The sequence below is a fragment of the Thamnophis sirtalis genome, unplaced genomic scaffold, assembly GCF_051295495.1.
Source record: "Thamnophis sirtalis isolate CommonGarterSnake01/CBP01778 unplaced genomic scaffold, rThaSir2_p1.2 scaffold_6, whole genome shotgun sequence".
Lineage (NCBI taxonomy): Eukaryota > Metazoa > Chordata > Lepidosauria > Squamata > Natricidae > Thamnophis > Thamnophis sirtalis.
Window position 1 is genome coordinate 133,853,553 of NW_028261386.1, and position 576,716 is coordinate 134,430,268.

At 41.0% G+C, this 576,716-nt stretch overlaps 2 protein-coding genes across 2 annotated transcripts; one reads left to right on the forward strand and one right to left on the reverse strand.

Moving 5' to 3' along the window:
- Positions 1 to 39,366: 39,366 nt before the first annotated feature.
- Positions 39,367 to 353,172, reverse strand: DLGAP2 (DLG associated protein 2). Its single transcript, XM_087718987.1, has 14 exons — positions 353,092 to 353,172; positions 272,663 to 272,695; positions 182,654 to 182,686; positions 147,228 to 147,293; positions 117,323 to 118,395; positions 108,327 to 108,538; positions 90,577 to 90,724; positions 85,739 to 85,958; positions 64,374 to 64,723; positions 60,566 to 60,651; positions 58,292 to 58,707; positions 49,555 to 49,646; positions 44,022 to 44,174; positions 39,367 to 40,916 (listed from the first exon to the last, which is right to left on the reverse strand). The coding sequence occupies exons 5-14, from the start codon at positions 118,322 to 118,324 to the stop codon at positions 40,698 to 40,700; spliced, it is 2,898 nt and encodes a 965-aa protein (XP_087575113.1). The 5' UTR covers positions 118,325 to 118,395; positions 147,228 to 147,293; positions 182,654 to 182,686; positions 272,663 to 272,695; positions 353,092 to 353,172; the 3' UTR covers positions 39,367 to 40,697.
- Positions 353,173 to 471,847: 118,675 nt separating this feature from the next.
- On the forward strand, positions 471,848 to 545,320 carry ERICH1 (glutamate rich 1). Its single transcript, XM_087718988.1, has 6 exons — positions 471,848 to 472,001; positions 489,106 to 489,264; positions 508,871 to 509,011; positions 530,954 to 531,316; positions 535,311 to 535,505; positions 545,114 to 545,320. Exons 1-6 carry the CDS (start codon positions 471,977 to 471,979, stop codon positions 545,188 to 545,190), a joined length of 960 nt encoding a protein of 319 aa, XP_087575114.1. The 5' UTR covers positions 471,848 to 471,976; the 3' UTR covers positions 545,191 to 545,320.
- Positions 545,321 to 576,716: the final 31,396 nt, after the last annotated feature.

Consider the following 576,716-nt stretch of genomic DNA (forward strand, 5'->3'; position numbering starts at 1 on the left):
AGAGGTGGCGTCGTCGTCCCTAATTTGGGCCTCATTAATGTTTATTATCCGTTTATTATCCATTTAGCTTGTCACTCGTGCGCAAGATAACAGGGATGAGAATAAGCAGGGAATAAAGAACACGGGGAACGGGTACAAATAGATGGGGAGGGTTAGGCCCAGCTGGTGCGCCTCATAAACCAGTGTTTCTCAACCGTGTCGACTTGAAGATGTCCGGACTTCAACTCCCAGAATTCCCCAGCCAGCGAATGCTGGCTGGGGAATTCTGGGAGTTGAAGTCCACACATCTTCAAGTCGACACGGTTGAGAAAACACTGTCATAAACGTTTTAGTAATAATCCTACAATTTGCCCTGTTGGTCTGTAGCTGCCCCTTTTCCTCAGCCTTGGCCAGCGAAAGTTACCTAATAACACGGTGCATTTGCTGCAGGCCGTCTTAAAAGAGAATTTGACAACCTAACTCAACCTTGGCCACTTGAAGATGTGTGGACTTCAACTCCCAGAATTCCCCAGCCAGCAAAGCTAAGCCAGCAAAGCAAAGCTGCCTGGGGAATTCTGGGAGTTGAAGTCCGCACATCTTCAAGTTGCCAAGGTTGAGAAACACCGAACTAGACATATCATTTGGGTATTAAAAGTTTCTGTACCATGTGGAATGGGGAAAAAAGGAATAATTACCCTTAAGATTAGTTGCTCTGTTTGCTTCACCTAACTAAAACAAATGAAACAGGATATTGGTACCAATACCCCCTTTGTGGGGAGGTAAATAAGTAATGAATGTCCGGTCTCTGTTTTGGGAGATTGTGTACGAGGCCTACATGACATAGGAAGGCCAGGTATTTGGGGATGATCGATAAGCTGGCTAAGAGTATAAAAGACTGTAAACAACTGCCCTTCAGGGGTTCAGGTTTTGCTCCTGAACCTTTGCGCAAATAAACCTTTCCCTCTGACAAAGAGCTGGTCTTGTCTCATTTTCTGCAACAATCTCTGCTCCTAACCTTTAGCTGATTTCTGCAAGTTGCCAAACTCTCCGTTGCTCTTAGCAATAGCAGTTAGACTTATATACCGCTTCATAGGGCTTTTACAGCCCTCTCTAAGCGGTTTACAGAGTCAGCAACTTGCCCCAACAAACTGGGTCCTCATTTCACCCACCTCGGAAGGATGGAAGGCTGAGTCAACCCTGAGCCGGTGAGATTAGAACCGCTGAACTGCAGATAGCAATAGCAGTTAGACTTATATACCGCTTCATAGGGCTTTACAGCCCTCTCTAAGCGGTTTACAGAGTCAGCATATCGCCCCCAACAACAATCCGGGTCCCCATTTTACCCACCTCGGAAGGACGGAAGGCTGAGTCAACCCTGAGCCGGTGAGGTTTGAACAGCCGAACTGCAGAACTGCAGTCAGCTGAAGTAGCCTGCAGTGGTGCATTTAACCACTGCGCCACCTCGGCTCTTACCAGCTTTCTGACTACCCAGAATGGTTGCAAGCTTCAACACCTGTGTGTTTTTTGTGAATAAGCCATCTTCGTTTTTGCCAGACAGACTCCACAATAACAGGCCTACTGATTTACTTTCAAGTAGGTGTCATGACTATCCTTTATTTTAGCAGACAGCCCATCACACGCACACACACACACCCCGTTTGAATCTGAAAACGATTTAATTTTCCAAGTTTTATCCAACATCAATATCCGTGTACTGAGAGACCCAGTTTGCTTACACTTGGAAAGGCAAAGCAGAAGGCATTGCAATGCACAACAGGTGATTAGGAGAACAAGGACTATGCCTGCCGGGGTCATTATTAGGTTATTAACCCGTTGAAATCAGACAACCTTCCTCTCAGCCACCAGCCTTTCTATTCGCCCATGGGGGTGAGGGGTGTTTGCAGCTATGTTTGCAATGTGTGCAGTTCGGCCGTGGAATTCCTCCGATTTGTTCAGAATCTGCACACACAGCAATGTTGTCCAAGTAGTGCACACATACCTCCTTAGGATGCCAATACCATATCTAGAGCCATCCTATTGTGAACTGTCATTTTCCAAATGGCTTCTTGGTTCTTTTTTGCTGCAGCAATAAATTAAAAAAAACAAACTCCCCAGTCTCAGTAGCTAGGATTTCCTCCACTGCTTATATACAATGCATGACATTATTGAGGAACCAGAGCCCACCGAACAATGTAAGGGGTTGGTAGTTCTTCAGGTACTTCCTGGATTGTTCAAGGTCCCTATGGTTTCTCATCTTTCTTTCGGATAAAGTGGGTATAATATAGGTGGATGGGAGGAGCACAGTTACATAGCAAATCATATACATAGCAATATGATAATTGTTAAGTCTATTTGTCTTAATATCTTAATATTAATTATTAATATTAATATTACATTGTAATATTGTATGCCATGGACCCCCTTTAAATACCTTTTGGGGCTATGGACCATGGCCACAGATCCCCAATATTTAAATCATAACATTTCTTCAAGCTTTCACGGTCCCCCTGTAACAACATTGTGGGTGGGAGGTGGCAAGGATCTGTGGACCACAGGTTAAGAACCACTAACGTCAGAGAAGACGGAAGGGGTGTATCTTCTTCACCCTCTTTCCTTCCTTGCTCTGCCCTTGCACCCAACTAGTTGGCAGCAAGGCTCAAAGGGCAAATCGTGATTGGCTGCTTTGGAAGTGAGGTCAATATTTGAAATTTCTTAACTCAGGAAATGATGAAGTTGGAAGTCACTTTTACTCCCACTTCTCCTTTGCCTGCCTGTGGTCATTCTGGGTGTTTTTCTTCCCTTCTTAGGTTAAGGAAATATATCTGAAAGGATGACCCAGTAGGTCAGCTATGGCTCACCTGTGGCATGCATGGCACAGGTGGCAAGCAGAGCCTTCTCTTCAGGCACGCCAGCCATCGCTACAGCATCCATGTGCACCTCCCACTATGGTCTTCGAGTCTCTGCTGCACATGTGTGGGGTCAGAGCGCATGTGGGGGACATGTACGGGGGGCGCATGCACGGGGTGGGCACTTGCATTGCATTTTGGGGCCTTGCGCAGTGCCCCCACACCACGTTTTGGCTTCCAGGAAGCCTTCCAGGGCCCAAAATGGGGCACAAGGGCACCACATCAGACCCCTCCCCCCATGCCCCATTTCGGGCCAGGAAAGTCTCTTGCACCAACCTGGAAGCCAAAAATGGGTATAGGGGGCACATGTATAGGGGGGGCACATGCACACGAGCAGGTGGTTGCACACACATGTGCAGGGGGCGCGGGTGCAGGGGGGCACTCACACATTCCATTATGGGTGTGGGGGCACTGACACACTTGCATACACACGCACATACACTTATTAGGCACACAACAACATCGCCATCACTGCAATAGGTCATGGATCGTCTGGTAAGAGATATTTGTGGGGATGACAGAGATGTGAATTGGTTGTGGATGTGAATATCCATGTTCTTTCCCATGGGCGATGTGGGCTGAGAACTTGAGTGACATCCAGAATGATGAAATAAAGTGTATGGAAAAGTGATATATCGAAGAATAGAGCTAACTACTGCCAGTCACCTAGACAAGGAAAGGGGGGGAAAATTGGAACAAGTAGAGCAGTGTTTCTCAACCTTGGCAACTTGAAGATGTCTGGACTTCAACTCCCAGAATTCCCCAGCCAGCGAATGCTGGCTGGGGAATTCTGGGAGTTGAAGTCCAGACATCTTCAAGTTGCCAAGGTTGAGAAACACTGAAGTAGAGGACACGATGCTTGCCCAATTTAGGTATATTAGTAGAAACAGCAATTGGATGTAATAGGAATGGGATATTTAAGATACATATATGGTAGACAACCAATTTGGTCTACTGGTTAAGGCACCAGGCTAGAAACTGGCAGAGCATGAGTTCAAATCCCATCTTACCCATGCGAGCCAGGTGAGTGACCTTGAACCAGTCACTCTCTTCTAGCCCAACCTACCTCTCCAGGAGTGGGATTCCATTTTTTAGCAATAGCAATAGCAGTTAGACTTCTATACCGCTTCATAGGGCTTTCAGCCCTCTCTAAGCGGTTTACAGAGTCATCATATCACCCCCACAGTCTGGATCCTCATTTCACCCACTTCGGAAGGATGGAAGGCTGAGTCAACCTTGAGCCGGTGAGGTTTGAACCGCTGAACTGCAGATAACAGTCAGCTGAAGGGGCCTGCAGTACTGCACCCTAACCACTGCGCCACCTCGGCTTTTTACTACCGGTTCTGTTGGCGTGGCTTGGTTGGTGGGGCAGGAGAAGAAGGATACTGTAAAATCTCCATTCCCTCCCGATCGGCTGGGACTCGGGAGGCAGAGAATAGATGGGGGCGTGGCCAGCCAGAGGAGGCATTTGCCGGTTCTCCAAAACTGGTCGGAACCTGCTGAATACAAACCTCTGTCCCTCACTGGCTGGTTGTTGTAGGAAGTTAGGAGGAGGAAGGAATTCGGTGTGTTCACCACCTTGAGTTATTTATTTAAATTATAAAGGTGGGATACAAGTAAATAAAAGCAAAGAGAAATAAATAGGTGTTGAATTTTAGGCATTTATATTTACTAAGTGTATATGCTACCCCTATTGCTATCTAAAGCAACTATAGAACGAATACAAAATTGAGTATTCCACAACTTTGAGGAATTGTATTTAGCAATCTTTCCTATACTTAATCTCAGGCCTGTCTTTAATTTCTTTGGTTTGCTACTTCATATTCCTTTTCTATGTTTTGCACAATGTTGATAACGCGAAACGGAACAGCTTGATGCATCTGCATGTATTCCCTAAATATAATTATCTCTATATAAGCCTTGGTGAAATTGGTGGCTGACTTCTAAGTGGTTATGACTGTAGTTGGAGTATCTGTGATTCTGTTGTAGCAGATACTAATATCTACTGTTGGTTCAAATATCACATGAAGATCATGCTCTTTTAATGTTGCAAAACAGGTTGTAAGAGCTGAATTCTACCCAAAAAGTTTTAAAAATCCACCCATAATAAAAAAAAATGACGTTGTTTATTGCATTCTCTCTTGATGAACACTACATACTGATTGAAAGAATGCATTACTTAAAAGGCCTTCTGAGATTATTTCAAAATACTTAAGATCTAAGTGAGATAAGAAGGGTATCAACTTAATAATAATCCAGTAAAAAAGTAGTTGCAACGGTTTACATCTGATGTCAACAGCAGTTTTATCCTAATCTCTTTACTCACAAATTCTCTAGGCAGAATTCTATAATGCCTCTGTGTAGAAACATGTAAATAATAGGAAACATTTGTGGTTCCCCCCCCCCCAACATTGGAAAACCTTGCTCTTGTTCTATGAAACAGGACAGCTGTAAGTCATAAATTCTACAGTACATAGTGAAAATGCTAAAGAGCTGATTCACACATAGAGTTAAAGTATCTAGGACAGTGATGGTAAGCCTTTTGGGCTTGGTCCAGAGGTGGTATTCAGCAGGTTCTGACCAATTCTGGAGAACTGATAGCAGAAATTTTGAGTAGTTTGGAGAACCAGTAAATACCACCTCTGACTGGCTTCACCCACAGCTATCCTGAGTCCTAGCTGATGGGGAAGGAATTGGGATTTTGCAGTAACCTTCCCCTACAGTGGGGAGGGAATGGAGATTCCCTCGCCCACCAAGCCACGTCTACCAAGCAATGCCACATCCACCAAACCATGCCCACAGAACTGGTAGTAAATTTTCTTGAATCCCACCACTGGCTTGGTGTATGAAAAATTCAGAAAATCCTAAATGGATTCAGCTGGAGTGTCACCCCCACTCCAAAGAGGAGCAATTCTTTGCATATTTATTTTAAAAAATACAGTCCAGTCATGTGTGGTGCTATGTATTGTATAAAGAAATGTCAAATAATTACAAACATGAAATACGAGAAAACCAAAGAGGGCTCGGAGGCTGTACAAGAGCATACCCCATTCTCTTGCAGCCTCTGAAAATTGACAGAACGTCCATTTTCGAGAATAGTTGTCAGTGTTGGAGAATGGTGGCGTGTCACGTTTGAAACAGGTTTCATGATCTAGGTCTATTCATTAGAGTATCTATTCATGTACACCGTGTCTCATAATTGCCAAATAATACGTTAAAGCTCATGTGCCAAGATAGGATCATTCTCAGCCTGCCACAACAAGAAAACAGCAGGAGCTTCAGGTTACCGCATGATAAGGTTTGTCCTCCAGCCTTCAGATTCTTCAGAATCTGAAGATCTAAATCTTTCAGATTTAATTCAGAAATTGCATAATATGATAGGAACATCTCGGTGAAATACCTCGGTCAGATTTATATGTACTTTTCACATTTTTGTCCTTCACTTTCTCATTAACAAATCATTCATTGTGGTAACTCGAGAGATGCTTTAAGGTGATAAACCTCTCCCCAAACCAAATCACTGTTTGCAGAATGTTTTACTTTGAGCAATAATCTGTATGAATTAAATCAGGTTCTCCAATTGCAGGTCCTCTTGGAAGAGAAAGGACTTGGGGTAGAGTGAATCTCACATTTTTAATATATTCCATTGATTCGGAATTTTAATGTGCTAGAAGTTGGTCATAGCTGCAATTTCTATCAAGCACATTTACACCTATTGATCCTGTAGCAAATTAGGAGCAGCTACTGATGATGAGTTGATGCTACTAGCTATAGATAGTTGGGTTGCATGATGTATCTCAGAAATATTTCTGAGCTTCTGGTATCTTTGCCAACATGGTACATGCTACAGTCAGTGTATCCATATTCTTCGGAGGGTCTAGAAATCTACAGTACAGGCAGTCCTCAACTTAAAACCAGTTGTGGCCTGTCAGCCGCTGGCCCCTCCATTATTTGTTTAATAACTGCAGTGATTTGCTTAATGACTCTTGCAGAAGAGGTGGAAAATTGGGTCGGTCACGCGACTGACCCATTTTTATAATCATTAATGACATTTGAATGCAATGGGCAGGCGCTATTATTACGGCCATATGTTGAAATGTACGTGTAAATGAGTGAAGTTTATAAAGTTGTATCAGGGAATGCCAGTGCTGGCCTAGAAACCAGGAGGCCCTGAGTTTTAGTCCTGCCTTGGGCACAAAAGGTTGAGTGACTTTGGGCCAGTCCCTCTCTCAACCCAACCTGCCTCATAGCGTTGTTGTTGTGGGGAAAACTAAGAGGAGGAAGGAATGTTAGGTGTCTTCTCCTCCTTGAGTTACTTATAAAAATAATAGCTGGAATGTAAATAAATAAATGTGATAGACTGCCCTCTCATTGCTTTACTGAATATATCAAATAATATTTATCAAAATGATCAATATTAATGTGAAACTGGTATAATCTTAATCCCAATGAAATTATTAGCTTTATTTATGGGATGGATTATTACTTAGTGTTGTGTTTCTCAACCTTGGCCACTTGAAGATGTCCAGACTTCAACTCCCAGAATTCCCCAGCCAGCGAATGCTGGCTGGGGAATTCTGGGAGTTGAAGTCCGGACATCTTCAAGTAGCCAAGGTTGAGAAACACTGACTTAGTGTATGTTGAAAACATGACAAAGAGAAGTAAACATATACACATAATCCACATAATTATATACCAAACTTCTACTAGAAGTCCAGTTCAGCTATCCAGGCCGTGACCTCTGGTATTGCTTCATGCAGGTCTTCTAAGGACCCAGAGAACACACCTCAGCAGTCTTGCACAATATCCTTAATAGTTTGCGTATCAGCACCGCTGTCACAACAAGAGGAACCTTCCCAGCCCCATCGATACAAGGCGGATGCGCTTCTTCAAGTATCCCATCTAATACGGCTCAGTTTTGTCCAGACAGAATGAGGCAGATTAAAACCAAGTGGTTTGGAAGAGGGATCACTTAATGGTACCTTCCTTGGACCATTCCTCTCTCCAGGCATTCTCGGGGAGAGACGAACACTAAGGGAACTGCTGTTTTTCATGCTGGGCCACGGGATTTCAATCGTGTGATGGACTGTACATTATTCTGGGGGCTATGGAAGGTCTTGTTGTCCGGCATCCTTGACCATAGCTGAGCGAGAGCTTGCTATCTTCTAATGTGGGGCAGTATGATGATACCAGTATGAGTATTAGTATCGCAGGAATGTGATGTAATGTGCCAGAGATGACACGCATTCTCTGACGGAGTAGGACATGGGCCATTTGGATGTGGGCGTTGTTAAGCCATACACTGGCAGGATATTCAGCTGCGAATACATGAATCAGCAAATCATTTAACAGTCAACCACAGCCTAATCAAGGAACCACCAAGACCATTCCCACCAACAAGGATGGGGTGAGCCACTTGTATATAAACAGAGAGCACATCCCACTCCCTGCTAGCACTGATGCTGTTACCTAGTTTGGCAAGGAAATGTTGGCTAGGAAACAACCAAGCTCAGAGAGCACCAGGAACCCCACAATACACACGTTGTCCTCTGTGGTGGTCTTTTGTTCAGATTTAGTGATGCCTTCCCTCACTTGATGGAAATCTTTTTCTTATTTAAACAACACCTATTAATCAGACCTGCTAAGGCATTCACAAAAAGCAATGCAGTAATTTAACCTATCAGATATCTATGTGCCTTGAACAGTGTTTCTCAACCTTGGCAACTTGAAGATGTCCGGACTTCAACTCCCAGAATTCCCCAGACAGCGAATGCAGAGTCAGTGTCTTGCCCCCTCAATTTACGGACCTCGGAAGGATGGAAGGCCAAGTCAACCCTGAGCTGGTCAAGATTGAACTCCTGGCAGTCGGTAGAGTCAGCTTGCAATGCTACATTCTAAGCCAGTGTTTCTCAACCTTGGCAACTTGAAGATGTCCCGACTTCAACTCCCAGAATTCCCCAGCCAGCAAATGCTGGCTGGGAAATTCTGGGAATTGAAGTCCGGACATCTTCAAGTTGCCAAGGTTGAGAAACACTGGCCTAGAGAATGCATTCAAGTTGTAGAAAGTTTATTTTGGAGGCAAGATTTAGTCCAAAGAGTTTGTGATTTAGTCTATGGGGATTTTCCATACTAGTGGACATCCTGCTGTCTCTATGGAAATAGTAACATTTATTTGTGTGGTTGATTCATTGCCACAGTGATTCCACAGATTCCGGAAATTGCTAGGCTGAAAATATTCTCTTAATAAGCAGTTTCTATTTCTAGGGAAGCCTCCAAACGAACCATTTATTGCGCAAGAAGTCTGCCACAGTCCCGATTATTTACAAAAAAAATTTCTCATTGTCTTTTAAAAATCTTTTTTCCCCCTTATTATTTCTTCACTATGCTTATTTAAAAAACAACAACAATTTGCTAATAAAGGAGGATGGAAGAACAGCAAAATGTACCGAAAAGGTCAAGATGGGAAGGTCTCCGAGGAGCATATAATCGGAAGAACTCCAGATGTTGTTGACTTGGGGACTCCTGAGCCCTGCCCAGAAAATCAATAGCCAGGAATCAGAATTTCCAACATCTCTAAAGCCAGAATCACAAGGTTTCTAACTATTTATTAATTTTGCTTTCCCCAAGGGTTGGGTGGTACCGAGTTTATTCTTCAGCAGAAAGATTTTGTCAAGGCAAAGCAAGTGATTCATTGACTCCACTCAGCCAATTTGATTTATTCCTTGTCCACAGTTGTTCATAAACACAATCCAGAGCTGCGTGGTTTAAGCAAGTTCCTTCAAACGTTTGCCCCCCCACCTGACCCCGAAATCATCTCATGGTTTTTCTTTTCTGATAAACATTTTTAGTAATCTCCTATTTTCACCTTAGTTCTCATGCGAGCAAGGGGAAAGCAGCGGCGTCTGAAATGTTTGAAAAACTAAAATGCTGGCCACTACGAAGGTTTTCTTAAAAGAGTTTTACGCATCATTGACCACAGCAACAGGTTACAAAGCAAGCTTCCTGACGGGACAGGTGGTCCTCAACTTACGACCTCAATTGAGCCCAAAGCTTTCAAGCAAAACAGTTTGTTAAATGAGTGCTGCCCCATTTCATTACCTTTCTTGCCACAGTTGTTAAGTGAATCACTGCAGCCTAGTTAGTTGCTCAGTGAATCTAGCTTCCCCATTGACTTTGCTTATCAGAAGATCGCGAAAGGTGATCACAAAAGATCCTAAGCTCCCAAATCTCGTTACAGGGTTCAGGAATTCAGGGCCTCTGTGGTAAACCCAGTGTTTTATAACCTGCCTCATAGAAGTCAGCAGATAATCTTTTTTTAATTTCTCTGAGGAGCAGATGACTTGCTTCCTGAGGAAGGGGGTCTATTGTAATTAATTCTTTGTATGGTCCGATATTAGAGCCAGTGCAGGGATGGGTTTCTCGCCCTGTTCCAATCGGTTCGCTTGGAACGGGGCCGGCGGCGTCCTCGTGCACACGCGCAGTGCACGCATGCGTACTAGCGTCTGTGCGATGCTCCAGCTGCTCCTGGAGGATTGCACAGGTGCTGTATGCGTCCTGCGCATGCGTGGAAGCGCAGAACTCGTCAAAACCGGGTAAGAAACGCGGGCGGGCGGGTGGACCCTTTGGGGTTCCCGGAAGTTACTTACTTCTGGGTTCGCCGACCAACCGGTTCGCGGGGACCGCCGCGAACTGCCTGAAACCCACCCCTGAGCCAGTGTGAAGCAGAGGTTAAGAAGCTGGCCTGGAGACCAGGAGAAGGAATCTGTTTTCGGCATGAAAGCCGGCTGGATGACTTTGGGCCAGTCGCTCTCAACCCCCAACCTACTTCAAAGGGTTCTTCTGGGGGAAACAGGAAGAAGCAGGAATTTACAGTATTTTATATTTATTACTCCGAGTGGAATGTGGGGAACGAAAGAGGAATAAAATAAGAATAAAAATATTCCGTTCATAACTGAACCTGAACCTGAAGACCAATAGAGCTGAGGTGGCGCAGTGGTTAGGGTGCAGTACTGCAGGCTACTTCAGCTGACTGCAGTTCTGCAGTTCGGCTGTTCGAATCTCACCGGCTCAGGTTCGACTCAGCCTTCCATCCTTCCGAGGTGGGTAAAATGAGGACCCGGATTGTTGTTGGGGGCGATATGCTGACTCTGTTAACCGCTTAGAGAGGGCTGAAAGCCCTATGAAGCGGTATATAAGTCTAGATAGAATGACCTCTATCCCTGGCTCGCCAGAGATCATCGATCAGCGCGACCAACAACCTTCTCAACAACCTTCCCTACGAAAGGGAGGTTGGAGACTGGACGATAGTTGTTCAAAATGGCTGGGTCCAGGGATATCCAAACTGCAGGCTCAGTCTACCAGGGAAGATCTCTGTGTGTTCCACCAGGACAGGGTAGTGGTAAGGTTGGACCCCTCCTTCATACCCAAGGTGGGTTCTTGCTTGCATCTCTCGCAGGAGCTGATATTGCCCAATTTCTGCCCGGATCCTTCTCACCCATTAGAGAAGAAGTGGCACATCTTGGATGTGAGGAGGGCTCTGAGGATTTACCTCAGGAGAACCCGGAGCCTGGTGACCAAGGCGTGGCTAAAAGAGCTTATCTGACTCAGTCCAATCAAGGGAGGACAAGTGTCTTTAGGGAGAGAGTAAATTTGTGCGAGAGAGAATTTAATTAATGATTCTCTGATGCAATGGGTAACACCACCTTGAAGGAGGCAGTGCTGTGCCTGCTCCTAAATGATTACCTTTTTATCTAACCTCCTTAGACAGGTTTTACCACTTTCCAAGTTCTACCAAGTTCTTGGGAGGAAAGATTTTGGAAAGCTAACAGAGAAAAAAGAATTGCAGAGAACCTGAAGTGAATCAGGTGACCTGGATTATTTTCAGTTGGGTTCAGATGGAAAAAAAAACCTACATTGGTCACTCTGAGCTTCATTGGAACCTGAAATGCAGCCCCCCCCCCCAGTTCTTCAATGCTCTCAGCAACGTTGACCACGATCACTTGCACTGTCCTCCTGGACCACGCAGGGCTTGGGGATGAGGGCCACTGTCTTAAGAGGGTTCCACTGCTATCTGAGCAGGGAGTTCCCATCATCTGAAGGCAGCACCAGAAGCCACGGATCAAGGAAACTGATCAAGGGAAAGATCCAACCTAGAACGAAGGAGAAATTTCCTGACGGAACAATTAATCAGTGGAACAACTTGCCTCTAGGAGTTGTGGATACTCCGACACTGGTGGTTTTTAAGAAGAGATTGGATGACTATGTGCCTGAAGTGGTACAGGGCAGTGGTGGGCTTCAAAACTTTTTAGAACCTCCTCTGTAGGTATGGCCTGCTTTGTGAGAGTGGATTGCCGGCCATGTGACCAGGTGGGTGTGGAAAATGTGGTGAAATTTAGATTTAGATTTAGATAAGTTTATTTATAGGCCGCCCTTTTCCCTGAGGGGACTCAGGGCGGCTTACAACTTATGGGGTAGGGAATACACACAATGACATATAAAACAATACATAATTAAAAATAGAAGCAACGTTCATCATTCGGGTGGGGACGGATTATAATCTTTAACCCCAGGCCTGACGGGATAGCCAGATCTTGAGGGCTGTGCGGAAGGTCTGGACGGTGGTGAGGGTACGAATCTCCATGGGGAGATCGTTCCAAAGGGTCGGAGCTACTACTGAACAGGCTCTCCTCCGCGTAGTTGCCTGTCGACACTGACTGGCGGATGGAACTTGGAGGAGGCCTAATCTGTGCGATCTGATAGGTCGCAAGGAGGTAATTGGCAGGAGGCGGTCTCTCAAGTCAAAATTCACTTAACAATGCTCTTGCTTAGCAACCAAAATTTTGGGCTCAATTGTGATCATAAATTCCCTTCCTTCCTTCCTTCCTTCCTTCCTTCCTTCCTTCCTTCCTTCCTCCCTCCCTCCCTCCCTCCCTCCTTCCTTCCTTCCTTCCTTCCTTCTTTCCTTCTTGTGTCTCTCTCTCCCCCACTTATTTTCTTTCTCTTCCTTCCTTCCTTCTTTCTTATCTCTCTCTCTCTCCAACTTTCTTTCTCTTTCTCTTTCTCTCTCTCTCTCACACACACACACACATTCACTCACACACACCATTTCCCTCATGTCTGCCACTGACAGCTCTCAAAGAGAAGAAAGCACTCCTGCCTTGGGAAGGGGTTGGACTAGATTACCTCCATGTTCCCTTATATGCTCCTGGGTCTACTCTACACATATATGTTCTTCTCTGTGCCAGCTGAAACCGTTTTGCGTTTGTGTGTGAGGGGATGTTCTTTTCCAATTTTAAATTTGTTTATAATTTAATTACTTAAACCACACTCGAAAATATTTAGATAGCAAATGTAAGAACACTTTAGCCATACAGTAAACAAAGGACTAAAAATTGAAATATGAATTTGCAGAGCAATTTCTCTCTCTTCTTTACAAAATTCTTGTAAACATGCAATGGTTGATATTCACTTGTAACAATATAATAGATAGCATAATGGACAAAAAACTGTGGGAACTAATTTTTTATAGCAATCAAGGCTGTCATGACCCATTTATCCAAATAGATATAATATTAATAAAACAATGTGCTTTAATTTATGGATAGTGGGAGGGAAACAGTAATCTTACTCTTCATGGCAATGTACATTATGTCTATTATCAATCTAAATATAGCAATAGCAATAGCAGTGGACTTATATACCGCTTCATAGGCCTTTCAGCCCTCTCTAAGCGGTTTACAGAGTCAGCATATTGCCCCCAACAACAATCCGGGTCCTCATTTTACCCACCTCGGAAGGATGGAAGGCTGAGTCAACCCTGAGCCGGTGAGATTTGAACCGCTGACCTGCTGATCTAGCAGTAGCCTGCAGTGCTGCATTTAACCACTGTGCCACCTTGGCTCATATATATTTGGTTATACCAAGTAGACAAATAAAAATAATCTCCTGCTACTCCTGGTGACATTGAGCCAACGGAATGATTTACAGTTTCTTTTGAAAAGAGTTTCCTCAGAACTGGGCGTCCTGTTTTCCATCTTTTGAAAATATTCCACTTATAGTGGGGGAAAAAGTGCACCGAAGAGGTCAAACAGAAGGGAAGGCCTTCACTCACCTTGTGAAACTAAAAAAACACACACAGAGAGAGACACACAAACATTTTCCATACTTTATTGAAAGTGAATATGAAATTGAATTGAATTGAAATAGTTTTAGAACTGTTTTCTTCTTACTTAAACATTAAAAAGGTAGAGTTAACTCTAATTTAATTTTCATTTGATTGTTAGAAACCACCGTATTCTGACGAGGTAGGGCAGAGTATAAATAAAAATGAATAAATAATCCTGGCTCCTACCAGCCAAGAACGTATTTTGGTATTGTTTAAGTCAGTGTTTCTCAACCTTGGCAACTTGAAGATGTCCGGACTTCAACTCCCAGAATTCCCCAGCCAGCGAATGCTGGCTGGGGAATTCTGGGAGTTGAAGTCCGGACATCTTCAAGTTGCCAAGGTTGAGAAACACTGGTTTAAGTGATGAAAAAGATGAATAGTTTTAAATAAATGAATAAATTACCTTTTTAAAAGGCAGGTTTCAGTGAAACTCACACACATAATATTTAGGCTCACCGCTGAAATTGAGAATGAGTGTCTGTGGCTCCATGTCCCTCGATCTTCTTCCCCGCCTCGGTTCTGCGACCGAGAGGTGTTGCTGCTGCTGCGCGGCTGCGACGGGGGAGCCTCGGCTAGGCTATCTCGTTTCGTGAGGTAGACGGAGAATGCAGCGTTGGCAGCGGCGCATTATTGGGCAGCTGGCAGGGAGGAGGAGGGCACAGTGCTGCCGCCCTTGCCCTTGGGGCTCTTCTTGTGGGACATGCTGGCTGGTGCTGCTTCAGGCCTCCCGGCCGCGGGCTCCTCCATGCGCAGCCTGGCTCCCAGCACCGCTGGCATCCTGTCCAGTGCCCATCCTCGGCAGCAGCATGGTTGGTCTTTTTTTGGGGTGGGGGAAATAGCCAGTGTGCCCAGCACCCTGAAGAGGTCTGTGTGGGGCTGCAGTGGCTGCAAAGCACGGCATGAGGGGCAGAAGTCCCTGAGCCCAATGGGGCAATGCAGCTCCAGCAGCCCTCGCTAGGGGTTCCCCTTCCTCTGCCCAGCCCTCCTTTGCTTAGGCTTGTATTGTATTTAATAGATTTATAGGCCGCCCAATCCTGGAGGACTTCGTCAAGAAGCGGCTTTGGGGGCTAATGGGGCTTGGGTTTCCAGCCCGAAAGCCCTCGCCGCTTCTTGACCTCTATTGCAGTCCCGAGGAGCCGAGGAGAGCGCGAATGTTCTCGGTGCTCTGGGAAGCCGCGAAAGCGGCTGGGAGAAGCACCCGACTTGGTTTAGCCTCCCTGGACGTCGCACCAGCCCCAAGCGCACCAATCTCAGCATTTTTCACATCAGGCCATGCTGCAAGAGGGAGGGAGTGAAGACCTTTTCCAGCCGGCGCAAAGGACTTCCCCGGACTTGCTTTGCTGAGCACGGGCAACGGGCCTACACCTCCACCACCAGCAATCCGGAAAAGGTCTTCACTCCCTCCCTCTTCCAGCATGCCCCAATGCGAAAATGCTGAGATCGGTGCACTTGGGGCTGCTGCTGTGACGTCCAGGGAGGCTAAACCAAGCCGCGCGCCTCTCCCAGCCGCTTTTGCGGCCTCCCAGAGCGCCGAGAACCTTCGTGCTCTTCTCCGCGATCTCCTCAGCTCCTCGCGACTGCAATAGATGTCCAGATGCAGCGGGGGCTGTCGGGCTGGAAACCCAAGCCCCATTTGCCCCAAAAGCCGCTGCGCCAGCAAAGACCTTACTTACCTCCTTGGCAGGCAGCAGAGCTCTTAGAGGCATGGTGCGGATGGGCGGGGGGAGCGAGCGGATGAGCGGTGACCAGATGGGCAGGGCCCGGGGGTGAGCAAGCGAGGGGACGTTCCACTGCTGGAACTGGTTCTAAACGGCATGCTAGATTTGTGAAACCTATTCTAGCGAACCAGTTAGGACTGGCAGGAACCCACCCCTGGTACAGGGTCTCCTTCTTGAGCAGGGGGTTGGACTAGAAAACCTCCAAGATCCCTTTTAAGAGCTGAGGTGGCGCAGTGGTTAGAGTGCAGTACTGCAGGCTACTTCAGCTGACTGCAGTTCTGCAGTTCGGCTGTTCAAATCTCACCGGCTCAAGGTTGACTCAGCCTTCCCTCCTTCCGAGGTGGGTGAAATGAGGACCCGGATTGTTGTTGGGGGAGATATGCTGACTCTGTAAACCGCTTAGAGAGGGCTGAAAGCCCTATGAAGCGGTATAGAAGTCTAACTGCTATTGCTATTGCTATTCCAATTGTTATTCTGTCCTGTTTTATTTACCGTAACTGTGGAATTCCTGACTGCTCATTGTGGAGTACAACATTGAGTCCGTTGAGAAAACTATGGTTCAGTTGACTTGAGGAAGCATATTGCATAAATGCAAATGGAACCGAAGTGTTAATCCAATGCTATACACCCCCTCCCCCAACTGCCCCTCTTTAGCAGCCCAGGGAGGGTAGTGGGGAAGACATCTTGCCAGTTGTCCTGGTCTGTAGGAACTTATAGAAAACGTCTTCAGCTGACTTGCCACACTAAAGTGTGCAATGTCCTGTTCCACACCCTGATCAAATCACCCCTGTTACAATTATAATACCCAGTCAGAAATCTTGGTACACAATGCATTGTCGCTGGTGCAACTGGCTCAAATCCATGCACCACAATTAGAAGCTTTCCAGCTATGATGTTTCACGATCCACGCTTCTGGGTATTATGATCTAATCTACTCATCTTAACTCATGAAATGAAAACCTGACAAACATGTTTAGGGATCTGGTTTTGCACATATACTTTGAGGATGTTTTCATTTTCATTTAAATCCTCCACGAACACTTGATATGTGTAAGTACGTTGTACTTTTGCATGTAATGATAGTCTACTTACTATCTTTGCATAATGTTCAACCGTAGAGTATCTGCCAGGGGTTTATGAAAGCAAAAGAGGTAGTCTTAAGTATTGACCTAATTCTTAGTCAGTCCAGTCATTAATTGCAATATGTTTAGGTCATATCAAACCTAATGTATATCTAGTTCACTTAGTACAAAAATGTACCAATGTTTTTAAAGTTATTTTACTAAATTCTCCTGAAAGTCTCCCAAAACATTGGGAGGATAATCTGGATTTTCAGCTTAATGAAATTTGTTGAAATAATGTGTGGCATAAACAATCTTTAAACTTTTAGCAAGCTGTTGGGTAATTGTAGCCCAGTCTCCAACCTACCTTTTCCAAGGAAAGTGGTTGAGAAGGTAGAGAGTGTACAGCAGCAGCAAATGGAAGGATCCAGAAAATCTGGAAGGATCAGATAATCTGGATCCTTCAGAGAGGCTTCACTTCCAGGCATGAGATGGAAATTGCTCTGCTCTTTCTTGCTGACCTAGAAGATAGGGCTGAGATAGGAAAAGTGTTGCCCTTCTGGTTATTTTGATAGCGTGATAAGTTTTATATACAAATATATTGCATTTTTTTATACAGGTAGTCCTTGATTTACAACAATTCATTTAGTGACTGTTCAAAATTACAGCGGAACTTAAAAAGATGATGTATGGCCATTTTTCACACTTACCACCTTCGTAGCGGCCCCATGTTCATGTGATGGAAATTCATATGCTTGGGGGGGGAGGTTGGGGTGGAACCTGGGCCAGTCCTGGAGTCTGGGGAAAGCTCTGATGAGGGCTCTGTGTCGGAGGCAGAGAGGGGGCCAAAACTGTATGCCAGTTATCAGCTGCCTTCAGACATCAGTGAGGCAGACGAACAGCTGGAGCCTGTTCCCAGTGTGCGCATGCGCAGAGTTGCCAGACGAAGGGAAGAGCTAAGGAACAAGGGTCGACTTGGGAGTAAGGCCACAGGGGGACGATGAATGGCCCCTCCCAGAGGAAATAAAAGAGGAGCGAAAGGGGAGTGGAGTTTGCAGGAGATAATTAGTTTGATTAATTGGCCTGCGACTCTCCGAGACTCCTTGCCAAGTTCTGCAGATATCAGCCTGGCAGCTCTCCAAGCCAGAGAAGGTCTGTGACTGTAAATACTCCCTTGAAAGACTTTGCTGGATGTGAAGGAGCAGAATTCATAGTAAATTAATAAAAGGGGTTTTTGTCTGGACCAGGAGTTTGCTTCAGGCTCTTGGGATGCCTAGGTCAGAACAGGGACATATATGGTGGCATTCTGCAAAAATATTGTGGATTGGGCTTGGGTTGAAATGTATTTAAATCTGGGTTCTGTCGTGTTCATTGGGCCTGCGCAAAGGGCTTTGATGTGTCTCCCTGAAGCCCTTTATGCCATGCAAGACATTGTGTAGGGGAAAAGGTGACACAGTTTCCTTTAGTGGTCTTGCAGTTTCCTCCAGCATCCGGGAGAGCCAGGAGAGGAGGCACCGAAGCTTCTTCCAAATTTTGCAAATGCTAGAAAAGGCAACGGGCCACTTGCCTTCACTCTTAGAAGCAAGGGAGCTTGTGAAGCAGCTTTTCTTAGCTCAGGATTCCCAACCTTGGAAACTTCAAAACCCCTGGGCAGCAACCGCTGGAATTTTCTAGCCAGCATGGGAAATTCTAGGAGTTGAAATCCAGGGGTTGCCGAGATTGGGAAATCCTTACTCTTTGTCCACGAACCGGTTGGGAGATCTCCCCAGCTTGATCTCCCAACCGGTTGGGAGATCTCCCCAGCTTGACCAATAAGATCACATAGATTAGGCCTCCTCCGTATTCCATCGGCCAGCCAGTGTCGGCTGGCAACTACAAGGAGGAGGGCCTTCTCAGTAGTAGCCCCGACCCTTTGGAACGAGCTCCCCGTGGAGATTCGTACCCTCTCCACCGTCCAAGCCTTCCGCACAGCCTTGAAGAACTGGCTAGCCCGTCAGGCCTGGGGACAAGGATAGTTGCCCCTCCCGAATGATGAATGTATGTTGTTTGCTATTTTATTATATGTCTCTATGTTTAACGTCTGTATTCCCCCTCCCCGATTTTATGTGAGCCACCCTGAGTCCCCTCAGGGAAAAGGGCGGCCTACAAATATTAATAAAATCTATAAAAAAAAATAATAATCTATAAATCTATAAAATCTTGAGTGATTGGGGTTCTGCATAATCTATAATCTGTGGAATATGTAGAACAGTGTTTCTCAACCTTGGCGACTTTAAGTCCTGTGGACTTCAACTCCCAGAATCCCCCAGCCAGGAGTTGGGAGTTGAAGTCCACAGGACTTAAAGTCGCCAAGGTTGAGAAACACTGATGTAGAACCTCAGCGGATCTACCCGAAGGTCACTTATGTGGCCGGCCACAATTCAATCAGCCGTGGCTTAACACGGTGTGTACTTGGTCCGCTGGTGATATTGAAATCAACGTGTTCTTGGGTAGGTAGGGAAGAATTTAAACCTTTAGAGAATATGAATAGATGTTTTAGCAGAGAGCAGCAAATATTTAGTGAGCGCTAGAAGCAAGTTGGCAGCTCAGAATATTTTCAATATTGTATTTGTGGTTAGGCTTCAAGAGGAAGTTGGCAACAAAAGGCAGCTGAAACTGTGGTTTCACATGAAGTGACTACAAGCTAGCGAGTCACTTCTATTTTACATTTTTGTCCTTTTATAATGGATTTGTAACCAATCACATGTATAACCGTGTGTACATAAGCTAGTCTTTCCTTGCCGTTTGATTATAAATATAGCTTTTTTCCCTGGGTATTAAGCTCTGACCTGTGAAATCGTATAGAGCAGGTCCATGTGTGTTTATGTGTGTCCTGACTTTGCAAACCCATAACAAAGTGTTTGGACAGGAAGTACCCATTTGTATAGTTTGAATAGTGTGTGCAATGGGACTCATCTTGACAAGGGAAATAAGAATCGTAGGTTGCAAATGGGGTAGAACTGGAGTCCCCTCTTATCAGTGGTGGGTTTCAAAAATTGTTCGAACCTACTCTGTGGGTGTGGCCTCTTTTGTGGGAGTGGCTTGCCGCCCATGTGACCGGATGGGAGTGGCTTGCCACCCATGTGACCGGATATGAAGATGCCGACGACACTTGTCAGAACCGCCTTAAATCACCTCACACACAGCACTGGCATGCATAAGAATAGGATGTAAACTTGTTTTTCAAAAGGCATCTTTGGTTTGCGTTAAAACAACTTCAACACACGCAATGTTCTGATTGCACCACAAACGCAGTAGTCATCCTGACCTTTCACAGAGGCACCGAGTTTTATAAATAGGAGCATGATAGTGTAGAATAATCATATCCAAGGACCAGTGGTGGGTTTCAAAAATTTTTGGGAACCTCTTCTGTAGGTGTGGCCTGCTTTCCGGGTCCATTGGTGGAACCTCTTCTAACCGGTTCGGTAGATTTGACGAACCGGTTCTACCGAATAGGTGCGAACTGGTAGGAACCCACCTCTGCCTCTTATGGATGTTTGTCCAACAATTGTGGCTTCGGATGATTGTGGCTTTCTTAGCTACAGTGATGATAGGAGGTGTATGGCCAAAGGAAAACCCCAGCTTCCTCATGAGTAAGCTACAACTTATTCTTTCGCCTGCAGGGACTTACGCTCAGGAGTTGAAGCTCGTCTGCTGAAGAGAATAGCAGGCGTGGAAGTGGGAGAAGATGGCAGATACCAGAGTAGAAAGAACAACGAAGACTCAGAGCTTAAGAAACTTCTTGGGAAGGAAGGAGAGAAGGAGAGAAGAAAGGAAGGAAAGGGAGGAGGAAGTGAAGGAGGGAAGGAAGGAGGGAGGGAAGCAAGGAGGGTAGGAAGGAGGGAAGGAAGGAGAGAAGGAGAGAAGAAAGGAGGGAAGGAAGGAGGGAAGGAAGGAGGGAATGAAGGAGAGAAGAAAGGGGGGAAGGAAGGAGGAAAGGAAGGAGAGAAGGAGAGAAGAAAGGAGGGAAGGAAGGAGGGAAGGAAGGAAGGCGGGAAGGAGAGAAGGAGAGAAGAAAGGTGGGAGGGAAGGGGGAAGGAGGGAGGGAAGGAAGGAGAGAAGGAGAGAAGAAAGGAGGGAAGGAAGGAGGGAATGTAGGAGAGAAGGAAGGGGGGAAGGAAGGAGGGAAGGAAGGAGGGAAGGAGAGAAGGAGAGAAGAAAGGTGGGAGGGAAGGGGGAAGGAGGGAGGGAAGGAAGGAGAGAAGGAAGGAGAGAAGGAGAGAAGAAGGGAGGGAAGGAAGGAGGGAAGGAAGGAAGAAGAAGTAGGATTGTTGTAAAATAAGATGGGTTTATGGGATGGTAAGAAAGCAACTTCAATTATATTGTCAACTGTAGGGGAGAAAAATTGTTACAAGTACATATTATTAATAACAGTTATGAGATCATGTAATTGTGAATATATATATGAGAAATAAAAATTAATTTTTTAAAAAATATATATAAGAAACTTCTTGGATGAGAAGCAAAATGTCTTCAAGGAAAGTCCAGTTGCCTTTTCAAAAACCACCAAGGGACCCCCTTAGTGGGAAGGTAACAGCATTCCATGCACTTGCGCCGTTTAGTCATGCCGGCCACGTGACCACGGAGACGTCTTTGGACAGCACTGGCTCTTCGGCTTTGAAATGGAGATGAGCATCGCCCCCTAGAGTCGGGAACGACTAGGATTCCCGGGCGGGGGAATCTTTACCTTTACCTTAAATGGAGTGGAATTCCAGACACTTTCCGGATGAGAGAGAAGTTCCCTGAAGATGGGCTCCAACACGAGTTTGGAAGTTCGGAAGACGAAATCTCTGATCCCGGGGACCGACCCCGATTGGTTCCTGCAAGACTATCCTGGGACGGGTATATGTGCTGTCATTTGCGGAACTGCAGAGTCTAGAAAGGGCCGGAGTCTTCTCAAAGCAAAGAAGGCATGGCCAGTTTGCCCGTTTAGCTGAGGCTGGGAGCCTCTTGGGGCTGCTGGCGTGTCGAAGCTATCGAGCCTCAGATTCCCGTTGCGTGTCCCATTTTCCTCCCTAAATTTGAATATTTTCTGTTGGAGAATTTTTCTTTTGCACTCTTTGTTTTGGATGCTTATTCTCCAAGGAGGCTGCTTGGGTTTCAACCCTGGAGCTTAAGCGTCTGGGAAGAACAAACTGCAGCTGGTTTTCTACAACTTTGGAGTTCAGTAATTGTTTGCTGTTGCTCATTAGTCAGCTTCTCTGTCTACAAGGGACTTTTCTACACTGGTGCCAGCAGTGGGATACAGAAGAAGCCTAATTAGTGGCCCATCCACTAAAAGAGCCGAGGTGGCGCAGTGGTTAGGGTGCAGTACCGCAGGCCACTTCAGCTGACTGCTATCTGCAGTTCAGCGGTTCTAATCTCACCGGCTCAGGGTTGACTCAGCCTTCCGTCCTTCCGTGGTGGGTGAAATGAGGACCCAGACTGTGGGGGCGATATGCTGACTCTGTAAACCGCTTAGAGAGGGCTGAAAGCCCTATGAAGCGGTATATAAGTCTAACTGCTATTGCTATTGCTATCCACAAAGTGTGCAATGCAAGTGATCCATGGAAAGCAGACCAGCGATAATTCCTCAGGGTGGTAAAGTAAAATTTTGTGTTTTAGATAAAAGTAAAGGTTCCCCTCGAACATATGTGCTCATCGTTCCTGACTCTAGGGGGCAGCACTCATCTGCATTTCAAAGCCAAAGAGCCAGCGGTGTCCGAAGACGTCTCCGTGGTCATGTGGCCGGCACGACTAAACGCCGAAGGCGCACGGAACACTGTTACCTTCCCACCAAAGGTGGTGCCTATTTTTCTACTTGCATTTTCACATGCTTTCAAACTGCTAGGTTGGCAGAAGCTGGGACGAGTCACGGGAGCTCACTCCGTTACACGGCATTAGGGATTCGAACTGCCAAACTGCTGACCTTCTGATTGACAAGTTCAGTGTCTTAGCTACTGAGCCACTATGTCTCTGTGTTATAGATACAGTAGAACTATGTCCTAAAACTCCAACTTTCTCTAAGTTGGTTCCGCAGCAGCCACTTGCTATCAAGCCTCGAAGTGCATTCAGGCCACTTTGATTTTTCCACTGCTTCGCAGCTTGCCAACAGAGCGGGGAAAGGGAGGGAGAGATCGGGATGTGTATTCCAGATGACAAAAAAGAAACGGTCTCATGGGTACCAAGGACATTTTAATCAGTGTTCACCAAACCTTTCCACAACAACAAGTGACCCACCTAATTGGGCAATGTGACCTATACTGATGGGGGGGGGGGGAGGATCCTATACTTTAATTATACCGAATTGCCTGGGAATTCCCCTGGTTTTGCTTTCATTCTGTGCTGAAATGATACACTCGATGAAGTTTTGCACTAAGAGATTGGATCATCTCAATGCTTCTTGGTTGCTTGGCTTCGTCATTTGGCATCTGAGAAAGACAGAAAAGATACAGAATGACAGAGCTGGAAGGGACCTTGGAGCAGGGGTGAAATTCACCGGTTGTGACAGGTTCCGAGAACCAGTGGCAGAAATTATGAGTAGTTCAGGGAACCAGCAAATTCCACCTCTTGCTGGTCCCAGAGTGGGGTAAGAATGGGGATTTTGCAGTACCCTTACCCTGGACTGGGGTGGGAATGGGGATTTTGCAATATCTTTCCCCTGGAGTGGGGAGAGAATGGGTATTTTGCAGTATCCTTCCCCTGCCACGCCCACCAAGCCACACCCACAGAACCGGTAGTAAAAAAAAAATGAATTTCACCACTGCCTTGGTGGTCTTGTAATCCTATTCTCCCCTAGTCTTTCTTTTCTCTCTACTGTTACTCACAACATATGTTTGCTGTTCTATTTTCTGTTACTCGCAACAAGAGGCTTACAGGGTCAAAACTCGGATCTCCTCAGAGGTCCAGCGAAGGCTTTTAGCCAACGTAGAGTTTCATAAGATGGTAGAAGGGTTCAACCAGGCATTCGCCTTCGAAGCCAAAGTGAGGTAGAAGAGTTGCAACCGAGGAAGACTACAAGAAAACGTGGTGTTCAAGCATTAAGAACTTCCTTTGACTGGGCTGGGGGTGACTCAAAGTCATTGAAGGAGAAAGCATTGAATGATTATTCAGTGGGGAACGAACACTAGGAACCAAAATGAAACATATTTAATTAAAAAAAAGAACACATTACTTCATCTTTCCAAATAACAAACATTTCCATGTGTTAATTGTTCCCTAAACACATTTTATTTGTCTTCCTCTTGGATGCAGTGATGGTATCAAACCCACTCAATTTAAACCACTCTGGTTAATAAGGAAACAAAGAGTTTATTATGGTAACAGCCATGAAGGATTTTCTAGCTAAACCAGCTTGTCCGTAGACAGGGGTTCGTGAATCATTTGTCTACAGACAGCAGGATGGGATCCAGAATAGAATTTTATGCTTAGAACAACTTCTGGATTCTCCTCTTGAAAAAAGGCTGAACTAAAAAATTTGAGGTGTGTAATGGTGTATTACTATACAATATTATGATGGGAATGGCTGGAAATTGTAACCAGGTCTACATTTCGGCCAAAAATAAGTTGGTTTTTAAAATAAATAAATAAATAAATTGCTATATATGTATACTTCTCCGTTTTTTTTTAAAAAAGGAGGATATATGTTAAAGTTAAAGATGTTTATTGAAATGAAATTAGCAATACCATCAACATAAAATGGAGCCCGTTCAGAGGCTGAAATCCACCAAGTAAATGAGATGAAGAGAGTGGAAGAGAGGAGAGAGACAAGAAGAGAGGGTTAGAAGAGAGGGTGGGGGGGTGGGGGGAAGAGAGGGAAAGAAGGAGTGGAAAGGGGAGGGAGGAGGAGGAGAGAGGAAGGGGAAGTAGAGAAGAGAAGGATGACAGAGGGGAAGAAAGGAGATAGGGAGGAGGAGGAGAGAGGGAGAAGAAAGTGATGGATAGGTATAGGGTACATGGAGAGCAGAAGAGCCAATGCTAATTCTTGGGGTGTTTGATGGTAAGACGAATTGGCATAATATTTAATAATACAAAATAGTGTTGGTTATGTAATGGTATACATGTGGTTATTTGTATGAAAATGAAAAAAATAAATAACTTTATTACAAAAAAAAGGCTGATTTGGGGGTCTCTGATGCTGACTGTTGGCCTGGTAGGGCAGAGGGGTGAAAATAATTTCCACACTTATGCAAAAAATGAGAGTGGGATTTGATTCTGGGTGGAATTTTGCGTTTGTTTATCTTTTTCTTATTAGAATAATTCTACAGCTGAAGTGATGCTGCAAAAATCCAGATGTTCACTAGGTGGCAACAGGAAGTTAGATGTTTCTATACAGGTAGTCCTCAACTTACAACCACAGTTGAGCCCAAAATTTCTGTTGCTAAGTGAGATATTCGTTAAGCGAATTTTGCCCCATTTTACGACTTCTCTTGCCACAGTGAAATGAATCACTGCAGTAACGTGGGTGTTAAAAGAACCTGGCTTCCCCATTGACTTTGCTTGCCAGAAGGTCAGAAAAGGAAATCACATGGACGTTATAAATATGAGGCAGTTGCCAAGCGTCTGAAGTTTGATTACAGGGCCATGGAGATGCTGCAATGGTTGTAAGTGTGAAAAATGGTCTTAAGTTATTATATTTTTCAGAGTATAAGACTCACCGGAGTATAAGATGCACCAAGATTTTGAAGTGGCAAATTTTAAAAAAAAGTTTTTGCACTCTGCAGATCTCCCTAAAATGGCCCGTTTTTCACAAAAATGGGCCCGTTTTTTGTCAAAAAAGGGCATGCATAGCCTTTAGGAGGTTTATAGAATGCTCCTGGGGGCTCATGGGCACAAAACTGAGCAAAAAACAGCCCATTTTTTTGCTCATTTCTGTCCTCCCCAGCCCCCAGGAGCACTCTGGAAGCCTCCTAAAGGCTATGCACGGCCATTTTTGCAAAGGGACGGGGTTTGGGAGGCCAAAAATGCTGTATTCGGTGTATAAGATACACCCAGATTTTCAGCCTCTTTTTGGAGGGAAAAAGGTGCGTCTTATATTCTGAAAAATACGGTACTTTTTTCAGTGCACTTCAAACAATCGCTAAATGAACTGTTGTAAGTCGAGAACCACCTGCAACCTGTTGTAGTAACCCTATCTATAGGCCTGTACCTTACTTCCTTTTTTTAATGAAATGACTAATCGTGTTGTTTCACTACAATAGCAATTATCTCTACTTAATAAGGATTAATTTCATCCGCTTTTGCTACCCTTCCCCTCAACATTGGCTTAATGAGCTTGCTGATTGTTGCCTCACCCTGTATGTACACAATGGAATGTTTGTTCTGATCATTTCTCACATTTGTGGAGTAATTGAGCCCAGAGTGTCATACCTTCTCTGCTAGGCTTGTGACTATAAATTACATGAATAATTTAAAAAAATCTGACAAATGTCTCTGCAAAAAATCTTAAAACAGCTCTTGAAGTTTCTCCAAGAACAAATAAGTGATCTGTAGTATTTGTAATTGTCTCCAAGACACAATGAATTCTTGTATACTTGATGCGTAACAAGAACTTTAAGTAGCCTTGGCTGGCATTCTTTTGACATGACTGATGGCATAGAAAGATCCTAATGCCATCTGTTGTTCCTGGTGTCCATCGGGGCCTGATTATTTCTCTCCACACAATGAGAATTCAAAGAAATCAAGTGCTAAAAATATAGTAAATCAAGTTGGGGGAAAGGTGGGATTAGAGCCCAAGAACGATTTAAATTATTTAAAATTAGATGTGGCCTTAATAGGCTCATTCCTTTCCCCCATATCTCCGGAAATATACCGTAATAATTTAGATTTTTAAAAAATAAATCCAGAATATGCCATGACTAAGACTTGGGAAAGTTTTCAAATGAGTGGGATTGTAAAGATTCATATTCTCTTATAAATAAACCAGATGTAACTTCCGTTTAGGGAAAAAGCAGGTGAGCTCCCTGGTGAAGCTCTGCATAACACATGCCCAGCCATCCTATGGTTTCCTTACCAGTAAATGGTGCATCATACTGAAACAGGATAAGATATTATAAGAAAATAAATAAAATATAGCCACATCTCTCTTACCTTCGTACGCTTACAAACTGCTCTTGTTTTTGGCCATGATCAGGTTCATTGTGCCTTTTGTTGTTGATGTTCTCTCTCTCTCCCTCCCTTTCCCTCCCTCCCTCTCTCCCTCCCTCCCTCCCTCTTTTTCATCCAAAGCCTCCTGGCCACATTCCTTGGTTTTCCCTTTCCTCTTGATTTACTTACATTTCTTCCCTATATTCTACTTGCTTTGCCATTTGATTTTGATTCTCTTTATATGACCCTCTCCACAGCCATGTTTGTCTTCAGTCCGTATTTATTCCTCATCTACTTATTCTCTACTCTCGTGTTACTCTACGTACTTCTGAAGCGAGTCGTCCCCAATGCATTCGATTTAGTTTTATAGCAATAGCAATAGCAATAGCAATAGCAGTAGACTTATATACTGCTTCATAGGCCTTTCAGGCCTCTCTAAGCGGTTTACAGAGAGTCAGCATATTGCCCCCAACAATCTGGGTCCTCATTTTACCCACCTCGGAAGGATGGAAGGCTGAGTCAACCCTGAGCCGGTGAGATTTGAACCGCTGACCTGCTGATCTAGCAGTAGCCTGCAGTGCTGCATTTAACCACTGCACCACCTTGGCTCATGCTTTTTTTTTTATGCTTTCTTGTGATGCTGAACTCTCTGGCATTAACTGAGAGGCCCTGAGCCCCCAAGCCCATCCAAGGCAGAAAGCCTGTCACTCTCTCTCAGCCCTAGGAAGCGGGCAATGGCAAATCACCCCCAAAATCTTGCCACGAAAATTGCAGGGACTCGCCCAGACAGTCGTCAGGAGTCCACAATGGCTCAAAGGCATATCAGAAAATAAATAATGCTGTTATTCCAAGCTAATTCTTGTTTTTTTTCATGGTGTTCAGCATTCATTCACCATTGCAGACCTTTTGCTGATATCTTTCTACTAGTAGTTGTACATTTTAAAATTTCTCCATCCATTTTTCCCTCTTCAGTAAACATTCTAAAGAGATACGCGAGTATTATTGGTTGCAAAGTTTTATTGACTTGTAACATTTGTAAGCCACCCAGAAGTGAAATAGATGGCAAATAAGTGTAAAACAGGTAGGAAGGTAGTTAGGTAGGTGTTGTGGCCCAGCAGGAGCCGTTGGAACTATAAACAGACTCCCTATGTGTCGGCTCTGGATGATGTGGAGGACCCTGGATAGGGTTCAGACTCTGAGCAGGGGCCAGAGAGGCTGGTTGGCCACCAGGAGGTGCCTAAGGCATGGAGCAGCGGTGAAAGCCAAAGGGAGTTTGTCCCTGACGTCAGGCACTGGAGCACCCTTTAGGACAGTCAACCTTTTTATCTCTGTTAGTAGTAAAATGTTCTGACCGCCCACACGTTCCACAGAAATGGTGATTTATAAAGTAGGGAAGTAACTTTACTTTATACTATTTATAAAGCTTTTGTATCTCTGCTAGTAGTAAAATTTTCTAAGCGCCCACCGGTTCCACAGAAACGGTGATTTATAAAGTAGGGAAGTAACTTTACTTTATACTATTTATAAAGCAGAGTTACAGCAAACCCCTCCCGCCCACCGTGAAAGCTGGAACGCCCACTAGAGGGCGGTAGGGACCAGGTTGACTCCCACTGACTTAGGAACTAAAAGCGGGGAAATTAAAACCCATCTGTATTTCAGGAGCTCCCTCTGGTGGCCGCTGCTTTGCACTTCAGGTTGGAGCCTGCAGCATACCTGCTTTTTTTAAAAAAAAGATTGGTTTCCAAGCAAAAAGCTGATTTATGCACATTTTCTCTCTGCAGATGGCTACAAATGGGAAAACACGCAGGCACTATAAGCACGGCTTACTTTCTAATGGTAGCGATATCATTTTAACTATTATACCCTCCACAATTGTATGGATATCATTTTGGATCCTAGCAAGCCTTCTTGTTTGATGGCGTTTTCTTGTGACTCAGCTGTTTTGCTATCTGAAATGCTCTCAGAGCTAAAATAAGCATTGCCGAAGAAAATGCAGTAGGGAAACCTATATATTTTCCATACGGATTGCCTGAATGGTCTTACTATATGCAGAAAAAAAGGAGGAGAGGATTTGCTGAGCTAGATATCTGGATTCATAATATTCCCTATTATATAATAAATGGAGGAGGAGGAGGAGGATGTTCTAACCGAGGCTTCTCAAGAGCATGAAGCAAATTCCTTGTTCTGACAAAAAACCCTTTTATTAATTGACTGTGAATTCTGCTCATTCACAGCCAGCAAAGTCTTCCAAGAGAAGATTTACAGTCACTGACCTTATCTGGCTTGGAGAGCTGCCAGGCCGATATCTGCAGAACTTGGCGGGAGTCAGAAAAGCAACAGGGCAGGAGCCAGCCATTTGTTGATGCTGGGTGGGTGGGTATTTTTTTCCATTAAGAAGGAGCCACCACTGACCAGTCCCCTTTTTGTGGTCCCATCAGGTAACAATCCTTAATATTTTTGCAATCTATAACGTGCCCTGTCTTCCGATTCTGATGGGCTGTAGGAATGTAATAAGGGAGGAGGGGTCCAGCCATGAAATCCTCTTACCTTCGCTACTGGGAGTGCTCATGCGCGGAACTTCTGCACATGCGCAGAGGGTTTGTGATGATGTCTGGGCAGGTGGGCGGAGCCTCCTGCCACTGCCACTACTGGTTCACCCGAACCGAGGCGAACCGGCAGAATGCCACCTCTGGAGGGGTCCTTTAAACAGCTTGGCCCCCAAGCTATGATGCCCTCAGAAGTATATTTTCGCTCTGTTTTAAACGATTGCTTGTATTTTTCCCCCCCAAACTTGGTGAGAATGGACCTAATTTTCCTTCCAATGCTACCAGGGACATTGTTATGAATAAAAAGCGTTTCATGTCTCATTTTAATGCCTGCGGGTAATCTGTCTTTGAAATGAAATAGGGTGTTAGGCTGTGGTCCTAAAACAAAACTAATACTTAGCTACGTAGGCTATTTTAGTTTAAAGGCTCTGGGGAATTACTATGATGATGTGACAATTTGAACCCAATCATTACATGTCGTAAAAGATTTTGCGGTGTATTCATTGCCCCCTTTTTAAAACAATTGTCTAAACTATACTTTGCCGTTTAGAGCAGGGCACCAGGGCAGTTGCAGGAGAAATTGATTGAAATACGTGTGTTCTGATCAGCCGTTAGCCTTCAGCCTTGTACATAAACCACAGATTGCGCTCATCAAAGGTAGAGGGAGGGCAAGCACTGAGACCAGACGGTATTAGACCCCCCCCCCCCCCGAACTGTCCAGGACAACTGCTGCTTTTCAAGCCACCCAGAGCTCTCCATGGTGCTGAATTAGAGTGAGGGAAGACTCTGGGTCTATTCAGAAATAACTCCATGCCTGGAAAATTTGTAGCTGAATGACAGGTTTTGTTGGGCTGAAGGGTAAAGGCTATTCAAACAAGGAACTTTATTTTACAAAACAACAACCCCAAACCTTAAAGTTTTCAACAGTAAAAGTACATCTAAAACCAACATAATTTTCTTCCCCTTCCTACTTTCCTTACTGTGGTGGAATGTAGTCTGGATCCCCAGGAGGGTGGGGCAGTGTTCCAGAGGAGCAAGATACAGCAAAGTGTAAAAGAGGCTCAAAACAGCCCCTAGAATCGTGATGGCCGACTTATGGCATGTGTGCCGGAAGTGGCACACAGAGCCATCTCTCCAGGACGCCAGCTGTCGACCGTTGCTTTTCTGGGTTCTGTCATGCACATGCATGCCAGCCAGCTGATCTTCACGCATGCGAGAGTGCTGGAAACTGGAAGAGCAGCTCCCTGGTGCGCATGTGCACATCAGGAAGCTGAGCTTCTGGTTTCTGGCACGCACATGCGCTCTGGCCAGCTGGTTTTCATGTGCACATGCATGCTAGAAACTGGAAAACTAGGTGACCAGTGTGCATGCGCATGCTGGAAACAGGAAGCTCATCTGGGGAACTGCTCTTCCAGTTTCTGGCACTCCTGTGTGCATGCGCAAGGGAGCTACTCTTCTGGTTTCTGGCGCTGCCCCGCTGATGCCCCCATGTTTTGGCACTTGGTGCCAAAAAGGTTCGCCAACACTTCCCTAGAAGTTCTCGGGATATTTCTTTATTGATGCTAGTAGTTTGTTTCACTTCAGCAAGATTTCTGTCTGTAGGTCAGGAACACAAAAGAAGAACACTGCTTTGGAGTAACTCAGTGTGTTTCCAGGAAATGTGCTTGGGTGAGGCACTTGTTTCACTCAAAAGCACACTGTGCTCCTCAAATAATAATCATCACCTTCTTCTTCTCCTTCTCGTTCTTCTTCTTCTTCTATGTATGTGTATGTGTGTGCGTGCGTGCAGATGACTTACCCTCCAGAGAAAAATACTGTGGCGGTAAGACCCCCCTAACATCCCTCACGGTGTGTGTTCTGTTAAGATACAACCTGTTGTGCCATATGCCATACTGGCTTCTACTGTTCAGCACAGAGGAGTTGCCACGGTAATGGCTTCACAGTACTCCACAGGGTAAGGGTGAAAATCCAACATTAGAAATTACGTTTGGTCCAGACATTTCCCCCATAATACCCAGGCAGCGTTGGGTTATCGGCTAGTAAGACAATAATAATGAACGTGGTTATTGACCAAAGAAAAATCTCCATAATTAATGGGCTACAGATATCCTGTCTCCCTCACTCATATTTGACACATAAGTTGCATAAATCACATACCTCCCTTTGTGTATGCACAAGAAGAGTGTTCCAGTCCACCAGAGGGGTTGTGGATGTGCAGGAGCATTTGCGAAGCACCTCTTTTCAAACTGTTGAAGCTGCTACTGTACATTCCCCCCCCCCCTTTACATAAATTTGGCTACTATGGAAACCGTTCCCACGTCTGCCTGTGTGGGCTTGCAGAGTTAATTTTCTCTATATTTCCCCAAATACAACTGATGAAATGTTCATAGTTTTATGGGGTGGCGACTAATTCTGCTTTATTTTCTGTTTGTGTTCAAATGCATGCTAAGTGGCCTGACTGTGCTCTTTGCTAAAGGCGCACACGACATAGTGGTTTGTGCTCCAGTGAGGTATCGTCGTTCCACTGAATGAAATCGCTAAATTGATTATAGGTATTGTATTTAGGTATTGCCAATTTCTTTGATGGGTCCTTTTGATGGGTCCCTACTTCTTGACTTGTATTTGTTTAGTGACGTTTCAAAGTGACAAGGGCACTGAAAAAGGTGGCTTGCACCCTCACTTACGACCGTTGCTGCATCCCCATGGTCACGTGACCAAAATCCGTCTTTGCAAACGTAATAAAGGTATTAAATTGTTTCAAAAGCTTGCATCAGCCATCTGACGGAAAAGCAGCGGGTCTTCTCAGAAATTCCTCCTGCAAGCTGCTTTTTAGCCTGCTACCAAAGAAATAAAAATCCTGTATCTCCCATGTAATTATACTATAAAAATAATCTACATTCATATTAAACCATAGGCTCCAGCATCTTTTTGCTTACAAGAATACAACTATTTTGTTGTGTCCTTGTCTGCCCAAAGGAAAATGATAGATAGGGATACTAAGGGTATCCTGTGAGACAAGGGATGGAGGAAATAAAGTTTCGGCACATAAAATCACTTCTTAGTTAACCGCTTGTGTGGCTATTTTGTTCAATGTCCAGCTCTCTTGACAGATGTTTTTTTGAGCGTTCCTACAGTACTTTAATTGCCCCAAAAGTTTAGGAAGCCTAAATTTAAGTTCCAAAAAGATTAGGAAGTTTTACTTTACGGGAAATTTTCCAGTGTAAAAGCAGTGTCTCTTAACCTAGAAGGAACCCACAAGCAAATTAAACAAAAGTTTACGCATATATCTATCTATTTATCTATCTATCTATCTATCTATCTATCTATCTATCTATCTATCTATCTATCTATCTATCTATCTATCTATCTCTATATCTATCTATCTATCTATCTATCTATCTATCTATCTATCTATCTATCTATCTATCTATCTATCTATCTATCTATCTGCACAGGTAGTCCTCGACGTACGACCATAATTGAGCCCAAAATTTATGTTGCTAAGTGAGACATTTGTTAAGCGAGCTTTGCCCCATTTTGAGACTTTCCAGCTTAATATTTGTTAAGTGAGCCACTGCAGGTGTTAACGTCAGTAACGTGATCATTAAGCTGACTTTGCTTGTCAGAAAGATCGCAAAAGGTGATCACATGACCTCAGAACACGGCAGCCATCATACATGCGGATCAGTTGTCAAGCGTCCGAATGACGACCGGAGAGGCGCCGCAGAAGTGGTGCAATGGTCATAAGTCAGTTTTTCCAGTGCTGTTGTAACTTTGAACGGTCTAGTTTTGATGAAAACTAGCAAGCATTCGCTGGCTGGGGAATTCTGGGAGTTGAAGTCCAGACATCTTAAAGTTGCCAAGGTTGAGAAACACTGAACTAGAAGAAGGAGATTTAATAACATTTCTTCCAAGCTACGGCTCCTGTAGCCTCTCCATGATCCCATGATTGCCACTTGGCAACCAGGTCTGCTTTTATGACAGTTGCGGTGTCCCGCGGCCAAGTGATCACGCATTGGCCCTCGTAGCCAGCTTCCAACAAGCAATCCATGGGGAAGCCTCCGGGAAATCGCAACTATGTGATGCTGCCCTTAATGAACAGTGGCGTTTCATACACGAAGTGGAACTCATAAATCTACGACTTCTAGTCTCACTTTAGGCACGAAAGCCGGCTGGGTGACTTTGGGGCACACACTCTCTCCCACCCCACCCCACCTCACAGGGTTGTTTTGTGGGGGAAATGGGGGGAAGGAATACTAGATTATGTTCAACACCTTGAGGTTGTTTACAAGAGTAATTAAAGTGAGATTAAAAATAAATAAAGCAATAAATCAGGCCTGGATGTTTCCTTTAACTCCATTGTTTAGCAAGTGTGGTTGGTGAGAACTACCTGTGTTCTGCCATCTAATGGTGATCTGGTATATTGCAGCCTCGGTCTGATTACTCCTTATGATGTTCCAATTCTGATGTATTCTCAATGTTAATGATGGAAAAAGCCAGTTATGTCAAAAAATTTAATTGCAGAATTATTTACAGAATATGGTCATAAACAATACAGGAACCAATTAAAAGAGGCAGCTTCATAAAAGAGCCATGGGAGGATGGGGAAGTACATCTGTTGTTGTTGTTTTTTCTTCTTCTTCTTACAATTAGCCGAGAAAAGATAATGAGAAAAATAAACCCCAGGAATAAAACAATTGGCAAAGAAGTTTCAAATAAACAACATTTTTTTTTGTTAAATGAGATATTACCGAGAAGCAAGAAATTATTGTAATGAAACATTGCACTGTATATTCTGTATAGATATCCTGCATGCCTACCAAACAGAACGGCTCAAAAGAACCAGAAAAGCATGAGAAAAAGAGAATTACATAAAATAGTTTCTCTAGTAGTGTAGATTTATACAGATGACAAATATTTGGCACTCAGTTTGTCCTCATTGTTAGCATAATGCCGTGTGTGTGTGTGTGTGTGTGTGTATAAATCTTTAACCATAAATTAAATAACTATTTTCCTGTTTCTAACATTCCTTGAAATTCTATAAGAGGAATATGATTTGATTTGATTTAATTGCCAGGCCGCCTTGGATATTTTGGTGCATCATTCACTAAGTGAACCTCTGTTTATTCCTGCACAGAAGAAGCTGTACTATAATAACAGTGACTTTTTGCTTTATAGGAAAGGACAGTTCCAGTCTAGTAGTATTTGCCTGGATTTTAGAGAGTTCTTTTGAAAGCAATCCACTGTGATCCTTAAAAAAAAAAAAAGTAATAAATGCATATAACGGAGGAGATAATGCAGATATCTTGAGCCCTTAGAAAGTGAAAGGGTGACAAATAACCAAAGTTCAGGGGTAAATTAATTTGCAGGTGCGAATGTACATCTCACAGATAATTGTACATTGGGAAAGGGCAGAAAGATGGAGAGGACAGAGAATGCAAAATTTCAATAAGGGCTTCATCCACATTTGTCATTAAGCATTGAGTACATTTTGCAGAGCAGGGAAAACGCTCGGTTAAAAAAAGAGCAGTTTTTATAGATTCAAATTTATATTCAGACCAACCCTGCTGTGATTATAGTTCGGTTGGAAGAAAAAAATATGGCTGTGATCGACTCCTAGCTAATCTTGGCTGATTTCTTTCTTTCCTTCTTTTTATTTCATACTCAGTATGAAGCCATTTGATTATGAAAAGCTTTTTTTATATTACTCACACATCTATTGTATCAGCCGTCTTAAAAAACATGATTAGGAAAAGGATGCAGAAAATACAGCAAAAAGGAGCTAAGTTTATCTTTGGGGCTTTTGTCAGTGCAATGCTTCCTCCCTTAATTAGTTTTCCCCCCCCCCCTAAGCTTCCATTCTATAGTTTAGAACTTAATTTTATATAAATATTCATGCACTGTACAGGGCCAGGAAGATGCAAGCAAAATGTGATCAACATTTCAGAACTCCGTATCTTATTCAGAAAGAATAAGAATGCATGGAACGGATACCCTAATTTCTTTTTCTGATTACATCATCTAGCTGATAAATCTTCCGTAGAAGCCCTTGGGAGTAAATGGGGCACAGACTTCTAGGGCTGCCCCATAATTAAAATGTACAAAAGGAATGAATGTGAGAAATGGAATTAATATATAAATGATGCAAATATTAGCAGCGTAGATGAGGCGCTGCTAATTAGAGAAGCCTGCATGATGATATAATTCCCAGGTGCTAAGAGGCTCCAGTTGCAGTTGTGCAAATGCAAAACTAGTGCAAAACATTTTTTTTTTAGAGGAATGGAATTCCCAGCAGTCCTATTCCTCCAGCATCTTAACTGGATCAGGAGGGAGGGCTGTTGTTGGGTTATGGAAATACCAACAATATTTTGTCTTCTACAGGGTTAAACCTCACATGATCGGTTATGTCGTATGTCATCTTTATCCCACCAATTGGCCCATTTTGCCTAACTAATCTCCTGGTGAAAAAGAGCCAGGAGGATGTAACAGTGGAGAGGAGAAGACTCACTGATCAGCCCTACCAGTACAGGAATCAACGGTCGAAGGCAGCACCTGAGTTTTATCTCCTCCTGCTTGCTTGGCCAGTGGAGAAGGAAGGCTGCCTGTATCAGGAGATCCACCGGAGGGTAGCAAAGTAAGAATTTAGTGGTGAATCTGTACTTTTACAGCCCAGATTAAACAGTTTGTTGAAAGTAAGAAATTAAGGAAAGATTAAGGAAAGATACCATTGTTATTTTCTTAAAGGGGGGAAATCTACTCTAAGCCAATCTCATCTCAACTTGTTTTGAATATCCACTGTCAATATCCATTTGTGCAGGGATTAACAATTCTGCAGGAAGGAGAGCTCGGGCAGGGGAAAGAAACGAACCAGAATAACATAAGCATCGGTTGGCTTCTAAGAAACAGACATCTCAGGATTTTTAGCGGATGACAACATACAGCTGACCATGTTTGGGCCTGGAAGCCCAGCCGGGGCCACCCTAGTTAGCAGTTAGGGGGGGACTCCTCCAGAGAAGCAGAGCGCTAGGTTAAACTGGAAAGACTCGCATCGTTTTTGCATCGTTCTTAAGAAAACTGCAGCATGTGGTATCATGCTCACTTTGAAGCCTCCTTTACATTTCTCGAAGAGGGGAATCTTTGAATAGATGTATGGCTTCTGGAATACACTTGATACCAATCTTAAGTGCTTGTGTGTGACAGTGTGTATAATAACAAAGCAAATTCCTGTCTTTCAAAATGCTTTCGATGAATGTTTTATATAAAAACCATGTCTTTTTTCTGAATTCAACATATATGTGCTGTAAGTAAAGTAGGTAAGAGGAAAAATTAGTTTGTTGATAAGAAGCTAAAAGCTACCAAATACCATTTAATGATATTTTCATCTTTGCATATTATTCCAAGAAAGTCCTTTCGGATAAATTATGTAGTAAAATCTCAATGTACATACAAAATATTTTATTGTAATTGACTATTATTTTGTCTATTGTTATTAGAATTAGAGCATTTTATTTCCCAAACTCGTTAACTCTGCTGTGTCTTGAAACAGGAATATAGTCATATTTGAAATGGAAGTAATTAGTTTTCAATGGTCCTGCAATATACAGTTGTATTTTATACTGTTGAAAGAGTCTTTAAATCAAAAGCACTGCAAGTCATTCTCCAATATATTACTTTTCACATTCATTCTAGACAGGGCCGAATGACTTGTGACACACGTAATAGAAACACTAATTTTTATCTCCCTCTCCCAAATTAAAAATATAATACATAAGAAGCATGGCTTATTATTTGCCATTATTGTTTTAATCTTTCCTATATAAAAGAGATTAAATATATTGCACTTAAAAACTCAACTTGTGAACAGGTAACATTTCATTGGAATGGGCAGAAGGCATCTGGTTTACATTTTAAAGATTTTTCTTTGGAACAGAAGTGGAACCAACGGGGGACATTCAGTGGCAAAGCCATTCCTTCAACATATTCCCATCACTGCCTGAGCAACATACAATTTAGCCTAGAACTTTCAAAAGAGCCAAATTTACCCTTCGTACATTTTGCCTTCCTTTTCAATGAGAGTATGCTTTCAAAAATGATTTTATGGGGGGGGGAAAAACCCCCAAAAGAACTTTAGACTATTTTGAATAACATTTTGTTTGTCCCGGAAGTGAATTTTTCCTTTGGGAACCTCTCTTAATTTTTTAGGGAAAGGATAAAACTATATATTATATTAATTGTATGTAAATTGGATATACACCTTTTTTTAAAAAAAATATGTATATTTGCTGGAGCTGTGGGTGTTTATATGTGCTTTTTCAATCTAGCATATACACTTTTTGTTGTCCTCATTGCTGGTACACTAACATACATTGCAAATAGGAGAAACCGAATATTGAATACAGAAGCACCTAACTGTGCAATCACTAATTACAGCTCCAGCAAAAACAGTTTAAAATTTAATGAAATTTTTGTGCAAACAATATTGGAGGGCATTGATGTGCAAATACGGTGAGCTGTTCTAAGCTTTCAATTTCATAGCTAGGAACCTTTTTTTTATCTCTGGGTATGAGCTATGGTTGTGAATCAAATGCAGATCATTTTATCACCATCAGTCCCTTATCTACATAAGGGAAGGAAGGAAGAAAAGCACATGTGATTTGGCAATATTTATAAAATAAAATAAAATGAAATAAAAACATAGCAGCATAATAGGGATGTAGCAGAAGGAGAGAAAGATATATTTCAAATCTGCTGTCTCAAAGAAATGCACATTTTATTCATTTATTTCCATGTAGTTATTTCTAATTAACAGCTCCATTTGAAATAAAGTTATTTTTAAAGATGCCTTATCCCTGCAGATATTCTTGCATTTAAAACAAAACTATAAAGCAGCATTGATATTGTACCCTACCCCAAAATCAATTTATTTCCAAGTGCAGAAATTATTTTAATACTCTGTGGATGGGAATATCTTAATCATCACAGACTAATAGTTCAGGAATATTAATATTTCATTATTATTGTTATCATCGTTGTCTTTCTTTCTTTCTTTCTTTCTTTCTTTCTTTCTTTCTTTCTTTCTTTCTTTCTTTCTTTCTTTCTTTCTTTCTTTCTTTCTTTCTTCTGTACATTCCTCATGGGTTTTTATTTATTTATTTATTTTTTTGCTTCCAAATGCAATTTAAGGCTATTTGGTAAATTCTACATAAGAGATCAGGCTCAATTTACACTGTTCCCTCCTTCTCAAACATTCAACTCTAAAGATTCGTATCTTGAAGCTAAACATGCTTATATCAGCTTTGCCCTAAAACAGAATGCATGCTTAACAAAATATATCGGAAGAAGGGGGGGATGAGGGATGGGAACCCTTCTGTCTTCTCTGCTTCCTCCAACAGCAATCTCCAACATCTGCGCTTGAGATACACTAGGACTAAACTTCCCCATCGTTTTGTGCAATTCTTATATAACACTGCTATTGTTCATGCAAACTAGCATGATGGGAGATGTAGTTCAACATCTGCGGAGAGCACCTGGTTGGAGATTGCTGTTAAAATGTCTTGCATTTTCCAGTCATGTGACAAGCTGAAGGGCTCGCAAAGTACATATTTAAAGTGCTCATCAAGGTGAAGAATCAAAGTGCTGTAGGCTAGTTTAAATAGCGGTTCTGTCTATGGCTAAATACATTTTGCTTAACAGACTGATAGCAGAAACTTGACTCTGTTCTAATATTTTGTACGACTCAGAATTCTGACTTCAGTAGCGGCGGGATATGGTGGTTTTTTTTTTGTATCTTCACCTGAAAAGATTCAAAAACTTGGATCGCAGCCTTTGAGAAGGCAAAAAGAATGACGCATCGTTCTCAGAATTTGTTAAACTTCTGTGTAATTTTGCTGTGATGTTGATCAAGAGCTCAGAAACACGCTACCTTTCTTACATTCTACTGTTAGAAGCCACATGTCTTTTAAAACATGTTCTTTATGTCCGAAACAATCAAGAAACTTTTTCTTATCTTTAATTCATACTGCATAGGAAAAAAAAAATCCTGGAAAAAAAAATACAAATGTAAACCACAGTTCACCTTTTTTTTTTTAAAACCTTAAGATTACCATTGAAACTGAGATATACTTACCACTCACATTCATATTTCTTAAACTGGTTACAACATCACAACTGGTATTTTAAACAAGCAAACTTTTTTTGAGTTTTGTTTTTTTTGTTCGAAAGGATACCCTGGAAACTCAATTGATCTAGCATTTTGAAACCTCAAATATTACGCGTAGCATCGCTTTTCAAATTTAAGTTAAAAAAAAAAAGAAAGAGTGTTCACAAATGAAAGAAGTACAACATAAAAAGAACTGCTTAAAATGTAATGAATGTTCTCCAAGAGTAAATAGAGCTTTCACATCTTGCTACAGATGATCGAAATTCTTAAGGCTTTCCTTTGTTCCTCTTTCTTCAAGTTCCTTTGCGGTTTTCCTTCGGATTTCTTTCAGGGAGAGATTTTTCCCCATGGGAAATGATTCCTACGCTTCTCTGTTCGGGATGGACGTTGGAGTTTTCATGGCTGGATATTTCTGTTCATCTCCAAAAACTCAAGTGTGAGAGGGGAGCAGAGACCCGGTGCGAGTCCGGAGTAACCAAGAGAAGCAGAATTGCCGAGCACGAGGGGCAGGAAATTCTAATCGGGTTCAAGGCAAAGAAACTGAAGCGGGAAGGGAAGGGGAAGGAGGAGAGAAATGGATCCCTTCTTGTCTTGCACTTTCCATTTGTAGCACCTTCTACTTGAATTAGCTAATGCCTCTGGTGAATGGAGAGATGCACCCAATTCAAAGTTTGTGTTTTTGTTTTCTTATTCCTAGTTATCGCATCATTTATAAAAATATAAATAACCAAAAAAGTAAGCTGGGTTCCATCTCAAGAGGTGTTTCCTGTTGTCCTCTGAGAATGTAATTTTTATAAGTAAGGTCTCAACAAGCCCTATGCGTTGGAGCTGACTGGTGTAGTCCGATCCTAACAATACAAAAAAGAAAAGAGCAGGGAGGATTCTTGCAACGGGCTCAGCAAATTCTGAGGACATAAACCGCATCCTGTTGTGTGTCTGGCACAAAGGAGACAACCACAACAGGGCAGGGAGGGGGAAAAGAGACCAGCTGTACAAGGACTTGCCTGGTTCCGTCCTTTGTTTAAAAAAGAGGAAGAGACGGTGCAGCATCTGGGTCTTTCTAAAGCCTCGTCTGGGCTTCTGGAATATAGATCTCAATGCTGTCTGCACGCTCCGTAGCGGAGTTTTGCCGGAAAGAGGCTGCCCGCTTAGCAGCCATGAGGCGCCTTCGAGCTTCTTGGCGCTGTCGGTCGGGCAGATCCAGAGACTTCTCGCGGGTGATGGGGAATTTTCCTTTAGGGGGCTTCTTTGGTACAGGCGGAGGAACCTTTCTCTCTTCCTAAGAGGCAGGGGAGGAAAAAAGACATGAGGCACGAAAGGGAGGGAGCCTGAAGAAGGGACAGTTTGGGCCTCCTTCATTGACGTTCCCTGTGGCCACTGACCAACGTTAGCTGAGTTCATGAGGACGAGGGACAAAAATGAGCATTGCCACACAGGTTCTGCCCCCCATGGATTTATGTGCGACGCTGAGACCTGTCATGGTCTCTGTTTCATCTTGTTGATATTATCGTGGTCTTTTGGTCTGCATTGCCCTGCAGGTTGGAGCATTCTCTCTTTCGTTTGCAACCATCACATATGTTTTCTTATTTCTGTTCCAAATATGCATTAGGTCTGCATACCTAATGCATATTTGCATGCGTCCCACAGGTGGCACAGGGAGCCCTATTGGGTGCACACCAGCTGTCAGCTCCGGCGCACATGCGCGCATCGTCCAGCTGGTTTTCCACATTTCTGGAGGGCCAGGGTAGGCCGTTTTTACCTTCCCGAGTCTCCAGAGGCCTTCCTGACGCTTGGGAAGATCGAAAAAGGGCCCTAATGGGAGAACTGGAAGTTCAGTTGCTGCGCGGGCAGAGCGGAGTGTTGCTGTAAGGGCGGCATGCCAGCAGCAGCAGGCTGGGGAGCTCGCTCATCCGCAGTTCTGCTGGCTGGCATGGCTGGCTGGCTGGACACTGCCCGGAGTGCGAGGCTGCCCGGAGGAGCTGCCGCTGCCTCTGCAAAGGGAGGGCATTCGTGTAAAGGTAAAGGTTGGCCCAAAATGGGGGGGGGGCATGTATGGTAGGCGTGCACATGCGTTTGGGGGGGAGGTTCATGGGGGGTGCACACATGCGCAGGGGTGCTGGCATGCAGGAGTTTTGGTGTGTGCGTGTGCGCTTACTTTTGGCACACAAGAAGGAAAAGGTTAGCATTAGGTATTAATGGACCATTAATTAATTAATGGTAGTAATGGAAGTTCAGAAAAGAATTTTATTAATCTCCCCCCCACCCCCGCATCTGTCTGTCTGTCTGTGTCAGTCATTCAGTCAGTCATATCTATCATCTGTATGTTTTTCCCTCCCTCCCTCCATCCTTCCCCCCTTCCCTCCCTTCATGTAGGGGAAAGACTATTCCATAGATCAGATGCTCCGACAGAATAGGCCCACTTCCTATGTCCCATTAGGTGCCATTGTTTCTGGGAATGAATTTGCATCATGCTGTTTCTACTAGATCCGGGACCAGCAGAGATAAAGAAACATGTGGCCTCCTTGTGCTCCCTACCAGTCAACAGAATGGAGCCCTTTTTATTTAGCCCCACCGAAATAACTAAATCCATCTGACCAGAGTGGATGCAGCTAGAAATACAAATATGAAGTATTTAACTTTCATGGAAGAGAAAACTAAATTTTAAACTCTCACACTGAAGTCAACGTGGCTAATATTTAACTGGCTTTATTAAGAATTCTCAGCCTTAGAGGGGAGGTGAAAACCGTACAAAGACAAGTTTTACATACTAATGTGTTTCTTCACTATAAATGAGGTAGCAGCTGTGTGAACATTTCCCTGCTCCTCCTTTACTGAAATCCTGGCCAGGCTGTTGACTGAGCAAGTATTCTGAGAGGAGCTAATAAGACTGTGTTCTTTTTAATATTGAGGATTCATTTTGCTTCGCATAGGGAGATTGTTTTAACTTAAACTAACAACAAGCTGACAATTCCCCAAATTAAATTACAGTCATAGTCAAAATGTTGCAAAATCATCAAGCATTAGCCAAGATCTTATGAGATGGTTCTGAAAAATATGCATCTTAACATGAAGTCAAGATGACAATATAAGAACTCGTGAAAATTCTGCAGTTTAGCGGGATTTCAGGGCATAATTGGACCAGGTAATTTTACCAAAGATATGGTTAATCCAGGGGTGGGTTTCTTGCCCTGTTCCAACCGGTTCGGTTGGAACGGGGCCGGCGGCATCCTTGTGCACGTGCGCGGTGCACGCATGCGTACTAGCGTCTTTGTGACGCTCCAGCTGCTCCTGGAGGATCGCGCAGGCGCTGTTTCAAACCGGTTGAAACCCACCCCTGGGTTAATCCTTAGTACTTACTTTTCACATTATATTTCTAATCTTGGTCTCAGAAACTCCAAATATTCTATCCAATAGCAATTATATACCAATTCACAGTGTTTCACCGCCCTCTCTAAGTGGTTTACAGAGTCAGCATATTGTCCCCAATAATCTGAGTCCTTATTTTTCTGATCTTGGAAGGATGGAAGGCTGAGTCAACTGTGAGCTGATGAGAATCGAACTGCCAAACTGCTGGCAGTCAGCAAAATGATCACTGATCCCTCCTGTGGGCAACCCGTGGCAACCGCAAGTCAGTGGGGGCTACAGCTGATCTGATCTTGCTGGAACTTTTGATGTTGCCAATGATATTATTTTACAGAACCATTTCTGGGGATTTGGCGTTATTGTGCAGTCACTTGCCTGCTTTTTGAAAGAGGAGTCCCAGTCAATAGTAGGGCCCTCGTCCTCTCTATTACAGGGTGGCCCAAGGTTGAAAATTATTTCATATCTATGGTAAGCTTTTGTGTAAGGCCACCGTCTGTCAAAAGGCCAAGGATCGTCAGGATACTCAGGTGATAGTTGTATATGTTGTTCCTGGGCTAAAGAGGAGATGAGGTGAAGTCTTATCTCAGTGCCAGAAAATTGGGATTAATTTGCCCATGAGAAGAACCTGCCTGTGGGTTCGATTGTTAAAGCTGTTCCTTGAAATACTGAGTTGAAAGGGTATGTGTGTCTCTATTGTTTTTTAATAGTTGCATTTTAATATGGTTTTTAAAATTATTTTCTAAGCTGCTTTGGTCTGAGTAGCACATACATTCTAGAGGAAGGAAGGAAGGAAGGAAGGAAGGAAGGAAGGAAGGAAGGAAGGAAGGAAGGAAAGAAAGAAGGAAGGAAGGAAGGAAGGACTTCACTGTGGTATTATGTGTGCCAGCATGCCAAGGAATACCTGCCATGGTCCTTGCTGTGTTCCCTGAACTTTTGGAGAGCCTTGTCCGACAATGATTTCACAGGAAAAATAATTTCAGGCTTAGAAATCTAAGAAATGCACCACAAGGAACCAGCTTACCTTTTTTTCGGGCGATTCTATTATTTTCCATTCATTCAGTTTCATCTGATGCAGTTCATCAAACTTCATACTGACGTCTTCAATTGAGAGTTGTAACAAGTCCCAGAATCCTGCCAGGTCCTGTGAAGTTGGTCGGGGCATAGCACTGGGATCCTGCCACGTTCAACAAACAAAGAGAAAAAAACAACCAAGCGTCATTTGTTTGAAAACTCGGGTGTAGAACATATTTGGCATTATATAAATGGTCAAATGTTGGATGGAAGACTCAAGACATCAGAGTTCGGCTCCTTGCTGAATGCAGAAGTTGGGATTAAAAGATACCAAATACTTTACTTTTTGCTTGAAAACATCCAGGAAAGGGAGACTTCTCTCAACCTCACTTGGTAATTAGTTTGGCTGTGGAATTAGCCTTAACATTACAAAGTTTTGTTCTACAAACGTAACTTAAATCCGTTATTCTGTGGCCTTGGGTTGTTAGAATCCCTTCGGTCCTTGGCAAGAGCTCTCATAACCTTTATCAAGATAAGGAAAGCGATTGGTGAATTTCTCCTGAACTTCACCTCCCATTGATGACTGCCTGCCTTAAATAAGTTTAAGCTCCTATTGGTTAGAAGGTACTGTTTACGACCTCTGAGTTTGGCTATTTCGGAACAAAGGTCTGGCATTTTGTTGAAACAAATCTGTAGCACAACGACCTAATTTTTCAGCCTAGTTGTTTCCTTGAGTGAAGCGTGCTTTATCTGCTTATGTCCACAAGAGGGCAGTCTCGTGCTGCTGAACTGAATGTATCGCTAAGAACATGTCTGGCTCCAGACTAATACAATTTTCTCAAAAAGGCAAACTTAGTAAGAGAGACGCTTCATCTTGAGGCATCCTTAAATGTAATCTTACTCAGGAAGTTATGTATCTTAAAATAATAATAATAATTACAGCAGACCGAAATAAACGGATTATGTCTAGAGGAAGACAGCTAACAGAAAGGGCCTGGATCATATTAGCACAGTGTTTCTCAACCTTGGCGACTTTAAGTCCTGCGGATTTCAACTCCCAGAATCCCCCAGCCAGCTACGCTGGCTGGGGGATTCTGGGAGTTGAAGTCCGCAGGACTTAAAGTCGCCAAGGTTGAGAAACACTGTGTTAGCACATCTGTATTGACTTACACAGTGCTTTGAGCCCGGATCTCATTACAATGGCAGCATTAATCTCTAGTAGCGTGTAGAAAAATCTTGCTTCGTCAAAATGTGATATGAAAGGTACTTAGTCCTTCTTTCCCTACCCAGCAACCTCAAGGCATGATGGGTTTCAAAGACATCACTTGTCACTCTAACTGGAATAATGGGATTTGCACATGCCTAGAGGTCATCAGGTAAGGAGACACGCTTCAGAGGTGTGTCAGATATGCATCTGCGTGTGAACATACAGTATATCTGTGCTAGCATTACAAATTTGTGAATGAAAGGAGGTTCGGCAATTTATCATTAACTTAGCATTGACATTAGTGGATGGTAATAAATGGAAGCGTTAGGTTAGGCCAGTTTTTGATTTCTTAAAGAGCAAAGCTGGGCCATTGGTCTGCATTTGGGGGTTTTGGGGGGCTTTTTTCCCCCCTTAATTTGCTCTGGATTCTTTTAGAACCTCCCCCAGATTCAGAACAGGCATTTAATATACTGACTTCCGGGGCGGGACCTTGCTGTTGGCGGCGGCTTAATTGAGCTGCCCCCAGGTTTCTAGTCGCGTTATCTGCCTAAACATCTGGTAGATACCTCACCCTTCAGGCATAGAAGAGTGAGAGAGAGATCCAGCTGGTAAGAGCTTTCTTTGAAGTTTGCAGCCTTTTTTTTTTCTTTGCTGCGAGCAGAAGCGGGGGGGGGGGGGCAACCAAAGCTGAATCACTTCTCCGTGCCACCACTTCTCCGTGCTCGGCTGTTTCATCACAGCACAAAGTAAGGAACCCCCTCTTTGGACAATTTTTGAGATATTTATCTGAAATTAATACAAGCAGAGTCCGTACCTGAGAACTTTATCTGCTTTTCCTTAAAAGATAATATGTTCTATAATTCTATTAAATGGGCTAAAGATACCATGTTTGGAATTGCCTAGAGATTTATAGAACACCCTTCATATGAATCCACAGGCAAATCGTATTAAGCCTCTACAACTTGGACTGTGTCCCACACTCTCCTCCTTTGGACAAGTTCAAAAAAGTTGGGTTCTGTGTTTCTTTTTCCAAAGGTTTCAAGGGAATTATGGTTAAATGAAACATCTGAGCCTCAGCTTATTCAAGAATGATTCATCATCTACTTAAAAGGAGTTGAAATGTTTATGTTGACTGTCTATAACAATCTGGACGAATAACTTCTATCATTTACGTTTTCCTTAACTCCTTGAACTTCTGAATAGTATTTGACTCAGTTGTGTGGGAGCCCTGGGCCTTTTCTGTGTTTTAAAGGTAAATGCATGTATGTGTGATCATGATGTATCTTCACATCCGCCATCTGAGACTCCTCTTGGCTATTACCAGCCTTAGATAGCAGTAGCATTTAGCAACAACAGTAGCATTTAGACTTATACACAGCATCCTTTGGGCGGGTTGCGGCGTCAGCATATCGCTCCCAACAATCTAGGTCCTCATTTTACTGACCTCGGAAGGATGTAAGGCCAAGTCAACCTCGAGCCCGTCGAGATCGAACCTCAGGCTGTCGGCATAGTTCGCCTGCAATACTGAACTTTAACCACTGTGCCACTGGGGGAGGTAGCACAACTCACAACCACATCTCATTACCCCAAATGATCCCCTTGTGCATTTCCACCCTTTCTGTTGTTGCTTTTAAATGCTAATCCTATTCCTTTTATTTAGGAGCTCAAGGCAGCCTTCACACGGCTTCCGCCACTGTTTTTGTTCGGAAGACCAAGAGTCTTGTGAGGTCTGTTGAACTGAAAAGGAGTAATTGGCTCAGAGTCAACTCAGTGAGTTGGGTTACTACTACTACTACTACTACTACTACTACTACTAGGTCTGTTGAACTGAAAAAGAGTAATTGGCTCAGAGTCAACTCAGTGAGTTGGGTTGTTACTACTACTACTACTACTACTACTAGGTCTGTTGAACTGAAAAAGAGTAATTGGCTCAGAGTCAACTCAGTGAGTTGGGTTGTTACTACTACTACTACTACTACTACTACTACTACTACTACTACTACTACTACTATGTGACTTAACAACACTGGACAAGCTTGCAGACATTTCATCACCCAACCAGATAACTTTATCAGTGCTACTGAGTGTGGGATTCACTCCCTTTTTGTATGCAGTACCTATGCCCTGCCAGTGTTGGTAGGCCTGTGGTTCAAAGCACTTTACAATTCTAATGTGTGTGGAAAACTTACAGTTTCCACTGGCCATTTTAGGTCAGTAGTGAAGAACGTGCACAGAAAAAATGTGGAGAAGCAAAAAGAAAGGGTTAAATCCAGTGGAAGCTTTGCTTTCATAAAAAGTGCCTCTAATTGTATGGATATTTTGATACTCTCAGTGGATGTGGAGGAACTCCCTGGGATACCCGAAGGCTTAGCAGCTACAAGGAGCTGTAATGAGGAAAAAGTGAAACCAGGTATGATTTCAACCTGCCCTAAAGCCACCCAACTGTCCTTGTATCCTGACTTTGGAGCCAGGGCTTATGTCCTGCCATTATGACGCACCTATCATCACTCGTGGACCCAGGTGGTTGGGGGCAATGGGCTGACTCTGTAAACTGCTTAGAGAGGGCTGGAAAGCAATGTGGAGACGCATAGAAGTGCTACTGCCATTGCTTCTCCCCACCCCTGACAGGTGTGGGAGAAAAGAAGGATGGGGAGAAGGAGACACAAGGACAACCTGTCACAGGAGCCCATCATGTTAATTCTAGGAATCAAAATCCAGCAATTGTAACTAAAGATGATGCCCAGTTGCATTTCACATATCTATGTTTCCTTGAAACCTTGGTTTGGTTTAATCTTTCTGGATAACAAATTTCAAATAGACATAGACAGAAAAAAAAAGCTTTCTCATGCTGGTAAAGGTTAAATTGCAAATATTACTGAATGATTGATTTTAAATAAGACAGACTTGTAGGTCACATCCTCTAATGCCCCCTCAAAATTTTATTTAGTTCTAGGGGGAAAAAAAAACCAATGAGAAAGTAACGTCGTTCTTTGCTGGCAATATTGACCAGCAGAAGCTTTCCTCATATCTAATTTAGCAGTGAAACAAAGCTAATTGTAAAACGTATTGTGGGCATTTAGTTTGGACGGTAGAACCTTTGATTAATTCTTGTAGTTTGTCAGCTTTTTAGATTAGCAGTATTGGCTCCTGATTATCACAGTCCATGGGAATTTGGTATTTATGCCGGGGGAATAAAGTTAGCGATTGAAGCCAAGAGAATGAACAACTAGTTCTCATTTCCAAAATGATTTTGGTTATTAAAATAATTAGTGATATCATCAACAACATAATGCAATATAAAATTACAATACAATAAACATACAATAAAAATTATTGTAGATGTGCATTTACCCACCTGCCAATATCCCTCGGGATCTCATTCTTTGCTTACAGTTTTTAACTACAAAGTTATTGCCTCTGACTAAAGTTTAAAACAATAGCAATGGATTTCCAGAGTTTCAAAGGTAGGCAAAAGCAGACTTTATATACAAGGACCCTTTTTGGTCAAGGAATGGGAATTCTTGTTCCTCTCCTTTGAACAATAAATTTCAAAATCCCCTTGGTCCAGTATATTCCCCAGTATAGTCTTTGCGCTGGAAAGAATGGGGAATCTATTGCAGGATGGATAGATGAATAAGATAAATTACTATTTTTAATATTTTATAGACCAAAACAATCTGTTTTGGGTTGACTGTACTGCAAGACAAAAATTGATAAGAGCTTTATAAAATAATCTTTGATGCCCCCTGAGTCCTTAAATGGTTTTGGAGAAATTATGATTTATTCAATGTACTGAAGATTCACGCTCCACCATTCACGGTGAAATTCCTGATTCCTTTTATTTTGATAGAACACATTTTCAAACACAGTATTTATAAAATAATGGAGTGCTCTTTTAAGATCAGTTTCTAAGTCGTGCCCTCACAAGGTGGATTTCTAATATAAAAATGTATATTATCAAATACAAAAATATACCAAACATTATTTCAATGCAATCTTATTGCAATCCTTCTCACTTTATGCCCAGACCAAGACATTAATGCAGACCATGCTGAGTTGCCATGAATTCCCAGATGATTTTGAAATGCTCATTGGAAAAATTGGAGCCTTCCTCTTTAAAGCTCTGGCAATAGTTACTGCACAGCAGGATAAACAAATGATGAAGCTTCTATGCACAAGTTATGTGTGCAATTGTCTGCTTAGCAGACGTGGAATTAAATGTCCTCTGATGGAAATTAATCTCCAGATGAATAATAAAATAGTAGCATTTAAAGTTTGAAGAAAAATAATAACTAGCTTCAGTTATACTATGCAATGTTTAAAAATGTGAACTTACCAAATTCTGTTGACAAAGCCAATAGAATTGCTGGAATTTTTGTGACATTAGCAACTGTGCACTTCCTACAGCACTTCGAATCTTACCTAGAACTGAAGATGAAGGGTAAATATTAATTTAGATCTGAAGCTAGGAAAAAACGAATATATTTGTATAGCCAAGGCATAATCTATGGAAAAAAAAACATTATTCTTGCTCTGGTTATGAATTCAATTAAGTGTGCAGGCTTTTCAAACTGAATTCAAGAAAGAAAACCAGAGATCAGCTCATCTTAAACAATATTGGAAAAAGCCACACGAGAAGCTTGAGAAAAGAAATTATTTTCTCAAGTTGCAAAGGAATCAAGGCGAAAGCATATGATCAAATCTTACTGTGTATACTGTTTCATCCCCTCAGAAAATAATGTAAAAATCCTGGCTGCATTGAGTAAAATCCCTATTCTCTGCAGATCTATTTTTTATGGAACATCCAGGTGTTTCTGTCACTAACCTGTCAAGTTCAGTGTTTACCAGATATTCATGTTTTGTGCTGACTTAAAAAAACACAAACTACATACAAAATATAACTGTCCCAGTGTAGAGAGAAGGATGGGCAAAACTCTACCAAAGTCAATAACAGCTTTCCTCCTAACTCTGATCCACTGGATCCTTAATAGGTTCCTAGATTTGTTTTAGCCCAGTGGATTCTACTTGTTGTGTCACACACAGGATATCTAGCTTAAAGTAGTTTAAACATTTGCAGGGATAGTCTGGACCACATTTTTATATTCCAGAAACTAGTCTTTAAAAGCTAAGAAAACCTGCTGAATTTTTCTAGATAATTGTTATTTATACATCAATTTAATACACAGATATTAAGAAAACAGTGGAATAAAGAATTAGAGGTTTGGATATTGTCTAGAAAAGGGGGAATGTCTTAATTTGTATAGCAAGCGTGCCAATGGACCTCAAATTATAATTTATACAACAACAAAAAATATTTAGAATTAGAATTCATTGGTCCCCATTATGTTTTTATTAAAAAAAAGGACTGTCAGAAACAGCATTTTGTTGGAGAGGCAATAGGAATAACCCTTTTTAAAAAAACATGTTTCTACAATGTCTCATACTTATCACATTTTGGGAGAAAACAGTGGAATATGTAAATATAAATGTGAGGCAAAAGGTAAAACTTTCAGAGGATAATATTCCTTTGAATTATATACCTGGCACATTAAATTACACAATTGGACATAGTAAATGGATTCTCCCTGCCTTTATTATGGGCAAACGACGGATATTGCACCATTGGAAAGATAGACGCATGGCCCCACTTATTAAAAGACCTGATAGAACTTGCCTCTTCCGAGCGGATTAACGATATGCCCAGACTTTGTATACATAGATATAATGAATACAGAATACAGTAGGTTAAAAACAAATATATTTATGTTATGTATTAGAAATATATACATACTTGAATAATATTTTTGTTAGACAAGTATATATAGAATTGTAACTATTATTAGAATGACACATATTTTCTTTGTTCTTAGTCATCTTTCATTTTTTTTGTTAAAACACTTTTATGTGTTCAGTATATTGCCATCCCCATTATATTTGGGTTTTGCTCTTTTTTTCCTTATTAATTAAAAAGCAAAACAGATAATTAAATATGCCAGAAATTAGTAAAGTGACAGGGGAGAGGAGAAGGTGATTAAAGGTTTAAAACTTACACTTAACATTTAACAGGACTGTTTATGGCTTTGCATTTCAGTGATTTCTTATCTGTTCATCACTGGAAATGATACTTGGAGGTCAAATGATTACTGAGACAACCGGCAAAATGGATGCGCTGGGATGACCGTTGCACAGTTGCACAGGAGAACATTGAGAATCCATTTTTCCTATTCTTTGAGATCTTGTTATATAGTCAATTTATCGCTTATTTTCAAAAGAATTATTCTCAGAAGTGTTTTTTAAAAAGATATGTTTGCCCAAATCTAATTAAATTAATTAATTGTATGTTAAAATTAACATATAATTAATTTTGAAATATGGCTTATGCAATACATGATGTTTGAGTTGTGGGTGTGCAGACAGATACACATGTATATAGAATACGCCGTTCTTTATCACTGAGCACCTAGCTTCAATATTAATTATGGACAAAAAAATAATCTAAAAACTTATAATAGTTTTGCAAACTGTACAACAATCACCAAAGCAAGGGAAGTCCATTGTTCTTCAACCAATAGCAACCCTTCCTCTCCCATTCCTTTTCACTTTTGCCACAGGTTGGTAAAAAGAAACATATCCAGCAAAGGTCTAAACAATTTCTATTTGGAACCTAAATTTTCCCCATGTTGTTGGGAACCCCACACTGTAAAATCATGTTTCCTGTCCCATATAGCTGAATAACAGCTAATGCTACTGTACTATGAAGATGTGGGTGGTTGTTATTGTTGTTTGCAAACTTTCAAAGCCCCTCTCCTTGTGCAATAATCAGCCTCACATTTCTACGTAACCGGTCCAGAGAATGAATTACAAAAATATACTACTGGTGAGACAAACGTTTCATATATGTCTTCTCCATTCACACATCATTAAGAGAAAAGCGATCCTATAACTTTGACAAAAATTAGATGTTATCCATGAATGGCTATTCCTTACAGATAATCGCTCACAAGGAACATTATAGGGGGGGGGGGGCAATCACTATCATGTCTGTGGAAATCTAACACCTCCTTTCATGGTGTAAAAAGGCTACTTTACCAGCGCCATCAACACCATCACTAAGATTGTTGGTCCGAAGGTATGAATTGCTGATACTTTGAGACTGGTATTTTCACTATCCCAGGTATACATTACAAGCACGCATCTTTTAATCAAAGGGCTACAGGTTGGCCATATTCTGTAAAAGCAACCTGAGACATCCATTGAATCTGCAGTGGGGAATAATGAAGCAGTATTGTCGTGGGCTATATATAAGCAGCAGCTTCAAAAGTATTCTCTTGAAACAGCACACATGAAAAAGTTAATTAACTGCACATTGCAGATGTATAATTAATAGGGGTACATGGACACAAGTCCTGGAATCCCACTGGCATGGATCTTAATGAAATTTGCACTCACAAAAAACTGCTGACTTTCAAGAAGCATCTCTGCTTTGACGACTGCAAACGTTTATTGGGAGGAAAAAAATCACAGAGAACAAGAAGCAGAACTGAACTACAGTATTTGATAAATTGCTACCTCAGAATTACAGGATTCTAGCTGACACTCTCATCAAAAATAAGTTAAGAGTGTGACATGGTTCTATATACCATGACTTAATTTTTCAACAACTTATTTCGTAAAATTTCTAAATAGATTCATCACAAATAGCAAAATTACAAGCTTCTATCTGCACTATGGCATGAAAACCCAGAACTACGGGGTTCTATTTGCAGCAGCCAATCGCCATGCTTGGCTGCACCCATGTGACAGAGCAAGGATGGAGCCTGCAGCGCTTAGCGTTGCCTCTGTTTCTGGACATGTCAATTCCAAAATAATGTCTCTCTTCCACGATATGGAAGCAAATTCAGATTTATTTGAACCAAGTGGGTCGAGTATGTTCCAGAAACCAAGATGGCCAATTGGACATGGAACTTTTAATTGAAAACGAGTGAGTAGTCTGTGCTTTAGGTCTATACACCATTCACTAACGCTATTGCAATGCAGGCCCGGAACAACTGTGTTATATATACACATATATACATACATACATACATACATACATACATACATACATACATACATACATACATATTATGATAAAGGAGGAGAACTTTGTGGCTTAGTGGTTAACACATCTGCCTAATATGTAATACAGCCCAGGTTCGAATCCCAGTAAGGGTATGGCTAGCTGATGAGAGCTAAATAGCTTGAAATAGATCTATACTAGTCTCCCTTTATTTATTTATCAGCACAAATATAACAAATGTAACAAAAAGGCAACAGTAAAAAATATTGGGTTTCTTTCTGTCTGGATGGTATCTTGTGACGAGCCGAAGGACAGAGAATGGAAGTAGTGATCTTCCTCCCATATTTGGGCGTACCGGGGGTTGTAAAATCTAAATAGATACCTTTCACCCTGGCTGGCTGATAAGGATTCGAGCTCTGTGGCTCAATGGTTAACACATCTGCCTTAGAGGCAATAGAGCACAGACTCAATTCCCAGTAAGGGTACAGCTAGCTGATGAGAGCTAAATAGCTTGAAATAGATCTATACCAGTCTCCCTTTATTTATTTATCAGCACAGGCCTTAAAGGGGCACTGAGTGAGAAACTCTGCTTTTTGGTAATGCCACTTTAAATGGGTAGCCCCCATATAAGAAATGTAAATAAAGATTCCTAAATTTTGTTTGGTGTTAAATGTCGAAAATGCAAAAGTAAGATGGCGTGTTTAAGTTGACATTAATAAGTAAATATTTTATTTTATTCCAGGCAAGAAATGGAGGATGTTGCCAATCCTCCTACGTCTACTGAGGATCACGTAAACACTGACAGACCAGTAGTAACATCGAAAAAAGTTATGAGGAAGAGACATAGATGACCCAGAACTTGGAAGCCAATATTAGGGGGGAAAAATGTCAGAGGAGGGGAAGAATATGTAGACATGGGAAAACTGTACCTGCTAAAAATAATTAAGTCATGGCAAGGACTGAGAAATATGCAGAGTTGAAAATTTGCTTGCTTTAGAGCAGTGACAACTGAGGAACATGAAGCAATATTTAGAGCCTACAATGCTATGAGCCCGAATGAAAAGTTACATTACATTGGAAAAAGTACATTACATTGGAAAAAGTACACGCAGGGAATCAGTGCATCGTCCCACACCAAAAACAAAACCTTCTAGGAGCAAATTCAGTTTTTTCTACCACATGTACATAGGAAATGCAGCAATTGGTGTTTGCAAGGATTTTTATCTAGGAACCTTGGCAATCAGTCAAAAGCCAGTGTACAACTACCAGTGTTATAGCCCAGCAACAGCCTGTGCTGCGTTCTAAGTGGTCGGGCGAAGCACAGCCTGTGATTGGTGGTTGTAATGACAGTTAAATGACAGTTGGTACCTGAGAGTATAAATACTGTGACAGTTGTAACACATTCTGAATCGCTTGTCACCTACTAATAAACATCTTACTCTCTGATTCCATGGCTCCTGCTTTGTTCCCTCACAACACACAATATACAACAACCACAGCCAGAAAGATTTAGTAAGCCGACAGACAAGAGGGGGAAGCACCCTCGTTAGCAATCCTTTGCTACAGACAAACAGACCGTAATTGAGCATATTAATTCATTTCCGAGGGTGGAGTCACGTTAATGCCTTGCTAAAAGAACTGAAAAAGAGTTCCTCGCATCTTCATTGAATGTAAGAATCATGTACGGGCTGTATAAAGAAAAAATAGCGGAACAGGAACTGAACCAGTCAAACACCATCCAACTGTATTCAACAATGGATTTAACCTGGCGTTCCACGTACCCAAAAAACGATCTCTGTGACCTTTGCGAGGAACATAAAATTGCCTCTTCAATTGGGCAGGTAGAAGAGATGCTACAAAAGAAATGTGATTTGCATGTCCAACAGAAGAATTTAATGAGAGATCACAGACCGGAGAAAGAGGAGACAAAACTAGATATGTTTGGACATGGAGAATGTCATCTCTTTTCCAAAATCTGGTACAAGCAGTTTTTTTTACAAGCATAAACTTAACTTGTACAATATGACTACTCACACATCATATCCAGGACAAGGTCACTGTGCCATTTGGATGGAATTAATCGGGGGACGCGCTGGAAACGATATAGCTAATGCCGTGGTACAAATTTTGGAAAATGTAGCGCAAGATCAACCACGTGCAGCGCATCTAACATTAGGGAGTGGCAGCTGCATTCCACAAAATAGGGACTTTCGCATGTCTTTTGCAATAACAGATTTTCTTTGGAATCGTCCAAACATTGAAAGCATTGAAATGGAGTTGTCTGTACCAGGCCCCTCTTGCATTCAAGAAGTGGATAATATGCAGAGCATAATTGAACGTGCTATGAATTCTTTCCACCAGTTTCTTTCCTAAGATTGCTGAAAGAAGCCAAGTGACGCCAGCCGTTCAAAACCATCCAGATGAAGCCCACCCATTTTAAAAATTACTCCATGTGTCCAAAGCAGTTTTCAGTACACCAGTGTGCCGTATGCTAAAGTATCACAACTAAAATTCACCCAGATCCATTCAACAGTAAGGTTCAAGACGACCTTCGCTGTGGAAGATTGGGACACGGTCCCCATCCGTGCCTTTGAAAAGAAGGAGACAAGGAGTGTTTGTGGGAAACCTGCTTCCCTCTGCCTAAGACAGGCGAAAGATTTATACCATCTGAAGAGAACCCAGAGTAGAAGCCTAAGACAGAGTTACAGGTGCACACAGTAACCACAGCAAAACAAGATGACATAGGCATAAAATAGATGCCTAAAGTCAATAATGACTATTACTGCACCATTTTGAAGAAACTATTATGCAAAACTTTGGTTAAACAGTAATTCTCCATATTAAGACATATGCATTTACATTCTTACATTTGATGCTGAACCTTCAAATAGTAATTTACAAGCATTTTATGGTAGTAAAAACAAATCTGAGTTAATATCAAGTTGAATTCAGTGCTTTTTTCAAAAAAATTTTTATTGAACTTTGTAATTCTCATTTTTATGGTGAAACTTAGTGTGACAAGGTTCTATCTGATTTTCGGGGCCTCCCGTATGACCCCAAGATGAGTCGCCATCGGCCTCATTTTTTTTCTTGCATGCATTATTTGTTGGTAGGCTCACATACCAATTTCTTTCCTTCTACGTACAATGGGGTAACCAGTACAATTTTTCAAATGTTTAAGACTCTTTTCCCAGCAAATGGTCGCGATGCACGTAGAGCCCTGTAATTCTGAGGTAGCGAAATGCCATCCAGTTATATCTCGAAGAACTAAATTAACAGACACACAAGTACGGACATTTCAAATGCACACATTTTCCTACAAAATCTACTAAGCACCCAATTTCACCATATAATGGCATCTGACTTGAGCCGCCTGAAGGTTATAACATCTGCTCCCGAAGGTGCATTCACCTTGTTCATCTGTTGATTGACATGCTTTTCAAATTGTGACAAATTCTAAAGTCTGTCACAGCAAATAAACAGAACAACAATGTTGGCGCTAGCCAACAAAAGATGCCAACAAAAATTGTTATTTCACATAATGTTATTACCCCACCCTACCACAAATACACGCGTTATATGTGATGAAAAAGCATGGAAGAGCATGTTCACTGGAAGATTGAATAAGCTTACATGGGTTGACACACTGCCCCAATGTCTTTCCTTGCTGAAGCGATCGCCATTTCTTTAAGCATATTTTTGTATGTACATTATATTTAGACTACAGTTGGTAATGAGCCCAACTGAACATAATAGTGTTTGGTATTCAGTAACACTTATGCATGGGATAGCATTGCAAAAAAAGAAAAGAATTCGTATCCCTCAAAATGGCCTTTTATACTGGGGACCTGGACCACACCCATTCTGCCAGAATCTAGGGGGTGGGCAGAAATGATTGGGGACACAAATGTATCTTAGATACCCAGGTCATAAGCCAAACAGAGCTTTATAGGTAAAAACCAGCACCTTGAATTCCACTCTGAAGCTGACTGGCAGCCAATGCAGCTGGTGCAGCAGTGGTGACACGTGGGCACACCAAGAGGCATCTGCTACTGCTTGCACATCTGCTTTCTGAACCAGCCACAGCTTCTAGGTGGTCTTTGAGGGCACATTGCCCTAATGCAATCATGAGGTGATCAGCGCATGAGTAACCTATCTGGATGGGAAAATGATGATTGGTGGACAACAATTTCATTCAGAATTACTATTAAGCAGTGTAGGAAAAGCTAGTAAGCCTTTAATAAGAACTTAGAAATAATAGAATCCATAAAATAGGTTAAGCTTTGAAACGATATATATTTCTACTGGGCTTTTGGCGTTAATTTGATCTATTTTCCTTTAAAGCCAGCGATATATAATGAAGGCAAGAGTCAAATACTTCCTAATCTAATTCTTCCTCTCTCCAAAAGCTTCGCGAATTGTCTTTTATGTCTGGAATCCCATCTGAATTCTCTTTCATACCTGGAAGTCCGTACTTACAAGGAAACATATTCATGGGATTTTATATAGAAACGTCGGCGTTTCAGCTTTTACAAGCAAAGGAAGCACACTGGGGAAATCCCTCTGCAGCGCAGTGGCAGAACACATGGTCCTTCAAAATTTCCCCATGGATGGGAGAGAGGGTGGGGGGGGGAGGCGAAAGGGAAGGGGGGGGGAGCGGATCTGGAGAGAGGAGTGGTAGAGGGGGAGGGGAAGTAGGCTAGAGGGGGATGATGGAGGGAAGATAGAAAGTTGGAGGGTGGTGGAAGAAAGAGGTGTATGGGGAATGGAAGAGGTATATTGGGCTTTCATTTTCTGGGGCATTATTGACAAGAGGAATTGATGCAATTATTGTATAATACTATATGGTGTATACATGTGAGTGTATGAAAATGAAAAATAAAAAATATATATAGAAAAAAAAATTCCCCATTTTGTCCAACTCCCAAAATGCAATGTGATAACAGCCACACTACAGAAATGAATAGATTGAAAACTATAAGATAAGAATAAGCAGTGAAAGATATGTTCTTACTTTCTTCGGAAAGATCATTTTCTTCTGCTTCTCTCTCCATCTCTTTGCACCATCCTTCCATCCTTTTTGTCTCGGTGTGTAGCAGCTTCATAAACCACGACCCGTCCCGTCGACACGGAGACATCCGTCCTGTTTCAATGGTGTCCATGGATGGTTCCAACCAAGGCTCAGGTGGTGGGAGATTGGAGGTGTCAACCTGGGTCCTATAATCTTCTCTATAACTAAAGAGGCCTTGTGTCCGCACAGTTCTTACTGCACCGTACTGAGTGGGAGTACTTGGCTCTGAATGCCGCTGGAAAGACCCCCCAAACTGAAGTCCCTTGTCCTCCATCGTTATGTGTCCAGGAAACCCTTCGAGTTCTAAATCAGCTTGAACAGCCGCCGTCACACTGTTTGAGCGCTTAAATCGTCCATGGCTGGAGAAAAATGGAAAAACAACACAATATACGATCCATACATTGACAATATTCTATTTATAAAAAGAAAGCACCATCTATACTCTACTATTTTCAGGGTTTTAAAAAAAGCTTTAGAAATATTAATAACAATGGATGTAAAGATTGAAACGCACCACATGAATGGACTGCGGTCTTTATAGGATAAATGGTTATTAATGGCCCAAAGCAAGATACGAATCAATATTACTCAAACTTCATTTGGAAAGCAAACGTTGATTTATTCTCGCAGTAGATGCTAGAAGTGTTTTGTAAATGCTAAAGTGACGCATTATCACTAAACTAAACAGAAATAAATGAGTTAAAAACCATGAGGTTTAAAAGACAGGGTGCAGAGGATGGGGGTTTGAGAAAAGATTGTCATTGTTGTTTTGGAAACAATAGGTATCCGTGAGCACACGGCTATAACTGTGTGTTTCTCAACTTTGACAAATTGAAGATATGTGGACTTCAATTCTCAGAATTCCCAGCACGAAGTTGAAATCCACAGATCTTCAAGTTGCCAAGGCTGAGAAATTCTGATCTTATGGGATGTAATGTAGTGAGGAGATGAATTCCCAGAGGAGTAAGAAGCAATTCATCCTAGATATTATCTGTGAGAGAAAGAGGATAAAGACAGCCTCTTCTTCCTAGAGCAGTGTTTCTCAACCTTGGCCACTTGAAGATGTCTGGACTTCAACTCCCAGAATTCCACAGCCAGCGAATGCTGGGAGTTGAAGTCCAGACATCTTCAAGTAGCCAAGGTTGAGAAACACTGTCCTAGAGCATATTGTAGATGAGTCCTCAGTCTGGTGTCATAGATCCACTCCCAGACTCCTCTCCAGGTGCAAGTTCAGAGGAGGTGAGTTTGGGTCTGCAGAGGAAAGCGTCGAGCTGGATTGGGGCTCAGGATTGGGGCTCAGAGAGGGCTAGCCTGATGGAGCAGCCTCAGTTGGGTTGATCAGACTAGGACAGGCTGAGGCTGAGAGAGGCGAACCACAGCTGCAGCGAGTTAGCCGGGTGAGGACCGAGAGCAGCTGCCGCCCCTTAGCAATGAAGAGGAGGTGGAGTCCACACTTCCTCCTGATCCAGGATCATGTAGAGCAGAGAGGAGACGGGCATAACGCCAGTCAGCTAGGTCATCTACCCCGCCTCTCATGAATTGGCTGCATCGGCATCGAGGGTGGCGCAGTGGTTAGGGTGCAGTACTGCAGGCCACTTCAGCTGACTGATATCTGCAGTTCGGCTGTTCAAATCTCACCAGTTCAAGGTTGACTCAGCCTTCCATCCTTCCGAGGTGGGTGAAATGAGGACCCGGATTGTTGTTGGGGGTGATATGCTGACTCTGTAAACCGCTTAGAGAGGGCTGAAAGCCCTATGAAGCGGTAGATAAGTCTAACTGCTATTGCTATTGCTACTTAACCCCGTCCTGAAGACTTGAATGCTGCTGAAGCAATATGCCCAGTTCTGTGCCTTGTGTGCTCGTGCTACGTGTCCTAGCATGTTTGATTCCTGGATTGCTTTCCTGGGCTTTGTGCGTGCCCTTTGCACTCAGTTATCCAGCGACTCTTGATGTGCTGACCTTGGAATCCAGACCTGCACATCAGGGCTGCTTTCCAAGGACTTGTTGGGGGGGGTGTTGTTGTTGAATAACACCTATATAACTCTTGCCACATGTGCATGTGGATGTGTGTAGAAAGCAGGGCAGCACATCTGGTAAGATTTTTGTCTACAAGTAAAGAACTCCGCTTGGAAGAATTACCATGCGCCATTCTTGGTTTCGAGTCTGACACCTATACGTTGAGCAGACAAAAACACATACAGAAATGGCCCAACCTACCGTTTATCATCTTCCACTTGCACTCCAACCGAATGATACTCCCGTAAGCTTTTGCTGTCGTTATCTGAATCCGTTGCTGCTTCCACCTAGTTCAAGTCAAAGGAGAAACGTTTTGAAGTGAACATGGCAGTTGGAGATCATTTCTACCCACAGCGATTATGACTGTATGGCTATGCTGATGGGAAAAAACCCAAAACCTATCAGCTAGCCCATCCCTTTGCCTTTCCAGGAAAGGCATGGCAGTGCAGGAGAATTAGCAATGTTCGTGTTTAGTCGTATATCTTTTGAATGGGGAAGAGCAGCAACCAGAGCATTTGTGGCAGGACAGAGATGAGGCCTCTGAGAATGTTTTTGCAGCTTGCACAAAGCAAATTGCTACACAAACACTATAAACAGGATACATTTGGCATTTTATGAAATATTTTGGTCAGAGACCATAATTGCAAACAAACTAAAGCATTTGACTAACATCCATAGCAATGATTTCTGTAATAAACACATTACGGATAAGGTACGATATGCAGCCATTAAGTAATAAATCCCAAGGATTTCAGAATGCATGTATCTTTTCCCCATGTGATCCAAAATGTTTGGCCCTCTTTATATTTTATGTGCCCACTGTGGAAAACACTAACAGAATCTGGCGTCCATGTGCTAAGTATGAAGTGGGTTTTAAACAAAATGTAACATTAAACTAAAATGAATATTTGATGAGGGGAAAATCATCTGAATTATAGCGCTCCAGATATTTCTGGTCAGGGGAAATATTTAAAAGTGAAATGATATTTGATTCCAAATACTGATGATGACAATAGCTCAGCTAAGCCAATCTGTTAAAAGACAGCAGTTGATTTTAAACCTGCTGATGTCAAAAAGGCTAAAATGAAGAATGACACAACTGGCTTATTGGTTTACATTAAGCTGCATTCCTTCATACTACCGCTGGTTTACAAATTATATAAAACTGCTTTATAAATCAAATAACGTCTAAAATAAACAATCCCACTGTGAATGAAAATACGGATGTACTGCAAAATTAGTGCATAGTCATCTAACAAGCGTGCTTGCTGTGTCTTTAATCAAGTCAATATGGAAATAAAATCCTCAGATGTTCTAAATGCAGGTTTGACTAGAGAACCGAAAAAGGTTTATGAAACACATGATTTGTGCATTGTAAACAAGATCCTGCTACTTGTGTTTTTGGCAGCCATAACGGTTCTATCTTTTCTTCCACAGATTGCACGACTGCTGAGGGTTCGCCAGTGGCCACATAAATGATTTACTTGTAAACAAATAAATTTGGCTGATTTTGTGCTTCCAGTTTTATGGGCTATATAGCCTCAGTGGGATTTGCTGAAGAAATGGCTGCAGGAAGCCTTTATCTTACTCAGCTTAATTTTTTTTTTTAAAGGAGACTGTACCTTTGACAAATAATGCTTGTCATTTACTGCACTTGAAAGTAAAGAATAAAGAATGAATGCCAAACGCCTTGTTGCCATAGAGATTTGTTGGGTGTTTGTGAAAATTGCTAGGCAAATATATGATAGGATTCTGTACCTACTCAATTCCAAATCAGTGAATACAAAGATGCTGTTCTCGAAAAAAAGGCATTGCAGGGAACAAGGGAAAGAGATAGTTGAATGATGGAATGAGAATGTTATGATTAATTGTACAGAAAATAGGTGAATCAAAACATTTGATATGATCACAGCTTTGGACCCAGCTCTATACATAATAGATGTGGAAAAGCCCTTCACACTTTCTGAATAGATTCAATAGGAAACCCAAAGTAGCGGACAATCTTCTATGCCTTTCATTATCATTTACTAAAGCTGCACGCGCATCCTTAAGAGAACAAGATCAACCTCACTGCAGTATACTGCAGTGTGAATTGTTTCACCCCTGTGTTTAATTACTGCGTAAGCCTATGGGGAATAGATGACCTGAACATTTTGCACTTATGCTAAACTGCATCCTTTCCATTAGGCTGCAGCAAAGCCATTGGACAAAGGGAAATAGATGGGCTCTTTCTCCAAGCCCCATGGCATTTCATAGGCCTCTGAGCCCAATGGCTCAGAGCTGCAGAAATGATTTTGGAAGAGTTCTTTTAAATGAGACATATCTAATTAAGAAACGCTTCATGGTATCTAATTAATTCAGCATTATTATGAATGGAATAGTTTTTTTTTATTTAAAGGGAACAGTAATTCCACCCTGCTGCCATATTGCCAGGAAGGAAAAGGTGAAAAATGCAACAGAACTGAACCTAATTAGGGACGGTGCCTACACAACATCCAAGATTACCTTTAACTGCTTCTGAGAATCCTCATCCCTTAAATAGAATGTAAATCAAATTTAAATTAATTGTTGGTCTTTCCAAGAGCTTTTCAGCATCAGAGAATGGAAACCTGACAACCATATAAACAAATCCAACCAAAAGAAACCAAACCAATTCAAGCAGACATTCTAGGCTGATGTGGTTAGTTTATTATGATGTATGAACTTACTCATTACAGCCTAGGACTATGATTTTATGCGCAACAAACATTATGGATCAATCCAGCTATTATTGTCAAGCATTAACAGGGGGTGTCAGTGGAGTGAGGTGTCAGAAAAGTTAAGATGGCAGGTGTGATCAAAGCCCCGCCCACTTTGATGCGCAGCACATATCTAGAAAAGTGGCAAGGCTTGAAACTATGAAGACTTGCGCACTATCTTGGCATTTGGGGACTCCCGAATCCATGGAAACCCCGTGGTTTCATGAATTAACGCATCTCCTCAGATGCAATGATTTTCTATTAAAATAAAAATAAACAGTGCTGTTCCAATAAATGGCTTAGTTGAAGCAGTGGGCTTCATAACTAGCTTAAAACTGATTATTCTGACCAATGAGGCATCTCTCCCATGGTGTTTATTGCCAGGAATTCTTCTTTCTATTTCTTATCACCAAATGTAAAGGTGATTTTAGAAATACCCGTGTGTTTCTAAAATAGAAGTATAGGCAGGTTCTGCGGAACCTCAAGATTTGTAAAAGTTGTGTGGCGGGTCAGACCTGTAGGGATGCTTTAGCTGTTATTGATAATTTCTGCTGTAGTATGTGCTTAGAAATACTTCTTATTCCACTAGTGGCATAACGTCAGAGGAAGACCAAAAAACTGTTACTAGTCCTATATTCTTTATAAGCTGGCTTTCTAATAGCGCAGTGTTTCTCAACCTTGGCGACTTTAAGTCCTGTGGACTTCAACTCCCAGAATCCCCCAGCCAGCAGAGCTGGCTGGGGGATTCTGGGAGTTGAAGTCCGCAGGACTTAAAGTCGCCAAGGTTGAGAAACACTGTAATAGCGGCAAACTCGTTCTTATATATTAGTCTCCATTGCTATGTAATTAAAAGACAGCCGTGAAGGAAAAATAGGGTAGCACAAAGCAGAAGGGAGGAAGGAAGAAATATCTGACTACAGTTTGACAGTTGCACAGCCGCAATTTCATGCTCTCTCCAGGGAAAGAGAGAAAGACGAACATGCCGTTCACTTGTGACTGAGCAGGATAATTTTCATCTGCAGCCGTAGTGGCAGTTACCCTGCTCAGAGATATATTCATTCATTTTATTTCCGGGCACTGCACACACTGGCTCAACTCTGCTCTGCGTGCTCATGTAGCCAGGATGTGAATTGCAATTAATGATAATCGCTGCACACAGGGATTGTCGCTCGGGTTCTTAGGGGGCCTCCGGGCTGAATGATTCGTCCGATGTTCTTTATGGCGCTCAGGGGAGCAGCTCATCCCGGAACGGTTGTTAAAGACGGGGGTACCTGGATCCCTATAGAGGAGCGCCGACTCTTCAAGAACTCCTCGGCCTTGGTCACCAGGATGGCCTTGTCGCTCGTCCTGACGGAGCTGATCTGGCCGTCCGACTTGTGGCGCTGCGCCGCTGCCGTTTCCATGGCCAGATTCATAGCCTTGTTGCTGTCCAGGCTGTCGGTGGAGTTGTACATCCTGAGGCCATCCTGAGGCCACGGGGAAATCCCCTGAGTCCGGCTGTCCTGATAGGCGTCCTGGGTGGATTCTGTGCTGCTCTGGGCCGTAACCGAAATGAGGGGCTTTGAGGTGGTTCGCGGGGGTACAGGCGGTGGGGTCTTTTTGTAACTTGTGTAAGTCACAGCTGGGAAAGGAATGCAGAGACGGAGAGAAAACAGGGTTAGTAAAAGCCATTGCGAGAAAACGAAGGCGTCAAACTTGACTCGACTACTTAAAAACTAGAGGCCCTTCTTTAATATATGCATCCACGGGTCCCCTCAGAATTAGCATAAAATTTCCCTCGAATAAAGAACAGGTTGCTATAGCAACACATGCATTGCATTTCAAACCCCAAGTAACAATGGCGGGGAGCATCCTCAGCCAGTAACAAGCTAAAGGAGATTCCCTCCCCCCCCCCGCATAGCCTATGCATGGGGGGCAGGGGGGGGGTTAATCTACTTTAGCTTGTTAATGGCTGAGGCAGCATTTCTTCTTATGCTATGAAATGATCTGCTGTCCTAGTAAAGAAGCCATTTTCAGGACCCTTCCCTGTTTTTAATTATCCCATTCAGGCAGAATAAGGTGGCTGTAGAAGATTGTAGGAGATCATACAATGATTACAGTCAAATCTTGCACAGCTCCAGTAACATTTCTCTTTTTGCAAGGAAGAAGAAAGAAAGTCAAAGTCAACTTTCTCCCTCAGGTCTAATAATTTCTCTTCCCCTCACAAAGTTTACAAGGATTCACTAACAGCCAGCGGATGGGTCTGCTGAAGGCTGGTTATGCAGAGCTGCAAAGCAATGGGGTGTGTGTGTCCCCCACCCCCAGGGAGGAATTTGCACTTTCTAGGAATTCCTGTTAGCTGCAAAGACACGCAGCCGTGTCACATGAATATAGAGGTAGTTGGCAGTTGAGCCCTTTTGGGATTTTTGGACTTCCCAAATAGGGTTAGTCGAGTGCTGCCTTCTTAAAAAGCCTCACAATGCATATCGATTGCTACCGTCCTTATTCAGAAGAGGCCTGTTGCCCTTTCCTTCCAACCGAGTCATAACCGTATATTGCCTAATCAATAACCCAGGACAAGACTTCTGACTGTAGCTTTCTTGAGGGGAAATAATGTCAGGGAATGGCGCAAGAGGTGTCCAAATGAAGCCAGAGAGACGCTGACGCGAATATGTAGTTTTATATAAATAAATATATATCGACATCTACATTAGAGCAAGCAAGAGGGTCGGGCAAACAGGAGCATCCTGAGGTAAATCTCAGCACCCGGGGCAAGAGGAAAACTCTCCCTTTTTCTCCACATCCTCAGCAACCAATCCCAGCACAGATTGCCTCAGGCGGGAGCCAGCACTCTCTAACCAATCAGCCGTAACTATGTCTTCTGGCTCATCATACAACCCGCTACTAAATGTAAATATCTTAACCAATAAACCAGAGTTTATTATAATGCAGATAGTCTTCAAATTATGACCATAATTTGGACCAGAACTTCTATTGCTAAGTGCGGCAGTAGTGAAATGAGTCACAACAGATTTTATGATTTTATGTCAAGCAAATCATTAAGTGAGTCACAGGGTTGTTATGTGAACCCATCTTCCTCCATTGATTTTGCTTGTTGGAAGCTGGCTGGGAAGATCATGCGACCCCTTGAACATCGCCACCATTGAAAAAACATAGTTGGTTGTCAAGCACCCCAATTTTGATCATGTGACTGTGGGGATGCTATGATAGTTGTTAAATACAAGGACTGGACATAAGTCACTTTTTTCAGTGCCAAACTGTCAACAAACAAATATTCATAAATTCATAAACTCCATCTAGAAAACCGAAAGTTACAGGGCAAAATGGGGCTAATATACCTTCCCCTCCCCCCATTAGATGGCAGGGAGAATTGACCCTACAGTAGTCAAATGCATAGTTTTTCAAGCCAATTCTTCTGATATTGAAGGGGGAAAAATAAGCTAGAAATGCCTCTTCAGTAAAAGGTCTTCTATGATAGGACAGACAGAACCTGCATGTTCCTGTTTTACCTGCACAAAATGGAATTGTACCCGAACAAAATTAGGAGCAAAATGGAAGTGAGTGATATCGAGACCGTCTTCTGCCACACACCTCCCTTAGACCAATAAGATCGCACAGGATGGACCTTCTCCGGGTGCCTTCAGCGGGACAATGCCGGCTGGCGACACCTAGGAGTAGGGCCTTCTCTGTTCCCGCTCCGGTCCTATGGAATGAGCTTGCCCCCAGAGATCCGGGCCCTCCCCACTCTCATGGCCTTTCGCAAAGCCATTAAAACCTGGCTTTTCCGTCAGGCCTGGGGCTGTTGACCCCTTGATTGAGGTCCAGCCCCCTTTCGATTGGGTGTTTGTTGTGTTCCTTTTTTAACTTGGTTGTGTCCCATTGTTTTTAAAAATTCTTTTTATTTTATTTTTTTCATTTCTGTAAGCCGCCCGGAGTCCCTCAGGATTAGGCAGCATAGAAATTCAATAAATGAAATGAAATGAAATATAGAATTATTTCAGACATTGTTAATCAGCGGTCCCCAAACTTTTGGCACCAGGGACCAGTTCCGTGGAGAGAGGTTTTTCCATGGACCGGAGGGTGTGTGCTTTTGTGTGTTGCCTGCATCCCACAGATGGGGCTTCACTTGTTTGTGTGAACCAGTTTCCGGCATGCTATGTTGTTAATGGCTATTTAGATGCTAGAGCAGTGTTTCTCAACCTTGGCGACTTTAAGTCCTGTGGACTTCAACGCCCAGAATCCCCCAGCCAGCATAGCTGGCTGGGGAATTCTGGGCGTTGAAGTCCATAGGACTTAAAGTCGCCAAGGTTGAGAAACACTGTGCTAGAGAATGGCTCTGCCTATGAAGTCTTCAGGAGTTGAGCTCTATCTGAATGAGCCTTTAGGTAGTTGATAGTATTACAAGATAATCCGGGATGAAAACACAGCAGACTCCTGGTTTCAATAAAGATTTCTATTATTAAAAATTTCCGTGAAGCTGTTCTTTCTCACCAAAGAAAACTCTTGGGAGAAGGAAGGGGAACCTCAGAAGAAACTACGGTGATGTTCCACCTGAAAAACAATATAATGATAACTCATCTAATTTCCTTTCAACGGTGAGAGAGACATTGCCTTTGATTACTTAAATGATTTACTAAGAATACGTATCTATTGTTATTGCAAGAGCTATAAGTATATTAACAATAGGTGACTGTAGCCATTAAGCAGTCTACTGAATTAAAGAGTAGTTGGAGCATGTTTCTGACCTCGGAGGAGAGCCTTCTCGGTGGCTGCTCCGACCCTCTGGAACGAACTCCCCGTGGAGATCCAGACCCTCACCACCCTCCAGACCTTCCGCGCCGCACTTAAAATTTGGCTATCCCGGCTGGCCTGGGGTTAAAGATTCTAACCCCTACTCGAATTGTATGACTGTTGAGTTCTTAAATGATGTAATGCTTTTATGTTGTAAATTGTTTGTCCTTCCCCCCCCCCCTTTTGAACTGTGAGCCGCCCTGAGTCCCCCCAGGGAAAAGGGCGGCATACAAATAAAGTGAACTGAACTGAACTGACCTCTTCTTAATCTTGTGAATGGTACTCTAAGGGTAGCAGAAATCAGGCTTTTTCAACAAGCAAGGAGCTGAACATGGAGTTAGAAAATCCTGTTTTTCTTGTGATGGTCCAACCAATATACTACAATCACATTACACTTGAATAAAAGATTGAAACAGGCTACTTATTATGTCCAATTTTCAATTTTAACCTTTCAGGCTATCAGAGGGACTGGTGGTGCCATGATCTTACACAGATGTTAACTTCTGTAAAACAAGGTTGTTGGTTTTTTTGAATCCCCACTTGAATAAGCCCACTTCTTTATATTCATCTAAAGGGATTCTTCCTATGTGACACCCAAAACTGTGCAACTGTTTTAGAATTTTGCTTGATTGTTGTTCCCTCCCCTTATCCTCTTCCATTTCAAAAAAAAAGTGTGAAGCTACAACTTTTGGATTCAATAGCAATAGCAATAGCAGTTAGACTTATATACCGCTTCATAGGGCTTTCAGCCCTCTCTAAGCGGTTTACAGAGTCAGCATATCGCCCCCACAATCTGGGTCCTCATTTCAACCACCTCTGAAGGATGGAAGGCTGAGTCGACCTTGAGCCGGTGAGATTTGAACCGCCGAACTGCAGATAGCAGTCAGCTGAAGTGGCCTGCAGTACTGCACCCTAACCACTGCGCCACCTCGGCTCATATTCAGCACTTGGAAATAATATTTTATATGATCATTGTTGCTCTAAGCTTTATATATGTAATTATTATCATATATTATAGTTTCTATCTCTACTTTGATTTATTCAACACAAATCAGAATGTGTGATTTTTTTTCTTCAACATTGATACCAATTATTATTTTTAACAGGCAAATGTTTGGTGGAAAGAAAGATTCTCCCTCTCATTGCATGAGCCCCCAATCTGGTTTAGGATCCTTGAATTTTTACTTGAATAAAGATAATACATATTCTGTATTTTCAAAAATTGTGTGGCTTCCTTTTGCTCCACTTCTGCTTTTGGGAACCATACATGAAAATAGCAGAATCAAAAGAAAGAACATTTCATTCATACCACAATTCCTTGCTAACCTCTTTTTTTTTTAATTTCATCTATGAAAGATATGGAGGATCAATTAGGAATCTGAAACCTTTGCATGTTGCCTGAAGACCTTCAAATAGGTCCAACCTACTTCTTGGTCACACAACTAATAGAATCTATCCACAAAATAAACTGTTTTTCTTTCATTAAAAAACCAGTCTGAATCAATATGCATCTACTTTAAACAACCCCAGAGTTCAGTTTTATTCAGTTTTTAAACAGTGCAATTTTATACATATAAATTTTCTTTGTAGGAACAATGCTATAGCCTTCTCTGTTGCTGTCTTGAATATCCCAGCTCCTTTGTTGAAATTCTAGGAAGGAACAAAAAGCACAGTTATTTACCTAGACACAATTGTTTTAATACAATGTGTATGAAAGAGTGAAGAACATTTAAACAAAAGCTTGCCAATTTTAAGTTAGCTTAAGATACAAAATTTGGTTAAGTAAGCTACCAAATGTTCAGTTTAAAAGAATTATATTACATAATCATGTTGAGTTCAACATGGGTTCACATGAGATGAATTCATGTAATCTATTGTGCTACAGTTGTGTAAGATCAGAAAAAAATAACACTTACAGTGATTCTTGAGAGGTGTCCACTCTGCTGACAACAATCTTCTTCCTGGACTGGAACTGGCTAGTTCAGGAAGGGAAAGGCAACTGAAATGGAAGCTGGATAATTTGATACTAAAGAATATCTGGCAGATCCTAAACAGAGGTAGCTGACTTCTAATATGTTTGATGGGGGAGAACAGCTTCAGAAGTGGCCACCTCCAGTCCAGTGCTCTCTGGCATTGTATTACAGGTCCCATAATAGACAGACCACATAGCCATTGACCCTGCTTGCTGGAGATAATGTAAGTTAGAACACCTAGGTGTCAGTGATGCAATGTCCCTTCATCCAACTTTGCAGGGTTACGTTGAAGGGCTACAGAAGACCAAGAATACCATACTTTCCAAATAATGTTTGTATTACAGTAGTGATAATTCCGAAAGTAAACGTAATATGCACTAAGAATCATTTGCAGGAGTCCTTTTAACTCTGCACACCATGTTATGGGGCCACAAAATCTGATAGACTATTCTTGTACTTGTAGCACACAGCATAAATATCTTCCCTGTGTTTAATTTCTGTTTGGTAAAGCTGGTGTGGAAAGAATTAGAATACTTGTCTCAAGTTTTATGCATATATTATTTAAACTAGGAATTATAGTACATTGAATATATCAAAGAGCATATGAATGAGATGGGAAATCTCTGGGACAGCACTTTTAATTGGAATGTTAGTCATGTGAAGGTCACATTCATGCAAGTGTCAAAGGCACACAGTGCAGGATCCTTCCATAAATCCCATCTCGTTTGAAAATATGAGCTACCTATGAATCAATATAACACTAGCCTAAGTGGAAAATATCTAGGCTGAAGGAGATAAAATTTCACTTGAATTTTACTTATTCTCCATTGCTGGAAAGACATGAAAACATATTGCATTTTCTGTGTAACAAATCTCATTCATCAAAGGTGCACTCGTGCCTTGCCTTCAAAATATTACAGCACTGTGATAGACGAAATAAAGGAAGGATCCTTCATGAGGCTAGATCTGATCTAAAGATCTCTGTATGTCAGCCAGAACATATTTTTCCTGGACTCAAGATTAACCGTCAACAACCAATTTTAAATTAACTCTTCCTTTCCTTAGCAAGTATGAATGAAAAGTGAAAAACCCATGGAAAAGTTCATAGCATCTTGGAATATATATCTTCAAAGATACTATATAAGTTTATTACTCTTCACAAAAATAAAGGAGTAAGAAAATCAAGTCCAAACTCAATGAAAGTCTGAGTTGCTACCCTCATTTAATCAATTATAGAATTCAGCGTATTCTGGAAGAAAAAAATGATGGGAACATTTTTTGTGTTCTGTTTAGAACAGATTTAGGACATTCCATGCTCTAAATTTACCTCTTTTCTTTAAAAATCATCATCAGTTTTGAATTATGACAGTTTAATTTCATATTTCATTTTCTAAGTTAAATAATAGCCCTATTTAAGAATTGGGTTTGGGTTGTCCTATTCTCGTGTTCCATTGAGACATTTCAATTTTTAAACAAAAATGCAGCAGTCATTGACCTTCACAATCTGATGTTTATTAACAGAATGAAAAGGGTAGAAGGACCATCAAATATGTTGTTTTTCCTTCTTCCTAGCAACTGGGCTTCTCATTCCGTGTGGCCTGCAGCATCTCTACCGTTTGAGCTTTCAGCGAATGATGATGGGAGAAGCTCCTTGTTCCTCAACCAGTTCCCCACAGAGCCTGCAGTCCATTGTTCTTTGTTAAAAACTAGTTTTCAATTCACAATATACACTTTTTCAACACAAGAGGCAACGCCTTAGAAAAGAATCTGTACAAATGCTTGAGAGCTGCAACAGGCTTTGTGCAACATGATAACGAATGTAGTTGGAATATGGGCAAGACCAAAAGCAGATATGAAAATTCCTCAAGTCACCTCAAGGCTGGATTACTGCAACACGCTCTACATGGGTCTACCCTGCGTTCAGAGACTGCAACTAGTCCAGAATGCAGCCGCGCGAGCGATATGGGGTGTACCTAGATACACCCATGTTACACCTATCCTCCGCGAGCTGCACTGGCTACCCATTGGTCTCCGGACGCAATTCAAGGTGTTGGTTATTACCTTTAAAGCCCTACATGGCTTAGGGCCAGCATACCTGCGAGACCGCCTACTGCCACACTCCTCCCAATGGCCGGTAACATCCCACAGGGTTGGCCTCCTTCGGATGCCGTCAGCCAGACAATGTCGGCTGGCGGCTCCCCGGAGGAGAGCCTTCTCTGTGGCTGCCCCGACCCTTTGGAACGAACTACCCCCAGAAATCCGGATCTCACCCACTCTCATGGCTTTCAGAAAAGCTGTCAAGACCTGGCTTTTCCAACAGGCCTGGGGCTGTTGACCTCATTGTTGAGGTCCAGCCCCAATTGAAATGAATGTATTTGTGTCGTTTTAATTTGTCTTATTTTATTTTTACTTTCTTTTATTGTCTTTCTCTTCCCTTCTGTAAGCCACCCAGAGTCCTTCGGGATTGGGCCTATAAATAAAATCAATTATTGGCCTATAAATAAAATCAAACTTACAAACAAACTTACAACTCAGACCCACAATTGGCTTCTCCACTCAAACCCATCACCTTGAGGTCACCACCTTAACTTACAAAAGATGACAACTGCAAAACCCTGAAGGGCAGGAAGCCACATCTCCTCTCCAGTGGATCTGAAGTGTTTTCTGGTAATCCCTAGCTAAATTTGCTCACTTTCTAGGGACAAAAGACAGATCTCTTTATAAAAGAAACCAGTTTTTTCTTTTCAATTTGTGGCCACCTTTGATGATTAACTGACTATTTTTCTGTTGAACAAACTTCACCTCTGCTTCAAGAAATTGTCCTGTTCTCTTTGGAAAACCTGCCTTAGATTGAACCAGAATTTTGTCAGGCACAAGCAACCAGTATCACTTGTGAAGAGTCTCAAACAGAAACTTTATTGTTAGTCTCCTATGTTACAAGAATCTTGCCAGACTGGCTATATTCCCTTGAGTTATGGTCAGACGAGGTCTCAAGATTTCTAGAGGAGGTGAGGTTTCTGTCGCTTTCTCCAGGGCAAGGACTCTAAACCTGATCTCTCTACACCTCCCTCCAGTCTAGCCAGAGATTCCACTGTATTTTCTAATGATCTATTTTGGGTGTGGTGGTAAGACAGCATCTGAAAACTTTGCAAAGCATTTTGCCCCATAGGAATCATATTATACCCTCCCCCCACCCCAACTACCCTCAAACAGGCACATTTTCCAGCCTTTTATTCCCTAGTAAGGTGGTGTGTGTGTGTGTGTGTGTGTGTGTGTGTGTGTGTGTTTGTGTGTGTGTGTAAGAACAACGAAAGGGATGTTCCTTGCTGCCCATGGAATGCTCTTTCTGCAAACCTCTCGGAAGGAGAGGCTTGATTAAGCAAGTTGGAAAAAGAGAAGGAAGACCAGGCTACTCAATTTAGCAGCCATTGAGCAGTTTAGCATGCTCAAGCTTCTCTTGGCAGATTTTGGGTATGATTTAAATGACAAACCGGGATTGCAGAGGCACCAACCCAACTAATTTTAGTCAAGAAGACATTGAATTGAGCCAAAAGGAATCTGTACATGACTGATTATTACAGTACTGGGAAATAATTTTGCCTCACATACTAAGCAGAACTTGGGGTGGGATGGAAGAGTATGTGAAATTCAACCAGCTATATGGTAATTGATAATTTAATTTGAAAGATGAGATGCAATTTGTTGAGGGAACAGGGCCTTACGATATCTCTGCAATGCTGTTCTTTGCCAATAAATCACCGACTAATTGAAAAAGTAAATATATAATTAGAGAGGGGAAATGAGGGACTGTTCAGCCACTTAATTGCTGATAACAAGGTCAAATTACCATCAGGATTACCATGGTAATAGACAGTATGAGGCTTTTGATTTCCATTTGTGTTTTTTAATATACATGTCCAAAATATGACTAATTCTAGCCCTCCCGATAAACTTCCCAACTGCACCTTAGGTAGAACTATAGTATCTGCGTCTTTGCTTCATTCTTTTGAATAGAATTCAACAATTATACCGGCATAAATTATCCACACTATGAATAAATGTTTAATTCCTTATAATTTATTTTTCTTTAAATAGATTAAACTGTGTTGAAGAAGAACAGCATTGTTGCGTTGTTTATTCACAATTTTCCTTGAAAGTAGTGTTGTTGACTGAAATAAAACTACAAACTCCACTCATTCCAAAAAGAAAGAAAAATGATGCAGACCAGATAAATTTTTGCTCCTGGTAAATATTTCACTGTTGAGTCACTCACTGGTTTTATAAAACACACCGTGACATTTGAAAAGCTCAGGGATTTGCCGTAACTTGATGGTCTCCTTCAGTGGCCAACTCATCTCATTTGTCTTACTCTGTAACTGCCACAGGAGACAGGGTGACCAATGCAAGAAGACATGACTGGGATACGCAGTGAATTGAAAATACAGCAGAAGGTGTAAGAGATGGGAAAACAAGAAGAGTTAGAAATAGAAATGGGAAAGGAAAATTTGCACTGTTCGCACATCACAGCTTCACCCCACAGTGTTTCCAGCAAACCTGAATCAGCTATCATAGTTCGAGCCTTGGCCTGTAATGTTTGCCCCCTTCATTCTACAAGCGAGTTATGTTGTGGCCTATAAGGAGCAGAACGTTTGTGCTCAATTCCAGCTGTTTTTAGCATTGTTTGGAATTTATAATTGGTAAACTCCGTCCCATTATCAGTAACTACAGTAATAACCTTGCCTTTCATCTTTCTTTACGCAAACTTCAGCCAATTAAAGAAATGCTGAAACGTTTCTGTTTTGCTTTTCATGAAGTAACAGAAACCGTATCGGGAATAATGGTCCATGATACTCAAAACATAACAGGCACCTCCCAAACTGGGTTTCTTAGGTCCTATTATATCAGCAAAAACAACCTCCAGAGGTTCCTCTGTTTTAAAACCATTCAGTCTGTTTGCTGGAGTAACTTTGCTTTTCTCCTGATTGTAAAAATTGCAGTTTAAATATTTTCTGCAAGGTTTAATTTTTACTCCCTCTGCCAACTTAACAGTTTGTTGCAGCAACTTGAAATTAATGTGCCCCATGCGTCTATGAAGTAAATGTATACATTCGTCATGGAGTTTAACATTGTGATAAGCTGTGTTAGCCATCTGGCCATCCGGTATAAAATACAAACCGTTTTTTAAAGTAGCAGTAACCCTGTTATCCTCCTTTTCAATAACACAGATGTCTCCCCTAAAGGTTACCACATAGCCAATGTTAACCAGAGCCCTACCCGATAGTAAGTTGAATTTCAGGTTAGGTACATATAACATTGGTAACTGCTCATTTAGAAATGAACAATATGCGTTACCTTCACCATCCGCCTTCACCTTCCATCCATTTGCCAAACATACATGTTCCTTGCTCGTGGTCATTTTTACAAACCTTTTTCTATCTCTAGCAATGCACTGTGATGCTCCACTATCAACAACCCACGAATCATGGTTCACAGGTGCATTGCTAGACATAGCCAAAGTAGACTTAGCTAAGTTGACATTAGCATTTTATTCTAGCTCTTCCGGCATGCTGTTGTTTTGCATGCTTTGTACAGAATCTAGCTATATGTCCCTTAGACCAACAAGAAAAACATTTTCGAACAGTATAGGCAGTAGAAGGTGACTCCTCATGTTGTGGTGGTTTCTCTCTCAGTTGTCCTCTTTCCATCCTTCTTCTTGACTCTTCCAACAGTCGTGCAGTTATGTCAGTCAATGTTAGTTTCTTTCGGGTTAGGACTTCAAGAGAAGATACAAAAACACCATAACTCTCATCCAGTGAGGAGAGTATGATATAAACTTGATGTTGCTCAGAAAAAAATTAGTTCTTTTTCATGTACCTTCTGAAAAAACCCTTTCGTAAAGTTTAAATGAGCTAACATATCTCCACCTTTCAGAAGATGTGCCCTAAACAGTTTGCGTGTGAGATGTATGTGTGCACCTACAGTGTCACGTACATAAACCCTCTTCAAATTCTCCCAACATCTTGCAGCAAAATTTTCTCCACGAATATGTACTAAGTGTTGGTCATTCAGTTTTAGACCAATTATACACAATTCCCGTTCGTTGCATCGCTGAAAATCCGCTATCTTCTTGGCTTCATCATTGCTATCTGGATTCCAAGCAGTTACATCCAGTGGATTCTGTACAACATCCCATAAACCTTCCCCACGCAGGAGTAGACTGCACTTCATAGACCAGGAAACATAGTTTGTTCCATCCAACCGGGTTATCATCGATAGGCTTGTTGATGGGTCTCGCTCGCCATCTTCTCCAGGATAGTAACAAGCACTGTATCAACACCAACTCTCCTTTAGCTACGTCTGGTATAACCTGGGCCCATAACCAGTGTTAGGTAAGCTCCCCGTTGGGAGAGTGAGTGTGTTCAGAGAAGTGTTGTGTGAGTAGTGTTGGAGAACACACAAACCAGCATACAACCCAACCGTTAGATTATATTCCTAACATACGTGGACCTCTTCTGAGCCACCAGGGCCAAAAGAGGTTTTTTCTTATAGCTGTAACATTTTAAGGCACTCTTAGAATAACAGAATACCAGAGTTAGAAGGCACCTTGAAGGTCTTCTAGTCCAACCCTCTGCTCGAGCAGGAGACACAATAACATTCCAAACAAGTGGTTGTCCAAGCTCTTCTTAAAAACCTCCAGTGTCGGGGCACCCACAACTTCTGGAGGCAAGCTGTTCCGCTGGTTAATTTTTCTAATTGTCAGGAAATTTCTCATTTCTTGCTTGGATTTCTCCTTCATTAGTTTCCATCCATTGGTTCTTGTCCTGCCTTCAGGTGCTTTGGAGAATAGGTTGACTCCCTCTTCTTTGTGGCAACCCCTGAGATATTGGAACACTACTATGGTATATTGTCACTTCTAATCCTTCTTCTCATTAAATCAGACATATCGAATTCCTCTCCATGATCCAAAGGGAAGGGAAGGGGAGAGGAGGCAGGATGGCAGATAAGTGAAGCAGGATGTGTCAGTTTGCTGTTCCAGGCAAATGGAATTAAGACTGAAGGCACTTTTATTTTAACTTTTATGGAATGGATGAGGGCAGAAATCCGGTAGCTCCTCTTTTCTCCATCATTGATAGTGCTGCTCTGAGGCATCCTCTATTTTCTTTCTCCGCCCATCCTAATCTTAATAATGTCCTAAGCCCCCCCCTGAGGAATCTTCCATATCCCAGCGTAATCAGTGTCCTTTTGCAAAAGCCACACGTCATGCAATCCTCCACTTGGACACTTGCATTGCATCTAGAAAGCTTTGAGCTACACAGAGGCCAATGGATGACACACAAAAGGTTCTATTTTAGTTCTGTTAATTAGCAATAAATTATAGTGTATCAAGTAGCTGAAGTCTTGAAGACAGTGAAGTACTGACAGCAGATTGCTTTCCCCCATTTTCTAGACAATCTTTCCTGCTGTCAGATAGGAAGCAGAATTTAGTGTTCAGTGCACTAAAAACTGGAACAATTTAAGCATCCGTAAACATTGTGCCATATATACTTGCTGCATTTCTGCAGGGGCTGAAGTGTCAGAGCCCTGGCAGCCTTCCTGTAATTAAGCAGACTTCAAATGTGAGTCATAACAGCAGAGGTCAAGGCTTGTGTTCATTTTATTAATGTTTGTATCATGGAAGTATTCAATGGGTAATCATCATGATGTGAGCAATTTTAATAGCAGCTATCCAGTTAAGAGTTGTGTGTGTGTGTCTGTGTGTGCGCGCATTTACAACAAAATAAAGCCATGTATTAATTCCACCTATTAAGTAACAAGGCTTTCTAGTGGGAGGCATGTGAATTTTATTTTCAAAAGTGGAGAAGAAATGCACAAGTTCCCATGCATTAAAAACCAGCATTTAAACAGTGGATATTCCTCGTGCATTCTGAATGTTCATTTGCTTGTCAAATATTAAAATATTAGTAACTAGCAACTAATTGCAGTATCAGATATATGGCAGTTAATATTGGGCAGTATTTGATAGTGTGCTACAGATTAGCATTTGAGAACACTGAAAGCTGACACTAATCATACATCATAGTGATTTTCATCCACTTGGCCTTCAAAAACATTTTCCACATTCATTTATGCGCCTGCCATAAAGCTTTTCCTTGTGTGTCATGGAAGCCGGTGGATTGCAAAGGATTATGGATGCATGCTCCATTCATCCTTGTTGCTACACATATGGCAGGGGACGATCAGTGGCACGACAGATTCTTCATTCAGGGACAGCTCTCCATAAATACCACGAAAGGATCCTTGAGAAGCTTCCAGGGCATTGGAAGGTAGGCAGTTTAATCCATCATTCATATTTGAAGTTGCCAGAGAATAATACTTAAGGCTTAACAGTAATTTAAAATTTTACACATAATAGTATTTTTAATCTGACAAATTTGATAATGTGTAATTATAACAGTATTTGGTTTGCAACAGCATGCTTCACTTGGAAAGCCTGCCAAAGGAATGACAAACTGCCAAATGCATCTAAAGTTCTTCAGCATTTGGGATGTCGAAATAATATGTTCTAAAAAAAAGTAAGAGGGCAGCCAGATGTATATATGAATGGCACTCATATCTATATTCCAGGAAAGGAGGATAAAACAATGATAGCAATAAGAATCACACTTAAACTTGTATACCGTTCCACAGTGCTTTACAGCCTCTCTAAGCGGCATAGAGAATCAGCATATTGCCCCCCTCCCCAAATCTGGCTTCTCATTTTACCAACCTCTGAAGGATGGAAGGCTGAGTCAACCTTGAGTCGGTCAAGATCGAACTCATGACAGGGGCACAGTCAGCCTGCAATACTACATTCTAACCACTATTGTGCCATAGACATATGCACAAGTAACAGATGATATAGCAATAGCAATAGCAGTTAGACTTATATACCGCTTCATAGGGCTTTCAGCCCTCTCTAAGCGGTTTACAGAGTCAGCATATCGCCCCCAACAACAATCCGGGTCCTCATTTCACCCACCTCGGAAGGATGGAAGGCTGAGTCAACCCTGAGCCGGTGAGATTAGAACCCCTGAACTGCAGATAACAGTCAGCTGAAGTGGCCTGCAGTGCTGCACCCTAACCACTGCGCCACCTCGGTTCTTTCTATATAAGCATGAATATACATAATTAGCAAGCCTCAATTTATGTCCTTGCCTTCTACTGTAAGCATTCTCAAAAAGAATTATTGCCTTTATAAAAAGGTATCAATTGTGTTGCCAGGGCAGTTTTGATAAATGTACTGAGAAAGGAGGATGTCAAGGTAGCACCAATTAACACATATTCCACCTCCTGTGTTTCTATCTTGTTAACAGGCTTCCACTCCTCCAAAAACCTCTTTACATCACACTTTTAATAATTTCTAATGAGAGGACAACTCCAATAGAAAGAGATGAGCTGACTCAGAGAAATCTCATATGTCTAGCTCAGTGTTTCTCAACCTTGGCAACTTGAAGATGTCTGGACTTCAACTCCCAGAATTCCCCAGCCAGCATTCGCTGGCTGGGGAATTCTGGGAGTTGAAGTCCGGACATCTTCAAGTTGCCAAGGTTGAGAAACACTGGTCTAGCTCTTCTCTTTTTAAAGTATTCTCTATTTGCTGGTTTCTATTTACTGCTTCTTTGGGCTTTGGGTTGCTTATTAAGAGATGGAGTTTGATTAAGCCTATTAGGTTTATTTTACTTTTCATTTTGCCAGGCTAGAAACCAGGCTAGAACCTGACTTCTAGTCCCACCTGAGGTAGCCAACCAATTGGGGCCATTCATTCTCTCAACCCCAAGAAGCAAGCAAAGGCAAGCCACCCTTGAAATCTTGGCAAGAAAACTCCAGGGACCCGTCCAAGCAGACTCCAGGATAAGTTGCCATGGCCAACCACCACAGCCAACTCGTCCTGGGACAATTCAACACCGTATCAATCATTTCAGTCAGTTGCTTTTATTATACATTTTCACTGAAATTATTGTAACTCTTGTATTTCCGGCTTGACCTTCTTTAATTTATTATTATTGGCCATGGTTCTGATAAAATTCATTTAACTTTTGTATTTGCGTGGCAAATTCTCCCATGGCAAGTAGTCTGGGCTGTGTTGGCCATAGCAAGTTGTCCCATTCCAGTCTCCAGGAGTTAAAAACAATCTCAAAACTGCCCCCCCATGTAAGCAGGTGTGTTGGTGGGGGGCGGGGAGAGATTTGGTCTGTAAAAATCATTTGGAGAATTGTGTTGGCATCTATGGTTGTGTACATTTTGCAGCTTAGATAGAATAGCCTCATTTTGTTATGCTGGCTTAAGTAAATTTACTAGATATTAAGATATGCTCCCTTTCTTTGCAAAGTAGTTCTTTTAACCCTTCCTCATAGATCCAATTTCTCTTGCTAGTCAGGTTCAAAACTTGGAGATTTAGCCAGCACCATAATGCTATGGTTTACTCTTACTCCAGTAAAACAAAAATCAGGAAATTGAGTCTTTTAAAATCAGGAAATGTACTTAATGATTACATATAAATGCTAAACAGTGATACAAGATTTAATTAATTTCTTACAGAAACCTGAGCTGAAGTGATATGCAGATGACAAATGACCATTGAAGGATCTATTTGGAAATTATCCCTGTAAATATCTTTAGAGAATCTTTGCAGCAAACAGCAAATCCATTCATGTATCAATAAGAACCTGTAGCAGCTGAAATGGAGGTCAAGGTGTAGGTTGCTCTGATCTTGCTTAATGGGATTGGTTTTCAAACAGCAGACTTACTTTAAAAGTTCCCTGGAAATACAACCCTAAAAACACCAAAGAGCTTTTTCTCCACTGAAGATACCAAGGCTATCTTTTGAAAATAAACGGTCAAAACTGCAGCTGTTAGAAATCGTATTTGGGGACTTAGGCTGCAAATGGTGACCACGCAGAGGCCGAGGTCATATGACTTCAAGTCACTGATATGAACTGGATCGATTGTTGCGTCAACGCTGCTAATTCCAAAGTGTGGGCATTGGGATTCTTCTGTGCCTGCTTTCCTGCTAATCCACAGACCATGGAACAAGAGGAAAGATGCCCTTCTTCCTATAATTAAGCAAGTTTGTGATGCGTTGACTTCTCCCTGCTAAACCAGTCTCGGCAATTTAAATTCCACCCCCCCAACCCCCCCCCCCAATTCAAAAGCAATTATTTTTAAGGTTGCAATCCCTACCACCAATAGCAATAGCAGTTAGACTTATATACCACTTCATAGGGCTTTCAGCCCTCTCTAAGTGGTTTACAGAGTCAGCCTATCGCCCCCACAGTCTGGGTCCTCATTTCACCCACCTCGGAAGGATGGAAGGCTGAGTCAACCTTTGAGCCGGTGAGATTAGAACCGCTGAACTGCAGATAGCAGTCAGCTGAAGTGGCCTGCAGTGCTGCACCCTAACCACTCCGCCACCTCGGCAAGAAGCTGAGTTTCTTAAATTTCTCTGTTTACTTGCCCGTCTATTAGAAGTGCCTCACATGAGTCTGGCAACATAATACTTGATGCACCATTAAAAGTCTGATAAAAGAGCTGCATCTTGATACAGTTTTTAAAACTCCTCCCTCCTTCCTCACCCACCCTGTTTTATTCATGGGGTCTTAGTCCTACCCAACTGGATTAATTTGTTCTCCATAGTAACAGCAGTTAGACAGACAACACTTGTAAAAAATCTATTTGGTTTGCATTTAAAAACTGAAAGTGATGTATACCTCCCCTAAAAGAAGGGAGGGGCTTAAATTGCATTAGAGTTGTATCAGTTATGTACAGGGAGCCTTCAACTTACAACAGGTTGTTTAGTGTCTGTTCAAAGTTACAACAGCACTGAAAAAAAGTGACTTATGCCTGTTTTTCACACCTATGACTGTTGCACAGGGATGGGTTCTGGCTGCTGCCATTGCCAGTTTGCTCAGGGATGTGCCCTGCATGCGTGATGCGCAGTACATGGGCATGCACAGTACTGAAAAAAAGCAAGATGGCAGTGTCTATGGTGCCACCGATAGAACCGGTTCGGGGGCGTGGCAGGCTGAGTTACTACCTGCTCGACCGAACCGGTCCAAACCAGTAGGATCCCACCTCTGCTGTTGCAGCATCTACAAGGTCAGGTGATCAAACTTTGGATGCTTGGCAACTGGTTCATATTTATGACCGTTGCTGTGTACCAAGGTCATGTGATCCCCATTTGCAACTTTCTGACAAGCATTATCAATGGGGAAGCCAGGTTCATTTAACAACTAAGTTTTTGCAATGATTCACTTAACAACTTTGGCAAGAAAAGTTATAAAATGGGGCACTCAACAAAAGTCTCACTTAGCAACATAAATTTTGGGCTCAACTGTAGTTGTAAGTCGAGGACTCCTTGTACTTCATAAATTTCAAGGCGTACAGATGAGCGCTACGTAATTATTCCTATTAGCAAATAGGACAGATTGAAAAACTGTAAGTTGGGAGTGACTGCATTTGAATGTTGACAATATTTAGGGTCTAAGTGCCAGATAATCAGCACATTCCACATCAGCAGACTAATAAATCATAGATGGGAATTTGTCAAGATTCTACACCATCCTGCTCCAATTATTTTTTGTGACCTCATGAAGATGCGCTATTATCGCTGATGCCTTGGCAACGTGCTATAATTTGCTTCTCAAATAATTCTGAAGTTAATAGGAGAAGATTTTTATTATCGGCACGGTAGTATACTTCTTCCTGCTGTGTGATCGTTTTTGAATCAATTGGATTTAAAAATGTGAGCGGAACTTGTAATTTATATTCATAGAAATGTGTTGGGAGCTGCTGTCCGTGAGCGAAGTCTCGCTCAGGCTCTTAAAGCTGTTCTTTGCCATTCCCCTGTAGTAGTTATATCAAGAGAACTTCCCCAGCGATGGAGCCTCCTCACCTCCCTTATGGGATCGGCAAGATGGCTGATTAAGACCAATCTGAGTCAATTCAAGAGAACATGATCTTAAAGAGTGTCCCAAAGTCTGTCACAGACTTGATCACTTGATCAACCTCAAGAACAGAAACGGCTTCCTATCCTTCGGCTACAGCCAGAATTGTCAAGGCTCCTGCCTTAAAAAAACATGGCCTCCAAGCCCTATTCCAGTGAGGGCTAACCTTTTTGTTCTCGCATGCCTAAAGTGCACCCATAATTCAATGCATGACCCCCACGCAATACCTGCGCATCCGTACCCTCCCCGCCCCCCATGCATGCACATTTGACCTCCCCCACCCCATTTTGGGCCTAGTAGACCTCCCTGCATCCTTCTGGGAGCAAAACCCCTCATGCGCTCTGGGAAAGACGGAGCCTCATCATTTTTAGCTTCTCCACTGACTTTCGTCTACTTTCCTTTCACCTTTCTTTGCCCTCAAACCTCTTATTTGCATTAGGATGGAAATAATAATAATACATGTGTTCATACGATTCAAAATCCACATCCGCTGGCTTGAATTAAATAAAGAAGAAAGTTAATTCAGGCCAGCTGATCTGGATATCTTATCGGTATTTTAAGTTAATATTGTTTTAAGTAAAAACACGTTTTACCCACAGGAGCCTGTAGCTTGATCTGGATGTCTGCAGCCTGGCCATGTTTGATTAGCAGAGAGAATGGCGTTTTAAAGGCTTTAGTGATCCTTTAACCAAACTGTTAGGACACAACTTTTGACGCTGGCAGGTTTCGCAGGCTTTGGGTTGAAGGAGTCGGGAGAACCTCCTAGGGGAAGCCTTCGTTAGCCCAGAGCTCCCAAAGCTGCTGAAAAATTAGTGGTATGGCAGCATTTATGATGTCTGCAATTGTCTTGTAATTGTGTGCAGATTATATCCAAGATTACTGCATGGTGCATCAGAGGGATTAAACAATGAAAAATTATGTCCCTGCAGAATCCCCTGGTGAGTAATCAGAGTGGAGATAGAGGGAGGGAGGGAGGGAGGAAGAATGCTGAGATTCACCTGGGCTCTAAGCTTGAGCATAACACAATTCTCTTTAAAAATAATTAATAAGCTATAAACATATGCAAAAGCCTTAATATAAATGTCATGACCACGATTATATATGTACTTCTTCAACAGGGTGCTTTCAAATTTCTTTGTGTTACAATACAATAGGAGAGTTGGAAGGGACCTTGGAGGTCTTCTAGTCCAACCCCCTGCCTAGGCAGGTAACCCTATACCGTTCCAGACAAATGGCTATCCCACATCTTCTTAAAGACTTCCAGTGTTGGGGCATTCACAACTTCTGGAGGCAAGGAGTTCCACTGATTAATTGTTCTAACTGTCAGGAAATTTCTCCTCAGTTCTAAGTTGCTTCTCTCCTTGATTAGTTTCCACCCATTGCTTCTTGTTCTACCCTCAGGTGCCTTGGAGAATAATTTGACTCCCTCTTCTTTGTGGCAGCCCCCGAGATATTGGAAGACTGCTATCATGTCTCCCCTGGTCCTTCTTCTCATTAAACTAGACATCCCCAGTTCCTGCAACCGTTCCTCATTGTTTTAGCCTCCAGTCCCCTCATCATCTTTGTTGCTCTTCTCTGCACTCTTTCCAGAGTCTCCACATCTTTTTTACATCGTGGCGACCAAAACTGAATGCAATTTTCCAAGTGTGGCCTTACCAAGGCATTATAAAGTGGTATTAACACTTCACGTGATCCTGATTCTATCCCTCTGTTTATGCAGCCTAGAACTGTGTTGGCTTTTTTGGCAGCTGCTGGCTCCTATTTAAATGGTTGTCCGCTAGGACTCCAAGATCCCTCTCACAGTTACTACTGTTGAGGAAGGTACCACCTATACTGTACCTGTGCATTTCGTTTTTCTTGCCTAAATGTAGAACCTTAACTCTTTTCACCATTGAATTTCATTTTATTAGATGTTCTTGGCTTAGAGCAGGAACCGCTCTTTCTTTCCGCCCTTCCCTTCCACTCCTTCTGCCACTTTCTCCATCAATATCTAAGCAGTCTTATGAATCACAAGAGAGCAAAGCAGCTGGTATCATCCCAGTCTCCTCCGGACTCCTGGGTTATGACGGTTCCAGGGATAAAAGACATGAGCAGGGTTTGAAACCTACCATGGAGCTGAGAAAGCTCAGGCTTAAAAGATCGCACACAGTCCCAACTATCTAAAATTAAATATAAATTGATTTATAAAATCAGAATGCCAACCTCAACCAACATACAATGTAAAAAGAATACCGTAAAAGTACGCAAAATATAAAATCATATCAAAGCTGAAATAATTTCTTTTTGCTCATCACTGAGTTGAGATGCACATGCAGCTTTCAATTAATTCATCCATCCTCTTTTGTGTTGCCATCATTTTAGATGTCAGACTTTTGATTACAAAGTATAGCAAAAACACTTAGACTCCACAGTGCTTTCCAGCCCTCTCTAAGTGGTTTTCAGAATCAGCCTTTGCCCCCAACAATCTGGGTCCTCATTTTACCAACCTCGGGAGGATGGAAGACCGAGTCAACCTTGAACCAATCAGGATTGAACTGCTGGCAGTTGGAAGAGTTAGCCTGCAATTCTGCATTCTAACAAGAAGGAAGGAAGGAAGGAAGGAAGGAAGGAAGGAAGGAAGGAAGGAAGGAATAGCAATAGCACAGACTTATACACAATGCTTTACAGCCCTCTCTAAGTGGTTTTCAGAATCAGCCTTTGCCCCCAACAATCTGGGTCCTCATTTTACCAACCTCAGGAGGATGGAAAGCTGAATCAACCTTGAGCTGGTCAGAATCGAACTGCCAAAATGCTGGCAGTCGGCAGTCAGCAGAATTAGCCTGCAATACTGCATTCTAACTACTGCGCCACCCTGGCTCTTATATTAAACATACAAAGAAGAATACTCACCCGTTGTTGACCTGATTGTTGAGGTGATGTTAGAAGATGCCATTGAAGGGAGACATTCATCATCTTGAGAGTAACCCGCTTGAATGGCGCGCAGGTAACTGTGGCTTCTGGTTCGGAAGCAGCCTGGCAGGCCGAGGGCATCCATGGCCTGAGCTTCAACTTCACTAAACACTGATTCACAAACAGATTCAAATTGCCCATTGACCTCTGCTTCACTCATCTAGATAAACAACAACATTGCATTTGGTGTGGTTTTTTTCCCCCACTGGCTTTGCAGAAATGCATTACGCTTCAATACGCTATCAGAGCTCAAAAAGACTTTATTTCAATATAATTAATGCAACAACCCCATTTACCCCCTCCACTCCCTCCTCAAGATTGTTTATAATGCAGCAGGAGACATCAACCTAATTGAAATTAGCTTTCCTTTGCTATAATCTGAGAGCTAAATAGACTATCTTTTAATTCCGGGGTTAGCCTGGAAGAACATTTTCAGACATTGGTTTTTAATTGCATTACATTACATTACATTAAACAAGCAGGAAGAATGTCCTAAAGCTGAGGCATTCGAATTGTTGTCTTAATTTTTGTCCACCTATATTCCCTTGGCCACTACCTTGCTTTTCTCAAGGAATCATCCTGAAAATAAATCAGAAATATAACTGAAATACCCCTTTCTCAAATCTTAAACGAGTAAACAGTTTTAGGAAAAATGGCAAAATAATTCCTCAACTCTTCATATTTAGAAGTTACAGCAACACGTTTCCATTCTTGTGACAACATAGCAGTGAGTTCTGGTTCCTGGGCTTCCTTCCTTTAGTTCATTGTGTGAACTAGGAAAGCTGATTAGTCCCCAAACAGGCCACAAATTTGTTCAAACTATAATTATTTAGCTAACTCTGACCTGGAACCAATTTGATCTTCATGTGGTTGGGCTAATCATTTCCTCAAATTTGGATGTAATAGGAAATTATTCTGTATTTTAAACTACACGGTGAGATTTTATTCCCTGGTGCAGAAGAGATAAGGGACAACTGTGACTAAGTGAAGTTTCCCCAGACCATAAATGGAAAATTTTGTCTTCTGTTACATTTGACCAGGAAAGTATGCATTCCAGCTGTCATTTCTTCCAGATAGTTCAACGGTCAATCCAATAAATGCTCTTTATTCTGTACCTTACAAATGGGAGTGAAACTCAAATATATCTAAGGAGCAACGTTAGACATCAGCAAAGCTGAGCACCACCGAGAACCATCTGATGGAGCCAGACTTTTCTAGAAATGAATTTAAAATAAGCCCCTTTTAAGAGTTCTGACTGAATTGCATCCTACTACTTGGAGAGCAGTACATGTTACAACATCAGAGGCAAAGGGCAAAAGGAGGAACTACAAGAAGTACGAATTAGTACAACAGAAATTGCTTCCATGCCACATAGGTTCTCTCTTGGTAGTGCATTTAACGATGTCAGTAAGGTCAGGTAGGGAGAAATAGGAGGAGAACCAAAGCATACTGCTTTTCTTATATTATTATTATTATTTTATATATTTCAAAAAAATGCCTCTTTCAGGGGAATCCTAGGCCAGGGCAGGGCACTTGTGATAACCTAGATATTTTGAGCAACATTTCCATCAAATACGGCTGCTGGATGTAAAATTCAGCAACATCTAAAGAGATTTGGATCTCCCACTTCTTCTCTCGACCGTAGCCGAAAAGGCAGCTCTCCCCATCAGCAGTTTTAGCTGCTTCCACTTTGCTCCTCACCCCAGTAATATTGCTAGAACAATGCCAATATGGAAAACGAGGGAGACGAAACATGCATTGTATTGTTAATTAAATAATTTCAGTGATGTGTGTCTACCCCCACAGAATATGTACATGGTCATGCTCCATAGGTACACCTCCGCCATGAATTTGGTCTGAAAAGAATTATTTTCAGTGCTTGCAATTGTTATTTCAATCCTTCCATAGGGACTCAGGCGGCATAAAAATTTGATAAATAAGTACATTCTAACCGTATTAAAGGCACTCTGGAAAGACAAACATTCTTATTTTGAATTGTTTGATATAAACAAAGAAAGATTTGTTAAGAAAGAAAGATGGACTTGCACAATTGTAAGTAAGATAAAGAGGAATGCCTTATTGCCTTATTTGCAAACCCAATTTTGCTAGCAGAAAGGATCTTTTGTTTTCTGTTGAAGGGGAGATCAAAAGTGGCATATGACCCTTTTCTGCAGTATAGATGCGTGTTTTATTATGGGGGTACAAAGAATGCGTAAGATGGAGAACATCTGAGGAAGAACAGTTTCCATCAAACCTCCATGAGCCTCAGCTGGTATTTTCCTTTGGTCTTCTGCAAAAATGGTAGAAGATAAACCGAGCAAATCCCAAATGCCCAAACGTGGACATAGCCTTTCTCTTGTCATACCAGAGGATGTTGGGAACGGCCTTGAAGCACAGGAGGAAGAGTCGCTACCGAGGCAAGAGTCAGATAAGCAGGGCTTGAGCAGCGGCTAAGAAAATACCTTGAGAAAACCTCTCAGACAAACCCGTGTCTAGTTCTCATGAAGGCACAGTGAGGGAGGGGCAACTACATCCAGACTTGCAAGATTCTATTACCATAGTTGTTGCAATCGAAGTAGTCCTCATCTACAGGGTCTTGGTTTCCTAGTCTGGTCTACATTGTAGATCTGACACTAGCCTTATATTTTTTAAAACAGAACCACGGGCCAAGTGAGGAATGTAGATTGCAGCCAGTGGGAGTGGCTATAATTGAAATATTATAGAAAATGAATTATCAGGCTGTTCTTCCTTTTCCTCTGATATTTAATAATACCAAATTGTTAAGGGCACTTGTGATTCATCAGTTGATTCCTGCTCCAATTCCTTATGACTCTGTCTTACAAAGAACAATCGAAGCATCAAAATAACAGCAAAAGAGAACCTAGAGAAAATAAGTTTTAAAAAAAACAACACAACTGAAACATCCCAGTGTATCTTTCCTACATCCTGGGGGGGAAATGGCCAGGTTTCAAGAGCTTCTTTAAACAGGGCCAGGATGGGGTGAACAAATCTTGAATAAATCTTGGATAAATAAGTGGAGGGCAGAAGGAAGTAGTCCCTCTGTGCAGCATAAGTTTTTAGAACGGTGCTGGCTACATTTTCTGTTTAGCCTTGCAAAAGAAAGGAGGAAGAGGTGATGCTGGATTGCCAGCAGCCAGTCCGCTCTGTTATTTTATGGCTCTGCAAACCAGCTCTGAATATATTTGCAGCAATGAAAACTGTAATCTCTACACCATCAGTCGCTGCGGGGACTCTGGTACAAGAGTGCCATAAGATGCGTAAGAATCCTTCTCTGCCATGCTGCTCAGATTTTCCTAACTGTAGCTATTTCAACCATTAAGCCTGTTACAGTAATGGTGGGCGATCACAACTGGACCTGTTGGAATTCACTGCTGGAATTCAGCTGCAAGAGCTCCCAAGAAAGTGATTGAATGAATTAAAAAATATTTTAAAAAGGTAAAAGATAGAGGTTGCTCCTGTCCAGTTACGTCTGACTGTGGTGGTGGTGGTGGTGGTCATCTCCGTTTCTTAACCAAGGGAGCCAACATTGTCCAAAGACCTTTCTGTGATCAAATGGCCAGCATGACTATAAGCCAAGGCAAACAAACTGCAGTTGCTTTCCCACTGAAGTGGTACCTATTTATCTACTCGCGTTTGCATGCTTTAGAACTGCTAGGGTGGTAGGAGCTGGGGCAAGAATTGGAACTTGCTCAGTTATGTGGTACCTGGATCTTGAACTGGTAACCTTCCGGTCAACAGCCCAGTGTTTTAACCACTAGGCCCTACAAAAAAGGAAAACTCTTGCTCCGATTTACTTTTTGTACCTAAATATGAAAGGGATACCAAAACCACACGCATAAAAATTTTACATTAAGTGGCTTTGGATTGCAGAGACCTGTCTTATAGAACGCAATTCTCTTGAAAGCCAAACAAGGACTGGAGGAATATGGCTGGCCTCCCTGGATGAGAAAGATCTTTCTAATGTCTTATGGATCTAGGAACAAAGTCAATGGATGCGGTTTATACCTGCAAAGGTATCATGAATCCACTTTAGTGTGTGGTTTCCTTTAAAAAGTGACAAATTACACCACTGAACCTATATGGATTATTTCCAAAAATTATCTACCCAATATTGGGGTAGATTTTAGACAACATGGTTGCAAAACTGGGGCTCTGAAAATACATATGGCCCACAGGTCTATCATTCCCTTTAAGTTTCCAATTCAGCTTTTTCTTATAGTTAACAAAAAAAACAACACTTGTTTATTTATTTGTGATTTTGTAGATATAAGTGCAGGTATCAATGAGTGCAATCTAATTATTATTATACTTATAATATATTGCAATAATATATTACTGTTAGTGCAATGCAAGCACTGACTTAAGGATGTATTAACTCAGTGGGCTATTTTGCATCTATGGTATCAAAGAACAAAAGTATTTGCCATACAATATACAATAAGGGAGCAGATAATTGGTATCTACAAATTATTTTTTTTCACTTATGAACTGTTCTTCTTGGGTCTATGCGTAAAACCATTGAAAACTACTATTGACAAACGTCAGGGTGTAAGCAGCCCGAGACTCTTCTGGTTTCCATTACAAAATCTTATTAAATTGCACATAAACAAAGCTTTCAGTTTAGGAAAATAACCAGTATAAATGATTGATGATAAGCCAGGGATGCGTGGTCGAACTCCTGAATTTGTTCTTTAGAAACCCTATAATAATTATTAATATTATTATTGTAAAACGCATAAGAGGAAAAACAATCCAACCTGGCTAACGCAGCTGGCCTGACTGAGTGTGCTGACTGCTCTCATATAGCTCTGATTCCTTGATCGAAACTTGGGGGAATTGTAGTTTGCCGAAGGATCCAGGCTTTGGCCACCAGGCACTTCACTTGTAGCTTGCAGATAGCTCTGACTATTAAAGAAAGATAGAAACAAAGTTGGAAAAAACTATGACAGAAACATTCCTGAAAGAAAGAGCTGAAAAGTCTTCTATATAACGCATCTTCATCAAGAAAATAAAGTGGGTATTTGCAGACCGTGACCCGTCAAAAGCGCGGACGGCAAAAGCGCAATCGACAAAATCGCGCCTTTGACGTCATCACAGCGCGACGAAAAAGATCGAAAAATTCAAATAAAAATTAATAAAAATTAAATTAAAGCAAGCCGATTCACATAAAGGTAAGGGTTAGGTTTAGGGTTAGGGTTAGGGTTAGGTTAAGGGTTAGGGTTAGCTTTAGCGTTAGGGTTAGGTTAAGGGCTAGCGTTAGGTTTTTCGTTACTTTAACGGTTAGGTTTAGGGTTAGGTTTAGGGTTACGTTAAGAGTTAGGTTTAGGGTTAGGTTTAGGGTTAGGTTTGGGGGGCTTAGGGTAAGGTTTTCGCTTTATTTTTACATTTTTCGAACTTTTTCGTCGCGCTGTGATGACGTCACAGCGCGCTTTTGTCGAGCGCGATTTTGTCCTACGCGCTTTTGTGGTGGAACCTTTGCAGACACGGCACTGACAATTGTCCCAATGGAAAAAGAACATTAGGCGGATTTGGCCTCTTCTGTTGCTAGGTAAAGTTTTGGCCCTGTCAGTACTAACCATCTGGTCAAAATAGGACACGTATTAGATCAGCCCTACCTAAATTCTACTATAAACTCTAACAGCATAGCAAGGACTTAAGAATTCTGAAACAGCCAGATCAGTGATGCTCTTTTGAAACCTGCTGACCTCTATTTCAGGGAATACTCAGAATTTAATAGCAGTAGACTTAGCAGTAGACTTATATACCGCTTCATAGGCCTTTCAGGCCTCTCTAAGCGGTTTACAGAGAGTCAGCATATCGCCCCCAACAATCTGGGTCCTCATTTTACCCACCTCGGAAGGATGGAAGGCTGAGTCAACCCTGAGCCGGTGAGATTTGAACCGCTGACCTGCTGATCTAGCAGTAGCCTGCAGTGCTGCATTTAACCACTGCGCCACCTTGGCTCTTAGGCTTAGAACAAATCTTCCCCAAAGCTTAACAGCCCCAAAGGTCATTTCCCCCTCTGTGTTTCTGAAGTACATAACATTCAGTTTATGTTAAACGATTTAACAATTCTGCAATAATAACCTATAACAGCAATAACTGATAATGGTACATATGGCCCCTTGCTGGTAATTCGAATTTATTCTGCAAGCCACATAACACGAACGGCTCCCTCCAAAATACGACCTGCCAGCTAGGTCTTTCTTTCTTTATGCTTAGCCCTTGAGATCTTCGTTTTCTCTCGGCTTCGTTATTATATTCCATTTCAAAAAGCGTTGATCATTTTGTGTGCAGAAGAGCCTCTGCTACACTGAAAACGCTGTTTAATTTGTGCTCGGTCCTCTCATTCATTTGCAGTGGGGCCCCCTGGGACGGCTGTGCTGCCCATTTCATTAAGAAAGATGTCTCAGGCCCAGGGCTGATGCTGACAGCAATCCCAGAGGATGGCTTCCTGTAAACTAATTTAAGCAGCACATACTTTAAATCCAATATAGATTTGCTGTGCTTGAAAAAGTTAAGTTTTAACTTTTGCCACCCTTAAAGAGCTAGCATGTAACTCTGGGTTTAATTAACACATCTCTGGCGTAACAGAAAAAAAACAATACATTGAGAGCATTTGCGTCTGAAGCAGCATGTAAGGGAGAGTAAGCCAATAAGTAAATACATTCCCTACTAAATATTACCTCGATACTAAATAATTCTAGGAAATAATTACCTAAAAGTACCGGTATTTATTAGGAAATTGTCTGGTAATTATTATTCTTAATTTCATAAAAAATGTAGAGGGTCCAGTTCACAGAGAAACTTACCAGTAGAAATAGCAAACTTAGCAAAAGCTAATTGGAGAGCAAAAGAGTAAAAGCCCCCCCCCCCCCCCCGAGGCCTAATAATCTTTTAGAGGGCGTTCTTGTCAATGGAAGAATTAAGGGTCAAAATACTTCTGGCTCTCCTGCTGACATCCATCTGACCTAAAACTGTTAAACCTTGGCAGAACTTCTTATTGCATTTTTTGAATGTCAGCAGTCGGTATAAAAGGCCTTTTCCTTTGAATGGTACATACTAACATGCTCAGTTAAAAATGCTTTTAGACACCTAGAAAATTTTAAAGAACATTGGGAAAAAGAAAAATACTTAAGTAACACATACAACCAAGTGACAACTACAACAAATGGTTTTATAACTTTCTACCCTTTTATTTAACCCTAGCATTTCCATGTTTAATTCATTACTAAAGCATATGATGTGTGCTGCAAATATTTATGGAAAACGTCTCTGACATTCAATATGTTATACTTAAAAACAACTTTCAGGACTGAAATAAATTTGCCTGGGATCTAATGAAGAGTTGAACCCTATTAAAACCATACGTTCTCTTCGGCATGTAATAGGAATAAGAATGAAAGGGAAACTAATGGCACATCGCTGAATTCAATAGTGAATGGAATTTGGTAGAAAAAATTAGCTAAATATGTCAGAGAAACAAATGACCAAATCTGGCATTGAAACATACCACATGCTAGTCATGTAAACTGAGAGCTGCAATACGTTTACCAAGGCAACATGTCTTGATAAAATTATTTATTTTTATAATGTACACTTAACACCTATTGTAGTGCTACCGCTAATACATGCTGAGTTAAACATTAGGGTGAATTATTCAAATAAAATTAAATTGTCTCAGTTTATCCCCAGGCATTGCTTAACATTATTAATGTTAGCTTGGATTATACTCTCATTATATCCATTTATTTGGTAGGTTTGCAAAATCTTGAATAGTAAACAAGTCTTCTTTGGGCTTAAATGCACAACATAAATAAAGTGCAATCTGATCTACTCAAGATAAGATACAGGAGTTAGTGGACTGTTGCAATATGCATAGAACTATATGAAAATGTAAATAGGAAAGATGCTTTACTGGGGACGGAAGCTACCAGGGAGTCACTTAGCATAGTATATAGTGAAGTGGTAAAAACCATAAACATAGAGATTGGGTTTTATAAGAAAAACTCTTGCCAGATTCTTGAATGACTCTTACCTAAAGAAACATCAAGGATTTGGTAAATAATGTCATGTTTCCAGAAGGATAATAGACTGCAAAGAGGACAATCAGACTAGGACAGAGAAATTTGCTTAAAAGTCATCTGTTGCAAAGGGATAAACTGTCCCCCCTTTATGCCTAAAAGAGGGTGACATGATACCAGTGTTCCAATACTGGAAAGGGGGCTCAACCTTGATGGAGCCGAGGTGGTGCAGTGGGTAGAGTGCAGTACTGCAGGCCACTTCAGCTGACTGCTAACTGCAGTTCGGCGGTTCAAATCTCACCGGCTCAGGGTTGACTCAGCCTTCCATCCTTCCGAGGTGGGTGAAATGAGGACCCAGACTGTGGGGGCGGATATGCTGACTCTGTAAACCGCTTAGAGAGGGCTGAAAGCCCTATGAAGCGGTATAGAAGTCCAACTGCTATTGCTATTCTCCAGAGCAATAGAAGGCAGGACAAGAAGCAATGGATGGGAACTGAATAAAGAGAGGAGCAACCTAGAACTAAGGAGAAATTTTCTGACAGTAAGAAAAATGAATCAGTGGAAGGGCTTGCTGTCAGAAGTTGTGGGTGCTTCAAATACTGGAGGCTTTTAAGAAGTGACTGGACAACCATTTGTCTAAAATGGCATAGGATCTCCTGCTTGAGTAGGGACTTGGACTAGAAGGCCTCCAATTTCCCTTCCGTCTCTTTTATTACGTGGGTTGTAATAATATTTGGAGCAAAGGGCTCATTTTTATAAGAGGTGAATCAACATGGCTCCAGGAGTATAAGGATCATCAAAATCTTAGTCATTTATTCATTTATTTGGTCATTTATTTAATCATTTCTTAGTCATCAAAATGCAATGATGCTAAATTGGAACATATGATTACGCACATCCTAACAATGATTTAAGCATGTTGCCATTAACGCCTGGGAACCAAATTAAGCTTTCATAAACGTTTAAATGCTTTCTTTGAAATGCTAATTGTTCTGCACACTAGAAAGAAGAAATGAGGCATCTCAAGAAACTGAAGCAAATGGTAGTATGAGAAGAAGGGATTTTTGTCTATTAATCCCTGGGAGACATTTTGGGACAAGCGAGGCTTAGCAAACATTATTTTTCAGCCTTTATTGCATTTGTATATAGTAGAGAGAGAGAGAGGAGCATCTGAAGATGCTTTCTGACAAAAGTCATGCTTTGTGACAAAAAACGATCTTGGAGTCTGAGTAAGTACACATGCCGGGAACAACAGTCCTATGATGTTCTCTGGATTGAGTTTGATTCTGTAAATCCTGATCACATAGATATGGCCCTCTGAACTGTGACTTTGGCTATCTCTTTGTTCTGTCCATGCTCCTCCTAGGTGGCCAAGGCAGCCCAAGAGATGGCCTGTGATTGGTTTGTGACTGAGCTCCTTGAAAAGAATTCCTCTGGCTTTGAAGGAGAAAGTGGTATGATCCCTTTTCAAGAGGCCATCATCACTAGGCCCTTTCACCCCGATTTCCCTTTGTAGTTGAAGGGAAAGTATTTTAACAGCAGCTGCCAAAGGTTTTGGAGAAGATGGATTATCTGGATCCATTCCAAACAGACCTTGAGCCAGGATACAAGATCAAAATAGCATTGCTAATTACCTTTGATGGAGCTGGGATGGAGATGATGCATCCAACATTGTGTTCATTGATCTCAATATTTTCCATATACCATCAACTATGGTATCCTTGTGGACTTGATGCAGAGCTCAGGAGTTGTGGGTATTGTGCTACAGTGTATGGCCTTCTTCTCCTGATTGGTTCTGATCAGTGTTGCTAAGGATGGAGATGAAGTAAAACCTACAGCTCTCCATTGGAGGGGGATAGTATCTCAGGACTGGACTTTCTCACTCCTCTTGTTTAACAACTACATCCAACTACTAGGTGAGATCTGTCAGTCTGGGGTCCAGTTGATGATATTCAATTGTGTAAAACTTCAGACTGTGCATGTGAACCTGTCAATGCATGAAAGTTACGTCCGAAGGCTCTTTGGGTTAGGATGGAGAAAAACAGAATCAGGCTCAAACCTGAGACTCAAAGGGATTGCACTTCCCCATTTTAGACTAGATTATAATTTAAGGGTCCTCCTGAATCTGTAATTATTTAAATTGCAGCTTGGCTAGGAAAGCCCTCCTCATAGGCAGTTGTGCCTTTTCTGCAGCTTGGAGGTTCTTCAGAAGGTCACTCACACCCTACTCACCTCATGACTGGACTATTGCAATGTGATCCACATGGGGCTATCCTTGAAGATCAGCTGGGAGCTACAACAGGGGCCAAAAGCAGAGGTGCAGATAGTAATGGATGTTTCTTACTACAGGACGATTGGACAGAATAGTACATTCTAGAGGGTTTTTAAAAAAATGAAATATTATCATGCAGAGAAGATATACTTTCTCTGTTGCCGCTGCCACCCTCTGGAATAGCAACCCTCTTAGAGATACATATGGTTCTCATCCTTTATATGTTTTTTTTTTATGTCTGCAAAGATTTGACTCTGTTGCCAGGCCTGGGGTTACAGTACTTGTGAAGACGCTGGTGATTTTTAGTTATTTGTATGGCTAGTTTGGGTGATGATGTTTTTATATTATGTACAATATTCTTTTAAAATTATAAGCTGCTCAGAATGTTTTGGAGTTGGATAGCCTTGAAATCGAATGAATGAATGAATGAATGAATGAATGAATGAATGAATGAATGAATGAATGAACGAACGAACGAATTAATGTATGTATGTATGTATGTATGTATGTATGTATGTATGTATGTATGTATGTATGATAAGCTCTGTTTTAACCTAAAGATCCCAGAATATTAGTATTCAAACACATACATGTGCCACTGCTAAACTGAATTCTGGGGAATACTAAGGAGCATCTTTCAGAAAAAAACATACCAAAAAGATAAAGGTGAAAATTAGGGATGTGCACCACTTTAGATGAAATGCCAGAAATGTGCTTCCAGGGGTTCTGGCATGTATGTTGCATTTATTGACAACACTTTAAAGAAGCCACTTACATATAAATAGAACATTGTGAAGTAGAAAATTACTAACATTTGTTTTCAGGGAGGAAAGTAAATGAGATAAATTTTAAAAAGAAATTAAAAGTTACATAAAATTTGAGTTTAGTTTAGAAGTGCTTTCTATAATCTTTGAGTTTTGTCAAATATACAATAATAAGCGCTCTGTTAGAATATGTGCTACAGTTTGGAAAGATACTACCAGATCTAAGTGGCTACCAGCACAGTTAAGGAGCCTCATCATGGAAGTTATAACTGAAAAGAAAGTTTTCTCAGCAAAGGATGACAATGAAAAGGAAGCCCACCTCCTCCACAAAAGAAATATCAGCATTTAGAACAAGTCTTGCTAAAGAAGAGCTTTTGCAAAGATAAATCCTATTCTCACTAACCTTGAAGAGTTCTTTGCCAGTGTCAACAAGCATGTAGATAGGGTTGATCCAGAAGATATAGCTTACTTGAACTTTCAATAGGCTTTGACAAAACCCCTCACCAAAGATTCCTGAGCAAAGTTAGCAGTCATGTGATAAGAAGAAGCTCTCTTATGGATCGGTAACTGGTTAAAGGACAAAAAGCAGAGAGTAGGAATAAATGGATGTTTCTCTCCATCTGAGATGCAAAGATCAATATTGGGATTAGTGCGGTTGGTGTTTTTCATACATGATCTGGAGTCAGAAGTGAGCACTGAGATGACCAAGTTGGGGGTGCTAAATTATTCAGGGTGGTTGGAATTTAAAAAAAGGAACAATAATGAATTCCAAGCGGACATATTCAAACAGAGAGAACAGATATTAAGAAGATGAGTCAGGATAATGCATATGGGGACACAATATTCTACCTCCACCTACAGGCTGATGGGATGGGGAACGGTAATGGACTGACTAAAATAGAATTCTAGAGTTGTCATGGAAAGCTTAATGAGAATACCAGTCCATCTGTATCATTATGATGAAGCACAATATCTTGATGTGACTTTTAGGAAAGAAACTGAAAATAAAGCTGCCAATCTTGTAATGCACTGTGATTCCGCGATAATTTGTGCCTTTTCATTCAGAAAATACAATTCAGCGGGGTGGGTATGATAAGAGATGTATAAAATTACCCATCATATGGATAAAACAGAATTAGAATTCTTTTTTCCTCCTCCTCTGATAACTAGACTCATCAATGAAACTGGCTGATGGAAGAGATATAAAAAGGGAGCATTTATTTAATTAGCACATAGTTATGTAGATAAAAAACTTTACTGGTCTTATTACCACCAAATATAATGTTATCAAATGGGATTAGGCTACCAATCATTAACAGACTTAATGGCTATATATTAAAACAGTGTTTCTCAACGTTGGCAACTTGAAGATGTCCGGACTTCAACTCCCAGAATTCCCCAGCCAGCATTCGCTGGCTGGGGAATTCTGGGAGTTGAAGTCCGGACATCTTCAAGTTGCCAACGTTGAGAAACACTGTATTAAAAGCATGATGCCTCTCAGTGCCACCTGCATAGGCACATGAGAGTCACTGCAGTAAACTGATTAAGATAGGAATATTACAGTCAACCTTCTGCCATGGAAACTCACTGGAAGATTTTAGGTGAGTCATTCTCAGGTCACCCTTCCTGGCAGGGTGGTTGTTGTGAGTATAAAATGAAGGAATAATCCCAATTAAGATACCTTGAACTGATGGAGAAAAGGTAAGATATAAACTTTATATCTATGTAATCTCATCAACAGCAATATCTTCATCATGAAGTTTTTTGCTAACATTGCAACAAGACATCAAACTTAACTAATCTTTCCTTTCTATACTTCCTTATCTTTGCAATATGATGCACTCGCAGGCCATTTGCATTGCCAGATGTTCCAGGTTCAGCTTTAAGTGAATAAGCTATGTTAATATGATCAGAATCACTAGGTGACTCTCTGGGAAACATTTGTACTATTGGAAGATGAAGGACGGATTATTTAGGCATTTAGAGCCACCTGAGAGAAGGTGGGTTTCTGTTTAGATTCCAGGGTTCATCTCAAAAGACAGATTAATTCTCAATTGACTTATGTTTTTAAAAATATCCTGTTATAGTTTAGAATATTCTTTTTATTCCAAATTAGTTCCATTAATTATTTTAGTATCAAAGTATCAAATAACAGAGGCTGCTGCAGGTAGTCATCAGAAGTCAACACTTACTTGAAAGCACAAAAAAGTGCAGTATGTAAATACAAGAACAAATGGAGAATTTTAAGAAATATAAACACTGATTTGCTTTTCTCTAATTACTAAATGCACTCATACCATCTGTTTTTTTTTAAAAGCAATGCTATGAAAGCCCAAAAATTGGGAGTTCTCTGTTCTGCAAATTCAAATCTCTAAAATAATCATCAACATTTGATAAACTGATGAAACAATAGAGAATAAATGTGGCTGCTATGTTTGGATAATGCAGTTAAGATTGAATATTAGGAATTTTAGAGAGTTGACACTAACTGTGGTTTTAAAGGTCAATGCTAACCTAATCTCATGGCTTTTTCCTCAATCTCTCTAAAAACTTCTCCATCACCAGCAAACTCTTCCAATATATTGTGTCCTATCTAGTTTATTCTGTTTATGCAAAATGTAAGTCAGTAGTAGACATTCCTTACTAAGACGGATTGCTGACTGTAACTACAGCATCTCATTCTAACTTCTCTTTTCACCAAAAGCATCTTAAATTAGGATACATTTACACACCATTTATCTTTTATATATAATATTCTCAAACTCTGGGGCTGTTTATGTGATTTTCAGAATTCGAATCATAGATTCCAACATCATAGCCTACCACAATTTTAAAATGAATCTGAAAACACATTTGGCTCTTTGTCAAGGGGAGGAAGAATAAGCAGAAATATTATCAAGTATTTCTGGGTTTCAGTATACATTCATGCTTATCTGTGCTACAGCTGGCTTTTTGCTTCCCAAAGCCTTAATATATAGACAATATATTCTGAACATCTGTATCACTGAAAGCGAAGAAGGTAAAACGTCTCTCTGCAGAAAGACAAATCCACTTTGGAAACTGCCCTTACCTGGAAAGCCAATCTAAAAGTGATGTTGTCAACCAATCAAGGAAAAGAGACTGACAACAGCTACGAAAGAGTTTGCCAATTGGGACAGAAATAATTGGACAAGAAGCCTTTTGCTTCTTCAAGGAACAGCATGAAATGCAACTTCAAAGAGTCATTGTTGAGCAACCATTGTCAGAAAAAAAAGGATTTATGGATAACCAACCCGGCTGTCAAATACATTTGGGCTTGTGAAATACCATCTCCCTAAAACATCAACATTTCATAATAGAATTCTCCAAATGATGCATCACTGATTTGTGTTTTTAATGTCAACAGTAGATGAAGTATAGCTAGTTCTTTGGCTTCTGTTAATTAATAACATTTTTGCTCACATATTTGTAAGAGGCCAATGTTGGGAACTTAATAAACAATGATGGAAAAGCTTATGGGCAACCCTGAAATATTTTATTCATTTCTTAGAGGTTCCAGTACTTCCAGTAATTCCCTCAACACTGTCAAACTATTCACTAGAGCAGTGTTTTTCAACCTTGGCAACTTGAAGATGTCTGGACTTCAACTCCCAGAATTCCCCAGCCAGCATTCGCTGGCTGGGGAATTCTGGGAGTTGAAGTCCAGACATCTTCAAGCTGCCAAGGTTGAAAAACACTGCACTAGAGCTGCATTACTATTACTATTAGTCTTCTCATCGTTCCTATCACCCATCTCCTCCCACTTATGACTGCACGACTGTAACTTTGTTGCTTGTATCCTTACGATTTATATTGATATTGATTGTTTCCTGATTGTTTATTTGTACCCTATGACTATCATTAAGTGTTGCATCTTATGATTCTTGATATCTTTTATTTTATGTGCACTGAGAGCTTCTGCACCAAAGACAAATTCCTTGTGTGTCCAACCACACTTGGCCAATAAAGAATTCTATTCTATTCTATTCTATTCTATTCTATTCTATTCTATTCTATTCTATTCTATTCTATATTCTATTCTACTGTACTTTACAGTCTATTCTATTCTATTCTATTCTATTCTATTTCTATGAACGTTATTCTAGCAAATTCTTATACCCCAAGTATAGAGATGGGATTTATTAGTTTTACAGCATGTATACTTGGAAAATCAAATAATTTTAAAAGAGGAACATTATTGTGGAAGGAGCCTTCAAATGGTATACTCTTTCCAAAAGTGGATCAAAGATGACCCTGCTGTTCAGAATAAGGTACAAATAAATCTAATCCATTTTCTCATGACTCTAGTTTGATTTATATTTGGAAACAAAGCATCCCAGAGTGAGTTATTTTTTTAAAATTTAATAGACATAGGTGTTAATGTAAGGTTAATATTTATAATATTTGTTTGCTGCTTCTTTTTTTTAGGAATAAGATGGTTAATACTGGAGGTGAATCTTCTTTTTTTTTAGGAATAAGATGGTTAATACTGGAGGTGAATTAACCATATTATTTATGCAGCAGGTGAACAATTTTTTTACTTAATAGGCAGGGACTGTTGAGAGAGAGTAAAAAGAGATATTTAGGTGTTTTAATATGAATACCTAGTTCGTAGCCTTGCCTTGACGTAAGACACACTGTGTGTCTCATCAAGGTATATCAGGTAAGGCCCAGAGGTGGGGTCTGGCCAGCGTTACTGCCGGTGCGCTTGTGTGCACGCTGAATGTGCGCTTTGCACGCATGCGCAGTTCAATAAAAATTGTTCTGCGCAGGTGCAGAACTCAAAAAAAAGATGCCGGTGGTGACCGCAGTGACAGTGGCGACTGGGAATTGGTTTGGAGGCGTGTCCAGCCTGGGTCGCTGCCGGTTCTGCCACCCAGGCTTACAAGCCACTACCGGTTTGGCTGAACCAGGCCGAACCGGTAGGAACCCACCTCTGGTAAGGCTGCCATAAAAGGGCTTTTGAGGCTATAAATGCTAATCAAGCTGGGAGAAACAAGGAGGGAAATTTTTTAAGGATTCACCTTCTCTTCATTAATATAATGGGAGTAAAACTAATATATGTCAAAGGATTTTATAGGCAGGCGGAATTTCAAGCTCTGGAAATAAATTTCTTTAACATCTCTTAGAATTCAAATTTAGACTAAATAAGGTACAGCCTCCTGATTTATATATTTAAAATGCACCAGATTGTGTAAACATTAGCAATTTTGTCAACAAAATCAAATTAAAAAACACTTAAATTTCCCACTGGAATTTAAATGCCTTGAACACATGTAATTTTAGAAGCACGTTAAGAATGGAAAAATCACCTAGCTTGATGGACACACTTATAAGCACTTATTATGTCTGAAATATAGTTTAGCTCCTTTTCTTGTTCTTTTTAATAAGTTCTCGTTGGGAAAGTGACCTTAGAGGTTTAGCATTTTAATTTTAATTAATAATATTTCTTAAGGCCATGAGAGAATTGAGTTCCTATTCTCCTATCAAGCTACAGAATTATAGAATCAGGATATCAACATTCTGTCTTGTACGGTTAATTCTATTTAATAATTCTATTGTTACTGAATAGGTCTGAATAGATCTTCATGCTTGTAAAACACACAGCAGATTTTATTAAATGAACTTTTACAATACTGGCCTCCCTTTTGGTTTTAAACATTCATAAAGCATTTGCTCGTTTAGTCTAGAAAGGAGGCCCACAGTTCCAGGGAGGGAGATTTTACCAGGGGTGGGTTCCAGCCAGCACTACTGCCGGTTTGCTCATGTCCACGCTTGATGCACACTGCACGTTTATGCGCAGTGCAATAAATTGTTCTGCACATGCTGAACCGGTCCAAACTGGAAGGAACCCACCACTAGCTTTTACTTGTATCTTAAAAAATTGATGTGAAAATACACAGGTCACACCTGGGTGTACACTAATTCAGAAAGAACCGTTCTTAAAAAAAGACAGAAGATCATGTTATTTCCCTTGCCATATCTATTTTACAACCATTGTGTGGCAGAGGTGATCTGTTTTCATCCACAAAGCAAGGGAGAGGTGGAAAAGTGTACATCACAAAGAAAAGTTGTTCACATTAAGCATTTTCTAATTCATCTAATTCATGTAAACTGTATTGGAACGATTTAATACTTTCAAATTCATTCAAAACTACTTTGGGTTTGAATGTAAGAAAAATAAGCCATCTCTTTTCTGCCCAGCCATGCTATTCAATCCAAAGCTTAAAATTCTGGCTTTCTCAGAAATACATCTTAAATAATCTTCATTTAACTACCTGGATATTATATGATAAAAGAAGGGAGTCAATTAGTTTGTAGAAATTACAATCCACCCTTGAAGCAAGCAAAAAAAATAATCATTAAATGGCAAAGATTAAAGTTATCTTTGCTTGAGAGAACACCTTCGATTAACGTCATGATTTTGCCCTGTTTTCTTTTCTTATTCTATACTTTCGGGCTCTCCTCTTGGATTGCAGACAGTGAAAATTTCTGTTAGAAAAAAAAATTATTAACAAGGCCAGAAGCTTAGATTTTCAAACTGGCCAAAAGTAAAGGAAATGTAAGGAGCTGAGAGGATCTCTAACTCTTCAGGTGTTCTGTACTTAATGAACTATACATGAGCTATCTATGATTCTTTTTTTAAAAAAAAAACCAACCCCCACCCCAAGCAAAATCCCTTCTTACCCCTATGAATGTTATGCGTCTCCCTCCATCTCGGGTCCTCTGCCAGAGGCTTGGGAGTTTGCAGGATTTGTGCAATATCTTAGCGGTTCCTAGCACTGTACTCTTCTGGACAGAAAGCTCTGATATTGTCCTTGGGAGCTGTTAGGAGCCACTCACCCAAAGTAGGAGTCATAGCCTCGAGTGGCTCCTATTACCGTTGGGTCCCCTTTGCCCTCTACTAACCCTTGTTCAAGTTCTGTTACAGTCTCTGTTCAACCTAAGCCCTGTAAAACCACAAGATATTATCCACAGTGTTCCACTTATGGATCTAGCGTTTGGCCTTGTCTCTGCAACTGAAGAGTGCTCTGATTGTCAGACTGAAGTCATTAACCCTGGACCGGAAACCAAGTTCCATGCAGTCTTTAGCATCACCTGACTCTTCGGCTATCTCTGGGAAACTTTAGCATTGCTCCTTTTTCTCCATGGCGCATGCACGCATACGTACAGATCTTAGGAAGATCAAAGGGAATGTCATATAGAAAGAAAGAATTGTACAATCCAGCAGATGCCATTAATGTTTGGTTCTTTCTTCATTTGCTATCAGGCCTTTTCTAGGGAAACGTAAGAACACAACAAGAAATAGTTTGGAAGGGAAATCTGTAGCTGAAAAGCAGTGGCTGAGAATACTTCTCTGCGTAGCCTTTTCAACAATAGAATCTCAAGAGAACAGACTTGAGCAGTCTCAGAGCAGCATCTGGTCTTTAACATTTCAAAGCCAAATACAGTACTAAGAATTATGAGTTATCATAACTGCTATTATGGGCTGCAACTAGAATGCTGCAAAGCAGATTCAACTCAAGTGTTCCCATCAGAATGAAAGTTACTACATTCTCCATTTTACAAACTATCTTTCGGAGCAGCTGCATGAAGAGTACTGACCCATTAAAATTTAAGGGATGAAGATGTTGGCTCAAGTTGCTATTTTACTAGGCCACCTAGACCTGAATTGTAAATATCCAGGGTAGCAACAACTGGCAGCAAAGAGCTATTGGAAATCCTAGCTATTCAATGCACTCTTGGGACCATCTGAAGTTTTGCAATTTTGGGATAATATAGTCGGTCAGATTTTGAGTCCAATAAAATGAACTATTAGATTAACACAGATGTATCCCCTATTTTCCTTAAAATCAATGAAACTTTTAACAGGGAGGCATACAAGCAACTGACTCGGTTAAAAGATTACATTTAAATTTGCCCTGTGTTCACTTTATTGACATTTCTATTTTTCAAAGAATTACAATCTTTTTCATTGTACCAATGTCTCTTTAGAGACCAAATGATTAATAAAAATTTTCAAGGTAAAACGTACAACTAATAATTTTGAAAAATTAAGCACCTTCACATTTTGTTTTGTAGGGAAGGATGTAATAATTAATGCATTCTGTGCCAATTTTATTCCCCAAGACATTTGGAGAAAATAATAATTTGGAAAAATATGCTAAGCTTTTTCCACAAGTTAGTTCATTCTTCTCCGCCACACTCTTCCCTGAAGGGACCAATGTTGATTCATGCACTTCTTATGAGGATTACTTTTTTGCCACAATTGTTTTGGCCAACACAAGCATTTGAGGCCTTGGAAAGGCTTTGTAAAGGTATTTGTGAAGATGGGGAGCTGAAAAGGAGACTGGCACAGACCATGGAAGACTTCATTAAAGTCCATTCTGGAGGAATGTGGCTGGTGGCCAATGAGCAGATGATCCATTTATGCTGAGGGGTGCATAGAAATGGGCTATTCATGATTTCCCCAGCCAGCTGCCTTAGAGATTATGCAGGCAATAGGTGGGCAGGTGATGCTTGATAATTGGATTCAGATTTCTTCAGCATCAAAAAATGTGACGTTATTTAGAAAGAGTGGCCGATAATTCCTACCTCCTGAAAACACATAGTTGAGGACCTCATTTCCCTTTAACCTGAATTTAATGCTCCTTCACCAATTACCTGGTCAACTCCCTAAAGTTCCTCTTCATTAAAAACGAAAATAAGGGGTTTAAAAGATAAATTTGAGGATTGCAAGTAACAGACACAGCTCCTCAACCACTTGTCTGCCACCAGCTCATGATCAGCAGATTTACAGCTTGTCCTACATTTCTCTGGAGTTCTACACACACATGTAAAAGACAGTCAAACAGCAAAAACTTGATTCGAGAATATAGCTGGAGAAGCAAGGCAGCCTGGCACTTCTCAGACAACGTAATATTTTATTGTAGCAGCAGTAATCTGATTTCTTAGACTATGATAACTTACTTGCTGTGCTAGGTAATGTAATTCTCAAAATGCCACACATGGGATATTACTTCAATTCAGACACTTTTCCTTTTTCCTGTTAATATTTTGACTTTTGTAAAACTTAAAACTGCAAACCTGTAATGCACTTCTTCCCTGCAGTTGACTGAGCTCCTTTGATGCTATTGAATATCGGACTTCTTTGTGGTAAATTGATTCACAATTTTCAAATTGGTAATTATTTTTCCTGTTGACGACCCTGTCTTGGATGTTCAAAGGAACTGCACAATTTATCTTCTCCAAACAGACAGGTTTTTTTCCTCATTAGCAGACTAACAGCATTGCCTAATTTGACTAATATTTGTTTCATTTAAAATGGCAGTCTTCAAAAAAAAAAAAAGAATTGCCTCAGAAGTTGATTTCAGTGGATGTATGAATACCTTCCATTCATCCCAGCTTCTCCTTGAACAATGAATAACTTTATCTCTTCAGTAAAGTCTATGGTTTTTAAATGTCAAGGATGATACAGAAATACAGTGGCTGACAGGGGCTTCCTGGGCTATGAAAGGCAGAGATCCGAAGGCTTTTGACGGTATTCCCCAATGAGCAGCTAAGAAACGGAAGGACCTTTCCAAGGCAAAGCTAAAAGAAGAATCTCTAAGTATTTGGCAAGCTTCTTTGCGGGAGGGCTGGACTTGTAAATACATTTTTGATTTTTCCTTCTTAAAAGACACAAAGTTGTATCAGTCTGCACACTATGAGACAGACCACATTTACCTCCCATTTAAAAGGTGCGATTAACTCTGAGGGAAAGAAATTGTAACTGGAGAGCCATCCCTCCATTTCGCCTCGTAAAAATATATACACCATGTCTATTTTGCCTTTCAACTGAAGTTGAAAAACAATGATGGAAGCTTAAGAAGGGTGTTAAGATTGTATATTTTCTCTTCTCCTAGTCAAGGAAACCCTCATAGCAAAGAGAGGATTCCCTTCACTTGCATTCTCAGCAACCAGTTGACCAACTTAATTGGGTTTGTTGCTTCATCTAGCTTTCAAATGTCTTACAGAATAAATATTCTGACTCTATTCCGAGACAAAGACAAAGGATGTTCAGTCAGGGCCTTGGGAGAGGCTTCAAACTCTCCTTGTCAAAGGACTGCTCTCTATGATGTAAGCAAGAAGCTGATGGAGATATGGGGTTTCAAAGCAACAAAAGATTCATTGTGAACCCCGTATCTATGGTTTGATACATTAGTGCATAGACACCTGAAGTGAAAGATTCCGTCTCTCAGGCATCTCTCTCTTAGCTTCCTTACTAATCACTCTCTAGTACTTCACTCTTGGCCCCTCTTAGGGTCTTATGTCCTGTCAGCCAATCTATTTTTGGACACCTGAAAAATAGTAGATCTGTTTTCAGAAAATTCCCAACTGATGGAACCCAAGCATGGGGGCGTCTCTATGGTTGCAACCTATAATTACGCAACTCAAAGGTGCCTAAACACTAAGCATCCATCCACACTTTATATCCCTTTAAGAAGAATGAACAAGAGAGGGTATCAATCACTCCCTTTCTGTACCTCGTTCTGAATTAAAACCGCATGGACAGCACTGGTGACTGGCCTCATTATTGAGGGAGAATGGCGTTTGGCAGTAAGGCTGCCACACTTTTCCGCCAATTCAAAGAACAGTAGGTAGTATTTTAACATAGTCAGATGGCTATGCCCCCATCTCTTTATATTTTTTAAAGTACTCCAAACTAACTGATCAACATTCAGGTGTTTTATACTTTGAATAGTGACTAGACCAGTGTTTCTCAACCTTGGCCACTTGAAGATGTCCGGACTTCAACTCCCAGAATTCCCCAGCCAGCGAATGCTGGCTGGGGAATTCTGGGAGTTGAAGTCCAGACATCTTCAAGTTGCCAAGGTTGGGAAACACTGCTCTAAAGGGCCCACAATTCTGAAGCCAGCGGGGAGAGATAAGAACTGGTTGCTTTTCAATTCGATCGGCCCCGACATGTTTTGGCATTTCAGAATAACAGAGTTGGAATGGACCTTGGAGGTCCTCCAGTCCAATAGCAAATAGCAATATAGCAATAGCAGTTAGACTTATATACCGCTTCTTAGGGCTTTCAGCCCTCTCTAAGCGGTTTACAGAGTCAGCATAGCCTCTGCTCAAACATGAAACTATCTACCATAGCATTCGCTGGCTGGGGAATTCTGGGAGTTGAAGTCCGGACATCTTCAAGTTGCCAAGGTTGAGAAACACTGGACTAGACACTTAACCTTTGCCTTAGGAACGCAATGGCTAGTTGTTACAGAGTAAGAAATTATTTTTTTCGCCAGCAATAAAAAGCATCAGCTTAATCCGAAGAAGTTTATATCCAACCAACATTATTTTTAGAACATTATCAGCTGAAGTAGAAGATGAAGAAATAGTAGGAATAAAATAGGAAAAAAAGCTTTGAGAAAAAGGCTTACTTCTGGTGATCACCAAGGGCTCTTTGTCCAATAGATTTTAACAAGGATTCCGGGTGGGCTGATATCTTTGGTGACGTTTTGGGGCTACTGTCAGAATCTCCACTTTCCTCGTCTCCCATGGCTTTAATATAACTTCCACTTCTCATCCTTCTGCAGGGAATCTCCTCATCTTTACCATCAGCAGGGTAACCTCCCCATTCATCTTGAGGTACCTGGGACAGGTATTACAACAAGCACAAAACAGAAATAAACCTGACATTGCTGTGGGGCCCTTTAAACAACCTGTTGCAAATAACAACTAAGTACTCGACGTTACCAAAAGGTTAGATTTGACTTCAGCTATTAACTAAGTACAAAATTCCAGGAATATTTGATGGGGTAAAATGCAGACGATTGTTTACCGAATCATGATGTGGTATGGTGTAGTAATCTATACTGCTTGCTTTGCCGTTTGTGGTGTACCACTGTTTGTTTAATATTTATTAATGAAAGCACAATTAGCCACAAGACATATCAACAAATTTGTATGGGCAGGAAAGAAGCCAAGGGTAAAGATGAAAATAATGCAAGATGTACGTGAAAGAGGAGGATTGAAATTACCTAACTTAAAATTATATTATGATGCAGTGGCATTATCTGCAATTAGTGACTGGACCCATTTAACCAATGATAGAATATTGAATATCGAGGGACATGATTTGGTATATGGTTGGCATGCTTATTTGTTATTTAACAAAAAATTGGATAAGAATTTTAAAAATCATATTTTAAGAAATGCTTTATTGCAGGTCTGGAAAAAAATATCAACACAAACTAAACGATAAGTTGCCCATGTGGGCAATTCCTAGACCTGCAATTCAAAATATGAATATAGAACAAAAACACGATAGAACCACTTACAGACAACTTCTTACTTCAGAAAGGGGGGTGTTACAAGACATAAACCTTGATTTATAAAGAGCAATTACTAGGTTCACACAACACAAATCAAAATCAAACATACAGTCAAAGTGAGCGAGGAAAAACTATCACCCTGATTCTTCAAACGCCTTAAAAGAGGACGATTCCTGATCAAATTAAAACTGAGATAGGCAACAACTGTTGTTATCTATCTATCTTAAAATCATTTGATAACTAGAAGTACCTGCTAAAGAATGGGGTATGATGTTAGTTCTACACAACAGGCTGAAAAAAGAAGACCAACTTGTGATAGAAACTTCTGAAATGCCTGACTGATTTAGCAGAAACCCAAATAAGCTTGATGTATTAGCTCCGGAAATCTAAATTTGCAACCTGGTAATCAAATGAAAACATTTATATCATTCAGGTAATAACACCTCCAGATAAATTGAAGTTTTACAACAGAATATCAAACATTGCTAAATATACCATGGACCTATATTGTTATATACAACACTTTGTCCATGCATATAACTAATGCTTAATTGTTCCAAGTTAGCTTTTGACTCTGAATTTTGGCAAGTCCTTAATCCAATACTTAGTTGTAGTCTCTAACTGCTTCTGGCCTCAGTTAAACACTTGTTCTTGCTTGCTGTTTTCTAATATGCATACCCCCCCCCCCCACACACACATACTATATACACACAGTTATATAACAATTACTAAAATCAGTGGTTACAAAACCCAGCTATAGAATTATGAAGGCAGTTACAATATTAGTATGAATAACAATATAATCCTAGATTCAGGAAAACAGTGAAAAGTGACAAAAAAGACAAAATTTAAAAAATCTTTACATGGCTTTATATTATTCAGCCTTCAGTGCTATTCTTTCATAATGATGGCATTTCTTTGTCCTGTCTTACTGTTTAATTCATAACCAGGATGTTTTGGACATGGAACATAGAGGAGAAGGCTCACATTCAGTCTTGGATATATATATATATATATATATATATATACAGCACAGGTTCAATTCCCGGTAAGGGTATCTCCCTTTATTTATTTATCAGCACAAATACAACAAACACACACACACACACACACACACACACACACACACACACATATATATATAACATACGCATGCAAAAAAAACATACACTTAAAACGTTTGTAGCCGCTGTTGAAAATTTTGTATTTTTGATTTTTAATATAGAAGGAAGCTCAGAAACATCTTCACTTTATGCTTTCAGAGGCTGTGTTTGCATTGCCCAAGTGGAATGTTGTGTGTTTGGGTAAATGAGCCTAATTTCCCCTCTCCTCCGCGTATTAAATATTTCCTGTTGTAAATGAGACGTAAGAGGCGACTTGGGGTAATGGTCAAGGCCTTTGGGAGACTTTTCTAGTCCCTCCTTAGGCATGAAGCCAGGCAGGTGACTTTTGGCCAGTCACTCCCTTGGCCCTGGGAAGGAGGCAACGGGAAACTACTGATGGGGGAAAAATAAACTTTGCCAAGAAAACGGCTGGGACTCATCGTAAGAGACACCAGGAGTCAAGAGGGACTCGAAGCAAACACTCCCGTCCAGAAAACAAAAATAGTTATATACAATGATGTCTGTGTGTTTATTGGGGCTTATACGCAGAGCATTCTATATACCCTTCTGGTAATAAAAGGGCTAAAATTCAAAAATAGCATAATTTAAAAAAAAAACCCTACACTGACAAGAAGTAATGAAAAAGTTATTAAGAAGTAACCTAGAGCAAAAATAAACGAAATGCAAGGCATTTAACCTACCGTACATTAGATCCTTTCCCAGAGCTTGCAGAAAAAACCCAAGTTACAACATGGCCAGAACCTACAATATCACTTGACAAGATATTATTGTGATTTAAGCAAAGAAAACAGCTGAGAAGGAAGGAAGGCAGAAGAAGCAGGATTGATGTTGCAGATTAATTGAGACAATTATTTTATAGCATCCTACTTTTCTGCAAAGGCTCCTCCTAAAAACCATACCTTCTTCCCTTGATCTTCCTTAAAAGGGCCTTTCTACAAAGCCTTTGTTTCCTAATTGCTGGAACCGTTTCCCCTCTGAGAGTTTTCTCTTCCTGGGTCAACTGTTCTATCCATGAGAAGATACATAGAGGCAGTCCTTGACCACAACTGAATCCAAGATTTCCATTGCTAATATGGCAGTTGTTAAGTGAGTTTTGCCCCATTTTATGACCACGGTTATTAAGTGAATCACTGCAGCTGTTAAGTTAGTAACGTGATTGTAAAGTGAATCTGGCTTCCCCTTTGACTTCGCTTGTCCGAAATTCTCAAAAGGTGACCATGTGACACTGCAATCATCATAAAAACAGATAGTTGCTCAGTGCCTGGATTTTGATCACATGACCACGGGGATGCTGCAACACTGCAAAGTTTGAAAAAAACAGGCACAAGTCACTTTTTTCAATGCCTTTGCAACTTTGAACAAATGGTTGTAAGTCAAGAACTACCTGTCCATGGAGGAAAAAAGCAAAATAATACAAAAATGTCAGAGAAGCCATTTCACCAATCGTTATTTTATGGAAGCCTCATACGAAACATTCAGAACTGTGTTTTATAAGACTCTTACTGGAAGGAGTGTGTGAAGAGGGGCGGGGGGGGGGGAGGGAGGAGCAGATGATGAGAAAGAAATGGAATAGCTTTAGAAAGTGTGAATTGCTTGACATGTACACCGAGTGTTTGATAAAACAAGAATTCCAGATGTGACCCGTGTTTCACTCAATGGAATGTTTATGGCTTCCACTGATTTTACTGGTTTCTGTTCTTGGTAATTATATACTGCAGCGGCTGTCTGTGGACTCTGGCACAGGATGGAGATGGTTAAAATACAGCTGTGCTGATATATTTAGAAACTCCTTGATTTCTAGCGCGCTCTCTCCTGAACCACAAAGCAAGGTTACCTAAAATAACAGGATTCCGAGTTAAGGTGTACAGGTGAATTCTGAAGTCTGTGAGAACGGAAAAGAAAGTCAAGGAGAAAAGGGGGAGGGAAGTCATGAGGAAATTTGCCAGTTTGCAAAACAAATCACGTCCTCGTGTCACCCTACTTATCTCAGAACAGAGGTGGACAGATGCAGGAAGTCTGCCTCTATTTGTTTTGACAAGATACAAAGTGGGGGGGGGAGATTATCCAATTAAAACAACAACAAAAATTCTCGCAAGCCAAAGTAACATCTTATACTAATAGAGTGAGATGTAGAATAGGCTTCTTACAACCTGATTAAAAGCTGATCAGAGTCTGCTTTGAAGGTTGAACCGAAAGCGGGGAAAATACAGTGGAAATGCCCTCAAGGCCTAATAGGGGGAAGAGGAGCGTCCTTTCTACAGAGCTTTCATTTGGAAAGCATGAAAAAGAATTCTTGAAAGTGAAATTTCAATTTAGCTCTTAAGGATGTATCATTTTAGTTTGTAGCTTTTCCTCTGTAGCTCCATTCTGGTAACTTGTTCCAGAAACGGAAATAAAAATCACAGCTTCTCTCAAATCCTGGTTCTCTGTTTCATATAGCCAGTTGCACAGAGAAGCATTTTCATACAATACAATACAATACAATACAATACAATACAATACAATACAATAGCAGAGTTGGAAGGGACCTTGGAGGTCTTCTAGTCCAACCCCATGCCTAGGCAGGAAACCCTACACCACTTCAGACAAATGGCTGTCTTCTTAAAGACTTCCAGTGTTGGGGCATTCACAACTTCTGGAGGCAACTTCTGTTCCACTGAGTAATTGTTCTCACTGTCAGGAAATTCCTCCTCAGTTCTAAGTTGCTTCTCTCCTTGATTAGTTTCCACCCATTGCTTCTTGTTCTGCCCTCAGGTGCCCTGGAGGATAGCTTGACTCCCTCTTCTTTGTGGCAACCCCTGAGATATTGGAAGACTGCTATCCTGTCTCCCCTAGTCCTTCTTTCTATTAAACTAGACCTACCCAGTTCCTGCAACTGTTCCTCATTGTTTTAGCCTCCAGTCCCCTAATCATCTTTGTTGCTCTTCTCTGCACTCTTTCCAGAGTCTTCACATCTTTTCTACATCGTGGCAACCAAAACTGGATGCAGTATTCCAAGTGTGGCCTTACCAAGTCATTATAAAGTGGTATTACACTTCACGTGATCTTGATTCTCTCCCTCTGTTGATGCAGCCTAGAACTGTGTTGGCTTTTTTGGCAGCTGCTGCCCACGGCTGGCTCCTATTTAAATGGTTGTCTACTAGGACTCCAAGATCCCTCTCACAGTTACTGCTATTGACTAAGGTACCACCTATCCTGTACCTGTGCATTTCGTTTTTGTTGCCTAAATGTAGAACCTTACTCTTTTCACCATTGAATTTCATTTTATTAGATAGTGCTCAATGTTCAAGTTTGTCAAGATTCTTCTGTATCTTAAGCCTGTCTTCTGGAGTGTGGGATATTCCTGCCAGCTTGGTATTATCTATAAATTTGATGAGTTCCCCATTTATTCCCACATCCAAATCATTGATGAAGATGTTGAAGAGTCCTGGGCCTAAAACAGAGCCTTGGGGTACTTCACTGCATACTTCCCTCCATGTAGATGCAGTTACATTGAGGACTACACGTTGAGTGCGGTTGGTCAGCCAGTTTTGAATCCATCTGGTGGTGATGCTGTCCAACCCACATTCTTCCACTTTATCTAGTAGTAGGTTATGGTGTACCTTATCAAATGCCTTACTGAAGTCCAAGTAAACTATATCGATGGCATTCCTCTGGTCCACTAATTTTGTCACTTTGTCAAAGAATGCAATAAGATTAGTCTGGCATGATCTGTTTTTGACAAACCATGTTTGCTTTTGGCTATTACTTTGTTTACTTCTAGGTGTTCGCTAGTTGATTATCTTTTCCAAAATCTTTCCCGGTATTGCAATCAGGCTGATAGGTCTATAGTTTCCTGGATCTATTTTTTCCCCCTTCTTTGAAGATGGGAACCACACCAGCTCTTTTCCAGTCCTCTGGCAGTTCCCTGGTGCTCCAGGATCTCTGAAAGATATAGTCCAGTGGTTCTGAGATCTCGTCTTCCAGTTCCTTCAGAACCCTGGGATGTAATCCATCCAGTCCTGGTGATTTGAACTCATCTAGGGTAGACAGGTGCTCACTTACCATTTTCTTCCCTACTTCAATTTGTGCTCCTAATCTGATTTTTGTGGTGCTGTTTTTGATAGGTTGGACTGTTTTATCCCTTTGTGTAAAGACAGACGCAATTTGGATTTATTCTCTGTGTCATTTCAATTGGTAGTAAAGCCCCCATATGTACACACAGGAAATTGTCAAAATGCTTTTGCTGCTTGTTCAAATAGTTACTGAACCCTGAATTTTCCATCTGTAGAGTTTGTATCTGCTCAGAGTCAGTACTCTAATGCCTTATTATAAATGTTGATGTTTTTTAGAAGCCTTTTCTTGAATTAGATAGTTAATCCTTGTACACACATTGCTTAATGCATCAAGCAATTTTTTATATTTTAAATTTAGAGCCTGGCAGAAGATTTACCTGAATCAGAATGGCTGCCTTCTTTATTTGCAAGTGTGGGGCTAATCACCAGCTGTATTCTATAGGTAATTTATGTCTGCATGCCATCTCTGTGTGCATTAATTCTACATTTTGATGCAATATGCCTTTACCCTGTGTTCAGAATTTTTGGTCCTGTTGAGAAGCAAACGACACTCAGAAGAACTCTAGGAAAATAGTTTTTGTTTCTTCACAAGAATTTCAGTCACCATCTTCCCAACAAGGCATGGAAACGTGTTTAAAGACCACGGGAGACTGCATGTTATCCTATCCCAAATTTTCCCACAACAGGTCTCTGATCTTGCTAATGTGTTTGGTGCACAATCAAGTTTCTCTTCTTTTTCTTTCTCAATTAGACTTGAAAAGCCACCCAACCAGGGGTGGGTTTCTCGCCCCGTTCCAACCGGTTCGGTTGGAACGGGGCCGGCGGCGTCCTCGTGCACGCACGTGGTGCACGCATGCGTACTAGTGTCTGTGCGATGCTCCAGCTGCTCCTGGAGGATTGCGCAGGTGCTGTATGCGTCCTGTGCATGCGTGGAAGCGCAGAACTCGTCAAAACCGGGTAAGGACCACGGGCGGGCGGGTCGGCCCTTCGCCATTCCCGGAAGTTACTTACTTCCAGGTTCGCCGACCAACCGGTTCGCAGGGACTGCCGCGAACCAGTTGAAACCCACCCCTGCACCCAACCAAGCAAAATATCTCTAGGTGGTCTACTCAAAAAATTCTGCTTGTTTCTTGCCATTCCAGAAGGCCTTGCAAACCTGGTTGTTTTCCCTGGTCTCGGGCTAGAGTGGATACACTCCCCTACCCCCCCATTACATGTATTTAGATGGATGGATGGATGGATGGATGTTAGGTAGGTAGCAGTGGTGGGTTGCAGGCGGTACGCCCTGGTATGGGCGTACTGGAGCCTGCCTGGAGCACCAGGTGCTGTTCCGGTACGGTGCTCCGGAGGGCCCGCCCGCCCAAGCTCCTTACCTGTTCTTTAAAGCCTTTGGCATTTCCACGCAGGCACATGGCATGTACAGTGCCTGTATGACACTCCGCTGAGCAGCTGGAGCATCTCGGAGGCTTGCTGAAGCGTTGCTGGCAGCTACGGCGTACATACCGATTGGAACGGGATCCAGAACCCACCACTGGTAGGTAGGTAGGTAGGTAGGTAGGTAGGTAGGTAGGTAGGTAGGTAGGTAGATAGATAGATAGATAGATAGATAGATAGATAGATAGATAGACAGAGATAGATAGATAGATAGATAGATAGATAGATAGATAGATAGATAGATAGATAGATAGATAGATAGATAGAGGATGGATGGATTCCATTGTCTGGGTGGGCATTATTTTGTTTACTTATATAATCTTGTCTAGTTTTTATATTGTCTTGTATTGTGAGCCTTCCAGAATCATTTTGGACTGGGTGGTGCCTAAATGAATTAAAGAAAGGGATCTTGCATGCTGCAAAGCAAAGCATTAACCCCCAGAATCATCCTTCTGCAAGAGCTCTTAGAGTTGAGACATGCCAATTCAGAAGTCTTTCAAGACCTGCAGCAACCACTACCCCATGATGCTCTCCCATCAGATTGAGGCAGGGAGCATTTGGGGAACTTATTTGGGGAAATAAGCTAGCTATCAGCTGAGAAGAACAAGAGTTAGGAATGGGGGCTGTCTGAAGTAGCTGCCAAGGGGGAAACGGAGCCTTTCACTCCAGGTGATCTGCTGCCAGTGTCAGTTAAAGTGTGAGCCACTGGTTCACACTTCCCACCAAGTCAAAAGCAAATTGCAACTTGAGCTCTGATTCCAAAGTCTCCGTTACTCATTCTCTCCTAATCTCTACTGCAACCAGTACATTTATCTTTTATCTTTCTATTTTTATTTATTTGTGTCTAAAAAAAAATAGAAAAACAGGATAAAAGTTGAAAGTCGGTTTTTCCAATCTTTCTCTTTTTTAAAGAAATAGTATTATTTGTTATACGCGCATTGCATGAATGAGGTGAAGCCAATCAGTATCTTTCAAAGTTGGCCCTGCATGGTTGGTGGCCAGAGCGGAAAGAAAATACACACACAGACAACGCCCGAGGATACTCAGGCTCCATTCAGAGTCCTCGGTGAAAAGAACAACGTTTGTGTCCCATTTGGTTAGCGTGTAATTAAAGACCAGGAATAGGACCTGTGCCCCCCCCCCCCACTCACTGCTATCTTATGCAAGTGTTGTTAATGAGAAGAAGGAAAAAAACCCCGAGGAAGCTCAGTGAAGGTATCTGAGCTACTTCTGAGAAGAGGTTAAGGCCATAAAAGATCGATGGGACTATGATGGTTATGTTTCACTTTCACCTAAAGTTTGTTATGGATGACTCAAATAAAACCGCAGTTTGTGAGATCTGCTTCGTATTTTATTTCTAAGTGTAGATGAACCTCGGAGGACCCAAAAAGTATGGGAAAGGACGCCTGTTAGAAAACTGCCCTGCAAATGTTTAAAAAAAGGTATATTGCTCCTCAATTAAGGGTGTTAGCCACACTTCAACACTTACCTGAAGGTAATGGCAGGGTCTCAGGGGGGCCTTTATTTCCTGATGGACTAGAGGCTTGTCTAGGTTGAGAGAGGACTTCCGATAAGCTTCCTTAGCTTGACTCACTGTGAGGGTCGACCAAGAGCTCCGTTTCATGTACTTGCCGTCGGGGGTCATTGCAAGACCTTCGCAAGCCGAACATTTCACATCGTTGTTACTTTTGGAAGTCTTTAACGAGAGATCCCCAAAATGTCCCTGAAGAGCCTCAGGGTAGCAATGAGAGATGTGGTCCACGTGGTGCCTGTTCACCACACTGGGTGTGCGGTAAGTGCTGTCGCTGTCCAAGTTGTCATCAGAGCTCCACCAGCTGCTCATTCCAGTTTTATGCTTACCTTCGGGCTTCCGCTCTTTGCTTTTGCTCCTTTTGCTGTGTTTGGAATGATGCCCGTGATGATGGTCGTCACCTCGGCCGTCTCCCTTGGCCCCGTTGACGTTGCTCTTGGAAGATCCTTCCAAAGAATGCGATTTTGTGAACAGTTTTTGGACCGAATGAACGAGGTGACGTATCCTACCTGGGCTTTCACTGCGTTGTTCCGCTGCTGTTGACGTCCTTTGGTACTGCAGAGTGTGAAAGCCATCCCTCTGGAGAGGAAGCTGTTTCTCAAATTGATCCAGCAAATTTGCCGGGATCCGGTTAACCTTAGGGTTTGCGTGAGACATGGTGCAATCGTCCCGAGTATCGTAATGTGAGGTGTAGTGCATTCTGGGGAAAGTGCTACTGGACATATGATCACCCATAACCATGGGCATCATCATACATTCTGAATGGATGGAGCTTCGTGGTGAGCAGCGATGGTGATCCACTGGGCAACTCTCAGTTGGGCTGAGAAGATACGATTGCCTGGACTCCTGGCCATGATGAAGATGGTCGTGGCTGTGTTCACAATCTTCAGGGGATGCTAAACCACAAGTATGCGCAGAACATAATTGTGATTGATTACGACTGCCAGATAATCCTTTCATGTTCCTTGAAACAGGAGAATATCTTTCCTCACTGAAGGACTGCTGAGTTGGAGACCATGAGTACGGCTGATCTGTTAGGGGGTGGATAGAGATATATCAGTCAGCTAGGACAAGCATAAGGTATATTTCAACTAATAATAGAAACTAAAGTTTAACAATAACTCTAAACACATAATACAAATATTTCACTGATGGTTAAATATTATGATAATGGTTATTTAACCATATGATTATGGTGATTTAATATTAGTGCTAGAATCCTTTAATGTCGTGATAGTTAAATATTAGCTCTTACATTTATTATTTAATATTTTAGATTTGGATGGCTATTTAACTAAAATTACTCTGGGCCGCTTATATAGTTAAAATAGAAAAAATAATAATAAAAAGGGATATGTATGCCCAGACAAAAATCATTTCAATGTGTCAAAGAAGAAAAAGAAAAACCACAGCTGCTGGATAGTGGAAGCAGGATGGTATAACTGTCTTTATGTCCTGCTTTCATCTGATTCAATAGGATCTTTCTCACATTCATTCATTTGGTCTTATTGCCAAATATTCAATATTTTAATCTACAATTACATACACCTATTTTGTATTATCACCACCCTAATTTTTCTTTTCTTTTCACCCCCCCCCCTCCCTTCTCTACTTCCTTCCTTCCTCCTCTCCTTTCCCTTTCCTTCTTCCCTTGCCTCTCCCTTACCCCTCTCTTCCTCTTCCCCCTCCTACCCTCTCTCCTTCTCTTTCTCTCCCTTCCCTCCTTCCTCTCCTTTCCTCTTCCTTCCTTCTCTCCCCTTTCCTCCTCTCTTCCTTTTCCTTTTTTACTGTTGTGGTTATCTCTTTTCAACTCTCACCTGGTGTATTTTCAGGATGGTATTCCCACAAACCCTGGTAGAATTTTATGCTTATCCTTTCCTATTCCCTTTTCTTCACTATCATGTCCTAACTATTATTCTTTTTACTCTATATCTCATTCTTGAACATATACTTATATATTAACACTTCCTTTTCTATTTAGAAACCTTGAAGATCTGGCTGGTTTGGGTTGAGTGAGAAGGGAGTCCAGTAAATGAGTCTGGGGATGTGCCACTTTGTGGGGTGGGGGCTCCAGAAACTTTTGTGATTCTTTGTAACATAGCCCAGCACCATAGTGACACGAGAGAGGCAGTTCTAGAAGTCCAATATATAAACAAACAAATAAATGGTTCAATCCTGAGTACTCTGTGTCTATTGCTATAGAAGTGATCATCAATTTACAACAATTGTTTAGTGAACATTTGAAGTTACAACAGCATTGAAAAAAGTGACTTATGACCATTTCTTACACTTACGACCATTGCAGCAACCTTCGGGTCAAATTTCAGACACATGGCAATTAGCATGTATTTATGATGGTTGCCGTGTCCCAGAGACATGGGTTCACCTTTTGCAATTTCCTGGCAAACAAAGTCAAGGGGGAAGCCAGATCACCTTCATTCAACCATGTTACTAACAACTGCAGTGGTCTACTTAACAACTGTGGAAAGAATGGTGATCAAGTGGGTCACCAGATGGGACAAACCTCACTTAACCATTGTCTTGCTTAGCAACAGAAATGTTAGGCTCAATTGTGGTCACAAGTTGAGGACCACATGTACAATGTCATGGGTGATACTCTTGTTTTCACCTATTGGGAAAAAAGAACATTGGAAGATCTAACTGGTTAGGGACAGATTGTCATGAAGATGATCTGCATAGTTGCTAAGAGTTGACCCCACATTCATGGCAAATAATAAAGAGGAGGAGGAGGAGGAGGAGGAGGAGGAGGAGGAGGAGGAGGAGGAAACGAGATAGAGGAAGAACTAGAACTGCATAAACCACAATCTCAAATCCTTAAAGGATTAGACTCTGATGAATTTCATTCATTTCTCTAATTTAATTAGTGCTATTCATGTCAGTTAATTTTTTAAAAAAAATAAAGATGAATCAATCAACTATTTAAATGTCGATACTTTTTCTGAAAGATTCCTGAGGAGGAGGAGGAAGAGGAGGAGGAGGAGGAGGAGGAGAAATTGGAGTTGGCTCAAGTCCTGAAAGGTATTTCTATCATTACACAGCAAATATCCAGCTTCTTATCAATTACGGTTAGGTAGCAATCTTATTACTGCCAACGGTTATTATTATCCATGTTGAGCCCAATGAAATAGGATCGTTCTAGGATGTTGTATATATATTATATCTATTCTTGCACTCTTGCTTGTTAAGGCAGAAATATACTGCCAGAGCTGCAGATTCTGCTAAATTTGTTCATGGTTTCCATGCTAAATTATGTCTAATAAACAAAGAAGGGGATTCAAATTAAGTGTCTTATAGAACGCCATTGTGTTAATAGCTTGATGAATTCTTTGCTCAATGTTATTGAAGCCCTTGCAGCTGGGGAATTTTTGCAAACAAATCAAAGGAATAGAAGAGAAGAGTTAGATTTAGGCATTCAGAGCCCTCAAATTCAGTTTACCACTTTTTCAAAAGCAGATGAGCATCTGAGCGGTTAAGAGAAGCTCTTTTCAGCATCAGCCGTACATTACCCTAATTATGCTTTATGCTAGTTTCTTTTTAAAAAATTTTTTTTAAACATTTGCTCTGGAAAACACAGTTATTGAAAGTTACCATTCATGCACAATACAAATGAGTACTCGATTTCAAGGGAAATTGAACCCCTGCAATGCTGTCCTTGTCGTTTTATCATGTCAATGGTTTGATGTTGAAATATCTTCTGACCGAATGCATATAATTTGATGTGAAAGATGGTACCTGCTGCTGAGCTACAGTGGAAATGCCAACCAACTTTGGAAGACATTCAAAGGGGACATAAGTTGCTAAACTGCAATTGGATCCTTTTCACAAGTTTGAGTTTGGAAGGAGCTCTAGATCAGTGTTTTTCAACCTTGGCAACTTGAAGATGTCTGGACTTCAACTCCCAGAATTCCCCAGCCAGCGAATGCTGGCTGGGGAATTCTGGGAGTTGAAGTCCAGACATCTTCAAGTGGCCAAGGTTGAAAAACACTGCTCTAGATAGTGCAATGACAGAAAGCAGAACAGGCGTCTTTCAGGTGTCTTTCCTTGAGCAAAGCAAAATTACAACTTGAGCTTTTCATAAATGTAGGGACCTTGGTTGAAATGAAAACCATGACGATGTGAGTTCTTTTTAAAAGAAAGAGAACCTGATTCCTCTGGTTTAGTTGTACCCTTAATTCAGAAAAGAAATGCCATTAAATATAATGCTGGAAAAGGCTGCCCTTACTTCACCCATATTTCTTAAAAGGACCATGGAGGAATTTGAATCTCCCACCCTCCAGAAGAATTCTGTTCCTCCCGCTGCCGTCCTATGGCTTCTCCTTCCAAGGAACAACGACTATTTCAGCTTTCTTTTTTCCAAGCCTGCAACACAAACTTGGTTTCTCATGAGAGTATAGGGAGAAGATCTAGGGGGAGATGAGGAGCAGCAGCAGTGAACTTCTGGACTGGTATGTGGGGGAAAGATCCATTCTTCAGTGTCCTTCCCCAATTTCTATGAAAGTGAACCCTCCTTCCCATTAAAATGTCCTTGCATCCCAATGTTTATGGTTTATAACACTTTTTTCCCCAGGTGATTAAAAGCTAGCAGACTTCATTGCTAAGTCACAATATCTATCTAAAAATGGATTGCATGAAAAGCCCCTTTATCATCAGTCTATGCAAAGTTGAAGTTGCATCGAGTCTTTCCCCCCCAAAATTTAGGGATGTTTCTGTTCGCATATTCTTCACTGCTCCACCCCCCCCCCCAATGCTCAAAAGCCTGGAAATGCCTGTGAAGATCTGGATGCAGAACAGGAATGATTGCCAAAGTCCAATGACATAATTTGGGACTATGAGCCTACAAATCAAAACGACACACTTGGATTAGCCATGCACGAAGCGATCAAATTAGTACTGGACAGCACCAGCTACTAAAGAAAGCAAAATGGAGGAAGAGGCATCACAAAACCCAAACTGGCATAGTTATTAACACCCATGAAATGGTTTTCAAGCTCCTGAACATCAAAGGATTCTAAAGAGTGATAGAGACCATCAGAAGACAGGTCTCCCCCCCCCCCCCCCCGCCTCTGCTCATTGTTCTCAGCATTGGAAAACTGAAAACAGTGTTTTCTTTCTGTCAATGCTGCCCTGGCTTTGTGTATGTTGGGCAATGGAAGGAAGAAGCCAAATAAAGGACGAAGTATAATGGAATGGAGTAGAACAGAACAGAACAGAACAGAATATTTTATTGTCGCTTTGAATGTAACTAATCGTCATACATTAAAATGAACTTATGTTGCATATACCTCTCATAGGGTCTCCATCTCTAATATAAACAAGATAAATATGAGTAAAATGTTATGTCAAGGCTAGCGAAAGAAAAGAATCCAGCATGGATGGACATGTGACAGTATCATCAGACAAAAATGATAATATCAACAGTCAATTTTGAATGGAGACTTGGAAGGTGTGCTCTGGCTATTGAAATATTCACGCAAACAAAGAAGTATAAAGTATAAAGTTGGTAAAGCGATTTGCATTAAAAAGCCTACATTAGGAAAGTTGCATAGAAAATTGTGGCAACTGCTGAAAGCTGCCAACAACAGTAAATATGAATTTTCCACATTTAAAAAAACAAGTGTTACAAAACGGAATCTCTGTGAAAAACAGTGACGTGGACAAAATGAAACACATTTAAGTTCATTTGCACATCCCTTCTTTACACAGAAACACCTCAAGGCAGAAATTCTGTTTTTCTTCGAGTGACCCACTGAGTTTCCCTTGGCTTTGCCTTTATGTGCCGTGGTTAACCAGGATAATTGCCTTCTCTTTGGGATAGGGGTCCACTTGAAGATGGATCAGCACCGATCCTTTGGCATTCAGGAAAAAACTACTAAGAGCTGCTGTTCTGGGAAGCCTTTGGAGATTGATTGTGCGGTGGCTGCCCTCACCCAGGCAGGCTATCCGTTACTTGGATTATTTTCCTTGCTGCATCAGTAGCTAGAAAATAGACTACGAGTGGCTTTAAGGATTTGATTGTTTTGTTTTTTTTTAATCCTGAAAATGGGTTTTAACTCTGAAATGTCTAGGAAGTTTCAGCCCCCAGATTACACTGCATTCATTCTTCTAAGACTGGTGTTCACGGATCTTACATCCTTCCTATCAGTTGATGCCTCTGGCTGAGAAGAAGGGAGTTTTCTGCTGAGCCAACAACTTTTTAAAATTTGGTTTTTATTATTTAAAATATTTGTGACTTGACTTTCTGGACAAAGCACAACCTAGTGTCATGAACTACCATGCAGTCAAACATCAACACATGAACACGTAATAAAAGCATCATCACATTGAAGTAGCCACAAAAGGGAACCAAAATTAGGCATTTAAATTACTTAGAAACAGGTGATAAAACTTATTTTTGGTAAGTAGCAAGTTCCTATGTCAAAGGAATATTTTTTCTTTCAGTCTCATTTCTGGCTTCCCATGTACCTGCAATCTGACTCACGCTCATAGGATTAGATCCAGCCAAAGCTATGCGCCTAATGCTGATTGTCTCCCAAACTCCCTTTCTGTTATTGCCTTTTCAACCACATTGTCTTCACACTGGCAACCTCTGCATTGGAGGCCCCAGCTTGGCTGCTGAATGCTGAACATTTAGCACATTTTCTTCCTGCTCCTAAGCCAGCTAATAAATAATTTGGAAGCATGAAGACTATCCTATATATTATATATAACAAATTATCAAACAGAGAATACAGTATACCTGTTCTGATTACATTAGACATTGTGTTTATTTTGCTTATGTCAGGGAGGCCCAGCCTTGTGCTTTCCAGATATTTTTGGAATATCAGATACATAATTGTATGGCCAATTGTGTTGATGCTCTATTTCAAAACAACTGAACAACTGTCTACCTTGGCGCTGGAGTATTCCTTTCAGAAAGATTTTCCAATTAAGAGCTTTTCTAGCATCGTATACATAGAAGGAAATGTTTAAGCCAAATGGGCAAATCCCTGTATTCCAGTGGCGGGATCTGAACTAAAGCTTCCTTGAAAGACGGCTGCTTGGTCCCTATTTAAACATATCCAGTAAAGGGAACCATTACTGTAGATCAGTGAGGTCTACCTTTTTGCCATTGTGTGCCAAAAACGAGGGGAGCGCAGGGGGCTTGTGCATGGCTTGAACACCCATAATTATATGTGCATGACCCCCCCACATGCATGTGCACATGATCCCCACCCTCCCCCCGCTTTTGACACGCGATGGACCCATTTTTCACCCTCCTCAGGCTCCAGAGGTATTCTAGGGGCCTAGGAAGGGCAAAAACAGCTTCCCCTCCCCCCGGAGGCTCTCCGGAGGCTTCAGGAGGCTCCTCTGAAGCCTCCGGAGGGAGAAAAACAGCACAACGCACAAACTGGAAGTCCATTTACGAATTTCCGGGTTGCAAGTTGGGCTGTTTTTTGTTCTCCGAGGGCTTCAGGGAAGCCTCTGGAGGGCGGAAAATGGCCAAAAATGAATGTTGAACTCAGCTGGCCAGCGCGCGCATGCATGTTGGAGCTGACAGGGCAACGCTTATGCCATAGGTCGCCATCACAGACCTAGATGTTTAATTCAACTACTGTATTCAATTTATGTTCCTGACCACCAACTGGAATCTACCATCCTATTGTATTCCATCCTATTGTACTTACATCTTGAAATTTGTGTATATAGAAAGGTATAAATGTATGAAACAAAGGGGAAACTCTGACTCTTTCATACCTGTGCATTGACATGAAAGGGTCAGAGTTGGCATCGCAATGCTGCTTTTGTTATTTTGAGATGGACATCTCTGCCCATATACATTAGCAGTCCCCAACTTGACCTTCAGAGATTGGTAGCTCCTTCGGGTACAAATATTAAAATTCACACATGGACAATGCCCTCCTTCTATACATAATATAGGTTATATCATATCCAGGGTTAATTGGGAAGGTCCAAGAATGCTCGTTTTAATCTGTTCGTAAAACCAAGATGTTTAGATGGAATTCAAGACATCTACAATGTCACAGGCATACGTACCATGCCTTCCTTAACAAAGATCCCAGAATGTGATCTTTCATTTTTGCATTTATATTTGGATCACATCCTTTGACCTGTTGATGATGTCTTGCAAGTTTTTTAAGTGCTAGTTTTAATGCGTTGTTTATTGATATTCTTTTCTGCAAATTATGTTACGTTGATTCTTGGGACACACATTTGAAAGAGCAAGAAATGTTTCTAGAAAGGCAACACTAACTGCTCCCAGTGCTTCTCATTAAAACGCCAGTATTTTCACTCTAAAATCTTTCTTTTATAGCATAATGTACATTGTGCTATAACAATAGGTAGTAGAAGTGGTGAATGCTGAAAGACAGATTTTAAACCCATTGACTTTCAACTAGCTTTCCTTAGTAATGCATGTAAGATATCTAAAATAACTTGCTAGCCCCATGAAGGGTTCATTGACAAAGTTACTTTTTCACATCAGGAAATCGTCAGCTATCCCGAGGCATCCTGCCTTTCTTAGAACTTTTACTCCATCCTGTCTTCACAACCTCAGACATCCACAGTCACTTATCCTATGAATGTTTGAATCATGACTCAAAAAATCTCTAGCAGTCGGTATTTCACACGGCTTGATTTTCAGTTGCTTTCAGGTCTGTTTCTTAACATGGGTGAAAGAACAGCGAAAAAGAAGCTGTAGTTGAGATGATTCCAATTACTATGGATAGCTATGATTGTGAGCCTTGGTGGCACAGTGGTTAGAGTGTACTATTTCCAGGCTACTTCTGCTGACTGCCGTCTGCAGGCAATTTGGCAGTTCAAATCTCACCAGGGTCAAGGTTGACTCGGCCTTCCATCCTTCCAAGGTGGGTAAAATGAGGACCCAGATTGTTGGGGGCAAGAGGCTGACTCTGGAAACTGCTAAGAGAGGGCTGTAAAGCCCAGTGAAGCAGTATATAAGTCATTGCTATTGTTATTGTAAGTGTGAAAAATGGTCATGTCACTTTTTCAGTGATGTTGTAACTTTGAATGGTTACTAAATGAACTGTTATAAGTCGAGGGCTACCTGCAATTTTTAAAAAAAGGTATCCAGTCAACTCTAGGGGGGTGTGTGTTCATCTCTGTTACTTAGCTGAGGGACCCAATATTGTCCAAACACATTTATGGGGTCATGTAGCCAGCACGGGTTCCACCACGAAACAGCGGACGACAAAATCGCGGTCGACGAAAGCGCGCATTTGACGTCATCACAGCGCGACGAAAACATCGCGCTGTGATCGAAAAATGTAAAAATAAAGTGAAAACCTTACCCTAACCCCCCCAAACCTAACCCTAAACCTAACCCTAAACCTAACCCTTAACCTAAGCCTAAATCTAACCCTAAACCTAACCCTTAACCTAACGCTAAACGTAACGCTAACCTTTAACGTAACGCTAAATGTAACCCTAATGTTCTAACCCTAACCCTAACCCTTAACCTAACCATAACCCTAACCCTAAACCTAACCCTTACCTTTATGTGAATCGGCTTGCTTTAATTTTATTTCAATTTTTAATTTTTTTCGTCGCGCTGTGATGACGTCAAATGCGCGCTTTTGTCGATCGTGCTTTTGTGGACCACGGTTTTGACGGGTCACGGCCAGCACGACATCACACCGCAGCGCAGAGCATGTGGACAAACACGGAATGCTATTACCCTCTAATTGTAATGCAACTTATTTTTATCTACCCACATTTTCATGCTGTCAAACTGTTAGGTGGACAGGAGCTGGGGCAAGAACAGGAGCTTGTCCCATCCTACAACACTCAGGTCTTGAACCTGGGCTGATAAACTCAGCCTCCTAATCACTGAACCACCGTGCCCCCTTCAAAAAGGTAGAAGAATCCCAATTAGAGTGTTAACATTGATAGTGATGTTCCTGGCTAACTGAAATCAGATAAAACCAGCTGGAAATTCTGAGGCCGTTCAAAACAAGTGTGCAATTAGAAACTGAAGGTTAAAATCAATCTATCTCTCAATGGACGGAGAACATTCACAGCACAAACTAATTGCACCCCCAGGGACTGAATGAAGTATTCTTATTTAATATACCCATATGTTAAATATTTTCTTAATAACTGTAATCTTGATTACAAATGTATTGGAGGCCAACGCAACTTGGCAAATCATACGAACCTAGTATTTCAACTGATGAATAACAAAAGAATAGTTCTTTAAATATGATTTCACTGCTGTAAAAAAAAGTAGCAAGGGAATTATTCCAGAAATTCCTCCCTAAGCCTTTACATGGTTTTAATTTGGGGGGCAGTTTTGAAATGGAAACCAATCCAAGACTTGAATGAATGAATGTTTCCCTATTTATACCCACCAATCCTCAGCTTTGACCTATTATCCAGATCTCTGTAGGCCTTTACCAAACTAACTCCTCACCCTCCAACCAAATAATGCAGCCAAGCTCTCAGCCCCAAGGACCCTGTAGAAGGACCTTCCTTATGATCAAATGGCTCAAACTGTTTCCCCCCCCCCATTGACTTTCACATTAAGAAAGCAAGGCAATCCTTTTCTCTTTGCAATATATGCTGTGCAAGCCTTATGTCCATACGAGACAGTTTATTCTGTAATTTAACTCATCTACATCTTTATGCAGGGTGCTCTCAGATGGAGGATGGCACTAAGGCCTAAAAATAGCCATGCCACAGATGAAGATGTTTCCTTCAAACAGAGTCCTTCACTTTAGAGAGAAGGAGCATGTTTTGAATGCCTGTTTAAAAAATCTCTCCTTTTTGTGAGAGGTGGAATTATGATGGAAATTATATATTTCTGCCGATGTAAATACATATCCTCAAATGATAGCAAGGGCAAGCTTTTACTGGTATACCATACATTTTATTTATGGAGAAATGTGTTCTTTAACAAGCAACTCTCATTTGCACCTAAAATATCTTTTTACCAAGTTTCAATGCCAGCAATCTACCACGTAAAAAAAACCTGCCTGGTCATCCTTTCTATTTTTGTTTTCTTCCATTCAATCATTATCACATTTTCAGAGCCTGCTTGGACAAATCCCTGCGGGTTTCTTGGTAAAAATTTTCAGAAGTGGTTTGCCAATGACTCCTTCCTAGGACTGAGATAAGGTAACCAGCCCAAGGTCACCCAGCTGTTTTTTTTTAGCCTACTGCCTTAATCACTACAGCAAAATGGCCTTTCCATACCCAAAAATAAAAATGTGATTTGCATCAGTGGTGGGTTGCCCATTTTTCCCCTACCGCTTCAGGCGACTGCGACACTTCTGCGCATGCACAGAAGCATCTGGACGGGTGAGCAGAGCCTCCCACTACTACTACTACCAGGAGCAACCCTACTACCAATCTGGGTAGACCCTACTACCGATCTGGTGCTCGGTAGTAGTAACAATCCCTACTACCGATTTGGGCTGAACCGGGAGCAACCCACCTCTGATCTGCATATCAGATCAGAAGAAACCGAGGTGGCGCAGTGGTTAGAGTGCAGTACTGCAGCCCACTTCAGCTGACTGCTAAGCTGCAGTTCGGCGGTTCAAATCTCACTGGCTCAGGGTTGACTCAGCCTTCCATCCTTCCGAGGTGGGTGAAATGAGGACCCGGATTGTTGGGGGCGATATGCTGACTCTGTAAACCGCTTAGAGAGGGCTGAAAGCCCTATGAAGTGGTATATAAGTCTAACTGCTATTGCTATTGCTAGAGTGCTGTACTGCAGCCACTTCGGCTGACTGTTATCTGCAGTTCGGCGGTTCAAATCTCACCGGCTCAAGGTTGACTCAGCCTTCCATCCTTCCGAGGTGGGTGAAATGAGGACCCAGACTGCGGGGGGCGATATGCTGACTCTGTAAACCGCTTAGAGAGGGCTGGAAGCCCTATGAAGCGGTATATAAGTCTAACTGCTATTGCTATTGCTATATCAATGTTCCCAAAAGTATTAAACAACTTCTTCGCAAATATCTATGGTAGCCAAGATATCTCAAAAGACAGTGCACCTGGTGCAGTTTATTCAGTCCCTAAGTGTTACATGTTTGGTAGTTTCATATTTATTTGTTAAATTTATTAAATTTATATGCCACCCATCTCACTGAAAATGTGAGAAAGTATCAGTAGAAGACCACAGGCTTTTACAGTTCTCAATTCCCCCGAGTTTAGTAAAGCCGGTATGAAATGTAACAAGACCATACATAATCCTTGCTCTGGCTAGGTGACTTCCCTATTTCAAACTGTAAGTTTGAATACATCAGGGGGGAAAAAAAGAAATTTGAGTAAAGCGTTTTTTAAAAAACTCCTGCACGGACCATCAGATTCAGGAATTAAATGAAGACTGATAGTCTCCATATTTTATGTTCTGTTTTGAAATCCAACAATCGACATGCGATGATTATGAATCTGAAAGATGCAATTTGCACTGCAGTCTACAGGAAGTTGGCATACAAAAAGAAGTACAAAACGCTCCCTTCAAATGAGAAAGTTACTAGGCATTAGTCTACAAAGCCAACTGCACTTCATGCTACGAGACATTTAACTACAGAAGAAATGTTACCTTTTCAAACAGGAGGCCCCCAAACTCCATTTTTACATGAAAAATTGGATTCCATAGAATACAACAAAATCTGTGAAAGTAATAATAATACTTAATGCTTGGCACTTTGGATAGTGACTAGCAATTTTTAACACACTACATCTAAACATTTCATTAATTTATATTTCAACACTAAGAAATGGAGAGTGGATGGTTTTTTCCTCATTGTTGTCTGGTTCAGATATAACATTAAACTATAGTTGAGTATTTAGGCTATACACATTTTCCTTTCCTCTGATGTGTGGAGGTGAAGGAAATTTAAAAAAATATATATTGTAAGTAAACCAGAGGTCACCCAGAATTCATTTTTTAAATTATGGATTTTGTAAATTTGCCAACATCAAACCAAAATTCCAGGTTTACTTAATTCCAAAATTAAATTCTACGTATTTTTTTTTTTTAATAAATAAAAGCCACCTAGTTCACCAGATTCTGGAAACAGCCAATTTTCCCCCAGTACTCATTGATATAAAATTAGATGCAAATGCTTCTAATGTCCCCCACAAGCTAGGGGAGAATGTACAAGCCAAAGCAACAGTTTATAATTATGTCTGAACTAGTACAAAAAATGTTAAGGAAAAACTGAGTTATTGGATGTCAGAAGCAAAATTGTGCAAGACTTTTCATGTTGTCTCTAGCAAATAATTTAATCTTAGTATATCTAACAATTAAATAAAAATAGTTCTGTTCTGTAGTCTTCAGCCTCCAACCTGACCCCTCTGGATGGTCCCAGGGAGCATGGAAATGACAAGCTCTCTTGTCTGGAGAATTTGGAACTTATGATTCCAATAAATCTGGGTATTATCAGATGAGGAAACCCGTGTTTGACTGTTTGTTCTCCTAATAGTGGCATTCCCAAATGTTTTAAAGATGTGTTATTTCCAAATACAAGAAAGAGAAAATGTCTTTCCTTCAGAATTATTTTGCAGAAATCTTTTGAAAACTCATGTGGGGGTTCTGAATATGTTCAAGTTTTAATACGATGTTTGGATATAATTGCCAATTTGCTGGATACAGCTTCATGCTTTGTTTGTTTTCACAAGAACATAGTAACTGAAAATTGTACAGCCTTTGTGTGAAATCCTGGGAATTGTTACTTGAACAACAGCAGTTTTTTGAATGGACAAGCCCCGTTCATAAATGCTGTGATATTTCAATTATTTTGATTTCTGATGTTACATATATCACGGGCAGATTCTTTGGCAGTTCTGTCCTGCTATGAATGCTAATATAGTTACAGCATGTTTTTCCTAGGAAAGCTTCAGATGCCTTATTTGGAAATCCTTCTTATGCTAAGAGTGGGATCAGATCTAGTTAGGCTTATAATATATAAAACATGCTAGCGAGTGAAAGAAATACAACAACAAGCAGAAAATGAAAATAAATACAGAATGTGACAATCCAAATAATGGAACAATTAAAGGTTGGTTTAAATGGCTCTGTGTGGTTAAAACACCAAACCAGGCCATTGCTGGTTTAATCATGGGATACTGAGTTAGCCTTTTTGTGTAAGCTTTAGGGATGCTTTAATTCAGTGTTTCTCAACCTTGGCGACTTTAAGTCCTGTGGACTTCAACTCCCAGAATCCCCCAGCCAGCCATGCTGGCTGGGGGATTCTGGGAGTTGAAGTCCACAGGACTTAAAGTCGCCAAGGTTGAGAAACACTGCTTTAATTCACAGGAGTGAACAAGGTTTATGCATGCTATTGCTTAACTTCTAGAATACCAAAGTTGGAAGGGGCCTTGAAAGTCTCATAAGAGCCGAGGTGGTGCAGTGGTTAGAGTGCAGCACTGCAGGCCACTTCAGCTGACTGTTATCTGCAGTTCGGCGGTTCAAATCTCACCGGCTCAAGGTTGACTCAGCCTTCCATCCTTCCGAGGTGGGTAAAATGAGGACCCAGACTGTGGGGGCGATATATGCTGACTCTGTAAACCGCTTAGAGAGGGCTGAAAGCCCTATGAAGCGGTATATAAGTCTAACTGCTATTGCTATTGCTATTGTAATCCAAGCCCCCGCTCAAGCAGAAAGTATTATATCATGTCAGACAAATGGTTCTCCAAACGCTTCTTAAAAACCTTCAGGATTGGAGCACCCAAAACTTCTGGAGGCAATTCATTCCCCCGATTCATTGTTGTCAGGAAATTTCCTCTTCGTTCTAGGTGAGATCTCTCCTTGGCTAGTTTCCATGTGCTTTTGCCCAGTTCTTAAGACGAGAGGAACTGCACTGCCATATAGCCAACATTTACCACACTTTCAAGAATGAGACTGGGCAGTGCTATAAACCTAACCTGCAAAACTACTTTGCAATTTAATGCAGAGTGATTTTAGGAGAGCCACTGATGAGTTCCACAAGGGGCTTTTCCCTCCCACTCATGCCAGCCTACTGGAAAGATCACACGGGTGGGTAGGAATTCAATCTGTAAATTGTATTATTGATTTAGAGACTCTACATTTTACTGCGTGCTTCCTCTGATAGGACTGTCAGTCTCTTGATTAATCTGAATGACCTCTCGGTGGCAGGATCTATGAAATCATTTCGTAAGACTATTGGTCTCCCGCCTGAAAAAATCGGAAGAGAAAATTTAAAAGGCAAACAGAGAATCCTAAATTATAGCGCTCTTAATGTTGTAATACTTTGGAGCGTTCTCTCTCTCCCCTGTGAAGACAAGCTCCTCTATGAATTACTGTTGATTAGACCAGTGTTTCTCAACCTTGGCAACTTGAAGATATCCGGACTTCAACTCCCAGAATTCCCCAGCCAGCGGATGCTGGCTGGGGAATTCTGGGAGTTGAAGTCCGGATATCTTCAAGTTGCCAAGGTTGAGAAACACTGGATTAGACAAATGGTCTTTTCCCTCTCCCTACCACAACTCCACATGTATGTAAGAGAGAGACAGAGAGGGGGAGAGGAAGGTGAGGGAGAGGGACTTTCCCCATCTCACGACCTGCCCTCAGCACATGTGAACACAGACCCACAAACAGACGCATAAGAAACCCTAGCTGATGTATCTATGCCATTGTGCCACAGCAAGAAGAATATGAAAGTGAGCCCGATGGTAACAGAAAATGAATTCTGGGTGGAGGTGAATTCTGTACCGAACAATACAACCTCACCAATTGTTAAGTAGCAGTCTTTCTGTCCAGAGAAAGAAACGCTACAAATTTATAAAAACGACAGTTTTAAGAAGAAGAAAATCAAATTAAGTCAAGGCATCCACAAACAGGAATATTGAAATTTATCTGTAAAACAGCCTGCTGTTCCACTGTAAAAGCAACCAACAGCCTACTACAGGATAAGTAATAGTTCTTAATAGCATGGGACTCATGAACAAGACGGACACGACAAAACAGTGAAGATAGCATGGATGAAGTTTATCTTAAAAAAAACCCACAACACAACCCAAATCATTCGAGTGAGCTAAAAAGTTCAGTTCGTTCCAAATGATGTAGAATATCGATGTTCACACCAATTTTACTAGTACGAAGGGCAAGATCACTTTGGTGATACTGATCGCTGTTTACTTATGATATAAAACACAGGAAAAAAACTTAACCCTAAACATATTTAACAGGGGGGAAAAATCTTCCCGGAAGTTTATTAAATTGTACTATTTAAAAAAAACAGCCTACTACAATCTCTCCCCCCCCTGTTTTTGTGGATGTGGGTTTCAAAATTGTTTAGAACCTCTTCTGTAGGTGGCCTGCTTTGTGGGAGTGGCTTGCCAGCCATGTGACTGGGTGGGAGTGGTTTGGCAGCCATGTGACCAAGTGGGAGTGGCTTGGCAGTCATGTGACTGGGTGGGCATGGCCAACTTGTAAAATGTGCTGAAACTCACTTAACAACGCTCTTGCTTAGCAACCAAAATGTTGGCTCAGAAATTCTAGCATTTGAAGCACACAAGTCTTAAAGCTGTCAAGTTACAAGACCCTTGCACCCCTAACCCTTTAGGAACCCCCCCCCCCAAGGTGTGTTCAAACTTGACAACTTTAAGAAAGTTTAGATAGGACTCTTAGAGGCAGGCGGGGTGATTGATGAGCCAGCCAATCAGTGAGCGGCGGGCGGGGCAAGCATGGTGTGGACGGGCGGTTGGAGGGAGCTGGAACCGGTTCTAAATGGCACGGTAGATTTGTGGACCCTCTTCTATAGAAGAGGTTAGAACTGGCAGGAACCCACCCCTGGTGTAGGTTTATGTGTGCATGTGTGTTTCTGTGTTTGTGTATGTGTACCTTTCAGCCAGTGTTGATGCCTGGCGATTTCCTTGGCTTGTTCCTACAGTTTTCTTGGCAAAAAAAATCAGTTTTCCATTGCTTCCTTATTTCTAAGGCTAAGAGAGAATGACTGGCTCAAAAAGTCACACAACTGGCTTTGTGCCTAAGATGGGACTAGAACTTACAGTCACCTGGTTTCTAGACTGCTGCCTTAACCACCACACAAAAGCTTTCTTGATAGAGTTCTAAAACATAGCTTTTCTCTTTTCTTCAACTCCCCTTCCTAGAATACTGGCATAATTTTTCACTTTTTAAATTCTGTGGCTTGTTAGAATGCTCAGTCTTTACTAGACATTATTTGATTTGAGGGGGCAGACACCCTGAAGTTTTTTATTGAAGTTGGATTGTTTTGGGATTCATTCCGGTATCCCTCTTTTGTTTCCCAGGAGACCTGTTCAAGTCAGCAGTGGCCACATGAGTTGGCTGTTAGGAGAATGATTTCTATTACAAGCATTTTTTTCACATGCCATTTTTCTATTTATTTTTTATTTAAAGTATAACTAAATAATTAATTAAACTATTATCTAATGTAGAAACACATGAACACTTCACGCCGATAATTTATGCCTCCTGAGTAGAACATGGACTTTGTTGCATGTGAAATTCTTAGATTTACATGAATTGATCAGCTGGAACACTTCCCGCACGGATTACAATGAAAGGAATTTAATTGTCCAATTGTGCTCCACTTCCATTTCCAGAAACCTTGTAGCGGTTATTCCTGGTGGTTTGTGCCCATTAATACTCTCTTCTGAAAGTTATTTAAAGGATTCTGACCAGATATTTGTGAAGTTTCCAAGAGCTGACCTAATTCATTCACGAGCCTCCAGACAAAGTTCAAAGAAAACCCCATTCATTCATTAGGACTAACATCTTGGCACGGACTTCTGTGGAGCCGAAACTAAATCCCACTTAATGGCGTCTGAACGTTACCCCTGTGCCCCCTCCCCTCTGCCTGAGGTCATCAATCACATTCTTCAACAGGATGTTAGGGCAGGGTTCTGGACATACTCGTTCACATCCCAGTTGCAGAAATATGAGACTTTTTACTCTGGCCAAAAGTATGCATGGCATTCCCCCCCCCCCTTCTCAAGTTGATAGTAGTCATGGAAAGGCTTTAGACGTTGAGAGCATTATTCAAGGACAAGTAGATTGGATGACATCCCAGAAGCATAGACCTCAAAAGAGCCCCCCACCAAACCACTGCAGACCCCAATCCTTTATTAAATTTCATCACAAATAGTCATCATTCCAGTTCATATAAACTTGTTATTCTGAGGATGACTAAACAGAAATTGAGAATAATTATATATGTATACTTTTTTTTAAAAAACCCTTCAAATAGCATATAATATATTGTGTGGAACTTAGTATGTTATAGTGCTATGTTTCATGGGCATCATATTTTTTATAAATAATACTGGACTTACAACGTGACCCAAAGATTATATAGCTTGGATCCTTATGCATGTAAGTTTCTTTCTCTTTTATCTGTAGTTATTGGGAAAAAGTTAATTGATTAATCCTTTTGTAGATATGTAAAATTATCTTTCTGTCCTGTGATCTAAGTGCTGAACTACAATATCCAACATAATAATGCACATTTTATTCTTAAAGAAAACTTCCATATCCAAATATCCAGATTACAACATTTAACAAATAATAGCTACAAGTTCTTCCTTTATTAATTCTGACAATCTACTTTTGCAATCTGGATAAAAGAAGTCTGTAATAAGATTAAATTCCACAAGGAAATCAAAATTCTGGTTTTACAACTTGAAAATTTTGAAAATTTTTGGAGACAACAGGGCATACAGGGCTCTCGCTGGCTGGGGAATTCTGGGAGTTGAAGTCCACAGGACTTAAAGTCACCAAGGTTGAGAAACACTGCTTTAACTATTTCATAAATACTGTAAAGCATTTCATGCCTATTTAATTGATAAGCATAAACGGGACACCACAATACTTGCTTAATTTTACTGGGTTTAAGCATGCCAAAATGGTTTTCAATTTTTGATTTCTATAGCTGCCATCTCAAGAAGTGACAGTATTATTACTTATCTCATATGCAATATTATGTATATAATCATTGGCTTCCCCTTTTGGTGAATTTAGTTGTGTTTTTCCAAAAGGACCATTTTAGATGTTCAAACTGGGAATGATGAGCTACTTCTTAGCACATATTTAATTGTTATGTTCCAAGCTTTAACAACAAGTCTTCTTTTTGGATCAGACTTCCATTTAGATGGTACAACAGACAAGTTAAATTATTATTTCAATTTTCCTTAAATGATTCCAGAGACTTTCTCACCTACTCACTGCAGAACTAACCATTATTTGAATCACAGTTATTTATAGACCTTGCATTACTTTAGTAGTATAGGCACATATTTCTATTTTCAAAGGAAACGGATGACTGCTGTTAGTTTCTGATATTCCTCAGTCACACGCAGGGTTTTAACTGTTCAAGAAACAGTAACATGAAAACTTCAACCAGAAAAGGGGTAAAAAGCCTAACTGAAATAATGGCAATTTAAAAAACAAGAGTCAATTCAGCTATATTTTCTATATACACAGACATAAATTTTCTAACTCCAATATCTGTCTCTTTGGCAAGCAATATGCCTCAGTTGAAGGCATTTAGATAAATGTAACATCCGTCAAAAGCCACAAAAGATTTAAGGAAAGTATGTACAATTTGTCTAGATATGCTAAATATGCTCAGTGTGTTACCAGTCTCAAAAAAACATAACACTGTTTTTCTTTAGAAAAGATGTACTAGATGAAGATTCTTAATTTAAATGTATCTTCTAAGTTCCTTTCACAGTTATGCATACATACTTTCAGGGCAAAAGGCAAATTAAATGAAGACTAGGCAGTATGATGTCAACACAGGTTCTATCTTGAAGCCAATAAAATATGGAAAGCTGGCATGTTCCCAAACAGAACCAGAACCATTATGATCGTCTTCATTTACAAAAATATTCTCAGCTGTAAATGCGCCTATCCAGGAATTCCACAACCATAACAGCTGAACATGTGATACCTATGGTGGAATTATCAGCCTTTATTCCCAATGGCACTGATTCCCTGGCACACATATGAGATTCTACGTCTATTTAATTTATAACTGGAAAGTACTCAGTCTGCTGCTTGAAACTATTAAAACTGCGTATGACTAGATCAAAGTCATGTGTGTAAGAGAATTCTGCAACTTTAATGTACGGATTTACCACGTGTCCTTTGTTTTGAGGGATGTAATGTTGGCTTGTTTTCAAGAAGAATTAGGGATCCTAGCTTGCAAAGTATAGTAAGAGGATTTTGAGGGGGTAAACTAGTCTTTGCTTGCACTCATGGCATACTCTTCAAAATGTCCCTTAGATGACTGGAATTGACCTCACCATTAGCAGAGAAATGCTACATGTGTCATTGGTATAACTAAACTGAGAACCTGGTTTCCTTGTTCTCTATCTTACTAACAAACATGTTATTAAAACCTTAATGCAGTGTTTCTCAACCTTGGCAACTTGAAGATGTCCGGACTTCAACTCCCAGAATAACCCAGCCAGCGAATGCTGGCTGGGGAATTCTGGGAGTTGAAGTCCGGACATCTTCAAGTTGCCATGGTTAAGAAACACTGCCTTAATAGAATGTGAGGGATGGTGGAGGTCTAATTGCTAGGGCCAATCCATTTGTTTATTTGATGGATAATGATTTGGAATGTAAGGCAAAGTCAATGATAAACAGTGTGAATTAATTAAACGGAATGAATGGGGAAGGTGGCCATATTTAAATTGTGTGCCTGTAAAACTAAGAGAAAGGAAGTCAGAATAGATCTTAATGGACATGTTGATCTTGTGGGTTAAGAGCTAATGAATCAGAGCCCTGGATGTATACATTTAATTATGAACTAAACTACTAAGTTATATGGCAAAAGATAAGATCTAAAGACTGCTCTGCAGCGTCTGATAGCAGATTCCTATAAGTGTGTGGTAGCTGCGTGTTATGGCTCCAGTAAATTGTGTTAAGAGATAGAGAGAGGTTTCAGGGGAAATTGTGCAACGTTCTGACTTAATGAGCGCTGGGGAATAAACTCCATTCCATGACGTGAATGAAGAGACAAGAATGAGATGCGGGGTTAAGTGGCTGAGCCTTTTGGAGACTGAAGAATAAATAAGAATTATAAACAGTTTAGAAAATACCTGCTTCGAAAAAAGCATTTAAAAAAAAAGTAGTTTATGTACTACTTAGTAGTAGAATATAAACTTGCAATCATGACTGGTTGATAATGGTTGATAATGGAAGATTCAGAGAATTAGCAAAGGATACTAAGTTCAGTTCTTAAAGAGAGACAGACTGCTCTTTGGTAATATCAGGAGATTATCTTGTATAAAACAGTAATAGAAAAAAAAACCCTATGAAATAAAAATAGAATGTCTACAAAAAAGAGAAACTTTAAAACTTGTATGGTAAAAAATATTTTTTTAACATAGCGAATGAGAAATGAATACTGTATAACAAAACAGGCAGCAAACATACAATGTTATTTTAATGGGAGTAATACATTATGGTTTTGTAAGTGGGTGAAGTGACTGAAACAAAGACTCTCCACCAGAATGAATGGAGTTAAAAGTAATGGAGTGATTTGTGATAAAACTGAACTAAGGGAGTCTTGGAAAGAGGATCACAGAGATGTGTATGGGAATGATAATAATATGTCAAAAGGCAGCATTGCAACAAATGGCATAAACTTTAGTATCTATGAAGAAGTTGAAGAGCAGCTTGAAAAGGCTCAAATAGTGTAGCCAGAGGGATATGGAAAACGGGATGTGGTTTGCTGATGGAAAGGCAGTGGGACTCTTTAGCTTCTTGAACACACAGTGAGCTTATACCTGGCTGTTGGAAGAAGGCGCTTATTGTTCCCCCGAGCAAAAGAGAACATGGAGGATTGGTTTGTTAAGAATGCTAGCAAGTGCCTGGCAACATTCTGCATGAAAAGATTGAAGAAATTACAATGAATCATAATGTTTTGCACAATATAGGGCTGAGGCCTGGTTGACGAAGGTGATACGAATGATATTATACCATAAAGCATGCATAAGAATAAACTGAATGCTTTGTAAATGGTTACCATTGAGCAGGAAGTAAGACAAAGGTGTCTAGTTGCTTGAGGTATCTATGGATAACAGAGCCGAGGTGGCGCAGTGGTTAAATGCAGCACTGCAGGCTACTTCAGCTGACTGCAGTTCTGCAGTTCAGCAGTTCAAATCCCACCAGGCTCAAGGTTGACTCAGCCTTCCATCCTTCCGAGGTGGGTGAAATGAGGACCCGGATTGTTGTTGGGGGCGATATGCTGACTCTGTAAACCGCTTAGAGAGGGCTGAAAGCCCTATGAAGCGGCATATAAGTTTAACTGCTATGGCTATTGCTATTGGATAACGTTATAAGGAATACTTCAGGCAACATCCTGAATTATGGATTTGGATAACGCCTGAGTTAAGTGGTAATTGCCTTTTCTTTGGAATGCCTTATTGCTTAACTTTTAAGGAAACAAGCAAATGAATGACTGAACCAATCAATCTAGAGTTCTCGCTGGAGGCACAAATAATATTTTGGACACATTTGTGAAGGCTCAGTTCCCCTGAAAAGTCCATTTGCAGAGAAAGGATTCTCAGCAGCAAAATGAAGAGTTTTAATGACAATGGTGGTGGATGCATCATTTGGGCACCTGAAGGACCAGGCTGGGGAAATTATATCGGTGTGATTGCTAAGAGTCAACACCAGCCTGATGACACATCATGTCTATCGCCTTTCCCCCTCGGCTTCAGTTATTTGCCTTCAAAAGAATCCTACAAACGATCCTTTAAAATTAAGTTGTTGCCTTGCTAATCCATTCAATGCATTTTCATGTTGCCTACTATTAATCCTCAATTGTTTTACAGTTAAAATAAGTCAAAGTTTCTTGTACTTGTTTACACATCCTCATAGATTTTGTCTTCTTCCCTTCCCATTAGTTGTAAGGCAATTTGTTGGAATTTAATTTTGTGAATAGGAAAGACTGCAGGTTCTACGTGAAGCCTCCTTTAAATTATCTGAATGGTAGAAAAATCAAAATGATATACACAATTAATTTGGAAGACCTTATTGCTTAATTGGTTAACTGAAAAATTATCCTCCTCGAGGAACTGGGAATTGGTGACTTTTATTTGACTTAATGTGGGTCTGAAACTAGGAAAACAGAGGAAAAGAAAATATGCTTTCTAACTTGAGGAAGAGCTAATAAAAAGGTTTTGGCTCAATTTAGGCAGCACTTAAATGAAGAGCAAGAAAAGCAAACTGAGTTACCCACAACTTAAAAAGCTCTCTTCCCCCGATGCAATTGGTAATTTGCAGATGAAGTTGAAAATTTGATTTAGAAACCTGAGGATATAAATCAGTAAAGAAGTATTTGTACATATTAAAAAATGGCTGAAAGTATGGTAATTCATTCACACACAAGAACCATTTTTCATCGGGAAAACACTAATAGACAATTTGTTACTGATGTGACATTAAGTTTTAAAGTAAACAAAAATAATCAGGATGAGATGACCCACCTATTTAATTATTCATATAAATATGAATAACACTAAGGAAAGTCAGCCTAAAAATTATATATTAAATTATATTATATGTGAGCTTTTATTCATGCAGCTAGAGGTTGACACGGAAGCTGCTTATTTTATGGGTTTCTGTTTTTATTTAGCTTTGATAAGGATGGCTGACAAAGTCCATTTATTAGAAAGGTAAGATTGAATAGGGCATAAATATTGGACATGTTTGGGTAATGTTGAAAGAGATACCAAAGATTTGGAATTTATCAATATGTGAAAAAACTCTGGATCTTTCACGCATAAACCATCCTTAAAATATTGTTTTATCTTGCTGGAAAGATCTCTGAACTCAGGAGGAATTAGCACGCCAACAGATGCCAACGGACAAAAGTAATTGATTCAAAGATCAAGCAGAACTGGGCAGAGTATACTTCTATATTCTATACAGTATTCTCAGGTCTTTTGGCTGTAAATTAGAAATAGAAATATTATTATGGTTTGTCCACAGTCAGCCTGGTGTTTACTGGGATAGGTTGGTGCTGTCTGCAGGTGTTAAAGGCATCATCACAGGATGTGATCTGTTCTTAGTAAAACTGCTTTTTGCAATTGACTGATGATGATTTTGTCAATGTCGATGGTGTTCAAGTGGTGATCCACTTGTTTTAGGATTGCACCTAGGGTGCCTATTACTATTGGTGCTATCTGTACTTTCTTTTCCCACAGTTGTTCTATTTCTATTTGGGGGTCTTTGTATTTTGTGATTTTCTCCAATTCTTTTTCTTCTGTTCTGAAATCTGCACTCCTCCTCCTCCTCCTCCTCCTTGTATTTCTTGTAAAGGGTGTCAACATACAAGATATCTTAGAATATATTCCCTATTTATTCTTATCTAAACAGAGAAACAGAATTTTCAAGGAATGGCAAAGCATCGTTTTGTGCAGCAATCACATCTGATTTCCTGATGGCTTGTGATGTCAGAACCTTGTGCTGTCCTTCCCTTTTCTTCCTGTATCATGTAAGGGAAATGGCCAGAGCCAAAAATGAGGATAATGTGATCTGGCGACACTGAAGCAGCTAAAACTTTCCCGAATTCCATTTCCTTGGGAATAATGGACTTCAGGACCCTAGTCAGTCCATTTAAGGTACATTTGTTGATGATAACGTTTTCCTTCTGATGCACTGTTTCACTCAGTCAAAGGTTACAGACATGAGAGTTTTAGTAATATATAGACAGATTGAGGGAGACTGCACTGGAAAAAGATGAATGTGGTTTTAAAACTGGATGAAGAAATACCAATAATTTGTGCTATATTGATACAGGTAATAGTACCCTGATAGCTAAAATTGTAAAGGATCAGCAAGCTGTAGTAATGAAATTGAAAAAAATGGACCTAAAATTACATACAGATATAAAAAGACTAAATAAGTGACAATATAACATAAACCAGTCTCAGGATTGATAAGAAAGACACTGAAGTGGTTGATAGATTCTGGTTGTTTTTTTTTGGGGGGGGGGGACGGGGACTATTAAGTATAAAGAAACCAACAAGTCAAGAAATATGCCATAGACCAAAACTTGGTGGACTAGCCACAAAGACCTTGAAAAATGTATTCAGATGCCATGATATGTCTGTGCTTGCAAAGATCAGAATCATGCAGAAAACAGTTTTTCCTATGACACAAAAGTTGGACCTTGAAGGAGAAGAATAGAAAGGGTACCAACATGTTTGGATTTTGGTACTGGAGAAGATTCCTGAGAATACCATGGATAGCAAAGGAAACAAGCAAATGGATCCTAGAATAAATCAACCTAGAGTTCTCACTAGAGGCAGAAATAATATTTTGCATACACTTGTTCTCTTGAAAAGTCCATTTGTTGAGAAAGGTGGAAAGGAAAAAAGAAAAGATCATCAGCAAAATGAATGGGCTCAATTACAATGGTGAAGGGGGCACCATTTGGGGACCTGAAGGAGGCTGGAGAAAGTCTATGTGGTTGCTGAGAGTCGACACCAACTAGATCGCACATAATTAATCACACCTACAGCCTTTTCCTCTTGGCTTTAGTTATTTGTCTTCAAAACAATCGTACAAATAATCATTTAAAATTAAGATGCTGAGTTGCATCTTTTTTACATTGTTTTTACATTGCTTACTCCTCCTCCTATTTTTACAATAGTTATCTTGCTGATAGCAATAGCAGTTAGACTTATATACCGCTTCATAGGGCTTTCAGCCCTCTCTAAGCGGTTTACAGAGTCAGCATATTGCCCCCAACAACAATCCGGGTCCTCATTTCACCCACCTCGGAAGGATGGAAGGCTGAGTCAACCCTGAGCCGGTGAGATTTGAACAGCCGAACTGCAGAACTGCAGTCAGCTGAAGTAGCCTGCAGTGCTACATTTAACCACTCCGCCACCTCGGCTCCACATACATTTTTTCTTCTTTCCTTCCCATTAGTGTAAGGCAATTTGTTAGAATTTAATTTTGTGAACAGAATAAATAGGAAAGTCTGCTAATTAAATTATTCATATTGGCAGGTTCTGTGTAAGAGCTCCTTTAAATTATCTGAATGTTAGAAAAAATCAAAACATTTTGCACAATTAGTTTGGGAAGAAATAAGTACGTGATAGTAGGTACTTTTAATTTGCATTGCAAATCCCTTTGTGAAAAATATTTGTGGTGGAAAGAATATACAAATGCTTTAAATAAATTAACATGTAAATTTAATCATCATATGGTATATTAGAAATTCAATCATTTTGTTTTAAATAATGTTTACCTAGCGGTAATGTGCAGGTTAAACTAACATGTTTGTGAGTATAAAAGTGCTAAATTTATGCAGCGTTCTATAATTATTTCCCAACTTGTTATAAAATGGAAAACACCTGGAACAGTTCACTTTTCTTACAGGCTTCTAACTGTAAAAGAACAAAGAGGAAGGAGAATAAAACAGAATCAGGGTGAAATTATGTGTCCTCATTATTCATTCAAAGCAGAAGACCCAGTGTAAGTGTTCACTTCAGGATATAACTATCCAATTCAACACATTTATCAGTTTCTATGAAACTGAAACATGATTGGCCAGGAAGCTAAGTAGTCAATATTGCCTTGACTGCATATTTTCCATGAACACAAGGCAGAAGGTGAAGAGAGTTTACGCCACATGATTCTCTTTCACCTACTCTCCACCCTCCCCGCCCAAATATCTACACAATGAGTGACAAAGATGACAGAAGGTGTTAACTAGAATCCTTGCTTGAGTAAATTATGGTCAAAAAACAGTATTTTATACATCATACGTTTCTTTGGAATTGGTCTAGCCTAGATTAGGTATTTTTATATTCCACTGATTATAGTTAAAGGTTAAACACAGGGATACCTTTGTCTGAATAGAAACAATTAACCTTTTGGCTATTTCAAATTGATTTTGCTTGAATGACAACATCTGTCACAGACATGAAATTCCTTACCTCTCCCACCCACCCAAACCCCGTGTTTCTATTTCTTTTCAAATTCCTGGCTCTGGTTTTCTGTTCTGCTGAGTTACCTCCCTCCCTTCCTTTCACTTATCAAGTCCACATGTACAATAAGCCTCCTTCTACCTTCCTTTTTTAGGTGGGAGGTCCGGCCTTACAAGGTGGGAAGTGGACAACTTGCTACGGGCAACTGGGAGTGGGACACATTTAACGCTTCTATTTCATGTTTAACCGAAATAAAACTTGTTTTCCCTTTTGCCCTTCATTTCCCTTTCCTTCTGTCCCCCCTTTTCCCCTCATTCTGTTCATTCCACCATTTCTTTGATGTTTTCCCTCTTGTCCCGCCTGCGCGGCAGTGGAGATTTCTTGTGACGTATGCGACTGCGCAGCCGCGCAGCTTAGAGGGAACATTGCTGGGCAATATGAAAAATGTAGGGATCTTTCTGGTGACCAGGTTTCACTGTTGGGTTCCTACCTAAACTTCTGAATCTGATTTCTGGGTCTCTGGGTCCCTTTGCTTTTTGGTGTTAGGAACTCGATCAAGGAGAGTTCTGGAGTTCATGGTTTCGATAGGGCCCATGGTTGGGGTGGGAAAGGTAATGGAGATCCTCTTATGCCCCTTTCAGAGCCTGAATCTGTGGTGGAAGATGAGCTGGAACAGGAGATGATAGAGATAAAGGGGGTGGTTCCGTTGGCTTTGGAGGAAACTGGGGAAGGGCAGAGCTAGTCAGGCCAAGGCATTTCAGGATTAGAACAGCTTGTAGACAGGGAGGAACAGGGGCAAGATGAACAAGAGACAGAGCTCAGGAGATGAGCAAGGACCACCCCCTCCTGATTCTAGAGCACGAAGACAAGAGAGAAGGTGAGAACAACACAGACTGAACTGGCTACGAGGGAGGAGAGTGCCCCGCCCCCTTCATAAGGCACACCTGAGTACTGAGAGGTAAGGAAATGCTGGTGGGAGGGGCATTGGTTGGGAAGAAGCATTGAATTTGTGGAGCCTCATTTGCACTTGCGGATGTCTGGAGATTACTGTGTTTGCCCGGTTTGCCTGCTTCACTGAACGTCTGGCTCTGGTTACTGTTTCGCTCCCCTTGCTTACTGGACCACTCACAGCCAGAGGCTGTTGAAGGTGTGTGTGAGAGCTTTGCTCCAGGACTCGTAGTAAATGTGGAGACATTGGGGGCAAAGTTGGAGCAATAAAGGAGAGTTAGACCTGTTATCTGGCTGTGTTGCTTTCATGCCACACCCCAGGATATAACAGAACCTGTGTTGTTTCATGGTATCAGCAGTATGATGTCATTCAAATCTAAATTGCTACCCAAACTATGCAAGACATGTCGTCAATGTCGTCCCAGTGTCTGAAAATGTTGAGGCCTAAGTAGGATGAAGCAGGCTAAAGCAAGCAAGATGGAGCCGTAGTTTGTGCCCCAAAATGCCTCATCATCTCTAATGTTATCTCTTCACGAGATGGCACAGAAGTAGCTCTGGAACGCAGAGTTCTTCCTGGACAAGCCTCTTTTGTTGGTTGGCCAAATTGAGACTATGGCCAAGGATCCTTTGCGAAGCTCTCTCTGCTGCCTCAGTTGTGGCCATACCTGGTGCAGAAGCACCTTGGAATAATTTATGCCTTCACAAAATCTTGTTTGGATACTGCAATCCGTTTACAAGGCAGTAGAAGATCATTCAGATGCTGCAATTAATGTAAAAGGCAGAGACACACTGACTGGTGCTCATTGCCATGAAGATGCCAGCTATAGGACTCTCCTCCACTTTTCATTGACTTCTGAGTGCCATTAGAGTTTGGCCTTAATCTATTAAATTCTACATGGATTCTAAGTACTTTCAGGAACTGCCTTCTGAAGACAGACGAAAACCATCTAATTTCTTAACAAGACTTATAAAATGAAATGGTTCATCATGATCGGACTTGCTCTTCTCTGGAAATTATTATAAATACAAGGCTTCCAGACCATTTGGAAAGAGATGGGATCCCATCTATGCTTAGTGTTGGATATTGTGCAGTTCCACTATACTTCATCTGTATGACACGGGCCTTTGTTTTGTTTTTGTTTTTTTAATTTTATTTCTTACTGTGGACATTTTAGCTGCATTGCTGTGGGGATATTTAATATTCTTATTAAACGGAATAAATTGCAGTGATGTTAAAATATTAATAAACAATTAACATATGTCTCTGTATATATGTACACACACATACTGTATATACGTACATATATATATATATATATATATATATATATATATATATATATATATATATATATATATATATACAGTATATACATATAATATGTATTATATTTATAAATGTATGCATTTCTCTCTCTCTATATATATATATATGTGTGTGTGTGTGTGTGTGTGTATGTGTGTGTGTATTTTACACATACCTACCACTCATGTATGTATGAGATAAAATAATTTTTCTTATGTCAATGTGTGAATTTTTATCCTTGTATGAAAAGAGCCTCGATCACAAACTCAGTACATTCCAAAAATTTTAAATAAGGAAGTGCAGCCCTTAAAATGGACAGTTAGCCCTCTCTCCTGAGATTTCCCAATGAATGTAATTCATCTAGACCTTTATAGAGATGCCACCTTGTTTTAAAGCTCTGTTTTTGAATGCTTTGAGTGCTTTTTCTGTGCCCAACACACACAGTGAGAAAAGCTGGAAGTGGTCATGGTGTGTAGAATGAATATAGGAAATAGGTGAGAAATACATGTTGGTCATGAATCTGAAATTAAAATCCTATTCCATGTAATTATGAAATAAAACAAAAAGTGGATGTAATCACAGTTGCTTTTAAACAGCTGAAGCATTAGGTGGCATATAATGATTGACCAAGACAAGTTTTGTTCAGCTAAAAAATATTGTTTGTACCTAGCTCTTCTTCTGGCGTGCCAGGAAAACTGATCCCCGTCTTGAGGAGGTCACCACTGTCTTCCTCTGAAAAGACAGAAAAAGGTCAAGAATATAGATATTTTCAAGACACAAGATTAGAGGATAATACACTTTTTAAAAACCTGGTATTTCTTAAATAGTTTGACGGGGCATTCTGGGAGTTGAAGTCCATACATCTTAAAGTTGCTGAGGTTGACAAAACAATGTATTTTTTTTGTTTCAGTCTTCATTTTCCTACTTAAAACTGTGAAGGTTTTCCTAATATCCCTTCCTACAGAGGTGGGTTCCTACTGGTTCGAACCGGTTCAGCCAGTAGGTAGTAATTCGGCCAGCCACACCCCTGAACCAGTTCTATAGGCACTGCCGTAGGAGCCGCCATATTGTTTTTTGCTTCTGCGCATGCGCAGAAGCATTTTTTCACCTACTGCACATCAAGAGCGCAAGCACCTAAAGCACATCCCTCAGCGGGCAGTAGAAGAAGCTGGAACCCACCCCTGTCTCCCTAATATAGGTAGTCCTCAAATTATGACATACTGCTTAGCAATTGTTCGAAGTTACAACAACCCTCAAAAAAGTTATTTGTTATCTGGATAGCTGGTCCCCACCAGGGCAGTCTCACTCGGCAACTAGTCTACATTTAAGACCATTTGCAACACCCTACAGTCATGTGATTTTTTCCCCCTAAAAGAATAAAATGTATTCTTTTATTTACAGAACAATTTTTTTTAAAAAAAAATCATTACATTAAACTAACAATCTGTTTTACCAGGATTTTTCATCATTTATAAGTTTCATAAAATAAAAAGATGCCCTTTTTTTAGCTCTGATAACTTATATTTTTTCAATATATTGTAGACTATGAATATTCTTAATCACGGAGGTCACAGATGTCTCAAAGATGCTTTTTCAAAAGGAAACTGGACTTTCTTTGTTTCTCCTTGAAGATGTTTTGCTTCTCACCCAAGAGAAGCTTCATGAATGGGAAGTGAGATGTTTCCAAGGAGGAAAACAAAGAAGATCCAGTCACCGTGTGAAAAAGTATCTTTGGGATAATTTATTCTAGTATTATGATCTTCATATACTTTATTTCAGTTGTAATTTTAGCTGCAAATATAAAGAACTTTCTATAAGATTTAGATCCAGGGTTTCCATTTTTACAGATTATATATTCAAGATTCAAGTCATGATAATGAAATTTATTCTCAAACTTGTGATCTGTTGGTTTATGAGCCGTATAGTCTCCAAATAACATGACAACCTAGAGACATCAGATTGGGGAAGATTAGCCATCTAAATCTCTTCTTTCTTTCTTTTAGCAGCTAGTTTTTAATAATACGTACAAGAACAAATGCTACTTCGTATAGATTTGATACTGGCTAAAACCTATTCTAAAGGTCTCAGCTAGCACCCTTAAGAAAGCAACAGTAGGAAAGATTGTGCCAAACTTGCGAAGTTCAAAAGTTTTCAGAGAAAAAGATTTAACTTTTCTATATAAAACTATTCAATTCACTGTGCACCATAAATTGTGTAACTACCTAGAAACCAGACTAACATGTTAAATATAGTGAATTTTCTAAGAAGTGACAGGTATGTGTATTTAAATAAAATCTATTTGGAGAGGCTCTGGACAATTACAATTAAATGCAAACACAAACCAGAGAGTTTCCATAGAGATGAGCCCATGTCCTTGTCTACATGTTAAACTGAGAAGAGTCCGAAGTTTATTTCCTCACGTGAATTATAACAATAACAGAAAATGCCATAAAATAAGTGAACTTTTAAAATGGTACTAAACTGAAGTAAAGGAAAAATAAGGTTGCTTTTTTTAAAAAAGAATTGTCGAAATGCAAAGTTATTCCTGCCTAGTGCCATGGACTGACTATTTTAGCCTCTCTTCTCTCTTTTTAAAATGAGGACAAAAAGTAAATAAATTCGTAGGGACCCTCTTCAAAAAACGTAATGAAGATTTCACAGTTCCTTAACAGAAACCATTGGTAAAAGGAAAACATATTTTATATTTATTGCAATAAAAATAGGCCTCGTTTCCCTTGGCCAACAAACGTATCAAATCCCATTCTGTTTAATGGATGATTGTGGTTAGTACTCGGAGGCTCCCAAAATGCAGACAAGCTTTTACTTAAGCCATTAAAATCAATTTTTTAAAAAAGAGAATCGTAACACTGAAAGGAAAAGTACAGCTGTTAGCTTTGTTGTAATGTAAGATTTAAATAAAAGGAATGGGTAATTTTACTGGTTTTTTTCAGTAATTGTGCTTTTCACAGACGATTGCACACCAGAATGTTTTCCTATGATTCCTATTTGGACATTATTGTGATTATTTTTATCATGGGCCCACAATAAACCAGAAGGATGAAGTATATTTTTCTCTCATTAAAAACAAAAACAAAAAAACACCACAACTCCAGTGACCTATTGTCATCTGAACTATTTTTTCCTACATCATCCCTGATAACTGCTGCAGAAGATCAGATTAACTCCAGAGACCACTATAAATAACTGTCTGCTTCTTTACTTCCCAAAAGTAAAATAGAAAGATGGGTTCTTTTTTTTTACTTCCAAAGAGTGAAAATGTCGAGGTTATACCTTAGGGAACTCATCGTTGTAGTCAACTGTTAACCAAAAAAAGAAAAAGAAAAACCAAAACCAGATTGGCTGGCTTTCAATCCATACCTAGAGTTACACATGGAAGTTTCCCACTAAGATTATTACCCTGGGGGGCCTTGGCGTTTTGTCCCAGAAAAAGCACGAAGGCCCTGGCTTTGGATTTGCTGATTACGACAAGACTTCAGTACAAAAAAGAGAAAAAAAAGGCCTGCTTCAGGTCCAATGCAGTCCCTCTACTAATTTTTCAAAGGCTGGGTTTCCTCCCGCGAGCAGCTTAAAGAAACCGTTTCAATAGAGAGTCAAACAAGACGCAAGAAAAAAATAGAGGAAAAATAGAAACACAATATGAGTCTCTGTCTCCATCTTCATGAAAGAATTAGAATTAGAATTAGAATTAGAATAAGTTTATTTATAGGCCGCCCTTTTCCCTGAGGGGACTCAGGGCGGCTAACAACTTATATGGGAGGGGATACATACAATAACATATAACATAACACGTAATTAAAAGAATAAGCAACATTCATTCAGCATTCGGGTGGGGGCGAATTATAATCTTTACCCCCAGGCCTGACGGGATAGCCAGCTCTTGAGGGCTGCGCGGAAGGCCTGAAGGGTGGTGAGGGTACGAATCTCCACGGGGAGATCGTTCCAAAGGGTCGGAGCTGCTACTGAAAAGGCTCTCCTCCACGTAGTGGCCAGCCGGCACTGCCTGGCGGATGGCACTCGGAGGAGGCCTAATCTGTGAGATCTTATAGGTCTCGAGGAGGTAATTGGCAGAGCCTTTGTGGCAAGCAAATGAATTTTCTAGGCTAACTTTTTTCGGATCATGTGCCAAAAGCGAAGAGGGGAATCCATTCCCGAACTTCTGGTTTGCACATTGGGTGGTTTTTTTGCCTCGGAAGGTGAAAAACGGCTGAAAAAGAAGGCCGAAGACAGCTGGCCAGCAGGCGCATATGTGCTGGAGCTGACAGGACAACGCCTTGCGTGCCCTAACAAATGGCTCCGTGTGGCACCTATGGCACACATGCCATAGGTTTGCCCTCACAGTTCTAGAGTCTATCCACACGAATCTTAGTCACAGTAACCCTTAGGCTGAAAAAATTAGCTTTAGATTAAAAAGAAATCAAGTCACATAGCTCCATTCAAATGCCGGTAAATCTATAGCATTCTAGCTCTCTATCGCTACATTCTTCTATTCTTCACCTCTGCGGCAGCTCTCAACGTTTGCAAGGTTCGTTCAGCTTTCATTCATGCCAAAGGCTCCAAATCGGTTCCAAGTTAAAAGATTTGCAAGGAAAGGCTCAAAAGACCTTCTGAGGCCTTTCATCTGCTTTGATTTTCAACCAAAGGGCAGATTTAGGAACTACCATTTTATCAAACAAAGGATCCCCTTTCTGCTCTTATATAGAACACCTGGAAGGCTGATGTGTAGCTCATGCAAAGGTCGGATTCTTGCAGACTAGACTAAGTCAGCTGGCCAAAAATCATGAAAAAAAAGAGGAATGTTAACAGGCTTCTGTGCAAAAGCATCTGATTCGTACAGGTAGTTCTTGACTTACCACCATTCATTTAATGACGGTTCAAAATGAAAACGGCATGGAAAAGTGACTTTTGACCATTTTCACACTTGCACTGCAGCATCCCCATGGTCAGCTGATCAAAAGTCGGACCACGTGTCAATTGGCCCGTATTTATGACGGTCGCGGTGTCCCCAGGGTCTGTGACCACTTTTTGTGAACTTCTGATAAGCAAAGTAAATGGGGAAGCCACTTAACAACCCGTGTTAGTCACTGAACAACTGCAGCGATTCATTTAACGACTGTGGCAAAGTTTGTAAAATGGGGCAAAACTCAATTAACAACTGTCTCACTTAGCAATGGAAATTTTGGACTTAAAAAATTACGCTTTGAGCTCAGTCTGACGGAAAAGAGGAGTGACAGGAAAAAAAGAGTCGCAAACAAGAAACTGGAGGGATAATATGGAATCCTGTCTAAAGCAACTAGGTCAGTGTTTCTCAACCTTGGCGACTTTAAGTCCTGTGGACTTCAACTCCCTGAATCCCCCAGCCAGCTCTCGCTGGCTGGGGGATTCTGGGCGTTGAAGTCCACAGGACTTAAAGTCGCCAAGGTTGAGAAACACTGACCTAGGTAAAACAGGGCCTCTTAGTTGCTAAGGGGTAGCTTGGAATACTTTGCACTTGAGCCCCAAAATAAGCTCCCACTTCCTTTTTTTCCCCCAAACATCAACTGGAGTTTCTTGAATATGTTTCACTTCTCATCCAAGGAGCTTTTTCTGTTCAGTTCAGTTCAGTTCTGGTGGGATTCATATCTTTCCAGTCCCCGCCATTTACTTTGAACTGAAGAAACTGTTCACACTTTTTCATCGCAATTCATGTCTGCTCGTCATTCTTCAACCGTTATGTTATGGCTCCGCGAAAGTGTATTAATTTGCCAGACAGTTTCTGTTTCATCTGTGGTGAATATACAGTGTTGAAGCAACAGCAGAATATTACAGACTTTGTGAAAAAAATATACTTTGCATACTTTGGACTAAAAATTCGAGATCAAGATAAAGTTTGGGCGCCTCATAAAGTGTGCAAATGGTGTGTTGAGGACCTCCGAAACTGGTTCAAGGGTAAGAAAAAATGTTTCCGTTATGGGATTCCTATGATATGGCGAGAGCAAAAGAACCATAGTGATGACTGTTCCTTTTGTTCATGCGATGTGAAAGGGTTTAATTCCAAATGGAAGCATTCCATTTCATAACCCAATCTTCACTCAGCAATTCATCCCATCCCCCATGGCACAGATATACCAGTACCCAAGCCCCCTGCTACCTTGGAATAGATACCTAGCTCCGATGAAGGTGAAGTCATACCTGAACCAGATGACGAATAAAGTTCTGACTTTGAAGATGATACAAGACCAAAACTGTTTTCTCAGGAGGAGATGAATGATTTGGTAAGAGACTTGAATCTTCCCAAAGATGCCACTGAGTTACTCGGATCAAGGCTGAAAAGCAGGAATTTATCGTTGCCAGGAGTGTCCTCTTCATGGTTCAGACATCGTGAAAATGAGTTTATTCCTTACTTTGCCCAGGAAGACAAGTTGGTTTATTGCATCGATGTTGAAGGTCTGATGGGTCAATTTAACAATATGATTCAGAGCAATGGTGTCTTTTTATAGATTCTTCAAAAAGAAGTCTCAAAGTAGTTTTACTCCACAATGGTTTTTACGCTTCCATACCTGTAGGTCATTCCGTACACTTGAAGAAAACCTACGAGAACTTGGAATTGGTTCTTCGTAAACTTAAATATGAAGACCATGGTTGGCAAGTGTGTGGTGACTTGAAGGTCTTGTGCATGCTGCTCGGGCAACAAGCTGGGTATACCAAATACCCTTGTTTTCTGTGTCTATGGGACAGTCGAGACCGACAAAATCACTGGACCAAGAAGAGTTGGCAGCGAAGGTGCTAACAGTCGGTAAAAAAAATGTTCTTTGAGAAACTTTGGTACCTTCCCATAAAGTTCTTCTACCACCTCTCCACATAAAATTGGGATTGATGAAGCAATTCGTAAAATCACTTCCAAGAGATGGAGAATGCTTCAAATACTTGGTCACCAAGTTTCCATGCCTGTCAGAGGCAAAATTGAAGGAAGGTGTGTTTGAGGGACCAGACATTAGAAGGCTTATAGTTGATCAAAAGTTTGTCAATACCATGACGGATCCTCAAAAAGAAAGGTGGATTGCATTTAAAGAAGTCGTACAGAAATGTTTAGGCAACAACAAAGATCCTCGCTACAAAAAGATTGTTGGAAGAATGCTGAAAGCATTTCAAACTTTAGGTTGCCTGATGAGTTTAAAAGTGCATTTCTCCAGTCCCACCTTGACTACTTTCCTGAAAATTTGGGAGCTGTGAGTGAGGAACAAGGTGAATGATTCCATCAAGACATTAACGAGATGGAAAGAAGATACCAGAGAAAATCGAGCATTACAATGATGGCAGACTACTGTTGGATGCTTCAGAGAGACATTCCAGATGCTATTCACAAGCGTAAATGCACCAAGAGGAGCCTCACAAGGAAGAAGAATCGAGTTTAGTCTATGTAGGTGAGCTCATTTCAGTTTAAAAAAGGATTTTCATGAAAATATTGTAATAAAACTTTAATTTTATAAGTCTATTTCCATTTATTTTGAGGTATTGCCTTATTTAACATAGTTACCTAAATTGTCAGGAAACGTGATGTTCTGTGACAAAATGGAGGTCATTTTCGGATTCAGCGCACCAAAAAACATAAAGATTATCTGGAATAACCAAAACAGCTCTCGAAAAAAATAAATAAATTATAATTTAGGAAACAATATACAGCAGGAACACTTACACAGCTGGTAAATATTCCTGTGTACCTGTAGCATGTCAACAATGGCAATTTAATGCTATTACTATAAAAGCATAATTTCTGTCTACCATATATTTTAGTCTGTTTATTTAAGGACAGTTAAATAGGCCACAGTTTGTTGAAAACAGGATTCACAAGCTTTCAAAGCACCACTTTTCGTTTCCTAAATGCCAGTCAAATTGAATTCAATTCATACAAACTTTTATGACACACTGGGAAGCTTTGTATGCTACTACAGTGTAAGGGAAGAGTAATTTGAGTGATCCATTTATTTTATATCTAACAAAATCAGGAAAGTATTACTATTTTGGAAAATAATCTAATGACATGTCATTTGTACTGAACAAAATGATTTCCGTTAGATTTCATCCAATTTCAAAACTAATTTTCTTATTGTTGCTGTTGCAGTAACTAAAATCAGCAATCATGTATGAAACCATGTGTAAGATTTTTATCTTACACCAATGCTCCTATTAAATAACTTGCTTTTTCTCACTATGTTTAAAAGCTTTCTGCTGCGATTCAGGCGATATTCAACTGTTGGTAACAAAAATCAAGCAGCTGAAAAAATAAGAGACGCAAAGAAGAATTGGACTATAGGCTGTTCAGGAGAAGAAGCTTTTAACAGAAAGTCATATAATATTATGTAGGACTGATTGAGTTCCATACAAACGTTCAGTCATATTCGTTCTTTTGATAACCAAACACTGATTTTTGCCTTGTGTTCATTTTCAGAGTATTTTTTCCTGTAGTTCTATTCATACATTATGTAGGAGAATAACTAAAGAGTGGTTATAAATTTTATCTGACTGCTCCCTTTATAATAATGCAGGAAGGAACTCCATGCAATTTCAACTTGTTTTTATTAGTCCACAAACCTCTATTTAAGTTATCACACTCTTTAAAAGGTGTTTAAACCAGAAATGTGGAACGTGTTGAAGGGAGCCTCTTCTGAATCTCTTACAATTCTTGTAGAAGCCTTGGAATGAAACTTCCTACATTTGAGGAAGAGGGAAGATTCCCCCCCCCCATCCCAACAAACAAAACTATAACAAAAAATCCTTGTGCCGCCAGATAGATGCAAATAATGTTCCAAATCATGTCCGAAAATGCATTAATATTTATCAAAAGCATTTCAGCAGCTCTTCTGAGAAAACTACACAATGTGATTTTCTATGAAGGACTTTTTTCTCTAACACCAAAGAAGTTAAGCTTTTTCAGAAATACAGAAGTATACTGTTTGTATGTTTAAATGGATAAACACTTCTTTTAACTTTAATAGCTGCTATGAGTGACTTCTGTGTCATCTTCAGGCATTTTATCAACAATCTTGAGGGGAACATTAGGCTTCTATGTACCTCATCACGCTAGAAGCGTATATAACCACTTTTTACCGACAAAGTGACTGGACTGCATTATTTCTGCTTGCGTGGCAAGCCCATAAAAATGGTGGAATCTGAAGTGGCTAGAAACGTTTTGTAGATTTCCTTACACTTCCACAGCCTTCCATTTCTCAGGTGGTGTTCAGAGGCCTTTCTGTCATCCTGCCTTTCCTCTATGAGGCCTTGCAAAAGCATCTTGGAAGTAGGCTGAGTACCAAATGATGCAACGGTTGCCATGGAGAAACTATGAAGTTTTCTTTATATTGCACTGAATGTCAGAGAACTGCAGAACACGGTAGTTGCATAACTTGCTAGCAAATAAGCAACTGCCAATCAGAGACTGCAATCACGGTAATAAAAGAAGAAGAAGAAGAAGAAGAAGAAGAAGAAGAAGAAGAAGAAGAAGAAGAAGAAGAAGAAGAAGAAGAAGAAGAAGAAGAAGAAGAAGAAGAAGAAGAAGAAGAAATGCTCTTCATTTTTTCAGAGATACTCTTTGCAATTCTTTCCAGAATGAAAGCCTTGGGAGCGGGATTTCTAAAATATGAACTGAAACACGCAATACTCAAGGCCGCACCTATATCAAGTTTCATCAATATTATTTTTGTGCTATCACAAAAGTTGTTCAGTAAATATCTATAGAAGGACAGAGATCCTTTTCGTTGCAGAATTTAAATCTCTAGCTCATGAAGCCTCTCTTTTGCTTTGCTAATATAGTTCCCTTTATTATACTTTATTCATTGAACATGAAACTCAAATCAACCGAACATTCAAAAATGCATCACAAATACCATTGACTGGTGCTAATGGTTGATACGGGTTGCTGCCAGCGTCCTAGGTATCATCCAAGTACCTTCTTAAGATGTATGATCATCTTCTCCTCCACCACCACCTTCTCTTCTCCTTCTCCTCTCCCTCCTCCTCTTTTTCCCCTTCTTCTTCTCCTTCTCCTCCTCCTCCTCCTCTTATTATTATTTCTTTTATTCATTGAACATGAAACTCAGTCAACTGAACATTTAAAGATGTGTCTCAAATACCATTGACTGGTGCTAATGGTTGATACGGGTTGCTGCCAGCGTCCTAGGTATATATTATTAACAATTAAGACTCTTGTTCTTGTTAATAATATTAATGGTCAGTTCTGTTCTCACATGACAAGAATTGTATGACCTACGTTCGGAAGAAAAACTGCCAGCGAGTGTATTCCATCTTTTTAACTAGTCTCTCCTAAGCATCAGGAATTGACTTGTTAGGTTAGAGAAAAGGCAATATCTACATTTATTGGTGTTTGGAACCCCCTTGCCTAAAAAAGAAAAAAAAAACAAGACTTATGGTTTTAATGATTAGATATACTAGATTATAGAAAGAAGAAAGTCATAATGTAACTTTAGGGGGAGGTTAAAGTATATTTGTACTTATAACTGTTGTGAATATATATACATATATGATATACATACACACAGACAATATATGTATATGTATGTATGTATGTATATGTATGTATGTATATGTATGTATGTATATGTATGTATGTATATGTATGTATGTATATGTATGTATATATATATATATACATACACACACACACACAAACACAAAAACACACACACACATATATAGTATACACATACACAAACACACACATATATACAAACACATGCACAATTTCGAGAGATCATAAGAATCAGGGTACTGCTCCCATTTGCTAAATTAGTGTCGTTTGAAGACTACATAGCTGCTAAAATGAAGTTAATGATATAGCAGCTAATATTAACTGTGTCAGCCCTAAAAGAATTTTGAGACATCTACAGGGCTGCCGCAGTGAGGCCAGGTGGAGCTGCGGGAACATAAGGAGGAAGGTAGAGATAACTGGGGGATGTGTAGCCAAAATAACATTCTTTCTCGTGGGACCAAAGGCCAGTATATATTGTTCCTATTATTAAAAGTAGATTATTGCATTGGCTTTTGAGATAACGTTAAAGAAAAGAAAACAGTGATAGAAGTCAAAATGTGCTAAATGTGCAGGTACTCAATGCTCACAGCTTTGCCTGAAAAAGTTACCGTTGGTTTTTGCCCAATAGACATTTAATTAAACTACACTGCAAATTAAAGCCGAAAAGAAGCTGCAAAGGTTTTCATATATTCTGCCTCTTTTTGTAATTTAAAAGCATGCATCGGTAATCATGTTTGTGTTAATCAGATAACTCACACATATGAAATCTTATAACTCCATTATATCAACCGGAAGCTACAAAACACAGACCAGTATTTATTTAGCTGTAATATAATATCAATATCTGTAAGAAAGATATTGTTTAGAAAATGAAACCCAGTTCTCTCGGTCCTGCTTAAATGGTAATGATGAAAAGAACGATGTGTCAGCAGTAGAAATCATATTCTGTGTCAGCTGATATTCTTTGATCTACAACCTGTCGGTTGCAATGCCTTTCTTAAACTGTTAGGCAGAATTAAATTGCTGGGCTTTCAACTAACAAAGCTACCTGGGTGGTTCAGAATTGCCTTTTCCATTATGGGAAATGGCCTCTAGGAATCACCACATTTTACGGTATTATTTATGTACCGCCTTTACATTTACAGTACTAATATAGAAGTACACACATTTGAGAACCACTTTGCTGAAATGGTTAAGGCACCAGGCGAGAACCTGGGAGATTGCGTATTCTAGGCCCATCTTAGGCAGAAAGACAGCTGGTGTCCTTGGGCCAGCCACATCCTCTCAGCTCTAGGAAAGAGGCCGGGGCAAACGGCTACTGAAAACCTTGGCAAGAGAATTGCAGAGATTAATGCAGGCAGCCAGGTCACGGTCGTCCCAAAGGTGGTTTTTCTTTCCTCAAAAGACACCTGGACTTTCTTGGCTTTTTTCTTTCTTGAAAACGTTTTGCTTCTCATCCAAGAAGCTTCTTCAGTTCGCTTGGGTGCATTCAACCGCCATAAGACTATTCTCCCCTAGGCTTCCCCAACAAGCACAAGGCAGAGACCTGGTCCCAACAAAACCCCTTTTATTAAACGAACGTGAATTCCTCTCATTCACATTCAACAAAACCCCCTGGTAAACAGTCTTCCAAAGGTGAATCTATGACTACAGACCTTATCTATCTTGGAAAGCTGCCATGTAAATATTTTCCAAATATTTTCCAGGATTTTCACAGTCCTGAAATGAACGAACGAATTGTTTCCTGCAAAAGCCCCCTCCTCTTTCGCTCCTCTTTTATTTCCTATGGGAGGGGCCATTCACCTTCCACCTGTGACTTTACTCCCAAGTCAACCCTGATTTCTGAGTTGTTCTTTTCTTCGGGCAGCTCTGCGCATGCGCACACTGGGAACAGGCTCCAGCTGTTCCTCTGCCTCACTGCTGTCTACTCCAAAGGCAGCTGAGAACTTCCATATGGCCCTGGCCCCCTCTCTGCCTCCAATGCAGAGGCCCCGTCCGAGCCTTCCCCGGCCTCCAGGACTGGCCCAGGTTCCTCCCCAACCTCCTCACTGTCTGAATCTGCTGACAGCTCTGCTGGTCGCAGAAGCATCTCCCGAGAGCTGAGCTGCTTCTCTCTCATTTTGCTATTATCTAGCAGTGATCTAGATTTAATTCCTGTCCAAGCCAAATAACCCCTTAGATAGGACAGCCAGAGCAGCAATGACTAAATCCACTTTGAAGGGAGTAGCCAGGGAGCCGTTCCAGAGAAAGAAGCTTTTACTACAAGCTGGCAACCCTATTGAACTAAGTCTTTGTTTTCTGTTTCTGTTCCCGAATAACATCTGCACCCTGGAAGATATTATTCTAGAGGGCTCTCCCCTCCCGAGATCACACGTCCACTCCCCCCTTCCTGTCCTTCCGCCAGCTGATGCCCTGCCAGCCTTTCCCCACCCTCAGCACTCAGGCAGGCAAGCTGCTTGTTCAGCCATATAACTGCTTGGCCCAAATTCTCTCTTTAATCATCAACAGCTGGGAGGCAGGCAGGCCGGCTCTCACTTTCGGCTCCTTCTGCCAGAGGCTTGGCGGAGCAATTGGCATGTCTTAAAGAGATATTTCCCATCGCAGGGGAGAGTGTGTGTGTATGTGTGTGTGTAGAACAAACAGTTCAGTCAACTTGGCAATTTTGTGTGCTCATCAGTAATTCTCTCTCTCTCTCACATACACACACCACTTTAAAAAACTGGCACATCAAGAGATTAGGGAGTAAATTTACCAAAGTAGTTCATTAGTCTAATATATGTAAATCAAGTCAAATATTTTTTTATTATGGTCTGTGACAAGCCTTTACAATGTAAGAGTAACATATATCACCATTTTAGCCATTGTCCATCCACTGCAGGATGAAGGCCTCTTTCAGCCTCCTTTTGCCAATTGGTCCCACAATACTTGTCGCCGATTCCTCTTGTTTTAGGTCTGTTCTTTGTGAGAATAGCTCTGTGACCATTCCCCATTTCCATATCAGTTCTTTTACTCTCTTGGTGATATTGCGTACTTTTGTTTGTTCTGTAATCCTTCTGCAGGACTTTCTATCTTTTCTTGTCACGCTGAGCATGAATCTTTCCGTGGCTCTTTGTGCCACTCGTAGCTTTTGTATCGATTGTGAGGTTAGTGTCCATGTTTCATCAGCAAATGTTAGAGCAGGTATCACACACGGATCGAAAACTATTCTCTTCAGGCAAAAGGGGAAATTGTTCCTGAAAATTATGGTTAGCTTGCTGAATGCCTCCAACTGCATTTCACAGGCCGCTCAATTTTCTTTATTGTATCACCTTCCATTGAGATCCGTTGGCCAAGGTATATGTAGCGGTCTACTACGTCGTGTGTGTGTGTGTGTATGTGTGTGTGTGTGTGTTTATTTCTTCTGCTTTCTGCAGCAACTCTTGTGTCTTTGTAGCTCTTCTGGGTCTTGTGAGAAGAAGAATACAACATAGCAATAGCAATAGCAGTTAGACTTAAATACCGCTTCATAGGGCTTTCAGGCCTCTCTAAGCGGTTTACAGAGTCAGCATATCGCCCCCAACAACAATCCGGGTCCTCATTTTACCCACCTCGGAAGGATGGAAGGCTGAGTCAACCTTTGAGCCGGTGAGATTTGAACAGCCGAACTGCAGAACTGCAGTCAGCTGAAGTAGCCTGCAGTGCTGCACTCTAACCACTGCGCCACCTTGGCTCTGAAATTCTTAAGTAATTTAAATAGGCACCATTGATTTTCATTCCATCTTTTGCCCAGTCTAGTTTGCAAAATACTTCTTCAAGGCAAGTTGAGAAAAGGATAGGTGATACTGTATGTATGCATGCATATTGATTTCATTTATTATACATTTATATCATAAATTTATAAATTAATAATTTGTTTAGGGTAGGGAAATATGTAATATGTAATGGGATAATAAAACAGCATGTCTAATTAAAAATTTGTACTCAGATATATGACTTGGTGAAATAAATTGGCCATCAGATGTTTAAGTGTAGGTGGACAGAAACTGGATGATTATGTTTTCCAGAGGCTAGGATGTTGAGAAGCAGGAGTTCCTATCCAGGGTAACAGCCCACTTCCTACCTTCTGAAGGAATACAGCATCCCCTCTTTACGGGATTTTCTCTGGAGCTGTAGATAAAGTGGACAGTAATTGACTCAACTGCAGAAGGCCTCCACTCTGAAGGACACAGGGCTAAACTCATCCCACCCCTTGGATTGATGCAGCCAATACAAATAGAAAGACTCTGATTACTCTTCACCCGAAGAACTCAATAGTTTATACCTATCTGTTCTGTCCCCCCTTCTCCGCTCGTTAAACAGACGACAGGCAAACAACTTAAAAGGAACTCTCTTTATCAGTTCTCGGCTCAAACTGGCTGCGAGCCCAAAAATAACATAAATAAAGTCTCTGACCAGATAACAGAATACCAAACAAAAACTCTTACAACGCAATGCACTTCTCCAAGTGTATCCTTGAATCAGGGTTACAGAAAACAAAGCACTTCTCCAAGTGTATCTTACATAAACCACGACTGATGATCAATCAATGTTGAACAAAGTAAGGAACGTTGACTCCTGCAACTAGGGCGTGGCACCATCCGTCCTTTTATCCCCAGAATATGCCCCTAACGAGCTCCAGCTGCATAATTAATCTTGCATCCCGAAAAGACTCACAGAAGACTGCTGCTGAGTCACAACACCTATCCCACCAGATATGGAAGAATGGATGTCCTCTGAGTCTCTTCAATGGGTCCTGGGAAGCATGCCTTCCCCATCATGGAACTTCTTCCCCCTGGAGATAGGGACTACACCGACACTGCTGGCCTTCCAGAGATCTGTGAAGGTCTGGCCTTTCCCTCAGACTCTGGGGCTAGGATGTTAAGGCTGCGGGCAATATAGGGCTATAGAATTTTCATAAGTTAGCTTTTTCTTTTAATGGATTTTGATGTTTGTTTGCATTCTAGAATGACGCTGATTAGATGGGCATCTGTATAAAGCTGCCTAAGGAAATGAATAACCATTAGATGGCAGTAGAGCATAACAAAACCTGACGCAGAATACTCTCTTTGTTGACATCTAGTGTTTGTCTGGATTTTTACAACCCATATTTAGCAATCCTCTTATTGCTTCGTCATTTCAGCTGGGCAATAAATCTCTAAAGAAAGTTTTCCTGGAAAAAAAAAAGTCTTTTAAAAAGCTTTCCAAACCTTCAATCTATGTTGCATACAAAGGAGTATGGAAAAATAATAGTCAAAGCTCTGGCTCAAATTCTTATTGGGAAGATATTTTTCACCTTTACTATATAAAGAGAGTGATATTAATAAACATTAGTGATCCACCCCCTCTCTAGGAGCTTCATGTATCTCCTCAAGCACTAATGAATTTTTGTTAACTGCTTTTTAAAAAAAATGAAGGATTAGTTATAATGCATGTCAGCAAAACCAAGCAGCAACTTATTAGTCAAAGACTGAATAAATCTAAAGAGATTCCACTCACAAGCTATCAATTTTCTGTCTAACACATCATTTGCTGAAAAACTACTGCAAAAGGCTTAATGAGCTTATTCTACACATTGCTTGCAACTCATAGATTTTGTTGGTCAAAGTAACAAATTTTAATGAGTAAGGTTATTTTGTTAAACTTTTTTTTTTCAAAATAGGGAATTTAATCAGAAGTGAAGATCCAATATATTTCAAAATTAATCCAAATGTGTGTAGCTTGTTTCTGTATAAACCTGCCAAAAATAAAGGTAAATAATGCTAAGCATTCTAATTTCTGCTATGGCATTATTTTTCTTTAGGCTCTTAAATCAAGCGGTTGTCATCTTCTTTTAATGACACCATAATGCCCTGCGGGGTGGAGTCTGGGCAACTGAATGGACCTAGCAGAGGGTTTACTGGCTGGATGCCCTTCCTGTTACCAATGTGGAGTTTTGTTCAGCAGATATATTCTCATTGTGCCCAGAGAGAGAGAGAGAGATATCTGTCTCTATTAGGATCGAACTCAGAGCCTCCTAATTGTGAGGTGAGAGTTCCACCTCTAGGCCACCACTCCCTTCAATCAAATGGTTATCTTCTATCAAACTACATTATTGAAAAATTTGCTTCATATTTAATAATCAGTTTATGGAAAAACAATTTTCTGCAATAAGATATTCATGTGCTTTCTTTGATACAACACCGTTAAAGAAAGAACTGTATGTATTGTGGCTATCTATAGGCCATAATGTTGCTGGAATTTAAGTAAACGAAATTTAGTTGGGAAAGAAACAATATCTTCCTATTAATCTGGAAGCAGCAAACCTCCTCTCCCTTTTTCAGATTACCTTTATGATTCTTCATAACCTCGTGCTCTCCAAATGTGTTATGACATGTGAAGAACTCCAGCCTAGAAAACACAACTCTGTGTGAAATAGCAAAGGTGGGATTATTTTATGCTTCAGGAGACTAATCTTTATGGCTAACAGAGACTGGATTCACATCTTACTCTAAGTCTTTATATTATTATTGTGTTTTGAACTGCAATATTATTTATACAGTTTCAGTTTAGAATGTGGTTTGATTCCAACTCTTCAGGGTTTATGAACCATGGTTTATATAGATATGAATTGCAAAGAGGACCAGTGCAGCTTGTTGAAATAATAGCTCATTTTCTAAGGATCAAACAATCCAGCCAACTTTTCTGTAGTGTTCTGCAGTGCCAACATTTTGAATATTTGTGCTTTATCTAAACCAGGGATTCTTTACCTGGCTTCTGTGAAAAAAAATGCAACTTTATTTTCACTAAAAGCTGAAAATTAGTTTTTAATTCAATATCGGTGGCAGCAGAGTAATCTCTGGCCTCTAGATTCCAGAAGCATTGATTAACTTCAGTGAATCTCACTATATAAAATTATGCATCCTTTAAAAAAGGGATATAGTTATTGATTTCATGAATAACTAAAGAAGACCATATATTGTATTATTCATTTGTTATATTCATAAATGCATTTGTTATTTTAATAAATGCACTTGATCAGTAATGCATTTTATGCATTTTTCTGAGAAGATGTCAATGGTACATACAGTTAAGAATTGTGGTTTTATGCTGGAATTTGCTGCAAGATCCTCTTGTGTTTATTAGCTTGACTCCACTGGATGGAACCAGTTCTTAATCGCTCTGCCCTGACTCCTCTAACTCCCCAATGAACTCAGCCTGCAGAGAGAATCAGACAATGGAACCACATCACAATCACACAAAATTTTAGGGATTATCTCCCAAAGTTCCCATTTTTTAAAATTCCACTAAAACCATGGTGCTTGGCTTTATAGAATAAAAATCAAATATTATCAACTAAACAAAATCCATCTTCAACCTCATGGCTGTCTAAATAACTCTCCTTAATATTTGAGAATTAAATAAGTTGAGAAATTGATGGCATTGTTGAAGATTTCTTTCCTGGTGTCTATAGAATTATAGCAAAAGCTCGAGTTTATAAAAAGGAGAAAAAGCCATTACTTTTTGAATGTTAAATTAAGGTAGCTCAATTATGCCTAAATTGTGTGTGTTCAGCAACTGTTTCTATTGCTTAAGAGAATATTTTCCAACTAATAACCCTCAGTAGTTTTTCCATAAAACTACTTTCTCACTGCTTGCAACAAAAATTGTCAACATTCTGAATGTCAACAGAAGCTTTCAATGTCTTATCTACTGTAACTATTCGCCTGAAGAAGCTTTCTGAAAATGCTGGGAAACTGAGATTTTGTAACAATGTCTTTCTGCATCCTATTTTCTTTTTTATATGATTTCACTCCATGCCTTGCTATTTGTCATCAATCATCCTTTCACAACAAGTTCTCAATCAAGCCCACCTGCGTGTGCTTTAAGAAACTTACCTAGAATTGCTGACCAATTCAAATTCATTCATATGTTCCAAAAACTGACATTGATAGCATTATGTATATAAGTTATTGTAATGTAGTGAACTATTTGAATACATTCTTAGTCAGTTAGGTTTGTGGGAATGTGATTGTAAATATACATGCAGAAATATGCATATTTTTGATTAATTTACTCCTCACTCCCCCCCCCCAATGGTTTGGTTGTTACTGGAAGGGCATTCATGCTATACTAAAGGCTCCACACCATTACAGTGTTAGTGAAACGTCCTGTGAACTCTTAGAATTAACTTCAGGAAAAATCAAGATGTGGTTCTGTACGATATACAGGAAGATAAAGGACTGAAGGGAGTGCCGTTGGACAAGGAAAAACCCAAACATGTAATATTTATGGGAGCTCTTTATCCTAGGAAGCAAAAAAAAAGAATGAAAAAGATGAAAGTAGAAAATTAATAATTATATCCATAATGGATTTTCCCCAACCGCATTCCTGAACTAAGTAAACTTTACACAGGCTGTTCATCACAAATTATTGCACAGCTTTCATGGGAGAAGGGAGGAGGAGGAAGAAGAGGAAGAGGAAGAGGAGGAGGAGGAGGAAGAGGAGGAAGAGGAGGAGGAGGAGGAGGAGGAGGAGGAGGAGGAGGAGGAGAGCCGCACCACAAAACAGAGTGAGGAGGGAAATATGTTTCTTTTAAGAAGTACATTTTCATCATTTCACAACATTATTATAGCTTGCCAGCTGTACATACGGCAACATCATTTAATTGGGATTTCACAGACTTCCCATCCTTAAACACATGTCCACATTCTGAAATACATAAAATCCCAAAAGCTAAAATAACTCAACAGCAGTTTCTATGGTGACTGAAAGAAAAGTGAACAGCCAAAGTGAGGCCTATTTTTTTAAAACCAACCTGATGTCTTCAAGATTATAAGAATGTATCTGAAGGTCTCAGAGCGCTATTATTCTAAAAAAGAATCTTTATGAGCGTTGAACATTGGTATTTTCTATAACAAAATTATTTAGGCAGGTTTTCTGAGCAGTAGATGTGATAACGATGGAATGTGAGGTGACTGCATGTTGGAACTTTTTATTATTTTAATGTTTATAGTTTAAGCACTTTAATATGGTTTTTATGTTGTTTTAATTCCTGATTGGGACCCAACCCAGAGTTTGGTGTAAGATGGGCACTACTGTAAACAATGTTGTATTATAAATAATAAATAATGCCAGTGTCTGGGGGACAACTTTAATTCTCAGGGCTTTTTTCTTCATTGTACCATAATTGAGTAAGATTTGGTCAAAATCAGAATAGGCGATAAAATGTCTAATAGAGTTTCTTGTTCCCCCCTCCCCCAAAAACCCCCAAGAATCTTTTGTCTACAGAAACTTAGGCCGTAACTGGATCCCAGGATTGATCTTGTAATTGTCTCAATAGGAGCAATCCAAGTACGAGCCTTTGCTGAGCCATGCGGTCTCCATTAATGAATGGACCAAGCATGCCCGAGCTAATCTGTGGAGACACGTGGTCATTTCTGGACATAGAGATTGTTAAGGGAAATGCAGTACAGTCACGGGTGGGCTTCAAAAATTTCAGCAACGGGTTTTGCATCAGAGTTCGATCCTGACTGGCTTAAGATTGACTTGGCCTCCCATCCTTCTGAGATGAGTAAGATGAGGACCCAGATTGTTGGTGGCAATAGGCTGACTCTGTAAACTGCTTAGAGAGAGCTGTAAAGCACTGTGAAGCGGTGTATAAGTCTAAGTGCCACTGTTCTTTCAGACAAGTGGTTGTCCAATCTCTTCTTAAAAACCTCCAGTGATGGAGCACCCAGAACTTCTGAAAGCAAAGTTCTTCTGCTGAAACAAAACCATCCAGTGTAGAATAAACAAAAAGTGTACATGTGTGTGTGGGGTGGCGGTGGTGGAGGATATTATAGATACATGTTCTGACCCTCCCCCTTCTTCGCTCGTTCACAGACGACAGGCAGACAGACTTAAAAGGAAATAACTTTATCAGTCCTGGCTCACGCTGGCTGCAAGCCCAAAATAAACCTAAATAAAGTCTCTGGCAAAAAGGTTACGCAGCAGAATGCAAAAACAAAGAGCTCTTACAGCAAAACCCAGTTTACAAAAAGAAAGCAAATCACTTCTCCAAGTGTCTCTTTGAATCAGGGTTACAGAAAGCAAATCACTTATCCAAGTGCCTCTCACAAACAAACCACAACCGATGAACGACGAACCACGAACGAACAGATTGACTTCTGCCACCAGGGCGTGGCACCATCAGTCCTTTTATCTCCTGAAGATGACACTAACGAGCAACAGCTGGAGCAACATTCCTGCATCCCGACTCAACTCATAGCAAACTTCTGCTGAGTCACAACAGATACAGTAGAATAGAGTAGATAGATTAAGGTGGCTATGTTGGAAACCATTTTGGAAAATCACCCTACAAGCCATATCCTCTGTTGTAGGAGTGGAAGATCAACAGTTGTCAAGATCACATTGTGGTCATATCAGATGTTGACCCAGGTATGGCTATAAATATTTACTCTTCTACTAATGTAGAACTAAATTCTACATTCAGCGACTATTGGCAGAAGTTTCACAATTGGCTTAGCCCAAGAGCCTCTCTCTGTCTTCATCAAGACTGGGAACATAAACACAAAAAGATTGACAAACCAGTGGTGTCTTGCACTAGCCTTTGAGAATTCTGATATCTGTTGAAATTTCACCCCAACAAAACTGTTGACCACATGAATGGAATCATTCAAAAGAAAAGCAAGGTACTTGTTCTCCAAACTGAATGATGAGTATTCAATGAACATGACATTTCTGCTTGAATGGAGAAGGCATTTATTGATTAATTATTGTCTTCTGAAAGATTGATTGGTAAAAGCAAGAAGAATGTAGAAGGAAAGCCAGTGTTTTATCTTAGTCTTCCAGTATGTGCAGTGATCTGTGCCACCCAAACTGTACAACTAGTGATTAAGTTTGAGGCTATGAGGCCACCTTAATCAATCCTGAAAGAGGCACAGAACCAATGGAAATCAGCAAAAGGTGGCCTATGAATGCAGAGCAGTTGCAAAGGGATAATCTTGATTTTAAAATGGAGATGGGAAGAATTTTGCTCCCAGTTATCGAGCTGTGCAGCTGGATGGCCTGGAGAAAAAGTCCTTAAAATAAACCCATTGTAAATTTTCTGTCTACAAAAATGAATTCTGATTTTGAAGAGGAAATGAAAAATTTACTGAGCAAAATATGGGGAGAAGGGAATTATATTATATAATTTTAAAGAAGAAAAAACAGTTTTAAATATACTGTAGGTTTATAACTGTCAGGAAGATGATTTGTATTGTTTCGCGTTAAATTTTTAAAACTTTGCAACCATGTTTTTTTTATAAAACACACACAAAGAGTCATAAATATAGAACTAAATGTCAATTTATTATATATATATGAAGCTAAATGAGATTGGATGATCTGAATCAATAAGTCCAGCAATGAGGGAACTGGTGAAATGGAGATGAAAAGGCTGGTATTTATTTATTGCTCCATTTTACCCTAATTGCAGGTGAATAATGGTGGCATTTTAGTAGGGTACTACCATTTATTGGGCAATATTCCTGCCAAAAGAGAACAAAAGGTGTGGAAGCTGAGCACACTCAACAAGAGATAAGAAAGTCCCCAAGAAACGTCAGGCTCATTGCAGGAAGCTTGGAGAAAGAAAAGAGAACTTTGAAGAATTTCAGAATCCACATTTTGAAGACCTTTCTTCTACAATCTTGCTCGTGATGGACATCTATGAGGAGACTTCTAAGTGTACTGTCTGCTGGTTAATTCTTCTAGAATATGCTGCATGACCTTCTCCAAGGCAAAGATTGAGTTTCAGGTGAGTGATCTGCCTTTGCAAATTATTTGTGGGAGAAGACTGGGCAGAGCTAAAAGGCAGAGTTAAAGGAGTCATCAACCTACATCATTATGTTCCCACAAATGGTCTAAGTTCAAGCACCAATTTAGCCCCGAGCTTTAGTTGATTACGTTCTTGCGTATAGCCTTGAGCAATAAATATTCTCAACTGGAATTTAATGCATGGTTATGATTCTTTCTGCTTGACATGCTTGCACTTGTGGAATAGCCTCTAAGAGAAAGAAAGTTGAGAGAGAGGGACAAATAATGCCTTATGCGTAGCTCTTCAGACAATAAAAGCCACCCACAAACCAGTAAAAAGACAAGCACAAAACGTAAAAACAAATAAACAGATGAGGCAAAAGGGAGAATAATGAAATCACAGCACAAACGTGGGATCTTTGCAGCAGGTAATTATGAACTGAAGCTGCACCCTAATAATTTATACCATGCAAACAAGGATTTCTGCCATGAATTCTCTAAGCTCTAAAAGATTTGAAATAGGCATGGACTAGGCACATGCCCCATGTATGAATCACAGAGATGGAAATGAAGGAGAGGGCATGTCCTATAAACAGGCTGGTCTGTTCCTCAAGAGAGAAATCATTGCAACATCTACAATGTTTTTAAATAGTTATGATGGAGGAGTCGTCATTTAATCATTTGCAAATTGAACTTGTGGATTGAACTCGCGTTTACATTTGCATCTATTTCAGAAAATAGCCCAAATCACCAAATTAAAGATTGCCCAATTTGTTTCACGGCTTGAGTAAGAAGTAAGAAACCCAAAGTTTCTGCTTCTATTAACTAACACCTCCAAAAGATTGAAACCGATGTTTAAACACAGAGGGATGAAATTTGGTAGCAACAATAAATAGGGTTTGAAGGAAAGGAAGGAAGGCTGTTCAATTTTAGCAAAACAATTGTGGGATTTTGCAACATGCATTTTTGACGTAAAAAAGGGAAAGGACTTATGAATGGTCCTTATTGGCATTGTTGCCACTCCTTTGGGAACAATTCTTCTTAAATGTTTGGCCATCAGGGATCATGGAATAGCACAAAGGAGTCTTTACAAACCTGGATGTCCTATTATTTGGTCTGTAATGTTTATATTATTTGATAGAAATCTGCCAAACTATTATCATATAAGAAATGGAATAATCACTCCAGCTTCTTTCTTTCTTTCTTTCTTTCTTTCTTTCTTTCTTTCTTTCTTTCTTTCTTTCTCTTTCTTTTTTTTCTTTCTTTTTCTTTTCTTTCTTTCAAGAAATTTGAGCTGAGCATATGCTTCTTAACGATCTCTATGGAGGTTCTCAGTCAAAATGGTTTTCCCAAAGGTGCTTTTTCAAAAGGCAACTGGACTTTTTTTGTTTAAACAAAGTAAGTTCCGTTGCCTTTTGGAAAAGCACCTTTGAGTTTATTAAGGATAATATAACACTCCTGGCTCATTGTTTTTCCCCAGTTGTGCCCCCAAAGAACTGTGATTAGAAGTTTCTTCCGGGCAGCTTCCTTCTTTATTTCTACCGCATTTATAAGCAGAAATAGTGTTTTATGAGCTCAGACACTAAGACCAAAGTCTAAACCACTTTGAGATGCAACTGAATCAGATGCACCTCTCTAGTAAAAGTGTGTATTTTGAGAGGAAACCCTCCCTCCCCCCATATTTAAAAAATATGCTTTCCTTTTGTAATGCGGTAATGGAAACAAACTTTGAATGAACAAATGTGAAAATGGTAGGAATTGGAATAGACTAATGTTACCTGTGTCTCACCAAGCTTAATGCAGCCTAGCAACCAGAAGACAGCCAACCCGAATTAAATAGTCACAGAGGAGAAGATTCTCAACAGCTACTAATCCAAGTGGTTCCACTCTGCCACCAGAACTGGAAGTCAAATACTTCTAAATATTAGATAACTGTCACCAAACAATGAATTATAGTGGTAAGAGTTTTGGGGAGTGGATAATTTTGGACCAATCATTCTGTCTCAGACAAATCTATCTTACAGTGCTGTTTTGTTGAGGAAATTAAAGGATACCCACTATAAATGTCACCTTGAATTCCTAAAGGAAAGGCAGAAGCATCTAGATGGGAACAAAAATGCTGAACAAGATTTGCTCGGTTTGATCCAGAAGGACTTATAGCATGCTTAGACTTGTTCCAAAAAACCCATGATAAAGCACACGATGAAATGTTTTGAGAGATCAAAGTTCCTATTTTGTATTGTTTATTTTTTTCTGCGAATTAAAAAGGGTGGGGGAGGTTATGATACCCTTACCCTTCTGAAGCGCTTAACGTATCTATTAAATACTGCCCTGAATTTGCAGAACCAGTTGCAAGGCTTGATATTACTACTTATATAGTTTACAGTTTATTTTGCTGGAAAAGTAGCTCCTTGTGCTGGTATCAATTACAATTACTAGGTTTAAAAAAAAGGGGGGGGGGAGGTTCAGATTATAAACCACCAACAAATGCTCATTGGCTAGAAAATCTACCCTAGATGGGTAGAGAAAGTAGTTTTCCCATCTAACTTCTAATAGAAATAGTCTCAGAAACATTTTGTTTTCCAATATTTGCCTCCTATTAAGTAGAGAAAAATTGACTGCCAACACTTCAGATTGGATTCATATTTAAAACAATGCCACGTACACCCATTTCATCTGCAGCTTTTGCATAGAACATTTGTGAATGATGGTTCCCATAGAAACAGGAAGCTTATTTCAGCTAAGATTCTAAATGCTTCATTGTCACCCTAATCCAGTGTTTCTCAACCTTGGCAACTTGAAGATGTCCGGACTTCAACTCCCAGAATTCCCCAGCCAGCATTCGCTGGCTGGGGAATTCTGGGAGTTGAAGTCCGGACATCTTCAAGTTGCCAAGGTTGAGAAACACTGCCCTAATCTACATAGACCGAATTGATCTTTCCTCGTTCCAAAAGTTTATATTAGGGCTGATCTGACACTAAAAATGTCACGATTAAAATTTTTCTCTCCCTATCAACTGATTATTTGTTCTACCTTTGCATCTTATTGATCCTGGCAATTTCGGACAAAATTAAGGACACTAAAATGTGCTAGGAGAGGGTTTGCTTCCCAACACTAGTCTTAACAAACAGGAGAAATAAATTGTATATTATCAGATGACTTTCTCAATTTCTAAGTGAATTAACTGTGTAAATTTGCACCCCGTAATGTTATAAACTTGCCCATCACTGCATTAATAGGATCCAAAAAATCCATAAAAGAAACCATGCAAATTGATATTGAGCAACCTATCAGAAATTCAAAATATGTTTGGGAAGCCAGATAGTCCTTGACTTACAAGAGTTTGCTAAGTGATTTCAATGGGGTTCAAGTCAAGGAGAAGCCAGATATATTTAACCACTGCATTATTAACTTAACTGCAGTGATTCACTTAACAACTGTGGCAAGAGAGGTTCCCAAATGGGGCAGATCTCTGAACAATTCACTTTCAGCAACAAAAATTCTGGGCTAGATTCTAGTGAAAAAGTGGGTGAGACCAGAGTACAAAAAATGAATAGGACCAAAGCAATAATTCTGATGTGTTTTAATTACAATGCGTAATCAATTAATGGGATTTCCCCATGTATTTAATAAGTAATTGAATAATTATAACCCAGTAGATGTTTTGGGAGGACCTCTGGGGCTGCACGCAAGGCTCTGGAAAAATCCCTGTAAGCATTTTTTTAAAAATTGAGTTATAGCACGGCATCCAACTCGCAACGGTCACAGCAGCGTCATGTGGCATATTAGGACTTTCCTCCCCTTTGCTAAACCAGGCAGGGGTGGGTCCAGCATGTGAAGCATGTGGGCCTCAAGTTTGACACCCCTGAGTTATAGAGTATTACAAAATACAAAATACAAAAGTAAATAGAAAAGCAGTAAGGAGGGAAGGGGTGAAGGGAGAAGAGAAGTGAGGAAAAATAGTCTGTGTGGGGGGAGAAAACGAAGCATTGACTTCCGACTCTCTCTGTTACAGTAAAATAAGGCATCGACATCAAATCACAACACAATCACTTCGTGTTTCACAGATTAGATTGATAGATCTTTATAAAAATGGCTTGTCTACACTGTTATGGAAAAGCAAAAGGCCTGGAAGAATGAAAGTGTTATACAGCCCTAGGAACTTAGATTATGTACTTTTACATCAGAAGAATCAGACTTCACGTATAATTTATCATTATAATACTTTTGCACATAATGTTTGACCCCATGTTATGCTATTTTATCATGCCAGATTAGCAGGACCATAATTAGCAAAGATAATGGTTTCAAAATATAAAACATTTCTAAAGAAGGTGAGGCAGTACCAGTCTTCTGTCAATATTTTATAAATGTCTCGCCATTAAGCAAGAAACAGCCTCTTCTTTATATGATCTTCTGCAGCCCTGAGATGTCATATGAAATTTCAAATGTTTATTCATTGTATATAGTAATTAAAGATATGTATTTAGTGTCACAACCCCTGGTATGCCCAAATATGGGAGGAGGCTTACTCCTTCCATTCTCTGTCCATCGGCTCGTCACAAGAGACCATCCAGACAGAAAGCCATTATTTTTACTGTTGCCTTTGTTACATTTGTGTTGCATTTGTGCTGATAAATAAATAAAGGGAGACTAGTATAGATCTATTTCAAGCTATTTAGCTCTCATCAGCTAGCCATACCCTTACTGGGATTAAAGAATTAATTAAAGATAATTTGTATATCTATAATGGACTATTTTCCCCCCAAATAATTTCTTTATTTTTGTGCTCAATTATGGACATATGTGGAGGGCTACCTGTATGTTATCTCAAAACCAGAGCTAACATTGACTTTTTTCATGATTCATCATCTTCCATAAACCTCTAATCCATGAATTTATCCTCTCATCTTTTAAATTCTTTTAAGATAGTGACCACTACCAGAATTTATAATGATGAATTTTACAGGTTAATTTTATGCCGTGTGAACAAGTACTTTCTTAGCCTGTTTTAAAACTCTTTCCAATCAGGATCATCAATGACCTTGTCATTGTGGGGGAAATTGGAGGAGGAAGTGCGTTGGATCACTGGAAGCGTTTAAGAAGAGACAACTACTTGTCTGGAATAATATAAGCTCTCCTGTTTGAGCAAGGGGTTGGAGTAGCAGACATCCCAGTTCCCTTCCAACTATCTTATTCTGTTATTCTTTTGTTCTGTTAACTGCTGATAAGAAAGTGCCCAGAATGCAGGTCATGCTGACTGGTATATACGTACCTGCATCTTCCTGGTTCCATTCGTAAAAATTGGGATCTTTATCTCTCTCTTTTATTTCACTCTGTTCGATGTTATATGAAACAGAATGAAACACCGCGTAACTTTGGAATTAGCATTTATAGAACTAGGTGCTACGGATTAAAACATCTGTATTATATTTCAAAAGGTTATTGCTGTTAAAAATATGTAAAATATTTTGTGTGTAATTAAACTCCACAGACATTAATACCGGGAGTCATTATAGGCTCCAAATGTCATCCATGTATCTTCATTTAATTGTGGAATCACTGAAACCATTTTTTTGTTCTTTTTGCAATGCAGCAAATATCATGGATACACATGGAAAAAGCATTATAGCTGTCAGAGACTCATTTCCGTATCTTTGATAACTGCCCAGTTTTGTCCCTCTATTTATTTAATTGTATTTATAGAAGTATTTGAATTTTAGGCCACGTCCCTAGGTGGCATACAGAAACACAAAAAATATAACAATTTGAAGCATATGAAATCCTGTAAAAAGGAACAAATCCTATATTAACATAGAACGAAAGGATCATTTTGGTGAGATAATTATTTTAGACAATGAAGCTATTGTAGGTCAACTGAATGAGATATGACGTGAAAGCTTTCTTAAATAACTTTTTTTTCCCTCCAGTGAATTTCACAAACGCACGGAAATCCAGAGAAAAGTATTGATCCTAAGTCAGAATCAGCTGACACTGGAGGTGACCTCCCTAAATTCACTTAGCAAACATTGACAATCTTTCAGAAAGGAGGCATTCTTTCAGGGGTCCCGGCCCAAACCATTTTGGTTTTTAAAAGGGTCAGATTATAGCACTGATTATAATTAGTACTATCCAAGTGCAATATTGTTCCTTGAAACAATGGCTCTAAGTAAGAATAATTGTAACTGCCTCATTGGTGGCTGATTTAGAGATCAGGCTCCTACTTAGTTACTAAGAACTCATTTAGTAGTGGATCAGTGCTAAAAATCACTTAGCAGTGGAACCGTTGCTTAAGACTCACTTAGTGTTGGAACAATTGCTTAAAACTCACTTAGTAGTAGAATAGTTACTCAAAACTCACCTAGCAGTGGAACCGTTGCTTAAGACTCACTTAGTATTGGAACAATTGCTTAAAACTCACTTAATAGAATAGTTACTTAAAACTCACCTAGCAGTGGAACAGTTGTTTAAAACTCACCTAGTCATGGAAAGTAATGACTGAGACCGAAGTGGCTGCTCACAGCCACTCGATTCTCCTGGCATCACTGCAGCTGAGTGAATCCCCCCACTAAAATAAATGGTACGTGAGCATGATTATCGCCTGCTGCTGCCAGTGGTGCTCTAATGTGCTATGAGATTGCTTAATTCCCAGACCCATAATGGAGCTGCGGCCCCTCATTAAGCCAAATTTCTGTGCAGAAAAAGAAGCCGATGGTTTTCCCTGATGTGGATAGACTTCTCCAGTACCAGCTATTGCATCGTGCTTGGTAAATCCACACACACACAAGGCAGAAGATCAATTGAGCAGTTGCAGCAATGACCTTGTTGCTACAGTCAAGGAAGAAGGAAGATCTAGGAAGGGCAGGGTGATCACGGAGTACCAGGCTCTGCAGATGAGCCCAGCGCCTCTTTTCTAAGGGTTAATAAACAATTAGCTGTATTTTAGGACACAAATCAAAGAAGAAAGGCAAGTAATCAAAAACAATTCACAGATTAGCTGTCACATCTGTAATTTAAATATGCCTTGTTAATATAATAAATATGAAATGATGCCATATGGTTTGGAGCCTTTAGAAAAAGCAGCCTAACCACTATAGCTATGTGAAATCAAGGTCTTTGTAATGTGCTAGCAATATCCTACATCTTACGAGAGATATTTGAGCCCTGGTGGAGGGGACGTTTCCAGGAGCTTTTCAGGAGACCCTGGTTTGCCCCCCTCCCCCCCCCATCTGTAAAAAAAGCATGATTGGATCCGACCTGCCTGGACAACTTTCATCCAGTTTCCAACGTCCCCTTGTCAGGGAAGGTTGTGGGAAAGGTGGTCGCCTGGCAACTTCCTGGATGACATGAATTAACTGGACTCTTTCGAGTCAGGATTTAGAAATGGCGTTGGTCACACTTGCTGATGATCTCTGGCAGGAGACGGATGGGGCTAATGCAACTGTCCTCTCTCTCCTTGACCTCTCAGCAGCTTTCAGTACCATCGGCCATGGCCTTCTTTTGAGGTGGCCTCAAGGGCTGGGGCTGGGGGGGCACAGCCGTGCACCAGTTCAGGTCCTTTCTCCATGGCTGGTCCCAATCAATGATTTTTGGGAGTGAGAGGTCCAGTCCTCGGCCCCTTTTCTGCGGCCGGCCACAGGGCTTGGTCCTCTCTTCACTCTTTTTAAACATCTGTATGAAGCTGCTGGGTGAGATCCTCCATCGTGATGGGCTGAAGTATCTGCATTATGCTGACGATACCCAACTCTATACTTCCACTCCTGGTGATTCAGTTGCTGCCACCCTGTGGTGCCTGGAGGTTGTCGGGGCCTGGATGGGGGACAACGGGCTTTGAATGAACCCCGGCAAGACCAAATGGTTTTGGGTGCAAAGGACACTGAGATCTGGGACTTTGTCATCTTTCAATCTGGAAGGGACTGCACTCCTCCAGAGGGATCCAGTTCACAACTTGGGAGTTCCCCTGAACTCACGGCCTCTGCTCAAAGACCAGGTGGCAGTCACAGCTAGGAGAGCCTTTGCGCAACTTCAGGTTGTGTGACGGTTGAAGAGCCAAGGTGGCGCAGTGGTTAAATGCAGCACTGCAGGCTACTGCTAGATCAGCATTTCAGCGGTTCAAATCTCACCGGCTCAGGGTTGACTCAGCCTTCCATCCTTCCGAGGTGGGTAAAATGAGGACCCAGATTGTTGGGGGCAATATGCTGACTCTCTGTAAACCGCTTAGAGAGGCCTGAAAGGCCTATGAAGCGGTATATAAGTCTACTGCTATAAGTCTATAAGTCTATAAGTCTTTCTTGGATCAGTAGTTGCTGTATTCAGTCATTCAGACCCTAATCATCTCATGATTGGACTATTACAACATGGTCTACATGGGGCTACCCTTGAAGAGCACTTGGAAGCTACAGCTGGTGCGAAGCGTGGCAGTGTGGGCAGTTCCTAGAGTCCCAAGAATGGCCCATGTAGTAGCACTGCTCCGCCAGCTGCATTGGCTGCCAACCTTCTTCTGGGTACAATTCAAGGTACCCGTAGATACCTTTGAAGCCCTTCATGGCATGGATCAGGGCTACTAGGGAGGTTGCCTCATTCCACTGGGATTGGCCCACCCCACACATGCCGGCGGGTTGAGGTGGTTAGTCGATTAAAAATGGATCCTCACACATCCTGCTCCCTCCCTCTCCATCTTTTAATTCACCTTAGTGTTTTGGATTGTCTATTAACATTTATGTTTTTAACTTCTTTAGTTTTATTTTTGTGAGTCTAAGCTGCCCAGCTACCTTGAGATCAGATGGGTGGCCTATAAATTTTATAAATAAACAGATGCAACGGATAGAAGCAAGTATTCAAAATGCTCCGAGGAGAAACAAGTACAGTATATACAATTATATGACTAGGTCAGGAGGAAAAACAAGCTGCGTTCTAATAATATTTCTAAAATTCTCATCTAATGTATTCTCTGAGTTTTAGAGTATTAAATGAGCTCTTTTCCAAAGAAGCAGTTTTGTACTAGGAAAATTCCACTGTTACACTAAATCCTCATCATCACTACACATAATGATAATTGAAAAAAAGATAATTTTTGTACATGCAGCAATAGCTACTGTAGAGACAGGAGAACCAAGGAGAAAGAATTGGAAAAAAATACAAAATATTGAGATCAAATGATCAAGATCAGTTTGGGGAAAAGATTTTGCATAAATAGCAAAATTGGTGCATTAGGCAAAATAACAAAAGAGATGAAACCATTTTTGCGAGGACTAGATCAACTGGATTTACATATCAACTGGATTTACATATCAACTGGATTTACATATCAACTGGATTTACATATCAACTGGATTTACATATCAACTGGATTTACATATCAACTGGATTTACATATCAACTGGATTTAGGGGGAAAAATAAACCTTGCTGGGAACATTATAATGGATCTCAAGTTGTTAGTCAAAGATGTTACCCTGTTATTTCTTTGCCCTGTGTTACTCCTTGGTGAATAAAAATACCACCATCATCCAATACATATTTAAGACTTATTGGCTTTTAACGCTTTTTCTTCCTCTACTTTGCTGTTACAGGAATGTTTGAAAAGAATACTGCAATAAACTAATGTGATAGAATTGTTCACCTCTTCGCTAGGAGAGTCTGCTAGATCTAGAGTTTCCCCCCGATTTAGGTGAAATCTATGATTTACATGAGAAGACTCTGGCCGTGAGAGCTTGCTGTCAATCTCAACTATGATGACAACTGCATTTCTTCTTTGAAAAGAAACAGCTGGCTATTGTTGCATACACCCTATCATTATCTTCCCTCTCTTTCTATAGCCTTTCTATAATATACCATTAGCTTCTATTATTCGTTGGCTATTTATTCTCAGGCTAATTTCAAGATGCTATTAAACTAGTACAGAGAACCTGTTGCCAACTACTGTATATGCTCTGAATTAGCAATCACACTTAGACTTATATACCGCTTCGTAGTGCTTTTACAGCCCTCTCTAAGAGGTTTTCAGAGTCAGCCTCTTGCCCCCAACAATCTGGGTCCCCATTTTACCCACCTTGGAAGGATGGAAGGCTGAGTCAACCTTGAGCCTGGTGAGATTTGAACTGCTGAACTGCAGAACTGCAGTCAGCTGAAGTGGCCTGCAGTACTGCACTCTAACCACTGCACCACTTCGGTTCTTTTTTCTTATTGAGGGTCCAGAAATATAAATCCCTCCTTGACAGCACCTCTTTTAAAAGTCAAATGGTTTTCAATCACCAATGATTTTTTTTTTTTGCAACTATCTGCTTTCTTGACTTATTATTAGCAGGATTGAAATGAACATGGTCATGGTCACGCCATTCTTACCAGCGATTGCCTTTTCTTTTCTTCTTCTGCAAAGCTTGGGAAAAATGTTTTAATTGCTAGCTGTGTTAGGGGCCTTATAGACAGAACAGCCTGACATAAAATCAAAGACAGCATATTAATTAGCAAATCTAATTTGTCTTTGCGGGTTGTTATGCAACAGAACCACAGTTCCAGCCTGTTTCTTAGTTCTTAAAGTTCTTAAAACCAAGAACAAAATTTATGACATGTATTAAAAATTATAATTTGAAAATATACCCGCTCTGTAATAAAGTTAGTAAATATATTTAGAGTAATAAAATAGAGGATTCTAGTTTACATGTGTATTATAAACCCGGCTCTTATTAAATATGGTTCACATTTCTAAATCTCTGGCTTAAGATTCCAAAACAACAAAGCAGCGCCTAAAATGAATTTATATTGAGGATTTAAAAATGGTATTACACCATTATATTACTAGAAGTTACAGTACTGCTGTTAGAGGTATTAACAGCCGTACTCTCTGAAAATTATTCAGCTATTTAATGAATCGATTGTCAAGAATGGCCTAGTTTATACAGCATATGAAATCACCATCTTGATGAATGTGATGAATGAACCGCTGCAGACAATGGACTTTCCCATCCTTTGCTCTTTTCTTTCTATCAGAAGGGTTTGGAACCTATTTTTAATTAAACTTTATTCAGCGTGAATGTTCACATGTTGTAAACTGTGTTTCAGTTAAACAATAGATGCAGAGGTGGTATTCTGCCGTTTCGGACCGGTTCACCCCGAATTGGTAGAGGAAACCCCAAGTGGGCCCGCCCCCCCAGCCCCAGCTCTATGCCATCCCATTTAGGCACTTTTTAAAAGGCAAAGCGCATGTGTGGAAGGCTGAGCTCATGCGCGGATGGGACCCATGCAAGCGAAGGAAGTGAGCAAACACTCACATTTGCAAACTGGTAGGGAAGGTAAGTGAATCCCCCCCCCTGAATAGATGTGTAGCACATGGGTACCCTGTGTCCCTTCAATGGTGTTAATGTGACCTGTTTGGATGCTCAGGAAGAACTATGCTTGGAATATGGAGAAAGGGGTAAGTGAATCTGGAATTCCCTTAAAAAAAAAAAGCCTAAAGAATTTGCAAGCTTTTAACACGATAGAAGATGGTTTCACCATAGAATATGTGCTGCACATGTGAATAATGATGGTTAAGAGGGAGGGGGGGGGGAGTTTTCATTTTATATTATGGATGTTCAATCAGGTATGATGAAAAATTCAGGAAATATATTCCTGAAATTTATTTTAGGAAATATATTCATTCTACCTTACTTATATGAAGTTGGGAGTTGTCTTCAATCCCATGTTATCCAATTAATAATATATTCTGCCCCTAAGCTAAACTAGCTGACCACTTCCCCAAGTTTTAATTTAAATTATCTCCTTTAAGGATTTGCTCTGGGCTATAAAATCCAATTTCATGGAGTTACTGTACAACATTAAAGTAGCACACAAAAGCCAAATGGATTTTTCTTTCACAAGAATTTGAAATATTTTTTCCCCATGAGACTCTGAATTCCTAAATGCATAACTGTTGTGTTGCCAGATATAATTCCTGTACATACTGTGGTTGTTCTCTGGCCCCATCTAGTGGCCGGGGCCAAATACCAATCCGCATTATTTGGAAGCTGACCGGGCCCTTTAAGGGCCATCCATCCCAAAACCCTCACTCCCAAAACAAGTTCATCCCAAAGGAGGCCGGACTCCTTTCCTTTAGCATTTGGAGGAAACAGAAGCATCAGGAAGAATCCAGCCTAATCCGTGGCACGTGTTCATCTGAGGACAAAGGTCAACATCCCATAGACACGGCATCGCTGGTGAGATTTATATTTATCTGTATTTGTTAATTGTTATGCTCACCAGCAACTCAACGCTGCCTATTTTGTATCTGGGTTCTTATTGAATGTATTCTATTTTTCCCAGTTTCACCCATCCTGTTCCTTTAATAAGGTATCCAGATCAACGCACACGGTCTGTTATTGGAAGATAGGTGGGTTTAGCTCAGAAGTGGTATTCAGCCGGTTTGGACCGGTTCTGGCGAACTGGTAGCGGAAATTTTGAGTAGTTCGGAGAACCGGCAAACACCACTTCTGGTTGGCCCCACCTCCCTTTCCCGCCAGTCCCTGTCCTACATTCCCTTGTTTTTTTAGCTCAGCTGATTCATGCGGCAGAGTGGATTGCCGCGCCTCAGCTGAGGTAATCAACAGCTCAGCTCACCAGCGCTGACATCGAGGACGGTCTTTGAGTGCTGCACGCGTGCGTGAAGTGTGCAGGCGCGTGCAAAGTGCTCTCTCATAAAAACCTTAGGAAAAGATTTGGAATCCCACCGCTGGTTTAGCTGCATTTCAATCTGCACACAGAGTAACGTGTAGTGAGGGCAGAACAATAACTCTTCCTTGTTTACCTTTATCCCTGTTTGTTTAGGGCTCCTGAGCTTATTTCTCTTCCTATTTCAGTGTTCAGCTGACTGCTAGTTCAGCAGTTCATCTGTTCAAATCTCGCCGGCTCAAGGTTGACTCAGCCTTCCATCCTTCCGAGGTGGGTAAAATGAGGACCCGGATTGTTGTTGGGGGCGATATGCTGACTCTGTAAACTGCTTAGAGAGGGCTGAAAGCCCTATGAAGCGGTAGATAAGTCTAACTGCTATTGCTATTGCTATTCTTTCATTCCCTGGGACATTCCTTGACAGCAGTGATGGTTTGAGGTATTGATTGACAAGTAGTTCTACTATTTAGGGCTATTTTATTCACAACTAGCTATCCATAACAATTCAAAGCTAGTAGATACAGATTAATGTGAAGATATTGTAGAAAAGTAGATGGAGGTAAAAACAAATGTTTCATTTCCCCCCTTTTATTAACCTGGTTTGAAACCAAACTCAAGATAATCACAAACAGCAATAGGTATAGTAGTCAAATAAATAGAAACTTTTTTTAAAAAAGAAAGTTGATCACTTTTTAAGCAAACACAAACAACAATCAGTGAAATGACCAAACTATTTGGAAAGCTTCTAGGTTTTCAAAAATAATTTGACATGGTACGGCTTCTTGTAGAATGGCCCAGATTTAAAATATATGTGTGATTTTTGTGTTAATGCAAATACTTTAGACACTACGCAAATATTAAATTATATTGTAATAATTATATTGTAAGAATTTGACTTTTGTAGTAAAAAAAAAGTCAATTTCCATTTTGTAAGATTTGGGATAAATTGTCACTAATTATTTGCTCCAAATATTTATTCAGACATGCTTCATAGACAATACAAAACATATGATTGTTAACACAAGAAATCCTGCATTCACACACAAATACATTTAACAAGATGTTATATTATACCACATATATACAACATAATTCCAGGCTAGCTGTAACTTTACCTGCAAATGCATGCCCTGTCAGAGAATCCAAACCTGAAATTAAAGAAGTAAAAAACAAAATAAAATCTTTAGCATTAATTTGAATTGAACCTCCACTGTAACAAAGCATTAACTGTATCACTGGATAATTATCTAGACATCCAGAAAAAAAATGAAGCATTATTTTTCCAAAACAGTGCAATTAGATTTTTGTTAAATAATTTCTAGAATGTAACTTCTGTAGTGGTTTAAAGAAACATGATAATCCTTGATTAATTTTTGTTCTAAACTTATTTGAGATAGTTCACACTATTGCCAAGTTACTGATAAAGAAATCAATCTGATAATTATTTGTACAAGTTTAGATGGTAGCTGAGTTTGACCCCTACTTTTCCCAAGAACAGATTCAATATGACAAGATGCTCCTTTGCAAATTCGTGTTTTTATTGTATATTAGTGTGTAATGTCTAGGTGTAGAATAAAACTATATCTACTTTGGGGATGATGCAATTATGGCTCTCCAAATGTGGATGAACTACAATCAACAAGCTGCAGTCAAATGATCAACCATGGATGTTTTATTTCAGAGGCTGTGAAGATTCTCCCTTTATGTATTGCATTTTAGGGAAACACAAGGATTTAATACCCAGATAGAAAGGTCATGACGGTACTAATTTAATGTGGCCAGAACTTTACCAAATGTTTCTAGTAGAGTGGAACTAGTTCATTACTTTCTCCTGCTTAGTTCTCTCATGGGCTCTGTTATTTTTAATTTTGGATTAATTATTATTTGGTTTATTATACTATTTGCACAGTAATTCTCCTTCTTTAAAATTCCTGTAAATATATTGAATCTCATTCTTGAGGGTACACAAGAACGAAATCGGATTAAAAGATGGAGGAAGGAGACCATCGAGCAAGAAATAGCATTAAAGGAGGATATGGCTGAAGGATCTGACCTCCCTTATTCTACCTGGAGGACCCTGAATAGGTTGAGAGTTGGAGGGCCTGATGTAAAACCAAGCTGCTCAACTGGAGACTCTTAGCGAATAGCAAAATGCTATCTGAAGAACGTGGAGAGACATACCAGTCTGGCCCATCTGCTGGTATGTTGGCTACTACCAGGATCATGTACCGATGGTGATTCACTTTTGGCCAACGACAAAACTAAGAAGGTGGCTTCATTCTGGCAGTTTAAAGTTAGACACGAGGGAAGAGTGAATCTCATGTCCTTCCCATTCAAAAGCCCCCCCCCAAAAAAAGATAAACATTAATGAGCATTCTGAGATTCCCAGGGGTGGGAAGTTTAACCTCTTTGATCAGTCATGACTGGATATTCTAGGCTTCTATTTAATAGGTTTGGGCAGTAAAGAAGGAAGATCAGCTAAACTACTGACTGGAGTTCTCTGAAATCAATTATGAGAGATAAACAAGTGCAGAAGGGTCGACTCCTGCACTACGGACGGACGGGCAAGCTTGCTTAAATATTTGCAAAATGTCGCAGGTATGCGCTTGCAATCTAAACTGAGGTCCAAGGATATCTGATGTCGGCCTTCAAGGCAGCCTAGATCAGAAGCAGAAACCATGAAATTCTATCTTTATTGTAACATTCAGACATACTGATTGGATGTCATGCCACAGCCTGATAATGCACTTTTGAAAGAGATCAAACTGATCTCTGCGTTTTTGACAGAGTGAGTGAGCGAGCATTGCTCCCACTTGTGACCCATCAGGCATCCGGGGATAGGAAAAGCACAGTTAATTTCCATTCGGTGCCAGGAAGGTTCCTGATCTTATTACGGATAGTGCTGTTTACTAGTTGATCCAGCAGCCTCCACTTCCATTGCAGTGATTTTAAGGAAGTCCAATGCGGAGAAAAGATGTTTTCTGCCAAAACATTGTGGGATAATTTTAAAATATGTACAGCTCACCACGGATAATGCCATTTTAGAATAATAAGCTAGATAAAGATAGCTATTTTTGCATAATTCTGTTTCAGACATCTGGGGAAATCACTTAATATATATTTTTTTACTTCTGTATCAAAGAGATATTTTTTCTTCCTTACTTTTCTTTTGGAAATGACAGATGCTTCAAATTGCTAATAACCATCTTTATTTCTTCTTTTGCACATGTGGAAATTTTAATATGTAGATCAGTGTTTCTCAACCTTGGCAACTTGAAGATGTCCGGACTTCAAGTCCCAGAATTCCCCAGCCAGCGAATGCTGGCTGGGGAATTCTGGGACTTGAAGTCCAGACATCTTCAAGTTGCCAAGGTTGAGAAACACTGATGTAGATGTTTAAAAGTACTAATAGACACGTTAGACATAAATGATTAGAATAATTTAAAACAATCAGGCAGTTGGGTAACCCTTTCTGACATAATAACGAAGCATCTGAACTGAACTATCCTACTGCCTATATGTCCCCAATTATACAACTTAATTAGTGAGGTATGAGGAATAGTTCAAAATATTTCTAGTTTCAAAATTCATGGTGGATTATTAATGTAAACATCAGGAATTTTAATCATTTTAATAATAAAACAACTGCCGCTACTGCACCCTGGGGTAATGGAATATTTAATATGATACAAACTTTGAATCTTCTACAAGTTAATTGAAAATATATATATAGCATAAACACCCATCACTGTATATTGAATGAGGATGTTCATGACCAAACCGAATGTATTTAAATTCATACTACAAAAACAGAACATCACTGAGCCTTAACTATGCATCAATAGCGTCCTTAATATTATAAAAGTTGAAACCAAACATTACTTTCTTGAAAAAAAATCTACATTTGCAAGTCACATATAGAAAACTATCAGCCCATGAACATCCTGTATAGAGAATTAACCACTTGATTTCAGACATGACTCTAAGGTGATTGATAATTTTTATCATAAATTGCATGGGAAAATTGTAGGGCAAATACACACACACACACACACACACACTACAAATCATGAAGAGATTTTGTTTTCGATGTTATCTGAATTTAAAAAGAAGATTTGGAAGAGACCAGAAAAGTTGCCTACAGTTGAGGTGCATTCATTGTTGGTTTTGTAAGGAAAACCCACAAACCCTCCACACAAACCTGCATACATATGGACTTAATAATTTATGTTGTTTGGAAAATGTCATTTCATATTGTGTCCCATACATATGTATTAATTAAAGCTAGGAACATTTCAAAGGGCCTTCTGTCTACTTGAGTTGCAGTAGCAATATTTATACTTCTTCACTTGTGGTCATTTAAAAAAATTAGATGTTGGAAAAATTCACTCTTTACTATTTTCTAGATGCTAGTAAATTAACTAAAGAAGGCAGGGGAAGGTGCAATTTTAATTCCAGAAAACTTTAATTAACACCAAAAAAAGAGGGAACACCTTTGTAAAATGCTGTGGGACAGTGGAAATGCTACATACTCCACTTTATTTTTTATTCTACTACATCAATGCTTTCAGAATCAGTAAGAGAAGTGGAGAATCAACAGTGTAGTTTGCAGCACTCAGGATGTCAAAATACTGTCAATTTGGTCAAATGTTAAATTATGCCTTGAGAGACCAATTTGTTGCTTGTTTGTACAATAATCAGATGTGGATAAAATCACTAGCTTCTCAGCACTAACAATCACAAAGGCAGCTGTCAACTTGCACCCTGGGAATTGCACAGAAATATATTCTGTATTACTGTATTTTTATTTTTCATTTGCGAACTGTTCTCAGAAAGGCTCTTTTGAAGGTCAGGGTATAAATGTTCTCAACAACAAGTAAACAGGAATTCTTTAGCGAGAAAAATGGCAAATCCTGGAAAAGGCCGTCATTTACATAAATGGTGTTTTGTGCTACTCATATTGAGAAGTACTGAATAGCCCACCAATTTATTTGCAAACTCAGAAGGAGTAAATCATGCAACAGTGGTCTGACACCCTTCTTACAATTTATTTATTATTTATTAAGTTTATGGGCCAATCATCTCACTGAGGTGACTGTGGGCGCCTATGATAACTTCATATTGAAAAGCACATTTGGTATGTGCAGTTCAGAGCAGGAAGTCTTCCAGACAGTATCTTACAAATGCTATCTGGGGTTAAGCACGACTTTGAGGTTGATGGATGTGGCTGCTACTAAAAAGAGGTTAACAGTACGGCTGTTGTCTCCATTCTTAAGATACGCTATCTTTAAATTTCACCAATCTAAGACGTATAGCCTACAATTTACAGATATGAAAATATGGTGTCTGTATAGAAAGAACGCGTTGTCTTATTCTTGCACCTGGAACTTCTGGCAGGCTAATTGAAAAATAACTATTGCCTGCTTTCCAAGTTGGAAAGCAGGAAAGAGATACGTGTTGTTGTATGGATATTTCAAATAAATGCTGTTGCAGGGGGAAAAAAAACCCCTTTTCCCTGGTAATATCTAAGAGTGAACTCTCTACTCAAACATGTAAAAGGTTAATGAAAACAAACCATGAAAGGACTGGCCGCAGGACTGAAAATTTCTGCTGGGTAGACAAGTTACACATTATTGTATCAGGAACTAATAGCAACTATGGCATTAATATAATGAAAGAATGGTCAGACCGTATGAGTTATTACGCCTGCAAGCTTTTTTAGAGTCTGAAAGAGTAGAAATGTGAATTACTGGACTCTTCCTCTTTCTAAAATAAAATTCTGCGAGTACAAGAAAATTATCTCTCATTTATGGAATGGTCCCTTATTAAATGGGTATGTCAAGTCATGACCAGGCCCTAAAATCTCTTGCTAAAAACCCTACATTGAAAAAGCTAAGAAAGTCCCAATTTTGTAAACAGAGACCTATCAAAACAGATATTGTACATATAATGAAAAACAGATTACTGATTGGTTATGTGGAATAAATGCAACACCAATAGTTTGTTTTTAATAATGTTTAGAAGCTTCCATCGCTGGGCATTTAAACTGGGCTACCATTTTAAGTAAATGTGCAGAACTAGCGTGGCTGGCTTGAACCACATTTTTTTTCTAAACTCCGTTTTTGTTTCCATTTTCAGCCTCGTGGTCTGCCTATACGTTCCTGGGAGGATCATGAAAGATTGTCGTCATCGAAAAATTCGTAACAGGCTGCAGTCAATTCTAAGTCCCCTTTTTCTTGTGGCAGATAGAAAGTTTGGCCTATTCAGCTGCCAATCTTATCAACCAGCAAGGAAAGGACAGGGGGCTGTAATGCTGAACTGGGAGGGGTATGAACTGCTTGTTGCCTACTGCTTGTTAAGGATCATGCGTTTTTGTTCTTTAGAAGTTTATAAAAGTTATGCTAATTTGTGTATTGGGCTCCCAATTTTTGACTTGGGTCGGCAGAACAAGTCTTTGTTTCTGTGCAGAATAAACAGGTTTTGTAATTTCCTTGCCTTGTGTGATTAATTGGCTCCTTTGCATCAAGTAAACAAAACAAAACCAGTTTGAATGGGCCAGCCCACAATTTGGCCAACAAATGGTGCTGCATTAATACTTGTCAGATATGTCAGATACTTGACATATGCGCCCTATTAATAAAGTTAATTTGTTCATTTTACATAAAAGTTCTGTGTTTAAGTCAGGTCTACAGCAGTGGCCTTCAAATGATCAGAGTGAGCTGAATTTTCTTTTTAAAAAATGAAAATCAGACACTTAAGTCAAAAAGAGAATAAACAACGATTCAGTTGAAGCACTTAGGGACTTAATCTAATGGGCATGTCAAGCTGAAGTAGCACCAATTTGTTTTTAAAGCATGCATAGTTAAAATGAACACCTGTATGCATTTGTCTCCTGATCCTACATCTAACTTGTTGGAGTGTGTGTGTGTGTGTGTGTGTGTGTGTAAAATGATGGCCACCATCACTGAAATTCTCCTGAGCTGATTACTCAGGAGAGTCTGTGAAGCAAATTGAACACACAAATCAGGCTATTTCCTCTTTTCCTTTCACACACTCAGAAAGGATGTCATTTGACGCCATGCGGGGAAAGCCCTGGAAATAATGTTCTTTTCCCCCTTAAATAAAGATAAGTACAGCTTGGTGCAGTTCCTAGCTAGACTTCACTACAGGCAATTACCAATGTTAACCACAAAGTGAAATCTCGGCTGGGGGATTATAAAGCAAGTGTTTGCCTTAGGGATTCTAGCCGCCTCCCTTGAGAACCAGAAACAAAGGAGCAATCTATTTATTATTAAACCAATGCTTTGCATTTTATAGCGCTGTTTTTCAACTAAGAAAACATCATCGGGCTCAATACTGTCCAGCCTCCTTACAATTCATTTTATGAAATATGAACGGTGAATGGCATTGTGGTCGGAGCGTCCATGGAGAACAGGGAAAGTAGATCCAAGTTGACCTTAACTATTTGTGACTTTGGCTCAGAACAGGATAGCTGTTTCAAAAATAAAACTGAAGGGCCACGTTGAGCTCATGGAGGAAAGATGGGAGGGGAAGAAGGAGGGGGATAGAGGAAGAGGATGATGAAGGAGGGAGAACGATAGAGGAAGGAGGAGAATGGGAATGGAGGAGGAGAATGGGAGGAAGAGAAAGAAAGAGGAGGAGGATTGCTCCATGATCTTTTTGCAAAGGGGCAGTTTGGCATTCTGCTTCTTAGGGACAGATTTCAGCTTTTTTTCTTCCTTTTTTTGGTTCTTTCTGTTCCCACCGGCAGCCAAAATCCAGCCAAGCAGGCAGATTGCCCTTGCCTTGGCAGCAGCAGGAGGAAGAAAAGGGGACAGGTAGGTTGGGTGATGGTGCACAGGATAGCATGGATCTTGGAGTTCAGGGTGGCCAAAGGGCAGAGACTGGGGTACATAGGCAGTTGAGGGGAGTTGGAGTGATCTACAGCCATAAGTATGGATGGGTTGCTAAATGCCCCAATTTTGTTCACATGACATTGCAAAAGCCATAATGTTAAGCATGGGTTATAAATCCATTTTTTTAGCACTGTCGTGACTTTGAATGCTGAACAAATGATTGTAAGCCAAGGACTACCCTATACGCCTTAAAGTAGGTTTGACAGAGTTATTAAAAGAGAGAATTTCTTTCTCTTGTCCATCTGACTAAGGTCACCTTGAAGTCCATTACTGTCCTCCTTGCGCTGATCTTTGGATTCATCCCAAAACTCATTTCACATAATGTTTCTTTAAAAAGTCAATACAAATAGCTATTTAAGTTTTTCCTCATTAAAAAAATGTCATTTTTATATTACTTTCTGGAACATTAGGAAAAATATATATAAAGAAAATGCAATTTTGAAATAATCTTGAGCCTGAAGACAACTCTCCCCCCCCCTAACTTGTTAATCTCTCTTGTAATGTCTAATTCATAGTTCTCCATATTTCTATAGCAACGTACCTTACATAAGCTGGGTTACTCAATAGAGTGGTGAGTTGAAAAGTATCAATTGTAGCAGCACTGATGCATAAACTTTCCAACTCCAATATGAATTTCTCACATGAATAGAACTGCTGAAATGTATGGGGAGTGACATGCAGTAAAACTCTTCTGAAACCATAAAGAAGGGATTTTCCAGCATTAAGCGAAACAACTCCTTCCAGAATGTGGAAACAAGCTTTGGAAACGTTGCTTACAGCTTGCAGAAATGCTTCTGAATTATTCATTAAAGGAAACTTCCTGGCCAAGGCAGCCACAGCCCTTCTTGCTATCCAGACAATTCCCAAACCAAATTCCAATCAGCAGTAAAACCACCCCCATTCATCACAATCCCACTTCATGCCCCTTAAAGCTATTTGCTACAGATAGGAGATCGCGGGTGTTTCTACATACTAAGCAATCAACTGTGTTATTTTAGTTACCATTCCCGTTAGCATTTTGGAGTTATTTCATTTCCTTTTCAAGTTCAGTAAATAAAAATGAAATAATATGATAAGCCTACACAGAGCAGCTCTGTCGATAGGCATTATCAGTGATAGTTACATGGAATTTGTCATGTTCAGCTGTTTGAAAGATTCTGGAGACAAATATTAAGAAAAGGCTGCCACTTTCATAAAATGGGCAAGGAAAGAAGAAGAGGAGCTATCAGTACTTTTGATTATCATCTCATGCAAACCTAGCTTGTCCTCCCCCCCCCTTAGCTATGCAAATCGGCAGGAACAAACAAACAAGGTTAATATGTGTTTCTGGTCACTGATGTAAACACTATACAGGATTAGAATGGGTGTGGGGTGTTTGCAATCCCAGGGAGGCCAGGGAAAGAGGGTGTAGTGTGTGTGTGTGTGTGTGTGTGTGTGTGTGTGTGTGTGTGTGTGTGCAGGGAGGCTGGTGAAGGAGGTCATGGGATGAGTTTGGACAAAGGGGGAAAGAAGGGCATGGTGTGTGCAATCAGGGGTGAGGAAGACTTTCCCAAATGAACTGAGATTTATCTTACTGGTTTCCCCATTGACTTTGCTTGTGGGAAGTCAGCAAGGAAAGTCACAGATGGAAATCACATGACCGCAGATGCTGTACACAGTTGTAAATGCAAGCTGGTTGCCAAGTACTTGCATTTTGTTCACATAACTGTGCAGGTACTGAAATGGCCAAAAGTCTGAGGACCAGTCGTAAGTCCCTTGGTTAACTTCAAACAGTTGCTGAATGAATGATCATAACTTGAGGGCTTCTTCAGAGATGGGCTGCTGGGGGTTTGTACGGGTTTGGCCGATCCTCTAGCTAGGATTCTGCCCAGTTCGGTGAACCCCCAAATGCCACCCCTGGCTGGCCACACCCATCCTGCCCCTCCCAGGAGTCTCCACGCAGCTCCATGCAGGACCTGCGGAGAGGCTCAGGGAGGGCGAAAAACGGGCTTACCAGAAGTTCCGGAAGTCAGGAAACGGGCCTGTTTCTGCTTCCAGAGGCCTCCGGAGCCCAGGGGAAGCAGTTGTCGCCCTCCTTGAGACTCGAGGAAAGCCCGGAGCCTGGGGAGGGTGAAAAATGTCCTGTTCCCCCACTGTGGTGCAGGAGGCTGACCAGGCCATGCCCACCTAGCAATGAACGGGCAGTGAACCCATTGCTGCAATTTTTCAAGCCCACCCCTGGACTACTTGTATTGAAATGCCTGTGTGTTGTGTGTGTAAATAAATAAGATGGTAGTTGGCTGGATACTAAAGGGAACCAGATGACAATTTAAGGAGAAGAACACTTCAACTTATTTATATAGAATGGTGCATCATATTTTAACCATGGATGCACTAAAGGATATTTGAGAACATTAGATTCAGAAATTAATTTGAAAAATGTCTACCATTACCTACTAATTGTGTTTAGAAAATGATATGGAAAAAGAACAAGCTTTATCAGATGAGATTCTGATTCTGATTTGAAAGTGGATATAAAAATGACTGGTTATGGGAATGATGTGGAAAGAGATGCTACAATAGATATATAAATGAAATCCAATGATTTTTTTTTTACCAAATCAAAAGAGTGGCTTGGATAACTTTCTTATACATATAAAAGAGAGATGTTAATATTGTGAAGAATTTTGTGGAGAAAGAAAAAAGAATAAGAAATCAACTTCCAAGACTTTATTTGATTGGATTAAAGATCAGATTGTTAAAAGTAAAGAGAGGGAATGTAAAGATGGTTTAATTGCTCAAAACTAAAACAGATACGTTGCTATCTCTGGTAACCTGTAATGGACTTTGCTGACCAGGAGTGAATGATGAAGGTTCAAATGTTTTTCTATTGAAGAGATGAGGTATGAGAAGAAGATATAATTTATTTTATTTTAAGAGAAAGTGATAAATTACTAAAATTGTATATAGTTCTTATGAAGGGAGAATAGTCTTTATATATTCATTCCTCTTTCTTTTCTTTCTTTTTTCTCTTTCTTTTTGGCACTTATTGATTCTTCTTTACTTTTACTCTTTGATTTATATTAGTTCTTATCTTTTTAGTTATAAACTTCGATAACATTATTTATATAAAAGGGAATATGAATACTTATTAAAAGGAGAAACAAATAACTTTAGCTTATATAGGGTAAACAGAAAGGCCAGACCCACATTTGAGTTTAAAAACACCATACTGTCATTAAATTTATTAGATATCTTTAAGCCTATGAAATCAGAGGTAAGGTCCCAGTGAGCTAAATAAATAGATTTTCTTTAAGTACTATTCTGGTTTACAATCTGGTAAGTATAATTTTTTGCTTTTATTTAACCTATATTTGATGATCCTAATGTACAGTTAAATAAATTGACAAAATCAACAAAATATAAAATAACAAAAAAATTAAAGAATGTTCCACTGAATAACTTATGATTGCTATCTTTCAGCAGTTAGCTAATGGGCTTTTAATTTAAACACAATTGCATCTATTCTCTTCTCAGTTTAACCTACTGCATTTTTAAAGTTTCTAATGATAGGGATCTCACTGCTTGCCTTGATAATTTGCTTCAATGCATGACTATTCTTGGAAACATCTTCCTTATAAATTACTAAAATCTTGCTTTCTTTTGTTCCAGCCAAGGCGTCCATGTTTTTAAAATTAAATGTTTAGTTACTATTATTAGTGACAATTTATATTTGTGCCTTTGAGTCAGTCTTGAATATTTGACAAGTTTTCTTGGCAATGTTTTTCAAAAGTGGCTTGCCGTTGATTTCTTCCTAAGGCTGAGAGGGGGAGAATGAATGACTGTCCAATGTCATCTAGCTAACTTCGTGCCTAAGCCAGGACTACAATGCTGAAAAATGCTGTTCCTGTTTCCAGCTCATTGCCATCTCTACTACACCAAACTGGCTGTCAGCGCTGGCATCCTTGGTACACTCTGCTGAGCCGCTGCCACCCTGCAGAGGCATTTGGGAAAGAAGTGTAGGAGGAAGGAGGGGGGAGGGATTGGCACTGCCAGAAACCTGACGTGTGAAAACCAGTTTAATCCAGCTGCCCAGGGAGGCCTAGCCTGGGAAAGTGTGCACAGCCATTTCAAGGCGCGCCTAGCATCAAAGCGATTCCCAAAATATCGCACGGGGATGCTATTGGACACCGACAGTCTGGTGAAGCGGAGGGGGAAATCACAAAGGGGAAAAACTTGTAACTGCATGGGAAGCTTTAGTTCTAGCCTGTTTTTGCTGCAACTGGTTATTCTTAGCAAAAGTGTCCATCACTCACCCAAATGGAGTCAAGGGTTTTTCTTTCCTAGGGACCTGGCTAGGGCAGGTCTGACACTGGTTCACACTATAGACAACAGCAATAGTTACGTTGCTTGAACATTGGAAAGGGAAAAGAAGAATACTTACTCTATATATGGTACTTGCTAAATATATAAGCATATTAATAGCAATAGCAATAGCAGTTAGACTTATATACCGCTTCATAGGGCTTTCAGCCCTCTCTAAGCAGTTTACAGAGTCAGCATATTTGCCCTCACAGTCTGGGTCCTCATTTCACCCACCTCGGAAGGATGGAAGGCTGAGTCAACCTTGAGCCGGTGAGATTAGAACCGCTGAACTGCAGATAGCAGTCAGCTGAAGTGGCCTGCAGTACTGCACCCTAACCACTGCGCCACCTTAATAGATTACCAATATGAAATACGGGGCCAAGGTCCACACTGCAATGAGAGAAAGATGAAAAAACAACCAAATGCATTTGGCCTTAGCTAAGAAAGAGGATATCTCACTCTCATTGTGAGCTTGAGGAAAATCATCATCAAAAGCAATTCCACATGTCTGAAGATACTTCCAATCAAGATTCTGACGTTTGCTTTTACAAGATGTGGGTACTCCATCAATGGAGCCTTTCCAGAAGAGACTGGGCAGCCATTTGTTTGAAATGGTACAGGGTCTCCTGCTTGAGCAGGGGGTTGAACTAGAAGATCTCCAAGGTTCTTTCCAACTCTGATGGTGATGAACACGAGGGTCTGATTATGAGTAATCTTAAACAATTTCCAAATTTATCTTGAAATGTAAGATTTTCCGTAAATGTAAGGTTGTTGGTACTATACTGCTACTATGGGAAGAATCAGAGAGCAAGTCAGGTCAACAACAAGGGCACGTAAATCTTCTCTCATTAATAAACAAGAGATGCAGTTAACAAGTGATCTTACTGAAGAAAATATAGCTTACGAAATAGAGCAGTAAAGACTGTAAATTTTCTTCCCATATACAGTATGATTAGTTGAGGGACACAGGACACATATGAAGTTGAGTAGTGTATTCTTGGTGAATAAAGGAAAGTTGTGGTTTAGATCCTCAACAGTGAGCAGGTGCTGAATATCACACCGACATGCTATTGGCCATATGGTATCATTTTTGGTCCTTCTTAATCTTGCTGTAATGATGAATGGTGCCTGGTGGGCATCTAAGCTACTTTGAAAGAAGAAATGCATAACACCTGGGAGGGATATCTTGTCCAGAACTTCCTAAAAAGACAAGAAAGGCCAAAGCATACATCAAAAGAGGCAATGTTGAGCTAGCAACAGAAGGTAGGAAATGAAACAGGAACATACAGTGCTTCAAATCTGATGCTGCAAACATAGCAATAGCAATAGCAGTTAGACTTATATACCGCTTCATGTGGCTTTCAGCTCTCTCTAAGCGGTTTACAGAGTCAGCATATTGCCCCCAACAACAATCTGGGTCCTCATTTCACCCATCTCGGAAGGATGGAAGGCTGAGTCAACCCTGAGCCGGTGAGATTTGAACCGCTGAACTGCTGAACTAGCAGTCAGCCCAAGTACCCTGCAGTATTGCACTCTAACCACTGTGCCACCAAGGCTCTTCAAACATGATTTGAAGCGGACATAATTCTCCATGCCACATTGTCATTGCCTCCTTAAAGAACCTAGGACTGCACAGTAGCTACAACAACACACAATAATATACATTTCAGTTAAGAAGGTGCTGTTAGGATGAGACAAAGTATTTTGGAGAACATGTGGGATACTCCTGATAAAGGGATGGGTTGCTGCGGCATTACTGCCGGTTCGCAACCTGCACACAATGTATGTTTGTGTGCGCCCTGTTCAATGGAAATTGTTCTGTGCGCATGCACAGAACAATATATAGTGAACTGCGCATGTGCAGTCACTAAAATCCAAAACGGCGGTGGCCAGGCAGCAGGCAGGAACCTTTGTCCTGATAAATTAAAATGTTTATTTTCCTGATATTACCTCAGTTACTAAGTGAGCCCAAGAAAATATAAGTGTTATTTAAGGCGGTGCAAACAGATGCGCCAAGCATGCCCACACACTGTTCTTAAGCCCTTTTTAGCTTCAGATTCGAAACCTGGCACCTTCCCTGAAAGGATGGCTCTAGGCTTGTGTTGCCAGATGATCTTTAAGGAAGAGAAATCTCTTCATCAGAGAGTGAAAAATAGCCAACCTTACTCAAGGAGGTTACCAGAGGCTGAGCATCCCCAACAGAATAGCTGTCAATCTCTGCCAGAACTCATCTAGCGATAGGGAGTCTACTGCATTTCAGGGCAATCGGTTGCACTCCTGAATGGCTCTTGCTATTAAGAGATATATTTTTTTCCTATCGTTCAATCAGAATCCATTTTCCTTTAACCCGAATCCATTGTGCATGTTCTTCATTCTGGAACTACACAGAACGTGGCTGAAGAGCTACAGTAGACCTCCCCACACGCTCATATTTAGCTTATGAACAAGTGCAATTTAAGATCCCTTTCATACACATTATTTCTAAGCCAGATATTCCTCATCCTAAACTTCCTCATTTGATTAATTTTGTTCCTAAGTGAAGAACGGACTCACTCACAGACTCTCTCTCTTAAATGTTAACCTGTCACTTTGATTCAGTGCTATAATTGTTGTTTCTATGTTCTAGAGCAGTGGTTCCCAAACTTTTTCAATCCACCGCCCTCTTGGTGCTACAAACTGATTCTCAGTGCCCCCTACCCAGAGGTGGAATTCATTTTTTTTTACTACTGGTTCTGTGGGCGTGGCTTTGTGGGGGAGGCGGGGCGGAGGGAGGGAAGACGTGGTTTTGGAGGAGAATAAAGCTCTGTCGCCATGCAGGAAGGCCTCTGCCCTTGCATCACTAGGTCTCCCTGCAGCCTCCTTTGCATGCTCACCTCCCCTCAAAACCTCCTCTGCCACCTTCCTTGCCTCTTAGCGCCCCCTGCTGCCCTCTTGCTCTTAGCACCCCCTAAGTCATCACACTGCCCCCCCCCCCCAGGGGCAGTACCACCCACTTTGGGAACCACTGTTCTAGAGTATCAGCTTTCCCATTCCATTTTGCATCCTCTGAAAATCTGATTAGCATTCTTCCACCTCTTCACTCAAATATTTATTGAAAAATGTTACATTATCCCCAAGACCAAAACATATGGTTGCCCACTCAATACATTGTCCAATGATGATGATAAGAATAGAATAACAGAGTTCGAAGGGACATTGGAGGTCTTCTAGCCTAACCCCTGCTTAGGCAGGATACCCTACACCAGTGGTCCCCAACCTTTTTATCGCCGCGGACCAGTCAGCCTTTGATAATTTTACCGTGGCCCGCTGAGCGCGCGCAGGGGTGGGGGGCCGTTGTTCGCGACGACATATTGATTGTTTATATATCAGATTGTTTTGATTAAACAACTTTTATTTTATTGTATTTAAACATGCCTTACAAAATAAAATACAATTACATAAATATAAAGTGCTTTAATATGCCCCCCCCACCCGGACAGACTTATGTTTCTCAAAGACCATCCTGAACCCTCAACCTGGACCAACCTTTCTGCCCGCCCTCCCCCTCCCCACCACATTCGGCGGGCAAAGAACAGAGCGCGCGCGCGCGAATGCCGTGGAGAGAATATATATATATATATATATATATATATATATATATGTATGTATGTATGTATGTATGTATGTATGTATGTATGTATGTATGTATGTATGTATGTATGTATGTATGTATGTATATATATATATATACTTAAAGTCACAACCCCTGGTATGCCCAAGTATGGGAGGAAGGTCACACTTCCACTCTCTGTCATTAGGCTCGTCACAAGAGACCATCCAGACAGAAACCCAATATTTTTTACTGTTGCCTTTTTTGTTACATTTGTTATATTTATGCTGATAAATATATATATATATATATATATATATATATATATATATATATATATATATATATATATATATATATATATATATATATATATATATATATATATATATATATATATATATATATATATATATATATATATATATATATATAACTGTTTGGGAGTAAAAGCGGGGAGGCGCACCTGGCGGGGGGGGGGAGGAGGAGGAAGGAGGGTGGGAAGGAAGCTGGCAAGCGAAGAACAGAAAGTAATTAGCAAGGATTAAAACGACCTGCCGGAAAAAGGAGAGGGGAAAAAAAAAACACCAGATCTGACGGCTAGTGCAGCCTTCACCGGAGGGGCTGCAGAAACACACACCGCCAGTCCTGTCCTTCCTTTCCAACCAGTCTCTCTCCGCGCGCGCATACACACACACACACACACCACACAAACACACACCCGCCGGCAGATATGCACGCACACACACTTTTTTTTTTTTTGCAATTGGCAGAACTACGGTTTTCTTTCTTTTAAAAAAAAATAATTAAATGGAGGTGGGGGGGGTGTGGCGAGAAAGGGAGAGAAGCGGACACATAAAACCGAGCCGCACTCGCAAACCACAGCATGCATCTGGGTGACAAAATTGCAGGGAGAAAGCAGGAAAAGCCGAGGAGAGAGCAAAAAAAGAAAAGAGCCAGACCAAGCGCGGCAGGGCGGGAAGGAAGGCGATGATGATTGGGGGAGGTTTGAAAAAGCAGATCCAAGCGCAAAAGTTACTGAGTCATTTCAGCGGCGGCCAGAACAGTTTTCTTGACTCTCTCCCTCTCTCTCTCCTCTCTCACTCTCTCTTTCCCTGGCGATGGATCGGTGCGGGAGGGGGGGGGAGAGAAGGGAGAAGACGGCGAGGGAGGGAGGGAGAGAGAGCCGAGGGTGGGACCAAAGGGGGGGAGAGAAATGCATTTAAGAGGAGCGGATTTAAAAGAGTGATCATGGCCCCCGGCCGCTGCGCGGCCCGGTGCCAGGTACTCCACGGCCCGGCACCGGTCCGCGGACCGGGGGTTGGGGACCACTGCCCTACACTACTTCAGACAATTGGTTATCCAATCTCTTCTTAAAAACTTCCAGTGTTAAGAGCATTTACAACTTCTGGAGACAAGGTGTTCCACTGATTAATTGTTCTAACTGTCAGGAAACTGTCATAAGACATGTGATGTTTATTTTTAGAGAAAGCAAGAAAAGAAAAAAGAGAGAAGAAAGAGAGACAAAGAAGAGAAAGAAAGAGAAAGAAAAGAGATTTAGTATAGTAAATACAGAGATTTCAAGTATTTGATACATTTCACCAGCATCATGTTACTCTCATTAATTATTATAGCATTGTACTTGATCAGGGATGTCAAGCTAAAGGCCACGGGCCGGGTCCAGCCTATGGGGTGCTTAGATCTGGCCCCATGGTGCCACCCTGGAAATAGCGAAAGTCCTGCCGGTGGTGCCTCTGCCAGCAAAAATGGAGCTCGGGGGGACACATCCATTTTCACTGGCAAAGCACTGCGAGAGGCTGTGCCAGCTGAAAACGGAGCCTGGGGGGGGCACCCGCCCACCATAGTGCCCCAGACACAACTGACATCGAGCTGCCCATGCCCACCCTGACCACACCCACCTAGACATGCCTCCCTCCAGGCCCCCCGAGGTCAAACACAACCCTGATGTGGCCCTCAATGAAATTGAGTTTGACACCCCTGTCATTCTATGTAATTATGTTTTACATTATTTTTGTGATATTTGCCTGTGAAGAGTCTTGAAAGTACAAAACTTTTTAAACAAATGAATAAAAAACTTGTTCTATAAGTATGATTCCACATATTTCAGATGGCGATAATGAGACTGAGAGTGTGTTACCAAAGACAGAAATTGATGAATATATTGGGAAGGATACTAATTTTGAGTTCAGTTTCTTAGTTTTCTACTACAGACGTTTATCTCTGCTAAATCCAGTATCTTCTAATAAAATCAGTCCAGCTTGAAGGAAAAGATTATGGATTTTACAGATGCCATCAAATTTTAACTGGGAAAATAGAAAATTAGTGATTTATTTTAAAACAGGCTGCCCATTGCTCATTTTAATTAAGTCTGTGACTGAAATAGAAAGTCAGATGAGATAAAAATGTACATTCCTCTGCTGATCGAATTAAGCTGTATAATGCCAAAATTAGAAGTGGAATTTTGTTGAAGACAGGAAGACAAAAGCTGAAAAATGAAAAAAGTAACCCATATATTTATATATATATATGGATACGGTTTTTATTTTAGAAACCACTTAAATTATTTTCATCACTATATTTACATATTTAATAAATCTCAGTTGTTCTTCATGTGAGAGTGTAAAAGCAGTTTAATATGAAATCTCTCAAAGAGAAGTGTGGGGCCAGGAGTTCTAGGGCCATCTTAGGCCATGGCACGACAAAACCGCGCTCGACTAAAGCGCACCCGATGAAACCGCGTCGCTGACGTCATCAACAGGGCGACAACAGCGAGCGCGGAGAAAGAAGGGCGCTTTAAATAGCGCTTTTAAAGCAAACCGATTCAAGTTAAGGTAAGGGTTAGGTTTAGGGTTAGGTTAAGGGTTAGGTTTAGGGTTAGGATTAGGTTTAGGTTTAGGGTTAGGTTTAGGGTTAGATTTAGGGTTAGGTTAAGGGTTAGGATTAGGTTTAGCATTAGGTTAAGGGTTAGGTTTAGGGTTAGGTTAAGGATTAGGTTTAGGATTAGGTTTAGGGGGGTTAGTTGTAGACCCTGGGAGTTCTAGACACTGGGAGTTCTAGACACTGGGAGTTCTAGACCCACCTTAGCCATGAAAGCCAGCTGGGTGGTTTTGGGCCTGTCACTCTCACAGTTCAACCCATTTTGCAGGGTTATTGATGTGAGGAAAATAGGAACAGGAAGAAGTATTAGGTATGGCCCCCCTTGAGTTTTTTTTAAGACTAGATATACATAAATAAATATACATAAATAAATATACATAAATAAATGCATTAAAAAAAAAACAAGCAGACCTCCTGTTACTATATTAACACTTTCCCCGTGGAGTTTGTTTTCTAATTCAGGCTACCTTGTATGGTTAATACCTTGTTCCTCTGCAGAGATCCATGCCAGTAGAAGCCGCGTGCTGGGCCAATGCTGTGATTTTTCTTTTTTTTAAAAAAAATTTATTTCCTCACTTATTTTTTAACAGCACAGCCTGTTTGTGTTTTTAATTCCAGCTATTGCCACAGCAGCGTGTTAACAAATTGCCTGTGCAGCCTTCAGATAGTATCATTGTAAAAACAAGCCTTAAAATCAAATAAATTCAGCATACAGCAAACAGCCTTCGTGTAACCACTACATCCTGAGGCATAAGCTATTTCAGCCAAGCTACTTTGTTATTGTTTAAACTATATAACCTTTTTGCTTGAAGAGAAATATATATATATATATCAGCTCTCACAGCCAACTATATTTTAAAAAAAACAGCAATTTTGGGAAATGTGTCAATGTGGCTTCTGCTGCAGCTGGTTCTGTTTTGGCTTAACCAAAATAGCTGTTAATGCATGAAGAAATGTAACTAGTGATATTAAAGACTAATTTCCTTATTGATTTTGTCATCTAAGTTACGTGATTATGACTAGGCTGGTTCCTTAGCAACAGCAATGAATTTGAAGAGGAAGCTTTAAGTTTTGCTTTGGATTTTAGAGCAGTGTTTCTCAACCTTGGCGACTTTAAGTCCTGTGGACTTCAACTCCCAGAATCCCCCAGCCAGCGCAGCTGCGCTGGCTGGGGGATTCTGGGAATTGAAGTCCACAGGACTTAAAGTCGCCAAGGTTGAGAAACACTGATTTAGAGAGTTTAAAACCACTTGAGATACTCAAAACCTAGACATTTGGGCAGGAATCCCACAAGAAAGCAGATTAATGGAGGAAAACACAATTCTGCCTCTCACCAATTGTTGATTTGCCTTTTGATACATACTCAGAAATGACAGTTTTACAATTGTGTCAAGGACAGAATTCTTTCTTTGAAAAGAATGGGCACTTAGGTGGGAAAATTAAAGGAAGAAATTCTTTCCTCCTGTACCTTTTGAAGTATAAACGGTAGATATCACTATACGTTATACAAAAATTCTAGACAAATTTTGCTTAGGTTATAAACATTACTTGAAACTATAGAAACATACGTCCTAGTTTTTCCCATTTCCAACTGTATGAAGTACTGACAGATTGTTTTTACTGTTATCTCCACAAAAAATAAAAACATTTCTTGTGCAAGAATATCTTTGTCGGGAAATTCGCTTGTTTTCTTAATTCACCTATACAGCAATTTATCCTTAGAATTTGGGAACTAGCTTTTCCCGACATGTTACAAATCATAGTATTTTCATATTTAAATATTTTAAATTAAGTTCTTATTGGTAAGAATAAGTTACAATTGGAAATAATGACATTCTGAAATCATTTGATGACACCCTCGTTATTACATGAATGACAAGGGCCTCTTCTTATTGCCCAAACATTTACTTGTTTTTCCTTTTACTAATGTAGAAAGTAATGATTACAGTCTAGTTAATTCTCTCTTTACTTGGAAGAAAATTATGTTGAAATCAATTTTAGTAATAGCTCCAACCCAACATCCCTTCCCTTCATCTGCATATAATTTATGCTACATCTATTCTTGGGTGAGGGAGAATCAAGTCAGGGAGATTTTGACAGTAACATGGAACACGAAGCAGTGAAATTTTACATGTCTAAAAATGGAAAGATATGTCAATTCCCCAAATGGAAGAATGGATGGAAAAAGGGATGGAGCCAGAAGGGATGGCAAAATTAACTGTTTTAATCAAAGAAACAAATATATCTAGTTTTGTTTCTATTTGGAAACAACTTCTAGACTTTAGCCTGGAATCAGGAAAAAAAAATGAAAGTATAACTTTGGGGTTGGTTGATTAGATTAGATTGCAGTTATAGAAATGACTGATATTTACTAAATATGTAAAAGTAAAAAGTTGAGGCTGTAATTCTATTTTGTATTTTACTGCACTGAAGAAAAGTTGGATGTCAATCATTTGTTCCCCTTTCCTCTTTATCCCACACCTTTATTCCCACTTTTTCCTTCCCCATTTTCTTATTATCTTTATTTTCATTTATATCTTATTTTATGATAATCTCAATCAAAATTTGTAGAAAAAGGTGATATGGAACCCAAACTAAACATAACTCTGATTGAGTCATACAATATATAGTGTTTCTATACTAGCATCAGAAACTCTGATCTCCACTGGCCAGCAAGTCAGGGCTGACAAGAAAATCACCCAGCCTACTCGTTAGGTAACTAAAGAGCCTAAAATGGGGAAATAAAAAATTAATACATTTTAAAAGGCCACATTTTTATGACATAGACTCATTTCTCAGATATCTATGCTCTTACATGAGATTGTACATTTTTATTTTATTTTAGGTGGCTCTGATGTTAGGAGAAACCATTTAATCAATGGGAAAATCATTGCTGGTTTCCTTCTACAGTGCAATCTTGAACAAGATTGCTTGGTGCAAAATCTCATTTTTCTTCTATAACTAAGTCCCATTGCATTCAACAGTCCTTATATTTAAGCAGAAATTGTGCTGTCGTAAAAAATAAAAATACAATAGCCAAGAAAAGCAAAACAAAACAGAAACAAATATGTAATGAAAATGATACCTTTTCTTTTTATTCCTCATTATTTGTAAGAAATGCAAATATGTCTTTTCTTCATACACTGAATCAGATAATACTAATCCTATACTGGATGCTTACTATTCTTCATATGATGTTACATTTTTTAATGTTTTTAATTCATTATCCTCACCTTATGCCAACCATCATTATCCACAATTTAATTAATAATTATCCATCTGTTTCTTCTCTTTTTTTCCACCCTCAAATTTCTGCTATGGATTCTCTCTTGGACTAGATTTTTCAATTGCAATTTAACAAGTGAAATTACAAATTGGCTTATATTAATGTCCTGTAAATAGTAAACAGGGTTTTGAAATATTTAAATTGTGGTAAACTAAGAAAAATAGTAGCCAAATAACTGCAATCACTGGGGGAAAAATTCTACAATCAAGCTAATTCAAAGAAGTCACACAAAAAATGTTTACCTCACCTAATGTTTGGACCAAAATACATTTTGTTCCAAGTGTATTATTCAGACAGCTTTATTTCCTGTGAAAGTATCCTACATTTAGGATATAGAAAATACAGAAGTATATTTGATGGCTGATGTTTTATTAGCTGCATGCAGGTGTTTGTGTAAAGACTGGTAGGATATGAAGGCACCTATTCAAACCTATACCCAATGTACCTGTAATCCTTGTAGACTGTACAGTTATCCATGTTTAGCCTCATTATTTATCTTGTTTGCAGCAATAAATGCAGAAATATATTTAAAAGCAGTCAGAGATGGGATATGAGGATAGAACATATGTGTGTCTATGTCTTCCCATCCCAGTTTATTTCTATTATTTTGTTAAATAATCGCTAGTGTAGATCTACTAAGCAGCTGCAATAGCATTTAAATTTATAAACTTATCCATAGTACTTTGGGCCGGTTTATAATGTCAGCAAGTTGGCCGCAGCAGTCTGGATCCTCATTTGACTGACCTCAGAAGGGGGGAAGGCTAAGTCAACCTTGGCCCTGTCAGGACTGAACTTCAGGCTATGAGTTATCTTGTAATACTGCACTCTAACCATTGCACCACCAGTAGCTTCTGAGACCTCCATACTTCTGCCAACACAGGAAGAGTTTCCTTCCACAGGAAGATGCAACATCTGCCAATGCAGCCTTAAAACTGGTTTCTCTGAAATACAAGGGCTGCAAAGTTTACACAGCAAAAACTGAGGCTGCCACTATTGCAGCAAAGAGATGAGGATTTCTGACTGTGGTGATTAAACTTCAGATACACAACAAATAAACAGTGCTGCCAAAGTTTTTCAGTAGGATAATCAGGTAGCCTGAAGTAAGGCTCTATTATAGCAAAGAAACATCTGGCAATTGCTGGAATAGAACTTATGAAGCTCAGGGAGAACCAGCGGTTATAGTAAAAAAAAAAAAAAGGCAAATCAAGATGGCGACTGCAATGGTACTATTGCAACTCTGCCTATTCCCGTATGTGGTGCACTCAATGTACATACAAAACAGGTGGACCTTTCATTGTACCATCTCGATCTTTTAATTACACCCTTTGAACACCCTAGATGAGACCTTTCCCTCATGAGGTGAATAATATTTGCTGGCTACCGCTGAGCTCACATTCCTTACAATACATAATTCTGATAACATTGACCTGGACTGTGGCAAAGAGGAGAGATTCTAAATCCCCTTGGCTTGGGGAAGGGGATCCTTCCATCCTTGATTGCACTAAACTTGATGTCTTTGCACAACTCATGATTTCAACAGATCACTGACTGGAATAAAGTATCCAGTAAATAGATCTGAAGTCCTATTTATATTAATGGTCACCCTGTTGTGCCAACTCATACAGCCTGTATAATTCAAGTGGGTTTAAGCTAATAGAACTTACATAGCATTTAGCAATAGCATGTAATCTCATATACCGCTTCATAGTGCTTTACAGCCCTCTCTAAGCACTTCACAGAGTCAGCATATTCCACCCAACAACCTGGGTCCTCATTTTACCCACCTCAGAAGGATGGGAGGCTGAGTCAACCTTGACCCTGGTGAGATTCAAACTGCCAAATTGCAGGCAGCCAGCAGCCAGCAGAAGTAGCCTGCAGTACTGCACTCTAATCGCTGCGCCACTACAGCTCTACACCACGCCACCACATAATTCAATAAAACGCGACGCTTGAGATGCATGTAGCCTCAAAGGTTCACACTGTGTGATGTACAGCAATGTTTGACTTCCCACCAAAAGTTGAATAGGGCCATAATATGAATCTTGCTGCTGGATCAAATCAAAGACCGACCTGCGCTTACTCTCTGTCGAATTGGGACTAACCAAATATATCCAGAAAGCTTATAAGGGAGTCGTACATGGGAGAGGTCTCTTTAATTATTACTGCTAGTAAGTAGAATTGAATATCTACCACTTTTATTTTGGAGAATATACAGGCAGCCCTACAACCACAGGTATGCCCCTCATTTCTATTGCTAAGCAAAACAGTTGTTAAGTGCATTTTGCCCCATTTTACAGCATTTCTTGCCACAGTTGTTAAGCGAATCAGTGCAGTTATTAAGTTAGTAATATGGTTGTTAAGTGAATCTGGCTTCCCCACTGACTTTGCTTGTCAGAAGGTTGCAAATGGCGATCACATGACCGGGGACAGTACAATTGTCATATGAGTGACAAGCATCTGAATTTTGATCACATGACCATGGGGATGCTGCAATGGTCATAAGTACCCTATTTTTTGGACTATAAGATGCACCAGTGTATAAGACGCACTAAGATTTCGAAGAGGTAAGTAAGAAAAAAAGGTTTTGCTGGGATAAGGCAAAAACACCCGCATTTTTCACCAAAGCAGGGGCATTTTTCCCTTCCCCCAGCCCTGCTGAAGCCTGCAGAGAGGTTCTCAGGGGTGGGGGAAGGCAAAAACGCCCCATTTTCACCCGTTTTTCACAAAAATTGGATGCATGGGCGGGGCTTCGGGAGGCCAAAAAAGGCTGTATTTGGTGTATGAGACGCACCAACATTTCCATGCTTTTTTAGGAGGGGGGGGAAGATGCATTTTATACTCCGAAAAATATGGTATGTAAAATGGCCATAAGTCACTTTTTAAAGTGTGGTAACAAATGTTCAAATGGTCACTAAACGAATAGTTATAAATTGAGGACTACATTATATATATATCACCAAGCCATTAACAGTCCTGTAATTCCTGAATGAATTAAATGAACTAAATGCACCTAATTCACTAAGTTGTACCTTGTTTCCTGGAAGAGCAGCAGCTACAAAGGAAATAATCTGGAGTGGAATTTGAGAATGTTTGGGGTTTAGGAAATAGACAAGGATTGCATTTGAGCTCTCAGTAACTTTGTGAGAAAAGTTTGAATAATCTGGAGTCTCAAAGAATTTTGCCAATTTCATCAATGTAATATAATTTCTAAAATCAAAAGCCACCGTTCCAATCACTTTTCCCCTGTAGAACAATCCCCTCTCCCCTTTTTTTCCCTTGGGACTGTCTATGGAGGGGGAAAGGCTTGTTTTGGGCACGTTTCATAAATACTGTCACTGGGAAGAGCAGTCCATAAAAAAATCCGAAAGAGATTGGTATAACCAAAACTCAAATTCCTGTCAAAAGGGGGTCAGGGTGGGCCTCAATTTCTAGATGTATTGACTATATTTTTTAGAGCTGAAATAAAATTCTTATCATAGATATTTTCACTTTGAAGGGAAGCTCCTTTGAATTCTGAATTTCAGCTAACAATTTGTGTTGTTTCAATTTGAAATGTTTTTTTTCAGAACTACTTTGAAAAGCCCGATTATACATTTTAAGGCAATAATAGCACCTTAAAAAAGTACAAATATTAATGCAATAGCTTTCCAAAGATTTGACAGAGTAAAACCAAAGGATTATAGATTTGAACTGGTGCCAATTCAGGTTTGCCTGAGGTATTTCCGGCTCATCTCCCAAATTCATTTCGACACTGTGTGGACATTCCTTGCATCTTAAACATTAATGTTACCCTGAAAGCCATTTGGAGAAAGTTGCTGAAGCACTGAGCCAGCCAGTTCCCGCCAGTTCCAAATGAGTGGAAGATTTAATAGAGACGTTTCAGTTGCTAAGACATCCTTTTCAAACGGATTAAGTGAATCCTTTCTCCGGCTAACCCATTTTTCCCCATGGTCTTAAACATTAAATATAAAATTTGGTTTGAATGGTTTTTTGTGCCCAGAGGAGCTGTCCCTTTAAATACCATTCTAGTTAACGAATGCCCAAGTCCTAGGCACAGTTTCCTGGGAGTAAAATTCCACTGATTTCTTGGGAGGATGGAGGCAAAACCCGTCCATTGGATGTAATCTGAATGAAAAAAGGCATTTATTTGGAGTGTGGCTATCCACAAAAGTGGATAAGTTTGAAATAATTCCCACCTACGTGTAAAGTGGTACATTGTATGTTACCTGTTACAAAGGACTAAAGAGGAAAATGGGAACACATTAGATAATTTTAAAAATTCTATAAAGCAACACATTTCTTATTTTAATTAGTAGATTAAACAACCACATTTTAATTATTAGAGCTTTAATCATACATTTATTGATTAATATATTGATGTAATATTACAAATTAACATTTTCTTCTCTGAATTTAAGGAGTGAAAATGAAAATAAACAATCTTCCCTCTTATGTCAGATATTAAACCCTGGTGGCGCAGTGGTTAGAATGCAGCACTGCAGGCTACTTCAGCTGACTGCAGTTCTGCAGTTCGGCGGTTCAAATCTCACCGGCTCAAGGTTGACTCAGCCTTCCATCCTTCCGAGGTGGGTAAAATGAGGACCCGGATTGTTGTTGGGGAAAATATGCTGACTCTGTAAACCGCTTAGAGAGGGCTGAAAGCCCTAGGAAGCGGGATATAAGTCTAACTGCTATTGCTATTGATTCAGCCTTCCATCCTCCCAAGGTCAGTAAAATTAGGACCCAGTTTTTTTTTTGGGGGGGGGGATCAGTTTGCAAATAATGTTTCTATATTGCAAACCACCTAGAGAGTACTTTGAAGCACTATGGAGAGGAATATAAGTATAAATGCTACTGCTATTGCTACTTAGCACCTTGTCATTAAATATTATCAATGTAAAGTTGAAATGCTATTTTTTTCTGACTTTCATTACTACACATGTGTACCCTTTGTTCAAATGGTTGAGTTCCTTGTGAAACCACTCGGTTGTCATTTGGGATTATTATAGCTCAGATCTTCAAGTCAATGAGAAATACTTCAACAGAAAAAAATTTCCTCTGGGCTATGACAAGGTCAAAAAGGCTGAGCATTTTCAGGTGCAAAGAATCAGGACCACACAGTAAGTTCCAGTTAAGATTAATGGTTTTTCTCATGCTAATACGTAAGAGTCTAGTCAACTAATAGCATTAAATTGGTGCTAGATAAAGAATCAATGGAATTCAATAGCAATAGCAATAGCAATAGCAGTAGACTTATATACCGCTTCATAGGCCTTTTAGGCCTCTCTAAGCGGTTTACAGAGAGTCAGCATATTGCCCCCAACAATCTGGGTCCTCATTTTACCCACCTCGGAAGGATGGAAGGCTGAGTCAACCCTGAGCCGGTGAGATTTGAACCGCTGACCTGCTGATCTAGCAGTAGCCTGCAGTGCTGCATTTAACCACTGCGCCACCTTGGGCTTAGAACATTTATGGTAATCTAACAATTCGATGCCACTCTCAGGCTCTCTTCTTCTATAGCAGTGGTGCCCAAACTTGGCAACTTTAAGACTTGTGGACTTCAACTCCCAGAATTCTCCAGCCAGCAGAGCTGGCTGGAGAATACTGGGAGTTGAAGTCCACAAGTCTTAAAGTTGCCAAGTTTGAGAACCACTGTTCTATAGCTATAACAAAACAGCTGGCAGCCTGGGGAGCTGGAAGCAATGAGGAGGTTGGGGAGGAACATGGGCCAGTCCCGGAGTCTGGGGAAGGCTCTGCATCGGAGGCATAGAGGGGTCCAGGACCATCTGAGAGTTATGTGCTGCCTCCGGAGCCTCCGGAGTCAGACATCAGTGAGGATCCCTGTTCCTCTGCCTTGCTGATGTCGGACTCTGGAGGAACAGCGGGATCGTGTTCCCAGTGCGTGCATGCTCAGAGCTGGCAGAAGGCAAGAACAGGGGATGACTTGGGAATAAGGCTTAGAGGTGATTGGCCCCTCCCATAAGACATAAAGGAGGAGCCAAGGCGCATGAGCCTTTGTAGGAACCAACTTTGTTCATGGTGGTTGGTTTATATCTCCGAAGCTCAGTGTGGCCGTGCCAAGCTAATGGCCAATTAGGTCTTTGGCAGCATGTCAAGGAAGATGAAGATGGGTGCTTATCAGCCTTATTCCGAAAGACTTTGGCAGACTTCTGTCAGACTCTTTACAAACTATTTGTGAGTCATTAAGGGGTTTGAATGAACGTAATTCACAGCCGTTGAAATAAAAAGAGGGTTTTGGGGACTAAGTGTGTGCTTTTTACTGTATCAGGAAGTTGAGGTCAGAACAGCAGCATAGAACCATTGTGATACAATCCCACCTGCCGTTTCTTCATGTGCTGTAATAGTGCAGCTTACAGCAGAGCATGTTTGTTTGTTAAATGGATGTGATGCCCATCTCATGGTCCCAGGCAACTCTTTTTATTTGGACAAAAGCAGGAAGCTTCTAAAGATGCTCATGGCTTCGGCTAATGATTAATGTTTCTTACCTCTTTTACAAACTGAACCTAAATTACTGTACCACACGTCCAGCTGTGTGTGTCAGAATGCTACCTGCTAATTTTGCGTTTTATTTAGTTATGATTTCTGTGTGTAACGGCAGTGTTTGCCCATAAATTCTGACTCGTCCACTAATAACGGACTCAGTCATTTTCCTGCATATTTCAAAAGAGCACCAATATTAATACACCCCCTTTAATCAATTGCTTTGATTAAAAGCCAGACATCAAATAAATAAATATTTTAAAACTGTAGTCAGCATGGCTCTTCTATAAAACTGCTTTTAAAAACCCACCTTAATAATTTTTTAAGGCTAGAATATTGCCGTTTGAGTTTTGGAAGTTGGCAATCTTGGATATTGGGTAATACATCATTCCCTGCTGTAGGCCTGATGAATTACTTGGAAGAAATCTTGCAAGCTAGCACTAAAGAGAAAAAGGTTTAGAAAAAGGCTGGTTTCTGTTTGTTTTTGGCATATGCAATTTTGCTGCAATAGTTTATCTTGCAATTTAAATTACTGCAGGTGGTTGGGTTCATTCAAACATCAGCCACGTAGGTTAAATGAGAAATTCTAATCCATCAGAATAAAGGCCAGGAAATGGAAGAGTGTGTGTGTGTCTGCGTGTCAAATATTTTGTTTTACTGGTTGGTGCTCCATTGCAACCTTCACCAATGCAGCTGCCTAATCATTAAAGTGCAACATTGCTAGGAGGAAAAAAAAATGACCTTCTACATGGGAAAGCAAATTGCTGAAGGCATCAGAAACTAACGGACATATGCTTGAGCATTCATAAAAAAATAAATAGGCTTATTAGCTTATTCAGCTGGAAAATGTTTTGGAGTTAATGGTCACATTCAGTAGATTCTAGTCATGGTTTTTTTTAGGTATAAAGGTACAATACTTCTAGGCTGTAATTTAAACATATTTTAAATCAGAATTTCTTCATTCAGACCGGGAAATCAGTCCGTAATAGCCGCATGCTGGAAATTGAGACAATCCTTTGTTTAATTACGCTGAATATTGCTTTCCTGTATCAAGTGTCTCCGAACTTGGGAAGTCTTTTAAGACCTGTGGACTACAATTCCCAGAATTCCTCAGCCAGCCATTGTTGAAGTCATCAGGTCTTTAAAAAACTTGCCAAATCAGGAAATCCCTGATTTGAATAATTGCGAGTTAATTCTGTGCAGTACTTTCACCCTTCACCCGTCTTCCTCCCCAAAGATGGTCTCCCCCTGAGGATATAGCAATAGCAATATAGCAATAGCAGTAGACTTATATACCGCTTCATAGGCCTTTCAGGCCTCTCTAAGCGGTTTACAGAGAGTCAGCATATTGCCCCCAACAATCTGGGTCCTCATTTTACCCACCTCGGAAGGATGGAAGGCTGAGTCAACCCTGAGCCGGTGAGATTTGAACCGCTGACCTGCTGATCTAGCAGTAGCCTGCAGTGCTGCATTTAACCACTGCGCCACCTTGGCTCGAGGTGGGGATCCTAGTACGGTATAACTGATCTGGTCTGCAAGAGCAATTTCTCAGGTATTGCGGTCTTAAGTTATTTAGAAATGTGATATGTGAAGAGCCAAACCTTAAACTGGCAGCCAGGGCAATTGCTTTTCTAATGATAGCCGATATAGCGACCAACCCTTGGCACAGAGCAGGCAGGTTAAAATCGCATCCCAATTTGGGGAGGAAGGGATGTGCTGCTGACCCTTGTGGTTCTCAGACGCTAGGCCATGCAGGTAGCAGAGAGAGGAGGGTGGAGAGGCATTAACTGTTGTGCAGTTTTGGATCTACAAAGCCCTACGTGGCACTGAAATATCCATAGGCTTCCTTCTCCACACAGAGGAAGAGTTCCCACCACCTTTCAATTGGCTCCCATTTGGGACAAGCAAGCGATATTTCTCAGATGTATCTCCCATCTCCATGTTATAGAACAACCTGGTTCTTGATATTCTATTGGATATTCTCACTGGTGGCCTTCCTGAAGGTGTTAAGAGACAGAGTTGTTCAGGGGCCTTTGGGGAACAAATAGTCTTTATTACGTTCATGGCCTTTTATTTGCTTAGATTTTTATTGGCTTTCATAATTATACTCTGCTTTCTAAGTAGCAAACCACCAGGAGAAATTTTTGTTGAATCTGACAGGTAGAAACACAAAAACAAAAACTAACATCTGCTTGAACAAGAGGCCACCAATACTGTGAAGTAGAAGGCGAGCTGTTGATTGTCACTGCGGTGCTAAACCTCTTCCCCAGGAAAGTATGAGAGAGAAATGGTGATGTCATTTTCTGAAGGAAAGGGGAAAGAAAAATAATCTATTTGACCCAGTAAATGGGAATTTTGAGGTTGCTATGTGCAAACTCAACATTCAGTTAAACCATTAACGTATCTTCTTCTCTTCCAATGTTTCCTAAATTGACTGTTGGGTACAGAGGGCCAAAAGGTCCTGGGTTTGTGACAGTGTTGGGAAGCAGTTCACAAGAAACGAAATATTCATGTGCTGCGAGTTAGGCATGTAGATGCCTAACTGGCAAATTAAAACAAAACCTGCACTCTGTGATTTTCTGCAAAATCTGTTGATGCACTGGTTGCCTGGGCATAGCCAGAGCATAGACAGTAATACATGGGACTCCTTCCAAGAGGTGCCTTCAATATTGAAGAGCATCTTATTAAAAACATTGCAGCTTTTTTCAGCAGAGACGACTTGCCTGGAAGAAGAAATGGCAAGCGGCCAATCATGGATTGCCTGAAGGAAAATTGTTCTCAAGGCAAAATAAGAGAACAATTTCTGAATAATTAGAACAATAAAATGGGCAAATAAGGAGTGATTTGAAGCTGATAGTCCAGTGATGGCTAATTGTGAATGTTGGTTTTGTTTTTAATATGTTGTCTTTGTCTCATTCCCCCCTTTCCCTTGTCTTTTGTGAGCCGCCCGGAGTCCTCCGGGAGTGGGCGGCATACAATCAATCAATCATTCAATCAATCAATGAATCAATAAATAAATAAATAATCTTTTCTGGACCAAGTGCCCAAAATATGTCTGTGTGCATGTCCGCACGAACCCCCAAAATGCAGTGCATGCACGGCCCCTGTTTATGCACCCCACCCTTGCACGTGCTCCCTCCACATGCGTCCCACACATGCACATGTGTGCACACCCACCCACATGCTTCAACCCCACGCATGCGCCACAGAGACCTAAAGTCCAGCTGGCCGGCAGGAGGCATACACACATGCGCGGTGGAGCTGAACTGGGGCGATGGATCTTTGGCCTGCCACACTTTCTATTATTCTACGATGCTGTTTCTATTCTGGGTAAGTGGGAGGGGGGAATGGTACGGAGTAAAATGCTATGTAGCCAAAATAAAATTCCTTTCTAGAAAGCCAAGGTCATCCTTTGTCTTTGCACCTCTGCACCTGACCGGAACTGGATGGGTGGAACTGCCAGCATGGCAGTGGGAGATTGGACCATGTGATGGATTTGTGCGTGTGGGGACAAGAGCATGAACTTTCATCTGGGTGGGGAAAAACCAGAATGCTCAGATTCGGGATTCCCCCAGATGTGCCGGCATGGCTCTCTTAATAAATTGGAACTTTAAGCAACACTTTGCCTTGGATTCTGATTTAATTTTGAATGCTATTTGGAACTCTGACACCCAATGAATTCAAAACTCCGAGCCAAGGTGCTCCTCAAAGTCCAAATTTATTAGGCATGTCATATTGGCATGGTGAAGGTCCTGAGGTTTTCCCCACCCAAATTAAATTCAAAGTCCCTTCCCCCAATCCATGTGTCCACCACATGGTCCAAGCAGGTGACAGTCCCAACTCCAGTTGGATTCAGTCTACGCCTCCACAGCAGCTGGTGGGAATGCCCTTGACTCCCAGGAGAAAGAATTTTATTTTGGCTACAAGTCCCCTCTACTCCCCCACCCCATTCCCACAGCTCCAACCAGCCTTGCTGTGGCAGCCCTGAAGATGCTGCAAAATGGCTTCAGAGTTGGCAATGAGTGTGTGGTGCATGAAAAGCTATAATTTATAGCTCAATTACTAAATAAAATCATGCATGTTCATGGGATGGGATATTATACATCTGACAAAGTGAAAATTGTGCTGTAGGAGATGACTAGGCAGAGCCCAAAGGCCCAAAGGCCCATCCTACGCTTGGAATCCTTCTGCTCCCACCAGACCTAAGAGCAGCCCGCTGTGAATTTCTTTGATTCTTACCTGGTGCCAATTTGCCTTGATTTTTAGTAGGTCAGAATATTGTGTACAGGTAACAATGGAATAAACTTTTAGTAATTTGAATTGAACTCCTGTTCCTGATTTCTTGCACTTAACACATGCATGATTATATTATACAAGTGAAAGTAATACCCAGGGTGTATATTTTGTAAAACAGAGATCTTCTTCACCTCCTGTAAGAGGGAATTTGATTTTTACATAAATGTAATGATACACACATTTACACAATACCATATATAAATGTCTATAAGTCATTATTAGCCTTGTCTTGCCTGCTATCCCTTGACCGAGTCTATTTGCTCTCTTTCCATTCCTTTCCCAACCTCCTCACAATCTCTCGCAGATGCAGAACAGCTGGAGAGCGGCTACTGACAGGGACCCCGGACCTTTCTCTCCCTCCAACTTGTCACATTCCAGCGTTCACGTTGCATCCAAACAGAGATTCAGTTTGTTTGGTGAAAAACTTTTATCTCTACCTAAGAAACTACGTGATAACCAGCACTAAATGACAAGGATACAAAGGTAATCAAATCCAAGTCAGTTCTAACCAAGTTAACACCATCATCCATATATATACCATTACCCCACCCAGCTCCACCCACAACTCCACCCAGATGATACCCACCCACCATGACCCCCACCCTCAGCCGCATCCAAGCAAAAGAGTTACATCAGAGTAGGCAGTTGCGCCCGAGTAGAAGAGCCACATGCAGCTACAGGCTCAATCGACACCAGAGAGGCAACATCAACGTGGCAGCATTAGTGGCGTGTAAGCATGGCCGAGCGGGCATGGTGATGGACAGGTTCCCCCTGGATGGCAGCCTGAGGGCTGATACAACTATTGAAGGATCTATTTAACACCTACCTTCATGGACCAGAACCAGATGCTAATACAGGCCAAACTCTGTGAAGGAAAGGGGTTCATTCCTTCTTTTTGCTCTGCCCCCACCCCAATTCAGAAACCTCCCATTTTACTGTTATATGAAAATTATAAACCATTGACCGACCTTCCTTCCTTCCTTCCTTCCTTCCTTCCTTCCTTCCTTCCTTCCTTCCTCCCTTCCTTGCCTCCCTCCCTCCCTCCTTCCCTCCTTCCTTCCTTCCTATTCAAATTGGGACCACTGGCAAAGAACTTAACATTCCTTTCAAGGAGCCATCAGAGGACTTTCAGTTCTAGCTACAGACGTATTTAACTCCAGATATCTATTTTTGACTGCATCGTTTAAGAACCCCAATAAAAACAACTGATCCAAAGCTTATTGTCAACTCCTCCATTATTGAAATCGGGCAAATTCAATGCAAATAGTCATCTGGGGAGAAACATTGTTCCTTTCAGCTGGAAGAGTTCACATTTTCTCTGCTCAGTTTTGACATTCCTGCTGATGCTCTTTCCTTTTTTCTCTTCTTTTTACTCATAATAATGGCATTGGATCCAATTTGGTCATCAAAAGCATCATTTCTCAACAACACATCATTTCTTCCCTTGTCAGCCTTTAAGACTAATATCCAATATCTAAAACAGAAAGTCCTGAGTTCTACACTATGAATCCCAAAACTCTAGCTCCTGATTAAGGAGGAGGGGGGGGGTTATTAAGGGAGGTTATTAAGCAAGCAGGTGGCTGGTAAGGCAAATAAATGCTCAACTGATTTGGTTCCCCAACACACAGCACCTATGCTCCAAAGGAAAAAAATGAGATATCTTCAAAATGGAAGAAACATGTGAAGTATAATTATTTTCTCCCTTGTTCATCAACCCAAGAACTATACTCTCTAGAGCCTGAAGGAGACCTCTGAGAGTTTTAAAGCACCCTATGGATCCAACTAGTACCCTTATATCAGCCTAGTGGGTAGTAATAGCATCTGGAAAGGGATATAGAATATATCCCTTTCCAGATGAATATAGCCCACTGTGGGCTAAATTTTGAGAAATATCCAGCAGGTGAAATAAAACATAGCTACTGAGGACACAGTGATATGGTGACTCAGTGGCTAAGATGCTGAGCTTGTTGATCACAAAGGTCAGCAGTTCGGTGGTTTGAATCCCTAGGGCTGCGTAATGGAGTGAGCTCCTGTTACTTGTTCCAGTTTCTACCAACCTAGCAGTTCGAAAGCATGGAAAAATGCAAGTAGAAAAAAATAGGACCCATCTTTGGTGGGAAAGTAACAGCGTTCCGTGCGTCTTCAGTGTTTAGTCATGCCAGCCACATGACCATGGAGACGTCTTCGGACAGCGCTGGCTCTTCAGCTTTGAAACAGAGATGAGCACTGCCCCCTAGAGTCGGGAATGACTAGCACGTATGTGCAAAGGGAACCTTTACCTTTACTGAGGACAACTTCAGAACACGCCCCTCCCAAACATTGTGATGCCATCTATCCATTACATGTAACTCCTCCCTCCACCACCCATTCAAACTAATTTACCCAAAACATAAAAATTTCAAAGCCTAATTTAAAAATCTATTTTCTCTTCCATCATGATGCTTTGGCTAGTGCAGTGGTTCCCAACGTGGGGCCCACGCCCCATAGGGGGGGGGGGCAATTTGAACCTTGTTTAAACCAAGTTAATGGCCTTTTAGGCTTCCTCCGTGTGAGTGGAGTTCACTTTTAGAGTAAAGTAAGAATTATATGTCACAGGGGGGCATCAGGATTTTAGAGATGCTTAGATGGGGCATGGCCAAAAAAAGAACCACTGGGCTAGTGACAGCCTTCCTTTATAACTATAATTGTGTACTGATTCCATTCCCAGCCCAACCTCACCTATCCCCCCCACCCAAAAAAAACCCAATCTTCCCAAAGCACTGCTAATAAGGTTTCCCAGAACAGGGATTTGTGCAGAGAAGGTAGAACCACTCAGTCTTGATTGGAATTGCCAAGATATTTAAGCATTTCTAAAAGAATGTCTGCTTTGATTCTCTGTCCTGGAGTATTAAGAGCGTGGCACGACAAAACCGCGTTCGACTAAAGCACGCCCGATTAAACCGCGTCACTGACGTCATCAACAGGACGACAACAGCGAGCGCGGAGAAAGAAGGGCGCTTTAAATAGCGCTTTGAAAGCAAGCCGATTCAAGTTAAGGTAAGGGTTAGGTTTAGGGTTAGGGTTAGGTTTAGGTTAAGGGTTAGGTTTAGGATTAGGTTTAGGGGGGTTAGGGTTAGGTTTAGGGGTTAATTTTAGGTTTAGCGTTTACAGCGTGCTTCTGTCTCTGTGCTGTTGTCGCCCTGTGATGACGTCAGCTATGCGGTTTCGTCGAGCGCGCTTTAGTCGAACGCGGTTTTGTGGTGGAACCTTTTAAGAGAATGTACTACTGAAAGTATGTTAAGCACAGTCTTGTCTTCAACCCAAGAGCAAAACAAAACTTTATGAAGGACCAGGCACTATACATATCACCAAGCTGCACTGACTTTCTGGCTTTACAATGAACAGCTACTGATTACTTTGTAAGACTGATTCAACTATTGTCGTTCAACGCAGGCATTATGCAGCTCTCTTATAAGCCGCTGCATTCATTTTAAAAGTAAACCCTTAAATCAAGAAATGATCATTATATAATCTCTGCCACCTACTGAGATTCAAACTCCATATGGTATTTGGAAAGCCTATATGTTATTTTTTTGGGGGTGGGGAGAAACATTCTTAATAGAGCAAAGTGTTTCATGCTATTAAAGCAGCTTAGCTTCTGTGCAAGTATGAGAAATGTGTCACCAGTTAAAGAACTGCATTAACTTTAATGAGATGACTCTTAAAGCAGACATTCCTTTAAAAAAAAAATTCACAGGGAAGCATGATGAAAAGACATAGGTATTGGAGCTTGTTCAGAATCTAAAGCACTGCTTTCAAATTATTCCAAAAGTGTGAATGGCCCTTACTCCACATTACTTTCCATGCATAACAACTGAAGGGTCTAGAGCAGTGTTTCTCAACCTTGGCCACGTGAAGATGTCCGGACTTCAACTCCCAGAATTCCCCAGCCAGCATTCGCTGGCTGGGGAATTCTGGGAGTTGAAGTCCAGACATCTTCACGTGGCCAAGGTTGAGAAACACTGATCTAGAGGAAGAGTGTCAAACTCAAGGGCCGCGGGCTGAATTCAGGCTTAGATCTGGCCCACAGGGCAGCCCTGGAAACTGTGAAGGACCAACCCGCAGTGCCTCTGCTCCACATGCGGCCCTCCCGAGCTCCGTTTTCACCGTTGCAGGAGGCCATTGCGGCATCCCGAGCTTCGTTTTCACTGGCAGAATGCTCGAAGCACCACGGGCGCTCCGACACGAGTGATGTCAAGCTGGCCATACTCACCCTGGCCATCCCCAACCAACCCCCCAAGTTCAAACATAACCCTGATGCGGTCCTCAATGAAATCGAATTTGACGCCCCTGATCTAGCGCTCTCGTCTTCTACATATAGATGTCTGTTATAGCCTAAGGAATACAGGAATGCAGATTGCAAAACACAGCTTCTATCTAAATCTCCCTGCTACAGAACCGCCTCATATATTCCTATAAAAGATTGGCAGGGTTTCTTTTTTAAATCTATAAATAAAAGCCTCCGTTTGTTTAAAACTTTTCAGTGCAACTGATTAGTGCAGAACTACTAAAACTTTAATTTTGCTGCTAAAAACAGTAGGTGGTAATTTAAAAAGAAAAAACCCGAGACCTTTAGGTTTTAGTAATCTGATAGAAAATGGAAACAGCTGCCACGTTTTACTGGTAGATATAAAATTAACATTCTTGTAATAGAATTTGCCATATTTCGTATTCAGAAATCACGAACACATTAAGTATTTTTATACTGTAGATGTCATGGAGAATGGACATTCTGATTCATTGTACAGCATCTTATTTGTCTTAAAGATACAGCTATTGTATATTTATTTACAAGTACTTGAAAGGATATATTGTTACTGCTTTGCTCCATGAAATTGTAGAAATATTATCATTCTGTTTGTTCAGCTTTAAAAACTGGTATAAATAATGGAATGAAAAATGAATATAACACAGTCTCGCAGCAATCTATAGAAATTTAGATAGCTGTCAAAAATAGGAAAAGAGAGAGATTTCTTGAAGTAACTGATACCACAGCTTATAAATTCTACATCACGTTTGAACCTCCCTCTATCGAGTCCAGAGAGTTGCATGTTCATCTTCATTGAATCACAACCTCAAAACATCTTCAAATCCCTAACTGATGTCTCACAGGTTTGCAGACAACACCGTACATGTTCAAACCTCCATGTGTAATCTCTATAACAACCGCTGAAAAATGTCCTTGGCTGAAATGAGGTTGTACAATTTCTGAAACTGTCTGGCCCAAACTCAAGAAGACTAAATTGGCTGAATGATATTCTAAACTTGTAATGTTTTCCCTCAATTTTTTTAAAAAATGAATTTACAAAGACAAAATCAAACATACCAGAAAACAAACTAGTTATAAACTAATTGCCTAATACCAAGGTTTCCAAATTGTTAGACAACCGACTGTATGTTTACTAATAACAATCACTGCAGTAAATTTGATGACTCTCTTCTAAACTAAGAGAAGGAGAGAACTCACCTATTCTGAGGTGCCATAAGGATGTGTTTAATGTAAAAGGTAAGCTGCTGGACCATATAGAACAGTGTTTCTCAACCTTGGCAACTTGAAGATGTCTGGACTTCAACTCCCAGAATTCCCCAGCCAGCATTCGCTGGCTGGGGAATTCTGGGACTTGAAGTCCAGACATCTCCAAGTTGCCAAGGTTGAGAAACACTGATATAGAACATCTGGCCCATAGGCCACAAGTTTGACACTCCTGATATAGAAGGAAACTGCAAAAGCATATAAGAGACTGTTCAATTCCTTCCAACCAGCAGAATCAGAATCTGTCCTGTATAGAGATCAGTGGTGGGATTCACATTTTTTTTACTACTGGTTCTGTGGGCGTGGCTCGGTGGATGTGGCAGGGGAAGGATACTATAAAATCTCCATTCCCACCACACTCCAGGGGAAGGTTACTGCATAATCCCCATTCCCTCCTGATCAGCTGGGACTCGGGAGGCAGAGAATAGATGGGGGCAGTGCCAGTCAGAGGTGGTATTTACCAGTTCTCTGAACTACTCAAAGTTTCTGCTACCGGTTCTCCAGAACCGGTCAGAATCTGCTGAATGCCACCTCTGGCTAGAATGTTAAATTCCAGGTAATAGTAACAATTTTGTATATTTAAGGTACATTCCAGCCATGGAACCCAAGACTTTAAAATGATTAAATGTAACATGTCTATTAATTGGCACAAAGCCAGGAATGAATGACTGGTTAAATGCCATTCTTCAATAACCTGGAGTCTGAAATTAGGTGTTGTCAGAAAAATATCAATGACAGGTTTTGAAGCCGCTTTCCAAAGTTGTTTGAAGTCATTAGAAAATGACTTACTAATTTATTAACCTCTTGGCTTCTGTCACAAGAAAAAAGAGAATATATTTGAATAAAGGAAAAGCACATAATGCATTATTCTACGTTTTAGATTTAGTGTCAAATATTCATTTGTAATACTTCCTTTACTGTTACAGTTATTGTTATTAACAGTGCATTTATTCCTAGGAATGGGGGATTGGGCTCGATTTGCATTTCACGGCTGTTATCAAACCAGCCCTTCATGGCACAATTGAAATACAATTGTCATTTATTATTCACAACTTTCTAAATCCTGGCATGCCATTTTCTCAAAAGATAATATTAAAAAAATGCCTATGGGAAACGCATATACTTCAATGTAGGCATTGATGGAAATGCCTAAAAATATGTATTAGGGGAAATCATTTTTAAAAAATGCATACATTAGAATATCAGAATGTCTAAAGTCTAATAGACTAAGGGGAAAACAGAATGAATAGGTACAAATATCCACATAAAGTATACATACAACAATCTGTTTTGTGATCCCTGTTTTAACTTTCTTCCGACTTAAACAGGACATTGGAATTAACACAGATCAATAAAACCTGCACTCTTTGGATACCGATGGCCTGGGCAAGACAGGAAAATCTGATTTTACAGAGAATGAGTTAAAGAAATAAAAGCAATTCAAATGATGAAGGACAACCCATTTGCTTAAGTAAAGTGTGAGTGGAAGAACAACAAGCTACTGACAAAGAGAAGAGCATTATGAATCAGCCGATAATTAACAAAATTTCTGGCCAATGCTTGAATGCTCCTAGAAAGCATATGTGTAAGTAATTCCCCTGAATTTTCAGTACAGGAACCATTCAGCTATAGAAATTATCTTAGATGAAATCAAGTGGAGATACAAGTTATGGCCTCACAAGCAACCCTCCTTCCTAGATATCTTTTCCAAAGAGACTGAAAAGAGGCACATAGACAGTTCTGGGCCAAACTGATATTAAGGAGATGGGACCATCATGTATATATTGCAACTCAGAAGCTCTCTCCGATACTGGGACATAGGAATGCTAATGGCAACTTCTGTGTGAGGTCACCACTCCCATGGTATCAATTTTGCAGCATCATGGCTTGCTGCAGATGCCACTTGAGGAAATGCAAACAGAAAAGTAAAATAAGGAAGCAAAGTCCAATGCTTTGGATCAGTCTTCCTAACAATGAGGACAATTAACCAGTAGAAGAGCAGGTCTTCAGAAATGATGGGTGCTCCATCACTGGATGTTCTTAAGAAGAGTCTAGACCAGGGCTGTCAAACTCATATCATCAAGGCGGCATCATCTGATGTATCGGGACTTTTTTCTCCTTCGCAAAACTGGCTGTATGCGTGGCTAGCGCATGATGCATCCAGCTGCGGGCCAGGAGTTTCTTCAGCCCTGGTCTAGACAGTCTGAAATATCTGAAATAGTAGAGGTTCTCCTGCGTGAGCTGGACTAGAAGACCCCCAAAGTCCCTTCCAGCTTATTCATTCTATTCTGAGTCCACTCTCCAGCTTCCTCTGATGTGTGGAAACAGCTGCTCAGGTATAATTGGTGCTTAGCAATTACAACCTTCTGAATGGGGAGCTAATTAACCCTTGTTACAGTGAGTTGCAAATACTCTGTGCTTACTGCCAAATCTTGCTAAAAAGCATTGGTGTTATCCATTTTGTTGTATGAGCTTTTAAGAAGAAACACAACACAGCTGGTGGCACCCTATAAAAGCCACAAAGCCACAAGATCCTGGGATCGTTAGAAGACAATCTCCCTGCCCCCAAGTAAGAGATAAACAAAAATTAAATGGAAGGGAAAGAGATAATAAATGTATGGCTTCAAAGCCACCAAAATCAACCATCATTAATGGTAAGGATACAAATTACTAAATATACAACATCAGATCCAACCCAATGTTTCTCTTGTTATTCCAACATTTCTTTTAACTTACTTGTAAGCTATTTAGGGACGTTACTTCCTGAAACTTAAAAGAAATTAATTCCTGATTTTTCTTCCCTCTAAAGGTGTAAACACCTTTGCAAGCAAAGAACACAGGGAGCCAGCTTAATGAGACAACAATTTCTTCTCACAGCATCTTTCCAAAGAAATAGAATGTTTCAACACCAACTACAATGCAATGGGAATTTTAAAAAATCATTTGAAGCAGGACACATTTAATAGAACTAAAACAATAAAGTAATCTATTTTTTGTTATTACTATAATTCAGTAGCAGTAATCTGAATAGCATAGTTATGATTTAGGGCCTATATTATAGGTATAATGGTCTGGCATAACACTTTCGACGATATATTTTTATGTAACTAAGATTTATCTCCATATATACCAGAACGGTGCTAAAAGAGCTCTAATCAATATCTAGTAGAAAGCTCTGTAAATGATTCGTTTACTTGAGTTCCGCCCATCACCAATACAGAGAAAGGCAGAAGATATTGATGAGACTGCCCCAAATTTAATGCGATTCCTCCCAAATTCTTTTTTCTGTTCCGTAACATCTATGAAATCCTGGCACACTATGTAACATTGGATCTCTGAGACTCTGTCTTTCTGTCCCTCCATTGGGGAAACCTGTAGAGTATTGCACTGAAAATACATTTATCTTCTGTTGAAGGAAAGCTGGAACTTCGCATCTGCTCAGACACCACATTTTTAAAGCCAAATCCAGACGCTCGACTGCCTGGCATGCTGGCATGACTGAAACGGCTTTAAAACGCCTAGAGGAAACCATGGGGCAACACTTACAGGGGGCCCTGAATGGAGTTATCAGGATGTAAGAGTAAAAAGTATGATCTTGACAGAGAGCATACACACCTAGTTCAGGGCAGAGGTGGTATTCAGCAGGTTCTGACCAGTTCTGGAGAACCGTAAATACCACCTCTGACTGGTCCCGCCCCAATCCCTATTCTCTGCCTCCCGAGTCCCAGCTGATCGAGAGGAAATGGGGATTTTCCTGTAACCTCCCCTGGAGTGGGGAGGGAATTTCATTCATTTTCATTTTCCCTTTATTTGTATGCCGCCCTTTTCCCTGGGGGGACTCAGGGCGGCTCACAGTTCAAAAAAAAAGGGGTGGGGGAAGGACAAACAATTTCCAACATATAGACAATACAACATATTAAAACACACACACACACACACACACACACACACACACACCAGCCACACAAATTCGAGTGGGGTTAGAGTCTTAACCCCAGGCCAGCCGGGACAGCCAGATCTTTAGGGCGGCGCGGAAGGACTGGAGGGTGGTGAGGGTCCGACTGGAGGGTGGTGAGGGAATGGCGATTTTACAGTATCTTTCCCCTGCCATGCCACCAAGTCCCGCCCACAAAGCCCCACCCACAGAACCGGTAGTAAAAACTTTGAATCCCACCACTGCTTCAGGCCCAGCAAAATTATCTCCTCTCTCAAAGAGTCCAAGACGACTGCATAGGCCCAGCTGCATATCTTCTCCCGAGTGGTTGCCAGGACGAGGATCCAGCCACTCGTGCTTTCTTCCCACAGTTCTTAGCAACTTCCTTGGGAGTTATAGCATCAAAGTGCCCCCAGATAACTCAACATGAGTGAGCCTCAGCTTGTGTGGCCAAGCCTAGTTGGCATTCAGCTCTACGCAAATCCACGTGACTTTGTCAATTAGGCTTTGGGGCAGAGAGCGCGATACATTTGGCAGACCGGAAATGAAATTAGTTTATCTAGAGGCTACATGATGTATTTTATCTAGTTGAACAGATGTTAATTTGTTATGCTGTGTATGATTTTTATATTTCATTGTGAGCTCTCTTTAGATTAATAGGAGGAGGCAGCATACAAACGAATGAATGCAAATAAAGGCGATTAGGAGCCTAGAAACCAGGGAAGATGGAATAATATTATTTCTCAGGTGAAGGGCCCAAGGAAGAGATGAAGGGAAAGCCAACTTTAAATATTCCAAAGTTTGCAAAGATGATAGAATAAATTTATTCTATGATCCTCCAAAGGGAAGGACCAATAGCCAATAGATTCAAACAATAAAAGGTTTGAAAAGGACACATTAGAAAAAAAAGCGTAATAATATTAATTATTAAGTCAGATCCTTAGTTGGGTTTCCCTTCTTCAAAAGATTTCTGAACCTTCACTTCACTGTTTGCCACTTGTCTATTATTCTAAAGCAAAGGGTTTTTTGCATTAGAAGATAATGGAGTGCTAATCATTATATTCTTTTTGTCTAGGTGATGTGTGTGTGTGTGCATAGGCGCGCACACTCACACACGCAACCTTGGCAACTGTAAGATTTGTGCTTTCTTTTGAATAAGAAAAAAAAAAGGCAGTTCTGCAGCTGCATATTTTGGGCTAAAATAAATATGCAACTTGGCAACTAAGTCTCCTACTTTTCCCCCTTTAGAACATTTGACATAAATTTCCCAGTGGTAACACATGCCAGATCAGCTCCTACACGCCATTAAACCCTTTTTCAAATTCACCCTCAACATTAAATTTGCTTTAGGACTAGATTTCAGTGAGAGCCGTTTTGGAGATTATGGGCAAAAATTTATGGAAATCCATCACGGTTACACAAGGATTGTTTATCACCATCAATAGACAATTTGTTAACAGAATATTACACAGTACATTACTCAAACACATTTGAACCGAAGGAGTAAAAAATGACAGATTTATTGCATCAATTTTTAATCACCTTTTTTTCCTGTCCACAGCATCACACCAAACTCAATGTTTTACTAATGAATGTAAAAGTGTTGCTTGCTACAAATGATCTTCTGAAAATGCTTTGGGGATTCTACTTTGGCTTTCATCCCTCTTCCCACTAAACGTAGTGTAGTAAGGCCTTGCTACTCCTAGGCAGGCTGCATTTATTCAGGTGGGAAATACTTTCAGATATCTCCTCCATAAATTAGAGGTTCCCACCCATGCTAGCTGAATGTTAAGACAAAGTATATTTTTACTACTAGACGCTCTGAGAGTCAGTTTGGTGCAGTGGTTTAAAGGCCCTGGACTATAAGTAAGAAGGTTTTACTTCACCTAAAAGGCCACTCAGTGACTTTAAGCAACCATTTCCTCTCCACCCGAGAGGGAGGTCCTGGCAAACCCTTCCCCAAACTGTTGTCAAGAGAATAGCACAAATGTATCCATGTAGTCAAGACACCCTACGTCATAGAGTAAGTACAGACGACTGCAAGGGGAATGAATTACAACTACACAAGTGCTGTGGCTTACGTAATTGTTTCAGGTGTTTGGGTGTAAGGTAATATGTAGCGATGGCATAGGTACAATGACACATCACACACCCTTCCACCTGCTCAACATATTAGCCTTATTACAGATCGTGGCAGATCTTGCTGATCATCTTAAGTCAAAAGGATAGATTTGGCTAAATCATTCTTTTTGCTTAAACTAACCATGAAATTCTCATTGGGGATGAGTGAGGAGGCCCTTGGTTGCCCCCTAATTAATAAGGCCCCCGAATAATCTGGAGACCTGCTGAAAGGGCTCACAGTAACTTCACCTGACTCTCGGTTGGTTCTCTTACTAAGACGTGAGGAAGGGAGAGAGAAAGCTGGCTGTGTAGATACATCATCGGGAAGACCCAACGGCTACTCTAAGTCCATGTGAATCTTAATTATCAACGATCTCTGAGGGAAGATTTGCAGGGAGAATAACCTGTGCTACGTCTCTACCTCGAGACCAACTATGGGCCTTGCGTCTGCTGCAGTGGTGGCTTCCGGATCCCGGTGCAACCAGTATGGTGCAACAGGGTCCGGCGTCCACCACATGAACGCGTACAGCATACGCATGCATCCTTACCTCCTGAGATGCTTCGCGAGGCCTCCACAGCGCTCCAGCTGCTCGGCAGAGCGTCGCACAAGCGCCATATGCTCGGTGCGTGTGTGTAGAAGCACTGAAGAGCTCAAATGCCAGTAAAGAGCGTGGGCGGGCGGGCCCTCCGGAGCACCGTACCAGAACAGTACCTAGTGCTCCCGGCAGGCACCGGTATGCCCGTACCGAAGCGCACTGGTCCTAACCCACCACTGGTCGGCTGTGTGTGTGTGTGTGTGTTTACCCGAAGATAGGAGAGAATCCTATCTATTGAAAACTGTGACCAAGTTTGCTTTTGATTCCTATACAAGTAGTCCTCGACTTACAACAGTTCATTTAGTGACCATTCAAAGTTGACAGTGGCACTGCAAAATGGGACTTTATGACCATTTTTTCACAGTTAGGATGTTTGCAGCCTCCCCATGGTCACATGATCAAAATCCAGATACTTGGCAGCTTGTTTATATCTATGACTTCCTGTGTTTCAAGGTCATGTGATTTTTGCGACCTTCTGACAAGCAAAGTCAATGGGGAAGCCAGATTCACTTAGCAACCAGCTTACTAACTTATCAACTGTAATGTTTCACTGAGCAACTGTGGCAAGAAAGGTCGTAAAATGGGGCAAAATTCACTTAATACTCAACAACAGAAATTTGGGGCTCAAGTGTGGTCATTGTCGAGGACCCCCTGTGTAGCAGACTTCTGTCAGATGCTATTATTCAAAGGCTGCACACTGTCAACACTGAAGCTTCAAAGTGGCTCCGGCCAGGCCAGCTGGATCTATCCAATAAAAGTATTGTTTGAGGAATCTACCTGCCTCAGAGTTTTCTTTGCGATGGACCTATTACCTGACATTTGCAACTCAAGCAAAACTGCTCTAACCACTCTCGAAAAGCCTATGAAGCAGAAAACGACCAATGTGTCTTCAGGGAAGAAGAGGGGAAGGGTAGAGGGGAGGAAGGGGAAGGAGAGAAGGGAAAGGAGAGGAGGAAGGAAGGAAGGAGAGAAGAAAGAGAAGAAAGGGGGAAAGGAAGGAGGGAAGGAGAGAAGAAAGGAGGGAAGGAAGGAGGGAAGGAAGGAGAGAAGAAAGGAGGGAAGGAAGGAGGGAAGGAAGGAGGGAAGGAAGGAGAGAAGGAGAGAAGAAAGGAGGGAAGGAAGGAGGGAATGCAGGCAAGAAGGAAGGGGGGAAGGAAGGAGGAAAGGAAGGAGGAAAGGAAGGAGAGAAGGAGAGAAGAAAGGAGGGAAGGAAGGAGGGAAGGAAGGAGGGAAGGAGAGAAGTAGAGAAGGAAGGAGGGAAAGAAGGAAGAAGAGGTAGGATTGTTGTAAGATAAGATGGGTTTATGGGATGATAAGAAAGCAATTTCAAGTATATTGTCAACTGTAGGGAGAAAAATTGTTACAAATACATATTATTAATAACAGTTATGAGATCATATAATTGTGAATGTATATATGAGAAATAAAAAAAATTTAAAAAAAGAAAAAGAAAACGACCAATGTGTCTTCAGTTTTTAAAAAGGGATTCAAAGAAGACGTAGAAAACACGGGGCAGTTAATATCTCTACCAATGTCCACTCCACGCGATGTGGTAGAATAATGGCAGCCGTGAGGTGAACCTCGTGAACTGGGAAGCAGAAGTAAGAATAAATGCACCATTTTCCAATTGAACTAACCTTCAAGTGATAAGAAGACACAAGAATAAATCTCTGATCCCCAGATACTTAATCCTTTATTTAAAAAGTGGCTTACTCAGCTAAAGGCTCACCAACATGACACAGCTAGATTGATGTCTTCATTGGGGAGAGAGTTAAAGCATATATACTCAGAAGAGGTCCCTGCTTCAGATTACTGGAGCCAACAACTTTCAGTTTGAGATGGAAAAGATGGACAGAAGTAGTTTTCTATCTTCCCCTCTCACAACGTTAGATCTTGAGGTTATCCATTAAACTGATATTGAGAGATTTAGATAAACATAAAATGTTATATAACAAATGCAGTAGTTGAACTTAACTTGCTGCCATCTTGTGTGTTTACGGCGACTATTTATTAGCTTATTTGTGTACAGTATTTATTTCTAAACAGCTGAGTATCCATTACATTAAAAACAAACAGCAATAGCCCAGGCTACAGATTGCTTAAATTCCCTTGGGCTACATCCCAAAAACGCTTTCCCCACATCTCCCCTTTCCTGCTTCAAAAGCTCTCCAGACAGGGATCTGACGGGAGAGACTTCCCAATGTCTGTTTCATTTGACTAACTGTAAACTGCCCTGAGCATGTTCGAGGAAAGGGAAAATAATCTTTTAAAATAATTCCTTTTATTCAAAGAGGGGCAGATGGGAGAAATAAGAGTATCCTTAGGAGTTTTGTAAAGCCAGCAGTAGACTTCTACTTTTTAAAAAGGTAAGATAGATGCCAGAGAATCCAACAGGTAGGGCTACATTTATTTCATAAAAATAATCTTAAACCTGGTGATCTGAAACATGAAATAGGTCACCATTATGAAAAACGTGGAAGAGGCACCTGACGTTACCTTCTTAGAATAGGGGTCCTGCTGTTCCTCGATAGCAGCTTTTTAAAGCCCGGCATTCAGTACAGTAATAAACACATTGGACATTAAATAAAACACGTCGGGTCAAAAGAGGAATTCCCCTTCCAAACCAATTAAAACAAGCTGCAACTCAAAAGAAGCATCTGAAGACCCATTAAGCACAGTTGCAATTGTTCCAAAGTGAAAAGAGTTGTTACTGTTAAGTATTCTTTAATTGTTTTATTTATTTTTGGTGTGTTACTTAAAGATTGTATTAAGTGAAATCTTAACACTTTTTTTTAAAAAAAAGAACAAATTCTCTCTAAAGATCCCCCTGCAACCGTTAAAAAAAACCCAGTCTAATAGTTCTGCTTGGTTAGATTCACATGGCATGTTCTCTTAATGCATTAAATGTGTAGAAAGTATGAGAAACCACTCAATGTGAGACCCATTAACAGATAAACAGATAAACTGTGTAGGAAAACTACGAACACGAATCCAGCTCACAAAACCAACATCAAGTGAATACTGAGTTTAAGAGGCAAAGAACCAGGACCCACACATTAAGTTCCAGTTAAGACAATTTATTGTTCAAGCCTAAACAGAAGAGTGTTAACTAGTCAACTAATGAAATTGGTGCTGCATAAGAGTCAACAGAATTCAAGAGGGCTTGGATTTAGATCATTTGTGGGAATGAAAAGATTCTAGGTTGATTACTCTCTTGACTCCACCCCTAGGCCAGGTAAAGCAACTTGGTTATTTAAGGGACCACGTTTCTCCTGTCCTACGTTCATCTGTCCTATCAGATAAGACAGGAGAGGAATGCCCAAGGTCTTATCTACTAGGGAGTCCATCTGGTGGCACTCAGGAAGACAACCTTTTCTGTCATGGTTGTTTGGATGTAGCCCCTTGGAACATCATCCCCACATCCCCACGTAGATTGGCCATGCATGACTTTGCTGGCCTTCTGTAAAGCCTTAAGACATGGTTGTGACCCAGTGGTGGGTTGCAGGAGGTACGCCCCGGTACGGGCGTACCGGAGCCTGCCCGGAGCACCGGATACCGTTATGGTACGGTGCTCCAGAGGGCCCACCTGGCCTCCCAAACTCCTCACCGGTCATTAAGTCTTCAGCGCTTCCATGCACAGAGCAGCTGGGGTGTTGTGGAGGATTGTGCAAGTTGGAACGGGATCCAGAACCCACCACTGTTGTGACTTCAAGCCTGGGTATCTGGATGTGTGGCAGAACCCAGAAACAGCTACATTGATTTGTTGCTTGTTGTTTTGGGGTTTGTTCCTTTTATTTCTTATTTCAGTAGCTGATTATGTATGAATTATTTATATTGCTATGTGGTGTTCAATGGAATTTTTAACAGCTCATAGATTTGAGATGGGTGGCCAGAGAAATTGAAATACAATATATAAACCAATAAAGAAATTGAAACTAACTTTACTGATTAATAATTAATAAAACACTAATTATGATAATAAATAATGAACCCATCACCCAACAAACTGAAATTCAGTGGTTACAAATCTCACTTGCTTTGTTATGGTACGACCTTAACGGCCTTTTCCCACTGAAATCCGAAAAAACCCAGGCACAAGTCCCAATGCAACTCAACTTCACTGGAACAAGCCTTTTGCCTTTAGATACATTAAGCGCAACATCTCATAATTAATACAGAACCTGCAAATAGAGAGAGGCTTGGATGAAGAAAAGAGGAACAAAGAACTTGCATCCAGTTATAAAAGGTATACATTCCGCTATTCACGTAATGGGGGAATGAGCGAATGCAGCAGAAGTGATAAGCCCTGATCAAAATTTGTAGTCTAGAGCATGGGAATGACTCGAGTCATTTCCCTCTAAATCACCACAGAAAGGTACTCCTCAACTTAACAACAATTAATTTAGGGGCTGTTTGAAGTTACAAGAGCCTTGAATAAAGTGACTTACGATCACTTTTCACGTTGCAGCATCCCCCTGGCCACGGGATAAAAATTCAGAGATTTGGCAACTGACTGGTACAGTGTTTCTCAACCTTGGCCACTTGAAGATGTCAGTACTTCAACTCCCAGAATTCCCCAGCCAGCATTCGCTGGCTGGGGAATTCTGGGAATTGAAGTCCAGACATCTTCAAGTGGTCAAGGTTGAGAAACACTGGACTGATATTTATGATGATTGCAGGGCCCCAGGTTCATTTTCTGACAAGCAAAGTCAATGGGGAAGTCAGATTTAGTTAACAACCATATTACTAACTTAACAACTGCAGTGATTCACTTAACCACCAAGGTATAAAGGTGTAAAATGGGGCAAAAGGCACTTAACAGGCGTCTTGCTTAGCCATGGAAATTTTGGGCTCAGTTTTCACTATAAGTTGAGGATTACCTTCACGCCACTTTTTAAACTTTCCATAGGAGTTAATCACAACAAGTCCCACCAAAATCAATGGAACTTTAAGTTAGAAATGTCCTCGTTCGTTTCATTCCCTCTGATGAAAGTTACATGATCGTCAAGAATTGGGACTGTCTAGTTGAATGAAAAGAAAGACTAGGGTGATATGATAACAGTGTTCCAATACCTGCCACAAAGAAGAGGGGGTCAACCTATTCTCCAAAGCACCTGAAGCAGAGGTGATATTCTGCTGGTTCACACTGGTTCGGGCAAATCGGGTGGCGGGAGGCGCCGCCCAACCTCCCAGAAGTCATCATGGAAGCTCTGTGCATGCGCAGAAGGGGCGCACACGAGCTCCCGGTTCTGAACCGGTAGCAAAGGTAAAGAGCATTTCATGCCTGACCTGAAGGAAAGAAGCAATGGATGGAAACTGATGAAGGAAAGAACCAACCTAGAACTAAGGAGAATTAATTAATTAATCAGTTGAATAACTTGCTTCCAGAAATTGTGAATGCTGCAACGCTGGAAGTTTTAAAGAACTCATTGTCTGGAGTGGCATAGAGTCTCCTGCTTGAGCAGGGGATTGGACTAGAAGCCATCCAAGGTCCCTTCCAACTCTGCTATTCTGTTATCATTTTCATAAGCCTCTTTCAATTCAGTAGCAAGCTCTGCTGAGTTCAGTAGGATTTACTCTCAGGGCACTAAATTGTAGCCCCAGTGTTAATTATTTCCATTAGTGGCATTACGGAGTCTTCATTTATTTTGAAAGGGGCCATCTAGTCCTCCCATTAATCTTCTGTAGGTATTATTAAAGCACAGAGAAAGCACAGAGCGGAGAGTTTATTACAAATTCAGTTCTGCACCAATGTTAAAACTAGCCAGATTTCATGCTCACCACACACACACAAATGCACAACTTTCCCTTTCTGAAACATTTTTAACACATCCTAATGTGCAGAGAACCCAGCTTTGTGTAAATGCTCTCAACACAGCCGATCATCAGCAAAGCCACAATGGCTTGGCGTACTGGAGTTTCACCTGCCCATTGCTAACAGAAGGCCAAGTGACAGCTGCAAATACCTTCAAGGCTTCTAGGACAAAATCAATTTATATGGGCTAAAGGTCTTGAAAGGCTGATTTTGTTGCCCCTTTGCCAAAACACACTTTAAACACCCGAATGACAGATTCCAAGATTTAAGCAGTTTCTTTATCCAGAACTTGACTGACAGTCTTCGCTTTGAGAACAGTTGCTATCTTCATCTGTCTCCTTTGCTCACACGTGTAATAGCTGTGGGAGTATACAGAAAGATAAAGTGTGAGCAACACAGCACAGGTGTGGACAGTGCCATTATGTAACTTAATCAATCACTAGGTGTCCCTGGGCCTAGTTGAAGATTTCGTTATGATAGTTATTTCTTGTTTGATCAAAGCAGTGAAGTTCTTGCCTAGGATGTCCTCTAAGATTTCCAGATCAACAGAGACTTTGAGAATCTAAAGTTAAAGGGTTTTTTAAAGAGAAAACTTTACTCATTCCTGGCCTGACATTTGTCATCATTACATGGACGTGTTTGTTTAGTCTGGAGGAGCAGAAGCTAGAGAGATGCCCGGAGGATCTTAAAAGTGGCAGAAAATAGGGCACTACATTTATTGTCTCCCTGTGATCTTAGTCTCACCAACTCTGAACCCAGTCATCTTGTCAGTATCAAGTGGGAGAAATCCAGGCACTTCAAATTAATATATAGGTTTGTTGCAAGCTTAAGCTCTCTACAAGAAACCGAACTACTAACAGCCAAAGCAAACTGGTGAAAGATAAGGATCAATGGGATTTAAGGTGGGCTGACTTAGATCTCTGATAGGCACGAAGGGGCCTGAGGCTGATGACATGTTTGACCCCTTGCCCCGCTCCCTGGGCTCAGTCTGATCGTCTCCTACAATCAGTCAGTCACCAAACGCTTAAAACATGAGAAAGCCCAAGAAAGCAATTCAGACTCTCCTGCATCTCCTGTCACCTGGTATAACCTTTGCATTTTGTGTATTATCTTGCTTGACTTCTTGCAAAGAAGTTAAAAGTTATACTCAAGAAGCCACTAATTTCAGTCATTATTTCAGAGCTGGAAAAGATTTATACCTCTCAAGTATCACAGTGAGACTTACTAGTTAATTCATAGCTGTCCATTTCTGCAAACGTATTGAAGGGGTAAGATAACATCTTCCTTGTCATGAAATAAATGAATGATTTCCTGGACTCACTTCTTTTTCTTTATGATGGCAAATCTTCTACTTGACCCTCCACAACAAAACATACGCTAAGTTCTTTCAACAGAGAGGAATATACATAGCTCAGGGTTGAACTGTGGAGTCCTTGGTGCTCTCTGAGCGTGGTTGTCTATTGCAAACATTTTATTACCCATGAAGGTAATATCAATGCTATCATCAAATGTAGGATTTGCTCCCCTTTACAGTAAATTGCTCTATGACAACACACAGCAGCCACTAGGTAGGACAGGTAGAAGACTAGCAGAATACCAATTAGCAGTAAGAAGACCTAACGAAAAGTCTTTAATCTCACAACACACGGACAGATTCAACCAAAATTTTAACTGGCGAACTGTGAGCATCTTAGACCAAGCTAAATCCAAAAATGCTAGAGAATTTCTGGGAGCTTGGCATTCAGACAAATCAGCCATCAACAGACACATAGAAATAAACCATATTTGCATACCATCCAAAAGAGAAAATAAAAAGCTAAGAAGGAAACAAAAAGGCCAGATCGCATCCCCCTAGAGCAGCCAACCCCAGATAAGCAAAGATTTACACCGGATAAATAAGCAAGCAGAAAACATATCAAGGAACCAATCAAGGAACTATTAAGCAGAAAATCATACTCTCACTAGCACAGAAAGGTCAAGCTACTCTAAATAAACAGGGAGTAAACCTCACACTTGCTAGTTCTGACAATGTTACATAGCAGGCAGTGGTAGGTTGCTATCTGGTTTACTACTGATTTGCTTGTACTTGCACAAACACGCATGTGCAACGCTTCTACACAGAAGCATCTAAGCGGATGGGCGGAGCCTCCTACCATCGCCACTACCGGTTCAGCCAAACTGGGCCAAACTGGGAGGAATGAAGATTTCACAATAAATACTTCCCCCACCTCCACCCCCTCCATGACAATTGGACTATGCATTGCCATCTTGGCCTTAAATCTGTGGGATTATATTGTACATATGTATGAAACAGAAGGCAGAAAAGAAAAATGCATGCCTTGAAACATAAAATGTTTTTAAACCTTGATTCATAGTTCTAAATGAGCTTTACGTGTATTTTCTAAAGTTTGGTCTCTAGGTAGCAGTTCTAATTGAGCTGAAATTATATAAGTATATCTAAATATTTCTTCCTCTCTACTTCTTTTCCTCTTCTCTCACAAAACTGAGAAGCAATAATAAAGCAAATCCAGAGGTAAGATGGGAATTACTGGACCAAAGGAAACTAAGTGATATGAACCACATGTAGTTTAAACATTCATGTATGTTATAAACATATAATGTATTCTATTATGTCCTCCCTTTACCATACCAACTTATCGCAAAGCTATAGATGCATGCTTTAATTTATGTTAATAATTAAATAATGTAGTAATTAATTACATTGGGCCTAGTTACTTGAGGGACTGCCTACCTCCCATAGCATCTGCCCAGCTGATTTGATCCTGGAGAGTTGGCATTAATGGATCCCTTCAATTAAACAATGCCATCTATCAGAACTATCAAGGTCGCAGCCATAGAGTGGGTCAACAGTATTAAGTATCTGCCGGAGCAGAGCTGGCTGGAGAATTCTGGGAGTTGAAGTCCACAAGTCTTAAAGTTGCCAAGTTTGGGAACCACTGCAATACTGTATACTGAGCACCGGTAATACAAAATCTCTCAAATCCAACATTACTCTTGACACCCCAAGATAAATACATCAGAGGTATTCATCTGTATTCAATAAACGGTGCATCAGTATTCAATAGAACCATTTTCATTGACTCGCGTGCATAGAAATGTTATGAGCTCACATTAAAAATAATGGAGTCGTTCTGAATACAGTATTTCAAAGATACTCACTGCAATAAAAGCAACAATAAAAGCACCGAGCAAGTCATATAGAGTCAAACTCATATAGTTTTATATGAAAGGCTTCTTGCGTGTTGAGCTGTCCAATTTGTGTCATCTTTATATGGTTTTTTCCATTTTAGATGTACAGTAGTAGTAAAGTTTCCTTAAACCTTTAGAACAAACGATATACATGAGCAAATATAGTATAGTATTGTAAATATAATTCAAAATATGCCTTAACTCAGTGTTTCTCAACCTTGGCGACGTTAAGTCCTGTGGACTTCAACTCCCAGAATTCCCCAGCCAGCTGTGCTGGCTGGGGGATTCTGGGAGTTGAAGTCCACAGGACTTAACGTCGCCAAGGTTGAGAAACACTGCCTTAACTTGAGAAATGCAATATCCTTTCAGCTATCCTTTTGTACAGGTGGTCCTCGTCTTACAACAGTGACTTATGACCATTTTTCACACTTACAACCGTTGCATCATCCCTGTGCTCATGTGATCAAAATCTGGATGTACTTATGACCGTTGCAACGTCGCAGGGTCATGTGATCACCTTTTGTGACTTTCGGACAAGCAAAGTCAACGGGGAAGCCAGATTCACTTTACGGCCGTGTTACTAACTTAGCAACTTCAGTCCTTCACTTAATAATGGGGGCAAGAAAGGTCACAAAACAGGGCAAAATTCACTTAACAACTCTCTCCCTTTCCAATAGAAAAGCCAGAAATTCAGAATGTTGGGCAGCAGTTTGTGTTCTTGTACAAAACCATCCTGACTTTACAATGATCAAGGGCTGGAACCAAAACTCTGAATTCTAGCTTTCCAGAAAGAGAGATGGGTCTTCGGGACGAGGGAGCAGCCAGGCCCTTGTCAAGGAAGGAAAGCTTGAGCCAGAATTAGACCCAACATCGGCAGACCCTGGAATCCAAGGATTTCATCTCAGCTCCTCAGCAAAGTGCTTTGCTTGACATGTTACAAGGCACTCAGAATAACACTTTCTAGACTCTGGACAGGATAATATCTCAGAGCTTTAACTTATGTGACAGCTTGAGAGCTTTATAACATCTGGGAGATGGATTTGTGTTTGAAGAGTTCTTGCCTCTTTTACTATGTGAGGAGCCCAGGATGGCTTTCATGCTGTTACTGGCCTTGTCAAAAAGAAATTGCGTTTATTCACACCATATTCCATACTAAGCGAAGACATTTTTTTGTTTATTGTGACTGTTGTTGGTTGCACAGTCGTCCAGATGTTTAGATTGGATTTGCCATTTTTCTCTACCTATCCTAAGAATCTGGGATAGACACATTTTATTGCCTGATGGTGTTAAAGGTATTGTTGCAGGGTATAAGCTGTTCCAAGTAAAGCTTTCTTTTGTAGTTGATTATGGTGATTTCATCAATGCCTTGGTGTTCAGGTAATGCTCCGGATGTTGATTTATTTATTAATATTATCATAATGGCATTGGGGTTTCTGGGTCTAAGCCTCCTTGACAAAACATGGATTTTCATAGAGTTGAGTATGGTTTAGTATACTGATATACTAAAGCATACTATTTTAGTATAGTTACTATAGTTTACTACGAGCTTTCTTTCTCTGCCCATAGATTTATTTTAAGGCCAAACTGAATTAGGAAGAGAATAGCCACATCCTCAGCAGAGAAACACAGCCAGACGTCTGTTATTACATTTAGAGAGAATGGATTTAGATAAGATGGTGACCACGAGTTCATGTAAATATTGATAAAAAGAGGGGGCCTGTTTCACTCCTTTCTGAATTGAGGGATCTGCCAAAGAGGGCTGTTATTGGAAAACAGCACATCTACGCTTATCTTTCTATGGTGCTTTTAAGGTCTATGTCTTCTGCTAAATGACATATGGACATTCAAGATGATAGACAGAAGTGCTTCTAAGTTTGACATGTTCTGGCGCAGTTTCCCCCTTGCTAGTGCTGAGCAGATATATTAGATTTCCAGTCGAATTATTGTCAGCCAATGTGGCCTTGCTGACTAGGTTAATGGAAGCAAGTCCAATATCTTTGGAATGTTCTAGATCACAAATATGGATCTTCTCAAAGATATTTCTGAGTGTTTAAGCCAGTGTTGGGATTCAGCCGGTTCATGCCGATTCAGCTGAATTTGTGGTTAACTTTTTGCATAGTTCGGCAAACTGGTTGTTCCCACCACTGGCTGGCCCTGCCCCACCTTGCCCACCGGGGTTCCCATTCAGGCTCCAGGGGCATGACTGGGAGCCATGCTGATCAGCTGGGAGGCGGCAATGGACCACACTGATCAGCTGGGTGGCGGATCAGTCAGTCCAGGCAGACCCTCCAACTTCGCGAGATCCTTCCCCCCCCCGATAAGTTGGAATGTCTGACCGAACTTTTTTTAAGACTGGTTGTCACACGGTCTTCCTTTTTTTGCCCTACACGTAGGAGAATGGAGCTAGAATGCAGGTTAGTGAGGGGATGGTGGTTGTTCTGGAATGGGGTGGAAGTGAGGATTTTGCATTATGACTGCTCTTGGATGGGGTGGAAGGTTTCCAATCTGTTTTGTTTATCCCTTAGCTTTGTATTTTTTTTTAATGTATGAAGTATCAAATACTCAGCCACGCTATATTAAAGTGAATGACACAGATTTTTTATTAATATTTTTAAAAACCCTTGCTTTTGGAATATTTTTGAGATATGAGATATGATTCATAGTTGTTTATTCATCATATTTATATTGGAGGAGCGGGCATTGTCAGGCCAGCAGATTCCCCTTCTTTGGTAACAAATATTACACAATTATAGAATCAAGATATTGAAGGGCCTTGGTATTCGGAAGGGGTATCTGATCTCCATTATTCCCCTGACTTCAGATCATCTCTGTAAGTTCTTAGAGCTAGTCTAACCACTGTGCTTGATGTGATGCTATTTGCATTTATGAAAACAGGTAGCAAGGGACAGTTTTGCTGGAATGTAATACGTGCACTTTAAATGTGTTGGAGTAATTTACAGATAACTAAACAATAATAAAATCACACAAAGTTTTGAAAAGCTGCAATAGAAGAAGTTCATTTTCCCCATTTTTAAAATTCTTGATGACATCCATATTGTCATAGTATCCCCCCACCGTCACCTCTGCTCTTGGTGTTAGGTGGTTGAATGGGGAGATTTATGATACAGATAATCCAATTGAGAAGTGGGTGGAATGATAATGTTCGGATCCAATTTTATTGTGTAACCTCAACTGGTGACTTCTCATTAAAAGAAGTGCAGAAGGTTAAGATAAATGTGGTACGATACAGTGTCCAAAACGCATCTGTTATAAGCAGTTGACATTTTATACTAGATCTAGATCTTCACTGCTATTGCTATCAACAGCTTTGTTTCTCTGTTGCTCTCTTCTCTGTAACACATTAATAGCAATAGCAATAGCAGTTAGACTTATATACCGCTTCATAGGGCTTTCAGCCCTCTCTAAGCGGTTTACAGAGTCAGCATATCACCCCCAACAACAATCCAGGTCCTCATTTCACCCACCTCAGAAGGATGGAAGGCTGAGTCAACTTTGAGCCGGTGAGATTAGAACCGCCGAACTGCAGCTAACAGTCAGCTGAAGTGGCCTGCAGTACTGCACCCTAACCACTGCGACACCCTATTGTCATATGGTACTCTTTCATATATTTTGTACACCACTGTCTTCTTTATTAATTCCAATCAGAGAGCTGAAAATTTTGCAATGCGATGATGTCACATGAAAGATAGTAGTAGATGCTGCTATCACTGGAATGATGTGGTTTCCCCACATCAGAAAAGTAGTTGTAAAAACGTTAGGAAGGTGGAAAGGAGTCCCTGAAGATTTTACTCCGCTAGTCATTGGCGACTAGCGGGGGTAGCACTCCTCTCCATTTCGAGGCCATGAGCCAGTGCTGTCTGAAGGCATTTCCCTGGTCATGTGGCCAGCATGACATCATGGAGTGCTGCTTCTTCCCTGTTGAAGTGGTACCCATTGAAGTGGTACTCGCATTTGCAGGCTTTTGAACTGCCAGGTGGGCAGGAGTCAAGCTCACCTGTCACATGATTCTTGGGTCTTGAACCTGGGCTGTTGATTTTCGAGCTGAAAAGCCCAGCATCTTAACACCTGAGCCATCACTCTACCTGTAGAAAGTTAATGGGTACCTAAACTGGCACATCCTAAAAGATTTTGTTGAATCTGTGGCAAGACTAACTTTGTTTATTTCAAGTTACAAAACAAAATAACGCTACATTCCATGAGTTTGGACATCACTATAACGGAGTGAGCTCCCGTTACTTGTCCCAGCTTCTGCCAACCTAGCAGTTCGAAAGCACGTAAAAATGCAAATAGAAAAATAGGCACCACCTTTGGTGGGAAGGGAACAGTGTTCCGTGCGCCTTCGGCGTTTAGTCGTGCCGGCCACATGACCATGGAGACATCTTTGGACAGCGCTGGCTCTTCACTTTGAAATGGAGATGAGCACCGCTCTCTAGAGTCGGGAACGACTAGCACATATGTGTGAGGGGAACCTTTCCCTGTGTATACATTTATTTTCAAAACCTTCAGTTTAATCAATATGCCGCTTTCAAAAGTAGAACTTCCTTTTCATCCAAAGACATAATGCTACCTCTTATTTTGCCTGTGTTGCCAGAAATAATGTGACATAACTATCTCAGTGGGAAGGTGTAGCGTAAGAAGCCAATTGTGAAACAAACTGGGTTCAAACCAGGTTCTAACTTTTTCCAACAGAAATAAAAAGTAGTAAATCTAAGAACAAATTTTAAACCTGAAGATGCCTGGGGTTAAATGATGAGAAATGAGTAAAATACGACCATAATTAGCAGGGAAAGTAGAAAGAAGAAGGTGTCCAAGTCTCGAGTGGGCAGCTTTATCAGCTCATAATAAAATGCAAACTGCCAGAGACAGGAGAGTTATAAAGTGTTGGCATCTAGCATTGCAGAAGGTGATAATTAGGTACTTGATTGGCTTGCAAAAAGGACAGCAAAGAAGAGAGGGGAGAACATGACTTCAAGTTGAGAAGCAATAAAAGAGTTGAAAGGAAAAGCAACTTTAGCACAGGGAATGAATGCTCTGAACTGTTTTAAAGAAACAGAGGTCAAAGGAGATCGCTTCTCCTCTTGATTCCCTGAGAGCAGCAATGGTCTAGTTTCAAAACACCCAAGGAAATGTGAAATAAAAAATGGAAGGGGACAGAAAGAACTGTGCCAATTCACTTTTGGCTTGTAGCCTTGCACACTGCTTGTTTCGGGTCCATTTGAACCCAGTAGCACATCCCCCCTTCTTGAAGATGACTTCTGCCAGAATGTGACCTTTGAAGGATTACTCACACGTACAACTATGGCTTGTTATGATGTTTAAATGATGTTTGTGAGTCACACATTACCTCAGCTCATAAATACGCAGTTCAAAAAAATTCCCCTTCAAATCTTAGGCAGCATCCTATTTTCCCAAGGACTCCTTGACTATCTATCCTACAATGCAGTGTCTCCCAGCCGTGACAGTTTCCAGATATGTAAACTTGAGATCCCAGAATTTTACAGCCACCATAACTATTGATAAAAATTTGGAGGGCCATCCGTACACCTGGAATTTATCAAGATTGGGAGAGACTGCTGTGGTGCCTCTTTGCTGACTTGCGCACTCTCTAAAAGTGTGAGTTCTAGTTCTGCCTTAAACCCCAAAGCAGGCTGGGTGACATTGGGGCAGGTGCTCCCTCTCGGCCCACCTCACAAAGGACCAGAGTTATGGTGGGGAAAATAGAAGGAGGAAGGTATGTTGGAGATGTTTGCTGCCTTGAGGTATTTGTAAAAATGAAAAAGGCGAGATATACGGCAAATAAATGTCTGAGTAAATAAAACCTCAATTCAAAGTAAAGTTATTTTCAACAGGGCGGGACAATTCAATTTTAATTTATCATAATTCAATTCAAAGGTCATGGTGTTCTTGAAATAAGCAAAATAGTTATACACAGACAGGATTTCTGCTGGTTCTGTACAAAGTTTTTCAGTCAAAGCTTTTTAAAAAGTAATTCCAATTGGAAGGAAGGGTTTTTAAAGGGGTTTTTAGCCGTGCAAAGAGGTCTTTTGATTTTCTGCCAAGGTAAACAATACCGTGCTGAAGCCATGATACAATTTATGTATGGCAATGTATTTAGCACAGTTCCCCACGTTTCCAAAGGGCTAGAGGCATTGGGGAGTGGCCGGCCTTTTGAAGAACAAAGCAGACGGATGGGCCAGAGGAAATCACCGGATCCCGGAGAGTCAGTGAGTGAAAAGAAGGGGACTCTGCCAGATTTAGGGTGGGAAGAATTCGGGTTTTTGTGATTTTTAAATGTCTTTTTAATTGTGTCTTGACTTATCTTCTTTTAGCACCTTTAATGGAGTTGATTTTTGTTTCAGTCCTGCAGCTGATGCTCTCTTCTAGTATCCCACTCAGCCTGGCTTCCAAAGGCTTGGATGCTTAGTTTCCCTTACGGCATTTCATAGGCCAACCCAGGGCAGGGTGAGGATTTCCCTTCCGGTCTTCCCCCGGAGGGCTGCTGGGGAAAGAGAATCTGGCTTATAATGGAAGGCAGGTTGGCACAAAAGGGGCTTAACTTCCCAGTCATTGTTCATCCTCAAGCAGAGCTCAGGTCGAACACTGAAGGACGAATTAGTTCAACCCTGAAGGGACCTTTTCCTTATTATACCAGATTTATCCAGCTAGGGCAGAAGTCCCCAAACCCCAAGTCGTAGCTCATTACCGGGCCGCAGCCCATTCGGAACCAGGCTATGCAAGTGACGGATGCCCACTTGTGCGAGTAGCAAGCGCTTGCAAGAATGGCGGGTGTTTGCATAAGTGCCCAGCTCCATTTGAATGAGCAGCGGCCATTCACACACAAAGCTCTATTTATGCAAGCAGTGGGTGCCCATGCCCGCTTTATGCCTAAATGGAGCTGTGCCCATGCGCACCTACCACTCGTATGGAACCATCCCCTCTCCCCCCCCAGCCGCCAAGCCAGAAAGGTTGCTATTCTAGGGAGCTATTTACCATTTTTCTTTCTCCCATATCATCAGGAAGATTGTCTGCTGAAGAATCCTGAAATTCAGATTTAAGGAAATATATTGCATTTCTCAAACACTCCTATTCATTTAATGACCGGAACAGACCAACTCTACGAATACGTTTAGCTTATAGGCAACATAAGCACATTTTCTGCCGCTTAATAATTTCACGTAATTAAAAATTCGGGGTTTTATTCACTTAAGGCTATGCTCCCTCTCTAATAATTGACTTCCCTTGTCCACCTTTGTGTTTTTTTAAACATAGCTGCTTTAGTTACATCTTTTATCCTGTTGGTAAATCTAGTCCTAGAGCTAAAGTGGGATGTGATTTGCTTTGTTTGAGGTGCAGTGTTTGAATGTTAAATTCCCAAACACTTTTTTTCTGAAACAAACTTTAGAGCAAATGGATTGTAGAGAATTTAAGTATAGAAGTATCTGTTTGTGTCTCATTTTTAAATCTCTGCAAATCCTAAATTTGAGCCTGGCCTCAGCCTTAATCCAAGACCCAATTAGAAAAAGCGCACACAGAATGTAACTTTGATTTTGGGTTTTTGCCAATTAGATAGGTTTGTTGTTATTAAAATGGCTAGTTTATATTATTCTATAACAGTTTTTTTAAAAAAATGAGGTTTGGTACTATTATCTTATTATACTGCACCAAAAGGACTCAGAAATCAATGCATTTTCTTTCCTTTCTCCCCTTCGCCCTACACTTTTCTCTTCCCTTTTCCCTCCCTTATTCTTCTACCATTTCCTTTTGCATTTTTTATATTTTATATTGTATCTGGATCAGTGGTGGGATTCAAATTTTTTTACTAATGGTTCTGTGAGAGTGGCTTGGTGGGCGTGGCTTGGAGGGCGTGGCAGAGGAAGGATACTGCAAAATCCCCAAAATCAGCTGGGACTCAGGAGACAGAGACTAGATGGGGGTGGAGCCAGTCAGAGGTGGCATTTACCAGTTCTCTGAACTACTCAAAATTTCCACTTCTCCAGAACTGGTCAGAACCTGCTGAACGCCTCCTCTGATCTGGATAAGCTAATTACATTTTGAATTGTGAGAAAAAAAGCACATAGTAGTTTCGGTTCGTAGGACGATGATTCCAAGTGTAATGCATATTTTCAAGCACAAGGAGAATAGGAGCGACCTCTCTCCACACAGGTGTAGAAAACACAAGGAAAAGCTTCCCTGATACTCCTTCACACACAGGGAGTAGAGTAAGCAAAGACCATGATGTCTTTTTCCAAGGAATTATTTGCTATTAGTGTTTACAATCTTCTACCAGGGCAAGAGGTGTCCGAGTATGGGCCCATTTCATGTTCTATAGACTGTAAGGAAGAAATATAATATATTGCATAATGTAAGAGCAAATATCATAAGCTGTTTTTTAATCTCTTTGTAACAAACTCACTCTCATTCCCAGGAAGCATCAGGTACTGAGACTTGCATGCCTTAGATCAGGGGTCCCAACCTGTGGCCCCACGGCCCACTAGTGGGCTGTAAGGGGTTTGCAACCGGTTGCAGAAATGGCCAGTGAGCATTCAGATCCTCACTTGCACCAGCAGCAGGTGAGCACATCTTGATAGGCAGATTCATTCCACCCCCCCACCCCCCCAGTGATGAGTCCCACCACTGTTGCATCATCTGCAAGTTTAGTAGTAGTAATAGTATTTAAGAAAGGCAGAGGAAATCTCACTCCGTAATGTTTGTAGTGCCAAGGGTTTCCCCTCTTGTTACAAGAATAATCCTTACAAACTCAAAGGTGTTACTTAGAAACTCCTGGAGAACAAGGTTAGGCCATAGTCTAATTTCATGTGGTCTCTGCAAAGGATCGGTTCAAATAACCCTAAAATGTTTACTGTTCCTTCTCTGAGTAATATAAGTGGCAAAAAAGATATTTCACCACTTATATTACCCAAGACAATAAAAGGCAATATTACATCTGCTTCAGGAGAAAGAGAAGAAAAAAATCTGCTCCCAGCATCTACTATAATGTATGCAGAGCTTTTAACACACAAGGAAGGCTCTCTTTTCAGGGGGGGGGGGGGGGAAGATTTACCTATTGGTAGATTGGGTTGTTAAATCACCAATAATGGCAAACATGAGTTTGTCACAGTGTATTTTCTTTCCAGTTGCGTGGTTTTTCCCTTTTGATCCAGAAATGCTGACAGCCAGGTGCTTCAGAAAGCCTCCAGAGATTTTATTGAAAGATTTCTTTCATTTTTTCCCCTCGTGCTCTTATCTCGACTCTGTCAGTCACCAGGATGCCGTTAAAATGGTTTATGATAATGATCCCTCATCTAGGTCGCAGGCCTACCCTCTTTCAAAGAATTCATCAGCAAAGTGCTCTTCGCCACAACGTCATGATCTCCTACAAAACATCATTTTCATTTCCTTCTTCCCGTTTTCAGAAGCACTTTTACTTGGGATTTGGGAGAGTTCCGATTAAGGGGATGATGGGCTTTACATTCTCAAAAATCACCAACCATTTTCTGTTTCTACCGTTGAGCAAGATGCAAATGTCATTAATGATCTGGTGCCACCTAAGAAATATTGGCTAATTTCATTTTAAGACTGCAATGAAATGTTGACTTTACATTTCCAGCTTAAGGCATCTCTCGCTCACGTTTTTTCTTTACTCGCTTGCTTACAATCTTACTTCAAAGAGACCTGGGGAAGTTGAATAGCAACAAACTACTCTGTGTGGTTGAACACGCCATGCAGAGAGGCCTTACCCTAAGACCCTGGTTCTCAACCTTTTCTTCACCATGGACTACCTCTTGTGGCCACAGATTATGACCCCCAAGTCCTACCTCAAGATTTAAATCATAACATTTCTTCAAGCCTTTGTGGATTCTGTGTTGACATCACGCCCCCCCCCCAGGGGTCCACCAAACTCAGATTGAAAACCCCTAAGAGGATCATGATTTTTAAATGGTATACTTGGTATCTTAAAAATTGATGAAGTCAATCTGTAGAGATAAACTTCCAATAAATAATTTTCTGTCCCAATGAAAGACTGGCGCAAAGCCGCCACATCCAGTCTGTCTTCCACTCCTTTGGTAAATACATGGAATTACTTGATTTGGGGGGGGGGGAGAAGAATGCATGACGTTTGGAACCATGCATGCTTTTTCTCTTTCTTCTGGAGCAGATGCCGCACCAATTTTGATTTTGCACTCTTCTGTTGATACATCAGCACTTTGTTTCTTACCTGCATTTCTGCTTTGCCTCTCAAACTCAAGCTACATATTTCTCTGCTCAGAGAGCTTAAGATGGACTACATGCCATTCTGAAAGATCACAATATATGCTCTGATTCTCACTGGAGCACTGATTTGTCTTGGGAGATTCTAAGGACCTCTGTGCATAGAACGTGTAGGCAATACTTTTTCACACAGTGCCTTAGCTCCTCCATTAACGGGGTTTTTTTTTGAGGGGGGAGGGCAGGGAACCGGAACAGCCAAAGGATAGTACGTAATTTGTATCATTCTTTACAGTCAATTAGGTCCACCTTAGTTTGGGCACCAGTGTTGTGACAGGTCATACGCAGGTAAACCTGACAACTTTCTGTGACATTCATCTAGATTATTTTGAACTGGAAGACCTCAAGGTTGTGGTCGGAGTGTTTGGAGAGATGAACGTTACGGCTTACTTCCTGAATCCTAGCCCTATCTAGCTAATAAACTGGATGAGAGTGGCCCCATAGTTAAGAGAAGCAATCAGTGCTCTTTTTGAGAGCAATTCTTTATTAAATGCATGCTTAAAAGGAAGCAGTTGTAAGTCCTTTATTGACCTCTCCCTGGACTGGAAGAAATGTCTAATTATAAATTAATCTTCAATTATTCCAATCTTCATTAATGTAATTGAGAAAGTGTGGACTCCCAGGTCCGGATCCATATGGATGAAACAGATTTCTTGGATTTATTCCAGCCGCAGTTTTGTTCTTAGTCTGCTTTGATCAGCTTGGGGTGGGTGGGGGGGTGACCAATGCCAGAATGTGACACTGCTTATTATTACCCTGGACCGCTTAGAAGCTCTCAGTCCCTTTGATCTTGTTATCTTTTGGCCCCATCCAGCAGGACTGGGTCTTCTGCATATTGTTCTGCAGTGGTTCCTGATTCTTCCTGATGGGGCCTGTCTTCAAGGTAGACCAGCTTCCAGCTACATAAAAACACATCCAGTTTTCCACTGTCTTTTCCTCTTCTGAAAACCTCCTTGCTCTTTTCCCCCGTCTTCCTTACAATCTCGAGGGGAAGATGAATTGGAGGCCTAAATTGGGGCTGTTTTGCCAGCTTTGTGCAAAGAAATGTTAAAAAAGGGGGGGGCCAACAGAGACCGTGCCCTTCCGTCTCTGATGCTTGCAGGGGCAAAGATGAAAATGTCCTTTCCTTCTCCCAGTTCAAAGGCTGAGAAGCTTTTGGCTAAAAACCGTCCTTTTCAGGGGTCTCTTTGGACACTACAGTTAGCAGAACTGGAGTAGCGTGGTGGAAGCATACCTTGGTTTTATTGATTCTGCTTCTGAAGCTCAGGTATTAAATGGGAAAGCCTAAAAACCATTTTTAAACAGAGTTGGGTAGATATGGCAAAAGGTATTTCATGGGATTTATAATCATGACTGGGGAGATTTTTGGATCCATAGAGTGGGAGCAAGATATCAAGCCAAAACCTGTTACATCTCTTCTTTAGGGGCCACTGAAAGTCAAGCTAGAAGGAAGAGATGATGGAGGCTTAGATAAGAGGCAGCCTTCCCCAAGGTTTCTGGCTTTGTGGACTAGGGGGCAGGGAGAAGAGAGGGGATGGTTATGCCCAAGTGGCTGGCAAGTGTGTAGGCCTGCACAGCTCCATTTGCACGAGCTGTGTATATCAGTGTTTCTCAACCTTGGCAACTTGAAGATGTCTGGACTTCAACTCCCAGAATTCCCCAGCCAGCGAATGCTGGCTGGGGAATTCTGGGAGTTGAAGTCCAGACATCTTCAAGTTGCCAAGGTTGAGAAACACTGGTGTATATGCACGCCAGCCGCTCACTTAAATGGAGCTTGTGCTTACCTGCTGCTCGCGCAAGTGAGGATCTGAATGCTCACTGGCCATTTCCGCGGCCTGGTTGCAAACCCCCTACAGCCCACTAGTGGGCCGTGGGGCCACAGGTCGGGGACCCCTGATCGAAAGCCTGCAAGTCTCAGTACCTGTTTCTTCCTGGGAATGAGAGGGAGTTTGTTACAAAGAGATTAAAAAACAGCTTATGAGAACTATTGATATTTGCAAATCTGAAGGTCAGGCTCCACTGAGCAAGTGATACCAAGGAGAAGTAAGTTTTAAAAATGGCATGCTGTTAATTGTCAGTTTGTTATTTTTTAAAAAAGATGTATTAATCACAGGGAAGTTTGAATAGTTACAAACGTCAAATTGTTCTTGACTTAGGACTACACATTCTCTCTCTCTCTCTCTCTCTCTCTCTCTCTCTCTCTCTCTCTCTCTCTCTCTCTCTCTCTCACACACACACACACACACACACACACACACACACACAAATAGAAGAAATCAAATGCTAATTTTTTTCCAAAAAGAACAATAAATAAATATTCCTGTAACTAAATAAATGGGGGGTGGGGGGGGAGGATATCTGCCTATATCAATGCCAAACAGCAAAGACTATGGCTAATGGAACATCCTCTGCAGACTTTCAAAGTAGCAAAGATATTTCTCTGTTCTAGAAATATTGGCAGAAAAAGTCTGAGGTCTTGTCAGATCTTAAAATCGGTGGAGAGGAATATAACGTAAATGTAATGCAAATGAAGCAGTATCAGCCCCCAGAAAACCACAAAGGGCAATAAAACAGCTAATGGAAACAATTCGCAGCTTTGGAGAATACCAGAATCAATGTCCTAAAACCAAAACTAATTACAAGATATTTAACCAAGGAGAAATTAATCTCTTGCAAGAAGAATCTGGCTGTCAAATTACCCACTACTGTGGTCTGCATTTGACAGGTTAAAAGCAAAATATATACCACAATAAATATGCTAAATTATGGCAAGAAATCCAAAGGGATCTCAAACGTTAGAGAAATCTGCAAACATCTTGGTTAGAATCAATTGAAATGATCAAAACGAATGTTTTACGAAAGATAAATTACTTGTTTCAAATGGCACAAATCCAATTTAAGGGGGGGGGGAACCCCTCTTAACACAAATGGCAAAAAATTATATAGAGCCAGAAAAGATTAGAGTTAAATGAAAAACAATGTTAAAAAACAGAGGTAGCCTTGGTCTTTCAAATATTAAATTGGGAATAGAATAGAATAGAATAGAATAGAATAGAATTCTTTATTGGCCAAGTGTGAGTTGACACACAAGGAATTTGTCTTTGGTGCAGATATAAAGCAAGCTTCTTATCGTGGTTAACAAAACAAATGAAATTCTTTTGCATCAACACTGGGCTAGTATTGTGAGGTTTAGATGAGGGAAATGAAGAAAAGAATATCGTTTGCAAATAAAACTAATTTGTGTTCAACCGAGTTATGTATCACTCCATAGATCTCCTGATATTGCTGAATAACCCAAGTCAAAGCTTCGCTACAGATATGGAAAAAAAATTAAGGGTGAAAGTGGACAGCTTCACCTAGTTCCTCTAAATCAGGGCTGTCAAACTCGCATCGTCACGTTGTCGTCACATGACATATTACGACTCCCCCCCCCTCACTGGTGGGCATGGCCAGCGCATGATGCATCCGGCTCATGGGCCGCGAGTTTGACGCCCCTGCTCTAAATAGTGGGAAAGTAGGAGGAAAGATGCCATTAACCTTCACTTTAAACTCATAGAATCCCTTTTATGAATTCTCCAGGCAACCTAAATCTATTTAGTGTGGAAAACGTGTCCTGTGTTTGTATTCTGTCAAAGGCTTTTTCAGCGTCTAATGATAAAATTACAAATTGATCTTTAGTTTTATTCAAGTCTATTAGATTTACAAGTAAACCTACTGTTGTCTGCGGCTTGCCTAATTTTTATAAACCCTGCTTGATCATTCTTAATGACAAACAATATCGTCTGCTGTTATCTACTTGCTAACACTGCTGTTAAAATCTTTGTATCAACATTAATCAACAAGATTGGATGATAATTAGCACACTGAGGTGACATTCTTTTGTTGATTTCATAATACTGTCTTAGTGTTGATGCAAAAGATAGATGCTTTTAGTAAAATAGCAGGATACTGTTACTATATACTGCTGTTATTATTATACTGTTATTAACTGTTCCACATGAGAACTGATGCCTATATGAAAAAGATACCTATCCATTTAAGAAATATCAATTCGGTATTTGTACTGAATCCATTAAATATTAGGTATGTGATACAACTCCCTTTCCTACCTAGGTTTCTTCAGCTATTGATAGATGGGAGTCATCAAAACGTATCTTTGGGGAAAGGTGAACATTCTCAAAATAAATATATTCCCAGATTATTTTATCTTCTGAGAGGAATGGGAATGCCAATTTATTTCTCTGGAAAACATTTTCAGAAAATAAACTCTTTTTTTTTTACAAAATTTCTATGGGGTTCTTCAAGTCTGAGAATATCTTTACAAAAATGCAATTACCAATTAATAATGGAGGATTTGATTTTCTGAATCATCAAACTTAGCTACTGTCAAGTATTAAATAAAATTTGTGTTAATTTTTTGAGTTGGGCAACTTTGGAATATACATATAGCACCTTTCGTTGGATGGACAATGTTTGATTGATTGATTGGTTTAGTTTTTCTAGATGAACCAAGGACTACGAGCAGTGTGTACATGATATAAAGATGTAAATATACTAAATCTCTATATCTTTGAAAATTAATTACATCCATTAGAAAAGCTCTAATAAAAATATTCGACCCATTTTTCCCATGCTAAATTGATTTCATGGGGAATCCCAGCTTTTTAAAATTGGGGTGGGGGGTATGATATGGAAACAGGATGGAAGCAGATATATTGAGTGTACGAAGTGAAAGAGAATGAAGATGAATTTTTATCATACTTTGTATCAAGAGACAAATCTCATCTACCAAGTGTAACCCAATGGCAATATTTACTTATGTAACATGTTCAATATTGTTTGAACCAATGACATTTTCAGCTTCTGAGACACCTGAGACACTAAAATAACTTGTTAAATCCTTTAAAGCTGAAAAACCTACTATTAGACGTTTGTTATCAATATATCAATTTGATATGCAGCTGCTAAGAAAGGAGTGGGCTAAAGAATTAGAAGTTCCTCTGTTGCCTCGACCGTGGGAGACTGTTTTAACGTCTATGGCAAGAGTGTCATTGAACCTGAAATTACAAGTACAAATTATGACTTAGATAACCAAAAAACCCTCATATTTCAAATTCATTGGATTTTCTTTATGTTTGCATAAAAAGGGAATGTCAGAAATATTTTGTTGGAGATATAATAAGATAGTGCTTCTTTAAAGCATCTATTTTACAATGTCTTACATTTACACTTAAGTTTTGTATTATTTCAATATAATTGTAAGGCAAAAGGTAAACTTTCAGATGATAACATTCTTTTGAACTACATACTTAGTACTTGCAATTTGACAACTGGAAAAGAGATTACCTGTGCCCTGAATGAATTAAATAGATTACCTGTGCCCTTATTATGGCCCAAAGGCTAATGCTGCAATATTGAAAAAACAAATCCATGTCCCTTTTCACTCAATGGATCGAAGACCTTGCTGATCCGATTGCCTAGAGTGGTAGCCTTTTTATGGACAAATGTAATGAAATATGGGCCTCTTTGATATATACAACAATAGGTTAAATGTTAATTATATAAATTTATTTTAAATATATATGTATTTGAATAATAATTGAATTAGGTACCTACAGTATATGTTATATTGTAACCATAGCTAAAATGATTTATAAGAGCCAAGGTGGCGCAGTGGTTAAATGCAGCACTGCAGGCTACTTCAGCTGACTGCAGTTCTGCAGTTCGGCTGTTCAAATCTCACCAGCTCAGGGTTGACTCAGCCTTCCATCCTTCCGAGGTGGGTAAAATGAGGACCCGGATTGTTGTTGGGGGTGATATGCTGACTCTGTAAACCTCTTAGAGAGGGCTGAAAGCCCTATGAAGCGGTATATAAGTCTAACTGCTATTGCTATTGCTGTTATAGCTTTTTTCTTTGTATTTTTTCATTTTAAAAAGCCCTTTTTCTTGATAATGTTTGTATTTTTATTTTTGTGGTTTTGTTCTGCTTTTGGGGAGTCATTATTTTAAAAAACAATAAAATAAATTAGAACAAAAAAACACACCCCTAAAATGCCCAAATAGCAGAATGTCAATATTGGTAGTAGCGAGCATAACAAATGGGCTTCACAGAGGACACAAATTCAAAATGATGTATTATCAGATATAATTTGATAAAATCATGGAATTCCATAAGAAAATAATAAATTCAACAATTTTCCCATTAGCCTCTCCTTTGTATGCTTTCCATGCTGGAGACAACTACAGTAAGAAAAATGTAATTTACATATGCAGTTATGGCTGACTCAGTCTCCATGAACAGATTAAATGGAAGAATTACTTAGTGAAAGGCTGGAATATATTATAGTTAATGTACAAATTGCTGTAAAGAAAAATAAACCCTGATCTTAAGGATGAGAGAACGATACTAAAAAAAAAAAAAAAAAATGACAGAATTTGAAATGCTCATAACCAAATCAATACCATCTGCTTGGGTATATATATAAACTCCTAGCCAGATATGACACGAAGACAGAACAAATGAAAAAAAAAATGCATGATAAAATGGATGTGAAAATAGGAAGAATTATGGACGAAATCCATAAAGTCTACTTCAATTTATAATCCAAAAGAAAACGGATACAAAATAGACATTATACAACTCTGTCAATTTCTAAGATAGCTACAATAAATCATGGATTAACAAATGTTGGCAATCCAGTTAAACAGAAGGAACATGTTAGCACATGTGGTACACCTGTGCAAAAAACACTTCAAAAGTACTAGAAATTTAAAGTATCATTCAGAGGATTCTGGAAATTTAATTTGAAGTGAAAATACATTTTTTTAACTAGAAACAATTCCAGAATATACCGAATCAACAAGAAATGTTACAAGAGATATTATAGGCTTCTGGCTGTGAGCATAAATTAAGAATCACTGAAGTTGTTGTTGAATGTGGTTCTTAGAGTTCTCAAAAGGTAAACACATGACTTTAGCCCCCAGCAACCATCCTAAATAGATGATGGGTGCCAAGCACCCGAATTTTGATCATGTGACCCTGGAGGACCAGTAGTAAGCCACAATTTTGAGAGCCACTGTAACTTTAAACGATCGCTAAATGAATGGTTGTAAGTCAAGGACTCCCTATATGCATAGTTAACATTGTTATGGATCCTTTTATCCCCTCTTCCTCAGAGTTTGATCTTGTATTGATTCTGATCGTGTTGGCAAGAAATGCCACTGCGTCCAGTTAATCTCTGTGAGACTCCTCAAACACTCAAACCAATGAAGTTGATAAAACCTTTTTTAAGCAAAATTCAATGGGAGTGATTTTTCTTCCTCTTGCCAGCTTTCACTTTATTGATCGTATTAAATCTCCTAAATCATTTCTGCTTTGGAATGCCATGCTTTGTAAATATGTCTATTTCTATATACAGTTATGATTATATATATATTTGTACTTCATTTTACTTGGAGAAGCAAGTTCCATTCTGGGGACTAATGTTTTAGGACAGCAGGCATTTTACCAATACAGATGAGCTCAAAAGTACAATTATAGAAGACAACAAAAAAAAGTTCTTCTTTAAAATGTGGGAAAGATGGCCTCATATGTGGGTTCCCCAGGGGCTTGAGAGGCTGTGCAAACTAGGATGAAGAGGAGCTGATGATTGCTACCAAGATTGAGTGGCTGTGTGTATTGGGGCTGCCCAGATCTGGGAATGTTCCATTTTTAACCTTCAATAGAATGGCTCTTCTCCATTTAAGAGAGGTGTGCAATTTGAGGGTCTTTATGGTAGCATGTGCACAACCCCATCTGGTGTGCCAGTTGTACACTCCCCTGGATCAAGAAATCCTTCGGAAACATACTTGTTTCTTTTTTTTCTTTTATATTTTTTCTTTTCAAAACAAACATACAAATCCTCCTTCTTTACATACTGTAGGAAAGCGTATCAGTTGGTTACAAAAGGCTTTTGTGCATCTCTTCCACCATCATCAAATTCATATTAACTCTAATATCTTAACTCGGATATTTATTATATTACCATCATCATACCTCCATTTTTATTTGACTATGATTATTTAAACGTCCTTCGTCATAAAATATGCCAAGATTGAATACATAACCACATACTGGAATTTCATTTACTTATTTATAAAATCCTCCATTAACACTAAGTCCTCATATCCTATTCTAGCTAAACATCCATAATATTTAATACCAAATTTTTCTAACCCTCCTTTTCCAAATCCCTATTTACCATTTACATCCAATTCCCTTACATTATACCCATACATGTATATAATTTATTATCATTATCCTTTCTTTATTTAACTATATCCTATATCATAACATCCCCCCCTAATAATTAAAACTTAGCTGTCTAATTTTGTTCTTTTTTAATTGTTATTGTTATTAATAACCTTTATATATTGTCCAAAAGGATTTCTAGCCTTCCCTCCTTTGGTAACATTCAATATTCATATCCAATTATTACTTATCATAACACTACACCTTGTATACATTATCATTATCCATTTTTATTTAACTATACCTATTGTCACTAAATTTAACTAAGTTTAGCTAGTTTTAAATTATACTCTTCTATCTATCAACCTGTATCTTTCCAATAGCAAAACAATCTAATGTCATCTGCCATTTGTGGATCCAATCCTCCAAACATCCTCTTGATCAAATATGGACTCCTCTTAGCAACTCCTTGCTTGTAATATCTCTCATGTAGTCTTGACACCCTCTTTCTATTTCCTTGTTCAGCTTGTCTTTAATTATCAGCAGTGTTATCAAGTATTTTGCAAATAATATTTCATAGTCCATAGATTCTTTAATGTTTTCTTCCTCTTCTATGTCCTGTCCTTTGAAATAAATTTTCTCTCCATTTAATTCCTCTTTCAATATTCCATTCTTTCTTTTTTCAGAAATACACCAATTGCCATGAATATCAACAGGTTTAATCTCTTTATATTCATCTTCCATTTCAGTTTTTTGAGTTTCAATCTCCTTATTTTGTATTTGAAAAACACCCTCAGTTTTTTCATCATATTTTATTGTTAGAAGCTCCAAATATTCCAATTTTCTCTCTATTTTTTCCTCTGTATTTAATAATTTTGCAGTTCTGAAAGTATTCCTTGCAAATTCAAAGACTCTGCGTACTCCATATTCATACACAGTTGTTTTTTTCTTAGAAGGTCAGCAAGATTAAAACATACATTCACAAGCTCTCTGTAAGCAAAAACAAACTTCAAAGGGACAGCTGTGGAATCTTATCAGATCTTAAGCCAAACAGCCAGGCAGTAAAACCTTGCAATGCCGAAGTCAAAACAATCAATCTGTAGCTTGCAGAAAGTCACAAAGAAATGTTAGAAGAAGAAAGCTTAATCCATCCATTTGAAAAAGGTTTGCTTCGATTCAATCCATGTAAATAGCATTTAAAAAGTAAGATAACCACTGTCCAGAACCATTACAAAAATCAAATTCGCCGCTAAGTTCTTCTATTCTTTGATTTAAGTTGGATTTGAGGTTTTATAGGCAGTCCGTTTTTTTAAAACAATAAAAGTTTCTCACCAGCTGAAAACACTCTCTCTTTCCACATTGTTCCGTTTTGGGGCCGCCCTGACTTTGTCAGTCTTGACCAGAATTTTTATTACCGGCTCGAAGATCTTTTCTTGCTTCTTTCGGAGATTTTGCGATATCCCCGAGATCAGCAAGACGTAATCTTCCTATTCACCATCTCTTCAGGATGATTTAAGTCCGTTGGGACCCCTAAGTAATAAAAGTGGTGACTGTGATCTCAGAGCTTTGAGATCGCACGTCGTCTCATCACGGATTCGGCCCCGCCCTCAGAAACATACTTGTTTCTTGAATGTTACCTCATTTCCTGCGAGTCACCTCACAACAAAATAAACTATAATACTAAAATCCCAAATGTGCTTTTTTCAAGAGGCAACTGGACTTTTTTTTTTTTGCTTGAAGATGTTTTGCTTCTCATCCAAGAAGCTTCTTCCGTTCTGAAGAACTGAAATGTCTTCAAGCAAAACCAAAGAAGTCCAGCTGCTTTTTGAAATAAGGACCTTTGGGGCAACCATGACCGGGACGCCTGAGAATCTCCATAGACATGTAATACTGAAAGGAGAAGAAGAAGAAGAATCAGCAAGTACATCTTCTACATCTACATGGTAAAATATGTTCAAAATATTTACCATATGTGTTATTTTGACTGACTCTCAGCTGAAGAAGCTTCTTGGATGAGAAGCAAAATGTCTTCAAAGAAAAACCAGAAAGTCTTGTTGCCTCTTGAAAAAGGAGGACCTCTGGAACAAATATGGTAGTACAAATAGTTTGCAGATCTACTCAGAAATAAATCCCAGTAAGATGAATTGAAATATTAGACAACCTTGAACAAAATAGCAAATGATTTATGTGCAGCATTTGCCTCAAAACAAGGTTACAATAAGGCGAATTTTCTTTTAAAACCCCAGGCCAGACATTTGCTTCCAGGCTCCCTCCCCATCAGGAACTGGCATCATAGAAATGCAAATGTATTATCTGGGAGATTATAACAGTCAGAAAAACACAAGGATGAATAAACTATTTTGCAAAGAAATGACGAACATCGAAGATAAATTATGACTTAATGCAGATATTTCGAAGTAGCCATCCTCAAAGGTCAATTGTTCAGCTATTCGGCTTGGTGGTGGTGGCAATTTAGTTATTATACTCTCTAAATAAAACATTAAATAGATCAACACTACCGTTCGTAGTTCTGTTTACTGCATGACCTTTGAGGGTCACTCAGCTTCTCAACCAATCCCCTGGCAGGCATTAATATCATTTCACGTTAAGTTTATTAACTTCTTTGTATTATAAGCCAGAAAAGGAGCATTTCCCCCTTTCCGAGATACACCCAAGCCAGTTTTCAAGCTGCTTGTATCTGCATTCATGCAATGAGCAGGACTCAATTTGCAAAATAGTCACTATTCTACAATGCAGAGGCATCCACTGCAGTTTTGTGGTTTGACAGCATCACACCCAAAATAAATCCATGTAATAACATTTCAAATAAGTTATTCACTTCTCATAGGACAGAAGAATGTCTGCTGGGAAAAGGCATCCGGAACAAGATATTTCAGAGTTTCACTAGCATTAATCTTTTAATATGATTTTTCTGTCATCCAAATTGCCCTACGAAGTGAAGGACATATTTTTCTTTTTTCCCAACAATCCAATTATTTGAAGACAAAACATAAATTTAAAGACAACCCTTGGTTGCAGCTCACCACTCATGACAAAACGATGCAATTTGCCAAATCAGCTACCTTCTCTGAATTAGCATTTTACTCCCTACATATAAACACACACATACAAACACACGCAAAGCCATCACACTACTTTCTTTTGGGGTAAGCTAAGTACCCCAAAGGAGTACAAAATAATAAGCCAAGCAAGTTAAAAGGATAAGATAAAAGCAAATAAGTGAAATATAGTTAAACTCAACCAGTACCATTCAGCACACATTTCTACACCTTCTTCACCATCAAAAGATCCTTGTTCCCATCACATCTATGTATCGATCCATACTCTGATTTCTGTTCTTTAAATGTCTCACGTCTCTTCTTCAAGATATCATCAGTTCTAACCAAGCACGACCCTTTGTCTTTCCATTCCTCTCAACACTGTTATACTTCCTTCAAATGTTTGTTTTCAAATGTTTTGATCCTTTTTATAACAAAAGCAGAGAATCTGGATCAGAACAGTGGACATGGAAGGAGCCAACCCCAAGGGTCATCAGTGTCCAATGTTCTGTAATATGTAGGAAAAGCAAAGCATTCCCAGTAGGCAGCTACCTAATCTCCCACCCACCCCCTCTCCGAAAGAACCCTTACAAAGTTGGAGAATCTGCACAGATAGATTGCTTCGGCTGTTGTACATCACTTCCCATCAGGAAGCTTGTATTTAAATGAAATCTAGGTGGCTTGCAATTTGACAGTGTCATCAATGCAACGAACATGAGTTTGGGAAAACTCTGGGAGACAGTGGAAGACAGAGGGGGATGATGTGCTATGTGGTCCATGTGGTCATGAAGAGTTGGACATGACTTACCAAGTGAACAGCAACAACAAGCTGCAATTTATATCCATTAATTCTGGTTCTAGTTTCTATGTCAGTGAAAAAGAGCTCTTGAACATATTTCCTGTGGCATCCTTTGATACAAGGCCTTTACTCCGAGTGCTGTTCTCAGACTGAACAACCCCTAACCTATTTTAGTCTGTCCTGACAGAACATGTTCTCAAAGCCTGATAGGATCTTTGGGACTATCTCCTAATCCTGTTCCAAACTGTCAGTAACCATCAAGGGGTGAGATGGCCATAATTGTAAAAAGCTGCTTCTGATGCATCCCTGAACTGTATTAGCCATTCTAGCAGCTGCTCGCATTGCTGGCTTATGGCCAATCGGTCTTTCTCTGAGGCTCTGCTTCCAAGTCATTAATTTCCCATCTATCCCTCTGTCCACATTGTTCCTTTCTAAATGTAATACCTTGCATTTCCCCCTGGTTCCTCTTAGCCTGGTCTTCCAAACCATCCAGATTAGATTAAAAAACCTCATTCTACTTTCCTGGTTATTAGGAGGATCTTCAAATTTTGCATCATCCACAAACTTGATCAGTAGTCCAGCAGTTATCCCTGTCATTCATGAGGATACTGCTGGATCCAGGTTTCCCGGCCTCCCCTGATTTGTTAAAGAGCCAATAATGGTGCTGGCTCTTTCCAAATGATCCAGTTGTGGACTCGTCAAACTGTAATGCCCTCAAAGCCACATTTTAACAGCCTGTCAATGAAAATGTCAGGTGGAACCTTGTCAAAAGATTTACAGAAATTGAAGCAGGATTTTCCTTGTCCGCTAAAGCAGTTACCTTGTCAAAGCAGACCAGATTTGTCTCACCTGACCTATTTTTGACAAAGCCAGCCAACTCTCCAAAATCTCAGCATTGTCTTCAAGATGCTTATAAATGCCCTGATTTATACTGATTTCAAGTCCCTGGTCAATAATTACTGGGATTATCTTTTCCTCTTGGTTGAAGAGAGGGTCACGCTTGCTTTTTCTTTCTTTCCTGGAGTTCTCTGGCACTTACCTAATTCTCTAGGAGTCCTCAGAGATAATTAACAGAGGTCTAACCATCTCAATAGGGACGTGGCGGCTCAGAGGATAAGATGCTGAGCTTGTCAATAAGAAAGGTTGGCAGTTCGGCTTTTCGAATCCCTAGTGCCGCGTAATGGAGTGAGCTCCCGTTACTTGTCCCAGCTTCTGCCAACCTAGCAGTTCGAAAGCATGTGAAAATGCAAGTAGAAAAATAGGAGCCACCTTTGGTGGGAAGGGAACAGTGTTCTGTGCGCCTAACCCCCTAGAGTTGGGAAGACTAGCACATATGTGCCAGGGGAACCGTTACTTTTACTTTTAACCATCTCAATATACATCTTTACTCTCTTTTGCATTTAATCAACCCCCATTAATTTATGATTTATCCCTTCCTTTTAATTAAAAGACAGTATTTAAGTAGCCCATTTCCTCTCCTTCACTTTGCCTTCATGTTTCTCCAACATATACTCAATTCTCATTTCCTTATGACAAATAGACAGAAGTAAGCTCTTCAACATAACCATGTTTGCTTTTTTGAGAAACATTCATTTTTTGCTACAGACTGAACTACCCATTCCCTTCCTTCCTCTTTTAATTTTTTTCAACCATTTCTCCATCTTTAGTAAGCATGCTGCCAAGGAATTCAAAGGTCACTACTCGTTCTAGTTCAGCTGTATTACATCTTTTCTTTCTCTTCCTTTCACTGATTCACGGCAGATTTATTTTCCTTACATTTGTTGGTTAATGCTTATCACCTTTAACTCTTCTTATTTTTTCAAGATGCAGTATCTCTCTCTCTCTCTCTCTCTCTCTCTCTCTCTCTCTCTCTCTCTCTCTCTCTCTCTATCTATCTATCTATCTATCTATCTATCTATCCCACCAGAAGATAGGTGCACAGATGTTGGGCAAGATCTTCTCACTGCAGGTACACAACCAGCAGTACTTGTGAGTCCAAAATTGTAGATGCCTCAGAGGACACATTTTCCCCCTCCAATGAGAACACTAATAGCAACAGAAAAGTTGTGATAAACATCTCAGTTCCACATGGCTTCAATTCAATTCAAAACGGTGTCTCGGAGTCCTGGTGGACAATCACTTAAATATAAGCCAACTGTGTGCAGCAGCAGCAGCCGGAAACAACAACAACAATACAATCCTAGGATGCATTAATAGAGGGAGAGAATCAAGATCACATGAAGTTACAAGTCTACTTTACACCACTTTGCAAAGCCTTAGTAAGGCTGCACTTTGAATGCTGCATCCTGTTCTGGCCACCATAAACTAAAAAAGATGTTCAGAGTCTGGAAAGAATACAGAAAAGAACAAGAAGGATGATTAGAGCCGAGGTGGCGCAGTGGTTAGGGTGCAGCACTGCAGGCCACTTCAGCTGACTGCTATCTGCAGTTCAGCGGTTCAAATCTCACTGGCTCAAGGTTGACTCAGCCTTCCATCCTTCCGAGGTGGGTGAAATGAGGACCCGGATTGTTGTTGGGGGCAATATGCTGACTCTGTAAACTGCTTAGAGAGGGCTGAAAGCCCTATGAAGCGGTATATAAGTCTAACTGCTATTGCTATTGCTAGAGGGCTGGAGGCTAAAATATATGAAAAAAGGTGATATGAATTGGGTATGTCTAGTCTAGTGGAAAAAGAGGAATAGGGGAGACATGATAGTAGTGTTCCAATAGGTGAGGGGTTCTTACAAACATTTTCCAAGACCCCAAAAGGCAAGTCCATGAAGAGCCTCAGTCATCCAGGTCATGGCTGTTCCAAAGATGCTTTCCACCCCACCCCACTTCCATTCCCACCATCCAGTCAGAGCTAAAGAAGCTTCCTGGAAAAAGCAAGGAAGTCTAGTTGCCTCCCCCAAAAAAGCACCTTTGGGACAACCAAAAAGGCAAGACAAGAAAGAATGGATGGAAACTAACTAAGAAGAAGAAGAGGAACCTCAAACTAAAGGATAGTTTTCCTAACGGTGAGAGCAATTAACAATGGAATAGCTTGACTTCAGAAGTTGTGAGTGCTCCATCACCGGAGGCTTCCAAAAAGAGACTGGACAGCCATTTCTCTGGAATGGCATAGGATCTTCTGCTCGACCAGAGGGTTGGACTAGATGACCTCCAATCTCCCTTCCAACTCTATTACTCTATCTTATTGTATCTTAATACAGATAACCTCAAGATACCAGAATAACCTTTTGAGAATACTTCAGGCAGAACATGGAGCTTTGATGTACAATTGAGCACTGTACACTACACAATACTACATAAAACATGACCTCGTCTAACACTTCACAGTTAAAGAGGAAACATACAAGGAAAAGTAGCCCCCAGATTCCCCCCCCACAGTCATCAACTGGAATCACTCACCAGGAACAAACTTCACACTTCTTATGAATTTCTATATTTTTGTCAGGTCTTGTTACAAATGGACCCAGCGGAGAGGATTATTACACCAATTAATGTAACGGGTATCATGCAAACAAAGGAAGGAGGTTAGCTGCACACTAACCTGCCTTCTCAGAAGAGTTTAAAGTGTGGGAGGAAAAAAAAATCCAAAAACCAACAGCTTTAAATAATTTCTCTTTTTGAAAATTAATTCATTTGCCAGAAAGTTTGAATTCTCATTTCCAGCTGTTTCCTAATAAATTTTCTTAATCTGCAAATGAGCAGCTGTCTGCAAGGAATACAAATCCTTCCATTTCCCACCATCCAGTCAGAGCTGAAGAAGCTTCTTGGATGAGAAGCAAAATGTCTTCAAAGGAAAAGAAAAAAGAAAGTCCAGCTGCCTCCCGAAAAAGCCCCTTTGGGACAACCATGACCTGGAGGACTGGGAATCTCCCTTGACATGTAATTATGCAGTTCATACCGTGTGAACTGTGTAAAATCAAACATTGTTTTTATTTTACTCAGAAGATGTCAGCTGGAATGAATGAGCTCTAACTGCCTTATGTAGGTGTATATTTAAATGACATTCTCATATTTTTTTTCTGGGGCTCCAGATGCCACACTAAATATACGGAATATTCTGCAAAGGCTTCACAAATACAAGCTGTATGTCAAGCTAGAGAAATGTGACTTTGATTTGCTCCCTTGGACTAGTTTGCCTATAATTCAGGTGACATCCAAATGGACCTTGTGAAAATAGACTTTCTCTGTCTTGGGAACCCTTCAAGGAATGTCAAAATCATTAAGCACTTTCTAATATTTTAACATTTTCAGGCCTTTCATAGCTGCTTTCCTGAGTGCACCAGAATTCTGACCTGAATCGTACGGAAGAGACGCCATTCAAGGGGAGTCATGAGGCCCAAGAAATGTTCATGGCGTCAAAGGCAGCATCCTTTTTCAGCCCCATTTAGTGGTCAAAATATGCTTTTGATTTTGCTCTGGGAGTTATTCTCCTTCGGGCTACTGATGACTTGGGAAAAGATCTTTGGCCTTGTGACTTTTGTTCAAGACTGCTATCACCTACTGAAGGGAACAATGACATATTTAACAAGACACTTCAGCAGCACATGATGCCCTTCAACACTGGAGATATGTTCCGGAAAGCCTGGCATAGCCTACGCTGGTCAGTTTGATCCCAGGGACATGGAATAATAAAGATCTTGTAAAAAGTTATGCCTTGTCAAATTAAATGGGCATAATTTGCTTTTTCACAATTTGACTTTGTATTTTGCAAGGAGGTCAAATCAGTTGATCCTAAAGGAAATCAACGCTGGGTGTTTTTTGGAAGGACAGATGCTGAAGTTGAAGCTCAAACACTTTGGCCACCCAGTGAGAAGAGAGAAGAGACTCCTTGGAAAAGACCCCGATGTTGGGAAAAATGGAAAGCCACAGGAGAAGCGAACAGTAGAGGACGAGACGGTTGGATACTGTCATTAATGCAAGGCATATGAATTGGGGGAAACTCTAGGAGACGAGGGAGAACAGGGGATGGCCTGCTGTCATTCAGGGGTCACAAAGAGTTGGACACAACTTAGCAACTGAACAACAAAAGTCAAGATTGCTAGCTTGATGTTAGCCAGATGCTGCTTCCCAAAGTCCGCATATTTAACTCTACACTGTTAACGTGAAGCAAATCCTCTTTCTGACTCTCTGTCTGCCATTTTCAGGCACATCCTCTTTTGCCATTAGACTCAATTCAACAATTCCACCAGCCACCCTGGCCAACCCTTGTCCCTGAGCGAGCAACCTCCAGCGGTTCAGGTAATTCCTGCCATTACTCACCTCCCTAAACAGGAGATAATTCCTCCATCACCACAATCTGTTTTTCCCTACTAGCCACCCAGTAGCCTTCTAGGCAGAATTTCAGATTCCAAGTCCATTCTCTGACTGCCACTGGAAAACAAAGGCCAGCACTAAGACATTATACTCAGGGGGGGAAACAAGCTTTTTCATGAATCCTCCCTCTAATAAATGCAACCCTAGAATTCCTCAAATGAAGGCTACGGTAGTTCTGTTAGGTCTCCTCGTATGGAACAAAGACAATTTTAGAATTCACTCCCACTTCCTCCTTAGGCAAACTGATTCTCAGCTGAAGGGTCCAGCAGTGAATGTCCTTCCTGCTCTGGTCTTGCTTGATTCCTGCTAGCAGAAACAGCTCCTCACCCCTAAAACAGCTTGTTAGGTCTTTTTTATGGATGGCATTTCAGTTTCTTTTTGATTAAACTTTGTTCAGAGTGAGAAGGAAGATGCAACCATTTAATAAATTTAATAAAAACAGGCAATAACCAGTATTAATGCATATAAAATTGAAGTTAAATGGCATTTTAAAAGAGAAATAACTTCAGAGGAAGCTGCTATTTAAAATCGTCATGAATAGTTGTAAAATCTGACAGGGGAAGGAAAGAGCTAGCCCTCATTGTTGAAATCCCATTTGAAGACCTCTCGTGTCATATAAAAACCCTGTTTTCAATCTATCCCGTGTGTATTGAACTGCTGGTATATGCACTGGTGTACTTAGAATAATGAAATCCCGAGAATATAATGCATAGTGAGGAGGACTGGTAATTTGATATGAATTTGATGGCTGGGACTATTTAAGGAAATGGGTGCTTTTTATTTAACTCTATTCTTCTTTCATATAATTCTCTGACAGAGGGACAGAGGATCATCACGCAACGGCTCTTCCAAAGTGTAAGTAAAAGGATAAAGCAGTGAGGATGGTAATTGGCAGCTTCTTGGTCAGCATCTAATGTATAATATGTGGCCTTTCAAATATTTTCTCCTGCTGCTTTCAATAGAAGAGCCCGTGATCTCAAAACTGTGGGTGAGGCATAATATGTAATTTCAAAGTACTTCAAATGAATGGACAGATCCAAAGTGTGGATTTACTAGCTTGAACTGACAGAATGGAGGAAAGAGAGGGGACGTTGGGATAAAATAATAGGTGGGAGAAGAGTGGTTTGGGGAAAGAAGAGTCACTTTCTGTTTTCTAGTATTTCCACCAATTATTGTTTCTGGACAAATATAAAGCTATGATCAGTGACAGAGCTATAAACATTTGAATGGGATAAAATTGTAAGATTATAATACAAAATTGTTACATGTGTGTACACAAAATGTGTACCTGGATTATAGAACGAACTTTTCTTCTTTAGAAAAAAAAAGGTTTCTAGATAGAATAAACAAATAAATTTGGGTTTATTTTCCTTGTCCATTACTTGAGGTAGATGCCCTGATGGAATTTTCGTGAGTTGCTGTTGAACTCTACTAAACTTGGAATAGGAATATTTGTTATATCAAGGTTTTATTGTGTTTGTAACCGGCAATAGTTGACCTTTGTCATTGTAGGAACTTCTCTTGTATCTGCAGAAAAGGCAACTTATTATAGCTTCATCCTTGAAATCTTCTGCTATTAAATTTGTGAAGTAGTGTTTTCATTCCGAAAGAGAGATTTATGGCCAGCCCCGAGATGAAACTGGTGGAAATAACTTTTACCAGTCTTTTTATTCTGCTCCTGCAAGATTCTAATCATGATATGGAAGTACAATTTTTTTCATCGGAACAAACCTGAAAACAAATGTCGGTTATTCCAGTAAAAGGTGTATTTGTATGTTGCTCGTATGAACAATTATGATGTATAAAAATCAGGACATGTGACTCTTAAGAGTCAAAGCACTTGAGGGGTGCAAACAAAATATACCATGGGCATCTTAGCTTATATATTAAGTTTATCAGGATATAAAATACAAAAGAAAGAGAAAATAGGAGAAAAATGGAGAAGGGCAAAGGGCAAAGAAAGAACTGTAGGGTAAAAGAGAAAAAGAAAAAGAAAAACATTGACCTCCAACTCTTTTTAGTAGAATAAGATAGTAATATTACAACCTTAACTTTTTTTATTATTATATGTATTAACCATTTCCATGACAACAAACTTATCTAATCAACAAAACCCAAAGTTTCATTTTCCATCTCAAACACAAAAACCAGAAGTGGTTTCCAAGTAGAAATGTGTGCTCTTTCCCTTAATTAAATTGAATTTGATTTCATTGTACAAGGTGCAATGACAATAAAGTAAACTTAAACATAAACTTAAAGCAATCAAAGTAGGCATCTTTGCTACTTCCACTATTTTCATCAGCCATTTATCCATCGTGGGAACTTCTTAGCAATTCTGAACAGGCCTTTCTTTAAAAGTCCATCATCCTTTTGAATGGCTTTCATTCACAGTTGACAAGGAAAGATAAATTAATTTTATTTAGTGAGGGCACCCTTTTATATTTTTTCAAGATTGTCCTGGAAATACCAAACATGTTTGAACATAGCGAGGACAAAAATGCAAAATGCAGTCCTAATGATTAAATGCTCCATTATTGGCATGTGCTGAGATGAAAGGAGATGCTATGCAACAGCTGTAGACTCACAGCCTCAGGAAGACGGCCGTTTTTAAAATCTTAAATCCAGATACCAGGAAAGGAGAGGAGCATCTTACCAAAAATGCTTCAATTCATGAAGTTGTTTTGTAGCTTCATCCAAGGAAGAATGAAGATGCATTAAAAACTACTGTGCTGCATTTCAAATGAAAACCAGGGTGGGTAATTAGCAGAGGTTCGTGTTTGGTTCCTGCATCAAAACTTTGACAAAATAGTTCATATGAGTATTCAGTCCTGATCCTGTTTTTCATAATTAGAGCCAAGGTGGCGCAGTGGTTAAATGCAGCACTGCAGGCTACTGCTAGATCAGCAGGTCAGCGGTTCAAATCTCACCGGCTCAGGGTTGACTCAGCCTTCCATCCTTCCGAGGTGGGTAAAATGAGGACCCAGATTGTTGGGGGCAAAATGCTGACTCTCTGTAAACCGCTTAGAGAGGCCTGAAAGGCCTATGAAGCGGTATATAAGTCTACTGCTATTGCTATTGCTATAATTAGCGTTGCTGCTGCTACCAATCACCCTTTTAGAAGGTTGCATAACGACAAGACCAACTCTCCTTCAAATAATTATTTTAAGCATCACACATTTTAAAAGGTTGAATAATTACTACATAGTGATTGTAAGCAAGTGATTTAGCCGCAGATCGATTTGAGAAACCATAAACATCCCTCTTGACTTTAGCAGAATTAAAATGCTTCAGAATCGTTTTAGAGATTTCTTGATTATACTCCATTAATAGCAATAGAGTTAAATGCTCAAAAGGCATTTGTGTGGCTGAGAACGCAGAACTATAGAAATAAAAACAAACTGATGAGTTTCTACTCTTGAAATGTCAAATATTGTGGCACAGGTATGACCAGCCAAGTGTTTTGACCTTTTGTGGACAATTATACTTCAGTCGCCTGAGTACCACCGCTATTCTAGATAATCTAGTTTATAGAAGGAATTCTTATACTTCAGAATTTTAGAATCTTTTTGTGCAGACAATCAAAAAATGAATTACTGTATTAGTAATCCCAGCTCCTATTTTTCTTTTTGTTAGCAATGTATGTGCAACACTCATAAACAGTTTACTCAGCATTTTTGTGACAAGGCAACAAGTTACAGATTTAAAAATGTCCAAGCTGGAAGGAAGAGCCAAAAATAATTAAACTCTGGCACCGCTTGATTTCTCTTGAAATACTGAATTTAGCTAATTCCCAGGTCTAAAGTCAGCACCCAACAATAGTGTCCTTTTCAACTTATAATGTGGTTATTACACATAATGGGGAATGGCTGGAAATGAATAATCTTTGAACCCCAAAATAATAGAAGGGGTCTTCTAGTCCAACTCCCTGCTCAAGCAGGAGACCTTATGTCCGTGATGGAGAATCTATGGCATGTGTGCCAGAAGTGGCATGCAGAGCCATGTCTCCAGGCACGCGAGCCATCACCCATTGTTCTTCCGGGTTCCGGTGCACCGGCCAGCTGGTCTCCATGCGCCCAGAAGTGCCGGAAACTGGAAGAGCAGCTGCCTGGTGCACATGTGTGGGAAGGCCAGCTGGTCTTCACACACACATGCGCGCCAGAAACTGGAAGACCAGCCGGTCGGTGCTCATGAGCGTACCGGAAACTAGAAGATCATCTTCCCGGCATGCCAGGTGGCTGCTCTTCTGGTTTCCAGCACATACATGCACACCAGCCAGCTGGTCTTTGCGTGTGCCTGCACGCCAGAAACCAGAAGACCAAGTGGGTGGCGTGCATGCGTGTGACAGAAACTGGAAGATCATCTTCTCAGCACGCACATGTGCACTAGGCAACCAGCAACTGCTCTTCCGGTTTCTGGCACAGGTGCTCTGATTTCGGCACTCAGTGCCGCAAAGGTTTGCCAACATTATGCATTCTGGACAGATGATTGCCTAATCTTTTCTTGAAAACCTCCAACAATGGAGCATCACAACTCCTGGAGGTAAGCCATTCCATATAATTTCTAAGAGTCTTCTTTCATTCCACCATACAAGGGAGCTTTAGGTGTCCCTCTGCCTGACTAGTTAATAAAGGAATTGAAATTTTAAAGAAGAAAAGTAAACATCTGAATCATATTTGAAATCAACAAAAGTGATTAGGAATGAAATATAAAATCATTATTTTCTGGACTGTATATTCCCAGCCCAGAATGCCATATTCATTTCAATCTGCATAATAATAAAATGTGCATTAAGGACAGTTCAGGTTGAAATGAATTGAACATCTCTATCAGGGAGGAAAGAGCCATTAATACCTTCAATATCTGAGATTTAATACAAAGAGTACCTAGAACTGTTTCTGAACAAAGAGTACAGAAACATGCCTTGGTTTTAAACAGTGAATTATAAAAGTATTTTCATTCAATTTGTGTGCCCTCTGTTGTCTCAACTGTATTGCATAAGAAGAAACCTACTTTCCCTTGAACTAGCAGAGTTCATAAAAGTGCAGATTCTTCCTTGCTACTAGAGTGAGTTTACTGAAGACTTTCCCAAATTATCCCCTCAAAGATGAATAGGATATTACATGTTCATCAATTCTTTACTGATGTTGAGTCAGAGCTGGAGAAAAGTGACGAGGGAAAAGGGGGGATTTCCTACTCATCCTCTGAAATGAATGGGAGAAAGTGGCAAGAAGATGACAAGCCACAGGGAGAAGGAAGAACTGCTTAACTCATTTTATGCATCTGTCTTTACACAAAAGGGGAAAAAACCCCTACCAAAATAACAGATTAGGAATAAAAATCAAAATAGCCACCCAAAAAAAGTAATTGAGTAACTGTCTACCCGAGATGAGTTCAAATCACCAGGACCAGATGGATTACACCCCAGGGTTCTGAAGAAACCGGCAGATGAGATCTCAAAACCCCTGAACTATATCTTTCAAAGATCTTGGAGCACCAGAAAACTACCAGAGGACTGGAAAAGAACCGATGTGAGGCATTTGATAAAGTAGACCACAACCTACTAGAAAAATATGGGTTAAACACAATCACCACCAGATGGAGTCATAACTGCCTGATTAACCATATCCAACATGGAACTACATCTACATGGAGGGAAGTATGCAGTGGAGAACCCCAAGGTTCTGTTTTAGGCCCAGTATTCTTCGTACTCTTCAACATTTTTATCAATGATTTAGATGAGGGGATAGATGGGGAACTCATCAAATTTGCATACAACACAAAGTTGGCAGGAACAGACAACACTCCAGAAGACGGGCTTAAGTTACAGGAAGAACTTGACAGACTTAAACAAGAGCCGAGGTGGTGCAGTGGTTAGGGTGCAGTACTGCAGGCCACTTCAGCTGACTGTTATCTGCAGTTCAGCGGTTCTAATCTCACCGGCTCAGGGTTGACTCAGCCTTCCATCCTTCCGAGGTGGGTAAAATGAGGACCCGGATTGTTGTTGGGGGCGATATGCTGACTCTGTAAACCGCTTAGAGAGGGCTGAGAGCCCTATGAAGCGATATATAAGTCTAAGTCTAACTGCTATTAAACATTGGGTACTATAAAAAAATGAAGTTCAATTGTGAAAAAAGTAAGGTTCTATATTTAGGCAAGAAACACAAATGCACTGGGATAGTATAGATCAGGGCTAGTCAAACTTTTTATACCTACCGCCCACTTTTGTATCTCTGTTAGTAGTAAAATGTTCTAACCGCCCACCGGTTCCACAGTAATGGTGATTTATAAAGTAGGGAAGTAACTTTACTTTATACAATTTATAAGCCGAGTTACAGCAAACCCCTACCGCCCAGCGTGAAAGCTGGAACGCCCACTAGTGGGCGGTAGGGACCAGGTTGACTACCATAGGTATAGGTGGTACCTGGCTCAACAGCATTAACTGTAAGAGGGATCTTGGAGTCTTAGTGGACAATCAGATAAATATGAGCCAGCAATTTGCTGCAGCTGTCAAACAAGCCAACAGATCCAGGCTGCGTCAACAGAGGGATAGAATCAAGATCACATGAAATGTGAATGCCACTTTATAATGCCATAGTAAGATCACACTTGGCACACTGCATCCAGTTTTGGTCGCCACAATGCAATAAGAGGTTGAGATGCGCAGAGAGCAGGAAAGAGCCACAAAGCTGATTAGGGAACTGCAGGCTAGAACATATAAAGAACAGGAACTGGAATTGGGTAGGTCTAGATCAGTGTTTCTCAACTTTGGCAACTTGAAGATGTCTGGACTTCAACTCCCAGAATTCCCCAGCCAGCATTCGCTGGCTGGGGAATTCTGGGAGTTGAAGTCCGGACATCTTCACGTTGCCAAGGTTGAGAAACACTGGTCTAGATTAATGAAAAGAAGGACCAGGGGAGACAGGATAGCAGTCTTCCAATATCTCAGCTGTTTCCACAAACAAGAGGGAGTCAAGCTATTCTCCAAAGCACCCAAGCCATGGATGGAAACTAATCAAGAAGAGAAGCAACCTAAAACTATGGAGAAATTTCCCGACAGTTAGAATAATTAATCAGCGGAACAACTTGCCTCCAGAAGTTGTGAATGCTCCAACACTGGAAGTTTTTAAAACGAGATTGGATAGCGATTTGTCTGAAATAGTATATAGGGTTTCCTGTCTAAGCAGGGGGTTCGACTAAAAGATCTCCAAGGCCTCTTCCATTCCTGCTCTGCTTTGTTCTGCTCTGATCTACTCTGTTCTGATTTGATTGATTCGTGAGAATAAAGCCGCTCTTGGGAAATTGCATCTTGCAGGGTTATTGGCACCACAGAGCAAAACAGCAGGTTACAGAGTAGGAAGGAAATGGACCTCTTGTTTATCTCTAGCTTGTCTTCCATCATTCCTGCAGACTTTGCTTTTATGGATCCTTTATGGAACATTTAGCTTCTTGGAGGTATCGGCCCATAGAACGGAGCCTCTCCCCCTCTCTCTTCTCCTTCTTGCCAAGCCTGATGGTGTCACCATAGTCTTATCTCTATGTCACTTAGCGTAAAAGCGTCCTTCAGGCAAGAGCTTTCTGACAGCTGCAGAGTGTATCTATTGAATCACCCTTACTTACAATCTATTGCCACTCCAAACATCTCAAGACTTACCTTTGCAAAAACTGCACTGATTTCTTCTTCCACAAGAGTTCCTCTACTATTGGCTTGATTATTTTTTGTTTAATATTCCCGTCCATTTACACAAAAAAGACATTAAGCTAATTGTCTAATTCCCGTTATCCCTTTAGTCCTTCTTTCCCCTCCTCTCCATTTTGGCTTTAGTGTAACAATTCTGACTTACATTATGTTGGCGGTCTCTGCTAGTTTCAAACTAGTGGATTTTGTTTAGCCAGGCAGAAAAGTAAAGCAGAATGAGTTATCAGTGGAATTTAGTTATATCAGCAGAGAGATTGGCATCCAGTAATTTCCCCCTTTTTCTCTTTATTTTTCAACTATCAATTCCTCTGTGAATTAAAACAGTACCTCCATTCATAGCTAACAAATGAAATTGCCTATAAGCCAGACAAATATTTATTTCACAAAAAATGGCACTCTCTTTTCCAAAATCATATTTTTAATTCATTTTATATTGAGTTGGAATACTGCACCTTCTTAGAGCAGACAAAATTACTGAATAAATTACAGAGATCCTCATTGTCAAAAATTATGAAGCGTTAATCCATGCTTCAGTAAGGGCTGAATGACTTTGGGGGGGGGCTACATTTATGCTCCTGATGTGCTTCTGCTTGACGTCTTTTAGCCTTGGAGGTAATGCTAAAACACTGGAGCAGTTTAAAGCCACTCATGTGGAAATCAAGCCCTTCAAATCACAACCTATGTGGCATCTATGAGATCTTTTCATTGAATCGCTGCCCATATTCTTAATTTAAAGAACCAAATAATGAAGTTTTTCAGAAACATCAGGATGATGCTATACACAGATGGCAGAGAAAATGATGTTACCTGAAATAATATAGTGTTAGTTTCCATCGAACTATTTAAAAACCCGCATAAAAATACATGGAAACTAGAATATAATATATGCGTTTATGTATCTGGTTCACATCTTGGATTCCTTTCTTTCACCCACACATGTTCTTTATGTCAAGTCACGCAATGGGACTTTTATTATCACAGGGTTCTAATATGTTTTGAACAGCCTATCAATACTAATATAATCAGAATAATTCTATATTCTATGGTACATTTATCAAAATACAGCATCACAAAAATATGTACCGTAGTTAAGATATTCCACAACTTGAGATTATATTATTCATCTCTAGATTTAAGACTATATTAATACTTTTAATATAATAATACACTGTTCATAATAGATTTTGACAGCTTCCTTTTAGCTATGAGATTGGTTGCATCCATAGAAAGTGAATTGAGATAAAGAAAAATAAGTGGAATAAAGAATGAGAGAGATGGAAAACTTGTGTTTCTCCAGAACTGTGCAGGACAATTGGCAATGTTTCTACTAAAAAATGGAGGATGAAAATTAGAGATGGTTTTTATGTTGTAATTTTTAATGTTGTAAATTGCCCAGAAAAAAAATAGATAAAGGTTCTTTTTCAACCCCTCCACAAATTCCCCTTAGTACTCATTTAATTCAGTTAAGTTCATTTGACGACATCTAAGAAGCCTCTTAGCATTTCCCAGGCCTCCCCTATTTTAAAGAATGTGACGTTTAATGCCATGTTCAATCTATTTCCACCAGACGACACATGCTAACCTGGTTAAGCAGTTCATACAAGCTAGACAACACAACCAACTGTGGAAAAGATGGAATTACAGGACTCACCTTCAGGTTCACCACACAGCGTGCACTGTGACTCTGCAAAGAAGAAGAAAGAATGGAGTCAGTACTGATTTTCCTATAAAGGGAGCATCCTTGTTCAGCTGCAAATGCCTCCTGATTTCCTCTAACCACTGAGCCGTGGTGGCGGCACAGTGGTCAAAATGCAGTGTTGCACTCTAATTCTGCTGACTGCTGGTTACCAGAAGTTTGGCAGTTCAAGTCTCACTGGCTCATGGTTGCTTCAGCCTTCCATCCTTCCAAGGTGGATAAAATGAGGACCCAGATTGTTGGGGGCAAAATGCTAATTCTGTAAATCACTTGTGGAGGAGTGTAAAGCACTGTGAAGCGGTTTATAAGTCCAAGTGCCATTGCTAAGTGCTATTGCTACCTTTTTCAAGTTCCCCAAGCTTGATGCTGTAGTCCTCTGATGTATTATATCTCAGACAATTAATACCAAATATATCAAATGGGGTATCTTTTCCTTCTTTCTTTCTTTCTTTTCAAGTCTTTATGAACAAGCTATATTGATTTATAGACAGTGGGTATCTGAGAAGAAGCGCTGAAATTAGAAAACGTTCAGGCAAGCATGTCAAGAGATGTGGAGAGACCTGACCCACAGAACCACCAAGAGATGGACATGACTGAACGGATGCTGTCTTCGTCATCATCTTCGTCATCATACCTAAAAAAGGGCAGCATGATTCACAGGACAGTTCTTGCCCACCCTCTACTCTTCTTCACATCAAGCCATGCTTAACTATACTTATATATGTGAGCTCCAACTAAGACAGAGATTATAATAGAATTGACATTGTATCCAATTTGTATTTATACCACATTTCTCCAGTTTAAGTGAAAAAGTGAGCTAGTCCTTCTATAAATGTGACACCATTCGCACATTTGCACATACAATATATACATACAATACAATAGCAGAGTTGAAAGGGACCTTGGAGGTCTTCTAGTCCAGCCCCCTGCCTAGGCAGGAAACCCTACACCATTTCAGACAAATTGCTATCCAACATCTTCTTAAAAACTTCCAGTGTTGGGGCATTCACAACTTCTGGAGGCAACTTCTGTTCCACTGATTAATTGTTCTAACTGTCAGGAAATTTCTCCTTAGTTCTAAATTTGCTTCTCTCCTTGATTAGTTTCCACCCATTGCTTCTTGTTCTGCCCTCAAGTGCTTTGAAGAATAGCTTGGCTCCCTCTTCTTTGTGGCAACCCCTGAGATATTGGAAGACTGCTATCATGTCTCCCCTGGTCCTTCTTTTCATTATACTAGACATACTCAGTTCCTGCAACCATTCTTCATGTATACAATATATACATTTGCACATACAATATATTTGCACATACAATACACACACACACACACACTGACAAAAAAAATCTGCAAACAGTTGGATAAATCCAGTTGTCTTCCAAGGGCCAGCAACCTAGTTTTCTCTCAAGAGCATCCATACAATTTTTATGTGGATGAGACCCTTGTTAAAAAGAGACCGAGCTTCAAAAGCATCCATCATCATGACTTCATTTAATTTCCACCCACCCAACCTTAATACAGGAATCGCAAGCCTGTTCATATGAAATCATCTGCATTTTTCATAATGACAAACAAAGGAGAATTCCAAAAGACCGTTTAATTCCGAGAGCAGCAGGAATTCTGCAAACTAAATGCTGCTGCCAAAAATCTTGTCATCTGCACAACGAAAGTGACGGGGAAAGAGGGAACTGTGAAAAGTTTATCCATCACCATCAATGCTGCATCTGATGTGAGCCAAGCATATTACAGTAAAACCCTTTTTACTGTATTGTTCAAATGTGTACTCAATCTTTCTACAAGATTGATCTTCAAGACCACTCATAGGAAGATAAAAAAAATACTTTTCGTAATGGCACTTCTTCATTTCTTTTACCCGCCTGCATAGAATTTGGTACTACAGAGAATGTGGAGAAAAAAATGGGACGCATTTCCAAGTCAGGAGTGCTTACATTCACTTTCTTAAAACATAAATAAGGTGAAGGAGAAACAGAGTCAGAGAAAGGGATTTTGGATCCAGAAACGTTTCTAGAAATGGGACGGAGTTCAGAGGCAACTCCGTCCTTACGCTCTCAGGAAAGCTTTGTAGTTAGATCGAGATATATACGAGTTCTGGTTTTTTTAAAAAAGAACCAAAACAAGACAAGTAGTAAAGCTGCAAAAATCTTTGGAAAGAGGAGTTTCACAATACACAAGAGGCTATATTTCTCTCCAGACCTTTAAAGCAGCTGCATCTTTTTTAGGCTTGCATGGACGGATGCATAAGCTCTCTCAAGTTGACTCTGCCTTGTGTGTGTGTTTGCCTAGCCCTAGACAACCTGCTTCTCACTACCACCCCTTCCTGAGAAAGCCAAGTGGCAATGCATTGGCACAGAATCAATGGGGAGCAACTTATGAAGCAAACAATCTGAGTTGCAATACAGCTGCTTTAATGAGTCAAAGACAGGTGATTTCCCTTAAGTTGGAAAAGCTCCTCTTCCGAAAGTTTGCATAATTCATTAGATGCAGTTAAGGTAACCATACCAAAGTATTTAATCAATTTTCTCATTAATCAAATGAAACATTATCTTATGGGAGCAATTTTGGAGGAATTCAGAGGGTGCCCTCTTCTACCTTAGTGCCATGTTTGTTTTTTTCCTTTTAGACACAAGTTCCAGCAGAAAATGATGAGCACACTAGAAGATATATAGATTTCCTTTCAACTTCCTTCATTTCTGATTTTGTAAAATTTATTTTAAGTGCTGAGTAACTCTGAGCAACCCACCACTTGTAGGATGAGATCATCTGTTTTCTCCAGCTCCCAATTATGACAGGTTTCATTCATGAGGCTGCATAATAGCAAGAGCACTTGACTTATGCACCACTGCACAGTCCTCTCTAAGTGGCTAACGGCCAGCATGTGGCCCTCAACAAGTAGCAGAGTGAAATGTTGGCAGTGCTTTGCCCTCCAAGCTTGTTTCAATTTAGTTTCTGAATGTTTTGTTACCAGACTAAGTAATCCGATCAGGGTTGTCTTGTCCTCGTCTCCTTAGCTTCTAAATTCCCTGGGTGCCTTTTGGCCAGTCATGTGATTGGTGGGTTGTTTAGAGCAGGGGGGTCAATTTCAATTTCACTGAGGGCCACATTAGAGTTGTGTTTGAACTCGGGGGGGGGGGGGCAGGCATAGCTAGAGTGGATGTGGTCATCTTGACCAGCATGGCCAGAGTGTATGTGGTCACTCGTGTTAGAGGTGCCTGTGGCCTGAGCACTCTGCCAGTGAAAATGAGACCCCAAGCTCCATTTTTGGCCCTGGCAGCCTCCTGCAACCATCTGCCAGTGAAAACGAAGCCCCCCCCCCCAACCTCTGTTTTTGCTGGCAGAGGGCTGCAGGGGGCCATCATGGCCAAAAATGGAGCTCGCGAGGGCCGTGTGCAGCCCTCAAGCTCTATTTTTTATGGCAGAGGCACCAAGACCTTCGCTGTCCCCAGGGGACCCTGTGGGCCAGATCCAAATACCCTGTGAGCTGGATCCTGCCCCCCATGGGCCTTATGTTTGACCCCCCTGGTTTAGAGCTATGTTTAAATTCTGAGCAGCTGATTGGTTCTGTTGTTGATTGGTCATTCAAATAATCTGGTTTCTTACATGTTCATATGCTGGATCTAGATCAGGGGTGTCAAACTTGATTTCATTGAGGGCCGCATCAGGATTGTGCTTGATCTCGGGGTGGGGAGCAGAGTGTGTGTGGCTGGGGTGGGCATGGACAGCTTGATGTTTGGTTTGGTTGTTTATTGGTCTTATATGCCACTTTATACGTCACTTCCTGGGTTCTGTTTTCTGTTTGCCAGAGGGCTGCAGGAGGCCATTGCAGCTGAAAACGGAGCCCGGCCGGGCCTTGGGTGGCCTCCCTGAGCTGCATTTTTGCTGCCAGAGGCACCAAGGGCCAGTCCTTCACTCTTTCCAGGGTGGTCCCACCCAGGGCCAGATCTAAGCACCCTGCGGGCCACATCTGGCCCACAGACCTTGAGTTAGACACTCCTGATCTAGATCCATATGCTTGTTAATTGGTCCTTTGGTAGAGCACCAGGCTTCAATGAATCCATGTGGGTGGCAAGTTCTGGCACGGCCAATGATTTTTGTTCCTTCCAAATCGAACTGGTGTTGTTATCAATGCGGCTTGAGACCGGAGGTTCTTGTTGTGCCATTTAACTACTAGTTGATGTTGGTGAAGCCTTGTCTTCAACTGCCTCCCTGTTTGTCCCACATAGAATTAGTGACAATTGTTGCAATTGATTTTGCATTCTGTGTTGCTATGGCCCGTCTTCTGCGCTCTGCCTTTGACTTGAGATAGCTCTTTCCTGAGTGTAAATGCCGGTTTGTGAGCTATCATTATTCCTAGGGGTTGCGGGATTCTGTCAGTCATTTCGGATGTTCCTTTGATGTATGGCAGGACTTGTTTTTGTGTTGTGTTTGGCTGTGTCTTTTGTCGGGGTTTGGATGACGAGCGTTGTAGCATGACATTTTTTGGATAGCCGTTGCGGATGAAAACATTGAAAAAGTCTTTCTTTTCTGCTTTTCTTCATGACTTGGTGCCGCAGTGTTTTGTTTTGGCTCTTTTGAAAGGGGTCTGGGTGCAGCTCTGCTTCTGCGCACAGTGGGGTGGTTGCTTGTGAAATTGAGACTCTGGTCTGTGCGTGTGTGTGGCTTTTCAGTAGACTCGAGTTGCCATTATCTTGTCTCCTTAAGTCAACGTCTAGGAAGGGGAGTCAATGTTCTTTTTCTTTCTCGTGTGTAAAACTGATCCCAGTGAATGCGTTGTTGAGTAGACGGTGCGTAGCTCCAGCATATGAATGCTTAAGAAACCAGATCATTTGAACAACCAATCAACAAGGGAACCAATCAGCTGCTCCGAATTTAAACATAATTCCAAACAAACAATGCATCACGTGACCAACTGACCAAACTGGCACCCAAAACATTTATAAGCTAAGGAGACAAGAGAATCCGACTGATGATGGCAACAAAATCTCCAGAAACTAAATTCAAACACGCTTAGAGAGCAAACCACGCCCAAAATCTAAAACCCGAGCTGCTAATATTTTCTAATCTATTCCATAGTGAGATGTACCAGATTCTTAGATGCTTCTTCCTTTTAATTACTTAAACCAAGTGGAGAGCTTTGTCAAAAACCATCCTCATATTTCCGTCTATTAAAATTGGCAGATTCACCTGCGGTGTCTTTTGAAGATAACCTTCGACCACGTAACTGCTACTCCAAGGATTCTTCCCTCCTTCTCGACAGAGGAGTGGATTGCCTTGTCTTCTCATTTAATCAGTTTTCAATACACAACCTATTGACATCCAGATACATGTTGGAGTTCTACTAATACTCATTTGTGTATTCTCTCCCTAGGAATATTGTGAACAGAAGAGGCTACATCAGGGATAGGTAGGAGTAGATCTTTAGATGTTTTGGAACAAACTGTCAAGGTTTCTGACTCCAAATAGCCTGGCAATACACAATAGGCCACCCCGTTCCCCCCCCCCACCTCTTCACAGTGTTAGCTGATGAAAAATATCGCTTGAAGGAAAAAAACCACAGCAGTTTTGTGAGTTTGAGACAAATACTGATTACAAATTCCTGGGGTGAGCGTATCCACAGAGGTTATCCTGCTCTGTTTATCCATCAACCTGAGTTATTGTTTTGCAAACTTCAGCTGATGGCTCTCAAGGTTGTCATAAAACACAAAATAGTCCTACTGTAGCTCTACAAGCCCTTTAATTCAAAATGGCCAAGTTGCATGAGGGTTTATTTAATTTGATAAAGGCTTCAGGATGCATCTCTACCTAACTGCAAAATTTCCATGATAAAACATGCCGCTATTTTTTCACCATTATTATGTAACGGCCCTGTTCAGGGTGACCGTCCCTATTCTGGAAAGTCCAGGCTACAGGATTATCTCCAGGGCCCTGGTGGGGAAGATCCATGTGGTCTGGGCAGACAAAATATGCTTTCCTAATCAGGAGAGGAGGGGGGCATTCAGCTGGTTCAGAGCTGTTTGAATCGGTAGTGGAAATCGCGGGGTGGTGGGGGTGATATTTATCATTTGTTCAATGCCCCCCGTTTGGCCTTGTTGTTTTTGGCATCTCTTCGGTTATTTTAGCCCGGACTGTCTGTATGATTCAATGCATTTAACTGTTTTCATGTTTTTCCTAGATCTGTATTCTTCCAGGCTCCAATGGAATTGGGCAGTCAATAAATGTAAGTAAATAAATATCTATTTATTGCCATTAGACCACCATGTATTGTCTAGACACTTTTATGCATAAAGATTTGTCTCTATTACACTGTCATGATTGGGGGTTAAAAAAAATCAACTGTACAGGACTATTAATGTTGATTCTAGAAGCAATCTAGCAATAATAACAGCATTTAGATCTATATACCGCTTCATAGTGCTTCACAGCACTCTATGAGCAGTTTACAGAGTCAGCATATTTCCCCCAGTGATCCGAGTCCTCATTTTACTAACCCTGGAAGGATGGAAGGCTGAGTCAACCTTGAGTCCGTCAGGACATATGTGAACAAACAAACTAAAAGCGCTTGTAAATAGAATCCTTGCATTTATGGGTGGAATTCAGTTGGTTCGGACCGGTTCGGGTGAACTGGTAGCTCCGAAAATCAGCTAGGGAGCGAACTGGTTCGCTCTGATGATCCGGTTGGCCCGCCCACCCACTCACCCCTGCATTTTACTTACCTATATCCTCTCAGCTGATTCATGCAGCAGAACAGATTGCTGCGCCTCAGCTGTGTTACTCGGCAGAAGTAACGTGGAAGGTACGTTTTGTTAAAACTGCTGATGCGTACAAAGCCCTCGATCACCGAACCGGTTGTTAAACTGGCAGGATCCCACCACTGCTTGCATTCCCATAAGCTTTACTATAAGCTTCACTTTGAAAGCTTAAAAGTAATGAAACAGTTTTGCATCTGAAACTCGCAAACTAGCTTGGTTTGGCATTTCCATCAGCTTAGAGGAGAAATGGGCAAAAATGTTATATTGCGAGGAGAAACAGAAGCTGCAATAATAAAGGGCCCGACCAGCTCTTGAATGAAGGCATCCAATTTAATCTCAATGCTGGGTAAATCTCATGAGTAGCAGACAATTTCTTATAAAAATGTTTCCTTGTTGGTAATTCAAACATGGCACAGTTTATTTTAAATCAGCATTATCTCAGCATGATTCCCGATTTTTTCCTGCTGCTGGAAAGTGCCATCTTTCAGTTGAAATGTTATAAGGCATGGAGTCTTCACAGTAATTAAAAGATATTGTGAACTTTCTTCTTTATGTACATCATTTTTAAATAAGCCCTTCACAGTGCAGTTATTAACATGTTGCAGATTGTGTATGTGCTTGTGGCTTTTTAAAAAAAAGGCATTTTACATTTTCAGCATGTTTCATCCAAGGATCAGAACATCTGACAATTTGTCTCCTCTGCCAAATCTTTGCTTCTTCTTAACTCAAGCTTCCTTTCCTTTCATTCATTTCATTTTAAAGATGGTTAAGGATCCTGGCTCTCCCCAGGTTTGAAAATTAATTTCTCAGGGCATGGAAAATGAAGCTTAAAATCTTTATTTGCTGGCAATCTTTCAAAAAAAATTCTAAAGGCGCAATCCGGAACGAGCTACCCGCAGAGATCCGGACCCTTCCCACTCTCCCGGCCTTCTGTAAAGCCACCAAGACCTGGCTGTTCTGGCAGGCCTGGGGCTGTTGGTTGAAATCCAGCCCCACGTGAGTGAATGGGTGATATCTTATTTTAAATAATTTTATTTTTAATATTTTTTTAATGTCGTTACTTCTGTTGTGAGCCGCCCAGAGTCCCTAGGGAGTGGGCGGCATACAAATCTTATTAAAGTTGCAAAGTTACTTGCTAATAGTTTTAAGAAATAATTCAGACATTAAGTTCTATAATTCTGCCTTGGGGAAAGAGGCAAAAGAGGGCAGAGACAATCTTCTCCCCGCGTCAGAGGTGGAATTCTACCAGTTCAGACCGGTTCGCCTCAACCGGTAGTGGAAATTGCAGGTCGCCCCGCCCGCCCACCCACCCCAGCTCTATGGCATCACATTTAGGCCCTTCTTTAGCCAAAAGCACACGCGGGAAAGTCTGAGCACATGTGCAGAGTTGGCGCGCACGAGTGAAGCGAGTGCATGTGCTCACATTTGTGTACCGGTAGGGAAGGTAAATGAAAACTACCCCTGCCCCACACACTTGGTTTCCTTCACACCCTTTAGAAGAATATGGTTACTCACAAGTGGGATTTGTCTGAATTTGCAAAACCTGACAGAAATTAACAGTAATCAGCATGGCATCCGGATACTTAGACAACATTGCACAGCCGAGGGTTAACTAAATATATACAACTAATTGTGGTCCTTTGTCTCTTATTTTCATAGCGACCATAATTGATCAGCAAAGGTACTAAACCATGTAAAAGAGTTCAGTTATTTTCCTACACAAGTCCCTTTAATTAAATGGTTTTCCATCTCTCTCTCTCAGGAAACAAGTTGCAAGAAGCAAAATAGGAGACTGGAAATTATTTACAGTGAGAATATAGAGATAGTTTTGACCTAGATAAGAGTTTGCCAATAATGGCCGTGGCAACACATTTTAATTGAGGCTGCTTACTAAAACAAAACAACAACAACAACAACCAACAGGCCTCTTATTCAACCTATTTTGAAAATGCCGAGCCTTCTCTTGGCCGATAAAGTTTTAGTTCTCATGATTTCAGTTCCTGAAATTGCAGCTTAAAGAGTCTTCAGCCACAACCGAAGCCCTGAACTCCAAGTCACATTTTTGAAGTAATTTTCCCTTTGTTCTCAAAGCCTGAAATTTCTCTTTGTGGTTTCCCATTTGATTAATGGATAAGAGGGAGGGCTGAACAAAAAGATTTCCAGCCTAATTTCTTGGGCAACCATATTGCTTTAACAAATCTCTATGTAGACGCTGGGCGACCACCAAGCCGCTACAGGAAGCTTAATGATAATCTTCAAGCTTGCACAGCGCAGCAGAACAAGGGCAAGGTGAGTATAATCTGCCCTAATAATTGCGTGAGTACTTTATTTTCTGGATACAAACACGGTAAATGTATTTTACAGGTGCTTTGGGTGTCTCTTAGCTGGGCCTTTATTCTGTCCACGTGCTTATAGTCTGCTAAGCGACAGTTTTCTCATCTGCCACAACTATTAATTTAAATGTTGCTCTTGAAATAACATTAAGACGCTGTTTCTTTGCTTGGGGCTGTTTGTTTGAAAGGTAAGTAGCTGAGCACTATTCTGCTCTCTTCTTTTGTTCAAAATGTTGCATTGACGGCACAGAATAGCAGCCAGTGATAAAGGGGAATAATGTGCTTTGTGGAAAACACTGCAAAGAAGAAGAAGAAGAAATAATAATAGTCTTTATTATACATTAGGGTTTTGCTCTTTTTTCTAGGTTGAAAATTGTGTTTGACTTTAGAGGGGTGTGTTAAATGGAAGGAGTATCCATAGGCCCAAAATAATTGTGAGTGGAGCAGGGGGAAAAATGAAGCTTGATCTTATTTCATTAAGTATAAAAACTAAAATAAATTCTATGTACACTTATGTCTGCAGAGGTAGTCAGAAGCGCAAGGTGGTGATTGCAGAACTACAGGCAAAGTCTTAGTGCAACATTGGCGCCTGTACAAATGGGAAGGAAGGGCTTCAGTTGCACCGTTGCGAACACCGTTTGGGTTTTTTGATCCCCTCCAAGCATGCTGGTACAAGCAATGTAATTGTAATTATAAATTAATAAAATGAAATCTAGTTTTTCTCCTTGCACCAGGGATATCAAACGATGATTATTTATAGATTTCCTCAGGGCGATCAAAGCAACTTCCACGTGGATCTCTATTTTATTCCTATAATAGTCATGTTGAAAGTCAGGCTAGGCTGACAGCCACTGGCTGACCCAAAATCACCCAATGACTTTTCATCAGATGAGCTTGAATCTTTAGCCTCTCAATGCCTCCTAATGCAGGTAGTCCTCAGTTTACAACCGTTCCTTTAGTGAAGGTTCGAAGTCACAACAGCACTGGAAAAAAGTGATTTATAATAATTTTTCACACTTACAACCATTGCAGCATCTGTAGCGTCATGTGATCAAAATTCGGATGCTTGGTAACTGGCTGACATTTACGATGGTTGCAGCCTCCGAGAGTCATTAATCACTTTTATGACATTCTGGCAAGCAAAGTCAACGGGGAAACCAGATTCACTTGACAACTGCAGGGGATTCATTTAACAACTGTAGCAAAAGGGATCATAAAATGGGATAAAACTCACTTAACAACTGTCTCACTTAGCTTAGAAATTCTGGGCTCAATTGTGGTTGTCAGTCCAAGACTACCTCTATTGCAACCAGGGGTGGGATTCTACCGGTCCGGACTGGTTCGTCTGAACCGGCAGCTCCGGTGACCAGCTGGGAGCCAAGAGGTTCGCTCCCACGATCAAGCGGGCTTCCCTGGCCACCCCTGCGCTTCGCCTACCTTTATCTCCTCAGCTGAGTCAGGCCACAGAGTGGTTTGCCACGACTCAGCTGTTTTCCTTCCCAAGCAGCAATCTGGGAGGTAAGTATCCTCTGGACTGCGCATGTGCATGCAGCGCTAATCCTGGTTCCCTGTGCAAGTGAAGCAAGCGCACACGCGCTCAGCAAACCAGTTGTTAAACCGGTAAAATCCCACCCTTGATTACAACACGTTGTCTCTCTAGTGAATATCCTTACTTACTAGTCAAGTATTCCGGTATTTTCTCCTCTCCCGTTACAAAGTACAGATTGGTTCTGCCTCCATGGGCCACACCTACAGCTTCAGAAGCTTCCCAAGTGTGGATTCCGCTCTATTCCCTAAAGTTTTGGCACCTACAATTAATCACACTCCTTTTGCACTGCCCAAGCTAGTGTATTAATCCTGCATTTCTTCTAAACAGCCACCCAACTATTGAGAAACCGAGTTCATTGAGAAAACAGGCTCCTCGATCCTCCACATTTTATGTAACATGATTTTATACAGTGAAACATTGGGAGAAGGGAATATAAAAATAGAAAGAAGCTTCTGTGAGTCACAGAACAGAAGATTCGAAAGGTCTGAGCAGAACCACATTGAAAAGAAAGGAAGGCTAGAAGGAGGAAAGATGCTGATGGGTTAGACCAGGGCTCCAGCTCCCCAGAGGCCAATTATGCCCATGGGAAGTCAAGAGAGAGAACGTGGCAATATCTGTCTTTAACGCTGCCTTGTTTATAAAGCCATCACGATATCATTTCAGATGGTTCTTGTGTCTTCTCTTCACTGGATCTCTCTTTTCTCACCGGGAGTTAAGGACACTGTCAATACCAAGAGCATCGGTCCCATAAAAGAAACCAACTTGCTTCCACTATGCCATTCAGTCTCCTTAAGCACACGGATTCCTCACATTCTTACTCTCGGTCGCTCTTCATCAATACTGTATATCGGAAAGGGACTCTGTCCCTGAAACCATTGGCCGACATATAACATTTCCTGAAACAAGGCCTTTTGGAGTTCTCATCACACAGAGGTTGTTTCAGAAATAACTCTCAGAGGTCGTTTTGTTTTTCTTAAAATAAATTAAGGCTCAATAGCATTCAAAGAAGTCTTGGTTTATATGGAACACCAGGACATGCCGAATGCCTGCGGTTGGTCTGTAAACTCCATGTCCGAATGTTTCCTATAAACAAGGATTCTTTGACTAACAAGATCCTAGTAAAAATGGATCTGACCGTCTGAAAAACCAGCAAGGAAAAAGCAATTGAGTTTATTAGAGAGGAAACTGAAAACAATAAGGCTTCCCTAGCCTTTCCCAAGAGGCGCTTGACAACACTCGAGAGGAGTGCGCTCCAAGCCCCTCTCTCTGCCTAAATCTTTTCTCAGATTTGCACAACTGCTTTATATGTGGAGCCAGCTCTTTCTGCAGCAAAGCAAAAAGATTGTGCAAGCAGCATTATGCAGGAATGCATTAAAAAAAAATCCAATTCTCCCCCCAAACAGGCATCACCCTAGAGAATAGGAAGACTGGAAAAGAAGCCTGAAGGCGACAGGACTTGGGAGGAGGCAATGGGCTTTTATTGTTCAATCCCCTGCCTTTCTGCTATGCGGCATTTCATTTATCCCCACATCAGTAACCCTCCCTCAAACCAAATACCCCCGTGAGGAGCCCCCGTGGTTAAGCCTGTTCTTGAATCAGACGGACTCAGTCCAACACCTGCACGGCTATAGTTTAAGGTCAACTATCACAAGAGGATTAGAGATAGTCCTCCACTTATGACCACAACTGACCCCAACATTTCCATTGCTAAGTGAAACGCTTGTGAGCTTTGCCCCATTTTACGACCTTACTTGCCCCGTTTGTTAAGTGAATCGCTGCAGTTGTTAAATCGGTAACACGGTTGTTAAGTGAATCTGGCTTCCCTGTTTATTTTGCTTGCCAGACGGCCACAAAAGGGGATCATGTGACCTGGGACACTGCAACGTCATAAATGCGAGTCAATTGTCAAGGGTCTGGATTTTGATCATGTGGCCACAGAGATGGTATAACAATCGTAACGGGAAAAATGGTCATAAGTCACTTTTTTTCAATGCTAATGTAACTTTGAATAGTCACTAATGGACTGTTGTAAATCAAGGACCACCTGTATTGAACATCCCTCTCTGTTCAAAGGGGACGGATAGGACATTATCTATCTCCGAGCCGAGGTGGCGCAGTGGTTAAATGCAGCACTGCAGGCTACTTCAGCTGACTGCAGTTCGGCGGTTCAAATCTCACCGGCTCAGGGTTGACTCAGCCTTCCATCCTTCCGAGGTGGATGAAATGAGGACCCGGATTGTTGTTGGGGGCGATATGCTGACTCTGTAAACCGCTTAGAGAGGGCTGAAAGCCCTATGAAGCGGTAGATAAGTCTAACTGCTATTGCTATCTCCAGTCTACAACACAGTCCTTTCAGCAGTTCCAAGAAGGCTCCACACCCATTTGCACTACTCAGGTGACCCTTGAGGACAGAGATAAATAAACCTCCAGCTGACTTTAACAACTCGTTAAAAGGATGCAAATGACCCGCTGTCTGCAAGGAATCTAAACCCTTCCCTTCCCCACCATCCAGTCAGAGCTGAAGAAGCAAAATGTCTTCAAAGAAGAACTAGAAAGTCCAGTTGCCTCTTGAGAAAGCAGGAGGACTACCCGTCGTCATAGCCAATGTAACATAGGGGAGGCAGTAATTTGGTTCACAAGTCAAAAGTCAACCCGGTCCAATCAAAGTTGGCACTTTAGGTCAAGATTCATGCAACGAGGCATCATGGAGGGAAGGCCTAACAACAAGCCGAAATCCAGAAAGACATAATAGGCCTCCTTTGAAACAAGGGCCTTTCCTCAAGGTGGGGGAACCTGTTTCATTATGAGACTCATTCTTGTCAATGTTGATTTGGCTCAACTAGGCAAAGTAGAGCAGATGTCTTTCTTTTCCAATGAGAACGAGTATGCAGTCAGTAACAACATTATTTGCACACACTGGATGTCTACGTGGCAAATCTAAATTTCTCCAGGGCTACAAGGACTAACATTGGCCCAAATCTTGTTCAGGAAAGTGTTGAATTTCCTGGCCTATCTTCCTTCGGTGAGAACTCTTCTTCTGGTGAATGCATGACAAGTTGCTTTATGTTTTTCTCTTTCGTTCAATGTTATTTTACTTCTTTATGGCAAGTTACATTTCATTATTAAAGATTTCCATGGTATAATTTCTAATACAACATTGATTTGAGGAATGAGCTATCCATTTCTCAACAGTGTTTCCTAGTAATTCTAATTAAATTATATTAGCTATTGTCTTAAAATCAGTGGCAACTAGTTTCTCCTATTTAGAAACTGGAGTACTTTTCAGCCCACAGCTAACATGCTAATTTATGTATGCAGTGTGTTCCACAATGTGCAATAACATTCAACTTGTGCATATTTTAAAAAAAAAGTTGTTGCAATTACTGCAGTGATGTTGCAACCTATGTTGTGTTGTCTATGCATTTTTATAATACGTTAAAGTTACACATGAGGAACCTCTGCTATCAGTAAACTATCGTTGGGTCATGAAACCACATAATCTCTAGATGTATGTAATGCATTTTAAAGACCAAGAAGCAAGTTTAAGATGGAACAGGTAACTTTTAGCAAAGATGGTACAAACTTAAAAAGCTTCTAATTAGCATACTGAATGTTTCATGTTTGCTTATATCAGTGCAAGATTACTACGGAATATTTGTCATTGTCTGCATAATGCTTTACTGATGTCAGGAAATTGGATCTGCACTCCATTTTCTGCCATTTAAAGATAACTTGGATGTGTGGCTGTATCATGATTGGTAGATTGGTGCTGATTGGTGCTGGATGTGGCTCCGTTGTTGTTTTGTGTTGAAACAGCCACACATCCAATCATTCCACTTACTGAAACAAAGCCAGCACTCCACACACCCCCACCAAGATTTATAGAAAGACGGCAGCTCCGACCATGGAAAACTATTGCCATTGGTTTAACACAGTGGTGCAATTCAGCCGGTTCTATCTGGTTCGGGCAAACCGGAAGCCATGGTGGTAGGAGGCTCTGCTCACCCGTCTAGATGTCATCATGTCCCATTTTTGATGCTCTGTGCATGCGCGGAAGGTCCTGCGCATGTGTGGGAGGTCATGTGCATGCGTGGAGGTGGCGCATGCACTCACATTTGTGAACCGGTAGCAAAGGTAAGTTGATTTCATCCGTGGTTTAACAGTGAAACCTCTTGAGATGTTTTCAACTTGGGCAACATTGAGGAAGGAAAAAAAGATACTCTTCCGAAAAGCAGTTGTCCTGGCCTTAATTTTGCTATCTTTTACCATCGCATGAAAGATAACATAATATCCACCGTATGGATATCTGTCTGTTCATGCACTACTGTTGGTGACTGCCCAGGAAGCCAGGAAATATACGATGAGTCCTCCCAACAAGGAGGCTTCCTTGCTTAGGAAGAAAAAAGGCCTTGTGCTAATATATCAATGCAGAGAAAGTCGCCCAAAGCTTCTGAAACGCTGGCAGCAATGACTCAGCGTTTCTAAACCATCTCTGCCTGTTCCAGGCCACGTCTTTTGAAAGATTTGCACAGTAGATTCCCCGTCTCAACTATTACTTTTGATCCTCTTAGATAAAACAGTGTCAAACGGTGTCAGGTTGCCTCTGAAAGCAGCTGCAGGTTCCATTATGCGCGTTTCCCTTTCAATCTATGGAACAATTTTAAAAGCAGGGAACTTTTGGCTCTCCCGATGATGCCGGACAACAACTGTGAGAGGCATTTATCAACATCCCCGGTCCTGAGAAAGGCCGGGAGTGGGGTCATTAAGAGAGGCCAGTTCATTATAATTCTTCAGAAAGCCACTGCGGGCAGCCCTTGACTTACGACCATTTGACTGTCTGAAGTTACTTACCATCGTTTTTCACTTGAATGTTACAGCATCCCCACGGTCACATGATCCACACATTTTCCCCACTGTTCCACCTGTATGTAGTATCCAAAGTTTTTATCACACAGTTCTTCACTTCTTCTCTTCTGTATTTCAATGCAACTTTATGCTTTTTAGCAATTGTATGTTCATCATTTGCACATAGTCCAACTTCCAAATGTCCCATTATTCATTTACCTTAAATCTTTCCTTTAACTGTGCAAATTGGTGAAAGCAATATCCCTCTGCACAGAGGTGGTGTTCACCCGGTTCAAACCGGTTCACCTGAACCAGTGGCAGAAATTTTGTCCAGTTTGGCGAACCGGTAGTGATGGCCAGCTGGCCACATCCCCAAACTGGTCTCCCTGTCACCAGTTGCTCACCCCACCCCACCCCAGTTGCTATTCACTGGCCCTGAGGCTTTGCATACTGGCTCCCAAAGAGGAGGTGGCTGCCCGCATAGCCATGGGAAACTGCTCCGGTCGGTGAAAAAGCTGCCACAATTGCCGCCATTGTCTGTGCGCATGAGCATCCCATTGCCTTGCAAACCCAAGCGGACATGAAGAAAATGGTGGCAGTGGCAGCAGACTTTTCACCGACCGGGGACTTTTCAGCAGCCTGCGGCCACCCGCCGCCTCTTTAAGAGCTGCTTCGCAAAGCGACTCTCAAAGAAGCAGCGGCTAGTTGGCTTCTTTGCCAGCCAGCCGCTTACCAGCAGCCGCCGAAAACTCCGGTCAGCTTGCCTTCTGGACTCTGGACCAGCCACCGCAGAAGGTAAGCAACCAAAGGGGCATGGTAGGGAAGGAAGCGGGGCTGGGGCCGGGGTTTAGGAGGGGAAACGAGGGTGACAGCAAAGGGGGGGGGGCTGGGTAGATAGCAAGAAATCCTAAAAAAATTCCTGTGGGTGTGGCTTGGTGGGGAGTTTAGTTTAGTTTAGTTTAGTTTTAGTTTTATTATTATTTATAGGCCGCCCTTTTCCCTGAGGGGACTCGGGGCGGCTTACAAAATATAGGGAAGGGGGTACAAAACAGTAAACATGAAACAATACATGAGTAAAAATGGTACTCAACATTCATTCATCATTCGGGTGGGGACAGATTATGATCTTTATCCCCAGGCCTGACGGGATAGCCAGGACTTGAGGGCTGTGCGGAAGGTCTGGACGGTGGTGAGGGTACGAATCTCCACGGGGAGATCGTTCCAAAGGGTCAGAGCTACTACTGAAAAGGCTCTCCTCCGTGTGGTTGCCAGTCGACACTGACTGGCAGATGGAACTCGGAGGAGGCCTAATCTGTGCGATCTAATTGGTCGCAGGGAGGTAATTGATGTGAGGGTGATGTGACTGAGTGGGCATCGCCGTGAGTGATATCAGGTTGGCCATGCCCACTCAGTCCCATGCCCCCCACCTAGACACGGCCACTGAACCAGTAGCAAAAATATTTGAATCCCACCACTGCCTCTGCAGCCAATTGCCCTCTTGATTTCATTTTATATTCTCCCCATTCCTGTTCTAACAACTATCAATCATCTTCATCGATATATCAATTATTAACCGTCTTTCTTTACCTACTACTTCTTTTCTGCAAAATACTTGTACTGAGACCCATAAAGGCATTTTTAGGAAATCCTGCCATCCAAACCTCCAATTATGACCTTCCAATTCTAAGACCAACACTTTTATCCAAACTAAGCAGCAGGCATTTTCAAATCAGGCAGTCCCAGTTCTCCTCATTTCTTTGTGTCTTGAAGTGTTTTATGTTTAATCTTTGATTCCCCCACCCTCTTGCCATGAAAGGGAGATATTAGGTGTAACTTCCTGCCATTGTTTAAAGAATACATCAGTCGTCAAAATAAGTATTCTCTGGAAAAAGAAACGTGCTTGAAAAACATTCATTTTTATCACAGAAATTGGGACATTTCCCCCAACTACAAATATTTTAATAATATGCTTTTAAACTGCGCAAGGAGTCACCCCTCTGATATGTGCATTCCTAGCAAACAAAATTTCTGCATAAGCCTTCACCATTAAAACATTTGGTAAGAGCTTATCGGTGGAGATCAAGGTTTGGAATCTGCATCTTATAGTGCCTTGAAAGTGTGCACATATTTTTTTTCTATAAACAGGCCTTCCCCATCAAATTTAAGCATTTTCTAAACATATTTCCCCCTCCCACATAGTTTTGTATGGATTTCCAAGAACTTAAACTGTGACACCATTTATGGCATTTTAATTTAATAACAATGCTGGACAATTTAGATCAGGGACATCAAACTGAATTTCATTGACGGCTGTATCAGGGTTGGGGGGGGTGGCCAGTTCAACATCATGTCGGGGGCGTCTGTAGTGGCCCGAGCACTCTGCCAGCCAAAACAGAGCTCGGGTGGTGGTGGTCGCAAGCTCCATTTTCAGGGGCCTTTGCCGTTTCCAGCGCAACCCTGAGGGCCAGTTCTAAGCACCCCAGAGACCGGATCCAGCCCCCATGCCTTGAGTTTGACACCCCTGATTTAGATTCTCCTTTTAAAATACTGGACAAGCTTTTATGTTGCATATATGGGAAATTGCTATATATTATTGTGGGGTTTTTTTTGTTAAAAAAGAACTTCTTCCTTTTGCTGAAAAATTAAGGCATGTTAAAATGGGACACCCTTTTGCCCTTTGTGTTCAGTCAGGTCAGTCTAGCTCTTTAAAATGCTATAAACTCATCCAAGATGAAGGGACGAAGTCTGTGGATAAACGGCACCCTTGGTAGCGACTGAAGAGTTCTGAGGTCCAGCTCTTATTAAGTTGCAGAGCTAGAATGATGGAGACCTAGAAATGCCTTTATTATATCTTGCTCCCTTGACACATTTATTTTGAAGCAGTGATAAGGAGAGTCTATCAATTTCAATGTAACTCAGAATTTTATTTCTTCCATTTATATTCAGCTCTATTTCTACATCAGTCAAGTTCAAATATTTCCTACTATGAAGCTTTTGGTATTCCTATCATACATACATACCATGTCTCCCCGAAAATAAGACAGGCTCCTGTTTTCTTTTGACTCCCCCCAAAATAAATGCTTAGCCTTATTTTCAGGGAGGTCCCCTTATTTTTGAGGTGCAGGAGGTGGCAAAAATGGTTACCTCGTGGCTGCTGCTGCGTTGCAATATTTTAGGGAAGGGCTTATTTCAGCACATGCGCTTATTATCCGAGGAGGTCTTATTTCCAGGGAAACAGGTTAGTTGTGAATTATTTCCATTAATAAACATGTTTGTGAGGAGGAAGGACAATGAAGTATGTTCACTGCCTTGAGTTATTTATAAGCAATGATAAAGGTGGGATAAAAAAACCAAGTTAAATCAATACACAAATAAACATAACTCCATTTTTAGAAATTTGCATTCTGACCCAGATAAATTCTGTTTGGGCTATAAGATAAACTCATTTAAAAATCCAAGAGAAATGAAGCTTCTCTCTTTCCTCCAGACATTAAATACATTCCTTGCCTTTAAATCTACGTCACACCATCTCTGTTCAAGCATCCTGAACACAGAACAAGCAATTGCAGGCAGTCCTTGACTTAGAACCCTTCACTAAGTGACCATTCGAAGTTAAAATGAAACTGAAAAAAGAGACCTAGGACCATTTTTCACACTTACAACAGTTGCAGCTTCCCCACATGGTCATGTGATAAAAAGTCAGACGCTTGGCGACTGGTTCATATTTAAGTGTCCTGGGGGTCTTGTGACCATCTTTTGTGACCGTCTGACATGAAAGGTCCATGGGAAAGTCAGATTCAATTAACAACCATGTTACTAGCTTAACAACTGCAATGATTCACTTAACAACTGTGGCCAGAAAGCAGGTAAAATGGGGCAAAATTCTCTTATCAAATGTCTCGTTTCACAAAAAAAGTTTTCATCTGAATTTTGGTCATAAGTCAAGGACTACCTACCCTTCTTTGCCTAATTGATGGATGTTAGAATTGTACAGTATAACGTTTGAAAACAGTACTCATTAAATTGGAAGGTTGATTTTAAAATTTAAGTTTAGGCATTAAGAAATTAACAATCAAGTTCATTCATTCATTCATTCAATTTATATGGCTCGGGGAAGGAGGGTTCGCTACATTACAGAGATCCCTCCTTCCGGCCCTAGGAGTCCCACTCCAAGACCAGATGGCGCGAGTAGTCAGGACCCTGGGCTCAGGCTGTTGTCGCTAAATGCCAGGTCTGTTGTTCACAAAGCTCCCCTCGTCCGGGACTTAATTGTTGACGAGAGGGCAGACCTGGCATGTATTACTGAAACCTGGCTGGGCACAGAAGGAGGAGTCCCCCTCGTAGAGATGTGCCCAGAGGGATTTCAGGTGCTTCATCAGCCGAGAGCCCAGGGAAGGGGTGGCGGTGTGGCTATTGTAATCCGGGAGTCTCTGTTACCTCGTAGGGTCCCTGCTCCGGAGCTTGTCGGGTGTGAGTCTCTGCTGATAAAGTTGGACCTCAAGGGTCAAGTGGGTTTGCTGCTAACGTACCTGCCCCCCAACTGCGTTGCAGCATCCCTCCCCTCGCTCCTCGAGTCAGTAGCCGAGCTGGCAGTTGAGTTCCCCAGGCTTATTGTTCTGGGGGATTTCAACTTGCCATCGCTCGGTGAACGCTCTGATGGGGCGCAGGAGTTCATGGCTTCCATGACAGCCATGGGCTTGACCCAGGTAATTCGGGGCCCAACCCATGCAGCGGGTCACATGCTCGACCTCGTATTCCTCTCGGAGCAGTGGATGTGTGATCTTGGTCTGAGGGGTAATGAGATCATACCCCTGTCGTGGTCAGACCATTGCCTACTGAGGCTTGACTTCCGGAGGCCAAACCCCCACCGTAGGGAGGAGGAACCGACCAGGTGGTTCCGCCCCAGGCGACTTATGGACCCTCAGAGGTTCCAGACGGAGCTTGGGGTTATTCCTGATACCCTCGCCCACAGTTCGGCGGAGACTCTGGCTGCCGCCTGGTACTCGGCGGCGTCGGAGTCTCTCGACCGGATTGCGCCACTACGGCCCCTCCGGGTCAGTGGATCCCGGAGAGTTCCCTGGTTCACCGAGGAACTCCGGGAGAAGAAACGCCGGAGGAGATGCCTAGAGCACCAGTGGAGGTCCGATAAGTCCGAGGTAAACCGAGCACTCTTAACCACCTGCACCAAGGACTATGTCCGAGCATTAAGAACCGCAAAAAGATCATATATTTCTTCCTTGGTTGCGTCCGCCGAGTCACGCCCAGCCGCCCTGTTCAGGATAACCCGCTCCCTCCTTAACAGGAGGGATGCGGGAGACCCCTTGCAGGGTAGGGCTGAGGATTATGCTCAATTCTTGGCGGACAAAGTAGCTCGGTTTCGATCGGACTTGGACTCCACCGCAGTAGATCCAGCTGAGACACAGGAGGATCATCTGCCACATCAACTCTGGGTTGAGTTCCAGGAAGTTGCCTCTGGGGATGTGGACAAGGCCATCCGAGCTGTAAGTGCCTCCACTTGTATTCTGGACCCGTGTCCCTCCTGGCTGGTGGCTAACAGCAGGGAGGTGACACATGGCTGGATCCAGGCGGTTGTCACCGCCTCCCTTCGGGAGGGGCACTTCCCCGCCGTACTCAAAACGGCGGTGGTGAGACCCCTCCTAAAGAAACCATCGTTAGATCCAGCCATCTTAAACAACTTTCGTCCTGTCTCCAACCTTCCCTTTATCGGGAAGGTTGTTGAGAAGGTGGTGGCCTTTCAGCTTCGACGGGCCTTGGAGGAAGCTAGCTATCTTGACCCCTTCCAGTCCGGCTTCAGACCTGGTTACAGCACAGAAACCGCTTTGGTCGCATTGACCGATGATCTCTGGAGGGCCAGAGATGGAGGCCATGCGTCCATCCTGGTTCTCCTTGACCTCTCAGCGGCTTTCGATACCATCGACCATGGTATCCTTCTGCGACGACTGCGGGAGGTGGGAGTGGGAGGCACTGTTTTGCGGTGGTTCTCCTCCTACCTCTCGGACAGGTCGCAGTCGGTGTTAGTCGGGGGGCAGAGATCGTCCCTGAGGCCCCTAACATGTGGGGTACCCCAGGGTTCGGTCTTATCCCCCCTACTATTTAACATATACATGAAACCGCTGGGCGAGATCATTCGGAGGCACGGGATAAAATACCATCAATATGCGGACGATACGCAATTGTATCTGTCCGCCCCGTGCCAACTCAATGAAGCGGTGGACGTGATGAACCAGGGTCTGGAGGCCGTTAAGAACTGGATGAGTGCTAACAAACTGGTGCTCAACCCGGATAAAACCGAGTGGCTGTTGTGTTTCCCCCCCAATAATTTGGCTAATACACCAACGCTTAGGCTGGGGGGTCAAATTTTATACCCCTCAGATAGGGTCCGCAACTTAGGAGTCCTCCTGGATCCACAGCTGACTTTTGACCACCAGCTGTCAGCTGTGACCAGGGGGGCATTTGCCCAGGTTCGCCTGGTCCGCCAGTTGCGGCCCTACCTAGATCGGGGGGCTCTCACAACAGTCACTCGAGCCCTTGTGATCTCCAGACTGGAATACTGCAATGGGCTCTACATGGGGTTGCCCCTGAAGTGCATCCGGCGACTACAGCTAGTCCAAAATGCTGCCGCGCGAGTGATAGTGGGCGCACCTCGGTTCGCCCACGTTACACCTGTCCTCCGCGAGCTGCATTGGCTGCCTGTTGGTCTCCGGGTGCGCTTCAGGATACTAATGACCACCTTTAAAGCACTCCATGGTAGTGGATCTGGGTACTTGAGAGACCGCCTTCTGCCGATTACCTCCCTAAATCGACCAATTAGATCGCACAGACTAGGCCTCCTCCGAATCCCATCAGCCAGTCAATGCCGACTGGCGACCACACGGAGGAGAGCCTTCTCTGTTGCTGCCCCGACCCTATGGAACGAGCTCCCCATGGAGATCCGCACCCTCACCACGATCCAGACCTTCCGCGCAGCCCTCAAGATCTGGCTCTCCCAGCAGGCCTGGGAATAGGTTTCCAATCACCCGCCCGAGTGTTTGATAGCTGAATGAAAGTTGTGTTTTATTATTTTTCTTTTGTTCACAAACTGTTTTGTTTTGACCTTGCACTTCCCCTCCCCTGTGGTTGTAAGCCGCCCTGAGTCCCCTCAGGGAAAAGGGCGGCATATAAATCCCAATAAACCTCTAAACCTCTCCTCATACAGTATAAACAACGGTTGCAGGAACTGGGTGTGTCTAGTTTAATAGAAAGAAGGATTAGTGGGGACATGATAGCAGTCTTCCAATATCTCATGGGTTGCCACAAAGAAGAGGGAGTCAAGCTATTCTCCAAAGCACCTGAGGGCAGAACAAGAAGCAATGGGTGGAAACTAATTAAGGAGAGAAGCAAATTTAGAACTAAGGAGAAATTTCCTGACAGTCAGAACAATTAATCAGTGGAACAGAAGTTGCCTCCAGAGGTTGCGAATGCTCCAACACTGGGAGTTCTTAAGAAGAGATTGGACAACCATTTGTCTGAAATAGTATAGGGCCGTGATGGCGAACCTATGGCACGCCTGGTGGCATGTGAGGCGCCAACTGACCGGCCTTATTTTAAGGCTGTTTTTCGCCCTCTGGAGGCTTCCTTGAAAACTGGCCCTACGGGCAAACCGGAAGTTTGGGAACAGGCTTCCGTTTTTGGCCTTAGGGTCGTTTTTTGCCCTCTGAAGGCTTCAGGGAAACTCCTGAGGCCTCCGGGGGGGGGGAGGCTGTTTTCGCCTTCCCCAGGCGCCTAGAAATCCTCTGGCGCCTGGGGAGGGCGAAAAAGGTGTAGCAAAAGTGAGGCAGAGCACATGCACGGTGGGGTCACGTGCATAACATTATGGATGTAGGCACACCCACGCCCGGACCCCCTGCACTCCCCCTGCTTTTGGCACATGATACCAAAAAGGTTAGCCATCACTGGTATTGGGCTTCCTGCCTAAGCAGGGGGTTGGACTAGAAGACCTCCAAGGTCCCTTTCAACTCTGTTATTCTGCTCATTCTAATCATCTCAAACCAGTGGTTCTGGGTGGCGATCAATCATAAAATCAATGAAAGCTACAAACACCATACAATAAATAAATAAAAGGCAGATAAATTAATCTGTAGGTGTCAAGTTTAAGTACATACTTAAAATATGAAGTGTTTTTAAACAAGCTTCATTTCCTGACTCAAAAATAATTATATAAAGCTAGCAATTTTACGGAGACAAACTTCTTTAGCTATCATTTTATTGTTAGGTTAAGGTATATGTTAATTAAGGAAATACATTTTCTGTAAATGTAGCCTTAGCTTTTCTTCTTTGGGTGTGTTACACACATCTAGAAGGTATTTAGCCGTGTCCACAATTTCTATCCATATTCATAAGATAGTTGAAAAGATGTTAACTTTTCAGAATCAGGAACGGGTGATTAACGAAAGTCATAATCTGTAGTTCCTTTATTATCCCTATTTCAGAGTGATGCCAATTCTGCATTGACTTTTAATGCTAACAATCTGCAAGAAATTTTGTAAATATTGCAACATTTGCAATAACGATCTATGTTTCAAGGGGTTCTGTGTTATTCTGATTACATAATCTCTCATAATTTTTCTCAATCTTGGCACATTCTAGGTATATAAATTTCAATTCCATTAAAAAAAAATCCACACAATTAGAATTTATTACAATCTTTTAAACTTTGCTGTCTTCCATTAAAGTTCACTGCCCAAATATGCTCTGGAATAATATGATGGTGTTTCCTGGATATGGGATCAGGTAGGGAGGAGGGTGGGGAGTAAACCCTGATCTTATGGGGTAATTTATTCCAAAATGAGGATGCTGTCACTGATACTGTTTTCCTGCAGCTCCTCATCCCCCTGGCCTCTCCATTTTCTGTAAATGTAGCATTAGCTTTTCTTCTTTGGGTGTGTTACACACATCTAGAAGAAAATGCTCAGGGCCGGTGGAGCAGGTGTCTAAAGAAAGTGTTGTCCTAGTAATAGCAATAGCACTTTCACTTCTATACCGTTTCATAGAGCTGCACAGCCCTCACTAAGCGGAGCCAAGGTGGCGCAGTGGTTAAATGCAGCACTGCAGGCTACTGCTAGATCAGCAGGTCAGCGGTTCAAATCTCACCGGCTCAGGGTTGACTCAGCCTTCCATCCTTCCGAGGTGGGTAAAATGAGGACCCAGATTGTTGGGGGCAAGAGGCTGACTCTCTGTAAACCGCTTAGTGGTTTAGTGGTTTAGTGGTTTATTAGCATTTGTATGCCGCCCTTTTCCCTGAGGGGACTCAGGGCGGCTCACAGGAAACCAGGGAGGGGGAAATACAACATTAAGACAACAACATATAATAAAATAGTAAACAACATACATTCATCATTCGGGCGGGGTAGAGAGGCCTGAAAGGCCTATGAAGCGGTATATAAGTCTACTGCTATTGCTATTGCTATTGCTATTTACAGAGTCAGCCTCTTGCCCCCAACAATCTGGGTCCCCATTTTACCCACCTCAGAAGGATGGAAGGCCGAGTCAACCTTGAGCCATTCAGAATCGAACTCCTGGCTATGTGCAGTGAATTAGCCTGCAATACTGCATTCTAACCACTGTGCCACCACACCACAGCTCACAACAAGACTGAATGCAACTAGGGTCAATTTGTAATAAAAAAAATATATTTCCAATGAAGCTTCTGGGAGGCTCAGAGCAAAAACTTTGATTTGGAGACATTATTTTTCCCAAATTGTTTACATGTGAATCTTTTGAGCAATCATGTTAACTGTTTTCCAGTTAAATTATGAGAGCAATAAGTCCATCGGCCCACCATTGCATGGCTGTATGCTATTTCCAAACTCCAGCGCATATATCTCCAAATCCCAGCTGTTGAGAAACAACTTCGGTTTGAGAGGATAAATAAAATTACGTTTGGAAGCTGGGTAGCGCTTTTTATGAGTTCAACATGTTTTATAACCATGCTTTTTGTATTCCTTTCAAGAACCCAATTACATCCTTTGAGTCACATTTTGCACGCAGGGTGCTGAAGCTCAGAGGCTTGCCTGGAACTATCTAGTAATTAACCGTCTAGAGACAAGGGTCACGCCAGGAATGAAATCCTCACAAACATTTCAGCCCATATATAAGAGCATCTTAAGTCAAATGAATACGAGGAGTAGTGCCTTCCCTTCTAACTCCTCCTCCTCCTCCTTCCAGGAAAAAACACAGTGTGGCTTCTACTGCTGGTATCTTTGCAGGGCTCCCTTCAAGATGGTTAAAATAAAGGCTCCAGTTTCTCACAAAAAAACAGTCAAGGCTCTGTGACATGAAGGACTTAGCCCTCTTTTGCATGTCAGCATTAGCCCTTTCATCTAGGATGGCTTCTTGTCTCCTAGTAGCCAGCTAAAGCTTAGACTGATGGTAACTGTGATGTGGCTGAAAGATGCGATAGTTCTATATGCAGGATTTACGCAAAGGTTAAAAACTAGGATGCTAGGCGTAATCTCGCCAAGATTATAACCAGGGAATGCACTTTTTAGTTGAAATCCGAAATTAAGCTTCAAAGATTAAAATTAACCTTTTAACAAGATGCTCCTCTTGCTTTAGGCAAGGATATAAAAGGTGAGTTATTCTGGTTTGCTTGTTTTCTTATAGCCCGACCCCCAACTCATTATGTTATGTATGTTATGATTTTAGTTTAGATCTAAGATAGACCTGCAGATTTTCCTATTTCTGAAAATAAAATAAAATCTAGATGCTAATATCACTTTTTCCTCCTATTTGCGGATTTGGCAAAATAGATATTTCACACAGACTTTTTGTTAGAAGATAAGAGTAGAGCAGTTATGAGTGTTTGCTCCAGTCACCTTTTATTACAAAGCAAAGTTACACAAGCTGAAAGCCACAACTGTCTTACACCAATATTTCTCTTCTTACTGCTGTTCCATATTAACAGCAATCATACATTCAGGGAGAATCTGAGTCAAGATATCCATTAGATTTGAGAAGACAATAAAGTTATGCTCGATACAGGCAAATAACTATGGATTGGGATCTGTTCAACACGATAATATTTGGTGACATAGTAAATGTTTTTTCAAATTACTTTTACACTTTCTCAGAAAGGTCCAAAAATCAAGCAAATATGATTCAAATTAAAACAGCAGATTTCAAACGAAGTAATAACAATATCTGTAGCTAGAATAAGAAACTGTAAAACCTGGGGGGAAAATCACTTATTGGTAGGTTTTATACAATTTAAGAGTATATACTGTAGTAGAAGGAGTAACAGGACCTGGCGGGTAGAATCAAAAGAGGAATCAGCCTAGATCAGTGTTTCTCAACCTTGGCAACTTGAAGATGTCCGGACTTCAACTCCCAGAATTCCCCAGCCAGCGAATGCTGGCTGGGGAATTCTGGGAGTTGAAGTCCAGACATCTTCAAGTTGCCAAGGTTGAGAAACATTGGCCTAGAGTTTCTACTTAGCCACAAACAGACTAATTCCAACGCTTCTTGAATTCCATTGGCCATTATCAAACGCCGAGATAGTACCAACCTGTTAGTTGAGTAGATTCCTGTGCATAGGCATGAGTAGTAATAAATGTTTAATTGGGACTTCAAGTGTGGTTCTGATCATTCACAACTGACATATACTGATTATAAAATGGGTATCAAAGTGTTGGAGACCATCTGGTCCTGAAGTCATATGTCATAAGCAGAAAATGAGAAGCATTTCTCAGTTTTCTGACAAAATATTTGCAAACTGATTTCAAGCAATAACGTGGATTCTCTTAGTAAACAGACTTCTGGGCCATACAAACAGTATGCTCAGAATTTCACAAAGAAAGAAAAAATGTTATTGCTATTCTAATGTTAACTGTGATGCCATAGTATTAAGGACAATAACCTTGAGATACTACAAGTCAGTGAACTTACATGAGTTAGCATCTGAGTTAGCAGATGTGCTACCAACAATAAAGACGGAGCCTTGAAGCGTTATGTAAATTTATCAGAAAACCACGTGTCAATGTCCCAACGCCAATATATTGTCACCAGCATCAAATGTCAACCAGTAAGTTGCCATGGTGTAATGCTAACATACATTTTAATGTCATTTATTCATAGACATGTTCAAGGCTATTGGCTGATATAGAAACCTATGGGAACTCCAGAACTATTGGCACGAAAGGAAGTCCTGGACACACCAGGTTTGCCAAGATATGTTAGGAGCACCAATGGAGCCTGAGCAGCTAGTTATTAGGTAATAATGGAGGGATGAGTGTGAATGAGGTAAGTGAAGCAAACACTCAGTATGCCCACACTTCTTTCTCAGATTAATTCTGGATGACAGTTTGACTTGTCAATCAATGTAATTGTCTTGACAATTAAAGGTTTCCCTTAAAAAGAGCAGAACAAATACGTTAAGTAGCCATTAACTCAGCCTTTCCTACTGAGCTCTGGATGGCCCTAATCCTCTTGGCTTTCACAAAAGCTGCTAAAACTTGGTTTTCCTCTCAAGTATCAGGTCCAGCCTGCTAGGAGAGCCTCTGTAGGTGAGTTTTCTTTATGTGCTGTTTTAATGGATTAGAGGTTTTATATTGGTTTTTCTATTATAGTTCGTCATCCAGATCTATACATCATTTATAAATGTTTGCGGTTCTTTTTTTAAAAAAAATGTTTCTATTCTGTTTATGTTCTATAATTATTCTTTATTCCAATATCCTATATCAAAAACGCAGTCAAACTTTGCAAAGAGATTTTTTCAAAACTGAGCAAACAGACTTAGTACAATTAAACCACGGGGGAAGCCTTTCAAAGCCTGCATGCTGATAGCTTCACAGATTAATGGGAGCGGGAGCCATTTTATACATATAGAACACGTCCTACTGTTTCTCCACTGTCACTCCATATCCCCAGAGACACATTACTCCACATAACCCTCAGAGAATCCTTTCCCTAGTAACAACTGGAGTAATGTCCTTACAATGTACCATAAAGTACACTTTAAAGCAAAGGCATCCAACCTTGGCAACTTTAAGACTTGTGGACTTCAAACTCCCAGAATTCTCCAGCCAGAAAGACTCCGGGGGTCTCAAAGTCCACAAGTCTTAGAATTGCTAAGGTTGGACACCCCCTGCTTTAAAGCATTTGAGAGTTCCTAAGACTCCACAGATGTTTCCCCCCCCCAATGTTTTCTTCCTATACACAATGTATAAACATGGAATGATTAAACTGAAATGGAAAATGACGTGTTTAATCCGGAGCAGCAGAACAATTAAACACATGAATGTTACTTTTGCCCTGACTACATTTGCAAAATTATGATCTTACCCATCTTGTGGGTATCTTTTCCTTCCCCACGATCCTTGGTGGACTTGAGAGATTTATGTTCTCTCACAACGTTAAGTTTCATTAGCTGACCGTGATCATCCTACACAAAAAATATGTCCTGGACTTGTATAGAAGATATCGAAGTAATTTACTAGAAGGTTGCATTGAAGACATAAAAGGAATGCTTTCTTTATTTATGGCCTCCTTCATGGCTGACCAGTTTCCTTTTCTTATTGGAACATCCATTACCATGTTTTCTCCTGAGGATGCTCTCAAATAGGCTCTGGCTCAGCATTTGCCACTTTTGCTCTCATATCGCTAAGTTTATTCTGAATTATTTCTCTTTTTTTAAATAAAAATATGGTTATATATTTGCATGAAATAAGAACGATTTCTCAAAGTGGAAAAAAAATAAGAGGATTCTTAACAATGGCAAGATCTAAAGAAGCTATTTCTAGCCAAAAATCACCTTTTTTCCCACAGTAACCAAATTAATCCATCTTTTTCTCAAGTTTGGAATTTTATTTAGAGCTGCATCTTGGCATTTAGGGAGGATAGTATCTCTTTTCGCTGTTGCCATCTTCAGCTATTCAGATCTGGAAATGGTCAGGAACAAAGAAAGAATTCCACGAATGTACTTTAGTGGTGCAGCTAACATTAAAGTGTGAGAGAAAATAACCAGCCCAAGAGTGGTATATCGCTGTTGACCAGTGTGAGAGAGTGATCCATCCCAATTGCAGGCAATCATAGGATGCACTGAAGGCTACTGGGAGCTGCTGCCAGAATGCTGATCAGCTGTTGAGGGCCACTGGTGCAGCACAGCTGTAGAGATGGAGCAGAGCAGCTTGCAGTGGTGTGGCTGGGCCAGCTCGGCTTCTGCAGCAGCTGCTTATCCCCAACCTTCTCCAGTACAGTAGCTGTGCCATTGAACAACCACAAAAAGATTTGGAACTCTGAACATCAGATTGGAAAATATAACCACAAAGTACTGTATATTGCAATGATGGCGAACCTTTTTCTTATGGCGTGCCAAAATTGTCCCCACACCAATTCAATCCTTCCTGTCCACCTGTGCATGTGCGTGCGACCCCCTCCCCCCTCCGCACATGTGGGCACAACCCCTCCCCAGGCTCTGGAGGCTTTCCTGAAGCCTGGTGAGGGTGAACATGGCCTCCCCCCAGCCCCCAGAAGTCCAAAAATCAGCTGGCTGGTGTGTGCATGTGCGCCGGGGCTGACTGCTGGCATGCCAGCAAATATGGCTCCATGTGCCACCTGTGGCATGCGTGCCATAGGTTCACCATCACGGGTATGCTGTCTAAAAATTATTAGGCGAAACCAAACCGAACAACTACTTCCTACGTTATAACAATTCCTCTTGCGATACTTTTCTATTAAGAAGTGGGAGAATCTACCACAGTCCAGATGAGATCAGGTCTAGCCAGAAATTTAGCAAAAAGGCAAGAAGAAAAGAGAGCATTCTGACATGGGCCTGAAACGAGAGTTTGGTACAACATAGTTGACCAATGGAATCCCGGGTCTCAGTTCCCCCTTACATTCATCCATTTCTATCCTTCACTGAGACACTATCACCAAAATTCATACTATTCTCAAAATTCATACTCCAGATCTTTTACTTTAGACTTACGCATACCTGAACTTCAGTAATTCAATGTTTTCCTTTTATTCCAATGTGTAAAGACGAGATAGTTGGACCACAGGCTGAGAAGGAGAGATATCAGGAACAGCTAGTGAGTTTCGCTTCTCTACAAATGATGTAATAAGATTAACACTGCTACCCCCTCTCCCCCCCCCACTGATAGACCCAGTTGGAATGGCTGTCATGAAGTTTATCTAGTTCTGACCTTAGGAAGAGATGCGCTTCAGCTCCCAGAAAGTCAACTAACTCTCTAAGCCAAAAATCTATTTAGCATTTTTCCCAGGAGGGCCAATAATATGGTTGAGATATTTGGCTTGCTTCAAATATGAGGGAAGTGTTGGGGGACCCTAAATTTTATTCTGGGTGAAGATTTACAAGTAATCTGTAAAATGCTTTCCCCTTAGTCCTGCCTACTTATTTTTTTCTTTATCTGGTTATACAGAGCTCTCTCTCTCTCTCTCTACATACAGACAGATGCAGTCACACACATAGTTGTTTCCTTCCCAAAGTACCAAGTTCTAGCATGGCTCTTGTAGATATCTAGTTGTGTATACAGAAATATTCAAGAAGCATCTATAAAAATGCAGTGGTACCTTGATACTCAACTGCTTTGAAACATATTGAATTTGGTACTTTTGACACTTTTTGACATGAAAATTTTGTCCCGCAACTCCCGGAACCAATTAATGATGAGTACCAAGGTACCACTCTATTCCTTAAAGGCTCCGACAATGGGAGATGCTCCAGCCCTGGAGGGCCAATAATATGGTTGAGATATTTGCAGTGTGAACCTTGGTAACTCATTGGCTTGCTTCAAATATGAGGGAAGTGTTGGGGGACCCTAAATTTTATTCTGGGTGAAGATTTACAAGTAAGCTGTAAAATAGCAGTCACCTCTGCCGATTCACTCGTGGCTGCACACTTGATGCCCTTTGCACGTGATTGATGTGTACTGCATGGGCATATGCAGTGCAATAAAAACTGCTCTGGTGCCGCCTATGGTGCCGCCGGGAGAACTGGTTTGGGGGCATGGCAGGCCTGGGTTGCTGCTGGTTTCAGTGATCCAGGCTGCCAAACCACTACCAGTTTGGCTGAACCAATCTGATCTAGTAGGAACCCACCTCTGTTCCAGCCTGAACCACGTTGCTAATTTGTATGAGAGAAAGGCCAGGCTCATCAAGACATTCTGCCTGTCGATTCCCAGGAGAAGAGGGAATAAAGACTAATCAGCATCATTACGGTATATTTCACAGAGCTTCGGGCTGGATCCAAACAGCTGTTCTTCCTTGAACAGAAGCAGATGAGATAAAGGGGGTAGGGTGCCACTGTAAGGGATGCAGAGGAAAGCTGATTTAAATGTCGTTTCCCCGTCAGAGTTTTGTGAGTTATCTGTTAATCGTTCCAGATAATCCTTCAACCATCCAAAGTGGGTCTTTAGGGCCTAGAGAGAGGCAAGGTGAAAGAAAACTCCGGGAATTCACCAGAGGTAGGCGGAGTGTCACTGTCCAAGGCATTCTGTTGTAGCCATTCAGATTCTGTTCCTGGATGCCATCTCATTCTGCAAACTGGTTTAATAAAAGGGCTGAATGAAATGGAAAAGCCCATTAAGATATAGTTCTTTTTAAAAATGAGACACATTTGACAATGTCTCCAATTAAATTTAAAAAGAAGCACCTGCATTAAGGATTATTCTACACAGCAGAAGAATTTCATTACAAGAGACAGTATTGGGAGCCTATAATGGCCTCAATATTAATTACAACGGAATCTCACAGACATTACAGACTTTCTCTTTCTACTCAATCCAAAATCCTTTGGAACTGCTGACTGAAAATAGAGAATAATGGAAACTATATTTGCCTATAGCAATAAAAATATAACAATTGCTTTGTTAAATGGGAATGTCGCTTTACTATATCGAGCTCCTTTTGACTAGTTTTGCATGCGTGGCGTTCTACATCTCATTCATATTTACTGAATCTCACTCTAGCGCCTTTTTAATAAACCTCCCATTTGAAAGGGAAAACCTGATTTCCATATATTTGATCTTTTCCTTGGATGTCAGTTACAAATGCAATCTCTGGAAAAGTTATAAAGGTGTTTAATTTTGTAGATTGCATGTAATTCAACTGAAATGAACTATTTTCCTAAGATTTTGTTTGAGCAGATCCATATGGCAAAATTACACTGAGCTGCATTTAAAATAGAATTAAATGTTTTCTGTCAAGCTGTAGAATGTGCTTGGAACAATGAGAATCCCCGAAGGGCTCACTGTCCTCAGGATAAACCTATAGATACAGTAGGGGTGGAATTTACAGTACAGGCAGAATACGATGAAGCAGGCTGGCTTCAGGTTGGTAAAATAGTCAGTCAAGGCTCCATACTTTCCCCTTATTTATTCAGCCTACATTTAAGAGAAACTGAACTGGAAGAAGATTATCATAGCTTTAAAATTGGAACCAAACAAATGCAAAGTATCTATAAAGTCTAAGTAAGAAAAATCAAGGAGAAAAGTTTAAAAAAAACGGGACAAGTAAAAGAGCTTTAGAACTGGCAATGAAGTTACTAAATCTTCTAGACATGATTGTTGGATCATGTCTGCCTTTTAAGACCAACCATTAACAGTAAAGATACAAGCAGTCAAGAAATATGCCATTGAGTGGCACTTGGTAGAATAGCCATAAAGATATTCAGATGCCAGGATCTCTCTATGCCTACAAAGATGAGAATTGTGCAAGCAAAGCAGTGGTGGGTTCCGGTACGGTTGAAACAGGCACGGCGTCGCCCACATGGATGCGCGCAGCATGCGCGCATGCATTGCAGCTGCCAGCGAAGCTTCAGCAAGCCTCCATGATGCTCCAGCTGCTCAGTGGAGCGTCGCACAGGCGCTGTACGCTCCATGCACCTGCGTGGAAGCGCCGAAGGCTTTAAAGGACAGGTAAGGAGCGAGGGCGGGTGGGCGGGCCTTCCGGAGCACTGTACCGGGGTCCGGTACGCCCGTACTGGGGCGTACTACCTGCAACCCACCACTGAGGCCAAGGTATCCCCATTGGTATTCTGTGGAAGGGAAAACTGCCCTTTGAAGATACAGGGGATAGAAAAAGTATTGATACCTTTGAACCTTGATGCTGGAAAAGGCTCCAGGCAGGGCATACGTTGCAAAGCCAAGAAACCAAACATATTTGGGTTTATTAACAAATTAATCCACAGTTCTCACTCCAGGCATAAATGACCAAACTCAAATTATCCTCCTTAGGACACATTATGCACAGACCTAATTCTCTGGAGAAAGTTCTCATGTGGAAGGAAAGAGAAGAAGAGGGCAACCAGCAAGGAAGTGGGTGGACTCAGTCACGGGGGCAATGGGTGCCCTGTTAGAAGACCTGAACAACCAGGTTTGGGACAGGTTGCCATAGAGAAGAATCTATCTATGTGGTCAGTAAAGAGTTGACATCAAGCTGATCATACATGATCAATTATTCAAATATTTTCACTGGTATCAATAAAGTATTATGAATTTTTGGTAACTTTTCCCCCCCTAATGCAGAAATTAAGACTGGCTAGGGAGATTTTCAACTTTGCCAAAATCCAAAGCAGGCGCAGAGCTGAAATCCTTCGGCGGGCAGCGTTTTCATCCAGTCCCCAGAGAAGAGAGAGATCTCTAAGTCCAAGGAGTATTTTCAGCGCCAGAACAGAGAGGCAGGGTGGAAAGGAAAGAAGTGGAGGTGCTCAAAGCAGTGGTGCAATTCAGCCGGTTCTATCCAGTTCGGGTGAACTGGTAGGGATGGCAGTGAGAGGCTTCGCCCACCCGCCCGGACATCATCACATCCCATTTTTGATGCTCTGGCGCATGCTCACATTTGCACACTGGTAGCAAAGTTGATTTCGCCCCTGGCTGCAGGGGTGGTTTTGGGAGGCCCCACGCAGGTGACATGTGAGTCTCCCTCTCTCTGCTCAGGGGATGAAAATATTGCTTGGATTTTGGCACGTAGGATTTTCACACACTAACTGCGCTGGGCCTCCCTTGGTCTCCCCCACCTCCCCAAGGAATCTCCGCTTCTTACTCCGGGCTCCATCCTCTTAATGACTTGCAAGATCACTTAATGACTACAACCAGGAGTCCCAGGTTTGTGGTTGTTGAGCAAAGCAGTCATTTTGTGTCTCGTTTAAAGACTGCTGGCTCAATGACCAAGATTCTGGTTCCAATTGTGATTATAAGTCAAGGAGTATCAAAATCAGTATTTTAAAATAAGCATCAGAATTTACTATAGTCAAGACAAAAGTTAACTACATGTTTTAATTTTGGTGAGAATAACAATGGATCAAAAAGGAAAATATAATTGGTCATAGAGGCCAAATGAAATTTCTAAAAAAGCTTGTGAAAAGAAACTGACATGGGTCATATTGCATTGGTAGAAATCCGATTTAGCCAGCATTATTACATAAAGAGGGTTAGTTGTAGAGTCCTTGTTTATATTTTATATAATAGACCTCTGGAAAAGAGAAAGAAATCTGTGAACTCAGAGGTAGCAGAAAATTGGGAGTATAATTTTACCTTAGGAACATATACTTTGATAAAGATTATTTGTCACAAAAGTCCTTTATAATTTGGGAGAGAAGAAAGTACTATCTCAGATCATTTGACTATAAATATATTTCAAATGTGAAATATGAAGTATTAAGTAGGAGGAATCTAAAATGAGAACGCCTATTAAGGCTACTTTGGTTATCCAACAAGGAAGTTCACTTTCTTCTGTCTCGGATATATATATATATAACGGCATGAGAGAAAGACTTTTGAGAAACAGGTCAAAGAGAGGCTGCCTAGGGAAGGGTGAGATAAAAGAGGACATAACCAGCAGCTGCATAATGGGCAGAGAAAGGGGGTTCAGAAGAAACCCCTTCTAACCTCTCAGACCTTAAAGGAGATGGTGGGGGATTTGTACTTTCAAATTGGCAATGTCCAGTGGTGGGATTCAATAGCAATAGCAATAGCAATAGCAGTAGACTTATATACCGCTTCATAGGCCTTTCAGCCCTCTCTAAGTGGTTTACAGAGAGTCAGCATATCGCCCCCAACAACAATCTGGGTCCTCATTTTACCCACCTCGGAAGGATGGAAGGCTGAGTCAACCCTGAGCCGGTGAGATTTGAGCCGCTGAACTGCTGATCTAGCAGTAGCCTGCAGTGCTGCATTTAACCACTGCGCCACCTTGGCTCTTCAAAACATTTTATTGCCTGTTCGGTGGGCGTGGCTTTGTGGGCGTGGTGTGGCATTGTGGGCGTGGCAGGGAAAGCATTCTGCGAAATCCCCATTCCCTCCCTACTCCACTAACTTGCTTCCCAGCTCTGTTCTCCCGTTCAGGGCAACAAAAGATCAGCTGGGAGGCGATGGGGGTGGGGGCAGCCTATTTGCCGGTTCTGCAAACCACTCAAAATTTCTGTTACGGGTTCTCCAGAACCTGTCAGAACTGGTGGAATACCACCTCTGGCAAGGTTCTGTTAATGTTGCCTTACAATGAAGTAGAATGAGTCCACCTGGTCATGTCAATCAACATGCATTTTAGTAATCAGAGCACAGAACGTATCTTAACGAAGAACCCTAGAGGTTTTCTCATCCAACCCCCTGCTTGAGTGGGAGACTTTATACCACTCTGGACCAATGGTTGTCCAATGTCTTCTTGAAAAGCTCCCGTGATGGAACACCCACAAATTCTAGGGCCAAGCCATTCGGCTGATCAATTGTTCTCATTGGCAGAAAATTTCTCATTGGTTCTGGGTTGGATTTCTCTTTAGTAATTTTCCATCTGTCATTTCTTATCAGGTGCTTCGGAGAATAGGTTGATCTCCTGTTCTTTGGGACAACCCCTGAAGTATAGGGAAACTGTTACCGTGTCATGCCTAGTTCTTTTGTTCGGAGGGCTAAAGATACCTAGTTCCTGTTCAACCCATTTTCCATACAATTTAGCCTCCAGACCACTAATCCTCTTTGTTGCTCTTCTCTGCACTCTTTTTAGAATCTCAACATCTTTTTTATATTGAGGACAGAAGTGAACACCGTATTCCAAAGAAAAACAAAACAACGAACGAACAAAAAAGAGAAAAATATTTTGTTTCATACAATTAACTGTACAAATGACCCCAGAGAGACCCAACTCAAGAAAACTTGGATGGTGCAATTCAAAAACTACTAAACATATTCAGTAACTATTAATCAATGGTTTAGCTTTAAAAATATCAATTCACAAGGAGGTCCCGTCTCCCCATTTTAATACAGAGAAATTGTTCATGAAGGATTTGCCAAGAATTAGCCTTGGCACAAAGGCCATCACATTTTTTTGATCCCTTAATTTCCTTAATAAATTGTGGCAATGTTGTAGATAGAAAGCATTGTTAATTTCAGCCAAGGTGTTTCAGCCATGAGGAAGACGGGGTAAAAGAGACGTTGCTGGCTCAGAGTCCGTCAGGGGGGGACCCTTTTCCCATAGCACTGTGACAAGGGGGCCAATAGAAGAAAGCAACGGCTGGCATTCAAAAGGCAGAGATACAAAACGGTTGTGATACGTTGCAGAAATAGCTGGATCAATTTCATTCTGTCATTAACCGAGACAAAGCTGTTCAGCCAGAAAATCACAATCAAATGCACAAATATTTTTTTTCTTTAAAAAAGGAGATATCAGACTTAGCAACAGTTAAAAAAAAACCTGGAGACTGAGAATGAGGCTCTATGAAGAGCTACTGAAGGATCTAGGAACGATTAGCCTTCAGAAGAAAACCTCCAGGGGGAGGAGGAGAGGACTGTATTTGAAAGAATGTCACACAGAAGAAAGCCAAGATCTATTCTTTATTGTCCCACAGGGCATGACACAGATAAGTTAAATGAAGATAAATTCCGGTTGCAAGTTAGGGAAAAATTCTTAACAAGAAGAGCAGTTGAGTAGTGGAACCAATTATCCAAGAAAGCAGTGCATTCTCCTTCAGTAAATGTGCAGAAAGAGAAAAAGGAGCAGAAGTTGTCCAAGGTTGCATTACTTTGGATTTCTGCATGGATCAGAGAGTTGAACTGAAAGAATCCTTCAAAGAGGCCTTAGGTACACTGAGCTTCATCCTTCACCCCCATCATTAAAAATCAAATTATTTTTAAGACAAGACAAGGCTATTTAGAAACTGTCGTTGTCATCCCTGATACCCAACTTCAAGGCAGTCCTAGGTGTGACCCAAAAATAACCAAGCAGTAATAGTATTTTGCTACCACACCACCAAGGTCCTATCTGAAGTTGTTCTTCCAAGCACTCTTTATAAACCCTGCTCTAAAACCAGAGAATACCGACTCCTACTGGCAACTATATAATTCTCCTAATAAGCTTCTTGATCAAGAAGAAACCCACGTAGTCTCAATCCTCTTTTGCTTAAGCAACAAGTCACATCATCATCATGATGAAGAAAGCTTAAAGCAAAAATGCCTGATAATCAGGATAAACAAATCTAGACCAGGGATGTCCAAACTTGGCAATTTTAAGACCTGTGGACTTCAATTCCCAGAATCCCTCAGCCGACAGAGTTGTTTTTTACCCAAATCCGAAAGTAAAAATAACGTTAAGTTTCTTTAATATATTTAGAAGTCTACACAAAATGTCAACATGCTCATGTTAACTTAACCTTTAGCGCTAAAATCCCAATAATGGAATATAGCTTTCCGAGTATATATCATTTGATTTATTTAGAGGCTGAATGCAGATAAGCCATTTTCTGGAGAAACTCTCTGCAAATAGTATTTTGAATTTGGACCATCCATCTAAGTTAAATCCAGATATCTAAGAAAGGGAGACATTTCATCTTCACCAATCACAACAGAAACAGAAGATAAGCACAGCTCAGCCTGATATTCAAGAAACCTCGCCTATTTTTCTTCTAGAGCACTGTTTCTCAACCTTGGCAACTTGAAGATGTCCGGACTTCAACTCCCAGAATTCCCCAGCCAGCTGGCTGGGGAATTCTGGGAGTTGAAGTCCGGACATTTTCAAGTTGCCAAGGTTGAGAAACACTGTTCTAGAGACATTTGTTTATTCAGGCATTCATACCAAGAATATATTGGTTACAATTTTACTATGATTGAATGCTGACAAATTATTGCTTATTATTTATCAGTATCTCCCAATAAATATTCACAACTAACCTGTACACGAAAAATATTTACAGGCTGTACAGTAAATCCAAATAATAAATAAATGCATAAATTTTCTAGCATGCATTATAAGTCCTGTAGCTGTCACGCATCAATGCCCATGAAATGATTCTAATGTCATCTTGCTTACATCTGTTTTGTAGTTTTGTTTCTACCCATCCAACTGCATTAAAGCAACCTTATTTCCATTTTGTGTTTGCTGTGAACATGTTTTTCCAGCTAAAATTTGAGTCTCTTTTTTCTTCCATGCTAGATGAACTGCGCACAAAAAATGTAGGTTTGCCATTTTCTCTCTGCCAGCTTTTTTAAACGATTTAAATAAATAACCATGGGCAGTGCACATCTAACTAGAAGAAATTAATCATATTTTTTTCAAACTTATATGAAGATAAATTCTATCTCTTCAAAGGATCTCTGTTCAAGGGTTTCTCAGGCAGGTAAAATTGATCTTGCCTGTTTCCTTCCCCCTCTCCCCCCCTTTCTTCCACGCGCTAATTCTAGTGACTGAGATACAACAATAGCTGTTGATTCGCCCCAGAAATCAGTGGGTAAAAAGGTGGATTATTACTTCAGTCAGATTCTTGATCGATCCGTCCCACACTTGTTGTTTTCAAAACATTATTCACTAAAGCCATTTTATAAACTCTAATTTTTCTTCTAATAATGTTTTCTGTATAGTGTCAACTATGCATCATCTAGATAGGAGTTTGAGGATGGTCACAAAAATACAAACCAACCTACTTTTTTTGGGGGGGGGGATCTTTTAGTTCAAGTAACAATTAAATTGATCGCTTGAACTTTTCAAGGTTCTGCTGCTTTATGCTTTTCACAAACAGACAACAAAAACAAATCGTGCTTGAAACCAGAGGAACGAAAACAAAACCTAAGAGGGGCCGGAAAGTCTAGGATCAACATTTAACGCTCTATGCCCTCCATATGAAGCCACAGCTGTCTTCTCCTTTCCAAATCTGAGTACAGAACCGCTGTCCGTTTTTATTCTTACAATATAAAGGTCTTGCCGGAAACACTGAGATAATGCATGTGATCATTGAGCTAAAGGACCCCATACATCTTCTTGATTTAAGAATATTTAACATAATATGGAGAGTCAAATGAGGCAACCCGCCATGAGCCCAATCTCCTTCTGGGGTCTCTCATTCTCTCAATCTAGTCAAAAAGATAGGACAATTTATACAGTGGACCTTGATTTATGTATCAGAATCAAATGCCAAGCCGATAAACAAATGGTTCCCAGGATTTCCATGCCATTAATTACGGAGCCTTCACTGCCCATCACGATGCATGGTGAGACTAAGCGATAGGTGAGTGGAAGACAAGTATTTGTAGCGTCAATTCATAGCTCCAGATAGGGCTAGTAAATACTCTTTCTCTGAGACTGCTGAGATCCTCTTCTAAGTCAGCATAATAAGACTGAATGAGATGGACCGATAGTCTGATTCACAATAAGCTATCTATTTATATATCTATGATTCACTCTCCTGGCCTTCTCTCCATCCATCCCAATCATATCCCTATGGAAGCCAGCAATTCTGCCAACTCTCTGCTCTAGATATAATTAGCTCACTCTTGATGTACTTTCTCAGCAGAACTGCCCGCTCTCTGGAGAGGCTTTCTAACGAATTGGTGCCTATGTTGCTGCTCTGGGCCCCCGTTTGCCAATTAAGTTACTGGAAGACAGAAGATCCACGCACAGGTTGTCATTTGGTGAAAGATGGTCAATTATTTCCTTACTCATTTGATTCTCATCCTGCCGTATTCCATGGGCTCAAAGTAGCTTCTAGCCATTTTTCCTGATCCAAATAGTTGGAATTAAAATATAAATAAAAGTAGAATAGATGAAAATTAGTATTTTATTTAAATAGCATCATTTTACCAAATCTATAAGACTGTCTCTTCGTGCCCTGTTTGCTGTCTGAAATTTCTTTAAGAATACATTTTTAAAATTACTTGGGAGCACCAGGCAAGAAATAGGACGAGCTTTCTATATTTTATATAATATGAGAGAGAATTCCTTGTAGTACGTTTTCTTTTTTTTTTATGTCAGAAACCTCAGCTAGCACAAAACTGTAGCAAAGCCGGATGGATGGATGGATGGATGGATGGATGGATGGATGGATGGATGGGTATATATCTATATCTACACACACACACACACACACACACACACACACACACACATGTAAAAAACAAAAAAATGACCAAATGAAACTCAATAGAAGCCCAAATGAAGCATCCTATGAAGGCCAATTGGGAGCCAATCCACAGACTCCCAATGCTATTTTTTTGGGATCTGTTTTTCAGAAAAGAAATATTATCTCCCTGCGTAACAGTGCCAGAAATCTTAATTCTGCAATCGGTTGTATTAAAATGTAGCATGAAATACATCAAAAATAGTAAAAGTTGCCAAGGAAGGAATGAACAGTGCGGAAACCACTCACAACCATTATGTAGAGTATATGTGAAATAGATGTTCCTCATCTCACGGCTGGTAGGAGAAGGGCCATATTTTTTCCCCTTAATTCAGAAAGCAGGAGCAGGGCCGAGGTCTGGGATTTAAACCTTGGGGCAGAGAGCACCAGGCTCGATTTCTGTAGGCAGCACATAGATATTCTGCTTACATATGGCTGTTTGTCTCTAAAGAAGCAGGTTATCTAACGGAGTCTGTATATCTTCCACTGTTAGCTAGTTACTAAAGGATGGCTTCAATCCATAACTAGGCCAGAACTTAGTCTAAAACGGATAATTCCTGTGCCCCAAGAATGCTTATAACTGAACAGCCACCAGTTTCCATTTTTTGAGGAAAATCTTGGTTTTGCAGCTAGGCAAATAGTTGTGATAAACTTTATGGCTTGAATATTTTTTTTTTATTTAGAATAATCATACCATTATATTCTTAATGGCATCTTAATGAATCACCTCATGTTATGATACATTCTTCATTTTAATATTTTTATTCATTTAGAAACCCTCTATAATTGCCCAGGAATAATTCACAACACTACTTTATACCCCCTAATCTCTGGATTATCTTAGCTATGATTGGCAAGGAGCAGAGGAATAAGAGCTGGAGAAAAATGCTCCGTTTCGCCGATATCCTCCCACCACAAAACACGAACCTCACCAACGTGGTGTATCGGACATCTCGTATGGAAGTGTAACAATGGCTGCTAGGGAGATGAGCAATTGCATCATCAAGGTGTTTGACAGATTGATGACCCCAGGCTTCCTACTCTAGACGACATTAAAACCTACACCACTCAGAAAAGCTCTCTGAGCAGCTACTCAAGGGTAAAATTGAAGCAGGAAAGTAAGTCTTCTGCTGCTCGCACTGACATTCGGCTGGTGAGATTATGACTGTTCAATTGACTTCACGTCAGGTTGCCCATCACTGGTGTACAAGCTACTGTCTTATCTGCTTCTCCGCTTGGAGCTTTGTGATAAACTAGGGAACCGCTTCTCCTCCAGAGCATTAGAGGGAGGACTCAGGAGTGATTGGGCCAATCACCCATCGCATTTCACATTTCCACAGTAAAACCAAAGACTTGATAGAATCACTAACTTCAGCTACCAGGACAGTTCTCTCAGCATTCAGTGAATGGTCCTCTGGAGGAGGACCATTTTTATTTATGTATGTATGTATTTATTTTATTTCATTAAGTATGAACTAGATAACAGATATAAATATAGACATGATTGTGAACACATGAAATGAATACGAATACAAGGGAATATTAGGACAGGGACGGTAGGCATGCTGATGTGCTTATGCACGCCTTATGCCTTCTTATATACATAAATGTATACATTACATACTATACATGTACTGTATACTATATATTGCACACTACGTGCACTGTATACTATATACTGCAAACGATAGCTAGTTAGATAGTTAGATAGTTAGATAGTTAGATAGTTAGATAGTTAGATAGATGATAGATAGATAGATAGATAGATAGATAGATAGATAGATAATAGATAGATAGATAGATAGATAGATAGATAATAGAGAGAGAGAGAGAGAGAGAGGATAGATAGATAGATAGATAGATAGATAGATAGATAGATAGATAGATAGATAGATAGATAGATAGATAGATAATAGATAGATAGATAGATAGATAGATAGATAGAGATAGATAGATAGATAGATAGATAGATAGATAGTTAGATAGTTAGATAGTTAGATAGATGATAGATAGATAGATAGATAGATAGATAGATAGATAGATAGATAGATAGATAGATAGATAGATAGATGATAGATAGATGATAAAGAGATAATAGATAGATAGATAGATAGATAGATAGATAGATAGATAGATAGATAGATAGATATGATAGATAGGTGATAGATTATAGATAGATGATAGATAAAGAGATAATAGATAGATAGATAGATAGATAGATAGATAGATAGATAGATAGATAGATAGATAGATAGATATGATAGATAGGTGATAGATTATAGATAGATAGATGATAGATAAAGAGATAATAGATAGATAGATAGATAGATAGATAGATAGATAGATAGATAGATAGATAGATAGATAGATAGATAGATAGATAGATCTGTGATAGATAGTGACCTTGGGCCGGCCACTCACTCTCAGCTTTAGGAAAGGGCAATGGCAAAAATAAAAAAAAATATTGCCAAGAAAACTGCAGTTGTCAGGAGTCAAAAACTAACTTGAAGGCGGGTGGGCACACACCATCCCTTTACAAGGGATCATTTCAATAGCGTTCCTTTTATTCTGATTTAGCAATTGTCCCCACAGTCCCCTTGCCAAAAGTCTCAGGTGACCTGCTTCATGCTCATTGGAGGACATCTGTGCCTCCGTCTGATCAAAGTGAGCCTGCAGGAAGCAAGCGTTGTGCTGTGTGAAGGGGCATAAACCCTCCTTTGCTCCCCGGCACACAGGGGAAGCCTGCGGGAAGGCAGAGCCCTTGGGGCTCCAGGAGAACAGAGCCTCATCCATTCTCATCCAACCTCAAGGAAGGGATTTCCAGTCTGACCTCCCTTTCAGGAACTACTTGTACCTCCCACCACACACATCCCTCACGTAGCAACATACATTTTGGGCTCAATTTTGGCCGTAAGTTGAGGACTACCTGTAATCACATTGTCCTGATTAAAGTTTTTTTATTTTTCCATTTTTATAACATATAATCACATGTATATTATTACATAACCAACATCATATTGTATTATTAAATGTTTACATCAATTCATTTTACCAGCAACGCCCAAAAACCAATTATTGGCTCTTCTGCTCCCCATACACCCTATTTGTATTTTATCCATCATTTTCTTCTCCCTCTCTCCTCCGCCTCCCTACCTCCTTTCTTCCCTCTGTCCTTCTCAACTTCCCCTTCCTCTCTCCTTCTCCTCCCTCCCCTTATCACTCCTCCTTTCTCTCTTCCTCTCTCCCCTCTTGCCCTCTCTCCTGTCCCTCTCTTCTCCCTTTCCCTTTCTCCTCTACTTCCAACTCTTCCTCTCATTTACTTGCTGTATTTCAGCTTCTGAGCAAGCTGCCTTTTATGTTGATGGTATTTATCATTCCTTTTCAATGTGCATTTTTAATTTTTCTCCTCTTTTTTAGTAAAAAAAAGTGATATAACAGAAAAGTATACATATATATATAGACATTATACTTTTAAACCCAGTCAGCACCTTCCAGTTGCTTTAACCCCCTGGGATGTGCTCCATCTGGTCCAAGAGACTTTTATTCATTCAGGGCAACCAGATGTTCTTTCATCTATTTTGATCTCTTGTGCTCCTCACAGTGACACTTCTGACAAGTTGGACTGCTTTTTTTTCCTTTGGTGAGAAGAAAGACACAAGGAAAGAATTCAGCAGTTCAGCCTCTCCCTGTTGCCCCGTCAGCATCATGTCAACTTCTTCAACCAGCAAGCCAATTTTTTCCTTGACTTTCTCTTGTTCCAGATACAGCCACAAAACTTTCTTTTCCCTTATTTTTGGCACTCATAACAAGCCTTGGCTGCTGTTGACCCTTAGCCTTCTTAACCCTGTACTTCCTGATACTCTGCTTCTATTATATTCCCCTCTTTCCATTGTCCTTTTCTCTAAACAGTTTATCAGAATGCAACCTTACTGTTTCATCAAGTATCTTCCCCTTTAAAAAATGGGACCTAGTTAAGTCTTTTTTTTTCGGAATTTCCCCTCCAGATTTAGTTAATTGTTTTCTGTATGACCATACCAAAATTTCTTCCAAAGACATTTTTTTCCAGTCTTTGTGAGATGCAAGCCATATCTTGCCAGAAGCTCATAAAGATTGTGGCCTAGGAATTCAAAGTTTTCCCAATGATGTCATCCCTTGAGTGAGTGCTCCCCCCCCCAGATCCCCTCTTTCTTCTTTAGATTATGGCCTTCAGTGGGGGGAGCATAGATGAAAACGTCCGCTGTACTTTAAAATAAATCTAATTGCCTTCAGCGTTGAAAATACAATACATTTAGAACCAAATAAAGTTTTCAAAGATCCCAGATAAATTGCAGTAAATGTGCCCATAGTGATACACATTCAATCTTATTTTCATTCAAATAAAAGAGATTTCAAAGTATGCCCAATGATACAACTAAAAATAAAAATAATAATCCTGTTCCATACTCAATCAATTATGGTCACTACCCAATAAAAAAGGACGAATACTGAGATAAAAATTTCAATATTTTATTAAGGAGATGGGTGGTCAGGAAATACGGAATATAAATAAATAAATAAATAGATAAATAAATAAATAAATAAATAAATATTCATATAATTCATAGAGAGAACCTTGGAATCTCAGCATTCATTTAAAAAAAACAACCGAAGTACCTGAGTATTTGCACACCTTCTTAAAATATATGCCAATTCTGAGATTATCTTCCTTTTTCACATTTTTGTTTTATCTATATTTTCAATTTTTTAATATGACAAAGCTTGAAATATTCACTGGGAGAAAAGTATTTTCCAAGGAATAATTATTCCCAAAGATTTAAGAAAGATAATGCAAAATATGAAATGTCATTTTGTACATATTTTCATGGGAGCTCCATTCTCTAGTTAAGTTACGTAGAGAACATTGATATAATGAAGACCCAAATATTATATCAATTTGATTTTCAATCACTTGTGTACAGATAGTCCTTGACTTACAACCACAATTAAGATCAGAATTTCCCTTGCTAAGCAACATGGTTAATGAAGTCACGCCCAATTTTATGACCTTTTTGCCATGGCTGTTAAGCAAATCACTGAATCACTTAAGTGAATCACATGGTCTTTAAGTGAATCCAGCTTTCCCCGTTGTCTCCGCTTTGTCAGAAGATAGATGGAAAAGTCACCAATGACTGTCACATGACCCTAGGATGCTGCAACCATCGTAAATAAATGTCGGTTGCCAAGAGTTCGAATTTTGATCATGTGCTTGTGGGGTGCTGTGACGGTCATAAGTGCTAGGATTGATCATAAGTCACTTTTTCAGTGCTGTTGTAACTTTAAATAGTCACTAAAAGAACAATTGTAAATTGAGGATTCTCTCTATCCGGGGTGACACTATATAATCTAATAAATTGAGTCAAAGATAAAACCAAATTAACTATAAGGGGCCATAACATACATTCTTGACAAGACCTATAACGCGTTGTGGATGTGGAGGGAAGCAATAATCTCATTTATAATGATTTGTGCAGAAGGCCTTGAAGAATGACTTTTAATTCAATACATCTAATTTAATTTTAATCTGTACCATATCAGAGGATTTGTTTTCTGCACAGATACTACTGTGATTTCAAGATAACAAAACTGAATTGTTAGACTATCCTCCAATCAGCTAATTATGCTCAGAAGCCTGGCATCCTTCCATAACACCAGATGGTGCAACCTACATGCTAAAGTTGCAGTGAAATTTTTGCTTCCACACTTCACGAGGAAATTAGGTGATAGCTCACACAATTTACTCACTAATGATAACAGTTATGCATGCCTCACACGATGATAAGAGGAAGGCCCTTTTCCAAAAGACTTGTTAAAAAGTTCTAACAATATATATATAATAATAATTCTTTGTATTTTATACCATTTCATAGGGAATATACTGGCTCAGGGAACTTCCCAGGTTTTATAGAATTTGTTATATCAAAGGTTAAATTAATGTATGCCACGTTAAATGTGTAGCTAGTTTTTTGAAAAAGTATAAGGAATTCCTGGAACATATTTATTTATTTATCAATCAAGTATCAAAAGGAACTCTGAGCAAAATCATCGATCATTCATACTAAACTAGTCCTGTTTATTTGAGAGATATCAAAACATAATCAGCTCAGTTACTGCAGCTACTTGTTTAAAGGGTTAAGAATTTGAAAGAAAATACTTGATTGTTTTGTTTTGTTTGAAAAACAAAAATCAAAAGTCAAACGAATATTTTTTTTCTATCCAGGACAGTAGTTGTTAAACTGTTTGACTCAATTTTCTCTTTCCTAGGTCTCAAATAATATCATTACCCCCCCTCCCCAATTGTAGACTCCATTGTTTGATAGAAGAATATTGACAGAAGAGAATATTTGTGGCTCAGGGTTGATGTGTGGAGTCTTTGGTGATCTCTGAACTTCTCTGAAGGTGTTTTCTTGCACATGTTTCATTACCAGGGATATCATCAGTGCTGAGAGAGAGAGAGTGCTTTTATATACCAGTGATTTGTCCAGTCAGTGTTAAATGTGAGTGGTTTTGGTGGTTCCTTGATTAAGCTGTTGTTTACTGCCTGGTTGTCTGTCTGAGTTGGTATTTCTTTGACTGACATATTCCTCACTTCTTAATTGTTAGTTAAGCATTAACCTTACTGTTAATCTCTTTTACACTTCAGTCCAAGCCAGAGGAAATTGGCTTCCAACGTCTTAGATCAGTGTTTCTCAACCTTGGCAACTTGAAGATGTCCGGACTTCAACTCCCAGAATTCCCCAGCCAGCGAATGCTGGCTGGGGAATTCTGGGAGTTGAAGTCCGGACATCTTCAAGTTGCCAAGGTTGGGAAACACTGTCTTAGATGATCAATACCATCTAGTTCACTGGAGAAGAGCCTCATGCTGGGAAAGACTGAGGGCAAAAGAAGAAGAAGGGGACGACAGAGAACGAGGTGGCTGGATGGAGTCACTGAAGCAGCCGGCGTGAGCTTAGATGGACTCCAGAGGATGGTAGAGGACAGGAAGGCCTGGAGGAATGTTGTCCAAGGGGTCGCGATGGGTCAGACCCGACTTCCCAACAAAACAACAACAACACCATCTACCTCTTCAATACAATTGTAACTTGCTATTTAGATTATGCCTTAGGCTCACTTATTATAGCTCCATCACTTATACTGCTGTATTTCAAGACCAAATGGATGAATGGATGTGTACAGTTATCAATTCAAAGGTAAGACATCAGCAAATATTTTTTAACTGATGAAAGCCTCTTGCTGCTGTTTCATTTCACAGGGCTGCTTTTTACACCTTGTATTCTTTCTGGGAGAAAGAAAATCCTATCAAGCAAATTCGATCAATAACAATGTTCTATATCTGTCAGAAAGAGAGCTAAAGATAGTACATCAATGGAATATGTTCACATCATTCTTCAAGATTCACTATTGATGAATTTCAAAGTTCTTTGCTTGAATCAGTTGGCAGAAATACATCTCCAACGTAAAAGAAGTTTTCTAATAAATCGGTTCCCAGATTCCCAAAAGAGATCTTCAAAATTACATTTGTTGTCCCCAAGTTTGAATTCCAAATTGCCTTTTTTGTATCCATATCAGAATTGATTCATTTTAATTAAATACCATTCCTTTTTCTTTTAATGTTTTTGCAGAGGATTTGTCTAATCAGCTTGTCATAGTTTTTTAATTAATCCCCTTTCTTATAATATTAATAATGTAAGTGTGTTTATTGATAAAACAGTGCAGGATCAATATTGCAGGAAAAGTCCTTTATTGCATCAAAGTTCTTTTTGTCAAGGGTTTTAATATTGTGTATTAAGAAACCTCGGTGGAGAAAACTAAGCTGGTGTTAATTTTGTAAGTTTGAAAATCAAAGTTATGGATTTATTTAATAATGTTTAAGAGAATGTTCATGCTTTACTAAAGTATCAGCCCCAAAGAATCTTGATCTGAGTTTATCAATAAGAACAATTCAAGAAAGATTCCTAATGTTTTTATCAAAGCACTTGCCTGAATTAGTAGGACAAAAGAGCAAAAATTGCAGATGAAGGAAAGGTCAACCGTGCATGCTTGAAATCTGGAATTATTTTTAAAATGAAAAGCAGAATGACACTAGAAAAACATGACTGGTTACCAAACTCCAATGCACTCTGGATAATAGAGGGAGAACTTTGTTTTTAAGGTCGTATTTCAAGAACTATAGTGATTTGCGGAAGAAGTTTGTTAATTTGCACCTTTCTTTTTGGGGGGGGTCGGATTCTATCACAACTCTTAGAGCAATTCAGACCCAGAGAGTCTTGTTCAAGTAGTAAGGCTGCCAAGGGGTTTCGATTGGGCAGGCTTGTTAGCTACAGTAACTGTAACTAATGAGATAATTAACAAATAAACAAAACAGCCCTGTATTTTTTTTAAAAAAAATCCCTGTGCCATTGCAACATGTTTTAGAGCCAGCTGGACAAAGAGATGGAGAGGGAGCTGCACAGGGAACACAGGAGGGCCCTATGTGACATGTTTCTGAACCCAAATAAAATCAATTAAAAAAGAATGATTTGCTTCATATTTAATAATGAATCTTAATTTCTATGGCACTAACTGGAATTTGCTGTATTATGGTATATTATTTCCTATATCAAAGCAATATACACCATGCCTAGTTGAATTTTATAAACTAGCACCCATTTATTTATTCATTTATTCTATTTTTTTAAATCCAGCCTTTTGAACTTTATAGGTAACTTAAGGCGGCAAACATAATGCTCCTGTCTTCCCCACAACAACCACCCTGTGAGGTGGGTTGGACTGAGAGCAAGTGACTGGCCCAAGGTCACCCAGCTGGTCTTCACCCCTCAGGCGCAGAGGGGGTCCTCAGCTGGTCCTGTCCGGTTCGGGTGAATCGGTAGCGGTGGCTGCAGGAGGCTCCGCCCACCTGCCCTGATGTAATGCGTGAGCACTGCGCATGCTCAGAAGGTGGTGCACATGCACAGACATGGCACATGCCTCCACCAGCACCTTAACCACTACACCAGACTGATAAACATACATACATACATACAAACTAGTAAACCTACAGGGGGGAATTGATAGAACGTAATAATTCTACACTTTTTGTTTAGAAATGTTTTTCAACAAATTTCTTTTCTGCAAGTACTAATGTCCCTTTTATTTGGAGAATTATTAGTGCTGGTGTATGATGAGCAACATTCCTTTTGTTCCTTCTCTCTCTTCCAAATCTTGTCCACTGCTCCTAGTATGTCTCTGTAGATCAGCCTTTCCACCTAGGAGAGGTCTTTGACATAATTTTCAGATCTCTTGCATAAAAACTGCAAACATATGAAAAGCTTCCCAATAAAATTCACGTTTAACCTACACAATCCACATTTCCTAACATTTACAACACCAAACCAACAGGGACGCATCCTGTTGTGTTTTCATTTTAAGTAATGAAACTTAAAAAAAATATTTAAGTATATCTTTTCATGTGACAACACTGAAGAACACTTGGCTACAATGTAAAGTAGTGAGTATTCAGCTTGTATAACAGTGTAAATGTGCTGCCCCCTGAAAATACTGCAACACACAGCCATTAATGTCTAAACCGCTGGCAGCAAAAGTGAGTTTGATACCCCTATGTGTCATTTCTTCAGTGTTGTCACATGAAAAGATAAACTTAAATATTTACAAAATGTGAGGTGGTGTACTCACTTCTGATATGTTTGTGTGTGTGTGTGTGTGTGTGTGTGTGTGTTGCATTTGTGCTGATAAATAAATAAAGGGAGACTGGTATAGATCTAAATAGCTTGAAATAGATCTATACTAGTCTCCCTTTATTTATTTATCAGCTCAAATACAACACAAATGTAACAAAGTCAACAGCAAAAATATTGGCTTTCTGTCCGGATGGTCTCTTGTGATGAGCTGATAGACAGAGAAAGGAAGCAGTAGGCCTCCTCCCATATTTGGGCATACCAGGGGTTGTGACACTAAATACATACCTATTTCCCTGGCTCAGCTGATAAAGGAGGAGAACCTTGTGGCTTAGTGGTTAACACAACTGCTTAATATGTAATACAGCCCAGGTTCAAATCCCAGTAAGGGTATGGCTAGCTGATGAGAGCTAAATAGCTTGAAATAAATCTATACTAGTCTCCCTTTATTTATTTATCAGCTCAAATATAACACACACACACACACACACACACACACACACACAACTTTCTTCTCCCTCTTTCATTTCTCTAGACCGACATACATTTACCCAATTAACTAGCCCATATACAGTAAGTATCTTGAAAGTGTATGTAAATTGAATACATATTTTTTTCAGGCCATTATTGTTTTCTATTTTGTCAATATATTTGTGTATGTGAATGCACAGACAAAAAATTGTAACCAATGTTACTTGTAATTCTTGAGGGTTACTAACAGAATATATTTTATCCATGTCCCACAGCCTTCTCAGATCTTCATATGGTGTCTTGTCTCCGCAGTAGGCACCATTCACAGCAACTCTATTTCACCGAACAAAGCTTTTATTTTGGCCTTTTTATGCAATTCTCTGTATAAACATTCCTACATCTTTCCAACGACTTTAAAAAAAAAAATTGGATGGCTAATCTATAGTTTCCCATCTACAAGTGCACCAATTAGTTGCTTCACCTCTTTCTGTATACAGACAGTGTTTCATCTTCAGATCTTTTATAATGTGGGTTTCTTAATCCATTTCTAAATGCAGCTTCAGTTCTTACTATTATCATGCATGAATTCTCAGCTACATTCCCACTACACCGGACGGTTAATCTCAAAAAGGGGTCCTTACTCAATCACATAATATAAAATGTTGAAAGTATTTTTTTCATACTCATTGTTACTATCTGTAGCCATCGCGTTGTCAAATGCCATTCATTACAGCCGCATTCCATCTGGATGCTCTTTACATGCTCTTGTGTCTGACCTTTCTTCATGCTTCAACTTTTTGCCAATTATCCCTCATTTTATTAATATGCTATCTGCATTGTGTTATCTTGGAAACTGCAACAGTTGGTGCAATTTTTTTGAGGAGACAATCACAACTTTGCAGAATTCTACAAGATTCTGTTGAACTGGTAATTACTATGCAGGTTTTCAGGTATGTCCTGATCTTCAGAGGCATCTAGAGAAAATATGATATGTTGTCAAAGAAAGAAAAAAAGAAGCACCCGTGAAACCTGTCGTTTTTCCCCCTCCAAACAGGGTGTTCTTAAAAATCTAAAATGCTCCCTACTCAGAAAAGGTCTACTAAGTCAAAGAGGAATTTTCAATAAACTGCTACAATTCACATTCTGCTGAAATTAGAGCAATATCCAATGCATTTCCACAGACTGTAGTTCCAATATTAGAACCCCATCGTGTGGTTTTTATTATAAAAGTGGAGGAACAATATGAAGAGATGCATTTAATATTGCTCTATCTTTTTTTAAGAAAGTATGTTGCTTTGTACAACTAAAAGTTTGATTCATATCTTTAGTTGAACATGCTAGGATTAGGAATGGGTCTATGGACATGACCCTACTCTCTCCATAAGTGGAAAGGTCTGTAATGGTCTTCGGCAGTGGTTCCCAAACTTGGCAACTTTAAGACTTGTGGACTTCAACTCCCAGAATTCTCCAGCCAGCTCTGCTGGCTGGAGAATTCTGGGAGTTGAAGTCCACAAGTCTTAAAGTTGCCAAGTTTGGGAACCACTGGTCTTTGGGATGATTACTATACATATTGACTCAATTACATGGATAATGTTGGAAGGCCAATCCGTTCTGAGCTTCTCTACTAATCGCAAGCCAATGACTTTCGGTGGCTTGCTGACTACTTACCGGAGAGGCATAATTTTGAAAAAAGAATACCTATAGGAGTGTTGGTGAACCTTTTTGGCACCAAGTGCTGAAATGAGAGTGCGTGGGTACGTGTGGGGGAGCGCCAGAAACCGGAAGAGCAGTTCCCCGGCATGCATTTGCGTTCCAGGAAGCTGAGCTTCCGGTTTCCGCCATGTGCATGCACACCTGTCACCTGGTCTTCCAGTTTCTGGCTTGCATGCGCACATAAAGACCACCTGGCCGGCACACACACGTGCGCCAGGAAGCTGCTCTTTTGGTTTCTGGTGCGCGAAGACCAGTTGACTGGTGCGCCGGGACCCAGAAGAGCAACAGGCAACGGCTGGGGTGCCCAGAGAGATGGCTCTGTGTACCATAGGTTCTCCATCACAGACGTCTGGCTTTTGCATGGCCCTACTTGACTTAGTTTGCTACTCACTCAAACTGGTTTGAGGAGAGGTAGGCCCAGAATGAAAGCAGCTTGGCTAGAGAGTGAGAATCTCTGTTGCAATTGTTCCTCATTCTACCATCAGCCTCCTGGAAGCAGAGACAACGCAGGTCAAGGCTGCAAAACCCCCAGCATGATTTGGGCTTCTGGTTCTACTCTTCCACCACAGAAAGAAGCCAAAATGCAAAAGGACCAGGATGCTTTTGTGTAAACAGGTTCTCTCACCAGCCAAAGTCAGAAAGCAAACACACCCATCTCAAACACTGTGATCTCTTCCGGATGTCAAAGCAGAAAAAAGTCTGTGACATTCGGAACAGCCCCTTTTTTTCCCTCCATCCAGAAAAAGCAGAACTACAGACAGCTCTTGACTGGCAGCCGCGATTTAACACAAAATTTATGTTGCTAAGTGAGACAGATAAGTGAATTTTGCCCCATATTACAACCTTTCTTGCCAGGTTGTTAGGTGAATCGCTACAGTTGCTAAGCTACAGCAACATGGTTGTCAAGTGGATCTGGCTTCCCCATAGAGTTGCTCGTCAGAAGGCCAAAAAGGTGGTCACATGACCCTGGGGCACTGCAGCCGTCATAAATATGAGTCAGTTGCCAAGTGTCCAAATTCTGATCACATGACCACAGGGATGCGGCAATGACTGTAAGTGTGAAAAATGGTTGTAAGCCACTTTTTTCAATGCCGTTGTAACTTTGAACAGTTACTAAATGACCTGTTGTAAGTCAAGGACTATCTGTAGAATATCTGGACCTAAAGTTTGCAGGCTCTATTTCAGGTCACCTTGGATCTATGTGGGCAATGAGCATATCTGACCCCTTTGGGCCTGTTTTATTAAAGCAATTTGGTAAATTCTCTAAATAAAACTTCACAAGGTTGTGGTGGCATTTATGGCGTTGGGTCAGGAGATCCATTGTCTGGGACTGCCACTGGGGCACATAAGCAAAGGTTGTGGAGGATCTGTTCCTGAGGCTGATAAGATGATGAGGTTGCAAAACTTCAGATCACCTTGATGCTAGTAGGCTAAGCCAGTGTTTCCCAACCTTGGCAACTTGAAGATGTCCGGACCTCAACTCCCAGAATTCCCCAGCAGTGGTTAGGACAGTGTTTCTCAACCTTATCAACTTGAAGATGTCCGGACTTCAACTCCCAGAGTTCCCCAGCCAGCATTCGCTGGCTGGGGAATTCTGGGAGTTGAAGTCCGGACATCTTCAAGTTGCCAAGGTTGGGAAACACTGGGCTAAGCTTTTACTACAAAAAGTATGTTCTAAGGCTTGGCTGGGTCTCCATGGTTGTGACACAGATTTCCCAACAAGGAGACATGAATAGGCTGTTTGGACAGCAGAAGGATAGGCAAAGCGGACAGTGTGAATCTGGAACCTCATTTTGTAAGTCACCCAGAGTCCACTTCATCAGAGAGATGGGCAACATATACATGTGATAGATAGATAGATGGATGGATGGATGGATGGATGCAGAGACAGACAGACAGACAGACAGACAGACAGACAGACAGAGATCTCCTATGTTCCATCAAACTGCATGGAAAACTTTAACAACTAAAGTCATGCCTAGAGTATTCTTAACAAACTAACCACTTGTCAGACTTTTTCCATATACAGTACAATCAGTGGTGAGTTGCTCCTGGTTCGGCCCGGTTCAGCTGAACCAGTAGTAGCTGTGGTGGGAGGCTCCGCCCACCCGCCTGGACGCTTCTGTGCATGTGCAGAAGCAGCGCGTGTGCAAGCGCACAACGGAGCGTGCCCAAACCGGTAGTGAAAAAATTGGCAACCCACAACTGAGTAGAATGTTATTCCTGGCCCCAAAGTTACTCCTATCCATGTAAAGATCTTGAGTGCTTACAATTATAGACAAGATTACTGACAAACAAGGACAGTTTTGCACAGTAGTGACCTTCAACTACAAAACAAAATAACGGCGTTGCAGCAAGCACAATTTCAAGATAATTAAATCCCTGCATCAGGTCTGTTTTCATAGAGAAGGTAAAATTATCCAAATTACACCTATTTTGTAAAAAGAGAACAATCTTTTAAGAACGTCTTTCAAAGGGTGACCCAGCTAAAATGTTGCATGGACATTAACACCCAACACACATGACAGTGATTAATTCCCACTTGTCTTACACAGGTTGTTTTAAAATGATATTCTCTAGTTTAGTATTAGAAAAATTGCAAATTCAGGACAATAGCATACTTAGGAACTGACCATTATTTTATTTATTAAATAATTATTAAATACTATGATTATTATCATATTGAGTTTGATGAACATAGGCAGTGCTTAAAAGAAGTTTAAGATTCTTTCTTCCTTTCTCTCTAGGAAATTTTGTCCTTCCTTGGGTTTAGAAGATAACTAAACATTTTCTATAAATAAGAAAGCCTACTTAATTGCCATAAAATTAAAGCCTTCCAGTTCACAGTGCTCCAGAATAAATACAATTTGCAGATCCAGCTGACACTAAAGTAAGTTGTACGCACAGAGCAAGAAAGGACATCTCAGGCCCTTGCCACCTGACAAAATATGTTAAGTGCCCATGTCAAACTCTCGCTATTTTGACACCACTCAGGAGGTGAGCCCTCATTCCTCCTGATACCCGGTGTAAAGTAGCAGCTGCTAAGAGACCAACCTACAAGGCAACCTTTGCCGTTTGAGTCCTGGCCCTGGGCACAATTGCTCTAGGTGGCTTTCAACACGCATTGCCTCTCCCCAGAAACCGTATTGGATCAGCGGTACAAAGAAGATGAAGAGGAAGGAAGGAAGGAGAGGGAGAGGAGAAGGAGCAGGAGGAATAATGAGCCAGCTCAAGAGTTGTCGTAAAAATTAGAATCTGCAAGGTACATAAATAAGCCCAATTAATGCCCCAGAGGCAAATATAATACATACAAATATGCTAGTCTGCACATAAAAGAGGAAGGATATCTGCAGCCTTTGAGAATCCTCCTTTCAGTGGCTCATGCCATAACATTTCACAATCCAATTTTCCTTAGTCTCGATTCCTTCCAATGATTTTAGTCTTCCATGGTCAGAAACGAGAGGTATTGCAGGCCAAAACATTGGGAAGGATCTAGGCCGAGTGGAGCTACTGGAAGCGCTGTACAGAAATTTTAAATTCAGTCCTCCCATTTTCCTTCAATGTAGGGGAAATTAAATATTTCAAGTGTGTGTGTGTGTGTGTGTGTGTGTGTGTGTGTGTGTGTGCGCGCTGAATGAAAAGAAAATGATTCGCTTCCTAAGATGAAATTGAATCAGGGCTATTAAGCAGGTAACTGACACAAAAAAATGCTGACTCAAATGATCAATGGAGCAAGGCTTTTCAATCAGCATTCATAAGCATGCAAATACACCTGCATAAGGTAATACGTGTGCGACTGAAATAGCTACTTGCACACAAATAAACGTTTTCTACGGCTGGCTGTCCTGTGGGGGGGAAAATCAATAAAAGTACATGCATGTAGATAAATAGGTACCACTCCCGTGGGAAGGTAAGTGTCATCATGCAGGCTACATGATCGCGGAAATGTCTTCCCACAGCGCTGGCTCCATGGCCTTGAAACATGTATGAGCATTGCCCCCTAGAGTCGGCAATGGCCAGTGGAGTAAAATCCACAGGGATTTCTTTATTTTTTAACTTTGTTTTTTCACTCCGTGGATAGAAGGCCTGATTGTACTTGCCTGTAGCACAGACGTAGACTTCAAATGGATAAGCATAAGGAAATATGGGACTCATTTATACAAAACACAGTTAGGTTAAAAATATGATAGTTATAAAATGATATTTTATATATATATATATATATATATATATATATATATATATATATATATATATATATATATATATATATATATATATATATATATATATATATATATATATATGCACTTGAACAATATTAGCATTAGGTACTGTAATTATATATATTCAGTAGAATTGTAACTATTTACTGTTAATATGATTTATCATGGTGTTTTTTCCTCTGTCGTATATCTTTCACTTTTTTCTTAAAGCATCTTTTTCTTATTAACTTAAAAGCAATAAACATTAATTTAAAACTTATAGTGTAGCAGATTTGAGTACTGCTGTTGTTCTTTCAACAGATAAAATGTGGTTTACATTGGTTCTTCTGTTTCACGCCACGGATGATTTATTTTTATATAGTAGCAATTTACTCTGTTCAAAGATAGTGCACACAGCAGAAGTTAAGAATTCTGCTCCCTGAGAATTTTGAGATTTGAAAATAGGTTTTTTTTTTTTTAAAAAAGGAAAAAGTGAATGGACCTGGAACTTTATTCACATTTGACCATTTTATGCAAATAATAGTTCTTTCCTTCTGTACCTTTGATTTGTTACATCTTTGTCTTATATTTTTTGAAAGCCCAGTCTTTGACCTTAGAAGGGTCAAAATTGTAGAAGACGTGTAAAGTGAGAATGGCCGGTTCTTTCCAGACACTTCAAAAGCATTACCTTCTCCCCCCCCCCCCTCTTTCTTTCTTCCCATATTCATGGAATTAAGTGGATGAAGGCTGATTGGAATAATCAAGTGATTTTAATCAATCTAGTAACTTCTAACCAAGGAAAAAAAAAACATTTCCTGAACAATTAAGATAGAAATTAACGTTCTCTCCTTCCCAGCCCCCCAAACATTTCTAGTTTCTCTACTTCTCTACTGAACAATAGCATTTAGGAAAAGTTCCAGTCAATTCTTTTCACAAGCAATCTAGATGTAATTATTCTGTAAGTACAAATATTCCTTTAAAAACTTATTTCAAGTCTTCTAAGGTAGCAAAGTTTTCCTGGAAATAAACACTAAGAATTAGCAACACTAATCGTAATCTAAGGATAAAACATTAAAAGTTGGTTCATTCGCCACAAGGGGAAAAAAATTACATGCTGGCATAGATTCTACAGTTCAAAAGAAATAATTTCAAACCAGTTCAAATATTGTACATATGGTGTATAAAATAGGAGAAAGCTTGACTTAAAAAAAATTAAGTAGCATATGTGAATCATAGAGGCAGTCAGGTAGTGAATGGGGGCAGACTGACACAGCTTGATGTCACCATTATGTCAACATGCTAGTAATTGCTTGTGATTTGAACTTTGGCAAGCAAAATCTCTAGCCATATGTCCTCCCTTTATTACCCCACCTTGAGCATTGGCCTTAATAGGCGATTGTCATTACACTGTCCACAAAATATTTTGTTTGTTTAAAGGAAAACCACAAATAATATATATTATTTTATATATATATATGATAGATAGATAGATAGATAGATAGATAGATGATAGATAGATAGATAGATAGATAGATAGATAGATAGATAGATAGATAGATAGATAGATAGATAGATAGACGATTGTCCCCACATGAAGGATATCCAAAAAACAGGAACTGCTCCAAATAATACACATTTCACACATTAATCAAACTGAGTGTTACTTTCTTTCGTCCCATTAGATGTAAATTAGGAGCTGGGAGCTCGGCTATGCAATATTGCAATTCCATTGAATGGAGGAGCAGCTTCCTTCAATATAAAGATGATCCTAGCAATGGAACCTTTCTGGATCTATCACCGCAAGACACGTGATGGTGTGAGACTACAGAATTGTACATAATTGAGTAGCGCAAGCAATGGAACTCCAGGAGTCCTTCAGCAAAAGAGGTGTTGGTGATCAGTGCCTTGGATCTTGTGAGAGTCACATAGTCACTTTCCACTTGCACAATTCTACACAGTGAACACCTCTGTCATGGCAGCTCGACATAACGCAATTAATGTTGCTAATTTATCGGCAAGATCTGTTTAATTTGTACATATTTTAATTTTGTATTTTATATTTTAAATGTTATGTCATATCATATGCTTTATTTTAATTGGGATGCTGACATGAATAAACAAACTTGCAGAAATTACTTGATTGTTAAGATGTAAGACTCTGTTTCTAAAATAAGTATCTGCATTTCCCTAAAGGAAACTTTTATGTTATTTTTCTCCCTCTCTATTCTTTCTCTACAATTCCTTCATGAAGCTCAAGAGCACCTCCTCCATTCAAGAGAATAAATTCAAGGAAACGACTTGGAGTAATTCAGTAAATCCAGCAGATCAGGTTCTTTAAAAGGGAGAGGGACTGAGGGGCAGAGGCAGAGAGTTTAGTTTCAGCACCTAATAGACATGAGGAGAGATCAAGAGATATTTCATGTTCTATATTGAAAAAAACACGCGGCTTTAGAATAAGAGAGTTGGAAGGAACCTTGGAGAGGTTCAACCCCCTGCTCAAGCAGGGGACTCTATACCAGCAATAGCGAAACAAAAGTGGGGGGAGCGCAGGGGGGTCGTGCGCAGGTGTACCACACCCATAATGCAATGTGCAATCCCCAGTGCGCATGGCAGGCGCATCCCCCCATTTTTTGCATGTTTTTTTCATCCCCTCCAGGCTCCAGAGGCTTTACAGGAGCCTGGGCGGGGCGAAAACAGCCTTCCCTGCCCCCCCTGGAGGCCCCCCGGAGGCTTTTGGAGCTTCCCTGAAGCCTCCAGAGTGCAAAAAACTGGCGCTATGGGCAAACCGAAAGTTCAGGACCAGACTTCCAGTTTGCTCGTAGGGTCACTTTAAGCCCTCTGGAGCCTTCAGGGAAGCTCCTGAAGCTTCTGGGGGGCCTGTGGGGGGGCTGTTTTTGCCCTCCCCAGGCTCCTATAAAGCCTCTGGAGCCTGGGGAGGGTGAAAAATGGCCTCAAAAAAAGGCTAAAGTCAGCTGGCCAGCACGCGCATGCACACTGGTCAGCTGATAGGGCAATGCCTCACGTGCCCTGACGAATGGCTCCGCGTGCCCCCTGTGGCACACGTGACATAGGTTTGCCATCCCGGCTCTATACCTTTCCAGACAAGTGGCTGATAAGTCTCTTCTTAAAAGCCTCCAGTGATGGATACCCACAACTTCTGAAGGCAAGCTGGTTCCTTGTTGTAATTGTTAGGAAATTTCTCCTTAGTTCAAGGTTGCTTCTCTCCTTGATTAGTTTCCATCCATTGTTTCAGCCATGGATGGATGGATGGATGGATGGATGGATGGATGGATGGATGGATGGATGGATGGATGGATAGATGATAGATAGATAGATAGATAGATAGATATTGGAAATATGTAGGAATAGTCCCCCAGAAATGATTCCAATATTTGGAATCGTTTCTGGGGGGCAGAGATGAATTAAATAAGGGAAAAGGTTTTCAGAAACCCCTCCTGAAGCTGCTGTTTTGATTGCATGGTTTGGCTTCCCAAAACTTGGCAAGAGCCAGCAAAGGTTCGTTGGCGGTTCAGGACCAAAATCTTTGAAAGGGTCTCTATTCCTTGGAGCTCTGAATATGGTGGCTGCCTCCAGGAGACCTGGAAACCACCGTGGGGTCCCATCGGGGCTGGAGGGGCGGGGGATAGAGAGACAGGTGTGGGTTGCAGCATCCTTGCTGCTGTCGGTCAGAAGGGCGAAGGAAGGGCTGCTGAAGCACCGCAACCTTATCCTGAGAATATTATGGAAGCAATTTTGAGACTGTCTTTGTCTGAAATGTTTTCATGAGCTCCCAGTCAACAGATTTCCCCATGCAAATAACATCCAGGGTTGCTCGCTTGCAAACAGGGTAACTTTTTAATATGTTTTTTATATGGTTCCATAGAGGTAGCCTCGACTTACAACAATACATTTAGTGACCATTCGAAGTTACAACAGCAGTGGAAACAATGACTTATGACTGCTTTTCACACTTATGACTGTAGCAGCATCCCCATGGTCACATGATGAAAATGTGGGTGCTTGGCAACCGGCACGTAGTTATGACGGTTGCAGTGTCCTGGGGTCACGTGATCACCTTTTTCGACCTTCTGGACAAGTAAAGTCAGTGGGGAAGCCAGATTCACATAACAACCGTCTTACTAACTTAACAACTACAAGAAAGGCAATAAAATGAGGCGTCTCACTGAACCACAGAAATTTTGGGCCCAACTGTGGGCGTATTTTGACTACCTGTACCATTTTTATACCTGTTGATTTTGGGTCTTTATATTGTTTTCAATTGCTGTTGGGCCCCCAGAGTCATATATTTAAAAGAGGCAGCTATGTAAATTGGGGGAAAAACAATTTTCCACCCTGAATGTGACAAGTAGCAGTTAGAGGAATAGGAGGGGAAGTAATTGAACACTCAAGAATTTTTCAAAGGACCTAAACAAAATAAAACCCAGTCTGAGATACCAAAAGTGCTCTTGAACTAGCATTTTTAAATAGAAAAGCAGCTTAAAAATAGTTCCTGGAATGCTCCGGGCAAGAACAAAAACTATTATTTCTCATCATTCTGTATGCAAAATATACATATGCAGCTATATTCCATTCTGAGAAAGATTAAGAGACCTGGATGTATGGGGGGAAATGGCACTTTCCAAGGCTTCTGTGAGGCTTCTGTAGCAATAGCAGTAGACTTATATACCGCTTCATAGGGCTTTCAGGCCTCTCTAAGCGGTTTACAGAGAGTCAGCATATTGCCCCCAACAATCTCTGTCCTCATTTTACCCACCTCGGAAGGATGGAAGGCTGAGTCAACCCTGAGCCGGTGAGATTTGAACCGCTGAACTGCTGATCTAGCAGTAGCCTGCAGTGCTGCATTTAACCACTGCGCCACCTCGGCTCTGCAAAAGATCTGCTGTTAAATGTGTAGCATTACTGTGGATCTCTGAAACTTGCTACTGTTCAAGCTTTCTTTTATGTATGTGCCTTCCCCAGGAGAATTCCTCCTGTTTCTGGAATTTGGCCACACATTGAAATCAGATTATATTGTTATTTCAGATGTTATTTGATGGCATAAAGTAATTGCATTTCCACATTCTGCATTCTATCATTTGCTGCATTTCATTTATTTTGCACAGTCTCCATTCGGATATTTCATTTATATTATTTTAACCTGTCAGCATTAAAAACTGGCATATTTGCTGATCACCCTACTGCAGGAAATGAAAGATGATCTGATCTGTTTGATCTGTTTTCAAACAACCTGTCTTCGGTGTGGGAACTTTTGGAATCATTGAGAGAAGAGATTGTACCAAAACCAACTGAAAGTTGTTGTGTGAAATACTGCAAAGTACTTTCCACTTTCTCCTACTCCAAACCTTTTAACAGGTGGGTGCTTACTCTCCATTAATGGGAGACAGATCCAAAGTCTATAAATAATTCCATTCTCCCCACAACTACATATTCCTTCTTGGTTTTTTTTTTATTACTTTCATGTTTCAAAATAAAACAGCTGAATGAGAACAGATGCAATTAAATAACTCATTAGTAGACATCTGGCATATGTTTGTTGGGTTAATGTTTGAAATATAAAAAAGGGCTTAAATTTTAATTCAAACAGCAGAGAGAGAAAAACAGCAGGGAGAACTTTATACATGCATTTTTTCACATTATAGTCTATTCCTCTAGCTAAACAAAATTCAGATTGTAGGCTCTCTAGCTTCAGAATTATATGGAATATTTGCTTTTTTAAACCATACTTCTTGCATTTCACAGATATTTTTTTCAGATTCACACTTTGCATTTTCTCCACACATTCTTTTTATGCTTCCTAATATTAAAAGCATCCAATTGTGCAGTATTTTGGGGCCAATAAATAAATAATTAAACCAACATAAAACTACAAGGAATTATTCAAATTATATAAGCCTTCTTTCAGTCCAAACAATTGCCTCCAATTTGAGTCTGTTAATGGAATGCTTGAATGAAATTCATGACAGAATAAAATTATTTCCATTTGCATCCCATTGGACTAAAAGCAACCTTCGTTACGTCTCCAAAAGAGCAGGCGTAATTAAGTGGAGGAAGGGACCAAGGATCCCATTTAATTTGGCTAAGAGTATTAGTGAATCGAATACAGAAAATCTCCAAGAAAAAGCATTTGGTTCTAGGCCAAAGAAACAAAAGAATTCTGGGAAGGAAGATCGAACAGCTAATGTCATAGAAAGCATTTCACGTTTCTTACTCTACCCCTGATCCAATGTAACACAAGCTTTGTTTACAGTCAGCAAGGAGTTCTGTATTTCATATGACAACCAATCACAATAATGAGAAAGAGGGAAAAGAAATAAAAAGGGGAGAAAGAAAGAGGCAGAATAGAAATGTGAGGACATTTCTGTAACAGAGGTCCAACATACAAGAATATAGTTGGGGAAAACAGCTATACAAAACAAAATTTGGCATGCTTTCTCCAAGTTTATAGTGACTGATCACTATAGGATGAGTATTTTCCTCTTTGCACTTCCTGAAAGACCTCTGGTCCAAAACACAAATACAAAACTAGCACAACATGCAAATTGTGAGACAAAAAGATGTTGAGACTAGAAAGAATGAAGAGAGGAGCAACAAAGATGATTAGGGGGCTGGAAGCGGAGACACACGATGAACAGTTGCAGGAACTGGGAATGTCTAGTCGTCTAACAAAGAGAAGGTCTGGGGGTGACTTGATAGCAAAATTCGAATATTTGAGAGGATGCCACGAAGAAAAGGGGGACAACCTGTTCCCCAAAGTACCTGAGGGCAGGACAAGAAGCAATGGGTGGAAACTTATCAAAGAGCGATCCACTTTAGGATTAAGGAGAAATTTCCTGACAGAGAGAACAATTAATCGGTGGAATGGTTTGGCTTCAAAAGGTGTCGATGCTCCAACACTGGAAGCTTTTAAGAAGTTATTGGATAGTCATTTGTCTAGAACCTCTAGGTATCAAGGTTCCAAATAGCATCCAAAATTAAATCAGAGTCCAAGGCAAAAGATTCCTCAAAGTTCCAATTTATTAAGAGAAAGTTCAAAATCCTGACCCAGACCCACAAGTCCATCACATGGCCCAATCTTCCACTGCCGTGCTGGCAGCTCCACCCATCCAGTTCTGGCCAGGTGCAGAGACAAAGGATGACCTTGGCTTTCTAGGAAGAATGTTATTATGGCTACATATCACCCACTCCGTATAATCCCCCCTCCCATTTTCCCACAATAGAAAAGGAATAGTAGAAAGTGTGGCAGGCCTGAAACCTAAAAAGGAAAGATGCTTTGGCAGGGGGTTGGACTAGAAGGCCTCCGAGGTCCCTTCCAACTGTGTTTTTCTGTGTTCTTTTAACATCATGACACAAACACTGGCCTTTCAAATTTCTCTCTTAACGTCAGACTGAAATGCATAAGTCATAGTGTGGGTCATGATATTATCATACATGTTTTGTGGTGTACTCCCCACTTACTCTGCTCCAGAGGTCTATACATGAAATGGATGCCAAAAAGATGACTAGGTCTCTTCTGTAATGATATGGGCAAATAATCAGACACGCAAGATTAACTGGATTTCTCCCTGTGGACAAGGTCATAAGCAGTCATGCATCAGAAAGTTTTTCTACAACCCCCCACCCCCCCGTTAGCATAGATGCCAGAAGAAGAGCAGGTGATACAGATAAAATGCTAGATAAGTAATTTGCCGGGAAGAATGGCCCCCCAGACAAACCACTATCAGGCTCAAAAAGAGTTGTACACGGGTCTTTCTGGAGATTAGTGTCAAAACCCTCATACTTTATTCCCACAGTGGCTCTCTTAATCATGAGTGGGACCACATGCTAGTCTGATAAGCCACAGTGGCTAATTCCTTTCTTTCAAGAAGGTAATTTTCATCTTTCAAAAACGGGATTGAAAACTAGGAAGAGGCATAAAATGACTGATGTTAATGTCATCCTTTCCTCACTCCGTTCGTGAATAAGCAGCCTTGCAGAAAGTGAAATAAACATTGTGAAAGAAAACACGGCAGAGATATCCCAGAGACTGGGATTGTACATATTTTCTTGAGGGAACAGACATGTTGATAATAAACATGTTCAGTACAATAATATTTTATGATGGTAGAGCGAGGGTAGAGTAATTTCACCTCATTTACTCACAATTTTCATGTTTGTTTTTAAATTTTTATGCTTTAGATATTATGTAACTATAAGCCGCCAAGAGTTACCCTATGATGAGATGGGTGGCCAATAAATTTTATAAATAAATATCTGTCATATTTATGACCTATTATATAAATATGAGTTTGGGAAAAGGGAACACTTGTTAAAGCTATATTAGTCCACGAAATGGACAACTCAGCCTCCTTTTTGATATGGTTCAATTATGTCAGTTCAGGAAATAGTTTATCTGCACAGGTGCATAAATGTGAACCAAGGGAAAAGGTAAATATCTCCCCAGAACTGTTTTACACAATTGCCAAGTCTTAATTATTTGGGCTTTTTGATGATTAAATACTCAGTTTATCTGCACATCATTAAGATTTTTTCAATCTTAAATCTTCCTTCTTATATTTCTACTTCAGATACTGTGCTTATATGTACTGTTTCTCAACAGCTGGTATCTGACTATAACTAACAATACTACTTAACTAATATGACTTCATATGGAAATAAGCTAATTATTTGATTATAGGAATGTTCTGACCTGGTAAAATAACTTTGTAGTATTTTCGTGTAATTTTGCCTATTTTAATTTGCAATAGGACTGTCTTTTAAGGGGGGGAGGGAGGGAGAAGTACCTTTTGCCCCAGAGAATGATTTAAAGCTAATACTCTATGCTGAAGATCCCAAGAGGCTAGTCCCCAACAAAGTTTGACAGTGTATTTCAACAATCTCTGAGTGAGTCCAGTAACTGTTACTAAAATGGATTAATTGAAACAGAGTCATTAAAAAGGTGATTTTTAAATACAGAGCAATCGCTCATAATAATTCACCTGAAGGTGATACTGGAGTTCTCTAAATTCTCGGTATGAACTGTAAAAACAATGTTCTGACGTCACAAAGTGAGTGGCTCCGTAATTTATCAAAAAAACTGGATGATCCCAAATGATCTAAGATCATCTAGCTAGAAAGAGGCAAGGTGTGAATGCAATTCTTCTTCTCCCTCATTCCCAAATCTTTATGATGCTGGTATTCTTGACCAAAGCAAAATCCTCACTACTGACCGACCTTACGTTCCCCAAGGAATCTCTGCAGCCGTTCACGGTGTACTTATAAAGGGAAAGCGTAACTTCTCTAGTGGCATGTCCATGGGGTTCTCCTCACTTCTACTCAGAAGGAACATGCGGCCCTACCACATTGTTTGTTGTCTTTCATGTTCAGAGCCTCACACATCCAACGAGGCTTCTTTCTCGTTACATTTCCCAGTAGACGTTCCCACATGAAGCAGTCAGTAAACTTGTCTCTCTTGTGTGGAAGCCCAGCACTGGGCCATCCCACTCATGCACACACACACACACCGCGGGTGGAGGGAGTCTTTAGGAAGGCTTTGGAGTCTGAGATGGTATTCCTCAGCAATTCCCCGTGGCAGCTCAGCCCCAATGAGCTCCACAGCCACTCAAATGAAGCCAACACTAGTCCTCAAGATAAAGGCAAGTCCAGTCCACCAGACAAAGGCAAGTTCCCAAGGCAAAGACAAAGGCAAATTCACAGGCAAGCAAAGGCAACGGCTGAAGCGGCAGAATCCAAAGTTCAAGGCAAGAACATACAGCTAGGAAATGAACATGTTGCTTCCAGCATTATCTCCATCTGCCGGCTGTGCTGAATAGGCAGCTTCCGGTGCAGCCCATCAAGGAGGGCGAGATGTTCTTTTGTGGGTGATCTGGCTGACCTTCTCTACTCCAGAAGGCAGCTCCTCTCCCTCATCACTGACCCTCTACAGCTGCAGGATTCCCCCCCCCCCCCCGAAGCCTCAGGGTTGTCCTGCAACTGCAGCTGCGCTTCAGCCAAATCCCTCTCAGACAGCAGCTTGGAGCCCTTGACCAACTCATCTCCAGACATTCATCCTCCTCTGAGCTGACATCTGGAGAGGTTTCTGGGGAAGCGTCCAGGGGAGTCATCACAAGCATAAGAACAAGGAAGTCAATGGGAAGAGCTTGTTTATGTTTCCTAATTTAGTCTGTCTATCCATCTATTCATCTATCTGTCTATCTATCTATCTATCTATCTATCTATCTATCTATCTATCTATCTATCTATCTATCATCTATATAATCTATCTTCTACTTATCATCCATCTATCCATATATCTCAGAAAGCAACTATGGGACTTTGATTACAGCCCCCGTAAAGCAATGCTATCTATCTATCCATCCATCCATCCATCCATCCATCCATCCATCCATCTCTTATTTGTATGGCTACCTGTTTTACAAGCGAATGACTTTGGGCAGCATGGAGCACTTAATTAAAATATAAAACCAATATATACATATTAAAAATCATTATTAAAACTACACAACTGAAATGTATAGTTGCCCACTATTAGAAATAAGAGGGATGTATACAATATTAGGTAGCGGAGACGTGACAGAAGGACTTTTGGGAACAGGAGGAAGAGTCGCTACTAAAGCAGAAGTCAGGTAAGAGGGGTTTGAGCCCAAGCTAAGAGAATAACTTGAGGAAATGTTGCAGGGAGGATCCTCCATAATGGATATGAAGAGGGAGGAAGAGGATAAAATCCTAAGACTTGCAAGATTCTATTATTACAGCTGTTACAATAAAAGTCATTTTGACCTGCATGGCATTCGTTTCACAGTCTGATCTACCTCGAAGGTCTGATATATATATATTCCCCTATTTCTTATCCCAAGAGAAAAAAAGCACTTGTTTTCTAACTCAGTTCAGGAATATCAACGGAGGGGAATAAACCTGAGCCCTTCCTACCTTGATGGTCCCAGAGTTAGGGATGAAATGAAACCCTCTTTGTTCCTCAGTTGTGCGCCAGATCGAAGCATGTTAGAGAATATAACAGAAGCCATTAACTGATCTGGTCTCTCTCTGTTTCACAGGATCGTATCTTTCTCTTTCAATCTTTCTCTCTAATTGGAAAGGACAGTCGTGCTGTAGGATGTTGGAAAGTGATTCTTGTAGGTAAATATAAGACACATATGATGTATTCACAAAATCTGAAATACTTCCTTAATTTAATGACTTCATAATTTAATCACTGAATCTCTATTGAACTGAGAGAATTTCTACCCATTCCTGGTAAGGAGAAGAAATTTCTGACGAATAGCATGCATGCACTCACATACCAATTCCCAAGATGAATATCAGCCATCAGCACGATGGGGTTGAAAAAACAAAATCCCGGTGCAGCTTTAGGCTGTATTAATAGAGGTGCCATCCAAACTTCCCAGTTCCAACCGTGACGATTTAAGAAGGATTCAGACAAACTGGAAGAAGCCAGTGTGGATGTTCCATAGGCTGAACATCTGAACAAACAAGGCATATTTCGTTTTGAGAAGACCTGAACCAGGAGGGATGGGATCGCTCTCTTTAAGAAGTTGCTGAAGGAAGTTGTGTCACAGGGAAGAGAGTCATTACCTAATCACTATGATTCCCCCAAAGTCATGGAATATCTGTCTTAACTTACATGAGGGCAAATTCCAGTTGAATGTTAGGGGGAAGAAACCCTCAAAGCGGTGGTGGGATTCAGGCAGTTCACACCACTTCGGGAGAACCAGTTGTTAAGTTTCTGAGCAGTTCGGTGAACTGGTTGTTGGAAGAAATCATTAGGGCAGAGAACGGGTTGTTAAATTATGTGAATCCCACCACTGCCTCAAAGCGTTAAGCAAAATTTGGTACTGGAAATGACCACCGAGGGAGGTAATGAGTTCCTATCACTCATTACCATCAAGTGCCATCAAGCAGAGGCTATCTAGAGCTTTCTTTTTTTTTGGAGATGGTTTGATTTGGATGCCTGAAGTGAACAAGAAGAAAGATTTGATTGATGACTTCAATGGCCCTTTCAACTCCACAACATTGTGGTTCCAGGTGCACCAGGTTTGAATGAACTAGGATATTGGCTAAAATTATGATTTGCATTTTAATAATAAAAACTCCGTCTGCTGCATTGAATTAATGCAGAATTAATGTCATTCAATGACTTATTTGCAGTGTTTTGAGTGTCCCTCCATTGTTTAGCAGCGAAGAACCTCTTAGGAAGAAGCACTCTCTCCAAGATCCAAGTGGATTATTATTTTTTTCTCGTTCTATCAGATTGCTATTGTTGCTGCCCCCACAAGCCACTTCTAGGAAGAAGGGAAAGTAATTCCACTTTCAGAATTAGACTCTAGAAAGAGTGCAGAGAAGAGCAACAAGGATGACTAGGGGACTGGAGGTCAAAACGTATGAAGAATGGTTGCAGAAACTGGGCATATCTAGTTTAATAAAGGACCAGGGGAGACAGGATAGCAGTCTTCCAATATCTCAGGGGCTGCCACAAAGAAGAGGGAGTCAAGCTATTCTCCAAAGCACCCAAGGGCAGGACAAGAAGCAATGGGTGGAAACTAATCAAGGACAGAACAATTAATCAGTGGAACAACTTGCCTCCAGAAGTTGTGAATGCTCCAACACTGGAAGTTTTTAAGAAGATGTTAGATAACCACTTGTCTGAAGGGGTGGAGGGTTTCCTGCCTATGCAGGGGCTTGAAGACCTTCCAACTCTGTTATTCTATTCTGTTCTGTTCTGTTCTATTCTAGATGTTTGTTAGGGGAAATCCCCAATATCCCTTTAATCATTTTATATTTTGCTTATTACCTAAGAAAGATAAGCTCAGCCAATACAGGATTGCAAGACTTGCATGGCGCCCTCTAGTTCCTTATGGGAGACTTCCAAATTATGGCTGAGTATTCAGTTCTGATCATAACCCTTGGGCATAATTCCTTGCCAAGAACATACATCCCCCTGCAATCTGACCTTTCAAACTGCTTTGTGAACCTCATTGTTTTCTTTGAAAACTTTGCTTTCACATCACATATTTTGAGGATAACTATTCTCTGTTGTTAATTAAAATTCATGTTAATCATTTCAGCAGGTACGCAGCGAGTTGTGCCATGGTCTTTTCCCTGTCCATTTGCCACCCGAACTGACACATGGTAAAACAAGACTAAGAGATGAATGAAAAGCAAAGCCATAGCTGTGTGATATATATACGGTAAGAAAGAAATGTCCAGCTCTATTTTATGTCTCCACTAACAAAACTTTGCTTGCCTTTCCCCTTGATAAATTGTACACCGCACTGCATTTGAAGCACCAAATTGTGGCAGAATGCTTCCAAGGAAGGAAAAGAAAAAAAGAAAAAAAATGTATAAACAATATTTTTCCAAGGAGAAACGTTCCACAGAACAGTTGTGAAGAATATCAAACTTGGTTTCAAATTTTAAATCATTCATCCAGGTTTTGCTTGTTTCTGCACGTCCTACTTTAAATACAAGTCTTCCATACATGCATCTTAAGGTATTTGCCTATGAGAGTTAATATTATCAGGATGTCCTTTCAGTTTTAATGCATGTGATAAAAAAAGAGCACCATATCCATTCAAGAGTTGAAACAAGAAGGGATGGAAATGAACTGGTATTCATATGTACAGATACAATCTAGATATAATGAAGATAGAAAAACCAAAGGTCTTTATAATAAAATGACCGAGTTAGACAAAATTTTAACAGGCACTGATGAAAAAGTAATTAAAAAACTATATGGATATTTATTGGAGTTTAAATTGCATGAAGAACAAGTTAAAGAAACTATGATAGCTTGGGGAAAAAACTTTAGGTATGGGATTGACTTAGAGAATTGGCAGAAATTATGGTCTCAAAATTACAAAATGACAATGTCTACTGCATATAGAGAAAACTTGCATAAGATGTTTTACAGGTGGCACCTACCCCCGACCAGAATCGCAAGAATGTTCAAGAATAAATCAGAAAAGTGTTGGAAATGTCACCAGATACCTGGTTCATACTACCACATGTGGTGGACTTGCACTGAAGCTAAAAGATACTGGACTAAAATCCATATGTGGTTGGAGAAAATGACACACAAACAAACAGACTTTAAACCAGAGGTCTTTTTATTGGGGATCATACCGGAAATCTACAACAAAGACTTAAAATATCTGATTGTAAATGTGTTAACAGCAGCCAGAATTGTATTTGCAAAACACTGGAAAAACGAAACAATACCAAAACAGGAAGAAGTTATCCGAAAAATAATGGACTGTGCTGAAATGAGTAAATTGACATTTGAAATTAGAGAGCAAGAGGATGAACAATTTTATAAGATATGGGATTTGTTTTATCGGTGGCTAGGGGAAAAAATGTTGGAAATGAAAAATGATATACTTATGCCTTAATTGAAAAAAGTAAATGATGATATAATTATGCTGTGAAATAATCTAACAATGACACAATGAAGAATTAATATAAGGTCTGGTGATATAATGTATAAGGTTAAGAACTTATTATAATGATATTTCGCTGCTGATAAAGCAATTCTAATAAGGGAACAAATGAAAACTGGTATATATAGGCAGCGATGCTTTGTTGAACAATGAAGGAGTAAGATCTCTGTTTGAAGGTATGAAATGCAAGGTTAACAATGAATATAAGTATACTTTCTGGGGAAAAATAATGCTAATGTTAACTGAATATATATCGTAGAATGAAAATGAGGCCTTTAGTTATATTAGATGAAACATTTGAGATGGTAATTATTATTTGAAGATGCAGATGTTAAAACACTTGTAACCAAACGACATGTGGCATGTGATGATGGTTTTTTTTCTTTTTTGTGTTTTTACCCTCTTTTCTTTTTTTTTTAACCCTAGGTTATTGTGGCGTCTATTAAATATATAACAGAGAGATATGGGGTGTGTGTATGGGGGGAAAGGTAGTAGGGATGGATTGCTACAGGCAGGGGAGTAAGAAACGATACGAAACCAAAATCTATTAAATGAAACAACGAATGTATAAGAAAGATAAAGGTTAAAACACCTGTAATCAAATGACATACTGCATGGGATGATGGTTTTTTGTTTTTCTTTTCTTTTCCCTTTGCCTTTCTTTTTCTATTGTTATGTGATTATGTTGTCTATGTAACAAAAATAAAAAAAAATTTTTTTTAAAAAAGAGCACCATACAATATGTTCTATGGACTATGTCAGCACCATACTGTCCTTGCCTTGGGTTTTTAATCTGTCTTGTTAATATTTTAATATTCAATATTTAAATTAAGTCATAGAATTTAGTAAGAACTAATATTCAGTATTTATGACTTTTATTGCAGGTCATCCAGAGTTGCTTTGCAGAGTAAGATGATCAGCATATCAATCAATCAAATTAATCAATATAATTGATTGATTGATTTAATTAATGAATAGTTTTAACTGCCAGGATTACAATCACAAATATCTTAGGATTTCGGAGTCTTGCGGTGAAAAGCCACAAAATATTTTGATCTTCAACAGAAGGATTTATGCTACGAAGTTGCATTTTAGAAGAAAAATGTCTGCATTAATTTTCTAAACTTTGCGGGATCTGTCCTGTATCAGAGTGTTTAAAGTGGGGTAAATCTATAAATGGTTCAAAGGGAAAATAAGTAGACAAATGTGGCAAAGCCAGTTTAAAATACTCCGTTGGCACAATGTCCTAGTAGTAGACATTTCCCTTGTTCCTTCACAATCCCAAATCAAGGAAGTTCCATCATAGCTGAGGATCATGTTTGAGGGTTGGCATTCCTGGAACACTGGCAGCGCTTTAACAATGTGCAGCTTGCCATTCGCTGGATAGACTTCCGTTCACATTGTTGATGTATGGGTGATTTCGATATCTTCCACATCAATGAAGAATAATGAGGCTTTGGGGTTGTTTCTTGCTATCAATATAGTAGGCATATATCTGGGAAATGTTCATTCTAAGTTTTGATTCCCCCTTCCCTTTAACCTAGTGAAGACATTTCAGAATTCATAAAAGCATCCATTTTTGTGGGTTTCCGTCTTTCAAATTTCAGCCCTATTCGTCTTGTCTTATGGCAAAATGATGTTGAAATGGAGAAAAACTGTGATTCGGAATGGTGGCTTACAGTTGAAAGGCTAGGATACTTCAACATTTTGCTGGAATATTGAAGCTCTTAGGCTTATCTTGTAAAGTATTGAGATCCTAGCAAAGAGATGTCAAAGCAAAATTCTGGAACCACTATTTAGAATTAATTTGAAAGCAAAACCTGAGGGCCATGGTCTTTTACATGATAGGCTGATCAAGTGACTTATTTGCAATGATTTAAGTAGGTATCAAGTAATCAAGGAGAGAAGCAACTTAGAACTAAGGAGACATTTCCTGACAGAACAATTAATCAGTGGAACAGAAGTTGCCTCCAGAAGTTGTGAATGCCCCAACACTGGAAGTCTTTAAGAAGGTGTTGGATATCCATTTGTCTGAAGTGGTGTAGGGTTTCCTGCCTAGGCAGGGGGTTGGACTAGAAGACCTCCAAGGTCCCTTCCCACTCTGTTATTCTATTTTCTATTTATGATTAAAGTAATCTAGCCAAGATAGAAATGGCTGATTCATTCTTTCCTATTTAAAAATAATAATTGTTGTGTCTTTCTTGTATTTCATTGTAGTGACTAGATAGAAGTTTTGTATAAATGGAAAGGATTGCAAGATTAAATGTCAAAGGACAGTAATGACTATCAGGAGGCATTCAAAATATCAAATGGGGGGATGAAAAAAGTCATTTACATGCTCAAATGTCATTTCTATCATCAGTTAATCATCTCTGAAAAACTTGCTTGATGTCACAGAATCTCTTGAAAGAAACATCCATCTTCAATGAAGCTATTCAATGCACCAAGAATTTTTGCCAGTAAAATCAGGTTTTTAAATTGGCCCAGGTTTTCAGATGTGATTTGTTTTCCTTATGCAGGTCATGATGTAGGGCACATGTAGAGTACCAAATTTTGAGTGGAAAAAATCCAATAAAACCAATTTGAGGAGAGTGGAATTTGATTACATGGTTCACCAACAGGGCCCAATTACTGGCAGCTCAGCTAGAGCCAACACCGCCTAAAATGGTTCTTAAAAACTCTGTGGAAAAGATTGTTTTCTTCTGAAATTTTATGAAGCCAAATGCAGTTTCATAAAAATCAAAGAACAAAAAGGAAGGCAAAAAGGATGTCTAAACAAATTTCAGAAAGTGTTTTATGCTCTGAACAAAATCATAGCATAAAATATGAGAGAAGAACCCTTCAAAATGTCCCCCTTTGCAAACTGGTTCCTCAGAGTAATTCAGTTTTTAAAACAAAAAGGTGGGGGGTGGGGGAAAGATAGAAAAAAAATGATCAGATTGTAGTCGCCGTTCAGCCCCAACATCATTTAACAGAAGGCACCAGGTTCTGAAAATGGAACTCGTGGGTGCAAATTCCATGCTTCCCCACAGTGTGCCCTGTCTTTTCCCTTTACAAAAGATTTGTTGCATTTCATACTGGCACCTCAGTCCACCAGAGGGAAGCTTTAATGGAAGACAGACACAGTAAAGCAATGGAGCTGTAGGGAAAGGCCGGTCCTTGGCGTAGCTGTCTCCATCTCCTCTCTAAGAAGTCTGGTTCCTGTTAGAACCGCTGATTTCTCCCCTGCGGCTCTACAGCAACTCCCACAAAGGCCACCCAGGAAGACCTACAGATGTTTCACGCAGTTTTACCATCTGATCTGGCTTTATGCCAGTAAATGCGTAGTAAAGAGGTAATATAAAAAGACAGCCCCTTCCCTGATCAGTCCTCACATCGTATCCCCAAAAGCTAGACTTGCAGAGCTACAAAACCCCTGGGAGTCCCATGGGCAATGACCCCGAAAGCGTCCCTCTCTCTTTATCATTGACACCAAAGGGCTGCTGAGGGCGACCTCTGACCTGGCACAATGAAAGACCATCATCAGACTCTTGATTTCCTGCACAGAAACATCCATCATGCTGACCAAACATTATGACGGTATACTGATTCTGGAATTAGATTATTCTAAAGTAGGTGAAGGTGAAGAGATGAAGAGAGGAGCCTGTTTTTTTGAGCAATGAAAGTACCGCAAGAAGACTTTCGTTCCCCCCAGCGCAAAATACTATGATCATTTGTGGGATTCTGGATTATATCAAGCCCTCCAAAGTTTACAGTTCAGTCTATCAATAGGAGGGCCAAAGAAAACTTTCATCACTAAAAATTTAGCGAAACAGATACTAACATAGAGGCTCTTGTGTATTTATTTCATTCTAGTCGCTTATAATAGTGAACTCTAAACTCTGCAGTGATACTGAGCGGCATCCAGTAAAAACAATAATGCAACCTAATGAAAAACTAAAAACTAAAAACCCACCAAAATGCCAGAAGAAAATTTACTGTTAAAAAGCAACGGTTTGTTCCCAGTGGTGTTACTACAATTTCCACTTAAACTTAAGAGATTGGCCAACTTTTAATTAAAAAATAATGGGTAGGAAAGACATTCGTGAGTGGGACCAGAGCAGGAAGTCTTTGTCAAAACAGTGTTTTGCAGAAATACTCTTTGTTCCTCTGGCTGGTGGAATGGTGGCCCCCACACGTCTGGCTTAGCATGGGATAAAGAGGCGACTTAGAGAAACAGGGAAGAATAAGATGTGTTCAACTGCCCTTTGCCAAATTCACTTGGATGAACCAATAGCAATAGCACCTGGGCTTACATATCGCTCCAAAGTGCATCACAGCCCTCTCTCAGCAGTTTACAAGGTCAGCCTATTGCCCCCAACAAGCTGGCTCCTCATTTTACTGACCTCGGAAGGATGGAAGGCTGAGTCAACTTTGAGCCTCATCAGGGTTGAACTCCAAACTGTGGGAGGTCAGTCTGCATGTATTGCATTCAAACCACTGTTCCACCAGGACTCCTAATCCCTACTGAGCCAATGGCAGCAACTTTATAGGCATTGCACACATTCATGCATTCATGTAATTCATGCATTACTCTTCAGCAGGATTCTAAAAACTCACACTACTTCCATTCTTCAGGCTCCCACTGGGCTCTGGGAGTTTCACTGGGCTCTGGGAGTTTCTAGTACTCCTTCTACCATCTCTCTGTGTCCCAAAGCAAAGCTTCTAGGCTGTGGAGAAGAAGATGACAACCTCTCTGGTGGTGACCAGATAGAGTACATCACCTGTGTAAAGCTCTTGAATTTTGAAGAGTGATTGGATTATCCGAGCTCTTTCAAGGCGGCAAGAGATATGCAGTTGACAGGTTGAGCTCCCTCTAATGAAATATGGATCAAGAATGCCCATTGATGTATGCACGTATTTTGCATGGCTCGTGCATTGGACCAAACAGACCACAGTACCAGCTTTTACATTCTGAAATATAATTAGCTAAGATTTGGTTTGCTTTTGTTTTGCTTTGTTTGAACAAGCAAAAAGCTACCAGAAGTTGCTTGTAAGTCTAGCTGCATTTTAATAGACAGCCTTATGTTTGAGCAGGTTGACAATTTGTTACCACAAGCTGATTCCAATGTTCCATCAATATAATAGTAGCATTGCTTGCTTACAAAATTTAGCTATGGTAAAAAAAAGAAGAAGCTCGGTCTAGATCAGGTTAATGTTTTCATTACCATTCGCTTTGTACTCTATTATGTAAGTTTAAAGAGAGAGAGAGAGATGAGAATATTCCCAATACATTTTTGATGTAATCTGTGACCAATGTGCTTCTGTGCTAAATGGGGTAGTAACAAGCCAAACACACTTATTTTTCTCTTGATCCAACCACACTCAAGAGGATTTAGTCTGAAATAACTTGATAAGGATCGCACAGCATTTTGATTTACAACACCTATTCATTGTTAGAGAATGTTGTCTTGATGGTTTGGTAAGAAATTAAATATAATCAAATTTATCATTAAATGGATAACAAACGCAGATGCTCATATCTATGCTTTCTTGGCTGACTAAGGCACCATGATAATACGTATTATTTCTGCAGTGAACTCCCAATAAATTCAACCTGACCTAACGTGAGTATGCAAAAGACAGCAGCAGATCAAATAAATGCATACGTGTTCCGGCAGTTCCATTATTAGGCATGGTACAGTTCTGTTGAACTTTATTTCTATATAGTAATTGCATGTACAATACAATAAACTTGAAATTACAAAAATCCTGTGCATGGATCAGTGGAGCCATTTTAGTATCATTCTTTTGCTGTTCATAACCAGGATGTCTAGCTCTATTTTTTCCTTGAATTGCAAAAAAAAAAAAAAAAATCTATTTCCCAAGCCAACCATTAAAGATGAATATAATAATATTTATCCAATGAAGTCTAATTTCCTATAATAGTTTCCTTGTGGTTTTATTGGTGGATTGCTTCCATTTTTGAAGGATTCCATTATTTTCTATTTCCATGAGTGTTTTTGCTATCTGATTCAATGCTACGTTGACTGGTTTACAGAGGTTCAGAAAGAGGTTTTCCCAGCCACAAATGTAGCATTTGAAAATTGTATCTAAGGTATTTTTAATACAGAACATCTAATCTACCATTGAGCATTTATCCCATTCCACTGCTATGAAATCAGTATTCCAGATAAATAAGGATTATTCTGACCGGTTCTTATTTAATCATTATACTATTGAGTTGTTATCCAGCTCTCTGTACTTAATACTATTGCTCCCAGTGAATAAAATCATCATGTTTACTTATAACATCTGATTGAAAAATAGAATAAGCAGAGCTAAGCACTCTGCAGCTCACTGAAATCAATGGCTTTAAATGTATCTAATTTAGGTCTTCATGGGCTCAGGAATATAACAAGCCTTTGTTTTGATTATTCTATAATATCTTACTCTGTGATTCATGGAGGTCATATGGCTCTGTCGTCTGGTAGATGCCAAGAGTAGCTCTCTGGCCAGAACCAATATTATTCCAATTTAAGTCCACTTAATTGAATTGCAGTCAAACCTGATTGCTCATGATAGAAACAAGTTGTAGTTCAGATGACATTTAGATTAATCTTATTAGGTGTAGATTGCTACAAAATATGCTACATCCTTTATTATTTAAACTTTAGAATAGACTGTAAGTTTCAGATGGCCAAACGTTTTTTAGACACCATTCCCAATTCTACAAGCTTCAATGGATTTGAAAAGTAGAAAATTTGTTCAAGGTTATTATTCCAGTATCTTAGTAGTAACTCTCTTAACATTATCCTTTCCCTCCATTTAAATCAATAGTAGACTCTAAATTATTTGATTTTCATTGGAAAAGACCATTTCAAATTAATAATGTCAGAGGACAAAAAAGAAAGGAATAAGATTTTTCCTCCTCTAAAAGCTATTTATGCAAATCAAATCACAGTTAAAATCCAGCCAGCCAACATATATAAGAAGTTACAATTACTAAATGCCAACATATAAGAAATTCAAAGACTGAATGAAAACCTTCGTCTTCATACCTATCAATTATCCTTAGAGATATGCTGTATCTCAGCATATAAGGAAAAAACTTTCCTTTTCTTCACATTAGATGCAATTTGCAATAGGTGGGCTTACAGGGTATGTATGTTCACGTATTCCTTTGAACATTAAGTGCTTTATGTTGATTTTATTTATAAAGCGAAGAGCTTAATGACTAACCCCACATGTCCATTTGGTGTTTTCTGGTGAGCAGAAGTCATTTCCTTTCCGCACCGCAATTGCATATTCGGAGTTCAGACTGACTGCATGCGAATATTCTGTATATTTCTTATAAAATGCTACTTACAGATGAAGTATTTGAGGAGCATTTTTCCTTGCAATGAATTCTCTTACTCAGTCACTTGTTGCTAAACAAAGAACACATAAAATCATCCCTTTTCTGTCTATACATCCCACAAACCACCAGCGAATGGAGGGGGGGGGGGAGCATGAATGTGAAAATGTATATTTACACATTATTCATACCGCTAAGGCAGATCTTAGTCTTGCTATAAATCTGGCTGCAAATTAGAGATTGAAATGTCATTCAGAACGATGTAGAAGTGGCTGCCGTTTAATGGTTATTCTGTGTGGCGGGGTGGGGAGGGGGGTAAGGAGGAGAGAGAAACTGTATTGCACAAGGATATCTAACACTTTACTAAGAACCATTTGACCAAGGACTTATAATTGTGCGTTGTTCCCGAAAGCTCCTTTTCGCTGATCATCCCGTCGCAGACTGAAAAGGCTGAGGTCTATCCCAGGATGCTACTTTCCCCGAGCTTTCTAGGGACCGGTGTAGTTATGACACGCAGTGGCCCATTCCATCAAAGGCCCAGAGACGGAAGCCGGGCTGTACTTGAGAAAAGACACGTCGAGAAAACCCAGGGTTGGATGCCAGAGACCCCTTTCCTTCCTGGCCCCTTTTTTTTCCCCCCCAGCCCAGCGTCAAATCCTCTTTTTCAGCATTCATAAGGCAGCAACCTGGCTATTCCTGGAATTTCGTGACAAAGCTGTCTCAAACCAGAGTGGGGGTCTCAAAAAACACACACACACACACCATTTTGGGCAATGTCGGATTCTACAGAAACAATCCAGAGCCTTTAGGAGCCCTTATCAGCTTCTTCAGGTTTCACATTGTGTGCAGTTGGCCAGGAGCCTACTGAATCCTCTTTCTCTTCCCTGCATTAGGGCCTCCTCTGCTTTTTCTTATCTTTTCCATTCTTTTGGGGGGGAGGAGGAAGGGGGGAGGAGAGGCAGACGGCTTTTAATAGTTCCATCTTCACTTCAGGGAAGGCTAATGCAGCAACAGAACACAGAAAGAGGCATGGGAAACGCTGACTTTTCCAAAAGTATGAATCCTGAAGTGAAGCCTACCTGAGAGATTATATATTGCAGCAATTAAGTGTGGGCTGAACTTATCCTCCCCCCCCCACCCCCACCTCCACACACAGCCCATGCACACACTCCCAGCATCACCTGTTAAGTTCTGCACTTTTGGCTCCTATGCCTTTTCTCCAACCTGTCCCTGCAATTCAGCTCTTCCATGCAATTTGGAAAGCGTTCTTACACACACAAAACACATACACACACACACGCACACACCACAGCGATTTACTTAAAGGCATTATAGCTCAGTGTTTGCAATGAAGAAGGGGGGGGGAATATGGTGCAAAGTATCGGCGGAGGTGGGAAAGGGAGAGGGAGAAAGAGAGAGGGAGAGAGGGAGAGAGAGAAAATTAATGAGACGAAGGGCTAATTACAGCAATATTTTTCCTTCCTCTCCCTGAGACTTCTTGGCCTCTCAGCAGCATGGGATGGAAGCGAAGTATATATATATATATCTATATATGCCGAAGCAGGGAGAGAGTAAGGATTGAGTCATCTGACTTACCGTATTGAAAAGTCTTGCTGTACTGCAGGCAGCATCCAGGCAGAGAGCAGGAAGCCTCCTCACGCGGAGGACCGAGAGAGAGATGCCATCAATGAACGATGCAAATTCGTGGGTTAGGAAATGGGGGGGGGGGTGGATTCAAGGCCAGCGACCGTGCCGTGTATCCAAGGAAGGTCCTGGTTAGTCAGAGCTTTGGCCAGCCTGCTTCCCAGCTCTGCAAAACAACTAAGACTGCAGCAGTGTGGTAAGCATGGGATTGCAATGCATGTCCCATATATTCAAGCATCAGAGAAAACATGGTCTGGAGCTTTATTCCATGTGGATAAGGGGCTGGAGCGCTCAGGCACGCACGCAGGAAGGGGGCTCTCCCTCCCCATGGAGGCAAACCGGAGGAGGCAAAATAAAAGAGCCGGCTTACTGTCGAGCAGGACCCCCAAGGCGCAAATTAGATCAAGCCGGTGCCTCTGTCTCCTCTTTCCCAGAGACATGCCTGTAATCACATTTCACAAATGGGCTCTGTGGAGAGAGGAGCCACCTCTGGTGATGATATCATTTGCTCTAGTCTCCTTAAATGGGCAACTTCCTACCACACGTCACGGCCACTGACAAAACAAATCTTGATCATTTTTGAGTGGGAAGGCTGGTGGATGGAGTCCCATCCACCGAGAGCAGCAGCAGAAGCAGAAGCATCTCCCAGGGCTGTGATACTATGAATCCTGCATCAGCCTCATCATGAGAGGGGGGGGGGGAGGAAGAGGCAGGGTGAACAACTGGGGTGGGGGGGTGGGAGAGGAGGAAGAGACGAAGCATCTACGAGGAAACTACACCCAAAGGCGCTTCGGGCTTTGCTGAGCACTTCACAGAGCAGTGAGCAACCACTAGGCTAGAATTAAGTCACTGACTAAGTGTGACATTTGAGTTCCGTTCGGCTTAAAGAGCGGAATCCTAATTTTTTTTAACCCTTCTCAAAAGCAAAATATATCAGCCTTCCGCCTACGTTACCGTTACAGCCCAGGGTGTCCTCCTACCTAAGTCATTCCAGATCCGCAGCGGCTAGAATTCGAAGCACGGCAACTTATCCAGACAACGTGGTCCCATGTTCTGATATCAGCTTCACAGGTTTGCACCCATTTTCATGCCTGTGTTGAACTGCCAGCTTTAAAGCTTCTTTAAAGCCCTAAAAGGTTTCTCCATCCCAACCAATTCCAGCCATCCCGGAAACTGACTAGTGCGGTTATTGACTCTTTTTTCAACCTGAAGAACGGGGCGGCATCTTCAATTATCTTCCAGGTTTTTTAAAAAAACCACACATCTTCCATTAGTGACAGTTTTGGGGTGAGGTTCCCACCCAGCACCTGATGCCTATCCTGGCTCTCTTTCTGCGCCACCTGCAGAGATCGTGTGAAGAAATCTCGGTTATCCCACGGCTAATAAAAGATTCAGTCGATTGACAGGAAGTGACATTTTGAATTCAGGTAGACCTCAATTACAACCGTTCATTTAGTCACCTTTGGAAGTTACAATGGCACTGAATGAAGTGAGCTTCCTTTCAATGCCGTTACGACTGTCTTTCACACTTGTCCTCCTGGTCAAAGGATCAAAGTTCATCTGCTTGGCAACGGGCGGGCATTTCGGACAGCTGCAGTGTCCTGGGGTCATGTGATCAGCTTTTGTGACCTTCCAACGAGCAAAGTCAACGGGAAGTCAGATTCACTTAGCAACCGTGTTACTAACGTAACAACTGTGGCGATTCAGTTAACAACAGTGGGGGGGGGACATAAAATGAGACAAAAATCATTTAACAAATGTCTTGCTTAGGAATGGAAATTTTGGGTTCCATTGGGGTGATGAGTCAAGGATTACCAGTACTTATTCAAAAATCTGTAACATCTTCTACCATTGGCCTGTTCACTTCAAATGTTTTTATATGTAGATGAATTGTATTCTCTTCCATCAATTCTATGGGTTTGCCTGGTTATTAATCTCCAGTCTTCTGCCCCAACTGTTTCTCTCCACAGTGTTGTGCTGAGATGTTAAACTACGTCACGTATTATTTACATGGTTACGTTTGCCTCCTTTGTACCTATGAACTGGAATGAAAAGAGATAGCCGTCTCTTGGTCTCTTCGCCTGGTTCAGAGTCTTATCATTCTGGGCTGCTTTACAGATACTCAATCTGGACAAGGAGACGAGTATTCAGACAAGTGAACGTCCAGCCTCTTTAGAAGCCTCCAGTGAGGAAGCACCAAGAACCTATTCTCACCGTCAGGAAACTTCCCTTTAGTTCTAGGCTGCTTCTTTCCTTCGTTTGTTTCTATCCATTTTTGCCCTGCCTCCCGTTGCATTTAACCACTGCGCCACTTAAGAGCCGAGGTGGCGCAGTGGTTAAATGCAGCACTGCAGGCCACTTCAGCTGACTGCAGTTCTGCAGTTTGGCTGTTCAAATCTCACCGGCTCAGGGTTGACTCAGCCTTCCATCCTTCCGAGGTGGGTAAAATGAGGACCTGGATTGTTGTTGGGGGCGATATGCTGACTCTGTAAACCGCTTAGAGAGGGCTGAAAGCCCTATGAAGCGGTATATAAGTCTAACTGATATTGATATTGCTTTGGGGAGTAGGTTGACCCCCTCTTCTTCGTGGCAATCCCTCAGATATTGGAACCCTGCTATCCTGCCGCCCCTCGTCCTCCTCTGACATTCCTCAGGTAACCTAAGGGCAGATGGCAACGATGGAGACATTTATCCAAGACATTTTTTAGGAGGAAATAAAGGGTGATAATATTAACCTTTTAGCATGTACAGAATGGATTGTATGAAATTGCTATTGGTAGGAAAGGTTAAGAGGAGAAGAAAATCAAAGGGCATCTTACACCAAAGTACCACTGAAGGATAAAGGATTGGTAAGCTGCTCCTGCTACCGTTGGTGTAACCCAATGTTTTTACACCTGAAACATTTTACATCCATTATCAAACTAACTTTGTTCCAGTACTAGCCAAACATCAACACTGAAAGAGTCAGAAATCCCACAATACTCTTATCCATTTTAATCCTCCATCTTCCAGGTGAATCCCTGTCTATTGAAAAAGTACAGTGGTAGTTTTTAGGATTCTAATGTGCCATTCACAGCAATGTTAATAAGAACCTGGTTTCATTAAATTGAACCATATGAGGTGGAGTCATCAGAACAAAGCCGCATCACCAGAGCTGGAGATCAGGCAAAAGATCTTAAAGCAGCAATGCAGAATTGTGTGAACAAATCTACTGATTGTGTATCCCCCAAACAGTATCTAACCATAGGGATAACAATTTATTTTATGCAATAAGTTTTCTTAATACTCATGAAGGAATGATTTCTCTTTTGCTATAAAGTCCACCTCAAAGCACCAGCAATTATATGACATTTAAGACCGGATGTTCTTTCTCCTAGGGATTTGAATGATGAATGAATGAATGAAAATAAATAATTAGCATTTATTAATCAATCATTTACTCATCTCAATAGGCAATGGGAAAAGAATCATCTCAAGACTGAAGAATCAGTGGAAGATCCAAAAATGCAATTCAGATTTTTGTAAGATAGGCCTTAACATGCCATATTTTTCAGAGCACCTTCCCCCCCCTAAAAGAGTGTGGAAATGTTGGTGCGTCTTATACACCGAATACAGCCATTTTTGGCTTCCCAAAGCCACACCCCCGCACCCCATTTTTGCAAAACAATGGGCCATTTTTTCACAAAAACTGAGGCGTTTGCCTTCCCTCAGCCCCCAGAGTTGTGAGCCGCCCTGAGTCCCCTCAGGGAAAAGGGCGGCATATAAATAAATTAAAACTAAAACTAAAAAACCAGCATCACTCTGCAGGCTTCAGCAGGGCAAGGGGGAAGGCAAAAAAATTCTAAATTTTTGCAAAAAACGGCCCGTTTCCCACAAATATGGGGGTGTTTTTGCCTTCCCCCAGCCCTGCTGAAGACTGCAGAGTGCGGCTGGGGGCTAAGGGAAGGCAAACACTTTTTTTCTTACTTACCTCTTCGAAATCTTGGTGTGTCTTATACACCAGTGCATCTTACAGTCCAAAAAATATGGTATATAAAACAGAAAGTGTTCCAGCTCCCAAACCAACATAGTGCCATCAAGTTAGTATGTGCAGTAGAGACACAAGATGCAGCTTCTTTAATCTCTTTTCAGTAAAAGTTTGTTTAACAATCTTTCCCATCTTTGCGAAATAACTCAGTGAATACTCTGAAAAGCCTCTTTTCACACTAGAGATCAGAAATGTTCTTTGCACTCACGAGTGGCTGCACAGACATGCCTCAATTTTATTTAAGGCTGAAGACAATCTCAGAGTTAGCTATTTCGGTTGAATCGATGACTCTTTTTCCTCTGACTCGCTTTCTTCCCTGCACAGAGAAATGAAACATTTGTCCTGAGGGGCAACTTTTATGGTCCGAATCTTATGTGCAAACAGTACATCGCGCTAACCTTGTGTTCTTTAGGGAGCCACGATGCACTGAATTGGGAGCAGGGGTCACAAGTAAAGATGGGGCGAGTTTTCAAAAGGAGGATACTGAAAACTAATAAGAGGGTTTCCAATTTTAAGATGGATGCAACTTTCTTCTGAGCAGGAAAAATCTTCCCCAAATGGGATCTCATTCCTAGGTCCAGTTTGGAGAAAGGTTAGTGCAACCGGAAGCCCTTCTGAAGAAGGCTGCCCATTAAGACAAGAGAGACACTCCATGCACTGTCTCCGGGGGGTAAATGACTATGTTTTTGCAAGTGGTCCTCGATTTACAACTACAACTCAGTCCTAACTTTTTGTTGCTAAGTGTTCTGACTCAGCTCCCCAAACCCTCTGAAATTAACTCAACGATTCCTGTGTGAGGAGCGCCAGCAACCCCAGCAAAACGTTTTCTCACTGCAGGCTAACAAGTCCAGCCGGCCAGAAGATGAACAGTTGTCTGCCCCATCTATTCATCTCTGCCCCCTGCCTTTTATCCCCAGAGCTGGGGGGGGGCTCTTCCGTCCCATGGATCAGCCCACAGATTTCCACTGCTTTCCTCTTTTCTGCCTTCTGGGCATCCGCGCATCAGGCCTGGACCCAACTGTTCCTCCTCTTCCTCATCAACCACCTCCAGACCTGGGGGCTGTTGACCCTCCATCTGAGGGCTGAGGGGTGGCCCAGTCTCCACCTCTCCCTCTCTCTCTTTCACTCTCTTCTCTCCTTCTCTCTCTCTCTCTCTCTCTCTCTCTCTCTCTCTCTCTCTCTCTCTCTTTGCCAGTTCCATTCTCTCTTCGCCTTTGCAGCTCTCAGGTTTCCTTGATGCTGATTCTCACGCCGCCTCCTCCTCCTCCTCCTCCTCCTCCTCCTCCTCCTCCTCCTCCTCCTCCTCCTCCTCCTCCTCCGGTTTGGTTGCTGGAGGGGCCAGCAGCCAACAGGCCACAACAATAAATGAGACAGTTGTTAAGTACATTTTGCTCCATTTTGACCTTTCTTGCCACAGTTGTTACATGAATCACTGCAATTGTTAAATTAGTAACACGGTCGTTAAGTGAATCTGGCTTCCTTATTGACTTTGCTAATCAGAAGTTCGCAACTGAGCCCAGGACACTGCAGCCATCATAAATGTGAGGCAGTTGCCAAGCATCTGAATTTTGATCATGTGGCCATGGAGATGCTGCCATGGTTGTAAGTGTGAAAAATGGTCGTAACTCACTTTGTTCAGTGCTGTTGTGACTTCAAAGAGTCACTAAATGAACTGTTGTAAGTTGAGGATTACCTTCATTTTTTTAAGAGCATAGGATTTGATTATATGACCTGCAAGAAAAATATGCTCTGGGCCTCCTATGAAGTATAATTTCCTGGAAGATGAAGAACACTCTTAGTCCACCTGCTGCTGAGTCTTCTCTTGAAGGTTGAATCTTAGCCTCAAGCCATAGTCTTAAATTTGGCAACCCTGTCTTCAAGGAAATAGAAAAATAAAAGGCTAGTTTGGACACTTTTTACGTTTCCAAGACAACTTGAAGGGAAGATTTATTTATTTTTTTGGTTAACCTTATCTGAAGGGAGGAAAAAAGAATAACTGACACCAAAGATGATATGCATTTTAGTAAAATGCATTAAGCATCGGGGTGGGTTTCTCCTGGTTCGCACTGGTACACCAGAACCAGTTCATGAAATTTAGCGTATCTTTTGGAACCCGTTCATCTCTCTCTCCCTCCCCCCCAGAACCAGGTTGCCTAGCAGCACCCCAAAGAGATCCGTGCAGGGCTCTGGCGGCTTCAAAGCACGGCACAAGGGGCAGAAGTCCCCAAACTAGGGTTTCCCCCTTCCTCTGCCCAGCTCTCCACCTCCTCCTTTGCTTAGGGGAATGGACTGCACTGCCAAGGACAGGAACCAGACAGGAGGCTGGCAGCGCTGGGAGCCCGGCTGTCCATGGAGGAGCTGGCAGCTGGGGCCGCACCAGCCAGCATGTCCCACAAGAAGAGCCCCAAGGGCAAAGGTGGCAGCGCTGTGCCCTCCTCCTGTTTGAACATGCCACGCGGGGTGTGCTCCCTTGCTTTGACAGCTGCCTCGTTTCCAATTGGGGGGGGGAGAAGAAATCCATCTTTTCTGTCCCTCTCCATGGATTCCTGCCCCAATTGGAAACGAGGGAGCTGCGAAAGACAAGGCTGCGCGCCCCGTGTGGTTGTTCAAGTAGCAAAAGAAGGAACAGGAGAGGAGATCCACGTGGGGCTTTTTCAACAGCCAAACTCCCCTCCTGTTAATTCTTCTGTTTGAACAAGCCATGTGGGGCACGCTCCCTTGCTTTGACAATCACCTTGTTTCCAACTTGGGGGGGGGGAGAAGAAATCCATCTTTTCTGTCCCTCCCCACCCTAATTGGGAACGAGGGGGCTGTGAAAGACAAGGCAGTGCACCCCACATGCTGTTCAAACAGCAAAAGAAGGAACAGGAGAGGAGTTCCACGCAGCCCTTTTTAAACAACCAACCCCCCCCCCCCCATTCCTCAGGCAGGGCGGATCGGGAGCACACGCCAGGCTGTTGCTCCTCCTGCCGCTGTCGGCGTGACTCTCGTGAGGAGAAGAGAAAAAAATAATAAAAGGCTTCACTCATGGAGTGACCCACACTGCTCCCCTGTCCAGTAAAGCTTCCCCCCCATCAGCTCAGCTCTTCTTCACCCACCAAAGTGCTGCCCCTGCTCGGCTCCCCTTGCTGTCACCACACCCCCTCTGCGTGCCCGGCCGATGGCCTGAGGGGGAGCGAGCAATCACGGTGCAGGGCAGCTAGCAGCGGCTATTGCTTCTGGGCTCATTGTGGGTAGTGGGCAGCATCCTGACTCCCCTGCCACTGCGCCTCAACAGCAGCACATCCCGCCCGCAGAACCAAGGTGGGGAAGAAGATCGAAAGACGTGGAGCCACAGACTCCCCCCTTTCCCCCGCCCCACAGCTCGCCTCCTTGGGTGGGACCAGGGCGCGCACAGGGTGAGTGGAGTTTGCGACAAACTTTAAAATGCATGGGGCTGTTTGTGACTAAATGGGACAGAGAACATAAAGGAATGCAAGGGAACATGGAGGTAATCTAGTCCAACCCCTTCCCAAGGCAGGAATCCTTCCTTCTCTTTGAGAGCTGTCAGTGGCAGACATGAGGGAAATGCTGTGTGTGTGAATGAGAGAAAGAAAGAATGAGAAAGAAAAAGAAAGTTACAGAGAGAGATACAAGAAAGAAGGAAGGGAAAGAAAGAAAATAAGTGGGGAGAGAGACACAAAAAAGAAGGGAGGGAGGGAGAGAACTTATGATCACAATTGAACCCCAAATTTTGATTGCTAAGCAAGAGCGTTGTTAAGTGCGTTTCACCACATTTTCCAACTTGGCCACAACCACCCAGTCACATGACCAAGCCACTCCCACCCAGTCACATGACCACCAAACCACTCCCACAAAACAGGCCACCCCTACAGAATAGGTTCTAAAATATTTTGAAACCCACCACTGTTAAGCATTCATTCCTAAACCCCGTTTATGGCAGAGAGTGAATTTTTGTACAGGGAGTAAACATAACATCAACCTGTTTCTTAAAATGGGAGAGATGAAGAGAGTTTTTCCCCCTTTCCTTTCAAGGACACTAATAGTCAATCTCATCATCCTGATGGGAATAATGAGCTTCACATTCTCCAGTTGGCTGAAGGGCACAAGAAGCTCTCTGCCACATAGCAAGCCAAACCATTTGTCCAGCTGATACTGATGCAGCCTGGCAGCAACAGTTGAAGCATTCGTGTAGACAAGGATTTCCCAGCCTAGGCAGCTTTAAGACGTGTGAGTGAACCAGTGGTGGGATTACAAAATTTTTACTACCGGTTCTGTGGCCGTGACTTGATGGGCGTGGCATGGCTTGGTGGGTGTGGCGGGGGAAGGATACTGTAAAATCTCCATTCCCTCCAGATCAGCTGGGACTCGGGAGGCAGAGAATACATGGGGGCGGGGCCAGCCAGAGGTGGTATTTACTGCTCCTCCGAACTACTCAAAATTCCTGCTACCGGTTCTCCAGAACTGGTCTGAATCTGCTGAATACCACCTCTGGGTGTGGACTTCAACTCCCCATGTCTTAAAGTTGCCTAGGTGGAGAAGTCCTTATGTAGTCCGTGTCTCAATCTTGTACAAAGATGCTCTAGATCACGGGTGTCAAACTTGCTGTGTCATGTTGCCGTCACGTGACGTTACGTGACATTTTCACACTTTGTGGAGTTGGGTTGGGTGTGGACTACGTGTGACGCACCTGGCCCGTGGGCCACCAGCTTCACACCCCTGCTATAGTTTCAAGATGGGTCTTCTGCTTACAAAGTTGAGCTGTACCTGCAGATATTCTGATGCTGTCCAGAAGATACATTTACTATGACAATGTTGTTTCCAAGAGTTCATATTGCACAGTGGAGCACTGGAACGACTGACAGGTCATCGGAATTGTAGCCTCTATGGCAGTGTTTCTCAACCTTGGCCACTTGAAGATGTCCGGACTTCAACTCCCAGAATTCCCCAGCCAGCGAATGCTGGCTGGGGAATTCTGGGAGTTGAAGTCCGGACATCTTCAAGTGGCCAAGGTTGAGAAACACTGCTCTATGGCTATTCCTGGTCAAGAGATTGAACTTTCCTAGATATTCTTTTCCAGTGTTTGCCTCCAGAGTTGGGTGGACAGAGCACAAAGGCCCTTGAGCAAAGGAAGAGGTAAACTGTCGCAGGCAACTTTTCAAAGAATAAAAAAACAAGATCATTTCTTAAGAGATTTGATAAGGAATCAATCATACTTCTGCACCATCGCTCTAGTCTGTTCTGTATCTTTTGCCATTTAGCAGGAAAAATTTTAAAGGAGTGATTGGCCTCCCTGAATCTGCCCACCATGAAAAATATGTACTCATTCATATTCCAGGTTGTAATGTATGACTAGGAGCTTGAATCAGAGTGGAAGAGGTGTGGGAGGTTTAATCTTGCCTTAGATATATTTATTTGGATCAAGTTTGGTATCTTATCAATGAGAAGTAAGAATGTTATGTAAGTGAAACAGTTTATTGCAGCAGATTGTAGTAGGAAAAATGCATTCACTGGAGGCGAAAAAAGAAATGTGGAACTGCGTAGTCCTTGGTGCTTCTGAACTTGGTTGTATTCTTGCTGACATTCCCATTACCGCTGACACTGATGATGTTACCTAATTGGGTAATGAAATGTCTGCAAGAAAACAGCCAAGCTCAGGGAGTCCAACAAGGACTCCACAACTCAACATCGAATTACAAATCTTCTCTTCTACAGTATTGAAGGCCTGGACAGGTGTTGTTACAAAAACTGACTTTCATGCAGTTCTTCCTCAAAATAATCTAGAAAGAAATTCTAGTCCTAAACCAACTGATGCTTTATTTTCCTATTTCGGTTTTAAATGTATTTCAGAATGGTTACTGTTGTACGTAGGGCAGTATTAGCATATTCTGATGCACTGCAGGCTTAGCGCTACTGTGTGGAAAGGATGTGATTCCTTGATTCAAGAAAGAATCTTTTTTTTTCCCCTTGTTGTGCAAGTCACCCATATCTCTATGTGGACTTTCCTTCTGATTCTGAACAACATTCTGTACTCCAGGACAGAATTAACATGGAAGCCACCAGAGGAAAAAGAGCTTCCATTCATTTCCAACATGACAGAGATTCCCAAGGCCTCTTTTGTCAAGATATGGGAATCCTCAGGTCATTCATCCAGGGGAACATATTAGAATAGAATGGAATGGAATGGAATGGATAGAGTGGATAGCACAGTACAGCACAGAATGAGATGGAAGGGACCTTGTAGGGTCATCTAGTCCAACCCCCTGCTCAAGCAGGAGACCCTATACCATTTCTGATAGATGGCAGCCCAATATCTTCTTGAAAGCTTCCAGTGAGGAAGCCCCCACAACTTCTAAGAGCCGAGGTGGCGCAGTGGTTAGGCTACAGTACTGCAGGCCACTTCAGCTGACTGTTATCTGCAGTTCAGCGGTTCTAATCTCACCGGCTCAAGGTTGACTCAGCCTTCCATCCTTCCGAGGTGGGTGAAATGAGGACCCAGACTGTGGGGGCGATATGCTGACTCTGTAAACCACTTAGAGAGGGCCGAAAGCCCTATGAAGCGGTATATAAGTCTAACTGCTATTGCTATTGCTATTCTGAAGGCAACTTCTGTCCCACTGGTTGATTTTTCTCGCTGCCAGAAAATGTCTCCTTATTTCCAGGTTGAATCTCTCCTTGATCAGCTTCTATCCATTGTCTGACCCTTGGGTGCTTTGGGAAGTAGGTTGACCCACCTCCTTTCTGTGAGAGCCCCTCAAATATTGGAACATTGCACCCCTCACCCTTCTGTTGACCAGGTTAGCCATGCCCAGTTCCTTTAACCGTTCCTCATATGTTTTAGCCTCCAGTCCCCTAATCCTCTTTGCTGCTCTTCCGTGGACTCTTTCTGGAGTAAACATCGTTAGCTAGGATTAAATTGGATGTGACACATAGCTTCATAACTTAAGTGGAAGGGACAGAGAGATAGAGACATATATTCTATGAGATCTTATCAAGACCTTTGGCTATAGTTGATTGAAAAGCAGGACTTGGGGCATATGGGAATCTGGAAAGGCATTCACATAAATTTTCACCCTGCCCTTTAATATGCCAATCAACGAACTCTGTTTTCTCTTCAGTTCTCTCACTTATGGCTTGCAAATGTTGTGTTCTCTAAAGGCCTGGTTGAGAATTCAAGATACTAGCGACCAGAGGAATGCAATACCCAATCATAGACAAAATTTATGATGACTGTCCTTTGAAGCTCTAGTTCAGTGTTTCTCAACCTTGGCAACTTGAAGATGTCCGGACTTCAACTCCCAGAATTCCCCAGCCAGCAAATGCTGGCTGGGGAATTCTAGGAGTTGAAGTCAGGACATCTTCAAGTTGTCAAGGTTGAGAAACACTGAACTAGTTTGTCTGATTCTGTTACTAATGAGCCATGGTGGCACAGTGGTTAAAATGCAGTACTGCAGGCTACTTCTGCTGCCTGCCGGCTGCCTGTACTTCTACTACAGTTCAATTCTCACTGGGTTCAAGGTTGACTCAGCCTTCCATCCTTCCAAGGTGGGTAAAATGAGGACGCAGATTGTTAAGAGCAATATACTGACTCTGTAAACTGTTTAGAGAGGGCACTATGAAGCGGTATATAAGTCTGTCTTTGCTAATGCAGATTTCCTTATTCTGGTTCTTTAGTTAGACATCCATGAGAAGAATCTCAGAGTTGACCAGAGTGGCAAGGAGGAGTTTTCCACCAGCTATACCAGTGATAAAGACGTTGTTGTTGTTTCTGATGCCAGAGGAAAAAAATATCTCTTCATGAGTTTGTGATCTTGGTTTTATTTAATACTCGATTGCATCCTGCCTAGCAATCTAATAAGTTAAATGATGATGTTATGGAGAATACAAGAACAAAACTGAATAGGTACAGAATGTAACATCTTGACTCCTAATGAGAGTAGATTGTTCAAATCACATTATGTCAGTATTTTAAATCACTACCTTCTGGTTTGCTGTGTTTTCCAACCTGAGTAACTTCCAAATTAGTAGGCATCAATCCCAGAATTTTCAGCAATAGCTGTGCCGGCGACAGCCGTCCACACAACCCAAAGTTACTCAGGTTGGATAACACCAGTTAGACCAGGGGAGTCAAACTGACCACCCCACGGGCTGAATCTGGCCCATAGGAAGCTTAGATCTGGCCCGTGGGGCCACCCTGGAAACAGCGAAGGTGCTGCAGGCGGTCCTCCTGAGCTCCGTTTCACTGGCAGAGGGTTGCAGGAAGCTGTCACAGCTGAAAACGGAGCTCGGGAGCCCGTTTTTGCGGGCAGAGCCCTCAGGCCATCACAGGCCTCCCTGCCATGAGTGTTGTTGAGCTATCCAGGCCCATCCTGGCCACACCCACCCTGGCCCCTCAAGGTCAAACACAGCCTTGATGTGGCCCTCAATGAAATTAAGTTTGACACCCCTGGGTTAGACCAATGTGGTATTGCTAGATGTGTCAGAATACAGCTTCCCTAGTTCTAATTCAGCTAGTGGTTAGAGCAGTGAAGCACTGAAAACTTTAGTTGAACAAGACTAAGATTTTAATCCTGTTCTTATTTCCACCTCCATTTCCATATAGACTAGACTAGACTAGACTAGACTAGACTAGAATAGGACTAACAGAGTTGGAAGGGACCTTGGCAGTCTTGTAGTCCAACCCCCTATTTAGGCAGGAAACCCTGTACCAGGGATGGCGAACCTATGGCACGCATGCCACAGGTAGCATGTGGAGCCATTTGTTGGGGCGAGGCGTTGCCCTGTCAGCTGACCAGCGCGCATGTACGTGCTGGTTAGCTGAGTTCAGCCTTTTTTAAAGCCATTTTTCACCCTCCTCAGGCTCCAGAGGCTTTATAGGAGCCCGGGGACGGCGAAAACAGCCTCCCCTGTCCCCCGGAGGCCCTCGGGAGGCTTCAGCAGCTTCCCTGAAGCCTCTAGAGCACAAAAAACCGGCCCTATGGGCAAACCGGAAATTCAGGAACGGACTTCTGGTTTGCTCGTAGTGTCGGTTTAAGCCCTCCGGAGGCTTCAGGGACCTTGAGGAGGCTAAAAACAACCCTACGAGCAAAGGCCTCTGAAGGTCCCTGCAGCCTCTGAAGGGCTTAAACCGACCCTATGAGCAAACCGGAAGTGACTTCCAGATTGCTCATAGGGTCATTTTTTTGCTCTCCAGAGGCTTCAGGGAAGCCTCCTGAAGGTCCCTGAAGCCTCCAGAGGGCCTCCGGAGGAGGACAGGGGAGGCTCTTTTCACCCTCCCCAGGCTCCTATAAAGCCTCTGGAGTCCGGGGAGGGCGAAAAAAGCATGCACCTTCATCCCTTATGACACGCGAGCCAAAAAAGGTTCGCCAACGCTGCCCTATAGCAATAGCAATAGCAGTTAGACTTATCTACCGCTTCATAGGGCTTTCAGCCCTCTCTAAGCGGTTTTACAGAGTCAGCATATCGCCCCCAGCAACAATCCGGGTCCTCATTTCACCCACCTCGGAAGGATGGAAGGCTGAGTCAACCCTGAGCTGGTGAGATTAGAACCGCCGAACTGCAGAACTGCAGTCAGCTGAAGTGGCCTGCAGTATTGCACCCTAACCATTGCGCCACCTCGGCTCTTCACATATACCATTTCAGAAAAATGGTTGCGCAGTCTCTTCTGAAAAGCTTCCAGTGTGGGAGCATTCACCACTTCCGGAGACAATAATATACATGAAAAGACACACTGGCTCTGTTGCATCCGCACATCTTCAGTTTGGCAAGAGATTGGTGAGAAGGGGTGGCTGTTGAAATCTTATTATACAAACTGACGTGAGAGCAGACTTTGAGAAGGATCTGCCTTCATTTTATCACCATGAATGTAACTCTGTGAAGCCGGTTGAGGAGAGAGAGCGACGGAGCCAAAGACAGTCAATGAACTTTCCTGGCTGAGGTGGGATTTGAACCTCAAACTCCAAGACTTCAACTGCTATGCTAGACTGGCTCTCTTCTCTACCCCAAATTATCCAATTCCTCCATTTCTGAAGCTTTCAACCCATACTATGAATATTTTGAAATGTGTATTTAAATTATAATGAATGCTTGTGAAAAAGATAGGTGGAACTGGATCCAATTTTCTTGTCAGTGGATCTCAACTCACAGAACACCCTAACTAAAGGAAGGAAAATAAGGAGCTGTGTACTTTCCAACAATCTACTCTGAAAGATCAGGATGATATTGTGAGGGTATCCCTTACTCAGATTTATCAGTTCATCAGACAATTACTTTGTCAGAAACTAACAGATTCAGAGGACAAGTTTTATATACTTAGTTGGAGCCTTTGTTTATTCAACTTGTATGCCGCCCTATTCCCGAGAGACTCTTTACATTCGCGATCACGGTAAAAGGTTTGAACAGGGGATTGGACTAGGATACTTTCAAGGTCTCTTCCGATTCTGTTATTCTGTTATGAAAGGAAAAATCAGAATCTAACTCCAATGCAAATATGTCTTTTTATCTGTTTACATGTATGATTCTAACCAAGTAAGAACGGATGCAGTGGCTCAGTGGCTAAAACAAGCTGAGCTTGTCGATCAGAAAGGACGGCAGTTTGGTGGTTCGAATCCCTAGCACCGCGTAATGGAGTGAGCGCCCGTTACTTGTCCCAGCTTTTGCCAACCTAGCAGTTTGAAAGCATGTAAAAATGCAAGTAGAAAAAATAGGAACCACCTTTGGTAGGAAGGTAACAATGTTCTGTGTGCCTTCGGGATTTAATCATGTCAGTCACATGACCACGGAGATGTCTTCGGACAGCACTGGCTCTTCGGCTTTGAAACGGAGGTGAGCACTGCCCCCTAGAGTCGGGAATGACTAGCACATATGTGCAAGGAGAACCTTTATCTTTCCCTAACCAAGTAGATCCTTTTAAATTCAATCAGAGTGTTGGAATAATTGCTGGAGTAATTTAACTCAAGTGCAATTAAATGTGTATCTGTGGTTAATATAATACAAGATAAATAAATAACTAGAAAGCATTTACTGAACATCATGCAGGTAGATTTTAAAAAATTAAACAAAGGTAACATTATATGGGCATTGCACTTGTAAGAGAAATTAGAAAGTGTCTGGAATCACATGCATCATCTCAAGGATCTCTCTTTCCTGAGAGATTTCACAGACCTGGATCCACCATCTACGGAAGTGACTCTCCCCAGAAATATGGTCCAACACCATCAGGATGTCAGCTTGTCCCAGTGCTCAGAGGCAGACTCTCTTAATGGACTGAATTTCAGGCAAGTAGCTGAAAACTTTAACCAAGTGTAACATTCTATTGGCATGCATTTTAGAGGAGCTTTCTAAGGATAACTATGAACTGAAACAATTAAGTCCACCAAGATGCTTTTGCTCAAGGAATATTGCGTCCGGGGGGGGGGGGGGGAGATGCCACAATTTGGCCATAAATTCTTTACGTTACCAAACACTGATTGATTCTTCCAGGGGCTAAATAGCAATGCAGCAATATTCTGAAAATAAAATCATACAAATGTAGTGGGGAACAGTTCAAGATATATTTGAACTCACAGAAGTAATGAACTTTAAGCTTCATTACTTCTGCAAGTGTACTTATTATCTCTTGCTGCATATAAGGGCCTCAGTCTAATATATAAAAAAACGAAAACATTTGTCTTCCTAAATTCCCTTTACTTTACAAAAGGAGGAGGGGACCAAAATTCTGAGCTAAAGCAAACTGCAACAACTGTTCATTCCCTCCAGGACAGAAATAAAACTGATAAATTGTAAAATCAAGAACTTGAGTCAAAAAAGTTACTATTCTTTTATGTCCAAATCTACTAAGATAAAAGAAAAAAGGATGGAAGCGTATGTTTCAGTTCAAGCTCCATAAGGATATCTGAACAAAAATAAAGAATTATCAAAGAATAAAAAGTAATTAAACTCAATAGGAAAACATTTCCCGAGGTTTTGTATAAATATTAAAAAGAAGAATGCACAAAAATAATTATAACTGTGACCAATAACCAATGCTGTGAAAATGCATTTGCATGCATATAAGGAACGAATTCTTCCCTCCAAATTTCAGAGAGCACTAAATCCTCCAGGGAATAAGTGGTTTATCCATCCTGCTGACAGATGTCACATTGTGAGTGAAAGAACTGAAGAAAAAACATTGCACGTTCACCAAATTCTATAGCTTTTGGATTTTTTTACTAAACAAAAATTAACAGAAATGCTTCGACTGCCCCTTTTCCAAATGATCCCCAATTACCAACTACATAGTGCTGAGGACATTCAACAGAAGATAAGTCACACTATGTTTCATGAAACATGGATTGATCCCAAGTTATTTTTCATGCAGAACTGATCTCTACTGCCATGTAAAAATGCATAGAATTACCCCAATTCTCCTAGTTCATGCTACATTTAAATATCAATAAATCTTAACATTGAATTTTAAGACAGGAAAGGAGTAACTGTGAACTACGGATTCTTCCAATAAAAAAACAACAACTAATTATTTAAGTCAGCCTAAACATCTACTTTACAGAAGCTGTCAGAAAGACAAGTATTTGCTTTCTTGAAGAATAAAGTCAGAAGCAAAATCCTTATTCCCTATGACGCTATGAGCTGCTCAGGATATAGGACAATATCCAACCCAGGTGGATTTTCTACAGGTGTTCATCATTCTCCCTTTTACATACCCTGGAAATCTGCTCTAGCAGGTTCCCAATTGCAGGACAGGTGTCAAAGGCCCACAAAAGGGAGATTCGCTTTTATACAACCGCAGGATGAAACTCAGTGCAGTCACCAATGTATAATTGTTTCTGAATTTAACGGAATCATTTCTACCTACCAATGTGTTGATTTAACACATCCGGAAGGCATTTGGGTTTCAGAGAATTGCTTTAGGAGACCATATTGTCAGATTGTTATATGTGAGAAGGAAACTGAAGAGAGAAGGAAGCGGAATTATTCTCTCCTTCTCCCTATGGCTATTATTATTCTGTAGGATCCCTGGAGACAGAGGGAAGAGGCCAAAGGGCAAGTGTCACCTAAGCTTCTTCAGCTTCTTCTCTCTAGACATCATTGCCACCAGCTGGCCTCCTCTGGGACACATCACGGGAATTTTCTTTGTCAATATTTGTTTGGGAGTTGTTCTTGTTTTTTGTAATTGTTTATATTACATTCAGTTGCTTTAGCTTGATTATCATTCTGAAAAATAAAATATATAATAACAATAATGAAATTGAATGATTATATCATAAACCAGCTGTGATGGTTCCTGTAGTTCCTGGCACACTATGTGTCATACTGGACAGCACTTAGGGAATCTGTGCACTGACAACATTTCTATCTGTCAATTGCAGAGAGGAAACATTGCTTGGATCTACATATATATCATGCTGATACATTACAACCAAATCCCATCTAAATCTCTTACTGACTGTGCAACCAACTGTAATGTCTTGATGTTCCTAAATTAAATTGTATATTCAGGGGTTTAATCAAATAAAAATTTCAGTCAAGCAGTTATAGGTATTATTTTGTTCAAAATGTGAATGAAAAGGAGGAAAAATAAAAATGTGCCCGTTTTTTATTACATTTCCAACATTTGATAGACAATAGAAAGTGGAAAATTACCTTAAGAGATACAGTTGTATTTTTCACCATTTTCCAAGGAAAGACCATAACCATTGAGGTCATGTAAATAAAAGAAGTAAAATGAAATCACATTCTTTCTTGAAACTCTTAGCCTACGTAAATTATTTCCAAGTTGCCTAATAGGACAAGAAAGATACTTCAGAGTCAGACTAACTTTTTAAATTGCAACTTGGCACGTTGGGCGTGAAATCTGGTTTATAGGTGTCAGGTGAACTCCCCACTCCAGCCACCGTTAAAAGTCAAGTGACATACAAAGGTTGCCTATTAGATGCAACCCTCTGATAGATGCTTATTGGCTTTAATTCAAGGAAGTAAAAGCCTCCCAAAGAAAGTTGGGCTTTTTCCAAAGCTAAGACCTTATTGTACCGTAGATCCAACAGGTTAAAAGCTATAGAGGATTTCTGCCTGGAACTATTCAAAAGAGTTTGGCTAAGGTACCAGTGGTCATTCTTAGTGTCATATTCATTCTTCCTCAAGGATCATACAGTGCACTGTGGAAAGTCATGGGAATTCTAGACTCCAATTTCTTTGCAACTCCAAATAACTTTTAGGACTCAATCCTACTGTTTGAAAGGTTTCAATGCAATGATATCACAGAGCTGTAGCCAAAGAAAACAAGAAAGAAAGAAAAAAAGACAAAATGAAATTGGTTCAGATGAGCAGGCAATCTTTCTATCTCTGACCATAAGAGCCAAGGTGGCGCAGTGGTTAAATGCAGCACTGCAGGCTACTGCTAGATCAGCAGGTCAGCGGTTCAAATCTCACCGGCTCAGGGTTGACTCAGCCTTCCATCCTTCCGAGGTGGGTAAAATGAGGACCCAGATTGTTGGGGGCAATATGCTGACTCTCTGTAAACCGCTTAGAGAGGCCTGATAGGCCTATGAAGCGGTATATAAGTCTACTGCTATTGCTATTGCTATAAGGATTATTTCATTCAAGAGAGCAAGAAGGGTTTTTTTTAATGCTCATTTGTAAAATATGGTGCAATTCCAAATATATCAGATGACATTATTTTACTTCTGTAATGTCACATATATAGATCAGAGGATGAAAGACAATTCCAGTAAAATTAAAGGACTGTAGCATAAAATCAGAGATGCAGCTGTAAACAAAGCACATTATGAAATCAAACATATTCTACATTACTAAACATCTTTTTTTAAAAAAATACTTGCTAATAATCACATTAATATATGTATGTTGAAGTGAGCTCCTTGTGAATCTTAGTTAGAGGCATCACAGGAGAGCCAATTAATCCCAATGTTTGCAAGGCAACATTTGAAGAGTCAGCAATACATGGCCTTTTATTGTACTAGGAACCGAAAATGACTATTTTTAAAAGCAATGCATATTATTTGCACGCTTGCTGGAACCAAAAGCCAACTTTTGCCATTCAAAAACATTGGTGCTATTATACTACAAAATGTACACTTTTGAAGAGAAAATCCTCTTCTTGAAATGGATTGCTTGTCTATATGCCTTAATCTTTTATTAAAGATAATATACAGGTTTGGGGGTCAGGGACCAATTGTGTATTCCTGAGTGTATGCCTGAATGTCTCAAAAATAAAAGCTGTTGGTCAGTCTTTTCTATCAGAAACCTGGAATATTTGGCTTTGGGAACCAACGTGGGATACAGATAATCAAGATCTGACTTCAAGAGGACATCACAACTTCTATTAGCGTTGCCATTATTCTGTGGGAAGGTTCGCTAATAAAATTCAAATCAAATATAAAATATAATAAATACTCATCTAAAAACTATCATTACAGGTCAAAACGGAATCCCTTTGAACCGCCACGAACATGCTCAGTGCCCATTGAAAGGACTTGTGCTTGCAGCTGAAGTCTTGCTGGTCCCACTGCTTGCCATATGCAGTAAACGTCCTTGTATGCCTTTGAGTTGGCACTGTCCCAAAACAGCCTAAGTAGCATTCTGCAATATACTTGCAATTCCAGTGGCTGGTGCAAAAAAAAGGGCATCATGAGTTAGGACTGCCAAAAGCACCCTCAGGAAAGCCAACTCCTGCTTAGAGGGAAGCATGTGACGTACAAGGGCCGAAGTACACAGGAGAAGTTTGTGTGTATTTACATACATACATACATACATACATACATACATACATACATACATACATACATACACAAAGAGAGAGAGGGGGGGAGGGAGGGAGGGAGGGAGAGAGAGAGAGAGTTTAGTCATGTAGGCCACATGACAACAGAGATGTCTTTGGACAGCACTGGCTCTTCGGCTTTGAAATGGAGATGAGCAGCTCCCCCTAGAGTCAGGAACAACTAGCACATATTTGTGAGGGGAACCTTTACTTTTACACACACATACACAGACATTGCCAATATCACTATGGTTACAGTCTACACTCAGAAAGCTTAAACCGAAATGCTTCAGTTTGAAAAGCCCTGAAATTCACCAAGTATCTCAAAATATCCAGATACAGGTGCTGCATTTTAAATATCAGGTAAGCCCTTTGCTTCAAGACACTTATTTGTAAATTAAGCCCTTTTCAGGAAAGGGGGGAAAGGGGGAGGGAGGGAGGGAGGAGGAGTGTGAGAGAGGGAGGGAGGGAGGGAGAGGGGGAGATATCCACCGAGCTGCCTGTACATTTTATTAGCCTGCTTAAAGCCAAAAGACTCGCGTTAGAAAATTTACTCCTGAAACATTTCATGAGATGCAGATTTCAGCACCGGAGGGAAGAACAGCTCCCAGCGGCTGTCAAAGGTCCCATCGGAGGAAATCCAGGGAAGATTCTACACTTAATGCTCAGCCAAAAACGTTTTCCAAAAAGCTTTAAAAGGCTGCAACGGTTCCAAAACATTTTCATACAAATCCTGCTATTATAATCTTAGTGGAGGGAAACGATTACAGTTGTAAATGTGATATAAAGAAGTAAACTCAAATTTTAAAAAACACGTTCTCAGTTATTTCATTATTTCCCCGTTCATCTCAACTAGTTTTATTGCATGCAATCCATTCAATCAACAAAAGTTTAATCTTCACAAAAGCCATTTAACTGCACCATTTATTGGTATTATGCACCCCTCTTTTTGTTTTGTGTGTGCACGTCTGTTTTCTCCCCTCCATCACCTGTCCTTTCTCTTAATGATGGCTAATTTATTCTAGCCCTGCAACATTTTATCTTAATCCTAAAGAACAGCTGCCTCAAGCAACAATCACCAGGGCCCTTCCTTCTGCAGCTCTCTAGCCGTTTTCCTTCTTGCTCAAAACTTTAACTGTAATCTTTTCCTCAGAAATGTAAATTGTTTTCCAATTTAGCTATCCTGCTTCCCCACACACCCTTCCCAACGTTCCTCGGATAAAAGACGCCACTCTTCACTGGGTCCAATTTACAGTCTGGGAAAGTGAAGCAAGATTAATGTATTAGTGTCAGAGCAATCTAAAAGGAGCAACAACTATGGGGTTCTATAGCAACAGCAGCCTTGGCGTAAATTCCTCCAGCCTCCTCCTCCTCCTCCCTTCACCTGTCATCCTGCAGCACCAGCCATTTCAGGAGAGAGAAGCAGATGAAGTGGGAAACAGGAAAATCCCAGCAGCCCTGCTGGGAAATTGGCTTCCTCAGTCTCCTTTCTCCCCAAATTGCATTCAGGTCATCCTACATTCAATAGTTATCCTATAACTTTAAGAATGTTTTCCTCTCGGGTTCAAGAGTTAGACTGGTAGCTGAGAGACCCAGAATTTATTCCATGCTCAAATCCCTTCCACAAAAAACCCCCAGGGCACACCCCTCCCAGCCCAACCTACCACGGAGGGTCATGGGGAATTGGCTCTTCTTGACTGCTTTATGAAAGACAGGATTACAGCTAACAAATAACCGTAAATAAATATTGATTTCCTTCCAATGTCACGCTTTCGTAGGCTGTAAGGTTGGAAAGAGGGACTCTGTTTTAACCGACTCTAAGTAAATCCTCCTGGAAGCCTATCTGGCTAAATAATGAAATCCAAGTGCTGAGAACGTAGAGTAGATATACATACAAGTATAAAAAGAGGCAAATTGATAGATTTGGATAAGTTGTGGCAATGCATCAAACTGCAAGAGAGAATGGCATCCTATAATTTAACTACTGGGAACCTAAAGGTGGATTGATATGATTCCATTACATGGAAAATGGACAAGATTAAGACTCATGATTGGATCGTACCTAACTTATGAATGGGAATATTATAAGGAGCATTGAGCCAAGGTGGCGCAGTGGTTAAATGCAGCACTGCAGGCTACTGCTAGATCAGCAGTTCAGTGGTTCAAATCCCACCGGCTCAGGGTTGACTCAGCCTTCCATCCTTCCGAGGTGGGTAAAATGAGGACCCGGATTGTTGGGGGCAATATGCTGACTCTCTGTAAACCGCTTAGAGAGGGCTGAAAGCCCTATGAAGCGGTATATAAGTCTACTGCTATTGCTATAGCTGGTCCATACTTCTAGCGCCTCCAATTTTTAAAAAATGAGAAAACTTGGGGATGGTTGAAAGGTTTCCAACCAACTCATTCTTGTGATAAGGTGACATTTGTGAACAGGGGAAGCTAGACAGGCAAATGCTACATTTGTACACTCATAATAGTGCCAAAGGACTCGTGATAGTATATAAAGAGTCTGGCTGTCTTATTCTCACACAGGTCTTTCTTCAATGAAATACTTCTAAACTGCCAGATATTAAATGAGGTCAATAGCACAGAATTCATTCTTCTCCTGCCAGGATTTGTCTAAGCTTTTCTCCAAATCCCAACTGAATATCATGGTTGAAGTAACAAGTCAATAGCCAGCTCATTGGTACCTTCGCATTTTAAAAAAAGTGCTGAGACAAGATAAAATTGCACGCTGTTCCATATGAAATATATTAATATCAGCAAGCAGTGAATTGTAGGAAATGGGAGGAAAGGAAAGCATTCTGGCAGCAGTTAATAAGAAGGTGTGGGATAACATAGATCCACTGAAGAATTCCCATAATCTGATTTCTTATGCTATACGGCTTCAAAGGTTAAACTCAAAAGAAGAAGAAAAATAGCGCACACACATCCTGTTATCTTATTCTTCTAAAAAGAAAGTGAAGTCAAAGCATCTTCTGTATGCTAGAAATAAAAGCTTCACGTAAAAACTGAAAAATATAAAGCCATGCTTTATTCTTAACAACTTTATTATTAACTTTTTTTTAAAAGAAGAATTACAATATCTAAATTAACAAGTTACATGCTGGTATTAGCCAATTTGATTTCTTTTCATCAAGCAATATATAATATGTTACTTTTGTCAGCTGTAATCTTCACAACAAGGCAGTGTTATTCACGGAATTTTATGCCCCGGAAGAAGCAAAGTTATCCATTACTAGAAGCATCAAATATTTTTTTTTATAAAAAAGATTTAGGAATGTAGTTAATATACATCACATGGGGCTTAGATACCAGCACCTTCAAAACCATGGTACATGATGTGATTAAGATATTTGGGAGGCTGAATAGCACCAAATCATCAGAAAATAATCTTTAGTGAAAGTAAGTCTACAATTTCACATCTGTTGTAAACCACTGTGCAAATTACAAGGATAGTGGAAGACTAATAGATACACATGTCTGAAACTTACAAATCAAACTTTGTATAATATATAAACATAACCTATAAAAGAAAGGGCAAAGCTCTGCTATTCTTAGTAGAGAGCCATAATTACACAATTATTTTATAATACACAGATCTTGAAGCAGAGGAAGAGTATCGTTTTGAATCCTTTGTCCAACCTCACCCATCTAAAGATCTTTCCCTGTTTCCACATCTGAAAAAAAATCACATGTAAGATACTTTTCTATTTTTCTTACTAGATGAAAGATGTTCAGACAGGTGAGTTCTAGAAGGAAAACAGCAGGAAATAAAATCTTACTTCTGTGCTCCGGTATCTGAGTTCCAATTGCAGGTTCAGCAACGGCATTTTGTAAAATGAAGAAGGATGCAAAAGAATCGCGAAAGGAAAGGTAAGCATGAAGAAAAGTGCCAGAGAAGCACACAGGTGGGGGAGCTCGAGGAAAGAGTCAGCTACAATTCACCCATCTCAACTATTTGTGCAAACAAACAGTGGAAATGAAGGGAGCCTGGCACAGCAGAAAAGGCTCTCTCCAGGACAGTGTACTCTGACAAAATGATACACAAGTAGAGGGAATGTTTACATTTTAAAAGTTCAGTTTAATTAATGGATTATTTGTCATCAACTCATGGTTAATTCTTAGTGTTCACATTCATTCATTCATTCATTCATTCATTCATTCATTCATTCATTCTTCATATTTATATAGTCATCCTAACCCTAACCTTCACAAAATGTGACTATGGGGGATGTACAAGAACAAATGATAAATTGGTAACAAAAAGTCAACAATTAAAAAAATACTAATATAGGTAGTCCTCGACTTACGACCTCAATTGAACCTAAGATTTATGTGCAAAGTGAAACATTTGTTAAGTGAGTTTTGCCTCTGTTTACAATCTTTTTTTGCTACAGCTGTTGTGAATCAATGCGGTTGTTAAGCTAGTAACATGGTTGTTAAGTGAATCCGGCTTCCCTGTTGTCTTTGCCTGTCAGAAGGTCACAAAATCTGACCACAGGACCCCGGGACACTGCAACTGTCATAAATGTGAATCGCATGACCAAGGGGATGCTGCAATGGTCTTAAGTGTGAAAAATGACTATAAGTCACATTTTCCAGTGCCGTTGTAACTTTGAACAGTCGCTAAATGAACTGTTGTAAGTCAAGGACTACCTGTATGATGATTAAAAAGCAAGTAGAAAGCAACAGATATTAGTAACAGAGGAGCCACTTCAGGAACTCACCATTCCTTGGGCCTAAAAGGCTTGATAACGTAAACAAGTTTTGAAGGACTTATGAAAACCTAACAGGGGTGGATCTAACTTCATCTTGAGTGGGGGGATGATGTTCCATAAGATGGACCCCGTGGCAGAAAAGGCTGGTACTTTCCTAACAGATGGGATCTTCTGTTGGACCTAATGGGATGAGTAGAAATAATTGGGGAGAAACAATCCCTCAGGTAACCTATCCCCATGCCATGGAGTCCTTTTAAAGTTAAAAACTACCTTGAATTGGGCCCAGAAACAGACAATCAATGCAGTTCATGGAGCAGAAGTGTAAGGTGGGCTGTTCTAGGGACACACATAATGGCCCACGTTGCCACATTCTGCCAGTTTGGTCTAGTGGTTAAGGCGCCAGGCTAGAAACCGGGAGAGTGTGAGTTCTAGTCCTGCCTTAGTCATGAAAGTAATCCGGGTGATCTTGGGCCACTTCAGTCCTCTCTCTCAGCCCAACTCAGCTCACAGGGTGGCTGTTGTGGGGGAAATAGGAGAAGGAAGGAGAGTTAGGTATGTTCACCACCTTGAGTTGCTTATAAAAGGAAGAATAAAGGTGGGGGATACATAAATAAGAAATAGATAAAAGTGCAATGATTGTGTAAGTAAAACGATTAGAAAATTATTGATGATTGTTTACTGTTCAGAATCACACATTTGAGAAGGGTGGTTAAACAAATTGAATAAATAAATATGACTTATTAACATGATTAGACCTTGGATGAATAAAGGAATATATATATGAATAAATAAATAGTATATATGTGAATAAATAAATGAAACGGACAGAGGAGCAGCAAAAGTTTCACTACTAAGCTAAAACACATCCTCATCTGGTTTTGAAAAGAAACGCCTCTTCCTTGCTTTGCTCGGGCCCAGGAGCTGAAATGCCAAGAGAAGTGAAAATGGATCTTGGAGTTTGGGCAAGAGATTTAACCTGTTTGGAAATCTCACCCTGGGGAAGCTCCTTCTGGGATCCTTTTCCTACAAGGCAGCCTCGATTTCACACACAGGCTTCTCTACAAGTGTATATAGCTCCACCTAGAGGGCACATTCACTATTTCTTAGCATAAAGTATACCTGTGGATGGAAGAAATCGAACTCAACCCACCTTTAAAAAAATTTTCTTTCTTTTAACAGGAAAGGGTAAGAAGTAATTTTGGAATCCTTGACAAGCAGAGAACAAGTGTTGAGGCTATTAATTATATACTCACGTTTCAAAATCAAATCCTTATTACAATCTACAAAAGTCGAACACAGACAACGTCATTAGATTAAAATGAAACTGTTTGATTGTTTATAGACGTCTGACTCATTCTTTCAAAACGTGTTTGCTCCAACACAATAACAGGAAACCACTTGCTGTTTCTGCCCCCTTTTGGAACATGAACGAGGAAACTCTGAATCAATGCATTTATGGCCAAGTCAGTTTGTCCCAAGGAAGAAACCTATTTCTAGATCTAGAGGAAGATTAAGGACTGCAGTTCCACCTCCTGATTTTCTGAGGGGTCACAGAAGACTATTGGGGTGGCCAAGATGTTTCATTCTGATTTAGGGTGCTTTTATGTTGCATTTACTATGGTGGATTTTATTTTGCATTTACTATGGTGGATTTTATTTTGCAATTACTATGGTGGATTTTATTTTGCATTTACTATGGTGTAACAGAATAACAGAATTGGAAGGGACCTTGGAGATCTTCTAGTCCAACCTACTGCTCAAGCAGGAGACCTCAATCCATTTCAGACAAGTGGATATCCAATCTCTTCTTAAAAGCTTCCAGTGTTGGGGCATTCACAACTTCTGGAGGCAACTTCTGTTCCACTGGTTAATTGTTCTCACTGTCAGGAAATTGCTGCTTAGTTCCAGGTTGCTCCTCTCCTTGATTAGTTTCCATCCATTGTTTCTTGTCCTGCCCTCAGGTGCCTTGGAAAATAAGTTGACCCCCTCTTCCTTTGGCAGCCCTTTGGAACACTGCTATGGGGTCAACCCTAGTCTTCCTTTCCTTCTCTGTTCTCCCCCCATAGACACATATGAAAACTACCAAAATTTAGATCACCAAATTTTGGGTGTTTTGTTGTTGAATATCTTACGAGGTACGAAGGATCTTACAAATGGCCCCAGAGTCCTTAGGAATTTGGCTGGACAAAGTGAATGAATAAACAAACTAATAGAGCACACGGTGGTCTCTTTTCAGATTTGAAAAGTGGAATGGTACAATTGTTTGCTAGATGATGGTTACTCCCTGACACCGTCTCTGTCTCACAGATGAAGCACTGAATATACAAAGTTCATTTATTATATTTTTCAGCTGGGATCAATCAGTCCCAGGTGAATGGATAAGAATAAATATCAATGAGGTGATTTATGGATTTCTAAGCTGATTCATCAATTAAATTAAGTCATGTTGTTCTCTCTGGATCATGGTTAACTCTTCTCTCATTCTCTCTCTCTCTCTCTCTCCCTCCCTCCCTCCCTCCCTCCCTCCCTCCCTCCCTCCCTCCCTCCCTCTCTCTCTCTCTCTCTCTCTCTCTCTCTCTCTCTCTCTCACACACACACACACACACACACACACACACACACACACACACACACACACTTGGTGGATTACCCTTCTCGCCTATATGTGGAACTTAACTGCCATTTGTTTTTCCTTCCATCAAAAAGCCTTTGAAGGATTGGCAAAAAAGTTGCTGTGATTTCCCATTTTGTCACTTGGGCTAGGAGGAAAAAGATGGAAGACCTCATCAATTGCAATCAGTTTTGGGGGAAGGGGGGGAGTGAGAATCCCCCATGCAGAGTCTGAAGAAGAAAAAAAAGAATAAGAAGAAAACATTACTTTTTACACTTGTTTCTGTCACTTGGACTAAAAGAGGAAACTTGGAGGAAGTCTTCGGAGTTTCATCCAGTGAAAAAGAGAAAGGGGAATAAAAGGCTTGGCCAACGTTTCACCACTAAAAGAAAAAGGAAACCTCCATCCTTTTATGACAGCAAGCCAGGGACCCCGTACAGAAGGGCCACTGAGGCAGAGAGCAGGGGCTCCTGGGGGACGTGTCAGTTGGAAGAGAGGCATTTCTCTAAAGCAGGATGAGCACAGCAGACAGACCTAAGTGCTCCACCTACATTAGTTGCATCACCACTAATGCAGGTAAACACTTTTAACTCATAGCCAGCAGACGCGGTTGGCGATGACCTTCTGGAAGACCAGGATAGGAGGATTATTTTGTTGTCCATTCCTACCCGCCCAAAGTAGAAAGGCAAAGATGGGGAAATGCAGAGCAGCCTAGGGCCAGGCAACGTTTCTAGTTGGAGCAAGGGGGGAGAGATTAATTAATAGCCCCTCCTATGACGCCCTGTGTGCAACGACTGTTTTACTGTGCTGTACATAACCACAGATATGGCTAGACTTTGGGCAACATCAGGAGAGGAAAGGAAAGGATAATCATAAACATTTTTTAAAAGCCAGAGAAGAAAATGTAATAAAGAAGAATTAGAAGTCCCCGTATCCTAGCAGAAGTAGTCAGATAATTCAATATATAAGCCAATGGCCAGATTTGAATCCTTCAAATCTATTTTTCTGTGTCCTTAGACTAATGAAAAAATCCACTTTGGGTTCTTTTTCCTCCCCCTTTTAAAACTTTGTAGAAATTGGGAGTTTCCCTATGATTGCAATCAGTTCCGGTGACTTCCCAGGTTCCTAAACATGCAATAGCAATAGCAATAGCAATAGCAGTAGACTTATATACCGCTTCATAGGCCTTTCAGGCCTCTCTAAGCGGTTTACAGAGAGTCAGCATATTGCCCCCAACAATCTGGGTCCTCATTTTACCCACCTCGGAAGGATGGAAGGCTGAGTCAACCCTGAGCCGGTGAGATTTGAACCGCTGACCTGCTGATCTAGCAGTAGCCTGCAGTGCTGCATTTAACCACTGCGCCACCTTGGCTCTTGCACTTAGATCAATCATTGATCTACACGAAAACCAGAATTTGAGCAATCATAAGCATGCAGTAAATATGAGGCCTGTGTTGACAATCCATGGTTTTATGTATTTTCAGAACCAACATAATAAAATCATGGGGAAAAGGCATGTTGTTTACTGCTGAGATCAGAACAGATAATTAGTTGATATTACCTCAGCTTCTCTGGTTAACAGTACTCTCTGCAACCAAATTATTACGTTGTTATTATACTTTTTACTTTGTTTATTTGCGCCTGCAAGTCAGTGTTGATTCCTGGCAACTGCCTGGACGCCTCCCTGCAGTTTTCCTGGCAATATTTCAGAAATGGGAACTGGCCTGAGGTCACCCAGCTGGCTTTGTGCCTAAGGCAAGACTCGAACTCATGGTGCCTTCACTGTCTTTCAAGCTGGCTGCCTATAACTACTAACTGTAGCTAGAATCACTTGGATGCTGCTTATATCCATAATGCAATGGATTTGTAATGGAGCTGCAATGCTTTAATGGGGTGAATTAACAGGGGATGGGATGTTTACTCTTGCCTCTTTGAATTGCTACAAGAAGCGTTGAGATGGGTTTGCAGTTACAATTACACAACAAGGTCCCGTAATGCTTTTCTTCTTTCTGCTGCAATCTGTTTGCGTCCAGCTGAGTGTAGAAACCGCATGCAGAGAGATAAAGAATCCATCTAGGGCCGAGATGGTGAACTATGGCATGCATGCCCGAAGTGGCACACAAAGCTCTCTCTGTGAACATGGGTGCCATTGCCAACTGCTCTTCTGGTTTCCGGTGAGCATGAAAAACAGCCTGGGAAAATACCCAAAATATGGCCTCAAAACAACCCAAGAACAGCCTGAAAATGCCCCCCAAATGCCCAAAAACACACCGGTCAGTTGGTCTTCAGGTTTCTGGTGCTCTGGCACATGCAGATGCACGCAAGGGCGTTCCAGTCTGGCCACTTGGTGCCGAAAAGGTTCGCCCTCTGGGGTCACAGTAGTGTTGAGTTTTAAGTGCTCCCCGAAATAAAACAGATGGAAGGGGGAATACAGGTATTTTGTTCCATCAACACTTTCTCTTCTAAAACATACCAAATATACTGCAAAGAAAGATGACTTCGAACAATTGGGGGGGGGGGGTTGCGGGGAGGAGATGGGGGGGGGGAAGGATTCAAATCCTGTGCAGTGAATAACTTGCCAACTTGCGCCTATTCCAGATGAATATTAAACCTGGAGATTCTCCAGCCCACAATAAATATGTGCCTATAATGCACTTGTATAATTCACTGCCTAAAAATAAGGTATCACAAACAAGGCTTACAAAATTTGTCTTATCCTTGGCCTTAAATGCCAATCACTTTATATCACACGGCCATTTCCACACCCAGAAAAATACTAGCACACGCAGAGACACATTTCTCTTCCTCCTTCTATAAGCAAGAGGGAAACTGCAGAGGAATTCATCCAGGAGATTTCCTTTTTGGTGACAGGGGTTTTTAAAGACGTTTTAGCAAACCAATGTTATGCAACAAAAATGATGGTCTTCCATCTGGCAATGGATCATCATATTGATAGACCTTGATCCCATGTCTCTGGGAGCCCAAATTAAACCAGTCCAGGTTTACTTGAAAAAGAAAATGATTTGGTTATTAAACTGCATTTGTTTGTTTATTTATTCAATTTCCGTAGCAGCCCATCTCAGCCAATGACTCTCTGTCATTGACTCTGTCAGCCCATCTCAGTCAATGACCTACTATTCAAAAACTGTATTAGAATTAAAAATACTAAAAATGTTTTTAAAAAGTAAAAACACTAAAAGCATCCAGTTTAAAAATATGTTATCAACTGAGATACAGGCCAGGCTTTTAAGGCCTTACAAAAGGCTAAGAGGGCTGGGGACATTCTGATCTCCAGAGGGAGGAGGATGTTCCATAGAGCAGGGGCCACTGAGGGAAAAACCCATTTTCTGGTCCCCACCACCGGACACTCTTTGGCTGATGGGATCTGCAGCATCCCCATTCTGGAAAATTTCCATTCATTGGAAAATGGCGGTCCCTCAAGTATTTCTTTGTTATTTCAAAGAGTTCTGACCTCTTCCAATTCTGTCCCGAGTAGAAACTGGCCGGGGACTCACCTGCCTCATATATAATCTTAGAAGATGATGATCTGTGCAGGTGTGTGCAGCGTGAAGATGCCTTATCTCGATCTCTTGTCCTTTGCAACACTAATTCTGATAAATCCAACCTTGGATTGTTCTATCCAGACTGGTCTGTTTTTACCATTATTGGGGCATTTTATTCAGGTAGTCATTATTGCTGTGTCCAACTGTTTCTTCAGCATAATAGAGAGCAGGTTTGTTATTATTATTTTCTTCCACGTGAGTCCCTCCTGCTTTGATTGCTCAGGAAAGGAGAAGCATATTTTTCATTCCAAATTTTGGAAATATGAATGGCAATATCACGATATACAGGATAACTACAGCACTGAATTTCAATGCAATAATCATTTTCTGGAAACAATTTTTCATCTAGAAAATAAGAGCCTCTTCTGAAGGTTCAGCTGACAGAGAGGGCCATTAATGAGAGGGAAATTCCACCTACTTGATACATCCGATGCTAAAGAATGAAAAAAAAACAAGCTTGTGTCCAAGATACTATAAATAACTCGTGAATAAAAATGTAACTAAATCATACTGAGATGAGCCTGTGATGCAGGTATTAATGGCATCTCTTTTTCAAACAATGCAAGAACATCTGATTACAAAAATACTATTGCTATTTGGCAAGAAATCGTTACATTTCACTTTCTTCTTTGGGATTCAATTTAACTTTTGGGGTGGGCATATTAATGTGCAACTAAAATAGTAGCTTGTGCTTATAAAATTGCTATGTTTCTACACCTCCACCTCCTCCTACTGAACAGCTGCCTTCAATCATAAGTTTCATGAAATCACAAGAAAGCTATTGTGACTATTTGGGGCCGGGTGGAAGGAAGTTACAAGTTTTACTTGTGTTACCCAACAGATTTTGCAATAGAACAAGACGACCAAATCAAATGTCAGCAGGCATCTCTGAAGTCATTTTCGTAGGCTATGACAGTGGTTCCCAAACTTGGCAACTTTAAGATTTGTGGACTTCAACTCCCAGAATTCTCCAGCCAGCAGAGTTGAAGTCCACAAGTCTTAAAGTTGCCAAGTTTGGGAACCACTGGGCTAGGATAGCATCGTCCTCTGATGTCCAATGCTTGTATAACCAGAACATTGGAGTGAATGCATAAGGGGGGATTGCAGAGGAAACCTGAGAGAGGAATAAACAACTAATAGAAGGGGAGAAGAAGACAAATGGCCAAGGAAGGTTGAGACTCTTAAGTTAAAAAAACATCACAACAGCAGTGATGGCTGGCTGGGATGCAACTTGAAGCATCCTACCCCAAAACCGAAGGTCACTGAGCTAGGAAAAAGAATTGTAATGTCTGAATGATATCTAGTAAATGATGCTATATGTTAAGAAGGAAACTTAACATGGGGAAATAGGGTTCAGATGCCTCCGAAAGGAGTAAAAGCATGATCCTTTACCAAGATTTTCTTTCTTATATTTGGTTAGAATACACAATGTATTGTAATATAACTTAGCATGAGTTCATGTCAAAGTTTTATTCATTCATTCATACATACATACATACGTGGAGGGAGAGAGGGAGGGAGGGAGTTTGGTACAGTGGTTAAGGCATCAGACTAGGAACTAGAAGATCATGAGTTCCAGTCCTATCTTAGGCACAGAACCAGCTCCAGCCAGTCACTCTGTCTCAGCCCTAGGAAGGAAGCAACAGCATACTACTTTTGAAAAACTTTGCTGAGGAAACTGCTGGGACTCGTCCAGCAGACTCCAAGAATTGAACAGAATGCACACTTTGTACTTTTGTCATCTCTACTCCCTTACTCAACTGCGTGAGGACAGAATCATGGCCTACAATCGTAGAGTTTTAAACCTCATTGTGATCATCAGATCAGTTCAGAATGACCCATATTTGCAATCTGCATAAGCAGAAGTTGCCAGGATAATGCCTGGCTCAGACTGTAGATTTATTAAAATTGTTTAAATTAAGGGACACTACAAACATGATAAAGGGTTCAAGTACGATATAGGACTTGAGGCCATACTCTGCCATGAATTATTTCCTCCATAAGACTTCAGATTTGCACAAGGAAGGGAGAATGACACAAAAGAAGTCCTCACTGAAACTGGAGAATAATTATATTTAGTTATTTAAATAATTATATTTAGGTCTGTCACCTGGAGAATCAACGCAAGGAAAGGGAAAGTAAGACCTCGGCTAGATAGCAACAACACCTAGAGTTATGTATCACGTCATAATGCTTTACTGCCCTTTCTAAGCAGTTTAAAGAGTGAGCATATTGCCCCAACAATCTGGGTTCTCATCTTATGCAAGGATGGAAGGCTGAGTCAACCTTGAGCTGATGAAAATTGAACTGCTGGCAGTTAGCAGAATTAATCTGCAATACTACATTTTAACCACTGTGCCACCATGGCTCTTACCTGAAATAAGGAAAGGGGTTGCTTCTGTTTAAGATGAGTAGCAAGCTCGAGCTTCTCTGTGGGCAACAACTGTTCAGTACTCAGACTCCGGGTGCCTTGGCTCATGATATGACACCTCATGATTTTGACTCTGGATCAGGACCAGCTGATGACCCACCTACAATGTTTGGACCCCTGGACTTCCCTTGGCCACCCTTACGCCTGCTGTTTCGGAGTTAGAACTCTCTCAAGGCAATCTTGCAAGACTCTGAGGAAGTGGCTTTGTCTAGGGGGGGGGCATTTGGGGACACATTTAGATTTGCTGCTTGTTTATACATGCAAAAGTTGAAATAGCTCCCCTAATTTTATTCTAACCTTTCCTTTTTAGCTGGTTGCTCCCCAACTGCAGTGCTTTTTTTTGGCTTTCTCTCTGGGCAAAACCCTCTTTTGATACGTAGTCACACAGAGAAAAAGATAGTCTAAAAAAAGCTGTTTTTCATATCCACTGAAATATGTCCTCCCCCTCCAAAATTTCCATTCCTAATTTAGGCTCAGCTATAACAGAAATCATATTTATAACATCAAAGAAGCTGAGAGAGAGAGAGACCCCCACCTGATGTGTGTTCAGTCTAACCAGATTTAATCACCATTTTAATACCATTAATTTCATGCATTAAATGATAGAAATTAACATGGTTGTACATGTTCTCTTAATTTCACATTTAATTCAATAAAATGTTGCTTGGGATAGATCAGGTTTCCTATAGTTTTAATTTGAAAAATGAATGAGTCAGGCTTTATATTCTCTCAAGCTGAATGCTTTGACAAGCCCCAACCTTTATCAATAGTCAATGTACATTTCAATGCGCTTGGGCAATTTTTACAATTGACTGTGAACTCTTGTTGCAATCTTCTTCCATTTCTTTGAATTCCCAGCAAAGACATTTCCAGCATAAAATTATACTTATCAAGGCTTTTTATTAGATTTCCATTTTTACTGATGGGTATAAACTGTTTTAAACTTCTGGCTCTGCAAGAAAACTACTATATATCTAGCTTTGACAGGCCTCTGTGAGGATCGTCTATTAGCGTGGCAAAGGTGTTTTCATTGAGTGAAACAAGGGATGGAGGAAAAAGAAGCACGCATACGAAAAAGTTCAAAGTCAAATACCTTGACATATATACTACCTTCAAGGTATATTTATTAATGTCAATAGAACACTCAGGTTTTTACATTACAACTTGCCTTACAACTTGCCTTACAATACTGCTGCCCTTTTAAAAACGTTTAAACATTTATGATAACTTTGCAGAAGGCCAGTTTTAAAAGTACTAAATAACTCCCAATGAATATAGAACAATTCCCAAAGTTCTTAGTCTTGAATATTATACAATATTAGAATTTCTCTAGGGTGAGAAAAAAATAATTACAGTTATCATTTTTTACTGCTGAGTCTGGATCCATAATTAGATTTTTCAGAATATCACAGACCCCCCCCCCTCGCTCTCTCTTAGGTAAACACTATGGAGAACATGCTGAAGTCCAAAGACAAGGACTATGGCTCAGTTTCCTCTGCCCAATGGGTCTCACACAACATCCTTCCCACAGGCTCAGCTTCTTCACTCACCTGGAGCATCGGGAGCTACCACCAGAGCTGGTGCTGTTCTTGAAATACCAGCAGGAACCTTTCAAATGGAAAAAGGCTAGGCAGAGTCCAAGCCACGTGACATTTATCACCTCTCGGCTTTCTTTATTGTGTAAAACCTGACTGCAATCCGAGCAGAGAGGTATCTGGTGGATCCAACCACACTTGTCCTTTTCCCCTTCAAATGCATTGCACTGTGGCAAATATAGACAGAACAAAAGAACATTGTTCTCTACTGCTTGCACAACAGAGGAAACCTATAAAATCAAGAGGGAGGTGTCCCTCCCAAAAGCCCATCACCTGAGATCATCTAGTCCATGGACAAGACAAGATGCCACACCTGAGTTGCAGAGACAATTCCCTTCTCTACCTTGGCTATATTTGCCCTGTGCCATTCAGGGCATTAAAAATGTACTGCCTTCTTTAACATGCACGTTTTGTATGCCAGCTTGTACTTTTTTGAAGGTAATTGAAGCTACAGAAAAAGAAACCCCACATATTTTAAGAAGATACCATCTGGGACGTTGATGTGGCTGCAATTTAGTGTATCATACTTTCTTTGAAAATAATTCTATGAGAGGCTTGTTTGGACAGTCCTGACTTGTGCCAGAGATGACAACTCCATCCACTGTTCTGACCCCCACCTTGTTCGTTCAGAAACGACAGCCAGACAGAACTTCAAAGGAAACATTTTTATCAATCCCGGCTCGAGCTGGCTGGGAGCCCAAAATAAACATAGATAAATTCTCTGGCAAAAAGTTAAACAGCAAATGCAAAAACAAACTCTTACAGCAAACCACTTCTCCAAGTTGGTTTCTCTGAATCATGAACACGAACGGGGAACCTTGACTAGAACAGGAACGTTGACTTCTGCAACTCGGGCGTGGCACCATCAGTCTTTTATCTGCAGGAGGAGATCCTTAACGAGCCACAGCTGCTTGTTATCCTCTCCTGTGAGCATCCTGAAACCACTCACAGGAGGTTTCTGTGTCAGAGTCTGATCGCACTTCCGAAGGCTCCTACCCAGCCACAACAATCCACCAAACCAACTTCCTTGATTGTGATTACTGAAAGGACTTTAATGAGTGAGTTTCTCACCCATCTTAAAGCACCTCCCTCTTTAACCTTCAATTGGGCAAAACAGGGTATCTATCATAAGGGAACAATTTTTTGAATCAGCACATCTGAATCTAATTTTCAGAATGTGTCTAAAATCCACGACTCCCAAGGGGTTGAAATTTGGAAAAGTTGAGGCAGTTTCATTACTTCTGTGCCGCTGTAGTCAAATGCTGTCATGCAACCATCATTTCCAATGATGCCAGCTTTTTAAAAGGAGTCTCAAAGGGGAAGCCAGCGGGAAGTTCATTCCCATTGCCACGGCTTTTTTGCCCACCCATGGTTCTTCTGTTTCTCTGTTCAGGTAAGGAAATATCTCTGAAATAATGACCCAACCAGTCACAGGACGTTTAATGCTACTTGAATAACCCAGTGAGAGAGCAGTAAATGGATGGCCATGGCAACATACGGAAAACACTAAAGAAGGGGATTATTTCTAGAGGGGGCATTCCTGTAGATTGAATGCTTTTCATCTTTTGGAATAAGTGCACAGCTATAAATCTTCTCTACTCTCCAATGAAAGAAGGCATTAACATATCCCCATAGCTCACACTGTTATCTATTAATGAACCAAGAATGATGGAGACAGAAGTAATGTGTAGGCCATTAAAGCAGAGCTAATAAGTGTGTGTGTGTGTGTGTGTGTGTGTGTGTGTGTGTGTGTGTGTATCAAATGGATGCATTCAAGGCCAATATTGGAAGAATTCAATCTTAATAAATAAGAGAAGGAGGCACTTATAGGGTACTGCATCTGGTTAGGGGATCTGCATATTGTTGTTGTTGCTAGGGTAACCAGCTAAATGTCATAAAATTTTAGCACTAGGAAACAAATTCAGATTTTTCTCTCGTCCAATACCCATTAAAACTGACAAAATGTGTTACCATACAGTTAAGGCTGTGCTATATTGTTAGTTCAGAAATATTGCTCTTGATTATTTGGGAGTTGATTCCTTAACAACAAATGTGTGTGTGAGAGAGGTGGAGGTTTCAAGAATGTTTTGGGGTTATTTCAGAAGCTCAGCTTTGAGAGAAAAGCCTTATCCAGTGTTTCTTAACCTTGGCAGATTGAAAATGTGTGGACTTCCCAGAATTTCCCAGTCAGCTATTAGTTACAAAATAAGATTAGAAAGCTATGCTGACTGGGGAATTCTGGGAGTTGGAGTCCCCACATCTTCAAACCGCCAAGGTTGAGAAACACTGCATGCTAATTCATTTAAAACAAGTGCCCATTTTTGAAGGATATACTGTATAAAGTGAATGAAAACTTGATACCAAGACAGAATAGTCCTTATTTTGTAACTCTAATTCTTTCCTGGAAACATATTTGATTTTTTTTCTACTTACATTTGTTAAGGTAAAGGTAAAGGTTCCCCCACACACATGTGCTAGTCATTCCCGACTCTAGGGGATGGTGCTCATCTCCGTTTCAAAAGTCAAAGAGGAAGCGCTGTCGAACGACGTCTCTGTGGTCATGACTCAACGCCAAAGGCACACAGAGCACTCTTACCTTCCCACCAAAGGTGGTCCCTATTTTTCTACTTGCATTTTTACCTGCTTTCGAATTGCTAGATTGGCAGAAGCTGGGACAAGGAATGGGAGCTCATTCCCTTACGTGGAGCTAGGGATTCGAACTGCCGACCTTTCTGATCGACAAGCTCAGCGTCTTTGCCACTGACCCACCATGTTATGTTATGCAGTTATTATGCAGTTATAAATGTCATGCAGATAACATTTGTTATCTACAGGTTAATTCAAATATGTCCCCTTATACATTGCAGTTTAATTCCAGATAGTCAAATTCTAAACCCATTAATGAAGATAATCCAATAAAATTAAATCAATAGAGCTTTATCACTGTTTCAATTACAAAAGAGAGTATTAATTTGTACCTGAACTTTTTTTTCCACATCTGACCTTATTAGAACAGAACAATTTAAAATCACAGGAAGATTTTCCTAGCCTGTTTTAGAAACTTGTTATAAAAACCGCTGAAACAATGTAAAATAATTTGCATTCTTAGAAAGATTTAAAGAAATGCTGATTGCTATAAACCTTGACTGTATAGAAATTTGCAGCTCATCTATTCTTTAAGCTTTTTCCGAACTAACTTGAATAATTCCCAACCTCAAATAGGTATTCACAAATCATTTTCACAGTAATGAATTTTAAATGGCCAAGATATCAGAAAAAGTAATGTATCACTGTCCGTCTTCAGAGGTGAGCATTATTCTAACTCTTTTGTTTCCTATCTTTATTGCTTTCAAAAGAATCCAGCTCTTTACTACATGGCTATTTTGAGATTCAGACTGCAGCAAAAATTTTAAAGTATTTGCAAGATAATATATCATTTGTGTGTTATTTTGCTGTGCTTGCAATTGCTTCTATAACAACACAATCTATTATTTAAGGTTTTACGGTTTTAAGCTTTATTGTTAACAGTTTCAAGATTTTTTTCATTAATCTTTTGTAAACTCTCTGAGTAGAAATAAGATAACAATAAAATTATTATTGTTGTTGCTATTTGTTCCCAAAAATGTGAAGCCACAGTGTTGGCCTTCATATTCATCAAATTCTTTTCAAGAACTTAAGGGATCATAAGGTATTGGTATAATATATGTACAGGTCCAAGCAGTGTGGCCTTTTGCAATTAATAGATGGAAATTTTGCCAATGAGTAAATTTTCTAAAAGCCATCCATGATTTTTTGGTATGGCATCCAGTGTGCTGATAACCACTGGGACCACCATGGGTGATTTATATCATAATCTTTCAGTTTCAATTTTCAGATCTTAAGTGATCTTTCCGAATCTTTGCCTTCTATTCTTACTATCCCCTGATATTGCCACATCAATTATCCATACTTTCTTCTTATCAGCCACAGTGAAATATGGTCTTATGAGCCAAGGCTTCATCAGTTTTTTGTTCAGAAATCCCACAGTATTTTAACCTGCTCATGTTCAATTACTTTTCAACTCCGTATTTCCACCATTTTTGTTTACTACTGGCACATGATACTTTTTTTTACTGATGTTCTAGTGAGTCACTTTGGCAATTGTGTTGTGTAATTTATTATCAGCTTCTACAATCTTTTTTCCCATGAGCTGAGTACATGAGCTGCTTTTTTTCTGCTTGTTTGCAGAAATTATTATTAAAAATAACCAATTTAGATATACTGTAATTTAATTCTCTATTTAAAAGATCGTTATTTCAGTAATAGTATTGATTGAATTGCCATGTGGAAAAGCTAATCTGTTGATGGAACCTTACAATAAGGTAAATCTAGTCTTTCTGGATGTGCTTCTTGTCTGGAGAAGTATCTTGTTGATATGGAGATTCTCAGTCAACCAGGCCATGATTGTCCCAAAAGTACTTTTTTCAGGAGGCAACTGGACTTATTTGCTTTTCGCTTTTGAAGATGTTCTGCTTCTCATCCAAGAAGCTTCTTCAGCTCTCTTGTCGTATCTTGTTGATACTTTCTGAACCAAGGCAATTTTTATCAAATTAGAATTACTATCCTAAATCTGCCAGGTCATATGGATCTCCCAGGTGTTTTCTCTTATTCTAAACAGGAGTTAAATCAGACTGATGTATATATAAAATGGTATCAGCATGAATATATTTATTTAATTTCAATGATACTTTGAATTATGGTTGCTATTCCTGATTCTTAATATCATTTTATCACTTTTCAAAGTAAACGTTCAGATTTTCAAAGTTTTTCATTCTAGAGGGAGGCATCGCATACCTTAAAGAAATCTCTCTAGCACCCATACACACCCAGGCAGAGTCATCGTCGGTTGATAAATTAGTCACATTGAGCATTAAGCTACACACTTCAGTGTTATGTTAATCACAAATGTATGTAAAAAAAACAAAAACAAAAAACCCTCACTGATACAGAGTAAATGCTTCAGTATAATTTATATTCAGCCTTAGTACCTTTTTATGAATTAAAGTGAACCACTGTGGCTTTTAAGTAAAACATCAATCATTCTTTCCATTTCCCATCTTCATTTAGCTTTGGAGTTAATCAGCATCAATACAAGCTATAAACTTTAATTGATGCAACTTGCAGGGCTCCTCACACTATGTACTAGTTGTCTTTTTAAAAGTCACTTTTCAAAGGCATAGATACGCCGGTTAATCAGTTTTAGTGGATTTTTAGTTGTTTTTTTTTTATTCAAAGTGATATTCTTTAAGATCAAATTGCTTTCATTAGCCTCAATAAAAAAAACGATGCTCTGGGAGCAGAACTCATTTTCATCCCAATTTTGAGAACAAGAAAACTGAGAACAATCTCTTTGCAAGGCCATTTCATGGCAGATCAAGCTCGGGTTTAAATTAACTGACGGTGACCTCCAGATGTATGATACAGAAGCACCAAAACTACGTTGGACGCAGCTCCCAGCATCCCACCCCTTGAAGTGTCCTTTCCCTTCACAGGCTGTCAAAAAAATAAAATTAGCAAATCTAGCACACCCGATGATGACAGGAGAAGAGAATATTCTTTATGGCTGAAGAAATGTGGTAATGATAGAATCCTAAACGTGTGGAGCCATGCCATTGTCCCCAAACTCTCTCGCCATTAAGCTTAAAAACATGCAAACTGGTGCTCCTTTTATTTATTCCTGTGTATTTATTTCTTAGCTTTGTTTGTTTGTTTCCTCCTTCCCTGATGTCTGTCTTTATGCTGCCAACCTGTTAGTGTAAGCATCTGCTTTTTCATTCTTTGAAAAGACAGCACTTCTTAAATAAGCCAACCCAAACAATGTGGACCTTTATCAGCTGTTACAATCTCACCAGTTGCTCCTATCCATTCTTCACGGACTCCTGATCTAAGCATAGCTTGATTAATCTTTCTAGAAGGTAACAAACAAGTTAGCTAGCTAGCTAACTCAAGATCATAGATATTAAGGATGGTGACCGGAACTCTTTTGAGGGGCAAATACAGCTGACTGGATTAACCAAGTCAAGTAGAAGCTTAAAATAGGTCTACTCTTGCATATATTTGCAAGGAAATAGCAAAAGTAAATGCAAGTCTACAGGAATAAAGTGCCATTATATGAATTATCTTGTTAAGATCATTAAGATAAAGTGGTTGAACAGTTGGATTTGTCTTTAATTTTTTTTAGTTAATTCTATTTGGTGCTGCCCAATTGCAAGGAACATAAATAAAATATATAAAAACAATATAACAAAAATTGATGTACCAAATCATTTTGCTGTCAATTCTTTCATGAAATCTCCTTATAAATAAATAATAGACAGGAAGAAATTAACACTAAAAATGGAGAATATTTATAATAATTTGGAATAACTGATATTATTTTCAACTATTTAGGTATTTAGACTTTAGAAAATTAAATTAAGCAACTTAACTCTTTTGTATATGCTTACTTTGCATAAATATTAATCTCTATTAACATTTTTGGGGCCAATAAAATATAAAGGCTTAATATATTAATGGTACTCAAAATGATTTCAGAAAATTTTGGCACTTTTCCTGAGACTTCTTAAGGAGTGATAAGAATGGGCGTTGGTTCTTACCTGACACACTCATTCTCTAGTGAAGTGGAGACAACAGCCAGAAGGGTTTTGCTCTGTCCAATAACCAATTGCACTGAGTCTACACTTATGATGTCATCGAGCCCTTGGTGACTCCTCCCAGTTTAGACGAAGCAGACTGCAGACTCAAGTGAGAATTGTGAGACCAAAATGTACATGTATCAAGTCCATACTCCCTCTCCTCTGCACAAAAAGTTCTTATCTGAGTGACATATCCTAGGGTGGGCTGGCTGCTGTCTCCACTCCATAGAGAATGAGCATGTCAGGTAAGAACCAATGCCCATTCTCCTATGATCGTGGAGACAGCAGCCAGAATGGGACATTCCAAAGAATGGACTGTCCACTAGGGTGGGAATGCTAAAGAAAGTCCATCAAGGCACAAACACTTGTTGCAGCATTCTGCACCCAAAAGCTACGTCAGCTGACGCATACTTGTCTAACTTGTAATGATGTATGAAGAACGTGGGAGACATCCATGTGGCTGCCCAGCAAACTTCTTCCAATGTAGCTTGAGTAGACCAAGCAGCAATTGTCACAGCACTCCATGTAGAGTGGGCTGTAATGTTCAGAGGTACCTGCAAGGACTGAAGTTCATAAGACAGTTTAATACAGGCCCTGATCCACCGTCCCAGACTCGACGGTGAAGCCTTGTTACCCAAGGAGGCTCAGCGCAAGGATGCGAAGAGAGCTTCCAAGTGGCGGAACGAAACAGGACAGTCCATGTAGATTTTGAGGGTGCGGCATACGTCAAGAGTGTGCCACTTACGTTCCCTCTCATGACGAGGAGACGGGCAGAAATTGGGTAAGGTTAATTCTTGACCTCTGTGGAAGCAGCTATTGACCTTCGGTATGAATGTCGGGTCCAGCCTTAAGACGACTCAGTCTGGGTGGAACATGCACAGGTCATGCCTTACTGAAAGGGCAGCCAAATCAGAAATGCATCTGGCAGATGTTATTGCCACCAAAAATAAAGTCTTAAAGGACTCAAAGAAATGCATCTCAGTGGTTCAAAGGGCGATGAAGTTAAGGCCTCTAGGACCCAAGGTAGAACCCAAGTGGGTTTTCTTTTCCGAGCCTCAAAATGGCCATCGCTGTCTTCGCGGGCTTCTCTGACCCGCAAAATGGCCGCCATCACTCAATGTGGCCTGGAGACCTTAGAATGGCCACCAACCTATTTTGGATCTGCTGTGCGCGAAAGGGCTGATCGCGCATCCCCCTGAGTGCCCAGAGACGAGGAGCACCTTGTAGAACAGCTCCGGAGCCGTAGCTGGTGAGCTGGCCGATCTGACTGCAAGGCAGGCTTCCTGAGCGAACCCGTGGACGCAGGCAGTCAGACGGCTGAGGAGAGGCAGCCGAGCAGCAAGTTTGAATTTCCCTCCAAAATGGTCAGGAGAAAAAAAAATCAATCAAAAAAAGGTAATTTAAAAGGAAAAAAAATGGGAAAAATTCGCCAATTAAAGCTAGAAAGGTCAAATTTGGAGGAGAGATCAATTCTCACAGCTACTCCAGGTTGGACTGAATCTAAACTGGGAGGAGTCGCCAAGGGCTCGATGGCATCATAAGTGTAGACTCAGTCCAATTGGTTACTGGACAGAGCAAACCCACTCTGGCTCCTGTCTTCACCATCATAGAAGAACAAGGTATCTTGTCTCTCTGTCTATCTGTCTGTGTCTGTCTGTCTGTCTAGCTCTATCTGATTTAAATCTCTCTCTCTCTCTCTCTCTCATATGAATGAACCATATTTTAGGCTATATCACAATTCATCTTGATAGTTGATAGCTATTATCATTGTCAGAATTATGGCTATATAAACCAGATTAATTAATCTTTCAAAATAGTAATTCCTCTTCTGTCCCACTGACAACAGTATAGAAATTTAGGTGGGAATAAAGGTAAACTCTACTCATTACCAAAAGTAACAGCTTATGGTACTTCCCATGTTCAGAATAGTATACATCATCAGTTATGTTGTCTGTCTGTCTGTCTGTCTGTGTCTATTCTAGTTTGGACTAGAAATTTGCCTCCAAAAATTTGTTTAAGCCCATACTTCAACTAGCAGAATGGTAATTGAACATCTGCAACATCTGCTCAAGCTAAGAGAAGCGCATTAGTTACTGAACAAGGAACAAAGAGTCGAAGTAGAGATGATAGGAATTTAGACTCAACAGCTCCCAAGGCATAAGAATCCTTTCAGTGCAACATTGCCCTCCACGGAGCAAGAAACCTGGCTTCTAACTTTACAAAGTTCAGCCGTGGCGGGCATGTAACTGTTGATTGAATATTTAATTATTGTGTTGGAGTCTGTTCGGGCATGCAAATAAAGGTTTGAAGAATAAAGATGACAGGAGGAAGATGAGCGGAAATAAAGGCTAAGATATTTGAAAGCTTTTACTTGCTCAATTTGGTAGCAGTTGATCTTCCAAATGTGGGGGTGATTAGCATGCTACGTGGTGGACGCTACCATATCGGTTTTCACCTGATTAATTTCTAGCCTTTCAGATTGGCAGGAGGAGCATATGAAGACTGCATCACAGTGTGTGGCAATGTGCAGTTCTTATGCTCTTGTTCCTTCCCTAATTTGCTCCCGGACGCACGCACCCAAACCTGCCAGTATGGTATTTGTATCGGCAAGTTCAGTTTTCATTGGCAATTCTTTGAAATATTTTATCTGCAATCGTTTTTTTAGAGGCTTTTTTAAACAGTTAAGCAGAGTCATCCATTGGGGACTCTGGCAGCAGCTAACCCAGCCTGACCTCAGCAGCTCTTGCCTTTTTCCTTTTACATTTTTACATTTTCATCATGGCAGGCAAGAGCAGAGTTGAAATCCTCTGTGATTGTGAAACAGCTGGTAAGTGATTTGTGTGTGCGTATGTGTGTGTGTGTGTTTGTTTCTTCACTCAAACAAACTCTCTCTCAATTTGAGAGAGAGTTTGTTTGAGAGGAGAGGGAAGGGGGTAGGAGAGGCAGGGAGGGCAGCCCGCCAGCTTTCTTTCTCTGTGTCGGGGCAGCCCGCCAGTAGAGGCGGGTCTTTTACCTGCCTCTGCTGGCGGGCTGGCCCTTTCTTTCTTTTGCCTAGAGGGGGGCAGCTCAGGCGGGCTGCAGCTTCTGGGCAAAAGAAAGAAAGTGGTTTTTCCCTGCCCTTCCACTATGTCCGACATAGTGCCTCACCAGCCATAAACCTCACCGCACGTCACTGCACTGGAAAAGGCTAGAAAAATGGTCTGACAGCAACAGAATGAAATTTAACTAAAACAGTTCTTAGTTTCTCCAACTAGGAAATAAAAATCAAATGTTACAGGTTTAGAATGTGAAATTCTAGCCAGGTTATGGTATTTATGAAAAATACCTTAGGATGGTAGTTGGCTGCAACTGAATGTGAGTCAGAAACTGTTTGCAAAAAAAGATGGGGGGGGGGAATCATGGTTGCACCAAGAGATTTAAGTTGACAAATCATTGGCAGTAATTATTCCAATGTATTCTACTTTGCTAAGCCCCTTCCTAAGGGTCCAATTCTGGCCATCATACCCCAAAAGAGGCTCAAAAAACTAAAACAAATTTAGAGAAAAGTAATGGGGGGGGGGAAATCACAGTATTGGAATTGCTACAAGGAGACGTTGGGGGCTTGGGAATGTTTACTTCCGAGAAGACTGAGGAGGCTATGAAAGCACTCTCATTGCTTATTTATTGTTATTTGTTTAAACTTAAATGATACATAATAATTATTTTTTTTATTTTTATAAACTTTTCTTTTAATGTTAAATAATGTATTTATGTTTTTTCCCCCCAAAAGAAATCAAGATCTGTACTGTAACTTTCCAGGGTAAAGAGAACAGAAAAATGGAACCTTAAAAGTTATAAAAATTCAGATTCCAATTAAATGTTAAAAAGAATAACTTCCTAACACAAAGCATTGTTTAATAGGAGATCCAATAACTTGTATGGTGTTAAACCCCTTCTCTGAATGTTTTCAATTAAAGGATGGACTCCTATTTGTTGGAGCTGCTTCACGTTGTATTCCTGCCCTGAGTAGGGTTTGCAAATATTAATTCATAGTGTTATATTAATGTGTTGTACTTGATATTCAATCCTGGGAATTCATTTGAAAAGTGAGAAATAAATAACTGTATTAAATCAAAATTATTTCAGCAAGAACATCTTTACAACTGCTTAATGATGTTCCCATTTATCAAAAAAGACAGACCATTACTTGGAATTAACAATACATTGAAGCAGTTATTTGAAACTTGAGTAAATTCACAACCATCTCCAACCCAGCATAACCTGTACAGAAAGCACATAGCATCCAATTATCCTTATTAAACGCAATGTTTGTTAACCCTCCATTAGAACTGGAAGCCAAGAGGTATTATTTTGTTACAGTATAGAGATAAATTTATTATCCAGACTCTAATATTTTAATAGGTGAAGTGTTGCTAAGGATCTGATCAGCTGTGCCAACAGTTCAAAGACTATTAGTACCCTTGTTGATTTCTCTGCTTAGCATTCATAACTTCCTGAAAATCGGTCAAAAGAGGTCATCGTGTCAGTGGTAGAAAGCAGAACTATTATTTTTTTAAAGCCGTTTACTTGGCCAGCCATCTCAGAACTGTGACTCTCTGCAGTGGATAAGAAATTAAAACTAGAAAACCAGAGAGAAACTCCGTCAGTGAGAATGGAATGACACAGCCACAATCCGTACATCACGTGCCAGAAGTCATGTGTTAGTTCATCCCATCTTCCAATCGGCAAAAAGCCATCAGCGAACTCACCAATGGGGCTGCTTCATTTCATTGGTTTACAAGCTGCCTCAATCACCATGTCAATTCTAGGCATCAAGAAACATAGCAGGACCCCGTCAATAATAACAAAATCAACTTTTAAACAACTCCCTTGGGGGAAACGGAGCCACATGTACAGAATATGAACTGGAATTAAAAAAGCAGGGTTAAAAAAATCACCAGCCTCCTGAATTTGCCTTGGGAAAATCATTCTCCCCTTTCCATGCCTTTTATCTAATACGTGGTCATTGGAGAGAACTTTCCCCATGAAAACACCAATGAGAAGGAAATAATGTGGAAATCCAGATCAAAGAAAGTCTTGATTTAGAAGCACTTGCAATACAGCGTCCAACTTTCCTGCTTCTGGAGGCTTGTATGTTTTATTCAAGCTCATTTTACGGAGTCATGGCACACACTTTAACTAATCCCTCATTTCCTTAGTGGCTAGTAAAAAGCAATGTTTCTCAGAAAGGCAGCTTTTTTGCTAAATTGAAGCCATCAAATCTGCAGTCCACAAAATGCTGACTTAATGGGTATTAAAGACTCTCGTACAACACTGATTTCAGAATGATTTTGGTATACTTCACAGGTTGAGAAACTAGATTTGTTCATGGAGATGAGCTTTACCGGAAATATTTAGAAGGATTACCTCCCAGTTGTCCCTTCCACCAGGCAAGTAATCGGCCAGGTGTACGTTTTCATGAGCCAATATGCGAACTTCCTGAGTTAATCTGTGAACTAAATTCTGATCCTTCAGGTTTTGTTTTTGAATTTTATTACGCAGTTTTCCAGTCAAAAATGTGTAAATGCTCTTCTCTGTGAGAAATGCAAAATAATTGTTCCTTAACATTAAAATATCACAAGGCATTTTAAAGGTATCCTTTAAAAAAAGAAAAGTGAGTAGCTTAGTGTTATTTCTGAATAACAAGTGAGTAGAAGGCTATATATACAGTACAATATTGATATATTTTATTTATTTTGCACCAATCGTGTTTCGGGTTGATTGTAATCATGTCTCTTCCTCAACGTTTCTCTGTAAGGATGCATTAAGCATTGGAATTTCATATGAAAAGAACAGCAGAAACAAAATCACCAGTCTTTGAAACTTCAAAGTTCCTTGGAAGATTCACATGACTGATTCAATGATCGTTTCTGTGCGTTCCCTAGTCCAGCTCTTCCATGGCCTCAAAGGCTGAAGCAGCATCACAGCCATAACTAGGAACCTAACTTCCATTTAACATTCCAGCTTTAAATGAATAACCATTTCATTGAGAATCACGAGACAGAATGTGCATGAGAGAATTCTGCTTTCAAATTAATCTGAGTTTCAATATACACGTACCGTATGTGACCTTACTTTGACTATTTATCGGCAGCATTTTTTTCATAAAATATTGGAAACAAACTACATTATGAACCCTCTGCAGCTTTAGTAATTTAATAGTTTTAAAATGAAACTTTGAAGTGAAGCCTTACACTGGTCCTTCAAACAAGCATAGGAAATAAGTCATATTCCATACAGAGAAATGGAAATTATTCTTAATAAAGCTACAAGAACCCATATATATACTCTTGAGTTTGTAGATGCTCAGCAAACCAATAACTGGAAATGTTTGCTTGGAAATAAATATATATTTCATGAATGTATATATGCAAATACGGAGAGTGGAAATCCATTTTCTAGAAGAGCAATTAGCCCCAAATGGCATGTCATTTGTAAATATATTATTCTACTTACAACAGCTAATTTAAATTCAAGATTAACAGCCCATTCCTCAGAGGACTGTTTTTTCCAATCCTCCTTATAAAGAGCAATTGGAGAATCATCTGATCCTGTAATTCCTTCAGAGTTCTTTGTCTCAAAACAAAGGGAGGCATTAAAAGAGCAGAATAAAACTTGGTGATTACCTGTATTCCTATCTGGTAAAATACAGCAGTGTTTCTGCAGAATGCCAGGCAAAACCTATAAGAACAAGACACAAAAGAAAAATATTTGATTACTATAAGACAGGATAAGAACATATTTAAGCGTAAATCCATTTTAGAGGCATTAGTCGTCCCCCCCTCTCTTTCTCTCTCACTTTTTCTCCCTCTCTCTTTCCCTCTCTCCCTCTCCCTCTTTCTCTCCCTCTCCCATATAAGGTACACTGGTTGCCAGTTTGCTTTTGGGTGCAATACAGAGTGCCCATTAGGGTCTATAAAACCTTACATGGCATATAGGCTTTGGTCATTTGACTGCCAGCCCCATTTCCCCACTTCCCATGGTGTTGCGTGGGAAATAGGGTTGATGTACTCGAGTTTCCTCTGAACGAACAGTGACACCTATTAGAAGCCAGGAAAGATGCATCTCTGACGTAGCACCTGCCCTCTGCAGGGAGGTGCTCCTGGGACCCAGATGGCTCCACCCTGCTGGAGTCCCAGAAGGCCGTAAAGCCCGAGATATCCTTCCTTTGGCTAAGGCAGCTGGAACTTCTGGCTGGCTAATGAATGTTGCAGGATATCTGGACTGTTGTCATCTTGTTATCTTGATAGAGCCGAGGTGGCGCAGTGGTTAGAGTGCAGTACTGCAAGGCCACTTCAGCTGACTGTTATCTGCAGTTCAGCGGTTCTAATCTCACTGGCTCAAGGTTGACTCAGCCTTCCATCCTTCCGAGGTGGGTGAAATGGGGACCCTGACTGTGGGGCTGACTCTGTAAACCGCTTAGAGAGGGCTGAAAGCCCTATGAAGCGGTATATAAGTCTAACTGCTATTGCTATTGCTATTGTTGGTTTTCTTCTTTCCTAGTTTGCTTTTTGTTGTGTTTTTATGACGCTGTTTTTATCCTGCTGAGTGTACTGTGAAAGCCTCCCAGGGTTACTTTGAGGTTGGGCAGCACAACATCACATAAAATAAACAAACACATTGTGGCAGGACAGGACTTGACTCCTGGTCAGAGTTATTTACTGGCAAACAGGATGTCTGCTGGAGGAGGAGGCTTACACTGCCAGCTTCTTTTGTTTAAGGCAGGGGTGTCAAACTCAATTTCACTGAGGGCCACATCAGGGCTGTGGTTGACCTCGGGGGGCTGGGTAGGCGTGGCCGACTGGGTGGGTGTGGCCAGCTTGATGCCACTCACTGGGCGTGGCCAGATGGGTGGGCGTGGCCAGCTTGATACCACTCCTCAATGTCTCCTCTTTGCATTGGGTGGGCCGGGCTGAAGCAATGCAGGTCGAAACGACACGGGCAGCCCCTTACATTCTCCAGATCTGGCCCGTGAAGCTTGACTTTGGCACCCCTGGTTTGGGGTCTGTCCTAATTGTATGAGAAAATGCAACCAGTTGAGATCGGTGGGCTGATCAGCAACAAAAGAAGTGTGGTTGACCCAGGGCTGGTAGTTGAAGAGAGTTGGTCTCTCAACACTGGTGGAGTCTAGCAAAACCCAAAGATCTTTGGAAAGAAAATGCAATTTAATGTTGGCGTCCCAACATTACAGTGAAATCCTACAATTGAAAAAAAAAATCCCAACATTTTTTTCCCTTTGTTGTGTCTTTTTTGTCTGAAAGGAAGTTACACAACTTCTCATGTTGCAATGACATACAATGATAAGAGTGAAATTTTAAAACCAAGGAAGACATACGGTAGGTTCAAATCCACCCTCAGACACATCAATTGACCGGATGGCTTTGAACAACAAAGTCTTTAATTAGAGGTTTATTTATTTATTTATATGCCGCCCTTTTCCCTGGGGGGACTCAGAGCAGCTCACAATCCAAAGGAAGGGGGAAAACAGACTTTTACATATAAGACAATACATGATTAAAACACAACATTCATACCATTCAGGCGGGTCTTACTAGAATCTATCTTATAGGTTGGTAGATAGGGGGGAAATGGAGGAGGGGGTGTTGTATATACCAATTTCAGCTCTTGAAAGAAAGAATGGACATAAATCTGAGAAAGGTTATAGAAAAGAAGGCCATGATGTTGATCCTACCATTTGTATGCTGTGTAGAGCATACTTATGGATTCATAGGTAGTAAAGCTATTTTACATTTTAAAAGATTTACAAGAGTTTCATTTGAGTCTAATTTCATAGCTAAGTGATTTTTAAATTTAAAAGTGTTCTTCTGCTAACAAATTAATTGTCACAGGTAAATTCCCCCTGAAATTAGAATCAAAGTAGTCACTTGGCATGGAACATCAAATGCACCACTGTCCCAAAGAAATATGGTAACCATTCAATAATAAACAGTGTGATGAACAGATTTCCACTTAAGATTACAATTTGGGGGGGACTCTGTTCATCTCTCATGATTTTTGCCCCAACAAACTATAGCAAAAATGTGTAATATACCATGAAGGGGGGGAAAACTCCTAGAAACCCCATCATGATATTACTTGCAGTCTCTTCCTTTTTCAACATCATGTAATTGGATGTCACCTTAGAAGTCCAGAGTTTGCACAAATGTCAAGGATGGTTTTAGCTACATACCATTCTCATATCTTAAGACTGAAAATCCGTTTTAGTGACTGGAGGACGGATTAATTTCTGAAAAAGCATCAAAACATAAGTGTTTGTTTGACTTTAGAAATTCCAGCACTGAGAAGTCTTTCAGCCAGGACTGGGATTACAGTGTATTGAATAATGGAGGTAATCAATTACAGGTAGTCCTTGTTAAATGACTGGTTGCTTAGCAACCATTGAAGGACATGACGGAACCCTCCTCACCCCAAAGATTCTTAGGACACAATTCCGGAATTCTGACCGCAGGATGCTCCCTGCCCCCGGAAGTCACATGACCGTATTCAGTTGCAGCATTGCAGGTCAAGTGACTCACTGTTTAACCAAAAAAAAATGCTTTTTTGTTAGTTTCCAACCATTATGGGTGGCTTCCAGGAAAAAAAAGACCCCATGACTGCCACATTCACTTTACAATCACCCTGCTTGCTTAATGGCTACCACAAAAAAAGGTTATAAAATTGAACTGGTCATGTAGGTGCCTTGACTGATGGCTGTCACATAGTAGAAACTCCAGCCTACATTATGGTCGTATGTTAAAGACTACTTGCATCTCTACAATAAGAAACTAAAAATGTTGCCCCAACAATTCCATTGTCAGAGAAGGAATTTTTCACCAGGATTGTAAGAGATAGACGGAGTTAAGGAGAACCTTTCCAACAACTAACTTCTGATCCTCACAACCCATTATTTATTCTAATAAATTAGTACTAGCATATTAAATTCTTATGGTCTCTATCATTCATGCAAGCTTCCCTTCCCAAATTTGAAAAAAGGCCAGGCTATCAAAGCTTACTTAAATTGTATAGAAAAGCTTGATAGGTTAACTGGTTTACAGATTCCACACTATAACCCCACATATATAGTTATCAGAGTCAATGATTCTTCAGCTTTTGATATACTTCATTCTGGAATGAAGATAGACTTTTTTTTATAAATTCACTGTAATTTCTCATCTTATAAATGGGGAGTCCAATCATTTATTTACTTCAAAAACTGGAAGCAACTGAATCTCATTCTTCAATTTCTCGATTATTTCAAAAGATTCTGTTATACCGTCTTCCTTACCACCAGGCAATATTGAGACAAGTACCATAATCAACCAGGTTGAGATGCATGCAATGTTGAGAGGTTTATGGCTATCTAGAGAGACATCCATCTCTTAAGTAAGTCTCTGTAAGTCTCACAGAAGAAGTTACGAAAAGATCTTGTCAGCCACGTCCTGAGCTTCCATAATATACTTAATGAAGTAGCTAAGAGACTGAGTTGTGAGCTAGAAAACCGGTAGTTCAAAGATTAACTTATATAGGGTTTTCATTATGTGTTTTTATCTATATCTGTTTGCCTTCGCTTCTCAAAATCAGCCACAGAAGACGGGCTGTGAGATCATGTTCTACACAAGACACATGTCCAATTGAACACATAAACATGATTTTGATGCAGTATGAATACTTAAACAGTGAGGATCAAATGCTAGATAAGGAAGTACCCAAAAATAAAAGTGTGTGTGTGTGTGTTATATTTTGTTCACCCCTTATCGCAAATAAAACTCTTATTTCCCAATTTCTTCAATAATTCAGATTTTTTAAATCAAATCTGGGAAAAACCCTTATTGCCCTCTTACTAAAAGTAATATCTACATTTACCGCCTTCTCTCTAAACCCATTACCAAGTTTCCCCGAAAATAAGACAGGGTGCTTGGCCTTGTTTTCAGGGAGGTCTTATTATTTCTGAGGTGCAGGAGGCAGCGAGTGTGGTCACCTCATGACTGCTGCTGCGTTGCAATATTTTTGGGGAGGGATTAATGTAGGGGGAGGGCTTATTTTTAGCAAATGCGCTCAAAACCCAATTGGACTTATTATCTGGGGAGGTCTTATTTTCAGGGAAACAGGGTAGTTAGCCCCTAAGTAATCCTTACTTATCTTTGGATCTACGGAGTATGCTGGGGCTTTGCCTGGATTAGGGATGCAGAGGCAAAACATTTGACTGACTAAGAATTCAACTGGCTGGGTCTTACTATTTTCTGCTTTATTATAAACCCTAAAAACACCCCAACTCCATGTGAGATTCAATTATGGCGAGGATCTTGCAGTATCTGTAACTCTGGTGCAACTGCCTTTCCTAGGAGCCAACCAGTAACCTTGAAGCAAGGAATTGAAGAAAGATAAGAAGAACTACTTTTGCTTCTCCTGTCCTCATTTATCTGAGTTTTCAGCTGTCAAGTATTGACATCTCTGGGGTTGAAAAAAGACTCCCATGAATACCATGGACATTCAAGAAAACAAACCGATGGATCATCAAACAAATCAAACCAGAATTGTCACTCGAGGCACAAATGACCAGGCTCAAATTATTCTACTTCAGATACATTACTGTATGCTAAGACCGTATCTCTAGAACAGTGTTTCTCAACCTTGGCCACTTGAAGATGTCCGGACTTCAACTCCCAGAATTCCCCAGCCAGCATTCGCTGGCTGGGGAATTCTGGGAGTTGAAGTCCGGACATCTTCAAGTGGCCAAGGTTGAGAAACACTGCTCTAGAAAAGACAGAAAAGTAGGAAAGGTGTAAAGAAAGAGAACAACAATGAATCTAATGATGTTATGCAACTATTCTCCCAAACACAGGGAGAAGCAGCACAAGAAGTAACGGGTGTAAGGTCATTAAGACGGATCCAACCTAGAACTCAGGGGAAATTTCCTGACCGTGAGAACAGTTAATCAATGGAATGGTTTGCCTTCAGAAGTTGTGGCTTAGTAACAATGGAGGTTTTCAAGAAGGGACTGGACATTCATTTGTCCTGAACTCAAGCAGGGTCTCCTGCTTGAGCAGAGGTTTAGACTAGAAGACCCCCAAGGTCCCTCCCAGCCCTATTACTCTCTGTTCTATGCCCTAGTCCCTCTTTCCTTCTTTAACAGATTTGTTTTGGCAGGAAAATAACACATAACAGTGCTGGAAACATATGGGAATGTGCAAAAGGAAGTTGATGTCATCTAGATCACATTTAAAACTTTATAAAGTTATGGCAGCCCATTTCAAAGTTCTGTAAAAGCATAAACTGGAAACTTCGTATGTCTTCTTCAAATAATTTATATTAACCTCTGGATTTGTGTTGCAAATTCTATGTATTAGTTACTTCTACGGCGTTCAAATAAGCATTCGGGCGATTGCAGTTGTAGCTGCCTACCAATCTCTCTCTCAAGGTAATCTCAAAATCAGGTACTTAATGCATCTTGCATCCATGGACGGATAAACACAGGTGAGACCACACAGTGCAGTGGAATGGTCTAGATCAGTGTTTCTCAACCTTGGCAACTTGAAGATGTCCGGACTTCAACTCCCAGAATTCCCCAGCCAGCGAATGCTGGCTGGGGAATTCTGGGAGTTGAAGTCCGGACATCTTCAAGTTGCCAAGGTTGAGAAACACTGGTCTAGATTCTCAGGAGGGAGGGGCTTCGTTCCAGAGGACTAAGAGGCAGTGGGATTTATGTGGAAGAAGGTCACAGTAGCTCATCCCTAGAAGTTCTCAGAGCATAGCTTCAATGATGCAAGTAGCTGCTTCAGCTTGGCAAGATTTCTGCCTCTGGATGAGGAACAATAAAGAAAATTGCTCAGAAGTAACTTTATGTTTCCTTCTTGGTTTTTGAAGCCTGACACACAGTGAGGAACCATGTGAAGCAAAGCACGCTATTATGGGTTTTTCTGTTTTTGGTTATTCTAAATTTTGCACATATGAGTCTGTCTAATTCGTTTATGAACTTCTTGAATTGTAGGTTATCATGAAGTTTCATGTAAAAGGTTTTAGTGGTGCCTCCAAGAGGAGGCAAATAATTTATTAGGTTGGTTTAATTAATACCGGAAAACTATTGTTTGCACAAATTAGTACACTGCACATGAAAAGGTTATTTTATTTAGGGGGATGGCAAACACACGCAAGTGGGAATTCAAAATCTGCATAAGATGTAATAACTTTAATGCCAAATTGCTCAATACGTGATCCACAAAGACATTGCAAAGTATGGTTTATTTGGTTTTAAGGCAATGTGTTGCTTTTATTAATTAATCTGGTCCTCCAAAGGACTCTCCAGATTTATTAATCAGATGTTCTGAAAATGAAGTGACATCTGCAGAGAGTGACAAAAAGGTAAGAGTAAAAGAAAAATACCCAGAAAACGGGGTGAGACTTGGAGCAACCTGGCTGGGGGATGCTGGGAGCTGAAGTTCACCCATCTTAAGAGCCAGCCAACCATTTTCAAGGCTGAGAAACACCGATCGAGACAGTAGTAGTTAAATACATCTCTGACAAATGATTTATAAAAACAGTTTCAAACAAGTTTCAAGATTCCTCCCCTCCCCAAATGAATAGATATTCACTAATTTATCCACTGTTCAGGACATATTTAAGACTGGTATGCATGCTGCTTATGCTTCACATTAAATGGAAACTAAAAAATAAATAAAGCAAGGCTATTGGGGGGGGGGATTAGGGAACTTTGGAGTGCATACGCAAAACATCCCACACAAATCTATATAAAGCTTTCATAAGTGCAAAAAAGAAGCACATTTCTCTTTGTGCAGCTAAAATAAAATCTTTATTGAATAGTGCGATGTGAATATTCTGAGATAGAAGTGAAAAGTCCACGTAGATTGCTGGTCTCCAGGCTGAAATAACCGCAACTATTACTCCAGTCACTGGTGTGTGTGATTTAGAATAAATCAACACCTTTTGAATTTTATTTCAAGATTTGTAGAACAGAATAACAGAATCAGGATCTAATAATGGTTATATAACATACCTTTCCCCAGATAACAAATGACCCAGCACTTCATCAGCTGCAGGTTTATCTCTCCAGGAAATAATAAACGCAGTCAGTCCATGAAAGCAGAAAAACAGCTCCTGACCCAACTTGCTTTTCTATGCAGAAGGACAAGCAGTCCTCACTTTATGAATATTTGCTGAACAATGGTTCAAAGTTACGATGATGTTCGAGAAAGGAGTGTACAAGCCCCCTGTACAACACCTGGAGCTGTGTGGTCGCAATTTGGGCTCTTGGCAACCAGGTCAGATGTTGACAGTCGCAGCCTCCTGTGATTTACATGACGTGATTTGTGACTTTCTCAAGCTGGCTTTCCTCAAAGTTAAATCAATGGGGGAAGTCAGGTTCACTCACCAACTATACGATTCACTTAAGAACCACATGATTTGCTTAACCACGGGGATTCATCTTTTAAAAAAATTAGGGTTATAATATAAAATACAAATGAAAATAAAGATAAAGAGGAAGTGGGGAAGGGGAAGAAAGGAGAAAGAGAAAAGGGAGGAAGAAAAAAAGCATTGACTTCCAACTTTTTTCAATGCTGTACAATACGAAGTAGAATTTCAGCCTCATCTTTTTATTTTAGCAACTTAATGAATTCTGTCCATTTCTATACTGGTAAACTAAGTTAATCAGAAAAGTCAAATCTTCATTTTTTTTCTATCTCAAGCACAAAGTAACCGTATTTCTCAGGTAAAATTAAAGCTGGATATGATTTTTTTTCCCTTTCATTAAAACGGTTAATTTTTCTATCTCTGTTACGGTTCCTCTATCACAGTCTCCATCCATTCTTCTATTGTGGGGGACAGGGATTCACTTCTTGACTGCTGTAAAAATGGCCATAAAAATCACGCTTGGTGATGTGATTATTCGCTTAATAACCATATCACTTAGTGAACAAAATTCTTATTCCAATTGTGCTCATGGGTTGAGGACAACCTAAATATGTATACTTGGTATACATTTCAAAGTTATGGGATATCCTTTTAAAATAATGTTTGCCAGGTCTATATCAATATTGATGAAAGCTACTTTTTCCACAATCCATCATGGATGCAAAAATATTGATGTGCGTTGTCAGCCAAAACGACTTGGTTGGAATTAGGGAGATGGGGAAATGTTTAAAATATGAAAGAGATAGTGGTGGGAAATGAGAACAGTATTGCATGGCTATGTTTGTTATTATAATGTTGTTTTGGTCCATTGCAATCAAAAGACTTTCAATAAAGATTCTCAATGAAGACAACAAAGCATGAAAATGTTCACAGTAACATTAAACACCACTTTATGCTTTTTTGGGGGGGGGTGGGGGGGTGACGTATTAATGTCTTTTGTAGCATGATAAAAAACAAGGTTTTGAAATATAAACTGTTAGAACATTTAATTGATGTAAGACAAACGTTTTAAGATAGACTTTCTTAATGTGTGAGCTTTAGGAGATATATCTAAATATATATATTTCTGTTTCTGTCGTGATGGACTCTTGTGACGAGCTGATTGACAGATGATGGAAGTAGTTAGCTTCCTCCCATAATTGGGGCTTACCAGGGGTTGTAAAAATCTAATAGAAAATCTAATAAAAATATATCTAGATATATCTAAATATACGAGAATTGAGCACTATCTGAAATCAATGACAACTGCAAAGGTAATGTTGCGAGAACTATATAAAGATAAGTCACAGGTAGTTAAACATGTATATTTGGATCAATGTTTTTGCATCTTGACACAGTAAATCTCATAAAAGTAAAACCCGTAATATTTTTATATATGCCAATGGTCAGTATATTTTTATAGCTGGCTTGTTACAGTCGTGTCTTAATTGATTTGCTTATATTTATTTGTTCAAAAGACTTATATGGTCACCTGTAGCTCTGGGCAGCTCACAAAAGAGCAGTAAAAACATCCCAAACCCATAAAACCATAACCAAGACTCCCAGTGACCCAAAGTCAAACATTTCTACACAGATCAATGTTTAATTTTGCTGGGCTCCCGTTTCACCCTTCCTCAATGCTTGTGTCCAGCTCATCAAAGCTTCCTGGAATGCCAGGAAATTGGGGGCCTACTGGCTCTCAAGGGTAGCAGGGCAAGGGTCTCCACAGAGAAGGTGTGGTCCTGCCTGGGTCCCACCAGAGACAGGGAAGGGATCTGCAATGTGCCCATCCTCTCTAACCTGGGGAAATGAGCAGATGCCTTCAAGAAGAGGCAGTACCAGAAATGGTCTTGGGTCCTTGCCATTCAGAGCTTTAAAGATGGGAGTCCCTGCACCTCAAGGAGTAGTGGTGTAATATGGGCAAACTGTGGAGTGCCCAGAACTTCATCTGCCATTCCATCCTGGACACTTCAGATAATCTTCAAGAACAGGCCCATGTATAGAATATTACACTAATCCAACCAAGAAGTGATGAGGACATGAGTGATTGCAGGCAGGCTACCCCAATCGAGAAATACATGCAATTGGTGGACAAGACGAATCTATGCAATGTTCCCCCACAAAGTTCCCACAGCTGCCATTTGCTCCTCAAATAGTAGCCATGCGTCCAGAAGGACCCCAAATTATCTCTATCCAGACTCTGCAACCCTGACAAGAAGATACCTCACCAAATCCAGGACGACCAAATATCCGGAGCCGTTCTACCATGTGTCAGCCTTCCCGGGTAAACCAGACAAGAAACACAACATAACACATTATGGTAGAATGAACTAAATTCATTCTACTGTAAAGCTATATTAACAGAATCTTACAAGCTAGAAGTGCCAGGGTTCCAAATAGCATCCAAAAGTAAATCAGAGTCCAAGGCAAAGTATTGCTCAAAGTTCCAATTTATTAAGAGAGCTATGTTGGCACATCTGGGAAAACCCGAATCTGAAGGCTTCCTGGTTTCCCCCTTCTAGTTGAAAGTTCAAGATCTTGCTCCCCCACACACACACCCACAAGTCCATCCCATGGTCCAATCTTCCACTGCCATGCTGGCAGCTTCCACCCATCCAGTTCCAGTCAGGTGCAGAGATGCAAAGACAAAGGATGACCTTGGCTTTCTAGAAAGAATGTTGTTATGGCTACATTGCATCTCACTCCTACAATCCTTCTTCCCATTTTCCCACCATAGAAAATGCATAGTAGAATAATGGAAAGTGTGGCAGGCCAAAGAGCCAAAAGAAAAGATGGATGCAGGCCTGACAATAAGCTTCCCATTGCTACATTGAACCTCTTGGACAATTAGGGAAGGTTCTTGTTAAGTTTCTTTCCCTGGCCGTTAAATGACTTCAGGCTCCTCCCTCTCTTGCCTGATCCTTCCATGGGCAGCATTTTCCCCCCAAGGCCCCAAGGTCAACCACACATTTTCCATTATACTTTCCAGGGTTGAGCCGGAGCCAGTTCATCTCCATCCAGATGCTCACAACCTCTAAGCAGTGGGCCAAATTGAACAACATTGCCAGGCATGAAGATCTATCAGTTCTACCCCTAATTAAGATGTGATTTGTAACTTTTTTAATTTTTAAAATTTATTAAATATTTATTTTAAAAAAATTATATAGCTGTTAATGCAGTATAGCTTCCCTGGTGAACTTTCTGGATAGTATAAGACTGAGGAAGTCTGATATTGAACGCACAAACAAATAACATTTTGTAGGTCAGAAATGGAGCTGGCGTGTTTATGAAATAGTCAGAAATAATCATCTCCTAATGTATTTTCCGGAGTATACCTCTGCAAACAGAATGATTTACTAATTCTTAACATATTGCTTACAGTCACTGTAAAAGCTGCAAATGGAAAGTTACATTTTCCCCATTGTACTAAATCAAAATGTACCCCCATGCATTCTTCATACAGTCCCTGATACGTTACTTCTTGCAATGCATCAAAAGAATGCCAAGGAGTTCACATCTTGCGTCAAAGTGGAAGAAAATGACTATGTTTTTTCTCTCTAGTGAGTGCTTATTGACCTAAACTAATTTGAGGAGCTAAACTGGGTCTGGTAGATCCTTGGATGGGAGTCTGCATCCCACCCAGAGCTACTGGCCAGATGTAGAACATTTTTAAAAACCCACAATCTTCTACACTGGCAAATTATTTCTGTAGTACTGCCAAGAAAACCGTGTAGCTCTCCTGGACTTGAGCTTGACAAGAATAAAAGGAAAAGGTAGACATTTCAGTGCATTCCTACCTTCCAATATCTTCTTCTGATCAAACTTCCATGGAAGCTTGAAGAGAAATAAAAACTGCTATATAAATGCAGATGGTACCTTGCTGGCCGACAACTGAAGGCTTGAGGGCTGGGAAACGCAGGAGAGAGTAACATATATAATGCACACATCCTTCAAAGCAATAGGCTCACTCTGTCAACCGCTTAGAGAGTCCTGTAAAGCACTGTGAAGCGATGCAGAGGTAGTCCTCAACTTACAACAGTTCTTTTAGAGATGGGTCAAACTTTGATGCAAGATGTGAACAAAGTGAGTTATGATCGTTTTTCACACTTATGACCATTGCAGCATCCCCATGGTCACACCACCAAACTTCAAACACTTGGCAACTGACTCATATTTATGACACTGCAGTGTGCCAAGTTCACATGGTCACCTTTTATAACCTACTGACAAGCAAAGTCAATGGGGAAACCAGATTAGCTTAACAACCATGTTACTAACTTAAAAACTGTAGTGATTCACTTAACAATTGTGGCAAGAAAATGGGGCAAAACTCACTAAACAAATATTTCACTTAGCAGCAGCAATGTTGAGCTCAATTGTGGCCGTACGCTGAGAACTACCTACATGCTATTTCTCTTTTAAGCAAATATCAAGCACCATTAATTAACAAGGTATCAATGATGCACATCCGTTAAACCAGTTAGACTTTACCTAACTTCCCAGACAGCTCACAGCCATAACAAATCATCAAAGAGGAAGGCCGAGGTCTTCCCTGAAGCAAAACTCCCCCCAAAAAAAGGATAAATCTTGCTGACCTGGTTGACAATTAATCAAGGGCCATCTCTTCTAGAAGCAGAAAGGTTATTCGAGAAGCAATGTTCTCCTTTCCAAATGAGTAATGAGCCTGGGAGAAAAGTCTGCACTGTAAAACAGAGCCATTCAGGCGGACTTTGAGTTACTAAAAGCTGTTTTTGATGTTGCAAGGAATTGCCCAGAAATATCATGTAGTTGAGAACAATTTCTAGGATTTGGAGCAAGAATGCTGTTGAATCAATTTATCATTTATCATCAATTTATGCCTCTATTGATCTGACTGGATTTAAGGAAATTTCCCTACTGTCTTCCATCTCCAGTTAACAGAGCTAGAGCGTAACCAGATACATCCCTGATGGGTCTTTGTAAGGTCTGCTCCAGCCTTCCCCAAACTCAAGATATGTTAGATTCCAGTCCTTCTAGATCAAGTCATGGAAAAAGGCCCTGGTATCTACAAACTATGGGAGCTAAATTCTAAGACAGAGAGAGCATCAGGTGAAGGAAACCTGTCATTGCCTGTAGAGATGAGGATAACATGTCTTGATCTGAGTGACAATTACAAAGGTGACAAGTCTGGGCCTACAGAAAATTAAGGCAATAGGTTTCCTTCCAGTCCACCTCAACTCATAATGGTTCCATGGGTGCCTCTGTGCCAATGTATTTACAATGACAACAGAATCCAGATTATCCTGGATTTCTTCTGGGCAGTTTGCTATTTTCCTGGCATTTGGTCAGCTATTGGCCTGACCCTCCTCTACTTTACAAGCCCCTGAAAAGTTGCCCAAATGTTCCCAAGGCTCACAAGATGCACATAAAAGAAATCGGGCCACTTTTGTATCGTATTTGGATCTCCTGCATTTCTTCTCCTTCTAAGCATTCTCAACAAAGCTTTGGTTTCAAAGCTATTTCAAAGGAGAATGTAAATTCTCATGGGTGATGTTTGTTCAGCCACCGGGTATCAGGGTGATTGTAAATGGTAAAGGCATTTCTCCGATTCCTCCCACTTCCAATAAATGCCAGGGAAAACATGAGGACAGGATTTCCCCCACTGGGTTTTGCAGTAGTGATGTTAGTTTTATTACAAGAGCAAGCAAAGGAATCATGCCCGTCATTAATTGCTGGAGAATTTGGAAAAGTCGCCCACCCAATTCCTTTGCCCACAGATTTGGTGGGACATTTCAGAAGGCCATTTCTGCCTATCTTCATAGGGGGGGTTTCCCCAGATCTGCTCCGATCAGATTTATTTATAATTCCATTTCTATACTGTTATACTACTTCTCAAGCAGGATTATTTCAAGCTGAGATAACTACCACTATGCTAATACTTAGGAGATTTGTTTTTGGATTCTTGCTCTGTGCCAATAGGCCGCGGATCGCACCCTTCCGTGGAACGGTTGCAAAGCAGCTGTTTGGGGGATTTATTAAAGTCCAGGAATTGGATGAAGAAAATCAGAGAAAGCTTTTTATTTCACATAATGTACAACACCAGATATTAAGAAGATTATGCATGGCAAATAAAATATAGTTGCTTTTCTTTCTATTGAGCTTTCATAACTAAATAAGACATTTATTTCCTTCCTTCCTTCCTTCCTTCCAGGGGTGAAATCAATTTACCTTCACTACCAGTTTGAGAATGTGAGTGTATGTGCGCTCCCTCATGCCGCTCGCATGCGCCACCTCTGCGAATGCGTAGGACCTTCCGCACATGCACAGAGCGTCAAAAATGGGACGTGATGATGTCTGAATGGGTAGGTGGAGCTTCCTGCCACAGCTGCTACCAGTTCACCCGAAGTGGATAGAACCGGATGAATTGCACCACTCCTTCCTTCCTTCCTTCCTTCCTTCCTTCCTTCCTTCTTTTGGAAATGGGGGTAGAAGAATGTATGTATGATTGTACAAAACAGAGGCTTTCAAAATCTCCCATAGATAATTAATCAATCATGACATACAAATTAACATCAATAAATCATCTCTCCATAAAGTACCAGACCATTTGTGATCCTAGACTAAGGAGACTACCCTTCCTGCCTTGAAAGAGGCATTTGGTGTGTCTCTTCTCAAAAACCCATCCCTGGATTTAAGGTCACTGGATAAATTTCTTCTAAGTTTAATTTCTCTAAAAGGGAAAAAATTTAGAGAAAGAAGTTGAAGTTGAAGACTGGAGTAATTACTTGGATAACCAGTGAAACATTTCAAACCAAAAAGAAGTTCAGTTGTCATAATTTAATCCGTTTCGTAATGTCCTTCTTTATTTACTGCAGGACTTTATTTTTTTAACTACTAAAATGCTTCGTTTACTAGGTGATCGATGTCTAAAGAAGAGTTTTGAATTTGTTTTGTCGGGTATCCCGAATAAATGTGGGTCATCAGAATTAAGGTGGGCTGTCCTATTTAATGGGAAGGTCAAAAGTTAAGTCATTCAGTGTCATAACTAAATTACTAGCATTAAAGGTTGAGTAAATGTAAAAGACCAAAGAAGGAGGCTCTCTGCTTGGTTCACCCAGACAGTGAAGCCAGGTTGACAGTCACCATAAGGCCCAGTATAAAAATGGACCAACCATCAGTTATTCTGTCCTAATGAATCACCAGACTGCCCACAAAATAACTATATAAGTTTTATTTTTAGGAGAATGGCCTTCTCCTTCCACTACTTCCTGCCTGCCTTTTCTAGAACATTATTGATGCACTTTTGGTTCCAAAGAATCTCTCCCAATGGTTTTTGCTTTTTTCTTTGAAAAGGTCACTATGGAAACAGACAAATAGCAGTGACAGTTGTCATTTTGAAACGAGTCATAATCTCAGAGGTTACAGATTAATTTTAGCACCAGCTATCAATAGGCTTCCTTTTTCTTGCCAGCTCCTTGCATAATTGAAGCATTCTTCCCAATTCAAACTGCTCAGGGCTGTTAATTATATACATCTGAAGTAGAAGTACCCAATTAAAGACAAAAGAGAACATCCTGTGGTGGGTTGGCTTTTTCCAAAGTGCTTACAACTGTGTTGAGAACACATTTTAAACAGAGCCTCTGTATTAAATTCAGCCCCCTAACCTCACCTCATTGTGTTCAAGATGCTCTGTGAATCCTCAGAAACGGCTCTGAGGGTAGGAAACTTAAGGGGGAACTTTTTAAGATGGGGCATATGGATACCTGCCTGACAATGTGAGCCGTCAGCCAGTGGAACAGGCTGCCACATGAAATGGTGAACTTTACAAGGGCTAAACTAGGCTCATAGGCTGGGGAAGTTGGGCTAAAAACTTCTTTCTAGGGATCTGATCTGGGGTACATTGGTTCTGAAGTAACAGAAAGGCACTGTTGCTTGATATTACTTATATTTAACTTGTGTTATCACCCAAATATTATTACAGCGCCACATACATTTTCATTTGTCTTTCTTCTACAGAAATCCAAATGAGAGTACTATTGTGTCCCAGAAGTAAAAACAAGTCATGCAACTTGACAACGCAACGCACAAAGTGAATGACAAATGTGTTTGAACAGGAATAGAAATCCCCATTAAGTAAAGTAGATACTGGAAAAGAAATATACCAGGGGACATTTGATAAAAGCTATGAAGGGCTCCGTTGCATCAGGCATATAGAAGAAATGTGATGGGGAAAAGAAAGGTTTGCCAGACCCACATACCCCCCACCCCCCACCCCAATGCTATGCATCCACATAGCCATGCTAGCCAAGCCACAACTTTCTTCCATGCTTATCACATCATATGCTGTACATCCGATTCTGAAATATCCTACCGTGCAGTTCATTCTTCTAGTATGTTTACAAAAACCTCTGAAGCTTCAAACAGCATTTTTGTTGTTCTTCTTTTAATTCCCAGACATAGCAAAATATATTCCCACTGCCCTTGCCCTGACATTTCAAGAGCACTTTACCAAAAAAAAAATATATGTTAATATGCAAACCGAGCTGGTGTGCTCAGGAATTGTCCTGTTTTCACATCACTAAACACACACAGTCAATTTGAATGCAGCCTGCCATGCCCTGAGGCTCCCTTATGACTTTCAGAAGCAGAGTAGTAAGAATAAGTGGAGGAAGGAGGGACACGGGGACCTCATGACATTTTTTGTATGAGATTTATAACAGGCATCTACGTAGTCCAAGACCTCCTCCATCCTCCTCATTGGCATGGGATAATCTTTAAATATATGCAGGGAACGAGGGGGGTGTTGGTGTTAGATCCTTTCGATTCACTTTTAAATTCTGCATTATTTTAAGCAATCCTACTATTTTTTTCTCCAATAATTTATGTTAGATTTCAGGGTACATCCGCATTTAGAGGAAATCTTAACTATGACGAGTCCTTGGTCTTATTTTCGGGGAAACACAGTAGATACGTAAAAGTGTAGCACCGATAATGTTACCTGGTTTGGGAAATGAAACACGTTCAAGAATATAATCAAGCTCGGATATCACCAAGGGCTTGTCATAGTTAAGATTTCCTCTAAATACGGACAGGGTCTTATTTTCTTTTGACCCCCAAAATAGGCACTTGGCCTTATTTTGAGGGAGGTCTTGTTATTTTTGAGTTGAAGAAGGCGGTGAGTGTAGTCACCGCATGGCTGCTGCTGCGTTGCAATAATTTCAGGGACGGCTTATTTTAGTGCATGCGCTCAAAAGGCCAATTGGGCTTATTATCCAGGGAGGTCTTATTTTGGGGGAAACAGGGCATCTATCTATCTATCTATCTATCTATCTATCTATCTATCATCTATCTATCCATCCATCCATCCATCCATCCATCCATCCATCCATCCATCCATCCATCCATCCATCCATCCATCTATCTATCTATCTATCCAAATACAGCTGGAAGACCTTGGAGGTCTTCTAGTCCAGCCCCATGCTCCAGCAGGAGGCCCTATACCATTTCAGAAAAATGATTGTCTAGTCTTTTCTTAAAAACCTCCAGTGATGAAGCACCCACAACTTCTGAAAGCTGTTCCACTGGTTAATTGTCCTCCCTATTTGGAAATTTCTCCTTAATTCCGGAGAATTGCTTTTCTCCTTGATGAATTTCCTTCCATTGTTTCTTGTCTTGCCTTCAGGTCCTTTGGAAAATAAACTGACCCCCTCCTCTTTGTGGCAGCCTCTCAGATACTGGAATCCTGCTATCATGTCACTCCTAGTCCTTCTCTTCTGTATGTATATATAACTATACATTATATAGGTACAGACAGAAACTTACGATGTTTCTATTATACATAGATATACGCTTTTTAACTCTTGCCCTTTTTAGGCTTTGCAGTCTTTGTATATGAATAATTTGAATATGAATAATTGTTAAGATTTCTGGAGAAATTCTGCTAAATTCTATTATACGTATCCGACAGGCCTGATCTAGAGGAAAGATAAACCGTCTTCATTAATATTACCAGAGTTTCTTGGAAAAGTGAAGGGAAAATCCGCATAGGCATTTTATTGCTGGTTGTTTCCCTAGTGCTGGGGTGACCATGCTGGCTAAGGAATTTTGGGAGTTGAAGTCCATAAGTCATAATGGGGCCATAATTGCCCACTCCTATTATAGTCAATCATAAAATGTTCTTAACAAAAGAGTCTAATTCTGCATTCCAAACACTGTTGGTTGAATTATTATTTTTCATCACTTTAATCAGTGGTGCAATTCCACCGTTCTATCCAGTTCGGGTGAACCAGTAGCGGTGGCAGTGGGAGGCTCCTCCACCCGCCTGGACATCATCACATTCTGTTGTTGATGCTCTGTGCATGCGCGGAAGGTCCTGCGCATGCACAGAGGGGACATGTGCACTCACATTTGCGATCCAGTAGCAAAGGTAAGTTGATTTCACCCTTGACTTCAATAAATCGAAAGAAAGAAACTGGATTATCTTCACACAGTGGCCACATCTAGTCTACGTGAAATTTATAATATAATAAATTGAGATTTTCTGAGTTATTAACAGAAAAACTCTTTCTGGGTTATTAATCACCTTTGTTCCTTTTTTTGCATCCAGATAACAAACCAAGGAGTTTCCATTAATCTTAGTGGATTTACACATTACTGTATTATGCAACCAGCCATTCTAGTTCAATCTAAAGACAGTTCAACCTACTTTTATGGCAACTATTCAGGGCAATGTGATGAACATTATTTCAAACTTGCAAGATTTAAAGTTCTGTTGAATCTCATTGAAATGCGAGAGAAAGGAAGATTCAATTGAATAGTGTCTTTTGATCTTCAAGGAGAATACAAGCTTCAGGATCCTCCTTGATCCCAATCCTTCATGAGAGGCTGAAATAACTTTTATCAACAAGGATGTTCTCAACGGGTCCTTAGCTATGAGCTACTTGGACCACGATAGCCTACTTGGTTTAGTGCATTCCTATTAGTAAAGATACTTCTTGTGGGTGCTTTGAGTCAGCTTTGACTCCTCTCAATTGCCTGGGCAAGTCCTTGTAATTTCTTGGCCACATTTTCAGAAGAGGTCTGCCCTTCCCTCCTTCCTAGAGCTGATTTTTATTAGTCTGGGCGAGAGGTGGGTTGCTCCCAGTTCGGCCCGGATCGGGCATACCCGTAGCAGCGACGGCAGAGGATCTGCCCATCCACCTTCCAGGAACATATGTGCAGAAGCGTTGTGCATGCATGGGAGGGCCCCGAATCAGTAGTAAAAGAATTGGCAACCCACCACTGGTCTAGGCCTCATGCTGGAGACATCGAGACTGCTTAAATTTTATTTTGCCTTGCCTAAATAAATGTAAACGATAACAACAGCAAACAAAAACTCATAATATCATAACTACCCCAGGATCAGACTTTTATTTTGACAGCCTTTTATTTTACTTTTTGTTTTAATATTTGGATTTATTGTTTTAGGCACTGCTGATTTTACAGTGGTATTTTATTAAGGTCGGTTTATTGTAGAAGCTTTATTTAATATGGCTTTTACTGTACACGTCTTTGGGCAGGAAAGAGACGTAGAAAATAAATTCTATTTGGTGTTTATTTTGTGAGATGGTCATGAGTAAGATTTATGGTTGAGTGCCATGTAAAAAGTTCCATAAAACACCTGTTGTGCTTTTATTTCCTTCGAAGGGCAGGAGGATTTCTTCCAGAAAAGACAAGTGTATCAATTCTATGTCATCAAAACACGAATCACATAAGGATAGAGAAGAAATCTTCTATTATACTACACTGTAACGTACAGAGGGGGGGGGGAAATCATACTTACTCCAGAAACGTTGGGTAGTAGTAAGAGACGAGTGAGAAGGGCCCATTGCTCTCAGGCTTTCCTTGGGGGTTACCCTAAGCATTTGGTTGGAACTGTGAGAACTAGATAAAACCATTCGTCTGAACCAAATGACTCATTTTATGACATGAACTGAAGCCGGAGGAAAGAACAAATTGGTGGATGGATGTTCCCCAATAGTATCTAGGACAGTACTTAAAAAATAAAGGTTTCTCTGTCAGTCATGTCCAACACTATGGCACAGTGCGCATCTCCATTTCTTGGGCAAGGGAGCCAATGTTGTTCAAAGACACTTCTATGGTCATGTGGCCAGCATAGCTATACACTAAAGGCACATGGAACGTTGTTACTTTCCCACCAAAGTGGTACTTATCAATCGAATCAGATTTGCATGCTTTCAAACTGTTAGATGGGGGGGGCGGAGCTGGTGTAAGTAACGGGAGCTCACCCTGTGGCATGGCACTCAGTTCTCGAACCCAGGCTCTCCAACTGACAAGCTCAGCATCTTTAAGCCATCGTGCCCCCTAGGGCACTATTTATTGAAAAGGAATTGGCTAGCTGAATTGGTATATACGCATTATAGCAAGAGTGGGCAATTAATATTCCAAGGGGACACATAAGAACTGCCACCTGCCCACAGCCCACTCCCCCACTACTGGCACTGCCCCATCTCCATTCCCCCGGTCCCCTAGCTAGCACCCCCATGGGTCCCAGGTACAGACACATGTGGCCCACAAGCTGTAAATGTGCAGGTCTGCATTTATAGCAACTTGGATAAAGGAACAGGTAGTATTGTAGAATCCTTCGGTTCTACACTGGTTTAAGACGCATCCCCAGAAGTAGTGTGGTATACCAATCGGAAATCAATAATGTTAAGCTTGCATAAATATTTTTGAAAGTGCAGATCCAGAGCCATTGACTTTTCCACGCTCAGATTAATTACCTACCGACTTCAAAGGAAGAGTGGGGTGTAAACTGAGAGTTAATAGGGTATCCTGAATCCCATCTCTATCTATCACTCTGCCTGCTCTTGTCTAAGAGATTGTTAATTCAAGCCTGCTTCCTTCTCCCTTTCTTCTTCAGGCACAGACTCAGGGAAGAACGTGGATGTTACACTTTGCCTCCCCCTATATATCCTGTAAATAAATCCCCTCTCTATTCCAGCTTTCAGATCTGCTTCATTGCTACCTGGATGAAATGCCTATATTCAAGAATGTTCCCGTTCGTACACAGAATTCTTCCATTCGCAGCAGGCAGGATCTATGCACTCTAGTTCATTAATTTAAATGATCCTTCAGTTCAACTCGGCTGTGACTATTAATCTCGTCTGAAACAAGACTGAAAAGTGATTTACCCACGGTAAATCCTATCACAATTTTAGAATAGTTGTTTGCATTTGCATGCTGGAATTCAAGACCCAGAGGCTGCAGAAGAAATGAAGAATGTATTTTCACAGCATTGCACAAGCGTCTTTTATAAAGTGCCACCCTAAATACTGACAATGACTTAATGCAAATTGTGACAGCAGACATCGACTGAGAAGAACAATCAAGTGAGTATTTGTCCAGAAGCCATCCTGGATCAAAGAACCAGCATCCTAATGTGAGTGTTTTTCTCCCTATTCGCAATTCTATAGCAATTTAAAATCTAAAACTTTGGAATAAAATATATTAAATCACTCTTAATGAATGTTGTCAGTAAGTAAATGTCCCAGGCTTGGAAATAAACTTCTTGATTTTAAAATTTGATTCCCAAGAAATGTCTTAGTTAAGGGGGAAACACTCTAATGACCTTTTTTATTCCTCTGAACTAGTTTGCAATTTAAATGCAATATAAAGGGAAACCTAAATAATAAATATAGTGGAAGACTGACAAAGGGAAAGGGGAATAAAAATATGCATAACATTCTACCAAAAAATATTGCATAAAATATAGACATAATAAAAACAAGACATTGTAATTCCCATCACTACAGTAGTTTAACATTCAATCTTGATTATGAGTTTGCAACAATATGTTATAGCTTTGAATAGAATTTTTAAAATCCCCAACACCGACAGAATTCAATTCTAAGTTGATGGTTCTCCAGTTTTAAGAAATGTCTTTGCTTGGTTTATAAGTAGTGTATGTGGTACGACTTGAGAACGTAAGGAAAATTTCAACTATATTTATTTATTTATTATTAAATTTATATGCCTCCCATCTCACTATCGAGCAAACTGCTTACAAGAAGATAAAAATGACAATATAATTCATTAAATGATAAGTATTAATATTATCCCTGAAAATATTGCAACACAGCAGCAGCCATGGGGTGACCACGCTCGCCACCTCCTGCACCTCAAAAATAATAAAACCTCCCCAAAAATAAGGCCAAGCACTTATTTTGGGGGTCAAAAGAAAATAAGACCCTGTCTTATTTTTGGGGAAACATCAGCTAAGGATTGAAATTCTGTCATCCTTAATCTACTAACCACTTAATGGTAGAACAAAGTCAAACTAGAGTCTTGGACTTTAAGAGAGCTAATTTCAATAAATTCAAAGAGATCTTGGGAAGAATTCCATGGGTGAGAGTCCTCAAGGGGAAAACAACTCAAGAAGCTTGGGAAATTTTGAAAAATGAGATTACAAAAGCCCAGTCTAGCACAATACCAATGAAGAAGATAAATAACAGCTCCCAAAAGAAGCCAACATGGCTGTATAAAGAACTGTCTGATAAATTGAAAGACAAAAAATATAAGTACAAAAAGTGGAAAGAGGGGGACATAACTAAGGCAGAATATCAGCAAATAGCCCGAGCCTGTAAAGATGAAGTATGGAAAGCTAAGGCTCACAATGAAGAAAGGCTTGCCACAAAAGTAAAAAATAAGAAAAAAAGCTTCTTCCAACATGTTAAAAACAAGAAAAAGGTTAAGGAAACAATTGGCCCATTGCTGGGAGAAAGTGGCAAGAAGGTGACAAGCCACAGGAAGGAAGCAGAACTATTTAACTCATGTTTTGCATCTGTCTTTACACAAAGGGATAAAACAGTCCAACCTATCAAAAACAGCACCACAAAAATCAGATTAGGAACACAAATTGAAATAGGGAAGAAAATGGTAAGTGAGCACCTGTCTACCCTAGATGAGGTCAAATCACCAGGACCGGATGGATTACACCCCAGGGTTCTGAAGGAACGGGCAGACGAGATCTCAGAACCACTGGACTATATCTTTCAGAGATCCTGGAGCACCAGGGAACTACTAGAGGACTGGAAAAGAGCTGATGTGGTTCCCATCTTCAAAAAAGGGGAAAAATAGATCCAGGAAACTATAGACCTATCAGCCTGACCTCAATACCAGGAAAGATTCTGGAAAAGATAATCAAGCAACGAATTAGCGAACGCCTAGAAGTAAACAAAGTAATAGCCAAAAGCCAACATGGATTTATCATAAACAGATCATGCCAGACTAATCTTACTGCATTCTTTGACAAAGCATTTTTCCCTACCAGTTCACCCGAACCAGGCCGAACTGGGAGGATTTCACCCCTGGACCAGGCGCACATGAGAAGGTTCAATTAAACTAATTTGTTATTATAGCCTATGCACAATAATTTTCTCAGTTAATGATCAGCACTTGCTTAGAGTTAGTTTAGGGGCAACATTCAAGGAAGGTTGGACTTGGTCTCCTTGTGGCTCTGTAGGGATTCTAGGCTGAACCCTCTTTTCACCCCCGCCCTCAGGTTCTGCTTCTGCTTCTCCCACAATGTCTATCTCTTTCCAGTCCAGTTTGACTGTCCCAGGATTAAAGCAATTTCATGAATGCTGGCAGTGGTGGATCAGGTTGCCAAAACCTTTTTTTCAGTTTCAGAGAGGAATGGTGACTCAGAGGGACCAGTTAATCCAAACAATGAATCAACCAGCCCAGTGTTTCTCTGAACAAGGAGTTCTGGTACATTCTCTAGCCATAGTCTAGAGTATGCAAAGCAGAGGTAGTATTCAGCAGGTTCTGAACAGTTCTGGAGAACCGGTAGCAGAAATTTTGAGTAGTTCAGAGAACCGGTAAATACCACCTCTGACTGGCCCCACCCCCATCTATTCTCTGCCTCCCGAGTCCCAGCTGATCAGGAAGAAATGGGGATTTTGCAGTAACCTTCGCCTAGAGTGGGGTGGGAATGGAGATTTTACAGTATCCTTCCCCTGCCACGCCCACCGAGCCACGCCCACAGAATCAGTAGTAAAAAAATTTGAATCCCACCATTGATGCAAGTACTATGACGTTTATCTCCCATCTCCTTATCTGGTAAGTGTGATAGAAATCACCACAAATTCCCTCCCTTCCATACATCTGCCTAAGGCAAGAACTACCTAAGATCCACCAATGTGTCTTATACGTGATTTATTATTGACCTAGTGACAGAAAGAGCTGACAAATGGGCAATTTCTTTCTGATTAGCCAGATTTGGAGAACTATACAAAATTTCATGGCATTGTTGAGGGCTACACTCAATCGTCTCATTAAACAGATGACTGCCAACTGCAAATTCTGTTGCCTACAGCAGGGCAACTGATGTGTATTAGAATATACCACTGACTTTCAGTTGTTAGCTTAGGAGGGAAGCTGGGACGCAGGGCACTGGATTTACCATTCAGCAGGTCACTTCAGTGGCTCTTTATCCATCTCTGCTAGTTGAACTGTGGCAGAATACAAGTGGGAGAAAAAGATATCACTTTTCTGTTCCATTCCCCATTTCCCTCCGTATGTGGAAGTTAAAACCATGTATCTGAGCTCTTGGAATTCTTTGCTTTGGAAATGAAAATGGAGGTTTACAAATTAAATGAATATGACTTGCCCTCAAGCTGCCTTGCTGTCAAGTGAAGCAGAGATTGTTCTTAAAGGTGAGTTGTAGATAAAGAAGTAGAGGAGATGGAATTCCATCCCCAATTTTCCTGCTGCCAAGAAAGGGGAGGATATTCTGGAAAGGAGGGTGGGAGAATCTTTGACTTTGGCCTATGAAGAAATGGAAAGTCTCCTCCTGAAATGCACCAACAGGAAGAGGAAGGAACAGAGATCTTTCAAAGAGGGGGAACTTTATCAGTTCCTGTCATTGAACAGATTGAAATATATGCAGAGACACCAAGTTACTTCAGTGCAAGCACAGGGGTAGACATGGGAGAGAGGCTTCTGACATGTCGAGGCTCAAGAAGGAAAAGACAGGAGAAGAAACACAGAGGTAGTTTGAGGGTTCAAGGTGGCAAGGCATGAAGCATATACAGTTTCAAAACAGAAGAGCCATAGCCTAAATATTGCACCAAAAGTTCATTATCATGAAAGAGAAGGGAAAAGGGATGTAGGATCTAATCCTGAGCACTCAACCTATATCTAAATATCTGGTTATAATTGATCTTCTAGATCAGTGTTTCTCAACCTTGGCAACTTGAAGATGTCTGGACCTCAACTCCCAGAATTCCCCAGCTGGCTGGGGAATTCTGGGAGTTGAAGTCCAGACATCTTCAAGTTGCCAAGGTTGAGAAACACTGTTCTAGATCATCTGTATCTCATCATCTATAGCTATCTCATCATTTATATTATATCTCATCTTCTAATTTGCAATAAAGTTTCTAACTGTGTGGAGTCCTTGAAAGTGTCACTTCTAAATCATTATCGGGGTTTGAGCATCTGGAGAATCAACCCATTGCCTGCACGAAGTCTGGCACTAGCACTCGTTCCCTCTAAATTAACATGGAGACAAAAGAAATACACGGAATTAGAAAGCTTAATAAAGCATATACAAAGTGTTTCCTCTGTGACTCTTTTATGGCAATGACATTCTACTTCAAAGCAATTTATTGAAACCTGGTCATGCAGACTGACGACAGACTGAGTCATATCTCACGCTGTATTCATGAGGCCGTATTCTTTTAACATGCGAGCTACGGAGTGCGAATGAAAATGCATGACAATGTCTCAGCCAAGGGAAGCACGGATCAAATGAACAAAACGATTTCAAAGGGAGGCAGCACTCGAGGCGTTCAGCCAGCAGGCTAACCTCGGATCCTCTGATTCGGAGTGAAAAGTCCCACAGACCTAGTAGGAGTTTTACCTTTCATAATGTTACTACAATTTAAAACCTTCCAGCCATTCTGTGGATTGAACTCAACACAGCAGAAACATCCTTTTCTTTGGCTCGACCGGACAGCCATGCAAAACGATTTGTTGCAAAGCAAGAAACGACAATAAAATATGTGTTACCATATAACCAGTCGTTATACCTAGGAAGTAGCCATCTTTCTTAGCATCAATTCTCCTCTAGGTTTAGAGGTTAAGCCTACAGTTTATCTGCATATATTGGGTGAGACCACTGGAAAGGGAATAATGTCCACGTGAGCCTGCAGGAGAACTTCATAAATCTTCGACCTTGCCCCCCGCCATGATTTTTTTCTCTACTTACTAAAAATTGGGAAATGGGAGAAATGGAGCTGTGGTGGGACAGTGGTTAGAATGTAGAATATCCCAAGCTAACCCTGCTGACTTCAGTTTGGCAGTTTGGATTCTCACCGGCTCAAGGTTGATCCAGCCCTTTCATCCTTCCAAGATCAGTAAAATGAGGACCCAGATTGTTGGGGACGATATGCTGACTCTATAAGCTGCTTAGGGAGGACTGTAAAACACTGTGAAGTTGTATATAGGTCCAGCTGCTATTGCTGTTGCTATTCTAACCCAAGGCTTACTTCGCCCGGTTCCCAGGTTAATTAGAAGCAGTGCAAATATGGCAGAGGCGCTAGAGAACGAATATGATTCATCCTTAATTGGGCTATTGTATCTGTGAGCATACCATATGCAGAACCGTTATTTTCTGACAAAGTGGATATGAATTTCAGCTTCTGCTTCCCAATGCAGATGACCCATTCGGTGCATGAACCGGCAGTCCTCCTACACCTGCTCCTGTTATTATTTATTTCTCAGAATCAATGTCTGAATTGCAGTTTTTTAAAAAAATCAGTTGGATGTAGCATAGTATGATATGCGTAGCTTCTGATTGCCTGTTGGAGACACCATACAAAGACACCAGACAAATCCCCTCGGTTGCTTCAGTTAAAAGCTCTATTTTAATTAGTGCTATGATCCAAATAACACAAAGCTTAGAACTGGGTTTTGAAACTCAGAGCTTCTTGGAGTGAGGTGAATCCACTACAGCACAACAGATTCCCCAAAACAAACAGACATTTGTATTTCAAAACATAATTTGACAATAACCCAGGTTCCTAGTCATTATGAAGTCACAGTACATAGCAGACTGGAACAACATGGTGTATAGATATACAAGCAAATGTGCCAAGGATATGGTCTCAAAGACACAACTGCCTACCTATCACAATCCCCATAAATTTTCTATATTTGCACAGGTTACCTGAGGCTACAAACACAGAGAGCTCTCTCCAGTGCAGGTGTGTGGTGAAGCCCCTGTGCACTTTTTAAATACAGTTTCCTCTCAAACTCTTTCATGGGCTCAACCTTTATAAATTATATATTACCAAAGTTAATGAAATAAGCAGAAAAGGACCTATGGAAAACATTTGGTGGTGTGCTTTGTCAGAAAAATATTAGTACCCTAATAAAAGTGTTGAAACCGATTTTTAAAACCACTCATTGTCACTGCAAAGTGTGTACATGGTCCTTTTTTAATCTCGCCTTTATTATTTTTTAGACATAACTTCCAGTGGTGGGATTCAGGCAGTTTGCACCACCTCGAGAGAACCAGTTGTTAAGTTTCTGAGTAGTTTGGTGAACTGGTTGTTGGAAGAAATCATTAGGGCAGAGAACCGGTTGTTAAATTATGTGAATCCCACCATTCATAACTTCATGTGGCAAAGATATCTAGTGCTTCCTCCTTTTCCGATTTTCCCCACAACAACAATCCTGTGAGGTGGGCTGGGCTGAGAGAGAGTGACTAGCCCAAAGATACCCGGCTGACTTTCATGGCTAAGGAAGAACTAGAAATCAGAGTCTTCTGGTTTCCAGTCCAGCACTTCCACCACAGGACCCAACTCTCCCTATCAACTGTTAATGGAACAGGTTCTGTTCTATCTACATTTCCCACATCACTTCAAAGGATCTGAGAACATCTCTTGGTTCTCTTTTTATTAAAGCAAACTATCCTGACAAACTGTAGGAACAGGATTGGGAGCATTTCTTAGATCTACCAGATCTAAGCTGAAAACATCCAGATGATGCTTATTTGGCAGGCAAGGGTTCGGAGTGCCGTCTGTCTCACTGCTACCATTCAATGGCCCTCCAGATGTTTGCAGCCCAGCTAAGGTAACTCAACCTTCTCCTGAGTAGGTTGTGAAAAGGGCAGAGCTGGAGCTGTGTGAGAAAGAAGTAGAATATCTTTAAAGAGATCTTTTTCTGCTTTTCAGTGGCAGAATGGCAGGCATGAGTACAAGAGTAGGCAGATGAAGTTACTTTCGATGGTTATCGTTATTCTTATTCAGTTCTAAGATGCCTGGAACTGCAGATACTGACAATGGTTTCATTGTAAGAATAAAAATATCATCTCCCTGAAGCAAGAGTATACTACACATCCATCCACATATTCCCTAACCGTGATTCTCTCTTCAGCCACAGATGTGTTTTCACTGCTCATAAAAGGAAAAAAATGTCACTGGTCTCCCCCATCTCCTTTCTACCATACTACAGGCTATTTGCAAAACATTCAAAGGATGCTTCATCTATTCTGGAAGACGAATGTGATTTATAGCCTCATTTACTACTGATTGCAATCTCTATGATAGATCTAGATATTGGTTAGTCTCCAAACAGAGAGAAAATGCATAGCAACACAAAATTCTTTTTAAAATGTTTGAATCATAAAAACTAAAAGATATAAAGGGAACAAAAGTGTGTTTGTTTAAAAGTATATGATTTCATTAAGATAAGATCTCAGGGAAATTAGTTATTAAAGATCCATCAGAAATCACTCGCATCTCAGCCAGTAATTTTAATTATTATTGTTAATCTGTTTCATGCACATTTATTCAGATACATTTTAAAGACGGCCATAGTTGAATTTCAGTTTGCATCATCAACAAAATTCTTAATGCAATAGATATTCACTTCCGTCTTAACTGCAGTGTTACTTGTACCATTCTTTACTTAGATGGACCCTCACGTGCCTCTCTAGATACACTTAAAACCTTTTCCAGTATACTTAACTGGATATAAGCTGCACTGAATTCATGCTTAAAACTGTAGTGCCATGTACCTACTTGGGTACTCAGAAGCAAAGTTTCTGAATTAATGGGGCTTAAGTCTTCCTCTTTCACAATACTTGAAGCGATGATCATTCAATAAAAGTGGTTCAGTGAAGATGGCTGGGCTGGGCTGGGCTGGGCTGGGCTGGGATAGAATAGAATAGAATGGAATGGAATGGAATAGAATAGAATAGAAAAGAAAAAAGAATAGAAACAGAATAGAAACAGACTAGAACCAGAAGAGAATACTTCATTGGCCAAGTGTGATTAAACACACAAGGAATTTGTCTCCAATGCTGCAGCTATAAAAATTATGGGATGGCTTACTGATGTGATGATCACCAACCAGGATAGCTTTAAAAGTGTATTGGGAGGACAAGGTCATGAGTGGCAACTAATAATTCAGTATAGAAAACCCATCTTTTAATTACCAAGGGGAAAATAAAACAATTACTTTCCTTTTCTCAAGCTGTTAGGCTGCCCTTAAGCTCCAAACCTATGAAGTACAGACTAGGCAGACTCTATGTAGGTCTTTGGTTTTATCTAACAATTGAGTTATTAAAATTAAAATGGGTGACCTTTTATTACCATAACCAACCTGATAATGTAGGTCCAATAAAATCACTTCCAGGAATCTCGTTGCCTTGAGAAACATGGAGCCCCCTGTATAGAATCAGGAGGAGCCATGCCAGAGCTGAGGCAAAGGTATTGAAAGGGTGGGTGGCCAAGAGCCCTCAATGTGACTGTGGCACACTGGAGCCAACCATGACATGCATAGAGCTCAGGAAGATTTCCTAGGAAATTTCAAGGCACCTGGGATGATCTCACGGCAGCCACACCAGAGGCAGTCAGATGGGTAAGCTACCTTAGATATCAGATTATAGCATCCCATTGTGACTCTGCGTTTCCAGTCTGGTGGTTTTATCATGGTTTTATCTTAATTTACTGGGGCATAATGGCGAGTCCCATGCAACGGATGAGTTCCTGCTATTTGTCCCAGCTCCTGCCCACCGAGCAGTTTGAAAGCCTGCAAATGCAAGTAGATAAATAGACACCGCTTCAGTGGGAAGGTAACGACGTCCCATGTGCCTCTGCATAGAGCCATGCTGGTCGCATGACCATGGAAGCTCCTTTGAACAATGCTGGCCCCTTCAGCTACGAAATGGAGAGGAGCATTGCCCCCCCCCCCTAGAGGTCTACATCATTGGATGGGAAACCTTTACATTTTTACCCTAATATTTTATCTCATGTATTGGGGGTGGGTGGGTGTTTACATTAATTTATGAATGAGGTTGAAAAGAGGTTTGACAGACTGATTTGTTTTCCTCACACAATAATTTCTTCGGATGTGAGGCCCCCAAGGAACCTTTTGGAGGGATATCCTTTGGGTCAATGTGATTGATCTGTAGAGATCCCCACAGCATTATCTGAATTAAAATTGATTTGAGCTTCCTGTTGCTGACGAGGCAAAGGCTGGGAGAACAGATTTCCAAAGATATGAATCAGTCAAAGACACCGCGAAAGCATCCCAAACTGCTGTGCCTCAGATAGAGCCCTATTTATGGTAAGACCAAGATTCATTCTCGCACCTCTTGTCTGAGTAATAGAACAGGGTAAACGTCCCCCGTTTTTGGACAGGAAGCCAAGTTTCCTTCTGCCTTTTGCTCGGCTAATGGGCAGATTTGGAATTGTGCTTCTCACTGCACGAGAACTCTCACAAATAACTGACGGCCTCCTGTGAATCAGGATCCCTGCCCCAATTAGCATTTTTTTCAGATACTTGAAAATATAACAGTAGAATGGTTAGTGACAGGCTGCAAATCCTCTTGAATCCTCTTTATTTAGAATGACTCTGGATCTCACATCTCAGCTCCATTCATGTAAAATCAAAATAGTGGGTGGCTGCAATTAAGTGCTTTATTTATACATTTCTCTGATGCCCTTGGGGGGAAAATATGAAGGCAAGCTAAATGGTGAGAGCCAGTATGGTGTGGTAGTTAATAATGCACCAGGCTACAAATTCAGAGGCCGTGGGTCAGTCCTGAAGCCATTTGGGGAGCTTCTAGGCCCGTCTTAGGCACCAAGCCAAGTAGATACCTATGAGCCAGCCTCCCTCTCTCAAGGCCGAGGAAGCAGGAGATGGCAAACCTGAAATCTTACTACAACTGCAGGGACCATCTAAGCAGTTCTACCAGGCGTCAACACTGATCAAGAGGCAATGTTCCCTCACCCCACCCCACGCACCCAAAAAATCTGAGTGTAGTAGTTACATTCCTGAGGAACCAGAGGAGAATGCAAGAAGTTGGCTAATTTGTCTTCTGGTAAATACTTGTTTGTGACCTGAAATGGTCACCATGGCCACTATTTGGTGAGTATAGGTCATCCTCAACCTACGGTCATCTGTTCAGCAACTGTTCAAAGTTATGATCATGATAAATAAATAACAGTGATCACTGGTCCCCCAAAGCCGTCCCAGCATCCCGGGAGTCACATGATGGAGACCAGGGCGCTTGCAGAGATGGGCTGCTACTGGTTCACTTCGGTTTGGGCCAACCAGTAGTGGAAATTGGGACTGGGCCGCCAAACCATTAGGGGCAGCAGGCTTGCCACGCCCCTGAACCAGTTCCCCGGTTGCCATGGCATGTTTTTTTTTTTTTGACATTTGCACAGACCTATTTACAAACAACTGCACACGCTTGCTTCACTCACGAGGGCAAATTGCGTGCACACCGAACGGGCAGTGATGGTGGCAGAAACCAACCCTGGCCGCTGGGTATCTAGTTCACACTGACAACTGGTTGGAGTGCCCTGTAATCACATGACCACTACATGAAAATTTCCCTGACTTCCCCAGAAAATCAATGGGAAGGTTGCAAATTGGTGGGGAAAAACCTGCCATATCTGTGCACATTCCCCTACTCTTATCACACTTCTCCTACACCTCTGCGCACCCTCTCCAACTTGCACTGCAGCCTTGCACAACCTGCCTGACCCACAGACATCTTGCACATCCCCTTACACCCTTCTCAGCCCTCCCTCATACCCTCACGCTCCCCTAAGATGCCCCTGCACCCCGCAACTTCATTCCTTTCTCTATCCGGCAGCAGCATTTTCCTGCCTGCTAGCCTGGGACTTACAACTTCCCGCTGGCTTCCCCACTGACCTTCACTGTGGGAAGCCGGCAGGAAGTTGCCTCGCCTAACCACAATGGGGTTTAGTTAACAATGGCAACCAGGACTGCTGGGATTGCTGTTGCTAAGTGACAGGGTCACACTTTACAATCCATAGCCATGGAAATTCTGGTTCCAATTGGAGTCATAAGTCAAGGAGTATCTGGAGGCAAAACCTCTGTCTCAAAACCATCAGTCCTGAAAAATGACCTAACTCTCACTGGATCACTTGGAATCCCTGCATTCCCTTTTCCTCTGTCAAAGTTAATATCACACAAAATTACCTTGAGGATAAAAAACGGTAAAAAACCTAAGCAAATGAAAGAAAGATAATTATGTAACCTCCTTTGAGTTTTTGCCACTCTAAATCAAGAACGTTTACAACAGCATATGAAGGTAGTCCTCAACAAACAATGATCATGGACCCTGCATTACATTATGATTGTATGTAGAGACAAACATATTTTTTTATGCTTGTATGCAGTAGTAGTTAAGTTCATCGCCACGAATCTTAAGCAAATCCATGGTTGTTAAGCAAACCAATAGTTTGTGATGGGCCTGGTTTTGCCAAAAATTGGAAGTGCTGTTTTTCTCCAAAACCATCATAAAATGTGACCACATGTTCATTGGACACGGCCAACGGTCTCAAATGCAACCATGCATTTGACTGCAGAGGGAACCCCAACTGTCAGAATTTCAAATCCAGTCACTAAGTGACCGGTCATAAACCGAGGACTACCTGTAAAATACCCTACTTGTAATATAGTATTTCTTGTTAGTAATATCAAAGTGTGGGGTTTTTTTTGGTAAATGTATTTCTAGTGAAATAAACTTGGTTTCAGATGTAACAATTGGCACACACATTTTTTTCCCCCTCCAGGATGAGATTGTATAGGTTACATTACGCTTATGACTCTGAGACAAAATGTTGATTGTATTCTCTGTGTTCAGGGCAACGGTTGATCTATGACAGTGTTTCTCAACCTTGGCCACTTGAAGATGTCTGGACTTCAACTCCCAGAATTCCCCAGCCAGCATTCGCTGGCTGGGGAATTCTGGGAATTGAAGTCCGGACATCTTCAAGTGGCCAAGGTTGAGAAACACTGATCTATGATATTACCATGATAACCTCCTATTGCAGTAGATGTAAATTTCAAAATGTTATGTTATGTTTATTACACTTGGAATAAAATTAATTCAATTCTACCATAACGAGAATAAAAAATCTGCTAATTGGTCCTAGCAATATACTACATTGAAAAGCTTTGTACACATCTGATTTTCTATAGATTTATGAAGGTAAACTGAGCACACACAAAAACAAGCAGATTTGAGAATATTATTACACAAAAATCTTAAAACCAATGCAGGCCTTGTGTATGCCGAGGGTTTCTTCAACAGTTATTGCATTTTGCTTATATAAATGCTAATATGAAGAAAAATATATTGTTTCACAGAGATATGGAATTTATTACTAGCAGCTCTACTCTTTTTGCCTAAACATACACTAGAGGGCGCTCCTGCAGTATCCTTCATGTTACGTCTTTTAACATAACATCCTGACCATTGGCTTCCATTCTGATTTTTGTTCTCTGTTCCCAACAACATCCAAAGTTTCAGGAAGGTTTCAGGTTACCTCAATCTCTTACTAATTTATTTTGATTTTTTTTTTAAAAAAATAAAAAACTAAAGCTTAGTCTGGGATGCATCAGAGTTGCTTTATTAAAAAAAATATGGTACCGTGGGGCAGCTTTGTAAGAGAACAAACGCAGGAAGAGCCTGAAGAAGCTAAGTTAACCAGGAGTTTCCACTTCTCATCTATTTATTGGACGTTCTTTAAAAGCAAACATGCTGAAATCCCTCTTAGGCCAGCCCTCCTGCCTCTCTTCCCTTCAACTTCCTGCCAGGGGAAGATATTTCAGGGAAGTTTCTGAAGACTGAATGCTTTGAGGGAAAAAAGGGCATGCACCATTTAATTTTTTATGCGATAGATTCATGATACCGTACTTAGCAAACCAGTTATTTGTTAACTAGGAAAATATGTATATAATTGAATATATATTGAAACATTAGTTCCACTCTTATTAACCAATAAACATATTAGCTTGCTTGCATGTTTCTTAGCCCTTCATGAGTGCAGCAAATTTTAGACTAACTACCGTAATAAAAGAGTTAATCCAGCACAAGGTACAGTACCACTTTGTCAATTACTCTATTTGGGGGGGGGGCAACCCACACATTATTTCTTCTGTGCAAAAAAGAGAGGCATTGGTCCTGGGAAGGTAACAGTACCTGAGTTGTCCCCATAATCTCTGAGCTCTTTTTGTGTTGCAGGGATCCCCAAGAGGCAGCAGTGGGAGAACTTGTGCTGGTTACATTCGCCCTTCAGAGGCTGTGAAACCCTAGGATGAGGAATGAACAGAAATGGGGAAAAAATAATAGCAAAATGTTAGAAGCCCCCACACCCACTCCCCTGTGCCAAAAAGAAAAAAAAAAGCATAAACGAATGTGGAATTAATTTTTTTAAAACAAGCAAAACATTTCTTTTTTTAAAAAAAAGCATGCCTTGCACCACATTTATTGCAACCAAGGACAGCCGAGGACAAGCAAGCGAGTGAGCAGAGAGTTACAAATGGTTTGCTCAACAAAGTGTCGGAAATGTATTCTGTTTGTTTATATATTTATTTAAAAGCAGGGTCCCCCGAGGTCACTTGCAATCCATTAAAATCGCCAAAGAAAAACGAGAGAGGTAGCTAAAAGTTAGATCATAGGGAGCAGCAGGACAATAAAAGCAACAAATAGATTAGTTGTCCAAAGAGTATATCTTTTTTTAAATTAGCATATTGACCGAATAAAATGTCTTGAGAGAATAGCATTGTCATTGCTGGAGAAGCTAAAAAACAGGAATGTCAGAAATCGGGCGTCCCTCCCTACGGGGAGAGAGCATCCATTGGTGCTCATTTAAAGGTTTGAACATGGGTGGATCATAGCCTCCCTATTGATATTCCATGCACGTGGGGGCCTATTTAGTACCTGCAGACTTCCCACCCCATTTTCATTTCTATATTTAAAAATTAATTAAAATAACTTAATGGGAAAGTAGCAGGCTTTATAGGCCCCCACAGGATATTTAAATGAAGGGGGTCAGCTGAAGCACCAGGGAACACCTGGGGGGGGGGGAGCAAGTCCCTGCTTTTCCCAATTAGAATGCATTTTGGGATTGTCTTTGCCCACTGTGGCAGCCAGAGATAGTACAAAGCCTGTCATGATTCACAGTATGTCTCAAAGTACTATATTTCCACACATACGCCCAAGTGGTTTGCTTATTCTTGAAATGTTGCTTGCTTATTTCCTGGATAAGGGGAAAAGAATTCCGCTGTTTAAGGAATAACGTGCAACGTATGTACAACATATACACATATGTTCTAAAACAGGTTGTCCTAGTTAGTCTCTCTAACAAAGGCATTTGATAACAGTTCCTGGCATTGCCACCTGATCAAGTCTTTTGAGTATCATCCTGTTCTGCCTGGGAATTTGGGGGATTGTAAATCAATATATTGGGGTACCTCTGTAGTTTTTATTTACCAACCACAACAGGGACTAGTGACTCCATGTCTAAGCAGCATGCGTGTCACAAGATTATGCTAACCTACAATGTCAGTTCCATCAGTTCTGACTGTGGCCATTAGGTAAATAGCTGCAGGTTGCCAAGTGTGATAGCGTGTGACAAGCATTTGCAACTTCCCACTGTCTTCCCCATTCACATTCCTTGTCGGAAGCCGCCTGTGGAGCTTGCAAATGGCAATCATGTGATCCAAGGGAAGCCCGGATGTCGTCATTGAGAGTTGGTTGCCAAGTGTCCAAAATTGCAATCACGTGACTGTGGGGATGCTGCTTTTGGGACGCACATAAGCCTCGCTTCTCAGTGCAATTGTAAGTTCAGCAGGGAAAGGACTACCTTTATAAAGCAAAGTCCCAAGGTTGTTCTCCAATGGCATATTCTGTCAGTCATATTTCCCGACTCCCTTCAGCCACAGCCCCCGCTATTTCATCAGTGAGGAGCAATGAAAAAGGATCAGACCCAAGATGTTATTCTTAATGGGGAAACAATCCATTTCTCCCCTTCAAAGAAAATAGCAGAGAAAATAAATGAGAGAAATGAAAAGGTTGCTCTATTGCCATTCAACTCCACAGATTCTACTTTCTCATCTCTGGTCAAACAGAATGCATAGCTTTCCATGCTGGACTTCTTGTAATTCTTGACCCGTCGATCAAATAAGATTAGGTTTGCTATCCAGGTTCCAAGAATATCTATTCTCCTTAAGCAAATCACTTGCCTTACCAAGCTATTAAAAAAGATGGAGAGATGGCTGAGAGATCTGGCTATCTTTTGTTTTGCAGAGTTTAACAGCTATGCTAATATTGTCTCCATGTAGAGCAATTAGATCAACACAAAACCCTTTTAATATGGAAAAGGCAATATTTAAAATACGTGTTATGCACTGTATGCTTGTGTGTCTAACAAGATCTTTTCCTCTGGGGAGGCAATGTGTTTTCAGCTACACAAATGGCTCACATATTTATGCATAGCTCTCAAGTGGCATCTGACTGAAGACTGAAGACCCTGTAATTTTTCACACATCAAAATATCAGTTATTCTAATAAAATGCTAATAGTATAGCCATTCCCCATACATAAAATATCAGCGTTTTAAAAGTGTGGACATACTCAATAAAAACAACTTGTATTGTGATGGGATCATGCTTGCCTATGCGGGGGGAAAAACCCATCTAAATACGTATGTAATAATTTTTCTCAAAGACAATAATAAATACGATATGCTGTGACCTAGTACCACCTTGTCTTTTTTTTTAAGTAGGATAAGGAGCCGAGGTGGTGCAGTGGTTAAATGCAGCACTGCAGGCTACTTCAGCTGACTGCAGTTCGGCTGTTCAAATCTCACCGGCTCAAGGTTGACTCAGCCTTCCATCCTTCTGAGGTGGGTAAAATGAGGACCCGGATTGTTGTTGGGGGCGATATGCTGACTCTGTAAACCGCTTAGAGAGGGCCGAAAGCCCTATGAAGCGGTATATAAGTCTAACTGCTATTGCTATTGCTATATTAATTTTGAAAATGAGTTAATGGATCATTTATAATACATAAATAAATCACACAAACACATAATAATTATCAGGTTTGTATAATATGGACAGATTTATTGTGGCTTTGGTTTATTACTTTGTGTATCTAGTAACAGCAACATTGTTAACAAGCCATGATTAAGCAACCCATAGCTTAAGCTTTAATATTTTAATACTCAGCCAACAAGTATGAACCCAGTCCTAATACTATCATCTATCTTCCATTATTTTAGTTGAACTGTACAGATAGCCCTTGGCTTGCAACCATTCAGTTAGTGATCAAAGTTACAAGTGACTTATTACTGCTCCTTGCACTTACAACCAGAGTAACATCTACACAGTCATGCAATCAGAATTTGAGCACTTGGCAATCAGCATGTATTTATGATACTGGCAGCATCTCAGAGTTATGTGATCATCATTTGCAACCTTCCCAGCTGGCTTCCAACAAGCAAAGTGAATGGGGAAATCTGGTTTGGCTTAATGACTATATGATTCACTTAACAACCATGGGAAAAATATCAGGTGCAACTCAATCAACAACTGCCTTGCTTAACAATGGAAATTCTCATACAAATTGTGGTTATAAATTGAGAACTATCTGTAAGCACACATACTGACATACACAAACACCTAGCACACAATTAAAATACATTTTCTCTAACAAAAAAAAACACCTCAGAAATCTTGGAAAACTCTACAAAGAACAACTGAAATAGTTTTCTATATATTCCTGGTATCTGAAGATCAGTCAGTTACTAATGATTTAGCAAATATAACCCACACCAGAGAAAGGACAAAATTAAGCAAAACATAGCACAATTATTGAGGAGGCTGTAAATTTAAATATTAGATTGACAAACTGTATGCAACATTTCATAAACTGAATTAGCCAACAGTAGCATCATTTTAATTTAATCACTTTGAGAATTTGCTGCACGATCGGTTGCAACTATAAATATTTATGAATTAACTAACCCAGCCAGTGCATAAAGTATTGAGCAACTGTGGAATAGCGACCGTGGTAATGCAGCCGTAGCAAATAATATGGTTTAAAGTGAGAACATGGCCATGTTTTTCACAAATGTATCAACAGTTTATCTGAGAACATTTCATTTGACTCAGTGGTCAATATACCAAATATCGATGTGAGTGGATGTGCACCTAAACATTTGCCTAATAAGACAATGCCCGATATTTTTCCAGCCTAGATTTCAACAATATATGGAATAAACCACCATATGTACAAGTCAGATGCAGCCAAGGCCACTGCACCAAAATCGCACTGTTCTCATCGGATTGAAGAGTGGAAAGGCCAAGGGAATCCCAAAAGGACGCCTGATTCCACTTTCCTGATATAATGCAAGGGCTTTTGACTGTGTTGGTCACAATGAATTATTGATAGCTCTTTTTTTAGGAAAAAAAGTTTGGGTATGCCAAACCACCCGAACCAAGAATAGAACAATATCCATAAGAATTTCTTGCAAATGTAGTGTATCTGGTGTGACTTAAGAGTGGGTGGATTTATGAGTGGAGACCTGGGTTCAAACGCTCTTTAAAATGTCTCAAAAAAAAAATACCTCCTATGGGTGTTCTGCAAGTTCCACTTTCTGATGAGCATTATACTCTGTTCTTTTCCTTAACTGCAGCCTCTTCTTATGTAGTGACACCCATTCAATTTCTTAGTAACCCCGTTGTGGGTTTAGGTGACACAGCTTCACAGTTGGCTCCTATTAGCAGATTAATGTACCCTGGGAACAGCTGTATCACACTGTTGGCTTAATCTGTCTGTCTGTCTATCATTCCTTCTATATATCAAACCAGTAAGTCTGAATTTCAAAGACACAAAGTACGGCCTTTCTATCTTAAATCAGAGTCGATTACAACAACTGCAGTTCCCCCAAGATCTCAGAGATTGTCTTATTACTGCGAAACATGTTCCAGCGGTAATAACAGGATAAAATCAGGTGTTTGGTTTGGTCCTAGGAACAGAAGAGTTGAATGGTGTCTATTTTTTTCCCCTCTCCTGTCATTGCTCAGCCCCTGTGAGCCACTATAATGACACAGGAAATCATTAGCCCAGATTATTGGAAATGTTAGTATGTCTCTTTGTCTTAGCATTTAAGAGCTGACTTTGATCACAGTGGTCTTGCTGTAATCTTATCAATTGGAGCTAATATAAGTAACTGATGTTTCTTTGAACAAGGAACTGATCTTGTTTTCTCCAAAGTATAAGACTATATTGTAGTTTTTAAGGCCAGTGAGGTCGCTGTGACTAATCACCACCATCATCACCATCATCACCACCAATTAAATTTATATGCTGCCTAACTCTTTCGGTAGTTTACAAATTCTTAAAAACATTTAAAAACAAATGACAATACAAGAAACTCAAAAGAAGCAAATATATTGGATTTCATAGATACTTCTGGTACAAAGTCCCAAAGGAGGGGAAAAAATTAAAAAGACACATCAGACAAAGTTTAATTAAAGTATAGAATGCCACAAATGGAATAATAAGTCCAACAATTTCCCCCTCAGCTTCTCCTTCAAATATTTTTCATGCTGGAGATAATTACAGTCAAAAATGTAATTATATACAATATGCAGATATGATGTTTTCAAATTCTATGAGTAAATTATAAAGACAACTACTACTTAGTAAAAGCTAAAATATACCATGGTTGATATATGTACAAAAAGTAAGACGGATAAAATCAGATCTCAAAAAGGAAGCAGGGATATTAAGACAAAAAAAACAGAATTTTTTAACTCTCATACAAAATCAACAGCACTTATTAGGATGTATATTAGGACATGTAAACATTTACTTTGATACAGATACAGAACAAACAAAAACCTATTTGACAAAATGGATGCAGACTTTCAAAAAAAAACAATTACTATACAATAATGGGAAGAATTATAGACTAAATGTATACATTTTACATCAAGTTATAACTTAAAAGGAAAATGGGTGTCATACATGATATATAACCCCATCAATAAAACCTAAAATAGACAAATCACTCAGTAATAAACGTTGGAAATGCCATTTTACAGAAGAAATATTTTATCACATATGATGGGCATGTAAAAACTTGAAAGTATTGATAAGATATACATAGTATAATGCAGAAAAGTTTGGAATTTAAATTTGAAATGAAACAGAATTGTTCTTATAAGGTATAATCTCAGAAAGCTAACAAGAAATATTATAATTTAATGAGTTGCTTATATCATCAGGAATAAACGTTGTTCAATATTGGAAGAAAAATACAATCCTGACAATATCTGACTGGGAACTTAAACTTGGAGGAACTTCTGAGGAATACGGCAGACTGAAGATAGCTCCACAAAAGGCAGTCACCATTTGCGGCCACAAATGTCAACTCCTTCAACGCTCTCTGGATAAACAGGGCACAAGATTGCCCAAGTCGTTGTCCTTACAGCTGCTCCTTGTTAGGAGACCTGAAGACAGTAGTCTTCAGAGGATGAGAGATGAGCCGAGGTGGCGCAGTGGTTAGGGTGCAGTACTGCAGGCCACTTCAGCTGACTGTTATCTGCAGTTTGGCAGTTCAAATCTCACCGGCTCAAGGTTGACTCAGCCTTCCATCCTTCCGAGGTGGGTGAAATGAAGACCCAGATTGTGGGGGCGATATGCTGACTCTGTAAACCGCTTAGAGAGGGCTGAAAGCCCTACGAAGCGGTATATAAGTCTAACTGCTATTGCTATGAGGGAATTCACCACAGTTGCTTCAGCCTCGAACAGGCCTTTTTCAAGGACATTAAATTCACACTTCACTCCCTAACCACAAATTGCTTATTAACTGCTTCCAAAAAGTTAAACACCTTCAAAATGACAAAACTGTAAACTCCTGCCAAGTGCCTTCAGTTCTTAACATAAGAAACTGAAGATGTATCTTTATAATGTATAAGGATTTAAAATAAACAGTAAAAAACACAACAAGGTTTTGGCTAAAGAAAGTTTTAAATTGTTTAGGGGCTCAGAGAAGTTGAACATTGGATTTCGAGTGTTGTAACCTTGATATTGGAGACCTAACAAGACAAGCAACTTGTAATTGTGTTCAGAGAAGTCTTTCAGGACCTGAACTGGATCTATGTTGTGTCTTCTTGGGAACAGTCTGTTTCCAGAGGAAGTTAAAGAAAAATATGCAACAAAATCAACATGAATGAGAATGTCAATAAGAATTTTTCCATCGGCTACAAAGAAAAAAATGGATGAGACTTTAAAAATTAAGAAGGAAATTTAAAAAACAAAACTTGACAATCCCGGAGAGCAGTTGGAACAATTTGTTTTTGATGGATTTACAGATTAAGAGCCAGATTATTTTGTGTAAAAAGAAGGACTATGTCAGTTTATTTGACCAGTGTTAAAATGGGACATGTTGCTATTTTAGACGGTTCTTTTTGGGATTTCAGATCTGGACAGGAAAAATATGTATTGGATTTGCTTACATTTAATATGATGTTAAATGTATCCTAAATGAACAGTCTTTAAAACTGGCATTGTTGTTTTTTTTAGTTAACATAAAGAGGTTTTGTGAATATGCTTCTTTTTAAAATTCTCCCTCTTTGTTATGCTTAATTTTAGTCTCTGTTTATTGTAGAATATTGATATTTGCCAAATGTGGTTTTCTTCACTGTTAAGAGTCAAGATATAACAAGTTTGTCTGAATTGGATATGTAGCTATTTTGGGTGGTTCTTTTTGAAATTGTTATTTACAATTTAAAAAAATATTTATTTTGTTTGTTTACAGTCAACATGGTATTTAAACTTTTTTCCCTACAGTTATTCTAGAAGCTAGAGATATTTATGAGCTTGTTGTAAAAAAAAAGGGAGAAATGGTCCCTCTTTGTTACGTTAAATATTAGTTATTTGTTTATACCGGGATAAACTTTATGCCTTTTAAATGTGCTGTTGTTTATAGCTAAGAATTGTGATGTGGAATGTTGAGTTTTATAGATGTTAATTAGGGTTATTATTTTAGACTCTGGATTTCTTTCTTTCTTTTTTCCTGATACCTGAATTGAAGAAAAAAGTTACTTATTGGATTTGCCTCTAGTTAAGAGATAAGTTAGTGAATCATTTGGAAAACCTAGAGCCAAGAAATATAATTAGAAATCATCATCACTCCAATAATATCAAACCCCAAATTGGCAGACAACCTCGCCCAGCAGTTACATGTAGATAGTGAAAAGTAGGGGAGAGAGAATAGAAACCTAGAGCACCCCACAAAGTACAGACCTAGACAATGATCTTTCACTGCCAACCACACCAACTGCAGCCAGTTCTGGAGAAAGGAGAACCATTTTAACATGCGTCCCATTCCCAACCCAAGTAGCCAGTGTAGAAACCGTGATCAACAGACACCAAGAGAAGAGATCAAAGAATATAAAGATGGATGCATCATTGCTGACCCAGCTCCACTGTAGGTGATCAACAAGTGTAACCAAAGCTGTCTCAAAACTAAATTCTGGCCAGAAACTAACGCCAGGGTCCTCATCAGCTGCCGACCAAGTACTTTTTTTAACCACCAGAAATGGGAGATTGGAGACTGCTTGATCAATATCAGAGAGGCCCCCAAGGAGGAAATGCATTTTTCCAAGCCTTTTCAGCTTTTAACTATAAACCCCAACCCTACATTTAAGCACTGATGGCTAATGGCAATCTGCTCTGAGAAGATGTGGGTGTAATCTCCAGCCAAAGTACGTATTAGAAAGCAAAATACAAATACAAGAAATGAACTCGGATAGGAAATAAATTAGAAAACACAACAAATGAACACACAGAGAACACTGCCACGAGAACCAGCTGGGTGGCCTTGGGCTAGCCACTTTCCCTCAACCCAGCCCACCTCACAGGGTTGTTGTTGTTGTGGGGGAAATGGGGGGAGGAAGATGTGTTGGAGACCTTTGCCACCTTGAGTTATTTGTAAAAAAAAAGCAACAATAAAGGTAATATACAAATGAATGAAATAAACAACCAACACAAAATATCTGTGGCAGTGGAATATACCGTAATTGCTGACTTGGAAGCCATGAGGTGTCAGAAACTCTTCTCCTCAGAAGACAGAAGCCCTTTATACAAGGTTGGAAGCTGCTAGCAGCTAGTGATTCATTTAGCAAAATCATTCTCCCTTTTTTAATGGGAGCTGTTATGTATTGAATTTGAATATATACATATAGTTGTGTTAAGTCCTGCTGACCTTTACTGTTAAGTGACTTCCAGTTTATCCATTGGGTTTCTTTTTCATATTACGGAGTCTTCAGAGAAGCTTCCGGAAGGTCCCTGAAGGCTCCAGAGGGCTAAACTGGCCCTAAGAGCAAACCGGAAGTCTGTTCCCAAACTTCTGGTTTGCCCAGAGGGCCAGTTTTTTGCGCTCTGGGGGCTTCAGAGAAGTTTTCTGAAGCCTCCGGAGGGCCTCCGGGGAGGGCAGGGAGGGCTGTTTTCGCCCTGCCCAGGCTCCTATAAAGCCTCTGGAGCCTGGGGAGGGAGAAAAATGGCCTTAAAAAAGGCTGAACTCAGCTGGCCAGCGCGCGCAAGCATGCTGGCCAGCTGACAGGGCAACGCCTCAGGTGCCCTGACAAATGGCTCCACGAGCCACCTGGGGCACCTGTAGGTTCGCCATCCCAGCCCTATACGAAGGATTAAAATGCAATTTCACCCATATTATTATAACAAGTTACACACTCTATAAAAGGGATACATGACCCAGGGGTAAATTTCATAAAGGTTCAAATTAACATTTGATTAAAAATACACTTGCCTAACAAAACTCAGCAAGGAAATGAATTAATTCATTAATTTCAGAATTAATTTGAAGTAGAAGATAAAGGTTCCACAACGAAACAGAAATAGCAATATTCAGCAAGAACACATCAGTAAAAGCAAGCAGAAACAAACAGAAAATGCGTCTTTCCTGGATAAAATAAAACACATTCAGAGCAGGGCAAGTAAAACATGACTGAAGAAGAGCCAGAAAGTTAATACCAAAAACTAACTCTATCAATTAGGCATGGGGAAAACATTAATTAACAAATTAAATGAATTTATTGATTTTTCAAACTTATATGCTGCACCAGGATACGTAGGAACACAATAACAATCCTAGCAAGGAAATGTTTTTCTTTTGGTCTTTTCCATCAAAACATACCCTGGAAGAAAGTCAAAAAACTCACTCTAGCGCCAGGGGCCTAGAAATCTATTTCCCAGAATGCACTGAGCCTTGGAGGTGCAGCAGTTAGAGTGCAGGGCTGCAGGCTCCTTCTGCTGACTGCCGTTTGCCTGCAATTCGGCAGTTCGAATCTCACCAGGCTCCAGGTTGACTCAGCCTCCCATCCTTCCGAGGTGGGTAAAACGGGGACCCCGATTGTTCGGGGCAAGAGAGGCCGACTCTGGAAACTGCTTAGAGGGGGCTGTAAAGCCCAGTGAAGCAGAAATGCTATTGCTATTGCTATCATTCTGCATCAATTCAGACCAAACACACTGGCTGAACAGCAACAGCAGACCCCCATTTGTCATTTTGGGGTCGTTACAATAAAACAAGGGAGGAATGGAAGGTGGCTTAGGGCGCCTGTTGTAGCAAAAGTACCTAGTGTTTTTTTTCTCCTCATGAAATTTATTGCATCAAAGAAAATAATTTAAAAGTAGTTTTTGCTCTTTGGGAAGAGAACTGGCAACTAGATACAAAAAAGAGGCACGGTGGGTTTCAGGACTGAGAATAAACGAGATATTTGGGACCGACCCTGTACAAAGCTGGAGCTTTGCTGATTAAAGTCTGTTGAAGGAAGGCAGACAAATGTTACTAAGAGCAAATGGCCAAAGCTCATGTAAACAGCTGGTCTCAGTAATCGGAATGACTCATTTCAGTTAGATTTAGAAAAAGAAATCTATCACAGAAAAAGAAGAAGAAAAAGTCTTGTTAGATACAGACCATTCCTTACAATTCAAGTTTTTTCCTCCCCTTGGCACATCTGCTTAAAGGTCAAATCATATCAGGAATGTGTTTGTTTGATATTCAGACTTTTCAGCCTTTAAAATGTGCCTTGCAAATGTTCAACTAAATGGAAAACAGGTGAAATAGAAATTGGATCATTCAACTGCCATCCTGCTCTCTTTCCTCATGAACTCTAATTTTTCACTACCTCAACTCACCTAAGGAACGGAACAAGCAGAGAAATGCGAGGGCTGGAGAACGTATACAGAGGATCCGTCAATTAAAATCCAGGCAGATTGAAAATGCCCTGCAGAGGAATCGGTCATGGCTGGGGGCATGGCTCAACAAGTGGCCATCTTCACATTCTCACACCTAGTTCTCAAACACCCCAGCGTGAGGTTCAACGCTTCAGGGCAAATGCAGGTTGTTGTTTTTTTATGGTATCACTTCTTCTCATTGGGTTAAAGGATTAAAAAACCTGTCTATTTTGCTTTTTTGAGTATAGTACTTAAATTCTTTTCAATAGCCTCCTACTTACAAACAAGGAAGGGATATTTGCCCAGAACTCTACCTGCAATTCTAATGATTAGTATTTGTTCTGATACCTGCAAGACTTAAGACTCGTTAGAGGAGAGGAACCCTCTACTTTGCTGTCACCTTTCTTTAGTTCCATTTCGGGCATTTTTTTTCTCTGCCCCCCCCCCCTTTTAAAACATTTTTAGAAATTTCTTTTCCAAACTCATTATTCTCTAGAAATGTCTAAAGACTGCCATGTTGTTATCTCAAAAAACAAAGCAAAAGCATCTTTAAAAACAAGGACAGGGGTGGATTATTTCCTAGGCAGGCCGGTTAAGGATGAAGCTCATTTTTGGGAAATCTCCTTGCGGTGACAGTCATGAACTCCGAAGGCTTTTCTGCGTCTTCATCTGCCAGTCAGCAGAGAATTCCAGTTGGAAAATAATTGGCAGCTTCCTGTATGGAGTGGAATGAAATGGGGCAAATTAAAGAGCCTGCCAGAGTTTGAGCTTTATTGAACCCGGCCAAAGGATGATATTTTTAACAATTTAGATATCCTGGGGAACGGGATTAATAATGAAGTAAGTGTCATCTCTAATCATATTTGATTACATGCAGACTTTAACTTAAGTCCTAGTTGTGTCCCTGGCAGAAATGGCTTTCATGCTAGAATTCTCCAATTAAATTAATATAAAAGCACAATGCAGTGATATTTCATTTCTAATTCCCACATGCCTATTTCAGGGCAGAGGAAAATTTTGAAAACCACATTGGACATTCTCTGACATAATATGGATAGAACTTTTGAATTTTTTTAAAAAATTTGCCTCTAAAATATCTAGAAATCCCTTAGGAAATTCTGTATCATTTAAATATGCGTCAGATAGTCACATAAAATGATGAGAGAAGGCATGCATGATCTTTCCTCCAGTTTTCTGTCTATGGAATCCAATTAAAAACATATATTAAAAATGACCAAGAGTCTCCAAGATTATCATGAAGAATTTCAGTAGTTTTAGGAGAGATCTCTACAGATTTCATGTGCAGATGCTGACATTTCAAGTGAAAACTTCAAATTTCATGATATTTGGGCTATTTTAAAATTATTACTACTATTATTATTATTTTGATAGTAAAATAATGAATCACCTGCGGTACACATTAGAAATCATCTATCCTTTATCATCTGCATTATCTTCTATCCTCATCATCTGCATGTACCTTGGTCGTTTATCTCTCTAACACCTTTCACATACAATTTTATTAAACAATATGCAAATGATTATTTCCATTTATTACAAATTCATTCTACCACGTCTCAAGGTCTTCATTTTAAGACTACCATGAACAAGTAATATTCTGGATCATCTTCTCATGTGCAAACCATCTTCATTACAATACCAAACTGAAAATCCCTTTTGAATGTTCTTCTTTCCCCTTTATTCCATTTTGACATTGTAAGAGCCTAGAACTTCCATAGACATGCCAACAATGTTCATAAACACACGCACATACAGGGCGGGGCATAACCTTTTCCTAGGGGGTCACAGCAAGATCGACAGCAGTTTACAACTTCCGCGACACCTCATTTTAAAGCCCATAAAAAACTGAATTGAATGAGCTATTAAATGTTAAATTTGCTTTAAGAATGGCTGGAAAATTCGATTCGGAAGAACAAAGGATCATTGACAGAATAAAATGCATTGCCTTTCGAGAGGCTCGCGATGCTGGAGCGACGTTTATCAATCGAAAATGGATTGCAAACAAATTGAAACGTCATCCGGATTGGGTTACTGATAATTGGAACAAAACAGCCCAAGAATGTTTCACAAAATTTGGAGAAGGGCGTCCTCTGCAACTGTCCCAAGAAAGCAAAGCCATCATTGCAACTGGCAGTCGCAAACAACGAAAAGGAAACCGAAAAGTGGCCCAAGAAATCCTTCAAATTCGTGGAAAACGAGTTGATCAAAGGACAATCGGCCGATATCGAGAACGAGAAGGTTTGAAGCCATTCCACGTCATTTGCAAACCATTGAAAACTCAAACACATGTTCAAGATCGGCTTTGGTTGTGCGATTGGTTGTCTGAATGGACCGAGGAAGATTTTCTTCATTTGGCGCCATCTGACGAATTCTTCGTTTATGCCATTCGAAAACCGAATTTCCAGAACGATCGAATTTGGGCTAAAGACGTCGACGACATCGCCAAACATGAACGATATCGACAAATCGTTCGCAATCCGACTTGCATCGGGATTTTCGTCATTTTCACAGCCAAGAAACTGCATTGGGTTTTGAAGCATAAAGGGGAATCCTGGGATGGCAGTTATTTCCGTGAGAAAATTTTATTGGAGAATGTCATTCCATTTCTCAGTGATCCAGACAATGTCTTGGTGGTTGGTGAGGCTGTCTTTCTTCATGACAAAGCTCCTTGCATGCGTGCAAATGCGACTCAGCAATTGTTAAAGGAAAACAATGTCGAATTTTGGGGCAATGACGTCTGGCCGGGAAATTCACCAGATCTCAATCCGGCAGAGAACATTGGGGCCATAATTAAGGATGAAGTGGAAGCTCTGATGATTCAGGAGCAAGGTCAAAATCGATATTCGGTTGAAACTTTGAGAATGAATTTGGAAACTGTGTTGAAAAATCTGGAAAATCGAACGGAACTGTTTGAAGATTTGTTGTGTTCTTATCCACCTCGTTTGAATGCTGTTCGAAGGGCTAATGGTGGTCATACTGACTATTAAATCGTGTCAATAAACTCAGTTTTTGATGGGCTTTCGAATGGTGTATGAATTATTTGTGTTGTTATTACAAGTGTTGCTGTGACCCCCTAGGAAAAGGTTATGCCCCGCCCTGTACAGCAATCACATGTTGGTTAGCAATCTCAATGGAACATGTCTTGTTAGCTAATTCTCATCCTTTGTAGCTGCTTTTGCAATTAAAATGTAGAAATGATATTCAACACAGGTTTTTAAGAATGGCTCTTTTTAAAAAAAATGAAATATTAAATACATCATGACGATAAACATCTCTGGTTTAATTTACCCATTGGCCAGGGGCAAGCTAACATTGTGTCAGTCTGGATCCCATTCTATCCTCGGTTCCTTTGTGCACAGTCTAGAATAAATAATACTGTCTAAATTTAGAGGCTTTGGGTGAAATTCTTTAAAGACTTTTGGTGTTAGTAAGTGATGGACAAGCTCTCCCCTCACAACTCCAAGCGGTCCATGGCTCTCTCTTCAAAACAGAAACAAGCTCAGATGATCCTTTCAAGCAGCCTTAAACTTAGTTTGTAAAGCAAGTTGGAGAAGAATTCTGGCCTTAAAGCTTATGGAAGCAACTGGATTTTCTAAACCCCCAAAGTTTTTTAAACCTTCCAAGAATTTCAGTCTGAGGTTGTATCTCTGTCCACTTTGTAATGTTTTACTGCACAGCTATCTGGCTATTCTTTTTTATGCCAAAAAATTTGTAATTCGTTTTTACAAGAAAGCTTTTATTTTTAGAAGAAAGCTCAAAGGCAGACACATGTTCCCGCCTTCCCCATATAAATAGAAGCTTACTTCTTAATTTATTACTAGTCTATATAAAATAATCTAAACTGAGCTAATGCACCTTTTATATGTACTGGAAATTGGGGAGATCGGTTTTATCTAGCCACCTTCTCCTGTGAGTAGCTAAAAGAACACAGATTTATTTACCTCCTTGCCGGCATATCTGGCATGCAGAATAGAAGGCAGGCAAAATATTGGGGAAACCTTAACAGGGGGTATTACAAAAATGTGGGATTGTAGAATGCATTATTCTGATGATTACTTCAGTTGAGGATACAACAATATCTCTGCCGAAGGGTAATGGTTAAAGATAGCACTGAGAATAGAGAAACTGTTTCAAATTTTGGGCTTGGGATTTCTTATATGGACAGTACGCATGATCTAGATATGCTCTGTGTATGCACGATTGGATTATTATCAAAGACATCTCAGAGAAAAGCAGGGAAGCAATATTTAGCACAAATGATGAAGGAAGATAAAGGAAGGAATCAGGATGGGAGAAATGGTCTTGGAATTTATTAGAAGCTTTGTTTGAAATACCGTTCAAAATATCCATTGTAAATGTGCCAAATATTTTATTCAACATAATAGAATTACTGCTTTGAAAAACTTATACAATTAGAGCCATATAGACTTCTATAGAAAATGACACATTCATTACTTCCATTGAATCTAATGCTCATATATAGCTTTAAAAACTATTAAAGAATTTTACATTGTGAAGCAATTGCTACTTTTATGTGGAATTTTACAGTCCTAGATTATAAAAAGAACAAACAAATGGGTACGTAAAATGAAGATTGGGTGGGGAAAAACAGGTAATAGGACTATTTGGGTATTTTTGGCACCAGTGTATGTGCGTGGGAGGGGGAAGCAACTGATATGTTAAAGAAAGAGAAAAAGGATTATCTTCTGCAATGGATCCCACTAAAAAATTAGAACAGAATATCTTTCTATTCACAGCATGCACTCTTACAATTAAGTTATTTGGTTTGGCACTAAAATAAAAACAGCACGGTCAGCAGAAGATTCTGCTATTCTTAGTTTTCCCAAACCAAAATAAAAATCTTTAACAAATGACAGGTGATTAATAAAAAGCCACTGCAGTAGCCAACAGCAGAATCTATTTGCAACAGAATCAGATGCTGGCAGCAGAGGGCGCCAAATTCTTTTTATTATTGAATAGCGTAACCCAATCAGGGCAGTTTGAACTCTATGTAAAATTTCTTGCCCATCATCAGAACCTATTCAGCAAGCATAAATAATATAGAAAAATCAGGTTTCCCAGTAAATGTTATTCATTTAGCAAGGAAATTTTAAAAACTGGCAAGTGAGAGAGCGAGAGAGAGAGTTTTACTCTCATCCCAGGCATGAAAGTTGGCTGGGCAGCTGGGCCAATCGCCAAGAAGCTGTGAGTTCTAGTCCCACTTTAGGCAGAAAAGACAGTTGGGTGACTTTAGCCCACTAACATTCTCTCAACCCATCCTACTTCACAAGGTTGTTGTGGGGAAAATAAGAGGAGGAGGAAGGAATGTTACGTATGACTTCCATCCTGAGTTACAGTATTTATAAAAATAATAAAGGTGGAATACAAATAAATAAAGTAAATCACAACATAATATGTGCCTAAGGTACTGAACCAAAATCTTGGACACTCCAGCTTCTAATCACTTTTAGGCAAGAAAACTGTATGACGAGTGACAGGCCAGCCTACCACACTGAATTGTCATTATAGGAAATTGCTTGGTTTGGGAGGCCCCAAAGCCTCTTGCTTTGAAATTAATTATATTTCAAACTTTCAGAAACAATAATAATAATAATACAGAACATTTTTTAAATTCCAGAAACAGGAAAAAAAACCTCTTATCAGCTAAGAATTGAGCCAGTTACTACTGATCAGATCCCCATGTCTTCTGAAGATTAGGCAGATTTTAAAGCAAGCAAGCAAAAAATGTATCCATAAATAATCTCCCTATGCGAGAACACTGTGGGAAGGGAAGCTTCTGCTTTCATTTGCACATTCAAAATTTCATCTTTGCATATTCAAAATACCCATGGAGTTCAGTTTTGAACAAGATCGGCTTGGCGGGGGGGGAGGATCTTTACATATGCAATCTAGTTGTGTTCATGTATGCTTGCAAAGAACGTTTGCTGGATTAAGTACCAGTGACACCAGCCATAGCAAGTCACAATGATGGAAAAATGACCTATGTGTCATAAATCAAATCCCGTCCTTAAATCCCTGAATCACAACACAACACAATTGTATCCAAACATGTATTTTGTCATCCCCAGCCCCCTAGATATCCTTATTCAGATGGCCTTAAGCCAAAAACTGAACATAGGATTGAAATTTTATTCATGTTTCAAGACTTCTCATATCGGAGATCTTAGGAAGGCCAACCTTTTAAATTTGATAAACTTTTAATGTCTATCTGGACTCAGTGTTGAAATCTCTTCATTTTACCTTGCAGAAATCAAATTTGAAAGAGGTAAATCCCCTTGAAACTCTTAAAATGTGGCATGGACTAAAAATTAATGCAAAAACTAATTCTCAGCCCCCCTGTCTTACTGTTACTCAATGCTCTCTCTATAGTTCCCATTGCTTTTTGAGAGAAGATACAAGTAGTATTTGCCTTAGAAACACAGTTGAGTCCAAAATTTCTGTTGCTAAGCGAGAGATTTGTTACAAGAGTTTTGCCCCATGTTATGACTTTTCTTGCCATAGTGCGATTGTAGAATTAGTAGCCCTGTTGTTAAGTGAATCTGGCTCCACCATTGACTTTACTTGTCAGAAGATCACATGACTCCGGGACACTGCAACCATCATCAATACGAGCTATTGGCCAAGCGTCCGAATTTTGATCGTATTGCCATGGGGATGCTACCATGTTTTTCAGTGTGAAAAACGGTCATAAATTACTTTTTTCGGTGCCGTTGTAACTTCAGACAGTCACTAAATGAATAGTTGTAAATCAAGGACTACTTGTATCTACATATTTGTGTGTGGGTATGCAGATGTATGTATATGAATTAACTAATAAATCTTCGGAAGGTTTTAGATTCCATCTTTCCATTGCAATCAACCACCCCAAAAGATTATTTAATAATTTATACAATGAAAAAGATACCTAAATATAATTAGTAATTAAAATAAATTAAAAGTGACAAAAAGAGAAAAACACAACTAATTAATAAAAGGGGAAGAGAGTTATTCCTCAATATCAATACAAAATTAATTCTGTTCTTTGGTTTACTATTAACTTTATGCCATATAGAATTATATTATTTCTCCCTCGCATTCTTCAAACATTAAGACTTTTCAAAAATAATCTCAGGAGGATGATTTTAAGATTAAAATTTGTATGACTCTATAGTGTTGGGGTTTATATCTTTTTTGAAATACATCACAATATAATGAATTAAGTCTCTACATCTATAGGTGGCATTTCAGTAGACAAAGTTGAATGGCTAAAAGTGAAGGCTAAATTCTCTAAGGTAAGATTAATGTTATCCAAATAAATATTACATTGAGATTAATGTATATTTTAAGAAGGATTCTGTTGTAATCCCTATTAAATACTCTGGTCAAAAAGATAAGTTAATGAGAAAATGTTTATGGCGGCATGAAACCAAAGTAAAATTAGCTTGTGATGACAGCAGCTTTAATTTATCAGTTTTATTTCAACACACTGTATATTCTTTGGGAACAAAAACTTTTATGAATATTCCTCTGTATGGGCCTACTTGAAAAGTAAATGTATAAAATCTTGTCACGTTTTCAGGTCTAGGTATATTTAACAGGGATCTTTATTTCTACCTTAGAAAGCTGCCAATTATAATTTATCAGTAATAGGTAAGTGAGTACCTTTGATCATAAATTATATGAGAAAATGATGTCAAATAACCCAGTTTTGAAAGTAAAATGGAAAATGCCTGATTAGAATGCTTTGGCCAAACAAAGGATCAATATCTCAAATCAGTTAATTACTAATAGTTGTTTCAAAGACTAAGATAAATTGCATTTTGAATATTAATTATTTAAAATATTCACTTGCACCTAGATATTTGGCTGAAACATATATTAGTTAAACAAAATGGTTCAAATGTTTTACTAGCCTCTGAGGCAACTGCAGTTTTAGGATTCTTAAGAAATCAGCATATGAACAGAAACCAAGAATTCAATTTTATAAGGAATTAAAATGAAAATAGAAATTTGCTACATATCTGAAGATTTGGAATACTCAATTTGGAGAATCAATATGATTTAAGAGGGAAATCAATTCTTTGAGGATTTTTAATATATTTATTGAATCTCTCAAAAATACTTGGGCCTTATATTTTGGGGGGCTGGCTTCCCATCAGCTCACATGATCTGGTATAGTTTTGAATCACTAAATAAATTAATACTATTTTGGAATCAAACACTAAAGGTCTGAATGTGATGTTGAATTACATTCATAAAATATGGAATTTGTCATCTCTAGAAGAGCTTTGGTACAACAGTGCCTGGGGTATAGTACAGAGGTTAATTTTATGTGAATGGAAGTTAATTAACTTCCCAATGAGCTCGTGGAAAGAATTACAGGTAGGTCAAAGAGACTTTAGCTATTAGCCATCTTAAAGATATCAAGGGCAATGTTAATGGTTGATGTACACTTCCAACTTTACACTTGTGAAAATTACAGAGATGCCCATGATTATAGCACTAAATACGGTATATCCACAACTGTGTAAAAAGGATAAGAACCTGAAAATATTCAGGAATAATTTAAGTACGGTATCTACTGGGCAAACCTCAAAGTAAATGAGACGATAGTCTGAATTGCCTCAGAATCCCAAAAAGTAATCAGATTATTTATTAATTAATACATAGTTTTTAATACATAATATTTTGAGAATTTCAGAAGTATAGTGGGAGAAGAGACAGCCCTGTTTAGAAGTGGAGAAGATAGAATAAATTGTTTATAAGGCTAGGACCCTCTAAGTAGAACATAGTAAGTACATACAGTAGCGATATAAGAACATTATGGTAGCAAATCATCTCGGAGTATCTTGAAGGAGAAAGGAATACAATGACAATTTAGGCCTCTTCTCTTCTCTGACACAATGACTGAGTTTTCCCAAGTCTTCTGTGGTTATAAAATTAAATCCAGCAGATTTAAATATCAATGTACATACATCTATCCCAGAAATGTGATGATGCGCCCAGCCATCTCCTGATAGCCTTTGCTGAAGTAAAATCCGTGCATTAGGGATGGATGTTCTTTTTGCCGACAAGATGAGAAATGGACTATTTTCTCTTTATGCATTTCCCCCCAAACATAAAAGAGCTGTTGGTCCTTTTTTTCTATTCTCTTCAGCTAGTACAAATGTATGCTGCCTGTGTAGTAATAAATAACATGAAAATGCAAAATCCTATTTGAAAACCACTTCCAATAATTCTTGCAAATGATTGCCTTTTAAGTTGAACATTCCCACATTATCCTCTCCCAGGGAGAAAATGATGTTTTTTGACATCTTTGTTAAGATTGTTGGTTAGCTAAACAATTAAAAAGAAATCTTTATTTTTCCTGAAATGCTCTCATGGTCAGATTTGTTTCTTTAAGACAAATACACTATTTCTCTACAAATAAGACCTCCCCGGATAATAAGCCCAATCAGGCTTTTGAGTGCATGCGTTAAAATAAGCCCTCCCCTAAAATATTTAAACACATGTACAGCCGGTCCCCATTCCTGGGGGGGTGAGTGGGAAACATGCCCCACGCGCATCACATGCATCTACCATCTATGCGGAACGACCTCGTGGAAGTCGCTCCCGCAATCCTAGGTACCCCACCCCTTTTCTTAGTGGCGGCTACAAAACGAGCCGCAGGCCTCGCGCCGCCCTCCTTCCCTACAAGTTAACGGTGCAATAGTCGCAGCAGGCCATCCCACTGTCCACAAAGCAGCTGCTTTGCCAGTGCCGCTCAGGCCACCGCCTCCAGCAACCGTGGCCACTTTTGCAGCTGCAAAAGCAGCAGGAGGCCCAGCCACATTAGGGCTGGCAAGAGTGTGCCAGAAACAGAGACATAACCTCCGGCCCTCTCTGGATCAGCCGATCTGCAGGCTGCGAGCCGAGGTTAAGGGGCCTCCTGCACCTCAAAAATAGTAAGACCTCCCCCAAAATAAGGCCAAGTGCTTATTCTGGGGGTCAAAAGAAAATAAGACCCTTCTAAGGTGGCTGAAATTTGAGAAGTGTTATGCTTTTAAACTAACAACATTACATTAGAAAACATAATCCCAGGCTGTTTTTTTGAAACCTTACATCCTCCAGAGCAGTTTGACCAAATGCCACAATTCCCGACTCAAAATGTTCAAAGCCTATTTATGGTTTATGGATTCTACATTCAGGAAATCTGGAAAATCAGCTGTTGTGTTAAAAACACTTTGCTGCGGGCACTAATAAAATATACAACCCTAAGATGCCCTCTTATGTATAACACACATTAATTTAAGCACAGATAGCTCTCTCAGGGAATATACTGTAATACAAGGCTTCAGTGCAGCTAAAAAGATAGTTGCTTTCATCCTTACATAATAGCAGCTAAAAGGAGGTGAAAGTTATGGATATTATAAGATCCAAACATTAAAAGCTTACACAACCCACACTTGTGTGCACGCACCAACATTTTCTGAGTCACAGCTGTTTCCTTATGCCAACTTATCTAACGTGGCTGTTTTGCACCCCTTGGAATCAAAGAGAGGCTTATCTGTGGGATGATGCGACATCCACTCCAACGTATTCTGAGCCTGTGGACATCTGCAGAGTAGCTCCTGCTTGCCCTGTTGTTATGGATACTTTTTAGCTTCCTAAGAACATGGATTGAATGCAAGAAGGGCAAACTGAAGAGCTTCCCTTTCTCCACTCTTACCTGCTTAAAGCAGCGCTGCTAGGGGGGCCCACCTGGGTGTTATGCTGACATTCCTTCTGTAAGGAAGGGTAAAATAGCAACCTTTTTGATAAGCCAAAGAGTCCTCTCCCGAGGACACACTCCGTAATGATTTTAGATGGAATAGAACAGAAGAAAATTCCTTATTGGCCAGGTGTGATTGGACACACAAGGAATTTGTCTCTGGCACATAAGCTCTCGGTGTATATACAAGCAACAAAGTCATAGGTCATAGATCATAAATCACAAATATGTCACCAATGTTAATTTTTGGACGTGTTATGTACGATGGCTCTATTCACCAGGCATTGTACGTACACGCACACACACACAGACACACACACACAGAGACACACTATCCTCTGAACTTGAGGGCCCTTTGAGATTGAAACCCAATTCAAATGGCCCTCCTACCTTCTCACGATTGGCCTTAATGGGACCTAGCAAAGAACAATTGTTAAAAAAGAAGAATAATTGGCTTCCAGGGCCCCACTGATTGAAGGCCATTAACTTCATAGACTCCTGAAACAAACTACTAGAAATATTCTCCAATTTTGCAGTAACAAGACTTGGTAATTACTGAACTTTCGCAGTAGGGATCCTCCAACAGATCAGTAGAAGGTAGCACCAGGAACAGGTAAGTGTAGAGACAGTGAGGGATGCCAACCTTCTCTTTCTAGCAAGTTCAGCAGAAGATAAGAATGCCGCCTGGATCCTATGAGCCATAGTGGCACAGTGGTTAGAGTGCAGGACTTCAGGCTACCTCTGCTGACTGCTGGCTGACTGCAATTTGAATGTTCGAATGTCACCAGGCTCAAGATTGACTCAGCCTTCCATCCTTCCAAGGTGGGTAAAATGAGGACCCAAATTGTTGGGGGCAATAGGCTGACTCTGCAAACCACTTAGCGAGGGGTGTAAATCATTGTAAAGCAGTATATAAGTCTAAGTGCTAATGTTTTCTCGCATTCCACGCGCATCCAATGAATATAGATAAAAGGCAACATTCTGTAGCTCCCACCAGGTCCCATGAGTACCCAGAAGTATTTTGCTGTAGCTTCATTCTATTAACAAACTGAGAGGACAAGTCTTTATATTAGAAAAGATCTTTAAATAATACGCCATCTGCTAAGATTCCAACAATATATTACAAGTTATTAATCTTAATATATTCAATAAGAACCACTTTAGGAGCCACACTTGTCTCTCTAGTACAAACTACAAATGTCTCAGTTGTGTTTTTCTGCTCACGTATCAAGCGGTGTGAATGTACCTATATATAAATCCCACCTGATTTCTTGCCAAAGGCTATACATGCAAAAAGCCCTAAAATAATGCCACAGTATTTGCCCCCCCACACACACACATCTTAGTAGGTGACTCGAATGGGAAACCTTTAAGACTGATTATGTCTTAAAATTGAAGTAGTTGTTTTATTACTTTGGATCACGAGAGTGTAGAAATTCTCAATTCTGCCTTTAAAAAGAAAACAGGGAGAATAGAGTATGCGCTGTATCTCTTATGCAGAAACACTTACAAATAAATGCTTTCATGGAATTAGCCAAGGTGGCGCAGTGGTTAAATGCAGCACTGCAGGCTACTGCTAGTTCTGCAGTTCAGCGGTTCAAATCTCACCGGCTCAGGGTTGACTCAGCCTTCCATCCTTCCGAGGTGGGTAAAATGAGGACCCAGATTGTTGGGGGCAATATGCTGACTCTCTGTAAACCGCTTAGAGAGGCCTGAAAGGCCTATGAAGCGGTATATAAGTCTACTGCTATTGCTATTACTGCTATTGCTATAGTGTCACTTAATTGAATATTGTAAATTGCAAAGGGAATTAATTTAAAACTTAAATAACATTACTGTACAGCAGACTCCAATATGCAAGATTGCTGGTCTAAAGTAAACACTCGTTATTCACCCTAGTAAGTCAGATCCCTCTAAAGACTTTAAGCTGGACATATACTTCCATTTTTAATTAGAACTCAGTGTTCCAATGCCAGACAGAAAATGTGTGGATTATCTTCTACAGGTTACAAGTAGTTTCCAATTTCTTTTATACCCTCCCTGTTTTAAATATTCCACAAATAATGCAAGTATTCAGATTTCCCCCCTTATCTTATCAATAAGATGGGCTACAGACAGTGTATTGAAACCAAATGCTAATAGTTTCAAAGCACTGAAAATATGACAAACTATAAATGACATCAAATTCAATTAAAATCTATTCTGCTCAGTAACAATTGTTTCATAGTGAAAACACAAAAAGTTGCTCATTCTGTACGATTGGGTTCGTACATTGCATTAATCATGATTTAACTATGATTTGTTCATTAAATCACAGAAGTGGGGTTCAAACAACATATCAAGGTAAAATCAAAGAAATCACATTATAATTCTGGCAATATATAAATCCAGCCTATAAAATAATTATAAATTAGTTGTTTCTGATACTAATCTCAAAACCAGAGAAAATAACACTGGACTGAGCTTAAATATTAGTACACTTTTATTATTGAATATGTGAATAGGCATGACGTAGTCTTTAAAATTGTCAGTATTTCCAAGAACTTTTAAGGATAAGCTTCTGTCAGGTAATGAATCTAAAAAGTTGGACATGATCTAACCAAAGCTTAGAGTATCTCCAATGATTTAAATGAGGGGAGAACTATTCAGCAGTTCAGCAACCTGGGAGCCAATTATACGATGTCATCAAACTGGTATTATAGGAACCCAGCGTGACCCAGGCTCATCCCAGAAGACTGCAATTTTTGTGGTATGTTTCAAAAATAATGTAAGAACAGCAGATGCATCTTCACATTTCGAAAGGATAGAGCTGCAGAACTATCTACTGGCAGTCTGGATTTTTGAAGCCCAGAATCTGTAGCCGTAGAACAAGCTGCAGTAGCATCCATGTATTGTCTGTAAATGTGTTTTTATTTTTCCATTTTCATTTCGTACAGTCACATATATACTGTGCATAACCAGGGCCATATAACAATAAACAATAAACACAGCCATTCCTCTTGTCAACAATACCCCCCAAAATACAAACCCAATGTACCACTTCGAACCCTCCATACACCCTTTCTTTCGCCCCCCTCCAACTTTCCTTCTTCCCTCCAACATTCCCCTCTACCCTACTTCCCCTCCCCCTCTACCACTCCTCTCTCCCAGTACACTCCCTCCCTTCCTTCTCACCCTCCCTCCCGTCCTCTCTCCCACCCTCTCTACCCCTCTTTCTTCTAACCCTCTACTCCTCCCTTTGGTGTATCCATGTATTATAGGGAAAGCGGGAGGGGGGATCTCTCTAGAACAGGCACACAAAAGTAGAGATGTGATTATTTTGCTATCCTTCCCAACATTCAAAAATTAAATGTTCAATATAAGATACTAGCTGCCCACAACAGTGCGATGGTGGGATATTAAACCAACCAACCAACCAATCAATAAAAAACAAACAATGAATCGTTATAAGTAATGAGATGTTTTAAGCATGATTTCTAAAGTAAGCTCAGCAGCTGAAAGTGTAGTTAACAATGAGTAATCAGCAAAGGCTGCATTGGCTGGAATCACACAACACGTTATGACAAAATGAAGCAAAGGACAAAAATAATATTTTCCTGTCTGAACAGAAATTAAAATTTTCTATTGTACCTTTCATGCTATATATTTTGCATCTTGTTTGTTTCCCGTGGCCAGCCACTCAGAGTGGTCTTGGCATCATCCAAATAAAATCAATCAAAAACAAATAGTGGTATTCTAAAGCCAATTACATGGCAACAGCCCCAAACACAACTAATGAACTCCAAGCCATGTGCTACATGCCAAAATGAGTACAAATGTCCTTAGGATTGTGCTGATTCACTGCTGTGCCAGGATAAATCTAGGAAGCTAGCCGATAGCAGGGACAAGGAGAAAGTCCTCTGGTGAGTTTGCAAAAAGAGAGTCAAGAAGTCACTGATTCAAAATCTCCTGTGATCAAGAGATTTTGCTTTGGTTCTCCCACTAACAAAGACACTGGATGAAGGAAGCGAGACAGAAATGTCTTTTACCTGGTCCACATCTGTCTTTCAAGGAGAACATGCATGAAAGAGAAGGTAGTTATAATAAAGGTATATAAATATTTGAGCTGCTTTTTTTCATTTTGTCTTACTTCAGGCAGGTGGGGGAGGTAGATTACCATGAAAATAATCACATTACTGAAGGTAACAGGGTGATATTCTGCGTGTAAGATTAAGGTCTCCATTTTTCCCCTTATCTATCCTAAAACAGGAGAAAATGCTTCAATCTTAGGAGGAAGGGAATTCGGTTTTTTAAAGGTGTAATAGGAGCCTTAATAGCAGTTAGACTTATATACCGCTTCATAGGGCTTTCAGCCCTCTCTAAGCGGTTTACAGAGTCAGCATATATCGCCCCCCACAACAATCCGGGTCCTCATTTTACCCACCTCGGAAGGATGGAAGGCTGAGTCAACCTTGAGCCAGTGAGATTTGAACCGCTGAACTGCAGATAGCAGTCAGTTGAAGTGGCCTGCAGTACTGCACCCTAACCACTGCGCCACCTCAGCTCTTAAATCTTTCAAGGTTGAACCTCATTATTCTTTAAACCTCTGTGTCAAAGACAGGAAAAAAAGGTTCATTTCAATTCTCCTAGACGGCCTCTTTCTACGTTATTGCTAATGGATGCTACAAGGAGGGCCAAAACTCTGTGATCCGGGTGGTCCTCACTTACCAATCACAACTGGGACCAGCAACTCTTACCATCAAATGATGTGGTCATAAAGTGAAAGATCACATGAACACACTTAGTTTAAGGTTCCAGCTGAGGTTATTAAGTGACTCATCATAGGTTGTTAAGCAATCAGGTAACCGCAGCTGGCAATTTCCTCCTGGCTTCCCCACTGACTTTGCTTGTTGGAAGTTGGCTGTCACCAATGACAATCATATGACTACAGGAGACAGCAATGGCTGCAGCTGCAAAGTCACTTTCTTTCAGTTCCATCACCTTTATACTTTCAAATGGCGAACAAGTGGTTGGTAAGTGAGGACTCTCTAGCTATTCAACCCATCTGAACTGCTCCATCAACAAGATGTGCCATCACTGTATGTTACATGTGACATGAACCTCTTAATTATTTATTTATTCAGAAATAAATATTTATTCCTGTGCATCGGCTTTTAGCAATAAATCAGTTAATTGAACCTTCACGACTGGACCTGGTCTTTTGCACCTGATAAAATTTCATTGTGACTCATTAATTAATTTCAGTTAGCTAGAATACAGCACTGGTTATTCCAACTGGGAAAAACACCTAAAGGAAAGTTGTACTGTAATTACTAGCCTTTGTATTTATTATGTTTGTTTATTAATTTATTAAATGGAACATTTTGCCTCTGCTGTTCGGGTCTTCACTTTTCACAAGACAATTTAAAATTATATTTAAAAAAAAGCCTTTTTGTGTGGATGATAGATTAGGTTATCTGCCTTCATACATTGGTTTTGGTATCTTAAGATTTATATTCACTTATTTGTGCTACATTGTTAACCACCCTGTCTGCAAAGCATATAACCATATACTATACAAATCACTACAAAAAAAATTGCTAATTAGGCAGTATATGTATTAAATAAACATACAGAGCATTAAATCAAAGTACAGAGAATCATAACTCTCATATATTCTGTAGGTTTGGCTTCCACTAGATTGTATAATATGAACTTTTTAAAAAATTTGAAGTTTTATAAAACGTCAGTCAGCCTGAATTATCTGTGCTTGATAGCACTTAGGTGTTAATTTGGTACTATATTCTATTGCTTCTTTATGTGTGTCCACACGAACATACTTTACATGTAGTCCTCAACTTACAACTACAATTGTGCCCAAAATTTCCACTGCTAAGCAAGACAGTTGTTACGTTTTGCCCCATTTAATGACTTTCAATGACGGTTGTTAAGTGAATCACTGAAATTGTTAATTACGTGGTTGTTAAGTGAATCTGGCTCCCCCATTGACTTTGCTTGTGGAAAGGTTGCAAAAGGTGATCACATGACCCGGGACACTGCAACCAGCATAAAGACATGGCAGTTGCCAAGGGTCTGAATTTTGATCCCATCACAATGGGAATGCTGCAATTGATGTGAAACTGAAATGTGAAAAACAATCATAAGTCACTTTTTTTAGTGTTACTGTAACTTGGAATAATCACTAAATGAAGAGTTGTACATCGAAGACTACCTGTATAACTCTATGAAACCCAGATATGGGTTCACTTTATAATATATGAAGAAGGATCTCTTTGCAATCAGTGAGGCCATTCCTTTTCGACAAGTGAGAACGTTTGGAATTTTGAGGGCATATTATTGAGTTAATGATTCCCATGATTCAATGATTGCCAGGATGAATCACAAAGAGCCCATTTCACTAATGGATCGCTCTCCATCCTTTCAATTCCCTACCCTACCAGCACCATCCTCAAATGTTTTCTATCATTTCAAGTCTTATTTGTTCTTTTTTCCGGGTAAGACAGCAAACATACTGTAGACCCATATAGTTTTTCTTTTTTAAAAAAAATCGCTGGGTTGTATGTAGAAATCAGAAATATTTTCTTAAATAAGACTTTATTGCTTTTCAGGAAGCTAGACTCTCAATTTCTAAAAAACTTTTAAAAGTTCAGGAGAAACCTACCAGACATCTTATAAGATGTCCATGGGCACAAAAGCATCTTCAGATATTCCCATTCAGCAATGGATTTCACATTTTGTTACCACTGGTTTGCCCCCCCCCCCCCGGCTTGACAGGCACATGCGTCCCTTCCATGCATGCTCCTGACCTTCTTTGCTCACAAACACGCCTTCTGCGCAATGCGCCCGGGTTCAAAAACATGCCTAAATAGTACAGCCTAGAGCCGGAGTTTCCGGTACCTGTTCAGGTGAACCGGCTGAATACCACCTCTGTTCCCATTGGTGTCCCAGGGCTTGATACAATGAAAGAGCAGATGACAGGGAGTATAAAACAGTATCAATTATGTTGTCTTCCAATACATTCTAATCTTAGTAGTAAAAATATACAACATTTACCCAATACCTTTAATAGTATCAAACTCAATTGTTCCAAAACTGGAAGGAATTTTGAAATCCTCCTGTAATCAGAATGAAGTGACCTCATGGTGGGGAAAAATTCAAATTAAATTCATTCAGATTACAGATGGTCTTCAATTTATGATCACACTGGAGTCCAGAATTTTGGTCATATGTTGTTCCAGTTTAAAGAATATTTAGTGAATTTTTCAACATTATGTGGAATATAAGGAGGATGTATGATGAATGTTTGGTTGTTTAATGTATTCATGGATAAATATGGAATGAATGCTCACGATGATGTTATAAGTGTATTGCTTGGAGACATTAATTTGTATGCACTTTTCACTAGAGATGATGCCATATTATTGGCTGAGGTACTATATGATGCAATAAGAAACATTAATCTGAAAACTTGTTTCAAAACCAAGATATTTTATATTTGACAAGGAAAAAGCAGTGAATTATTCCATGTTATACTCTCTCTCTCTTCCTCTCTCTTCCTCTCTCTCTCTCTCTCTCTCTCTCTCTCTCTCTCTGTTAAAAACTAAAATACATGAAGTTGCGTACCTTGAAATAAATGTTTACAGACAATAGGAAAATGAATGGAAGCATTTAAAGAGGTGCAGATGGTCTGTTGCAAAAGTGAACATTGAACCTTCATTGTGGTTCATTCAAAATAACTGTGTTTAGGAATATGTTTCTGCACATTTAGTGATACTAAAGTGATAATTGTGTAGGTCAGAAGAAACATAAAGATGAGTTGGATGCCCTGCAAATAATATCTTGGTGTATGTGTGGTTTAAAGAATGAATGGATGGTGGATTAATGTGGTCTGCAGCTAAAAGCAAGTGGGAAATAAGTGGGTTGGTCAATGAACTAGAATCGAGTAGCAAAACATAATTTTGAGAGAAAGAGGACGGCACCAAATAAGTTACGTTGCATGAAGTTACTGAGATCCTTTAAGAGATAGAAATAAGGTTTAAAGAGCAAAAAATGCAAAGCGGTTTATGGATATCCTGAAAGCAATGATGGTTTGCAAGGACATAAAGACAGGGAGATGCATAGTGAAGGGTATGTAAAACCATCTTTAGATTTCCTTTTCTTATCTCTTGGCTTAGTGTATTTGGCTTGTAATTTCTTATTCCTTTTCTGTGCTTTACATAATGTTGGTTATCTCTAAAGGGAATAGCATGATGGATGGATATTTATGCTGAACACTGGACATCTAGCAACATTGCATCAGTTAATAAAACTGCAGCAGCTGCTCTCCTTCAACTCGTGTAGTTTGAAAAGCCTCCAGTGAGATGCTCAAGAAGGGGAAAAAGGCGACAAGCATTCTGTTACTTAGACTGTAGGAGAATGGGAAACATTTATTGAACTTGACGCAACTGGATTTTAATTGTTCTTACAACCAAATAAATGCAAAATATAATTTATCCTTCACATTAAAATCTACAAAATTACAAAACTGTTGTGCTGGTTATTCAAAAGCCTACTAATAGTGGAAGCATCATATTTTTGTTAATTACACACACAAACTTTCTTTTTTTTTTAAAGAAGCAAAACATTGTAGCTTTCCCCTCTATCAGCTATCTATGGTGGATAAATACGCCATGCCCAAGTTAACAGTTCTGGAATGATAAGGATGACTGTCCCAAAGTGCTTTTCCAAAAGGCAACTGAACGGTCTTGGGTTTTTTTTTCCCCTTTGAAAGCGTTTTTCACTTATCATCCAAGAGTATAGACCTATGGTGAAACAGAAGGCTCTTCATGAGTCCAGTTGCCTTTGGGATAACCATGACCTGGGATGATTGAGGTGCCATAGATGATAAAGATGACCATTCTAAAGAATGGAATGTGCACCAAATTAGGGCCTCTGGCATTAAAATGGAAAGATGACTCAGACTGATATCTCCAGTATACCTCTCTGGTTTTTGATGCTGGACCAGAACAGGAATATTCCTTGCAACCAGTGACAGGCTGTGATTATCAGAATTGGAGCATCCCTTTCTTTCACTTCCAATGATGCAGGTACATAGTTTTCTTTTAAAAAGTGTGTATTGTTACTTAGTGTACTATATGGATATAACAGAGTAGGCATTGCTATTGAGCAATATACATTTTTGCAACAATTTGCAGAAGGGATGTTTTCATAGTGTAGCTTCAGCTGGTCATACTGTTTACCATAGATCTATACTCCTTGAGATCCTACTTTTTGCTTTAATAGATCTCCTATATGATATTTGTGCCTTCAAGTCAGGGAGAAATCTCTGCAGTTTTCTGGCAAAGTTTTTCAGAAGAGGCCTGTCACTGCTTGTGTCTTAGGGCTGATAGAGACTGATTGGCCCAAGATCTCCCTGCTGATTTCATGACTAAGTCAGCAGTAGAAGAGTAGATCACTGTAGTAACACTGTAGTTACTACAGTAGAATGCACAGTCTCCTTCATTCTAGCCTGGTGCCTTAACCACTAGGTCAAACTGGCTCTCATATCTACTATTTATAGCTTAAATATATTAAGCTCACTGGTGGAAAAGGAAACTATACAGATGTATCTGCATATCATTTTTTTGTTTTTATTTTATTGTTTCATGTGAGAAAATGCTTAGCAAGAGTTGCATATCAATCAGTGCTATTTCTGTCCTGGTTTCTTTTTCAGGGCAAACAGAGTTTACCTAAATGATAAAATACCAATTCCCTTTATAGCAGATTAATTCCAAATTCAGATGAGATCAAGGCTGCATCCATAATTTTCAGAAAGGAACTAATAATCATATGAATAGTCTAAAGTGAATGGTTTGTATTCAGACAGAATAGTGATGACTGACAATGTTTGATGCTATTGTTCAAGGTCTGGAATAAGTTTTCATTTGATATTAAATGTCAATATCCAAGGTGTCAGACAACCCACCAGGTGAATATGATAATCCACCAGGATTATATCAATGTTTTGAGTCCTAAAGAAGATCTTATTCTTACCAGTTTAGAACTGGAATAAAACCAACACCGACTCAGTACAACAAAATGGCATTAAACAACTCATCTTTATGAGAAGACACCTGACAATTTGGATAAAGGAAACAAGCCAGTGGTTTGTTCATTAAGCCAAATTTCCAAGATTTCTTAAATGGGAGCCACCGCATTTGAAAAGCCAGTGCTTATAAGTGGCCTAGCATTTGATGTTAAGCCACTGATACCACCACAAAACTATGTGACAGCTACAGTAAGAATTTTTCCAGGACTACCCACACTCTTGGTTCTCCCGTTTTTAACTAATCCACCCAACCATAGCCAAGCCCTTCTTCTCAAGAACCTCTGCAAACAGAGCATAATTAACTATCCAGTGCAACTACTCCATCTCCTGTCATTTGTGGCAGAAAGGAGTTATCTATTTCGTGGGACAGAGTCAAAGGCAACCACCAGAGAGGGGGGAGTGCACCGGGTCCCCACCCTCCCTCCCAGCAGTTTGCACTTCTTTTTTTACATAAAGGGCAAGCACTGAAAAAAGCGACCATTTTCACACTTACGACAATTGCAGCAACTCCACAGTTACATGATCAAAATTTGGATGCTTGGCAACTGGCACATAGTTTGAGAGGTCCTTGGTGCTCTCTGAGCTTTCATTACCCAAACTAGAGTGTTGTAATATAGTTGCAGAGCCACGCTGAACCACACAGGAGAAAACAAACTCCTAAAACTCCATAACATCCTGATAGTTCATAACATAACATCCTGAGATGTGCCCTACCAATGACGCCCAGGATTTGACCATATATAGACTGAGCAGTAGATTAGAAATTGTACCTTTACAGGCTGTTTTTAACCACATGCTATTGCTCCTCCTGCCTTTGTCCTATCTCAATAAAAGGGGCTCTCAGACCCCCAATCTGGGTCGCTCCATCCCGAGAAAGATCGTGTTGGCCTCATGGACCAATATTGGCCTCATGGACGAACCACGGGAACATCACACTAGAGAACATCCTCAGTGCTAATAGTCTCCCTACCGGCACTGATGATGTTACCTAGTTTGGGTAATGAAACGTCTGTAAGAGAACAAAGGAAGCTCAGAGAGCACCAAGGATCCCTCATTTCACCCCTGGACTACAAGCATTCTCCTTTATTGGCACATATTTATGATGGTTGCAGTGTCCCGGCGCTACGTGATCACCTTCTGCAATGATTCACTTAACAACCAGGGCAAGGAAGATTATAAAGTGGGGCAGACCTCACTTAAGAGCCCATCTTGCTTAGCAGTGGGAATTTTGGTGAATCGCGGTGCTAAATCAGTGTTTCTCAAACCTTGGCCACTTGAAGATGTCTGGACTTCAACTCCCAGAATTCCCCAGCCAGCATTCGCTTACAATCGCTTACAGCATTCGCTGGCTGAGGAATTCTGGGAGTTGAAGTCCGGGCATCTTCAAGTGGCCAAGGGTTGAGAAGCACTGGGTGCTAAATGGAAGGCTGCCTCTGCAGACCCTCGAATCCAACCTGGGGCAGAGTTTAACCAGGAACAGATCTAGAGCTTCCACTCAGCGTCTTAAACTCCGGAGGGGGGAAAAAAAAAAGCTTCGGAACTTGGCACCAAACGGGGCCGTTGCAGGCGGCGGGAGCCTCGCCTCGCCTCACCTCAGAGGACGCGCCACTCGCCTCCGCGGCCGGCCTTTCTGCCTCAGGGACGGCTTCCACGCGAGACCCTCCCAAGGGGGAAGCTGCCCACGGCGCGTCCCCGCTTCTCCTCCCGCCTGCCTCGAACTCCTCTGCCGCTCGCCGGCCTCGCGGGCGTCGCGTTGGGAGGCCGCGGAGGAGAAAGGCCAGGCGGTGGGCCGCTCCACCCCAGCAGCCTCTGTAGTTGTTGGGCTCGTTGTCGTTTCTCCTCTCTCTCTCTCGAAGCAGCCCGCCTTCCCTTTCTCTCTCTTTTTTAATTCTTTATTTGTTTTAAAATGTATTTCCTGTAATACATCGGGATTGGGCGGCCTATAAATTTATTTAATACTAATACTTCCCGCAGATCTAACGGGCGGGATGAGCTCTTGACTCCCCTGAGGAAACCATGAGGCGCGTCCCCGCAGTCTCCTCAGACTTCCAGGGCCCCAGAAGCCGAGGGGGCGTCTGCGGGGGGCAGCGGCGGTGTGGATCCAAGCGCCGTGTAAATTCGCCGCCCTTTTATGCGAACCCGCCTCGGTTTGACACACGGGGTCCCCAAGGCCTTCCCCCCCAAAACAAATCCCCTCAGACTGCAGTGTTTCTCAACCTTGGCGACTTTCAGTCCTGTGGACTTCAACTCCCAGAATCCCCCAGCCAGCAGAGCTGGCTGGGGGAATTCTGGGAGTTGAAGTCCACAGGACTTAAAGCCGCCAAGGTTGAGAAACACTGCAGGCTCAGAAGGTCTCCGACGGAGCCTGTGAGGGGAAACCCCGCGCGCTTCCCGGCCACTTGGGGAGCCTCGCCGCCTCTGTGGCGCTCGGGAACGAGCCGGCGAAGCGAGCGCCAGTCCGCAGCAGCAGCGGAAAGCGCCGCGCTACACGGGAGCCGAACTCCGCCGTTACATGGACGGCGGTCGGCGCAGCCAAAAGGAGGGAGAGAGATCGCGCCCGCCGACACGTCCCTCTCGCCCCGGCACTTTCCGAGGAAGCGGGATCCTCCTCCTCCTCCTCCTCTCGCTCCTCCGGCTTTTTTACGCGCTTCTCCCCGCTGCTCGGCCGTTCTCCCATCTTAGATCGGAAGACGCTCGCCCCGCAGTCCCGGCCGTTCCCGAGGGCGACGGACGCCGCTTTGGAGACAGAGGGCGTTGGGGTGGGGGGAATCTCAGGACCGTCCCGGTTGTTTCTGAGAAAGTCCTCGCCCCGAAGGAGACGCCGCCGCGGTTCCGAAAACCCCCGTTCGCCCAAAGAGGCTTTTGGGAGGACGCCGTCGCGTCTGCTCCTCCGACCCTTCCCGTCTCTCTCCCCCCGAGTTTCCCCCCTGGCGCTTCCCACCCCGATGGATGCTCGGGTTCTCTCTCGCCCTCCTAGCAGCACCTCCAGGATCCCCAAAGAAGAGACGGGGGGGACTTAAAACGCTCATCCGGCCGCCCCAACCGTCCTCAGCCATCAATTCTAGGCGCTTTAAGCCTCCCTCCACTCCCGCCCCGTCAACCGGCTCGCACGCGTGCATCCATGTCGTCGGGTAAGCGGGGGACTGTAGCCCTCCACGCCGCTTCTCGACCCCACCGACGCCGACAGTGGCCCTGTTCCCACGCAGAACCCCCCCCCCGCAGCCCTCCGTGACCGAAATAACCGCAGCTGTCACAGAAAACTCCCGTTCTCTCCAACTCCGTCCCCGCTACCCCCCTCGTCCCCCTTCCCGAAAGGAACGGCCTCCGCAACAGATGCCGCCGCAGCCCACCAGCACCGCATCCCCATCAACGCCACGTCGGAAGACCCGGAGGGGGGGGGGGAAACCGAAAGACACAAACGCCTCCCCCCCCCCCAGCCTCCGATTCCAATGGCCCCAAGTGAACCTCCCCCCTCCGCCCCCCAAGGACTATCGGGAACCCCGCTCGGAACCACCGCGCCGAGGCGAACCCCAACCGCAGCACCAGCAACGGCACAGCTTCCCTCTTAATAACCCCCCCCCATTGACTTAATCCTCCCAGCGCTTTCCGCCTCCACCTCGGACAGCACCGCCACCCCTTCCCCGAAGCCCACCCGCTCCCAGAGTTTGCGGCGCTCATTCACAGCCGCCCAAACAGCGTAGCTGGTTTTAAATCTTCGGTGAAAGGCACAGTGAAGGTGTCTGGGTGCGTGTGTGTGTGTGGAGTGGGGTGGGGGTGAGCTCCGATGCCCCCTCCTGCCTCCCCCCCCCAAAAAACCCCCCCGCGAGGGTCCTGGGCGGCCTCGCTCATTGGCTGCCCGCTTACCTTTCTCAGCGCGGACATTCTAGTGCGCTATTCATTGAGCGCCTAAGTGAGTTGCACGCTGCCTTCAGCGACTCAGGTGGAGGAGGATAGTGGTGGCAACCACAGTGGTGCTGGTGGTGGCGATAGTGAAGGTGGAGAAGAAGAGGAAGAAGAGGAGGAAAAGAGGCAGAGAAGTATGCATAATGGACATTATTCCCCCGGGTGCATTTGTCTCAGGGACTCGCGCGCGGCCGCCACAACATTCGGGGGAAAACGGCGCCGCTGGATAAGTTCCCGTGTTCCAGGCGCTGCCCGGCTGCTCCGTATAAAAAAGCGGCTTGTGCGCTGTGAGCAAAGCGGCTCCGCTCGCTGCCGCCGACCGGCTCGCTAGGCGGAATTCTCACCCTTCTGCGCAGCCGCGCACGGCCTCCCCGCACCCTCCCCCCCCCCTCGGGAGCTCGGCAGGCGGGGCCTAGGAGGGAGGTCCTCCCCGCCCCCTTGGAACGCTAGCTCAAGGACCGCCCCCTTCGGAGCAAGAGCCAATGAGAAGGCGGGGCCTCCGCAGATGAGACACGGCCGGATGGAAAGCGGAAGCAGCAGCAGCAGCAGGAGGAGGAGAAGGCGGAGTGGTCGTTTCCCAACCGGGCGCTAATGGTTCTCCCTCTGCCAGGGCTGCGGGCCTTTGCTGCTTCTATGCACCTCTCTGGGACACATGGCCTTGAACAGGAGGAGTGAAGGTGAGGCGGCGGGGCGAGCTGGGGAAGCGGGCGAACTAGAAGGTGGCTGTGCTGGAAGCATAGAAGTCCAGCGGAGATGGGCTGCACAAGTCTCTCTCCCCCCCCCCCCCCAAAGTACAGTACTGTAGTAGAGTTTGTGCGATCCATAGACTTTTTTTCTTTTTCTTTTGAAGACGGTTCGCTTCTCATCCAAGAAGCTTCTTCAGTGGGGAATGGAAGCGAAACGTCTTCGAAAGAGAAAAGCAAAAAAGTCCAGTTGCCTCCTGAAAAAAAGCACCTTTGGGACAGCCATATGACCTGGATGGCTGAGAATCTCGACAGACTGTAAGCTTTGTTTATGTTTCAGGCATGGATAAGGCCCTAATGCAGTGTTTCTCAACCTTGGCCACTTGAAGATGTCCAGAGTTCAACTCCCAGAATTCCCCAGCCAGCGAATGCTGGCTGGGGAATTCTGGGAGTTGAAGTCCAGACATCTTCAAGTTGTCAAGGTTGAGAAACACTTGCCCTAATGGCTAACAAGAGGAGTCTCAAGGCTTTTCTGTTGTTAAGGGGGTGAGATTATTTGAAGAAGCTTTGGAGAGAGATCATCAAAGAGAGGGAGAGAGAGAAATTCGGTTTGCCTGTCACCTGGGTTGGTGAAGCTGACAGATGACACGGGTTTATCTGTTTTGGTTCCACCTCCAAGAAGCATGATCCATGTGCAGTCCAGCAAATCCGGGAAATGCCATACCAGGAAAGGATGGACTGTTTATTAAGTCACACCTTAAGGTCCCAAAATTTGGGGTTGCTGGATGTCCTTTTATATCCCTGCAATTGCTAAAGAAAGTGTGTTTGTCAAGAGAGTTAACCAAGTGCTGAAAAATATATTTCGGTGAGTGATTGACGACATTATATATTACTAGTCTTTATTCCTGTAATATTGCATCACTTACTGATAAAAGTTTTAATGTTTTTAAAAGTGTGCCCAGGACCTTGAGAGGAATTGATCTATATTACAGATAAAGCCAATTTGCCAGGAATGCAGCAAACCACAATCTTGAAACCCTATTTAAAGAGATGGACCTACTATATTATACAGAGTGAGGCAGGTTCATCCATAGTGAGTAGGAGGGAGGGGGTAATCACTGCCCAAGGAAAAGATTACCAGGGATAAAGCGTAAAGTGTCACATGGTCTCCCACCCACCCACCCCTAAATTAGCTTGTAATATTCAGATATAGTAGAATAGCCTGTCCTGTTGTCAGTGTTAAAATAAGACAACAGTGGAATTTGTAAACTGGAAAACTTGACAACTTATTCAGGCTGCAAATAACTTGCACCAGCCCTGCAACTAAACCTTGGAATTCAAATTGGAATGACCAGTGGGCTACCTACTAATGGAGTTGATTATATGCAAATTACTCCTGTGATTATGTTGGGAAGACTTTTGTAAATTTTGGAAGTTTAAAACCCTTCTGACTGGATTTAGAGAGAAATATCAATGAACAGCCGTTAGCCTAGTAGAGGCATTCTTGACTACTTATTTTTTACCATGATATGGTGGGGTGGCTTTCATCATATCTGCTGTTATAATGAAATCCTAGCGTGGAAGATACAGAAATGTTTATTTAGTGTTTATATCCAGCCTTTATTTTATAAATTACTCAAGGCGATGAATGTACCAATTTTACTTCCTCCCTCTGTTTTCCCCACAACAGCCCCCCCCCCCTGTAAGTTAGGTTGGGCTGAGAAAAAGTGATTGACCCAAAGTTATTCAGATGACTTTAATGCCTAAGGCAGGACTAGAACTCACAGTAGCAATAGCACTTAGACTTATATTCCAGTTCACAGTGCTTTACAGCCCTCTCTTAAGTAGTTTACAGAGTCAGCATATTTTCCCCAAGAATATGGGTCCTCATTTTATCGACCTCTGAAGGATAGAAGGCTGAGTCAACCTTGAGGTGGTCAGAATCAAACTCTTGACAGTTGGCAGAATTAGTCTGCAAACAGTGCAATGCTGCGCTGCCACCACACAATCTCCCAGTTTTTAGCCTGGTGCCTTAATCAAGCTCTAGGTCATTATTCCTCTATAAGTGAGAAGTTTACAGAAACAGTGTTATGGCAGAAACATTATGGAGTGATATGAGTGGGGCAGCATTTCAGTGAAAATTATAAATTATTTCCATTGGCTCTAATATCTTGGGTGGAGCCTGATCATGAATCAAAATGTTGTGAAAATAAAGAATCTTATCCTGTGTGTGTGTGTGTGTGTGTATTGCGGGGTGGTGGTGGAAGATGGCAAAGTTAGTTATAACTTAATTTGCCTTAACTTCAGTTCTGTGTTAATCAGAAAGTGTAGTGAACCCTCCCTTCTGGTTCTCAAATCAAATGACAGCAAGTCACAAATTAGGGCTTGTTATTCCAGTGTTCTTCCCCTGTTTGCTTTTTAGGCTCTTATTCTATTGGTATTCAGAATGTGTTCTGAAATGATATATGTAGGAGGCAGGGGCAACTCCAGCCATGATGATTCTGGGTTTTTTTCCCCCCCTATAAGAGTATTCATTAAAAAATAAATAAATCAGGGAGCATCACCTGACCAGTCATTACCGAATCACAATCAAGATACTTGCCCCAGAGCAATCCAGAACGTGGGATGTCTGGTCTCAAACTTTTGTATGCCATGAAAAAGTTTCTTACGTTGAGGGGAGATAGGAATGGCTAGATTCATACTCCACCGTATGCTATAAAATGCCTCCCCAAATCTTGTCTCGCTGTGTTCCTAGGATTCCAACTACTGAGCCCTGTCAGCCTCAGTACAAGAAGCGTCGTGTGAGATGGGACTGACCTTGGCTGGTCTTTAAAGAAGCAATTGGGGATGGACCTAGTTAGTGTTTGCATGGTAGATACAAAGGCTTTAGGCTAGATTTAGAGCAGGGGGGTCAAACTGGATTTCTTTGAGGATCAGCATTGTAGTTCTCTGCGGGCCCAGGGTGCGAGACAGATGCCTCCTGTTTTGTGCCCTGCTTTGGCTGGCGGAGTGCTGCAGGAGGTTGAAAATGGGGCATGGGGTGGTGGCACCGTTTTGGCTACCAGAGGCACCGTGCTATTTTCAGGCTGATCCCGCGGGCCAGATTTAAGCACCCCGCGGGCCTTCAGTTTGACACCCCTGATTTAAAGGGTGAAAATATCCTAGAAGAAGGCAGTAGTGAATCTCTTCATATTATTTCCAAAGAAGGTCAGTGAAGATATGCATTGTTATATGTGAGGATGACTAATAAAATGTCTTTTAAAACCATGGTTTTAAGTACTTTGACTTTGTATGTGTGACCCCAAGCTAGAGAACGTAAACAATGATGGGCTGCTTGTCAGAGGAATAAATCTTGGTTTGCAAGAAATGCTAAGATAACGAGTTCAAAGATATGATTTGTTCACCCTGTTCAGATAGTTGGAAAATCTGAAGAGCAGCAGTTGGATAGAAGGAAAGAACATAAACGGGCATTATTAATGGGTGTGAGTGCAGCCAAAAGATGGTTTTGCTTACCTTTAAATCTATTACCAGGTTTCCCATGTCATTTAGTTACTCCAGCGAAATTAGTAGAATGACAAAGAGAGCTAGGTTTTTCACTATTTTGAAATGCAGAGAAGGGTTCTTGAAGGGGTTGTAAAACAATACCGCTATTTACCATTGGAGCTTTTCTCTGCTATTGGCTATCCTTTGGGTCAGCAAAAAAAACATAAGCAGTATAATTATTGTCAGTTCCACTCTTCCTCTATAGCTGTTCTGGCCAAATTATGTGATTCTAACGGATGGTTTTGCTAATATACCCTTCTGCTCGTCTCTCCAGAGTGTGCAATTCTTCCCTCTTGCTAAATGCCATGTGTAGCACGGAAAAGTCAAGCTGTTTTATTTATTGATTCTGTGTCATTTTTGCCCATTGCAACATTTCATCTCACAAAAGTTCACCATCACACACAAATCCCGCCTCTGCCCTCAGTTCCCCTCCTCTTAAGTTTTGTTTGTAAGAATTTCATATATATCATTTGGGGCTGTGAAGAGAAGACTGACTTGACCACATTAAGGAAACTGACAAAACATGTTTGGAATTTGGAGATATTTATCTCTCCATTCCTTGAATTGTTTTGCAAGATCATCTCTTTTCAATAGCTTAAGGCAGTGTTTCTCAACCTTGGCGACTTTCAGTCCTTTGGACTTCAACTCCCAGAATCCCCCAGCCAGCATAGCATAGCATAGCTGGCTGGGGGAATTCTGGGAGTTGAAGTCCACAGGACTGAAAGTCGCCAAGGTTGAGAAACACTGCCTTAAGGAGTCGTGCAATATGCTAATGTGTAATAGGCAAAAGGTTGGGGAGAGTAAGAGAAAGGGATGGGCTGGAAGAAGCAACTGGGTTTATATAAGCTAGATATATTTACAGGTACATTTGAAAAGGAAATGGGGAACATCTGTTTTTAACTGAGAAGCAGCAGATGGCAGCCGTTCAAGGGGAAGGAGATGAAACCATAAACATCTGGCACAACAGCCACAGACAGGTGCTTTGCCCTTCCTTGGTTTATGACCTTCAGACTTCTGGCAATTGCCTGGACTTTGGCTGCAGTTTTTATGGCAACACTGTTTTTCCAGAAATAATTTGCCCTTCCCTGGTTTTTAGGGTTAAGAACTAGTCTAAGTCACCAGCCATATGGATGATTAGAACTCACAATCTCTTGGTTTTGTAGCCCAGTGCCTTAACCAGTCTACCAAGCTGGCTCTCTTCTTGCCCTAGCTCAGGGGTGCCAAACTCAAGGCCCAGGGGCCAGATCCAGCCAGCGGCATTCTTAGATCTGATCCACGGGGCTGCCCTGGGAACAGTGAAGAACCGCTCCAGGCTGCTTATGAAAATGGGCTCTAAGCTTGGTTTTCGGCTGCCAGGGCCTCCTGCAACCTTCTGCCAATGGCAATGGAGCGCTTGGGTCACCACAGGTGCCCCCAACAGGACTGACGTTGAGCTGGCCACACCCACCACAGCCAAGCCCACCCCGGCCCCCCATACAGAACCCTGATGCGGGCCTCAATGAAATCAAGGTTGACATCCCACCTTAGCTGCTACAAAACAATATTGATTTTGTAGATAAAAATCTAAAAGTGATTGGATATGATTTGCATACCCTGTTATAATGGGTCCCTGTCACCTTAAGCAAGAAAAGCTACTTTTAATCTGCAACACATCGAGTACAGATCGGTTTATTATTGGGCTGGAACTAGAGAAGCCTAGTAATACCAAGGAGGAATATGGATTGCTGGAATATGCTAGTGTCTGTTTAAACTTCAAGTATTTTGTTACTTCTGTACATTTTATGTCATCTGTCTTTTCTGCATGCTTCACGTTTCTCCTCTCTGCTGCCCTTTTAATTCATTTTCCAAATTAAAAATAATTCTTGTAGCATTATAATTCTTGGCTCCTTTGTCCAGGGAGGCTGGAACAGATTCAACTTTCATTTGTACAAAATCAGCTCATCAGAAGCCGATACAGATCATAGCATTTTTATACAATTGGCGTTAGTTATGCCCTTTCTTCACTGTAGAATTTTATTTGCTTCTTATCTGAAGCATAACTTAGAGCAGAATCTAAGGTAACAGAAAATTAAAACTACTTTCTTGCCATCACATATTCCTTTAAACTTTATCAGAATAGGTAGTTTGTTTTTGTATCCTGTTCCTTGGATGAAGTATAGTTATATCTTTGGTTATAAAACAGATGTTGGTTAATGGAAGGTTTCAATATTAATCTAGGATGTTTTTATTGTTAGATATCACATGATCCAGATGATGGCTTCATTTTTCTATTGTCTTGTACAGTCCCTTCAACAGTAAAACAAATTAGCTACCTTATACTAGCTTTGAATTCTTACCAATTTCCAGGGTCAGCTTTCTTAATAAGTAGTAATCCAAGAATGACGAGGAAAAGATTCTTTGCATTTATTATTAAACTGAAATCATTAAAATCACGCTTGTTTTTACATAACTTATTTGTGAAAAACATCTGAAGTTTGTATTAATAAATGTACATGCTTAGTTCTTTCTGCCAGCATACCCCATAGCCCAGAATTTTGTATACTTGTAGATCCATTTAAAAGGGGGGGAAATATGAAGGTGCTCTCATATGCACTGACCACATATTGGAAAATATTCCTTATTCATAATATAGAAATAACAAAGATGAGAGACAGAGCTATTTTTGAAATGAAGCTTAAATATCTTGTTATTTAAGAATAGTTTTTAAAAAGATTCATTTGCAGATATGTATGTGAAAAGGCTCAAAACCTCTCAGGTGTTCGGGGGGAAGTGGTTGAGAAACGAGTTTTATTGATGAAGTTACTGAAATCTATGGGCATGGAATGCCAAAGGAGGTCCACATTTGGAGATCTGTACTGTACTGAGGTGGCGCAGTGGTTAAATGCAGCACTGCAGGCCACTTCAGCTGACTGCTATCTGCAGTTCGGCGGTTCAAATCCCACCAGGCTCAGGGTTGACTCAGCCTTCCATCCTTCCGAGGTGGGTGAAATGAGGACCCGGATTGTTGTTGGGGGCAATATGCTGACTCTGTAAACCGCTTAGAGAGGGCTGAAAGCCCTAGGAAGCGGTATATAAGTCTAACTGCTATTGCTATCTATTTATTAAAGGTATTGTTCTTATTTGGAGAGAAAATAGATAAAATAAAAATCCTTTTATGAGCTGGTGATTTGAGACTGCGAGTCTCATATGAAACTATAATTGTGAATCACACACATCTGAAAATAGTTGCACCTTTTTTCTACCTCTAATTCACATAGCTGTTTTTTAATATTTATTTATTAGTTTTCTTTTTACCCCTTGTTACATTATAAGTAACTCAAAGAGGTAAACATACACAACTCTTCTTCCTCTTCCTAGTTCCTGTTTTCCCCACAACACGTTGGGTGGAGTTGGGAGAAAGTGACTGGTTCGAAGTCACCCAGCCGCTTCCTAAATAGCTATTGGGATCTGCCTTGGCTCATGCGCCTCTGTTGCAAGTGCTTCTGTGCCAACTGGCATGATGGCTGGTGAGCCAAAGCTCTTTTCCTTTCACAGTGAGATCAAAATGGCATCTCTGAAGAGTTTTGCCAAGCGAAATCCTTCTGGACTCTTTAGATTCCCAGCGAAGACATTTTCATGCAGTCATTGTCAGTCACGTATTTATATTTACAACATTTCTTTTTGTTTGGAAGATTTTATGTATAAAATTCCGAACGACATTTGAACGATGTGTTTTTATGCTAACACCGTTTCACTTTACTAGCACATTTATGAGCTGCCAAACGTATTCATCTTTATGAATAACTGCACTTATATAAATATAGTAATAAAGCAGGCTACCCATGGACAAGATTGTCTCTCAAGATTCCCTCCAGGAGGAGCTTCTGGTGAATAGAGAAAGAGAAGAGACAAACAGATGTTCCTGGTTTCCCACTTGGCAATTTGGTGCACTGTGTCATTGATCCTAGTGAAGGCGCAAAGCAGGGGGCTAATTTTCCCTTCAGGCGTTCTGCACCTCCCATGATATGAGGTCACGTTTCTTGTAATCGGTTTCTGGATGCATCCGAGGGCAGCTTCCAGTGCAATTTCATCATCTCTAAGGACACCATTAGATGTTGCTGTTGTGTCCTCTTTCCCCAACCTCGTTTCTTCTTTACATTTTTGAACTTCTAATATAATCTTCAGGATATAATCTGTAGGGGTAAAGGTGAAATGTGGCACAGGTAATCTTTGATTTATGGCCACGATTGAGCCAAAAAGTTATGTTGCTAACCAAGACAGTTGTTAAGTCAATTTTGCTCTATTTTATGAGCTTCCTTACCGCATTTGTTATCAGTGCAGTTGTTCAGGTTGTTAAGTGAATCTGACTTCCCCATTGACTCTGTATGAGAAGGTCACAAAAGGTGTTCACATGATCCCGGGACAACGGTCATAAATGCTTATTATATGATTTCTTTCTGACATAGCATTGGATTCAGGGCCAGTTCTGACCTCTCCTATAGAAGAGGTTCCATAAATCTACCGTGCCATTTAGAACCGGTTCCAGCTCCCTCCCCCCACCCGTCCACACCATGCTTGCCCCGCCTGCCACTCACTGATTGGCTGGCTCACCTCTCTAAGAGTCCTATCTAAACCTTAAAGTCTTAAAGCTGTCAAGTTTGAACACCCCTGGGTTTTTTTTTCCTAAAGGGTTAGGGGTACAAGGGTCTTGTAACTTGACAGCTTTAAGACTTGCACACTTCAATGCCAGAGTTCCTGAGCCAACATGACTGGAGGAGGAATTCTGGGAGTTGAAGTCCACAAGTCTTAAAGCTGTCAAGTTTGAACACCCCTGGGGTTTTTTCCCCTAAGGGGTTAGGGGTGGAAGGGTCTTGTAACTTGACAGCTTTAAGACTTGCGTGCTTCAAATGCCAGAGTTTCTGAGCCAACATTTTGGTTGCTAAGCAAGAGCGTTGTTAAGTGAGTTTCACTACATTTTGCAAGTTGGCCACACCCACCCAGTCACATGACTGCCAAGCCATTCCCACCCGGTCACATGGCCGGCAAGTCACTCCCACAAAGCAGGCCACACCTACAGAAGTGGTTCTAAAAAAATTTGAAACCCACCACTGATTGGATTGGAAACAATAAAAGGGGAATTGATAAGACAACACTCAACTTCTCAAAGGCCTGAAATAGGCTAATTGATGTTTCCATAGTCCTTTATTAATTAATTAATTTATTTATTTATTTTCAAACTGATGGGAAGTAATGAAACGTCAAACCCCAGATGGATTCCAAGAGAGTATGGTGACAGGTCTGGATACTCTCAGAGATCCCTGTAAGGCAGGAATAATGAAAGACTGCAGTGTTTGGGGGTCAGGAGCTGCAGTGGAAGAGCTGAATTGTACATATTGGTTGAAGCACATGTTTTGATTGATTCCGGGATTTGAGGGGGCTTTTTCTTAGCTTTTTCAAACTGTATTAAACCTGTTCTAGATTTCACACTAATGCTCATGTACTGTATTTTTCGGAGTATAAGACTCTCCGGAGTATAAGATGCACATTAGTTTTTGGGGAGGAAAATAAGAAAAAAAAAATCTGCCTCTGCCTATCAGCATCCATTGGTATTAATCTGGCTAGCATCCTTTGCAAAAAGCCTGGTCAGCTTCAGCACATTAGCCTGATTCAGCACAAGCAGCTGATTGGCGGGTGGATCCGGCTCCCAGAATACCCCCAATCAGCTGTTCCCAGAGATTCAGGTTCGCTGGTTGTGAGCATGTGCTTTGGGACTGAACTGCAGCTTCAAACATGTAGGTGATCTTCTTGGGGCGCTCCGGTGAATACAGCAAGCGCAGCACGGAACCGGTCCAAAGAGGCAACAGCTGTTCAGGGCTGCCATTTTGACCTCTGCGCATCGTGTTTTCAGTGTCTGAACACTCTGTTTCAGACCCATTCATGGCTGCGGGGATTGCTAGAGCGATGCGCAGAGGCCAAAGGGTGGGGCTACATTCAGTATATAAGACGCACCCATATTTTCACCCTCTTTTAGGGGGGGGGAAGTGTGTCTTATACTCTGAAGAATACAGTATGTTGCCCACCTTAAAAATAACAAAAACTATGCCCAGTTATTTTCAATAGAGGCAGAGGGTTCTAGATGTTGCAAAAACTGGCTTGGCAAGCTGCAAGAGACCCCAAGGGATGAGGTTGTCCATCCCTGTTGTAGGCTGCATTAAATGTGGCCTTGTGACAAATACTGTTAACGTCTGATTTTTCTCTGTGAAAAGAAGTTTGTACTTGGCCAATGTTCTTTTGAAATTGGAATCGTGTTAAAGAGAACCTTGAATGTATTCCGTCAGTGCAAGAGATTGATTTGTGAGTGCAGGGTTTGCTCATTTGTGAGTGTGGTGGTGGTGGTACATATGCGGCAAGTGATTGATAGGAAAACTAGGGATTGAGAGACTGCATTTGGGGCCGTGGACAGTGGAGCCTCTTTTAAGTCTAGAAAATGCCACTCTTGCCTTCGGTTGCAAAACTATATTCTTGCTGCTGTGGTCTTCTGCACACGTGTATGTGTTGGTTCACCGACAAAACCGCAAAGCCCTTTTCCACGCCGACATAACCGCAGAGGGCAAATCCGTGCCGTCCGAAGCGCTAAGCAAAATGCTTTTACTAGCATTCAAAAGCTAACCCTAACCCTAAACTTAACCCTAAACCTAACCCTAAACCTAACCCTAACCTTTAACTTAACTTAAATTGGCTTTCTGTCACCGCGCTGTTGTAAAGCGCCCTTCTGTCGCCGCGCTGTTGTCACCGCGGTGATGATGTCATGGTGATGACATCACGGTTTTAGCGATGTGGTTTTGTCGGCGCGCTTTCGTCGTGCGCGCTTTTGTCGGGTCACGGTATGTGTTTGCAACATACACTTTTTTCATACTGTGCAACTCTGCTCCCAGGTGTTTGTTTTGTCTTTGGAGAAGTTATACAAGCTGCTTTCCCCTCTTCGTTTCCCTGTGATATTTCTTCTTTTCACTGAGATATGCAGAAGCTTCCCTGCAGCCATATCTAGATTAATAGTAATAGGGGGAAAATCTCCCCAGGCACATAGAATATAATTTCCCCCCATGAAAGCAGCTTTCAATATGGTTTCTGTTCACAGTAATAACTGTGAACAGAATGATTGTTTCAGGTGCCTTATTTAGAATACAAACAGTCCATGGTTTAAAAGAGAGCCGAGCTACATTCCCTGCTTTTCTTTTGCCTGAAATTTAAAAAAAAAATCTTTTGGAGGAATATATTTATTATTTACTTGGCAATTCTAGTAGTTATCCTTACTGCACAGATGTCATTTTCTTCTCAGCTTTTTCTAATAACGATGGCATTATTGAAGTTTTCTTAGTGTTGTGAATTGTGTCTATGAATCTGCCTGGGGTATCCATGAACAAACGACAACTTTGGGTATTTTACCATTAACCCTTTAACATTAAGTGAATGACTGTAATTTGTAGGTCTTTTCTTGGCCAAGGCCAAGCATGTGAAGAAAAACTTCCCCATAGAAGAGGCTAAAAGGAACGCAAAATCTTTTTCCCAGATACATTTGACAGATTATAAAACCTATTATTTCAAAAGGATGTGTAGATTTTCAAGCAAGTATGATTTGATAACAAAAGTTTCATGGTTCTAAATAAGTTGACTGCTGGCTGTGCCTCCAAATAATGTTGGAAAGAGGCAGAATTTCATCCAGGTTAGACCGTCGCTTCTAAGAAGAGTATTTTTTCTGCCTTTAATGCGCATCGGGGACTGGGGAAATCTTCCCCTTCAGTTGTTGGGGAACAGTCATTCTAAGCTCCTTCACCAATTGTCATCTTTGCTAAGGGAGTTGCAGTTGGGCTGCATTTTGAGAGCTGTTTCTTCTTCAACCTAAGCTGATGTTTCTTTTGCAATTTGAAAGTGGGAGCTCATAGACTGTAATTTTGCTTCTCAGTTAAACAAATGAAAACAGCTGGTGTAGTTGCTGATTCTTATATCCATTGACTCTCTCTCTCTCCATCCCTCCCCCTCTCTCTTCATTTATTTGTCTATTTTGTATAAGTTTCAGCAGAAATGACCTGACAAATTCTTGAAGCTAGGTATCAAAACTTTGCAAAACTTAAATGTCCTGAAAAGTCTTGTTGGCTAATAGGAAGGCTACCTGATAAATCATACGACTGCCCTGCCATTGTTATTAAAACAGTAATAAATCAAATTTTGCATAAGGCCAAATAAAACCTACAAAGTAAAAATGTATGCATAAACTTTAAATTTATTCCGTACCACAAGGACACAAGCAGGAGATGATAAACGTTTTGAGGGACCTGCCCTGCAGCAGTACAGAAGAAAGAGTATAGTAATCTGCCTTTATAAAGGCCTGTAACTCTCCCATCAAATATAATCAGGAGAAAATGAATAGTTAGTGTAGGTTGGACTGCAGCTCTAAATTCAGGAACCATTGTGAGATCTTTGACCTGATCCCTATTTAATGCACAACTGGGAATAGTCACAAGATGTTAGTTTCTGGACCAAGGTGGTTTTCCAGCTGGATGGAAGGTTTCTGTTCAAGTGAGATGGGACAGCCGATATAGAATCTAGTTAAGTTTATTCTGCTATCTAAACTCTGTTTTCTGTCCTGGATTCTAAGGCCAATCTTAGCAACTCCTCTGGCAAAGACAGTTCTGAATAACTTTGATTGTACTCAGTCAGTCATTTTATTTTAAAGGTCAATGGCCAATAAAACAAACAAAAGAATGATAATTGATTATAGAGTAAAATAAACTTTAAAATCATATCACAGTACAAGTAAAATCGTAAGTTAAACATTTAAGAGTTTGGAACTGTAAAACCTAATAGTATAAAGTATGATGCAATTTATGTATGGCAACAAATAACACAATAAAATTACCAATTTGAAATAATGTAGATTATAATTAGACTAAAATCTATGGAAAAGTCGTAATGAACCTTTCTTGAACAAATGTAGTGATTAATATATGAGGAAGAATAATGCGTAAAGAGTGATTATGGTTTCAAAATGAAAGTTAAGAGTCCAATTATAGTGACTATTTATATTGTTAAAACAATTCCTGCAGCTCTTTAAATTAAGACAGAAATAAGATTCAATTGACAGTAAGAACATAAAACATTAATAAACAATAGAAACTAAATAACTGCATTTGTAATGTTTCCAGACAGAAAATACCTAGGAGAGCCTTGAAAAGAAATGCCGGTGAATTGTACAAACTATGGAAGAGTGTTTAGCTGTAATCATTGAAGTAGAATCAGATTAGCCTGATAGTAACCAGCAACTTGAGACCGGAATATTTGGGGATGAGTGAAAATAGTAATTTGTGGTGTCTGTGGAGATTCTCAGACATCCAGGTTGCCCCAAAGATGCTTTTTCAAGAGGAAACTAGACTTTTGTTGTTTTTCCTTGAAGATGTTTCTCTTCTCAGCAAAGCGTCTTCAAGGAAAAACAAATACATTCCAGTTGCCTCTTAAAAAGCACCTTTGGGACAGTAATTCCTTTTGGAACCTGGGAGAGGAGCTGGCAACAGCACACAGGCCCACAGAGAGGGCTCTGTGTGCCGCCTCTGGCACGCGTGCCATTGGTTCGCCATCACGGATTTAGGACGAGGGGTAGAATTTCCAGGACCGCTGGTGGTGTTAGGAGACTTCGATTTGTTTCCCCTTGGGGCTGGGGTTGGAGCTGTTACAACAACCCTGGTCCTATCCACAGAAGGCCAGATGTGGGTCTGTTTTTGGTCTCAGAGCAGACAAAACGCATTTGAAAATGGGAGAGTTTTTGCTTCTTCTCATGAACAGATCAACCAGAGTTTTCTTTGGCGTGACACTGGATTCTCTAGTTCACAGAACTAAGTCATAGAAAGATTGGCTGGCTCTTTAATGGACATATGTAGAAAGAAAGATACACAGCTCACCCTTGAGCACAATTTGACAAACCACATTAAGAGACTTTTAATGAAACTATAAGTAAAGTTTGTTACATTGCATTTCTTCCCAGAGCTTCAGATGACCCATGTCCTCCTCCTCCTCCTCCTCCTCCTAATTTTTCCTTTCCAAGAGAAAGAGATTGATTGGTCCCAGGTTCTCTAACGAACGTCCGTAGCTCAGGTGAATTTGAAAGGTAACCTTTTTTGGTCTTAGTCCAATACTGTTATGGCCGGTAGAGTAACTCTCCCCAGTTGTGCCCCCCCCCCAGGGGTGCTGAAACTGGGATCTATAGACCTAGGATGTTAGGGAAAGGTGTATGGGGCCCTCTTCCATTCAACAAGAGATCCTGTATCCCAGAGGAAGCCGAGGGACACAAAGACCCCTTTTTATGTTAAGAAACTTGACAGATCCCACATGACAGTAGTTCTAAGTTGGCAAAATATAATGTGACAAAACGCTAATAATCATGAGCAATGCTTTTAAAAGGTTTGTATTTTATTAATCACAGCATACATGTGCAGCTTAAAAACCTAGAGATAGATAGATAGATAGATAGATAGATAGATAGATAGATAGATAGATAGATAGATAGATAGATAGACAGACAGACAGACAGACAGACAGACAGACAGACAAACACCTGCACAGACACAAATGTTTGGGACGAAACACTCTTGACAGCCTGCTAAAATTCTTCAAAAGGATGGTGACATGACTTTTCCTTCCAATCCTTTTTTCTGAGCTACGCCCTTAATTAAGAAAATGTAAAAAAATTGAAAACTGAAAAGATTTGTTTTATGACTTGAACTTCTTCCCCAAGGTATTTATGTTTTTGTTTCATCGAGAAAACGTTTCCCTGCATACTTTGTAATAGTTGCATTACTTCCACCGTCCCCCTCATCTTCCAAGATCTGCAGTCCACAGTTCGGGAACCAGAGAGCTAGCGTGGTTTTAAGGCGCCAGGCTAAAAACCAGGAGACTGTGCATTGTAGTTCCATCTTAAGCATGAAAGCTTTCTGAGTGACCTTGGACCCGTTAATCTCTCTCAGCCCAACCCACCTCACATGGCTTTTGTCGTGGGGAAAATAGGAGGAGGAAAGGGGATTAGGTATGTTTGTCACCTTGAGTTACTTATAAAACAAACGCATACATACATACCAGTGGTGGGTTCCGGATCCCGTTGCAACCAATATGGTGGAACAGGGCCAGGTGTCCACCACATGAACACGTGCAGCACATGCACACGCATGCGTACTTACTGCCCATGATGGTCCACAACGCCTCTACAATGCTCCAGCTGCTCGGTGGAGCGTCGTGCAGGCGCTATACGCTCTGCACATGCGTAGAAGCCCCAAACAGTTCAAATACAGGTAATGAGTGTGGGTTGGCAGGTGGGCCCTCTGGAGCACCGTACCAGAACGGTACCTGGTGCTCCCAGCAGGCACCAGTGCACCCATACCAGGGCTACCGGTTGTATCCCACCACTCATACATACATACATACCTGCATTTTTCGAAGCATAAGACACACCTTTTTCCCCCAGAAAAGAAGGTGAACTTCTGGGTGCGTCTTATATACTGAATACATCATTTTTTGGCCTACTGAAACCCTGCCCGCTTTGCAAAAATGGACATACAGAGAGTTTGGGAGGCTTGCAAAGTGCTCCGGGGGGCTGGGGAGGGCAAAAAGAGCAAAACACGGGCCGTTTTTCCTTGGTTTTGTTCCCCCCCCCCAGCCCCAAGGAGCACTCTACAAGCCTCCCAAAGCTCTGTATGCCTTTTTTTTTTTTGCCAAAAATGAAGACATGCAGAGGGTTTGGGATGCCTGCAGAGTGCAAAACTTTTTTAAAAAATTTACCTCCTCAAAATCATGGTGCGACTTATACTCTGGTGCATCTTATAGTCTGAAAAATACAGTACATGCATACATACATACATACATACCACTGCTGTCCTCAATCCTATGTCTTCCTATGTTATATTTTCAACCTTGAGCTCTCCTGTATAAGAAGGCTTTTGACACAGGAAACTGGAGTGCCTTAAGCTTTTTCTTGCGGGAAGGAGAGCTGACGTCGCAAAGACACGACATGTGATCTTGGTGCTATGAGATCGCAGTCGAATTTCTGCTGCTGGATGGTCCATTTGGACCTAAACCATCCCGCAGAGATGGTGATTGAGAAGGGCACCTCCTGCTGATCTCAAGGACAACGCAAAGTCCCTGAAAGATCCAGCAATAACCTTTCTTTGATCATTTGAGATTCAAGATTCTTTCAGTTTGCTTACTGACAGGGATAGTAGGAAGAGCACAAGTTGTTGATACAGGTGCCTTTTTGGAACTTCTATCACTAGCTATTGGAGGGAAGACAACATTTTTACTTGAAAGATAATAAATGAACCTGAAGTTTATTAAAATAGCCTTGAACCCTATAGTGGCAGTGTCTGCAAAATTGAAAGAATGGCTCAGCAGGAAAAAGAAACTGTAACATTGCAAATGATTATGTTTGAAATTCAAAATCTATTAATTGTGACAGAGAGAATTGAAAAGAGATTGGAGAATATGGAATACAAAACAGAAAAATCTGATGTAGAAACTAAGGATGTTTACCAAATGAAGAAAGTGGAGGACAGAATTCAAAAGATGGAAGAAAAAAATGAGCAAAGAGATAAGAAAGCTGTGAATACTGATAACAAAGTGAGCGTGGTTGGTAATGGCAAGAGCGGAACATGGAAAGAAGAGATGGTTGGATTGGAACTCTACCCCAGACTTCAAAACACAGAAGAAGAAAAGAGAGAAAAATTGACGGAAATAAGGAGAGAAATCTTGATAGAAACACTAGAGATAACCAAAGATAAGCTGATGGAAAGAGCAGATGTTGGGTTTCAAGCTTTTGTGAGACACGAAAGGAACAGCATATTGCCAAGGGAGATTTATACAAGATTTATTAACAAAAGTAACTAAAACATTAATGTTGCAAATGGCAAGAGATATAAGACCGTACTCTTGCTGGAGGGATACAGGTTGATGCCATGAAAATGTATAATAAAAATTAAACTAAATTTAGTTTACTAGTAGTATGTATAAAATGAAGCGACAATACCTATAGTTAAGTAATGGTTAATAATGATAATAATACATATAGATATATTAGTTTGATAATATGAAATTTTATATAAACAAGACATGGAGATTATGAGAGGAGGTTTAAAAGCTTTATCTAGAATATGTTATAAAGATGTATTGTGATTAGATGATCTTAGGATGATTTAATGGAGTGTTATCATATAATCCTATTCTAGATTTTGAATATTATATATAAAAGGATGTAAAAACAATTATAGTCAAATTAAGGTTGAGATATAATAATTGTGATATAGGTGAATTTAAAATATGCGATTTGATATGAAAAGCAGGTGGTGACTATGGAAGAGATGCATGGAAACACTGTAGCCCACTGACACACTTTCTACTATTTGTAATGGAAGATGATGGGTTTTTTTATTTTTATGTTTGTTTGTTCTTGTTCAAAAAGAAATAAATTTTTTTTTAAAAAAAAAGCTTTTTCTTGCTTTATCAAGACTTTAACTTCTTTATTATATTGTTACTTCTTTAGTGTTCCAGAAGAAAGTCCTGGAAAAACTCTTCCCTGCTCCTGTACTTCCCGATGTGGTTTCCTCAAGCGTGGAAAGCCCCACTCTTTTGAAAGGAGCAGCTGCAACTCAGGAAGAGGCAAAGAAAGAGGCAGCTTTGGAAAAAGATTCCAGGGTCCAAGGTAACGTTTGCATGTGTGCATTGGCGTGTGAGTGTCCATATACATCAGTGGTGGGTTGCAGGTGGTACGCCCCGGTACCATTCCGGTACGGTGCTCCGGAGAGCCCACCCGCCAGCCCGTACTCCTTGCCTGTCTTTAAAGCCTTTGGTGCTTCCGCACACAGGCATGGCGCGTACAGCGCCTGCGTGATGCTCCGCTGAGCATCTGGAGTGTCAGAGAGGCTTGCGGAGGCATTGCTGGAAGGTAAGATGCATACGCTCGCCACGCGCGTTCATGTGAAGGACACCGGGCCCTGTTGCGACCATACCAGTTGCGACGGGATCCGGAACCCACCACTGATATACATGATAATTAAACGAGAATTTCCTGTAATGCCCAACTAGTTCCATTTTGCTTTGCTGTGATATCTAAACCCAGTCAATCAATGTCAGCAAGTTTGATGATGTAACAGTGTTTGGATCTATGGAAGTATCAACAGAAAGTATCCAAGTATCCCTAGAGTCAAAACCATCTCTTTTGACTCCGGGGATGTTGGCAACCTCTTTGCTGGGCTGCTGGCTCTCAGCCTCGGATGTTCTGCCAGCCAAACCATGGTACGTTTGCCCAATCTCCCACACCTTTGGCACTGCTTTACACACACGTCCATTAGTCTGGATCTCAGGACATATATCAAGCACTAAAACTGGAAGACTTAAGACAGGAAGACATATCGGTATTTGTTGATAAGAGAGAAGTAAGATTAAATACCGTATTTTTCGGAGTATAAGACGCACCTTTTTTCCTCAAAAAGGAGGCTGAAAATCTGGGTGCATCTTATACATCGAATATAGCATTTTTGCCTCCCGAAGCCCTGCCCCCTTCCCCAAAATGGCTGTGCATACCCTTATTGAGGCTGTCAGAGAGATCCTGGGGGCTGGGGAGGGCAGAAATGAGAAAAAATGGGCCATTTTTTGCCCCCCCCCCTCCAGCAGCACTTTATAAGCCTCCATAAGGCCTTGCATGCAATTTTTTTGACAAAAAATGGGCCCGTTTTTGTGAAAAATGGGCCATTTTTTGCTCCCCCCCCAGGAGCACTCTGCAAGCCTCCCAAGGCTATTCATGCCTTTCATTTGAAAAAAAAAGGGCCCGTTTTCGTGAAAAACGGGCCGTTTTTTGGAGGTTTGCAGAGTACAAAAACTTTTTTTTTCCTTTTGGAAAGCTCTTTAACTGATGAGAAATACATGGATCAAGTGCTGGGCCAGCAGAAACAAAGTCTTAAGGTTTGTCAGCGATTTCCTTCCTCAGCACATGGATAAATACACCTGGAAACATCTACCTACCTACCTACCTACCTACCTACTGTATTTCTCTCTCTCTCCCTCTATCTACCTATCAGCTACCTACCTACTCTCTCTCTCCCTACCTATCTACTGTATTTCTCTCTCTATCTATTTCTATTTGTTTCTCTCTATCCCTCTCCCTACCTACCTACACTCTCTCTACCTACCTACTGTATTTCTCTATCCATCTTTCTATCTCTCTTTCTCTATCCCTTTATCTACCCACCTATCTAACTAACTACTCTCTCTACCTACCTACGTACTTTATTTCTCTCTCTCTCTCTATCCCTCTATCTACCTACCTACCTACCTACTTTTTTTTTAATTTGCCTCTTCAAAACCTTGGTGCGTCTTATACTCTGAAAAATACGGCAATCCTGGCAATAAATAGCCACGGAAAGGGTGGGACATGTCTGTAGTAGCCTTAGCTAGCATCTCACAGCTGAGCCAGCATTTTCCTCTAAGCTTTCTCCAGAAATTGCAGGCCGATCACTCAGCAGAGTTTGTGCTGGCAGAAACTGGAAAGCCCCTTTAGAAGTGGAGCAGATAGAGGTGCCATCCTGGTGGGCTAGAGTCATACTCAGAACCTCTTGCATTCATGTCCTTCACAAATAGTTAGTGGGCCATCTATGCCACAGCAAGCAGGGTGTCTGGATAAGCCCTGTATCTTTATAATCCAAAAATGATTTTGGATGAACTCAAAATGATATGTTTGGGGTTTAATTGCTTCTTTGCTGCAAAGCTACACCCAAGACCATTTTTACTAAAGTTCTTGGCTTCAAGTGCATCAGTATGAGGACGCTGGTTGATTATTTTTGCCTTTTAGGTGAGATTTGAGCATTGAATTGCTGTATTACAAGTCACAGTTTTAAAACAGTAATAGTACTTTACCAAGGGAACAACGGCTACCGTGTTTCCCTGAAAATATGACAGGGTCTTATTTGGGGGAAGGGTTTATTGTTTTGGAGTTGCTGGGCGGCTGCTCTCTTGTGAGCGGGTTCCCAAAGAGCCGGGCACAGCCTCATGGGTGAATGGCTGTGTTGCGCTGTCGCAGCAGCGCAAGACAACAGCCATGAAGCGACCACACTCATGAGCAGCCACCCGGCAAACCCCCTTTGCAGCCGGGCACAGCGCCATTCACTTACCTAGGGGTATCGCCAAGCCGCATGAGTGCCTGTTCGCCACTGCTCGGCTCATGCGGCTTGGTGCCTTCCAAATGGCAATGAATGGCGCTCTGCACAGCTGGAGAGGGGGGTTGCACGAGCAGCTGTTCCGCTCTCGCTCACCCACCTCCCAGCCTCACGATGCATGGCCCAGCTCTCATTATGGAGCCAGGGCACCACCGCCGCCACCATCCCCAGCCTGGCTTTTTCCGTGGCTTCCAACCCAAGTCTTTTGGCAGTGACTGCTCTCTATGGTTGTGGGCCAGCTGCCTGTAGAGCATACAACCATAGAGCGTGCGCCCAGAGTGGCTGCTCATGAGCGTGGTCACTTCATGGCTGTTGTCTTGCACTGCTGCGACAGCGCAACACAGCCATTCGCCCATGAGGCTGTGCCCGGCTCTTTGGGAGCCTGCTCGCAAGAGAGCAGCCACCCAGCAACCCCCCTCTTTGGCTGGGACAACGCTGCTCACCAACCTAGGGGTATCCCAAAGGCGCCAAGCAACGCAATCACCAGGTTCCCGTGGCTTGGTACCTTTGGGATACTGCTAGGTTGGTGAGTGGCGCTCTGCCTGGCTGGAGGTGGGGGGGTGGGTTGTCCAGGGGGCTTATATGCGTGGGGGGGGGCTTATATTTTTGTCCACCAGAAAAATGGACATGGCTGTATTATGAGGACATGTCGTATTTTCGGGGAAACACAGTATCTACAACTAGCATTTTTTAAAACATAAAATATTAGCAAGGCAAAAATTAACTTCAGAAACTAAAAACATATCGTAACTATTCAGACAGCAGGTGCAAAACAAAAGTCACCTTTGATAATGTGCCACTAAAACACACCTGTGAATTGTAAATTGCCATCTTTGAAATACTGACAAGTGGACCCTCAGGAATTACTCCTTAGTATTCAGCTGAAAGGAAGAGTGGATGTAGATTGGTTAAGCTTAGTTCACATTCAAAACAGCCGTGCATTGAATTATGATTTTTTCCCCCTGTACATACTCCCTTAAAAAAAATCCCTTCGCTTGTGAAAATAATGCGTCCTTTGGCCCTGAAGTATCATCTGGTGTTTTTAAATCGAACACAATGCCTGATATTACAACCTGAGAGCCATGGCTGTGCAGTGGTGAGAATGCAATATTGCAGGCTAATTTTGCTGACTGCCGATTGTCAGCAGTTTGGCAGTTTGATTCTCATCGGCTCAAGGTTGACTCAGCCTTCCATCCTTCCAGGGTGGGTAAAATGAGGACCCAGATTGTTGGGGGCAAGAGGCTCACTCTGTAAACTGCTTAGAGAGGGCTGGAAAGCACTGGGAAGCGGTATATAAGTCTTAAGTGCTATTGCTATGATGCAATCAAGCATTCTAATCAAGTTGACTCAAATTTATATGAGTGGTGTCCACATCCTATGTAGGTAGTCCTTGTTTAGTGACTGTTTGCAGTTATTGTACCAGGTACCATTCACAGTTATGAAAAAGTAATTTTATAACTACATTTATAACCTTCACAGGTCTGTAAAGCAAAGGAAAGCTGAAGTATGAATATAAGCAGAGATGGTTTCACATAGCAACCTCTTTGCTTAATGAACTACTTGCAATCCCAGTCGTAGTTGCTAAATGAAGACTACCTATATACCCCAGGAAACATTCTCAAAAGAGAAAACCACACAATTCTTGACATAGAACCAAAGAATAAATAACAGGAATGTTATTTTATGCTAAATGGCCCTCCTAAGTAATAAAAATGCTTTAAAAAAATCATAGTTGGTCTATTTTGCATGTATGTGTGTATGTGTATGTAGGTATGTATGTATATACACACACACACACACATTCCATCAATCATTTGATATTAGGGGCACATGTCTCTTTGGATTTAAAATTCACTGTGGTCCCACAAAATATGCATTTAGTTTAAGGAGTTGCAGATAGGTGTTTCTCTTTGAGTTCCAAAATATGTTTTTGCCTTAGAAGATGAAGTCTTTCATTGCCCTGCTTGATTTATCAGTCTAATACAGCTTTCTTCAACTTCAAATTGTATTCCTTTGGAATCCGAGGATTTCTAACTCCAAGTAGAATTAGTTTCATTGGGAAAGTCTGATCAAAATTAAGTAAAATTAAGTCCATTGATTTAAAGAGGCTGCTGTATCTTTAATTCATGTTATTATTTTATCCCCAAGCCGATACACCTTGATCAATTATAATTCTTTTTAACCATAAAAGCTTGAGTTTTGCTTCATCCTGATGACTTTATGGACATATCTACAAAGTCTTTTTGACATTATCAAAGTAGTAGAATCTTCTTTAGGTTATATAAAACGAAGTCTTTCCTTGATTCCTAAAGCTGCAAGTTTATTGAAAAGGACCTAGCAGAATTTAAGTGGATTGGAGAGCAAAGGAATGAATAGCCTGTAGCACTACAATTACATAATCATTACTTCAGAAATGGGTTTGAGAAGACTGTTGGGAGCCAGTAATCATGCATATTCATCATAGAAAAGGAGCATATTTGCTATTAAATGTGAAATGTGCCCCACATGAATAGATAGAAGAATCATAACATATTACTAGATAATAATTCAGAATTATTGAGAAAGAGTAATGCCTTCTTTCTACATTCTTTATATTGATAATATTTCTCTAGAGTGGCAAATATATTGCTGGAATCAATAATCTGGGGTTGCAATAAACCCTTGTTTGTTTTTAATGTGGTGTTTTAAATGTAACGTGAGTTCTTTCTAAATTCCTTTGCTGCACTTGTGGTGTTGATTTACAAGAACAGATGTATTTCTTTGCCAGTTCTGGAATGCCAGCAGCTTAAAGCAGTGTTTCTCAACCTTGGCAACTTGAAGATGTCTGGACTTCAACTCCCAGAATTCCCCAGCCAGCATTCGCTGGCTGGGGAATTCTGGGAGTTGAAGTCCAGACATCTTCAAGTTGCCAAGGTTGAGAAACACTGGCTTAAAGCATATTTGCAGCCTTAACAAAATGTTGCTTGTCTTGTATTTAAAATGTCTGTGATTTGGAGGACTGAGGACTGGAGATAGACTGGCAAGCAAAGGAAATATTGTCTATACATATTCATGAGAGACTCTTTGGCAGTGCAATATTGGAATAAACAACTTCTGCAGACTGATTAAACAATTCATTTTAGCAGTTAATTACTATTGCAAGAAGGAGCAACAGACTGTAATTATTACTTTGCACAGTAGAATATGACATTTTAAATGCCTTTCCATCAAGAATTTGTCTTCTGTTGGGTGGTTATGTTAACATGACATAACTATCAATATGGCTGCTGATTATTCATAACCTTCTAAAGCCATAATTTTATGGTTTGGATCAATGAACTGCTGCTTTTAACTCTCAGTTTCGGTTGCATAGATCATCCCAAACATTGACAGATAATAATCTAGGCAAAATTCCTTGAATCAGTAAGGGATGGTGGAGTTATTTGATATATATATAAGTTTAGTAATTTATAGCAATTGACGGTAATTTTCAAAACTATGCCTTCCGGGTGTCTCACTAATTCTCCTCTTTATAAGTAACATTTTGGTTATTTTATTTTATTTTTTAATCACATCCATTTGCTTACCGTCTCATGCTTCAGGCAACTCTTATTACAGCTCCAACAAGGACCAATCTATAGCATCATCGTATGAAGATAAAATCTAGTGGTTAGGAACAGATGGCGAATGGGAAGATGTGTGAGGGGTCCTTGGTGCACTCCGAGGTTGGCTGTTCTCCATTGGATCGACGAGAGAGTCCAGGATGGGCAGCTCGAGTCTCATAGCTCAGTGCTGGTGACAATGGTCTTGGAGATTCTTCAGTGGGACTGTTTACTCAAAGCTTCTTTGGCAACTCTTCGATTGGGGTATTGTTTACTTTGTGATTGTTGGTCTGATATTAATCTTGATGTTTATCTTTGCTCATCTGGGTTTTGATTGCTGGTGGCGAGGTGTTCTGGTTGGTTGGTTCTCTTTTTGGCTTGTTGATTGCCTCCTTTACCCAGCATGTAGATGTTGATATCTATCTTGTCTATTGATGGTCAATCTGTGTCTCATAAAGGAGGATGAGTCTCATAGTTCACAGACACCACACGTTGATATTATACATCAAGAACATGGTTGCCACATCATCTCCTTAATGGATCAGGGTCTGTAACGCCATAGCTTTGGACTTCTGTTATACGAGACATCATAACAAGCAGTGGTGAAACACCTCCCCCCCCATAAAAAGCTAATGAAAAAGTGTAAAAGGGAAAGATTAGAAAAACACAGTATCCATATAGTCAATCAAAAGTGGATAAAAAACATAGCCCTGATACAAATCTCTTAGCGACAAGTAGTATATTATAAGAACAGATAGCACACTTGGTTTTTTTGCCAAAAGGCCTAGAAGCTTGATGTTCTGGTGCCATCAACTGCTCTCCTGTGAGTAGAGGCACATATCCTGTGTGTCAAATATCTGCAGATATTTGGAGAATTAATTTCAAATAACTGTTAATTAGAACTACTAAATAATTCCCTGATAATCCCCATTGTGAAGTATCTCCCAAGTAGCCACTTCTAACTAATAGGAAGGATCTTATTATTACACAACTGAAACCTGGAAAACCTCTTGGAGATTATGTCATCCCCAAGAATTACTAAAGGCGAATAATAGTTATTGGGGTCCAATGCTGGTTGATTTATTTACTTATATTCACAGCGCAACGTGTTTTCTCTCTGAGTGGAACATGGCCATTGCAAAGGCGGTATTCTACTGGTTCAGACTAGTTCACCCGAACCGGTAGCGGGAATCACAGTGTGGCTCCGCCCACCCGCCCCGTCTCTACGGCATCCCGTGTAGGCCATTTTTTTTCACCAAAAGCGCACGCCCGCTCACCTTTGTGAACCAGTAGGGAAGGTAAGTGTATGCCACCCCTCGGCCATTGTCACCCATTCGGCAAGGATAATGGAAATAGATCTGACCTTGGCAATTACAGACCGATTAGCTTGCTTAATAAGCAAGCTATATGCAAAATACATTTATTTTAAAATGTTGGGTTGGATCCAAAGTGAAATTGTCCTTGCTGAGGAGCAAGAAGGATCTAGAAGGGACCACTCACCCTTGGGCCATGGGTCTCATCCTGCATTATTTAGCTGAAAAAGATACTTACTCTATCTAAAGGAACTATTTTGGCAGCAACCGGTCTTTTGAATTTAAAATCTGCTCTTGATTTGATTCCAAAGGCTGTGGGGGGAAATTTCAGGGATCCTCAATAGATGAAATGTTGCTTCTTTTTATTCCTATTTTTTTATTCTAATGTCTTGTTGAGAGTGAGATGTTTTTCCCTGTGGGATCTTTCTGGAGCTGTTATTGCACACAGAGCAGTTAAGCAAGGGTGGCTTCTGGCCCCTTACTTGTATCGCTTCAATAAATCCGGCTGTCACTCTGATAGTAATTCTGTCTGTCCCCAGATGAAAAGGCCTCCTTCTGCCTAAAAGAGCTGTTGCAGTTGTAAGTGAAGGACTATCTGGATTATTTGTATTACATAGAAACCTGGGAGCCGAAGATTTCCTTGACTGGAGAAAGAATTCTTTATTTATTTGTATCCTGCCTTTATTATTTGACAAATAATTTGAGGCGGCGAACATATCCTACACTTCTTTCTCCTCCTCCTCCTCCTCCTCTCTCCCCCCCACAAGAACAACCCTGTGAGGTGGGGTGTCCCGAGAGAGAATGACTGGCTCAGTCTTTCATGACTTTCAGGCAGTAGTGAAGTTCAATTTTTTTTTTACATTCCCACCCCACTCTGGGGCCAGCCGGAGGTGGCATTTGCCGGTTCTCCAAACTACTCAAAATTCTCCGGAACCGGTCAGAACCTGCTGGGTTTCACCCCTGCTTTAATGGCTACAGTGGGATTTGAACTCACTCTCTCCCACTTTCTAGCCTGGTGCCTTAGGCACTCCACCAAACCGGCTAAACAGTATCAGTGGCATGTTGATGTCATGGGGAACATGACAATTATATTCAGGAGCGTCTCTCGGCGGGGGGGGGGGGGGAGAGAAAGCATCAGACTTAGATCTGCATCAGATGGGAGAGAGGCCCCTCTTAGTGGAGCACCAAGGACCCCTCATTTCAACCCTGAGAGCTACAAATATTTCTCTTTATTGGCAACAGCTGCTATGTAGGACAGAGAGGCAAAAGATGAGCAGAGCTCATCCCTGAACACCAAGAAGCAGTCAGAACCCACAATGAAAACATATGAATTTAACATAGTTTCAGGGGGGAACTGTGAGCATCCTAGGCCAAGGGTTCTCAACCTGTGGTCCGTGATCTCATCATGGGGTCCACGAAGGCTTGAAGAAATGTCATGATTTAAATCTTAAGCCTTGACGGTCTGTGGCCATAGTCCATGGCTACAAAAAGTCTTTAGAGGGGGATCTGTGGTGAAGAAAACGTTGAGAACCACTGTCTTAGGCGAAGCTAAAACCTAGCACTGGTGTTATCTAGTTGGATAATGAAACTTCTGCCTAGCTCAGAGAGCCGCAATTTTGCATCGTGGCTTTCTTGGAACCGGCTCCCTTTCAAGAGTTACACGCAGTCCTGATCATACTTGGTGTTAAGGATAAGCCTTTTTTATTTTGCAAGGTTTCACAGCAAGGCAGCAGGAGTTGGCAGAGTCCAAGGCAGAAGCAGGGGTGCAGCAAATCATTGCAGTTAAAAACTTAGCTGAGCAAAGGAGAATTCCAGGTCGAGTGGTCCAAAGTCGAGCTGAAGGTTTACGATGGCAAACCAAGGGAGGGATGAAATCTTAGTGAATGAGCCACGCTTGTAAATAACTGGATTCCAAGCCAAAGTCACACAGTCTAAAGAAGCCAGAGGCTTAAGTTGTTCCTAGCAAAGGAACCTTGTTTCCGTCAGACTTAAATCCCCTTCTTGCCCAGCGTGCTCAACTGTTGCCAATCTTTCCTTAAGTTTGGCTGTTTTGTGCAGGGCGTTGATGCTTCTTTGTGAGTTGCCCACTTCAGCAGGGTGCGGAGATCCTTAGAGGAATTGCGCTGGGTGTGAGTGAGTGTGTGAAGCAGCTTCAGTTGTGGCTGAGTCCAACTCCGAGGGCTGACATCCCAGGGCTCCACAATATGAGGTTGCTCTAATGCGAACGAGAGCTTTTTCATCCTGGCACTGCAAAGTTAGTAAGGTCTGAGGCCTTCTTACTTACTACGCAGTATAATCTAAAACGTACATAGATAGCAAAATTGAACTGTGCCAGAAGGATGACACTGCAAGCCTTCAATATTTCTCTCTGCTTTTTTTTCCTGAAAAGATATAAAAGAGAACAGTTTGCTAGGAAGTTTTTTTACTCTGCCCACTAAACTTTCCTTAGCTGAATGCTTTCTAAACTACATAATTTCTACTCAGCTAAACCAAGTTGGTTAGGAATTGTTGGAATTGTATCCTAATATACCTGGAGGGCATCAGACATAGCCTGACCAAGCGCTTCTCAAATACCTCCCATCCTACTGGGCATCAGAGGGAGAGGGCTCCTTCCAGATATATTTGAAGGCCCAGAGTGGTGGGAAGTGAAGCACTGGGCTGCAAGGAGGACTAAAGTGACCTCAAGAGGAATAATCAAACCACCTCGTGAAATGCAGCTCAGATTTAGAATCAAGCATGCAGTGGCGCCACTCATGGGGAAGAGTGCGTTAAGGGAGAATGCCTTGAAGAAATCTTGCTAGAACTAGAAATGAAACCATTTCCCTTTTGACTTAATATATAAAGAATAGAGAAAAAAACAGGAATAATTAAGGCACCGTGCGTCCAGGAACAATTCACTACTGGCGTCCGTCTCACTCTCCCTTGTCTCCTCCCCACTGGTCCAAGGCTCAGGCGCCTCCTGGTGGCCAACCAGCCTCTCTGCGCCCTGCTCGGAGTCGGAACCCTGTCCAGGGTCCTCCAGAGCCGACTCATTGGGCCCCTCGCTGTTGGAGTCTGGTGGCAGCTCCAACGGCTCCTGCTGGGGTATCTCAAAACTTTACACTTCTGTAGACTGTCTTTAATACATGCTTTAAGCCATTCCTGAATACACATGTGGGGTGGTTTCGATCCTTCCTCCTTGAGGCTTTTCATATTTCAAGTCATTTTTTGCAACCTTGTTTAGATGCGTTAGGACTTTCCTTGTCTGGGTTTTTCAGTGAATCTCGAAGCCGTTTTTACAGAATTTAGTGGAAGATGAGAGGCTTTCTAAGGATCCTTGAAGTCATTGCAATGCACCAGGTGGTGGAGACGGTGGAGAAGCCTATTCTTGAGCTAATTGTTTCATCTGCTGGAGCATCTGATACACATTAGCTGCTAAATTCCACACCTCGGTTTCCAAACTGTCTTGGTGCCTGCAGATGGAGTCCATCCAATTCAGTCTGCCATCACTCCAGCTTGTGGATCCGATGCCATGCTGTGGTTTTATTGTAATCTGTGAAATTGTTGGGGGGGGGGATCGATGAGATTCAGGTGCAAGAAATTCAGGAGCCAGCACAATGTTCAAAAGTACTATGAGTTTATTTCATAGCAATAGCAATAGCAGTTAGACTTATATACCGCTTCATAGGGCTTCCAGCCCTCTCTAAGCGGTTTACAGAATCAGCATATCACCCCCAACAACAATCCAGGTCCTCATTTTACCCACCTCGGAAGGATGGAAGGCTGAGTCAACCCTGAGCCGGTGAGATTTGAACCGCCGAACTGCAGAACTGCAGTCAGCTGAAGTGGCCTGCAGTACTGCACCCTAACCACTGCGCCACCTCATTTCATGCTGTCTGTCCACAAGAATCTGTTAAGGCAAATTGGTGCTAGGGAAGAGCCGTGGAATTCATGGGGCCCGGGACTTCGGTCCCTTGTGGGAGCATAACAATTGCGGACTGATGACACTTTGACCCCAACCCTGAGCTCAGCCTGATCATCTCCTAAATGTAACGAGCCATAGTTCATTAATTTCTTTCTCTTACTTTTGGGGTGGGAGGGGGATATTAGGTTTCACTATTTGGTCAATTACCAAAGAGTCTTATAGGTAAGATTCAGCTAAAATATTACATTGTCCTAAAACACCCATTGTAATTTCCCCCCCCCCCTAAATATTCATAAGGTGGAATGTATATGTGGCTCATGGACAAAAGTTTTCTTTCACCTCTTCTATGATGCCCTTCATGGTGTTTCTCATTCTTCTCTTGAAACTGCCTTTAGCAGCTAGAAGATCAAAGTAGAGAATGTGGAATAGCATTAACCCTTTGGGGTGGGGGTGGGGGGGATTGGAATATAGGTTTTAAAAGACCCTATCCAGGACAGCATACAATATTCTAAGTGTATTTGCAATCTAGTTTCTCTAATCTGAATGATCCTTTAGGATAACTATTGGAACAACCAGGGTAATTTATATTTCAAAATAGCATAAAAAGCATAAAAACTAGCAAATAAATAATGTTCCTGTTGCAAAGGAACTTAGAGGAATCATTAGAACAATGAAAACATGTGATTGTTAAATTAAAATACAAACAATAAAGCTTCTGGCCTCTAAAGACTGGACTAAAAATAAGTGCATTTTATATATGTATTTTATAAAGGCAGAATGGTAGCCAACGGCTTAATGATGCCTTCCAAACTCTGGGAATGATGCAGGAAGTGACCATCTTCCGTCTGCCTAATACATCAGTCTCAAAAAGCAGTAGAGTTTCTGGGTTTTTCCTGCAGATTTCAACGTCTTGCTGAAACAAATTCCCTTAGGTAGTCGGGCTCTAAGTGCTCATGGAGGCAGTTCCCATTTGCCTCCCCTAATACCCAAGAGAGATATAGTCAAAGCTTTCTGGAGAGCACGAGGTTGCCCGTCCCCATCGTCTGAAAAGCTGGAGATCACATCGCACTCACGTTGGACACCCTGAGGTGCCTCTGGGTTGAAAGGATTAGCCGACGAGGGCTCCTCTCACACCCCTGGCAGGAGCTGGAGCTGGAGCCCAGAATGGGGACTCACCCCGTCCCATGGCAGCACTCGGGTCTCGAATGCAAGCTTGTCAAGCCAGCATCCTAACCACGCAAGCCACTGTGCTCCTTCACATTCAGAGATGATCCTATATAGCAGAGTCAAGTAACAGCACACATAAGTGTGTGCCCCCATATACCTCAAAGCAAGTATGTAGCTTGAAGGATTGTAAGCTTTAAAAATAAAAAGAGACCCTGAGAGGCCTCACGTGTCTCAAAGTCTGTTGAATAGAAGGAGGGGAAAAGGGGAAGGGGAAAGATTCAGGGAAGGCTTCCAATGAGAACTGAGCCCATAGAATATCCTTGAAGTGCTAAATAAATGGGGAGGGAGGGAGGAAGAGAGAGAAAGGTGTGTGTGTGTGTGTGAATGAATTAGGGTGGGAAAAAACCAATGGAAGGGATGCTTAACTGGCTTCCTATCCCTTTATTGAGGAACCTGGGTGGAGAACAGAGGGAGGGGAAATGGGGAATTGAGAGGCAGCTCGGTGATTTACTTGATCCCTCTAAGCGTTAACAGAGGTGTCACAAGATAATCACAAGATAATTTGTGATGTGTGAACTAGTTATGTTCACACATGGTGGGGGGCAAGACCAACCTGCTGCCTTCACATCACATGCTAAATTTGACTAGGGACTTTTGGGGAGGGGGGGGGATGACTTTGTCGCTGCACATCTGATGCATCCTCTGATTCTGGCTTCTCCTTCAAGAATTGGCTTTTTGCATCTGAGGCTAAGCAGCTCGGATCTTCTTTTCTGCAGCCTGCAAGGCCTTTCTTGCTCAGGCTATTCCTCAGCTTCTTTACGGTGTTCAGATCCCTACTTTTACAAAGTTTAATCCCCTAGAAGCAGCCCGGTCCAAGTTTAGCATTTCTGAGATGCGTGAAGAACGCTCCCTTCTGGCTGGAGAAATGTTTGGTTTCGGTGGATTCCAGAGTTTGGTGCTATCTCGTTAATTTCTGATTCTTTTTTTTTCTGTCTTGAATGTCTGGCTCTAGTGGTTCTAAGAGACTACCGTATATACTCGAGTATAGGCCGACCCGAATATAAGCCGAGGCACCTAATTTTACCACAAAAAACTGGAAAAGTTATTGACTCGAGTATAAGCCTAGGGTGGGAAATGCAGCAGCTACCGATAAATTTCAAAAATAAAAATAGATACCAATAATGCCATTGCCCATTGAACAACATATACAGCCTGCCTGTGCCCATTAAATATACAGTAGCCATTGTAAAAATTTGCTCTGCATAACAAATTATTATCACACAATACCGGTGTATTCAATGAAATACTTCACTCACCTCATGATGCTGATGTCCCGCTGTGATGATGATGTCCCGCCTCCTATGACACACGGCACAGTGATTCCTATCATTGGATCACTGTACCAGAGGAGGTGGGACATCGCTATGTGGCTGCTTGCCATAACAAGGAGGAGGTGGGACATCGTTGCAGAGCGGCAGGAGGGGGAGGAAGGGGAATCGTAAGATAGCCCTGCATTACATTAGAACGTGAGGAGGGGGGATGGTGCGGTGCACGCTGCGCGGCAAACTGACACAGAGGGAGGGGAAACTCAGGGGCGCTGGGCCATTCACGAGCGTCACCCAGCGGCATGGCCCCGCCCCTTTTTCTCCTCCATTTTGGGCAAATTTTTCACTGACTCAAGTATAAGCCGAGGCGGCTTTTTTCAGCTCAAAAAGTGGGCTGAAAAACTCGGCTTATACTTGAGTATATACAGTATTTTAAAATCAACGTGGTTAACAAGAACTAATAGCAAATTTCCAGCCTTTCGGTCTCTCTCTGGATAGGCTTTTTCCATGAAGGTTTGGAATCGTCTTAAGCAACGTCTGGACTATTGACCAGTCCACCCAACCGATCTCTCTTCCATTCTGAGTCTGAAATTTCACTTTCAGAATCTTTATCTTGTTGGCTGTTTTATCCTCCACATTCCTGTGGGGCCCGCATAAAACAGCCCTATGGAGGTGCATATGCCCATATGGAGGGTTGAACCTGAGGAGCCCCTGAGCCCCATCATCCTTCGTTACTTCCTCTTTAGAGCAAGGGTCTCCAACCACGTCCACTTTAAGACTTGTGGACTTCAACTCCCAGAATTCCCCAGCCAGTATGGCTGACTGGGGAATTCTGGAACTTGAAGTCCACAGGTCCTAAAGTGGACATGGTTGGGCATCCCAACCTTAGAGGAAATCTCAGATGACAGCCATCTATCCCTTTCCGTTACCTTGGCAAGAAGGTGCAATGCTGATTTGTTGCTTCTTCTATCAGACCAGCATTCTGATGTATGTTTTTCCAGGTTGCCCAATTCTGTGCCTCTGTTTCAGTGGTGCGATTCAAATTTTTTTACTACCAGTTCTGTGGGCTTGGCATGGCTTGGTGGGCGTGGCAGGGGAAGGATACTATAAATTCTCCATTCTCTCCCCACGCAAAATCCCCCTTCCCTCCGGATCAGCTGGGACTCAGGAGGCAGAGAATAGATGGGGGCGGGGCCAGCCAGAGGCGGTATTTACTGGTTCTCCGAACTACTCAAAATTTCCTCTCCTGGTTCTCCAGAACTGGTCAGAACCTGCTGAATGCCCCCTCTGCTCTATTTGTTTTATTTGTTCTACCCCAGGGGTATCAAACAGGCGGCCCACGGGCCTGATGCGCCATGCGAAGGACCCCTCCACAAAGGGGAAAAACGTCATGAAACATCAGGTGACGGTCATGTGATGCAGCGAGTTTGATACCCGTGTTTTACCCCCCAACTGAAGACTAGCCTTAATCCCTGTGATTGCCACTAATATATCAATAATACTATTACCTTCTAGGCCTACGTTTTATTCATATCTACGTGTACCTTGGACTTCTGTATAGAATGAACTTCTGTCTAGTATTTTCCTGGCTCCAAGGCCACAATAAAGCTTTGCCTGTGATTATAGGATTCGGAAGAGCATTCAGAAGACGGGCTTTGTTTTCCCTCCTACTCACTGCACAGTGTTTCTTTCAGATCCTTTGCCAGACCTGGGATGCAGCAAAGTTCAATTGTGCACAGCGGATACCAAGCTTAAAAGGCACCATATAGGGCCTCATGATCAATAAGCTGAGAATTCAAGCAGCAGGCTCTTATTTTAGTCCGGTCCAGCAAGAAATTATTTGCTTAGGTGGAGCTGAGTCTGCTGATCAACTGCTTTTGAATTCCTCCTCCTGCTGTTACCCTAGTAGACATGCAAATGGAGCCCCTAATCAAAGCTGGACTGAGTTGCCAAATGCCCCAAAAGAAACAAAAAAAGGAAAAAAAAGAATAATCAAGGAGAAATCCTCGTGGCAGAAGTGGACTTGCTGGTTTATATGTTGTTGCAAATTAAAAACAAAAGAAAACCAATTGTTCAGTACATACATATTATAATTTAGAATTTAATGAGCAATGCACACTTCAGTCTCCTGCAATCTTTCTGAATTTTAGCAGCTTTAAGAGGTATGGACTTTCATCGGGTGGTACTCGCTTACTTTCCCTACTGGTTCGCAAATGGGAGCCTTCCGCGCATGAGCTTTGGCTTAAAAACGTGCCCAAATAGGGGGGGCCACAGAGCTGGGCAGATGGGGTGCAGCCCGCAATTTCCACTACCAGTTTGGGTGAACCGGTCCGAACCGGCTGAATCCCACTTCTGACTTTAATGTCCAGAATTCCCCAGCCACCATGCTGGGAGTTGAAATCCACCTTTCAAAGTTATCAATGTTGGGAAACCACTGTCCTAATACAGATGGTTCTCGACTTAGGACCATAATTGAACCCACAATTTTGGTCGTAAGTCATGATGGTTGTAAAACGAGTTAGCTGTGCTTGATCGTTTTTTTTGTGGCGGTCTTAAACGAATGCCATGGTTGTTAAGCGAACCCCTGCTTATGGGGCAGTTTTTCCCGGGGGAAAAAATCAAACTAAATCCCGGTTTCAAGCAAAAACATTATGAAACGTGGTCACATGACCATGGAATGCTTGCTGCAAACATTTGCTGAGCGCCCATAATGAAGTCACGTGACTGCGCCCGTTTTTCTTGACCATTTTGCCTTTCGTGAGCCAGCTGTAAATTGAGGGCCACCTGTGGGTACTATGGGTGAGTACCTTCAAGAGTCTGTCCTTCCTCATCATGCCTCTTCGTCTTGGAACCGAGACATTGAGTGACATCCTTTCGCAAAGAGTGTTGCATTCTTTGAAGCAGGATACACGGAAATGCTTCCTGAATCAGGGACACGGCGGTATTACTGCAGGGTCTTGGCCAGTTAGTCCTGGTGCAAATGACGCAGCAGGGTGACCTGACCCCCTCCAGTGGCACTTTGGAAATCTGAGACATGAAGTTTTCAAGAATGAAACCTTATAAACTAGGTTTGTAAACCTCTTCAAGCGCGACAGCAAGCAAGACCAACATTTTGGAAGCTGAAGAAGGCAGGACCAAGCAGAAACTAAAGTTAGCGTTAGTTAAAAATAAAGTTAACTATTCAGTAGCCATAATGATTCCAGTTTATGCAAAGTTTTGAGGGCTGCTTGCTCTCTGGGTATGAGCGCACAATTCTAATTTGGAACATTGTGCTGAAGCTGTTGGAAGTATGCAGGTTGGAAGTTTGCATTTACATGAATAAATAATAAATTTTAGAAGAAATTAAGATATCGCATCTAAGAGTTGCATTTTTTTTAAAAAAGCAAACCCGTATTGTCCAAGAGCTTTTAAGAGCCTAAATATCTTTCACGTTAATCCTCATTAATTCCAGCACTGATTAACACCTCATTATTAATCAACTGTGGAAGGAGAAATCAACCTCGGGACTTGACAGTTTGAGATAGTTGGAGCTTGAATTTAGGGGAAATGAATTTCCTGAATAGTTTCAATTAATTTTTAGCTTGATGCCTGTCTTTTCAGATTGCATGATTAATCAGTTGCATCTTACTGCATTATTTTTCTCTGTTCTCTTTGACCTCAAACAAGGGAATATTTTCCACTAGTAATTAAAGGTGTTTGGAGAAAAATTGTTGGGAGCTTTTGTTTTTTTTAAAGGCAACAGCCTCTGTTTCTTGTGGTCTTAATTTAATTTCATGTGTGCAAGAAAATGGGCTGAAATGATAGAGTTCACTTAGAAATCTTAGAAATGGGATCTACAGGTGGAACTCAGAAAATTAGAATATCGTGCAAAAGTTCATTTATTTCAGTAATGCAACTTAAAAGGTGAAACTAATATATGAGATAGACTCTTTACATGCAAAGCAAGATAGTTCAGGCCGTGATTTGTCATAATTGTGATGATTATGGCTTGCAGCTCATGAAAACCCCGAATCCACAATCTCAGAAAATTAGAATATTGGGAAAAGGTGCAATATGCTAGGCTCAGTTTCACCTGTAGGCCCATGAACATCCTTATTTTTCTTTTTTAAAAATCAGTGGACAGTAGCCAGCCCTGTGTTATAATAATACATATGAGGATAGTTCGTTCCTCTGTGTTAAATTTCTCATATTGAAAATCAAGGCACCATATTTTTCAGAGTATAAGGCGCACCAGAGTATAAGACAGACCAAGATTTTGAAGAGGCAAATTTAAAAAAAAAGTTTTTGCACTTTGCAGTCCTCTCAAAAACGGCTCGTTTATTGTGAAAACGGCCCCATTTTTTTTCCAAAAAAAGGGCATGCGTAGCCTTTAAGAGGCTTATAGAGTGGTCCTGGAGGTAGAGGGGGGCAAAATTGAGCAAAAAATGCCCCTTTTCGCTCATTTCTGCCCTCCCCAGCCCCCAGGAGCACTCTGAAAGCCTCCTCAAGGCTATGCACGGCCGTTTTGGTGAAGGGTTTTGGGAGACAAAAAAAATGCTGTATTCAGTGTATAAGACGCACCCGGATTTTCAGCCTCTTTTTTGAGGGGGAAAAGGTGCGTTTTATAATCCCCAAAATACTGTAATACCGTTATTGCATTGGCAAATGTAGTCAAGTCCTATTAAGGTTTTTCCAAAGGTTTTTCAGCAATATCATATAGTCGCTTATGAACAATATTTCTTCTGCTTCCTGTCGTACTCTGTGAGAATTATTCTGCTTTTTAATGAATTTATTGTACAGATCATAGCAGGGTAGCAGTTTAAAATTTGACAGGGTGGAATTGAGTCATTCTTAAATCCTGACCGTCGCATGGAAAACTCTTTATCCCTACAAAAATCATTTGCCGTTGCCTAGGGCTAATAAAGAATTAATGGCTTAAGGTTGCCGAGGGGTCTTTTGGGCTTAAGGCAGGACTACAATTCAGGCTTCCCTGCTCCTAAACTAGAACCTTAATCCCTGGAGCCTGGTGGCTTTCAGTGTAGACTCCGGCATTGTCAAATATCAGGAATATCATTAATCTAGTGCAAGTTGGCTGAAGATCGGGTAATGTAATGGATAAAAGTACATCTGATGGTCTGTGTGTGTGTGTGTGTGTATATGTGTGTACACACATGTACACACACACACACACACACTAAAACAACCATAATGACCATATTTCTAGGGCTGTGTCTACAGATCCATACAGATGTCTCCTAATGTTCAACAGTGCATACAAAGTACTATTATTTGAAGTGTTTAAGCAGCCATATGTATTTCCAGGCTTGTGAAGCTGCTTCATAAGTTACCCATAGCTGTCGTGGGCATGCATCAGTGCTGGGTTGCAGGCATACCGGAGCCAGCCCAGAGCACCGCATACCGTTCCGGTGCGTGCTCCGGAGGATCCACCCGCCTGCCCGAGCTCCTTACCTGTGCTTTAAAGCTTCTGCGCTGCCGCGCACGAGCGTGGCGTGTACAGTACCTGCGCGATGCTCCGCGGAGCAGCTGGAGTGTTGTGGAGGCTCTAAGATGCCTGCATGCACTGTGCGCATGCACCCCGCACACTGCGTGCGTCCATGAGGACACCTCCGGTCCCGTTCCAGCCGTACCAGAGAGTCTGTTTCCTGGCAGAGTCGGCTACTTACAAGGAGCGGACACGGAGGGCTCTTTAGCAAGTTGTTGAGTAACATAATAAGTGCGGCTACTTGCACTTTTTTAGAAGCACAGCCCTAGTAGAAGAAGCTCTGGCAAATCCTGTGTACCTCAGTTTCCTATTTATTCTTTTCTAGACAAGACAAATGTGATTCTACCTTCAAGAAAAACATACACGGTGACTCTGCCTCCTGAAGGCTTCGTACCAGTTGCTACCAATGAAAAGAGTAAAGGATCCTCTGGAAGTGGTGCTGAGGACAGTAATACTTGTGCTCCAGGTAAGAGAAAATGCTTCATCTTTTTCTAAAGCAGCCAGTGCCTAAACGTTTAAGCTGCAGGTAAATGCAAAGTTGCATCAGTTTACAGGCATGTACAATGTATACTCATGTATGAAGTATGTCTGCTAGGATATACAATTACTTAAAGAGAAAATCATCCTAAAATCAGTGCAAAATCCAGATTGAAGTCCCTGAAAGATGCTCAGCTCTCTGAGTAATTGTTTCAACGGTGGGATGCCTTTCATGTTGTGTTAACTTTGTACAGGCAGGGATTTTGTTACAACGCTTTACAAGTAATCAGAATAGAGCTGGAACCAGCTCCAACCTTCTGCTCAAGAAGGAGGACCCCCCCCCCATAGCATTTCAGACAAGTGGCTGTCCATTCTCTTCTCTAAAAAGTCCAGTGATGAAGCCCCTACAACTTCTGAAGGCAAGTTGTTCCACTGGTTAATTGTTCTCACTGAAGTTTCTCCTTCATTCTAGGTTGATTTTCTCCTTGATTAGTTTCCATCGATTGCCTTCTGGTGTTTTGGAAAATCAGTTGACCCCCCCCTCTTCTTTGGGCAGCCCCCCCCCTCCCCAAATACTGGAATACTGCTATCATGTCAGCCCCTCGTCCTCCTTTTCTCTAGACTAGCCATCCCCAGTTTCTGCAACCATTCTTCACATGTTTTAGTCTCAAAACCAGCGTTTCTCAACGTTGGCAACTTGAAGATGTCCGGACTTCAACTCCCAGAATTTCCCAGCCAGCGAATGCTGGCTGGGGGATTCTGGGAGTTGAAGTCCGGACATCTTCAAGTTGCCAACGTTGAGAAACGCTGCTCTAAACCTTTAACCTTCCTACTTGCACATTTTTTTCACATTCTTAACATTTTGTAATGTGACCAAAACTGGATGCAATATTCCAGGTGTGGTTTTACTAAGGTTTTATAAAGTGGTATTAATACTTCATATGATTTTGGTTCTATGCTTCTGTTTATACAGCCAAGGATTGTATTCGCTTTTTTGGCTGCCGCCGCGCACTGCTGGCTCATATTTATTTCATATTTCCTATTTATTAGTGAGTCCACGGCAGACCACAGTACAAAATTAAGCAGTTCTGTTTGGGGGGCTGCATTAGAAACCGCAATCGTACAAGTTTCTTGTGTGGTTCTTGAATTTCATTATTGTCAGGTATTTTGTATAGGCTGGGTTCATATTTCTGAATGTCCAAATGAATTTTATTTTTGCTACATAGTAAATTACTTTTTTCAGGGTTGGTCTGGACAGAAAATATATTTATAATGCTATTGATTTAAGTTTACTTTATTCTCAGCATTCTTTGGGTACTATTATCAGCTTCATGAAGAATTTACTGGACTTACATTTAGTTGAATTTTGATTTGGCCTGGCCGGCAATTGAAGGCACTACTCATTTTGTTCTTTATGCTACCGTAAATGTTAACAAAGGATGAATCTACTTGCTGCAAGCATTTCAAATACATCAAGTGATATCCTTAACTAAAGAATTTTTCACATAAAAATGGAAAGAGTGGATTTTGGGGGAACCAGAAGGTTAAATAATTTGGATTTGGTATGTAGCTTAATTCTCTACATAAAATTTCAAATAGATGTAACATTTGTTTACATTTCCTAACACAACTTAATGAGATATATTTCCTACTTATATTAAGAGGAAACGGATTAAACAGCAGAAACAATATTTATGTTTTCCCCATTCTTATCTATGTAGAAAGATACATATTAACCTTATCAAAAGGTCAAATATTCCTTTAAGAGCAGTTGCAGGTCAATTGACAGGTAAACTCTCACTTCTAATAGAAATTGAATAAACGTTAGGAATATATAGCAGTTATTGTTCCCCATTTCAGGACTGCTTCTGGGCAAATAAATCACTTTCCATAGATGTTTACGAAGGAAACAGTTTGTGGAAGAAGACGGCACTTTTGCATAATGACTACCTGGTGTTCAGTTCACCAATGGCCATTTGTGTAGCATGTGACCATGTAGGGAGAAGATTTCTTGTGTTAAGCAGACACCCATCACACTGTGACTGCCACTGAGTAGGTAATCGTACAGAAAACGCTAGATACTTAAGTAAATAGGGACCAGAGTCATGGCATGTAGGTAACAATATAACTCAGGGGTCAGCAACCTGTGGCTCTGGAGCCGCATGTGGCTCTTTCGTCCCTCTGCTGCAGCTCCCTCTTGCTCAAAATATGCGTCACAACCAGTAATGTGCAACACCCTCTGGCACACAATTTAATGGGCTTTTCAACCCAGGCAGGTCAACCATGGATAAATCAAGGAAAAGAAAAGTTTTAGAAGAAAACAGAATGTTTAATTCAACTACATATACTAGTTTTGTGGCCGCTCAGGAAATAGTCGGGCCTGGGAAGGGTTTTGTGGCTCCCGGAGTTTTCTTTTCTAGGGGAAACGGGTCTAAATGGCTCTTTGAGTATTTAAGAGTATTTGAGTATTTGCCGAGCCCTGAGCTTGGCTGTTTGCTTGCAGATGTTTTATTGCCCAACTAGGTAACATCATCAGTGCTAGAAGGAGGTGGGGTTTCTCTGCTTTTCTCTTGATAGTTCTTTTATTAGGCTGAGAGACAAAAAATAGGCTGAGAGACAGGAACATGTGGCAAATCTAGATGTCTCACATCTCTGCAGACATTTGGTTACCAGTTTAAATGGACAGGTTTTTATCGTTGGGACAAAATGAAAGGTTTTATGGATGTCAGATTGCCTTAGTGGAAGCTAAGAAGGCAAGGAGCATCAAGAGGAATTAATTTCAGTATAGATTATTATCCGGCTGCACACTTTCCTAGGATTTTCCCTCCGCCCCGCCCCCCCAGTTTTATTACAGTGTTAGTAGAGAAGATTGTAATTAACATAATTGTGAGGAGAGGGTTTATTTCTTTAACTTTGGCATCAAGTCTTGTTTGGCTTGACATATAATTGGTATTTTATTGTTGTGTTGCTACAGTGCAGCAGATATGAAGGGCACCATGTTGCAAAAGCTGCTTTAAGAGATGTCCTAGATCAGGGGTCAGCAATCTTAAATGCTCAAAAGAGCCACAAAGGTCCTAACCGGAAGCCCCCCGTTCAATTCTGGAGCCGACCAGAAGTCTGGTTTCCCCACCGTAGAGTCTCCTCCTTGTGTGGCATCCCTTTTCCTCTACCTGTCCTAACTGAAAGCCCTGTGAATTGTGGAGCTGACCAGGACCAGAAAACCCGCCTCTTGCCATAGCGTCTCCTTTTGGCACACCCTGATTCCCCCTCCCCCAAACCAGAAGCTCCTCTCAAAATTGTGGTGCCGGTTGGTAACAGGGAGCCACAGCAGAGGGATGAAAGAGCCACATGCGGCTCCAGAGCTGCAGTTTGCTGACCCCCGTCCTAGATAGCAAAAGAAATAATAAAAGGGTTGCATAAAACATTAGAATGACTTGCTTAATTTGACATTTTAGTGCGTCCGCTAATGTTTTTTTCTCTGGGATTTAATGAATCAACCATCTAATGAATGTAGCTAAATCAATAACTTAATCACTTCAAGCTGTTTAATTCTGGACTCTGCTGTTCCAATATCCTTTGGTTATCTGTTCATTTAAGCAGACTTAGGCAGAGGTATACTCTCTGGTTTATGAAATAAGTAAAAAAAAATGACAAAGGGATTAGCATTAATCACGTTTGTGTGCCATACAATTACAATCAAAGGATTGCTTATTTTGTATCATGTGTTAGTCTACTAATCCAGGTGATTAATTATGATCAAAATAGTATTCCGTTTTTAAACTAATAATGCTGCGGTGTAAGCCAATAATAAAAGCTTCCTTGTTTTTTAAAAAAATCTTTTTCTCCCTGTATTGATTTTATGGTGTCCTATCCACTGCAGTTCATAACTTACCCATGGGATATAGTGCAAGAGTCCATAATGTAGCCATTTTAGGCCCGAGTTAAGCAGATCTGGATTTGGAGACATAGCCTCTCAGAAGTCATTGCTTTGAGTTTCACAATGGAGGAAAGCTTTATGTCTACTCGGGAGTGGACTGCTCTGGGTTCGCTCAGGTTTGGGAAAACCCGTAGCTAACGTTACGGCTAGTTCGTAGAACCTCCAAATCCCACCTCTGGCTGGCCACTCTCATCCCTCCCCTCCCAGGAGTTTCCACATGGTCCGTTTTGGATGTGAGGTCAGTTTAGGGCCGGCTCGGAGGCTCTGGGGGGGGGGAATGGGGCTCCCGGAAGTTCCGAAGGGCCTCAAGAGCCCGGGGAGGGAAGTTTTCGCCCTCCCAGAGGCTCGAAGAAAACCTCCGGAGCCTGGGGAAGTTGAAAATGTTGTTGCCCCCCCCCCGCCATGGTGCAGGAGGCCGACTAGGCCATACCCACCACCCAGCAACCGTTGCTGAAATTTTTGAAGCCCATCCCTGTGTGTACTGCTTAAAAACCAAAAAATACAATATCCTGAATGTTCTTTTTCATAACCAGAGAGATTTTGAGAAGTTTTATTAAACAAGAGTTGCTTAATGGTGCATGGTGGGTGCCACTTAGAAACAAAAGTCTAACGATTTGACCGTAGGGAAAAAGAAATGTGTACCTGCGATTATATTCAGTAATGGCTTTGTTTTGGTTAGACCAGAAAACAGAATCCACAAGTTTGAGTAGGACTTTATTAATGATGACTACAATAGTTTAATCTGAGTATAATTACATATATCTGTATGTAATAGTCACTCCTCGTGCGATGACCGGCTATATGAATTTAATTAAATAAGTAGGTTTTCCTTTCCCTCCCTTTTGCTGAGGGTAGAGCCAGTTTTTCATTCTGTTTCCAGAGTTTAAAACCTGCTTGTATTTATGCAACCGTTGTCTCTGCTTAAGTTTCTCCGCGTTCATGAGATCCCTGCAAGAAAGGCGGTATATGCAGTCTGTTCCCTTCTTTCAATTCCTGCCTCATATATTTTTTTCTCCTCCCTGCCCTTCTTCTCCAACTGTCTCCACCACCCTCTTCTTTTCTCTCTCCTATTCCTTTGCTCCCCTTCAGATAGGCTGCAAGCTTCCTGTTGTCGTAGCAACGCAACAGCAGACCGTTTGCAAAAAGGAGAAACGAGGAGAGGTTGCAGGCGCAATCTTGTTAGTTTTCCAAAGGACCCCCTAAAAGCCTGTGGAGATGCTCCTGTCCTTTTGCTCACGCCGTGCCTTCTCCACAGCCTGGTCCCTCGCGTTAATTGGATGCTTTTTATATTGAACGTTTTGACTCCCTCAGGTAGAACAATAGGGTTGGAAGGAAGACCGCAAAGGCCTTCTAGTCCAGGCCTAAGCAGGAGAGACCCTTCCAGACCAATGGCTGTGCATTTGGAAACCTCCATTAATGGAGCACCCACAACTTCCAGAGACAAGCTTATTTTTTTTCCTCACCATCAGGACCCGCCTCCTTTGGTTCTGAGTAAGATCTCTCTCTAAGGATTTTCCACCCATTGCTTTTTATATTTAGATAATAGCAATAGCAGTTAGACTTATATACCGCTTCATAGGGCTTTCAGCCCTCTCTAAGCAGTTTACAGAGTCAGCATATCACCCCCACAGTCTGGGTCCTCATTTTACCCACCTCGGAAGGATGGAAGTCAACCTTGAGTCAGTGAGATTTGAACCGCCGAACTGCAGATAACAGTCAGCTGAAGTGGCCTTCAGTACTGCACCCTAACCACTGCGCCACCTCGGCTCATGTCAAGCATTGCTTTATACTTAAAGCAGGAATCTCCAACCTTTTTCAGGTTTTGCTTAAAATTATTCCTATCTCTATATGAAGTTTTTACAGCTCTATTTCTTTTTTCAAGCTCCTGCTTGAACTTTTGTTCTACTTTCAGCTGCCCTGTTCATAAATTCAACACTTGCATGCTTAACATAAATTTAGCGCTTACAAGTTAGAAAACTCAAAAGGTCAGTTTATTTCAAGTAACACAATGACTGATGATACAAGAAACTTGACAGGAAAGCCACAAATCCATCAGGCTGCTAGAGATACTTGGCAAAACTATTGAGTGCATGTTATACCTGTAAGTTCGTAACTTCTGCCTTATCGCATTTCAGAGGGGAAGGTTGCAACCAAAATACCACTCAAATAGAAGATTGACTATTCCAATTTTGCAAGCATTTTGCATCTTAAACCACGATTGACTTGGATGACAGATTTCAGTTATGGATTTCAATCTGATATGGGAAGTCCTCAAGTTTTGACCAAAATGGAGTCTGCCCATCATGGACATAACTCACAACTATCGGAAAACGGGTTGTTCATATGGCCAGCCTGACTTTGCAATCTTTTTGCAGCAGTTGTTCAGTGAATGCAGTGGCTGTTAAGTGCCTCCCTGGTTTGCTATAGGGGCAAATTTGCCAAAACCCAAAAATAAATACCTTTTTTTTTTTGTTTTTTTTAGTAATGTACATTTCATGTGTCATTTGAAATGATGCAATCCACTTTCCCTCACTTTTAAGTTACTCTACTGTACTGGTTATATTTAAAAATTCAGTATTATTATGCTTTGATCTTTTCAACTGCTGTGTTTCAATTGTTTGTTCATGCAGCTGGGATTTGCACATGTGCTTTTGCAGTCTCTTAATTTGGATACTACTAATTTGTATAAGGAACGCGGTGGCTCAGTGGCTAAGACACTGACCTTGTCAATCGGGAAAGTCGGCAGTTCGAATCCTTAGCGCCGCGTAACCGAATGAGCTCCCATTACTTGTCCCAGCTTCTGCTGACCTAGCAGTTCGAAAGCATGTAAAAATGCAAGTAGAAAAAAATAGGAACCACCTTTGGTGGGAAGGTAAGAGCGTTCTGTGCACCTTCAAGCATTTAGTCATGCCGGCCACATGACCACTGAGATGTCTTTGGGCAGCTCTTCGGCTTTGAAAGGGAGATGAGCACCGCCCCCTAGGGAAACCTTTATCTAATTTGTATAATGGTATATTTTTGCCCAAACAAACTTAATGACACTCTTTAAGGATCACCAAAGCATGATTACAAATAAAAATGAATATTTGTATCTTTTTTCCCTTCCATTTCTGGCTGGTAAACAATTTGATTAACTGTCCCATTACCCAGTGGACTGAACAAGATGACACTATTCATTTTTATCAAATGGGCCAAAGACAGCTGAAATTGCATACTGCTTAACAGTAATTTATTTGCTTCTATTTGCAGTGCATTGGTGTCAGAGGAATTCATTTGTATATGCTGTGAAAATGACGAGTGAAATGAGATCTTAAGAATCATTAGTATTGAGGTAGGAGAGCGACAAGCCCTCCAAGAAATTGTTCACTTCAGAAATCAATATGGTCTGTTTTCAAGTACTGCATTATGATGATCACAGAATCCATAAAATCAAAAGATTCAAGTGTTTTTCTCCCCATTGACAGATCTACAGATCTATTTGGGCAAAATCATGTGTTTAAATCAAGATAGGTTGAGAATGCATTAATGTATTAATCTAACCGTTAGAGCACATTTAAAAGTGCATTGGGAACAGACAATCTGGTGTCTTCCTGGTGTGTTAGTCTTAGCTACCACTCTGGTGTCTGAACATTATGAGAATTTTAATCCAAAAAATAAATGAAACACAGCCACTTGCTTCCCCAAGGTTTTATGAAACAAGAGGTAACCACATTGTCGTATTAATTAAACTCACCAGGATGCGTTTAAAAAGTTGATTTGTTTTTTAGTACATTAAGCCTTTTTATATTTTGGCTATGTGTGTATGCTAAACGTTCTAAAAATGCCCATTTAAGATATAATATATCTGTTAGCAATATTTTGTGCAACATTTATCAGCATTATTTAATTCTAACACTAAGACACTGAGCTTGCCGATCAGAAAGGTTGGCAGTTCGAATCCCTTGCGCCGCACAACAGAGTGAGCTCCTGTTACTTGTCCCAGCTTCTGCCAACCAGTTCGAAAGCATGTAAAAATGCAAATGGAAAAACAGGGACCACCTTTGGTGGGAAGGTAACAGCGTTCCGTGCATCTTTGATGTTTAAGTCATGCTGGCCACATGACCATGGAGACGATTTCGGACGGCGCTGGCTTTTGGGCTTTGAAACGGAGATGAGCACCACCCCATAGAGTCGGGAAGGACTAGCACACATGTGCGAGGGGAACCTTTACCTTTAGTGAAGCTTAGGGTGTTTGTGGTTCTGGAGCATATGTATTAACCTCATCTGACATTTATTCTTCAGTGAGTAGAGCCCAGCTCTTTATCCTGAGCTGTAAATTGGGTTGCTTTGCTTGTTAGCTTTTGCATGCTGTTTTTCCCCCTGAAGTTCAAGGCAGCTTTCTTTGTGACTCTTCCATTTATCTCCACAACAACAATAATTCTGTGAAGTGGTTTCATCTGAAAGAGGGGGACCAGCCCTAAGTCTTCCAAGAAGCTTCCGGAGCTCAGCTGGAACTTGGATCTTGGTCTCCCCAGACTCGGCATTTTAACCGCTACACCACGCAGATTTTCATTTATCCATTTGAAATCTTTGTATCTCACTGCCCTTGGGTTTCACACATTATGTTCTGCTTGTGTGCTCGTGTTTTGAAAATAATCTTTACAAAAATGAGCAACTCGTTTTAAAACATAATGGATGAAGAAGCATTTTAAGTTGCTAAGCAAATTAGCAGGGGGGGGGAATCCTTGGTCTTGGTGATCTGTAGTTTCTGCTTAATAGCCAAAGAAAGAAAAGGCCACCAAGCCCCCTGCTCATTCTCCACTCGGCATTTTCAGATAATCACATGAAAATTTAGGGAGAAAATGGATGGTGTTCCAGGTAAAATAGACTGGGCTTAATATTAATAGCAATAGCAGTTAGACTTATATGCCGCTTCATAGGGCTTTCAGCCCTCTCTAAGCGGTTTACAGAGTCAGCATATTGCCCCCAACAACAATCCGGGTCCTCATTTCACCCACCTCGGAAGGATGGAAGGCTGAGTCATCCCTGAGCCGATGAGATTGAGCCAGCTTCGGCCAACCTATCAGTTCGAAAGCATGTAAAAATGCAAGTAGAAAAATAGGGACCACCTTGATGGGAAGGTAACAGCGTTCCATGCACCTTCGGCATTTAGTCATGCCAGCCACATGACCACAGAGACGTCTTCGGACAGCGCTGGCTCTTCGGCTTTGAAACGGAGATGCGCACCGCCCCCTGGAGTCGGGAAGGACTAACACACATGTGCAAGGGGAACCTTTACCTTTAATTCTCCTTGAACACTCTTACTTTGATTTTGTTTTCTGCCAAGACAAAAACTCATATTTATTTCTATTTCTTTCTGAGCGCATAAGCGAAAGAGAATGCAAGTCATCTATTCTACACAATGTCGCAAATGGCCCCTTTTGCAGCAAGCGTGGAATATGAATAACTCCCATTTTTCCTAATGTATCAAAAAAAGGGAGGGATTTTAAGTGTATCTCTTTTCCACAGCCGCCAGGTGGCGCACATCCTCAGTGTTCTTCCCGCAGAGGGCAGGTTGAAGGAAGGGCCATCTCTGACTGCCCTGCGGATTCCTTGCAACGGTCACATACTTAACTCTGATATTGACCTGCCTTGTGTTATGAATGGATTATTTTCTCAAGGGTGACATGGATCAGATTGGCGGTCAACGGGATGCACTGATTTAGGCTGACAGCTTTGCACAAGCCAATTGTCTGTGTGACCCAGTAATACAGAATCCTTTGAAGCCAGCAGGGAAGTTTCTTCCAATTGTAGGTGGCGATGCTGGCTAATGCAGAAATGCAATATGGGGCGATTTTCAGGAATTTTTAAGGAAAAACATTAGCAATTCTGAAAATTTGATTTTTTTTTAAAGGATACATTTGATTCAACTGTAAAAGTAGTATCTGTGTCTGTATGATCTATAATATTTTGATGATCAGAAAATATTGAAAAATATGATAGCAGTTGACATTTAGGTATTAGTCCATATCGCATCTGGGTTATCTTATGCAACTGCTTTTTCTCTCAAACTGTTTTTATATATATATGTTGTACCGCCATGAAAATGTTTCCATTCCAATTGAAACAAATGTCTGATAGAAACTAAGGAATATTGTACAGTTTCAGCCAATTTTAGGTCTTGCATTAAACTCCTGCTCCTTTTTTATTACGTATAAAGTAAAACTCTAATTATAAACATTGTTCTTCTAAACCAGTGTTTTTCAACCACTGTGCCGCGGCACACTAGTGTGCCGTGACATAGTGTAAGGTGTGCCGTGGGAGAATTACTTTATATATAGTCAAATATAGGCACAGAGTTAAAAATTTTTAACATTTTCTAATGGTGGTGTGCCTCATGATTTTTTTCATGAAAAAAGTGTGCCTTTGCACAAAAAAGGTTGAAAAACACTGTTCTAAACAATCTCATCTGAATTCATCAGGTATTCTTTAGTTAAACTCAAAACATAATCACTTATCCTTCTTCGTTCAGATTCCTCATTTCTGTGCATCTGAAGAAATGAAATGTGTTAAAGTTTCCCCCCCTAATTTTGCCTACCCAGATCCAAATTGAATTGATAACACTGGATACCTCGCCGGTCTAATATTGGTTGTTTTGTTTTGAAAACAAGTGAATCACATTACGGTTCCTCCACCAAGGAGACCATAAATCCAAGGGCTGACATCCAAGGGTCGTTCTGATCCAGCACAAAAGGGCCGCTGAAAAATATTGCTGGAGCTGCTGTTTCTGGGGCCATGAAGCGAGTCGGGTGAGAATGACAAAAGGCCGAACCCATCCAGTGCAGATGCTTACTGGATTCAAAACAAGAACTTTAGGCAGGTTTAACCGCTTGCTCCTTTTATTCCGTATCATGCTGTCCCAGTTACTGAAGGCTTTATTGCCTGGCCCGTGAGCATTCCAATGTGGTCACCGGTTCCTGGGGGATCATTTCGAATTTGCTTTGAACTTTGATACCCACAAAGCCAACGTGGCCTTTTAGTGCTGTTGAACATGTGAAACTAGGCTTGTGCATGCTTTTCGGGAAGGTCCTATCTGAACTCAGTACTCCTTTACCTTTCCACCAAAGAATCAATGATCAAAATGCTGTTTGGATGTTTTTGAGTCTATTGCAGTCCGTCATGTTTGCAAATGAATATTTATTTGTCAACAAGTACAAGGAAACAAGTATGAAAACACATGAAAAAATGGCACGAATAAATGGATATAAATAAGGAAAACATAGCCATACGCACATAAAAAGAGGACATATAAATGGGCCAGTAGGACAGGGAGGCACGCTGGTGCGCTTATGCACGCCCCCTTAGGAAGCTCTTAAGAAATGTGTAAGGCCCACAGTAGACAGCTTAAGGGGGTTGGAGGAACTAACAACAGGATCAGGTAGGGCATCCCACACACTTGCTACTCTATTGCTGAAATCGTTTTTCCTGCAATCAAGATCAGAACGGATCACATTTAGTCTGTATCTATGGATAAGCCCTTCTGTTATTGCAGCTGAAGTGAAAGTAGCCATTAACAGGTAGGACGTTATGGCAGATGATCTTGTGCACTAAGCTCAGGTCGGAATCTAGACCGCCTAGTTCAAGGTGATCCAGGCCTAAAATTTCAAGCCTGGGGGCAGATGGAATTTCCTTACGAGCAGAGGAGTTGGGTACTCTTCTCGTAAAATATCTCTGGGCCTTCTCTAATGTTTTAACGTCCGAAATGCAGTGCGGGTTCCAGGCAGGTGAATATGTGTCCCAGGATAATGTTGCAATCTGGTTGGTTACTGGGACCAGAGGTTTTGCCTTCCGAGCTTTCGGACTGGTGCTGGAACCCTTTCAAGTTCCTGAAGAGAGGTTCCAGCATAAATCCCAAAGCTTGGAAGGCACAAACTCTGGTCCTGGTGATTGACCCAGATTAGATAATGTAATGTTTGCACTGGGTTCCTTTTATGAAATGAACATTATCCTAAAATCTTGGTGATAGTTCTGGTTGGTGATATTTATAAAGCCTCCTTATTGAAGCACGAGCAGGCTACACAAATAATTTTCTTTCACGCGCAAGAACTCATGAATTTCAAGTTCCCGGGATGCTCCAGAAAGGTATTTTCCATGGACATTTCTTTGGACTGCCAAAGTGGTCCCTGCCACTTAAAATTAATGTGAAACCAACCGATGTGGCCGCTCTACATAATTCTCGAAGCTGGCTTTGATGCAATATTGAGAAATACGGGCAATCAATATAAACAGGCAAGTTATCATTAGGTGATGTGTTCAGTTACAATTAAACAAGCGAAGGAAGAGTTTCAGAATATCATTCTCCAGGCCAAATCTTCGTATGAATATTTGGATTACTTATCGGCTGGTTGTTTAAAGTTCTCAGGGTAAAATTTAAACCTCTGTTGATCAAGGCTTCTCTGAAACGCCTAAGGGCCATTTGAAGGAACGTGCCCCCCAAAACCTCCACTTCCATGAGACCTGTTACAAGGGGGAGGCCGAGACTCAAGAGAAGGAAGTGACCTTGCATATCTCTGAAGGCTTTCGGATTAATAGTGCGGCAGTCATCCACAATAGTATAATACATCCGTTAATGCAATTTATAAACTTACCCCCATTCAGAGCATGGACAGCTTCACTGAAAATTAGGTTAGAGGGATGCTTTGCACAAAACGTAATGAAACCTTGACATTTCTTCCCAGTGACACAATTTCCCTGGAGGGTAGAGATGCTGTTGTAAAGACATGAAAAGAAAAGCTCATTTTCTCCTCCTTTCTTCTTCTCCACTGCTGAAGCGGCAGTCTTGTACTTTAACAGAAGTGCAAAAAGGATGAAAATGTAAATACGATGTAGACATGAAATGTCAGGGACTTTCTATCAAAGAAGGCACCTGGAATTTTGAACTTCCCGTGTTTAGAGTTTGCAGAAGGACAGCATCCCAATAATCAACATGTTTGATTGCTTATAGCCGCCCTAACTGAGTTATCACAAAATACTAAGCCAAATGTCAGATTTATAGAATTTTATAGAACACCTGGGAAAGAAGGGACAGGGAGAATTTCTCCCTCTTTGATTTTGCTTTTTCGTTGTTTTCACTACAAAATCATTTTTTTTTCAATTTGAAAAGTTTCTGATAGACCAGGAGAGTTTACCCTGGTTTTTGTATTAATAGTGTTGAATAGCTGGGAAGAAGTCAGTCTTGCTACCATTATCAAAGTAATTAAACTCTGAATAACAGTAAAACGCTAAAGAACAGTACAGCCTTATAGGATGTTAAGGATTTTAGATTCATTGGGCAAAATGGAAATGTCTTTGGTTTCCTAAAGCATAGATTGGTTTCCATAGTGTCACTAACATTCAGGTGTTTGATTATATTTTAATGGATGTGAAATGGCTGTAACCAAATAAACAAATTTAAATCTGGTTTGTAATTAAAGGAAGAAGAGAAAAAAATGCTGTCTCTGTATGTTTGCATGTGAAATAGAAAATTGAGGCAATTAGATATCAGCATTTGGGGAGAATTAAATTAACGAGGTCTTTAAGATTAAATAAATGCTGTCACTATTTACGATAGTTTTTAATTATTAGATCAATTGCCAGAGAAATTGCGATAAGGACTCTGTAATGAGGTGCAAGGTTTATTAATAAGGTGAAATCAGAATGCTTATGTTACTACCTGACTGATATGAAACGTCTCTCCCAAAAGCTGCAGCCCAAATACTGAATTGTGTTAACAAAATAAATTAATGGATGTCAAATTAAGGTGATTTCACAAGGCTTTTAGCCCCAGTAAGATTGTTGAAAATAATTTTTAATTAAAAAAAACCACTATTCTGTTATAAGACAGTGATAAAATACTTGTTCACCGGCATTAGTCTTCTGGGTAAAAGAAAATATATAGAATATTTAAATGAATATATGGAGAAGGGATAATGCAGACTTAAATTAGTGAATATTTCTGAAAACACTGTGACTTCGCTTTCTGTCTTCCTTTGTATTGAAAATACCCTTGGTGCCCCCATTACATACCGAAAGCAAAAGCTTTATTTCTTCAAAATAATGGACTTTGGCAATCATGTAGCTGGCCGGTGACTTTCCAATCCACCACTGTAATCTGAAAGGACTGATGGGTATAATTGCTTGAAAAAACACTCTGCCCTGCTGTCTTAATGCATCAAGATAGTCATCATTCAATTACACATATTCAAAGCTGTCCCTTCTTCCATTTTCTCCTTTTAAGCCCTCTCCTGAAGTAAAGACAAATCAGAAATGCGGGACTCTTTTCTTCCTTTCCTCCTTTCGCAAACTCTTTTATTTATTCTTCAACCAATGTTAAGTTTTCACAAAGCCCACATTGAATAGCCCAGGACAGCAAGATCCAATTTGACCCAAGGGGCTCTTTGCCCAGGTGCCTCTCCGGTTCCAGAGCACTCCCATCCGCAGACTCTCCGCGTGTGAAATGATGCATTCAAGGAAACATTCTGCTACAAGGGGTGGGGAAAAAATTCTGGCATTGCAGTTTTTCTTCTGCCTTTGCAAAAGGTCAGCTGGGATTGGAGCCAGGTTCACCGCAGGGAAAGCCAAGATAGTAGTAGCTTCTTCCCATTAGAGAACAATAAAGGAGGGAGCACCGTGTCCATTTTCCTAAGATCATGGGTGAACGGTGGGAGACAAATCTAATAAATTGTATTAATAATAGATATCGGTATTATAACTTTAAGAGACAAGTCACTACGTTTATGAATACACAGCGGAATGGCTTATACCTCTAAAAAGAAGCTCCTGGAGTCTATTGGGTAAAGTCCATTGGATAAAATAACAGAATGGTTAAATTTATAGAGAAACCATCACCACCACCACTTTTAACAACGCAATTAAAGAGATAGAAGATCCAGTTACGTTCATGTAGCAATAGCACTTAGACTTACATACCATTTTACAGACCTCTCTAAGTGGTTTAGAGTCAGCCTCTTGCCCCCAACTATCTGGCTCCTCATTTTACTGACCTCGGAAGGATGGAAGGCTGAGTCAACCAACCTTGAGCCAGTTGGGATCGAACTGCTGGAAGTGAGGGGTGGGTTAGCCTGCAAAACTGCACTCTAATTACTTCATCAAGCAGAATGTACTGTATTAAAACAAAATAAGGAAAAGAATGTTTGAATGTCTCATTCATAAACCAAATTCTGGCATGCTGGATGAAGAAAAACAAAATTGCAAAAATAAATAAATAAACAAACAAACAAATAAATAAATAAAGGGGGAGATAAATTAATAAGGACTTGGGGTTTTCTGACATGGTTCCATACTTCCCAGAATCACTATCACATCTCAGACCAGTTCTTTTAAGTGTCACCAATTACGTAGCTCCTGAAATGCTCTCTTCTCAATAACTGAAAATAAGGTCTCTGATCATCTTACAATCCTATGTTCTGCTGGAGAACATCCAGGGAAATGCTTTGTACATTTCATCAAGCTTGATTAGTGACAATCTGCAGGCTATTATCTGAACTAGAAATGATGAGGGAGCAAACTGGAGATAGTTAAACTTGGGATTTTCTATCATCAAATGAAATGATGGACACTAATTGACAATGTTGAAAAGGGCCAAGACAGCATCATGGAGAATTGAGCTGTAAATGGCTACCTTAATTAGCCGCTGTAAGGGGCAACAATGGAAGATGGTTTGTTTCCATGCTTGTGAGCCCCTTGAATTCATCGTGTTCCTTGCTAAGTGAGACACAGTGCTGGTTCCTTCCAAGATTCTGAAATGAAAAAGGGTGCCAAGATTATGAGCAGATATATACAGTGTGTGGTACATGTTACCTTCAGCGTTTTGTCATTAACAGGATTCTTACTTTTTATATTGGGGAGGGGGGGAAATCTCAGTTGTGCAGAGATCTGGATTCATATCTATGAAAGGCTGAATCGTTGGGCATGTTCAGAAAAGATGTAAAATGCATTCCAGTGTGATCTTTGAAACAAGACATCTTGAACATTGTGTTTCAGTTCTGCAGAATGAAAATAGAAGTTAAGATGGGTGGCTGCCAAAATCTGCCTCCCGGCTGTGTGTTCTGGCAGCAACCACTCCTGCCAGGGGTAAGGAAAGGTAATGGGGAATCTCAGTACGATGGTCCTTTGCCACCCGGCGTATTTCACAACGTATTTTTAGGAAGAGGGCTGAGGCATTGAAATTGCCTTAGAGGGCTTGATGAATTTTTGTCACCCAGAGGGAGCGTGACGATTGTTTTTATCAGCCGTCTACCATATTATTCTGTATCGTCTCGGTGGGAGGGAAAGGAATGGATCTGCATTTGCTTTGCAGCTCTTCCATTCTGATCCTTTAGACTGATTTTCTACACAATTATTTCGGATAATTTATATAGAGATCCGTTGTCTCCCTTCTAGCAGTAGCACTTACATATGTTCCTAGTGCTTTACTTCACTCACTGGGTGGTTTAAAATGTCAGCAATTTGCCTCCCAAAATCTGGGTCCTCGTGCTACCAACCTCAGAAGGATGAATCAACCTTGAGCCTGTCAGGATCGAACTCCAGGCTCTGGGTAGCGTTTGCTTTCAATACTTCATTCTAACCACTGTGTCACTAGGGCTCTTCTGCCTTCATCACTTTTTACATCTGCATGAAATTGTTGAGGGAGTCTGTCAGGACTCTCCATCTGGTGAAATAATAGCTTTTTCGAAGAGTGGTAGAGTTTTCTGAGAGGACCAACATCTGGCCATGGACTGGCTTAAAGAAGGAAAAAAAGGAAGCTGGCTCCAAGGAAGATTGGAGCACCATGACAGCACTTACAGTTGATGGGGTAATATACATCTTCAGAAAGACGCCTAGCCTCCTGATCTGGATCCGGTTCTTCTCCTGACACCTCAAACTGTGGCAACACCAGGAACATTTATTTTAAAACAGGCTTAGCCAATCAACCACCTTTGTCCATTTTAAAATTATTTTAGAACACCGGTACATCTGCCAGTAAGGGCAGTAAGGTGGCTCAGTGGCTAAGACGCTGAGCTTGTTGATGAGAAAGGTCAGCAGTTTGGCGGTTCAAATCCCTAGTGCCGCGTAACGGAGTGAGCTCCCGTTACTTGTCCCAGCTTCTGCCAACCTAGCCGTTTGAAAGCATGTAAAAGTGCAAGTAGAAAAAATAGGGACCACCTTTGGTGGGAAGGTAACAGCATTCCATGCGCCTTCGGCATTTAGTCATACCAGCCACATGACCATGGAGACATCTTTGGACAGCACTGGCTCTTCAGCTTTGAAATGGAGATGAGCACTGCCGCCTAGAGTCAGGAACAATTAGCACATATGTGCGAGGGGACCTTTACCTTACCTTACATCTGCCAGTAACTCGAAGGTTGGAGCCATGGTGGCACAGTGGTTAGAATGCAGTATTGCAGGCTAATTCTGCAACTGCCAGCAGTTCAATCCTAACCAACTCATGGTTGACTCAGCTTACCATCCTTCCAAACTTGGCAAAATGAGAACCTAGATTGCTGGGGAAGTATGCTAACACTGTAAATTGCTTAGAGAGGACTGTAAAGCACCACGAAGTGATATATAAATCTTAAGTTCTATTACTATTGCTACAGGCAGACTCAACCTGCTGTGCTTTAATTTGACTGGAGAGGTTATAGGGGGGGAAAATCTGTGGGCTCAAAATTTGGCAGCCTGGTTGATTCAAAGGCTGCCAGTTGGTTTCCTGGCAAAATGCAGGAAATGAGCACTTACAGAATAATTGTGGATGGTTATTTAAAGCCCTGGACGCTTCAGGCCTAGTCTAAGAAATATTGGAACAGCTGCTGATTCTCCTAGCAGAAATTCAAGGTTAGCCCTTCTCTGTAATGACCCCGAATATTTGGAATAATGGTTGGATCTTTGGATTGCTTGCAGGGGGGAGCTTTAAAAGTAGATGCCAGTAGTAAGGCTTTAGTTAATATTGGTTTTGGTGGATTTGTATAATTATTTAACTTACTGAAAGTTTTTTTTTCTTATTTTAAGTTGTTTTATTTGTTGGGGAATCATTCGTTGCTAATGATATATTTAAGTAACAGGGGATTCAGAAATGTAGTGCCAATAACAAGTATACATATGAATATTGTTTCCAGCTTCCCTAATATTATATTACAGCTGAAATTAGGTCACAGCTGAAATTCCTCCATCTTGGTGTTACAGCTGACCTATCAATAGCTTCCTGGAAATCAGTTGCGATGCCAATGATCCCAGGGAAAGAATTGCCATTATTGCTGCATTTCAGCACAACTTCCACCTTCCTCCATCCCTCCAAGATCTGCAAAGCGACATACAGTCAGCCGTTCTTGACTCCCAGGATGGCGGCTGGGTGAGAAGAATTGCAGCTAATGGCCTTTATAGGCAGCCACCTCCTGTGTTCATGGTTCCTTGGAGATAATTGTCTCATTGCTGTAAGTTTCCCATCACACAGATACAAACACTGGGTTAATTATTTTTAGTAGCTGAAGACCTATGAGCAAGCCTAACTGCATAGTGATAATTCATAACACCACAGTTGTTCACAAAGAACTCTTGTTTAGTCTTTTTTTTTTTAGCAATCCACTCCTTTGCAACCATCTATTAAAGTTACTGAATATCTAATGTTGGTAAACAGCTAGAGCTCTGGTGTATTCTTTCCTTCAAGATTAAATTTCTGCTCTGGGGTCTTGCAACCCACGAAGAAGGACAAACCAGAGAATAGAATAGCTGCTACCTTAGTCCTGTGCAGGACACGGCCAGAGAACACATGGCTAAAATGAATGCCTATTTTGAGCCCCTCAATTGGATGAGAAAATACTGGAGAATTCGTCTTACAGTCCATTACTAAAAATTATATAATAGAAAGAGCTATAAATAAATAAGCTGAATATGTTTCCTACATAAACCCTTCATCTCTTTATAAAATATGTCTGTTGTTGCCCTTGAGATTGCTACACTCCTATGAAAGAGAACTTCCAAGTGGAGCTTTACACAACCCATTCAAAGGGATTCTCATGTTCTTCATGGCCACGCACAAATGTTGTTTCTGGTTTTTGAACAAAGGCTGCAATGTTTCTTTAACTAATTGATGAGTGGACTTCCTCCCAGAGAAGTGTGCGTAGGATAAATGTTTTCTATCCGCATAGGAAAAAACGCATCGCCCCTCTTCGCTCAGCCCTCACATCGATTTACGCTTTATTTCCCCTTTAAAAGGGGAGCTTAAGCAATGATACCTTAACATCTGCACCATTTCATGCAGAGCTGGAATGAATTTGTCACTGGTTCTTCCTCTCATCTGTCTGTATTCTCCCGGGAGATGTTTGTTTCAATTGTCATACAGGTAACACGCTGTTCAGTGTAGGTTTGTGGTGCAAATTATTTAAAGTCTCTTTAATGCTGCCGCGTTGAATTGCAAATGGGCTTTTATTCCTCCTCCTTTGAAGGGATCAGAACTGCTCTGCAGTGAGTCACTCATCTGTCAGTTAAAGAACTCGCGACTCCGGAGCTGATATTATGAAAAGAGAGAGGAAGCGTTTCGGAGATAACAAAGCCTGAAAACGGAGAGGTTACAAGAATGAAATTGCAGTTCTCATCTTTAGAGCAAATTTATTAGTGGAAAGGCTGGGCATGAATTATAGCTGAGGCACCAGATGAATATTGTGTGCCAGAAGCCAAACTAACAAAAATAAAGCATTTGGGAACCAAAAACATAGATTTTTCTCATTTTTTTAAATCACTGGCTTCTCAGTAAAGTATATGTTCATATTAATTCTGCTTGTAGAGATCTCAGTGAAGGGCATCTTCTGAGCGCTGCAGAGGTGAATTAAAATGTGAAACATGGTACACTAGCAAAGATAATATATAATAAAGTTGAGAGAAAGCCAGTGCCAGCTGATAAAAACAATACAATATTAATAATCAACTCAGCAGTAGAATTAGATGAGTATTTTAAATAGTATTGTCATTCTTGTTGGCGTTAGCGGAAAACAGAGTCTTATCATGTATCTGCAGAGATAATGGGTGGGTCAGAGAAGATGGGATAGAAGTATAACTCCTTATATATTTTTATTTGAGAAAACAGCTAGCCACCTTATAAACAATCATCTGAGGGAAGGGTCTCCCATGTTACACACTATTTAATTGGAAATTATTTAAGATGACCTTGAAGCTCCTTGCCTATATTCTTCTAAGCTGTAATTTGCTTAATTGAGGGGAGCATAAATAAAATTGGTGTTACTGCAATCGTTCCTTCCAATTTCGTAAAGTTGTGTCTTCATATGAGGTTTGCCTGTAGAAGACACTCTGTGTAGAGAGTCTCACACATGCTACAATGTCCTTCAACAAGAGGAAAAACTGTCATCGTGGCCCAATCCTGAGTGAATGTCATTTAGTTTTAATTCTAATAATTTAATAGGATTAAAACTAAATGACGCTTAGTTTTAAATATTTATTATTAAGTGTTAAATATTTATGCATTTTTACATGTGCTAAATTTCTATGACCTATTTTATGTCTGTTTTATTCACTCAATGAATGTTATATGCATATAATTTGTAGCTTCTGACACAAATGAAGAGGCCTTCATTCTTATCCAAACCAAATAGGAAATTCCTGTTGTGACCGAGGCTTCCCCAACAGCACGAAGCCGAGTCCTCGTCCTGCTAAACCCCTTTTATTTAATTTACAGTGAATTCCTCTCCAGCAAATTGCCGACCTTTATCAGGCTTGGAGAGTGGCCAGGCCGATATCTTTCTGACGCAGCAATACTTGGCAAGAATGCAGGAATGAACTAATTGTCTCCTGCAAACTCCACTCCCCTTTCTCTCCTCTTTTATTCCCTATGGGAGGGGCCATTCACCGTCCACCTGTGGCCTTACTGCCAAGTCGACCCTCGTCCCTTCATCTGGCAACTCTAGCTGTTCCTCTGCCTCACTGATGAATGACTCTGAAGGCAGCTGATAACTGTCAGACGGCTCTGGCCCCCCCCTCTGCCTCCGACGCAGAGCCCTCGTCAGAGCCTTCCCCAGACTCCAGGACTGGCCCCTCTTCCTCCCCAACCTCCTCACTGTCCGACTCGGCTGCCAGCTATCCTGGCCGCTGGTGGGCCACAACAACACCCGGCATTTGTGCTCATCTCACTTCATTCTCTCCTTTGTGTTGACCAGCCCCCACTCCTCAAAACTGAAGACTCCTTATACTGCAATACCAATTTTGTCTTTGTGTGTGTGTGTGAGAGAGAGAGAGAATCCATGCTCTTCATTCATGAGGAATATATTATGGTAAATAATATATTGAGCCCCAAATTTCTGTTGCTAAGTGAAACGTTTGGTTAGGTGAATTTTGCCCTATTGTACGACCTTTCCTGCCACTGTTGTTAAGTGAATCTGGCCTCTCCGTTGACTTTGCCTGTCAGAAGGTCACAAAAGGTGATCCCATAATCCCAGGAGACAGCAACCGTCATAAATATGAGTCGGTTACCAAGCGTGTGAAATTTTTATCATGTCGCAGTGGGAATGCTGCAACAGTCCCGAGTGTGAAAAACAACCATAACTCACTTTTTTTCCAGTGCCGTTGTAACTTTGAACAGTCACTAAATGAACCATTGTAAATTGAGGACTACCCGTAATCGAATTTTGTAATCAAAATGAACTTTCTCTCCCCCCCCTCCCATCTGAGATTATGAAGCATCGCCATCTTAGAGAAAAGGGACGTTTTTATCCAGATAGTCAAATTGCTTCCTACCCTCTATTGCAGTGTTTCTCAACCTTGTCAACTTGAAGATGGGGAAGTGTCTAGGACAGTGTTTCTCAACCTTGACAACTTGAAGATGTCCGGACTTCAACTCCCAGAATTCCCCAGCCAGCATTCGCTGGCTGGGGAATTCTGGGAATTGAAGTCCGGACATCTTCAAGTTGCCAAGGTTGAGAAACACTGCTCTATTGTATTTACAGTCCATTTTCTTTTTCTCTCAATGCACAGAGGAGAATGACGAAGAACAACTTCCAAGAAAGCGGCGGAGGAGAAAACGGAAGGACGTTTGTCAAACTCCTGCTGGTGGACGTGGACATCCAGCAAAACGTGGAGGGCGTGAAAACTCAATGGGAGACAACTTGCAGCCGCAACAGAGGGACAGTCCCAACTTGACTCAAAACCAAAAGAGGAAAATGAAAAAGAAGCGGCGGAAAGAAAAAATGAGAGCCGCTGGCTTGCTCGGAAAACCCGTTGCCACCGATTTCACGTATATGCCCGAAGAAAAGGGAGGAGGAGAGTCTGAAGTTGCAGATAAAGGAGATGACATACTGGATTTTTTGCAAGCCACGCAGGAAATCTATTTTTCTGACAGTAGGTATATTTCATCGCGCATGACAGTGACTTGAAGGAGGGGAAACAAATTATTTTTCCACTGTCAGATACAGGGAGGGAGGAAGACCGATGATTGCTTTGTGCGCTCAATTTGAGAAAGAAAGAATATATATATATATATATATATATATATATATATATATATATATATATATATATATATATATATATATATATATATATATATATATATATATATATATATATATATATATATATACACACACACACACACACACACACACACACACACATACATAACTCCTGTTGGACCGATGCAAACTGTTTTAGATTCACCTTGCAAGTTAAGGCAACAGGTTACAGGTAGTCCTTGACTTATGACCACAACCGAGCCCCACATTTCTGTTATTCAGTGAGACATTTGTTGAGTGAGTTTGGCCCCGTTTACTTTCTAGCCGCAGCTGTTAAGTGAGTCTGGCTTCCCGCATTGACTTTGCTCGTCAGAAGGTCGCAAAAAGGGATCACGTGACCCTGGGACACTGCAACCGTCATAAATACGAGCCAGTGGCCAAGCATCTGAATCTTGGTCACATGACCATGTGGATGCTGCAAGGGTCATAAGTGTGAAAAGTAGTCATAAGTCCCTTGTTTTTAGTGCCGTTGTAACTTCAAACAGTCCCTAAATGAACTGTTGTAAGTTGAGGACTACCTGCAGTCTCCTCTGAAAAGAAGGCCTCAACAAAACAAACCCAATCGGTTCAAGTCCCCTTGAGGGAGGAGAGTCCTGTCAATCTTCTTTCTCAAGTGCCAACTGAAGACTCCCGGACGCCTCATGCCAGTCTAATTTCTGCCCTGTTTGGCAAAGCCACCCAATCAGTGGTGGGATTCAAATAATTGAACAACCGGTTCTCTGCCCTAAAGACCAGCTGGGTGGGCACTTGGCCCCCCGCATCCCCTGGGAGCCAAAACCAGCCACAGGGAGGCACCACAACCCTAGAAGGCCTCCCTTACCTGGGAGCCAAAGCAGGGGGCACGTGGGGGCTCCTGGAAGAGGCAGAGCCAGCCACCAATTTAACAACTGTGTCAGACCCGGGCAAACCGGTTCGCTCGAATCGGCCCGAACCAGCTGAATCCCACAACTGCACCCAACCTGGAACCACGTCAGCCAGGATTGCAGGAGAAGATTTTTCCCCTTCAGCCTCCTTCCACGGTGCTTTCCTCTGGGAAAGAAAGGAGCTGCGTTGCTTCAGGAAACTGCTCGGAAAGGATCTTTGCTCAAAACTATTTTGAAGCTAAACCTCCCCCCCCCCCCCCCGTTTGAAGATATGATCAGCCCTAGTTCCTACACTCAGGAACTGACTTTTCCACTGCCCTCAGTCATAGGGTCTTCCATTGATTTATCAAATTTATAAGATCACCCAACCTCTAATGATTCTGGGCAGCCTATCAGCTAAAAACATGCCCAATGTAATAAAAGAGAAAAAGGAGATGAGTCACCTGGGAAGCAACCAGCACAGCGATGCCTTCAGAACCTCCCAACATCACTGTTTGCTTGCTTGCAGGTAGTCCTTGACTTACAACAGTTCATTTTGTGACTGTTCAAAGTTACGTCCCTGGAAAAAGTTGGCTTATGACCGTTTTTTCACATTGATGACTGTTGCAGCGTCCCCATGGTCATGTCATCGAAATCCAGATGCTTGGCCACTGACTCATGATGGTTGCAGTGTGATCTGCTTTTGGGACCTTCTGACAAGCAAAGTCAGCGGGGAATCCAGATTCACCTAACAGTGTTACCAACTTAACCAATGCAACGATTCATTTAAACAATGATGGCGAGCAAAGTTGTAAAATGGGGCAAACTCACTTAACAAATGTTTGACTTAGCAACAGAAATTTCGGGCTCACTTGTCTTGTAAGTCGAAGGCTACTTCTATTGATTCCAGCTTCCTGCTTGTTCTTGTTTTCTGTCTGATACCTATTTCCACGATACAATAGTAGATGGAGGAAACTATTTTGTTTAGATCTACTTGAATATATGAATAATCATCGCTTATTCTAATGAGATGCATTTCTAAGCGCATGCATTGAAACTTCCGTTTTTCACGTAAGCTACAGAACCTGTTTTCTGTGTCTCTGTTTAATTCCTGAAGTACCAGGTGGTTGGGAGGGGGGGCAGTGGTATATAGTATGATTTCATGCTATACTTTCCAGAAGGTGCAGTGGCACAAAGGTCCAGTAAATTATGCATGAACAGGCATCCTACACCCACAGGCAGAGATTTCAAAGAAAATGAGCCTGCATTTCTCAGATTTAGGAAGTAGCTCTACTGAATACAGATTCCTTTATTTTGTTCAGATTGAATTTCAAACACATTTGCAAACCCTTGTTGGAATATAAACTTGAAGTTTTACCACCAGAGATGATAATGGGGCAGAAAGAAAGGGGTGGGATGTGGAAGGACATACAGTAAAAAAAAGTTTATCTTCATATTTGAAAAATATGGGGGGAGGACTCCTCTGTCTGTCTGTCTGTCTATCTATCTATCTATCTATCTATCTATCTATCTATATCTATCTATTTATCTATGACAAGAATATGATAATTAGCTATGTTTGTGAAAGACAGTTTTTCTTCTGCTTTGATTTACATTGTCCCTGGGAATAGTATATTTGCACTACTAAAAATATTAGCATAACTATCATCTTAATGCTTTTTATTCATTTTCCTTGCATAGTGTCTCATAAACAGTTGGATGACTTCTCTCCCCCCCTTCAGCCTCTTTCTATGTATGCCTGATTTTAATAATGATTTTACTTTAAAGAACAGATTAGGGAATAGTAGTACTATTCTAGGATGAGTTGTTTCTCAAATGTATGTTGCTCTTTTGAGGCTGTGGCACCAAGGGATCATTGACATATTTTTTGGAGTATAAGGCGCCTTCCCGCCCCCCCCCCAAAAAAAAGTGTGGAAAAGTTGGTGTGTCTTATACACCAAATGCAGCCATTTGTGGCCTCCCGAAGCCCTGCCCCCCCCCCATCCCAAAGACGGAGGCGTTTTTGCCTTCCCCCAGTCCCCAGGAGCCCTCGGCAGGCCTCAGCAGGGCTGGGGGAAGGCAAAAAGGCCCCTGTTTTTGTAAAAAAAAAAAGGGCCCATTTTCTGCCCCCCATCTCATCCCATCATCCTCCTAAATGGAGGGAGTTCATAGTTTTGGGTCTAGTTATTGATTATGCATGGACCTCAGTCTTTAAAAATTAATATTTATATGAAGCTCTCTTCATCTCAATATTATCAGGTCAAAGTCACACTCTCTGTGTAATGCATCTTCTAAGCATAAGCTCACCCGATGTTCACCCAGCCTGGACTCAAGGTGTATCTTTCGTTTTAAACACACCCATCAGAGCAAGGTAGACCTGGAAAATTTAAGAGGCCCAGATTCAGAAACACAGTGCTATGAGTCTCTCGTAGTCCTTTTTTCACTTCATATTTGGTAAACGTTTCTCTATCATTTTTTTAAAAAAATAAGTCTGTCAAAACCAAAAGCATAGACTGAAAAGGCAAATATGATGCTTTTTTCATGTAGGTAGCCTTCAATTTATCATCACAATTGAGCCCAAAATTTCTGTGGCTAAGAGAGATAGTTGACTCCCCCCCCCCCCCGTGCCCAATCTTTATTGCCACAGTTTGCAAATGAATCACTGCAGGGGCTCATTTAATAACATGGTTGTTTGGTGAAACTGGCTTTCCCATTAACTTTGCAAAAATTGGTCACCTGTCACCTGAAAGCAGGACACTGCAATCGTCATAAATCTATGCCAGTTTGCAAGTGTCCAGATTTTGATCACCTGACCACAAGGATTCTGCAATGGTCATCAAGTGTGAAAAATGATCGTAAGTCACTTTTTTTTTCATTGCCATCGTAACTTCAAACCATCATTAAACAAATTGTTGTAAGTCGAGGAATATCTGTATGCTGTAAACCAGTTGCTAACAGCTATTTTTTCTTTCCATTAAGAGCTCTCAAAGTGTACAGAGTCAACCGACAGCTCGGGAAGCATCCATGAGGTTTTAAAGAGTCTTGAATCTGGCATGTTGTCATCATCAGATATTGCACGTTTGCGTCAAATGAAATCATTCGTCCTTCAGCAGAAGGTGGAGGAACTAAATATTGCCCTGAGAGACCTCAGCACACATTTAGAGATGCCTCATGGTAGGCTGAATGCATCCAAGTTTTTGATGAGATTTCTTCTAGCATGTAGATCAATCAATCTATCTATCTATCCATCCATCCATCCATCCATCCATCCATCCATCCATCCATCCATCCATCCATCTATCCATCTGTCTATCATCTATCTATCTGGCTCTGTATGTATGTGTGTGTATGTTCCAGCATAACTCTGGAACGCCTCGAACAATTTCAATCAAACTTGGTACACAGATGACTTATTTTCTGGAAAAAAATACTGTAGGGATAAGACACCCCAAGTACCCCTCGGGTGTGTGTTCTGTTAAGATACAACCTGTTGTGCCGTAAAATGACTTCTACTGTACAGTGCAGTGGAATTGCCATGGTAACGGCTTCACAATACTGCACAAGGGGGCTTTATCTGGTAATGGAGAAAATCCAACATTAGAAATTACATTTGGTCTAGACATTTTCCCCCTATAAAAAAATACTCGGGCAATGCCAGGCTATCAGCTAGTTTCCTAGAAAACTATTCTTCTCAAGCAATTTAATTTCTTATATATTTATAAGAAGTTATTTATAAGAGGAGTACGAGATCGTACCCCCTCCAAAGGCTTCTGTGCTCCGTTCCAACAACTTTTGCGAAGGGATGGAAGGCTTCGGAAGAGCAATCTCATGCTGCTTTTGCAGTGCCTGTGGATGCCTGGTGGGTCAGAATGGCCGGGGGGGGGGAGCATGAGATATCTCAATAGATCGGGGGAAGCCTTGGGCAGTCAGAAGCACTACACCCCCCCCCCCCGGTCTTCCCCACCCTTAGATACTTCATGTGCACTTAATGACCTGCACATTGGGTAAAGCAGGGAGGGATCTAATTCATTTAATGTGATCCAATTAATGAATCCTCAGGTTACCAATGTGATGGGCATGCTCTATTGCATTAGTAACTAGAGGATTATGTACCTGCGTACTTTAAAACTTTTTCTACGGTGAGCGCTAACAATTTCTAAGCCAACAATTGAAACTGGTCTTGTTTCTTTTCCTTTTGGGGAAGGAGCATTATATCCTCCCAGTCTGTTGCCAAGTTACTGAATCTATTTTGAATCAATTTTATAGAATAATTTGCTTACTTGGAAAAAAAATGGGGACAATTTCTGACACTGAGTTATCCACCAGTTGTCCTCTTTTATGCCAGCTTTTACAGTCCCACTGAGATAAATTCATGCGATTAATAGTAGCAGAAAGGCATTAAATTCAGAGATTTATTTCTTGATAGAACTTCCCTTGACGATAGTAAATCAAAAGCCATTTTAGATACAGTGAAGTTCTCATGGGTTCAGTTCAGCAAAAACAAAAGTTTGTTCCAAGATTAATTTGCAAGAAAGAAAGATCTAGAATCCATTGTACTTCTGAGCCAGCTATTCAGCCGGCTAGAAATACATTCACCCAACGGAAGAAGGCAGGAACAACAGAGAATGAGGTGGCTGGATGGAGTCACCGAAGCAGCAGCCATGATCTTCAATGGACTCCAGAGGATGGGAGAGGACAGGAAGGCCTGGAGGAATGTTGTCCATGGGGTCACAATGGGTCGGACACGACTTCGCAACTAACAATAACAACAAATCCAGTGATGCTAGCAATAGCATAGTGGTTATCTCTGAGATCAAACATGGCAATGTCGTGTCTTTATGTGCATGTGATATCGCACTGCACAAACAAAAGTGTGGAGCTTACAACGTTCATATTGTCACTTTCCTCCTCCTTATTCCCACGGACTCCAAAGTATAATCTTCTCTCCCCCGTCCCCCAGTGGTTGCAATAATCCATACTCTAGCTATTCTGGGGTGAAGGCCATGTTTGACTTCTGCATTTCCAAAATTGCCATACTAAGCACAAAAGAATGCTATGAATTCTTAAATCCACTGGCAACAGCTATCACCATCAAAGAGAAAAGGACAAAGCTGTATTTAGAGAAGGTAATATACTTCCTATAATCCTTAAAAGTAAACTGAAAAACTATTGATTGCAAATCTTTGCTCACAAATATGGAACAAAATCCCTTGGGCACCAGATCTCTTTCAGCATCCATTGTAGTTCAGATGGCAATAAACATTAAATAAACAGGATTGAAAAATCTGTGTGCCGCTTGAACTGTGGGACCGATCCACAGGTAACCCCTTCCCCAAATGTTTGCTATTTCATCAGTCTGGCAAAGCAGATCCTTGTGTTTGGATCTGATCAGAGGGATGATACAGATCTTCCTTTCATTTCATCTGCATGTAATGGTTTTTCTATTGAATTTTATACTGCAACCCAGGGGTGTCAAACTCAATTTCATTGAGGGCCGCATCAGGGTTGTGTTTGACCTCAGGAGGCCAGGGTGGCAAGCATGATGTCACTCACGTCACAGTGGCGGCCCAAGCTCTCTGCCAGCTCCTGAGCTCTATTTTTGGCTGGGACTCCTGCAACACTCTGCCAGCAAAAACAGAGCTCGGGGGTCTGGATGCAGCCCTCTTGATCTCCATTTTCAGCTGGGATGGTCTCCTGCAAACCTCTGCCAGCGGAAACGGAGCTCGGGAGGAGCCCTGATTTTGCTGGCAGAGGCACTGCCGGCTGGTCATCCACTGTTTCCAGGTTTCGCCCGCGAGCCAGATCTAAACACCCCACGGGCCGCATCTGGCCCCCACGCCTTGAGTTTGACACCCCTGCTCCAACCCATCAATTATGCTGACTCTGTAAACCGCTTAGAGAGGGCTGAAAGCCCTATGAAGCGGTATATAAGTCTAACTGCTATTGCTATTGCTAATTAGTCTTGTGGAAATATATTTTCTAATTCAAACTTTTTAGAGTTTTTTTTAAACTTTTCTTGTGACGCTTAGGTGAAAATCTTGCTTATGTACTAGGACAACATAGGTACCAGTGTAACCTGACAAAATTTGAAAGAGAGGCATATTGGGGTTACTTGTGTGATCCATGTGAGATCCAGAGGCATTCAGGGAAACAAAGATCAGGGTGGATGCTACTGTTTTGTCTTCCATTGTGGTTGGTTCCTATTCAATTGGTTGTTTAATTCAAAGCATACGTACCGGAGAGCAAAACGCTTAAAAGGCACCCAAAGGAAGCATGCTCAGGTATGCATAAACATCTCAAGCAAAGATTATATAGTATATTCATCCAGAGTATTCTGATGAGTCATGTGTTATATTGCAAAATATTCTCTCTTTTTTGGTAAAATACCATATTGACTCTCAGATTCCATTGTACTTTACAACCAATCAGATTATAAGACTCCTTCTGTCCCAGGTTTCCAAAAATGACCCAAGTCACTGGAAGGTCTTTCTATATCATAATTAAAAATTCTTTCAGAGGTTTTGTCACCTAAAAGCACCGCCAGATGCTCGTCCTTTATGACCAGGCTTATTAGAGAAAATATGCGAAGTAGACCATATGGGTAGACTTAAGGGCCTGCAGAAAATGTACCCTTCCTGCATTTTAAAGCATTTAATCAATGACAGTGTAATTATTTCAAATCTCACATACTTTCCTCTTATAAGTGGACTGAAAGAAAGAGCCGGATAAAAGGCATTGAGTTTTTCAATGGGGAAAGGAAAGATTTCCCCCCCCCAAAAAAAATGTTATTTAATGTGAAACTCTATTTACATTTTTTTTTAAAATCCCGTGGCTTTTATTTTATATACTTTTCATGCATCAGAATATTTCATACTTTGGTTCAGAAAGTTGCAATTAAAGGAATCTGTGAGAAACAAAATGCTGAACTAAGATTAACTGAAGCCAGATCCCGCGGGGCTGTTCTTATGTACTTAAGGAATTAAAATATATATTTAGAAACAAAACCCTAAGACAATTGGTGCTTCTGTCCCAGTAACTCTACTGGTTGCAGTGTTATCTTAGTAGCTTTAATTCAGACAGATCCGCTCCCAGAACTCAGGGGCTGAAAAAGTCTTTGGCAGTGCAGAGTAAACAAGGAGCGCTTGACTTATAACCATTCATTGAGTGACTGCCCAAAATTACAATCACCCTTAAAAGGGGGGGCTTATGACCGCTTTTCACACTTAACAACCATTGTAGTATCCTGTGATCAGGATTCAAGTGCTTGGTGAGTGGCATGTATTTATGACAGTTGCACTTTCCCGGGGTCTTTTGATCCCCATTTGAGACCTTCTCAACCTGCTTTCGACAAGCAAAGACAATCGGGGAATCTGGATTTGCTTAACGGCTGCATGATTCACTTAACAACTGCAGTAGTTTGCTTAATAACTGGGGTAGAAAGGTCATAAAATGGGGCAAAAGTTACCTGACCTGGCTTAGCAATGGAAATTTTGAGCTGAATTGCGGTTGTAAGTCGAGGCCTACCTGATTGTAATGGGCCCAAGGATTAACCTTGAGAAGATAACCAAGACCCATCAGAGAAAAGAAATCTGGGTCCAGAGAACAAACATAATTGGGGGAAGCATCTCAGACGTGATCCTCCATAATTCTTAGGCTGATAAAAGGATTCTGACTTGCAAGATTCTCTTACCATAATCTGATAATAAAAGTAGCCTTCACGTCTTTGCTTTCCAAGTTGGGTTTGACTTGCAGGGCTGATGGTAGATGCCCTGCCTGAGCCTATTAGCTTGATCACTGCTAGGATTTCATTGAGATACACAGCACTAAGTTCATTGGAGAAAGGCCAAAACACAGTAAAAACAACAACAGGCTCTCACCTATAAATAAGCTTGTACTTAAAGTTGGGCCTGCTTTTAAAAAAAGTTGGGTGCCTATGTTTTATTTGGTGAAGCTAGACATATTTATTCAGAACCAAGTGTCAGTGATATATGGTACAGTATTTATTTGTCCTTTCGTATTGGAGTCTTCTCCTTCTTGTAAATCACATGAATGGACCTGACCATGTAAAGCTGTCTTACTGTGGTACAATAGAAACCCTGGTATGGTGAGAAATAGAATGCCAATATTCATCTGCACTGTAGCCTTGGGACTTGTACTTGAGTAAAATCAGAGGGCATCTTACTCATTAATAACGACATGTGGGCTGCAGAAATCTAGACGACCAGAAGATGGCAACAGAGGGAGTTTCCCGCATTATTTGCTAGTATCTAATGGTCATCTGGAGTTTTGTTGCTTAGGTAAAAAATGAGTATAGAAGTGCAGCCTAAGAAATTGCTTGTGGAATGAGCTTGTAATTCCCTTTTTGGTGTACAGGTAATCCTCGAGTTATGACAACTCACTTAGCGACTGTTCAAAGTTGCAACACGGTGCTTATGACACACTTATGAGTTTACGGATGTTGCAGCACCATGGCAGTCATTCACTCTTACGAACGACAGCGAAGGCACTGCAACATTCACCCTGTCTATTCTCTCCCCGTCCCCCCCCCCCCCGGCCAGGTCTCCGTAGGCGCTGGGCCTGTGGAGATCCACCTTGCGAAGATCTAGCGAGCTTTCTCCTCTGTGCCGTGGTTTCTTTGCTTCCTTCATTGCTTCAGGCCTTCAGTACATTCGCTGGGAACAGTGCAAGAGCATGCGGTATCAGTAGCGCAGAGTTTTCATGCTACTGATCTCGAACTACGAGATCTGCGGCAAAGTGCTTTGCAAATGGGAGGAAGGCTTCGGGGCTTCAGGCCTTCACTCCGTTTGCTGTTTCCTTGTCGAAGCCTAAAGGTGTCCCTTGAAGGCTGCAGTCATCTTTGAAAAAAGCCTTTGCAAGCAAGAACAGACCCCAGGAGCCTCTGGCCTCTCCCTCCAGGGCTCTGTTCTTGTTGTCAAAGTCTTTTTGCAAAGACGTGCCAAGGTGTTTGCAGGCCGATGGGACGCTTTGAGGCAGCCCCAAAGCCTCCCGTCGGTGTTCAAACGTTTTGCACGCTGAGACCGGAAGCTTCTGGGGGCCGTGATCCTGCGCGGCAGAGAGGCTGGAGAGGAGACAACTTGCTAGATCTTTGCAAGATAAGTGCCCCAGCGTGGCAGGGTGGGGACCGCAAGCAATTGTGGGGAGCATGAGATATCTCAGTGGGTTGGGGAGGCCTTGGGTGGTCTTAAGCAGGTGGCTGTTCCATCACTAGCCCCCTCCCACCCCCATGGCCTTTCCCACCTTGAGAGACCTCATGTGCACTTAACCACCTGCGCATTCGATTAGTGAATGGGTGGGCGAAAGCAGGGAGTTTCCACGTTCATTTTACATGATTCACTCGGACCACACATCCTTAGGTTACGAATGCAATTGAGAGGCTGGATTATATCTGTAACTCGAGGGCTAGTTATATAGGATTTTTATTTTTAGTCCTTCTGAGCAGTCCGAATCTTATCTGACTACAAAGAGTTGCTAAAGTCGCAGCCATTTTGTGCAACATGACTGCTCCCCACGTTTCCTGCTCTTGAACCTCCAGCTGTTCCCTGTGGAATGACTGCTTGGAATGGATTTTCCACAGTGATCTTAACCACATGTCCTGTTTGAATGATGAATGTAATTATCCTGCCTTTATTTTGTGTCTTTGTTTTATTGAACGTAAAGCCACAGGAACACCATTCCTTTTTTAACTTTATGAAACAAGCTGTTAAAAAATGCATCAAGCTATCTTGAATGCTGTAAGACAAACCCAGGCGTAACATTCCTAAAACTCTAAGTTATAAATTAGATGAGGGTAGCATGGGTGCTGTTTTCCCTGTAAAACAAGCACACATCAATGTATCGTGCATCTTTTCCTGTTGCTTTATTACTTTTGGTTTCCTGAGACAAAGACCAGACTCCTGCCTGACACATTTGGAAGTGCCGGCATGGCCCTGAGTCACAAATTCATTTTCTATTGCCTAGGCAGTCAACACATTTTAATTCCCTCTGCTGTATGTGGCACCCATGTTCATGACTGATAACCTTATGGGCTGTCAGGTTCCTTTTGAGATTAAAAAATAAAGGGGTTGTGTGTAAAGGTTGCTTGCTTTCTAGGCAAAGTTTCTGTTGATGCTGTGCTCACTCACATTATTTGGATCTATTCTGAGGACTTTGGCAACCTCCATACTACTAATCCAGTCTACGTGTGTCTCATGTTAGTAGATTGTTCCTCGAGAAATTTTCAGTATGTTGGCCTTGGAAGTATGGTAGAGTTGTTGGTACAGTTGGAATAGCAATAGCACTTAGACTTATATACCGATTCACAGTTCTTTACAGCCCTCTGTAAGTGGTTTACAGAGTCAGCATATTCCACCCAACAACCTGGGTCCTCATTTTACCCACCTCGGAAGGATGGGAGGCTGGGTCAACCTTGAGCCTGGTGAGATTCGATCTGCCAAATTGCAGGCAGCCGGAAGTCAACAGTTAGTAGCCTGCAGCCCTGAACTCTAACCACTGCACCACTGTGGCTCAGTAAGAATAAGTACTTGTTTCTAGCTCTCAGTAACCTCAGAGGGTGAACCGTCTTTAAATATTTGCTTATGGTTTGTTTATAGTAGCAGGAAGCAGTTGGCAGCTCAACAACAGGTTGAAAGGCAGCTGCCACACTGTGCACCCCAAGAGATGTAATATTTCCCTACTGCTGAAATCACAGATAATTGATGGCATTTTCTGAACCCTCAAAGTGGGAAGACTCGTGACCATCCCTTAATCTGAATCTTAATCTGAAGATCGTAGGTGCTGTGCGCGTGGGAAGCATCCACTCTCTGGTTATTAAGGCAGGCACGGAACCAACCGAACTCTTTTGTAATAAATAAACATATGGAAAATAAATTGCTTCCCAGGTATAAATGTCAGTTTCTTTCTTCTCCGAGATAAAGGTTTTGTGGTTGTATGAATTCATTGTTCAGCCAGCTGCTTCCAATCACACTCTTGGCCAAATGAAGGAGATTCCTTGGAATAGGAAGGTAATGAGGGAAATGCAAAGGGAACAGGGAAATGGGCATTTGGGATCTGCTTAGCCAAATCATGGAAGAGGCACAGCCTCTCCAGTGCCAGCTTGCCACTCGCACAGCACCCGAGATCTTTTAAATTTGGGATATCATGATCTCAAGGAGTGTATTAAGAAGTTATCCCCCTTCACTCTGGATGTCTTTGGCCTTAAGATCCCCTCTTCTTTTAAGCCAGACTGTTAACACTTCCTTTCTTTCTTGTCAGCAAGCATCAAGTCAAAAATAGTCCTTTTTCGTGTTGCCTTGGAAATTATCACCCACTAAAGAGCTAAAAACGTCTTCTAAGCATTCAACAGAAAGAAACTAGGGAACAATCTTCTAATAATTCTGTGAATTCTCTACACTAGTAATAGATGTTTATGTCCTGTCTGCCGTGAACAGTTTTCTTCATTGCCTTCCATGTAGTAGAAATCCTATCCAAAGAAAGAGAAATCAAATGGGTGCTACCTTAAAAACTGAACCATGCAGAAGATGTTTGGCATTTAATAAACGTTGCACCAGATAGATGGGTGGCTGCATTTATGCAGTTCTTATTTTCTGGGAGCAAACCAGTCCAACATAAAACTAGAGATCAGGGGTCTCCAGCCCCTAGCCGTGGCCCGTTACCAGACTGCGGCCTGTTTGAAACCAGACCATGGCAGAGATGGGCAAGCATGCACATGTGAAGCTCCCCTCTCACGAGGGGTGGGCAAGCGCGCATGCACAAAGCTCCACTCGTGTGAGCAGAGAGTGCTTGCGTGAGTGGAGAGCACTTGCACAAGTGTGCAAAGCTCCATTCATTTGAACGGAGTCCTGCACACAAGCGCCCTCAGCTGGTGGAAGTGGAGCTTCCCACGCAAGTACGAGCGCCCTCTCTACACCCCCATAAGAAACATAAGTCCAGGCCCCTTGAAGTCCTTTAAGGGTTATCTGGCACCCTTAGTAGCTACTTCTGAACAAGTAGCATGAAATAAACTTGTAGTACTGTATTTTTGAATATCCTGAATATCCCTGACTTCTTGTACGTGATACATGTGGGAGTAGTTTGGTTTTATCCTCTTCCGGGATATTGTGATAGTGTGCATTTTTTTCTCACTTTCATTGTACTGTTCCTGTAATTTTTTCTTTGGTCCCTCAAGCAGGTACCATGGTTCCCCCAAAATAAGACAGGGTCTTATTTTCTTTTGAACACCCCCCCCCCGAAATAAGCACTTCATGAGGACTAGGAGCAAGCAGGGCACCACTTCTTCGTGTGATCAAGCTTGTGGGGGTTTTTTTTAATTCAAAAATTTTCATTCATTGTGTAATTCAATGCAAAAAAAGAAAGAAGGAAGAACAGGCATTTATAATTTATATATAAGAACATTTATAAGAGCAGTTATCAAGATTCTTGAAATGCTTCATTCAAGGAATTGCAAAGACTTTTAGTTCCGAGGTGAGCCGAGGTGGCGCAGTGGTTAAATGCAGCACTGCAGGCCACTTCAGCTGACTGCAGTTCAGCAGTTCGGCTGTTCAAGGCTCACCGGCTCAGGGTTGACTCAGCCTTCCGTCCTTCTGGGGTGGGTAAAATGAGGACCCGGATTGTTGGGGGTGATATGCTGACTCTGTAAACCGCTTAGAGAGGGCTGAAAGCCCCATGAAGCGGTATATAAGTCTAACTGCTATTGCTGTTGTAAGATACAGGTTTGCTAAAAACTGTGTGACGTTTCGTGAATGATATGTTTTTGTCTTTCGCAGATCAAGTCACGGCAATATCTTCTTTGTTTCGCTACTGGATTACAGATATCCTTCCTGGAAGGGAGGACAGGAAATGAGCCGAATGAGAATCTCCATCTGTACAGAGCTAAGATCTAAAACTTTGAATTAAACCTTAGAATACTTGGGGAGAAATATGTCCTTGGACAGGATACAGGTTCACGGAGAGACTATTAATGGGGGGGGGGTTGGCTTGAGTTTTGTTTTTGTTTTTTTGTGACTTTCGTTTTTCGTGCACCCAGAGCTCTCAGCCAACGGCTTCAGTTAAGTCCGTTTCACTTTGTTTTTCTTCCAAGAAATTTGGAGTGGCCACATTACAAGCCAGCAAGTTCCAGCATCGATTTAAGAGGTTGGCTAACAACACGGACTGCAAAAGCTGTGACTTAAACTACAGAAGTCTGATGTTCCTTTTTTTTTCCAGCTTAATTCACTTTGAACACAGCTCAGAATCTCTTTTGATTGATCAGACCACGGGAAAGCTGAGAAACGTCGGAGACCAATTTACAGGCAGCAGAGAGGAACACACTGTTTGGTGTGCAAAGAGAGGAAAACTGGAAAAGATTGGCTGTCCCCATCATATCTCTGGTGGTGGAGTTTTTTTAAAAAAAATACTCACTGTAGGAGCAGAGTAAAAGGTGAATCGTTTTACCTGTATTCTTTGTTTGAGTTGATTTGACATGGTGTTGGGGAAAAATATCCATGTGGGTTCAGCTCCAAGTGAGGAGAAAGGCACTGGAAACATGAAGGCTGATTGGAAAGGTGGTTTAATGGAGCAGAACCATTAAGCATATGGTCCTGGTGCAGCTGAACACATGGAGTGGAGAGAGTGTTATTTATACCCTCTCTTGGGCCTTGCCCTTCAGCTTCCTGTTCCTGTGCAAGAAATGTATTCTATTGGTTGTTGTCAGACTCCCAGTGGACTAGGCAGGGGTCATAGCTCATTTCATAGGCTCTCTATGTCCCAGACTTGGTTGAATCTTGCCGGGGGATGCAGTGAAGGGCAATTTCCTATTATGGCTGAATGGCTTTGCCCTGGAGGATAATCCCATCATCCTGGAGCGGAAGTCTTTTGTTCTGTAGGTATCTGCTGGGGGCAGGGAGTGGGGCTCAGTTCTCCAGGAGCAGCTTTCTCAATTTCCCATCCAGGGGAAATATAATATTCTGCCTTTTTAATATTTCCCATAACATTTCATTCTGCTAGGAGAGGAGAGGGTGCCGTTTCTACCATGGGATAATAAAATGTATAGGCTTCGTTTTGAGTTACAGCATGGTCTGTTTTGGGCAGACTCCCTTTTTTCAACGTCATGTAAATATTTGGGGGTATCTCCATTAGCTCCTCTTAGAACTGCAGCTTCCACCAGCAACTCAAGCGATGGACTCCAAGCGTTTCCAAGAGAGGAATTTCATCAGAACAGCTTTTCTAGTACCTGCACAAGAGCCGCTTCTCCTGCCAAAATGGGCCCTTTGCATAAATTTTAAAGATACTAGAGAGAAGAGGATCCTCAGGGGACTTCAGAATAAATGAGGCAGAGAAACCGTGCAGAATAAATATTATTTCTTAAACTCCCTTATGTAAGCATAGACGCTTTGTGCTTCTGCCCCTGCAGTCAATACAGAAGAAAATCTCCCCCCCCGACTACAGTGTGAGTTCATTAGTTTTTGACCAAAATATGTATTTGTGACATATAATAAATCCCATATTAGCACGCCTGTCTTCCATTTGGCTTGCCTGCGCAGCAAAAATGGAGTATACTGCCGTTCTCCCAAAGTTGCTGAGTTTTCGCCCTCTAAGAAGCATCGATATAATGCTTATTCCAGGAGTTTCTAAAGGACCACGGAGGAACTCAATCTTTGACAGTGCTTATCTGACTGTGTACTATTTAATTCTTCTATCCCCAGAAATACCCAGCTCTCTCCTTAATTCTCTAAATACAGCGGCTCCTGTAAGTTGTACGTTTTTATTATGCCTTCACACAAAGCCTGCAAGATGTCTTCTATTTGTCCTTTCCCTTCTGCATCTTCCGTATAGCCTGGCTTGCTATGATCAGCCCTCCCCTTCTTTTTTTAAGAGTGCAGTTCATTCTCTGAAACTGTTTTGTTAGTACAGGTGTCCCTCGATTTACAACCATTCATTTAGAGACTGTTCAATGTTACAACAAAGTGGCTTGTGACGATTGTTCACACTTAGCAGCCATTGCAGGATCCATATTGTCACGTGATCAAAATTCAGACATTTGTCAACTGACTCATATTTATGACAATCGCAGTGTCCTGGGGTCATGTGATCAGGTGATCTTCCAACCTTCTGATAAGCAAAGTCAATGGAGAAGCCAGATTCACTTAACAGCCGTGTTACTAGCTTAACAACTGAAATGATTCACTTAACAACCGTGGCAACAAAGGTTGTAAAGTAGGGCAAAACTCAATAAGTGTCTCTCTCTTAGCAACTGAAATTTTGCAGTTGTCTTATTCAGACATTGAGACATTCAAAGATTCAGGTAACAGATAACTGCAGCCAGGATATTATTATATTTCCATTCAGGTCCCATGATACCTGATGCAAAAGGTTCTGAGATGATTATATTCCTAAGCAGAAGTGGTTATCGGCTCTCTTTCATTGTGCTAAAATTTCAAAACAAGGCAACCGTTAGAAAACAGGAAACTCTTTTGTGGTTGTAAGGATAGGTTTTCCTTTTTCTTTTCTTTTTTTTTAGGAAGGATCATAATGTCTTCATTTTGCATCATTGGCATTAGCAATGAATGTCATTAATAAAGAATAATCTTGTTTAAAAGAAAGCAAGTGAGATTTGAGATTCCTGGTAAGTAAGGCCATTTCCCCCCTGATTCTGTTTTTATTTTTCTTTGCAGGAAGTTTTTCTGAAACCAGAGAAATCAGGAATGCAGAATGTGGGTTGGGAGTTTAGTTTAGTATTCGTATTAGTGACAGTGTCAGAGTGGAAACATATTGCGCTACATAGGAAAGGAGGCCATGGAGGAAAAGTGACAGGATTTGGCCTTGGTCATTGTCAAGATCTTGAGATACGTATTAGATCAGGAGTGTCAAACTGGGGGTCCATAGGCCGGACGCATCACGCGCAGGCCACGGCCCCCCCAGCTCCTCAAAGGCAAAAAATGCCATGATATGTCACAAGGTATCAACATGATACGGCAAGTTTGACAACTGTGTATTAGATGAGGAATAATGAAAGAATTCTCCAGTGGTGGGATTCAAAAAAAATTTACTGCCGGTTCTGTGGGCGTGGCAGGGAAAGGATACTGTAAAATCCCCATTTCTTCCCAATCAGCTGGGACTCAGGAAGCAGAGAATAGATGGGGGCATGGCCAGCCAGTGGTGGTATTTACTCAAAATTTCCGCTACCGTTTCTGCTGAACTGGTCAGAACCTGCTGAATTCCACCCCTGGAATTCTCCCTGCCTGAAATAAGCCTCTACTGCATGCAGTTCAGTCAGCAAGAAAAAGCGAGAAAAACCACTTCTGTAGTGCAGCCAGCTTAAGACCTCCATCAAACCAACATTACCCAGACTGTATGGAAGGAATTTAGGCTTGTTAACCAGTCTCCTTGCATAATGTACCTTCAGCTGACAATGCAGATGCAATGGATGTTACTCCCATGAACCATGCACAATTATGTCATTCACTCCAGTACCTTGGCTCATCTTCATGTCATAAAAGAATCATAATGGGATGAAAAGGAAAGAAAAAACTCACTCTTATTTATGCACCCGTCGTCTGGGACGGTGGTGCCAGATAGGAGCCATTCCCACCCCTTGACCTTCCATAAGAGCCTCAAAACCTGGTTTGGCCAATTGGCCTGGGGCCCCTATGGGGGCGCATGTCATTCGGAGTGGGGGGGAGGATAATGGACTGCATGTATTTTGCTCCCTCCCTTACCATCTTCATTTTAATAGTTGGGATCGTAACATTTTAAAGCTTTGTTTTGCTATTTTTACTCTGATGTAAGTCTCTAGATGAGATGGGTGGTATATAAATTTTATACATTTATACACCATCCATAAATAAATTTAATAAATAAATATTGGTCTGCACTGAGCCACAGGTTAAACTAGATGATCTACTTCAACAAACTTGCAAATATACTTAATGCAATTGCTCTGTCTCATGTGCTGGTTATTCAGTCGGAGTCTTTCCCCAGGAAGTCTAGGGGTTGGTTTGTAAAACTGAACAGGAACTATACTATCCTGTTTCCCCGAAAATAAGACCTCCCCGGATAGTAAGCCCAATCAGGTTTTTGAGTCCATGCCTTAAAATAAGCCCTCCCTGAAAATATTGCAACGCAGCAGCAGCCACGAGGTGACCCTGCTCGCTGCCTCCTGCACCTCAAAAATAATAAGACCTCCCCGAAAATAAGGCCAAGTGCTTATTTCGGGAGTCAAAAGAAAATAAGAGCATGTCGGGGAAACACGGTACTCTGTCCTATAAAGTAATCAATGCTCTATTGATATAGACCTCCGTACCATTTTATACTTCCAGTTTTTAAAAGCTGAGCAATAAAAAAAGCTACTTTGATCTGGTGGTTAAGCACCACGTTAGAAATTAGGAGCCTGGGAGTTCTAGTCCTGATTTAGGTATGAAAGCCAGCAGTCACTCCCCCCCCCCCCCAAAAAAAATCACAGGGTTACTGTTATTGTGGGGTAAATAGGAGGATTGTGTATGCTTGCCGCCTTGAGTTATAACAATAATAAAGGCATGATTTTTTTAAAAAAATGAATAAAGTTGTCATGGGAATTAAGGGTTGAAGTGAAACTTAGAGATGGATTATTCCAACCTTTTCTCCAGCACAGACTCCTAAAGCACCCAGCCTCTTCGCTGAATCGCTTCCCAAGTCAGCCTCTTCCACTGTGGACAGCTCTGACCATTGAGAAATTCTTCTTGGTGTTCACATGAAATCTTCCTCCCGGCCATAAGAGCTCATTAGAACGTACATCTTCAGGAGCCGTTTATCTCTGGTGGTGCAGTGGTTGAAGTTCATTTTTGCAGACTTAACTCTCCCCATAGCCCGGAGTTCATTCCTGAGGGGGCTCAAGGTTTGCTCAGCCTTCCAATCTTCCAGGTTTGGTAAAATGAGGAGCCAGATTGTTGGGGGCAATAGGCAAATGATGCTTCTACATTGTAAATTACCCTGAGAGTGGTGTAAAATGCTATGGGGCAGCATATGAGCCTAAATGCTCTTGCTTATCTTCATATCTGGCAACAGAAGGATCTTCCATTAACAGGATTCTTAATGTGGGGAAAGCAGGACTCTTTTCTCTAATCTGTTTTTTCATATCACATAATAAAATTAGGGATAGGCAGATTAAATCATTCTGTTTTGTATTATTTTTAAACATGCCTTTATGTTATAGCAATAGCAGTTAGACTTAGACTTATATGCATTTACCCCAAAAGATAGATATTTCCTAAACATTCCTTTAAAATGTGCCTTTTTTATGCATTTCTTTTTAACTGAGAACTGCTTTACTAAATTTAAGAAGTGTGTTATCCAGAAGACGTGCTCCCTTCCACAAAGTTGTCAGAGAAGTGAAATAGGTTAATTTGAAAAATGAACAAAATAAATTTTTGCAGCATTCCTAGCAAAAAAAATACTATGAAAAAAACATGACTCTGCAATCAGCTCGTTTCAGTATTTGAATTTTGTTTATCACAGACTTTTAATCAACCAACATATTGAGGAAAAATGAGAAAGAGGAGCCAGTTGAGGTCAGTGTTGTCTGATAGCTTTATAAATTACCTGTAACATGAAATAAGCTTGTTCACCAATCAAAGTTGGGCCCCTCTAGACAAGACGAAATGAAAACACTCTGTGGAATAAAAATGCCAACTGGTTTGTAGTTGACTTTAAAAATAGGGCAGTTTTTGAAAGGAGGAAAATGAAAGAAATGCAGTTAACTGGAGTATAAGTAATAATGTAGAGTTGCGCTACATGAAGAATAAAGGAGAAAGTACATGAAGAAGGCATGCAGAAAGATGTGTATGTGTGTGTATATAAAAGAATTGTGATTATAGTAGTAAAATCTAATACAAACCAAGAAAAAAGAGGAGAGAAAGAAGTGCAATAAAAAAGAAAAGAGGGAAATGCAATACAATAAAGATACGTGTGTGTGTGTGTGTGTGTGAGAGAGAGAGAGAGTTCCAACCTTCATCACAAGTATAAGCACATTTAGTGACTCTTCACCCCTTTTAAGGTTACCAACATTTATCTCTTCCTTTCATACGTTATCTATAAACAAATCCATAAGAAAGCATCTTTTTAGTCCTTATGCCAGCAGAAATTCCATGCACAGGTAAAACCTCTTATTTTAACATTGATCAAATAAACCAACTTTACTTCCTTTTGCTTCTAACAATCTCAGTGTTTAGTTCATTCAAATATTGTAGGATTTGGTTTCTGATCATTTTTTCTTCTTCCCATTGCGCAAAGTTCTTCAAGGCCTTAATAATCCTCTTTCGTAAAGTCAGTAGGAGAAAAAGATTCAGGTCTCTCTTTTGGTTTGTCATTTGTATTTCCCTTTTAAATTTTAAAACCTCAGCGAGTTTTTTTTAATAGATCCAGTGATACGGATTATATTGTAAATGTGCTTTAGATTACAGATGGATAAATATCTTTACCGATATCCATAGTAAAATACAAAAATAGCATTGATATGAGTGGGAATACTGAAACGTTGATAAATTCTATAAAAATACTTTGATAACTTACTGAATAATAAGACAAAAGCCCACACAAGGTTGGTTGACAGTCATACAGATTGTAGTTGTTTTGTTTTAATACATGGTAGAAAACTGAAACCAGGCTCATATCTGAGTCCTACAGATTATGAGGGAAACCATTATTCCATTTTACTAGTAAATAGTTTTTAAAAACTGAGGATACTATTCAATTAAATGCAAGATTGCAAATTGACAGCTATATATTAATTTTTACCCCAGTTGCATTAAGCTAAGCACATTGCAAGAGTTTTCATTTGTTTTGCTACTTAACCCTTTCATATTTTGCTAACAATTGTTCTTATATTCAGAGGTGGTATTCTGCTGGTTCTGACCGGTTCGTCCAAACTGGTAGCGGAAATCATGGTTGGCAACGCCTACCCGCCGTGGCTCTACAGCATCCCATTTAGGCCTTTTTTTAAAGCAAAGCTCATGCGCGGAGGGCGGAGCGCATGCATGCTCATATTTGCAAACTGGTAGGGAAGGTAAGTGAATATAATCCCTGGTTATATTCATATTCATAACAACAATTGTAATATTTGGCTACCTAAATTAATCTCACCAACTAAAATCACAAATTCTTACTTGGAGCCACATGTCACCATCAAATATTCAGTTTCTAAATATTGACAACTTGAACTAATATGGACATCAACTCCCAGAATTCCCCACTAAGCAGTTCTGAGAGTTGAAGTTGAACGCATCTTGAAAATTGCTCAAATTGAGAAACCATGAGCGAGCCAATTCTGACTGATATCAAGAAGTTGAGCCAGATATGGCCTCCTTACTATTTGGATGGAATAACTCTGGCTAGACTAAACAACAGAAGAGTTTTCAGAGAAACAGAAAAAAAGAACCATTTCTCTACTACTGCCCAAAAAAGCTATAGCAAAATACACTCACTAGAAGTTGTGGTTGGCTTCAAAGAATATTTTTTTTACTATTTTCCAAATAGCAATAGCACTTAGACTTACATGCTGCTTCATAGTACTTTCCAGCCCTCTCTAAGCGGTTTACAGAGTCAGCCTCTTGCCCCCAACAACCTGGGTCCTCATTTTACTGGCCTTGGGAGGATGGAAGTCTGATTCAACCTTGAGCCGGTGAGATTCGATCTTCCAAACTGCTGGCAGCTGGTGATCAGCAGGAGTAACCTGCCGAACTGCATTCTAACCACTGTGCCACCACAGCTCCTATAAAAATACAGGTCAATAGAAATTATGTACTTCTGAGTCTCATGCCTATATCCAGAACTTTTTTAATTTTAGATGGTGGAGGCGTGAACAGCTTTTCAAAATAGATTTTTAAAAAGCCTCTTTCATTTACATGAACGAAATAGCCCAAACATTCAATAATGCGAAACAACAGAATACATTTGCTTTAAATCGCTATTAAAGACTCAGTGAATATTAATAAATTAAGCACATAGTATTATCCTTTAGATGCCTAATAGTCACAAAGCTAGTTGGATGATCCAGGGCCAAGCACTTATTCTCAACACCAGGAACCCCATCCAATATTCAGATGAAGGTTGAACTATTTGCCATGTCTTCTCATTCCTTCCTGATGAGAAGGACGGCGGGAAAGAAATGTTTGCAGGTCAAATGAAATCGATGCTACTTCAGGAGTTCCAACCGCTATTACCTGAGTTAACTTTTCCTAATGCATGTCCTTAATCTTGCTCAAAAACAACCATTTCCCAAAGTATATTTAAGGGGCACAAAATAGGTTACAGAAGAATCAAGGAAATAGTACAAAAGAGTGCCCAGATATATTTTTGTGAAAACAAAAGTTTTAAAAGTGATGCCTCGTTGGCTAAGATGCTGAGCTTGTCGGTCAGAAGGTTGGCAGTTCAGCAGTTTGAATCCCAAGTGCCGCATAATGGAGTGAGCTCCCATTACTTGGCCCAGCTTGCATGTAAAAATGCAAGTAGAAAAATAGGAACCACCTTTGGTGGGAAGGTAACACTGTTCCGTGTGCCTTCGGTGTTTAGTCATGCCAGCCACATGATCACGGAGACGTCTTCGGACAACTCTGGCTCTTCGGCTTAAAAACGTAGATGAGCACCCCCTCCCCCCTAGAACCAGAAATGACCAGCACGCATGAGTGGCTGGAACCTTTACCTTTAGGAACCGTCCAATGATAGCCCTAGCACTTAGATTTATGTGCTGCTTCACTGTGCTCCACAGCTCTCTAAGCAGTTTATAGAGTCAGCGTATTGACCCCAACAATCTGGGTCCTCATTTTATGACTTTGGAAGGATGGAAGTCTTAGTCAACCTTGAGTTGGTCAGGATCAAACCGCTGGCAGTCGGCAGAATTAGCCTGCAATACTGCACTTTAACCACTGCGCCACCACAGCTCATTCGCTTGGACTGAATTACGTCCAAACAGGGTTCCCAAACAGGATTCTCCCAAATCAGTTTAGAGTCGGGTGTGGCTTAAATGCTAAGTGCAAATCTGGTCTTGGTCTGGTCCAGCCAGCCTTTCCTTACGAGCTTTTCAGAAGACGGTTCTTGGTGTCAGTTTATCAGGATAGTTAACCATGGATGGTTAAACCAGCAAACATAAACACAAACTTAGTTTCTTAATTTCAGCTCTGCTCCATAAAAGAGGTCTGGCATCATCGCATCTTCTGACGGCGTCTCCATTGTACCTCTCTTAACAGCATCTGGATTCTCTTCTCTGGCCTGTTTCTAGCAACTGGGTAACACGTAGTAAAAAAAGGATCCTCCGTGTTGCTCACAGCTATGTTTGTTTAGGGTTTCTTTTTTTGTGTGTTTTTTTAAACCGGCAAATGTAGGAAACCATCTTTCCGATTAATTGCTATTTTCCAGGCTGCAGTGTTTCATTCCGCAGCACAGCAAAGCAAACTCTCAAATGTTTAGATAAGTGCATTGTAAATTGCTTTGCCCTCTGCTCAGCAAATGGAATCCGTGCAGGAAGGGCCTTTGCAGTTATTCACATATTTTATGTTTTGTCTTGCACTCCTTCCCATGAATTGTAAGCCGCCCTGAGTCCCCTCAGGGAAAAGGGCGGCCTATAAATGACAAATAAAACTAAAAAAAAAAAAAAAAACTAGAACTAAATAGGTAAGTCCACAATCTCCTGAAAGGGCTAAAGAACGAAAAAGGCTTGGAAAGCTTTCTCTGGCAAGTCAGGCTCCGGCCAAGTTAACAAAGGACGAGTATCAGCCTCCCATCCTCCCCAGCCTCAGCCTACAGATTCAAGTTGGGCTTCCAAAGCTTTTGAAAGCTGGAGATCTTACTCGGAAGGCTGCACCCTTGGAAATAGTTTCTGATTGACGGGTCCATGGGCAAGCTGGGAGACCAATTTACAGGCAGATATTTGTGTTTAGCTCGGGGAAGAGTGGTGGGGATGTTCTCATTTGAAAGCCTCTGGTCATTTAAAAAATAGAAATATTATGTAATAACTAGGCAGGGCCTTTTGCTCAGCGCCGTATTACATTATAAAAAGGACACGGTGGCTCAGTGGCTAAGACGCTGAGCTTGTCAATCAGAAAGGTCACCAGTTTGGCAGTTCGAATCCCTAACACCGCGTAATGGAGTGAGCTCCCGTTACTTGTCCCAGCTTCTGCCAACCTAGCAGTTCAAAAGCAGGTAAAAATTACAAGGAGAAAAATAGGGACCACCTTTGATGGGAAGGGAACAGCGTTCTGTGTGCCTTTGGCGTTTAGTCATGCCAGCCACATGACCACGGAGACGTCTTCAGACAGCGCTGGCTCTTCGGCTTTGAAACGGAGATGAGCACCGCCCCCTGGCACATATGTGTGAGGGGAACTTTTCCTTTTACCTATATTACACTATACCCTAAATTCCATTACATCGGCCCGTCCCACTCAAATCAGGCAGGGAAGGTATGTTGCAGATCCTGTCGGTTAAAGAACTGTGAGTAGCGGGTACCATGGAGAGACGTTGCTCTGGAAATGGCCCACACCCTGAGGAATATTCTGCCCCCCAGAGATGATTCAGCTCCTGCCCTCCTGGCCTGGAAAGGGATGACAACATGGCTCTGCAGCCTCGCATGGGGAGCCCAGAGGACGAGTGGGGCTGGCTGGTGCCTTGAGAGCCCTTCCTTAACTGTTGAACTGATTTTAATAGTCTTTGAACCATCCTTGCCTCTCGCTAAAGGTTTTCCTTTCATATATATCAGTAAGAGCCGAGGTGGCGCAGTGGTTAAATGCAGCACTGCAGGCTACTGCTAGATCAGCAGTTCAGCGGTTCAAATCTCACCGGCTCAGGGTTGACTCAGCCTTCCATCCTTCCGAGGTGGGTAAAATGAGGACCCAGATTGTTGTTGGGGGCAATATGCTGACTCTCTGTAAACCGCTTAGAGAGGGCTGAAAGCCCTATGAAGCGGTATATAAGTCTACTGCTATAAGTCTACTGCTATATCCTGTTTTTGTATGTTAACATTTTACTGTACACTGGCCAGATTCTCTCATTGAAGGAGATGAATGGTTCAAAAATGTAAAAAATATACATAAGTACATGTGGTCCTTTCAGCTATGAGCACAATTGAGCCCTAAATTTCTGTTTATAAGCGAAACATTTGTTAATTGAGTTTGTCCCATTTTACAACTTTTCTTGCCAGTGTTGTTAAGTGAATTGTTGCATTTGTTAAGTTGGTAACATGGTTGTTAAGTGAATCTGGATTCCCCCCTGGACTTTGCTTGTCAGAAGTTTGCAAAAGCAGATCCCTCTGCCAAGCCTCTGAATTTTGGTCACGTGACCTTTGGGGATGCTGCAACAGTCGCAAATGTGAAAAACGGTCATAAGTCACTTTTTTCAGTGACGTAAGTTTGAACAGTCGCAAAATGAACTTTTGTAAGTCGAGGGCTACCTGCAAGCAAGCAAAGAAGGACGTCGTAAAGTTCTCGCAGGGCAAGAATGGAAGAGAGTCCTCCAAAAGAGCCAAGTCCTTAATTCTGCTCCTTTGGACCTTCTGGAATCTGCTTCAAGGTGGTTTGGAAATGAGCCCCTTTTCCATCCTTCCAGAAACAGATCAGTCAAGATGGGATTGTTTCTGGTCCCTGCATCAAGAGACTTCGGTTCATAAGTATAAACTGTAAGGTTGATTTCCCCCCCCTCCTCTCATTTTCTTTTCATTATTAGTTTGTATTTTTAATTGGTTTGGAGTTATCTCTTTTATCATTGTTGATGTTTTCAATGTTTAAATGTTGTTTTGTTAATTGTAAATACAGATATACACAGAGAGAGATTTAGAAAAATATTTGAAAAAACAACAACAACCAGAAACTTGGGATTCTCAGCATTAGTAGCATTCAGGGAGAGAGGATGGCCAAATAGCATGACAGCCTAATTGTACCTCAGCACAACTGTTGTATCATTTAACAGCTCCCCCCCCCCCCCCGCTTTCCTGTTGTATGATAAATAAGAGCTAAACAATGGCAGTTGGGAGGAGTTGGGAGAAAGAGAGCTGCAGAAATACTATGCTCTTTTTCCTTACTGTGCAGCAGAAATGAGAGGCTGGTCTTTGACTGTCAGAAATGTGGAAAGGGGCATCAGCTGCCCCATGGACTGGTCAGTGAGTCAGCGGTAGCGCGCCTTGAATACAGGTGGCTGGCGTTCTTTGGGGGGGGGGATCTAAGGAGAGACATTTCTATCCATTAAAGTGTTTTTAATCTTGGACTCGTGTTGAAAACTCCATACATAATAGTCCATTTTCAAGCATTAAATTCTCACAGCAATCTCTTCTTATTGTGAATGCACCTAGGTCACAGAACATAATATGACACATGAAAAATCCTGATAAATGAGAGTTGATTCTGCAATAAAATATTCTTTATTCTATATAAGAGGGACGCTGTGACTCGGTGGCTAGGACACTGAGCTTGTTGATCAGAAAGGTTGGCAGTTGAGCTGTCCGAATCCCTAGCGCCGCATAATGGAGTGAGCTCCCGTCACTTGTCCCAGCTTCTGCCAGCCTAGCAGTTCGAAAAACAGGGACTAGTTTGGTGGAAAGGTAACGGCGTTCCGTACACCTTTGTCATATTGGCTACATGACCACGGAGACGTCTTCGGACAGCCCTGGCTCTTCGGCTTTGAAAAGGAGATGAGCACCACCCCCTAGAGTCGGGAACGACTAGCACACGTGTGTGAAGGGAACCTTTACTTTTCCCTTTATTCTCTATAAAATATAGAATACTCTATAAATTCTGAAATTGACACAAGGGTAGACCAAGTACCAAGGGACGATGACATGAACGGTCCACTTATAAACTCTGCTTCCCCAAAGAACCTGGTAGATGAGAATGGAACAATTGTACGCAAATCAATTACAATGCTATCTATGCCCCAATCTCTGCTAAACATATGCTTTAGTCAGAAAACTGACTAAAATAAACCCAGCTGCAATTAGAGCCTTTCTAGCAACTCCTATTTCTCCTGCAGCTGCAAAATGCTCACACTTTACAATCAACGGACTTCGCCCCAGATTCTTTTTCATGTACTTATTAAGCACCAACTGCATCTTGCAAAACTATCACTTCCACAGTGACACACACACACACACACACACACACACAAAAGGATCTTGTGTAAGGAAAGGCACTAAGGACAATCATTCTTTTGAAACGGAATGATTCTCAAGTGAGAAGAGGCAAGGATATATATGGCCTGTCATCTCCCGAGATGTATATCATGAAACCTGCTCATGGATAAGCCTACAGAACTGAACAGAAATAAAATGGATATTATTTCCTCCCCCCCCCCCTGCTCCCCCCCTCTCCCCTCCTTCCCAACCTTTCAGCCATTGCTACTAACGGTTTTATGAAAGAGATCCTGGAAAAGGTTCAGAAGAGGAAAAAGCAGAGAAGACCATCCTCACTTGACTTCTCTCTCCCCATGATCATCAATTGGCCTTCAGGCAGGATATACTGTAGGCTCATTTTTTAAAAATGCAAGTGTTCTTTTTTCTTTCTAATTGTCTGCATTGCTTGTTACCTGATTCAACCCTCTCTGGGGGGCAACTGACCTTGGCTGATCCTGAAAAGCTAAGGAGTTTGGAGCCTCTCAAGATGAGAGACAAAAAAAACCCCACAGAATTGTCGTGTTTGCCCTCCTGGGCAACCAGACAGGAGACATAACTGGCTGATCAAACTCTACTTTATTGTATGGGATACATTAATTACAGTAAAAGGTACAAGCTTCCCATGGCTACTTTTTAGTTTTTGATCTATTAGGGCCTTTCCTAAGTTTCTTTCTTGGCCATTAAGCCACTGGGGGGCTCCTGCCTCTCTTCTCTGATTGTCTCATAGGCAGCATCTCTTCCTCTCGTCCCCCAAGATCACCCACACATTCCATTGCACGTAGGCCAGGCTGAGAATTGGGGGGGGGGGGGTCCAGGTAGAAGGCAATGGTAAGCTATTGCTCTACTGTTGTCAAGAAAATAATTTGGATGGTGGTGGTGATATCAAGATAGAATACTTTGTTTGGCCAAGTGTGATTAGACACACAAGGAATTGGTGTTTGGTGCGGAAGCTCTCAATGGGCATGTAGCTCTCCACACATTCTTGGTAAGGTTAATTTTAAGAAGTCCTTCAAATGGGATGACATATTTTTCAATACAAACAGATGCTGATGGCTGAGCACACAAATATCTAATCTCCAATTATTAATGTATTTGGGTGTTTCTCTTAGCACCAGGAAAAAATGTGGATCTACCCCCACGACATAATTCATACTTCGGGGTCCTCCCTCTGGGCATTTATCCAGCCAAAGTTAAGTGCCTTTCAGTCCAATTAATTTTGGTCGCATAAATTTAAAAACATGTTTCTTCCAAATCAATATTATTTTTAAAAATGTTCTGTCTTTTCTGGATGATGTCCTGAAGCTGGCAAGGCGCTTTAAAATACAGACCCAATACTCTCATCATAGGCCCCATGCCTGTTTCCTCATGGTCTTCAGAATTGCTCCGGTAAGGCAGCCAAAAGAAAATCTATCAAAACTTATTAATTTTTAGGTATCTCACCACAGTTGCCGGTAATTTTGATTGCTATTCACATGGTGTCTTTAAACTCAGGTTCCAGAAGGCACTTAACAAATGACCTACATTAAGCTGGTGTCCCTACCTGGGATCGCATTTGGACTTCAGCCAAGCAGCCATTATATCACTGAGCATTTAAGGAAAATGAATCACCTAGGCTACCATTTTGTGCTGTAAATCTTTAAAAATGCATCAGGAAAGTTGCCTCAGAAAAAAAGGCAAAGAAAGTTAAGTTGTCAAGCCCTGAAGCTAAGAGAACAAAATGTTCTTTCCACCAACTTCTGAAAGGGAGGAGAGAGAAAAGACTTCTGTAACAAGGGCATAATCTGTAAATATTTCTGTTTTTGCCGGATGGCGCTGAATTATGCTGGCTCCGAGTTGTGCCACTCTTCCCTCCGATGATAAGCAGCCATGCATCACGGCTTTGTGTTCTGCTTGCCACAGGCACAGTACTGCTGAAATTAATAGTTAATTCAGAGAACTTGACTGTTATATCATCTACCTTGAAGGGAAATAATGTAGTCTCCCCATGGAGGATGAAATAATATCTTGGAATCGTTCCCATTAAAATCTGGGACGCTTGCTTCCAAAACAAATGGGCATTTCATATATGCCACCCAGGGTCCCTGCAGGAGAAAGGCTGGTGGAGCCATACAAATCTTCCTATAGATGAATGCATAAACAAATCAATAGGCTGCCACCTCCTGCCGTGGGTCAGAAGAGGCGATGCCATCCAGGAATTATTGTTTCCGTTCTTGTGCTTCATTTCCTTAATTTAGAAACAATTTGTAGTTTGCATAGTAAGCATTCAAGTATGACAGTGTCTTTTTTTTTTTTTTGAAGGGGCAGGTTTAAAGACAGAATGAATGAATAAAAAATGAACACCATCTTAGAAAATCTCATCACTTAGAATTAAATGCATATTCTGTTTTATTTCTCTAAGGGCCCAACAAAAATGTCTTCCATACACGGGTCGTTGCTGTGATGGTTTCTAAGTCAACATTCAAAATTTGTCTTGATAGATTTATTTTTTTAGTAAAAGGAATCTAACCTGCATGGTTTAATTTAGCATATATGTTTTATGAGGGAGGGCTGGTTTGGTGACGTGGTTAAGAAGCCGGAAGAAAAACAGTTTAACTGGATTAGCCCTGGGCCAGCCATTCACAATCCAATTGACCTCACAGGGTGCTTATTATGAAGAAAATAAGGGGAAGCACCACCTTGGATTTCTGTATGTATGTGCATACATACATAGGAATAGAAATCTAATAAATTGATGTCTGAATTGCAGGGATTGCATTTATTCAAAAAAAAAAAAGCACCTCATCTTGCTGAACAAGAGTTGGTGATTGGAAGTCACTGGTTTTCCCGTACAGTCACAAATTCTCTTGTAGCCCAAGGGAAGGGATTTTATCGCAAGTCAGGAGTTCAATGTAGGAAGAAATCCAGATCATTGGTCCCTCTAAAATAAATCCTCTTTCTTTTTGTGCAATGTTTGTTCTCAAGGCTGTCTGAACATGCAAACATGACTTCCCCTATTGATTCTTGGTGAGGCTGGGTCTGGTTATGTCCATTCTGATGAGCTTTGTTCTCCTGTTCTGGAAGCCAAGCATAATGTTAGGCTTATATCTACCAGAAAGCATCAAAAGAACAAGGCTCTTGGCTCTGTTCCTACCAGAATCCTATATCGCCCTGAGTTGTCAATGAGATACAAGAATATTTGAAGGTCCAATCTGAGTCAGTCACCAGGAACAGAGGTTTATTCTTCCGAGCTTTTGGACTCATGCTGAAGCCCACTGATATTGATTGTTTCCTGATTGCTTATTTGTACCCTATGACTATCATTAAGTGTTGCATCTGATGATTCTTGATGGATGTATCTTTTCTTTTATGTACACTGAGAGCCTATGCGCCAAAGACAAATTCCTTGTGTGTCCAATCACACTTGGCCAATATTCTATTCCTTGGGGAACTTCTCAATTTATTTATTTATTTATTTATTTAATCTCACCTTTATTGTTATTATTCTCATTTTATTTCTTTATTTTGTTTATTTATTATTAATCCTGCCGTTATTCAAGGGAGAAGGAGTCACTAATGCGCTGACATTGTAAATTGCTCAGAGTGTGCTGTAATGCACTGTGGCTCAGTATATATAAGTCTAAGTGCTACTGCTATTACTCTTCGACCCTTTTCAGAAAAAGAGCTGGCGGAATGATAACGGAAGGGAGCCCTCAGCCTGTAAGAGGACATTAACCCTTCAGGAGAACTGGCATCTTCTATATGTGTAGCCAACCAAATAAAACATTTAACTTTCTAGGCCGAGCCATGGCCAGTAGTCCTCTCAGCTCCTTCTCTTCAAATGTCCCCTCATGAAATCAATAAAACAGGTTGTGATTATATTTTATGGAAGTAAAATGTGATCTCAGCCCCCCAATAATCCAATTTCCCTGCCTTGTTCTTCAACCTCAGAATGATCTGTAGTTTTTCAGTAGAGTCCGTGTGGTGTTTTTTTTCCCTGTGTCCAGAGTCGCCCAAATTTAGATCGTTTTGTTGTAAAGGAAGCTGCTTTTGATTTGCTTTCTTAATAAGACTCAAACATACCAAAAGAGTTTTGGGATATTGGAGGCATAACTTGCTCTCGGCTGAAGAGTTAGGGACTTCTGCCAACACTTAAGCTTTGCCGATAAATCACACGTGGCAGGTTATGTAATAGGCTTGGGCTTTATATACGGTATCTGTAGGACAGTGGCATGTAAAAATCTTAATGGGAACAACATGCTCCAACCAATCTGTATTTCTGTAGAACAGGCCAGGCAAAGGGAGTCCAGCTAGCTAATCATATAAGCCTTTATGGCAAGTTTTTGTTTTCATTAAGTTGTGGCTGTCCACCAGCTCATCTTTTTAAAAAAAGAGAAGAAAATTGGAAATTGAAAGTCTCTGAAAAACTTGGATAAAAATGGCTATCTTCCTGTGGAAAATCACACCGGGTTATATAAGATTATTACAGGTAAGATATTTTTTTCTTTCTCTCCCTGCCCTCTTTCGCTTTCACTTACACTTCTGCAGGGCTTCTGTTCTGGGTCACGTAGGAAAAGAATATTAAATTTGGTACAGCCAATTTCCCAGCCATCAATGGGAATCTAATTAAATTTATAGGGGGATGCCGTGGTTATTAATCTGGATCACTGGCGTCATTCTACGTTGCCCAGAGCAAAAAGTGTGCATTTTGTTTTTGTGTTTTTGGAATTTTCTTCTTTTTACTAGGTTTTCAATTACCAACAATTATTTAGGCTGAATTCAATAGCTACTTAGCCCCAAATAAACCCCCATTATATTTAACAGGAATTACTTCTGAGTACGAGAACGTATAAAATTATCTATTCACAGACATCCCGTAACACCACACCGCACTATTAGAATGTGAAGGAAAAGTAAATAATGCTAATTATGGTGAGGTTCCTAAAACAGTTCTTACAGTTGAGTAGTAAAATATTCCTGTCTTAATGGAGTATGATTTGAATATTTAAAATATCTATGCAAAAATCACAGACTCGTAGAAAACCCTTTGATTTTCCTAGCTTTCTCACGGGGAGGGTCCTATAACAGTGCAGAAGAATATAATTTGAATGAAGCAGCTTTTACTGTCATTCATCACCTTTCATGGCCTTTACAGCACCCACCAACTTCTTAACCAGGAAGTCCCAGAGGTGCCAGTGGGAGAGGGGATGCTCAAAATGGCAGAGCGCTGGTTTCTATGGCGATTTAATATAGAATGACTTTCCGGTCCCCTTGCCTCTTATTAACTGGAATTCTCACATTGTATCTCTGCTCTGCATGTCTGTATGAATTTCTGTTCATAACACATCAAAGCATCCGTGATGTTCACCAAGGCTACAGCCATAAAGTCTCCCCCCTTTTGCTTACTCACAATAGTCAGAATGAAACGGAGTAAAAACTCTTTATAAAAAAAAAACTTTCCCAGTGCCCATCAGCCATGGAGGTATCTTCTAGTTTGGCCCAGTGGTGAAGGTGCTGGCCTAGAGACCAGGAGACTGGGAGTTCTAGTCCCGTGAAAGCTGGCTGGGGAGGGGGGGTGTCCTTTGGGCCAATCATTCTCTCTGAGTCCACCCACCTCGTAGGTTGTTATTGTGGGGAAAATAGGAAGAGGAAGGAGTATTAGGTGTGTGTGTTGCCTTGAGTTGCTTATATAAAGTAATAGAAGGAGGATAAACATCTAATAAGTTAACACAGCAATAACTCTTGATGACACTGGCAATTCACCCCAGCTTTTCATTTGGAAAACCAGAATAAAGCCCGTATTCCATATGGCTGCTACTTAAGGGGTTGGGTTTTTCTTTTAAAAGAAATGGTGCAGGGCGTTCTTGTTCGGTGCTTGAGGGCCACCCTTTCAATTGGACTCAAGACGCATTCTGGAGGCATTCTGCTCCATTCACGGAAGACAGATTGGATACGATAGGACTACATGCAGAGATAATCAGATCCCAAAGCAAAGGACTATGTTGCAAATAGACCAGGGCCTCTGAAAACTACAAGGGGACAATTTGGGAAGGTTTGGGGAAAGTGGTGGGAACTGAGGTAGGACTGAGCATGCTCAGTAGCCAGGGAATGTGGCATCTTAATTAGAAACGATAAGTGGAAAACCAAAGGCAAGAAGTGGATCGTGAAAAGCCCTGTGGCGGGAACTCCCACGCGGATGGTTAGGTAAAGGTTCCCCTTGCACATATGGGCTAGTTGTTCCTGACTCTAGGGGGCGGCGTTCATCTCCGCTTCAAAGCCAAAGAGCCAGCGCTGTCTGAAGACGTCTCCCTGGTCACGTGGCTGGGATGACTAAACGCTGAAGGCTCACAGAGCCCTGGTTTTGTTGGTCAGGGTGGTTAGGAGACTCCAATAAAGGAGACTATTTATAGCTCAGGGTGGAAATGAGGGGTCTCTGGGCTCGGTTGTGTTTTTTTGTAAATACTTCATTACCCAGATTAGGTAACATCAACTGTGGTAGTGAAATATCTCCAAGAAAACAGCTAAGCTCAGAGAAGCCCGAGGCCAGGCGGCTGGATTGTCTTCCTGCCAAGGACCTTTGGCCATTCCAGGTGCTCGTCTGTTTGCTTCGCCTTCTCCCGTCCGAATGCTTCAACGGGGGACTTTCTTTGCTTTCTTGCAGACCCAAGCAGCTGGGAAGTTAGCCCTCAACCCCGTGGACACGCTGATCCATCAGGCGGCCCTGTTCCTGGGATTCTTTGGGACCAGCCTCTCCACCTACAGCTTAATGCAGCTGGCTCAGAAAAAGAGGAAACCTCTGGATTTTTAATCAGATTTCGGATCTCCAGCCAAAGGGCTGAGCCTGAGGCTGAGCCCCAATTGATTTTCACTGCCACTTCCAGGGATAACTCCACTGGCTGGAAGGTGTGCAGAGAGAGTCCTCCTCTGCTGTGAATACAAATCCCCTCCATTTGCATTCCACAGGTGGAAGAAGAACCTCAATTATCCCCTACACACACACACATACTCAGGAAAACAAACTAACACAAGAAGGAGAACCAGAAGGAGGAGGGGGGGGGAGCCATGACACTTTATGGCAAGATGGACTTCCTAGGACAAGCGAAGGATTCCTTTTGGCTGAGCTCAACCCATGCAGAAAGAGATCAGTTAAAACCTGAGCTGGAGAAAGGAGAGAGAGAGATTGCCGAGTAGCCCTGCTCTCTTATTATCCTATCATCTTGGCAGAAAGATTAAGGGGAGAAAGGGGGAGCAACTGAGGGCCTGAAGACCCATGAGAAGGCCTTTCCCCTTCGCACACCGACTGATTGCCACGATTGCGCACCACCATCCCAGCTGAAGGCCTGGACCTCAGAAGGCAGAAGAGGAAATCGAAATGGGCACATGGGTGTGCAACGCTCTGCGCAAAAGACAAGCCCCCCATTAGCAGGCAGTTCTATGCCAATGGATGGTTGGCTCTCTGCTCTGGTGGGCATGTGAGGCAGGGATGTAAGCCAGTGCTTGGTGCTTTTGACAATCTCTCTGTTCTGCAGTCGTATAGATAATTGTCCCAGGACACAAAGTCCAGGGCTGCATCATTTTGTGACAGCTGAAATCATAGGTTGACCAAGCCGTAGAAGCCATCTAGCCCAGCAGCCCCCAACCTTTGGGCCACCAAGGACGGGTTCCGTGGAGATGGGTTTTTCCGCAGATAAGAGGGGGTTTCATGTGCTGCCTGCATGCGGTGGGTGGGACTTTGCTTTTTTGCATGGCCCGGTTTCTGGCATGCCGCGGACCGGTGCTGGTCCATGGACCTGGGGTTGGGGACCCCTGATCTAGTCCACCCCCTTCTGTTACCCTTTGAACTAATACAGACAGGAAATCAAAATACTTGGTTTTGTAATAGCACTACCTTTACCGTAAGTCTATTGTAAATCTTGCAAGTCTGAAAGTCCCTCCCCTGCCTTTACTTTCTAGAGAAGTAGGGAGAGTCCCTTCTGAGATGCCTTCTTCATGCCCATCCCTCCTTTGGAGTGAGATTTGCTGTCTAGGCTCTGGCTCTTCCTCCTGTCCCTCAAGGTTATTCTCACAGCCCATCACGTCTTCAGGATCCATGAGTGTATCTCTAACAGGCGACCATCCAGTCTGTTACCCTACAAAAACAGTCTTCCATGGACACAAACAGATATGTGGAAGATGAGATTGAACTTATTTGGGGATGACTGTGACTGAAAGTTGTAGGATGATTTAGTTTCAGGTTACCTCTTTAGAAGAAAGAGAGCAACACATTAGATGGATAACTATCCCTTTAAGGTAATCTGCAGATCCGACCTTCCGTCAAAGACTTTGGTCAATGAGTCTAGAATCTTGCATCAATGAGAAACTGAGTAGCTGTTTCTATGCATCCCATTTACTACAATAGGAATCAAAGCAGGATAGCAATCAGATACCTTGTGCAAAGATTGGTTCATTGTAAGTTTTCTTTTTAAAAAGCATGATTGTTTTCTTTTTTGTACTCATCATTGTTTTACTTTCTTTGTTAATGGTACAAATCGTTTCTTTTGTAAATAGTATTTATGTTCAACCACTGTGGGGCATTGTACACATCTTTCTTTCTTTAAAAAAACAGGATTGCCTATTGCATTATTATAAATCATAAAGAGATTTGACATTATATCCTGCTGTATCTTTTTTTCATCAGGCCTGAGAACAATTGTGAGGACTTAGAGAAATTAGAAAATTGGTTTTTAAGAGATTCCTCTCAAGAAAATTAACGAATGCCTTAAATTTAATTCCCCACCCAGCCCACAGTTTATCATGTTGAATTCTTTGCCAAATAATCCTTTATTCAATCTTCATTTTCAGGGAAGTTAGAAAGCTTTAAATGAATCTTCTGGGGATACCTGAAGGCTTTAGAATGGAAAATAATGCATCTTGTTATATGATACAGATTGTTATTACTCTTTAAACAAATGTACACTATTTTTGGATTGGATTCAGAATTTCAGAGGTCATTTAGGCCAATGTCCAGCCCCCACTTAGTGCTGGAATCCAAATGCAAGCACTTCCAACGAAAAGCTTCTTGGTTTCCATTTCAACACCTCCATTGAAATCCATAATCTCTCTGGGTCGTCGGCTCCACTATGCAATTTTGTTAGGAAATTTTCCTTAAAATTCAAGCAGGATCCGCCTTCCTTTACAACTTATGTAACTATTGTAATTCGAATTCCTTACTTTGTCTCCGGCATCCTGGCATGAGGATGATCAGATCTTACCTTGTGTTGGGGGTTATTTAGCATACATTTTATCAGTGCAAAAAGGAAGATTGAAAAAGTCATGAAATTCTCATTTAGAAGAGAGAGACGTTTTCTGTAGGTGAGGCCGATGCTGCACTTTATCTGCTTCCAAGCCTAGGAGGCAATGAAAGTCATATTTCATCACACGGCAGGCTGACTTGTGTGAATGTGCGTTTGTTTCATTTAGCTGAAGTTCTAATCCTTTGGGAGAAAGTTCCTAATTACAAAATAGGTCTCATGTTTTGACTTCAGCATGAAAGGTGAATAATTGAAAGTGCTAAGGATACTGATTAACAGCATTGTTTGTGATTGTAGCTTTACAATTATTCTGATTCTATATTCGGCAAGGGACGTACAGAGATGGAAGCGCAATTTGTTTTTTTTTAAATGGTTTTTATTAAACATTTTTACCTTTAAAAACAGGAAAAAAACACAACAGAAAAAGAAAAAAACAAACAAAACAGACGTAACAATATAAAATAGTTATACAGCCTCCTGTATCGGCTTACATGTTCAGCCTTTGTAGTTGTCCATTCTCCATCGCCTTCCTATCGGTTTTAACCCCTGTAATAGTGTAGTAACAGTTGTACTGACAATTGTAGTAATACTAATAGTTCATATCACCATTATATTTACATTACGGTCAATAGTTTAAGTTTGATAGTAATTAGTAACTGGTTAATTTTTATTCAATACTAGTTTAGATTAAAAAAAACTTTTATTTCCTGCTTTGGCTTCTGTTTTCTAGCCACTTATAAATTATATTCCATATTTTATAGAAATCTGATTCTTCTCTTTCTTTTAACTCCATGGTCGTTTTGCCATCTCTGCACATTTGAGTATCTTTCTAATGATTAGAAATGATTAGGAATTTCTATCCTCAAAATCTGCCCAGAGTTAGGCCCAGATCTAAATGTTTTAACACTGTTTTTCAACCTTGGCATCTTGAAGATGTGTGGACTTCAACTCCCAGGATTCCCCATCCATCCATCCATCCTGGAAGTTGAAGTCCGCACATCTTCAGGCTGCCAAGGTGGAGAAACACTGCTCTGACATGACAGCAACTGTATGCCTATTTCTCCAAACATGGACTCTTATAGTGTACTTTATACCATAAGTCCTTGTTTATCAATTGGGACAGGCAACTTGGTCTTTAAGTGAAGCAGCTGCTAAGTGAAACCACAATTGCACTTATGCCCTTACTTACGTGTCCTTTGCTTTACTGACCTGTGAAGGTCATAAATGTGAGGATTGGTTGCAAAGTTACCTTTTCATCATTGTCACAAAGCGAATGGTCAGTCGCTAAATGAGGACTCTCCATAAAGAACACGTCATGGGATGAAGAACAGATATGGGATGATCCCATGCCAGCAAAGGATGCGCCTTGTGGAGGTGGGCCAGGATGGATCCTCTGCCTCCGAGCATCCCTTAGCAATAGCACTTAGACTTATATGCCTCTTCACTGGGCTTTCCAGCCCTCTCTAAGCGGTTTACAGAGTCATCATACGGCCCCCAACAATCTGCATCCTCCTTTACCAACCTCGGAAGGATGGAAGGCTGAGTCAACCTTGAGTCTGTCAGGATCGAACACCAGGCTGTGGGCAGAATTAGCCTGTAATACTGCATTTTGGCCACTGTGCCTAACCAGCAGGATGATAGAGGAAGTTTCAGTTCCAAATAGTGTGTTTTCCATAGTGTCACTCTATGCACATAAACCTTGATTAGAATAAATGTATTTTACCCAATGTTGTAACAGTAAATAAGCAGATGGGTAACTGCATTTACTCCCACTGGCCAATAAATGTGCCTCGTTATCCCCAGCTTGCTGATTCCACTCTTGTGCACATACAGTTTTCACTATATGTAGCAATAGCAATAGCAGTTAGACTTATATACCGCTTCATAGGGCTTTCAGCCCTCTCTAAGCGGTTTACAGAGTCAGCATATCGCCCCCACAGTCTGGGTCCTCATTTTACCCACCTCGGAAGGATGGAAGGCTGAGTCAACCTTGAGCCTGGTGAGATTTGAACCGCCGAACTGCAGATAACAGTCAGCTGAAGTGGCCTGCAGTACTGCACCCTAACCACTGCGCCACCTCAGCTCCTATGTGGCGCTTAACAATAGCAATAGACTTATATAGTGCTTCATAGTGTTTTTACAGTCCTCGCTCAGCTGTTTACAGAGTCAGCCTATTACCCCCAATAATCTGGGTCCTCATTTTACCAACCTCAGAAGAATTGAAGGTGGAGTCAACCTTGAGCCAGTGAGGATCAAACTCCCGGCAGTCGGCAGAATTAGCCTGAATTAGCCTGCAATACTGCATTGTAACCATTGTGCCAGCACATTGCCCACATAGAGGATTACAATACTACCTAAGATCGTTAAAAATCAAACCTAAATCTCTCTAAATGTGATGGACTATCCCATTCCTAATCACATCTAACCATGCTGTGGGTCTAGTGATGGGATTCATTTTTTTTTACTACCAGTCTTTGGGTATGGCTTGGTGGGCATGGCAGGGGAAGGTTACTGCCAAATCCCCCTTCCCTCCGGATCAGCTGGGACTGAGGAGGCAGAGAATAGATGGGGAGTGGGGCCAGTCAGAGGTGCTATTGACCGGTTCTCCCAACTGCTCAAAATTTCCACTACCGGTTCTCCAGAACTGGTCAGAACCTGTGGAATACCACTTTTGGTGTGGGTCCCATCTGCTAAGAAGTTTCATCTGATAGGACTCAAACAATATGTTTCTTCTGCTTTGCCTTTCGCCCTCTGGAACATCATTTCCCCTTAAGTTGAGTTTAGCCCCGTTAGCCTTGAGCATGTGGTTCTTCCAGTAACATTGGCGAATCCCATGGGGAGCCTACGGTATGATTATACTGTGTTTATGAATGCTTTTCTCCAGCAATTCTGCTCCCCCCCCCACCCAGTATTGTAATCATTGGGACATTATTTTTAATTGTTAGCTGTATGCCACCTAGAGTCACATTCAGTAACATAAATGGCCATATAAATTTGTTAAACAGATAATCTAATTTAATGGGAAGGTCTTTGTGTTTTACTTCCGGTCTCATTCGACCTAGAAATACTTGAAACACCTTCTTCCTTTTGACTTACGTTATTTAGCTTACATAACTCTGAAATCCTTGGCAAAGCATCAATAATTTAACACAAAATACAAGTCTTGCTGCTCCATGCATGGGAGGTTTGAAACAATTAACTGAACATGCTGCTATTTCCCAGAGATGTATTTAGATGGGCACTAAGTTTGTACATTTATTGGCGTTCTGGCGCAGGAGATTTATTTATTTATTTGTGCACTGCCCATCGTGCGTCTGGAGGTGACCCTCTTCCAGGGCCCTGGTCACTTCCATAGAGAGCTCTGCTGAGTTCAGGACAAACTGTTTCACAGCAGAAGCGCATAGAGAGAATGGCTGGTGCATTGGTTTCTTGATTGTCCAAAAGGCCAAATATTGCATTTACTTGAATAGAAGATTAGAGGTTCCTTATTTAATCAGATAGCTTAATCTAAAGTGGGAACGATTTGGTGGAATATATAATAGGGGCGCAATCATCTCCCTCTTGATCAATTCTATGATTTGTATGCAGAGCGCATTCTCCCTCGTGACCAAGAACATGACCCTGCAAAGGATCTGAAGCCGTGTATTGAGGTTAGAAAGGCTGATCTTTATTAGTCACTGGGAATGAATGTCCCTGTTGTAAATGCTCTCATAATTCATACCCTCTGGAAGGGGCTGCGTTTTGCTGGCGTCACTCTTTTGCAACTTTCTTGCACAGTCTCTGAAATGGCTGGCTGAGATCCTCTGCTCTAGGCGAAAATTATCTTCAAAGCTTAAGATATTTGTATCACCACTGAAGAATCAGAGCGCGAGGCTTGTGAAGATTTCCTTTCAGTTGTCCTTTGTACTGCCTTACGCATGCAGCTTCCTTCCAATTATTGAAATACTTCGCCCTTTAGGAGTAGAAAGTTTGTACAGTTCTCTGTTTCATATTGTGAATCTGCACCTTTTTCTGATTTCATGGACCAAGGGGTGGAAAGCTAAGGAGCAGAATAGAAAGCAGCAACAAAACAACACATTTTTAAAAAAGACAAAGGAAAAAAGCATGCCTTTCACTTCTTGTCATAGATCAGGGGTCAGCGACCCACGGCTCTGGAGCTGCATGTGGCTCTTTCATGCCTCTGCTGTGGCTCCCTGTCACTTGTCAGCTCCACAACTGATAGGGCTTTTGGTTACGACAGGTGGAGGAAAAAGGGTGCCACACTAGGAGGAGACTATATAGTGGGGGGAACTGATTTCTGGCCAGTGGAGGGAAAAGGATGTTGTGCTAGGAGGAGACTATGATGGGGGAACCGGACTTCCGGTTGGCTCCAGAATTGAATGGGGGGCTTCCGGTTAGGACATTTGTGGCTCTTTGAATTTTTAAGGTTGCCGACCCCTGTCACAGATATTGCTCAGGAAATGGAACCACCCACCAAATCAAGCTAAAATTTAGCTTAAACAAATGACATTTTAATAAAGCTCATATTCTAACCACCAGAGAAAAGTCTATAAATGTTTATTGCAACTTCTAAAATAGAATTTGATTTTGATAACAGTGGTCCTGCCCTTCCTTGCTCCCAGATGGCAATCAAGTGGAATTTTGCAGCTGGAGTCTGGTAACCTTAGGATAAGTGTTTAATTGGACCTCCTAAAAAGGGACAGGATTTTAATTAGGATTGGCACAAGTTGTTCTGCTGATTTCCTTTTTAAGACTTGGCACCTGGCTGTAATTGCTTCAGAATTAATAGAATGTGTGTTATCTAATCCCTCAATGGGATTGTTACAAGCATCTTACTGGCACCACAAAGAAGCCAAAATTATATAGACTTTGGAAGTCTGCCTGCATTATTGTAAGGCAGAGAGTCTCTCCCACCCTAAAAACTGTTATTTTTATGATTGTCATGTGGTTTTTGTATTCGTGTGGATTTTTATTTTGAAGAATTAATCCTATTTTTTTTTAAAGCAGGAAAAACTGCATAACTTAGAGCAATGATGCTATCAAACAATAAATGATAAAAGCACAGCAAAATAAAAATAGTAAAAAATAATAGACTTTCAGAAACAATATCAATTTAAATTATTAATTTAAAAAGTTACAGAGAAATAGAATACTGCAACTTAGCACGGATGGAGAACTCTACCAATTAAACTGTATATCAATTATGTAATCACAACTTAATTCAATCTTACATCTGAAGAAATTTCCAAAATGTATTATTTTCTTATAAACAATTTGAACAGAATTTCCTATTTTATTAGTTTCATTCATCTGGTGCAGCTATACTGAATTGATTTTAATTTGAATAAAAATAAAAAAGGAAAGGAAAACAGAAAAAAAAAACATTTGACAGCCTCATTAAAATAAATTATACTTCAAAGTAGTACTAATCAACCCACAATGGTCCAAATGCTTTGAAACTAACAATACTTTTAAAAAATCTTTCTATAATAGAGCTAAAGGAAAAGATAAAGGTTCCTCTTGCACATATGTGCTAGTCGTTCCCGACTCTAGGGGGCGCTGCTCATCTCCGTTTCAAAGCCGAAGAGCCATTGCTGTCTGAAGACATCTCTGTGGTCATGTGGCCGGCATGACTAAATGCCGAAGGCGCACGGAACGCTGTTACTTTCCCACCAAAGGTGATCCTTATTTTCTACTTGCATTTTTACATGCTTTCTAACTGCTAGGTTGGCAGAAGCTGGGACAAGGAACGGGAGCTCACTCCATTATATGGCGCTAGGGATTTGAACCCCCGAAGTGCCAACCTTTCTGATCGACAAGCTCAGTGTCTTAGCTACTGAGCCACCGTGTCCCTCAGGATAATAGAGCTACCATGTTTAAATTACAAAACCCTGAATTAAATCTGCTTCAGCGTATTACATTTTGCAGACCAAATAAGTTAGTTAGACTGTTCAATAATGAATATCTACCTTGCAAACCTGTTCATATTCTTTAGATCATAAGATTTCCCCCCATATCCTTGATTTCTATGTATTCACTAAATTTATCAATGGAATTATGTATAGCTTGTTGTAATATCAATCTCTGTGTGTTTATGCCACACAATATCAAGGCAATTAGAGGGAGATGGACCCAAAAGGGGAGTTTGGAATGACCTCTGGTAGGGGTTTAATTTTAACACCTGGCATTCCCTATGCATTCCTGACAACTGTTTGTGCTTGAACATGCGCTTCCTCCTTCAAAGGTGAAGGCTGTATTATCTCATGCAATTTGAACACAGCTGAATCTCTGATTCTGACTCACATTCAACGCAGATGTCAAAACTAGAGCAATTGTATGAAATAGGGAAGGGATATATATATATATATTGTTCTGGTAGGTTGTGACATTCAGGGTTGCAGCTGGATGTCTGTTTGTTCAAAGGAAAGCAGTGACAGGAATAGGGACAATTAGGCCTCCTTAGGAGAATAATGCAGAGATAATCCATTGGGCATTAGTGCTAAAAAAAGCGGCTGTATTCTACAAAGTTCAGGTTAGGGTTATTCCTTCAAACAAGGAAGGCAGGCTCACTCAGTCCAAGGTCAAGAGACTCAAGAGCATTTGGCCCTCACATTAAAGGTGGTGATGGCTAATGAAGAGGTGAGAAGAAGTCTGCCACAATGGTAACCCTAGTCTGGTGCCAGCCCAGACAAAAGGCCCTTTTCTTTCCTTATTGGAGCTGCCGATATTTCTCCAAAAATACCTCTCGTTGAACAAGCACAGGTTCTCTCGAGTTTTTTAATTTACTCATTAATTAAAAACACGGGCTTTGAACTTTCCTGAGATATTTTCCCCTGCTTGTTTTTTAAAAAAGTGACTTTTAATCCAATAATATTCAGAGACATTTGACCCTAATTCAGCAGGCTCATGGCAGACATTGCAAAAGGGATCCTGACTTTTAAAATCACTGGGATATTGTCTGGGAGTCAAAGAATGTTCTAACCCCAAATCTGGTAAAGAAGCACATTTTAAGATTTATTTTTTGTTATGCTAAAAAGCAAGCAAACCAGGAAACACAGTTCTGGGCTACAATAACTGAAGATTTTGTGTTAAGCAAAGTGGAAATACTGTGGTTTATATATGATAAGCAAATGCATAATGATTTTCCTTTCATAAAATTGATGTTGCAAGATCAACATACAATCCTCTGCAGCATTAATTTTTTTCCTTGAAGACATCCCCTCTTTACTAAAATAAATAAATAAGAACAATCTAGAAATCCCTCCGGCTTCTAAGATTCCAAGATATATTATTCATGTTTTCAAACACATTTTATAATAGAAAGAAAGGATTAAGAATCTGTATCTTTCCTTCAGTTGCTTGGGACTGAAGAATAAGGAAAGCTGGAACTCAATTCAGTCATTCTTCTTAAGAAGCCGGTCTTACAGTAAAATTAGATGATCAGTCTAAATTGGTCAGATTTGTCTACAATTACTGGCAAGTGCTTTCTTTCAGTTCTGACAAGGGTCATAATTTCTAGCTATAATTCTTTTATCTGGTAGAGTTATTGTGTTTATGATAGCCATCCAAGCAGAAATCAGGGGCAAGGATAGCCTCGTCTTCCTTCAAGTTCAGTTTTCTAGGAAAAAAATAAGACCAAAAACAATATTTAAAGAAGCAAAGATGCTGCCTAATTTTAGACATTTGTTTCACATGTGATGGATCAACTTGTTTGACCTTGTTATAATAAATAAGGCATAGTTGATTTTGTATTTTGCAGTTCATAATAACCAGATTCATACAATATGGGGTCAAATCAAACAAATTATGTGTTGGCTTTTATAGGTCATGTGAAATAGACTGTTGACTCTGACTATATTCATACAAAGATGCAAGCCAGAACTATTCTGCCACTGTATGTGGTTAACAACAACAAAATTCATACCAATCTGAACTACTTTAATAGCAGTAGCACTCCATAGTGCTTTCAGTGATTCACAGAGTCTGCATTTTGCCTCCAACAATCTGGGTCTTCATTGTACCAACCTCGGACAGATGGAAGGCTGAGTCAACCTTGAGCTGCTCAGGATAGAACTCCTGGCTGTCGGCAGTGTTAGCCTGCAACCCTGCATTGTACCTACTGAGCCACTGACAGAGGTGGTCTTTGAGCCAATGTTAAGGCCCCTCGGTACTTGTCCTGGGAAATTTCAGCATCTAAATCGAGATCATGCAATCTGGACTCTAATTCCTATGACGATTATGCATCAGACATAATTTCTCATGCATTATACTGTTGATGGGACTTTTTCATCCATAAGAGAATGGCAATCAGATAATAGTGAACCTTATTCCATTTCCTTTGTCATTATTGGATCACAGATGTTTGGGCTTTCAGTGGCTTCATTCTTCTTCAAGAATGCAGGATCTATTGAAATAGTTTGTACTCAGGTAAAAATGGATTCTGATTTGTATGAATGCTTACTCAAGTCAAAAGTATAGTTTAGTGTGGAGAAATCACTCATGCAACCATCACATTCCTCACTGTGCTGTGTCTGTAACCCATAATTTATGTGATTCTTTAGTATTCTCTTGGACTAAAGTCAGAGAAGTAAGTGTCCATCCTTGACATCTAGGAAGGAGAAAATAAATCGTGAAGTGAGTTTTTTTATTATGAAGACAGCGAAGGGATTTTCCCTCCTTCCCGCTGTATTGTCTAGTGAAACTGTACCAAGTTATCAAGGTGTTTGGTCTACCAGCCAAAAACCGAATGGAATCAGAAGTGACACATTTGTCACAACAAGAGCAAAATTAAGGTAAAGGTGGGTGCTAGTCGTTACAGGCTTTAGGGGTGGTGCTAATCTCTGTTTCTAAGCCGAGGAGCCAGCGCTGTTCAAAGACGTCTCTGTGGTCGTGTGGCTGGCATGACTAAATGCTGAAGGCACACAGAGTGCTGTTACCTTCTCACCAAAGTGGTTCCTGTTTCTCTACTTGCATTTTTAACGGGCTTTCGAACTGCTGGGTTGG

Coding starts and splice junctions, on each gene's coding strand:
- ERICH1 (XM_087718988.1), top strand. CDS start 471,977: ATGGCCTTGAACAGGAGGAGTGAAG. Junction 489,265..508,870: donor AAAAGATTCCAGGGTCCAAG/GTAACGTTTGCA, acceptor ATTCTTTTCTAG/ACAAGACAAATGTGATTCTA. Junction 531,317..535,310: donor GGAAATCTATTTTTCTGACA/GTAGGTATATTT, acceptor CTTTCCATTAAG/AGCTCTCAAAGTGTACAGAG.
- DLGAP2 (XM_087718987.1), bottom strand. CDS start 118,324: ATGAAAGGATTATCTGGCAGTCGTAATCAATCACAATTATGTTCTGCG. Junction 90,725..108,326: donor GCCCTTGGTGATCACCAGAA/GTAAGCCTTTTT, acceptor TTTCTTTAATAG/TCAGAGCTATCTGCAAGCTA. Junction 58,708..60,565: donor CAAGTGGAAGATGATAAACG/GTAGGTTGGGCC, acceptor ATTTTTCTCCAG/CCATGGACGATTTAAGCGCT.